This window comes from Colias croceus, chromosome 14 (assembly GCF_905220415.1).
Source record: "Colias croceus chromosome 14, ilColCroc2.1".
NCBI classification, from domain to species: Eukaryota; Metazoa; Arthropoda; class Insecta; order Lepidoptera; family Pieridae; genus Colias; species Colias croceus.
This window is the reverse complement of record NC_059550.1, coordinates 3426980-3961248: the sequence shown is the minus strand read 5'-3', so window position 1 is coordinate 3961248 and position 534269 is coordinate 3426980. Positions and strand designations below refer to the sequence as shown.

Here is a 534269-nt window from a genome sequence, read left to right as displayed (position 1 = left end):
GAGCTCCACATACCTTCAATCTTTTTAGATATCCACAAAACTAGAAGCGACCTTTCACAGGTGCTAAAATATGTATACTTTATGCACAGAACAGACTTTATGTTATGTAACGACGTAACAACAATATAAAATATTGTTTGAATGACAAAATAATATTGTATGGCTGATTTAAAATAATATGTAACACCTACGTAGGTAGTAATTTGTATATAATATTGTTTATTTATTTAAATAATTATAGAGATAGTTTTCCGATTACCTTTAATTTAACTGTTGGAAACCGTAATTAAAATGCGTCCTTAAGAGAATTTATTTCATAATAAAGTTATTAAAGCATTAAAATATATTCGACACATTTCTGTGCTTGCGGTAAGTTAGTTTCACTAAACTGAACGCGACTCCCGTATTCTCGAACGTTTTAGTGACAGACGTCACTTTGACGGACGTGGTTGAATCCTGTGGTCGAAAGCTGGGTCAAATATTTATCGTTGTAGATTTTTTTATAAAGTAACTATCGATGAAAAATGATTGAAAATTGCAACAATACTGAAGAAATGTGTATTGAAGATCCATCAGAAAAATCTATTATATTGAGCACCACCAATACAGAAAACATTGAATACAGTTCCGAAAGTTTATTTACATACCCGGCATTGTTCACGAGCAAAACACTGGTAGAATTATGTAGTGCATCGTGGTCCCGGTCACCTAAAGTTACACATGATATACAACCTTATCTAAGGGGTTGTAAATGGTCACCAGACGGAACGTGTTGCTTGTGTGTGGTTAACAATGACGGAGTGCATGTTATGGAACTGCCTCGTGATCTTTACAGTGGTGATGTTACTGCTAATAGAACTATAGACGTTTTAGAACCAGTTATTCATATAAAGGAAGCTGGTTTGGTATATGACTTTTGTTGGTATCCTGGAATGAATAGTAGTGTCCCTGAAAGCTGTTGGTAAGGAACGTTTTATTTATCAATTTAAAGCAGTTAAAAAAACATTAAATGAGCAATGAAAATCAAGTTTTCTTTATATTTATTTCTTTATAAGTATTCAGCTATAAAAATTTTGATTATCTATTAAAATCATACATAATATTATTTAATTGTCTATAAGCTGGTTTTATACATTACCAATTTGTACCTTTATTTGATTAAACTATTTACAGTTGGATAACAACAAAGCAAAATGCACCAGTACAAATGTGGGATGCATTTGATGGATCGCTCCGATGTTCATACAGAGGCTTCAATGCTGTGGATGAGATGGAACCAGCTATATCATGCACATTTATAGATGATGGTTCTAGAATAGTAGCTGGCTATAAGAAAGTGTTGAGGACTTTTGATGTTGAAAGGTTTGTTAATTTTGAATTTTATACCTGTATTTTGTAAGGTAGGTAAATTTGATTTTTTATTAGTAGTATAAAAAGTAATGTACATACCTTAGCTATAAGCTAGCTTGATTGAAATCAAGAGTTATTAAGGCAATAAACCTCATAGGTATAAAGTAGGGAAAAGGGTATCTTTCTTTAGAATATACTATAATGTGAGTAGGTATAGTGGATTCATTTAAATTGAAGTTAAAATATTTTCCTTCTGTTTTTCAGACCTGGTAGAGAATTTTGTGAACACAAAATAAATTCTCCAGCTTCATGTTTTACTACAAATAGTAATTTATTAGCTGTAGGCTCTTGGAACACAAGTATTTCTCTTTATAACATCAGTGAAACGGGTACATATAAGAGCATTGGAAAAATGCATGGCCATTCAGGTATACGTATACGAAATTTAAACAAAAACTGACACTAAAATAGTAAAAACTTAAAAATTTAGATACAATTATCATTTAAAATTCTATATCATTCATTGTCTTAATTAAAGACTGTGTATTTCTAATTTTTTCTGTAAGAAATGTGATTGCTACTGAGATGTAGTGATGTAATAACAATACGAAAAATCTGTTTTAGGTGGAGTAACACACATGAAGTTTACAAGTGACGGTTTACGACTGGTATCTGGTGCAAGAAAAGACCACAGATTGTTAGTATGGGACATTCGCTATTATAGAAGGCCTTTAAACATACTGAGTAGAGCAGTAGACACAAATCAGAGGATATACTTCGATATATCACCATGTGGGAAGTATTTAGTTACTGGTGGTAGCGACGGGAGTGTCAAAGTATGGGATTTGAATAAAATTAACTGGAAAGATGAATTAGATGCTATGGACGATACGGATAATGTTTCTTATAGAGTGAGTATAAATATTTTCTTTACTACATTCTTAAAAATTTCGTTCCTTAAAACAACTACAAAGATTCACTTAGAATGGGTGGAAAGGTAATAAGTAATGCTTTCTTTGGGATTGTCCAAAACACATTATTTTTGTATGATACTTACTACTTTACTAGAAATAATTCAAATAAGTAAAAACAGTTTCAAAGTTAAAATAAAATACAACTACATCAGTTTACATTGTTTTTATTCAATCAAAATAAAAAGTACATTTTTGGTAATACAAGTGTAAAATCCAATTAAAAATATATCCCATATTTTTCTTCTGTAAAATATAACCTTTGTATATTTATCTTTACAGTTTCCTCTACATAAAGACTGCTGTAATAGTATATCAATACATCCATGCAGACCCATACTAGCTACTGGATCTGGACAATATCATTTTATAGACCCTCTTAGTGCAATAAATAAAGAATTAAACAATGAAGACAAAATGTGTAACGAAGAAAGTTTCAGCGACATTAAATATTCTAAAGACGCAGAGAACAGTTTAGTGTTTTGGTGGATAGGTGATGTGCCTGATTTGACGTGAATAATTGTGAATTGTTATACAATTCATTGTAAATTGTTATACATGTGTAATAAATTGTAAATACATATTTTTTACGAGATTTATTTATTTTAAGTCCTCAAAGCTCAATTTATCGTATTGCATGGGTAGTGCAATAATAAATAATAATAGTAGGGAAAACATACACATACATATTTATATTGTTATTCATAATAAATAGTGAAAATAATGTTTATTAAGGATCCAACTTATAAATTGTTTAAATCTTCGATCTTCCTTCATTTTATAAAGCCTAAAGTCTAAACCTGTGTGTACTTTACAGAGACCGTTGGTATAATCTGATTAAATATTCATGTAGTTTTGACACAAACCGCTTATAGCATTAACAAAGTTTCGGTTCCGAAAGGATTTCAGAAAAGCAGACTAAAGTCGTTAGAATAATATTTCCTCCTATAATTGCTTTTTCGTGGTTTGCGCAATTATTAATTCAAATTAGCCCTAATTTATGAACTTGCTACTAACTTTGCGGTCGTTAAGTCTTTCACACTCCATTGAAAAAGTGGTTTATGTATTGTTTTAATGTTTATTTGCGATTTTAGTAGTGAATTGGACAGATATCATACAAATTAATGACCTATTTATAAATATCTAGTTACGGAAATAAAGAATAGGAGAGTTCTTAGCTCTAAATTTTAAATATTATATTAAATGTAGATATTAATTATTATCATAAATAGGTATTAGAAAAAAATAAATATCTCAATTTTTTCATTTCATTCCTTAACAGTTAAAAATGAAGCTACAACTAATAAAGTTGTCAAAATTACCGGAAAATTAATGTCTATTTATACTTTCCCATGCAAGTACGAGTATCAGAATTTTTGAATTTAATGTTTTGACGGTAGTAACAAAAACCATTATGCCATAGAGTAACATTATGCCATTCAGACGAAGGCACGGCAGCTATGACGAAGGTGGATTCAAAGTGATTAATATTGTATTTGTCGTGTAATAAAGAATAATTATTTGTAGTATGCATAGTTATTTATATAATAAATAATCTAATTATGATTAGGGTAATTAAAAATACCTATAAATAATATTCGTACAACCTAACCGGTGAAATCTACGTAGGCGGAGGAAAATTATTGAAATTTTTAGAGAAGTGAAGGCTATTTCAGGCACCTATATTCGTAAGCATTTCTATTTTTTATTTTTTACAATTTCTGGAGTTAAACTATGTAACTAGTTACTTATTTATTTAAATAACAATAATATATTTATAAAATATTTATTAATCACATACCTACTTAATCAATATTAAATATCATTTTATTCATTTAGTTAAAAAAAATAATATATTTTTATGAAATTAATCAGTTAAAGATAGATAGAGCATTAAGTATGTAGAATACTCGACTAAAATGTCAAACGAAAAAGATTGTGACTGTCGCGAACAAGTCGCGAAGCTTCAAGGGTCGCAACAAAGGCTGTCTTAGAAACACCAGAAGCGAAAAGTACAAGGAAATACTAAAAATCCTTTGTATTTTTTGTCAAACAATGTTATGAATGTCTTGAAGGCGTTAAGCACATTGAAATTCCAAAAGCTTGAAAATACATCAAACTCACTGCGAACTTTTGTTTCAGATTTATTGTAGTTCGTAATTATTTTAGTCATTCGCGACTTACATGTTTCCTTTTCAATAAGAAAATCAATTTTCACCGCTCTGCGAGAAAACACTCCATTTCGCATATTTAAGATTTATTTGTCTTTCATTTGTAAGGCTCTAGTTCATTTTGTTTCGTAAAAATACTGAGTTTTGTCGTAGGTATTTTTTGCATAACGATAGCGGATTGTTTTTTGTCTTTAATTAAGATTTAAGAACTTAACAGTGTGCATTGTTTAAGTGAAATACAGTGAAACTTGGTTAAGTGGGACCTGGATAAGTGAGAAACCTCCATTACTGGAACTCATGCTGAGGTCCCAACACTTTGGCACTGTATTACCTCTGCTAGTGGGACGAGGTAAACCTCTATATCTGGGATTTGTTCTTTCGTTTTATCATCATAGTTACCTCTATAACTGAGACAGCGAGTAAATTTTATATGCATAAACCTCTGTAACTGAGATAACATTGTTTGTTTACCTACTCATTCTTATTCTACCCACAAATTCCACACGTAATTCCAAGTTCGTAAGTACAAATTTTGAGCTTCAATTACCTTCAGTTTTAGTTTCGCTTTACTATCATACAGATGTTTTTTTTATGATCGCATCTGTATAACTGAAATAACCTGTATTCTCACCTCTATTAATGGAACCCTCTGTTAATGAGACAGATATTTATTTATACCTGTATATCTGAGACACTGGGTAAGTGGAATACCTCAAGTGAAACGACATTGCAGGTCCCTTGAGGTCTTACTTAACCAGGTTTCACTGTAGGTACATAGAAAGTATTCAATGAAAAATAAACAGGTACTTAGATAGTAAACACGAAGTTTTAACGTAATCCATAAAAATAATAATCAATAAACTTTAATTTAAAATTATTGAGAAGCGAAATTAGATTTATTCCAGGTGATATAGATTTGTAATAACTAAACTTATTGGAAGGAAAAGCGTTGACTCTTGAATTTGTAAGTTAATCAACTAAAACGCCTGATTCCCGGGCGTCCTTTTACTTCGCCAGGAACGATTTAATACATTGAGGCCATGATGAGAAAATTGTTCGAGTTCCTAGAAGCAATTGCGTAAACGATACCTCAGGTAAGTCTAATGTGGAAGTCGTTAAACATGAAATCTTCGCGTAGAGATTTACCTACATGTCGTACAAATGTTACTTACACCACCTTACATATTCCGCTCTCGCAAATATAAAGCTACGTGAATTCGAGCAAAACTTTTACACGTTTAATTCCGCTGGATGTTTAAATAGGGGGATAAAATTAAAATCCTATACAGGAAAGCTTAAGTCACCGAGCCTGACATTTGCGTTTGCTGTGTTTAATCGAATGTGATTCTCAAATGAAATGAGAATTGATGTCGATGCGAAGTCAGATTATAATTTCATAGATTCATGCTTTGAGCAGATTCGTTGAAAGGTGAAGCTTTGGTGAAGCTCTTTCAGAATTTCAAAATGTCAGCGGGAATATGGAAATGCTGTTATCGTGATAGATTATAGGAATTTCGCTTGGTTTGATTTAAAATTGACAATAATGGACTCGGCATTGAAAGTTCATTCAGTTTGTGAATAATGATATCTAGCTGCATTTGAATAAACATTTGATACGCGTTTTCCTACTATCGTTTTCTATTAAAACTACAGTCGTCATATATACAGGAGGCGCTATTATCTGGAAGAAATTGGAAATAATTATGAATTGGTGATTCATGTTGCGTTTGCGCTAACTTTGTTCTTGAAAGGAATATCCTACATAAAGCCTAATTATATAACATGTACCTTTACCTTCAATAAATACGCTAATGATAAAAGGTCAGATCAGATCATCAGACCGTAACTGGTCCGCACTCTGCTGTAACGACTACCTACCTGCTCAGTGCTCGTATGTATGTATCCCTAATTATCCCGTGTTAGATAATTAATTAGTGAAACCACAGTGAAACAGTTTACCAAATGACGAAAATTATCCAGAACTGTCTATTTATATGAATAGGTACTAAGCTTAGCTATACATATATTTAACTAGCGGTCCGCCCCGGCTTCGCCCGTGGTACATATTAACGTTTTCTCTACATAAGAACCATCCTCGTACTTCAAGGAATATAATAAAAAAAGAATTATCGAAATCGGTTCAGCCGTTCTCGAGTTATGGAATTACAACGAAAAGTGGCATTGATTTTTATATATTAGATTTAATTACTAATTTTTTGTCAAAATTAAAAATATTTTAAATGGAGAACATGTTAACTTCGGCACACTTCGGTTGATTCAAACTTAACTGATTCCATAAGTACATAATATTAGGTATCTTAAAAATACTGTACGCTTGTTATGAATAAATTATCTTTAATAACACTAGATACTGTAAACTGGGCATAAGAGATGTTATGTATTTGACAAGCAATAAATATTGTCCAATCGTCATGTTCATTGCATGTTCACATCTTCTCGCAAACAGACCTTTTGCCATAATGTAAGAGAGAAACGAATTTACCGCTTTTATAATATTATAGAAAATGAGAAATTTGTTCAACTGAAATGCACTTTTCTTTTCCTAAATATGCGACCCAATTTTATAGATAAAAGCTAAATGACCAAAAATAATAACAGCTACGTGTTGTGGATTTATTAGCGGCCAATTTTCAACGAAGGCGACTGAAAAAAAGCTTCTTTAAATTTGTCTTGAACACTTATTGAATCTTTTTTAAAGTAATTAATTACTTATACGTTTGTGATGTTTTAAATTGTCCAAAACAGGAAACGCTACCTACTTACTTGGTTAAATGTTAAATGAAATTCGTTTGAAAGATATACTGTTATTTAGATTGTTTAATTGCCTAAACCCCGAAACGTCATACTTTAATGTGGCAAAAGCTTAATGAGTGTGAGGCATTTTGTTGTCGCATGCTAAAATGCTTTGTATTATCTAGTTATTTTGTGAAACCAATTAAACCGCAATCGCATGAATAATGGCACAATTTTCTTTTGTAAATATTCTGTAAACTGAAGCGCGTTATAAGTCATGAATTTATTAAGCCTCCCGCCGCGTTAAAGTGAAAAGTTGATTTAATTTTGGCTATGCATTGTTTATTATTTTAAGGTTCTTGTTATATTTTAGGTTTTAAATATATCCACGACCCGCAACGGCCACCAACCGCAATATAATTCAAATTTATGATACAAATTAAATTTTGTTTAAAATTATTAATATTTAAAATATCTTGTCTGTGTTCTTTTAATATAAAAGACGTTACAATGTTGTTCATAATTCGTTTTAAAAGATTAAACCTTTCATTTTTATTTCATCATCATTGAGGTTATTTATAATCAATTATATGAACACATTACCCATATAAAATAATATATCAAACCTTACTTTGACCGTTATTAGGAAATAGTGACACCATTTTAAAAAGTTATGTTAATAATTGGTAATGTAAACTATTGACATAGGTATTTATCAAGGTATTTATTGCATACCATGTGCCTTTTATGTACTGACAAAGGTGCTGGTTTATATCTATGGAATTTAATAAGCAAAGTGTTTTCATAAACTGTAGACAATATTATATTCTGTGATTCTATATGTGTTCTATATCTATCAATTAGTCTATAAATTGTATTTGTACTTATAACTGTACCTATATACTATTCGAATTGTAAAAATATATTGTATGAGACTAACGATTCATCACATCACATCACATCATCATCACATCAGCCTATTCCCGTCCACTGCTGGACGTAGGCCTCTCCCAGATCGCGCCACTTTCCTCTTTCTTCGGCATACCGCATCCACCCAATGCCGGCCACCTTCTTTAAGTCGTCAGTCCAACGCGCCGCAGGGCGTCCTACACTACGCTTGCCTGTACGTGGTCTCCATTCAAGCACATGCCGACTCCATCGGCCGTCTGTTCTCCTACACACATGGCCAGCCCACCGCCACTTCAACGTGCTTATTTTGCGGGCTATGTCGGTTACTTTGGTTCTTTGTCGGATAACCTCGTTACGAATTTTATCCGACAAAGAAACTCCTAACATAGCTCGTTCCATAGCTCGCTGCGCAACGTTGAACTTATGGATGAGTCCGCATGTAAGAGTCCACGTTTCGGCTCCGTACGTCATTACAGGTAGGATGCACTGGTTAAATGCTCGCGTTTTTAAACTCTGAGGGATTGACGACTTAAATATATAGCTTAGCTTGCCGAATGCTGCCCAACCCAGGCGAATTCTATTCTAAGACTAACGATTAACTAGATATAAATAGCAAGTTTTTACAACCAGTATTTTGTAAAAAACGCGTAGGCTGCTCTACATTTTTAAAAATATTAAGTTAGTAAAGAAAATAAACCATTATTTTCTTTACTAACTTAATATTATTTGCACAGAGTTATTTTCTTGAAATATCTTTGGTAATGAATAAATTTTACGAAGGATTTGATTTAAATAAATAATTTACTGAGATGGTTCAATGTGAAGTTTAAACAAATAAGATTTCCAGTCCTGGGAGAGTTACACTTCCCCATTGATTAAATTTTCTGCCTTATAATAATGGTTTATGAAATTTATGACGGGTTCCACAAATCAAAAACATAATATTCTGGAATGATATTAATTAAAATTATATAATTAGATACGTTTGTTTTGGTTGATTCTTTCTCTTCGATGGAAAAGAGTCAGTTATTCTTGGATATGATTACCTGCAAATTCAAAGTTTCACTATTACATATAAGTTTGTTGGTTCATTATCGAGTCATACAATCTAACTTATTTATTTTATTCTTTTAGATATCGAATGGAATACGATTATGAAACTCCTCCACTCCACTACGAGTATCCTCTCACTTGGAGTGAGGCGTTACTATTCACGTTCTATATTCTATAGACTAAAGATTTTTTTCTTGATTCTAAAAATCATCGTTGATTTGATAATATATATTAGATCGGAATCAAATTTTATAAACGACGCTGCGACAGATTGTATCTTTTCCAATACAATTCCTTCGGATACATACCTATAGGTAAATTAATGATAGTTTTCGAATGGGAGCCATGTGAATCACTTAAGGGTCTAATGCCCGAGGGTGAGTTGAAATGGAATTTTATATGAGTTTTGGGTTTAAAGTTCACATGAAAAGGAATAACGGATTAGTTGCAATTGTTCACGGCAGTATTCATTATCGATCTTCATTTAGCTAGGTTGTCTATCATTTTGTAGCATATAAATAATAAGAAAAATAAAAAGAACAGCTAAGATTGGATAGAAATGTTAGTTAAACATTAAATTAATTATTTTCCTATCTTAAATCTACACAATATGATTGTTGACAGTTCGTCTAGACAGTAGCAAAGTAGCAAAATTGTGCGTGAAAATACTTATCTACATCTTTTCTGTATAAATAGAATACGTAACAAAGAAAATGATAATCGCTTTTTAGTATTACTTGTTGCGTTTAATTCCAATATATGTGTTGAATGTAGAAAATGTAAGGCATAAGAAATTGGTTCTCATCGTCCCATTATACATCTTATAAGATGCATCTGATGTTCAGCTGATAAGATTGATTTTCCAAGATGCAGTGACGAGATGAAAGTGCTCTTTTTATTACGTCCGTGGGGAATGGTTTGCCTTATAAAATGTCGGAATACGTGTAGGTTCTTTAAAGAGGTTTTACTATTAATATAGTTGATGAAAATAGTAAGTTCGAATTAAAAATACTTCTATATAATATAAATATGCTATCTTGGAGTTTTATAAAACATACTAGTTGACCCGGCAAATGTTGTTATGTCATATGTTGTTGGTATAAAAAGAAATTTTACGACCTAATTTCAGACCTAGCTAGACGTAGATATATACCTACCTATATCAAATTTTAAATTACTTTGAAACCCAGGTTTGAAAACAACCTGTCAATTCCTGTATTCACCTACTGTTTTTTCTTTGGCAATAATATGTACTGTTTTATCCGCAAACCTTCCTATTATTATAATTATTAACTACTATTAACCAAACTTATTGGTTTTTATTACATACTTAGTTTTTTTTTCATTATACATATAATCTTACAAACACTCTTCGGCAAAAACTTGTAAGAAAAATCATTAAGAGCTAGGCTCTCTCGAAAATAGACCATCGACACGTGGACATGTTAATGAATTGAATTAACTCGGAATTACGGAATTATTTTATTATTAAATTCTTATACACGTCCACGTGTATGCCTAAAAGAAGAGTAATTTTCTACGATAATAATTGAAAAACGAAATTATCTAACAGGATAGATTTGTTAATAAGTTTATTACAGGTAATGGATAAAGATATTTTTTACGGGATCCCTAAAGCGATTGTTACTCGTTTTTGTCCAACTTTTTTATTGAAAAAGTAATGGCTATCTTAAGCTGCGTAAATCGGTCCCGGACAAATCGAACTTTAATGTAAATTTGATGATGGCTATAAAATATTGTAACATTTTTAGTACACCACATTATTTATCGAAGAACAGTAGATTAAAATGTTGACTTTACTTAAAAGTTAAAACCTAGTAGGCAATATATATGTATATTTGTATTATTATAATATTATTTTTTTAGGTATTTTTGTAGCAAGGCGACATATATATTTTATTATGTATTTTTTATATGTCTGCAAGACTTCAGTGTTTAATTTCCTCTGTAGCTCAAAGAACGTCTGTTACGAGTATGTCTAGGATTTCTATGAAATCGAATAAGCCGTAGCGGTTAAAGCTACGTCTACGAATTTCTCGTAGCTTCTGATTTCGATTCGTTAAATTCAAGGTTCTTACTACATTTATGATAATAATATTATAATATAAGACAATAGTATAATTTTCAAAATTGTGTAACATGCATGCTAAAATTTAGCGGAAAATTAACTTTTTACCTAATTATTCAAAAGTATTTAATTTTTCGTAGCTTTGTCATAAATGTACCCAGTATTTATTTTATCTTCTGTAATGTAATATGTATGTATGCTTTAATTTTTAATATTCACAATCGTGTTAAAACTTACAGAATAGAAGCAGGAGAAAATATTGGTTGGTTCTACGAACGCATTTTAAACGATTTGATTGTTCATAGATCATGCTTGTATTTTTTTACAGAGTTAATTATAAACTAGTTAGATTAATAGATATTCAATCCTCATGAACGCTTGAGCGCATTAAAAAAGAACACGAAATAAAACTCTACATATTGTGACATCAGGATTGTAACGCTATAAAATAACTGACACGAGTTACCAAAACAGACTTTTCCAATTTCATCTCAAGCACTTATGGAATGTTTACGTTACATCTTCCATATATTACAATTAAATGTAAGGAGTAATTAAATACGTGTTCAGTTTATACTAGGTCTTGTCGTATTTCCCTCTAGATTAAAATCTTTATCTAGAACACATAATAAAGTTATGACGTCGTTTTCATATCGTAAAATAAAGAATCAGGTCTCCCATGAGGGTTGAGAGCGATTCAAGAAGCAGAATAGAAATAATTTAGTAGAAATAAAACCAGTTTTGTCGTTGTCAGAGTAAGAGCTGAATTAAATGGTGATATTTCTTACGAAATAATTATATTCTGTTCATAAGATACTTTATTTTTAACAGATTATTGCTTGTTAATTTATGTATATTTTATAGGCAATTTATTAAGTAGGTGTACCTATTTCTTGTGTGTTAATTCTAAGTGCGTTAGGTGGGTTAGGTATTGTATTTAGCACAATTTAATGAAGCACGTAAATTTCAAGATTTCAATTAATTTCATATGCTTTTATGTCATAATCCGAATGTGGAGAACCATTTCATACAGAGCACTCTCGGCTGATGCGATAAACTAAAGCTTATGGTTTCTATGTTATAGTTAGTTTGGATGAGACCGTGTGGTGCCGGTGTGCCGTGTGGTGCCGGTTTAAGAATAGCACCTCCCCATCTCTTCCCGTGTGTGTCGTAAGAGGCGACTAAGGGATACCTAACCGGGACGGGCAGCAGCGTTCCGAGACTTAACTCGACATTAACATCCACTGCGCTCGCCAACCCGCCTGCCAAGCGTGGCGAGTATGGCATCATACCCCTCATGATGAGTACACCCTCAACCAGGCCCCTAGTACCCGGCAGCCCCGCTATTCCTGGCTACGGTAGCGGCCATGGTAACGGCGGGGCAAGGGGTGCTAAGAATCACCGGATGAGATCCGGCTACCACTCCCGACGACCCCTGGCCCTGGTAACATATAATGCACGCACTTTGAGGACGGATGAAAAGATTGTTGAGCTGGAAGAGGAATTGAGCAAATTACGATGGGATGTCATAGGGTTATCTGAAGTCCGAAGACAGGGGGAGGACACGGTAACCTTGACGTCCGGAAGTTTGTTCTTCTACCGGGAGGGCGACCAACAGTCCCAAGGTGGAATCGGGTTTATCGTTCACAAATCTCTCGTAAACAACATCGTAAGCATCGAGAGTGTGTCGAGCAGGGTAGCGTGCCTTATACTCAGAATATCTAAAAAATATTCGTTGAAGGTCATACAGGTTTACGCACCGACCTCTTCTCACTCCGATGAAGAAGTGGAAGTTATGTATGAGGACGTAAGTAGAGCCATACATACCTCGAAAACCCACTTCAATGTTGTGATGGGAGATTTCAACGCAAAGTTGGGTAAGAGAGGCGATGATGAGTTGAGAGTGGGGCAATTTGGATTTGGGCAGCGCAACCCGAGGGGCCAGAGACTAGCTGACTTTCTGGAGAAGGAAGGCCTTTTTATGATGAACTCCTTCTTCCAGAAACCGACCCACAGGAAGTGGACCTGGCTCAGCCCCGACGGGAAGACAAAAAATGAGATAGACTTCATTATGACCACGAAAAGACAAATATTTAAAGATGTCTCCGTGATCCATAGGGTGAAAACCGGAAGCGATCACCGAATGGTACGAGGCATCTTGAATATTAATGTCAAACGTGAAAGATCACGTCTGATGAAGTCTACGCTCCGTCCTTCTCATGCGCAAATCCAAAACCCCGAGAGCTTTCAACTCGAACTCCAAAATCGCTTCGCTTGCCTCGACAGTAGCGTTTCTGTGGACGAACTAAATAACAGGCTGGTAGATACTATCCGCGCGGTTGGGTCACACTTTAAGACTCAGCGTAAAATAAGACCGCAAAAACTCTCAGACCAAACTCTCAAACTTATGGCAGACCGGCGCTCTATGCCACTGCGCACATCTGAAGATGCTAAGTCATATAGGCAGCTCAATAGACAGATATCGAAATCTCTGCGACACGACATACGCTCCTTTAATACTGCAAGTATTGAGGAAGCGATTAAGCGAAACCAAGGCTCGAAAGTGTTTGCAAGAGATATGTCTATTGGGCAGAGCCAGCTGACAAAGCTGAAAACAGATCGTGGTGTAGTGGTGTCGGCCAAGTCAGAGGTATTGGGAGAGGTCGAGAGATTCTACCGGCAGCTTTACACCTCAGTTGCCAAGCCTGTTTCTAGTCCGGCGAAAGACCCAAGAGCCCGACTAACCCGACATTTCACCGAAGATATCCCGGACATCAGCCTGTACGAGATTAGGATGGCTCTGAAACAGCTTAAGAACAACAAGGCGCCGGGTGAGGATGGAATCACCTCTGAGCTTCTGAGAGCGGGTGGAAAACCAATCCTCAGAATGCTCCAGAGGCTATTTAATTCCGTTCTACTCGAGGGCACAACGCCTGAAGCATGGAGCAGGAGTGTGGTCGTTCTATTCTTCAAGAAGGGAGACAAGACCCTACTGAAGAACTACAGACCGATATCACTTCTGAGTCATGTTTATAAGCTGTTTTCAAGGGTTATCACGAATCGTCTCGAACGCAGGTTAGATGACTTCCAGCCTCCCGAACAAGCCGGTTTCCGTAAAGGCTTTAGCACCATAGACCACATCCATACGCTGCGGCAAATTATACAGAAAACCGAGGAGTATAATTTGCCATTATGCTTAGCGTTTGTGGACTATGAAAAAGCCTTCGATTCGATCGAGACCTGGGCCGTATTAAGGTCTCTTCAGCGGTGCCGCATTGACTATCGGTATATCGAAGTATTGAGAAATTTAAAATTCTGATTTAAAATTACGTAAAGAATACGATTGTAAGTACCTATAGCTTTATTTTTGTTATTTATCTTATACGAATTTTTTATTAATGAGGTTAATAAGAATTGTTGGAGAAATACATCTATAGATAGAAAATAGAAATAATACTGGTCTAAGCAAGCACGACCGCATACTTTATATTCACCTCGTAATACAGAGGATTACATATTTTATAGAAACTATTATTGTTGGCTATGCCGTGGCACGAACACAAAAGCCTTTACAATATTATTCATGGTAAATCGGTCCTTTAATTTCTTTATAAGGAAACTTTTCTTATTTTGTCGCGGAAATTATGAAGCGGTTTTGTTTGAGACTCATTAGGGTTTATTGAAAAAGTTAAAGCGTAACCTGGATAAGAAATTATTTATTGTACTACTCTGTTGCTTAGTACCTACAGAGTTAAAAAAAATCAAATGAAAGTGAATTATATTCAAATGTCACCGTGTTGTATTTATGTTAGTTACTTTAACTTTTCTTATTCTTAAAAAAATATCTGATTTATTTTTTGTTTCCTTCGTTTATGGTTTTTCTGATTGATAAATGGGAAATACATGTTTTTATATCTCAGTATTTAAACTATAAACGGATTAATATTTTTTTCTAACAATATTGACATGATTTTAAAAGAGCAACTATGGAGTTTCTTGCCGGTTCTTCTCCATAGATACTGCTTTCCGAATCGGTGGTAAATTTTAAAAATACTTATGTAATGACGATTCTAAAGTGCTACTAAAAGTAGTCTAATTGAATAAATAATTGTTTGAGTTTGAGTTTGAACATATCGCAATAGGCAGAGTGAAGTAAGATAAATCGAACAATTTCATTTGAATTAAAATTTCAAGCTATTTATATTTGCTGAGTACATATTTGCCTTCAGCCGCACTCGACATTGAGCATAGCTATTTATTTTAATTGCGAACTTTACAAACAAATGCATACTGTTCTCATACATTTTAATCTTTCACATTAAATATTTGTTTCATTCTAAAATGGAGGACATTCTAATTTAAAGCTCTAATTTTCTCCAGTCTTCAATATTTGACTTTTACTATTTCTACGATTTATTTAAGTACTATATTCCGCCTTGATCTTGTTCGGTAAAATAAGAATGTTTACGAGATAAAATCTGAGTAGACGATAGTACCTAGACGTATTATCACCCTTTTAAGGAAAAAACATCTTACTGCATACAAAGGTGGTAACGGATAAATCTTTCCTTTTACCTTTATAGGTCAGTTAGAAACGATATATGTACTCCTGTTTTTATCTTTAAGGCTAATCGCCCATTTCGTTTATTCGACTGTGGGTCGATACACTATCTGCTGGGTCTATACACTATCCAATTTCAAACTGTTTCCCAAAACAACCAATTTCTGTTTCAATCAACTGCACATACGTAGGTATGATGAAGTATGACGTTTTTTGAACATTGCAAGAGTTATATTGGACATGTATGCAATATGTATCCGTCATGTGATTATATTCTATCGTTTACTAATTTTCCTAGCATTGGTATTTGAGAATATGTATATATGTCTCCTACTTTTCAGTTGAAGGAGTCTGTCTACTAGTATATGTGGTAGGTATTAAAAAAGAAAATAAGCGTGGAACGGCCAACTGCAAATTGCCGTTCAATACCAAAGATAAATTTTCTGCTTCATAAATAAACAAATTCCTCTTTTTATGAATCTATTTACATATTTTTACCTTTTTAACATACTTATAATAAGTTAGATTATCAGATTTTATATCGAAGATATTTGATGCCTCTTTAGAGAGAAAAAAGATTTTATTACATTTTGTAGAATCCAATAAAATTCATTTAACCCATTTTTCCTCTTTTGATACAGAAATAGAGTCGCTAGGCTAAAATTATACAAGATGTTTATTATTTTTTATATTTATTCAGTCACTGTCTAATAAAGGAATACTGTTAAAATAGCGGAAGTAAAGGAGGATTCATGCGGTGCTTGTTATATCTATAAAAATTAGGTACCTACAACTAAACCGTTAAAAGGTGGTTGAAAGTAAACATTGTTGTTTGTGGTCTGAATTTTAATTACAAAGAAAATTGTATTTATTAAAGAAAGTAGGTAAGTATTATTAATTTTCTTTTAATTTAAAATTTACCTATATATTTTATAGTATTGTGAATTGTGTTTTTATTCACTGCAAATCTGAATCGCTGATGAATTTAAAAATTAAGTCGACATTTAGTCTATGTAAAATAACAGAAACACGTGGAAAATACAATAATGTAAACGTGTCAATATTTTAAACAATTGGATATCTAAGGAAATTTATGAATCGAAACAATTTGTAGGTACAAGAAAAAATCTGCTTAAGACAGCTTTCAAAACAAAGTCTTATTGCGAACACAGTTCTGTAAATTTTCACACACAAGCAGATATTTATATTTTAGAAATGTCTTTGAATATCGTTATTATGAGTTCTAAAATATTCATAGAGATGTATTTTCCCGATTCTGACATAACCATTGTGTCTCACGCGATTTCTTTCGCAGTTTGATTTTTACGCAATAAAAAATAATGCGATATTGGCTTGTCAAATATTTTTTCAAATGCTATATATTAATGTGAAAGGGTACAAAGAGCTAATATAAAAGAGGAAATCTGTATGTAATGCTAATACACCCACTAGACCTAACAGGGCAGTCATTCGCAATAAGATATTTTCCGTCAAAGATTTGAGAGTAAATGTGAGACTCGGTCATGTAGCACTGGCTAGGTTATTCAATATGAATAAATCCGCATTTATTTCTCGCTATTTGATTTCGTCCCTTACGTGACAAGAAGGCATAAGGCGCTACGGTTGGAACCTTCAATATAACTTGAAGCTAAATTAATATACTTATTGCCGCGCTACACTTCAAAACCTTTGGGATTTTATGCGGTATTTTAAATAAGAAATGAACATCGGTTCGTGATCTTAATTTTATCTGTGAATGGATGTATTGTAATGAATCTTGTTGAGATAGTGGTTGGGTGAAAATATTTATAACAATTTTTGAATACTTCCATGTCACGTTAAATGATTTATTTCAATATACTCATGTTTCTATATTATATAAGAAAGAAGCTAAGTTCAAAAATTCAAATCAAATATACCTTTTTTTTTTTTTTAGTGGGGAAATTTTGCATAGATACCCACGGCCTCCGGGGAAGTGGCCGTGGGTTATGTCGGATTCCTACCGACCAAAACCCCACTGTGTTCCGTCAAGCCGCATCAACGACGGGGCCACGGGTATGTGTAGAATTCATCCGAGACCCCATCAGCGGCAGCCCGTCGCCGGGCCAAAACAAATCAAATATACCTACGTAAGGTATAGTAATTGTTTAATATAAGTATTTCAATATATTAATTATTTAATAATACGGACTGCACACTTATGATGGATTATTGTATTTAATAGATATGCCCGCTTTAAATAATTTTTAAATGTGGCAGTTTACGATATTATTTTTTAGATCATCGTCTACGGTTTATTACTTATGTTACCTATATTTGGTACAAGCTTCAGCGCTTTTATAAAAGATATCGTAAATTTTGTTCAGTGGTAATTGGTTTAAAACCCACGTAAAAGCCTAGATTTCACCCGCTTCGGAAATATATTTTGTCAGACATCAAAGCGCTAGTAGTCTGACTCAATTGAGGTAGAGAGGTTTAAATATTTTACGTGCCTAAAATTATTCTCAAAACAGATAACAATATGATACTTTAGCGATTCGTATACTACTATAGTGCATTCTGTTTATGTTCACAAATTATGTACTATTCTTTTTAAATATAAAAGTATTATGGTCATATAATTTAGTAGTTTTTATTTATATTTTATTACCATAAAACATAAATATAATTATTTCTTAATGGTTATGACATACCGTGCTCCAAATTGCCAATATTTTACGTACAATAAGGGTCATCTTACGCCGAAAAATGTAGACGGCTGCCATTAATTTTGTGCCGAATGAGATAATGGGACACGGCTCGGCTGAATTTCTGTTAATAACTCAAAGATTTTCAGGACAATAATTACAATATACATTGCTCCCAGGAAAAGATAGATATAAGAAATAGCAAATTGTATCTCACAAAAATGGGTCAGTGCAAAAAATAAAACATTATAATATTATCATTTTAAACAGGCAGCATTATCGTTTATATATTTTCTGTCGGGCAAACCATGCATGTTAAAATTTAAAGTAATGTTTTATTAAATTCTTTAACAGTATGTATAATTTTTTTCCTTTCTAATTGTTTTTCTCCCGATCGGAAAGAGCCAATGAAAGTAATTTTTTTTTTATATAAAGCAATTTATGACCACAAACATCTTTATCCATCGAAGTAATAAATTAATAACAGATACATATAGTTGGAAGCACCGGTTCAAAAGATCTCTATTACCTTCATATCTCCATGTTTCTCATCAAAGAAAACTTTTATTTTCGCCATATACTATAGCTAGATATAAAGCGAAGGCATCCGTCATAAGAAAAACTGTTCCTTTGATCTTGACAAATGTCTTCAGCCACTCGACGCGCTGATTTTTGCGTCCCTATTAGGTTTTAGTAGGTCAAATTTTTCTTTCGATTATATTTAACATACTTTTTGTAAATGTGTGTTTAATACTTGATGAACAATTTATATCATGGCAAATAATTACAATAATATTTCTTGGTCAACAAATTGTATTTCTTTTACCTCCAGTAATTGTTTCTACTGCCTAGATTTAGTATAACGGCTACGTAATATTTCTGTTCCATTTTCCTGAACCTTATTATTGGAAAAGTTGATTTTGGGAATTGTAATCACACAATTTTATTAATACGGACCAAAAGTTTTTGTAGTTCGCTTTATATTTAGGGAGAGTTTGATCTAGTTTTATTTCGATCAGGATCTTTGATGGCTTTTCTATAAATGATCCATCATGGTGTTCCGTTGGCAAATAAGAGAACGGCAAATCGTTTATATCCAAAACGAATCGAGGCTTGTTTTTGTTTACTTAATCTGGTTATATCTCCATCGCTGACTCCAATTCATCATAGTGGCCTTAATATTTGTTGGGGCCGAAGAAACATGCCCACCTGACGTGAATTTATTCATGTTCCGCTGAAATATTACAACTTCGAACAATCTTTTATTGCTCTCGTATCCGTTCATTTATTATTCATAATAATCAATAACGATTCGTATGACTAATTTTTATGCTTCGCGTACGATATTCTTGATATCTTTATTGCAACATTTTATTTGGTTTGTTGTGTTTGTTTAATACGCTCTGATACAGTGTCCATTTTTAATTTCAAAATCATTTAAAAAGTATATTGGTATTTTGTTATGATTTTTTTTATAATAATGTATTTTTTAATGTTTCTAAGAAAAGACGCGAGAAGCTTTCAATTCTCTAATGTTTTCAAAGCCTCTACTCGTGTCATTTTCTAGTTTCTAGTTTAAATAGAAAAGAGTTGATATATTTCCAGGAAATCCTCATAATGGTAACTTGTGCGTTATTAAGAATCTTACTATCTAAGTATCTGTTTTATGTGTTTTTCTTCGTATGAGTCGACCACTTAGGCAGTATATACCTAAATGAAGTTTTCTAAAGTATATTTCAATACATCCTAAGAATTCTCTAGTATCGATATCATTATATTTTTTAATTTGTGACTGATGTTTTACATATTTTTGTAGTCATTATAGACTACAAGCCCGCATAGGAAAAAAATATGGGTCAAATGAACCACCAGGGGACATATCTAGAACGATAGCAGAGCAAAAAATAATAAGATTCATCACTATGCCGTCACTTGTAAGCTGTCCAACTGAGTGCAGATGAGAATTGAAAAGTACAGGTAGACTCGGTAAATTTTGGTCATTTGACCATGTACGGCATTCTTAACCATCGATAGATCTATTAAAAATAATAAGAAACCGCTCAGTGCCGTACAAAAATGGTGGTCCACAAAGTCGGAATTTTTATTTAATTTCCGAGAGTTACCGGGGGTAAATTTGGTCATTTGACCATGTACGGCATCTGTGTCATACTATGCCTATACTGCTTTTAATCCATTATTCCGCAACGCCGTACAAAAATCATGGGGACAAGGGGAAAAAATCGAGAGTTGTAATCCCCTCTCTTTCCCCACTCCAGGGGGTCATTTGACACAACACGAAATAAATTTATTTTTAAAGTATTTTATGCATAGATAATATTTTTTCATGTGCCGTACATTTTCGTTGGTTCAAAGGGGAAAAATCTGAAAAAGAAAAAATCCATATAACGAAATGTTTGCTTTATATTTTGATAATAAAATATAAATATACATTAATATTAAGAAGCTCGAGGTGGTTAATTATCACCTTGGAAAGTCGGAGTCAGGTGGAATGGACTCCGTTAAATTGATGAACTAATAAAGAAGCTATGAACGAAAAGATGTGAATTATATGCAATCAGCCCATGAATACAGGTAAAGTCACAAGCAAATGCTAGTAATATATATATATTCAAAATGTACAAGTAAAGCGCTTTCAAATGATACCAAACACGGCATATTTATCTTAACTTTATTTTTTTACTCTGTATGTTTTGTCCGCTAGAGGGCGCCACATTAGATTTTGTGAAACCCCATATAGCCTTTAGCTAGCTGGTCGCTGGTTATCCAGTGAACAATTCAGACGCTTCTAATGATATGTCATTTGTCGAATTCTGATAAGTAGTTTAGAAGTTACGAGGGAATAGATGAACATACATACATGACCTGTCAAAATCATAACCCTCCTTTTGCTTTGCCGTAGTTGGGTAAAAATATGTTAATGCCGTACTGTATCAAATGGCCATAAAGCACCCTTAAAATTGTATCTTTCGTCGCTTTCATCAGCCTAAAAGATGTGGTCTGCACAAAAATGTACGGCATCGTTTTTTCCTAATTTATCTATGTTAATACTATTTAAAACAACGAATAAAGTGTAGAAAACTATTATATTTCATTAATCTACGATGTTTAAACTTTTACAAAATTTCTGTTTTTGCATTTCTCTATAACTTTTTTTAGAACGGTTTCTTTTGAACGGCAATACTATACAACAATTGAATTTTACAATATCATGTTAAAAAAAAAGTTCCCGTACAGGGTCAAATGACCTTACAGCTCTTTATATCAAGAATTCGATGAAATTAAGATGATTATTGGTATACATTTAAAAGAACAATTATTTTTTGACGGCATTGCTTTTAATAGTACTTTTGAGTGCTAGATAATGTTTTGGAACCGAAGCCGTACTTAGTCAAATGACCCCCTGGAGTGGGGAAAGAGAGGGGATTGCAACTCTCGATTTTTTCCCCTTGTCCCCATGATTTTTGTACGGCGTTGCGGAATAATGGATTAAAAGCAGTATAGGCATAGTATGACACAGATGCCGTACATGGTCAAATGACCAAATTTACCCCCGGTAACTCTCGGAAATTAAATAAAAATTCCGACTTTGTGGACCACCATTTTTGTACGGCACTGAGCGGTTTCTTATTATTTTTAATGGATCTATCGATGGTTAAGAATGCCGTACATGGTCAAATGACCAAAATTTACCGAGTCTACCTGTACTTTTCAATTCTCATCTGCACTCAGTTGGACAGCTTACAAGTGACGGCATAGTGATGAATCTTATTATTTTTTGCTCTGCTATCGTTCTAGATATGTCCCCTGGTGGTTCATTTGACCCATATTTTATTCCTATGTGGGCTTGTAGTCTATTAGATTTAATGTTTAAATTATCGACTGACCGGTTGGCTTGGTTGGTAGTGACCCTGCCTTCCAAGCCAGAGGTCGTGGGTTCGATTCCCACCCGGGGCAAATATTTATGTGATGAACATAGATGTTTGCTCTGTGTCTGGGTGTTAATTATCTATATATGTATCTATTAATTTAAAATTATATATGTATGTTTATCAGCCATCTGGTTTCCATAACACAAGCGAAAGCTTAGTATGGGATCAGATCGTGCCGTGTGTGAAAATTGTCCTGAAATATTTATTTACTTATTATTTATTTACTAAATTTCCGTTTAACATGAGCAACATTTTTCTTATTTGATTACACTTTAACTTTTCACAAGATGAAACATAAAAGTAAGGACCTCTTATTTTTATTATCCGTTAATGGAGGAAAGTTTTAATTTAAGGGTCCACCAATCTTGAAATTTTTCTCCAATAAATATTCATTTCAGAAAGAACAAGAGCAATTTAGAAATGAATGATGTGCATTATTTGTGCCTGAGGTTTCAAGTTACTAATGATCTAGAGTAATTTTATTATTAGGGAAATTTATGACAGGTTACATAAATGGAACACCATTTACTATGAGTATTAGTTTAGTTTAGTTTAGTACAAACTATCTGTATTCACGAATATTCGAGATTATAGAATAATATTTGGATATCCAGCTTTAGTAGGTATCATACCAAGTTTATTTGTGTTACAATTTAATTCAACTACCTACTACGAGTTAGCACGAATTATCATAGCATAATATCATATTTTTAAACATCTATAGATAAATAAAATATCAATGTACAGAACATACATAATTCAATGTAACGTTAATAATTTTACAAAATGAATGACCGAGCCTCTTGGAACAATTAGTCAATCATAGGCTCTCAGAGAAGTTAGTTAAACCAAAGTTAGTCCGTCCCTTTAACTCAAGAAAACAAGTGAAGTGGGTTAGTTTACGGGTATAGACTACAGATAGGATTAACGATTCTTTACTCTAACTTTCTCAACTTTGATTTATAGTGAATCAGTGTAACTATAAAGTATAAATAGCTAGGATAGATCTGTTTATATTTTTTTTATTGTCAATATAGCGCTTGGCCACAATCTCGCCTGATGTTGAGCTAAGAATGGTCTAAGATGGTACAAGGATCCCTAGAAGATACCCATTCACTGTATGCTTGAAGAAAAGAAGAGAGTGAAGTAGGTATGAAGACTGTGAATCAAAGCGCTTTACATCTGGACCTGAGACATACACATAGAAGCTGGATTAAGGGGACTAGATGTTCATTAGGACCTAAAATATTCGACCCTAATATAAATCATTTACAAAATATGGCTGATGTACCATGGTAGGTATATGCTATACTAAAGTAATTAAATTATAAGATAACAGACCTAGTTTCGCTTCTTTTTAATGAATAAATTTAGAAATTAATTAATCACAGATATACTTGAGGTACCTATAGATGTTTCTATGAATAAAATCTATGAAAGTCGAGAGGCAATATACCAAAAAAATAAGTCCCTATTACCAACCTATTACTGTAACTAAATCACGAAAACTACACTACGAATTCTCTTTATTAACTTCAAAGGTCTCGATGGGCACGTGTATCATATTTACGACTTCATTTCGATTCCCATAAAACTGAAAACGGACGAAAATTTATTGTGTACATTCTATTCAGTTATAACCTACTTACAGGTAATTTTGCGAAGAAATATTTTAATTTGTTTGTAAAAATTAAAAAATTGAAATAGTATATAAGAATAAAAATTATCAGGTGAAAGGCATGATTTTTTTGTAACTCTCGTAATCAAATAAAATTGCTGATTTGTAAATATAAGTACCTTTTGTATTCTGGTTCAATAGAGAAGAGCTAGAGCTCGTTTATGTATGAGGAAGTTTTCATTAACGAAAGACTGTGTCACGCTCCATCCAATGAACCTCAACGTGATGCGAGTTGGCAAACGACCACAAAAGAATACCAACATAATTCAGCTGGCTTGCACAATATACCCTAATCAATCATTGTCATGTCTCCAAAGAATGCGTGCTTTAAAAACACAAAGCTACGGAATACGCCAATATATTCGAAGGTATTTGCACATTCGTTTTCCATACTGGTTTTGTATTTGTTTATTTTATTGGAAAGTATTTTTCTAAACAACTTCCGCTTGTATCGATAAAATAAATAAAATTCAACTGTTTTTAAAGCAATATCTAAAGCTTACTCAAAAGAATTTAAAAACTTGCAATTTCAAGACCAATCACGCTCCAATGGCTTCGTTTTTTACTCCGATTGAATAATATCAAACATTTGGAAACGTTTATTCAAGCATAACGAGTCTTTCGAAAAAGTTCCCTTGTATTCAGTTAACATTACTTGTTCAGGAATTGTATGAAGTGCCTGCCTGTAGTTTTTGACTTTCGTGTTTCTATTTAAAAAGCATGTATCTTATTTTATTCATGAGTACAATCGCTAACTATTAAGTTATTCTTGACACAGAGTTTTAAAACATCTTTTATCTGTAAAGTTTAGATGTGGTTTAGAGCAATTTATATTTCGATAAATCATTTTTGTTTAACGCTTGTTCACTTCGTTTTTATCTTGTTTTTGTTCGAAATAATCGCATTTGTTATCATCCTCACAAAGAGAGGAGCGTGATTTTTTTAGAAATAATAGGTTAAATTTTTCTATTGAATTTGAATAATCTGGGATATATCAATTTCTTTAATCTCGTAAGAACTCAAGTTAATAAATAAATGATATTTTTATGTTGTATGCTAGCCTAGCCTTAGTTATTGTTCAAACAATAAAAATTCATAAAACAGACACAAAGCTCTAGTCACCCAAATATACCATTGGACTATAATGGCGACAGTTTGTCTTGAAGTAATAGAACGTAGACATTTACAATAAGGACGCAGAAATATTAGGGGCTGTTTACGAATCAGGGCAGATAGTAAAACGGATATCCGTTCTGTGCGGAAACGCGTCAACAGCCTTATCGCTCCACTTTGGATTGTCATGGGCTATATCAATTTTGTTTGATAACATTTACCATGAAAAACACTATCTTAACAATAATTTTTGTCTGATGTTAATGACCTATTAAATGTTATGGCGTTCAAATGAAACTGCAATTGGCATTATTATTTATGAGACAAATGTAAAGGGTCTCTTTCAATTCACACTGGTGACCGCGATGGTGCTCTACTGAGTTTTATTTTATGTGATTGAATGTATTGTAGCTATATTGATGTGATGTTTATCTGCACTATGATTTAGATTCAATTTATTTTATGACTGCATCTATTAAAAAAAATATTTTAGTTGATCTATGTAATTTTTATTTTAGTTGATCTATGTAATGTAATTTTTTAATCATATTTTTTACCTCAACTGTGCTGTGTGCATACAATTTGGTTGCCATTTTACCGCGTGATTTGATCATACATGTGTGTAGGTAGGTATAATCAGTCCAAATTGTCAGCTGTGGTGTGCACCTTTGTAAATAGATAAAAAAATAAACAAATGAATTGGTTTATTGTAGATCTGAATATGCATGGAAATGACTTTGCAGTACTTGTTCAGTCGGTTAGGAAAAATAAGAAAAAGCCATCTCCATTTTTTTTCAATAGCTGTTATTCAGATGATAAGCGAAAAAACGCGCTCTAAGTGTTAAATGTGTAAAACCATATGAAAACATTGGAATGGACAAAAAGAAAAACATTGGATTAAGTCAGCGGGAAAATAAAGTAACAAAACACTCCATAATATATTGATGTGATCCCTCCGAACATCTTGTAGAGAGGGTAAAGAGAAGACATGAATTCCTAGCGCAGAGAAGGATGCATTTTATTCAGTGTATGTGGTCTTTAATTTTGTGTACAAGTTATGCCTTGTTACTTTAGACATAATATTTCATTTTTAATTTATAATAGACCTATATCAGTTAATAAGATATTCTATTTACTGGTTTATAATATGCAGATAGATACCTAATCAGGTGAATGGCATAGTGATTGCTAAAATGTTGTCTATATGAATTTCATGATGCCGATGTGTAAACAAAGTTGTAGCATTAATATATTCAGTAGGTATCACCAACCAGGAAAAACTATCCAAGCTTACGCATATCTATAAGACAAATTTTATGCAAATCCGTTTAATCGTTTTCACGCGATCAAGCGAAGTTTATTTCTTTATTTTCGAATACCTAGGTACACAATATATAGCTATTGCAATTTTAATGTTAAAAGTAAGTAATTTTTAGAATTATTGTAGGTAGAATTATGATTTATAAAGCAATGAGTGGCCGCAAAGTGCTATTCAAAGAAAGAAATAAAAAGCCTTGATATCCATCACTGGGTCAATTCGACAATTTCTGTACAATAAGTTACCAGTACCAAAGCATAACAAAGTTTGTTTGATTTGTGTTCTGAGGTCTGTCCTTACCTTTGTATCAATTGAGGGCATCCAAACAACTTTTATTATATTATGATGGCAGAAATCAAATAAGTTTCTGTAATTTGATTATAGCTCTGAAACAGATAACATGATATGGGAGAAACATGATCACTAATTGAATAGCTTTGTGTTACTACAACAATGGTAGCTGAAACGCTTTTGAAGTTTGCATTTAAGCGCAGTTAGTGAAATATCAAATCAAATTTTCAGCTGATGCAGTCACATTCTATTCATTTTAAATCAAATTTGCTATGGATTGTGGCTTTAAGCTATTGGTATTTACAAAGTTGAATCTCAATCCTCCTCACTACGTTTCATTTCTTATAGAATTTTATTACAAATATATTATTGCCTCTCTTTATATTGGCATTAAAAGTACTACCTAATTGCTATTAAAGAATAAGGTATACTTATAAGTATTGAAATATCAGCAGAAATGCAATTTTGTCCTACTTTTATTTTTTAATTTAATACTAATTATCCTGCATGTTCTTCATTTCTTTTCTAAAAGTCCTGTAGTATGTAATGTCAACAGCGCTTTTATTAAATTTTAACTTATTAAAAAATAAATCTCAGCTTAGCAGTAAATTAAGAATACCAGCCAGAACAAAAGCAGGACTCTATCTCGTATTATCCGTAAGAAGATTTTTACATTCACCGTCACGGCTATGAAATATCTCAGCAATAATGGCGTACACAAGTTTGTGGAACGACCATTCCGGTACATTATCACATTTCCTTGGAAAAAATATATGAGGTGTGTTCTATTAAGCGCTAGACAACACTTATCGTGTATCATTGTGGTACACGCGTGTGAATGTAATCCAGAAGATATAGTACTTGTTTTGCATTTGGACCAGCAGGGTTACCAGGAATTTCCAGTGTGCACTAGACGACCTATTATAATATGGTGCTGTTCCTTTTCCACACTAGGATTAATACTACCTTATGTAGTCATGGTAATCTATCAGGAAGGGAATGTTAAAAATAACAAAGTGATCAGCGTGTATCGTTCTATGAGCGTCGGTTGCGGTATTTTATCCTTGTATTTCGTAAATAACGAATGAGTAGGATGAGGAATGAGTAGAGGTTTAAATCGGAAGGCACTTGGGGTCACAAGGACTCCGATTCTAAATGCTTACAAATTGTAAGTAATATTCTTAGTAAAGTAGTATGATTATTATCTCGTAGCATTTGTCTTGACCTATTTGTCTTATTGCTGAAAATATATAACAAATTATCCTACTGTATATTTAAGTTATGTGTTGTTCTTACTTACCTTTAATAATAAATTTTACTTTTAATAATAATTTGCTACGTTTCAGGTATTCATAGTCTTTATGTACATGGGCGTAGCCACGGTGGGGCAGGGTGGGGCGCTTGCCCCACCCAGGCTTTAACCTGGAAGGTACCTAACCAAATCTAAAAATTGAATTATCCAGGTACTAACTACTAAGCTTAATATCCGTAAGAAAATTCACACTCGATTCTCGAAAGTCGACAGTCGACACAGAAAATGAGACCAAAACATTAGTATTATTTACCTCTACAATGACTGATTAACAAATAATTGTCATACGCCCAGCGACCAAACGGCTGAAGATAGGGACACATTTTGGATCTATTTCGTGATGTGGTAGGTGAACAATAAGGTGTTTTGAATAAGAATAATTCGAATAACGAATTACACACGAAAAAAGAAAATAGCTGAGGCTTCTATGTTACATAAACTGTAAAAAAAAATGAGTGTAGTACAGTTAGTTACCCCACTATTTTATCCAATTTCAATTTTGTTTTAAGTTTCACGTTCTAAAGAACGTGTCATGTGAGTTACAACTCAAAAAAATATGGGCCTTAGAAAAAAAAACTTTCAGAAAATATTACACAGAATAAAGTGAGTGTTATAAAAAAGTTTTCAAGGTAAAGAAGATGCCATCGCAAATGCCATCGCAAATGCTTTCGCAAGCGCGTTCGCAAGCGCGTTCGCAAGAGCGTTCTCAGGCGCGTTCGCAGGCGCGTTCGCAGGCGCGTTCGCAGGCGCGTTCGCAGGCGCGTTCGCAGGCGCGTTCGCAGGCGCGTTCGCAGGCGCGTTCGCCGGCGCGTTCGCCGGCGCGTTCGCAGGCGCGTTCGCAGGCGCGTTCGCACCGGCGCGTTCGCAGGCGCGTTCGCAGGCGCGTTCGCAGGCGCGTTCGCAGGCGCGTTCGCAGGCGCGTTCGCCGGCGCGTTCGCAGGCGCGTTCGCAGGTGCGTTCGCAGGCGCGTTCGCCGGCGCGTTCGCAGGCGCGTTCGCAGGTGCGTTCGCAGGCGCGTTCGCCGGCGCGTTCGCAGGCGCGTTCGCAGGCGCGTTCGCAGGCGCGTTCGCAGGCGCGTTCGCAGGCGCGTTCGCAGGCGCGTTCGCAGGCGCGTTCGCAGGCGCGTTCGCAGGCGCGTTCGCAGGCGCGTTCGCAGGCGCGTTCGCAGGCGCGTTCGCAGGCGCGTTCGCCGGCGCGTTCGCCGGCGCGTTCGCAGGCGCGTTCGCAGGCGCGTTCGCAGGCGCGTTCGCAGGCGCGTTCGCAGGCGCGTTCGCAGGCGCGTTCGCAGGCGCGTTCGCAGGCGCGTTCGCAGGCGCGTTCGCAGGCGCGTTGGCAGGCGCGTTCGCAGGCGCGTTCGCAGGCGCGTTCGCAGGCGCGTTCGCAGGCGCGTTCGCAGGCGCGTTCGCAGGCGCGTTCGCAGGCGCGTTCGCAGGCGCGTTCGCAGGCGCGTTCGCAGGCGCGTTCGCAGGCGCGTTCGCAGGCGCGTTCGCAGGCGCGTTCGCAGGCGCGTTCGCAGGCGCGTTCGCAGGCGCGTTCGCAAATGAACGAAGACCTGGATATGACTTTGGGTACATACAGTTGCTAGTTACATATTATTTTTTTATTGTTGCTCCACCTTGAGCCCATGGCTAGCTACGCCCATGTTTATGTATAATACATAATAAAAAGTACTAACAAATTACAACGCAACACATAGGACTTGCTGTATTTCAACTTCGGATAAATGAAAGTTTCACGAACAATTTTATGCTAGAAATTCATACTTTCAATTATGAAGTTTAACGTTGAACGTTATTTGTGAAAATTTATTTCTCACGTAAGTTGATGACGGGTTAGATTTTTGTTACTTAGTTAAGTAATATATAGGTAGTTATATATTTAAATCCTGAGGTAATAAAAATAGTGATTTTTAAATGCAGAAGAGATATGGAAGTGTGTTTCCACAACTGGTTAATAATTTTGGAGTTATTTAAATCTCAGTTAGTTCTATATAAAATTAAAATTCAGAAAACAAAGAAGCTCTGCTTTTAACATATTTTTTGACTCTAATATATTATAGATAAGCCTTTATATATGTATATCTAAATTAAGCATACCCACCGGTCTTATTGGATATTGCGTATTATAGATGATATTAATAGACAACAATAGGGAATTCACTTATGTTTGCTTCCTTACTTGGGTATTATGAAGTACTCTGCGAAGTTAGCTTTATCTTGGCCTTTATAAAGAGAAAAGTGTAAGTGTAAAGTGTATCATTCAGTATTGTATTTTATATGTATTATAGGAATTCCTTCTTATGACATTAACTTTGAGAATTATTTTCATTTGGCTATACAGGGTGTAATCGTTAAGTGTGCACAAGCGATTATTCCGTAACTATTGCAGATACCAAAAAACTTTAAACTGATATCGAAAGTACTTAACCTAATGAGTAAAATGGCCATAATAAATTTTTTAAAATAAAACGAGAAATATCCAAAAATGTGACATTAAACGCTCCCATACATTTTATTTCCCATACATTTTGTATTCATAGCAGATTTTCGAAGTGATGTCCTCATTGTGCAATACAATGAGGAGCTCTATTTACAGTTTCTAGATGAACTTCCCTTCAAATTTGCGAAGTAATTAAAGCAGAAAACCAAAAAAAGAAAGAAAAAGCTAAAATCTTTCATAATAAATGTACTAGGTTGATCCAAAAGTAATGTTAATTGGGTATTTCCTGTGCACATAAAAATATAAAATAAATGTTTTTTGCTTGCTCATGTATTCACTAAGTAATTACAAAAAAATGATATCAACAGGCCACGTTTCCAATTATTTACATTAATTTGAATGTGAGCCGTGCGTGCCAGAATGTTTCCCGACGAAAAGAAGAAACAACGATTCGACATGTAGAGGGTAAATTTCTAAATTTTTAATGATATCAGGATAATGTTTTGTGATCATGGACGTTACCCGAGTTCACCATGTTTATGCTGAAACCAAAAAAACAATCAATGTCCTGGATGCGAGCTTCCAAAGTGAAGATGAAGAAATTCAAAGTGAAAATCAGTAGGTTAGATTAAAGCGGTAGTTTTTTGGGACGCTGAAGGAATAATTATTTATTTATTTATTTATTTATTTATTCGAAAACTACACAGCTTACAGTTTGACTTAATCTACTTACATCTATGATACAATACGCCAATTACGAGTTTTACAATTATTATCAATTATATGTATATTTAAAACAGTAACTTATTAAAGAGTGGTGAGTTGTGTGTGTGGGTGAGTGCGTTTGGGTGTGTTTGTGTGTATGTATGTGTGTGCGTGTGAGTGATTAAAATGTGTTAGGTACGTTTGATAATATTTTAATTACATTGGATTTAAAACGATTACGAGGACTGTTAAATATGTCAAGAGTAGAAAATTTTTCATTGTATATCGAAGGTAGGCGATTAAAGAGTGAGTTCTTCATATATTGATTTTTTGTACGTGGTATAAATAATAAAGGAGTATTACGTGTTCGAGTTAGAGGGGTGTTAAAATATATATTTTCTGTTATTTGGGGGCAGTCTAGTTTGTTGTTCAGGAGATCATAAAGAAACATAATATCTGAAAGAGTACGTCTGTCTTCGAGAGTATTCATTTTAAAGAAAATGCAGGATTCTTTGTAGTCCTTAAAGTTATGTTTTGCTTTAAAGCTAAGATGCTTCATAAATATCTTTTGTATTTTTTGGTTATGGTGGAATATTTTAAAAAGGTAGCCACTTTATTGGGCTCTTACTAAACAGACCAAATTAAAAGATTGCGGTAGGTTAGTAAGGAAAAGAGACATGGCAAACTGCGGACCTGAACGCTGTTTCACCAAGACAACGTACCAGATCACAAAGCGTCAGTTGCGATGGCTGCCATTCAAAAATCGGCATTCCAAATGCTTGAACACCTACCCTATTTTTTAGATCTAGCTCCTATTTGCTTTTATCTCTTTCCTCGGCACAAGAAACACTTTCTCAGCAATAAATTATTTTAAGACGACAGCGAAGTGATGGCCGCGTGGAGGGGTTTTTGTGGATGAAGTCAAAGTTTTTTTTTTAGTTTTGGAAAAAAAATATTGAAGTATATTTTCTAGTTAGAAGACTATATTCTAGAGAACTACATAATTATTATAACTGTAATGACCTTGTTTAATATTGATTATCATTACTTTTGGATCAACCCATGTACATGGGATATTCGTATCTCATACTAAATGTATGGGAGGGTTTCAAGTTAATTTTTTAGATATTTCTCGTTTTATTTTTAAAAATTTATTATGGCCATTTTACTCATTAGGTTAAATACTTTCGATATCAGTTTAAAGTTTTTTGATATCTGTAATAGTTACGGAATAATCGCCTGTGCACACTTAACGATTACACCCTGTATAAACTCCGTAACAGGTCAACTAAGAGAATTATATATATTATTGTTTAATCGTTAGAATAATAATATAATTGTGTTTATGAGACCGATGACTATTGTATTAACTGCTTTTGTTTAAACTAATTACCTTCTGATGTAATTTGAAGGCTTGATGTGTAACAATATGAACACAAGAGCTTATTCAGAGCAATAATTGAAGGTTATTAAATTTATTGTAAAGTAAATCGCGATTTAATATCTGACTATCAAATAATAACGTAATTGAATGCAAATTAAAGCAACAAGATTAAATTAATTATTCTGATTCAGCAGATGATACAATGAACATTTTTAATCAATTTAATTTATTCTGAACGACTTCAAATGAACCTTTATAATATTGAGATTTATAAAACACTTTACTACAATATTACTTACATCTACGGGACAAAAAATCTTGAAGGTGTCATAAATTGTTAGGCTCTATGTATATCTCTATTATATATAGTTTAGTCCCTGTATCGTTTTAAATACTTTTCTATATAGCTATTGAATGAAATGAAGATGGTTAAAAGTATTTTCGGTCCCTCTTTATGAAAGAAAAACTGCAGCAGCTGCCTATATTAATGTGTGAACTTAGGCATAGTTTTGCTTATTTGCTTTGCTTTTGCTTTCTGTTCTAGAGTTAGTCGTCTACATATAACATTAAAGTGAATTTTTTGTGTTAATCTCAATAGTTAGATTATGTATTTATCTTGATAAATAAAAAAAATATAATGTTTTTTACACTCTTGTTCTAGATTGGTTTTTGCATACTCGTAAGCACCCACTTTTGCTTTGTATTTAGCCTTAAAAGCCAGTTTAAAAGTAGTCTATTTATTCCCTAGACATTGAAACGACGACAGCAGCATTTTAAACTGTCGAGGAGTGTATCGACATCCGAGCAAATCTTTTCAGTCGTCATATTCCAGCTAATAACATTCGATTTCCTATATTTCCATTTTGCAGTTATGATAAGGTACTTTAATTTATAGTGACACATTTAGATGTCAGAATGGTTAGAATGATTGAATTATGAATCATCCGTAAAGTTTAAAAGCTACGTATCCATACTAATATTATAAAGCTGAAGAGTTTGTTTGTTATAACGCGCTAATTTCAGGAACACTGGTCGGATTTGAAAAATTCTTTCGGTGTTTGATAGCCCCATTTATCGAGGAAGGCTATAATCTATATACTTATTATCTCGCTAAGACCATCATGCATCAGGAGCGGAGCATTGCGGGTAAAACCACGGAGAACAGCTAGTACCTACCTATAAAATATTCATAAAATTCAGAACTTACATAATTTTCGAATATCATAATCAAAAAAGGCAACTCAAGTCTATGCCACAATAAATTAAATCTCAGATATTTAATACTACATTTCGATAAAATCTTGTATGAGTTTTTGGATATTCGATTTAAGTAATGTTTAATACCTAATTATTTTCAGAATTGGCAAATGAGCTGTTCCCCTGATGGTAAATGAACATAATATGTTGAGGCGAGTTGCAAAGTTGATCCAAATCCTGCATCGAGGCATGTTCAATTTCCACGTATAAAATAATTCACATGTATAGAATTCACTAAATAGAAATAAAGTTATTTCATATTACCATCATACAAAATAATAAAATAAAACACATTAAGAATAGAACATTTCAATTTATTTAATTACATCTTTGGTAAGTACAATGGCTTGGGTGTCGTGGCCCCAGGAGAGTTGGTTCTTTGGTTCTAGATATTTGGTGTTCTCGTTACATGATTACTTAAAAATATTAACACATATAAATTATTGGCAATGTAAGTGTTTATACATGAATTATTCAAAACAACTGTTACTTAAATGCAATTATTTTGGCGAATGAATTGCGGCTTGGAGTACAATAAATATTTATTTCAATTTGCATATTCCATTTCTAATACAATTATAATTATACATAAGATATAAAATATGCAAGGCCAACCAACCAATGCAATAACCTTTTTAAATGACAATACACACTCTTAGCGATTTCGGGAGTGTCCTTATCATGTACCTTTAGCCTACATACAGAACAAAGGCATACTTTAACCTACTATAAAAATTTTTATCGCTTTGAAGTTTAAGAATATTTTCCATAGTCATTTTTATAGCCATAGTCATAAAGCCATATTAAGCTTGATATCAATACGTTGTTAACCCAGTATAATATAAATGAAATACATAATGTATCGTAATTCGATATGCATTAGCTGTTCAGTAGTAGGCTAATTCATTTGTTAATTAAATAACAAAGTGTTCACTACCAATTAGGAATTAATTGCCATTTCATTAGCTGTTCATTACATGTGTAGTTTTCAAATATATGGGTAATAATTTGCATTAAGCTCAATCACAAACCACTGATCAATTTTAAATAATAGAAATTATAAATTGTATACAGCATTTTTTTTATTATACGATAGGGAAGCGCTGGACCACGATCTCGCCTGATAGTAAGCTGAGATGTGGCCTAAGATGGAGCGTGCTTCCCTATACGGTATTCAGTCTTCGCTTGAAGACCCCCATATTGTACTCGTCGTCGTTGCATTTGAATGCTACAAAACTGAACGTTAAATTCAAAAGATACCATTAGAAATATTTTACGAAAAACCGATGTACAATATTATAGTGTGTAATAAAGAATAGCATTGTCATACCGTACACTATTTTCAAAACACTTTTTTCATGTATAAACACTTTTATATTATTCAAAAGTATTGTATCATATAGTAATAATATTCATATATTTTTTTTATTAGATATGTAAGTAAACGGGAAATATTATAAATTTTAACAATAATTAAATAATTCACTCTACATAACAGAATATAATATGTTTCTTTTAAGAGTATTTTTATTTCGAAAATGCTTTAAAAATGCTCAAAACCTAAGGTATATAAACAAAAAAAACATTAATAACTACTTATTATTAAATATATTCAATCAGACCCATACATTCGTAAGTCATAACAAAATCTTACTTTTTTAATTTTATTCGAGTTTAGATGGTATTTAACGTCGTCGTTTCAGCCGTGGGACGTCCACTGCTGGACAAAGGCCTCCCTCAGGGTTTTCCACCACGACCGGTCACCGGCGGCCTGCATCCAGCGGCTCCCTGCCACTCGGACCAGGTCGTCTGTCCATCTTGTGGGTGGTCGTCCCACGCTTCGTCGTCCAGTACGTGGTCTCCATTCGAGAACCTTTCTGCCCCAACGGCCATCGGTTCTGCGGGCTATGTGCCCAGCCCATTGCCACTTCAGCGTGCTAATCCGGCGAGCTATGTCGGTGACACCGGTTCTCCTACGGATCTCCTCATTTCTGATTCGATCTCGTAGGGAAACTCCGAGCATAGCCCTTTCCATAGCACGTTGAGCAACGCTGAGTTTGTGCACAAGGCCCAGGGTTAGAGACCACGTTTCTGTACCGTATGTCATCACCGGCAACACACATTGCTCGAAGACTTTTGTCTTCAGGCACTGAGGGATTTTGGACGAAAAGATGTTATGTAACTTCCCGAACGCTGCCCATCCGAGTCGGATTCGACGATTGACCTCTTTCCCGAAGTTGGACCTGCCTAATTGGATGGTTTGTCCGAGGTAGACATATTCGTCAACAACTTCGAGAATAGAGTTTCCAACAGAGACCGGAGTGGGCACAACATGGACATTTGACATGATTTTCGTCTTGTCCATGTTCATGCTAAGGCCCACTTGTTGTGAAACTCTGTAGAGGTCATCGAGCATTGTATTAAGGTCTTCCAGGGATTCTGCCATGACTACGATGTCGTCGGCAAATCGAAGATGAGAGATGTACTCGCCATTAATATTGATGCCAAGTCCTTTCCATTCTAACAGTTTGAAGGCATCTTCCAAAGCAGCGGTAAAAAGTTTGGGCGAGATCACGTCGCCTTGTCTAACACCGCGCTGCAATGGGATTGCCTTTGTACACTGATCTTGTACTCGGACTGACATGGTGGCGTTTTCGTACAAGCTTCTCAATACTTCGATGTACCGATAGTCAATACGGCACCGCTGGAGAGACCTCAACACGGCCCAGGTCTCGATCGAATCGAAGGCTTTTTCATAGTCCACGAACGCTAAGCATAATGGCAAATTATACTCTTCGGTTTTCTGTATAATTTGCCGCAGCGTGTGGATGTGGTCTATGGTGCTAAAGCCTTTACGGAAACCGGCTTGTTCGGGAGGCTGGAAGTCATCTAACCTGCGTTCGAGACGATTCGTGATAACCCTTGAAAACAGCTTATAAACATGACTCAAGAGTGATATCGGTCTGTAGTTCTTCAATAGGGTCTTATCTCCCTTTTTGAAGAATAGAACAACCACACTCCTGCTCCATGCTTCAGGCGTTGTGCCCTCGAGCAAGGCGGAATTGAATAGCCTCTGGAGCATCCTGAGGATTGGTTTTCCACCCGCTCTCAGAAGCTCAGAGGTGATTCCATCCTCACCCGGCGCTTTGTTGTTCTTAAGCTGTTTCAGAACAGCTGTTTAAAACCCGTAAAGTAAACCCGCAAAAACTCTCAGACCACACTCTGAAACTTATGGCAGACCGGCGCTCTATGCCACTGCGCACATCTGAAGATGCTAAGTCATATAGGCAGCTCAATAGACTGATATCTAAATCTCTGCGACACGACATTCGCTCCTTTAATGCTTCAAGCATTGAGGAAGCGATTAAGCGAAACCAAGGCTCGAAAGTGTTTGCAAGAGATATGTCTATTGGGCAGAGCCGGCTGACGAAGCTGAAGACAGACCGTGGCGTAGTAGTGTCGGCCAAGTCAGAGGTATTAGGAGAGGTCGAGAGGTTCTACCGGCAGCTTTACACCTCAGTTGCCAAGCCTGTTAATAGTCCGGCTAAAGACCCAAGAGCCCGACTAACCCGACATTTCACCGAGGATATCCCGGACATCAGCCTGTACGAGATTAGGATAGCTCTGAAACAGCTTAAGTATTTAACGTAATTAATATTAATACTCATAATTGATTTGAGAAAGAAATCTTTAATTACAATTTTCTGCTTAATATAGTTTAATAACAATACAAACATTAGGCATCTTTGATAAGTTTCCAATTTTAAATGAACCACTTATTTTATAATGACGTACTAATTAATAAATTAACAATTAGGACACGACACGCTTTCCTTTGTTATCGCTTAAATGACAAAATATACATTATAAATGTTATTCCATAAAATGGCACTATTCATTTCTTTGACTTTATATAGCGGTATTATGTATCATTTGGTACAAAATTACTCCATAATTATAAATTTATATCAACATTTAAAAGATTCATATTTTGAAATTCTGACCTATAGGATTGTTATTTACATCATATTTTCTGAATTTGTATTTTAGTATTAAGCAGACTAACCATATTCAAAGACGTTGGTAAAAAAGTTTTATTTTATAAACATTGACTTACTTTATTTATTAACGTGATACAATTCCACGTCTAAAATGTTTATAGTAACATCATAACAATATTATATTATTTAGTGAGTTATTCTCGTTCGTCGAGCAAGTAATAGTTTCCATTCGATACTTATATTATTTACAAATATGCATACGTTATTGCCAATTATCTGATAATATTATAATACCTATTCGTATACAGAATTTTTGTTGTTCGTACAACTCCTTTTATATGGCTGATACAAAATTATACAGTACGGAATGTCAAGTTTTATTACTCCTTGGGCCCGTTTATACATTCAATCTACTTACAACTATACATCCGGCGTAATTATGTAATATACACAATTACTTATGTTATACTTACTTATTTCAAGAGACAAATAACCTATTAAATAATATCTAGAGTTTTTACTATTTACAATCATATTTTCCTCTAACATGCAACAGAGAAACTTTAAAACTAAATTATAGATACTGAGTATTCATTCAAGCGCTATTATATACTTCACGAAATGTAGTTCCTAAATTAATTTGAAAAATATCATGACCTCCGCCTACATCTTAAAAGATTTTTGTAAGCTTTCCTGTATTCGTTTGACATTACCACGTAAATCACTGGGTTCATACAGGAAGATAAATACAATAGAATGTAGGATGATAACGTTGACGCCGGTATAGGATTCATGTCTCGTAACGTCTTAGTTATTGTTATCGGTAGATGGCACACGCAGAACGTCACCATTATGGCCATTATCATAGTTCCGAGTCTTCTATCCTTTCGTGTCGGGAGAGTCAGTTTTAGCATCGCCATAGACTTTCTTAGAGCTGTTCTACGAAGTCTGTTCTCAGGTCTTTTAATGTCATCTCTACTTTGGATCTGAAATGTTGCCGCCTTTTGAGCGGCTCCATTTTTACTTTGTTCAGAATAGCTTTCCATATTATCGCTACTGCTCACTTCGGGACCAGAAACTCTAACTGAAATTGATTCCGACGAATCAACGGACGATGATTCAACGCACGACGGTTGTTGTTCTCCCTTGTACGGCACCACACCTTTAGATTTTTTAGACGTTTTCCGAACTATGAAGTAAATACGAGTGTAGCAAATGATTATCGCAACACAAGGAAGTATGAAGGCAGTTAAAAACAGGGGCTTCTTTGGCGATTGGCCGTTCTTGTCATCAATAATGGAACAGGAGCCGATTTTTACGTCCAGTCCGAATCGGCCCCATTTATCGAAAGCTGTCGGTATTAAAACGCTGAAAGCTGCGATCCATATTACCACCAGCATAAGACCTATGTTCCGTGTTTTATACATCCTGTAAAAACGTAATAGCTGTAAATAATTACGTACCAAATTTCAATCTATTCGTGTTACATATCCATTAAAGAATGTATCTTCCTGATTATGTAAAAAATATGGACTATGAAATGTTTTAACGACATATAATTTGTCGTATTAAAGAATATTCTATATTTTTTATGGTCATAGTAACAGTTTTGTGCCTCATTTTATTAACGGAGTTATGAAATACTTTCTACGTTTATTATTTATATGAATACTAGCTTTTCACCCGCGGTTTCGCCCGCGCAGTCAAAGAAAAACCCGCATAGTTCCCGTTCCCGTGGGATTTCCGGGATAAAACCTATCCTATGTCCCGGGGTAAAAAGTAGCATATGTCCTTTCTAGGCTATCAAAATATCTCTATACCAAATTTCATGCAAATTGGTTCAGTAGTTAAGGCGTGATTGAGTAACAGACAGACAGACAGAGTTACTTTCGCATTTATAATATTAGTAAGGATGAATTACAACTTAGCAGTTCGAAAAGTCATCAACAAAAAAAAGGCATTTTAATATTTTTGAAAATATAATAGAAAAAAATACTTACTTTGGGTATAGTCTGGGATGTGCGATCATTACATATCTATTGATTGTAATAGCCAGGACGGTAAACAGGGAGGCGGCTACGAGACCATATCTCATCATGGGATACAGCTTGCAGAATATGATGCCGTGTACCCAAGACCGATTGAGGAAGGTAGAAATGGCCAGGGGTAAATTGAAACAGCAGAACAGCAGATCTGAGCACGATAGGTTCATAATGAATATTGCGGTTGCGTTGCGTACCTGTAAGAGAAGAAATTACCTTAAATTCTCTTATTAAATAATGCCAAAACTGAAGTGTTTTTTATTTCTGTGAAGCTTTTGTATGTGTTGTTTTAATTTATTTTGAATATGATTGCTTAGTGGTCGTTATGTTAACTTCTAATGCTCATATTATCCATTTTACATATCAGCATCGTAGTTACATACTACTGAAGTGATGTTGAATTTTTATTATTATGATGTTATATTGTGGGGGAGACGCATTTTTGAAAAGTATTGATATGCCACTACGTGTCATAAATCTTTTATTTAAGTTATCTAAATTCTTAGGTACATAATAAATGAGAACAGACACTTTAGTTTTCTGACTTCAGCCATAATATTTATTCAATTGTGACGTCACAATGATTTATAAGATAGCATACATTCATGAAGGAATCGCTTTTCGCGGCATAGTAATGTTTTGATTAAGATAAGATTGTGCCACGCCTTCTGTCGCACCTGGCATTAGTTGTTTTAACGATTTTATTAATATAATATAATATAAATTTAATTTGTATACTAATAATGAAAATACTTTGTAAATTGTATGATTAATGCATGACTGTTACATTGAATAGATATTAAAGTTTAATTAATGATTCAAACACCAACAAACATTTTATTTTGCAATAAAAAGAGTTGGTTGGGTGAACATATTAAAAATTCCATTCTAAATTAAAAACCAGCAAAGAGTGATATATCTTCATAATGAACATTTAACATATTTCAAAGAAGAATAGGTTTTGATTGAAATTAATCATTAAACTCGCTGTTTGATCAAATAACAAATTAAACTGATTTGAACAAAGCACTGCAACCCTATAATTACCTTGCATTATGTATTCATTGACTGGGGGTCAAGGGAGGACTACTATCAGTTATAATTAAATCTTAAAATAGATCGTCTACTCTAAAACATATTACCTATTGATATATAGACATTATAAGAGTGTGTGATTTGATAATTTCTGTTTACTTATAGCTTGCACTTAAATTATTAAATTAATTAATTTAGATTTATAGATTTAACATAGGTAATGTTAAGTTTTAAACATCCAAATTAAGATAAAATAATTATTCATTCTGCAATGTACTTATTTTAAATTCTGTGATATTATAACTTTTTATAGAATTGAAATTTGGGAACAAATTTTTGCGAAATTTGATACGGGTTAGCTTTGCTCTCAGTGAGAAAATAGCGAATTTTCCTTTAAATTTCAATTTAATGTTCATGTATAGTAGTGTATAATGTGTAAATAACTAATAATGATAAAAGAAGTAATTTACATTATTACATAATATATTTTGATACTTGCAAGTTTAAATTAAAGAAATGATATTAGTCCTTGCTATGTTTAAACGTTTAATAAGTTAAAGGTTTTTTTTCAGTAAAATTTAAATATTGTGATATAAAAATGTTTAATTTTCGAGCAGGAATACGTATAGTGTTAAAAGCTGTGTAAACTCATATGTATATTTACCGCAAAAATACATGTATGATAAGTCATAAATGGGTGTCTCTTATTATTTGCACCTTGAATCATACTGTGAAATACCTACCGTACATCATTTATAAACAATTTCTCAGTACCTATGTGACAAATGTTTAGAGCACGTACGCAATGGTTTTACAAAACATTAATTTTTTGTCATCAAATTGCCTTTAAACAAAGGTGATTTGAATATAAAAAAACATGTTTAATGGAGTGCAAGTACTTTGAGCAAAACAATCGGGTTAAAATGTCCCACCATTAGTAATTTTGTGTGTGCGTAAAAATTTTTACGAAACTAAAAAAAAGGTAGCGTATCTTTTCTTTATATTCACGAGTGTATCAAATGACAATAATTAATAATAATTATTTCAAGCTTATCAGTCACTAATTAATGTTACAGTCTGGTTAAAGTTCACATATTTCCTGTAAATACTTATGTTTATGCAGCAATTAATCATGTAACATTTAATTCGATTGGCCACGGAAATGATTCTAATAAAGCGCAATGAACATTTCAATAGATTGTGATTAAATTATTAAGAAGTGTTAGTAATACGAGAGGTTTTAAATACATCGGCTTGTTTCGCGTGTAGCGGTTGTTGAAAATTTTCAATGTTGGTAAGTTTGGACTATGTTGAATTGAAATAAATTTATTATCTGTATTTTTCTCGTAGTCGTTCATTCTTTAGCCAATCATGGGAATTGAATCGTATATTAGGGGATTTTAAAGATATTCTTTTTTAGGTAGGTACTCCAGGTCTACAAGGGTGTATATAGGTCCATTTTAATGTACAAAGGCATGAATTTTAGGAGATAATTATTATTATTTTTTATTTATGAAAATATATTTTTATTCAGAGCAGGAACAAATTGTTTATATACCCATAATTTATATTGTAAAGTAGGGAGCGTTTTTGTTTTGCGCTTAGGGATAATCTTAAGTACCTAGGTATTACAGCAAACAAAGGCTGCTTTCCTTTTTAAATGTATGTTATATTTATTCTGTATATTTCAGTGAAGTTGTAAAAGTAAAATGCTTTTATTATTTATTAACCATTATATAGATATTTTATAGTAATATTATGTAGAAACGTTTATTATGTTTTGTAGGTAAACAAACAAGTGTGCGTTAACTGTCACGTTTATTTTTTCTGAAAATTTAATTAATTAGTAGGATATTTAAACCTCGTACCTATATGTACTACAAAACACACAACTAGTAGACGTACGAGCTAGTTTCTTGGAGACTTCGCTTGCAACAAAACAGTAGGTAATGATTTCCCTAACCGTGTTATGAGGATACATTTTGACCACAATTTAGTCATAATATGTGCCGTTTTCAGAGTATAAATAATATGTTTATTGACGTATGTGCTGACGCGAGGATGCTGTGACGTGAGATATCGATTTCTGACAAATAATTTATTGAATTCATGCACGAAGTCTTTGTATGGTTACAATTTTGGACTATTGCAAATTTTCTTACTCCTTTATAGGTTTGTTGATATGAAATTGAAATTACATTTACATAAAACATACGTCTATTTCAATAATAAGATTGTTTGTGTGTAGTGTTGTGTGTAGGTACCTACAATTTAAAATGTTATAACGTACCTTCTCATATCGTGCCAGAGCGATGATAGTAATGAGGTTGCCGGGTATCCCAATAATCATGAAGACCAAGGAACAAGCAGCCGTGAACCGCAAAAGTCCATCTGGGTAATCCTTAAACAACTGCACTGAACCCAACTCAGAGTCCGATAAGTTAAATATTTCACTTCCATTAGCAAACAGAACTGCAAACCCTTTCTCGTATGCCATTTCAAAGTATAACAACACTTCGCACGTCATACATCCACAGTAAGTCCATTACAAATGAGTTTATAAACATCTTTGTGGTAATTCTTTCCTAGAATATTTCCTTAATGACTCAGTTTTGGATGTAACGGGTTTCGCCCGTTTGATATTGAACATTTTATTCAGCCCATTGCTTTGTTTACTTATCGAACACTAAACCGTATAAAAATTTATTGCTCACACACTATCGGAACTCGCTTCCTTTTTAATTACAATTCAAACAGATACATTGTTATCACTAATGCAATACGTAATAGGGCTACAGGAATGTTGAAACAATTTAATAATCACTACGCTAGATATTATTCTTTTTATATAAATTATAGAGTATTTTCGATCCATCAATATTGTAGTATTCAATACTTCAATTAATTTACATAAAAATAACGAGACTCGTGTCGTAACTACTATTCCTTATCGCATACTTATCAGACAGTAAATAAATAACACAATTACAATATAAATATATAGTTGAAATACTATTCGATTATATCTCTACGCTAATTTGTAATAAACATTGCACTCATCATCATTTAGCACAATCACGGACGGCTCGCGATTATAACAAATTATTCATGGAAAAATCATGCTCTCATATAAATCCTACATATAACATGTATATAAACAAGTACAAAGTTTAGTATCAATAAGTATCTGAGCGTCTACAATGTAACACTTCACTGTTTCAGTTCATTACGCAGAAGTTACGGCGGGCGTTTCTCTGAGACGCCGTCGCCGGGCGAACGTCACGCCCTCTTGCGGCACATTAACAGGTTCTTATAAGCCTGCCGGTACTCGCTCGACATCACCACGTATATAATGGGATTTATACATGTCGTCAAATATATTAAAATGTAGCCGGCGATATTCGCCGCGGGGTGCGAAGTGAACTCGCGGAATATTTTCGTCAAAGTTATCGGCAGGTAGCACACCCAGAACGATAACATTATGGCCATTATCATTTTTAATAGCTTTCTGTCTTTGGGAGTTAAACGAGGGGGTCTGACGGGAACGGGAGTGCGTTTGAGAACGACAGCCGCTTGACGCAGTCGTTTGGCAGTTTCTCCCCCGCTTGGAGTTCGAGGTTTCGCATCTAGGGCACATTCGTCGTCGTGGCCATCTAGAGTGTCTACACCAGATGAAGATGACCGTTCAGGGCCAGGCGTAGGGGGACAATGAAGTATAGGTGGGGCTAGAAGCGCTTTTCTTGGGATACTAGTATGATGTACGCCATTTTCAGGGCCTGGCGATCGTTCTAGCGCTGTAGACGCTGATCCAACAGCTGAATCTTCTAGACCCGGTCGCGGACGCCCACTGCAAGGAGCTCTTGACCTTCTAGCTGCATCTCTAACTATGCAAAATATCCGCGCGTAGCAAATGACTATCGCTAAGCAGGGCAACATGAAAGCGCCGACGAAGAGGAACTCTTTGGGTGAGCGGTTGTTGCGATCCGGCAAAATTGAACACGATCCAATAGTAGGATCTAGACCGAATCGACCCCATTTTTCTAGCCATGTCGCTATCAATGCTCCGAATGAGAACGCCCACGTGCCCGCTACCATCACGGCTAAATATTGTCTTTTGTATAATCTGCAATCAAAATCAAACATTAAGAAAAATTAAAATTACATACAGCTTATACGTTATAAAAAATAATAGAAAACTTACTTAGGATACAGTCTAGGGTGAGAGATCATAACATATCTATTGATAGTGATAGCGAGGACTGTGAACAGTGACACGGCGACTAACGCGTATCTCGCTAAAGGAAACATCCGACAGAGAATGCGTCCATGTGTCCAAGACCGCTGCCAGAAGGTCGAAGCAGCCAGCGGAAGATTGAAGCAACAGAACAACAGATCCGAACATGATAGGTTCATTATAAACACCGCAGTCGCATTACGCACCTGAAAAGATTGTAAAATATTATTTATTTAACACGCATTCAAAATTAGGTTTACGGTTTCCTTCAAACATGTAAACTATAAAAATAGAATGGGCTACATGTGGTAAATATAACTCAATGAATTCCCGTACAGTGATTAAACTGTGTTATCAACATCCTCGAAAGTTATTATTTATTACTTATAATGATTGTCGGCTGAGCACTGACCTACGCTAACAAATGATATTGTTGTGAATGCATTCATATTAACTATTAAGTTTATATTGTAATTACTTGTTCCTTTTGTTATCATTTTAATAGAGATGAAAGAATATATTAACAAGATACATGCGTAAAATAAATGATGTTATCAGAAGTTTATATTTAAAATGTCATCTTTCATAAAAGTATAATCCTTATGAAAGGCTGTGTACAATGATAAGAAGTGAGTAGAAGCGCTTTTATTAGAGCGAATCAGACATTTTATATTATCACAAAGGTCTCGCAATATGAGATTTCAGTTGAAACACAGAATATATGTGTTACTTTCTTCTGTGCTGTCATATTTATTTCTGTAAAGGGTACATGTAAATTGTAATAGTGTTACATTCTGAAATATATATGAAAAAAATTTCGAGTACTTGATAAAAATAAATTATAAAAAAATAAACCTAGGGCTAGACTAGAGCCTTCAATCCTTACTCGGGGTGTAACAATATCATATTTATTATTTATAGAAAACAAATAATATCAATTATAATTTTAATCAACGAGCATTGGATAACCTCATTTTATTCAGGAACCCTGAAAGCATTACTACTTTTCAATAATGTTATTTTAATTTTCAACGACTCTATCAATTATATAACTAGTTTTATCTTTTATATATTTGTTTGTGTTTGTACGATGACCGCATTATCTTAAATGTGATGTGTAAACAACGAAGTTTTATCTACTTTGGTCTTCCGCAAATACTGATTGTTCACATTGGGAATGCACTCACTTTGATTAGTTTATTTTGTATTATATTTTGTGGGTGTAACTTTATATAACGGAAGGATGTTATTTCTGATGTTTAGTAGCCAGGGTGATGTAGAACACAATATTAGAATGGATATCTGAATATTTATTCAGATATCGATAGCCGCATTCGAATATAGGTACCTATGGGTATATATGGTGCATAAATTATTACTAGTTATGCAATATGAAATGTATAGTTATTGGTAGGTAATCTATTCTATTTCGCCTTGTTGCTGTCAGTGATCCTACAATCCATAAAATTTAACAATATGAAAGGTGTCTCAATTCTGCACGTTACAATCCAGCATGGTAATCCTCTTGTTATGATTTAATCCGTTTCTGCTTCTGAGAACTAGAATCCTTCTGGATATGTCAAGCTGCTAGCATGCCCTTAATAAGGATTAAATGAAAAAGTAGGGTACGTATGAATAAATGAAAAACTGATGAGACTGTGATTTACCCGATTGTTTATAGTTTATTTTGCTGGTAAATATGTGGTAAATTTTTTGTTTTACAAATTTGTATGGATACAATGTATGATATGTATTATATTACCTGTATGGGCGTTATATGTAGTCAATATTATCTGATGATGATTTACAGTAGAACCCCGTTAAGTCGAACCTCGATAAGTCAAAAACCTCCAAATCTCGAAAAAATGTTTTGTTCCCTTCCCTTCAAACACCAAAACCTCCATTACTTGAAATCTCTAACCTCTGTTAGTCGAAATAATCACCGAGTCCCTCCAAGCCATTTTGGTACATATTTTCACTCTATAACTCGAAAAATTAAATTTGACCTCTGTATGTCGAACATAGCAACGTTTTATTTTAAAACCTTTACAACTTGATCATTAGGAATTTATTACCTCTATTGTTCGAACAAAAATAAGTTACCGACTTTAAGAACTTGCCGACAATGAAAGTACACTATTGTTTCTTAGAAAACATTTTAGGAGTATACGATAATAAATCTATGACTCACGTAAACACGTGTTTGCTTAATTGGTGTCAGGTGTTCAATTTTGATTTTGTGAATTCAAAATTTATAAGAATAAACCTTAAACTCTTTATGTCGAATCAAAATCCGCCTAAGTCGAAATCCTCCATAAGTTGAAAACTCTATAACTCGAATTTTTTGGCGTCTCCCTTGATATTCGACTTATAGAGGTTCTACTGTATTTAGTTTATTTTCAAACGCTTTGAATAAAGGAAGAAAGCAATAATCCTTACAAATAAGGAAAGTTAATAAGGGACTAAATGTTTGTGTGTCTATATTCAATTAGTTTAGTATTGCTCTATATGACAGTAGAGGGTATGAAATAGCCACAGAAGTTTTATTTAGCAACGGAATGGTTTTTATATAAACTGTGTAACATAATACTGAGCCTGATTGAACTATTCTATTGATCTTTATCTCTATTGGGCTACAAATCCAACAACAATGCTGTACAGAAAATTGTAAGAACTTCTTTGACAAATAATAATGTTGCGTTTTATATTTATATTAATCAATATAAGACAACTTTTATATAAATAGAAAACGATGCTTCTATTCTAATTGTTGATTTCAGTTTTTAATACAGTCACATGTGACATGATATAATTTGGGCAAAACAGAAAGCAAAGACGCAACTGATTATTTTATGATGATGATGATGACAATATTATAAGCATGAATTGTGATCATTACAAATTATACCTACCTATAAAACAAATAAGAAAATAATATGGTGTCAGTATTTCAATAGCTTGTTATTGCCTAGTTTATACGTAAAAGCGTGTATCGATATCAATTTATATTAAGATTCTCAATAACGTTTCCTATTTCTTTTTTCTCTGAGCTGCTATCGCAGATTTTTATAAAAGAACGTGTGTACGAGTTATAATAAGATATGTGAAGAAATTCGATTTACTGAATAGAAACTACATTTGAACCGTATAAATAGAAATTATGTGAATTGCTTTGAATTATTGAATTATGTTTAGGAAACACCAGTAATTACAAACCTATAAACAAAAAGCAACATGTTGGCCATACGGGACTATACTAAAAATTAGATATGTACGATTTCCAATTAAGTTCTGAGTTGTAAATCAAACAGCTAGTCAGTTTTAAACTAGTCCCGGAACCGTGAACGAAACTTTTGTAATTACAGTCCTAATGTTTTCGCACAAACATATCAAAATATATGTAAGCTCACCTTCTTACATCGCGCTAGAGCGATTATAGTGATGAAATTTCCAGGAATCCCAACCAGCATGAAAAGCACACAGCATACTGAAGCGAACCTCAGCAATGCTTCAGGGTAGTCCTTAAATAGTTCAACAGCAGCCAATTCTTCATCAGTGCTATACGCATCCAGACCGACCACGCTCCAATTGTGCCCGTCTACCTCACTGGCCAGCGTACTCTTTGGTATACTTGGAAACAAATCACCCATTTTAACAGATTACACATCGTTTTCTCACGAGGTCGCCACCATTTAGCGTTTTGTTTAGGTCGGGACACGCGCAGGCTTCATCCACGACTGATAAGGGGCCCAGAACTTCGTTTCTGTCAAGAGTCTCGTGTGATAACGCATTGTGGGGCTATCGGGCAGCTGCTCAGGAAGTAGGCCTATCAGTGAGTCGGCTCCATTATTGTTTTACGCGTGATGACCTGTGGAGATAAGATTCTTTACTAATAATGCAAGCATTGATATAAATCATGTATTCATTGATACGGTTAAAAGTGCACTTAAAACCCAATTTGTATAGAATGCAACATTGTATTAATGCTTTTAACTCCATTAACGAAGAGGAAGGAAACAGTTTTTTATTATATTATGCATATATGTGCCTTGTCTGTGGCGAAAACTATTTAACGATAAAATCGTCAAAATTGAATTTTGATTCAATATGGATGAGAAGTGCTACCAAACGCTCATTTATCATAGATAATATTCGATGTGGTTGAATAATCTATTTCCACAGACTTGGGAACTTTCTAGCTTTTCCGATTACAGCGGCTACGTTAATTAAACGGAATCCACCGGTTTGGTACTAATCAACCAAACTAAGATGCTAACTTCTGACTTCCTCGTGATTAACGCCGATATCGGATTTGAGAGTTTTATCATCCGGTTTGGTTTATCAATTATATTAAGGAATGAAATGAAATTGTATGCAATAAAGATTACCATAATTTGTAAGTGTGAAGATAAACTTAGATTTCGACTATTTAAAATTAAATAGTAGTCAGTTGTTTTAATACAACTAAAATTTAATTTTAATTTTGACTAACAAGGTAAGGTAATTTGGGTATGAGCACGATTTTTAGATAAGAAAATTTTGAAGTAGTTAACAATTTAGTTTCTAATTCTTATTAAGAAACAATATTGCCTACTATATATTACTATAACAATAAAGGGATAGTAATTGGGATGATCTTAATATATACAGTAAAAATGTTCGTAAAAATACAAAAATAACATTCTTATAAATTAATTATTCCGCAAAAAGCATAAAACATTGGACAACGAAATCAACAATATCAATAATTAACAGAAGCACATGCGAACGTGTGTAACGTTTTCTAATTAAAATTAATTACTGTACTCATTTTCCAATATTTTATTAAATCAAAGGTACACTCGTCCGTGACGGTATATTTATTAGAAGTTAAGTGATTTCAGTGAAATCACTTTCGACTTTACTGCAAGTTAATTAAGGCGTATTTCTGAAACATAGGGAAGTTAATAAGGTAACTTTACTGTTATTGAGTTCTTGTTACGGTTTCAGTAGTCATTAAACAGTAGCAATTGGAGCAAATCATACGATATTAAATTTAAAAAAAATTTTGATATTATTTGTACACACATTTATAAAATGCAAATGGTTTAAAGGCATCCCAGTGCAAACAACAAAAGTAATATACGTGATTTCATTTTCATTGATTTTATTATTAATCTATACTAATATTATAAAGCTGGAGAGTTTGTTTGTTTGTTTGCTTGTTTGAACGCGCTAATCTCAGGAACTACTCTGGTCCGATTTGAAAAAAATCTTTCGTTGTTAGATAGGCCATTTATCAAGGAAGGCTATGGTTACAGGCTATATATTATTACGTAAGTGCAGCTAGTTCCAATAAATTGTATAAAAGATGCCCTAGAATGTAGGTAATAAGATACTAATTGTAAAATTGGAGTAGACAACTTTATATTTGAGGAAAAAAACAATAACAAAGCATTAAATACGTGTCATTTCGAAATAAAACTAATTTTATCTCCAGAGGATTCGTTTGTAATTGGTTTCTTAATCTTCTCTTTGTATTTCGGAAGTAATCCACACGTTTGTCATTCAATTTCTTATTTTTATTTTTATTGAGAACAAAGTAATGGAATATGTATTGGCTCTATTAATTAATTATACATTCCTTGACATTTATAGCCAGTAAATAATAATTTGTGTATTTTGCCCCAAATTTGGTACGTAAATTGTTATTGGTATCATGTAAAAATACATATCTCTGTAGTAATCTCAACTTAATGGGCAATCAAATAATTATAAATAATAATGAGCCTTTGTCGTCTAATTATTTCTATTAAATAGTTAATAGTTGTACAAATAATATTGCAATATCCTGAACATTTGTAGTGTTTCTACCCCATACTACATTTATGTTATTTAAATAGCCACGGCCATTACTCCCGGAAAGAGTAGTAGAAACAGCAATAAAAAGCAAAAAAAATAAAATATTTATGCTATTTATACAACGCAAAAAGAAATGTATATGATCATATTCTGTTCTCGGTCTCAGTTCCAGCCCTTCAAAAAGGACCTCGTGCTTTAGTAAGTAAATAAAAACCTTCGCTATATAACGTCTTTATTACAATACTATAGCACATCATTGTCCATCCATTTACAGAATAATAAAAAAAAAGAAACAGATCCCAAACTTGTAATCAAGTCACGTCACTCAGCAGTCGAGATAAAATACCAACCAATCTCTAGTACAACAGATTTCAATCTTAATAATGATCTTTTGCGGTTTAATTATCTCTACGTGACAGTGATGCTCGTAAACATACCGAATAACCTTTTAATGTCTATTATTTCATGAATATTTTGATTAACGTGCCGAAATTAGTGAGATAGAAGAATGGAGTCATTTAATGACGGCTATACATATAGACTTTATTCAATTAATACGCAAGATGGATTTTATGTTCTATAAAATTACAATATTTACATGATTTAGGATAGAGGTCATGCATAGTGAAATCGTAGAAGTAATTCCGGTTATGTTTCAATTATAGTACTTTAGCATTCTTCGAAAAGTCAATAATCTCGTCTCATTACTTTAAATAACAATTTTGTATAAGTTATGGATATGTATCGTCTTTGGATATTTAAACACAAAGCAGTTCTTTCTAAATTGCTTATTCAGCTTCAAATAAGGTCTACGAAACCCCGTCTATAATAATCTATTAGCCAAAATTATATTCAAATTTTTAATCTAAGTTTTGTTGCTCACTTTGAAGCGTTTCTTTGTAATTTTATGGTTTGATGATTTATCTATTAAAGCTTTTACAGTTACTATTATGCATTCTGGCATATTTACTCACTTTATGTATTTTTAATAACACGAAACAGCTTCAATAATCCACGTGATTAACACGACCGATAAGATTTTAATCGTTACTAAATGACATACAAATATTCCCATTAATATATAAATCCGAATCGTGCCAACTTCCACGTGTAATTATCATCGCAAATAACGTAAGCGTAAATTTATAGAACACACAATATATGTCACCATTCCCGAAAGAAAACTAAAGAGAACGAACCGAATAAGACATTATTAGATACATAAATACAATTAGCGTTAGCCAACGTTACCGCATTAGGTATAAGAAGACGTAACAAATGCAAACGGGACAAGATTGTCAAATAGGTAAATGGCAGTACCAATTAAGGACGCAAAAGGCAGCCTGGGGTGTTAAGTAGAGCCTGAATAAGCAAAAACATTATCATCTTATTGTTTTACGTGACGATCCGACCCGATTCTTTTTTGGGTCGAGATCCGTGTTAATTATTGTAATATTACGTGGATGCTTTATTAGGTGTATCGTTTGACGTCACACCTTGAAGAAAATTCCATGAAAAATTGTGAAGAAAAACTATAAAACACTTATTATGTTAAATTATAAGTATAATTGATAATAAAGTTACTTACAATTAAGCGGCAGTATAGGGTTAATCAATAATATTCAAATACTGAACAGTTGAAAATAAATTCAGTCACATCGTAAAAGCTCTCACAGTTTTTTCCGCCAATATGATTTTTTTTTGTAAAAGGAAGGCAAAGGTTTCGACCCATACAGCCTTATTGGATATGAATTGGAATATATGGGCTTCAAATGTCAATTTGGTTATTATTTGAATCTTACTTTTTTATCATGATCAAATCAAAATTTTCACAAAATAGGGATAGTAAGTATGGTGGTTTAATTATAAAATTCGAGCGAAGAAACCAAATCTTTAATTAAAAATTTATAATATTATAATCAAAATTGTTAAAATAATTTTTCTAATAAACAATCGGTATTCGATAAACGTTATACGTTAAATGAGTTTACTTTGAACATTAATTTTAACGGTCTATTTTGATACCAGTAGAGATTTTATACCACATATTGTATCAAATTATGCATCCACCCAGACATTTGCATTTACATGCAAATAGTAGCAACACATAACGGAACAAACCACTGCATATTCCAAGGATATGAGTTCTATCTTTGGTCCTATCCAATATTCGAGTGACAGTCAACCGGACGAATCGATCAAGGCATAGTTTAATATGGTGATCGCACCAAAGGGAAAATCATATAGTTACTATTATTAAACACGTATGAATAATTCAAGAACAGTCAAGACGCAATATGCACTAGAACGTATAACTAATATAAAAACGGAATCAATTATGTAATCACTTAAAAGGAATATAATCCATTAAGTATTAAAACGTAATTATCAAGTCCATTATATTAAGCTTTCTCAACGCAAATGAGCAATCATCTTCATTGAAACCAATCACGACTCAGGATTGAAACCAGCTTATTAACATATTTATTATTAAAGTTGACAAGGAATTATTTATTCAGAAGTCAAATTTGCTACCTATATCTTTTCCAATGCTATTAGTAAATAGAAATTATCTTGTAAGTTAGTGATTGATTGAGGAAAGGGGCAGGTGTTGGTGGCTTCTAATGTGATTTTGGTTGATTGATGTAACAATACTTATTTGTACGAGCTGGCGATAATAAAATAACACCCGAAATGAATACCTGAAATTGAGTGAGAAAGGTACTAATGTATCTGTAAATAATAGCTTCTTGGGCGATATAAATATATACCTATACAATTATACATATTATATACATTTAAAAAAGCTTTTTATAGTGAAAACAATGGACTGGTCTTTTACTCGGGAAATAAAATAATTTTTGAAAGAGAAATTCTGTACGTGGAATGACAAAATATATGAGCCTTATGAAAAGATTGTTACGGAACCGAATGCCGAGTATCTTTCATTTTAGTCCATGAGAATAAACTAGGATTTTTATTTTTAAATAGAGACAACGTACTGCCGCCATACTAAAGGACTGATGCAATAAAAAAATTGACATCTATGTTTGTGGGAATAAAATTTTCGACGGAATACAGTTTTGTGGCAAAAATTATGATATTTTTATGTTTCCTATGATAAATACTGGCAGGTATTAAAGCATTTCTTGCTTGTCTAATTTAATTCGTACAAATTTAAATATGTATTTTTTTCTTTTAAAAGAAAAAAAAAATCAAATGGAATTTTTTTTAGACTACGATTACCTACGGCCATAAATCTGGTCCTCGTAATATTAGGTGAAAATCTGCAACTATCATAACTTCAATTTTGTTCAATTTTGGAAATCCACTTCTAAACTTGATATTAAGCCAAGTTTGCCGGTGAGTGTGGAGGGGCGTAATAAACCTGAAGATATAGCTAATATGTTTAGAGAACATTTTAAAGTGCGGTCACCTTTGGGGCCCTCGGCCGCGATTTACGAGGAGACCGGCAGGTGTGGGGATGAGCCTCTGCTTCATGTCTCTTCTAAGCAGGTTGCATCTATCATAAAAAACATGAGTAGAGGTAAATCTCCGGGCCATGACGGACTCAGTGTGGAACATTTAAAGTATGGGGGATGTCACTTGCCGAGAATACTTTCCATGTTCTACACCTTATGTATTAGTCACGCCTATCTTCCCGCGGCTCTCATGAAAACTGTAGTCGTGCCTGTGATTAAAAATAAGACGGGTGACATCTCCGATAAGGGAAATTATCGCCCCATATCGCTCGCAACGATTCTAGCCAAGGTGTTGGACAGTGTGCTTGATGCTAATCTTAATGGCTTTTTAAGCCTCCATGACGCTCAGTTCGGTTTTAGACCCGGACTCTCTACTGAAAGCGCTATTTTGAGTCTTAAGCACACTGTTCAATACTACAACAAGCGTAGGACTCCTGTGTATGCTTGTTTCCTCGACCTATCCAGGGCATTTGATCTGGTGTCGTATGACATCTTATGGAGGAAGTTGAGGGACAAGGGTATACCGGCAGGCATATTAAATACGTTTAAATTCTGGTATGCTAACCAAAAAAATGTTGTTCGATGGTCTAACTCATACTCCGAAGTGTATGGGCTCGAATGTGGTGTTAGGCAAGGCGGACTTTCGTCTCCCAAGCTATTTAATCTATATGTCAATGACCTTATTGTCGAGCTCAGCAGTATGCATGTCGGTTGCAGCATTGGAGGTGTCTGCGTAAATAATATCAGTTATGCCGATGATATGGTGTTGCTGGCCCCGACTGCTTCTGCTGTGTCTGAATTATTGAGAGTTTGTGAGAAATACGTTGAGGCACATGGTCTGCAATACAATGTAAACAAATGTAAATATGTTGTATTTGGGGACACCGGTAAGTATCCTAGATGTACTTCCACCATAGCTCTTAATGGTATAGTTATAGAAAGAGTTAAACAATTTAAGTACCTTGGGCATATGCTTACCGATGACCTCCGAGACAATGTGGACATTGAGCGGGAGCGACGGGCGTTGGCGGTTAGAGCCAATATGTTGGCTCGTAGATTTGCTCGTTGTAGTAAAGACGTAAAAATAATGCTTTTTAAGGCGTTCTGTCAGAATCTCTACACGAGCAGTCTTTGGGCCAACTATGCGGATCGATCGTTAAATGCTCTTCGTGTCCTGTATAATAATGCCTTCCGAATGCTGTTGAAACTGCCACGCTTCTGCAGCGCCTCCGGGATGTTCGCTCAAGCACACACATCGGATTTCTGGGCCGTCATTCGCAAAAAAACAGCTTCTCTTTTAATGAGAGTGCGGGGCAGTTCCAACAGCATTATAAGGACCATCGCGGAGGATGTAAGTGCGCCAATCATGGGACACTTTGTGCGTACACTTGTTGCGTCAAAGCGACATGTCTACGCGTAGAGTGTCCTATGGTGGATTTAGTTTTTAGTTTTTAGATGTAATTTTACTAACATTAATACTTAGGTTGTTTTTTTTTTTTTTTTTTTTACTAACAAATGGATCTGCGATATCCGAATTTTTGATGCTAAATAAATAAATAAAAAAAAAAATAACACTAACACGTGCGAACCCCAAAATTGACGAGATCGCGCAATAAAATTACGGAAACCCTTGAATCAATGTTTTACGAAGTTCAATAAACTTATGGCCAGATTTTCTTTTGTGATGCGGTAATAAATTCTGGTGGTATTACATAAAAAGGTTCCCATTTACGGTCTGGAGTACTGGGTGCGACAATACAACGTGTAATATGGGTAAATGTTTCTTTCCATTGTTCTGGAACTTTTGCTTAGCCGTGGTTATAATGAAGATCCCTTGATTAATTAAAGAGATATGATACAGAGCGCTCAATGTCGCGCTGATTAATATAGGGGCTATAGTTGTGTGTGAATTAATGGTATTGTTACCTGAATATATACCTAATGTGCTTTATGACTATACTTTTTTGACAGCTTAGGTATACATTTTACGCAATTTATTTCTTACTAGCTGCTCCGCGCGGTTTCATCCCCGTGACACCTATCCCGTTGGTCGTAGCGTGATGATATTATAGCCTATAGTAGCCTTCCTGATTAAATGAGCTATCTAACACCGAATTTTTTTTTAAATCAAACCAGTAGTTCCCGAGATTAGCGCGTTCAAACAAACAAACTCTTCAGCTTTATAATATAAGTATAGATGAATAGCTGATCCCAAAATCTGGACGGATGTGCTTATTTTTTACTGTCGATGAACTTTTGTGATGTGGTGTCATATTGGTATTTGATGGTTATTCTTCTTTCGTCTATGTATTATTAGATATTTATTGCTTGTGTAATAAGAAGTATATTACGTCTCTTTTCATTCATTTGATCCATTTTTTCATCCGATTATAGCGACGAACAAATTTGTATGCTATAATTCTACACTGTTATTCTTACATTGATTTTCAGCAAAGTGCCTTTGCAATTTCTAAAATGAAATGAACACACGTTTTTAGTACTAAAATCTGTTCTTATAAAACGGATCTAGTTAGACTGAATCCGGAAGCTGTAATAGAGATAGAGAGATGTTTAATGAAATTTCTCTTTGTGAGACTATTTCGATCGTGTGCAGGATCCAAGGATTCAATCTTCTTTTTCCTTCTCTCTTTCTTTATTTCTTAGTCATTATTCTAATACTAATCTCTCTCATGAATATCTACATGTTTATTTAAAATAATTTTGAAAACAGATTATGATCAGTACTGTGTGTTTAATAATAAGTATAAAGATTAATATAAAGGTAGGGTAGTAGGTACATATTGTGCATCCACTTCATGAATAATCGACTAACGTTCGTGCATACTTTAATCTTAAAAAAATACTTAATTATAATTTTAATATACTTTAAACTAATTTAAATTATTCACTTTCATGATAACGTAATTTAAGAGTGGTTAGTTTTTAATTATGGAAATTGTAAAAGATAAGAACATATATAGAAAAATCATAAAAATACTAAAATAATACTCAATTGGGAATGCTTAAAAGAAGTAATGTTTTCATATATTATATTTTTTAAAACTTGAAATAGATTAGCATAGCATATATTATATCTTCTTCATGAATAACTTTATTTCAGTCAGGAACAAACACAAACGAAAACGTTTGCTAGCATTTCCTATTTCTATTTTAAGAATAATAACTTTGCTCATCGTAGAACCACGCAGAACTATTTTAGAACGGCAAATTGTTTTAAAAAATGAAAACTTTATATTTGTTTATTTAATCATCTTCTTCATTATATAAATTATATGATGATTAAATAAAGATGAGCAGTGAAAGCAATGCCATCAATTTGCTAGTTACCTATAAATCCCCGTTTTGTGACAGAGAAACACACGATTTTATAAGTGAAGTTGGATACTACTTTAACCGGATATTCCGAGCTTTGGCATCTTATTAAAAACGTTCTCTCGTATGCGTATGTTTCAGTCGATCGAATGGTTCATATCGTATCGATTTCCCACTGCTTCGCTCAAAGCACTGAATTTTCACTCAGTAATTTCTGACTTTAGTCATCTCGTTTTCTCTCGCTTTAACTAGTGAATGAATGTCGACGAAAAAGCTTTGAAAAAAATTACTAATTTAACGACGTTCACGTTATAAAGATATTGGTTTTTGCTTTTTATTATTTCTAATGGTATTTGCATTTTAGTGTAGAGTTACGTTCGCCTTTGACGTAAATCCCCCAAAATGTGTCAAGATGTGACCGAGATATTTAAATATGAAATAACCGAGAATGATCTTAACGAACTCACTTGTTCAAAGCGTAGCGTTAAATCGAGTTGTGACAAATGTTACGCCGATTTCTTTTATGTAATATTTATTTTGTAAAGCGTCAATCCGTGAAATGGCCACAAGATTTTGGTTCAAATAGATGTAAATATTAAACGAAATTTTTATGGCAAAACGTTTATGGGAAACGAATTTTTTGAAACGACATTGTTGTTTTGAAGCAACGGCGCAATCAGGAATGCGATGTAAATTTTTAGACAATTTTCTCTTCTTGTTATGGTGACTTGTTCATTTCAATGAATTAATAATTTGTTTCATTAATATTTATATGTGTCAGTTGACTAAAGTCTTCGGGTGATTTTAAAAATGGTCCTTTGAAAAATGGATAATATTTTATTCTGGCGGTCTAAATGATTGAATTTGATTGAATGAAATGGGTAATTTTTATAAAGTAAAAGGAATATATTTTATCACTATATGCGGTGGCCAGAGACCCGTATTACCGACCCTTTCAATGTTATATTCCATTTTAGCTTAATAACTTATATAAGTCTGGTAATTCACTGTGGAACTTTTTACACTGGGGTAACGTTTCTAGTCGTTTGTTCCTCTCTAGCAAAAACGTTGAAAGCTTAAATTATGTTTTATCTGTCTCAGAAACATTTACATAATGAGAGCCAAAATGCGACCACTACAACACAAAATAATTTTAAACTGAGCACGTTATACCGATATAATTCCTACCCTTAATAAAGCTTAATACTAGAATTGAACCTCATTAAAATGGAGAGCGCAAACTAAACATTATAGTCAAACTCATTACAAGTATACAAGACGTGAACCTTTAAAACTACAAATTAATGACATCCGAACTTGAAATTATGCTATCCAATTTGCGAAGCAGCGTCAAATTGCATTTAAAGTTTAAAGTCGATAGATGATAGTGGATCGACGTAGATTTAGTATCCAATAAAACGGGTACGGTTGGGCGTGTCGTTAAAACGTAGTCATTATGAAACATTCACGAGTGTAAAGGAAAGCAAAGCAAGTTTTTCAGTGGTGTTAATCCTATAAGTATAACCAAACATTATTATTAATGCTTGTTTGAACTACTTATAGAAGGTTATATAAAAGTTGAGACCTTTCTTAGACCTTTCTCTGGTTGGTTTGTTTTAGATGCAATTATTTTCTACTGTGATTAGAATTTAGAATATTATTACAACTGTCTTTATTCACTTATATTCTTGCGAAATTTCATACTGAAACTGAAACCGTTGTAACTAACAAGTCTATGTAACATTACAGTTCATTTGTCATGTCTAGGACATGAATATAGGATGTCTCGGATTTAAAAGCACATGGTTCGTCTATAACGTAGTTAGTTTAGTGCATCCGTTACCCGGAGCGCGTCACTTTGGCGCCCGTCGGGGAAACTAGATTTTCTAACCCCAGGTCATTGACCGAAATGTCATTATAGAAATACTATATACTTGTATTGCATCTGTTTGGTAGGTAAATCATTGACTGTATAATAATTTGAAAAATATATAAAAAAGGTAGGATGAAGTTGTTATTTTCGATAATAAAGTTATGTGTGTTTTTTATTTTTTTTACTTACAGGTAGGTATATTTATTCTTCAGTTCAAGCACCACAACCAACAAGGTTGATAAAATTACTAGTAATTATTTATTAAGGTGTGACACATTTTTTTTCGCAATCTAACGCATAGACACTTGTAGAAGTCCAAGTTTTTTTCAATATAACTAATACTATCAATATTAATATAAATATTAAAATAAAAAATAAATATAATGGCGTGGTGTGGCCTTTACTCATGCGTGGTGATTGCTTATTTAATAAAATATGCAATAAATGAACGACGTTTCTAAGTAATTAATTAAATAATTTGTAACATGATTGATGGTGTTTTTGTTTTGCAATTAATTACTGAAGTCTCTTGACATCTAATCAACAGTCACACGAGGCAAATTAATAATTACAATTTTTATTTATATTAAAAATTAAATGTTTATAGAGTCACTTTTACTAGGTGTGGTTGAAATGGAATTATGTTTGTTTATAGACGAATTAAATTAAGATATATATGTTAAATGTTATTAAAACAATATTGGGAAGCTTGAATAATTTTTATGAGATTAAAAACGTAATTTTTGTGTAACTCTGATCTCATGAAAAAAATTCGAGAACTTTCCTAATTGCTATTGATATACCTAACTTCGTTTGTTTGATAAGCTTTATTAGCGTAACTTATTGTTTAGTGATAAATGATACTCAATGTTTTAATAAGCTTGAATAAACTTAAAGGAAAAAAGCATAAATTATATTTAAGAAAATATCTATGTGTAGGTACTTAATAATATTATAAAGCTGAAGAGTTTGTTTGTTTGTTTAAACGCGCTTATCTCAGGAACTACTGGTCCGATTTTAAAAAATTTTTCCGTATTAGATAGCTTATTTATCGAGGAAGACAGATTAGATACTACTATAGGCTATATATCATTACGCTAAGACCAACAGGAGCGGAGCCACGCGGGTGAAACCGCGAAGCGCAGCTAGTTTTATATATTATTACGATAAATTATATTTCTTGTATTCATAAATAAATGCATTTAATTATGTACAACTGATATTGTCGAATAATAATTAATTAATCAATAAAAATCAATGAACGTGTTTAATTATTTTTGTCTACAAATTGTCGTGGGCGTAAGTAAATAACGTTTTGTTGTTTACTTGGTGGATTAGACATTGCGTAGGCATAAAGCTATTTTTAATCTTAAATAGTTATGTATTGGGAAGGGTAAAAGAGCTAAACAACAACATGGTTAAGTTATACGAAATAAAAATGTTATTTTTGAAGTATAGAGTGAACATTATGTAACAAAATACGCATTAAACACCGTATGAAGGTCAAGATATAAAATTCACCTAAAATGTATGATTTCAATATATCATAGATCTAAAACAAATCATATAGGTTCAAATCAATCAAATCAGCACTGAATAAATTATCATATGCATTAATTTGGAGATTATCCTCAACAAATAGACCATTTTCAAACAAGGATTATAGTTGGGTAATGCTTGAAATTCTCAAAATTATTTTATCGTTTTTCCTAGATAGTTAGTTAGCTTAGGATTAAAACAGACAGGGAAAGTAAGGCTTAAAAACTTCATCGGTTCGTTATTAGACTGTTATTGATGAGAAAATATTTTTATATGAATTTATTGAGAAGATAAGCTGTACTAGATGAGAGATTGTTATTCTTCTTGAAATTGATATTGGTATTGTATTATTAATAATTATATTGAGTTTTCTTAACGAATTGGTATATGTTAAAAATATGTAATGACGTTTCAAAAGTGCTTCTAGAAGAAGTCTAACTGGATAAATAAATGTTTGAGTTTGAGTTTGAATTGAATAGGACTGATTTTTTTGGTGCTATAGTTTTAAACAGAATGTCAAAAGTAGCTTATGTAGAGAGTTATCGAAAGTGATTAAAATGTACACATCTTCAAGAAGACGAAACAAATAAATATTATTATACTCCGCTTTATGTCTCGTACAATAGAATAATCGGAAACGAATAAAGCTATAATCCATAATAATTTGTACGAAAAACTCTTTTCTACAAATCAAGTAAAACCTTTTGTATACAAAAAGATTCCCCACAAAGGCTTTCATATTAACCTCCTACAAGCAAACGACCTGTAAACGACAAAGTGCTGGAATAAATCACAGGAACGCCGCTTCCTTCAGATTTTCACGTAATAACAAGTCCACTTGGAACATAACTCCATTATTTATGACCACTGGATAATCGATGTGTGACGCTGCTTTATGAGAACTTCCCAACCACGATTTATTTCTTGAAATTTTATCTTTCCATGACAACTTGGGGGCTTTTTTGTTGGAAGCGTAATAATGAATTTTTTTCTACATTGTTAGAGCTTTTCTAAGTATTTATGAAAAATAAATTTGCTCAAGTTTATTATTGGTCTTTGTGATGTTATCGAAGACCATATCTTATCCACATCACTACATAGTATAAAACAAAGTCGCTTTCTCTGTCCCTATGTCCCTTTATATGCTTAGGTAAATCTTTAAAACTCCGCAACGGATTTTGATGCAGTTTTTTTAATAGTGTTTCAAGAGGAAGGTTTTAGTATATAATTTATTAGGTTTTAGACAAAGCAGGCGAAGCCGCGGGAGGTAAGCTAGTTGTGAATATAGCCAAATAATAGCTGTAGTACTTTGCATATGAATAGTATCAAACATCTTTGCAGTTGATATTGATATATTGAAACTTTCGGCTTTATATTATATGGATTTTACTTAAAGTGCCAAAATGAAAATTTTAAAACGTATGAAACCGGTTTTTTAACACATTATACATATTCTCATCCAGTCAATATACCAGCCGTATTATTAGATTAAGAGGTTTCAGAAGTTCCTCGGCATTCTAATTACATGAATATTTATTTAACAATAAAATAATATAGTAACATATTTCGAAACCAGCGCTTTGTAACCTCATTCCGCACATTTGAGAACATGAAAATATTATGTATTTATTCAGTCCTTAATCTCGATACCATTTTGTTCTCGTTTTTGATATTGTTTATGCAAATATGGCGACTGCTCAGGATTTAGCTTGAAATTCAACATCGTGAGTTGTACTTGTAACAACTATACAATACTAGCGGTCCGCCCCGGCTTCGCCCGTGGTACATATTAACGTTTTCTCTACATAAGAACCATCCTCGTACTTCAAGGAATATAATAAAAAAAGAATTATCGAAATCGGTTCAGCCGTTCTCGAGTTATGGAATTACAACGAAAAGTGGCATTGATTTTTATATATACAATATTGAAACAAGATTTATGGCATTGATTATAGAGATATATTTATTTAATTTAAGTTACGTATAACTTTTATACGCATATTTTAATTAGATATTTCTGTTAGTGTTATAGTTACATTTGTAAATTAACAACATTTAAATTTGTAATAAACTAATGTTTCTGTAAAGTTTATTTATTTATTTATTTATACAAAACCATTCCTACCATTACAGTTTACCCAATGCGATAGGGAGGTCAAATTTACAATACAATTTTACAAAAAGAAAAAAAAATTACATTAATTAAGATTATAATATACAACCGCTACAATTATGTTTGATATTCTAGTCAAATATTATAATGATTAATACATAATAATATATAAAGCTGAATAATTCATATTTTTTAATAATGTCAAATTTAAAACATATTAAATTAAAAGTTAAAATTAAATTTAATTCAAAAACGCAATATTAGTATAATATAACAGTATCACCACAGTATTACCATATTTCCTACAGTATGGCGACGAATGTACTTGTACAGAGAAACGGAGGGGAACTGGCGGGGGGTCGGGCGACGCGGGCCGCTTAATGCAATCACGCTGAGTTTGCATTAACTATCGCGAAAGGACGACGCAGTCGTATTTTTTGTGTAATAATTTTATTATTCATAGGTACTTACACATTCTATTATGGCGCGCACAAACTGTTCCGTTTACGGATGTAAATCTACATTGATATCCCAGAAGGAAACAATATTTCAGAAAGATTGTATTAATTGTATCTGTTGAATTAAAATCAAAGCTATGTATATGTTGTCCTCATTATTTTCTAATCAGATTGTACATCCCAATGCGAATGCATTACTTAGTTAAATGGTATAATATACAATTAAGAACATCCAAAAATAAAGTGTCCACGTAAATAATATTTAGCAGTGCAATATCTGTAATTATATATTTATGAACAAATAATTACATCAGATTTAATAATAGCAATTATTTTGAATGTACATATGAATAAATGATTTCATCATAATATTAATAATCACAATTATTGTTTTATTTCCCATTTGTTGCAACCCTAGCGTATTTTCGTGTGGCAGCGTAAGTACCTACGCTGGCGGCGGCATCGCGCGACATCAAAGGCGATTCCTTACTGTAGGAAATAATATTGTAATACTGTGGTATCACTAGGTACATTGATTTAAGTACACTTAATACAGTTTTAGATAATTTCCAATTGAAAACATAATATTCCATTAAAAGTCAGATAAAATTCATTTATAAATCCAATATTAAAATAATAAAACAATAAAAATACATCAATTTAAATAAAGCCACTCATTTCTCAACAATTTAAATCTAATATATAAAAATCAATGCCACTTTTCGTTGTAATTCCATAACTCGAGAACGGCTGAACCGATTTCGATAATTCTTTTTTTATTATATTCCTTGAAGTACGAGGATGGTTCTTATGTAGAGAAAACGTTAATATGTACCACGGGCGAAGCCGGGGCGGACCGCTAGTAAGTTGTAAAATCTAACACTGTAAAATATGTTGGGACTAGGAGTAAGCAATAAAATTTAAAAAAATCTTTGTCAATTCACTCAAATTATTTGAAAAAATGTCAGACCTATTGTGCACCTCATTGACAACATGGATGGCCTTAGTCAAAGGGGCTCTAGACAGTAAATTAGTTCTGGCCTGGGGAACAAGTAAAAGCGGCGGGCTTCGACGTTTCCATACATATGCGTCCGGTACACAGAAACTAATGCTTCGTAAAACTTGCGGGTTCTGGTCTTTGCCCCGTAGTATACGTATCAGTATCAGTGCAAGTTGGCACTCCCTTCGCACTTTTAAATCGTAATATCCTACCATTCCGAGAACAAAAAGAGTAGGATACTGCAAAGGATAATATGGGTACACTGCATAAAGTTTCATGTATAAATATCTTAAAAATTTATTTTGAATTCGCTCCAACATAAACGAATATTTTTGTTCATACGGAGCCCATACAACTGAACCATATTCAAGATGGCTTCTTACCAGTGCATTATATAGTGATTTGATAGTTCCGATATCGGTAAATTCCCGTGATTGTCGCAATATAAAATCTAAGTTCCTATAAGCCTTTTTGCAAATGTTTACAATATGATCAGAGAATGTTAAATCAGAGTTGAAGTATATCCCTAGATCTCGTATTTGAGAGACTCGCTCTATGCAACTCGACTCAATATTATATTGGTGAAGTAGCGGTGTTCGAGTGCGAGTTAAAAGTTACTAAACCAATTTATAGGTATGTTGTGCCGTATATTTTTATACCAATATAAAAAAGTCATGTATTTTGGAATCGAAATGTAATCAAAAGTTGTTTTTTTCATTATGACACAAACAAAAAGTTCAGTTGTACATTAATGTGAAAAGTTCAACAAAAATGTTGAAATGAAAATATTTTTATTGCTTTATTTATTTTGGTTACCGTTTTATGGATATGATTATTGTACGAAATATTGTATGGAAGTAAGTTGAATTTGTTGTAGAGTTACTTTACTTTTCAATCATTTGTTCAAACGTTGCCATCATAAATATAAGTACTACATCATTTAGGCAGGTACATAGTTTCAAACTCAAACTCAAACATTTATTTATTCAATTAGACTTCTTTTAGAAGGAATTTCGAATCTTCATTACATATTCTTAACATTTACCACTGATTCGGAAAGCAGTATCTATGGAGAAGAATCGGCAAGAAACTCCATAGTTGCTCTTTTAAAATCATGTCAATATTACAACGTAATTTTACATTATTATGTTACTTATATCTAACTACATAATATAACAAAATAATTCTACGTGGTTTTAAGTTCTACGTGGTAATGCTAAATATTGGCTACAATTATTCTGTATCTATGTAGTATAATTTCACATTATCTTCAGTACGTACTACCTTCTATATTCATAAAACTGTGAATAAACCCTGACATTAATCGCTAACAAAATCACAATAAAAATAAGCAACAAAAGAACCATCAATTTGTTTCCGGCACACCTCCATGCATTGTACAGCCTAACATTGTGCGACATAAAAATTCTATATAAAAACATTCACTTTTGTCATAACAAATTCCTTGAGCATTATTCATGGTGTTATTATTCATAAAAAGGTATAAGACATTTCAGGGGTTTTGTGAAGTCGATGTATTCGAGACGTGACGCGGGTTAGCGATATTAAACATCGTCTAAGATTTGAAGAGGCTGTGACGAAAGCTTGACAATTTCTTGGCGGAAATATCTGGTGAAATATGCTTTATAATATAAGGTTTTCGTTCTGCGAGATTGGTACGCGACTCTGAGGTAATTTCTTGGAAATTGCTTGAATCGATTCAGCAAAGGAGCTTTTACAGTGTTGTTTTTGTAGGAGTTAGTAGATGTAGTTTTTCAAATTTGCAATATTTTAGCTACGCTATAAAAATAGATAATCCTTATAATAATTATACAGGCATATCTTTTCAATTATCCAGATTATTTAATAACAATATTAATATACCTACTTGCTAAAATACTGTAATTTGATTCCGTAATTTATCCTTAAAATTATATCTATAGGTAGATATATATTCTTTAAATTATCCAGCAAATTCCATAATATTATTGTACTATATTATACCAACATGAAAATAATTTTGGGAGGCTTTAATCTTTTATTAAATTAAGTCTGAATTACTCACGAAATTTCGCATTAAATACTAAATTACTTCCGAAAACTTATTTGATGTAACAACAATCACTATTGAACAATGTAAACAGCTTTATCAGATTATCTTTTTTGAATTTTCCATTAGTGAGAAATATTAGATTTCAGTTTAAAAGAAAATTGCTGTGTAACTACGTAATATTTTGATTGGTTTATAACTGATATCTCGTTATTATTTAAGATAACATTTCAATTGGGATAAAATTAAAGTCAAAATGTAGGTAATGTAATGAAGAAAGAATTGCGGCTTCTTCCGCTGTATCTAAATCCTAATAATCTATACTAATATTATAAAGCTGAAGAGTTTGTTTGTTGGAACACGCTAATCTCGGGAACTACTGCTCCAATTTGAAAAATTCTATAGGCTAATCATCACGCTACAACCAACAGGAGTGGAGCCACGGGGATGATCCCGCGCGGAGCAGCTAGTAAATTATATGCTCAAACCTTCCCCTTAATTCACTATATCTATTTAATGTGTGTATGTATTATCTTACAAGTGCAATGTATGATACATAAAGACATTTTAAGTTTGAAAAATCAGATGTTTTGCGCGAAGTGACAGTAGTACCCACCTCAACGCTTCGCTTATGAGGCGTGCAAAAAACTGCATAAAAATCCGCTGTGTAATTTTAAAGATCTAAGCATACAGCGACTTTGCTTTATACTATGTATACTATGTAGTGACTATGTTTAGTATACATACATACCAGTACTATAACTCGAACATGTGTGACGATAAACAGGTGTTTGTTAATCTTTCACGCCAAATAGGATATGGTAATGTAGATTATCTTGATTGTATTATGATACCTACCTACGTTTTATGCGGGTGCCTCACGAGTTAGCTGCGGGCTGAAGCTATTTATTTAGGCATAATAATATTATAAATAGTTCCCTTGACTAAATTTCAGGACGCCAGTTTTCGTTGAACTAGGTATATGAAATTATATGAACACTCCGGGAAAAATTATGATTGGTATAAGTACTTAAATTAAAAGCTCATATATTTGAGCTCTTTATTTAATTTGTAATAATAATGTTTAAAAATAGTGTATAAGATTATTCTTTTACAGAATACACACAATGCACATCCAAACAGTAAAATCTATTCACCACTGTATCTATACTTAAAAGTAAGTCTACCGTGGCCGTGGTATGATTACAAACATCTTCAAATGAATACCGGGAAGCATAGAAATACTGCGTAACAGTTAATACAATATAAAAGTATGGTAAACTACGTAAGTTATACAATAAATAAATAACAAAAGTATCATACAAACACGTTCAAGTGATGCGTGACCCGGATCGCAAATTCTGCGGGATACGCAACTTTAATATTAAGTCTTCGAGTGTAGCCCGTGTATCCCGACTTCAATTAGGAATCTATTGTACTGGATTGAATGTCTTGTATGTACGACCATAGAAAATCCTATCCATACTTGTATTATAAAGCTGAAAAGTTTGTTTGTTTGGTCGCTTGAATGCGCTAATCTCAGGAACCACGGGTCTGATTTGAAAAAAAATATTTCACCTTTTGATAGTTCATTTATCGTCGCGACCAATAGGAGCGGAGCAATGCGGGTAAAACCTTGGGGCACAGCTAGTTATATTATAATAAGAACGATATCTCACAATTGATGGTACTGGAACAATTATTGGTGGCACTCCAGTCTTTACGTAGGTAAGTATTTCTAATTAGTGTATTTTATCGAAGTAGAAAGTCAAAGATTATGGAAAATAATTAATTTGTTCTTCGGTTATTATAAAAAGCTTATCAAGTATGAGCCTGTTATCTGTCCCATATTAAAAATCTCTGCTGGACTTTTTCTGTATAAGATACCTATTGTTCGAAATAAAATTCGCAGACCAGACTAAACATTATTGTACAAATGTTTTTGTGGTTTTAATTGTACCAAAATTCATGTATTTTTGTACGTGCTATTCATGGAAATGTTTTACTTGTATTATAGACATATTATAGGGCAAATAAACGTACATGAGTCCAAATGTAATCGGAAAATGAGTAGATAGTTTTGTAAGTTCAGTTTCAACTCCGATATAATTTCTCTCGCTTCCTTTAAATTCCCTGAAAATCCTTGTAAAAGTGAGACTAATTGATGATTTTCAACTCAGTACGTTTCCTTAGAAAGGTACAAAAACATAGGAAAATGTTTCAAATTTCAATTAATAATATAATTAAACTTAATTATATGGAAATAATTATAATTTGACTTTCAATTACGAAGATATTTGAATTGTCGGTTCCTAATATTAAAATCACGAACATTTCCGCAATGGAATATTCTTTTCCTATTAATATAGCATTTTAATTACAAGTCTTTCAAAGATCTCATATTTTGTCATTGCCAATTCTCATTGAATTACACAATGGGAAAATTAATGATTTCAATTAAATATCTTGCTTTTCGTGCGAAAAGCTTCTTTTGAATGCACAATTTAAAACGGATAATCAAATCTTTCCTATTTGACGCACACCGAAGATCGTCTCTTATATTATTGAAATATAACTCACGTTTCGCAATTTAAGATACTTTAGATACTTCACTTGAATGGAGCTCGTCGTATAATTTTCTTTGCTAAAATCGTATATTATATTGAATAAAATAGAAGAATTAATATTTACGCTTCGTTCACCATGGCGCCTATTACCCTTCTAAGATCAGCCTATGAATATGGATAAAGTGTCGAATACACATTAATATTCAAGTGAACACGCTTGTGCACATGCCAATTTATTTTATAACCCGTTCATGGTAACATCACTATCTTATTCTGTTGTGTAGGCTTTTACCTTTAACCTATCCTTGCCGTAAAGGAAATCATTGCCTTGGTCTCTGCAAGTAATTTCAAAATAATTTTTAACAAAAATTATTATAACATACAATAAGATATATTTTTTATGTTTTCAGTATCGTTTAACAATGCGGTTTTATTAATTATTATCTACTTATTATTTTATCCGCGATTAATATGATTCACAGCATACTGCTTTTTGATACTCAAATTTATGTCTATCAATTAAATACTACCTGTATGTTTCAAAATTTTACAACTTACAAGTTCATGATTAATCCTCAAGTTTCATCTCTTTTTATCAATGCAAATGAAGATTGATTATAACTGAATCAAAAGTTATTTCTTAACGTCTGAAAGTATCGTTAAAACACTTTCAATGTACCAAATTTACAACTCTACATTAGTTGTTGTTGTTTTTAACAAAAGTTTTAGGAACAATGTTGTTCTTAATATAATCTTCCAAAGCTCGTAAATAACACTACTTGTTTATGGCAATCCTAGTTTTGTATTGAATTTCCCAAAGGAATGAAGTATTTGGAAATACTGAAATATCTTAACTACGGATAACATGAATTACTACAAAAGTTTTCAATTAGTCCAATGAGCATAGATTACACATAGTGACAAGTAAAAGTATTTGATCTCATATTATTTTATTTACTAACATTTTTCTATTACTTCAAATATACGGCGCTTTTAATTCTCTTCATAACAATATTTTTTCTATTACTTTAAATATACTCCGCATTTAATTACCTGAATCAAAACATTAAAATTGAGATCAATTATCACATCTAATTTGAAAGCTTTATAACACATAATACCAGTAGAAATTACACATAAAGATAAATTCAAGTTTAAACACCGTTCCAGGTTTTTAGGTCTACACATAAATTAAACGATAAACATCAATGATTGCACAAGATCTGTCATAATCTCGTTTTTCATACGCTTTGTCGGTCAAATTACGTGTACCTGACTAATAGTGCCAATGACCTCTCCGCTTTAAAACAAATTCCTTTTTACCGCGACCGTTAAATGGGTTAACGAAAATAGAAAAACAGTAATAATTTTTAGTTACACGGGAAATGTTTGTCGCAATGTATCTTCGAATTAGTCGTTGGAATGAATAGTGTAAAATTAATTGAAGATTTATTTTCTAGGACGGCGGAGAAATGTTAAAACGTTTTATTAGTATGCGGAAGTGAGTGTCGTTTCAATTCTGTTAGCTTTTGTAATTAAATCAGATTATGTGTATTAGAAATATTTTCTTAAATATTTTAAAGAAGATAATATAAATCTCTATATTTTAAAAGACTACGACATAGCCAATGCAGGTTACACACACAGATCTAAAATGACTACATTTAAACTTTGTGAATGAAATAGTTTAAATGACTATAAAACAGTAGTCATAATAATATGCTTATCTAATGAAAAACGCTTATTATACGTAATATAATTATAACGAAGCGATTCTTTTCCAATAATATGTTACAAAACTTCAAAGTTAGTGAACGCCTGTCAACATAATATCACGCGTCTGTTATTTTGGCCGCATGCCAAATAAGTTTGATGTCTATACTCCATTTCATACTATGTTAGAAAGCGAGCATACTGCGGAAATATGTCCTTTATTTTTTATGTTATTTGATTTATCCAATTAGTGTCACAATGTTACATTAGTGATATCGCTTTCCTTTTACTTTGTCAATTTCCGAGCAATATGAAAATTGAGCTTCTTTGTTCTGAGAACTTCCGTTATATTTTATTGATATTACCAAGTTTTCATAATCGACACAACTTATCTGGGGAATTGGTCGAGTAATTTCTGGAACTTCTGTTTTAGTTGTCTATTATGAAACGATGAATTTGTGGAGACGTTTTTATGTCATTTTCTAGAATTTTGTGAGTAATCTAAACAATTGGGATGTTGAAAAAACTGGTGTCCTGAAGAGATGCGAGAAAAATTACCATGTAAGTAAACCGAAATGAGAAATATTATAACTATTTCTTATTTCGACGGCTATGTTTATATCCAGATACATTTATTGTTGTATTTCAATTATTAGGTATTGCTTGTCAATCAGAACTAAACGAGCACGACGTACCAGGTACAAGTTAGCATACAATTATTCAAAATTTTCTAATTTTACCCACTTATTTTAAAGATATTATTATTTTAAATAGGTTCTTTAAACTAGTGTTAAAATAACGTGAACCTGCTATAATACTAGTTAATTGGTCGCTTTTTACATTCATTTTATCAAACGTCTGTCAACACGTGCACAAAAAACATTTCACGTTTTTGTTATATCACATGGCATACACGTGGTACTTTGATATCATCTGCTACTCGTAAAATTAAAATATACATTGTGTTTGATGCGCTTCCTTTGGAAATTCTCAAGAAACGTTTATAAATTCTTATATGATTAGACGGAATAGAAAGATAATGAAAGAAACAAGCTGGGTAATGCTACAAAAGTGGAATGAATTGACAATGTATTGTATATGAAGTTTCAGTGAAGAGGTGCTTGCTTCTGTTTGATATTATTTTGACAAAGAATTGAATACTTATTTATAAATACAAATTACTATCTGTAAAGTCTCATTTTCAGGAATTTCAGGAAACATTTTCGAAATTGAGTTCCAAGCTACTAGATTCCTTTGGCCACAACTCAATTTATACGTATACTATTTCGTGTGCCTTGAACACGTTTCTATAAATATTTAAGTATTAAGCGATAAGACTAGCTTTTATTTTAACCGCCATTAATTTTTAACACATTTTGTCGACGAAGATAAGTGGATTGTATTAATTTATCTTTTAAACAAAAGCCCTTTCGCTTATATTTATTCGCAATATTAAAGGAAAGATTTCTGTTTATTATTTTACCAGGTAAATATTTCCTCGTTATTAGGTATCCTGAAAAAAATCTTAATTGAATTTTCTTAAGTAATTTTATCTAAATTTTTTGTTTTTATTCATGATAATTATTCCGTAAAGAATTTCTCACTAAACGCTCCTATTAAATACAATGTAATAACAGCCACCTTTTTTCATAAAATAATTACTTACTAAAACACTAAATTTACTCAAACTTCTCCTGAATATTATTCCATTATACGTTTCCATGAATCTCACTATCACCTCTCCATTCATACTATGGCCGCTTCAATTATAAACACACATACACATAAAGCGAGGAACTTAGACCCGCTATTCATACAGGATTAATATCATATACATTTATGACACGTGTATTAAATTAGGCCAAGTAAAGGCAGTTGAAAGGACCTCATCACAAACGATACATTCGAGTGCTAATGGGAACTTTAAAAAAGTACGTTCCAGTAAGGAAAGGTTGAAGCCATCCAATATGCAGCCGTCAATGCAAGCACTACACGTGTTCCAAGATTTATGGCACCTACCTAGTGCTATTATCCGGAAAATTGTTTCACATTCCCCGCTTCGTTTAAAATTTACAGCGCTGGCTGGATACTTTTTCTATAACAGTGCGGAGATTCCTTTAAATACGTCCCTTGAATACGCTTTAGCGTTTTATTTTTAAAGACTAATCTTTTCTATTTATTTTCGTATTTCTATAGAGAAGCCAATATATGGTAATAGAATATTTATAAATAAAGCACACACAGGAATAGATAGAAAATACGACGTCAATTTTGATCTCTGAACTGGAAAACAGAAACAGGAAAGCTAAAATAAATGACACAATTCTGTTGAACTAATATGATTTGTCTCCCCAAATTTTTCCTTGTCTTATAAGTTTTCCTGGCTTGTTCTAATATAATATAATGTACTTCAATATTATTTGCAAAATAATGTTTAAATTCTGATTGATTATACTCAATCCATGGTAACCATGGTAGATTTTGAAAATACGCTATAGCGTAAATAGTGAATACTAAATAGTATCAAAAGATAATAATGTCTTTATTAAATAAAATAGTAATTATGATTATTGTTCAATGTTATGAATATTTGGGAAACAATTAAATCGATTTGTGTACAGATCAATATTAATCATTAAATATCCCTTCCATTAAATTTTATATAGCTACAAAAATTATAGAAACGTGTGCAATGCTTACCGAGTACCTAATTTACTTTTGATTATTCTTCCATTGGTTACTGAGTTTAGCTTTTGGGTTACGTGCCATGAATATCTAAACGTTCCCGGTTGTTAGATTAAATTAAACCAATTTTCATTTTTTAGCTCGCACGCACAGTCGAGGGTTTTAACGTATGCACTGTTTTAATCATTATATTGATTGCTTAGGTTTTGGGGAACACTGGGTTTTATCGATTATAGCTCTAGAGGATTCATAACGTGAACAATTTCAAATGAAGTGATTAGAAAAGTCGTGTGTGCTTTAACATTTACAATGTATATAGTATACGTACATATATTTAGATAGATAATCGTTAAATAAGTTCTTGAGATCAGATAGATTTGGTATTGTCAGGAAATTAACTTGAAGAGTTACAATTCTATTGGTTTTTGTGTTCTTAATTAACTACGAACTATAAAATATGTTGTAGACTGTAGAAACTAAATTATCGAATTGTGTCTGTGAAATGAACAGTATATTATTGACTGAAATTATTCAGAGCTCATAAATGAGTACGAGATTAAAGCAGCTCAACATAGGAAATGCGTAAATGTGCTTTTATGTTCGGCCGTAGCTGCACAATTGTGTGGAACATTGATTCCCAAACAGTGGTAGTTAATCATTTGAATTTATACTTTTTATTATTTTTGATTGATTTTCGTTTGAAGCAGAGGCAAAAAAAGAGATATATATTTTCAATTTAACACGGGTTAAGTTTTAAAAATGCAAAAATTTTGTTAAACGCCGAAACAAAATTTCTTAGTTGTTAGTTAGAAACATAATATTATTATGTAAAAATCCCGCCAACATCCCGTTAAAAATACACTGCTCGTGTAAAACCAAACACTTGCGTATTTTCACACTCTAGCTTCAAAATGCCTGAACAGGCAATCTGTTATCTGTAGCGCTTCGTTTTATTTTCATTTATTTTGCTTTACATCGGTACACAAGCTAACGAGAACATCCTAAGCATACTCGTAACATATTTAAATCTAACATAATCTGCAAGCTACTTCGTAAACCTACGCAACTTTAATGGACTTAACTGAAAGCCTTAAGTATCTAATATATCCACGGGGGGATTAAACCAAGAGGAATACTGACACAGAGACATAATTGAATTTATATTTTTGGTTTTATGGCATTCAAATGCTTTATAAATATAAATTTATAAAGAACAGAAAATATTTTTTTCTATTCTTTATAAATTTATAGAGACATAATTTTCGCGGTTCTCAGCCAAGCCAAGATTATGTGCTTTAATTACTAGCATTATAAATGAAACACACTGAATTTTAAAGTCTAATATTATCATGCTTTAAAGTGTTGATTTGTTTTTAAAAAGTCGTAGATATGGTGTTGCGATAAATTCCGACTTAAACTACATGCATTTCATACTTTTTAGTATCAAACGATTAGCGAAATAGTCCTCAATAAAATAAAACTCGAATTATATTTTGGCAAATCTGTTTAAATGAACCGCCAAATTTTTTGCTCAGCGTAAAGCTCGAGATTGCCTCGACCAATTCGGATAATTTTTGAACGTTTTTGTTAAGGTAGGTTGGTTCTTATAGAAAAAAAGTAAAAACACTAAAAAGGAGAATAGAGCAGAACAAAGTCTATCGAAGCAGCTGCTAGTGTATCGTAAACATTACATACTTTTCTTCTAGCTATCACGTCACGTTACGACCAATCACAAAAGTATTAATTATTATAAAATAATTGACTCGTCAAAGAATTTCAAACATAAAAATATAGTCGAAATAAACAATTTTAATTCAAGAGGAACACATGTTGACAATATTACATGAGCGTAGTGACATACATCTCGGTTCGACCCAGTTTCACCGAATGGGAGGAAAATGTCGTAGAACTCGTAAATATTTATACGTTGTTTATTAAATGTTCCGTACGAAGAAATTTTTAATAAGCGCGATCATTAAGGCGCTGCATGAACTGTATTGTGTGGCTGTTGTACTGAAGTAAACATTTAAATCGTTTGTAGTAATTTATGTGTTGATTAAATGTTTCATCAACTGTATTGTTGACAACAGTTAAGAATTTCAAATACACGACGATATTAAAATCGCTGATACTGTTGTTTACAAATATACTAGCTTACCGCCCGCGGCTCCGCCCGCTTTGTCTCAAACCTAATAAATTACACACTAAAATCTTCCTATTGAATCACTTTATGTATTAAAAAATCAAAATCCGTTCCGTAGTTTTAAAGATTTAATCATACAAAGGGATATAGGGACATAGGGACAGAAAAAGCGACTTTGTTTTATACTATGTAGTGATGTAATTCTCCTTTATATTTAGAAATGAAAACCTCGCATGCTTCTGACTTAACAAACTTCAGAAAAATAAATCACTAAGATATATTTGCACAATCTCCATTTCTAAAGAAACCCTTGTTAATACCCACTTTGCTGAAAGTTTCATTGATCTTCAAAGTACTTAGACTGTATCAAACTTGCAAGAAATCAGAGGCGATCGGTAATAAAATAGAGTGAGTTTAAAATTATGTTAGCGGAGACTTTTACAAGCTACCTTGCAACTTTCCAGTAAAGTGCTCAGTTATCCGACGTCTCGTTTTTATCTGAGACCTTATTTAAATACCTTAGAGTCAGTTTTCTAAAGGCGGTATCTTAAGAATACTTCGTTCATTTAAAAAATTATGATCTTACCAATCGAACATTGATAATAATTTAAATACTTATAAGAAATCTATAGTTTTCATTTCTTCGATTTCAAAATATATCTTTTAGTTAAATTCAATTTAGGATAACGTATTTTTCAAATAAAAACATATATTTTTGCTAGCTGCGATGCCGTTGAATGCATTTACTCGAAATAAGTTTTTAAACTTACAACACCGCCCTAATACTTGAGACCGCTGAATCATGACTCTTTCATTTTGCTCCCTACGTTATTGAAATTTGGCATCTCGGTGCTAAAAATAGATTTAAAAAATGAGAATATGAATTTGAATGTGTGATTGAAAACTTTGTCGATAATAATTTAATATTTTCATGAATACTTGACTATATTGTGGTACTTTTTCAGGACTTAATTATTTATTTTTCAGTGTTTCTGTAATATACCATAGCTTGCAATGTTGAACTGACTCAGGTGTATGAGTGTGTATGTATTGATGTTGTTCATTTATTATTTCAAATGATGCCGTTAGTTTTAATATTCTTTGTTCGAACGTGTTCTTTAAAATATTCAAGTCAATCAAGCGTATGTTTCGTTTTATTATATGAATCTTAATCAACAAATCATCTTCTTGTATGAATAAAATCTCATATATTTATAGTATATCCAGAAAACCATACAGTATTCACATTATAGTTATACCAATATCATCATCTTTGACGCCTCGGTCAAATCGTTAACTTGGTCTTTGTGTAAGCTCCGTATTTAATAATTATTTAGTGCTGTAAAAGTTTGTTTAAACAAGTTTTCTCTATAATATTTTTCTAAAATAAACTCTTTGTGAACGAACAAGAACAGTGCAACAAGTATTTAGTGCAATTATATATATAATTTCAATCAATTTAGTGAGTAAAGTAATTCTTTTCGCAAGTAATAAAGTGTCGGGTAGTGTTCTGCGGCAGCATCTCCGTGCAAGCGATTACCGCACGTAAGTCCTGTGAGCGACCGGGTGACATCTCCGTGCGGCCGCTTGCCGTTAGTCATTGGCTACGAGTCGACGCACGGCAAAGATAAGCCTCCGCAGAACTGACACGGAAGTATATTGTAAAAAATCGCGGCGTCACAGTTTACTATTATTAAGTTAATATGAAGTGCTCCGGTTGCCTTAAATCTTTTAAAGATAACAACTTCGTCAAATGTTCGTCTGCGGACTGTGGAAAAAAATTTTGTCCATTATGTATTAATGTGAGTGGATTATCCGCAGAACAAAAAAACATATGGGAGTGTCCTAACTGCTCTTCGGCCCAAAAGAGAGGGGGTGATAATAGCAATACCCCGGTGAGGTGCACTAGCGACTCTCATTTTATTACGATGCGTAAAAAAGATACGTCCGCTGCGACAGTGACGGGTGAAGACGTAAAGGAACTCACTACCGAAATTCGTCGTCTGACCCAGGAACTTTCCTCCGTCAAGCTGAAATTAGAAGACGCCACTCAATCGTTGATAATTTGTAACGAGCGCCTTGATAAACTAGAGGAGAAGGTTAATACAAGCGAATCGCGTATCAAGCTATTGGAATGTAACTCTAGGCAGATTGATGACCTGAAAGTCACTATATCCAATCTTCAATGCGAATTAAACTTGAACTTAGAATATTGCTTGTTTAAACATAAAAGTGATTTAAACTTTTATTTTGATCGTTATTTAAAAACATTGCAAATTATTTAAAGTTTCAAATTCAGTGTAATATTTTGTAAGACTAACGAGGAGATTATTCGTTTACTGTTTTATTAATATTTTATTCACGAGACTGCTCACGTTTCCAGTCTCCCTAGTGAAATTTTAAACCTCAGTTTTTACATCAACAATAGATAAATGTATTTGTAGGGGTTTTTTCTCAAGTTATTTATCAATGTAGACTGACGAAGCGTGCGGTGATTAATGACCTATGAAAATGTTCTCGACCAGCGACCACTTATTTTAAGATTTTTATGATAAATTGATTTATTATAGTGTTGTGTTATTTTCGTTTTTATCATGCCAGTATTCTTTTGTCCTGTTTATGTGCATAGCTTTTAAATTGTATCATGTATACACAAAGAATGTTTGAAAATCAGATTCAGCATAAAAAATATGAAAATAATGAATGCGTGAAGATTTCAGAATTAAGTAATACTTAGCTAAGAATTTAAAAGCAAAGTCATCAGAATATTGAATTGAAAACAAACGTTTAAAAGCTTGGAAGCTCCTTAAATATAAAACGAATAATTTATATCCATTGTGATACTATAAAACACATTTATACACCACAGTGACCATTAATGTGAAAACACTTAAATGTTTGAATGGTCTTGCATTCCTTATAGTTAAAAATAAGTTGATTATTTTCTTTTTCCAAAATAATATGATAGCAATAAAACCGTCAAAACCACATGTGTTCATACTGTAGCATTGTAAATATTATGTTATTACAAAACATTGGCCTTACAATACTTTACTGATTTTCGAAAGGTCGCAGTCATTGTCTATTTTGATACGCAGAATACGGTGGCTTTGATCTTTTTCATTTTTCTGATGAAATTAGACAGTTTCTCGGAAAATTAAACATTGGATTTTAATGAGAAAAGTATAAAATAAAGTGAAGTTATATTGTTGTTTACTGTTTACTAAGAATGTTTTGAAAACAATAAATTATTTGGATTAAGAATGCTTTATTTCTTACTAAGTGACTCTTTAAATAAACAAAGTATCGTAGCTAACTATAAACAAACCCCCAATATTTATACTTTGCATTCTTTAAGAAATTATCTGACCAAACATAGCAAATAAAATCTTATTGAAAACTCTCAAACAATAAAAATGTTTGAAATTCTCGAACAAGTTTGAATTTACAATATCCCGTCTTGAAGCCAGTAGGCGTAGTCTCGACACTAATCGACATCGATATCGACCGAAATCGGTCGGTAACTAACGATTATCAGTAACCAATCAGTAACTATAGTATAGACCTAAAAAATTTAGTGTTCTTTTTCCAAGAAATTTAGCTTAGTTTTAGGGAATAGATAGTAAATTAAAATTAGTTATATTAATTTTCGCATTATTACAATTGCAATTGCATATAAAAAAAGCAAATTTTATGCACAAAAAAACATGGCAGTTAATTTAATTTTAATCAAATTCGATATTTTTTATATCAATCGTTTAATTAATGTTCTATTAATTACATATTCATGGAATCCAAAATTCCATGTATGGCAACCTCTTTATTTACTTTTTTGACATTTGACATCATTCATCAATCATGAAAATAATATTTCTATCAAAATAAATATAAATTGTGTGTTTTTAAGAGGATAATTTTTAATTATGTTCTTAAAAGTCCTATAAATCTATTGGATAACAAATATCCTAAGAAAATATCAATCTGCGTTATGTTTTTATATAGTTAAAGCTATTAGTTTTAGTTTAGTAATATTTTGTTATTTATGAAGTGCAATAAAATTCTAATCAAAAGACTCCAAAAGCTCTACCAGATAATTCTGCTCAATTCGAAGCCTTTTGAGAAATCTTTAAGACATCATAGAAACTGACGGAACTAAAACTAAGGACGGAACGGATAATTTGTATCACTTGTATTTTTAGCTTGTATTATTATATTATATTATGTGCATCATTGTATATTTTATTATAGTTAATAAGCAAAGGATGCAATGCAATTGATTTAGCGGTTCACGGTTAATATTATTTATGTGTTAAATATAAATATTTATCTATAAATTTTATATTTTACAGATGAACAAGTTACTAGAATTATTATGTTGGTGAGGGATGATGGTTTTGAGCCAAATTTTCAACTACGCTATTATAAACTGTTAAATTAAAATTTTCTAATAAATTTATTTCGTAATTGGATCGTTTTATTTTATTTGTATTCATCTGTATAATTTTATTATCCTAGAAGTTCAAAAAGAAATTAATCGAATATGAATGCAATAATTTAGGCTGAATAAATACAGACAGCAGTACACTATTTTAATATTTATTTAATATAATATAAGAGGCTTCTTAACATTTTCAATAAGATTTTGAAACCATCTTAAAAATAAAACATTATTTGTTTATTTTATTTTAATTGCAATAACATTAAATAAGAGAAAAAAATATTGCGTTAAATCATAATATAGCATCGGAAGTGTGAAATATCTTCTATTTATTATAACAATATATAATGTTTCCGATATTATCAACCGTATCTACAAACCCACACAAACCGTAAGGCCCTTCTCCCATTTCGATACTTCTAGAATACGATACTCGAGTAGAATACTAGTTAGATATTTGCTCGCTGCCCGATGCTCGCATATTAAGCGACTGAAAAATGACTAAATTCATCATTATTGTGCCTCGTTTTTGTAGACGGACGCTATGTCGAGCGATTCCAGTGACGATGTAAAAGTAGGATGTACTGGATTCATCCATATAATATTGAAAGAAACATAAGTAAATTGTAGAGTTTTTATAGCCGCACGAGAACTACAACATGATGATAAGAATTTTTTATCTTTCTTCCGAAGAGATACGCGCGAAACGCGACGCAAAAACGACCACCTATACTAGTCGCGGACGTGTAGGATACCGGTAGCGTAATGGGAGAAGGGCCTTCGAGATCTTGTCGAGATCAAACGTCGGAATCATAACGATTGACAATGTCAAAGAATAATTTGTTTTGACAATATTCGAATGTGTTGCAAAGAAATGATTTTCCAAATCCATGAAATCTATATTTTATTTATTTTTCATATATCTACGGAATTGTAATAATGATGTTATTAATTTAGATAAAAATGCATTACTACAAGGCTATTATTATATAAATATTTTGACGCATAACGGAAAGTTTTGTGAAGAATAAAAATTATAAACAAATATGTATCCATTGTATGCTTCCATCAAATTGGGGAGAGGTATTAAGCGACATCATTTTCATTGCTGAAGACGGGTCTATAAATAAGTTATCGGTAATTACCGACTAATTTGTACAGACTACAGGGGCAGCATGCCGAGGGTGAAATACTTTGAAGTGTCTACTCAAACAATTTTTGTCCTTAGTCAGATACTTGAATTGGACACTATTTGCCTTACCTATTTGTCACTTTCACGAGCAATCGACTTTTTTGACAGCATTACTTTTATATTCCACAAAATGTTCTGTTAAACATTTTTATTTTATTTACATTACATACGTGAGAGCTTTTAGCTTGTTTGTTAGCTGTATATATTTCAAAGTATGCAATGTATTTCTTTTTAAAGACAACTCGTAAAAAATGTATCTTAGCTATAAAAATAATAAGCATTAGAAAAGTCTTACACCAAATAAATAATGATATTGATTCAGATAAGATCGTTTGATGTTGTACATTTTTTTTATTCTATGCATGCAATTGTATGCATTGCATTTATAATTAATTAATGTATTACTAACCAGTAAATTAAAATCGGTCGTTGGCACTAAACACTCGACCTACGAAAAGCTACCACAACACCCTCAGAAAAAACATTATAATAAGGCAATTTGGAACATTTCGAACTAATAATGTAACTTAATAAAAACCTGTGAATAATGGAATTTAAATGGATCCACCCACACTTCGTTTGTTCTCAAGTATGGCCTCATTTTCTGCACTCTACAATTCAAAAGAATATGTAACAGTTAAAACATATCGATTTTTACTGAAAAAGTCGAGAATAAAAATAAAAATTCAGTGCTAATGTATGGAATGAAATCTCCAAGGTATGCCAATTACCGAGGCATTACATCTCTCTTAACATACTCGATCCCAATTATGTGCCTACGATATCGGAAAGAATCACTATCGTTTGTAATAAGGGTTCGACAAAGCGAGATATTTTTCATATCTGAAATACGAATAAACATCTTCCATCGTCTAAACCTTTATTTAGATTCAATTTAACAGACTAAAATGTTCCCGCCTTTCTTGGTGCGATTTCTGTAAATTATATTGGAGTTACGTGAATGGTCTGCTTTCAATAAACAAGAAATAGACGCGTAAGTTGCTTGAATGAACATTTTCGTGAGATTAATGATGGGAAGAAATCTTTCGGAGTATCACGGAGACGTGGGCGGTTGGGAATTGATCACCGCAATTAATGCGCCTTATATACTAAGGAATTGTTTGCTGTGCTAAGTGACAGGATTGTGTATCGTTACTTGCAAATTTGCTAATTATTATTGAAATACCCCCTGTATTTTCATCAGTATATTAGGGTTTGATTGATGAAAATGATTACGTGAAAAGTTGCATCTGCTGGATTTGTTTATGTTCACAATCTAAAACGTTGCGTACATTTAAGTATTACTGCTTATATTAACATGATTCCTGAGACAAAATTATTTATTGAAAAAAATAATAACCTTACGAATCATCAAGGTTCTTCAATCCTTCTTATAATTCTAAGATCATTTTAAAACTTTCTTTAATGAACAGAGAATAAACAAACATACTTATAACAAGTTTAGTTAATCTTACAACAGGGTCGTGCTTTCCTCTATCTCTATGTCATATGTGTACCAAGAGACAAATCTGAAGAACACCAGTATAATAAAAGTTTAAATTAAATAATGTTGTAAACTCGGCTGTGATTTTAGGTCACAATATCCTACTCTTTGTTTCATGTTCAATAAATTGAGCGGATATACGTGTTTACACACAAACACTATAACTTGAGTTTAACGGTTCTATCTATGATATTGGCCTTTTCTTGATTTAAGAAAGGTTTCAATATAGAATTATTAGTAGTTTGCGTGTTTACAAATGTTAAGTGTCTCTCGGAAATCGGTATTATCTCAGTAATATCATAAGGAGGTTACATATTTCCGATAATATCAGAAACTTTTGATCCTTCTTTAGTATTTCTAGCACGATCAGTTGGTTATTTGATATTTGTGTTATGGACTAAATTTATTAACTTTTATAGGATAAAGAGAATTAGTAAATATATTAATACTTGAATCGAATTTGCAGGCGGTACCTGGTGTAAAATATAGGAAATATTTTCCCTTTTTTGCATGCCATCTAAGTCGTAGTACACGGTAATTTTTATAAAGTTGTTAACGTACTACAGTATTAAAAAAATATTGCACCGCATGGTACTTAGTACCATATTATTAAATCACACCATATCAAAACATCATTTCAGTAGGTAAGAACATCATCAAGGAATAAGAATAAATTTCCGATCTTCAAAAAAATTTGTATATAAATCATAATTGGTATTATGAATAATGAATAATACTTGTCATATTTGTATTACTTCATTATTAAATTTTGTTGGCTAGTTTCATTACAATATACTAAAGTTCTCCCGTTCAACTATAGTATCACAGGCAAGCAGATTGACGCCTTAATGGATATAACTTTGAAACTAGAAGCTACACTACAACTTTTAGCTTTATCTTCCTCATTACTCACTTGGTTAATGGTTCAGCTTAAATATAATTGCATCTAGATAAATACGGTTTACTAGGTAATTCAATAATGACCGTTAATCTTAATTTGTTCTTATGAGCAATTGTTATGTTTTAGTAATTGCTACTGTTAAGGTATTAAAGGCAACAAAAATGATAAAAATATTCTTCATACAATATCGTCTCTATATTTGATGTCCTTACGTAACTACAAGAACAACCAAATAATTTTGCTTGCAAAATATATTCTGTAAGAACGATAGTTGCATAAAATAATAATTAAACGTTAATACGTTTTTACGAAGTCTGTAGTTCGGTACCCGTAGGATGGAATCAAATCTATTCAGGATTAAGATAGGAGATCACATTGGAACGGACAAGATCGCAATCTTTGCATCTAAGAATTTCGACGCTAATTTTCATTGGCGGCTCGCTGATTAAACCTATCTCAGTTTCAGTCTGGATGTGACGTTTGCTATAAATTGTAAAGTAAGGATTGGTTTTCTTAATCTTGTCTAAAAATTTGGTTGAGCTGAATAAATTGAACCAAAATTTTACCGTTTGCTAGACGATTATGAGCTGGTTTCTTAAAAAAAAATGGTAGCTACGGTTTATTTTTTTATTATTCAAATTTCACATTTTTCAATGTCGCATATTTCTAGTTTCCTTGTAGTGATATATTCAAATTCTCAATGCACTATAAAAACAAAGATTAACACGCATAATATTATACAGTTTTACTTTAGTTAAATTTCATAATAGTACCTACTTACAGCAAAGAAAAGTAACATAATATTTCCACAAACCGCACACATCAATGGAAGATTTGTAAACAATTAAAACACAGATATTTCGTGCACCTACGCAGCGTGATTGTGACAACGTGGCCCAAGCGTGGCCCAGATAATTCCATCACCTAAACAATATCACCCTTTTATTGTTTTCGCGATCCACTTACAAAATACATGAAGGTAAACAGCGTGGGTCTCCATCGACCTCAATTCGTGTACTTTATGGGGGTTTAAATGGGCATTTTATTTTCTTCAATGAAACGGGGACATTTTAAACTGTGCTCCGTAAATAGGTAAATTGCTTACACGTCGTAAAACTCAGTTTCGCTAATTTTATTATAGAACCCCATATGTTAAAGGATCAATGTTTGTGCTCATTCTGAGAATCGCGAACTGAGTTGTAACTAAGTACATTGTAAATATGCTATATCCCAAGGGACTGTCAAAATGTTGCATTTTCATGTTGTTGCCATGTAACTTCGAGTTTCATTTATTATGTAGTAGGTATCGGATGTACATTCAATAAAGTACATATCCATTACATGCGAAAGGTAGTCTAGGTAGGTCATCTAGGATTGTAGGTATTGTTGACATATAAACGACCTTACATAGATTCGAAGCTGAGTGAGTAGCAAAAGCTCTAATCTCATTGTCTCTATATAGATATACCCCTCAAGGGCACTGATTATTGAAGGAATACGTCCGCATGTTGCCCTTTTCTCGCATAAAACATCTGTGCTTCATTGGCCATTGGACTTTGATAAAAGGCCGGTCTGTACCTAACCTTTTTATGTTTCATGAAAAATTGGATATCAAGAATGTCGTTGGATGATTAGTAAAATACCATTCATAAGTTTAAACATTAATAATTTTTATAGGTACTTTAAGAAGTTATAATTAAATTTCATAATTCAATATTCCATTTTAATACGTCCCAACGAACCCTTCTATCTCGAGATCACATTTCAAATTAGAGCACTCAATGTAAAACATTAGTTAGGACGAGATCGCAAAGCAAATGGTTTGCGACAAGGAATGACAATGCTCATAATACTATTAGGAAATTGGGGAAATTCCGAAACCCTAAGGCTGTAATAGACTCGGTGCCGTTATGGCCGCTTCATCATTCACATATAAGAAATAAATTCGTGGAAAATTCTGGACGGTGCCATTTATCCCCGCTAGGAATTCTAACGGCAAAGGGCAAATAGTTTATCACCGAATAACGATTATATATCATAGATTGGAAATAATTTTCCACTGCATGACAAGGCATGTGCGTGATGTCTGTACCAAGGAGAGCTATTCTTATTGAGATTGGAATAAACACAGCGTCTCGTAGGATTATTTCTTTTAAGCGTTTTTGTTCAGACGAGTATTTATAGTGTTTTCGATATAACAATTTCACCCGATGTCCCGTCAATATCTATTTCGTTATTTAATATCCAGTGACAGGTCAAAGGAGTCGCTAAATTGAAGTTCAATGATGGTTCAATGTGATAATGGAAAATGTCAAATGGAATAAACGCAAGAAAGCCGTGGTTTATTACATAAGTATTTTTTTAATAATTTTCAATATATAGCTACTCTGATCGAAAAACATCTAACAGAAAAAGTATACCTAGTCCTAAATATAATTAAAGAACAACACTATTATTAAACTTTCATTTATCTTCATTTTCAGACCTCATTTATTGGGAGACATTTTTCCTACTTACTCCATAAAGGTACCGCTTTTGTATAAGCAGGCACTAGGAATAACTCCAACCAATTTTTCTCGAATTAGGTTTCCTAACCAAACATGTTATTTAATGGAGACAAAGTCAATTATACGAGATATAGTACGAGTCATAAATAAGAGATGCGATATTTATTACAAATTGAATATAGCAACTTAATTAAACGATAAATAACCTAATTATTCTAAGTACCTAAGATGTCATTAACTAAATGGAACCGAAAAAATTGATTCAACATTTCAAATAGTCCTGTGAGAAAGCTAAATGGTTACATTAGTAGTTAATGATGAAGGTTTCATCACCAGAGGGAATAGTGTATAAATTGGGAAAAGGGATTCACCTTTTAGGGCGAACGTGTTTTATATGTAACAGATACAATTATTTAGTCTAATGGAAAGAAACATTATTTCTTCTTCAATTTTCGTTGGTATACAAGTAAATGTTGGACAATTTCATGAGAGGTCTGATTTGTAAGAGTGTTTATGTAATTTGAAATTAGTAATGGGTTTTATTAATTACTAGCTTCCGCCCACGACTTTGTACGTGCATCCCCGTTTTTCCCCGTTCCCGCAAGAATTTCGGGAAATCCTTTCTTAGCGGATGCCTACGTCCTAACATCTACCTGCATGCCAAATTTCAGCCCGATACGTCCAGTGGTTTGGGCTGTGCGTTGATAAATCACTATATCAGTCACCTTTGAGTTTTATATATATATATATATATATATATATATATATATATATATATATATATATATAGATATCTCCATGGGCACTATGTTGATCAAACGTGCCATATAGTTAGTAATTATTTGATCCGTTTTCACTTGTTGATCCGGTTGGTATTTGTGGATCCATTGCCACACTACCGTCCGCACGTGGATCCGAACGGAGCCACAAGTGTCATCATCAGTAATAATAATAATTACGTGCTTTTTATACAAATCCACCTTTTTTGCGTTTTAGCTCTTGTTGATCCGATTCAAATGAGCCAATCAGAGCCCACCGAGCTCAGCCATTGGTCGCTTGCGGCCTTAGCCATTTGAAGGTTTAAAGACATTAATTCCCGTTATAGAAACGTATGTTGCCGTTCGCCTTACATAATTTGTTCGGATCTTCGGGAGGGCAAGATAGCTAGCTCGTCTATTAGGATAGTGGCGATTTGATGTTGAGATTATAATATTTGTATTTATGTTTTTATGTAGCGCTTTGCGGATGAACATACACGTATTATAAAAGTATAATTGTTTTAAATTCATTATTTTAGTGTCGTCGTAGATTTTATTTGTAGAAGTTAAAAAAGGATAGTTAAAGATAGTTTTAATGATTTTATTTTGTAAAATTTGGAGTGGCGCTAATTTATTTTTGTAAGCACTCCCCCATACTTCTATTAAATACATTAGGTGCGGCTTTACTAACGTGTTGTAGATGGTGTGGCGTAATTTATGAGGAATGCAAGAAGTAATATTACGCAGAGATCTAAGAAGTGCTGATAATTTATTTTTTAGGTGGTCGATGTGATGATTCCATTTTAGAGAGCTGTCGATTCGCAAACCTAGTAGATCGGGAGATATTGACACAAAATTTCGAGTCATTTGTAACAGGATGGCGGTTCTACAGGGGTCTTAGTACGCAATGACAAAAAGAAAAATGATGGTGTGAACGCTGGTACCGGCGGCTTAGTCGCGTGGGCGTTAGTCGAACTCGTCGGAAAAATAGCGAAAGTCAAACGATTTGTAACACAAACATTTTAGAATTTACCGATAGCCCATAAAAAAGATGTAGACGGTAGTGTCATGCCATACTTTTCCGGTGTGACATAAATCCCGCCATACCGACGCGATTGCGTTGATTTTAAAAAACAATTCAACCATTGGTACCAGGCTATCTTTTGCACAGGCAACCATCGTCGTGCAGCCATTTACGAAAATCGCCATGCCATACTTTTCAGACGATTCTAAATGGTTGCCATACCGCCGAAATGATTTTGTTTAATTGAATGAAATGTTGAAATGAATGTTTAATTGAATGAATTTTGTTTACTATTTGTTCATTTGAGCATACATATTTTTCAAATAATGTACTAATACGGCACAACTCCGACCGAATATCCTTCATATCATCACTACATCTGCAATCTTGTTCTAGCGGTTGTTTCCGTTGTCTATAAGTAATTTGAGTATCAGTTGGCGTAGAACTCGTAGAAAACGAACTTAGCTTCGATAGATCGGGATGCGATCCACCGGCAGTACCCACTGCACCACTGCTGGTTAAACGTGTTGGCGATCTGCGTACACTCATATTTACTCCGCAATGGATAATTTGTGCAGGAATATGAGTCGTCATTTGTTTTTGACCTAAATCTAACATTTTAATTATTTTATCAGATTGATATCAGAATCAGGGCAAAGGCGAACGCTACACGTCAATAAATATTATGATAATTATCTTGATATTTACTGATGTATCTTGGGAGGGATCACAGCACACCCTACACCATAAATACATATCGCGTCAGTACTGAAACGTTCTTTGTACGAGCCAGAAGTGATGACGGCAAGATAAATATTGCGATGTAGCTCCTGGGATCAGATCACAAGGAGTTCCAGAAATCCAGCGATATACAGGGTTAGTTTTCAATGACCGGCCAAATTTTCAGAAATGGTTCAGAATCGATAACATTTTAGATCTAATGAAAAAAATAACGTTTTTTTTTAAATTAGATTTCATTCCTGTCCACCACTAAAAAGCGAACGTGTGGACATTACAAAAGCACAATTCAGTTCAACAACCTAGATAGGTAGAAGTTAGCACACACATAAATTTGGCGATGCGCGCACGCACCCAAGTGCATTGATTCTGGCGGTGTTTACGATTTAGGCAATTTTTAAGACATTTTCAAATGAATGCTTTTATTTTTATTTTATTTTATTCGACAATAATGTTTCAAATGTACCTTTGGTTTAATATCTAGATCTTAATTTTAAATTTTGGCTGGTCATTGAAAACTAACCCTGTATTGTGATCCGTCAATACACTACCCTACACGTCAATAAATATCGTAATCCGATAGTAAATATTGACGGATCACAATATGGATCTTACGTGTAGAGTTCGCCAAAGAGTTGCCCTGATTCAAGAGGTAGGTTGTTATTTGTAGGCTGCATACTACTTGAGAATTATCACCGTCACTGTATGACGAAAGGTTCCGTATTTTTAGTTTCACAACGTTTTCTATAAGTTTCAATTGAATTACGGTGGACTTCTTCAACTTCCATAAAACTCAGGAGATTTTTTGCTAGCCCTAATTTCATATCCGCATGTCAATGTCATGTAAGTGCATATAAATGGAACAGATCAACATACGACTTATGATTTGGTATATAAAACGGAGTCAAGAAGTATTTGAGCATTTCAAAATTTGAACCGTTACGAAGTCGAGTTCGTCTAGTCTAGGCGGATTTAGCAATGTATGGAACATTACCTATGTTTGTGTACGGAGCCAACAAATACTGCAGTGTTTACGAAAAATTAATCTACGTTACTTAATATACAGTTTCGTTTTGTCGGATCAAATAAAGCTTTAATTTTGATAATATATATGGATCTGATCAACATACGACTTTGGATTTGGTAAAATTTTGACTTTGGATGACGTGACTTTGGATTTATAAAACGGAGCCAACAAGTGTTTATGGGTTTCTCAATTTCGGCCGTTACGGAGTCGATTCAGTTCAAGATCTTAGCAATAAAAATGTTGAGTATATCAATTTCTCCATGAATACGTTTGGCAACGTCGCCCAAAAATTTGCGCCGTTGTCACTCCGGGCAAGATCTATGCAACCGGAGTCGAGTAATAAGGGGGAAAAGGTGGAGTCAGGAATGCACGGCAGTCGGGCTGGATCAACTTAGTGCCCAAGTTGGTATTTATATATATATATATATATATATAATATATAGATTCTATTATTTTTAGCCCATTAAATTGTATAATTTATTTTAATAAAAAATGACGTGACTAACAACACTTTTAAAACGAAGAAATCTATTTATCTTTGTATTAATTTTTTTTAGCGCATTTTTGCATCAAGGCACACCATTTACTTTTTGATAGTAATATTTTTAGTTTCGAAATAGATATTACACACGACATAAATTACACCGAAAATTTGCAAAGGATGATATTTAATACACGCTCTTAAAGACGTTTACTCAACTTGGGCATAGAAATGTGACGCATTATTTTAAGGGTCTGTATCAAGTGACGGGTAAGAGCTGATGCCTGGTACTCGACGTGAACTACTTCATATTAAGTTGAATTTTATCGGAAAATTGGAGATCTCCTTTGTTGAACCTCGTTTAAATTAGTATGCTACGAGATGTTTGGTGATGCTGCCTAATGGTAAGGTTGATGGTAGGGTTGAGAATTGAGATAATATAATTTATTTATTTAATATATCAGGCAGCATGGCCCATATGTTCTTAGTAGTAGAGGAAAGTCACCAAATATGGAATACCATTTTGTTTTTGGGATATAAAAATAAAACTTCACATAAATTAAATCAGTTTATTGTTTTTACTGATCAGTCATACATCTATAAGTAGTAATTAATAGCCTTTAACCAAAAATATCAGTAATCAAATTAAAATCTTACACAAAAAACAAAATCACAAAAGAGTACTTAACCAAATATGGAATAGGTACCCATATATGGAATATAATCAAAAATGAACATAACAATGACAAAAATATAATGAATATCTTTGAGATCAATTAAATGAATATAACATATTGTGATAAATGAAAGAAGTTACGTAATTACTTGCAAAAGTCACAAATCCAGATCCATCTGGAACAGCACATCATAATGTGTTCAGAGCCCATACATCAAGCATTTAATTCAACTTTCTCCAGTTTCATCCATGGAAAGAAGTCTTGAACAGAACCTCCTGACTCTGCTGATGCATGTATGTTACTAAAAATAAATATTACATACAGTTTTTAAAGAAATAGTAGCAAGTTTATAATATTCCATAATTAGATACCGACGACTGTCCATATTTGGATTTTTATACTAGTTCAAACTCTTCTAAATATTTTTTCATTACACAATATTTTAAAGACAAAAGATCACAAAATGGTGAAATAAACATAATACCGATATACTAAATAGCATAACACTTTTCGAAACAAACATAATAGCCGGTAATACTCATTTATTACTTACCTTAAAAATTTTCTGCTCGGCAACAAAACAAAACACCCCTGCTACATGTAAACCGTTCGCTCAACTAACTCGATGGTGTTAGTGCGATAATTAGTACACCAAATGAAACAGAAGATGGTCGAATGTTGCGATTCATACTTATAGTCTTAGAGAAATGAAGGAATTCCATATTAGGATACTATTCCATATTTGGTGACTTTCCTCTACTTATTCTAGTGCTAGTAAAACTACATATACTTATTTTTAGATTTAAGAGTTACAAGCCATTTTTATTGATAAAATGATCTTTATTGAGAACTTTTTTTTTATTTTGGAAGAAGGCCTCATATAACAATACAAAAACATGATCAAGGACATATCCATGAAATACCATTTGAAAAACTTAGAAATGAATGACAAACTGATACCAATAATAAAGACGTATTAAATAATTCACAAACGTAGACCTTTTAACGTACCTACATATTTTATTAAATAAACATAAAACATAAACCACAAAGCTACATATTCAGTTTGTAAATATACTGTATTTATACTATTAATTAATATTTATAAATAATATTCGTATAAAATCTCCTTTGTACGGAGAATGAACGGTTTTATATCTGCCGCATCATTAACTTTATACTTCATACTTCTTTAATGATATAAAATATTCAGTTTATAAAGAATAGAAACGCGAAAACATTGCGTCGAAAAAGTATTTTCAGATATAATGTTTTGTCGAAATTTATGTTCAGATAATATCAATCCACGTGTTTGATTAAATTATTATTCTGCAATCAATTTATTCTTTGGCTTTATTCTTAACCACAAATATTAAGCTCTTGAATTAAAACGTGATAAAGTTGGAAATAATTGACATTCCTAAATAGTGTTGACGAAATTATACAAAGGCCAATTGTGTTAAATGAATTTGTTCCTGTTACGTCAATTATCCTTTTCTATGAATAGGGTTAAAAGGTACCTACATAATTAAAAGGGACAGTCGTAATTTAATAAAACTATAACGTGCTTAAAACATTTGTAGTGACAGAAATTGAATGGAATTTAGTTAAAAGATAGTTCATAACTGACATAATGCAATTACTTTATACAGGTAGGTTCACAAGTTCTTTTCTATAGCGCCTGAGGCTTTGGAAGCGAGGCAAAATATAGTATTTTGAACAAAGTACTTTGTTTTATCCTGCTTTTGTGTTAAAATATTTTAGAATAATATATAGAACTAAAATCGTCTGTATGTGATATTAAAATAAGTGTATTTTCTTAAAAACTGGTTATTTACACGATCCTTAAACAAAAAAAAACTTTGTTTTAAAATGTTTCTCTGTCCGGAAAGGATTTTAATGGTGTAGGTCACTGGAAGATAAAAGGTGTATGGGGAAGTATATTTTGTTATCCAAAATTCCTAAGGCATCGAGATTTTCCGCGGGTAAAACGCGTCATATAAATTCATGTTACATTTTTCCACGGTAAGTTTGTTAAGTAGTAACTAGTCAAGTTAAATAAGAAACTAAAAAACACTCATGAAATTATGTAATTAAAGTGGGTCAAAATCGTAAAAAGCGTATTAAATTGCAACAGTACACAGTACACAGTGTACATAAGAACATTTCTTTAAAAATTATTTGAAAAATATATGTGATATTCTAAAGCAAATACCTAATCTTTCAGTTTAAGATTGGTTTAAGAATAAAAGAAGAAACATATTTATGGAAATAGAATGTTGATGGTTGAAAATAATTATTTTGAAGAAAGAGGTCGCCGACTTCACGCAAAAAATAGTGGAAAACAACTTTTGTATATTATCAATAGGAAGTCGTGCAAACCACAGAAATAAAATACGGAGGTTATTTTAATTAAAATAAGAAACGTTAACCTTTTCGGTTAAAATATTTATTTTTAGAAAAATAATTTTCTCAAAGTAAAGAGTTTTTTTTTATTAGATAAAATAATAATAACCCTTGAATCTCTAGAAATATTTTCGTATAAAAAATATGAAAGCACTTTACTAAACTTTAATGTAATAAAAGCTACAACTACATCACACATGATTCCTATATTTTCTTTTTTATAGTTTCAAAAATATCCTGAAACATAACCTGAAAAATGTACAGTTCAACTTTGTCAAGCCTCCATTCAGGCTGTAAAAAATTGAATGTCGTACCTACCTATAACAAAAATTTTAATATCTCTATATCATTCACAATATTTACCAATAAAATGTTAGCTTTACAAATTACCTTTTCATTCAGATCCAATATAATGTGAGATCTAATAATTGTAATAAATTAAATTCAACCAATTGGAAACCTTCCACCGCTCTGATCTAAATTGCGGTTAAATATACGAATCAATGAATTTATTAAGGTTATTTTACGTGTAGGTTAAAAATTCTATACTCTATATAATACAAAATCAATAAGTTATCAAAAAATATTTGTTCACTCTGATAAATTAAAGCACAAATACTAATAATTCGTTGGCCTTAGAGTAATAATAAGTAAGGATAACACCATTATATTAATAATAATTAACTAAACTTTATATTTGCGTGTCTTAAGAACTCATATTTTACAATAATTTCACAAACAAATGAACAACATAATATTATTTTAATGTGCGCTTGAATGAAGCTATTTTCCTTAATTAAATGAACGTTTAAAAAAAACACCCAATTATCTCATTTTATAATTTATCGTTTACAAAAATCCACGTCTCTGAACAATAAGTAAATTATATATGTCATATTACAGCTGTTTAATTTGCTGTATTTTGTGAACGCTTTTCTCTCGCCTTACAATATTTAAAAAATGACATAAATCTGTTATACCCATCAAGTCACCAAAATGAGTTCAATAACTTTAAATTAATTACAATAAATGAGTCATCAATGAGGTTATAATGAACATTAAAGAGTCACCAAACACTCCTACAACTTTATCACGACTCAAAATTATTATTCTAATCACGGAACGGCTATTTTACGGTCTTTATGATATATGTTGGTGGCATAGTATAAGAGCAATGAAATAAATTTTTTGAAATTATTATAACATTTTGGAATGCAATAAATATTATATTCATATTAAATGCGGCATATTATATTGCGGATAATATTTTATTTATCAAACAAATACGTGATACATTTTAACTGTTTGAATGATACTTTGAATGGTTCAATTAAGTAATATCACGAATTCATTTATTCTCCATATTTATGTAAAATTCATTTGTTTTATTGTTTAAATCAACTAACTTTTCTCTCATACGTTCTTCTATGATTACAATTCTACAATTCAATGGATTGTGTTGCAGCCATTACCATAGTATAAAGATAATAATTTCTTTATACGTACTTATATTTGACTAGCTTAACTTATACTTATATATAACTAGCTGTGTCCCCACGCACTTTTACCCGTAGTGCTCCGCTCCTGTTGGTCATAGCGTGGAGCGTGGTGATATAATATTATAGCCTTATAGTCTTTCACGATAAATGGGCTGTCTAAAACCGAAAGATCGGACCAGTATTTTAATTAATCTTGAGATTAGCGCGTTCAAACAAACAAACAAACAAACTCTTCAGTATTAAGTATAGATGACATATATAGTATAAAGACAGATGATTAGGCTAAAACAATCAGACATTAATCTACGAAGTAATCTCTTACACTACACCCTGCACGTGCACTGCGATCACTTTAACTGTCTTGAACGCAACCGGGCTTATTTTTATACCTTTTATTGTCTTATCGGTTGAACTCCGTGTGAGATCCACGATCCTCTCCCGTTTTTATTGTACCCCACTGAATTAAATCGCCATATGTTTGGTTAATACACCCAATATTTATATCTAAATGAGTAGCTGTTTAAACGTTAAACAATGTTTATAGCGTTATTAGGTGCATGTTTACGTTAAGTGTTATTTTATAACAGGTATCTTGTGTCTGAGTTTTATGAGTTTTCTAAATTAGTCTATTTATAAAGTGTATTTAGAGGTTAAATTAGAGTGGCGACTGAAATTTTAATATAACTATGCATGTTATAACAATGAGCGTCTTTGCGATTCAAAATGTTCTACGATTTTTAACATAAGCCAACCCACACTTGGCCAGCTTAGCTTTTTGAACTCTCGTAGGAGGCCTGAATATATTATAAACTTTTGCACCGCTATTTACGAATAATTAATATTCAATTGTTGTTCCAATAAGTGTTAAAGTATTAAGGAATAAATAGTTCTTGAAGATTTGAGGTCAAGCTGAAATTATTGAGAAATTCCAGCCCAAAAATTCGATGCTTGAAAAGCGATGAGGCAAAATAGTATAAAATAAATTAAAACTCTATGTCGGAGCTCGATTTCTTACAAAATATTTTGTATAACTTATACATATATGGAAGTAACTAAATATTATGGTCAGAGGTCACTTGCATAGTACTTTCTCTCAAGGGTAATATTGTTACATGTTCGCAAAACTCACTTGTGAGTTCACGCATTCACAAATGAAACCGTAATACGCTAAGTTTGCTGTAATTTCCCAAGTTTGTTTCTTAAATGCTTGAGCGTGGACACAAATTAGATGTACTTACAGGGAAATCATTTATGTGACACAAATGTGTTTGTTTGTATCCTAATGTGTCAGCATTTGAAAAAATACGTAACAATGTAAGTATAACAAATGTTACCACGGGATACTAAAACCTCCATAAAAAACAGCATTAAAAATTCCCATATTTGTACTCGCTTAATAAAACAAGCAGATTTTGCTAAACAACGAGAAAAAATTTTAATAGGCGAACCGAAAACATTTCGCTTCTATTGTTTAGGCTGTATATACTATGCAAACAAAAGCTTTCCATTCATTTCTGCGAATAGATCTCTCCAGTGCAAATAAATAAATACGCTTTGTTAGAACAGGTGATCTGGCATATATTATGTTTCGAATCGGCAAGGTCCTGAAGCTAAATCAGGGTCAAGCTGAGGGTCGCAGGAATTTAGGTTAACGTTAAAGGTTAAGAATTTCTTTATAATACGCCGCCATAAATATCCAGCAGCTTATTGAGGATATTGGAATATTATCTCTCGGACTGAACTTCATATTTTTTGGCTATATTTATAAAATATAAAATTACACAGGTTCTTCGTAGCATGTTATTTATAGCCTTATAGGCCCTTTATAATATTGGTAATTTTCCTCTTCCTATTTATAAATTCTCTCTCAATATTCACGGAAGACCGATTAACTCTGATAACTTCAAAACAAATAATATAAAAGAAAGCAACCAAAACTTTGTACGTTTCGTAATGAACTTTTATTACATGTCAGTTACACTACAGTACCACACGTACCATATTTGTTAAAAGCCAAGTTTCCCTATAAAATATACCCCAGCACTCAAAATACAATAAGCAAACTCATTTCAGTGTCTCAAAAAGTAAATCAGTTTTAGTCGAAAAGTCATTAAGTCCTTAGTATTAATGCAATTATACCAGAGTTTCCTAGAACGATCGCGAAACGAATAGTCGAGCTCATGGAGCCTCAGGGAATTGTGGAGTAATTTTAATCGCATCGACGCTAATGAACATTCATTCGCAAAGATTTCTCACCATGAAACAACACGAAATTACTCTGTATTGACTTTCCTTTCAATAAATATTTCTAGTTCAGGATACATCGCCCATTTTTGCAAGTGACTACTATCAAGCTGATTTTCCGTTTGTAGCTTTATTTTGATGAGACACCGAATAATTTCGTGTACGAAACTCTCGATTGTGGTAGCTAACAGAGATAACAAGGATAAAAGGAGATTGCCCAAGTGACTATGGCACTTGGTATCGCAATCAAACTTATTGTGTCAAGATGAAATATAGCTCAATTTGAAGCTTGATGTTAGTACTTTTAGAAACGATTAAAGTTTTTATGTAAATAAGCCGCAGTTCACGACAATAAAAATAAAACAAAAGTTTTATTCAACGCTTCAAAAAATACTTTATCGAGTTTAAACTAACGATGAACGTTAAGGTTTACATTTATTACATAGGTAATATTTTAATTTACAAGATAAATGTGAAAAGTAAATCGTAATAAACATTATTTCAAAATAAATAACGTCGAACAATGCGTCGAACACATTCATTCAACTATGACATATGACGCAGGACGCTTGCAAGAGAGATAGATATATGTGTCAAAACAAAAACTTTTACTTTTATTTCTATTTATTCGGTATAATTACGACTTAATAGTGATAAATATGATCATTATAAATACAAATAGGAATTAACAATATCACGAACACGTGACACAACTAGTATTTTACCGATTCCATACGTGGTCATACATGTTTCAAAAGAATAACTTTTACTATTATTTCAATTTATCCGGTATAATTAAGACTTAATATTGATACATATGACCATTATAAATACAAATAGGAATTAACAATATCACGAATACGTGGCACAACTAAAATTTTACCGATACCACCCGTGGTCATTCTCCTTTTTTGATTTGATGGTTCTCAAATATTTATTACGCAATTTGTAGGACAATATGTCTGTTGAATTATATAAACATTAACTAAGTGAAAACAAAAAAATCAGCTTGTTAGTAATCATTTATGATGACCTCGTTAGCGATACACTTTGGAAAGGGGGACTCTTTGAACCAACCATAGATTTTGTAGGACAAATATTTTTTCGAATAATTTAGGTAATTATCTTGATATTGAACAAAAAAAAATTCAGTTAGTAATAAATATGGTTCTCAACCATCAAATCAAAATTTTTTATCCTTGTTATCTCTGTTAGCTACCACAATCGAGACTTTCGTACACGAAATTATTGGGCGTCTCATCAAAATAAAGCTACAAACGGAAAATTAGCTTGATAGTAGTCACTTGCAAAAATAGGCGATGTATCCTGAACTATTCATGTTTTGTTGAGGCATAACGGCTTTGTATTACACGTACAGAATACGAACCTTTTTGATTACTTACCCGTTTGCTCATCTGAGTGAAAGGGTAATCAAGAATATACGTAGGTGGCCACTGGGTTATAGAGAAAAAATATTATGCTATCGTTTCCTTCTGTTATCTTTGAAAGCAAATCAACTCGTGGGCTTACGCTAAATATTTGACCAAGGCTCGAGCAGGGTTGTCTATACGCAAACTAAAATTAGATAGTCGCTAATTGCACAATAAGATATAATAGGAATTTCCATTTTTTTATCGTTCTCTTTGAATATAATTATATTTTTGATTTACTAAGAGAGTATATTTTATGACATAAATTGAAAGTAAAGAAAAACTAAGATGGAAAACTTTACCCTCAAGTACGGTCTAATAAAAAATAGAAGGTAAGTACAAGGAATAATCCTAGCTGTTTGAATTTTAGTTAGAGATAAGAGTATGCGGGCTTATATTATGTTATATGATGTTCAAATAATTTACTGCATAACTGGAATGAAAATGTGTTATAATTTTATCCAAAATGAAATAGCATAGAAGTTTATTTTTGCCACAAATTTTCCCAAACTAAACACGTGTACGTTTAAGTTTTATATATTTTAATGGGCTTTGATTAGGGAAGCACTAAGGGGAAGCATTATTGTTGTTTTTATTGTGTTTATTTTTGGTATTGAAAATAGCAAAGGCTTTACAAGGGAGCTTAAGTAAACAATATCGACTCATTTATATAGAAACTCCATTGTTTGGAAAATGTGGTGGTTAGGTGATATACCTAATGATATTCCTTGAATTTGTTTATGAATTTTATTTCACTTGATTAGATTTCTACGAGAACTAAAATTAAGCAGAGCATTAATTGTGACTTTGTGTTATAAATTTGTTTTATAGAGTATTTTGGTAAACTAACTCTTCAAATTAATATAATATAAAAATAACGTAATTTATTATCAGAGCACATAAACTTCCATTTTTATTAGCAGCATGGCCTAGCTCCTAAAAACCTTTTAATTGCGCATAAACATGTAATATTATCCCTCCTAATGGTGGTCAGTGGTTTATTTAAATAAATATATTTACTTTTAATGTTATGTAGATATTATTATAATTAAAAGGGGATTATTATTTAAGTCTACATTATATTTAACTGAAGGTAAATTGCCACTGAGTTAATTCGTATACGAAGAGAATATTAATGTTTCTCTCGGGTCTCTAGTCACTTGTTAAAGATTCTTGTTTTAAAATGTTAGTTCAGGTGCTATAATTATTTAATGTGCTACTTATGAATATGATTTTCTTTTAATCGTTGAGTAAACAACTCTCCTAATTAAACTTCAACAAAATATTTAATCCAAACAAAACCACAAGACAAAAAGTAATCCAAAAGCAATATCTACAATGCCCGTCTTGTTATCCCTTAGTAAAATTGAGTGAGAGATTTCTCCGTATAAAATCGAGCACATAAACACTATTTCAAGATTTGTGTGACAAGGGCACCGTAACGCGGTCGTGATAAATAAGAAAACCACTTACTATATTTTAACCTAAATACATAGCTGTATATCATTACTTCGAAAAAATAATTATTTAGTAATTTCGCAGTATAACATCTTTCTTAATATATATAAATCTCGTGTCACAATGTTTGTCCTCAATGGACTCCTAAACCACTTACCCGATTATAATAAAATTCGCACACCGTGTACAGTTCGATCCAACTTGAGAGATAGGATAGTTTTTATGAAAAAAAAACGTAAACATGTAGGAACCACGGGCGAAGCCGGGGCGAAAAGCTAGTCTTATTTATAGAAAGTTTCTGTAATTTGAAACAGCGTTTATCTGATAGGCTAATTCGACTTTAAAATAAGGTCGAGCTTAAAAGGTTAGGTTACCTTAATCCTAAATTTTTAATTAATTAATTACTAGAATATAATGCGGTTGGCAGACGATTTAAAAGTCTGTTTTATAATTAGTCTGGTTAATTTATTTTTGAAATCGTTTAGTGTTAAGAGAATACAGACCTTTTATTTGCGCTCGATAATTAATTTTGAAGAGTTTTGTTCTTTTGCTTACATATAAATATAATTTTGAGTTGTCAGCGTGAAGGTTGATTAACTGCTTGCCCGTGAAGAAAATCCATCAGTGAAACAGATGTGACATAATCTAATACAAAACACAAGGGACATGGGTCCTCACTTTTACATTTTAAATGCATTATTTTATAAAATGTTACATAATTGCTCTATTTAAAGATGTTTTTTGGATGTATCGTCCACGTATATTTGAACGATTAATAATTATATCGCTTTTATTCAAATAAGAACATTTTAAAGTGAAACTTTTATTACATCGTCTCAAACTTTTTGGTCTGTGTAGCGCATGTCGCGTGTATCGCGGCTGCCGAGTAGGTATACCTACTCGGCACGCGACATGCGCTACACAAAGCAGTGTTCGGAACCGTTCGAACAGTTTCACTTTTACCGTGGTTTCATAAAACCACACAACATTTTTTTTGAGCATAGCTTCGCCTGATGGAAACTGAAACATGTAAAGTGGTCTACTATGGAACAAGCCTATCTTATAAATGTCTATTAACCTTCTCTTTAAAGAGATCCCATAATACTTTTCAAGAAAAACGGTAGCTGGAAAATTGCATTCCTTTCTGGAAAATAAGGCAAGGTATTTAGATATATAACATAGGCTTAAGAATATTTAGATATATAACACTTTAGCCAATACGATCCTTTATTAGCTAGTAGGTATATGAATGAATGAATGAAAGCTTTTATTGCAAGAAAATTGACATGTAACAATAATTATAGCTTCCTCTGGGTGCCTTTAGAAAAAGCCACCTCCAAAGTCATTCATGATTATTCTTCTTCAGGTCACTCCTCCTACAATTTCCTTTAAATCATCCTCCCGTCTAATTTTAGTCTCTCTTTATTCCTTTTTCCTTCCCTCGGATACCATTCCAGGACATCGTTAATCCACTTTCCTTGTTTGTTCCTCATATAGTGTCTTGTCCAACGGTATATATAGTAGGAATATACATAATGATTAATAGTGGTCTCCAAAGATTAGCTTGCATACGTAAAATGAATTCCCAATGAGATTTGGGCTGATTGCGAGACCAAACATCGTTACGTAATCTGAGTAATCAGTATATTTGTTTTGTACATATAGCAACTTCATTAGGATGTTTTCATAATTTTTTCGCAGCTAACTTTTGTTATTCTAAGAAAAGTTTTAGTAAGAAAACGGCCCTAAGAAACATGTGGATACGTAATTAGGTATTACTTGTACATTTTACGTGTATAATATAGTGTTAGTAGTGCAATACGTATTATTGAATTTACCACACAAATATGCTTTCTGTACTTAAAAAGTTAAATTTCAAAACAACAGATAACAGAGCATACAGACAAATTTACAGTGTTATTGCATACCTAAAAATACATATTATGCTCGTATAGAGTACACAAGTGTCGTGATGCCCAGACTAGCTACGTAAAATTTTAAATATTACAGTACGTGACTCGAGGTACAAAATATTCCTTAAACACGCCAGCTATGCACCAAATTATTTTGCTGTGTCTTTAAGTAAATATTTAACATATTGTTCATTATATTTTATATGTGTATTAAGCCTGGTTAATCCTGATGATGATTTCAAATGTATGAACAACAGATATTGGAATATATCTTATATAAATAGAAAAGTTTCAATAGTCGATATAGCTTTTTATATGTTACGAAATATTTAAATATTATTAAAATTTCTCCAATATTAATATGTATATTATAGGAGATCCACCATTTGTGCCATTATTAACTTAAGAGTTGTTAAATCATACAAATCAAATTATGCAGTAAATGCATGTGGCCCAAAATCAACATTATTAAATTTCTACGAAATACAAATAGGATTTACGCTATTTGAATTAAATTGAACACGCACGTGACATCTACGTAAATCATATTCAGAGAAAAGGCACATTGTTCAGCCATTTTTTTATCGTAACATTTTAAACGTTCTATAAATAAATAAAAATTCTATGCGTATTTTTATCATGGCAGACAATACCCACCGAAGGCATTTATCAGGATGTAAATGTACAATTCAATATAATGCCATTTTACACCGTTTTCCATATATCACGCTCCTTGAGTTTCATTGCGTGACAAAACAAGTCCTCCTTCAGAGTCGTTTCAGAGTTTATTCCAGGCAGCAAACATCCAAATAAATATACATAGTACAAAATATAAACATCAGTAACACTAAAAAAACAATAGATTTACCTTCGCATTAGCAATATTAGTAATATAATATAATTTTATTCGACTCAGATAATGAAATGTCTCCATCTTTTGTGAAACATGCTAACCACAACAAGACGAATGAGACTTTAATTTATTTCATAAACAATAAGGAATTTAGATAATCACCCAAAACAAAGCCAAGAAATAACTTTTGTTTTGAACTCCTTAATACGACGCGTTGTTTTAAACATTTCCTTATTATATGGTTTAGAAACTTTTCGTCCATCTGCACGATTCTCAATTTATAAGATTATTCTGTATCATCCTTTGTAAAAGGTTTCAAGTAATGCTTATAATTATTGTTGTACTGATCTGTTTTTCAGAAAAACGAACAATTTTATTTTGCCTCTTTACTTATAACGTGTGACATACACATATTTACACAATCTACTAATAGATATACCTTTTTTTTTTATAGTGGGGAAATCTTCCAAAGATACCCACTGCCCCCGGGGAAGGAGCCGTGGGTTATGTCGGATTCCTACCGACTAAAACCCCACTGTGTTCCGTCGAGCCGCTTTAATGATGGGGCCGCGGGTATTGGTTGGAATTCTTCCGCGACCACTAATAGATATACCTACTAATTGAGGCACATTTCGCTCATTTACCACACAAATACCTACCCACTTTTATCCATTCAAATGAGATTTGAGCTTTGTTCTATTTCAAACGCTATCAAGATTAAACAGTTCAGGCTCACAAGAGCACTAAGATGTGATGTAGGGCGGCGAGCACGAAACCAAACGACACATCACAAACAGTGTGACCAGATCAAACATTTGTTTGTTACAACAGTGTGGTGCGTTTGACGTGAACATATTATCTGGCGATGTTTAGGTAAAATAATAAAGCCAAATATCTAAGCCAAATACTTTGTCAAAGGAACGAATAAATTGTGTATGAATATTCGGTATTATTTCGTTGATCAAAAATGTAGCGGGCTAGGAAAATCTAATTTTGGGAGAACAGATTTATATATCCTAAAAGCTTATTTGCGATGTCGTCGTAGTACGTCATATCACTATTCATTGCATCGACTATTTTAATTGCAATATAACAAAATGGATTAATTGAAAAAGTCAAAGCGCATTAATCAAGATTTTATCCAATTCGAGACATTTGCAGATGCAGGCATCGTAAACACTTCTTACATGAATTTTAACAAAGTTCTTTATAATTCTGGTAAATACAGAATGAGCAATTTTATTTTCATCAGTTTTGCATTTTAAATTTTTTATTAACACGTTGTTTTATTCGAAGTTATTAAAAATATTATGAAAAACTCGTATCTTTCGAATAAAGCACAACCATATTTCATAATTTTCGTTATTGCTATTTACAAAATGCTTCATATTAAAGGAGACAGAGTGTGATTTTATATGAGACAATTTCACAGCCCTGAAAAGAAGGAGAATGATGTTTCAGCAATTTTGTTCACGTACATATAAGTACTCTCGTTGCATGCGTTTAACATGTGTTTGTTCAAGAAGCAATTTATTATTCCAATTCTCTAGCACATATTGCTAGAAATCTTAGAATATAATTGAACCGATTATCATAAAAGGAGGGTAGATCTTAATTTGTGTCTATTGATTTTGCACATATTAGAAGGTACACTAAGACACCCACAGCGTCCTTTTATATATAAATCGTTTTTATAGAAACAACGAATTCAAATCGGTTTCATAATAAGTTGCTCTATGTTCCAGATTGGAAAACTTTATCATGTTGGCTTTCGCAATCATAATAATATCATAAGCATACTTTACCGACATTTTATATTAGGAATTTAGTTTTTCAAACTGTGAACATTCATTTACAGATCTATACTATAAATTATAAAGCTGAAGAGTTTGTTTGTTTGTTTGAACGCGCTAATCTCGGGAACTACTGGTCCGATTTGAAAAATTCTTTCGGTGTTAGATAGCCCATTTATGGAGGAAGGTAGAGGCTATATATCATCACGCTAAGACCAATAAGAGCGAAGAAATGCGGGTGAAACCGCAGGGCGCAGCTAGTAATTATATAAAATTAGCCGCTATTTTACTTAGGTGTGAATAATGCAAGTCGCATTTAGCCTACAATTGCTTACGCAAAATGGATATTACATTTCGAATGTAATTCTAACAAAGGCAACGGAATCTTATATCTAGTCATTATTCTAGTTCTACGACCGTAAACGGATTTCTTTGACAAGCATCCGGTAGCTAGGAAATTCATTTACACTAACATTGGCCAGCCGAGTTGACCGAGCAATACGATCTCGATGTTTGAACAATATTGGATGGACTATTTGTTGAGATGATTCTTTAATATAATATTATGATGGAGCACTTATCACCTATTGTCTCAGCCTATAGAGGTGATGTATTGTTTGTTTTAATAATCTAGGTGCATTAGACGACTAGACGTAGGAATGTGAACTCGATTTAATATTTGCATTTTTTTTACTGCATTTGGTTTGCAGACCGTGCAATATTTAATTTACGATGTCTCTGTCAGTTCTACAAATTTAAATTAACATGTTTTATAATATTGAAGCATTTAAGTAGCGTTAGCTACTTTATTGTATTCTGTGGTTATACCTAGTTTATATAAAAGACCGATTATACTCGTGTTATTAACTCAATTTTGGTCAAGTCGTACTTATAAAATAAACTTCTGCACTGTTCCTCAGCCTAATAGCATGTTCACCAAGAGGTTCTTTTACTTCCTCGGACCCTATTTGTATAACAAAATTAATGATAGTCTTAGCATCTATGCCTTACCGTATTCTAAATGTAAATTAACCGTACGCTTCTTTCTATTAGGAAAAACTTATGACGAGACAGAACAACTTCTTGAGATACTGGCTTAAGTGTAAACGTGACTGATCTTGCTTAGATATCTATAATATAATATTTCAGACACACACACACACACTTACACAAACACACGCACACACATACACATACACACACACAAATATATATACATTCATAAGATACAGTTTCATTCGCCACACCCGCATTCTCTTATACACCTTAAATTTTACACATTTTTTTTTTTCTCTTACTCCCTATTGTAACCAATTTTAATTTATAATAATGAAGTACTTGCTAAGAGGCTTTTTGTGTATTTATATTAGAGGCAAGCTGTTTCTCCTAAACACAGGTTGCCCAGTAACCTAGCTAGGGAAACATTGGCTTGTATAAATAATTGTTTTGGTAGCCTTTTTATTTATATACTTTTACATGTATATTAATTGTATACCTATTGTAATAAATTGTAATTGTAATTATTGTATGTATGTATGTATGTTTAATAATAATAATAATAAAAAACTTTTATAAGACTGATAAATAAAGAGAATAAATAAAATAAAGAGAAACTTGGCACATGCTCATGAGATCTTCATAGCAGCTATATTATAACACAAAATATCTACTCACGGTTTTATTTATTCGTCGTAAAATCCACATCATGTAATTGACACATAATCCAAATAATTAACAACATTTCAAAGAAACCTCGAACGCAATCATTATGTTTGTAAAACGTGATCTGTCAATGTTTGCTTTCCTTTTCATTCCTAGACTGTGTGGTCTTGAAATTTAATAAATCAGGATTTTAAAATGTAGAAGACACAGGAGTGGATGAATTTTAATGAAAATTACCCGCTGCTTTCCGTTCCTCTATTATTAGTTTTAAGAAAAATGTGACTTACGAAGAACGAAATAAAAAAAAAACAATTTTTATTTTTATCTGCATTAAATTCTAAAAGCATTGCTCCAACTTTCGAAAAATGATTGCCAGTTAGTCCGCTCAGATATTTTTTAATATTTTCTTCAATTAAAGTAGTAATTGAAATATTTTTCAATCCCATTTATTGACCGATGAGATTGTGTGATTCGCGTTCATTTATTTGATTTCGCTTCTGACTGTGATCGATGGATATAATATCTCAGCTAATAGACTTTAGATTTGTTTAAGTTTTTTTTAATTTGAGAAAAGGATATTTGTTTTGTAACTATTGATCTTTTTGTAATTATTTCAGCTGAAATGAATTATTCTGAGTAGAAAGTCTTTCATCAGAAGAAACATCCACAAAATCTATGTATTTTAAATTATACTTGAAACAAATAAATATACAATTATTCTGTATCTGGCTCGAATCGAGACTCAAAGCATCTTCTTTACCATCTATTTTGATGTATCTTACCTATCCGGTATCCCTGTAGCTACACTTTGTTATACAGAAATACCTTCTACAGCACCAGCAGACGACAATTAAAAAGCGGTCATCGACCTCTGTACCACTAAACCACCAGCTGTCAATCTCAGTGGAATCCGCTGAGGCAGAAGCAAAAGTTGGAGTTTTTCATTTCCAATTTAGCCCTGAATCGCTCAGACGTCGTCAACATTCAAATTAATCGTATTACTTGCGAGAATCGAACTTCCCAAGTCTGATGACGAGTAAATATTAGATTTGATCGTACGTATTGAAATCGTGAAAAGACGCTGATTACTGAGTTTTCTCAAAGTTTAAGTTACTAATCTCAGTTGCTTGTTAAAGAGAGAAGTTTTGTGTATTTCGCTACGGGTCTAGAGGTTATTTTTTGGCAAAAAATAAGGGTAAACTTACGTCCCGATGTGAATAATAGTTTAGGTTCATTCTTAGGTACTTATAATATGTACCTACATCCATATACTTTCTAGTGCCAAGTGAAAGAATGTAAGAATAATTAAGCAAAATCAATTTTCGCCTAAATGTCTAACCCTCCTCTGCCACTTCATATAAGCCGTAAAATAGCTCGTAAAATATAATATTAGAATACAATATAATTCTTTATTACCCAACATTTTGTCGAGTAAATTGATTCCGATTTGCCTTTTGACTATAAAATCTTTGCCGAAATAGCGGAATTTGCCTAAATTGTACTGAACAACTAAAGTCCTAAAGACAATAAGCCCTTCTCGAAACTCCAGACATTATGTAGTTAGAAGACCGAAAGTCAACAAGTTTAGCTTAAGTCTGACGTCGATTATAAGCGTTTAAACAAATGATGTTTACAAAATATTAAAATTTTTGTTTATGTGATCGCTTGTACACCTGTCTTAAGAGTTCCGGATATATAATTAGACGGCGTATTCTTTGTTATCCAATATGGGCTATTTTAAGAAGTGACTGTAAATATTTGACTTAACTGAGCCACTGTCGATATAAGAGTATCTTAGTGAGTCTGAATTCAATACAGTTTGTCTTTCAAACGAACAAAACGTTGTTTTGAATACGCTTACATTATATTTGATACCAATTAACGGTATTATCATACGAATTATTCCAATAGGTACCTAATTGTGTGTTGCAAAAATGCCAGCCTGCTATTACAAAGCTTCATAAATTATCTATTTATTATTCATCCGCCCAATTTTTTTTTTCAAATAAGTATCAATTCATAATGAACATTTAAAGGATTTTGAAAATCGTTAATATGCATCATACCATTAAACATTCGAAAAGCATTGGCGTGATATTTGTTAATCCAGTCACACGTGAGCTTTGCAGTTTATTACAAAATCACAGTTAAATAACAGTAGCAGTTTAATTTTAAAGTACGGTATACTTGCCTGTCATAGTTCATTATAACACGAGCTTCGCAAGGAACATCTTTATAGCATTTCCAGCAAACTGGGTCAATTGTTTGGTCATCTTCTGAGAATTATGTCTCGGACGTAACTATACTCATAGCCATACTGTTTATGTGATTGACATAACATTTTAATTAGATATCCTTTGAAATAATCATCAATGCCGTGTATTTTAGTAGCGTGCTACTCCTAGAAGTGTTATGAAAACAAATATTATAATATTTCGAGTTCAAAATAAATACATTATTGAAGGTAACTGTAACAGAAATCGTGTAGAGGAGATTCGCTAGGGATTTGTTTCACAGAATTTTACACGGCGAAAATATTATAGGTAGCTTCCATACTGTTTGGACAAATAATTTATATAGGGCGTATTTTATTGAATTATGAGTTGTTAGAAAACAGAAAACGTCGAATTTTGCTAATTATGTAATAATCCTTTTATGTTTATGCTTACAGTGTAATTTCTGCTACTTTGTGGACTTGCACGAGTTTCTTGGCGGATAATTGAACAACGTAGATTCCGGTGATAGATATTAAATTATTATTATTTATATAAATTGTAACGCCAGAGAATTACGGAATTGATTCTAATACTTTATAAAAAATTTAAACTGAAAATTTATTAAACCAAACATGAGCATAATTTTTAGTTTTATGGCATTGAAATGCTTTATTAATTTTTCTATTATTTTTAAATTTATATTTATTTTTATTTGTTTCAAATAATTTAGAATATAAACAAGCTGGTGATAATATCAAGTAAGGAGCATAATTTTTAGTTTTATGGCATTGAAATACTTTATTAATTTTTTCTATTCTTTTTAAATTTATATTTATTTTTACTTAAAATAATTTAGAATATAAAGAAGCTGGTGATAATATCTAGTAATATAACCTTTTTGGAGATGTTTGTGTAACCAATTGATGCCTTTTGAGCTATTATTTTACACGGGAGATATAAAACTAATTAGCTCCTAGCTGGGTTTTTCCGCTTTCGGTTCGACAGGTAATACAATTTTCCCGTTTCTATGGAATGCTCTATATAGAGCAATATTGCTTTTATCTCTTTTATTTCAACCAACTTCAGTTGCGGACATTTTAGCGTAATTATTTTAAAAATCGCATTTTATTTTTTAAAGCCGTTATATTCTGGCGTTATTTGGGAAGTCTGGTGGATTTGTCCATCGGGTTTTAAATTATTTTAATTGTTGAAACCTAACCTGGACCTAACGTTTGCTGTCTCGAGTCGTAAACATCACTGTATTGTCAGTCCGCATTTAATCTTGTTTAAAAATAGTTCAAGTAATCCACTAAATAAAATTTGCCGCGAATAATAACGGTGCAGTTGTGAAGTGCAAACTACATCAACAATTTATGGCATATTTGCAGTGGAAATAAGTTGAAACTATCCGCAAAAGAGTGAGGTTAGTAAACCGGCACATTACACATATCTGTCAAATGTCAATACTAAACACGACATTTATTACGTCAATTTGACTTTTTGACTTTGACCCTTTGTCAAAACAACACCAGTGCTGCCATAGAATAAATTTAACTCTGATAAAGCGTCTCATTATACGATTACAACATGGAAGAACAATTTCAATTGTTATTTGATAAAATGAAAATTGAGATGCAAAACCAATCAGAAAAATTAACAGATACCATAACTACTACAATAATGAATAGAATAGATATTAAATTGGAACCTATTTTAGCGGAAAACAAAAGTTTGAAATTAAAAGTAGAACGACTTGAGAAAGAGATAGAGTATATGAAGAGGGAAAAAAGAAACAATAATATTGTAATTTTTGGTATAAAGGAGAGGAATAATTCCACTACAGAATTATTGCATACGGTAATAGATATGTTTCGAGATGATCTGGAAATAAACGTGAAACAATGTGACGTTAATAAAATATATCGCATTGGAAGATTTAATAAAGAAGGTGACAAAGCGAGGCCTATTTTAATTTCCTTTCTAAATAGCCTGAAGAAAAATGAAATCATGAAAAAGAAAAAATTACTTAAAAACAAACAAATTTATATTACTGAAGATTATCCCAGAGAAGTTTTAGAAATAAGAAAATCTTTACAACCTAAATTAATTGAAGAAAGAAACAAGGGAAATATAGCATACATAAATTACGATAAATTAGTTATCAAAGAAAACAAAACAAATAATGATAAGCGCAAAAGGGAAGTATCTATGTCACCCCAACCTAACAACCAACCAAAAAGACAACAAACGTTGGCATCATCTAAAGTAAACCGTATAAATGCTTTTGATATAATGCGTGGTCGATCCAACTCTCTTTCTAACTATCCTTCAGGAACAAACCAATAGCAACCAACCATCGGCAAACGGAATTCCACCAATAAAAAACAAACAGAGAATCAAACTAGCGCTAGCAATAACTCTCCCCCAAGCCGACTGGTCATCGTGGGGGATAATGACCACGACCCTCTAAGGATGAATTGTAACACCCAGAGTAAAACGAAAAATATCTATATAGCAACCTTGAATGTTAGATCACTAAGAACCCCAGAAAAATTATTAGAACTAGATACAGCATTATCTAAAAATAAGTGGGATATATTGGGTATCAGCGAAATGAGACGTCTTGGAGAAGGTATATTGGATAATGGACAGTATATTTTACATTATAAAGGCGAGACTCCGGGTATGTATGGAGTAGGTTTTCTAATTAAAAAGCACTTGGCAGACAAAATAGAAGAAATTAAAGGGATCTCAGAAAGAATAGCTGTCCTTAATATAAACATACCGACACAAAATAACAATACACCGTGGTCTATCATTCAAGTGTATGCCCCAACCGAATCTAACAAACCTGAAGGCATCGAAAAAGTCGAACTTTTCTATAAAGAATTACAAGAAACTTTTAATAAGTGCAAGAAAAACATCATTATAATGGGTGATTTTAACGGACAAATTGGAGTATGCAATAAAGGTGAAGAATACGTTATTGGGAAATATGGATATGGCAGAAGAAGTAGTAATGGCACAAAATTAGTGACTTTTTCGATGGAAAATAAATTAAGTATCCTGAATAGCTTTTTTAAGAAAAAACCTGTGAGAAAATGGACTTGGGTTTCTCCCAATGGCCTAAATAAGAATGAAATTGATTTCATTTTATCTAATAATCCGAAAGCTTTTAATGATGTTACTGTAATAAAAAATCTCAATTTTAACACAGACCACAGAATGGTTAGAGCCACTTTTAAAGTAGGGAATATAAATAAAAGCAGGAGATTCCATAACAAATATGCAGCTCCCACATACAATATAAAAAACACAGACACCTTTTTAGATAACCTTAAAATTTCTCTAACTAAAAATGTAAAAGAAAATATACCAACACAAGAAAAATACGACAAGTTATTAAATACACTCAAAACCGAAACTAGGAAAATAAACAAGTCAAAGAACATACTATCGATAGAAACCAAAAATTTGCTTTGCGAAAGGAAAGAATTGATAAGAGAGAATAAATCAAATACTAACAGACAAAAAATATCAGAAATCAGTAAAAAAATAAATGAACAGATAAGGAAAGATCGAAAACTAAGAAGAACAAGTACAATGAGAAAGTATATTGAAAGAACGGGAGGTATTAAAAAAGCCCTGAAGGAACTAGATCAAATCAAATCATGGATGCCAAATGTTACGACTAAAGACGGGATTTGCACTGCAAAAAGACCAGAAATAATCAAAATTGCTTCCGATTATTATAGAAACTTGTACCAAAACCATAATCCTAGTTCACAAGCATTCAGGATAAAACGGGATAGTGCTAATCAAGAAGTTACACCAGATATAATGAAGGAAGAGACAGCCAGGGCTATAAATTCATTAAAGCTCGAGAAAGCTACCGGCCCCGATCACATTACAAACGAAATTCTCAAAACTTCTAGCACAGTCATCACCCCACATCTAACAGATCTATTTAATGAAATCGTAAGAACCGAGTACATCCCACACGACTGGACCAAATCAACAATAATTCTCTTGCATAAAAAAGGGGACAAGGGGAATATTGGAAATTATAGACCGATAAGCCTTATTTCAAACATCTATAAAGTATTTTCAAAAATTATACTCTCTAGAATTACTATGACACTCGATGAGAACCAACCGAAGGAGCAGGCAGGTTTCCGAAGAAACTACTCGACGATGGATCATATTCATGTATTGAGACAAGTTATTCAAAAATATCAGGAATATAATAAAAATTATTATTTGGGATTCGTCGATTTCAACAAGGCTTTCGATTGTCTGCAACATGAATACATTTGGGAAGCTTTGGACATGCAGGGAGTACCTTCGAAATATATAAGACTGTTGGAAAATATTTACACAAAAAGTACTGCGCAAGTGAGACTGGAAACAACAGGAGAAGAGTTCCCAATAGAAAGAGGTGTTCGTCAAGGCGACCCGATTTCTCCAAAACTATTCTCCGCTGTCCTAGAGATGATTTTTAGGGGTCTGCAGTGGACAGAATTCGGCTTGAATATAAACGGCGAAAAACTAAATCACCTACGTTTTGCAGACGATCTGATCTTGTTCTCCGAGTGCCCAAGAGTTCTTGAACAAATGCTGCAGCAATTAAGTGTCGCTAGTGCTAAAGCCGGACTGTCAATGAACACATCTAAAACCAAAATTATGACAAATTCAACACAAACATATATAGTAAAAATAGACAATAATGAAATAGAGTATGTAAACGAATATGTGTATCTAGGGCAACTAATATCGCCATCAAATACCATGCAAAAAGAAATAGATAGAAGAGTAGCAAATACCTGGAGAAAGTACTGGTCCCTAAGTGAAGTCATGAAAAACAATCAAATGCCAATGGAATGTAAGAGAAGAGTATACAATACATGCATTTTACCATGTTTAACATATGGCTGCCAAACATGGGCACTGACTGATCGACAACTAAATAAATTAAATGTATGTCAAAACAAAATAGAAAGAAGCGTTATTGGTGTTCGGAGAATAGAAAGAATAAAATTGAATTTAATTAAAAGTAAAACTAAATTTAAAAATGTACAATCTGTATCTAAAATACTCAAATGGAGATGGACTGGACATATGTTGAGAGATAAGGAAGAAAAATGGACAAGAACTATAACGGAATGGTACCCCCGCGATGGTATACGAAAAAGGGGAAGACAGTTCAAGCGGTGGGAAGACGATATTAAAAAGATAGCTGGCCCGGAATGGATCAGAATAGCTAAAAATAGAGCTAAATGGAAATCCTTAGAGGAGGCCTTTGTCGGAAGACAAGCTGCCAAAGAAGAAACAAGTTTGCCGATTATATAGATTAACAGCTTATGAAATATAATTATATATATAATAGAGAAAATAGTTTAAATAAAATAATATACAATATATATATAGGATTAAATAAGGATTATTGTCAACGGCATTTAGTAGTATAAGATTTTTGTAGTAGTTTGTAATATTTTTGCAGTAATAAAGGCTTATTTTATTTTTATTTTTTATTTTATTAATTGTTGAAAAATCAAAAAAATGTCGTGAATAACGGTACCTACGTGAGATTTAAATCCCTTTCAATTCTTAACATTCTCAGAATAAACATAATAATTTAGGTTTATAGGAGAATAGAAATTAAAACAAACGTGAAAAAATGATGAGCGAAATATAAATAAATAAGTACCTACATAAACAATGAGTGAGCTAAAAAGCTTTATTGATTTAGTTTTAATAATTAGGTCGAATATTGGAATACCAAGTCTGGTACGAGGCTGGTTATACGTATAGATAGATATATTATGTGAGAACGTGTGGCTCCTTAAAATCCATCATCTTTATGACTTATTTCATTAAAACACATCACAGTCAGGTGACGAAAATGTTTGAAAAGCTATTCCAAGAACCATTCAAAGCTTTTCGGCATCTACGAATTACAATTTTTTATTCTAATTCAGTTTCAAAAATTTAATTCACAAATCATACACCAGAGATTTTCATGAATGCAGTAGAAATTAAAAAAAAAATCAAATTTTATTTTTGTAGGCAACAAAATTAAACATCACCGTCGTAAGCACTCTTCAACACAAAAATATTCTTGTAACCGAGACGGGAGCGAAGAAACTGTACAAAAGGGTCTAGACTTGAAGATTTTAACTTTTTATTCCATGAAATATTTAATTACCAAGTTTGAATTTTATTTGCAATTAACTTGGTAACTATAAAATAAATTCTGCAGTAAACAAAAAAAAAAAAACATGGATTAGTTACCTAAGTATATTATCTTCTCTTTAACGATCAAAACTATACAATAAAATATGATAAAACCTACCTACAGTACTCCAAAATTAATAATGCGCATGCAGGTCATCGCTAATTATCGTATTTCCAGAAACACCCGAATCATTGAATCGTAAGTGCCCTAAACAATGCACTTGCATCTTGCACCTTGTTGGGAAGAAATAGGAGTCAATTCAGAGTCATACACAATTGAAAACAATTCGGGCGATAGGTGACGGTAGCCTGTCAGTCAAAAAATTCAAAAATCCGTCAGTCGTCTTTATTGGTGGTGACCGCACGTATTATCTCTGTACGGAATTATATATAGAGCTGCTATTACATACCCTTCTTAGTTTTGTTTCAAAGTTCAATTTTCCGGTAAAATGATTATTTACATAGGTAGCAGATAGCAGTGGGGAAAGTGAAAATTAATAAGAGCATAATGAAAGTTCTGATCATTCTACGATATCAGAAATAGAGATAATCCCTGATTCTATAAATCCTTTGTACTGACGTTTTAATGATTAGATTTCACAATTTCAATGTAAACGTCACGTGTACGACATAGAGGTACTATTACCGTGCGTACGTCCACGTCGTACATAATAAAACCTACCTACATATAAAATTGCATATATGTACATAATTCTACGTATGTATTTATTTTGCACTCAGCGCCTATACGCTATTTGTATTACATATTAAGATAACACAAACACAAATTTTGGCGGGAAACGAAAAAAAAACAATCGGTGGACAGAAATCAAGGATTATAATGTTATGAACTACGGATAAAGCTGCGTAAATCAAGGCCCACTGTTGTGTACTTAGGTAAGTATTGCTATTTTAATCCGGTCAAATTTAAGCTTATAATTATTAAATATACATTTTCGTTATTATCTTCAAATAGGGTTACGTCAATATTTAATAAATTTTATACAATACATATAATATTACCTACCTACAATTTATACTTAAATTCACAATTGAATGAGAAGTATTTGCCTACCTACCTACTTTTTTACCGATTTTAAATTAACATCCATGTCCTCAGTCACAAATCACAATGCAATTCCATAAAAAGGTAGGTAGGTATGTGTAATCTGTACAAAGAGCCTTTTTACGATCTATTGTATATCACAAAATGAAGTCTTTATACCGTCAGTCATAAAACAGCGGATATATGTATATCATGGACATATGCCATATGGACAAGTTGAGTTCGTATGCTTACTTCCTACTCATACCCAAAACCGTAACCGTAAAATTCGTGATAAATTATTTAACATCAACCCGCTAGTATTTAATAAATTTGCAATAAACATTGAAAAAAATAGGCATTAGTATTCACTTTTGCCGTGATTGGTGTAAATAATTAAAAAAAAATTCATCTAAGTAACACAGGACAGAAAATATAAAATAAATTACAGGCTACCCCCAAACGCATATATTTTGCAATGTACCTACTTACCTTTGCTACTTACCTTTAAAAATGTAGTACTTTCCTATTGAAGCCCTCAACTATCGCAATGACTATCTAATTTCCATGTCTTTTTAATAACAACAAATATTATACGTACCGATACAATTTTTATTTAAGAAAACAATCGCCTAATATTAGTAGAAATCATAACACGAAGCGAAGCCGGTTGTTGTTCCTGGTGTAAGAATAGTTACAATAAGAAAACAAACCAATATTACTTACAGTTCAGGAAGTGTTCAATGTATTTTCGAATCGCTCGTCTTGACTTCAATATTGATTTGCCTTTCCGTCGTTGCACTCGGGAAATGACCGATCAAAACAATATAATTCACAGACGATCGAATTTCGATTGTTTCTAAACATCCATAACCAGTTTATAGTTCACTTCAATTAAAGTTTCATGAGTGAGCGTGAGCCAAAATCGGAAATACACAAATTAGAGCAATTCAAATGTCGCTTATGGTCCTAATTCTTTTTTTAAATTTAACACTGAAAACACTTATTTTTACGGCGAACTACAATATAGTAATAACTGAATAATTCTTAATTTAATAAGTAAGATTTACAATGTCGTGATTGCACGAAGTTCAGCAAAACTTTACGAAGTTATCGATGTTATTTACGCGGTGCTAGTACAGCGAGCTGCTTCACAATCACACGTCTACTATCAACGACGGCCGATCGCCGACTGGCGGGCAATGTTCACGCACTGAAAACGAAATCACCGCACAGCCTCTGGAGTTCTTCAGCGAGAGGTCATCAAACTTTTGAGGGATGAAGGCCTAAAAACAAGCTTTCCCACGCTTTAATTACGCGTATTTATTTTAGTGTTGGATTTTTTTACGTATTATTAGATTAATCACAGTACGTAATATAATTAAATAAAATAAATAAAAATCGTTTATTTAGTACTAAGTAATACTAATAATACAATATAATTGTTTGTCTATATTTATAGAATATAATAAGTAATAACGAATAACGTACAAATTGATTGTTCATTAGTTATTATAAAAATATGCAAAATTAACAACAATAACTTAAATAAGTAATTGTTTAGGTATAACAGTAAGCTGAAATTTGTTATTGTATTAATAAGTATGTATTTAATGAAACAATATAGCACTAGCATCTATTATCTTCAATAGATATTTATCTTAATAATTTTGAATGAAAGAAAATAAACGATTAAAATGATCAAATTCAAATTCTTGATCCCTTTAAATCTAGACTAAATCAATTAACAGTTTATATTTAATTACCTCCATCACAAAGACGCCGCGTGGGTGTGACCGCGACTTTCTTGCCTCAGTGACGTTTTGAATTAAATATAAGGCTAATATTAATATAACTTAATAAATAAACTCCAATAATATATAGATAGTGCCTAGATATTATACTTAGAGGGAGGTTTAGGAGGAAATCAACTTGACTCTACGTGTAGGTACCAATTGTTTTAATTTTTGTTTAAATAAGCTTGCTAAGTAAAATCATACCTAAACCCGAATGCTATTTAATACACGGAAAGGTCTGATAGATGGATACATAGATGCGAGTGAAAAGCGAAGAAATATATTTGAAAAATAATAAGCAGAATATCTCAATAGGTGTCCCGCTTCACTTCTATTTTTGTGTTTCATTTCTATCCCGTATAATGCAATAATTCGTTTTATTTCCGATAATAATAAGCTACTTATATAATTGATATGACTCTATAATTAAGCATGACTCTTCATGCTTAATTATATAAGTAACTTCTAAGAGGATTTCGTTAAGGATGAAATTCAAAAGGATTATTTCTTGTACTAGTAAGTAATAATAAATCTGAGATTTCTCACGCATCAGGAAATCGTAGACGATTCTGTCCTTTTGTACATTTATTCCTAGAATCACGAGTGGTTTGTAAAATTCCAACAAAATATCAATAAAAATACTTCTTAAATATTGGACACAATTTTCAATTGGGGATTGGGGGTTCTTTTCATGAATTTACCATCTATATTATATTCTGATACTCTGTGAATAGTTCCCGTATGTATTTTGGAGTGCTCCCTGTTCATAAATTATGATCATGTGTTAATATTTTTATAATATACCGTTAATAATTATCATGTTTAACCTTTTTGTGTAATGTGTGTTTTATATAAATAGGATGCATGTATGACAAAATTACAATTTAAAAATGAAGGTTCAACAATACAATCACCTTATTAGAACTTCATGACATCATGCACTCATCTTCTTAATATATATAAATCTCGTGTCACAATGTTTGTCTTCAATGGACTCCTAAACCACATAACCGATTATAATAAAATTCGCACACCATGTGCAGTTCGATCCAACTTGAGAGATAGGATAGTTTAAATTTCAAATAGTTTTAGAGAAAGCGGGCGAAGCCGCGGGCGGTAAGCTAGTAGTCTTATAAAAAGCTACAATTAAACTTGCGATAAATCAGTTTTAATCCATATTTAAACGAGATACTTAATAATAAATCAATAAATAGAGCTAATTCCGATATGTTATAAGTAACTTATTAATAGACAATATAATTATTCATGTTTATATTTGTGTTTGTATTAATTTGCTAGGCTATTTATATCATATTCAATACAATATTCTGTACCTACGACATTCAACATAATATAATATACTAGCTTTCCGCCCGCGGCTACGACAGCGATTTCAAAGAAAAACCGTTCCCGTTCCCTTGGGATTTCCGGGATAAAACCTAATCTATGTGTTAATCCAAGTTACCCTCTATATTTGTGCCAAATTTCATTGTAATCGGTTCAGCAGTATTTGCGTGAAAGAGTAACAAACACACACGTATACACATCCTCACAAACTTTCGCATTTATATTATTAGTAGGATGTGTGAATTAAGGTGGGAATAGGTTAAATCTAAATAAGATTAAAGTATAAAAAACGTTTCATAAATAGTTTCATAATAGACTGTATTTTTTCTACTATGATTATCTGTCAAAAGTAGCTTCATTAATTAATTGTAAAATTAAGATTGTCTATGATTGTCTACGGAAGATTACATAGTGATAATGTCAATTGTGTAATTTCTTAAAAATGGAGATTGTGTTCTTTTGTTACCGGTAAAGGAATAATACCTAAATTAAATTGAGATAATAACGAAGCTAGATTGCCTTTTTTACTAACACCATCCGGCATCCCAGCATATAGACGTTATTCGAATACGTCAATATTTCAATCAGCAAAAGGCTCTATACCAGGCAACCATGCAAAACAGGATGTTGTGTACAGATTATAAATTAAGTTTACTCTTCAATCAAATAACAAATTAATATTCGATTGCGAATTTTACTGCGTAGAAAGATTTGAAATGTGTTTAACTTCCTTGATGGTTCGTTTAATTACGGTATGTGTATTCTGTGGGGATACGTACAATTATATGGCGGCCATTTTGGGTAAATTGTTTAATATTTTGATAATTGATTATTTGAAATATTCTCTTTGAGTTCGTTGGTCAAACAGTATGTACTTTTTCTCCCAAAATAATAACGAATGAATTTTCCATATCTTTTTCTATTTTGTTTAAAGGGCTCTATCACTTTGTGATAACATCGCCCTGTTGAAACATGTTACAATTATTGAAAACATAAAATTAACTTATACTTATAATAAATAAATTATAAAATCGAAATGATGACTATGATATTTTATATCATAAATATACAATCTACGTAATTCTCAACTCTATGCAAAACCGAGGCGACACCTGCTGAATGCATAAAACTGATTAATCTTTGTATTAAATATTTTACAGTTGTTTGTTGGCTGTTGGCACTGAGGCTAAATATGTTAGAAAAGATTAACACGGTCTGTGTTTATTGGTCAATATTTTCTTTGTGTATAAGAAATTAGAAAACCCCTGGGGTAGATGAACCGGTAGTATCCTTATATTCTATGACCGGCAGTATCCTTATATTCTATGAACAAATATTAACTTTGTGGGCTCCATCCCGATAATTAGGTACAATTGTACATGTGCTGCGGCCTGTGAAATAATAAATAACTGAAGGTAAAATAAATATGTGTTACACGATTAGATACTGATATTTTTTAACACAATATTTTTATTGATTAAATATAATTATTGCCGGTCTATTCCAAGGTTTTGCAAAGGTAACTGTTGTCATTTCCTTCGCGAATGGCCGAAGAAATTTTAAGTTCCGCTGACGTGACTCGCTTACACATTATTGCGAATATTTTGTATTCATTTCACGGAAGCCTTATCACTGTCCAATTGCTATTTTAGATGTCTTCTAATAAATTTTGATGAACTGTTACTTACTACGAATTTATAAGCAAAAAAAAAGTAAAAACTATATTCATTAATATATGATACGCCTTTTCAGTAAGTTTTATCTCCAGAAAGGCTATGACAAAACTTCTACGTATTTCAACAATATTTCTAAGAATTTAGCTCTTTGCTTGAATTTCATATTTAAATCCTTATTTATACGAATTACTGCATACCACTTTGGTATGTAAAACTCGAGTGCAATGAAGAGTTCTTTAACTGGTTGCTTTTACGACTTATTTTTTAAAAAGAAGCGAAACTAGGGCGAATTGCTAATATATTATAATTTACATTAAAGTTTCGCTGCTCTTTCTATGCTGTTCCTTTAGTTTTTATCTTTACTGTGTATACTGTTATTGCTTAAGTATTCCCTAGTTCTGAATATTTGTGTTTTTGTTAAAGCTATATGGTTTCTCTTGGGATTCGTTTATCGTTGATTATCTTGTCCTATTTATTTTTTGAAACTTTTTCTTGTTATTAAAAAGGTTTACCTTATATTTCCACGAGTGGCTCGGGAGATGTTTAAGTCTCACAATCGTGATAATAATCATTCGCCTAGGGAATTACAACATCAGGCTTTATCTAAATTATCCTCGGGTACACCTAGGAAAAGGAGCCTTTGTAAATATTAGACAACATCTGTATGAAAACTCGTTGAGGATAAGCGCTTTATTAAAGAAAAGTTTTGGTCTAAGCAAAAATAATAAAAAAAACTGATTCTCTTGTATGTTGGAGTTACACTGATATAATTTGTATTTTTTGCATAACAATGAATATATAGATAGGTAATAGACTACAAGCCCGCATAGGAAAAAAATATGGGTCAAATGAACCACCAGGGGACATATCTAGAACGATAGCAGAGCAAAAAATAATAAGATTCATCACTATGCCGTCACTTGTAAGTTGTCCAACTGAGTGCAGATGAGAATTGAAAAGTACAGGTAGACTCGGTAAATTTTGGTCATTTGACCATGTACGGCATTCTTAACCATCGATAGATCCATTAAAAATAATAAGAAACAGCTCAGTGCCGTACAAAAATGGTGGTCCACAAAGTCGGAATTTTTATTTAATTTCCGAGAGTTACCGGGGGTAAATTTGGTCATTTGACCATGTACGGCATCTGTGTCATACTATGCCTATACTGCTTTTAATCCATTATTCCGCAACGCCGTACAAAAATCATGGGGACAAGGGAAAAAAATCGAGAGTTGCAATCCGCTCTCTTTCCCCACTCCAGGGGGTCATTTGACTAAGTACGGCTTCGGTTCCAAAACATTATCTAGCACTCAAAAGTACTATTAAAAGCAATGCCGTCAAAAAATAATTGTTCTTTTAAATGTATACCAATAATCATCTTAATTTCATCGAATTCTTGATATAAAGAGCTGTAAGGTCATTTGACCCTGTACGGGAACTTTTTTTTTAACATGATATTGTAAAATTCAATTGTTGTATAGTATTGCCGTTCAAAAGAAACCGTTCTAAAAAAAGTTATAGAGAAATGCAAAAACAGAAATTTTGTAAAAGTTTAAACATCGTAGATTAATGAAATATAATAGTTTTCTACACTTTATTCGTTGTTTTAAATAGTATTAACATAGATAAATTAGGAAAAAACGATGCCGTACATTTTTGTGCAGACCACATCTTTTAGGCTGATGAAAGCGACGAAAGCTACAATTTTAAGGGTGCTTTATGGCCATTTGATACAGTACGGCATTAACATATTTTTACCCAACTACGGCAAAGCAAAAGGAGGGTTATGATTTTGACAGGTCATGTATATGTATGTTCATCTATTCCCTCGTAACTTCTAAACTACTTATCAGAATTCGACAAATGACATATCATTAGAAGCGTCTGAATTGTTCACTGGATAACCAGCGACCAGCTAGCTAAAGGCTATATGGGGTTTCACAAAATCTAATGTGGCGCCCTCTAGCGGACAAAACATACGGAGTAAAAAAATAAAGTTAAGATAAATATGCCGTGTTTGGTATCATTTGAAAGCGCTTTACTTGTACATTTTGAATATGTATATATTACTAGCATTTGCTTGTGACTTTATCTGTATTCATGGGCTGATTGCATATAATTCACATCTTTTCGTTCATAGCTTCTTTATTAGTTCATCAATTTAACGGAGTCCATTCCACCTGACTCCGACTTTCCAAGGTGATAATTAACCACCTCGAGCTTCTTAATATTAATGTATATTTATATTTTATTATCAAAATATAAAGCAAACATTTCGTTATATGGATTTTTTTCAGATTTTTCCCCTTTGAACCAACGAAAATGTACGGCACATGAAAAAATATTATCTATGCATAAAATACTTTAAAAATAAATTTATTTCGTGTTGTGTCAAATGACCCCCTGGAGTGGGGAAAGAGAGGGGATTACAACTCTCGATTTTTTCCCCTTGTCCCCATGATTTTTGTACGGCGTTGCGGAATAATGGATTAAAAGCAATATAGGCATAGTATGACACAGATGCCGTACATGGTCAAATGACCAAATTTACCCCCGGTAACTCTCGGAAATTAAATAAAAATTCCGACTTTGTGGACCACCATTTTTGTACGGCACTGAGCGGTTTCTTATTATTTTTAATGGATCTATCGATGGTTAAGAATGCCGTACATGGTCAAATGACCAAAATTTACCGAGTCTACCTGTACTTTTCAATTCTCATCTGCACTCAGTTGGACAGCTTACAAGTGACGGCATAGTGATGAATCTTATTATTTTTTGCTCTGCTATCGTTCTAGATATGTCCCCTGGTGGTTCATTTGACCCATATTTTTTTCCTATGCGGGCTTGTAGTCTATAAGCATAAAAATGCGATTTTCTACTTATATGTCTATTCATTTGTTTTGAACAAGAGCAGCATAGAGCAGCTTATCGTTTGGGGTAGAAGGATCAAAGCCTTACGAAGGGAGCTATCGTGTCTTACTACTATGTAAAAATGGAATTGTAAATTCCATTCTTACTGTACTGTAGTTGACGATAGTTTATTACGCTTCAATTGCAAAACTTCTTTAGACGATCAAGCTTCCGAACATATTTCCTTTTGCTTTGCCAAAATATTACAAAACTGGGAACTTCGATGAAATAGTCCAGAAGTTTTTAAAAGGTCGGACAGCATTGCAAATGTTACAGGTACTTTGTTACAGATACTTTACCTGTAACAGTTTCAATTCTGTGGGTGTATGTAGGCGGCGGTGATGGTCAGCTGACCTAAATATATGCCTTACTCCAAAAATATGTATATTTCTGGTAAACCCTACGTATGTTTATACTTTTGCGAAATGGTAAATACATCTACATATTACCCACAAATTTTGACGTCATAGGCAATCCTGAGAAACATTCAAACAACTGTTCTAAATCTTAAATATATCTGGTATGAAAAAGGGATACAATATAATTGAAAGTATCTATACCGTATAAATCAATCAATAAATACCAACCACTATTTCTCTGTCACGACTCACGTAAATTCGGTACGAGAAATTCAAGGCTTTTCAACCTTTGACCGAAGACGTGACTTTAATTTTGTAACATTACAAAAGCTTATTATCTCAAAGTTTTCGGAAATTGGTGGCTTTTTTTTGTAAAATGAACTTTTATATTTTAAAATTACAATTTTGTAGTAAGTATAAAATACAGCCTCGTGATCAAATTTTTTCTATTCTTTATAAAGGAGATTGCCCAAGTGACTATGGCACTTGGTATCGCAATCAAACTTATTGTGTCAGGATGAAATATAGCTCAATTTAAAGCTTGATGTTAGTACTTTTAGATATGATTAAAGTTTTTATGTAAATAAGCCGCAGTTCGCGACAATAAAAATAAAACAATAGCTTTATTTAACACTTCAAAAAATACTTTATCGTTAGTTTAATAACGATGAACGTTAAGTTTTATATTTATAACATAGGTAATATTTTAATTTACAAACAACATGACAAATGTAACAAGTAAATCGTAATAAACATTTTGACGTGACAACGTCTTATAATTCGGTAAAGCCGGCTGCACGCACGAAAAAACATGACTCATGCGGCGTTACCTCGCTCTGACTCATCTGAGGCGTTCCATGTAAGGCTTGAAGTGCGAGCGAGAGCGCGGAACGAGCGACAAAGAAGCACAATCGGACATTGTCACGTTCAATTATCGTCAGTAAACCGACTTTACAGACAACCAATTTTTTTTTTCAAAATAAATAACGTCGAGCAATGCGTCGAACACATTCATTTCAAATAGGAACATAATATGGCGCTTGCAAGAGAGATAGATAAGGATATATGTGTCAAAACAAAAACTTTTACTTATAGTTCTATTTATTCGGTATAATTACGACTTAATAGTGATAAATATGATCATTATAAATACAAATAGGAATTAACAATATCACGAACACGTGACACAACTAGTATTTTACCGATACCATACGTGGTCATACATGTTTCAAAACACAAAATTTTACTTTTATTTCAATTTATCCGGTATAATTAAGACTTAATAGTGATACATATGATCATTATAAATACAAATAGGAATTAACAATATCGCGAATATTACACATCGCACAACTAAAATTTTACCGATACCATCCGTGGTCTTTCTCCTTTATAAAGTATAAAATAGCTTATAATAAAAACTCACTGCCGCGGCCGCTTTACTTCATTAAATAATAAATAAAGCAGTGTTACTTTATTTATTAAGTTAGTTTAGTTATAATGGAGCACTTATTGTAGTACGAGCGCTATTGTTGCAGTCAGAATAGAGGCTCTTTCTAATATAACAATCATGAAAGTCTATAAAATATGACCGACTTCATGAAACAGGAAAACGCTATTTTCCAATTTTAATTACTAAAAAAAGTAGCCAACCTCACATAATTTTAATCTCAAAATTGAATCACAAAATACAGGGAGTACGGATTAATTATTTCTACGCATTCGAAATTGAATTTCAATAAGTTCCAGAAAGTTCTCAGTCATCTGCGCCCAATTTAACTCATAAACCACTACGTAGGCACGTTGTTTATCAAACACTAATTAAACGCTTTCATAGGTGTTTGCAACTAATTAAGTGCAGTCGTGTTCCTGCATTAATGTTATTAGAACTCGTGCAAATCACGGTTTTCCACGACATTATTGTTACAATTGCGGTGGAAATAGATCTGTTGACAATAATTAACTGTAAATTATTATATGCTAATGGGTGCGCTTGTGGGTTTTCCGTGTAATATAGTAATTAATATGAAGGGAGGTTGTTGTTGTTTTAATCACGCTTATTGTAGTTATTACATAAGAGGGGTTATATATTTCCCATATGCCTAGGTATTGTAAACGTATCACTAACTGTGCCGCGCGGTTTCACCCGCGAACGCACCCACCTGCAATATTATCTATATAAAGTATTTATATATCTCTGTTCTGCTCACATATTGTTAGCATAACCTATATTTTTGTAAAATTTCATCCAAATCCGTTCAGTAGTTTTTATGTGAAAGAGTATCTAACGAACATCCATCCATCTATTCTTACAAACTTTCGAGTTTATAATTGAATTTTGTATCATGATTAAAGAACTTATATTCTTACGCCTTCAAATACAGGACGCAAAGACTATTTTTTATGAAAATATCAATATATAGGTACTGACGACGACGGTCCGTTCATTCGTTCGTTCGTTGACGTCGTATGTTTTTAATTCACAATTCAATTAGGTATTGTACAATTTTTTCAATAAACTTACCCAGGTACTATATCTGTCTGTGAGTGGTTACCAAATAAATTATTTCTACAGAAAAAGGTAAGCAATTTGTGCCCTGTGAATTACATATTTTAGATATTTGTAGTAATGTAGCTTCTAGTAACGTGACCGTCGACGTCACGTGAGGTAAAATGTGGTAAAAGTAAGGCAACCCGTCTGCGAAATTGGTTCCATCAAATACCTTTCATATTTTGTTCTTGTACCAAATATTTTGAAAATGTGACGTGTATGAGGGTATTCCTAACCTTTTTTAACGTAGGATTGATTCTAAAATAATTGTCAATAAATTCAAGTTGACAATAGTATTCAGAATACATCGAGATATATGTACTACGTACTAGAGAAGTTATTCCAAACAAAAACATTGCGCGCGGCCGATGTGGTGGGGTACGTGTGGAACGAGCGAGGCGTGGAGAAGTGGAGAAGATTAAGCAATGCGTGCAGATGCGACACATTGTGCAATCTGTTAACTTGGTACTATCTGGTGGTACTGATACTAGGGAATTAATAAAAAGAGGATTTTATATTAAACTATGTATTTTAATTTCCTTTAAATAATATCAATTTAGTAAGCTTTTGTCGTTTTGTGTAGTAATCAATAGTTTTATCAGTTTTTGCTTCATGATGTAATCGAATTTTGGAGTATTGGTTTATAATAGACCTAATTAAATGGATACGATGATGTTGATGACGTTTACGTATAAGAAACTCACATTTTGAAAAAGCTCACGTGAGATTCGAGGATGGGGGAGGGCATAATAAAATAAAAAAAGGTTCATCAACAGTTGTTCCAATAGGATTAATAAATTTAATCCTATTGGAACAACTGTTGATGAACCTTTTTTTAATAAATAAAAATAGGTAAATAAATAAATATTACTTAATATAACCTACCGTTTTACTTTGCGTAGTCGGGTAAAAGTATAAATATCTAGGTACTACACCACGGTATTCTTTCATATTGTATATTTATAGTTAAAAAATCCAGTTACATTTTTTTAACACTCATCGATAGCGTCACGTCTGTGCTGTTAGTCTATGAAAAATGGCGCGAAACGCAGACAGCGTGGTGATTTTTCGCAAAATGATAACAATATTAGTAAAATGCATGACTTACTCATAATAAGGAAACTTACTGGTGAAAAGTCACTCCTCGGGATTTGTTTGTATTATGGGAACTGTTAAAACAATATCTTAGCACACACGAAGGCATTTTGAACAGAGCAATAACACGTGTTGACGCGGCAAGCGTCCGGCACAGACTAAAGAGACTTGTGATTCTTGCCTCTAGCTCGTGTTAAAGAGAGTGTAGTAGCGATCGCCTCTCTAGTACGTAGTACATATATCTCGATGTCAGAATACCAGTGATCTAGAGTAAAACCTAGACATGGTTTTAAAACTTCATGCATTTCTTTATTGTAGTACGTTTCTTATATTTATATAAGATGGCACATTTTTACTGAATTGATGACAGTCGTGTTAGTTAAATAGTTTTAATTTAGTTGATCAAATGAAATATACAATTTACTATCAGAAAAAATATGAAATACAAATAAAAGCTGTATTTCTTTGAACTGTATTATGAATTGCCTATAAATAAACATATAAGAAGTGAAATTAACTAACACTTATTGTTTGGTAGAGCAAAATACATTAGTAGTCTAATCACGCCGAAATCTTTACTCGTGCGTAAATGACAGAGGTAATGAAGTAAACTTTCCTGTTGCGTTTTTCTTCGCATTAACGATACGCTCAAAAAAGTAGCTTTATAGGAAATTTACATCAAAGTAACTGAATAAAAATTTTATAAAACAAATATTCCTTTTCTTAATATCGCCAATATCGAAATTCAAAGTATTTCACTCCTTTATCTGTTACATACAGTATACTTCCAAAATCCCTTATTAAGTTGTATTGAATCGATCGCGGATCACCCTGGGGAATATTCTTTTGCCACAGAATTAGTGTTTGCAAGATGAGGCTTCTTGACCAACCACTATGGTGAATCATAATCTTGTTTTGCTAGTTCTATAATTCTTGGTTAAAAAACAATAATTAATAAATCTCTGTCTTCTTTAGCCCATTTACAAAAAAAGCTGTTGTTTTACGGTTCTCTCCTTTTGATTTGGAATATGACAATTTGTAAAAAAAAATTCCAACCAATTAGAATAAAGTTTAGCATTTCTATTTTCACATCCATCCATACATCCCTCTAGTATTAATTACCAAAAACAGCCTATTATTATTTTTTATTTTACAACATCCTCCTCACCTGGATGTCACCTGAACAAATAACAGAAAGCGTAGAAAAGTCAGTCCAAAGCGCTTATCTTGCGGCACGTTTAGACAAATTGCTTGCGACATCCAGTCGGACCGATGTGTAAGGCTCAGCCCGACTCAAGCCGACTTATCGTAGACGTAAGTTCACTACACGAATTTATTCGCATTGTCACTGAATGTCGAAACGTTTGATTGCGATTTGGGATTCATTTATTTCGCAGTACTTTGATCTTGGAAATTGCAATTTCACGCTCAATCTACGACGATTTATCGTAGTCCGTTTGTAAAATACTAGTCTAGAATATTGAATGATGGCAATCTGATGCAGGTAAGTTAAAGACCAGTCTCATTTGGGAAGATATATATGAATGGGAGGAAATCTTGGCCTTATAGAGACGAATTACAATAAAGACATAAACGTGAAAGAAATAACTATATTTAGAATTTTCAGGACCAAATATTTAGGTGAAAAGGCAATTTATTAAATGTTTTAGCTATGTTTTCAAAAGTGTTTTAAATTTACAACTTTAATATGTATTTTAGAAGTATTGTAGTCTTTATATTATTGTTGCAATTATTGATAGATAATGACAAGAGTATCTAGTATAAATGAACTAATGATAACCATCAATTATTATTATTGAACCGTTTAAAGAGAAGAGTGCTTTTAATTTTCATAAGGCAATGCTAAATATTATAGTCTAAAGAAAACAAAATTGTAATTCACTCTATAATTTCATAAAGACGGATAATTTCAAAATTACTTTCAATAATGTGCTTAATACGTGCTTAATACGCATGCACACGAACACACGTCACACAACACACACATGCAAACGCCCACATTCATACACTCCCGAATACCGTCTAATTAATTAAGGTACTTAGTAAGATATTATTATCCAATTTCGCGGCATCCGGGTACAATTGTAATATAATGGAGGGTGATCATAAATGTTACGGATTTAACGTTAATTAGATTTTGAATGTTCATATTGTTTGTTCTAAACATGGAGGGAAAATCAAAAGCACAATATATAAAAGGATCTTATCCCTTGTAAACAATATGTTTCAACCACTCAAAAAGAATGTGAAAATCTGTGAAGAAATAGTTCAAGCTATGAACAAAAGAAGGTCACGTGTTATACAGAGCGTTATTACTTGTTAATGTTTCTCCATTATTTAACGACTTATTAGTTTTAAATAAATTTAAATAAATCGAAAATTTTTTTCAAAAGTACAAAGCTTTGGATTCCTCATAATGCATTCCTTAAGCTTCTTAACAAAATAAAAACAAGGCAAAATTGTACTAATGAATCTAAACAACTGACTTTAACATAACTACTGCTATGTGTTTTGTAGAGCTAAAGAAAATAATATATTGAAACACTGCTTTTCTATACTTATAGCCATTTAACCAGCTAATTCGTTGATAACTAACTTATTACCTCTGAGTTAATTACCAACCCATCGATCTACAAAATATGTCATAGTTATTCTGACAATATTGATAGCTTTCATAAACAAATAACTTCAGAATGACTTGCCGTTAATAAACGTACCTTTTTCAATAAATCGTCCGACTATAGTTCGACCACAATAAATAGTACCTACTACCTAAATCCGAAATTCTGTACCGGGTTATTTACCAGAATTGATTAAGTATCGACAACCAAACCTCTAGACCGCTTACAAGGTAATTATTATTCCCTTACCCTTTGTTACTGTTTGCTCTGAACCGATTGCTGAAAGACAAATATCTTTGGTAATAGTCTTCGTAAATACAGATGATGACCTTCCTTGACCTTACGGGTACGAGAGTATTACGTAAGTAATGATGGTTTTAAATAATGATAAATTTATTTATTTATTAGATAAGCTAGAGTTCATTTATGAAAAGATTCATTTGAATCTTCATTACACATTGTTTGATATTATGCGGTTGATTATTGATTCTTCCTTTTATTTGATGTGATAAAAATGAAACAATACTGACTTGCAGTGAAAAATATTAGGTTTAATTAAAACGATTACATTGTGTGTGCTGTTACAAGATTACAAAAAGGAATGACATTAGGTTACATGATTAAGCAAATTTGTTTCACATTAACGTGAAGTTGCCGCCGGTGCCACCGGTGTTGCCGCCACACCGCTGAACGACGCTCACTTCATAGTTGTTGAACACACATATAAATTATTTTCCTGCGGCTCCTACAGAGACATAACATAATATGAGATAGGTACCTATATCCAATAATACAATCAGGATAATATACGTAGATATGTAATAAAATTTATGTAGAAGAGTGATATCACACACAATGAAATCGCGAAAGTGACGTAAAAACTTTTTAATTTTTCAATTAGCTTAATGCAAGTGAATTTTTTTACTGTTTTGTTTTCTGGAAGTCTTTCGTTATAAGGAAATTTTGTTACCCAAGCAATTGCCTACTTTATAAATAATACAGACTGTGCTCACATTTGACCCATGACGGTTTCAGTGGCTGTGTGCCACTGAAACCGTCATGGGTCAAATATTATTTATATTAGTCTTTCAGCTAGATTTTTGTTGATACTTTTCCAGGACATAAGTACATACATATTTAAAACTCTAATTTCCGGGTTAAAAGTAATCGTAAACAGATTGAAACTTTCTCTTTTGTTATAATTTTGTATAGAATACATCTTTAATGTGGAGCTCATCTTTATAAGGATTTTTTAAGTGATTTAAAATATATGTATTATAGCCCTTGTTACGAGCAACTAACCACGTTTTCATCAACGTCACTGTCTTGAATTCAAGCGTAGGTAAAGCAATAATGTAGATTTTTAATCGTAGAAAATTAAAATACGACTCAATCTGTTTAACAAGATCCATTTACCGCTTTTGTCGGAGAAAATCCTGCAAGAAATCTAGATAACATTTAAATACTTACTGGGTGTCTTACAACTCATTCGTGTGTATCCAATTTTTACTTACCGAAGTGAAATTTACGATTATTACTTAGCATAAAATAAATCCTTTTTTGTCATGTCTGCGTATAATTTTATGATCAATTTTCGTTTTATCGAGCGGACTTCTTGGTCTCATGTTTTTAAACCGACGTATTCATGAATTTTAGTATGCTAGTTTTATATGCTTATACTAATAAGTAATAATAATAATATAATAAATGCATATATTTGGATGGATGATTATTATTACCCCAACACGCTAGAACGGTCAGATCCAGATTAATTTGACATGATAATGCATAGAATATTGATTCATCATAATATAGGTTGTGATATAACTATAAACTAACAAAGAAAGTACCGATCTGATTTTCCAGTGCTCAACATTAAGTGCACAATTAGGTGCACCATTCAAACTTAAACATTTATTTATTCAATGAGACTTCTTATAGAAGCATTTTCGAATTTATTTAACATTTACCGCCGATTTGGAAAGCAGTATCTATGGAGAAGAACCGGCAAGAAACTCCATAGTTGCTCTTTGTAAATCATGTCATTGCCATTTTCATCAATTCTTTTTGACTGCGTAGTGCGAACCTATATAAATGCACGGATTTACCACCAGGCCAAAGAGATCCACGCCTAAGATCACACAAAAATAAACATCGGCTTCAACCTTTGTAGCTCTTATGAATAAAGCGTTAGCATATAGATCGAATCAATTTAACGCACCAAAGAGTCAAGACCTTTATGAGTCAAAAACATGTTTGTTGTGTGATAAACATTGAAATAAAATATAACGTTGCACACAATTAAGATATACGAGTGTACCATGAGCATTATATAAATGTGTTTTCATTCTGTTTAATGTAGTTTGTAGTTCATACTTCATCAGTTAAATGTATTGCATTATCAAGATTACTCCTACATAATATTGACAAGTTAAACCGTGCTATTTATCAATAAGATACCCGGGTAGAGATTAAATAAGGATTTTGTTCCTGCCATAGAAAGATTGATGTTCCATTTATACTAAAACATGTACGTACATTTTCATCTTCTGTTTGTACAGTGTAGCTCTTATTAAGTATTCTGTAATAGAGGTGATACATTTCACAAAATGTGTAATGTATAAAGGTTACGTTATTTAAGGAGACATAAAATCGTCATACATGTTTTTCAATCGTCTTGATATATTCGAGTGTTGCAGAAGATTTCCCTACGCAGAAGTATTAGCCGCAAAGCTATGTATTATTCAAACCGTCACGGTTTTCCTTTACGTGATATCGCATAAAACAAACTAGTCAGTTCTGACAGCACTTCAAGTATTGTTTTCGCGATTTTTCTATTCATATTTTCTCACAAATAACACAACAAATAACGAATGAACGAACCAAAGCGGCTTTGCTAAGGAAAGAGGGAACAAAAGATTCTTATTGAGCGAAGGCGCGATTTTAATTATAATGTTAAAATTATACGTATATTTTTAGTTCATTTCATGGTATGAATAAAAAATATAAACAGACCAATATTACAGCTTCATATAGCGTAATAAGTAACGTTTTTCATTTGAATTGGAAATGGAAGAGCATAATGTAACAATTTGTTGAGTTTGTTACTTGAAACCAAGGTTACATTAAGTTCATAAAATAGACACTTATATTAATGTTTTCGGCGTCATTAGTTTATAGTTATTTATGGGAACAGGAAAAAACAAAGATAAATAGAAAAGAGTTTGATTACACGTGTATTGTGAAAGTGTATATTAAAAGAAATGTGTAGATAAGACTGATATTTAGCTGATCATAATCGTCAAATAACTGCACACTTTGTACAGCCAAAAACATAATATCAAGCAAAAGTTGATTAATTGTAGAGTACTTTACGTTTGTCATGTATGATATACAAAAAGAAGAAAGCAAAGTACAGTTTTTTTTTTATAAATTGGCATAATATGTTAAGGTTCGTTTTATTACACATACGATATCTTGATCAGCTTGCAAAGAACACCTTTGAGACTAGATATAAATTAATAAATTGACATCAAAGTACGCGCACATCAACAACAATTTCACTGTCAACGAACTTTACGCCGAAGTTTATTTTTCACTTATATTTCATCAAGTCCAAAGAAAATTCAAAGGCCTTAGAAATGGGTAAACAATTTTATTCAGGGTGCCATTAAAAAGAAAAACCGCGGCTGTAAAGGGCAACGACGCTCCTATGTCAATATTTTTCACATTTTGTCCTCTTAAATATATTTCATAAGTTTATCCATCTATAAGTGAAAAATGTACCAAACTTTTTATAACTTGTTGACAATCAATTTACAAGTAATTCATTGTTCATGCCATTTTGATCTCGGGAAATCTTTGTCTTTGTTTGTTGAGCGACTTTAGATGTTTTAACTAAAGGAACCGTGACTTGTGCCATCTTTTCCTGAACTTTTACGGACCTTTCAAGATTTTTAATGACCAGCGTATTTATTGTAATTAAATTTTGTAAAAGGGTAGAACCGTTGTTCTGTATTATAATAGCTCAAATCTTTTCGTGACAACCTTGTATTTTATAAGCGCAAAACCATGTTAACCAAAAAAAAGTTGATGATAATTTCAAAAGACCGTAACGGTCTTTAGGCGTTGGATCTACGGCACGTGTAATTTCTTAAATAGACGTAACAATTTTCTCGATATCCACCGGGGACCAAGTTGTACGTGTGTTTCTGTTTTTGAAACCCATCGTGTAGAGTATATTTATGTTTATACAACTACCCATTATAGCTGAGTTATATTTATAAGGATTACAATTACGATATATTACAAAAAGCTGAACTGAAGAACAAAAACGTTTCAATATAGATAATTATTAAGTACCTATCAGAATGTATAATATTAATAAATTTATTATACATATTATTTAAAACTTGAAGTTTGTAGTTCTCCAGCTAGTCTCCGTTTGAGAATAGTCGCTGTAGTAGTTTGCATACGGGTTTTAGAACCCACAAAGCTTTGACTTCTTATGATAAATTAAATAATTCTACCTATAAAGTTCATATTATGTTTGAAAATAACTTTCATTTACTTCTGGATTAAATGAGATTATTTTTAAAGGTTTTAGCCAATTTATCGTTTCATATCACTTAATTCCGAAATAACAGCAATGATTTGGCACCTTCTCAAGTACCTATGTTAGATAATAAAAATGCCTAATTAAATCGGTTTAAATGTTTAAAAACGTGCGATTACAGTGCTTCATTATTAGATTATGCAATCAGCTGTCCACCGAAAAAAATTGTACTTCAATTCAAAGTACAACAAGAAATAGTGCGTTTTTTGGCGCCAAATTTCCTTTGTTACATTAAACGTAGTCTACAGTCAAGTCCATGTAGTGAAATGGCGTCGTAAAATACATATTTCAATTCAATTTTTCTATCAACTCATTCCCACGTCGATAACGTGTCCCCAGAGTTATGTTTTAAAATAATTTCCCGATAGACAGACATCATAAAGTTTCCGTCTCTTTTCATGTTACATCTTGTAATTTTATTTAGATAAAGGCCATGTTCTTAAGATCTCAAAGTTGAAACATGCTCGAAGTTCATCAATTGTTCTGAATTAAGTTCTCAAATCGCGCTCTCATCTCGCGGGTTTTCATACGCGGGCGAAGCCGCGGGCGGTAAGCTAGACATATCTACGTATTTATTTTTATTATTAAGCATCAACCTTGAACCACCACACCAAAAATATGAGCAGTATTTCAATAAATATATGAATATTCTTCTATAATTTTACAAACAGAATCTAAATATCTTCCCTTGTTGTAAGAGCATAATATTATTTGCTGCTAATTAGAGATTATTCTCAATGGATTTAGGCACGTGGACGCACCTTTTAGGTAAATTGTCGGATCTTGAATATTATATCCCTGATCAATATGAAAATATATACATGTATTTATATTTTCAGCTCTACAGGGGCAATCACCAGCCATATTAAGTATATTATGCGATCATAATATGAATTTGGCAGTCAGTTCAATTCACGGCGTAAAATGTCTGGTAATAAGAGGTCATAATACGGCCCAGAATCCCAGATAGGAAATTATACAAAAGTAACCTCAAAATTAAGAGAGAATAGACAAAAGAGTGTTCCTAACTAGTATAAATTACTTGATTATTTCAACTGATTCAAATCACGCACACGGTAAATCTATAAATTATTTTTTAGAATGGAAATAAAAAATAGCTTTATTAAAGCTGAAAACAAATTACGCAGTGTGCCAGGATTTTCTATCATAACTTTCATATAAATAAAGTCGACCGCCCTATATTATGATAAAAACCCTTCTTGTGCCTGAAAAGCAAAAATTTGCATTTATATGGGATAGACCGGATGAATTCCATATTTACTTTTAGATTTATAATTACGTTAAATTTAAATTATTCTAGTTATCCTCAGAGTTTGATAATTTTAAAATAAATTATGCTTTTAAGGTCGTGTCTATAAACACGAAGCGTATTTTTAATCTGTATTCAGTTTAATATTGATTAAATTAATTGTTTTCTTTGAGCTTTCAGTTTTACTAGAGGTATGTTTTTGGCCTTCTACGCTAGGTAGCAAAGTCGCGTATTAGATATTATGATGGAAGAATTGTTTTAAGCATATAGTAAAGAAATATATTATTTATATAAGCCAATAGAAACAAATAATAAGTATGTACCTTTGTACAGTATAATAACTTTGATATCCCTTCTTTACTATAACCTATATTATAATAACTGTTTTCTAGCCAATTTATTAATTTCATATTATTGAACCAGGAATCCCTTGATAGTATTTTTACGAGGAAAAGTATACCGCACCTAATAGAGAAATATATCATCGATTAAGTTCGTTCCGTTGACCTTTCACTATAAATTTTATTCTTTACAAAACAACCTATACTGGATAACGCAGTCACCGCTTTAGTGATAAGAAAATGGATTACTTTGTTGTAGGTCTTCGGTGGTTTACTTTTTCAGTATGGAAATTAAGATAAAGTTAATTTGGAATCCACAAGAATAGCACTATATTTCCTTCACAATTTGACTAAATGACCTATGTATTATGTGATATGGATGAAGTGTAATCTAGTTTATTTGTGAATTAAAACTGTATAATAACTTAAAATAATAAATTCTATATCTATCTAATCTAATCTAATATCTAATATATATTATAAAGGCGAAAGTTTGTAAGGATGTATGGATGTATGGATGTTTGTTACTCTTTCACGTAAAAACTACTGAACCGATTACAATGAAATTTAGCACACATATAGAGGGTAACTTGGATTAACACATAGGATAGTTTCTATTCCGGAAATCCCAAGGGAACGGGAACTATGCGGGTTTTCCTTTGCAAACGCGGGCGAAGCCGCGGGCGGAAATCTAGTACTTATATAAAATTAATAAAGCAGCTTCAAACTTTTCATATGGAGTATAACCTATATATAACCTTTCATACATCGCCTGTATTCAAGGCTTCCGTTATTCTCTCTTATAAATATATAAAAAATGTAATTTCTCGAAAAAAATTCTTTAAAAAAAACGTAATCCTCGAGAAAAATATTTTTATTGATCATTGAATAGATCTTAAGGATAGAATGCATTCCATGAACAAATCTATACATATAATAAATCTGTAGAAGGGTCAATTCTGTACATTGAAAATATTGAAAATATAAATAATGTTACTGGATCGATACCAAACCCAAATATGTTATTAAAAAATTTTTTGTCTGTCTGTCTGTCTGTCTGTATGTGAAGACATCACGTGAAAATCCTGGGCGTAAAATAGGATACTTTTTATCCTGGAAAAATACGTAGAAAAAAAAATAATCTTAATTTTTCAGTTCTATCCATAGACGTTGTTCTATTGAACCGAGAACACACGTTGTGTATTATTATAGGCCTAGCCGTATTTGGGTTCAATAGATATTTATAAGATGTCATTGTCAGAGTTACTCAAAATGGAGAAATAAACCATCCACGCGAAGACCGACATCCGCGCGGACGGAGTCGCGGGCGGAAGCTAGTATTAAAATAAAATCAACTAAGTTTTAATGTATCAAAGAGATTTTATTTTGATGCTATACGTATATATTTATTTCGTTGTAAGCGTTTTGTATCTTTGATTATTTGGAAAAAGTATTTCCTAAGTTAACGTTTGAATTCATATTAAATTTACGCAAGTTTTAAGCCATATTTGATATGCTAAAATGAAAGTTAAACATTTTCATGAAACTTTCTCCCGAAAAAGGTCTTTCTGAAATCTAGTCTGAAACTTTAAATATTTCTTCTTGAACAGTTTTTGGGCTGTTTGCTTCATGAAAACTCATTCTTAGTGAATGTTATTTAAAGGTGAAATTTGATGGATTATGGATAAAGTTTATTTAGAACATGTGATATTTTGGATAAGTAGGTAGGATATAATATTATTAAGCTATTGCATAGCTTCTATCGCGGGCCTTGAGCGCGGGGACCGAATCGAGAAGTTCCGTAACATAGCATAGCATGCAATAGCTTTTCCGCGGCAGGCCCAAGTGCCACACGTCGTTTTTTTTTAATTTATTTAATTTTTAAAATTTAGTTATTATAACTATCCAATGTTACTTTTGTATTGTCGCAATTTGTCACGCCTCACTCTGGGAATAATTTATTTGCTCGCTCTTTATGAACAGGAGTCTCAAATAGGAATTAATTTTGGTTGTATTTTCGGTAAACTACGAAACTTATGATGTTGTATCATGATATGTATGGCAAAATTCTGTAAAATATTATATAAAGATTGAAATCGGACCATCTTTATGTTATTAAATGACCACACTATACTATCAGTACCTATTTCTTACATTTTTTTTAATATTATATCCTTAAAACATAAATAACCTGTTATACTTTAAGTATAAGACGTATATGTAGTTTATTTTTGTACCAAGTTGAATTTATATTACGATTTACGAGCATTTTTTTCTCATCGCCTTTTCATGTTTAAACAAGATACCTATTTTAATTTGATCTAAAAATCAGATGATTACCTTATATCTCAATTTATCAACACTATAAGAAGGAAATATTGAAATTTATTTGAAGCTTAAGAAAGGTAATCCCTATTCAACAATAATTCAGAGCCAGCCCCAGCTTGGGCTGTCAGAAGCTAAATAGTGAGCTTATATTTAAAATTTAGTTAATTTTCTAGTAGATAGCAAATCAAAACGCTATGTTAAATTATGAAACGTTTGTGATAATTTTTTTTATATTAATTGTATTTTGAACAAATGTTGAAAAATAACGATTTTTAAATAATACATCATATTTTGTGTTAATCACTACTTCACGTGGGAACCCTTATCTCAACACATCAGTTTAACCATTCGACATCAACAGGGCAGTGATTAATGCGCACAAAATGCTGATTTACCAGGAAACTCGCATAATCTTGATTGCAATCGAATCACGGGACATGTAGGCGGATGTCAACGACATTCTAGCAAGGGTTCAATTCTAATCCGTTGGACGACTAATTACTCCGCTCTGACTCTCTGAGGATAAACTTTTCCTAATCCTGACCATTTTATGTTTGTGCGGTCCGATGTCGTTTGTTTTCTTTTACTTTCCTCTAAATATAGATAGCCTAACATGTAGCTTGCCATGCGTTAAAATTTACCTATTGATTTAAGAATGGTGCGTTGAAATAATGCTTTGCAGCGTTATGTTTTCTACTATATGCAGTCGTGTTAAGTTATAGGTACAATTAATATTTCTTAACAGTTGTTAGTACAATAAAAATAAGTTGTTTGTGCATTTCCAATAAAAACATTATGTAAGATTTTGTAATTTAAATTTCCGCATTAACAAAGCCCAAACCTTTTTCACCCTTTACAGAGAAAATTCAGTTAATTGTCACGAATAATAGATATTACACAAAAGGTAAACAAAAAACAAATTAGAAGGAAAATTTATTCAATTTCCAAAGGGGACGCTCTCCCATTGTTTCTTAAGTGACGATTTTAGTCCAGTCCGCCTTGACAACCTTAAAGGGAGAAAAGGGCTAAAATCCATTTATTTCAATAAAGAATTAAATGAGTTTATTAATCCTATTTCTAAAAAAAAACACTTGAACTTGAAGCAGATTGTTTCCAATGACCTTTATCAGTCCCCGATGAGTGTTAGAGCAATCAAATTTTCGGCAAAACGCTCCCCTGGCGACGATCAAATCTCATTCCAAAGAGATAATGAAACGTTAAGAGTAATTATCTCTCATGGAAGTTGTTTCAAACACTTTGACCTTGCTTAATTGGTGTGTTAATAAGCCCACCACTAATATAAACTACATATATAGTTTCTCCGAAAGATTCTAACCATTCATCATTTTTATTTTATTGGCGTGTAATGCCATCATAGGCTCGACCATTGTTTAACATCTGAGTCAGCTTGGCTATCTATTTCAAATGTGGAGGTGCGTAGTGACGTTTTTTGGTCTGATCATTTTCCATTAGTCATTAATTGCAATATATATGGTTTAAGGATAAAAATAAATAGTCACGATGTAGCTTCACAAAAAAGCAATACAGTACATTGGAATGAGGATATAAATGTAGACGAATATTCTGAAATATGTAACTCAGCCCTTAAAAATATTGATCTTCCTTGCCAATTGAGAATTTGTTGTGATAATATGTGTTATGATAAGGAGCATAGATTTTTTTATTGACGAGTTGTATTATAAAATAATAAATATTTTACAAGATGCTGCAATATTGAGTAAACAAACTAGATTGTATCGTAAGCGTAGGCATATTGTAGGATGGAATAGATATGTAAAGGACGCTCATAGAGAGGCGCGCAGTAAATTTTTGCTTTGGAAAGCGTGTGGCATGCCTTTCTGTGGAAATATTTATAAAGATATGAGAAAGAGCCGAAGTAAGTTTAAAAATAAGTTAAAATACTATCAGAATAATAGCGATCAGGTTAAAATGGATATTATAGCAGATTTGCATAAAAATAAAAATTTTAAGAAGTTTTGGAAAGCCACTAACAAATTGAATTGTAGGGCGGGCCTCCCTATGAGTGTCGATGGAGAGACGGAGCCAAAAGGTATAGCAAATATATTTAAAGATTATTTTCATGTACATCCAAATATACCGTCGTCCCAGCGGATGTCTCATGCTTGCCTACCTATAAAAGAAAGTGAAATATCTTTTAATGCCAATGATGTTAAGTTCGCTGTAAAAAATCTAGCGAAAGGTAAAGCAGCAGGGCACGATGGTTTATGCGTAGAACACCTTTTAAACGCGGGTCAACATATTTACAGAGTCCTAGCAATGTTGTATACTTTTTGTATCCGTCATTCCTATCTACCTGCAGACATGATGGAGAGCGTCGTCGTTCCAGTAGTTAAAAACAAATCGGGTGATATCGGAGATAAAGGTAATTACCGACCAATCTCACTAGCCGCGATTCTTGGCAAAGTTTTTGACTGCTTGCTCGATCGACGCCTCCAAAAATGTGTAAACTTTAACGATGCGCAGTTTGGGTTTAGGCACGGCCTTTCCACAGAACATGCTATATTAACATTAAAACAGACTGTGAAATATTACACAGACAGGAAGACACCTGTTTACGCAGCTTTTCTTGATCTGTCTAAGGCTTACGATCGTGTTTCTTACGAAAAGCTATGGGAAAAACTAAGATACCTTGAAGTTCCTTTTGAGATTGTTAGAGTGTTGCAATATTGGTATAACAACCAGTTTAACTCAGTCAGATGGGCGGGGGAGTATTCTGATAGATATGTGTTAGAGTGCGGCCTTAGACAGGGCGGCCTGACGTCTACGACACTTTTTAACATATATGTGAACCAGCTGATTGATGAACTCAGCAAGACTGGTATCGGGTGTTCTATCGATGGACTAACTATAAATAATCTTAGTTACGCGGATGATATGGTCTTGCTGAGTCCATCAATTGGTGCTCTCAGGCAGCTCATTAAAATTTGTGAGTCATATGCAGCTTCGCACGGTCTAGAATATAATGTAAAAAAATGCGAACTTCTTGTGTTTAAAAGTAAGGGAGTCCCTGTACATGACATACCACCTGTGTATATTAATGGCAGTCCTCTTAAACAAGTAGGAGAGTTTAAATATCTAGGGCATATTGTGACAGAAGATATGAATGATATACAAGATATTGAGAGGGAGCGTAGGGCATTGGCAGTCCGCTGCAATATGCTCGCACGAAAATTTGCTCGTTGCTCGCCACAGGCTAAAATAACTTTATTTAAGGCGTACTGCCAAACATTTTATACTTGCAGCCTGTGGCTATCTTTTACGCGGCGGGCTTACAATGTCCTACGTGTACAATATAACAATGGCTTCAGAGTACTGTTGGGGCTTCCACGCTTCTGTAGCGCGTCTCAGATGTTTGCCAATTGCCAGACCGACGATTTTTTCGCGATAATGAGGAAAAGGGCAGCATCTATGATGAGGAGAATGCGTGAGAGTTCCAATGGTATTCTGAAGACATTAATTGAGAAAGTAGACGGACCATTCCTTAAGCGGTGGGCAAATTTACATTGTATGCAATAAGTATAATTGGATAATGGATAATTTGAATAATATTTAATGGTTTTAATCTGTGTTTGAATTTAATTTGTATGGAATTTAATTTTATAATCGTATTACTAACATAGTTTCTAAGATTAATGTATACTAACACAAATATGGATGAAATATCTGTAATTAAAATATTATTATTATGTGTATCTCATTCCATAATACTCGGGTACCATCATAAGGAAGGTACCCGGTCCTTTGGAAGGCTTACGTGGGGACACGGATCCAACACGCAGAGGCCCTTTAGAGAACTTTACTGTGTTGTGGGACACCAGCCGCAGCCTGCCCATGACTGCACTATAGAGATACAGCCCTGGGCAGTCCGCGGCCGATGTAGGACTATTGCAAGATAAGGAAACAAAATAAACTGGGCTATGGAAAGGGATGTTAATGGACCGGAATTTAGGACTATGGAAGACTATGGCACCTGCCTTTCTACTAAAATATAGCAAAAAATTGTTGGCAGGTGGTGACTCGCCCTCTCACTGTATGGGCCCCCGAAACAAGTCGCTGCAATAGTGCGACAAGGGGGCAACATATTGTGAGCAGCTAAGGGTGGAGAGGCGTCCCTGGACTTTAAACTCCGATCACGCGCTCCCTGAGGGTCCAGCATCACGAGCCCACTCGCCACTTACGCTTCGCATCCACCCTTCGAGCTAAAAGCTCTCGCGACTCCACTCTGGCCGGCCGGTTAAGGCAAGCCAGAGGTGGGGGTCCTGTCCTCGTCAGGCTTCACTCCGACCGGCCGGTGAAGGCAAGCCGGAGATGAAGACAGGGGCCTCCCCCGGGAGCACTCGGTTCCCGCGGGGTCGCTACTCCCCGACACCCCGCCACAAGGTGTCCTGCGGGTTGACTGATTGCACGGGTGGAATATCTATTGTCACGTAGACAATAGATATTCCAACCGTGGGCGATGTTATTATTATTATTATTATAGGGCGAAACATTCTCAAGCAGTTACTCTAAATAATATACTATTATAAAAATGGTAATATCTACCTATTACCTATTATTATTTATTACTCTCTAACTGTCTCCTACCCAAACCACCAACATCCATTTTATATTTTGTATTACTGATTAATATAATAAAACAACCTCATTTTTTAATAAATTATTTTATTACAACTACGCTAACAAATAATGTAAAAGTAAATGTACAAACACAAATAAATATATAGCGAAAATACTAAAATAGATACAAGATATATTTGAATCTAAGACTCGTAGTAACCAAAGCATAATTTAATTGCTTTTACGTGTTGGTTTATATTTCCATACTTTTTCTTATCTCCATCGAGAATCGTGCCTGAGGTACGAAACATCACTGCCGAAAATCCGTCGAACAAAGGTTTAATATGCTAAATAAATCTATAATCTCTGCTAAATATCTGAAAAATCAAAATTTTTAAACATGAAATCAGTTACTAAAGGGTGAAAACATAATCCCGGGCGCCCCGGGACACCGCTGCGCCTGCTGTGTGAACATTCCTTTTATTACCCCCTGGGATAATAGACAGCTTTACGCTTTATCTCTGTATATTATACTTAATTATATATACTAGTTGAGCCAGTGACTTCGTCCGCAGAATGGGTATGTCCCGATTTTTACGATATTATACTTTGTAGGATAAAGGTAGATTTCGATTTTATACTTGAAATACTTCAGACTTGTGGTAATTCAATTGTACGATATCATAATATAATTGAAGGCGAATTGGTCATTTAAAAAGGTGCTGAAATTATCTAAAACGTAATTAATTTGACAATACTGATTTTAAGGTCTACTTTTGGTACATCAAACATATTTAATACTTTGTATGTAAACTTCTATATCAAAAAAGCCAATAGAATGTAAAATTTAAGTGTCGGTTTCGTCTCATTCCATAAAATAATGGAGATCTCATCATCATTTACATATCGTCGCAAGAAAGGCAAAATTACTGAAGCGCCAAAATAGGCATATTGAGTTATATAGATATTCGGAATCAGCGTTTTTTTCTGCGTCGATCAGTCTGGGTTCCACGGAGATACGAGCACTATTTTGGCGTTTCAGTAAATGGAAAAAAGGGGAGTTTTCATCAGACAGAGTCCTTAAGCGACACTTTTTTGGCATTTTATTCGTGCCTGTCACTTATGTAATTTTGTTTTCCTGCAATAAATTACAAGTAAATTTTAAGTAAATTTGGCATCCGGCAATTTAAAAGCTAATAGTTTATAAGCATTTTTGGACTACTCGATACAAACATAAAAGTTGGTATAAGTAATTTTGAATTGAAGTATTTATAATAAGTAAGGCTTGTAAGAAAATTAGTCTTTCGATTTTTATGCCGGAAATGGCGTATAAGTAATTTTGCCTTACTGTTATTGAGCAAGTTTTTGACTTTCAGTATCTTTACTATGAAGTAATATTTTAGCAAAAGTAATAGAAGTAAAATTGAAAGCTGGTCAATACGTCATTTACGTCGCTAAAGTAAAAAATATGGAGCTGCAATACTGCAAAACCTGATTATAACCCGCGCGTACGCCGCGTATCAGTCAGTCTGCTCGACAGAGCCACTGAGAGTAGGTACACGTGTGTCGGTATTTGTTGCCGCTCAAATAGATCGAGAAAATAAGGGAATATTGGTGATAAATGATAATAATGCAATAACGGACTCCTCAATCGGTAAGTTAGCTATTTATTAGTATAAAAATTATAATAATTTACATAAGAAGCAATAATTATTAGTAAAGTCAGCTTTGGTAAGTACCTAAATCCATACTAATATTATAAATGCGAAAGTAACTCTGTCTGTCTGTCTGTTACTCAATCACGCTTAAACTACTGAACCAATTTGCATGAAATTTGGTATGGAGATATTTCGATACCCGAGAAAGGACATAGGCTTCCTTTTATTGCAAAATATGTACCACGGGCGAAGCGATCTAGCTTGAGTAATATACCTAGTATAAATTATTTACTTAACCGATTATTATGAAACTTGCACTCTCTCATATTAAATCTCTAGATACCTTTTTTTTTTGAAGAGTGTATAATGTTGGTTTTGGTCGAGACTGGCTTGTTACCTCGTGGTGTCGGCCGAGAAGTAGTACCACCCCATTTACAAAACTGACCGTGTGGACAACCACATGCCGACCTCAGTTGATTCCTTTGGGCAAAATTGTGGTCAAGACTTATTTTTTAACCTATAATATCCCACGGCTGGGCAAAGGTCTCCCCAAAATTCATCCACTCTTTATGATCTAGTGAACAATCCGGCCAGTCTTCAAGGAAGGTGTCTAATACAAGAATGGGCATTCTTTATATTATAATATTAAAAACTGGTATACTAAACGTTTTTTTTTTTTAATTTACATGAGACTTACTATTCCTTTCTATATTTTCAGCTCATAATGGAAAGTAAGAAACAGAGTTTTTACAAAAGGTACGCAGCAAGACTGAAGGATGAACAGGAACCTGTAGCTGGAACATCAAATACACCACTGATGGAAACAGTCTCAAAGCCAGCAGTAGTTAAAAGACTGATATTTAAAACACCTAAAAAAGAAACACAGAAGTACAAATCAAAAAACTTGAACAAGAAGCTATTGATATCAAAACCAGTTGTTATGCGCAGTGAAAATACAGAAGCTGAATCACCATCCATTGATTTAACAGTTTGCGATTTGACAGATGACATAAGAGAACCATACCAGGAACAAAATCTTACAGAAAAAGTAATACAAAAAGAATTAGACATTTTCAGAGAAATTGAACGACAACACGAAATTGAGGAGGCTTGTGAACAAATCCGACGAGAACACTTTGAAGAGATGAACACAGGATCAAAATTTGTACAAATTGAATCTAAACAACTTGAACTGACAGACAGTAAAATTATAATGGAAGATTACAACACTGAAACACCTGAGATAGTACCAGACAGCATACTGAAGCGATGTGATAGCAAGCAGTTTTTTGAGACAGAAGAAAGCAAAGGAGAAATTGTAAAATTTACTAATGAAAATATAGAATCTGAAAATGATGCTACCGATGGCATATTGTTATGTCTTCGAAACAACATGGAGCACAACAATGACATAGATTTTAAATACATGAAAGATTTCAAAGAAATAGATATTAATTTACAGGAAAATGAAAAAGTATCCGCTGAAATTAATTTTACTAACATAGGAATGAATATACAGGAAGACCAAAAAAGCTATGAAGGAGAGATTTGTAATGATAAGAAAATACCTGAAATAAATGAATCGGTGCAAAATGAATCGCATATAAGCAAAAACGTCAATTTGGGTAGTAAGATAAGTGGAGATGAAAAAGAAGAGATAAGAACTGACAATGATAAAGGTAACCAAGAGAAGCATGAAAATGTTACAAAAAATGATCGTGATGATTACATAAAAATTAAGCGGTTGAGACAACAAACAAGAGAGAAGTACGTAGACTTTTTGTCAGATAATGAAGATTTTGCTAATCAGAGGAGGCAGCCCAGCTCAAGCCCATCTCAATGCCAGACTAATAATTTACGTAAGATTATTTATTAAAAAAAAGATAGGAATTTTCATAATCATAAGCAATTAAGACTTTACTCTTACACATTAGTAATGGAGTATACGTTATTATTTATGGTTCAAGTAACTTTAATTTTCGGCACTACAGTATTTATGTATTGTGTATTAACTGAAGTTATAAGTAGTTAAAGGTGTGATTAGATAAAATAAATTATCCCTTACGTCTTTTTACTCGAAAAAACTATAACAATAACCTACCTCTAAGGATTTTTACTGATTCAACATAATGAGCCGATCACTTTTTAAGTTGTTTTAACACGATGAAACCAGACTTGTAAAAGTCCTTTCAGTAATTTAAGATTACGAACATAACATTATTGATATAGTTCCAGAAAATTTGTCGTTTTCCAAAATATATACGTAAGAGTTATAAGTAATTTTGATTGCTATAAATATTTGAATCAAATGGCGGTTAAGAAATTTTGCTTTACTGTAAATTGAAGTCATTTTTACTTAAGCGCCACTATATCACAAACCAGCAGTCCAATTATTATAATTTGTACTTCTGGACATAGAAAATGACAAATTAATAAAAGTTTACCTTGACGTCATCGAAATTCGTGTGCGGGGAAAAAAGTTATGAATTAAAAACGAAAAAAAAAAAATTAAAACGGCTTTTTCTCGAAATGGCCATTTGGAGCTTCAGTAAATTTGCCTTTCCTGCGACGATATTATGAGAACGCACCGCACACCTATATAACTTATAAGTACGTATACGTAAATGAACGTGTACACTGTACGTTTCTTATTTAACTTTTTAACCGACTTCAAAAAAAAGGAGGAGGTTATCAATTCGGTCGGTATGTTTTTTTATGTATGTACACCGATTACTCCGAGGTTTCTGAACAGATATACGTGATTCTTTTTTTATTCGATTCGGGATGGTGTCGAATTGGTCCCATAAAAATTTTATTCGGATAGGCCCAGTAGTTTTTATTTTATGTGCATTTTTGTCTGTATTTGTAAATGTTGCAAGTGCAAGTTTGAAGTCGGTTGTTTTTAACGCAGTTATTGACTTTTACGGTTTTATGTTTTATGTCTATGTGTGTATGTGTGTGTGTGTTTTGTGCTGTCCGTGGTAAATAAATGTTTCTTTCTTTCTTTCTAAATAATATACGAGAATACGTCGTAAAAATATACGAAGAATCAGGTTTGAGTAAGTCTACTTTCATTCCTTTGATACAATTTAGAATGCAAAATCATGGGCTAAGTCTAGAACCAAAACGAAGACGAGTCTGTTACAAAATAAATAGAATTTTACTTGAACCTAATATTAGTAAATAAATAAAACCGTAACGTCTGTTTGGAATATTAAAATAAGCAATTTCTTTCTTATACCTTAAGCGCTGAATTTGAATTGGGAGCCTTGATTCGCATAACCTAAAATCTTCCTAAAATATATGATATGAATATGTAATCCTTTTAAAGAAGGATATTGTATACGGGTGTATAATTAAACACGACCTTTTCAGATAATTTTTTACAATACTACTAAGCGTAAATGAGGATATAAATTAGTAGATATAATTAATTTCAAAGGCATTATTTTATGAAGGCACACTGTTTTTATCTAAAATAATATAAAATTCATATCACTAAATGTTCACAGAGAATTATAACATTACCTTTTCTCAAACGAAACCTGAATTGCAAATGATATTTACACAAATGAAGGTTTGTCCAAAGATTTGTATATTTATGAATATTCATATCTAGGCTTGTGATATTTGCATGAGGGTTAACCATTAAAAGCTGTTTAAACTCTATTATTTGAAATTTCAAATTTCATAGAACTATAAATATAATTTAATGTACCTAGGTACTTAATTCAAAGTATTCAAATTTAATTTCCATATATTATTTTTACATACTTAAACATTAAATCTTTTGTTTGTTGAACTTATAGATTAAAATTCAACCCTTGTTAACCGATTATGATGAATTTAAATATGACAGTATTTTGTAACTACTTTATTTGCAAAATAAGTTTCATTCAAAATGAAACCTTAATATGAATGAAAATATAGTATTACGACCAGACTGCATCAATTATTTTTTAATTTATACAGACCATTTCATCTTTGGTTTTATGAAAATAACGGTCAAATCGATCCGTAGAATTATTATTTAAAAAAATAATAATTTTGCTCCTCCAAGTTAAGATATTTCATCTTATACTATACTTACCACAACTTCATTTTTTTTCATCGTATATATACGATACCTCATCTATATAAAACTATTCAGAGATTATATTTAATCGGAGCATAAGAAAATAACCATTACCAAGACCATTACGAAATCTAGCCATCCACAATCACTATTGAAAACATTCTAGTCCCTTACGTTAGTAAAACGTCAAAAACAACTAATATAAACAGCTGTTGTTGACATAATTGTCATTATAAAATGTCATCTATAGCAGACTTTTTTCATCAAGTTATTTATTGAAGAATAGACCTAGACGTGCTACGTCGTAGCAATTTAGTAGCAGCTACGATATGTTTTCTTTGGATTCATCTTGAACTAGAATTATATAGTTGATTCAGAGAACTTACCTTTATATTATAACTAAATAATACATTTAAAATGGTGTACTTTAAGAGCTAGCGCGTAAGAGCAACTTTTCTCTCCGCAACTATATTGTCTCTCCCATCAAGTCTATGGGGAGTTGCGTCGCTACTCGCTACGTGCGCGCACTTTCTTACTCGCCCATAGAGTTGATAGGAGAGACAAAATAGTTGTGGAGACAAAAGTTGCTCTTGCGCGCTAGTTCATACTTAGTTGAGAAATTCGAGGGGGTTTTTTATAAGAGCAGTAGAAGCAAACCTTTACCTTATGTTAAAAACTTGACACGTATATTCGCAATTAGGATAGGGTTGAATAAATACTTACGGGACTTAGCCGAGACACTATTATAATTTATATTTATAGAAAAATATCTTAAGGATCACCTCCATTTCTATACACTCAACTATCTTAGAAACTCTCTTCCTTACGAATATATTTTACTTAATTCATTAAGGCCCATTAGTAATATATGGGACACCACTTGAAAGGAGATTTATGCCTCTGTTTACAGCAAGCGTTTGTAGGCCTTTAATTATTATAGCTACATGTAGTTATCTTCATGTTGGGATAGTTAGAGCACTGAATAAGCAGCTTTGAATCTCAACGAAAGCGATACATGACCTAGAAATTCTGTATCTGAAAACAGAAAGAATTTTAGATGAAAATGTCTGAGCCTATCTGTCTGTTCTAGTATCATGTATCACGTAGAGATAGCTTTGAAAATGTGATTTATTAGCTGTTGCTAAATTCTTAAAGCATTAATTACTGGTTGAAACTGGTGACTTCGTCCGAGATTTTGTAAAAAATAATTATTGATTTAGTAGTTTTCTGATAAAAATAATTAAAAATTTATAAAAACATAACATTACATAATATCATGTAGATTTTTTATTTATAATATCAGCTGTAGGATTATCACGATCAATATCTATTAATGTTATAGTTCTCGGTTATTCATTTTGGAATAACGGCTGTGATAATAACGGATGTTTTAAACAATATGAAATGGAATAAATTGAAAACACTGAGATTTATTATGGAGTAGGTATCATCTATACATAAGTATAATAAATCTGTAGAAGGGTCAATTCTGTACATTGAAAATAATGAAAAAATAAATAGCAGGGGGTGTTACTGGATCGATACCAAACCCAAATATGTGATTAAAAAAATTTTTGTCTGTCTGTCTGTCTGTCTGTCTGTATGTATGTGAAGGCATCACGTGAAAACTAGCGGTTCGATTTCGATGAAACTTGGTATAATTATACCTTATTATCCTGGGCGTAAAATAGGATACTTTTTATCCTGGAAAAATACGTAGAAAAAAATTAATCTTAATTTTTCAGTTTTATCCATAGACGTTGTTCCGTAGAACCGCGAACACAACGTTGCGTATTATTATAGGCCTAGCCGTATTTGGGAATTGGGTCCAAGAGATATTTATAAGATTTTATTGTCAGAGGTACCTACTCAAAATGGAGAAATAAACCATCCACGCGAAGACCGACATCCGCGCGGACGGAGTCGCGGGCGGAAGCTAGTAATATGAATAAATGGCAACAAAAATACGGTATAAACGACGTATAGCATAATTTATTTAAATAAACTTTGATTATAAACTATTCCTTCTTGATCGTTAAAGAAAGAAGCATAACAGTTAATGCTTCCGTTCTTCAATATTTCATTTTCTGTGCATTTAAGCTTAATGTATGATTAACTGAAGTATCTTATAATCTATAGGTATCATATAATTGAAAAACTAATGAAAAAAATCTGCCGGGTAAAATCTTTCCCGCGCAATTTATGTGCATGACTAGAGTTCATCTTAAATACAGCTCCTTAAATACTCATTAAATGCTAATCCAGCATCTAATCCCACCCTTCCGGCAAATTAAGTCCTGTCTGAAGCTATTTTATAGCGTCTTGATTATACACCAGATCTTAATATACCCACAACATTGAGTGACGATGCCAATACTGTGTAAAGTCCTATTAAGCAATTAATAACACAATTTCGTGAAATATTGATCAGACGTTTAAAATTTAAGATGAAACCAATTTGGATCTTGTGAACAACTAAATAAGGTTCATTTCATTACAATGCAATAAGATAGTGTATTCTAGAGACGTCTAGTATTTTAACGATCACTAAAGTCTCGTATTTCACCTCTTTTTTTAAATGCACTTTGTGAATAAATACCTTTATTGTAAAGTTCTTGACTTGAGTTTTCAATCCGATAGAGATTTCTTTCAGTGCAACAAGATGTTTATAATCTAAAAAAAAATATTGATCGAGGGAAAATAATAAACGATAGTTAAAAAAACAGGACACGGATGAAAGATAAATCAAATTTTAATATATCGACATAAAGGAACGTTAATAAGGTTTTAACGTACGAGAAGATATTTCTAGAAGGTCTTACGCATAATATTACCCATTACATAAAGTTGAATGGTGCGATAATAGGCAATCGGTATAAGACGTAATCAGTTTTTTGCTAAAAATATAGTAAGTATGTCCAATTTGCTAAAAAAATATTTATGGGCAATCTAAAATAATAAAAAACATGTTTAGATGTCTAAAGGTGTGTAATTTTTCTGTTATTTTATATTTGACGACGACGCGGTGTTAATGACATCATTTGTTAATCATCTTCTATTTTCCCTTGTTCATATTTAAATTCTAATTATATCTATTTAATGCAGAAATATTATATAAGGTTAAAAATAATGGTACATACTATTAACGGTGTTAGAAAAAGTAAAAAATCCTACTAAAAATATTACAAGTGATAACTGCGTTAAAAACAACCGACTTCAAACTTGCACTAGCAACATTTACAAATACAGACAAAAATGCTCATAAAATAAAAAATTACTGGGCCTATCCGAATAAAAATTTTATGGGACCAATTCGACACCATCCCGCATCGAACAAAAAAAGAATCACGTAAATCGGTTCAGAAACCTCGGAGTAATCGGTTTACATACATAAAAAAAAAACATACCGGCCGAATTGATAACCTCCTCCTTTTTTTGAAGTCGGTTAAAAAGTGAAAATATATTCAGTTTAAACTTAGAAGCAACAGTTAAGTGTAATAAGAATGAATTATTAGAATACTATCTTAAGACTTCATTATTATAATCTTCAATGTTTAGTCCATTGAACAGGCCTTTAAGAAATATCTCTGAAATTAATGAAGCAATGTTCGCGGGCTTGTCTCGAATAATATTTCAATAAATCTAGTTAATGTTAATAACGGAGACGTGGATCTAATAGGTTCTTCGAAACTCATAAAAATTGAGACTCTGCAGCATATTAAGGAGTTAATATTCCATTTTAACTAGTCATTTTGTAATTACGGCAATTAAAGGAAGTTTAACAACGATTCAGAAGATTGAATTGCGTACTTAAAACTTTCAATGCTTAGACGATTATTTTAAATCATAAAGTTCGGGATTGTCGGCAACACTGAGTTTTGTTGAATTGAAATTATAAGTTATTGAATATCCCTCGGATCTCCAAGTTTTAGGTTATCCTGATGAAGATTTGTTTGCTGTTATTTGATTGGTTACAAATCGGATTTATTTTATAGCGAAATTTATGTTGTAAGACATGTTTTTGTACTTTATATCTAGAAAATTTCGGCACTTAAGTATTATAAATCGATAAACTTTTCACATAATATACATAAGCGTACCTTGGAATGCCATAAACAATTTCTTAGGTAAAGCCACGGCATAGCATTCCTTCTTGCATTATCCAATGTATAGTTATTTTGGTAATTAGTAGCTGTCATTATATCAAGTTGTACGTACTACAATTCAAGAAAATAAGTCCTTCTAAACTCAATACCTATAAAACCACTTATCTAATTTAAAAATATGTCATCCCGCAGAACCTCAATATCGTCTAAGATTAGATAACATATCAAGGAATTGTACCGTGAGCTCCATTAGACCATAAATACAGTTCAACTACAATTTGCAGACCCACTGAACACTCTCGTAACATGTACTGAGATGCACTTTATTTTCATTACCCTGTAATGTGGTTGTAGTTATTGAAAAATGTTAGATTTTGTTCATAGTTATTAAATGACTTCAAATCGAAAGTGAAATTTGTTCTCCTTTTTACGGTTTAAAACTGTGGTTTAAAAGATATGGTTTTTTTTTAAGAAATTATTGAGGTTGAAAGTTGGTATAGATTTTTGATCAAGCACGAACTGACAATGAAATTCCATTTCATGAGATCGAAGTCAACATAATTATATATACTATATCGTGTGATATGGTGTAATATACTATCTTCTAACTACATATGTTGGCTTTATATTTTTCGTAAACAAAGGTGAAATCTATACTAATATTATAAAGCTGAAGAGTATGTTTGTTTGAACGCGCTCATCTCAGGAAGTACTGGTCTGATTTGATTAATTATTTCTGTGCTAGATAGCCCATTTATCGAGGAATACTTTAAGTTATATATCATCACGCTGATACCAACAGGAGCGGAGCACTGCGTGTAAAACCGCGGGGCACAGCTAGTAGAGCAATATGAAAAAATAGGATTTGCTGTCGTTTTGCCTATTATATACATTCTTTTTTAAATCACTTACCTATGATGATTTATGGTAAATAAGTCAGCTGTCACTACTTATATTATTTTATTTACCTTTTATTTACGAAATAAAAACATGATATTATTATTTTACTAATTGACATAATTACCATGAACAATATTTGTATAGAAATTAGAAAACTATTCAATGTTAATTACCTGATGATAGTTTAATTGGCAATAAGTGAAATAATAATTAAAATGTTCAGTGACCTTCTTGCCTAGACAGTGTACTGTTTGTTTTTATGTATTATTAAATTATACTCCAGTGAAGAAGCCCTAGGTATAAGGTAGGTATATAATATTAGATATAAGGTACCTATATATAAATATTCATTACTTAGGTAGTTGTAAAAAATATAAAATGGAGAAAAGCTGCATTGGGAACAAGCCGGAAGCCGGGAACGTTTTTCTGCCTTACTCTTATCACTTAGGGATATGAAAAATAGATGTTAGCCGATTCTCGGACCTACCCGATATGCACAGAAAATTTCATGAGAATCGGTCCAGCCGTTTTGGAGGAGTATATATGGTAACTAACATTGTGACACGGGAATTTTATATGTAAGATAAGGTATATTTATATAAAGCTATAAGCAGAATCTAAATAATTCAAAAATAAATAATTGACGTGAGCAAGAGGCGGAAAGAGTTCGAAAAATGCTCTTTTTTTTCTCTACAACGACATTACAATATGTAAATTGTATTTCTTCATACATATTCAATACTTACTTATTATTGTTTCAGGTTTTTATAGATGGCTAAAGAATTATTATCAATGGATGGTTTTATAAGAATAACATATATACTAGTGAAGGTAACATTGAAAATAATAGAAGAAGTTATCCGAGCGATTCTGCAGATGATCATAACAGTTGCTTTTGTGGGCGTTGTCATGGCAACCGGAGTCATGATCAGTTACACATTTTTAAGGTGAGCTTTCATTATACCTCATATTAGTAGAAACATGAATAAAAAATATTTTTTATGCATACCATATTAAAAATGTAGGGTTTTCTATAATGTTTGTGTAAACAAAAGTCACATCCAAATATGCATACAATGCATGCATTTTTCAAAACGTCACCTACTTTAAATATTTTTTATGCTGAGCAAATCCGACGCAATAGTTTATAGTGTGAAGTAAGATTGTTGCAAGTTAATCAGTCTATTGAATATATTCCTGTGAAACCTGATTGAGGCGCATTTGAAACGTATAGAGCGTGAATCAAATAATTATTTGCTCATTTATCATAAGCCCTCGGAGTAATAATATTACCGAGACAATTAACGTTTCTCCTTATAGCCACTAAGCTAAATAACAAATACAAGGAAGTTGAATGACTTAGCTTGAAGAAAAGACATTAACAGAACATAAATAGCATTTCGTTTTACGCTACGGAATACTTTTGTATTGTGGGACAAAGGAAAATTGAGTTTTTTCGTTTCGTCGTTTACCACGTTTTCGAGACGCATAAAAAGGCATTTTTTGCTGATGGAAACTGGGCAATCTGTCTTATTTCTATAGTCAGTTAAGGGTTGATAAATAATCTTGTAGTTTTTTTGATATAAAATGTGTTATTAAATAGTAATTGGTTATCATTTATTAAAATATTTAACGATGTTTGACTTAATTGTCGCGCCTATAATGGACAAATTTAACTAATGACTAAACAATTCATTTCCATAAAATTAACTTTACATAATAACGTAACTATCAAAATTTATTATCAATAACAACAATTTCATTCTTTTATAAATCGAATTTATAAAGCACTCGTTCATTAATAAACATCTATCATTAGTTCTATAAATTTAATTATTTTAATAAAAACAGTCTCTTTTCATATTTTTTATTCTTTAAAAACAGTTTTTTCTTTCCTAAACGCAATTTCGACATCCAAAACCGTTACAGGACGATAGCTGCAGTGTGTGAAATTCCTACCGTTCTTTCAAAAAAAAAAAATGTATCAAAAAATGTATTATGTTTGTATTCAATTTCTTAATTTTTATTTTTTAAATATTCATAGGTATGAAGCTTGCAATGAAGATCGATGTCTAACTTCACGATCTGTCGGAGGATTAATATTAGTAGCCGGATGGGCCTTCGTAGCGTTTGCTACGTATACCACGTTGAAGAGACTGTTCTGAATCCTATCCTACTAATATCACAGACAGAATAATAATATACGACGTATACCTACAACTTATATTATAAATGCGAAAGTTTATGAGGATGGATGAATGTTTATGTATGTATGTTTGTTACTCTTTCACGCGAATACTACTGAACCGATTACAATGAAATTTAGCACACATATAGAGAGTAACTTGCATTAACACATAGGATAGGTTTTATCCCAGAAATCCCACGAGAACGGGAACTGTGCGGATTTTTCTTTGACAACGGTTGAAGCCGCCTGTGTAAAGCTAGTGTAAAAATATAAAAAAAGAGTTAAAATGAAATTCATTTATTATTTTGTGCACCACTGGTCTTTTCCAAAGCTTGTAGCGAGTATGGTATTAGTTTGTGTTATACTTATGTATATTAAAATACTCGCAAAATCGAACACACAAAAGAATTGTTCTAAGGGTGTGTATTGTGTATAATATATAATTGTTAAGGCTATAATAAACTATTATTGATACTCTTTCTAGTTTTATTTATTCCCTAATAAAAAAGTAACGGTACTTGAATATATACCTAAGATTTAAGAATTTTTATTGTACAACCTACTTTTCAGCAAGTGCTACAGAACAACGGATTATTTTTCGCATAAGCTACCTTATAGACTCATCTTACAATACAAGTTTATAGGTCAGTACTTGTACTAATTCCCAAGTACTAGACCAAGATATTTGTCTCCACGCGCAATTAATCACGCGACCCCAGCTTCTAATGCCAACGCTCTACATAAGTGAGCCAAGATGCTCACAGTCGATATACATGAATAATGTAAAAACTTGCATGCTTATGTTTTTTTAGGTTATAAAATATATGTATGTAAATTGTAAATATCATACTAATATTATGAAAGTAAGTTTGTAAGTATGTAAAATAATTAAAAAATAAAGTTTATTCAAAAAGTTGCGTTTTATGAAGTAGAAAATATTATTTTTATTGTTGAATTCCAAACAACTAACACCATAGCATGTATACATAATTGCCATAAGTAAGTTGCGCTTTCGTTAATAATATTAATAAATATATTCCTGAATAACGATTACGTACTGTCTTCCGTAAGAGAATTGAAACTGTTATCCAAAGCCGCTTCAGTTTTAACTGTTATGAGTGTAAGCTATTTTTTTCTATCAGGCGTCCTAAATTTCACTTTAACTAGTACATACATATTAATTATAATATTTCGTAACAATACCTAACACAGATAAAACATTTCAACTTTTTACTAATTGAATGCAATTCTTATTAATCTGTGATATCTCCGAGAGTATCAAGCATATTATGTATCCTACGTACATATTCAATTTTTCGTATTAAAATTTTTGAATTAATAAAATTTGGGCGTCGGTTACTCGCAACTGAAAATTGAAAGGGTCTAAAAGTGCGCTGTTCCAAAAAATTTACACGACAAAAAAAAGTAATGTGGGTTGGTTCCGAATACTCTTTTTGAAATTGTTATAAAAATTAAATTTATATGATTTACTTATTTCACGATTTATATTATAAAATTTTATACCTATGAAGTGCTGTAGATGGTTTTCTATGGTTCTTTAGAGTAAAGCTTACTCTTACGTACAAATATAGCTCTACAGTCTACATAATATCAAAGTGTATCTTTATTCAACTGCACAGCAACTATAATAAACCCTATATTTTCTACAGGCACACGTGGTAATTGATTTTCCCTCTATTAATTAGTTTCTATAGCGTTCGTTAATTAGCATCTTTTGTTAAAGTAATATTAATCGAATACTCTTGCTATAAATAGAAATAAATTGCATTGGATTGAATAGGCGTAAACATGTAATCATTCAAAGAATAGTATAAATGTTCAATAAATCAATGTTGTACGAAAATAAAGATCCAACTGAAAATAATTACAAAAAATATGTTACTAATGATATTCCGTCTAGACTAGACAAGACGTCTCAAAGGCCTCAAAATATGTTATTAGGTCCAAAAATAACAGATTTATATTTTCATGATTTTATATATAAATTAAATGAATGATAGGTATCTTGTTGAATCTTAGCCTAAGATTCTTAGGTAGGTATCTTATATATTATTTATATTTTTTCTCTTAGCTTTAAAAACCTTACTTCACAGAAATTCCTGTTTATTTACTATAAAACTATAAAAGTAAATTATTATTGTCACATAAATCGGTATCACTAAACTTTTTCTTAGTTATTATTTCATGGGTATATTATGGAAAAAAACACATAGGTATATTATGTAATACATTTAAACGCACGCCTTTAACACCTGTGGCTACAAAGCCTAAGCCAAGTTAATTACATTATCTATGTTCGCCTCACTGCACCAGTAATTGCATACATTATGTGTAAAAGAGCCAACCATAAAGGCTTATTATTATCAAAGGTTCTTTTACGGAAAGATAATTGAAGATAGCTAATTTATAAACATCTTAAACAAGAATAACGACTTATACAAATAGTAAACATTTAAATTAAACATATTTTAGTGTTCTATTTTGCCTGCGTCTTTGCCCATGTTCCAGTTGTAAATCTACATCATCATCGTAACCATCCAAATTCACAAACAGATTCTTAAGAAGGTATCAGTGACAAATAAACACACAGAAAATTAGCTATATGTATTTAAACCTAAAATAAAGATTGACACAATGCCCGGAGGCATACCAAGGTTGGCGTGCAAATCTCTCGTCACTTGTCACTTATTGCTAGGTCCCAAATGAATACCTAAAACTTCCTTACCTAAGAACCTTTAATATTAAGATGACAGACTCTTTCCCAAGGGATTGTGTTGCTTCTGGTAGTAAGTTTAGATATTATATAATATTCGCGAATGTACATAATCTATATAAAATTTTCTCTGACTAGCCGCTTGCCCCAGCTTGGACCCAATCATAGAATATTTGGTCATCAGGTGGAACATCAGTTTTAAATAATATTGTTTACAGGTACGAAGCGCACTGAAAAATTTACGAAAAACCATTTTTATTTTTCCAGAAACTCTACGAAAAAAGGTGCACTCTTTCACGAACATTTTCCATGTTATATAAGAAGAATTTGTTTTACTGATTCTTATTGATATTGTAATGTCAACAACATTCAACAATAATTGGAAAAACATCAAAGAAAATAATATGCAAACGAAGATTTATTGAACAGAATTTCACGTCTTTGGAATACGCACTTATGAATATTTCCTTTTCGCTTTTCGTTACAGAATATTTATTGTTTGAAACAATTGTTTATTATAGAAGTATTTTGTATGGCCTAATACACTAGGTACGCGTACAAATAAAATATTTTATTATTTACTTCGCTCAAATATGAAACAAAAAATTATGTTATGAAAAAATGTTATAAAACTAAACGTCGGGCCTTATTGTTCGTGATATTATTTCGTGTCATGACAGGAAAGAAATATTCCCTTAAACCTTACATATAAAGCACGTAAATCAAAGTGTTCTTTTGTTCATAATATGAAATATTGTTCAAAATATGTAGTACTCTTTAGACGGACTACTGTTTTCTATTTCATATTTTATAGGAATTAATTTTATTGTAACGTACAACAATATGTACCCACTAACTAACATCTTTGTAATCATTAAAATATTAAGTTAAATTGTATTAAATTGAACAATGCTTTCAAGGATTGCTTTTTTTTAATGTTGACAGACAAAACATTTAAAATGTAAAAATAAAAAAGTCTTAATTTGTTTAGTACGTATTCATTTGGACCGATTGATTAGGATAGGGCTGGCAAAGTACATAATGCTACCTAGTAGACCTTCGTCCTTCAATTGCACAAAAAAAAGAACAAAATATAATGTTTATACAATAAGAAAAAACCTTCGTTAGATATAAATAATAAGGCAGACTCAGTAAAAAATACACTATCTTCGCGATGAACATAAATCAAATCTGCACTCAAATTTTCAAGCTTGTAAGTTGTAACAGAAAAGCGACGGGACACAATAATGTATCTTCTAGCGATATATCATAGAGAATTATGGTTCATAAAAATAATAACGACTTTCTGATCTTTTAAAAATAATTACTCCCCGAGTGATATGATTTTTTTCTTATTTATCTTTCTATATGTTGTTGAATTTACGCACATTTTCTACGATACAAGGTCGGTTTTTAAAACATGAAACAATATTTGATATAAAATACAAGTTCATATAATGTACCTATTATTAAATATTCGCTTGATACACACGATGAAGATTAATAAAATTTGAAGTATGTATCTAGTACCTAAGTAGAGAATGTAGAAAAAGGTTATCGTTTAGCTCATGGTAAAGAAAGTAGTGTTTTCTTTCCATATTTTACAACTAAACACATAAGTAATATATTAACTCAAGTTTATCGGCTTCAATTCTACTATTGAAATTTTCTTCCTAAGTACTACTATTCTAATCTACTTATATTTACGCATTTTTTTATTATTATTTCCACATTTTATTTCCATCGAATGATTACGAAATTTTAACTGGCTGTTCAATAGAAATACAAGGTAAAAGCTTCCAAAAATAACCATTGAATATCAATAAATCCAAAAAAACAGTACAAAAAATGTACTGTGAAAAATGTAACTCCAACTTCTTAATTAACTTGTCACAGCACTTTTATCATTGCAGAGTTGTAGGAAAAAACGTTAGCAATTTTCTAAGAAGATTGAAGAGTCGCTTACAACTTCTTGGACAGTTTCCTTCCTATTACGATTACAATTTTTCATTTCTGTAACGAAGCTTAATCGCAAATAATTAATCTCCGCTATTTTTTGCTGTAATTACCGTTCAACTTTGTATTTTTGTACTATCTTAAGACTTTCTACTGCCATATTTCCAGTTTAGTAAATTTATTTGTAAATTATTTTGTTTACTTTTCCTGTGAATTGTTTCCTAACTAAGTGCACATGTCTGTAGTCAAGTGTGAGTTATTTACCTTTCAACCTTCTAAAATATATCGTTGTTTTTACATAACGTATTATGATTGATACTCGACTTATAAAAGTAGACTTTTATTGTTCATTTACATAATTTTAGCCTGTGAATAATTATTATTCAGGTCTATTTAAATTTTATTTTATAATAGTGTGGTCTATTTAAAGTTAGTTTATTTTATGTTAGTGGCAAGTGGCAACCTAACTGAACCGAAAAATAGATACCTACCAGATTGCCTTCACCAAAAATATTAACTTTTCGCGTTTACAAGTTTCTAGTTTCAATATTTCTCCAGAACTCATCCAACGATTTTACACGAAAGCTTCCTGCAAGCGTCTCAACTTTTACAAGTTGGTAGTTTCTTGAATATTGCTAATAAAAGTTGTTATGGTGCTTTTACACATTCGTGTGAATAGCGAGGCGACAAACACGCATTATTATACTCGCTATTCGCCTTGAGATTCGCGTATTATTACGTACTAACTAGCTTTCCGTCCGCGGCTTCGTCCGCTTTGCCAAAAAAAAATTATATACCAATTCTTGAACCACTTTATCCGTTAAAAAAACCGCATCAAAATCAGTTGCGTAGTTTTAAAGATTTAAGCATACACAGGGACGGAAAAACTTCGTAGTGATAAAATATTTATTAATCTGTGATATTAGATGTTTTGGGACGTAATGAAGGGGAGGACGTTCCTATATTATGTGTAATTGTGTAAGCAGTGGTTCGTGTAGACACTCGTACCTATACGAATGTTTATTTGAGTGACGAGACTAATAATATAACACGAATGTTTTAATGTATCTATTATAGCATAATATGTACGACTCCACGCTACCTGAAACATTTCCTGCAAAACATGTTACATTACGAATCACTTTGTATTCCGCGTCATTAGCGTTGCCATATATCAAAGCCGATATCTTTCCGTTGTTTGGTTCGTGTAGCGATATGCGAGGAGACATATAGCTGGTACAAGTGACGAATGGACCCATTCGGTAATCTGAGGTGTGGAAATTGTTTGGGACACGTATTTTTTCATACGAAGTTGGGATGCTAATTTGAGTAGGTAGTTTGGTTTCATGAAATACACGTGTAGGTTTGTTATATTGTGTTAAAATATAAATGAATGATCGGCTAATAAATACTGCATTTAAACAGTAATGGGATGCGTCACTAATAAATGATCATTTATAGTGAATTGATATATGTACTTAGAGAAATTAATTCTTAATTTAATATTATGAGTATGATTTTTTTATAAGCATACCTATGCATATTTTAAATTTCATTCTTGAGTTAAAATATATCATCATCATCATCATCATCAGCCCATATACGTTCCCACTGCTGGGACACGGGCCTCCTATGAGGGTACAGGCCATAATCCACCACGCTGGCCAAGTGCGTGTTGGCGGATGACACATGTCGTCGAACTTTTTAATTCTTCGACATGTCGGTTTCCTCACGATGTTTTCCTTCACCGTTCGAGCAGTGGTGATGTTACAACATGCGCAGATAAATTGAAAAATCAATTTAATTCCTGCGCGCTCGCCTGGTCTCGAACCCCGGACTTATCGATTCGAAGTCCGAGGTCTCACCACTAAGCCACCACTGCTCGACTCTTAAAATATATAAAATTATAAAATTACTTTTAGGTTCAGTTTAATTTAACTTGCTCTCAAACATAAAACGAAACGTTCCTACCTACATATTAGGATATAATTTGCTCCATAATTTGTTTCACATTACCGAATGTAGCTCCCAGTTACATGACACAACAATACTTCACAAAGAGGGTTAGATTTATGGGTGAGGTTAGTATTTCCTGTATAACGTACGAGAGAACCCGCAACAAATTGAATCAAGTTATCTTTGTTATGTAGATCACGCGTCCTTTCCAAATTATAACTAACACTGTTTTGGATTGGACGTTGAATTTATGAAAGTTTATCCTTATAAAGATTGAAATAACCGATTTATTATTGTTGAAAGGAAAAACGATATATTTAAAGTATTCCTTAAAAAAGTGGGTAAGTGCATAGTAAGTATGATGTATTAACGTATTTATAAATTTTCATAATAAAATATAATCTAATTAAACCCTATATAATATTTATTGTAAATTGAATTCAGAGTATTGAAAGGATAAAATCATACAAACATTACCATCGTAATTTTAACTAAAAGGAAGTAAAATTTTCCCCTTCATATATACCATGTAAATTTGTAACTACCGTAGATAATATTTTAGTTCTCTCTATCACGATAACATTTGCGTAGGCCGCTGCTAAACCGCAACTACGGAGTTGCAGAGGACTATTAGCTTAATTATATAATAACGTAAACTACCCTAATAATAGAGTAATCATACAATGAAAATGAATCGCCAAAAAGTTGAAATGAAATTAATTCATTCGTATGAGAAGTTTCTTAGCGCAAAACTCGAGAACGGCTCGACAAATTCGTGAATTATTTTTAAACTGCAACGTTTTTGTTAAAGCACAAGGAAGGTTCTTCAGAAAGAAAGGAAAGTGATACGTTTATTTTAAACAAAAACGTATTTGAACCATAAATAAATTATATGTTATGTTTACAATTTTTGTTCTGGACCCAAGTGAGTTCATATGATACATCTTCATAACATATAGCTTATGAAATCGTATAATATCAACAATGGCATAAACACTGATATGCGCAAAAAGCATTTCCACAACAACCAGGTCAAAGAAAAGTAGTAATTTCTAAGCCATTTAAGAAGATTTATCTTTTCCTATCGAATCGTGAAAAATATTGCTCAAGTATTCTTAGTCTTCCTTAATTATGAGTTCGAAACTACACTTACTAAATAAAATATGGTATACAATACATTCAATGCCCTGATAAACAAAAACACTTTATTATCAAGTATCCATACTAATATTATAAATGCGAAAGTAACTCTGTCTGTCTGTCTGTTCCTCAATCACGCCTAAACTACTGAACCAATTTGCATGAAATTTGGTATGGAGATATTTTGATACCCGAGAAAGGACATATGCTTCTTTTTATTGCGAAATATGTACCGCGGGCGAAGCCTGGGTGGACCACTAGTAGTATATAAATATAAAGTCATATTGCGCACCTACGCTTTGCGAATATCCTTATTTCCCTGTTCGATAATTGTTTTATGTTCCAGAATCAAATATTCATTAAAAGTTTTTAACTGTATGGCTTGAATTATATTTAATATCTTGAGGGGAATAACTTACACAATATAAAGAGAAGAAATTAAAAACGTTATTGGAAAACAACACGAAAGAAAAGCATATTTAGAAAAGCATTATTAATATTTTATATGATAATAATTATTTTCTGTAGAAAAATAGGTAAACTAGGCTCTATCTAATTAACTGAACGTACTATTTGATTTCTTATTTCTTCAATATAAATTAAGACTTTATTTCAGCTGCCTTAATGGTAATACTTCTTTGCTTAAAAAAATAAAGTTAAATAAAGTTCGCAAATCACAAATTCAATCCACATTTGGTGTTCTGGTACCTCCTACAATAATTTATAATTATTCCTTCTCAAATAATTTTCAGAAAACATGATATTCTTGGTATAACATGAATTTAACATCCATACCTATGCTCCATACCAAACAGATATCTCCATTGTTTCTAGTGTGCTATTAAGGTAGGATTACACAAGCAAACTGTATGTAACCTTACCTTTATATTCTATCATAAAGGTTGGTTCACAAGCTATTGACACAGTTCCGCATGTCACCTTGAAGCAGTGTTACCCGCAATTTGTTTATCAGTCCCCCTGCTTGTAATGAGGATGTTCGTGTTATCCGTCATAACACGGCTATTAGACCTCGCACCCTTTTGTACTCTGATCTATCTAGTTAGTGTTGGAATAGCCGATTTGGCAAAGAATAGTCAATAGTGATGACGGCAGCACAGATAATATACACAGGTTACGTTGTTGAATTTTGTTGAACTGTCAAATGTTGCCTATTAAAATGACTCTACTATAATACTATTCCTTCCTGATGTAGTAACTCCTAATATATGGCGACGCTGAGATGGGGGATGATAGGCATAATTCAAAATTAACGGCTTTTTTATTCATTATGTTTTATTCATGGCGACAATTCGAAAACTTTGCAAAAAACTTGGTTTCGTACATACTACGTTGAGTTATGGTGAGTCGAAAATGATTCAGGTAAAATTACCTCTTTATTTTACAATAAAGTATTTTTCATTCATTCATTCTCTTTCTAGTTAGGGACAGTATATTGGCAACTGATAAACTAATGGATAAACAAGATTTTTTTAAGTACTTAATTAAAGAAAACTAGTATGTAACTCTTAAGAATAAACTCTTAAGAATTTGAGCCCACTTAGATTTTTTTCGCTATTTCTACTTATTGTGTAATTTAATTATGAACATGCGAACAGCAAAAAGCAGATATGGTCTTTTCCAATACTTTTACAGGAAAAAGAAAATTATATTTCAAAATATGTTTTGAATGTAAAGTTGTGTGCTTTTAAAGTTGTTATTTAAATGCGACGTGCCTAATCCGACTTTCAGGATTTTCAGCTTAAGACCGAATGAAAAACTCCTTTAAAAGACTAGTTCAACGCAAAATAAAAACATAGCGATAAGCGATGTCTAAAAGATAAAGTTATAAATGTCTCTACGTGTTTATGAGTAAACTACGTCTCACCCACGCTTTGGCTTGGGTTGTTACAGGATCAAAAGCCTGAGCTTCTTATTTATATATCTGCGCAAATAATCACGTCTATGGGTTCTTCCATTGCGATTTGAAACAGGGACAAAACACACTTTCAAAATAATATTATTAGAATTCTGCGTAGAGATCACGCTTGTTTATTTTCATATTTCTTAGAAATTTAAGACATAAGTTATCTTTTGATTTAATTTCTTAGTTGTTCCTATACACAATGGTGTTTCTAGATATCGCTTGAATGAAAACACAACAAACAATGTTTCCTTGAACAATTTAAAACTGAATTCAGTGATGGAAATACTTTAAAACAGGTCATACTCACTTTACATAGCAATTAGGTAAGTATTTATAACTGGTTGAATAGCTAATATACCGTATAGTCTCAATAACATTTCCTGTAAAAATAGCTTATAAACAAGAATATATAACAAAAAACCGACTTCATGCACTCTCTCAAAGCTATAAAATTATTATTGATAGATGGCACAAGGGTTCAGACATTTCTACCAATACTAAACTACAGATTATTGTAAATAAATAAATATACACGCACAGATTATATACACTTAAAACTTTTTGTAGGTGTTATAAATTTTGTCCGCATTACGCAAAACGAAACAAGTGATAACTGCGTTAAAAACAACCGACTTCAAACTTGCACTTGCAAAATTTACAAATACCTACAGACAAAAATGCTCATAAAATAAAAACTACTGGGCCTATCCGAATAAAATTTTTATGGGACCAATTCGACACTATCCCGCATCTAACAAAAAAAGATTCACGTAAATCGGTTCAGAAACCTCGGAGTAATCGGTGTACATACATAAAAAAAAAAAAAAAAAAATATACCGGCCGAATTGATAACCTCCTCCTTTTTTGAAGTCGGTTAATAAGTACTTTTTTATACATTGCCAACTTTTTGCTCCCAAAAGTGATTTTTTGTTCTGAATTTTTTACTATCAACTCGTAACTGTGTTCTATTATCAAGGTTTAGTACATAGTAACTGTTGTAGTGGATGTAGTAATTACTAGTCCCAGCAGAGCTTGTAGTCTCTCGAAGAAATTCTGCGCGAAGCAGTTCTGGACGTGTCTTGGTCGAGGAAATGACGTGTGCTGTCATTTTCTCCCTGCTGCTCGTTCTGTGGACCCACCTAGTGCAATATTTAATTTAAACAAATAAACCTCTAATCTATTTATATATCCTGTCGTGACTGGCAGTTTTTTCTCCTAAAGTCATTTGGAACACAACTTGTAAGAGTAATTTTCCTCTTAAAAGTTTTGCAATTACGCTATCCATCTCGCAAATGAAACACGAACAAACTCTTTTAAACAAATTAGGCCAATCGAAAGTAATTTGGTAGATACGGGTGTCATGGGTTTCTTTATAGGTCGGAAGTAGCATAGATTTCTGATTAAAATTTTGAATAGTACTACACACTGTGCGCAAGGAAATATGAGGCTCCTTTGTAGCAAACTTTAACCTGAAAATAAAAAATAAAAAAATCCTTAAAATTTCCAAATATATAGCTTAGAACATATAAATGTGTGTTATGTCCCACACATGCAAGTAAAATGGATATAATATGTAGGTAGTTACTTAACTCTAATAACGGGAACCAAAATATTGGTGCCAGTCCGTAAATTCTTCAATATTTCTCTTCGCACTAAAAACGAGACATACCTACCTGCAACACTAAACCACACACATATTAAGACAACCATAACATATTCATCCTTTTTAACATTAACCATTACTTTCAAAGTACCTAGTACCTACGATATCTGCAAATTCCAGCTTACTTACATCACGTACTCAGACGGACTCAGTGTTATTATAAACCGCTTTTTATTTGTACCATATACATCCATTACACGACGTCTGTCTCGTAAAACTTTACACATTCTTAACTTATTAAAGTGTGCATAAAATGAGACGAGCTAAAATGTTAACCCTATAAATATAAATATATAGTCTGCAATACTTCGCATCAAGTATAATATTATGAATAATAAATTTAATACGAGTTGCAAATTGGACACATTGTGTTTTCAAAATGGAACTGAAAAATTCATGTTTTCAATGAATAGTCAATACAGTAAAACTAAATCTATGTGCAAAAGTACTATATAAATTCTACACAACTTATTTATAACTTACAACAACTCAAAATATTTGAACTACTGTAATAAACGGGTTTAGAGGTACCTAAAAGAATACATATTTAATTATAATATTAATAGCAGAGTTGATATTAAAATTTATTCAGTTAAAGTATTCATATTTTAATCATAGGATAATAATTAATTAGGTACCTAAGTTAGGTACTTTGTTAATCATTTTGAAGTTCGCTAAAAGCTATTATGACATTTGAACTAGCAATCCATCATTAATAAAATTAAACTATCTAAATCTAACTGAACACCATCGCTTTCCAATGATTTCTTAGAATTCTGAGATATATATAATTCATAATATAATATGATATCGATGGATTTAGATAATATAGGTTACCTAGTAAGCCTTATTAACAGCATTTTTCTGATATTATGATTAATGTATGAATAATTAGCACAATACAGTTATTGTACATAATTAAAATAATAAAAAAAACATATTTTGTTTTCCTTGTTATGATGTGCTCGACTAAAACTTATGAAACTTATTCAAATATCAGCCATTATAGTTAAAGTTCGTAAACGCTAAGGCCTAACAGGAAAATTTAATTTATTTAGCGACTTATTTACACAGATGAGAGACAAAATTGTTTACACAAGAAATATTATTAAGATAGATTTAAATATTTCCTTTGATAGTAGAAATGTTTTGAATCAAAGGATGCTAATAATTTAAATTTCAATCTGCCTAATCTCTTTTATTTTTTAAGGACCTTTCTGTTATTTTTTTAACGTGAAATATATATTATACCTAAAATAATATAAATAAATAAATTTAAGCCTAGGTTTATTATTTAAAATTTTGATAGACAACCTTACCCCCCACTTGCGTTCTATAATCCACGATAGTTCGATACCTATACCTAAAATTATGACATTAAAAATAAATAATATTGTTAAACCAAATTATATGCTCCTTATGTAAGTTTTCATTGCAAACATTTAAATCTCAATCTCTAATCACAACATAATGTAATGTATTTAAAAATCTCTTTTGTTAAATAATGAAAACTCGAGATCTTGATAGGCCTGAGTATGATTACGCCTGTGAGAATTTTCATTTCCTTTCGAGCGGTGAAATTGACATTGAATGTCCTTAATTATGAGAACGGTAGCATTAATAAAATTCTTAAGTGGACAAATTTTAGTATTCTTAGATACGTAATAAATGTAAATGAAAAGCTCGCCGCAATCAATATACTTTGCATTTTATCTATCTATACTAATATTATAAAGCTGAAGAGTTTGTTTGTTTGTTTGAACGCGCTAATCTCAGGAACTACTGGTCCGATTTGAAAAATTATTTCGTTGTTAGCTGATAGCCCATTTATCGAGGAAGGCTATAGGCTGTTTATCATCACGCTAAGACCAACAGGAGCGGAGGAATGCGGGTGAAACCGCGGAACACAGTTAGTATTATTATAATTTATAACAGAATGTATAGGTATATTATCTAGTTTATGAGATTATTAATAAATTCCTCTATTATATTGTACTTAAATATTAAACTGTATGAACCAGTGGCTTTCTAAGTAAAAGGAATTCGAGCAAGAATTTTCAGTTTCTCAAATCAAGTGTCATTTCTTTTCATTATTTTACACGTGGATTTATAAAAAGACTGACCTTGTTCAAAAGCAATAAACCTCAGAATTCAATTTCATAAATTTCATCCCTTTTCAAATCTCCTATTATTAGCTCGTATATTTGTAACAGTCGGATAACCGATTTATATTTATCAATTCCATATCTATATATTAGGGAATTTCCATACATTCCCCATAATCTAACGCCGAATATATCAAAGATTGTGTCATGTGTTACGAATAGAGAAACATTTGACTATTCCTATAAATCAACATAGCGTTACCTCAGCAAGAACCAGATTTATGACTTACGATAAAGCTTACTATGGAGAAAACTCTTGATATCTTGGGAAACTTGAAGTTATTCCTTCTACATCCGTTTATCAATATAAAGGCGTATTGTGGAAAGTTGGGGAAACTCCTTGTGTGTTACGTATGGACTCGTTGTAAGGTCAAAGGCATTGAAATGTACCAACACATGTGTAAATTTTATTGTTATTCTAATACTTGTTTGTTCATTTATGGTCAGAAAAATATTGAATTATAAAAGATATATCTTGCATTAATTTTAATCTATTGCGCTGTTTGCTACAAATGAAAACTAAATGTACTTTTCAAACAAATTAAAAAAATCCATTTGTTATCCACACTCATGACATCCACGATTCAGAGTATATAAATATATTTTATATATCAATTATCATGTCGTTTACAGGAGTCTTTAGTACACACACACAGTGGAAACACAACACTTACATCAATGATGATAGATTTAACGTCGCGTTCGTATACTGTTTAAATGCTATGCTTACAGAAAAATATACAGGATAGAATTAAACAAAATATCACAGCAAAATATAAAGTGGAATCTTGTAATGCCTCCTGAAGGGAAACTGCTCACTGTAAATAGAAAATATTACCTCAAAAAAATATTATCATTTACTTGCAAGATACAGCAAAGTTGCACATAGTATTATATTATCTGGTTGTACAATGTACATTTCTAATAAATGCTCACTCATGATTCATGAACAGCTAAAGTACACAAAATGTTTGCGTGAAATCGACAGTCCATTCTATGACGTCACACGATCAATTATTGAACGATCACCTGACGGTATTAAATAAACACCGTTATATTTACATTTGCTAAATGACACATAAAGATAACCTGGTTAAGGTGTGTTAACACGCTAATATCTATTGGAATTATAAAAAAAAAAAAATTGCAAGGATTTTATTGCTTAACTCTATGCTTCAGAAGACGTAAGTATATCCCAGATTTATATGCGAGATAAGCCTGGATACAAAATTACATTGCCATAATTAGGTACCTACTTACTTACTGTTTACCGTGTTTATAGGTACTTTTCAAATGAAAACATTGTTCTTTGCATGCCTTAAATTAGACGAAAAAGGAAAACATGCTACAAAATAAGATACCTAATTAAATACAAATATAAACAAAGCGCTCTCTATAAATATTTAGGAAACTTTTAATTGAATTGCCATTTGCCTACTCCCACTTGCGAAAAAATTAATATTCTTCAAATTTTTGTAACATTGTATTCTTTAGCTTATTTTTTCCAATGCAAAATGATCTAAATTTAGATTAACCTGGAACAAAAACCTATTAATATTGCTTCATTACATAATAATATATTATTTCTATCACTTGATCTTTAATTTATTAATCGGTCGAAACATTAACAAATAGTACCTAAGTACTACCTAGTTACATAATAATTATAATTATTAATAAATTAGATACATAATTAATAATAAGTAATTCGGTACCAGTAGAAATTAGTTATATATTAATTACGATTTGCGACATTCATTAAATTTTTAATTAAATACCTAGTTATATTATGTTAAACACCATTACTTTAAAATTGAATTGTAAAAGCTAATAGGTAACGTTAATTGGGTACTTAGAAGATTTTTTTAGATAAAGGAATAATTATTAAGACATATTTTATAATGTCGAGGAATTTCATATTATGCAGATGTGGATATTCCATGTCTTTGTTCACCCTATGCCTTGAAATTTATAAACCCCTCTGTGATCTCAAATGACTATAGCTACAAAATATAAAACAATAAGGTCTGATATCGCTTGAATGTTACTTTCGATTCCTATAACTGTAGTATGAATGAAAATAGAGTCCTACCTTTATCAGATAAGATTCAAAATTCCTTGCATAATGTTTATGAATGACACAGCCGTCGTGTGAGAATGAGTTATCTGTCCCGCTTACTCGTAGAATCGGTACAATGCGTGCGCTCGCGCATTATGTGCGCTACCGTCGAGGTATTATGTCAATTGTCAATGTTGACAATTTCAGTCTGACACATGCGTTGCTACAATAACAACGTGCGATGAAACAATCCGCGACGATCGTAATGTTTTAATTCGTTTAAAATTAAATACCGTTGTGATGACAGACACTCTTAAATACATTGTACGTGTTGTTGTGGTGACTGTTTTGTATTATATACTGTTTGATGTGTTGAAAGGAATAAAACATTATTTCACTGGTTTTATGGAAGAAACTTCATAGTGTTGGATTTTATACTACTTACATCTAAACTAAAGGTAAGTTTTTCTTTTAAATAGCTGGCTAATATTATAATTTACCTATTTATTTCATACAGTAATAATTTATAAATAAATTTCCTTATTGTGATAAAATATAAAAGTTACTTAACCTTACCTAGGTACCTAACAATAGGAACAATATAAACCGACTATTGTCTTCATTTCTTTTCTACTAATTTATCTATCGATAATAAAAGCTTGCAGATGTTAATCTTTTAACATAGGGACTTACCTATTACAAGTTACAAGAATGCACTAAGAATTTACAACCTTAATTTTTTTAAGCATGCAGCAAGCACAAGCAAATTTAAACACCTAGGTACCTACTTACCTACCTAGGTAATAATCGTCGTAAAATTGAATGTGAATCGCTATTGAATTTGACTTCTTTACAAATACAGTAGTCAGTATAATTATAAATATACCTAGTAATATACAACAAATATAGTTATTTACCTATAGGAAATACGCTTACTCTGCTGTAAGAATATACCTACGTAACTACCTTTTTTTTTTTTTTTTTAGTGGGGAAATCTTGCATAGATACCTACGTAACTACCTAATGAATCAAACAATATTCAAAAGTATCAACTTCATAAATTACAAAAGAAACCCCAAACATCAAAACTAGCCTATTCTTACTTACATACCTAGGTATTTTACAATCCGATTTCCAAGACGGGCGCGTAAAAGAGCGTTTATTAAAATTTTAATTAGTTTGCAATTCGTCCTAAGAACTAACGAGACTTGTTATATTAAAGTTACCCTCAGTTTGTGTAACAATGCGACACCAAAGTTTATAATTGACTCAGGTTGTGACAGTCGCTTTACGCCTGACGTAACTATTAAACAAAATCTTAGTCGTAGGTAGTGTGTACAGTGTAATATGTGTATATTGGTCATAACTTTATTCGTAGTTTGAAAATACAATGTCTTTCCACTTACACAGATATGGTAATTAAACTACTAACTACAGCAGATACGGGAATTATAACCAGACTACGTGAAAAGGTTCATTGTCGATGGCAGCATCAGGAATATACCTACTAGGAAGAAAGAGGAAGTTTATTAAATAAGGCTGCCAGAAGTTAATTTACTCAAAAGATAATTAATTAATAAAGCTATAACAATGCATATCTTCGAAATCAATCTTGGATCTTGTAATGTGGAATGGAGGAAGAATAGTAGACACTAACCTAATATCCTGATACCTAACTACCTAGTACCTACTTGTAGAGCCCCAAATTTGCCACAGAAAAAAAAATAATTTTCTATTCTATAGTAGGTAGGTATTCGATAGATAAATAGAGTATAAAATACATTAAAAAATATCTTCTGGTAGGAAGTATAAAAAACATTTCCTAACACACGTTGTATAATAATCTTAAACCCTTTGGGGAAAATACTAGTAGGTACCTACCTATGCATATGCAACCAGATGTTTTAACAAAGCTCACACATAAACGTAGTTACAACTTACAAATGGTTATATCATCGAGCTTATTGTTGTTAAACATAAGCACTATACTATCCACATGTTAGTACACAACAACTTGAACAAACATCCTAGTTTTGGTGGTAAGTCCGAAAATAGATATTAACATAATTTTTGAGTTGAATGCCCTTTATTGCCCGTAGCGTGAGAAGTAGAGTTATGATTTTCGAATATACATTCTAAAAACAACACCAAAAATATAATTTTACGATTATTTCTTTGGCACGGCCTTGACAATAAACCGACTGATTAGCATGAATTCCCTAGATGAAACCCATAAAAAAACAGTAGTTATATGACTAATATAAAAATATATAAATTATAGACATAAAAAGCTATATTGCTGTCCCTTGAGCCAACATGGGGAATTAGACTATATTCCTAATTCCTATCATTGTATTATGCATTAGCGAACGATAAAATGTAATTATAATATTACCTTCGCTGCTAAGTACTCATAGGTCATGAGCGTGATGACTGATGACGAAGCTCCATGGCCGTGTGTGACGTCATTCTATAGATAATTGTACCCAATTTAAACTTGTCGATTAATACGCGGAAACATATCAAAAATCGCGGTAAAGACTCACTCTGTTATCTATAATGTGTTCTTCCTAACCCTCAAAAATCAAACTCGGAAATTTTGTTATGAGTCATCTACAATATGTTTAAAATTTTATATTCTAGGATAATTTAAACCTTAATTTATGTATTAATAGCTTTCCACCCGCGGCATCGCCCGCGCAGTCAAAGAAAAACCCGCGTAGTTCCCGTTCTCGTGGAATTTCCGGGATAAAACCTATCCTATGTCCTTTCTCGGGTATCAAAATATTTCTATACCAAATTTCATGCAAATTGGTTCAGTTGTTTAGGCGTGATTGAGTTACAGACAGACAGACAGAGTTACTTTCGCATTTATAATCCATATTAATATGGATAACGTGTTCATTACCTTATGACAAAAAACCTTACTTTGATTATACAAAATTATCTCTTTAAAATAAATAAAATTTCAAATGCGTATACATTAGTTAAATAACAGGAAAGCTAAATTAAGTCGATACGTAAATATAGAAAAAGATTAACGACAGTATCCTGTGTTCAAAGGTTTCCGTGAAATGCCCTAGCAATATTCTGCCTCGTAAATTACACTGACCCATTTTTTAGTTTGTTTTTTAACACATTATGTGAATGATATACGTTTTAAAAACGCACGAAAAGAAACAACAAATGAAGATCATTGGCAGATCAAAATCAAGATTATTGAGTAAGTATTCAATAATTTATTTAAAAATAAAAATAAATGCATTTTTATTTAAAGTAAAGTGAGCTCATATTTCACTTTTTTAGATTTCAAACTTTAAAACAAAAATGACGACCGGTTCTGAAAGATCATCATCTCAATATTTAATTGAAAATATTAACTAGATTCAGTCCGTAATATTAATGCAATCTGGCGATAAGTAGCCAATCTAATGGTACATTGCTACTATTTATTTATTTTCAGCCAAATGTTATTGCAATTAACTTGTTCATTGCAATAACATTTGGCTGAAAATAATATATGTATTATACAAGTAGATATATTGTATAACGATTCTAATTTAAAAACGCATTAGAAGCATAAAGCTGGGACTCGTGTTAACTTTATTTCAATATATACATTAGACCAACATAAAATGTAGAAACCATTTTCTAATGTCTTATCGATAAACATCATTAAAAAAATCTTATTAGGTAACTTAAATAAAAACATTGATAAACTTAATTAATTTCGTTGCTTAGTTAAAAGTTAGCTTATAACAAAACTCTATAATGAAGTATAAAACTAATTACAGTTTTAATCATTTAGATAATTAATTGAACACTGAAAGGTATTACAAGACAGCGTGTAACATAAAAAGCTTAATCGTGTTATAGACCATTTAAATTCAGAAACAAACCACATTACAACTGTTAAAATTTAACCTCAGCGTTTAAAATTAAAGACATATGTTATTACGACAGCGGTAAGCACTTGAAATTGTATGAATAATTAGCTACGCCCCGCGGTTTCACCCGATTTGCTTCGCTCCTGTTGTTCTTAGAGTGATGATGTATCAACATTTAACCTTCCACGATAAATAGGCTATATAGCACCGAAAGAATTTATCAAATCGGACCAGTGGTGCCTGAGATTAGCGCGTTCAAACAAACTCTTTTTCGGTAAAATACAACGTATTTCCTAAATTTGCGCGATATGCCTTCTTTCGAAAGTAATACCTCACGTGTTAAATGTCCAATGAAAACATCGAGAATAACAGGAAAAGCTTTAATATAAATTGAAAAGCAAGAAAGGATATTGAAGTAGGTATATGGAATGCGGCATCAATTGTGCGTAAAATTGTTTGCGCAGTTGTTGGAATTTGGGTCGCACTTCTATTTTCTAAAAGACTCTTAAATAATGGCCTAAATACACACTGAATATCGAGTGTTTTAAATTTAGATTACTATTATTACGAGGCTGTCTTTGTTGACATGTAGTATGACAGTATATTTATGTATGCCATCTGCTCGCTTATGTCATATAGTTTAGATTCTATAATAATATACTGTGTAGATTCGAAGTCAGCAAGAAGTCAGTAATTATTTACACGTTATGTTAGTTAATCTGTTGTATTAACAAGACATTAATATAATATATAGGTACTAACACATATGTATTGTAACAGAAGAAGCATTCTGTACATATTATTATACCTAAAAAATATTGACTAAGCTGAAATTACCTGAACTGAACAATAAGAAACAGTTTTTTAATACAATCTAAACATTGAATACTTATTCCAACTCAAAATCTGTTTTTATAAAACTATTCAGTAATATTATACGCTCTATATACATCTTTATTTACTGTAAATAAAGCAAGATTAAACAGATATAAACTAATTTACAGAAATAGTATTTGCTAAAATAAGCTCATAAGAACTTCCGTTTATACCAGATCACACTTCACACATCAACAAGAGGGGCTCAAAATAATATTGTAACCGGAATAAGGAATACACATATATCTTTTTATATATTTTCGTAATTATATTGTAAAACATTTGATCATAAAATAAAGTAAAAATTAAAGGTTTTTATGGTTAGACAAGTGGTGTTTTTATAATGACTAAATTGTATGTTATTTTCTAATTAAGAAATGAGGGCATTTAGCTTCTATCCCCCTTCCCAAAATACTGCTTAGTTCATTAGGTAACTATCCTCATAACCTAGGGAGCTTTCACATTTATTATATAAAAACGTGGGAGTGCAGACGAAACATTTTTCTTAAAAATGTGTTATGCTGCCAAATGATTTTATATTATTGGAAAAGGGCACACAAGTTTGGTGTTCAGTTTGTTACTGCTAGTTTCAGCGACTCAGACTCGTCTCGTCGTAAATATATTGCTGTTTTGAAGTGTTATAAAAATGTACTTTGACTTTAAGCACTCAAACCACATAATACACTAGACGTAATGTTAGTACTATTTTTAACCTCAGACTATAAGCTGTGCTATAAGCCACTCTAAATTCTGCACTCACTATTTTATTTTTTTTCCGGGCGACTCATTTGTTTTTTCTTTAACTGCAAGAATTATTTTTATAAAGAGTTGTACATATCACATGAAAATAGAATTGAGTACTGTATTATATTTTTGACAAAATTACACGAAAATATCCCAATCCCGATTTTATAATAAATAATTTACTGCGTACGTACGTAATTAGTATGTACAAGGTAGTATATAAAATATCGTTCGTGGATATAATTAATAAACATTAATTTATTACACTGATCTGATTGCTAACCGATATAATAATCAATTACTTTCCTGGATATAATTTATTACCCGAGCTGTGAAATATAACGTCATTTAGCGTACATTATAATTTATAAATATACAACGCAATAAAATATGAAATCAATTACATTTGCTGCAAGTACGTGAAGACGTGAAGACCCTGACATTATAATTAGATAAATGTACGACAAGTGGCTAATTGTGACTAGATCGTAGATTTAGTCAGAGAGTCAGTGACCAATTTGACTAGCATATAAAAATTGAGACAAAAGGTCGAAAGCACAGCTCAGTTTGCATTTTGGCATTAATTATAAATTATCATTTTTGCATTTTTTTATTGATTGTTATATCTTAATGGTGACCACATTCGAATCTATTTATAGTCTATATAATTTTAAATTAGTTTTGAATTATCACTATCAAAACTTTTTTTTTTTTTACTATAACACTGGTCTTCGCTAGGTTCTCTATACAAATTAATAAGTTTGGCATATAATATAATGAACGTAAAAATCCCTTTCTTATTATTCCAGCATTGTTAATTTTTTTATAATGACATGGCAAGCTCTTGGGCTAGTATAGTAATGCACTTGATTAGAATTCCACCTGAATATTAATTAAATGCGTTTATTAAATGTTGTTTGATTACCTATTATAGTTAGGTTAGGTTAGGTTAGGTACATCTTAATTGCTTCATGCTACCTGACTTGACGTGACCATGTACCTACCTGCAATTTTCCCCGCTGAACTTTATGAACTTAAAATAATAAATGTAATTAATAATTACCTTGTAGTATTGTTAAAGTAGTACCAAATTTTAATATGACTACAAAATTTACGAACACTGTCCAGGCAAAATGTTTAATATAGAAAACACTGAAATTCAAATAAGGTGCTTTACCTTCGGGAATATTTGTCTTTATTAGACAATATTCAATCTATTTTAAGGCTTTTGAATAAAATGTCATTCCCGACCTAATAGATTTTAAATATAAAAAGAAAAACCGAATTTTCAAATCACATGGGATTTTTTTTCCAACCCAATATATCAAACTGTAGCCGGCTAGACTTATTAAATATTTCTTTTACGCTTTTTGACGAGATTCGTATTTTAAATTATAGGTAGGTATGCGTTTTTTTTCTATACAAACAGGTTTTTTTTACTGAAAATTAACATTGTATTAAAAACATACTATATCTTTGACTAAGAAGTAGGTAAGTATGTTCCATAAAGAAAGTCACGATATTTTTTGCAACTTACATTTTAAATACGACTATGGATCTTCAACGTTTGTTACACATATAAAAACGCTTTAAATGTAAACATATGGTCTAACTGCGGACAGAACCGCGTCGAAAAGCACTCATTAGATAACCATTCGACTAATGGCGTCTAGCAATTCCTTATTTATGTGTCGCGAATATGCGATATATCATAAATGGCACGAGGTTATCAATACTTTGTCAAAATAATCATACTTACAGAAATAGTCTTCCTCTTTGATATTTCCTGTGATCCAACTAATTATCGTCTTAATTATCTTTGCTTTTAATAGAATGTATTTATACCTATGAAGGTGTAAATGTTCTATTTCGGTGTGATATTTTTTTTAACTAGCTTCCCGCCGCGGCTTCGCGCGCGTTAAAGAAAAACCCGCATAGTTCCCGTTGCCGTGAGATTTCCGGGATAAAACCTATTCTATGTGTTAATTCAAGTTACCTATGTGTGCTAAATTTCATTGCAATCGGTTCAGTAGTATTTGCGTGAAAGAGTTACAAACATACACATACACATCCATCCGCACAAACTTTCGCATTTATAATAATTATGTATTAGTAAGAAATAAAATAGTAAGAAGTAAGACTAGTGGGATTAAATAGCGACTACACCGTCAAAAATAAATTCAGATTCATATAACTCAAAATAATTGCGCTGTATTAAGAACAGACTTTGAATTAAATCTGAATAATAATGATAATTTAATAACTGTCAAATGTATTCATGCATCGCTGAGGTTTGTAATGTTGTGGAGTAATATATGTAATTATACGAGTATGACGCATATTACAGTTTCGCTGGACCAACCTGATAAACTGTTTTGTTAATGTTAAGTTTTAATTAAAAAACTTTCCGGTTAAATAGACACAAAGCCCTAAGCTAACATCTTCATCATCATCAATGTCTTATATTTTGATCATAAACACATTGTAATTAAAACGACACGGAATTAAGTAAAACTGTCATATTTTTACCAAAAACATTATAATTTCGTGGAATACAGTAGGTACCTATTTGAATCCGGGCGGTGGAACGGGGAATGTAATCCATCGTCCGGTTCGGTGAGGCGGCTTGAGACGTGTTCCGCTCATGCCGCCAACGGGAGGGAAGAGCAGGCAAACCATCTTTCCTGTTCTTGGCTCGCGCCTGGCCTAGAGATGGGCTGCCGCCGAGGGGGTCGCGGAAGAATTCTAACAAATACCCGCGGCCCCATCATTAAAGCGGCTCGACGGAACACAGTGGGGTTTTAGTCGGTAGGAATCCGACATAACCCACGGCTCCTTCCCCGGGGGCAGTGGGTATTTTTGGAAGATTTCCCCACTATAAAAAAAAAAAAAGGTACCTATTTGAATAAAAATTCTACAGCTCAATACGTTAAAATTTATATTCCAATTTAATTCCACCACAGATAAAAAAGATTACATTAATTGATCTATCACCGGCTGCTACCGAATTAATAATACCATGAGCTGTCACGAAGGATATTTTAAGTGGTTGGGCCACTATCGGCCCCCACATTGTCCCCAATTACAAGCAATTGTCGGCTGCATTCTATTCCACTGGTCACGCATGCGCTAATTAAAGCTTGTCTTACTGTCTGTATGTTCATGTATATGATAGTATATGACAATAGCAACGATGAATAACCAGGAACTTATGTTAACCTTCATTGACCATTGTTATAAAATATGTATGAAAATGGAAATGCCAAATACTTAAACTAATACTAAATACTTAAAATAAAAATGTCTGAAAGATAGAATTATGACAGAAAATTTCTCGTACCTAATATATTAAGACGGCTATTACCCAAGTTTAATTTAAGCCACCAAAAGCTTTTATTTAAATTAGAAATTTTTAAAGATAAGGTAAAAAATCCACCTTAATAAAATGTTTGTTTGTAGTTTGTCAAAATTTAGTAAGACTAACACTCCTAATTAATAACGCGCTAAGTGTAGAGAAATTAAGCTTAGTTGGCTAATTAACGTGGACTGAAGTAAAGCAAGATGGATGTGCTACGATAGTCTTACACAAAACAAAACTTTACTAAGAAACCCATATAAAACGTAACGATTAAAATTTAATCCATCATAGGAATCTGGTACAATATTATACCGGCGTTTCAAGAAATATGAATGAAAAATCGGCTCTACTTTCTTTGTTGATTCATAGTTCATTGCTTGTTTGTGACTTGCAATTAATATTTACCTATAGAATTTTAATATGGAAAATCATTGAGTTTATCCTTATGACCCTTATCTAGTCCTTACGTGATGCATTGTTATTTTTTCCTTAGTTACTCCAGTGTACATGCAGTTGCACTTTCCTTAATTCATTATTGTCATATATTGATCGAGTTCTTCACATTAAATTAATTTCAGCGCTATCATATTGTTATATAATTTATTAATATTAAAAGCTCACTGTCTGTTACTTTCATAATTATATTAATAAAAAAAATACGTGTGGCACTCGAGGACTACCGCGGTAAAGATGGCATAGCATCGCATCGCTGTGCCGGTTGGGGGGTGGGTTAGGTTTTTTCGTTACGGAATTTTTACATTCGGTCGCCGCGCTCAAAGTCTGAGATAAGAGCTATGCAATAGCTTAAAACCTAATTGCTAAGTAACAAAAAACAAACGTGAACCATCGGTGATTATAATATGTACAATATGAATGTAAATTTTATTTTTTGTTAGAAATTGCTCGTCATACTTCCGCTTCTAGAATTTATCAATCGATACAGTTTATCTGCTTATTTCGTTCATCATTCATGTATTAAATTGTATTATCTCGATGTCAAGTAGAGCATGAAGTAAATACATAGTTTCTCTTCGTTTTTCCAACAAAAACATTGTAAAGGAAATATTCTAATTTCTAACCCATGCAATAAAAATAAAATATGCACATGATATAAGATTAACACGCTGATAATAATTATTAAAAGACTAGGTACATACCTAGTTAAATAAAAGAATAATTTATATGTGAGTTACGTAAATACTTCAAATATTACGATCACAAATTGAGCTTAAGCAACAGCTAGCAAACCGTAATTGAAGAAAACGTAAAAGTTTTTTTGAAAAGCAATTAATTTCGTTAGTTACGCAGTCACACCGTTTAATGGCGTATGAAATTATAATTTTCCGCAAAACACATTCGCTCCATTATTCTTATATGACGGCATAATCTTTGGTAAAATTATAAAACAATGACTGGTAATGCAATTCAAATTCATAACGTCACAGTAATTTTTTACGTAATTTCATATGAAAAATATTTTCTTAGAAAATAGCGAGCAGGGACTTAATTAACAAAAAAATGACTGTAGGTACCTGTGAGGTACTATCAAAAAACTACCGTAAAGAACCAAAATAATGAATTAGACCTTAGTTGTAGAAATATAACAACAGTTATATTTCTACAACTAAGGTCATTTATATATATAAATAATGAATACACAGTCTGGATAAACATCGATAAAGTTTTACGTACACTCAACGACTTGGTAAAAATGCACTATAAAAATAATAATAACTTCAACACTTCCCAAGAAACATATTCATAATATACAAAGACGTCTGGACTGTCTATATATTTATTCATACGTAAGAGTTCACAGCATAAACAGTAAGAAAATACCGTATCATGAAAATATATTTAAATTTCATACTGGACACATACGTTACGTCTGTTACGTATTAATTTTGTAATCTGTGACAAAAGCATTAGCTATGATTAAATAAAATAATGTTAAAATATTACTAAGGTATTTCTTCATTAAGAGCAGTGGTGGCTCAGTGGTGAGACCTCGGACTTCGAATCGATAAGTCCGTGGTTCGAGACCAGGCGAGCGCGCAGGAAATAAATTTGATTTTTCAATTTATCTGCGCATGTTGTAACATCACCACTGCTCGAACGGTGAAGGAAAACATCGTGAGGAAACCGACATGTCGAAGAATTAACAAAAAAAAAAAAAAAAGGTCCACGACATGTGTCATCCGCCAACCCGCACTTGGCCAGCGTGGTGGATTATGGCCTGTACCCTCATAGGAGGCCCGTGTCCCAGCAGTGGGAACGTATATGGGCTGATGATGATGATGATGATGATGATTTCTTCATTTTAGTCCTAATAAAAATACATTTCAAATAGAGCCACATTGATAGTATAACATTAAGTATAGATAATATAGTCAGGCTATATAATTCGTTATTATGGATTTGTCATGAAAATGGACTCTATCAGTCACGTCTGTTTTACATAACCATTGATTATACCAAAAAATATTATAAAAGTAAAAATATATTAAGTAAACACCATGAATCTTTGATAATAAACTATTTCCGTTATTTTATGGTAACAGGTAACCGCAGCCGGTTATTGCGGAAGCCACACAAAGTTAACGTTATATTTGGGAGAACATTTTTTTATTGAATAGGAAATACGTAACCATTTTTCATAATAATAGTCTAATAATTTATGATTATTATTATCCTTTTATAACTTTATTCACTGTTACAAAGATAATTTTTATTATTTATCACAAGACAGTAATTAACACATTTTCTTTATTCTTATTAGGAAGTATCTTAAAACTCTGCATTCTATATAAGCATCCATTTTAAATTATATGTAAGGGTGATACTATACGAGCGGTTTTCCCGCCGCGGGAATCCGCTCGCCAAAGCTGCCGCAGACCATCAAACTACACGGGACGCGGTTTATCGTAATTTATAAATATATTTTTTTCTATGTTTTAATCGTAAAGAGATAACATTATCATATTCATCTTTCCACACGCATCTATAACCGTACAGTTCTATAAAGAATATAAGATTATTGAACTAGAAAGCAACGCAAAACATAATCAATAAATTACACATAAAAACATTCACTAGGTAACGGAGTGTTAAATCTATGAGAGATTTATATGTGGCTTGATAAAAGCGTCTATCAGACCGTGTACGAGTTAAAAAATGAATGGCTTATAAATCTAAAGACCAATGAACATTGACGGGATAAAGTAATGCGTATTTTAAAAGCATTTCGCGAGTATTGTATTGCAAACACGTGAGATGAATTGTTTAGTCAAAATATTTATATTTTTGTACCACATTTATGGAAAAGTTTCAGACATTAGTTTTATGTTAATATTTGATTTTGATTACATTCTTATAGTTAGTGTTTTCATTGAATAACGAACTGCGAGACGTGGTCCAAGTTTACCGCCTGGATTTTATTTCATACTTGAGCAATTAGGTCACAGACTTTGCGAACTATAATTACAAGAAAAGATTCATAACATCGTATTATTTTCGTATATTAGTTTTATGGAGGCTGAATGACTTTTAACTTTAATTACTTTTATTTTTGCTAATTTGACCTCCTTTTCCCTTGTATGGTAGTTTAGTTTGAAAATGTTTACGACGCTCAAAAGAAGTGAGCTGATACTCCGAAATAGGACACAGACTTTGCAATGTATCACATAATATTTATTTGTTACGAAATCGCGACTCAGGCAATAAACCTAGACCAGACTTATAAACATTGAGAGCTTCTAAAAATAGCACGTGTTTATTGGATATCCTAATAAAAATGTGGGTTAATCGGCCATTTGTTCTTCGTCGTTTGAAGGATTGATTTACTTTTGACCTGAGGGAGTAATACTCCGTAGCAAGTTCCAACCCTTTGAGGTACGTAGACAATTGAAAGGTCCAAATTTTTGGGTCAAGTCAATACTGGAAGCATTTGATTCATTTGAAGAGATGGCAAAATATTTCCGTTTTATATTTGAGTTTTATCTATAGTTAGGACACGCTGAAAATATTGAGAGTATAAAAAAGCTTACGTACGTTGAGTAAAAGAAGTTCACAAACGCAAAAATGACAAATAAAACGGCATCAAAATATAAAATACATGTTCTATAAGATACCAGCAATTCACAACTTCCCGGATCTATAAAACCATGACATAATTGCTATTTTATCGCTTCTCTCCATATTCCTCCATATGAATAAGACAATAGTTTGGTCATTCAATCTTCCAAGTTATGATTTTCATAGATGTAGCCTAATTTGTAAAGCAAAGAACTCTGAGTGTTGCCAAACTACCCTCATAACTGCCCGGTCAATGCCGTTTGGAAATTATCCAATTCAAATCCAACAATCTGAAAAATTCGAACTTTTAATAACTCAAGTGTTTTAGTTTTTAGTTCAAAACGAGGTTATGGTAAGTCCTTCATAAGTCCCATTCGTTTTCATTGTTTAAAAGTTAAAACGCTCTCGTAAGATAATGGAAAAAACGAGAAGTTAAATCGCATATTATTCCCTTCATTTAACTTTTCGACTCATGGATACCATCATCTGACCTTAAAAAGTATGAAAGTAGGTAATTCATATAGAGATATATAATATAAACTAATCCTAATATTAACATCTCTAAAAATCTTACCAGTTTTTATTAATAAGGACCTGAAAACGTGTTAATGTAGTAAATTAAATACCTATACCAAATTATATATATAATGTGCACGTAGAAGAAAAGAAAAAAGCGAACCCATAAAAGCTCTGAAAAAGATACAGAATTAGGTATCATTGATCCTCTTAAATGCGTTTTACACTCATCTTTAAGTAGCGTTCTAAAGCCACGTAAACTATTAAGGTCAAAGACAAGGAAATTATTTTTAACCGACTTCAAAAAAAAGAGGAGGTTATCAATTCGGTTGGTATATTTTGTCTACTACCGTTTATTTACGTTAATCCAGATGAACTTCTCCGATTTCTCAATTACCTTCAGAAAAATATTCAAATCAGTTTTCTATAAGTGACAGCTATAATATCTGGAAAATATAAAATTACATATTCATAAGCCTCCAACCGCATGAATCACTGACGTCTCAATGAGTCACCATCACGTAACTTACCTCACGATGTCAATACCTGCTTTGTTCTTAGAAATCACGCTCAGCTGTTTATCGTACACGGTACAAGTATGTGACTTTGTAAGGATGTATTTATATTATGTTATAAGTTATATATAGTTTTCATCGTATTGAACAAAATATGTATGTGAAAACAATTCTGTCAGTATTGTACGCATTCATGCTACAGGAGTACAGGATCAAGTTTGATGATAATATTTGGTAGCTAAACGACCTTGCTAAAGGGCACTGGGTTTTAAAAACAGAAACAAAACTTTAAGTTATCTTATACCCGTATTAGTATATTATTTCTAGTCTGTGCATATACTACTCGCTCATGTATTGTGTTGTTACCAGAATTTTATTAATTAAATAAAATGCAATATTTTAACAGTAATTGTGAACATTGTAGGTAACTAAATAAATCTTTTCAAATAGTTTCAAATTTATCTAAATTAATATTGTAATACTCAAACATTGAAATATATTGTAGTAAAATAATAACTAACTAACATTTATTAGAACATAATACTAACGCTTAATTTTGAATTAATTATTACAATTAAGTTATTTCAGCCTCTTGGATAGTATTAAACATTTAAAATTAAATTAGACGAGGTAATTAAAGAATGAAATAAATCACATTATTACTTTTAAAATAGTACATTCCGGTCTCCAAGGTTATTGCTTTTATAAAGCACTAGCAGCCCCGGCTTCGCCCGTGGTACCTACATGTTTGCGTTTTCTGTATAAGAACCATCCTTACTTCAAAGAATATTATAATAAAAGAATTAACTTTTATTATAATATTCTTTGAAATCGGTTCAGCCGTTCTCGAGTTATGCGCTTTCCAACAAATTTTACAATTCATTTTTACTACTTATTTCATTTTTATTTAACTAATTTCTCTACAGACAAAAATATAGATCATAACCACCACAGCTCAAAAAGGCTTTCGTTGATCACACTTATTTCCGGTTGTTGCTCGTGATATCCGGTTATTCGCTATTTTGAATACCATGACCAAAAACTGTGCCAAAAACTATTCAATATTGATAGTCATTTACGTCATGTTTTATGACGTAACGCAAAATATAACGAAATAACGTCATGATATAATCTTTAGGAGGTCCCCCCCGTGACTACCCTCGCTGCAATGTGCGAAAAGTTGGGATAATAGTATAATGAATAAATTCGCGTTTAAAATCCGTTAAAATCTTTAATTTCAAAATGTATAATACTCGCGTAAAATAAAACACTAGAAAATGCTAATATTATCAAAAAAAAATATTTGTATCAAATACTCACTTATAAATTATAATACCACAAGAGCTTCAAAATTATCCGGTATTTTCCGATAGGTTCGTTGCAAACAAATGAAGGAGTCAAGTTTTTAGTCAAGGTTAAAAAATCACGAGCGCGAAGCGCGAGTGATTTTTCCTGAAAAACTTGACGACTTTTGTTTGCAGGGAACCTTGAGGGAAATGCCAGATAATTTTGAAGCTCGTGTGGTATTCGGGGGATTATTTTTCCGTCCCAAATGTCGGCCAATAATTTCACAATTGAATTCAACCTGTCAGTTTGACGTCAACGACCAGAGAAAATTTTCAAAAAATTATCAGTATTATACCATGTAGGTTGTACCACGTGACGTCGAATGGTGCAATTCTATTGGTCGACATTTGGGTCGGAAAAATAATCTTTATAGTTTGCAAAACATGCATCGATTAAATTAAAACAAATATTATACTTGAAGTAAATATTAAACTTGCAATAGAGGATGCGAGAAGCGTTCTACTTTAAAAACTTAACAACAACCTGTTGCTAACAATTTCTGTACTGTAAAGTTTCCTTTGTAAAAATACAATATCGTTTTCTTAACGTGAATGGTATTGGAAAAATAACTGAAACAAAAATTAAATAGCAAAGAGGGAAGGAAATACATTTTAAAATTGTATTACAATTTTGGTTTATGTATTTTATAGTTTGTTTTATATTAAATATGAAATTCAAAGCAATATTTAAATGTATTTAAGATGGTAGGTATGTTAATAGGTACATAATCGTATTTGACGATAGTAAGGTAATAATTAAAAATATCATCATCAATGGATAATCAATGTTCTGCCATACTATCCGTAATAAATAAAATAATAGGAAGTAAGTGTGACCAAGATAACTGAGTCATAGTGAAGCTGTTTTGTTATTTTTTTACTGTAAAGTAGACTTTCAAATTTTTGCCGTGACTCAGATTTTACAATACACATCGATGTGTCATCTAGAGCAATCACCATTTTGAGCTCATTTACTTGTTACGTGCTTATGGATGGATTGTAAAACCGTTGTAGCAATAGTAATTATGATAACAATTGCTAAGAATGTTATTAATCTATATTTGATATTATAAAGCTGAAGAGTTTGTTTGTTTGTTTGTTTGAATGCGCTAATCTCAGGTACTACTGGACTGATTAGAAAAATTCTTTCGGTGTTAGATAGCCCATTTATAGAGGAAGGCTATATTACGCTCAGACCAACAGGAGCGAAGCCACGCGGGTGAAACCGCGAAGCGCAGCTATTATATTATATCTAAACTAGTACTATTAGAACATTGTACATTGTACTCTAATCGGATAATTAGAACATTGTACTCTAATCGGATAATTACAAACATTTGAAGACACACTTCGTAATGTAAATTAATCGCAAAATCAATTACAACTTTAATTTCACCCCTTGACCTTAACGTAACCTTAACCTTCTGGAGCCCTTAATTAAATTATTGTTATTTTAATTCATACCTTCGTCAACTCCGTCACTCTATAAACGTTTGATTGCAAGAACATTTTAATAAGTATTTTAATTAAAATGTATGTAGTAAGCAATGAACTGAAATTTAATGAATAACGCGTTATAAAATCTATAAAATTGTAACGGGTGGTTCCAAATTGAAAGTCTAAGGATTCGGCTAGATATTGAACTATTAATATATCTACATTTAATTTTAAACTTTACCAAAATAAGACTTGATCTTTAATCCACTTTTTCCTTTCCTTGAATAAATCGATGGCTCGTTTTGACTTTGCTAAACAAATTTCCTTCGCCTTCGCTTCCGCAATAAGTTAATCCGCCCAAATCTGCTTGGAATCTATTTTCTCATCCCCTTGAACTATTGTATCTGCTATTAAAAGAATTTATCAAAAATACAAACAATAGAATCATAATTATACAAATATTAAAGTTATTACATATTATTATAGTTATGAGTGTTCTTACGGTCAATAGTTCGATAGTATAACGAGTCTCAGCATATCGTCGCACTTTTATAGGATGAATGTTTTAGTCATTTCTAAGCAAAGGTTTATTTTATCTTCACACGTTGCTGTTGTCAACTAGATTATTGTATAAAATCAACAATTGTATTTTTGTCATCTGTATAACTTGAAGGCTTTGAAAAATATATAGGTGTATAGATTTGTTTCATAACATGAGGTGAATTCATATACAATTATAGAAATAAGCCAGCGTAATAATAAAATTCCATTAAGGAATATTCTTGGTCTAGAAAGTAAGTTAAGTTCTCTTCAGCCACACAACAAAGCAAAGTTGAAGACCGTCTCAAACCGTCGAATAATTAACCAGATAAGAGCTATTAAGTATTATGTGCTCTGTTTCGAACATTTAACTCCAACTGCTCTAAAACAGAACCAAGTCGATATCCATTAACTCGTGAAATAACCTAGAAGTCAAGAGCAAATTGCGAGATGTAACTATCTGAGTCTTATTAACGGTTTTGAACAAAATTACAATAAAGTACTTCATATTTCTTCGAGCGAAAATTTAAAAGTTTGCAGCTACGGACAATCTATAGCTCAAGAGGACTAAAACTTTTAAACAACAATAACAAATAAAGTAATCATTTTCGTTAATCCTACTAATATTATAAATGCGAAAGTTTGTATGGATGTATGGATGTATGGATGTTTGTTACTCTTTCACGTAAAAACTACTGAACCGATTACAATGAAATTTAGCACACATATAGAGGGTAACTTGGATTAACACATAGGATAGTTTTTATCCCGGAAATCCCACGGGAACGGGAACTATGCGGGTTTTCCTTTACAAACGCGGGCGAAGCCGCGGGCGGAAATCTAGTTAAATATAATTTACTACAATGTATTCAACTATAGCTAACATTAAATCCTTACGATTACAATTAATTTTAAGATTACTTAAATCAATAATTATACTTAGCTGAAAATTAAAGCTTCAGAGTATGACGCGAACCTAAACGAAATTTTCGTTGTAAAAAATATGTCCCTCATTGGATGTCGTAGCCGTAGGTTGCTTATTAATTTTTTATGCTTTCACATTTCTATCGGGTTGAAAGGTGATCCAGACGTAGTTTCAATCAATTTTACTGTCTTGTTTTTTACTAGCCATATATAGTATTTTTGATCAAAAACTGCTGTTTACACGACCTTTTGTTGTTGCTGATATTACTGCAGACTGCTGAGTAAATGGACCAATTTTAATAAACCCAGCTTATGAACCTATTACAAATTGTCATAAATAAAAAAGTATTTTTGCACAATGTAATAAAGTCACTCCTTGCTATCTTTCTGAGTAAAAGGGATGACGTATATAAAATTAGTTTTTTTTTAAGGAGATAATGTGCACAGGATATATTTTTAGTTATTCATAGTTATTATTTCAAGCTTGTTATCCCGAATTCAGTAGTTATTTATTTCAGTACCTATATTTCCACTTTTCGATTAAAACAGTCGTGTCTCAATTTTAAATTAAAATTAGAATTAGGCGAGAGAATTAGCACGGGAGCTCACCTACTTGAAGCTAACTTTAAATTAATATTAGAAACAGACTCAAATGTTGCTAATGTGACTCACGTTACAATACTAAAAGTCAGAAGACATCGGATATTCAAATCGCAAGGCATCGTAGGCGTTTCCTCCATTAGAGACAATGGCTGAGCCACTTGGCCTCTGTCGTGACAAATTAGTTAATTGCTGGAGCACTCTGGAGTCCAATGATCAGTTGTAGGAAATGAATCATTTGTCCATCGGTTTATATCAATTTATCCCTGGCGCCAATATTTATATCTTCCGTGGGATTTAAGCTAGGGTAAACTGCTAACCAGCCATAGTTATTGCGATCATAATATGAATTTGCCTGCAGTGATTTCAATTCAGGGTGTAAACTGTCTGGAAACTAAAGATCATAATACGGCCTCTGATGGCCTGAACTGTATCTGCTTTTGAGTTCTAGTTTGCAGGTATTTGTTTACTTCAGGATTAGGTTAGGGTCTTTCAATTTACTCTTTATTTTCGTCGCTTATATTAGATTTTAGTAGACAATAAGGAACATTTATTGCTATTACATATTGTAAATTCTTCACCATTCAACATTAATGTGAATAACACGTTCACACGTTCCTCAACAATCTGTCTTCCACGTCCCTAACCGATAATTGAATTCGTAAAGGCTTTTACGCATTTTCGCAAAGTACCACACACCTCGTCCTACTTACTTTAAAACGTTTTATCCTGAAAAAATATGGGCGGTGAATTTCCGAGAGAATTTTCTTTATGCGTCGGTAATCTTATCCCGGGCGAACGGTACAATGTCCCACATTACAACTATGTTCTCGATGCGATTTGGTTTCCTATTGTTTTTTATAAAACAATAAGTCTTTTGTGTGTAAAATACTGGATTTCGTACAGCTTTCTATTCAAATAACGTTTAAATTTTAATGCTTCTGTGACCTGTTTTCGATCACACTTCGGCGAAATTTTATTGTATTTACTTGCGAACTAATAAGTATTCAGGTGGAGAGAATTAAATAAGTTTATACGAATTTATATCTCTACTGATTTAGATATATTGTGATTAAGGGTTTACTAATCCTCTGAATTTTCTCTATAAATGATCGTACGAGTGTTATACGACTAGTAATTTTAAGTGTGTTTGTAATGCAGTGGTCGTCATCGTTAAACGAGCTAAATTGGAACTTACAATTGCTTGCAATGACCCACGCATTAATTAGAAGATATATATTTAACTTACGCGCTGCATCGAACCCACATAATGTTCATGTAGGTACTATAGGTACGCTATTTAGGGCTGATTTTTCAATCCTTGGTTAAAACTTATTCATCGAATAACGTATTAAACTACCATTTCAAAAATGTATTCTAATTGTCCGTATTTGACAGTTTACAGGTGACATTTTAAAATGTTCGTGTAATACTTTATTGGACGGATAAATTTTAACCAAGGATTGAAAAATCGGCCCTAAGTGAAATAAATAACGCTACTGATAAATTACCTAATAAGTTTATACGAGGAAGAAGGAACGACGATGGAACATTTACAATTAAAATAATTAATCTTTGCATTAAAACTGATGATATAGAATGAAACATTCACATTTATGAAAAATACGGTTCATATTTTAATACGAATAGAAAATGTTTTGCCAGATGATTTAAAACAATTGTCAAACAGCGCCGATATAATTTAGCTGTCTGCGCCCAAACTTGCCAGTTTCAAACTTACAGCATTTTTGGCAGACTTTGTGAACACCAAGCCAACTGGGACAGTCAACACCCTGGAAACCTATATTTGGTGATACATTTGGCAACTTGAGTGCAGAATGCAATGCCGTTTTTCTTTATAAATGTTACATCTACATTGAATTCAGTTTAACCCATATTTCATAATCTATTGTTTTCTTGAACGAATTTATGGGCACTTTGGTTATTGAGACATTCATTCAAATCAATAGTTGCACATTATTAATATATCATACAAAAAGCAGTTTAAAAAGAATATAATAGCAATATATTCCTGCTTTATAATACCAATTTTATTCAATGAAAATGTACAATACATTACGTTTTAATATTCCAATTGTTAACCGTCCGAGCTTTGCGGTACATAACTTAATATTTACTGCAAAATGAATGAGTCTAGACATTTTTAATAGATCCGGACAAAAGTGGCAGTCGTAATTCAAAAGTTAATCTAAATGCCATAGTGTCGACCCACTGTGGACGATTAAGGTCGCATAAAACACAATGACTCAATTTTTTGTCGCATTCGTACTTTCTTTATCTTTTCTTGTTATTATACCAAGAACCAGATACTAAACAAGTATAACTCATACTTTGTAAAAAAGAAGGTAGGTAACCGTATTCTAGGCTAAGTTAGATAAAGCGTCGCACGTGCTCACATTGTGTTTTTGGACGATGAATCCTGAAAATTGAATAACTTTTGTTGGCTCAACTTCTACGTAAATCTCCCGTATGTATGAATCTTTAAATTGATACTGCCATATACACTGGACACTGATGGAATCCTGTCCTTAAAGCTAATGAGGCTTAAGAAGTTAATGGGAGAAGTTAATGAAACATATAAGCGGGTAAATTTTTCCAATACAGTATTTTTCAGCTGAAGTGTATTACAAATTTCTTTATGTGAAATATGTAGAATGAATAAGGATATAACAATAAGAATTAATTAAATTGGTCTCCAGAAACCTCACTTATCATTTGAAATGCGAAACTGTGTAACAATGAAAAACTATACTCGCTATAGCTGTAAAATTAAAAACGTTTGCGTATTTTACGCGTGACAAATGCTTTGAATAAATAAAGGAGCTGTTAGTGTTAACTTCAGATGACCGTTATCCCTAGGACAGGGTGGTCATTTGTAAGGATTTCGTGTGACGCGTCGGAAATCTCGCTGTTAGGCCGGAGTAATGATTTGTAAAACTTGACTACGATATAAAGTATATAATATAAGAATAAGTTTTTAATATTGAGTAATTCCTTCTTTGAGTAATTTGCAGCAAACATAGGGTTAACACGTAGCAGAAATGTGCGCAACTTTTTGGTGCTTAACGTGTGCTTACACTTGTATTTCAATTTATACTTTAGACAGTAGCCCATTATTTTTAATTTATAAAATTTGAACATTTTTTTGCATAATTTTGCAAGTATTATTTAAATAAATAATACAGTAGCTTACTTCATAATAATGAAATGATACAACAAAGTTTAAAATGGTATAGAGTACATAATAAATCAATTAAAATTAATGTTTGTTTAGTGTGTTGATGGTCAATTCAACTGTATGATATAAAAGATGATGATTGTGGCTTCCGAATGAATGAATCGAGTGAAAGTGTGAAATTTAGCTACATTGTACGAGAAATTGGATTCAGTGTATGACGTGAGTTCAATAATTGCTCTAAAAAAAGTACCGAATAAAATTCTATTGATATCTTAAAACATATGTAATATTTTGACTCCGTCCATTGTTTGTCTTAATAAAATAAAATATCTTCATTTGCTCAAATTTGGTTCACAAGTTATTAGTAGTTGGTTCACAAGTTAGTCTCTTACGAAATGTACAGCACAATCGCCATCTTGAATCCCAAAAAAAAACAAATTCAGGCAAATAAGCATAAAGAATACCTACTAACAAAAGAAAGAGAAATGGTATTTCTTTCTTTACTTTCAATAAATCCACATGTCTGAAAAATCTATGTAATCCTTTCACGAAGTTTACACTGACCTCTACATCGTCTAATACTAATTTAAATTAGAATTAATGGTCAGGCCTATCGCCAGTTACAATGTTCAGCCCTCACAGGTGAATTCGGTCGAACCATTTATCATGATAAATTAGTTATACAAAATTACTGAATATTTTACGGGTGTATGAAACCGGACGTTTGAAATGTTAATCTTAATTTAAGTGATGCTTTGGGGCAAAATTAATTTGTAGATGTTGACAAACTATGGGCTTGGTTAAACAATGTGCTGACGATGTAGGCACAATTAAATTATTTCGCCAACTCGTGTACTATAATGTAATTGTTATGTCACCCATTTGTAGTTGCGTTGTTATGTGGATTCCATTCATACTGATACAAAACAATTTTGAGGGGCATTACGCTTTTCTTGTATGAAGATACAATACAAACAATCTTAAACATTTATTTCTTTTGCACCACTATTAGCACTTTTGAATCGTCATATTATCATAGTTTTATCACCGATTCTGAAAAGCCGTCCGGAATCTCCGTAGCTGCTCTTTAAAATCGTTTCAATTTTACGTTTTAATTTTACATAATATGTATATCCCGTACATGTTAAGTAGTAGGTAGGTACATATTATATTATTAGTAATATACATATCAGTTCAAAAAAGTTTTAACAATTATTTAGAATTGTAATTAAAACATATTTTTAATTAAATTTATATGCTCTATAATTCATCAGCAGTAAACGATGTTACCTTTTATTAAAAAATACTATACCTTGTCTGAAATACTGAAGGCAATCCATTTCAGCTGTCTGTCGTGTCTTAGTATAAATGAGATACATTTTTTAACATTAACCTTAATCATGCGATTCTATAACAGTCGTTTGTGAATAATTTTAATGAAACAGTATAACATTTTTCTTTAGTTTGTTTAACTTGAAATTGAGCGCACTAATTTATGTGATATGTTGATAACTATTCAATTTGCACACCGTGCTTTCGAAATTCTTAGCGTTCACTCGATAATATCTAATTTTGAATAATACCTACAATTGTTATACTATGAAAAATGGTCTGAGTGGTCTGTAGCTGATGTATGTAGTAGGTATGCAAATCTCGGCAACTCCAGTGACACGAATTGGGTCGCACAGCTGGAAAACATATAACAAGCTGTAAGTGCCCTCGGTGTTCAAATCATGAATGTCATAAAGTTATCCCTTTTCTGTCTCTAATTGTGCATACGTTGTTCTATAGTTTTATTGATGAACCCTTGGGACTGCTGTAATGGGACAAAACATTTAAATGTTATTACTTTATTGCTAATGTGGCCAGTTTTCGTGAAATAAGTCAAATTACGAGAAATTTAAATACTAATTCATTTTTCCGCTGCTAGCTGGGAAATAATAGATAATAAATGTTTAATTATATTGTACTCCATATCAATTATTTATAATAATCCGATCTTCTAATTAACCTGCAAAGAAAATCTATCCTCTAAAGGTAGCATTGTATAAACCGATTCTAGCAATTGATTGAACCAGTTCTTTTATCTGTGTTAAGAATCTGCTAATCTAGTTCGGCCAAAACAATCTGCTAGTCTATTTATGCCAAAACCTCTTTACCACAAACGATTCGACTGACAAATGTTCTGCTGAGTACATTTTTGTACCGCTTTGTTCCCGGGCAATAATCCTCATTGATCAAGGCTATTCAATTATATACTCGCTCTCACAATGAGAATGGTGTTTACGGTCGAGTGGCCTGTCGCGGGAGCGGCCGAGGCCAATACGCTTTGTTATTTGGTACATGAGCTTGATTAGCCGTAGGTACTATTTGGTGAGGGCCCATAAATATAGAAGGATATAAGCACTAAAACATACGCTGGATTTACAGGGACCGATAAATATCGTCGATCTTATTTCGATATTTCGGATAATGCCTATTTATGGCCACTTGTTACAAATCTTTTGTGTTTATTCTTATTTAGCGTCCTTTGCTTCAATAAGAAAATTAGATTACATAAAATAAAAAATAAACACTACTTTCATGTTACTTGGCATTACCCAATTTATTTTATTATCTTGTATGCATTTTCATGAACCCGTGTATACTTTCTCCATTTGAAACAACACGCGACTGTAATCGCATTTTCTTATTCATAGTATGTAAATAGCAAGTGCTTTATTTTGCAGCTCGAATATTTGTGATGTTGTATTGACATTGCAAATAAATCTAGCAGACAATAACCTCAGTAAATGTGATATTGCTTGAAGAAGAAATAGAGCTTATGTAAAATTTTACAACGAAAAAACGAACCGTATTTATACTTATATGCATTTTTTTAACATTTAAAATCCCATTGATTAATATAGGATATTTAATAGTCATTGTATCTAACAAACAAGTCTTTCTATAGACTGAAAGATTGACCTACTTAGTCAACTAGACTTCAACTATGCTCTTTTATTCATCATTCAATATATCGCCGAAATAAAAATTCCTATCATACCCAGTGCCCACATGTTTTGCATAACACTAAAATAAAGTAAAATCTAATAAGCAATAAATTCCGACGTTAACCATTGCTATAGGTACTCGGCCAAGATGAAAATAATATATCACTCTCGTACCGATTAGTGTGATATATTTGGCTTGAACTAGAAAATACGACATCCTTTTAAGAACATCCTGCTTTGTGATTCACAACCAAATGTATATTTATATTCAGTGCATCAGTAATCTAAAATTTGACCGTGTCTCATAAAATAACGGAAACAAACAGTTAGGTTACAATTGAATGGTAGGATTTCCTTTTAACTTAAACACTGATATATTGCTATACTTTTGTACTATATGGTTTTATAAGGATAATGAACGTATTATCTTTATATTAATCATCAATTAACTGATTTGAAGAGCATTCGAATTGACAATCGTCTTAAACCATTAAGTTTAGTGTTTCGACCTCTTTATAATAAAGGTTAAAGACAATTATTGTTCTGGCACCAACGGTTGTTGGTATTCCAAATTTTAAACGGCAGTTATGACATTGTATACTTAATACTTATTGCAACGGACATCTTTTTTTTGTGACTTTCTTTGAACATGAATAACTCATTAGGTTCCATTATTATCGAATGTTGTAGTTTTAATTAAGATTTATGCGTTTCAGACTACTTTATTTTCTAGCAATAATTAATCTCTTCGAACATTACATTATCAAAAGAAACTATTTCCTCCAATAGATGATGTTTTAAAAGAAAATTTCCTTTGATATATTTTTCATTAAATCACATATTATACCAGAGCTCAAGTCTAAATCTACTTGTATGATATTACTCCTCGAGTTTATAATAACGAAATTTATTTTCCAGAGTGGTAACAATGGCGGACGCTGATGCGTGGAATGTCACTGAGAATATTGCAGACAATGTGAGACCGAGCGAACTATCCAAGTGAGTTATAATAATCATACATTTTATCTAATATTTATTTTAGAAAATATTAATGCTGTTTATTTTTGTTTATTTATAGAAATTTAGTACAAGTGATAACTGATAAGCTTAGAATATTTTTGATGTCGCAAAAAATTTGCCGCCTCTGTAAGTAGGTTTTTTGTATATTTGGTATTTATTACCTAATATTTTGACGATTTCTTTCAATGTCTATTTTCGACATTCTAAAAGCTCTTCCAGACTTAAAAGGCAATACAATACGTCATAAAATATTTATTGTTTCGATATATCGTCAAATAAATTAAAATAACATTTTATTTTAATCTTCCTATCAATTCAAATAGATAAAACTCTGTTTACTTACTTTCTATTTGCTAACAAAACATTGTGCTGCATTTCTATTCTCTTTATGTAAATAGATCGGAAAACACGCATCTGTCATCTATAAAAAGGGCAAAACTATTATTTTAATTGAACCTACATGACTGTTCAATTTTTTCTGTGAGTCAAATCAGTTCCTATATTTAAACAACTTGTAGTTATTTTTAATATTCACGTGTTGGTTTTTATTATTCATAAAAAAATTTCAACGCTCATCAATAGACATTAATGTAATTCTTAATTCCCTATTATACATTATTATAGGGAATTATAAATAGGCAATATAAAGTATCTATTAAAATAAGCCATCTCAAACTATTAAACCCAATTCTAACGCAAGTACTTATTAAGTTCCAGGCTATTCAACGTGGATGATTTATTATGAATTTGTTTTAATAGGTCAAGTATTTAATTCACGAAACAACCATTGTTGAAAAGTTTTGCACAGTAAATCTGGCCTTGGTCATTACTCTCACAAACTAATCCCAAGCCCAATGAAATATTATTGAACATCTTCGAATAAATTCAAGAACAATTCTAAAGCTATCGCTCCGAGTTTTCCAGGAGGTATTCACCTGCTTTTGAATTATAGAACGTTGTTTTCATTTGTGCCAGACAAATTATTCAAAATTCTAAAATAAACAAACACCTTTCAACCATTCCAAATATTCAGAAATTCGTTATTCCATATCAAAATCTGTTAACCTAACTAAACATAGGTTTCACATATCAAAGAGTATGTTTTAAGCATTTTTTCGTTCAAACTATAATTAATGACTGCTTTTATTCCTTTTAAACTCTGCTTCATTTAAAGCACATAATGAATATCCTATTACTTCATACTCCGCTTTGGTTGTAAAGTTTTGTTTCGTGAAAGGAAATTCTACTTTAGCGTATTCAATAAAGCTTTGTAAGTGCTTGTAATATATTTTTTTTGTTCCAGGTTTTCACCGGCCCTGCTCACATTTGCAGCTGTGGTGACCGGCTTTATTATGCTCATAGGCTTGTTTGGCAACTTACTGACTGTAGTCGCACTCCTTAAATGTCCGAAAGTCAGAAATGTTGCAGCTGCGTTTATCATTAGGTGAGTTAAACTGTAATCTTTACGGTCTGCAAAATGTGTTTTAACGCAATTATTAAATGGTTTCAACTTTTAATAAATTTAGAATCCTTAAAAAATTATGTTTAGAATTAAATTGATCATTGGCATACATCATATTTTATACGGTCAATGAAAGATGTGAATAAAGATGTTAGTTGCGACTCTATATTACCTCTCTAGTGCTACCTATACATCTAACCAAATGAAAATACGTAGAATGTTCTTAAACATATAAAAGCTCATAATTTCATCAAGAGTACCTAAATAAAGTATAAAATGAATAAATGTTTTATGCCCAGTTTGCATGCACATCATGCGTGTGCAACTGACATGTAAATAGGTTTTAGCCCATTCATCTCACAATAGCATTCAATCGTATCATCTATTCATGCTTATCCATTCGTTTTATTTTAATTCATGCTTGCAGTTTTCTTAGAATGAAGTATTTTTTAACATCTTTTCCATTACCACATGAAACGTTTGTCAAAAAGAGGTACATATAGATGGAGCATTTGACAAACTTAAATTGATACATAATACTTTTCTGAACCCCAGTCAAAACCTCTTCAAGCAAATTTTAATTGAAAATGTTTTGAAATAACAACGTAATCTATAACAACGACCCCGAACGTGGCTTAGCCTGTGAAATGAAAAAGACTCGTATCAAAATCTACAAATTGATGGTCTTAACCTTTTGAACTAAATGGAGAACTGTGGAAAAATCTATAAAAGCTTAAGCTGTAGCGTTGTTATGGCAATTGGATTTAATAATGTGTAGAGATTTCCATTATTATCTAGGTACTATAGTCGAAAAAATATATTAAAAATGATAAACGACTTGTTAATTAAGCCTCAATGTGAACTAATTATGCCTCGTATCCACAAAATTAATTTAGAGCTGAACCTTTTTTCCGTTTTCCCAGAAGTTATCCATAAATCATATCTATTTACTTCCAAGAATTTTCTGATAATCATTAAGCCAATTCCTTAGCTATTATAATTCAAGTCTCGTACACAATCCTCTTCAAATGGTGTAAATGCCATAACAAGGTGGATGACGACGTACTTTATGAAGGCTTCACATCATTCTTGTGGAAATGGGTCAAACATGACGAGCGGTAATTAAACATTTTAGCGGGGTGTGTAGGCTGTTTATTGTACACTCACACGGAGTACCGTAAAAGTGACAATGTGTCGTTAAAGTTTTATTTATAAACGAGTTAACCTAGTGACATTTGTATTAAGTAACAGGTTATGGTTTATTGACACAAAGCAACGTGATTGTAGAATGTAGAGTATTAGTCCGTAACACACCCTTATGTATTTCATTCGATCAATATATTTTTAACACACATCTTATGTAAGTTCATTATCAACGTAAAGGTTAATATAAACAAAGTACAGATGTACCTACATCAAAAACCAAGAATGGTGCGGATGCATTAGCATCCAGAGTGAAAGTTTCACCTTCGCCCTATTAGGATTTCTACTTTTACTATTTAGTTATTTAGCACACTTTCGTCTGTGGTATCAAAGCTTTTGAATGTGGTAGCAAAGCACTATTTTCGCCTTTGTACATTGAATTAAATCCTAGCTATATTCTATTCTGGGATTTGGATAATATCTTAGCGATATATTTTACTAATATAATATGTTATATTGATAAAAAAAATTTTAGCATCAACGACTAGATTTTGAAAGGTACGCATTACTTAATATAGGTACAAGTTAGGTATACTTATAATACAACATTAGACAAATTATAAAAATTAAAAAGGTTAATTAATTAATAGAGTGGAGCTATAAAATCACTACGAATGAAATTAATTGTTATTCTATTGCTTTCAGTCTCTGCATAGCGGATTTTCTATTCTGCGCGATGGTCCTTCCCTTCGCTATATCTGGATTCTGGACTCGCACGTGGTCGCACGGAGGCGCTCTGTGTAAGCTCGTGCCGTTTCTGCGGTATGGCAATGTTGGCGTCTCTCTACTGAGTATAGCCCTCATTACTTTGAACAGGTATGGTTTATTCAATTATTGAATGAGAGATGAATAAAACTTATGAAACTTCGACTTACCAAAACTTTTGGGGTTTTCGGTAAAAAAAGTGTCAATATCGTTTGAGCACAATTAGAAATCGCGTGCCTATGATCATAAACGTTGTTATTATTGATGGAAGGCCTATATCGTAAGGTTTTAATTTAAGCTCTGAAAAGGTGAGATAAGTTTCAAATATTGTTCGAAATTAAAATCGAGAAATTAAATTCAATTTCAAACGATGCATTGATATTCTAGTGACGCATTTAGTAACACGTAGGTATTTCCTATAAATAGTATTACAGGAAAATGATATATTTGAGCTTTACGTAATTAATTGCTTGACCATATTATATACGTAAGGAATCGTTCGTAATCGAATAGCATTTAACCCTTGTGATTCACATCGTCATTCCAATTGCGTAAAATAACAAAGATGTTGGTATCATGAGGATATTGTAACAATAAAAATGCGAAGCATGCCTGCGACCTTCTATATAAGGGCTACGACAAGGTAAAAAATGTTGATTGTACTTGTAGGTCAAGAACGTTAATAGGTCAATTTCTATAGATGCGATTACTGTCATTGTTTATAAAGAAATTCCAATACTTTTCTTAGAAATGAACATTGTGGAAAAAGGAAATACCTTATCTGCAAGAACACAATATTATTCCATAAATGTTAAAACCTATAGGTAAGTGCTTTCTTTCCATTGTTTAAATATGTAAAATACATTATTATTGATTTATTTTTGATATCCCTATTAACTTCATTCATCAGAAACACACCACAAAGCCGTAAAAAGTTATATCAGTCAAATATTTTAAATCGAATCAGTCCCAAACTTAATATATCTGATGGATTATTGAATTCGTATCAGTGATTGAATTGCACGTGTAAATATATGCGAGGGATTACCTCAAACCGATTTAACGTCGGGAACACATGACGAATATTAGGTGTCGCCGTACCGTACGTACCGTACGAAAATATGTTTTTCACACCTGCTCTACTCGAGATCTGAATTTCTCGCTATCTCATTGTAAAGCTTATTTCAAATTCAATTATTTTACTCCGATATTGGCCATGAGAAATGTGATGTTTTACATAGCTCAGACTTTTTTAGGTCTGGAATTGTATAGACTTGACTTCGATAGATTGTTCAAAAATGTGTAATTTACGAATTTAAATTAACGATATCAACTTTTTATTATCTAGACTGTAGTACGCCTAAAAAATGACACCTTTTCGTTCTGAATTATTTTAATGGCTTAGTTTTCTATACCTAGCTAACTCCTAAGGCTTTCATATATAACAAAATTTAATATATTTTACGACTGCAGCTAAAGTATTTAAACTAAACAAATAAATAAACTAACGGCTTAAAATATCCAACTAGTAACTTCGTTAGACAAATTAGGTTCAGGTGGCATTCGTTATAATACACAAAGTTTTCGTATAAAATCTACACAGACAGTGTGGCGTTGCATAAATAATTCCCTTGAAATTTCATAGATGCAACACTTTGGTCAGTGGAAATGAAAATTTCTCTCTGAAATGAGTTGAGAGTACTTAATAATCATGTACCAAAAATAGAGCAAAATTAATTAAAGCATGGTTTATTTACATCAAATTGTTTGATATAAAAATATACCCAAATTCGATCCTATTTATCCTCAAATTTCAAATCGACCGTGTTTCCACGGCACCCATATTAAGTTTATGAAATTATTATAAATAGAAAAGGCTAACGAAAGTTCAACGTTTTATTGAAATTGATATTTAGGATCTTGTAAACCATAATTTTATTATTTTTCAGGTATATAATGATAGCCCATCACAGCTGGTACTCTCGAGTGTATAGGAAACACAACATAGCGCTTATGATCGTCTTTTCCTGGATGTTTTCATATGGAATGCAAATACCTACTCTTGTTGGAGTTTGGGGTACGTATTTTTTTTAACATTCTTTCATTCGAACTGAAATTTAACCATTATTTCAATAATGATTTGTACAGTATTGAAAGACAATATTTCCTTATTTGAGTATTCAATCCTATTTACATTATTACGTGTACCTATATCTAGTGAATTTATATGGGAAAGTTTCCAAGCCATTCCATAATTATTATGTTCTGAAATCCCCAATTTACATCATTTTATAGTATGACCACGTATAACTATAAAGTATTCTGTGTTATTACACTTTAAAAGCAATATCCCTTAATTCCATTCAAGTTTTAATAGTCATTCTCACATCTTTAAATACTTAATCCAAAATACTACAAATATTTACAAGTACAATAAAATTACACTGTAACGTCCCCAAGAGATGTATTTAGGATTTAGCGTTAGCATTTAATTCCTTTGGTACCTTATATGGAGATACCCGAAGAAACTTTGCAGACAGATAGCGTAGTAGAGGCTATTAAATAGAAACAACCTATGAAGCCTAGCTTACAAATTACATCTTAGCCGAACACAATAAAGGTCTCTGGATACATTTACATTTTAACGTTTTACAATACATTCCATTCTCTTAGTCTGATACTATGCAAATATCGAAACAATGCAACGTTTTAATGTGATTTGTACTGTAGGAATATCTACAAAATATTTAAAATAAACATAGTATATATCTATGTTTATTTTTGATGTAGTTATTCATAAAAAAAACACAAAATTTAACAATGTAGGTATTTAAGCAATCATATAATTTCAATATTTACTATACCGTAGATTGACTCTAGATTTTTTAGTGCCTAGTCAAATGTTAACAATGTTATTATTACATGAAAAAACTAACCTTTGTTCTCTGTTATTTCAGGTAAATTTGACTACGATCAAGAATTGGGGACGTGTTCAATCGTCCCAGACGAGCATGGCCGCTCAGCGAAAACAGCTCTCTTTGTTATAGCATTTATTGTTCCCGCCTTGCTTATTTTTATTTGTTACGCGAGAATATTTTGGGTGGTACACAGGTAAATAATACTTATTTTATTTCAATGTAATTTCAAATAGGTATTTCATTTTTTGCAAATTTTATTTTTCTGCCTATACTGAGTCCCAGACTATATTCAACATGTAGTCAACTAACTTTTTTTTTCTCATGACTAAATTCAGAGTAAATCGCTCTTGTTTTCTTAAATCAGTTTATAGCTCTGATTTATTTTTATTTAGTTTTTATTGGTTCCTCCTATTTCAATTAATACCTACCATGGAATTAAGGAAGACGAATACTTTTTATGGATTCCAGACGTCCCTCGTCCCCTTGTACCTTATCTTTATGGGACGAAAATAAATAGCCGTTGAGGTTTTCATGCTTTATTACATTTTACGGCGTCGTAAAATCGTTTACCTATTTTATTTATAGCTATCGTGTGAGACGCTTTTGTCACGTAAATGAATGTTCATGATTCATGCAAGTTGTACAAAGTACATTGCGAGCACACGGTATTAATCCTCTTCATATAAATTGAAACAACCAAAATGCTACGTAAAGCTCAGATTCGCCAGCAAATTATACATAGACCTTATACCTACCTACTTAATATATTTAGTAAATATATTTTAAAATGATTTTCCAGCTCAGAACAACGTATGCGCGAACATCATAGATCTCAAACTGCCAGCCAAGGCACACTCAACAATGGCAGCGACAAACGCTCTACAATCAAGGATACAAGAGAAACAAAGGCTCGACGAAACGAATGGAGGATAACGAAGATGGTCCTCGCTATATTCTTGTCATTTCTAGTCTGTTATTTGCCAATTACTATTGCGAAAGTGGCTGATAGTCATGTTCATTATCCAGGTAAGAATTTTATGATGTTATTCAAAATCAGATGTAATATAATATTTATTATTCTGATTTAACATGATAAAATTGTTTTGTCAATTGTTCTAAAATTCCTGAAAATGATTTTGTCTTTCTAAGTGAAATAAATGATAAAAATATAAAAAAATATACTTTGGAAAAATAAAAAACAATAACGATAAATGTTGGTAAAAACGTACCAGAACTTATTTTATACTTATAGCTGTGCTTATAGTATTCCTTAACTGTAGCATAAAATACAAAAACAAAAACATAACAAACAACAAATCCACAGTATTCCACATCGCGGGCTACCTCCTGCTATACGCAAGCGCGTGCGTGAACCCGATCATCTACGTCATTATGAACGCGCAGTACCGCGCCGCGTACGCCGCGGCTCTGTGCTGCCCCCTCGCGCGGCTCTCCGGGCTCACCAGCGGTGCGTATCCCTCCTCGCCCGCATGCCACCAAGTCAGGAAAACTGAGCGAACCTCCGCGCTCGCTTCTTATGTACGCTCTTGAAGGTATCATCGGTCTCATTTGGCACTTATGGGCTTTGCACGTTTTGTAGTCATTTCATAAATTCTTTTCTAAACTTTTTTCATATTGTGATGTTTCTATCAATCCATCTTTTAGTGGAATCTTTCATCTTTGTCTTGAAACGCTTGACTTCATATTGTTTCAATAATTGAATCATAATGCATTATGCAAAAAGTCTATCCAGATCAAAATATACATAAGACAGTTCATTTCACGCACGACGGAATTTAGATCTAAGTGTGTGTTAACGCTAATAACTAGTATCTCATTATTTTTAGAGAAATGGAACGAGCGTCACGGATACAGCTTCAGCAACACACGAACGGTGCTCAGCCAAGTTTCACTAGGCGAGTCGAGAGCGGACCCTCGGGGCAGTTCCATGCACGGCAGATAAACCCCAGACCGTCTGGCTCACTCCGCGGCAGCTGTCACAGCATCGGCGCCAAAACTGAACTCACCTACGGGGTCAATGGACCCAATTCGAAAATATCAAGATTCGAAATCCACCAATCGATTTCGTAATAGCTTGTCGTTCGATATTTTGACGTACCAAAGATAATTTTATACCAAAAGACATTTTGATAGTTTTTATTACCTACGTATTTTATATTATCTGTGCTAATGCTGTTTTATTTTATATTTCCGTCCATAACGTGCGACAAGCTGATTACGATTTAATTGTCATTGTAAATACTGTATTACCTAGTTAACATTGTAAGCATAGATATTACTTGTATAGTGTATTTATTTAATTTAGGTAAACAATTATGCATAATACAATAAAACCACCTTTAAATGTATACTTAAGTCATTTTATATGAAGCATTCCAACACAGAGATTTTTGCTATTTAATAATTTCAAAACATTCCATTGTATTTTAACGACATTTTAACAACAAAGAACGTATTTTAATTAATAGGCCAAAGAATAAAACATAAGAAAGAACACAGACGTTCGCTTCTGTTTATATTTTCTGTATGCTCAAGTTACCCATTTATAAATACATAATATGAATTGTGTACATAATGTTTTGACATAAAACTATTACCAATGTATACCAGTTTTACGGGTGTATTGTATGTGAAATTTTCATAACTCTGTGCCTTCTATTTTATCTTTTTAAATGTTATGCCATATTTAATTAAGATTTAAAATTGAATTGAAACGTAATGTTAGAGTTATAATAATCTGTAATGGAATTATTTATTTATTTTATCAGTAACACATTTATTTGACTCAAAGGTTGTTAAAATAAACAATTTAAATTGCATAGTTGTCTTATTTAGGTAATGTTTTCGGCCTAATACCTACCCATTAACGTAATATTATCATATCGACGAATCATATTTCTACAAAAATAATAATAATAAAAGATAAAGCTCCCAGGCTCCAGCCATCTGGTCACTCTGCCGGAGTTTTAACTTTTAACTTCACCGCCGGCCGCCGCATGGTGAGGTACTACCACAGGTACTACCCCCCTAACAGATAATAAATATCAATCAAGCCCGGATAACATCCGGAAAAGATTGGTTACACTGACATGGGTATTTTATAATACCGGCTTTATGTATCATTTAGATCAGACAGATCAATATTTATAATATAGAAGTGATGATGTTATGGAACACGAACAAATATAAAAAACAATTTGAAATTATGCAAGCTTTGTATACTTATTTCCATTAAAATAAAATAGACTCCTTACGGCACTTCAAAATTCAAATTCCAATAATTCATAAGATAGGTACATGGGCGTAGCTAGGCCATGGGCTCAAGGTGGGGCAACAATAAAAAATAATATGTAACTAGCAATTACTGTATGTACCAAGTATGTACCCAAAGTTATATCCAGGTCTTCAAATGCCGGCGACCGTACCGCCGGCATTTGCGAAGGCATTTGTGAAGGCATTCGCGATGGCATTCGCGAAGGCACTCGCGAAGGCATTATTGGCATATTTGATAGTTTTTCATACCTCTAAGTGATAACAGTAAGGCAGAACAACGTTTGCCTGGAGAGTCAATATAATATAAAATAAGTACCTATAATATGTCGTAGTACCATTCGCGAAGGCATTTACGATGGCATTCGCGAAGGCATTTGTGAAGACATTCGCGATGGCATTAGCGAAGGCATTCGCGAAGGCACTCGCGAAGGCATTTGCGAAGGCATTCGCGAAGGCACTCGCGAAGGCATTTGCGATGGCATTCGCGAAGGCATTTGCGAAGGCATTCGCGAAGCCATTGGCGAAGGCATTTGCGAAGGCATTCGCGAAGGCATTGGCGAAGGCATTTGCGAAGGCATTCGCGATGGCATTCATGACATTACATGACATTACATACAAGATCCCTTATGCCCGGTTCCTATATTCAACGGATCGTCATAGTATCAAAGCTACTATCCGTTTTTCTAGAACTAACTACGAGTCGTTATTACCGTTCCACAATTTTATTTCTTGACGTGCTATCGACGGACATCCGTTGGTCATAAAAATACCGAGCCCTCTTCACTCACAGATGTGCGTTTCGTTATAAGCCAAATTGAAATTAAAATAACACAAAATTCAGGACAAAATAAGTTAAATATACAGCCGAATTATAAACTTTAAGAATAAAGTTTCTTATTAATAAAGAACTAATACTAAAGAACTATATATTTGTAGACATCTGCGTGATAATTTTCCTTCTAAACAACCTAATGCGTTACACAGAAAGCAAAAACGGAACGTTTTTCTCGCGCACGCGTGCATTGCTTGTCAGTTGTCAAATTATTGTCATTCATTGTTGATTGATTTGTGTCATTGTGTCATTCATTGTCAAGTTTTATAATTAAAGAATAACAATACAACGACCACTGTTTATATATTTATTAAAAATGGATATTACGCCGGTAAGTACGCCTTTATATTTCTTCTTTAAAATCGTCTGCCGCTTACTTTTTGCTTCGGACACTTTTAAAGTCAAACATATATTTCTGTTACAGAAATCGAAGAAGGCTATGAGTAAAGACGAGATTGCTCAATTATTATAACCAGTAAGGAGACTAATGCTTCTACGAATAAATTAAAGGATGAATGTTGGACTTCGTTGACCAACACATTTAATGCAAAAATTGGTCAAATACCAGGAAAACTTTTTATTTTCAGCCAAAAAATTCAAACATAATAAGGATGATGGACAAATATTATGAAGAAATAATTGAAATACTGAACACACAATAACTAATTAATTTTTGTATATTATTAAGCAATATATCTAGACATACGGTAGAAAAAGAATTTGTTAGGTAGTGCTAAATGTAAATCTTATGTAAAAAATGTATTTAGTTCAGAGAGCCTATTACAGCGTTAAGGAATATAATATAGAAGATGATAATCGATGGAGGGTTGTCGCGTAAGAATCACAGGACAGTTCTTTGGCATATATTATGTAGTTACATATTACTATGTAAAATTAAACATAGTTATAAAGAAATAAAACTTTTATTCCATTTTATTATGTACTTTTATTTATTTTTTATTATTTACAATACAATGTTTAAAAAATTGATTTCTACATTGCAAACATAGACACATATATATACTAGTGGTCCGCCCCGGCTTCGCCCTTGGTACATGTTTATGTTTTCTTTCCATAATAACCATCCTCGTACCTCAAGGAACATTATAAAAAAATAATTATCGAAATCGGTCCACCCGTTCACGCGTGATGCCGTGACCAAGGGAAATAGGTCTGCCACTGATATCGATATTGTGCCTTAAGCATAGAACCTCAGCGTCAACAGTAATTGATGTTATGGAGATACCCCATGATTCCTGAAATGACAACATAAATTAGGTATGTAATAAGGTTAGACGTGTTTGGTATAATATTAATGCCTCCATTAAACTAACCTGGCTCCTTTTATTCGTACGTCTGGATAAATTTCAAGAAGTAATTGTTCAACAGATTCGAAATCGAAATCTCAATTGAAATTCGTGAGAATCCAGGGTCGCAAAAAAATCCACTCCTTCTCTATAATATATACTCTTTCACGCCCACTATCTTCTTCCGAAATTCGATATAATATTAAACACTTCTCTATCACTATCTGAACTCCACATTTCGATATTGAAGCGGAAACAATGAAATAGTAAGAATTTAACCGCCCGAAATCGACGGGTAAACAAAATGCTATACGAATAGTAACTTTGACAGCATAATGACATTAAAAATATTTATAGGAACGCGATAAACTGTCTTCTCCATACAATATGCTTACCGTTCGTTAATAGTAACCCTCCCATCCGTCAGTAGGAAGCTGTCGGTAAGTTGCTTGACGAGACGTTTTTTATAGGAACGATTTTCGCTTACGCTTGGTTAATTATACTACTATTCGTAACTAAAACGGATCGTTTTTCAAATATAGGAACCGGGCATTAGTGGCTTAGGGCGTATTCAGAAAGAAAGCTTGAAACTTGCTTGAAACTTATAAGCGCTTATCGGCGCTTGTCAATGCTTAAACCAGCTTGTCAAAACCAGCATTGACAAGCTTGTCAAAACCAGCATTGACAAGCACCGATAAGCGCTTATAAGTTTCAAGCTTTCTTTCTGAATACACCCATAGGCTGTAATCTACATTAAACTATTAATACTACAGAAAAGCTGGGGCGGAACGTTATTGGTAAAAATAAAGACTGTAGCCAGTAGTGTAATAATGACCTAACATTAGAGAATGGAAAAATAATTATATCGATCATTTTCTTGTAACATGAAATTGAAGAATTAATCTTATAGTAGAGCCATTTTAATAGGCAACATTTGACAGTTCAACAAAATTCAACAACGTACCTAACCTAGTAACGACGACATAGAATAACATGATATTGTCTGGCTAACGAAAGATGAGACTGGAAAAAGGCGGCAAATTCAAAAAATCAACATATGGCAACTTAGGTTATAGTTGGAAATATAGTTTTAATACTTTTATTTATTATTTTCTCTTACGAGCAAAAAAAAACAACAAACTCTTCATCTTTTTAATATTGATTTATGTAATATAGTAGTTAAGTGATACAGACAGACAAAAAAGAACACCGAATAAAAGCAAGAAAAAACACAATAAAAATACAATTAAAGTTTGTTTAATCAATATAATCATATTAAATCTAAAAATTCAACCGTGAATGAATAGTAAGAATCACTATCATTATCTCTGACTCTTATTATGAACTCTTCCATTTCTGCAGTTATTCCATCTCGTTTTTTATACTATCTTCAACACGAATAACATGGTCCGGTCATAGAAGAAATCTCGTCAAGATACTGATTTTGTGTCTTTAAACATTTTGAACAAAACAGATCATTCAATTTTTTTTATTGTTGCTTGAATAGTTTATAACTGGACTATTGGTATCATCCATGTTACCTGCAAAATAATAAATATTAAACAATGCAATCAAAATGAATAGTATCAAAATATCAAAGTCACACTTAACAATGCATTGAGATATTTCACGTAAACACTCTTGTTTTTCCTTGAAAACTACATCTCTTTTAACTTGTTTCTTTTCAAATTTACTAATCATAGTAAAAAGAACCTTTTTTAAGTCGCTTTTCAATGTTTTCGTCTCGTTTTCAATTAGAAATCACTAAAATTGCGGAAATAATTTTCACTTTGACACATCAACAACTCAGGTTTTATTGACAATTACGTAATTATAAGTGTTGCCATATAAATTTTCGAAATAAAAAGCCAGTCTCATCTTTCGTTAGCCAAACTCTATTTCGTTTTGTTAGAACTGCACATTTGCTTAACTTTTTTCAATTACGATTACATATTTATAATTATAATGACCGATACAAGTTATTTTAAGATTTCATTTTACTGATAAACCATCCTAAACATAATAAACAATTTCTGAATTGAAGAACTGACGTCGCTACAATTTTGTGTCAATCTAAGAGCAATTAACCTATAGAGTTCTTATATGACAGAACAAAATACATATTTTCTAATCTACTTACTCTTAGTCAATAACAGCATAAGCCAGATTGAGATAGCGATAGAGTATCTGCACTGTCTTCAAACGTAGCGCGCCGGCAGTCAGTTTGTTTTCCAACCAGCTGGTGGGCTCAGTGCGTCAAGTGTTTTTAACGAAATATTTAGAAAATATAAAGTGTACAGTGTTTCTTTTTATTTGTCAGTGTGCTAAAATAACTATTGTATGTTTAGCAACCGGCTATCACTAGTCGAATGGGAGTTTTGGATAAAAACAATGTAAAAATATCTTTCCATCGGTAAGTGATTTTCAGCAAATTGATAAATATTTATGTTTTAAACCTATTTGAAGGTTTTATCAAGCGCTTTTTTGTAATTTTATGTTGTAACTGTAACATTTACCCACTTTATGGGGTTGTGGAATATAAAATAATGAAATAATTTTTAAAAAACGTCACAATAATATCACGTTTGGCATTTTGTTTACCACCGTAGTGTTGTAACACATCTAGCGTATATTATCGATTTATGACAAAAAATCTAATTCATATTAACGTTGATTTATTTATTTTGTTTCATAAATCAGATTTATATGTAGTTGTTGTTGCAAATAATAGATGTAAATTTTTTACCGCAGGAAAATAAAACATACCACGTGGTTGTTTTATTTGCCCTATGTGTTTTAGTTTTCGTTTGTTGTTTATTAATTTCTCTTTCAGATTATTAATAAATTCATTTTGTTTTAGATTTCCAGAGCTAAATAAAAAATGGGTATAAAACGTGAGACATGAGTTGATTGGACGCCGCCACAATTTGCAATATTGTGTTCACTGCATTTCGAGCCTACGTGTTATCAAGATGGATACTCTAGAAGAATTGTGCAATCTTACGCTTACGTTTTTTTTTTGTTCCTGTAGATAATAAATACATTTGATTAAAGAGAGTGAATTTTTATTTTGAAATTTTTTACACATAAGTTACCTACTTTAAATGTGTAACTATGTGAAAATTAAACGGTTGATTAAATGACAGTTCTCATAGATGAGAAACTACTATTTAAATACATACTTAATATACATGCGTTTTCAAAGAAAAACCCGCATAGTTCCCATTCCTGTTGGATTTACGGGATCAAAAGTAATTTTTCCAAATTTCATTGTAATCGGTTTAGTAGTATTCGCGTGAAAGAGTAACAAACATCCATCCTCACAAACTTTCGATTTATTAGTAGGATGTTAGGAAAATGTTTTCATTAAGACTGTCCTTTTATTAACTTGTTAAAATGCTGCATGATTCCTTCATGCTGACTGTGCCTTTCTCCTCACTCCTTTAACTTTATCATCATTTCCTTCTTTATTTTAAATTACATTTCAAGTTTTAAAATTTCTTTTATAATGTACTAACTTTCCGCCCGCGTTTTTAAAGAAAATCCTGCACAGTTCCCGTTCACGTGGGATTTCCGGGATAAAACCTAACCTATGTGTGTATGTACAAAATTTCATTGTAATCGGTTCCGCAGTGAAAGAGTAACATCCCTTCTCACATAATTTCGCATTTATTATATACGTAGGATTAAACAAATAATGTATTCAACTGAAATTAATTATAAGTTTTGTTTTTTTATTATTTATTATTTCACGAAACCGTAAATGCAAAATACATTCACGAGTTTATCGATTGAAGCACATCCCATCACTATCACCTTCTATCTATCTAAATACGTACCTATAGTAAAAATGGTGCCATGACTATGTTGAAACGTAGCTTGTTGTCTATAGCTGTCTCATTCTTTCATACGACGTTTTCTTTAGATAGAGAGAAACAAATATATGTAAATTGTATACGCTCGATACAAGTACTCTATAGGTTAATTGCTCTTAGGTGTCAATAAACCTTTTTTTTTTTTAAATACTAGAGACGTTACTCTAAAAATCGAAATCTGATATCTATAATCGAATGCATTGATTACTTGTCAATAAAAATCATCATTTATTAAGTTAATAAATTCGATTGACAAATGTTTCAAATCCGTATCGATTAATACACTTTAATCGATGTTTTTATGCAGGTTACCTCTCTTCGAAGATAAAATTGATAGACGTCAAATGTTGCCTATTAAATTGGCTCGACTATAGTATATTGTACACAACTCTTATGCAAAAATTACACCTATACAATATTTTAGTGATACACCAAATTATCAAAAAACATCAATTTTGTTTCGCAAATTATTCGATGAGGTTCTTAGATTTTCTGTTTGATTGATATTCAAGATAATATTTTTTTCTTGTATTTTAAAATTTGAAAGTACCTAATAAATATAAATTATGTATTATTGTGGCAACAAACATAGGGCATGATTTGGATTTCTAGACGTGCCTATTAATGTCAATTCTGAACTGTCAAACTTGTGCCATATTACTGCTGAGTGCTGGGTCCATTTACTGTTTTGTAATATGTTTAAATTGTTAATTATTACAGATTTAAGATGATACAATGGTTCATGTGTTCTTTGATTGAGCATGCAAAAATCTGTTTTTAATATAACACTATAGTTTAACTATATAAACACAACAACTTTTAACAACGTATTGTAAAAATTTTTCAAAAATGGATGTCGTCGGCAGTGAAATTGGGCAGAAAATGCGTGTAAGTACTTAAACCTATGTATTATTACAAGTATCTTTTTCAATGCCTAAATATTTTTTATAAAAGTAAGAAGAAGCTATAAAGAAGGGTAGCCCCATTTCACTTTTCTGAAATGAAATTCGTAGGGTCATTTCCACTGGTCGATAAGTGTGACACAAATATTATGTCCAGTTTTCATACAATCATATACTTATAACTTTACATCTATATTTTTAGTTTGTTATCCTTGAGTTGCCTGTTTGGCCAAGTTTAACTTTTTTTGAATGAATCCTAACTGTATCATATAGATTAATCTATATATAGATCAGAAGTATCCATACAGATTAATATAATTGAACTTGGGCAAGCTATTTGACTGTATATAGAATGCTGGGTCCAACCCCTCAGTATTGGTGAAACTCGATATAAACCACAGTTTCCTTGCAACTTTTACGTATTCAATTATTGACTTGCTGTGTTCACCTATACAAAAATACTAAGTATTTCTTATGTTAAAAGCAAAGAGTAAAAAGGAAATGAAAAATAAATTAATATTGGTGCACAAAAGGCAACATTGTGTGTAAACTTTACACTAATATTAACCCTTATCACTCCAGCCCGAACAAGTCTGTTTGTAAACATGCAGCTTTAAAAATGCTCAACATAGTTACACACCATAGTGTAGTGTATCTACTTTTGTTTTAAATATTTCTATTTTTTTTCAGTCTGCCATCAAAGCAAAATTAACAGAGCTGGGCTGTTATGTGGGTAAGTAAACTTATAATTATGTTTACTTATATTAGGTGAAGTGCAATGATAAAGGATGAAATAAAAGAGAAATTTCTACAAGAATATTTATTTGAAATATAATATATTACATAGGAAGAAGACATCACAATTGCAAAATTTTGTATTTTTCAAATCTTAGATATCAATACAGTCATACAAACTCAAACATTTATTTATTGAATGGACTTCTGGTTGAACATGAATATATTAGTATCATAACATAGTTTTAGTTGTACCATACAGATATTATTTTATTATCTAATGTTTTACTACTAGATGATGAGCTCCCCGACTATGTAATGGTGATGGTTGCAAACAAACGCACACAACTGCAAATGGAGGATGACTTGCAACTATTTCTGGGTGACAATACTGAATTGTTTGTCAACTGGCTGCATCAAGTGCTCAAGAAACTGCAGGAAGTCACTGTAGCAGTCCCGCTCAGTATGTATTTTATTCATACATTTAATATCAAATTGCTCTTTCCTTTTCCTCATACATAATCAACTTTTCTAAATAATAATATAATAAAGCCTTTATTTCCGAAAAAGTTGACATATATATTACACATAAAATTTAAAGATTACTTACAACTAAAAACAAAATTTCACTATAAAATATCCCTTATTTCGGTATGCCTTACAGCAAAGGCCTCCTCCAACTCTTTCCATTGTACCCTGTCTGCTGCCACCCTTGTCCAAAAGGTCTAGCTGCGACCCCGGCTCCTTACTCCATCCCTAGGGTACCAGACAGTAACCTGTTTGCTCCATTTTTAACTCTACTAAATACAGAAATAATAATTTTACCCTGTATTTATGCTAAATTTTTATAGTTAGCTATAGTTAAAAGTTATAAGCAATCATTAAAAAAGGTGAGTTTCATACAACAAACAATTTTTTCCACCATTTTGATTTTAAATTACAACATTTTGTTTGTGACAATATATTTTCTAAATTTCAGAAAATGACAAAGACAAACACAAGGAAAGATCTGTATCCAAAGAAAGGAAATCCAAAGAGAAGAAAGAGAAATCTAAAAAGAATGAAGTCTTGAAAAAAGCTAAAAAGAAAGACAAGATCAAAACACACAAGAAAGAAGAAAAGAAACTGCATAAAAGTAAGAAAGAAAAGAAGAAGAGTCACGAGAGGATACGGCCAAATATTCCTCCACTATTGATGAATATGGAAAAGGACTCTGAACCGTCAATAACTGATGTGTTTGCTGGACAGATTCTTAAAAACCATGGAGTATCCCTGGATTCTTATAAAGATGACTTGAAAATTATAGAGACCAAGCCTGTGCTGAAAGAAGCTAAAAGGCCAATACTACCTATTATAGATCCAGCTACTATTCTTTCACAGTCTGATGTTTCCAATGAAGCAACAACTAAAGAAGTGTCAAGTAAAGATTCTTCAAATAGTCAACTAAAAGAAATGAACGACATAGAAGCTAAGATTCAGGGTTTGAAACAAAAGTTGGTTGAACAGTTAGATTCTATGTCTGACGATGAAGATTTTTTGAATATCCGTACCGAGGCAGAGGAACTTATGAATGATTTTGCTGATGATGTTTTACAGGTAATGTGATCAAATCATATTGTAATAAATATATCTCTCTTTAATTACGTTTGTCATGTAGTATAATTTTTAATTCACGGTAAACATTTAAGACATATTCAGATTTAGTATTATTTTTAATATTATATTCAATATAAATTTATTTGACCATTACAGTTACAGCTAATATACTTATTGTTTACTTAATATTTTTCAGGAAATTAGTCAACCAGCTATAGCAACACCACCTATAAAACCCACTTCCCCTTTACCCAAAACGCCGTCCGAACCCCCGAAAATGCCATCCGAACCCCCAAAACTGCCATTTGAACTCCCAAAACCCGCAAAACGTCCACTAACACCTCCAAAAGAAACGCATAAAGAGTCCCCAGAAATTCTCCCACAAATTGAACTAAATCTTCCCAAAAGACCCATCAGAGAACGGCTAGGAGCTCGGGAAATAACCAAGAAACCAGAGGTTAAGGAAACAGAAAGGCAAAAGTCACGTAGCCCCGAAAGGTTGTTAATTACAAAATCATTTAAGGTAGTAAGAAAAAAGATTTTACTAGTTCTTAAAGCAGATTATATGTGTTATTTTTTTAGATACATAATAATTAATAATGTTTGCCTTCTCATTAATTTATAAATTATTCAAAGTTAAATTTATAGCTCATCATTAATATTTTTCTCCTAAAAAAAATTATTATCTTATGTCAATTAGGTTGTTTTTAGCGCACAAACCTTTGTGATATAACTATAATTCAATATTTTAAGATTTTCAGGTGATACGGTAAAAGGAAGTATTATTTTACTGACTACTAATATAGGAGAAAAAATACCAGAGATGCCATTTGTTCTTCATACACATAAAATAATCATTCATTAATGAAATAAGCTGTGTACAATATACATAAATAGCTAGAATTAAATGTATATTACACAAAGGTATAATAATGTATTTATAATTTCAGCTTTACACCAGAAAGAGAGCTTGATTCACGGCCTCAAACAAAACCAGCTAGAAGCCGACTGGGAAGTCAGTCTTCGGAGACACACAGAAGGATTTCTGTTTCTGAAGATAGCCCTGAAAAGACTGAATCTAGTTCTAAAAAGATGACGTCAAGGTAAACTTGTAATAGCAAATACCATAGCATTACTATACAAAAAAGTACTGTATATAACTGCAAGGATGGTTAAGGAATTATATTTTAATTAACATAAACTACGATAGCTTAATTGACATGAATATTTACCAAGCTTTAATATATAATATTAATATAAAATAAAAATATTAATTTTAAAAATATGTATAAAAAAAGTACATACATAATATTTTGTTTCAGGGTGTCAGTACTAGAGCGGCCACGTGTTAGTTGTGCGTCCGTTGTACGCGTGCGGCCACGTCCGCGCGCGCCCGCGTCCAACCTGCTACTGCGGGCTGTTGCTGACGCGCATAAGAGTTTGTTAAATGTGAGACTACCCTCAAATAAATTCTATAAATATATTTGTAGCATAAAATTCTTGTTAATTTTTATTTGGTATTACAAAATATATTTCACACCAAGTACAATTTATTATTAAACAAATGCTACTTATAGACAGGATAGCTGCCCACGGAAGAAGATCTTCTCTCTCCACCTTTTCGCATAAATCTAATAATAACCTAAGTTTTACACTATGTCAATCTTCATTTCAATGATAAATTCTGGAACGTTATTTTGTTTTTCACAGATACCACCAAAAGTAGACCCAGAGCCTCAAAAAGTGAAGCGAGCGTTAGTGCTCCCTATGCGACGGTGTGTAGATGCTAAGAATATTGTCATACAAGTAGATAGGCAGACTGATGATAATAATTGTGATAACAGCAGTAAACCTTCACAGTAAGTTCATATATTTTTTATATCAAATAAAAAAATCATAAATGTAGTTTTTTCGGTACATACAATATGAATAACTTATAATTCCCTTCCCTCCGGACCGCTGTGCAGTATAGACGTGTTTTGTGCTAAATCCGCATATTAAATTTGATTCCAAAAATTAATTATTTCAAATTAAATATTTTTAAAATACTAGGATAACATAAATCACCAGAATACACGTGAGTGAATAATTGATTTTATAAACACAGACTCAAGAAATACAAAAATATAGACATCTTTATCCACACGCAAAGTGCGAAAGAAACATCATCGGAGGTCAACTTATACTGGACGGAAAGCAACTTTGTATGAATTTGTCGATCGCGACAAATTTAACTTGATCTCCATCGTTTTTGATTTACTTGCACTGTACAATCTCCCAGTGGTTGCTGCTTGCGCTTGCCTAGTAACATTACCTCGTACTTTTACTACAAAATAATATGCCCCTCAAGCGCACACCCCCCTCCACGCCCGCTGCGGCTGTTAATTCCGATGTTGTTGATCAAGCTTATGCTTCTACTAGCGTACTAACTGTTCCGATTATGCAACAAACGTTACACCATTGTTCCTCCGAACCTAGTTTAACTAAAAAAACTAATGTCACCTTCCGTAAAAGGAAGCATACTGAATGTGATGAAGATAAGCTAGAAAGTTTTATGCTCGAAATAAAGCAAATGTTTATGCATTTTAAAGAAGAGCAAAATAAAAGCTTCGAAAAATTGTGCGAAACGGTTGAGAATATGCGGACATCGTTTGAGTTTTTAGCAGAAAAATGTGATTCCTTGTCAACTAGAGTAAATAAATTGGAATTGGCGCGGGGTGAAGATGCCAAATACATCAAAACCTTGGAAGAGAAGCTAGAAATTACCGAGCGCGCATCTAGGTCGACGTGCCTTGAAATAAGAAATATTCCAAACAGTTCCTCAGAATCAAAAAATTATCTTTTAGATACATTTTTAAAAACAACAAATGTATTAAAAATTGATGTGCAGCCTCATGAAGTTAAGGATATTTATAGAATTAAATCTAAGGACCCTAACTCTAGAACAATTATTGTAGACCTAACAAGCTGTTTACTAAAGGAAAAAATTATTAATTTGTACCGAAATTTTAATAAAGGACATTCTAAACTCACTACCGAACACCTGCATCTTAAGGGCCCAACAAAAAATATTTTCATCTCGGAAAATTTAACTGCAAAAATGAAAAGATTGTTTTTCTTATCACGTGATCTTGCAAACACTCATAATTTTAAGTTCTGTTGGGTGTCACACGGAAAGATCTTTCTTCGTAAAAAGGAAAATGGCCCTCTAATTAGAATACATACGGAATTGGATATTGCAAAAGTGAAACAAGACATATGACTATTGGCAGATGTTTTCGCATTGTTAGTTGTTAAGAATTTATGCAGATTATTATTGTATTACTTTAGTTATTTTAAAAAAAATTCTGTAAATGATATTGTAATTTACGTGACATCTTTTCCTACCACTTACATGACATACACATTACACACTCCACACATACGCCAATACACACACAATAAATCTTTTTCATTCATTATGAATTCAAAATTTATTCTCAGTTTCAATCAAGGTTTCAATACCCGTGTAATTTACTGTCAAAAACATGACTGATTTTAACTCTATTAATGACGACATCGAAAACATTTCTGTGTCTGAATCCCACATTTGTCAACCTGAGGACAGCATTTCTTACGTAAAAAATATTGCTACAGACTTTAAAATCTTACATGTCAATATACGAAGCATAAACTGCAATTTTACCCTTCTTCAAACTCTCTTGCATAGACTTGGATATCAGCTGGATATCCTCGTTCTGTCAGAGTGCTGGTTAAGTAAAGCTCCATTTATTCCACATCTTCCAGGTTACGACTTCCACCAATCCAACTTTGCTAACCAAAACGAGGGTGTAGTCACTTATGTTCAAGTTGGTCTAAAATGCAAAGTAACATTACCTACGCTCAATGATGCAAACTGTGTTATTCTTGAATTTCCTAATTCTCTGGCTGTAGTCGCGTTATATCGATCGCCATCTTTCAAGAACCTTGAACCGTTCCTTTCTAGCTTAGAAAGCGTACTTCTTTTATTAAGTTAAACAAGAGTGTTGTGGTAATAGGAGATCTCAATATCAATATAATCTCAAACAACACAAATTCTTCAATCGATGACTATCTTAATCTGTTAGCATCACATGCATTGCTACCTGCTCATCTTTTTCCAACACGTGAAGGCAATTGTCTTGATCATGTGATGCTTCGCACACTTTTCAAAGCCACTACGTTGGTACTCGATACGTTGTTTACTGACCATAACCCCGTCCTATGTTTTATTCATACTAAAATTGCACAACCGAATGAAAATGCTATTATAAATTCTCGTATTGACATTCCCTCAGTTGTTAATGCCCTTGAAAATACCGATTTTTCCTCTGTTCTAGTTTCCTCAGATCCAGAAGAGTCTGCATCCCAGTTAGTAAACATCCTATCCTCCACAATAAGTTCTCATAGACGTACTGTGCATGTCCCCTCTAGAAAACGTATCATAAAGCCTTGGATTACACCTGGTCTTCTGAAATGTATTCGCCATAGAGATAAACTGTACCGTAAACATAAGAAAAACCCAGAAGATAATCAGGACAAATTAATTTTCCAACGCTACAGAACCTTCTGTAATAAGCTCTTAAAGAGAACTAAACGGGAATACGAACATACCAAATTTCAGAGGATCAGGAATAATCCAAGGGCCGCGTGGAATGCTATCAAGGAGCTGTCAGGAATTAAAACAAGGGAGTCTTATGCAAGTAATTTACTGAATCGGTTCACCTGTAAAAAGTCATCTGTCAATGCCGTCAATAATTATTTTGCTAATGTGGGTAAAGATATGGCTTATAAAATTATTCACAGTACTCGGAGTGCTTCCTCAAATTATTGTAATACTCCGGAGGCTTTTCCACAAAACTCTTCTCAATCTTCTATAAATTCGATGGTACTACTGAGTATCGACAATGATGAAATCCACAAAATTATTTGCAATCTTAAAGACAAATGTGCTGTTGGCTGGGATGGGATACCCACGTCTGTCCTTAAATCGGCGAGGCATATACTCGTTCCTATTCTCTGTTACGTTTTTAACCTTTCCATCTCAAAAGGCATTTTTCCTACTGTATTTAAGAGAGCAGTTGTCCACCCGATCTTCAAGAGTGGAGATAGAGATGGTGTCTCTAATTACCGCCCAATATCTGTGCTTTCAGCTATTTCTAAAATCTTCGAAAAAGTGTTAAATAATAGGCTCCTTACTTTTCTGAACACCAATAATATACTATCAAAAAATCAATTCGGTTTTAGACGTGGCCTATCCACGGAAGATGCTCTGTTGTCTTTGACCAATAGCATAATAAAAAATTTTGAAGAACAAACGAAATCTGTTACTCTTTTTTTAGACCTCTCTAAAGCATTCGACACTGTCTCTATCTCTATTCTTATATCTAAATTGGAACGCTGTGGTATTCGTGGCTCTGTTCTGGATATTTTTGGTAGTTATCTTTCTGAACGTACGCAGTGTGTAGTTATTGATGATATTGTTAGTGAGCTTGAACCAGTTACTTTTGGCGTACCGCAGGGCAGCGTCTTAGGACCTACCCTGTTTCTAATTTACATAAATGATCTGTGTAATTTGTCTCTTAACAACTGTAAAATAATTTCTTATGCCGATGATACTGCTTTGATTATCCATGCCCGAACTTGGGAGGAGGTTCGTAATGTTGCTGAAAATGCTCTAAAGATTGTTCAAGACTGGCTTCGACAAAACCTTCTCACGCTTAACATTGTTAAAAGTAAATACATAACTTTTGCCCCCAAACTTTCTTCTTTGCCTCCCTCAAGTTTCAACATATCCGCACATGATTGTCTCAAGAGCGACCCTAGTGATCAATGCAATTGTATAAGTCTTGAAAGAGCCACTAGCTTGAGATATCTGGGCGTCACAATTGATCAAATGTTCTCGTGGAAGCAGCAGATCGATACTGTATGCTCTAAAATCAGAAAATTAACATTTGTGTTTAAACGCCTCAGAGGAGTCCTTGATATCTGTTATCTAAAAACTGTTTACTATGCATTGATTCAGTCTGTTACCTCTTACTGTATAACATCCTGGGGAGGCTGTGTCAAATCTTTGATGATAAGACTGGAACGAGCCCAACGGGCTGTCCTCAAAGCTCTCGTTAACAAACCTCTCCGCTATCCGACCAGCGAATTATATGCTCTTTGCCAAGTTCCCACCGTAAGACAATTGTTTATTCTCAAAGTTGTTCTGAGGAAGCACTCAGACACTGTGTATGACTTGGACTTTATAAATACTAGGCGCAGAAACGACAGGGTATGCGTTATTAATTATCGCAGAACAGCAATAGCTAGTCGCCACTATCTTTTCATAAGTTCTTTAATCTACAATAAAATTAATCAAGTCCTCAATATTTACCCACTCTGTCATTATAAGCTAAAAACCATACTCCTAAATTGGCTTCTATCCCTCTCGTATGATGAAACTGAACTAATTATTAAAACCACCATCTAAACTTCTACATTTCTCACTCACAAACTCACATAATCTCACTCTCGCATACTCACTCACATAACATTCTCACACTCTCTCACAAACACATACCTGCACATGTTTGTCTTTTTAATTTTGTATAAATCGTCTTGCTTACTTTTATCATTACTTTGTGTCTCTGTTTTGGAGATATGAATGTTAAAATTTGATTAGTGGAACTACTAATGTTTGGAGGTGGGCGTTGGCACCTGTGCCGCAGCTTATTTAAGCTTTTATGGGTGCCATCGTGCATAAAGTTTTTGTAATGTGTTGTTGTGTTCCAAATAAACAATTTTGATTTTGATTTTGAATTATTAAAACTAGTTCACATTTTTGAAAATAGTTTTTCTAGTTTTTTTTTTTTAGCATCTCAATATTTAAATAAAGCATTCGTAACTACACTAAAAATAAGTAGGTAAGTTTTTATCCACAATAACAAATTGGCAATTTATAAAAAATAAATGCGTTTTCAAACACGATTTTATTAGCTTTATATGTATGTTTGTATGAAACCAATTCCTTAAGATCCAATTTACACCCACTTTAAATGATGTGACCTTTTGTATTACCACAATTCTTATATACAAATAAATTATTTGAATTTGACAGATTTTATTCAAATTTTGTACAATTATCAAAGATTGATGACAATACAATAGTTTAAGCGTGGTATTTTAGTTACTTAACTATACTTCTAATCATAAGAATCCATTCACATGTTCTTTACCTTATTTACAGCAGATACATTAGTGAAAAGAAAGATGATTGCTCTCCGTTACAAATTACAAAGAGAATTTTAAACACAGAGTATGTCCCGAGTAGAACGGCGACTCGGAAGGATGATTCACTAATCATTGAAACTATGTAAGTAGCAATAAATACAGGGTGTCCCAAAAAGTAGTGATGAACGGAAGCTGGGAGGTAGAGGACCTAGAGGGCTATCCGAATCACCCCCATGTATGTTATGCGATTTTTCGTATTTTCGGCGTTATGACGTTTTTTTTCAATTTTTCACCTATCGCCGAGTACGATGATATTTTCACTCATGGTGACGTCAATTATTGCGCTAAATGTTTGATTTTTTATTGTTTGCTAAGCTGAAATATAGGCCAATTCAGTATGGTAACATTTACTATCGTTAGATGTTTGAATGGAATAAAAAAAAGAATTAAATGCCAAGAAAGATAAAATTATCCAGTATGTTCACAACTTCAAGGGCTCGTAAAAAAATAAAATCACATTAAAAAAAGTTTTCCGTTTTGCTTTTAAAAACTCGCTCTATCTATCAGGTAGCTACCCTGAAAATTTCATTTTATTATTCAGAAAGCTTCAATCGAAAAATTGAAATCTAAATGTGGTAAGTGCAAAAATTGAATTAACATGATGAATAATAAAAACAAATTAAAACCAATAACAAGGTGTTAAATTACCAGAAATTTTTAAAATGACCCCCCTGTTGCTCAATGCAAGTGCGACATCACCGTAAAAAGTTGTCTTAAATTTCTGAATGCCTTTTATCATTTTTTATGGTTTCTTTTGCTACTATGAATTTCCGGGTTATTTCGTCCAAATTGTGGCAGTCTCTCGTCTTTGTAGTATCCCCACGGAAAAAATCAATAGGGTTTATGTCCGGGGACCGTGGAGGCCAGGTTAAAGGGCAAAGATACCCTGAAAGATGGATTGGTCGTTGCAGCCTGCGCATGCGCCGGTGACGCCTGCCTTAAAGCCTGGCCTCCACGGTCCCTCGACCCATTGATTTGTTTCAATGGTGATACTAAGAAGACCTCGGCTACTTGAGAGAATGCCAATCAATTCATTCTGTAAAATTCATATTATGAGAAATTAAACTTGTTTAGTGCCCTTTGAATCAGCTAAATTATTAATGACCATTTCAATGAACAAATGTAAATGTAAAAAATAAATAAAAAGACGTGTGGCACTCGGGGACTGCCGCGGTAAAGCTATTGCATGCTATGCCTTCAAGCCGCACCTCCGCCCGTCGGAGTGGGGAGCGTGAGGTTTTTTTCGTTACGGAATTTCTCGATTTGGTCCCCGCGCTCAAGGCCCGCGATAGAAGCTATGCAATAGCTTAATAAAATTTGTTACATCATAATACATAATGTTAAATTTCTACAGAATACAAATACAAAATACAAAATAATGTTAAATTTCTACAGAATACAAATTCGAATTTTCATTTTGTGGTCTGAAATAAACCATTATAATTATTAATAACTGACTTTATGTTACAAATACCACATTTGTTGCAGAAATATCCACAACCCAACTGTAGATAAAGACAAAGACACACAATTCATTGTCACTATGGATGGATATCATCCAAATGCATTCCTTGCTAAGAAACTCAAGACAGAAGGACTATTAGATGATGATGATGATGACACTACTAACCTTAATACACCAAGAATTACTAAAGCTAAAGATACAGTTAGAATAGAAACTATGGAAGATCAAGACATGCAACCAATAGAGACAGTTTCAACAAACATAGATACTGCTAAAACAATTGAAGAAAAAGTAGATGAGCCAGTAATAGAAAAAGAATCGGTTCCAAAACCAATAGATAAAGTAACAAAAGATAATGATGAAACATCGAAAGAAAGCTACATAGTTCCAAAAGATAAAGTTTTAAAAGTTAAAAATAGTGAAGAGAAACGGAACAAATTAAAAGAAAAACCTGTTCCCGTAGTGAGTGAAAAGAAAAGATTGAGTGATACAAGTGAAGATAGTGATACACAGGTTATAATAAAGAAAGAAGATGAGAAAGGAGAAAAAAGGAAAAGTGTAGAAGTAGAAGGTGAGAAGGAAAAAAGTCCCCCAGTAAAGAAAAGAAAGGCATCTCCCATAGTGTTTGATGTTGATAAGAAAGAGATAGATAGACAAGTGAGAGAGAGGACGCTTAGTGCAAGCAGTGACAGTCATGTTACTTTGAGTTCTGTGGCTAATTCAAATAAATATGATTCAATACCACCCTGTAAGTTAACAAATGTTTTTTTCCTAATTTTAAGCTTGGTTAATTTAAATTATTATTAAACAATAAATTTATACAGTATTCAGTTCATTGTAAAAGTATTTTCAAACACAACCTCTATTATAATTTTATCTCTGAATAAGCAATTGATTTCAAAGTTTTGTTAGAAAACTCTGCCTAATAGCCGCGAAAGCAGAGTTTTGCTTCTGACAATTTTTGAGCGTGATCGTGTCTACTTGTTTTATTTATTTATTTAATATTTCCAATCGCCAGTATCGCAAGCGGAACGCAAGGTGATCTGGTGCCGCGCGTTCCCGCTGTGCCGCTACGGCGCGTCGTGCGCGTTCGCCCACCCGCGCTGCAAGTTCCTCGCGGCGTGCACGCGGCGCGGCTGCGCGTACTCGCACGAGCCGGCCGCGCCCGCGCTGCCGCAGCCCGCGCTGGGTGAGCAATGAGCACACTCCAACGCCGATAGTACACCGACGCATTCGCGAGCGGCAGCGAAACAACGATAAATCTGTCAGTAGTATGGCAGGTTTTCGCATATGATATGTCTCACTCTAGCACATGGATAGATGAAATAGTTGCGTCCTTGTCAGTATTGTTTCGCAAGATACTGCGAAATGGGCATTACACAGACACAGAAGTTGCGAAAACATTGCTGTTTACTAACGTTCCGCAGATATTTCGCTACGCAGTAGTTTCGCAGAGATTCGCTGCCGCACGCGAATGCGTCGGTGTACTAACAGCGTAAGAGCCGCCGTACACGGCCCGCTTCAAGCAGTTGAGACCGACGGCTTGAAGCCGTGACCGCGCGGTGAACTATGGACATTCGTTCACTGCCGTACATGGACAGCTCGAGCAGTCATCGACCGACCGCTCGAGCAGTCCGTGTACGTCGCTCAGCCGTTATCTGCTCGAGCCGCCCGTGTACGGCCGCCCTAATGTTACTGGTACCAATGCTCTGGACACGAGAAATTGTCAACAAATGCCTTGTCTAGTGTAGATCTATGTCCATGTTCTTATACATACCAAATCAAAACTCAAGTGTCGTTAATTTTCAAATTATGTTGTTGTGCAGAGCTTGCATGATTAATAGATATATAAGGATAATATTAACAGTTAATACATTTACAAATTTATAATAGTTAGGTATATGAGATTTAGACTTCCTACTGAATCAAATTAAATAATGAAGTTTTTAGTAGGTAGTAATTTTTTGAGTATTTGAGGGACATCATTTTCATTATAAACTGACTATATGTAAAGTTTTTTATTATTATTCCTCAAGCGTTTATTCCATTGGGTATACGATCCACCTTGAAGTTATCATTACTGTAAGGTTAATGTTATCCGACGGAACCCCTGGAGTATTGCTGGTAATTTAGTTCAATGACAGCAAATTTTCAAGATCAAATACAGCGTTTGCTGATCGTTATCAATGTAAACTAATAATCTGTGTTGGACACCTGTTCACTTATGTATATACCTGTTTGTGACCACAGAAAAGATTTTATTTTATTTTTTATCCCATATTTTAAGAGAAAGTAAATGAAAACGAAAAATGTTGCAATGACGTCTTAAATATGGAGGAATAAAGAGTTCCTTTATAGTTTATATGGTATGTCAGTCAATTGATGATAATTTCAGTACTCGACGGTACTTTTATGACAGTCCAATTCGGGCAAAGCCTTATCACACATATCATAATATAACTTATATATTTTATCCTTTCAGCATCTCACGTGGTCCCAGTGGCGAACTACAAAACAATCTCGTCAGCGATCCCAAGCATGTGCAAGTATTATCCGAACTGCGCAAACCCGGCCTGCCACTTCTACCACCCGAAGCCGTGTAGATTCGGCAAGGCTTGCGCAAACAAGCTTGAGTGCAACTTCTATCATAATGATGTCCCTAAATATCCTCTTTAAATACAAGTTTTACATATGAACGTTGTTTTATTTTATTGGTGATGGATGGGATGGCAACACTGGTGATGACTGGTGATAGATAAATTACACTTTAAAATTAAAATCATAAACCTAGTAGGTAATTAGTATAGTAATTTATATTTTATTGTAATGCAAAAATCCTTATCCTTAGTTATATGAAAAAAACGATGTTTTTCACGAGATAACAGCATTGTTATTTGTTTTAAAAAAATTAAAATACTCAGGACTGAGATTGTTCGATTCAATGATCTTATCGTCTGATTCTGTGACTTATATTTTATTTTATTGAAATCAAGTCTTAATGTGAGTAAAAGTGACTCGACCTGCAAATCATGAACATAAACTGCACTTTATCTGTGCTGCCTAAAATTGCCTAAACAATAAACATCAAAAGAAATACTATAAATAACATTCTTAATAACTATATAAGTCTAAATCTGTATACTTATTATACGGATGATCACTGTATGATGCAGCAGACCAATCTATTCACATCTATTTTATGTGCAGCCTTTACCAATTTGGACATCTTGCCACGCCTGGTTATGATATAAATAGTGATGTCTATGCCGTTAGTAAGACAAGGATACTTTCAGGACACCAGAGACCATAGAACCGGAAAATAACACCCAAATAATTTTAGCCTACAGGGTCACAGAGCGCAATTGTGTACAATAAAAGTTACGTCAGCCAATACCTAAGTAATTTAACTGTATTTCGGCGCCCGCGCTATCTTGCTACCTGTTATTTTATTACATTATCTCTGTGTACAGACAGCAGATCTATATCTTATTCGGATGTAATAATATAATCTATATCTTATAATAAATTAATTGTACATTGCATATTTACATGTAGCGATTAAAAATTATGTCCGTTTAGATATTCCTACTATTTTCTACTTTGAATTCTGTACTTTGCGGAAACTTTGCAAATTCTTTCATTGACTTGAATCCCAATTCCGATGCCAAAAAAAGTTTGAATAGTTTTTCAATCACAGTATACACGGACGTACTTAGGTATTGATTGCCAATTATGGAATCGTAAAACATGATTGATTTAAAGCCAGGCAGTAGAAGGTTGATGGTATTTAACTTTTTATTTTAATTTCCGTCATGAAACATGACGACCATTGTCATTTGGGGATTTTCATGAATCCTGAGATATTTTTATCTCATCGTACAATGGCAGTGTGTGTCTTATGTAAGTACGACTTGATTCAACACGAAGAAATATTGTAGTTCTCTAATGTCATAAGATTTTACAAACACAATGGGTACCGGTCCGATTTCATAAAAACCATCGTAGCGAAATTGAACCAGTGTATCCAACCATGGGTTGGACAATCCAACCCATGCTCTACAATCCAACACATCCTCTAGGTACAATCCAACTCATCCTCTACAATCCAATGCATGCTCTACAATCCAACCCATACTCTACAAGAAATAAAAGATGATCAACTCTTGTTTCCGATCTACTTACTTCGAAATAATATTTAGTATTTCCTCTTAAATTTAAGCACAGGAACTAGGTACATAAGCATTTTGATTTGACCACTAGGCATGTTCTCACTGACATGAATTACATTCCTAACTCGGCACAGTGAATTATTAGATACCTACTCTAGGTTCCCAATTAAAGCCCAAATTGATAGAATATTGCAATTCATTACTTAATTTAGTAACAGGTCGTTCAAATATTTTAAATCTTAGTCACTAATAAACGTGCGATGTTGAACGTTAGCTTATCGACCCTAAATACGGAATGTATAAACACTCCTAATTACCACAAATCACTCAAATCTGAGTTTTGAAAACAAACTGGTTGGTTGTATTTGTATTTGTTTAAGTATTAATAATAATTATTGCTTGACTTGACTAATGGCAAGAGCAAAAAGCTTGTTTACAACGCCTTTACGTATCTACTTAATATACCTATAAATAAATACCTATTCTATATTATGACGCTTTTCGCTTTCTGAAAATATAGAAGTCACCGGAGTTATGGCTTCTAAGTCTTTCAATTCGATGCGTAGGATAAATGGCTGGATTGCTGATGGTATTATTTCTAAAGTTGGCAATATATTGTTTAAATACTGGGATGGCATTTTCCCGAATCCATTCATCCTCAAATTGAATAGGTAGGTAGGTAACTGCCATCATATATTATCTTCCTCGTTTCCATTTATATCGACTCGCACCTGCAATTTAAAAAGTTGACCAAACGAAATCCTAAAAAGAAAAAGATTATTTTACTATATTCAGTGCTACTTACTATACATACCTTTACCTATAATTAAATGTTAAGTGAGAGGGCAATAATTAACTGATTGGGTGACTGGTGACCAAAATAACGAGCAAAGTTCATAAATATATGAAGTAAAGGACCATCATTTGTGCAGTTATCGGTTTTGTATTATTGTTCTGTGTGCCTATCTTATTTGCGTCCATTACACTCAAGTACCAACTCTCATCTACTAATCTAATAAAATAACTACTGCGAAACATCCGTGGGTCCCTATCATCCGGCTATCATTCATAGTCTATTCTCTATATACGCATCATCTAAAATCTGGAGTACTCTGCTTTCGAGCCTGTGAATATGGCGGTAAGTATATTATTGCTAATCAATATTCGTATCTATAGCCTATAGGTACCTTATATGTATCTGTTTCAAAACTTATTAATAGTTCAATAGGTGCATGTACATCTTTAACGTTTAGGCACATCCCCAGAAATCCCATTATTCACATTATAATTTAAAATTTCTTTTTCCTTCCAATTCCTAAAAACCAATTCTTCGTAACTACCTATAAGTCACCTTTTTTTTGTCTATTCTAAGACAATATTTTATTTAATGTTTTCATCAAATAAATATTCGCATTATCGATTGACCATGAATGATTTCCAGGTTTCTATAATATCTAGTGTACTGCAGTATCTAATATTTAGTGCAAGAGTTTAATTCTAACGATAATCTAATATAGAGCAAACTACAATACGCTACGAGTAGGTACCTAATACAAATAGTCGTGTTATAATTGCATTTGGGGCGTTATCTGTATGTTTACGCGACACTTATCTTCAAATAAACAATCAATTTTGGTCTACTACAGGTAAGGTAGGAGAGACGAAGAGTTGTAGTATTATTTATTTATTTGGAGATCTTACAGAAACAATAAAAGGAGCTTATACAATATACAAATTAATGACATTAATTACACTAATAACATTAACAATTGTTCCCTCTAGGTCTCAAAGTGAATAATAGTACCTACCTAATTTTCGAACTTATGTAGACGGGCGGGGTCATTTTCAAAATAATATCATGTAATAATTTGTTGGTATCAAATATAGCGGAACCAAATTAACCTTTCTAATTGAAACAAAGGTAACACTAAACTACAACAATTTATTATATCTGCGAACCTTTCACTAGTGGGTGGAATTCGACAAAGGCTGTCTGGCCCCAGTGGGCAAAAGTCAAAAGCTTTGTTGAATATTTTATCACCTAACAATAAATCATATTATTATAGGTCTTGTGATCAGTTATTGCGGATACATATAGTGTTGCAAAATAGGCAGTTTTTATGAGCCTGATTTTAATTTAAACGATAGAATGATCGCGAAAAATTGGCGTAAGATTTCAGTCTATAGAATGAATGAATGAGTAATGACCAGTTTCCTGTATTTGAGCTTCACAATAATCAACTTCTGATAGTCGATATCGAACAATTACTTAAGTAACTAAGCTATGAATCCGGTCTTCATACATATTTTTTTCATTTTAGATGTCTAACTAAACCCAGGTGCTACGTGCTAGGTACACCTATTGAATAAAACAATTGCTATTATTAGAAGCACTTAAAAATTACTTAGTCACGCATGTCTGGAAGTAAAAAATGAATATCCTTATTAAGTTAGTATATAGGTATTCAGTTTTAGTAGTCATATAAAATAATTGGTTCATTATTTCAATGCGGCTATGCTTATTTCTCTACAAAATTTAACGTCTCTTATATTCTTCAACTAAATTGTTATCTGTTGAAAATCTCTGTACTAAGCTGCAATGGGAGATAAGGAAGTATTTAAAATTATTTGATGACATTGGCCAGAGACACGATCGTGACCCTTTTGAAAGCGATGCTAAAAATATTCACCGCGCGATGTAGACCCTGACTGTAGTTTGTCTTTACCCTGAGGTATATTCGTTTACTTTAAACTCTAATTTTTTTTACTTTGTTATTTTAAAAAGAATTTATTTTAAGCACTTTCAAAATTGCGAAAATATATCAAAAGGATTTTGTAGGTACTTGTGCTCTTTTACTATTATTATGATAAATCTAAATGTATGCAAACACTGATTAGGCAATTTACTCGAGAATGTTATTTTTTTAATAATGTAACATATAGTTATTAATAATTGCTAAAACACTAATAAACATAAAATATTACTCCGTTGTCCTTTTTATATTTAATTCTGGCCTTCTAAATGACTGTGATTGATCAAATAATATGATTCTAGAAGTATTATGCGGTCTTATGCATGCATTATTAAAATTAAACGTATAATAAATAACGAGAAACTTCCGAAATATAAGAATTAATGTAGATAATAATACTGTTTGATTTTTAGATAAGGTGTTTCGATAAAAATCTATACTTTTGGTGAATTAATTAATTACGATTACTGGATTATGTCGGTGTTACTAACTAATTACATAAAAATGTATAGTAATAAATTATGTTTAAATTATAATACCAACAAAATGAAATGCACTTTAGCAACTTAGGTATAGGTATGTACATATCTACTGCAAATTATAATCACGTAAAATACTCTACGAATTGAAAAATAAAAATCCTATTATCGTGAGGTTTCTAAAATGATAAAAGAAATTAATTAAGTAATCTTCTTAATATATATAAATCTCGTGTCACAATGTTTGTCCTCAATGGACTCCTAAACCACTTACCCGATTATAATAAAATTTGCACACCGTGTGCAGTTCGATCCAACTTGAGAGATAGGATAGTTTTTATGAAAAAAAACGTAAACATGTAGGTACCACGGGCGAAGCCGGGGCGAAAAGCTAGTAATTTATAAAATGTTAAATGTTAGGATACCTTACCTGTCAAATACCTATATTAAAAAAATCCTTATAGTAGCTGTAACACTGATAGGATTAATGGTTAACATCATTAACTTCACTAATATCAGCTAGTTACATCACTATTTTGTTCATGAAAGAACTTAAAGAAAAAATCACAGTCAATTTTCTCATATTAATTATAACATAATACTGCAAAGTAACTTACTGCAAAGTAACAAGTGGCTGCGGGGAGAAGCGCCTCAGTGCATTAATTGCACGAAGGCCAAGAAAGGTAGCGTGAAGCACAGTGCCTTTGACCGTGAATGTGTGGAACGAAAGAGGTGGGACGCTCTAGCCAGGTCGGCGGTAGCGTATTGCTGAGGTTGTCCAAGGTGAGTACTTCCAGTACCGAATATTGCAGGCCAACCTCCAGCGGAGCCAAATCGCCACTAAGGAGCTATTGCTCGAGGCCACCAAGCGTAAGGCTTGCGTAGCGTTACTTCAAGAGCCCTACGTGGGTGGGGCACGGAGTGTGAGGACATACAATGGAGTGAGGGTCTTCCAGAGCGATGGGGAAGGGGGCGGTGTAGTTAAGGCGTGTATTGTAGTACTCGACGACTCACTGGACGTCGAGCTACACGCACGCCTGAGCAACAACAACATTGTTGTGGCCACCCTCAGAACCAAAGCATGGGAGATGATTGTAGTGTCCTTCTACTTCGAGCCCGATAAGCCAGTAGGGCCCTACCTGGACAATCTTATGCGGATAGGAAGAAAGTTAGGTTCCAATAGGATGGTCCTGGGAGGTGATGCGAATGCAAAGAGCCCGTGGTGGGGTGGCGACAAGGAGGACCAGCGAGGTAGGGATGTGTCTGCTGTACTGGAAGCAATGGGTATGCACATACTCAACACCGGGGACATCCCGACATTCGATACCATCAGAGGGGGGAAAAGATACTCCAGCTACGTGGATGTGACAGCATGCTCCGACGATCTGCTGAACCGAGTGGGCGACTGGAGAGTAGAGGAGGGTCTCACGAGCTCGGACCACAACGGCATATCATTCGGCATCAGACAACAGAAATCCACAGGCACGAACATAGTACGAACTACACGCATATTTAACACACGCAAGGCAAACTGGACTCAGTTTCATGAGAAACTGACTCAGCTGATGTCGGACAGACAATTGACTGCACACGACATAGACACAATACACAGCACACAACAAATAGACGAGGCAATAGACAGTTACACACAAGCAATCACACAGACATGCAGAGACACTATGCCGACCAAAAAACACACACAAAAATTCAATTTGTCTTGGTGGAATGATGAGCTCGCGCAGATGAAAAAGGAAGTTGCCATGAGGAGACGCAGGATCCGAAACGCAGCTCCTGTTCGCAGAAACCGCGTTGTTGGATTGTATCTTGAACAAAAGGAGAAGTATGAAAAGGCTGTGAAAGATGCGCAATGTGAGAGCTGGAAGGAGTTTTGCCGGAAACAGGATAGAGAGGGGGTCTGGGAGGGCATCTACAGGGTGCTGAACAGAGCCGGTAGGAGAGAGGAGGATCTGCCCCTCACGAAGGGCGGTGAAACCCTCGACGCCCGAAGCTCTGCAGAATTGTTGGCGGAGACTTTCTACCCCGTGGACTTGGAGAGTGGTGAAAGTGAGGAACATCGTCTGACGCGCCGGCGGGCGGAGTCCTTGGACATCGAACCGCCGATGGGTCCGGACGATCCTCCTTTCATCATGGAGGAGTTGAAGGGAGCCGTTAGGTCCTTCAATCCCAAGAAAGCCCCCGGGGCGGACGGCCTCACGGCCGACATCTGCCAGCACGCTGTAGATTGTAACCCGGAGTGGTTCCTTGCGCTGTTGAACAGGTGCCTCACTGTCGCCTACTTCCCCAAACAGTGGAAGTGGGCGACTGTGGTGGTCCTGAGAAAGCCGGGCAGGGAATCATACCGGGTACCGAAAGCCTATCGACCGATCGGTCTCTTACCTGTTCTCGGCAAAATCTTCGAAAAGATGTTGGTCGCCCGACTCAGGTTCTACTTGCTGCCCAAAATAAGCCCCTATCAGTATGGTTTCATGCCACAGAGGAGCACCGAAGACGCCCTCTATAGACTAGTGAGCCATATCAGAAATAAGAGGGAGGAGAAGAAGATTTCTGTTGTGGTTTCGCTGGACATAGAGGGAGCTTTCGACAGCGCCTGGTGGCCAGCCATAAAGGTGCGGTTGGCTGAAGTTGGGTGTCCGGTGAACATGAGGCGGGTGATCAGCAGCTACCTGAGTGAAAGGGGAGTGAATTTAAGGTATGCAGGTGTGGAAGTGAGTAGGGAGACCAACAAGGGGTGCGTACAGGGGTCCATAGGTGGACCGCTCCTGTGGGACCTCTTGTTGGATCCCCTGCTGTGGATGTTAGAGGAGATGGAAGTGTTCTGTCAGGCGTTTGCCGACGACATAGTGTTAGTATTTGATGGAGATACGGGTTTAGAAGTAGAGGTCAAAGCAAACCGCATATTAGGAAAAATTGACGAATGGGGTGTCAGAAATAAGCTGAAATTCGCGCCACACAAGACATGTGCCCTGCTCTCGACACGAAGACTAAAATATGACAAGCCACGACTTACAATGGGTAGTGTGGACATCCAATATTTCGATAATATTAAGATACTGGGCCTTATTATTGACGGCGGCCTGACATTCAATGACCATGTTGGGAACGTTTGCAAGAAGGCAATCGCCCGCTACAAGCTATTAGCGAGAGCAGCCAGAGTAAGTTGGGGGCTTAACCCCCAAGTAGTTAGGACTATATATATCGCAGTTATAGAACCAACTATTTTGTATGCATCAGCAGCGTGGGCATCCACAGCGGAAAAGATGGGGGTCCAAAAGAGGCTTAACACCGTTCAACGGGGTTTTGCCCAGAAGATCTGCAGAGCATATCGGACTGTCTCCCTGAACTCTGCGATGCTGTTGGCTGGGATACTCCCTCTTGATCTCAGGATACTCGAAGCTTCGAGGCTTTATGAGATCAAGAGGGGTGTGTCGCACCCGGCGGTGTTGAGGGACAGGGAGGTGGAACGAATGGCACCCGCGATTGAGGACCCACATCCGGCAGAGCAGGTAGAGCTGGGGTTCGGCTTGGTAGATGAGGACACCTATGCCGACGTGGTTGACAGCCACGTCCACAGGGTCTATACGGACGGCAGCAAGATTGAGGGTCGCGTTGGAGCCGCCCTTTCCGTATGGAAAGGTGAGGCCGAGACAAAGGCCATTAAGCTTGCGTTGCCACCGTATTGTACCGTCTATCAGGCTGAGCTCCTAGCGCTCAAAAGAGCAGTAGACATAGCCTGCAAGAGCGGAGCGGCAAAGGTCGGTGTCCTCAGCGACTCCAGATCGGCACTCCAGGCGGTTACCCTGAGTTCCCCTCATCCACTGGCTGTGCAAACACGGGCGGCCCTCCGAAAAGCTGCATTGCAGAGGCGGGAGGTCTCCCTGTTTTGGATTAAGGCGCACGCAGGGCTTAAGGGGAACGAACGGGCAGACGAGTTAGCCAAGGAGGCCGCCCTGGGGTTGAGGAGGAAACCGGATTACGATCTGTGTCCTGTTTCATTCGTCAAGCGTATTTTGAGACAGGATACGATCAGCGAATGGGATAGGAGATACGATGTAGGAGGAACGGCCGGAGTCACGAAGCTCTTTTTTCCAAGCGCTGCTGCTGCATACAAGGTAGTCAAGAAAATAGACATCACACACCACACCACACAAGTACTGACCGGTCACGGCGGATTCGCCTTCTACTTGAACAGATTCAAGCTGAAGGATAATCCGTCGTGTCTATGTCAGCCTGGAGTTGAGGAGACGGTTCCTCACCTGTTACTCGAGTGTCCAATTTTTGCAAAAAATAGATATGCTATTGAGCAAAAATTGGGCATGGCGATGACGGGTGAGAATCTGCCTTCCGCCCTGGGGGACAAGTGTAGGGATGCGTTCCTACAATATTGTAGAAATATTGTAGTCGTAGTGAACCAAAGGAATAGTGTGTGATATTAGTTTAGCTCTTTACTGTGATATAGGATTAGGAGTTGAATGTTTTTGTGCCGTGTTTTTTCTGAATTTTTAAGTAATTATTGTATTTTATTAGTAACTTATACCAGTATTTTTTATTATGTTTTAAAGTTTATATTGTATTTTTATTGTATTTTAATGTTATTCGTATAAAAAAAAAAAAAAAAAAAAAAAAAAAAATTAAGCAAAAAATGTCTCTGGACTATAATCCAGAGGTGGCGCGAACACCCTGTGATGACGGGTGCCATAAAAAAAAAAAAAAAAAAAAAAAAAAAAAAAAAAAAAAAAAGTAACTTATTTAATTGAGATACTTACCTAAGTTGTGTTCAACTCTGACAATGACCTCAAAATGTTTTTCGTTTTGATAAGAATCAAGCATACAGAAATAATCATTTACATCATAATTTGCTGTTACACAAATTGTCTGCCTTGCATTTTGCAATATACATATATATTTCACCTTTTCAGTCAGTCTAGAAGGATCGAAACATCTCAAGCGTATCATAATTCATGTTAAACAAATTGTTTATTCGTTTTACAAGACATTGATCCACATTCCTCTACCACAGTTATTATAATACTAGAATCTGCAATAGGTATAACAATGTAATTCTAACGTATTGTATTGTTATATTTAATTCGCAAAGCTCTGGTATTGGTATTTCGCTACAACGTGCTCTACATAAATAAACATAGACAATTAATATTCAAATCATTCGTTATCACGGATCTGTGTCAAACATTAACATAATATAAAACATGAATGAATCCTGTGGAATATCCAACGGAGTTCCGATTTGATTTTTTTTCCTAAATGCATCCTTGTTGAAAGGCACACGACTTGCGTAGGTTTTATTTTACGCTCAAAAATTTGTGGGCAATATTTTTATTTGGTAGAAGGAAGTATGATACCGTAATATATTGCGTAGTTTGTAAAATCATATATTATGTATCATATTTTCTTCCGATTTCTTCATCTTCACTGCAATGATAAATGTTATTAAATTAAGAATACTTTATTCTTACTACTATCTAGTAAAGCAAGTTTGTATTTATCTATTTGAACCGAGAAAATCTGTCTGAAAGGTTTCGGGTGAAATTTGAGGCATGTGTCATTAAGGTATTCCCGGAAACAAAACCGGACGAACAGCTAAATTAATCATAAGAACTCATACTTACAAACCGGCAACGCCTTTGCTTCCTGTCGAACAAAAACTTGACTCCGGATTTCAATTTCTGAACGATCTATATCCAGACTATAATAATAAATATATCAAGGTACCTAATTGTTATTTCTCTATGATATTTAGAAAATTCATTATAAGGACATGTGAGATTCTACAATTACAAGTTGATTAACACCACGTGCGTTGTTAATGACATAGTTACCAGAATACACGTTTTTAGGGTTCGCTCGATATGTAAAAACGGAGCCTAATTATAGTTAAGTAACTAGGTATCTACTTATTTATAATAAAATTTATCTCGTCTTTTTCTATTATGGGTACATTACTACATTACCATTATGCTTAATTTTTTTACGAACAGGCGTTAACAGTAAATAGGTACAGACTTTTCACTTTAAACTTTCATTAAAATTTTTATTAGGTACAATTTCAGTAACACGAGAACCTTATCTAAATTCTACGTAAATCATTATTTTTTTAACATCCTTGATTAATGATGCTGGAGTCAATTTAGAAGATGTTCCTCTTATTATTTGTTTAGATATTAGGTTCAATGCATCATTTACGCGAGTTATGAGTCTAGAAAATACATGACACGTTAAATAGGTAGGTAACTATCGTGTTTTACGGTATTATCCCAGCAGTATACAATTTTTATCATAATAAATAATTTGGTACCTACCTATAATACTGTTCGATTCAATTAAATGCAATATTATAAATATAACAATTTAAAGTTTAAAGAAAGGAGAAGAATTTTATGTGAGAAACATCTCATTAAAGTTGACATCCTTATTACTTACTTAATATTTTATTGAATTTAAATTAATTTAATATCTAATTCGTATTGTTTTATAGCAAATGATTTGTCGGGCCAATAATGAATTCAATGCAACTCAATGCTACAACCCAGCATGGCATTACACGTGAGCTGAGAACGGCAACCGGTTTATTAAATTGTACATTAAAATGTCTATTTTAATAATAAATCCCTTCACTTTTTAACTTAGGAAGTATAGGCTCTATTTCATTTGAACATATTCAAACAAACTTTTTAATGGGGAAATCCTGACAGGCTCAGACGCACGGAGAAAAGCGTCGTGGGTTTTTCCAAATCGGATTTCTCTAAATATATCCTAACCTTGCAGTTGCAGGTTCCACAATAAGTTTTACCGCTATGTGAATGTGTCATGCCTTCACCTCCGTTAACTTTTCTCTTCTATAGAAAAATCTTCCCGAAAGTTCAATTGAATATCTTGCTAGGCTTGCTTGCTTTATTCCTAACTGTTCCGACAATATGCAGCTTTGCGTTTATTGCGTTTCTCTTAAAATAATTTTCTAGATTGTTCTCCAAGTAAAGACTGATAAATTCTCACGTCTATTATTTCCTAGCTTCTCATTAATTCAATATTTTGTGCCAAATATGATTGAGGCCAAGTATTTTAAATAACTACTTAATAACTTTAAAGTCGACAAGAACAAGCTATATTTAAATCGAGCATGTAATTAATATGAACATTGAATTGATTTAAATGTCGTATTTTGGTTATTAATATACAAAATTGTAGTGTTTAATTAGTATATTGAGGCAAACAATTGTTGATAATTAACTAGTACAAAAATAAATGACCGCTATAAGTGTGAACTTAATATTATGTTGGCAAAGGGAAAATGCCGCAAAGGTTAAAACGGTATCAAAATACAAAATTATTCTTCCGGGCGCGGTCAAGTTTAATGAAGCGAGGTGTTTAAATCATTACGCTATTGTTCTGGGCCTTAATTGATTTATAATTAACTGAGATAATATGTCAATAGTGTCCTTATAATATTTTATCGTTATTTATTTATTGTTTACTTTCGTTTCACCCAAGATTAAAACTGAAGCAACTATGTAGACCAGAATTGGGTTTTATTTTTGAATTTGCATTTTACGCAATCTGCTTTGCGCCCGATGCTTTTGGTGACAGAAACGAGAGTTTGTCCATTTTCAAGTCTTTCTCTAACAAGATTTCATATTTTACTATTTGTATAATATACTTTGCGAAATACTCATTTCAATTAAATGTAAAATAGGTCCATATCTTATTTTATTATACCTACAAAAGGCATTTTAAAGGCATAGAGTCTAGACTACAACTAGAAAATATGCTTACCATTCAACCTTATAACTAATTTATAAACGTAACCATGTAAGGTTTTAGAAGGATTAAGTAGGTACCTACTTCGTGAGTCACAATCGGAGTTAAAATAAATGTCGATGACAGGCTGTCGGTTGCAATATAATTATATTAATGTTATAAAATATTATTATTACTGTGTGTTGTGTGTGTTTAAGCTATAAAATATATATAAACTTCTTATATTTTCTTGCGAATTTTTTTACTATACTCACCGTCACCGGTTTTCTAAATAATTCGATGTGGTAGGTACGTTACGTTATAAGAGTTCAAAATATTTTCTTGAAACGTTTTCGAGCATAAATTTTATAATTATTGAAGTATGCACTTTAGTTTATGTATCTATTAATTATAATTGTAACATTATTCCTTATTTAACGGAAAAACACTGCTATTTATTGAATATAAAACGAGTGAAAAAATTGCCCATAATAACTTGTTAGGTATCTGTTATTTAAAACGATAAATGGTTGGCATAATTACATATCGATCTTGTCGTTATCAGTTATACATAAAATATAAAGCAATTACAGTTGGGATAGGTTAAACAGTATTGCGATACAGACTCATCGCAAAGAAACCGGCATGTACAAGAATCATAAAAATCGAATCGATCGAATCTGCTAATCCGTAGGTACTTGGCCAGCGTGGTGGATTATGGGCCAACCCCTATAAGAGGTCCGTGTCCCTGCAATGGAAAATATATGGATGATGATGATGAATTTACTCCTAATAAATTGACTTACTTATCTAATTTTCATTAATTTCAAAATATATATAACATAATTTTTTTTTAAGTACCTATTTATACTTATTTGATTGAAAATGGCAAAAGAGAAAAATCATTCTACTAATCCTAGTTAATATTATAAATGCGAAAGTTTGTGACGATGTATTAATGATACTCTTTCACGCAAATAGGTACCTACTACAGGCTACTGAACCGATAAGGTACAATGAAATTTGTTGTGTAGGTAGCTGAGCTTTTTATTCCGGAAATCGCACAGGAACGGAAACTATGCGGATTTTTCTTTGAAATTCCGGGCGTCTAATCTAGTTAATAATAAAACAAATGATAAAATAATGTTAAGTTGGTGTAGATTGTCTTAAAAAAAACCTGTGAAGGTGTACTTTACGAATTAACAATGAACACAATTTTATACATATTTCCGTATTAATTCAGTTAAAAGGTTGTCGCATTGTAATAAAGATAAAATGGTGATAGTGCCTTTAAAATTTCTTCCTTCGACGAATTAAGGCTTCCGAATTGGTACCAAAATAGATTTCATTTTTAGTGCAGCAAAAATAACTTGAGATTTTTCAATGTTAATGAATACTTTAAAGATAACGCTACAACATGTTATTAATTTCCTTTATTGATTAAAAAAACGGCGTCACTTCATTTAAATGTAAATTATCGGTTTGTGTCGATAAACATAGTAAGTAGGTGCTTTTTTAAATTACAAAACAAACAAGTACTGTTTTTGTTTTTTTTTTTATTAACAAATGATGTAAGACCACATTATGAATCAAAAATAAATAAAAAAGGAACATAAGAAAAATAAAGAAAGATAATATATACCTAAATTAACTGACAATCATTCACATATGTATCTTACTAGCTTTCCGCCCGAGGCTTCGCCCGCTTTGTTTAAAACCTAATAAATTATATAGTAAAACCCTCCTCTTGAATCACTCTATCTATTAAAAAAGCCGCATCAAAGTACGTTGCGTAGTTTTAAAGATTTAAGCATACAAAGGGACATAGGGACCGAGAAAGCGAGTTTGTTTTATACTATGTAGTGATCCTTAAATAAATTGCTTATGGAGAACTAATTATATTTATATTATTATATTTTTTATGCTAATAGTCGAGACAACTAACAATCAGAAACTGAAACTACCTGAATCCGATACCAAGACTTTGTTGATCTGTTGTTGATAAGTGTACAATATAATATTATGCCCAACTAACCCCTATTTATCTCTGGACTTCCTCAATTATGTTAACGCATAAACTTATAATATTAGAAAAATAACTAGACTATATTATTATAGTAAAACTAAATACTTACCAACTAAAGATAACAACGTAGATAGTATATAAATTATATATAATTAAATCAATAATATTTTTATACTAAACATGCACTCACTTCCTTGAAAATGTTTAAGTTTATTACAAACAATTAAAATCTATATCAATTTCATTGTCGAAATTAAATTTGCAAAGTCTATTGAGCTCTCAATTGACGAGAAATAAGAATTACACATAATATTCATACTCCATTAAAACATGGTTTTAAATCTAAAAATTGGATTTTTAAGTATTTAGCAGTAGGTACCTAAGTCGAAAATAGTGTCGAAAAACATTAGGTATATATTATGATAAGCGACGTGTTGCAACAATATCATAAGCATGGATAGTTATTAATTCTAGTTACATTTTGTTCGAAAAACAGAATAAAAATAGCTTGCAACAAAATCTTATCATTTTCACACAAATAAATCAATAAATTGACAATTCAATGCAATTGCTACATGCTACATGCGTAGACGAACATTTGTATCATAAAAACAAACTTGTTCAAAGGACAACATCTTATCGTTGCAATCTTTAGACGTGACCTTTGCATTTGTGTCAATATCTAAATTATCTAAATATCGCCGGGAAGCAATATTAAAATATTGATTATTGTTGAAATACATTTATAAGGGTTGCTATCCATTGCAGCAATCGCGTAGCTATAACTGCGCGTCCACACACTCAACGAATGGTAGGGGAAGTAACGAGCAAAGAGTAAAGAGACATACCTAGTGTGGACACGTTGCTCGTCATGCCACTCGTCGTGCTCATCGTCCTGCTCACTGCTCCCTATTTTGTCTGCTTTTGCGCGCGAGTCAAAGGACCGGCAATACGAGTGCGAAATGAAGAGCGTCGCGATTAATCGCACGTGTAGAGCAGTGTGTGGCCAGAGGGCAATGTGCGATGAGCAGAGCGATGAGCAGCACGAGGAGCATAGTGTGGCGGCGACATAACACTATTAGTCCATTGAAATGTTACATTTTTTTAGGCCTAACCTTGTGTTTTTTAGAGGACGCAATTTAATTTTTTTGATGTGTAGGGGGTCAATATGAAGCTATCGCCAAGTTTGTGGGGTCGCCACCCTTGTCCCGCGGCCGCCATCTTGAAAATAGCGGTTGAAATGGTTTTTACGATATATCTCTTATACTATTTATCTGATAAAAAAATTGTTAGCATTATTTGTTGCAAATTAAATTCTCTACAACTTTGGTCCAGTAACTTTTTGTCGTAGAACTATAAATAAAAAAGTTATAAGCGAAAATGTTCAGAAATTAGAGCTATTTATATTTTTATAGTATTTACGCACTGTAGGTACGTCGTCTGTTGTAATGAATAATAGACCGTCCTCTTCGGAACGAATATCCTTCTTTGTATTTATAATGCGATAATACTTACACAAAAAGTTATGTCCATTTTAGGGTCAGCTACCTGACTGTCGAATCGAACATTGTTAAGTTGTTGTACATGTTTTTTTTGACGCTTTGATGTTTTAGGGCGTATGAAAAATCAACCAATCATATGAGAAATATAGAGTCTGCAACCATTCTTGAGATTGTAATGTTATAACAAAATCCTTCGTTTCCTTCTTAATATATTATTTACCTATAACTTTTTTGTTTTTGTTTTTGTTGGCTTTTAGTAGACAGCAATCCTAAATCGGTCCATAGTTACATAGTAACAATGCTAATTTTAATTAGGAAATTGTATGTAATGAAATATAAAAAGCAAAATTGTTTTAATATGAATCAATTTACATTATTTTAGAATATGATCTAAATTAGATCCATTTAAATAAAATAATTACGGTTCTGTAACAATTTATTGAATAAAATGATAAGGTAAAAAATCAAGAGAGGCTTAATATATGAATGTTTTCAAGGTATGAGGTAAATACTGATGATATTGTTTTTCAATTATTTTGATAAAATTAAATTATAGGTTTAATCGTTTAATCTTTGAGACTGTATTTCAGCAAAATTTTTTATTAATATTATATTGTAAACTAGCTTACCGCCCACGGCTTCGCCCGCTTTGTCTAAAACCGAATAAATCATATATGTACTAAAACCCTCATCTTGAATCACTCTATCTATTAAAAAAACCGCATCAAAATCCGTTGCGTAGTTTTAAAGATTAAGCATACAAAGGGACATATAGGGACAGAGAAAGCGACTTTGTTTTATATTATGTAGTGAAGCACTGTATAAAATGAATAAAAAAAAAACACATTTAAATATCTTATGATCAAGTACAAAATTAATAATTAAACAACCTGTAATAGTACACATTTATATCTAATATTATTTAAATAGGCATGGTTAATTTCAGTGTTTGAAAAACTATTTAATAAAGAGTTTTATTGAAAAACAGAATGCAAAAGTTTTGCTATAGAAATGAATTTTTCAAATGAATGTACGCTGCAAAAACAACCAGGGGGTTGTTTTCATCGCTATCCTGAAAAAAGCAAAGAGAGAATTTACAACAAGGATGTATGAATAATTTAAAAGGATTGGAGAGTATAAAAAGAGCTATTTTTTTACAATTATGTACTTACGATGCTCATAACTATTATATAATATTAACTTTCCATTTCTAAGTTTAACATACTCATATCGGGATGTAGTATTTTACAGGAATGTGTTTTATGAGTTGATCTATCCGATTTTTATTAAATTTGTTTATAAGTTCATGCGGATTCTATACCTACTTCCGTATTATAAAGTTACATAAATTTTTTTAAAATTTTCTATCTACATCTAGAAATAACCATTTTTCCAACTACCTAGATAATAATTCCGTCATTATGTTGAACATTCTAGCTTTGAGTTTCGTGTTAGGTATTTAATTTCGATTTCTATTTACGGATGTCTGAATCTAAAAATATTCAATGCAAAACTAAATAACCAGCTCTGCAATTAAATTTTTATGTTCTATAAATAGCTAGATTTTAATCTTTGAAACGTGATTCGTATTCTTAGCTCCACTAGCTCAGTAACACAGAGTATAAACATTTTAATTTGAATCATAAAAGGTTTCTAACCTAAATGCAAATTAAATAGAATATTAATAAATTACGCTCGCAATGGCCTATTTCGCAAGATATTAATATACAAAATCCGCAACAATATTAGCGAAATTTCTTAAAGCCTGCTAAGGTTAAGGATCCTGACATGTATTTTAAATTTATCATTTATTGAAACGAAATTCAAGCTATTTTCGCTATATCATTCGAATATTCGCCAGAAGCGACTTTAGGGCGATACTCACTCAAACAAAAAAAACTACTTAGGTTTAAATAACTTGTTTTTATTTTATTTGTGTATCGTAAAATTTTCGTTAATATCGTCAAATACTTTTAGGTTAAAATGATTTTTGGTATTGACACATTCATTTTAAAAATCAAGATCTAAATAAAACATTAAAAAATTTTTAAAGTAGGTATAACATCATATGATATTCATTTTTTTAGGTCATAAGCTCAGATAGCTGTGTTCATGTATCTAAAAAAAGCTGTTATAATTGAATAAAGCAAAAGAAGCTCTCGATAAATCACGAACTTCAAATCAATTGGTTGAATGTAACCTTCATAGATCCATGGCGGGGTGCACTCCCAGCCTCCCCCTCAGATAAAAGAGTATACACGAGGCAATTAAATTCTCTGAACCAACGCTGGTATAGTTTACAGTTACTGAGCAAATAGGTCAGGTATTACGTAAGCCCCTTGTGTTTATTTCTCCGGTTTCCATGAAAATACTTATTTCATTTAAGCTTTTATTCGAAACTAGCGGTCCGCCCCGGCTTCGCCCGTGGTACACATTATTTCGCAATAAACGGTAGCCTATGTCCTTTCTCGGGTATCAAAATATCTCCAAACCAAATTTCATGCAAATTGGTTCAGTAGTTTAGGCGTGATTGAGTTAACAGACAGACAGAGTTACTTTCGCATTTATAATATTAGTATGGATGGCATTCGACAGCTCAATACTGCGAAATAAAACTCAATTATCAACTAGTGAATTGGATGGTTATTGTTTCATCTCTATCGTTCACAACTTGTATATATATTTTGGAATCGCTATATTATAATGTAAAATTATATTTAATTAAGACATTTAACAGGACATCTACGTTATAAATTAAAATTTACAATCCATGGATTCCTAAATGAATTGGCATTTACATGCATAAATTATTATTTACGACAGCTATAAAATTTAAAGATCTAGTCAAACATTAGGTAAATGAGATAAGTATACGTTTCTAAGAGTTAAAACAAACTAAAGAATCGTCTTGTTCCTCGATTGATATAATCACTACAGAGCAAGACCCGTAACATTAGGTAAATAATGATTATCATATTTCTTTGCGCCTTACTACTAAATCAATATCGAAAACTTTCTATTTGATCAATTTCCTCCGTGGTTAGTTTGGCTGCATCCGATAATAAACTATGATGTGGAAAGAAATATCTACAATACAGAACCTTAAGTTAGGTATTCAAAAGAGATCATTTATGGCCACAATTAAAATGGATAAGGTCATTTCAAATAATATTAATATTAAAATATTGAAACCAAACCCTAAGAGTCAAGTAGGTAGGTAGATTACCGGTCGGCAATATTTCGTCTACTTAGTAAGTACTTAATGCACTACCTACCTTATAACCATACCATTTAATTATTATCTACAGAGTTCCATGAACTAGCATTGCATTAAACCGGAATGAGATAAAAGATAAAATTAGTATGAGACGAGGATTTTCTACAGTATTGGAATGAGATAGTTAGCCAGGGTAAATACAGAACGTAATTGGATTGGTAATCCCGCTTGCGGTTAGGGCAAAAACCTTAAAATATTTATTTGCTTTTTCAATGTATGCAGTGTTATTCCATTAAATATAGTTGGTTACATACTTTGTGCAGTTTAATTTTAACTAGTTGCGCCCCGCGGTTTCACCCACTTGACTCAGCACCTGTGGATCTTAGTGTGATCATATATAGCCTATCGCCTTTCTCGATAAATGGGCTATCTAACACTAAAAGAATTTTTCAAATTGGACCAATAAGTTCCTGAGATTATCGGGTTCAAACATACAAACTCTTCAGCTTATAATATTAAGTATAGATTCTCTGCAATCGGTCTAGCGAGTACCATGAATTTCATACAAGTGAAACTGTGGTCGGGTTAATTAAATTGAAAAAAAAAGCTACGAGTTGACAACTTCCATCGTTACTGAGAACGTTGAATAAAAAATATGTTATATCCTTGGTTATATCACAAAGGCTTTGCCGTTTAATAAAAGCTTTTCGAGTTTTTATTATTTCAAAGTATGTTTTTCTTTCTTTTATCAATTTGTCAGTGTTGGTTTTGAAAGTAAATAAATACGATATGGAAATTTTACATTTGTTATTGAAATAAATTGAAATGTTTGTTATTTAATAAATTTGAATAGCTACAAATAATAATTAAAAAAAGAATTGCTGAATTTCAACTATATTATAATATGATCGATTGGAAATTATTGCATTATTATCCTCTTTTTTTTGTTGTTTTGCCATTTCTTTATTCATATCATATTCATAAGAAATCGTACTGAAAATTCTATTCATTAATATAGCGGTCGTTTTATAAATAAATAAATAAAACCTATAATTTCCGTGTATGTATGACGTCTACCTTTAAAGGATTTCATTTATCATAAAAGTTTTTGTAAAATCTGAACAAATAAATCTGTGAGTAACATTTGTTTGACCTTCAGTAATAATTGTAATAGTAACGCATTAAAATGAATGTCCAATGCATGTTTATTTTTAACAACATTCTTTTAAGATAAAGAACGTTAATATTAGTACATATTATATAACATAACGAATATAATAAATAATTTCATTTTATTTTTTCGATATATATGAGAGCTACGCCGTAGCGCGTAGCCCCTGATTGCAATGTCAAAATTTAAAACATGCTACACATCTTTTCTAAGTGTGATTTTCGACAATAATTTTTGCTTGGAAATCCAACTGTAGTACTGTACCAGCCAGCATTTTAACGATTAAAATATCAGTGTGCAGTACTTATTGTACAATAAATTCACAATACAAAGTTAATACAATAAATAGGTAAATAAATACATAATAGTTTAGACTTTTAGAGAAAGTAGAGAAAAAAAAGAGTGTGTGTACTTATGTACACGCGTTAGAAGTTATACTTCTTTGGCGTATGGAAAAAATACTAGAATATACAACTTGAACATAGTCATCAATTTTCATACCACCTAGAACTAACTTCATGCTGTTAAATTTAGGTGTCGGTGTGCGCGCAACGTAAAAATTCACTCTCATCATTTTTCTCCATCGCGCCAAAAGAAGTATAACTTCAAAAATATTATTTATTTATTTGACGTTTTCCCCTTTCAATTGTATTTCGATTTATATTTATCGGAAAGTTATATTTCAAACGAGAAAAACGCTCTATTCTAGTGTCCACTTAAAACAACAAGCTAGTATACTGTATAGAGGTAATATATTAATTACTAGCATTCCGCCAGCGGCTTCGCCCGCGCAGTCAAAGAAAAACCCGCTTAGTTCCCGTTCCCGTGGGATTTCCGGGATAAAACCTATACTATGTCCCGGGGTAAAAAGTTGCCTATGTCCTTTCTCAGGTATCAAAATAAGGCGTGATTGAGTAACAGACAGACAGACAGACAGAGTTACTTTCGCATTTATAATATTAGTATGGATTTAACAGAGCGATTGCGCTTACATTCATATATGATAACATTATAATGTACCTACCTATAGGTATTGTAAGCCTGAATTTTGTTTTCAAATGGTATTTTCCTTTATAATAATTGACTCATACGAAACGGGTCTCATTAATTGTAAAAAATCTATGAATAAAACGCGGAAGCTTTAATATTTTATAAAACAAATGGTAATGTTATAACATACGACAATTAAAGTTATTAATCAACCTATAAATTTAATAAAAACGATCTGTAATACTATAGGTATCATGAAACTTGTATTTATTTATGTTTTAATTTATATTTGTGCTCAATTGTATTTAGCATTTCATTTTCAGTAACCTCCCCTTATAACGTTTTTTGAAACTCAGTTATTGGAAACATATTAGAATCTACAAATAATTGATGCAATCGAAAAAAACGAATTGCTGAAATAAAAACCTTTAACTAAACACGTCACCACTTCATACCACTCAAAGGATTTCTGAAAATTCGCCCCTTTATAAGCCAAATGTCAGTTTTGAAGCAAATAGGTAGATGAACAAATTCGCGGGCAAAAAGTAAGTAGTCATATCATGTATAAAATATTAATATTTATGCACAAAAATATAATTGTAATAAAACGATTTATGTTTGACAACCTGCTCAGAAAATTTGCATGTTTTCAACGCGGAAATGGTTGCTAATTAATTTGCGAAACCGTTTCTAAATTGCACGAGTAGAGCACTTTGTATCTATAGTACCTGTTATAACAACCTATAGTCAAAACGATAAGCTACCTATATAGATGCTTGTATAGGAAAAATAATCAATAATACTTTATCTATCCTTTTCTTATACCTACCTATTGTTCCTCTTACATTCTTAAAGTTTGCTGTTGTTGGAAAATGGGAGTATGGATAACCACAGAAACTATAGGTACCTAATATTTTCCATATAGTTCTGTGACTAATATCAAGAAACTTGCTTTGCATTGGTGCTACGTAAGGCGGTAAACTTTTCTTTATTTGCCGTTTATCCCCACGCAACCCCTTAGATGTTAGTCCTCCTATTAGCTTGAGTCAAAAATTGAAATTGTGGTCATAGAGTTTATTTGCATAAAACAACTTCGACTGTATAAAACAAGTAAATATCATCACCGAGAACTACATCTAAATTTTGAATTTATTTTCCTTGAATTTCCTTGAAACAATGAAATTCTTGCAATTCCCAGTAAGACTGAATTAAAAAAATGATTACTAATTAGTGAAATTACATAAATGGTGTAAATTCAACACTTAGGTAATAAAATTGTTTTAACGTATCAAGGCCCGTGTTGTTTATATTTAGTATAAATTTTTATCATTCACGGAGGGCGTAGTTTTTTGTTCACAAAAATTTTTAATTGACTTTAAAAGGTTAACTTTTATTTCGGGATCACGTCGAGGTTTCTTATATTTTCCCTTGCAAAAATGCCTTTAAGTAGAGTACTAGGGTACATAATAAAATATCAATAAGATAAGTTCCATTGATAAGAGGTAAATAGGCCAATATTTTAATAATACATATTTTATAAAATATAAAAATGTATTTTATAAATAAAATAGTATAACATTGAAAAAGAAGCATAGAGAAGTTTACTTTTCTTTTGTATTGTCCATAAAAAAGCAGAAAAATGAACATAGAAAAATAAATTGATATAATATTAAAATCTAATAAATACTAATAAACTGCCCTAAAGGAAAATAGCCAAGGCTTTCTGATGCTGATTACTACTTAACCTTTAATTTACACGAAATGATGAATCACGAAGAAAATAACTGACCAAGAATATAAATTATAACAAAAAAAAACACAATGAATTAATTGTAAACCAAAATTATAGTAGAAGGACATATAAACAGGCCATAGGCGTAACGTATGGCCTGTTTATATGTCCTTCTACTATAATTTTGGTATAAGAATCCAATAATACAGACTTTATAGCCATGGGGTGATTTTTGAGACTTTCAGTCTGATGTGGTAATAAAATGAGTTTTTTTTTCCTTTTCAGTTAAGCTGTAAAATCACATTTGCAACAAAATTGTTCATTATTAACTATAAATTGTATTCAATTAACTTACCTATGTACATATGAATAAACAGTATAAAATCCGCAATAAATAGGCTTAAACAACAATAAAAACATACCTAAGCATTATTATGCCCATTGTTTCTAACTTCCTACAACGGTACAAATACCTAAAGGAAATCGTACATTTACGGACATTAATTAATTGGTACCTATTATATTATTATATAACCAAAATAAAAATAACTTACTTACTTAACCATGAAAGGCCGGTATCAATCAAAATTTTTATATCTTTTTTACAACAACGAAATCCTGTTTTAAATGCACAGCTGTTTTATTCTTTGTTTCTTTATACATCGATGTTTTTTTTATTTTTTTATGATAAAAAAACTGTAAATCGTTTAAAAACTGGAACATAGAAAAAAAATTAATAGTTTCAGTTGAACTTCGTCGTGTTGCATTATTTATAAAACATAATTAAATTTATACCTTTTTCATCAGATTCATAAACAGTTAAAATTAACCATACAATATACATTAACTATATAATTACGATTTTTTTACTTTGTAGATCATCTACGCGGGTGAAGTCGCGAGTGGAAAGCTGACGCATATTCAATTGGTTCATTATCTTGTATTATGTTAATTATGAGTTGTTCATTGTTCATGTAGGTCATGAAAGAGATTAGAAAACATTGCACATTAACAGATATAAAGATATAAGGGAGCTTATTGTCACAGTATTGAATCCTATTCATTCAAAAATGCATTACCAAGTAGGTATGAGAAAATACTAATTTGCAAAATTTAATTTTATTCTCCTCTCGTATTCAGGTTACGTAGACATTATCTTTGGTTATCCGTTTGACAGGAGCATTATCGTTTGGCGAACTCATTTGAATAATACATTGTTAACTTTTTGCTAATTTTGCACACTCAATCAGCTAAAATATTAAATACACGCTTAAATTATTTCAAATAAAATTTACAAGCAGAACATTACTCATATAATTTACATATTATATACATTTTGAGCACATAGCTTTGCTGATGATGTTACATTTCACGGCAAAGATAACGATGTACGACATCGTTTTGCAAAAAAAAAAAGTTTTTTAATCCTTCCAAATTCTGCAGTAAATTGCCGTATCCAATATTTATATATTGCTAGGTTACATTTATAAAATCTTTTGGCGTGAATACTAAGAGGACATTAAAATAATATGTACATAAGGCTATGTCCATAAACACGAGTACATTATAATATTTTGACATATTATTGTGTATTTAATTTAAAATGTTAACTACGTATCTACGTTTTAAGACGTGTTAATTTTACATACTATTTAAAATAAAAATAATACAGTTTGTTTATTATTTCTGTTACAAATATACATTATGGTTTAAATATCTGTATGTTTTTCACGTAAATCTTCTCTCTATCTAAGTAACTACTTCAAAATTTAAATAGAATTTTTGGTTTGAATTTTGACACAAATACAATAATCTTATCTTAACAAGGCAATGCGAACGCTTCAATAGACGTAAACTAAATGGATTACGTGCAAATGGTCATTTCAATGCCTCGTTTGTTATTCTAATTGAGACTTCAATACAAAATCAATTAGTTTTCCTTCGCAAATACCGAGTTTCATTTGCTATTGTGGGAAACATGAATTCATCTAGATTTTTCCGGCGATGTAAAATTAATTCTATGAGCCAAAAATATTTATTCATTACATGTATTTTGATACGCCAAAAAATATGTATTACACATTTTATTAGGTATATTATGATAGTTAAATTGACTTGAATTCATTAATATACTAGAATCCCTAAAATATTATACCGTCTATGTAAGAATTAGTCTTATTCTGCTTAGGTACAAAGCGCTTTTTGAGCATTTAAAGAAATACGTAGCAAAATACATACACAAAATACATATTTGCAGGAACCCGCGTAAGTATTTTGCTTTACCGTAGTTCGTAGCTATTTTATTATCTAAGTTATGTTGTTATTATATTATCATGCTTTGCGTTTAGAAAAAGTTATCTAATAATATGTGATTAAAATGAGGTTCTCTACTGGACTAGTTGAATTCATGTTTTTTAATCGAAAATTTGCATCTTGCTTCCCTACGTCTATTTTAATTTGTTTCTAACGTGTGCATCTAGGACATTATGATAACTTGACACATTTTTATTTTTCTATTTGGTCCAAAATCTAAACACACTGTATGGCACCATCCATCACTCCCATTTGAATTTTGACCAGTGATAAAGTGTAAAAAAAATGTTTATTTTATCACGAAAAAGTCTGAGCACAGTTTAAATGTACTACACTTTAAAAAAAATTCACGACTGTGACTCATATCTGAGAGGCCTACTTAACTTTATGTTTCCTTATAAAATGAGAGAAGTTTTAAAGGGCGCTTTTATCATTTGTTTTTTTTTTTTTTTATTTACAGCCAGCGCGCCGCCAATCTAACCGACCAGTTTTATTCGTCCGTTGATTAACGCTACGAAACGATGTTCATATGATAAAACCTTTTTTCAGTGCTTTGTCTCAGAGTTATAAAAGAAAATATATTTTTTTTTTTCCCACCCTTTAGGTGAATTTTAAGATCATATTTTTTTAATTTTTAATGGCCTGTTTTGTAATGGCCATGCTAAATTCTTCAATTTAAATAGCATCTGACATTTTCCTTTTTTAATGATAACACTGAACATTGGAAATTTCAGCAGGTTTTCATATTCTTCCTTGTAACATTTTTTGAAGATTTTTCATGCCTTGCTTGAAACCTTAACAGGTGCCTAGGTACTCTGCTAGCGTGAATATATTGTGTTTTATGTTATCTGTATCACAAAAACCTGAGAGAACCTTACACCTGAAATAACCTAACAGCCTTCGAAATAAGGACTTATTTCGAAGTAATCAGACAATAAACGATTATATTTTTAGATGTAAAAAGTTGATGAAAGATGACGATGACGATGATGACGATCTTAAAGAAGATGTATATAGTTAAATACAAGCACACTGTTGACCTACAGACATTGACACCTATATAAAATTTATATACATGCTCTCCTTATAATGATTTTTATTAAGAACATTATAGATAAAAATCTAAGCCCTTCACCTGAAATCTTGATTATTTTTATTGCTTTAAATGTAAAGTTTTTAAATATCTGAAAATGCAATCGAGGTGTATTTTTATATTTTAATTTATTCTTATATGTGTGTACATATTTTCTTGTTTTAAAAATATTCTACGTATACATACGTCTTTTAAAAATGGTGGTTTAAGATTTTTCTGTATTTTAGTTTATCGTACGGCGTACCGTAGCTCTCGTCGTTTGAATTTGAAAATTCAGTTAAATAATAATAATATGTACTCATTGTCTGATACATAAAGGAGTTTTATTTGAATTTTAGCCACTTAAATAGTAATAAAATATTACAGGGTACTTCAATTAACACAGTAAATAGGTACTAAAAAGAGCAATGCTTTAAATACAAGATATTTTTTTCAAGAATTATTATTAAAAATGCATGGAAACAAATATAAAGCATTTAAGATAAGTTTATTTGAAGATAATATTGAAGGTGAAATAAAAAATAGCTATCGAACAATGTTATTTAGGTACTTACAGTACGAAATATTATGAAGGAAGTATTGCAAACATAATGCGCACCGTGAAAATATTGAGAACAATATGCACAGAAATCTAAAAATACCAACATAATGTAAGTTTAAAACAAGTATCATAGTAAGTAACAGAAAGGTCCTTGGCGACAATTAATTGTTATCTCAAAAATAAAAATTACAAATAAATTAATCCGCGAACAATTATTAATTTACATCTTCGTAAATATTATAAAGGAAATCGAAAGTAATTTCCATGACTATATACTTATTTCTGAAAGTAACCTTAAACAGGTTTTGATACAAATGAATAAATGATCAAAGTAGGTAATTTATTTTTAAAATTTGTAGGGGGGAGTTCAGCCTGAGAAGGACATGCGATATTTTATAGGCCATTAATTGCCAGCTTAATAAATTACACGCAAAATTATTAATCTATAAATTCAACATACAGATCATAATGAGAGAAATTCTGTTTAGAAAGGACTTTTTTTTTCTTTTTTTTATTAAGGGTTGACTGTTAGAATAATATGTTTTAAATAAAAGTAAAAATAAAAGTGTGCATTGAATTGCGACATATTGTGACGTCATTGTTGCTATATCAAACAGTGTGTATGATTTAATTCACTTTCAATTAGTCATAATAACAATCTTATAAATTATAATGAAGCAAATAATTCATAAAAAAGATAAAAAAGCTATGCAAATATTTAAATTGTTGTCCATACTTTTAATGGAGCTTTGGCAGATCAAGGTCACTGTAGAATAAAATTTCCTACAAAGAAAATCGGCCAAAATCATACTGCACCTATTAAATAGATATTATTAGCGTTACTAGTATGGAAAACGCAAGAAAATACTGAAAAATTCACCCTATTATCTACCGTAATATCCAAAAAAATCAACCATAAACAAGATACTTTTTTTTTATTAAATAAAAAAGTGAGAGTGAGTTAAGTGAGATGGTAAAAAAAAGAACAGATTATAAAATATGAACAATTCACAGTTATTTTCGTTTTAAGACTTTTCACGAAATATCTAGAATATGTAAAAAATATCGTATCCTTCAATGACATAACTTGTATTTTACACGTAACAAGTTTGTTTATTTTTATCTTACACATGTTTGTTTACATTAAATATGTAAAACAATTTTATTACGTAAACGTGTTGCAGTTCAATGCTAAATTTTTGCTAAGAAAGAAAATTAAGCGCGTGAATAAGCATATTAGTTTAATGACCGTAATATTATTATGTATTAAAATAAATACAAAAACGGAATGATAAACTCTAAAGTGACATATTTTTCGGTAGTCTGTGGGTTTAATTATAATCGTTATGTCTATTAATTGTTTTTAAAAAGTCTACACCAAGTATACACAGATTGAACATGATTTATTCGTTATTATTGGAACTTGACGTGTTGCACACAACAAAACAAAACAGTAGTATTCAATATTAATTATCAAAAGAGTAGTATTAATTCCGACATAATATTATGAGTACCTAGTCCGAGTAGAAAACCCCGTATGACTAATATATTTATATGATATAATATTTTGGTTAGTAGGTACCTATTTCCATTTTCTAGCTTATTATATTAATTAATCGGAAAACAGCAAATATTCTATTAGACCCTATTAGACCAGTAAAAGTTTGTATGTAGGTATTTACTACTTATATTATGCTTGCGGATAGTCGCATTGTTTTATAAGGCATACCAGTTGACTAGGTATTATTTCGAAATTTTTGACCAGATACTTGATCAAGTACAGAAACTCAATGTGCATGAATACATTAATGTTATTAAGATTTTAGAAGCTTCGTGTACTTGGCTTATTATAGCAAACGATATTTCTAGAAATGAAGGAAACTATATAGACAAGTAAATGAAAACAAAAGTGCGGCGCTCCGGTCAATGTCCGCTTGATAGATTCGCTTGTAAACTATTCAAGTTGGTTAGACTTCGATGCCCTTTTGAATCTACAATTAGATCCTTGCACTTTATTATTAGAAATTTGTTTCCGTCAATTGATTAGTAAAACTAAATTGATTAAATTGGTGTTCTTTCTTTTTCTAACTAACTACATTATTCAATATATACCTACTAATCATTTAAAACATACATTGTACAAAATAATGCAGAAAATGGAAAAGTTGTAATAAAACCCATAATTTATTAAAAGCCAAGATTTTCTTGATTATCTGCTCCTTTTATTTAAAAAATTAATTGTGAGATAAACAGTTATATAATATCATTGAGTTATATGTACGTAGTAGGTACATATTAACTCAATGGTTATATAAATGTAATTTCTTTATAAGAAAGCTTATACGATACAATTTACTTTTTTTTTTCTTTACGTTCAAAGTAAATGCAATTCCCAATGCAATTGACATTGCGGGAGCTCAAAATAAATTAAATTCGTTTATGACAGGTTCTTTATGACAATATACAATATGAAAGGTAATAGAAATATAAAAGTCTAGACGTAAAACATTGAAATTGAGCTAATTAAAAAGATATAAATTCCTTGAGCCTTGGTGCCTAACCGCAACGTATCAAGTAACAAATTAAAATTGTTACCTACTTAGGTACTAGATAAGTGCTGATACTTATTTAATGTACAATTTATTTTTAATCAATTTCTTGTGTTTTGCGGTTAAATCCAAACACTTCGTTACTACAATTCATGAGACAATTATTTCAATGAACAAGGTGGAAAATAGGTTACGGCAACTTTTCTAAAATTCATAGTAAAGAATAAATTATGGATAAATATTAATAATACACTATTATTAATAAATTTTAATTTATATTTGTCAGGCAGTTGTTGTTAAATTTAAGTCATGTTACAATTTTTTTTAACTATTTTATGACATTTTAGGTAGGTACACTAGACGCATAATATGCTCCCATAGGTAAACTAAAATTATTAAGATTTAAGAGTGCCATTAATTGTTCTCAGTGGTTCTTAATCCTATAACTTTCTTTGTCATATTATTATTTAATATTTATGATTGATTTATTAAGTAATATTCTATAATTACAATTAACAATGAGATAACGAGTATATACATTAAATGCAAGAAAAAATAGAATAATTGTAAAGCTCATTTAAATGCATGCCAATAAATTAAAAGACAAGGAAGTGGTTTCAACCAGAATTAGCCAACGCATGCTTGTGTATATTAGTGGCATAATTTTGATCCTTTAACTACAGTATAGACTACATGGATATATCAAAATAAATAGATGGATCATGTTCAATTGGCTTAAATACCAAGTGCCCTGTTTTACATTACAAAAGAGTTTGTTATGACGTTTGCAAATTAACAAATAATCACATAATACAGACATGAATTTCACACTACACAGTCAAGAAGCAAAATTTGCTTATCAGTCATGGTCGTTGTACCTACTTATAGATAAATTCAGTATATATATATCAAATAAACTTTATTTGTAATAACTATCGTTTTGAAATTAGAGACAATGTATTTTGTTACCACCAAAAGATTATTAAAATGAGTTGAAATCACTCTTTGAATTTATTTTCGTCACAATAAAAATAATGAAACAGATTAGGTATATAGAAGTATTTTCTATTGTCTATGATTTCTCTGTGTAACCTATGTAACGATATCATAGCACAGAATAGTATTAACTCAACAATTAAAGCGCTTTACGAAATGCTGCAAGTGGGTTGCTTCAATAATGCACAGATAATGTGACACTTCACTCTGTGATAGTTTAGTCTTTACTAAAGACGAGTCCCAAATTAAATAACATGAAAATTTAGCGATATACCCAATACCCATACCACGTTTAGTATTAATCTTGCATTAATGCACCCACTATAATAATTTATTTATCGCAAAAAATTTCAAAATAAAACGTTAGAAAAAAATAACCTAACCTATGCATAAATAAAAAAAATAAGTTATGTTTATAAAATAGTAATTTTTGCCGGTAGATACAATATTTTTTATATAAAAAAACAGCAACATGTAACATGCATAATATACATGATTATTTAAATATAAAATTAATCTAATAAATGGTAATGTATGTAAATATTTATACCAAATGTTCATACCAGATGGTTACATACAAATATTCGCATAGTTGACCTCAAAATCAAAATCGCGCATTGTTAAATCAGGCGCCGGACCATTAATCACAAAAACAGCAAATCAAATTACTAATCGCATATGTTTATTTTAAAAATATTCTCCATTTGCATATTTATATGATTTATTTTTTATTCGCCAATTAGATATTTATAGATTTATGTGAAAAATCTAAATACTCCCGGCATATGCATCCGTACAATGGGGCGGATATGAAAGGATGGCAGCGGGGGCGCGTTGAGCGCTACAGCTGCTTTATATAAAAGTAGCGCAGTTTCGCAACCATTCCAACTTCAAATCTTGCCGCGATCCCGTCAGGGACGTTCAGAAATTACAGTTTACGCGCGAAAACTGACAGGCCGTAAAGACAATTAAAAAAAAATATACAATAATTTTTCTTCTTTCATAATGGCTCTTACTAGTGCTCGGAATGTTGTGAATTTGCAAGATAAAGGACACTTCGAACAAGAAAATGAACGGATTACTGAAAAATATACGGTATGTATTATAAAAATGCATTAATATAGGGATAGAACGTTAAATTACTCAGTGACAAAAATCATCTAGTTTAATTAGTTACGATATAACAATGACTATTAATTTAAATACATTTTATTCTTGCCTTTTTTAATATGCGACCGCAATCAAAACATTGTTTAGAACGTTGCAATTTACCTACTATTATTTTATAGCTACCTGCATTAAATTTAAATATTGTGATGACACGTTGCTCAATTACTATTGAAGATAATATAACTAATGAAACTTGTAAATCTTTTATAAGAATATTTAACTTAATAAATATTAACTAGTATCGATCTATGTAATTTTAAATAAAATTATTTTACTTACTTGAATATTATGAATCCTCATTTAATCAAATAATATTTATTTCTCATTGTTTGAATGTTTTACACACTGTATAATATTAACTTTCAACTGAAAATTGGCATGTGAACCGCGCATAATTTATTAAAATACCTACTTATTTACTTTGTAAAATAAAATAACAATAAAACCCTTCATAAATTACAAATATGCACTTCAAATCGCAAATCATCTTGTCTATGATAAAATATGCAATAACGGCTATCTAAATTGTATATGATAAACATTTATTATTGAAACACATTGCACTTTTACAACTGCAACAACAATAGAACATGAATGACGCTGTTCAATTGAATCACTGTACAATAAAAATCAATTGATAATTTTAAGAAATGCATTTATCTCGCGAAACATTTGACTTGATATTAAAACGTAAATCGTTATGTATATATTTTTTAACTTAAATTCAGACTGTTATTATACTTATATTTACAAATAATTTAGCGTCTTACCCTAATTTTCGTTATCAATTCGCCCGGTTAATCTGCGAAGTAAACCTTGCCCTCAAATAAACGACACCATATCAGTCGCAGTTCATATAAATTAGTACATATATCATACATACTTTCTATTTGCGTATATTGGCAATGTACCAGTATTTCTACATATGATAACATGGCCAACCTTGAATTGAATAGATAACTTCTATAACTAATAGATGATGTTGACTTTGCAATCACGTTGTTCGTAAAAGTCATGTTTTAATAAGTTTTAATCTATGTTTTAATTAATAAAAAAATATTAAGTCGTTGTTCAGTTAAAAAAAAACCATATATTAAAATACTAGTTAACAATAATTCATGTCGAGTGTTGACGTGAAAGATATAAAAAAAATAATTACTACATTGTACACAATAATAAAGAAATAAAATTGGATTTGTCACGCCTGCTTTAAATCTTTGTTGAAAGAGATAAACATTCTTATATATGCAACATTAATTCACTCTGAAAATATTTTTTTTGTAGGTATGTTATATTACATACTTATGTTATAGATATCTTCACATTCTGAATTTCAGAACATAACACATTTGTAATTTGCTTATTTACCGATTTGCATTCTACATAACAGACGTAAAAAAGAAGCTAAAAACAATTTATTTTGAATTAACCTCTATGAAAATGTATTGTGTTTTTCACTGGTGAAGCAAGTGGAATTAAAATTTCCAATTTCGATTGATTAAATTTGAGGTAATTCGTGGTTTTTGTGGTTAATAGGAAAATGTTTGCAAATTTTGTATTCGCATCGCATAAGTACGACCCTGATAGGAAGCAAAGGACACAGATATACTTAAATTCAATGCAATGCGATTTTATCCGGTACTTCGTGACTACGAACTAGAATGCTGTATTGTTACGTTCTTCTGTGTTCTAAGAACAGAATATAGGTCCGGTTGTAACATTGTTTTAATCGAAAAATTACATTGTAATTTATGAGTTAACTATTACGTGAGTACTTTGTTTATATCGATTTGGAAAATAAATTAAAAAGATGAGGGTAACCTTCCTGAAATATATTTTTGAGCACCGTCAAGAATTTGTCAACTCGATTAGTTCATGACTATTATAAGTAACGTAGATAAGTAAAGGACGACATAAAATATCACTACTAGGTACATCTTAACTATAGTAATTAGCTCATATGTAAGTAGACCTACATAATTTAACAAGCAAAGACGAAGCGAAGATCAAGCGAAGCGAATTTATTTTATTTTGTAAATATGTAAATTGCAGCAGTATGACGACAATCTATTTGACACACCCACAATTATTAAGTAATCCATAAGCGTCTATCGTTTGTCACTAATCGTATTAGACAAGTGTTAGGATAGGTTTTATTTAACCTACATTTATACAAAATACTATAACTAAATTTTAATTAATAGTTTTAATAAATGGATACAAATAATTCGTTTTTTTCGTAATAGGACAAATTCCATACCCATGAAATATCACCAGTTTTAATAATTTTAATCGAGTGACATACATAAAGAAACAGTAACAATTAACAGTTCATTATCATAATAAAATTAAGCCGATTCGTAAATCCGAATCCTTCGATTCCAGGATAGAAACAATAGAATTACACCTATACACGTATGGATTGATCGATTTCACTTGATGAAACCTTGAATCCAAATAAAACAAACTTTATTAAACATAATAATTATTAACACATTTATTTTAGTATTCTACATATTTCATTCTCCAAACATAACTTGAATATAAAAACAAACGCCTATAATTGAACACATAAATGTTTGTTTGATGTTGTAAATCAATTAATTAGCTAATTTGATTTACACTTTTTTAGTCTAGTGACTTTATTTACATTTTAAATTTATTTGCATTTATTACAATTATGTAAACGACATTGTCTTGAGTAAATCAATCCTAGGTTGCTCGGTTAGCTTACCTAGTGCTTAATTATTTATAACGATTACGATTAATACATATGTGTATCTATGTATTATTAGCGCCCCAACTTCACCTGGGACCCGAGTCTTAGTTTTTGATAGTTTAAAAAAAATTGTACTTATTATCCCTAGCAAGGGAACGAATAATATTACATCAGGTCAGAAATCATTTAAATTATTTTAGATGTTCTTGAGTATGAGATGACACTAGAACGTTCTCTTACCAATTTATAAGAAATTAAAAAATTGTAAAATGATTGTAAAATAAATTGCATATGCTCTTCCGGTAATAAAATTTCATTGTTTAGATGACATAAAGATTAAAACACTCAAGACGATACTGTTCCCGAGATTAACTTTTATCAACAAGGTCATATTAATGCAATTAGATACTACACTAAGGTATACGAAATCGCATTTGAGTAAATTTAACTAAAAATTGTTACGTGCTTACAAATTATTATGTGCTACTAGCGGTCCGCCCCGGCTTCGCCCGTGGTACAAATTTACGTTTTCTCTCCATAAGAACCATCCTCGTACATCAAGAAATGTAATAAAAAAAGAATTAACGAAATCGGTTCAGTTGTTCTCGAGTTATGCGCTTACCAACACATTTTGCGATTCATTTTTATATTATAGATAGTTGTTATAAAACAAAGTCGCTTTCTCTGTCCCTATGTCCCTTTATGCTTAAATCTTTAAAACTATGCAACGGATTTGTATCCGATTTTTTTAATGGAAAGAGTGATTCAAGATGAAGGTTTTAATATATGATTTATTAAGTTTTAGACAAAGCGGGCGAAGCCGCGGGCGGAAATCTAATTAGATATATACAAGGTTGCAGATCCTTCATTAGGGCCACTCTTTTCGATTTCTGTCAATATTATACCAAATTAAACCAAAATTATACCAAATAGAATTTAATAATTTTTTCATTTCAATAATAGCACACAATATCGCATGAATTCGATTTTATTACTATAAATTAATCCTATTAATACATTACGAACAACACTAACAATACATAGATATTAATTATTCAATTTATCTTATTCGAACGTGATATAATATAAGTATTAATTATTTATATAGGTACCTAATGCATAGATTACTATTCTAAGAACCTCATGTTCACACTAAACGTATATTGAAAACGTGCTCTTCACGTTTATTTCTGTTAAGTCTTTAAGTTATGATTATCTACTTTTTTGCTGTACTATTTGTATACGTAAACTTGCAATATTAACGTCATTATTTCGTTTTCAATTTTACACCGAATATTGTGAAAATTTTAAAATATACTACTTGAGCTAACATGGAAAAATCTATATATATAAAAATCAATGCCACTTTTCGTTGTAATTCCATAACTCAAGAACGGGCTCACCTATCCAAACCAAATGCTTAGGATTTGGTCGGCATATTTAGTAGATGGTTTATGTGAAGTTTGCACAAAATCGGTCGAGCGGTTCCTCATTTGTCACATTTTTTGTAATAAATGAATTCAATAGAAACTTTTTTCACAGAAACTTTTTTGAAGTTTTGTTGACAGGAGTGATTCAAGAGGAAAGTTTTAGTATATAATTTATTATATTTTTGACAAAGCGGGCGAAGCCGCGGGCGGAAAGCTAGTTAATCATAATTTTCTAATTTAAAAATTATTTTCTTCATAACTGTACTGACCTACATAACGAGCAAACTTAAACCACTTCATTATTATATTGTGACAGTTCAATATAAAGTTTATGAATAGAACTATTCACTAAAGGAATATAAATCTAAAAACTTCTATACTAGAATATCAATCGAATTAATTCTTTATATGCATTAAAAAATAATAAATAGTTTACTGCCAAATGATTTTAAGTGGCTTATCTAATGAACGAGCTCAGCAGAAGTAAACTTCATTTGCCCTTATCCCAAAAGTTTTAAGTTTGATCGAGCAATAATTCCAACTGCTTTCATATTTTTTTTAATCGCAGTTTTAAATAAAGAATGAGCTTTATTGTTGTTTATATATAAAAATAAGTCGGGTATTCTTCCTGACGCTATAACTCCAGAATGCACGAACTGATTTCCACGGTTTTGCAATCGTTGGAAAGGTCTCGGGCTCCGTGAGGTTTATAGCAAAGAAAAGGTGTCTCTGGTGGCGAAACGGAGTTCGCCCGGTTTGCTAGTTGTTTATAATAATATCGATTGTCCATTTGTTAAACAAACGGTTGCATAATCTAAATGTATTCTACTCAAAACAAAGGATGCTCTAGTTTTCGCAATAAACAGCTAATGTATTAATTAACATAGCTAGCACGTTCTTTATGATAACGTAATGCTAACAAAATATTCAGTCTACGTATAATTGAACTCGTTGAGGGTACTTCCTTTAACAAGCAAAAAGTATCATTTATACTAAAATCTTGATATGAATTAACACTTATCTGTTAACAAGTGTATTCGCAATGTTTTCTAATTGTTCTTGATAAGAAATATATAATGTACTTGGGAGAATAATATATTGTGTGAAATAACAACTTCATATTCATTTAGTAAACATGTATGCAAAGAGGTGGTCCATTCTATCGCAATAAGACAAATTGATCACACTCCAATAGGTATAATTTTATATAAATAATAATTGATTTAGTAAGTAGGTAAGTACCAAGTATATTACAAATACAATGTCAGTGTCAGCTTTCCACATTTGAAACTCAAATGAAATGCAGTTTACATGCAGTTTTCTAAAGGATAACAATAGAACGTACCTAAGTGATGTAAGATCAAAATCGGGAAATCAGTAAAGTGTAAACTAGAGTAACATACAAAATATTAACAATAAAAACAATTATATTATATATTTTATTTATAGCATATTTAAATTGCATTTAATGTTTAAACAGACAATGGATTGCGTTGGAATTATGTAGATCGCGAATAATCAAGAACTTAATAATTTACCAGTCACGGCCGACAAGTATTACAATAATTAAAATATAACACGGAATATATTCATGAAGGAACTGAATATTTACTGCCGATAATAGATACGACCATTCTTTTTTACGTAGAATATTAATTCTTGAAATTTCGATCTTTATTTCGGGCTTTGTTTGTGTTCATAGGGCGGATATTTAATAAATTTAATTGTCCAATGAAATATATCTGTTACTTTCAAAAATACTCCGTTACATTTCGTAAAACTACTTATTTTCTACTTACTTGCTCTTTATATGTAATTGTAGAGTGCTAGAATAAATTAATTTCGTATTTAATTAACGATCTTAGTAGGACCCACGCATTTTCCAATCTGTCTATATCTTTGTTAGAAACTAGTTAAACGCATTGTTTACTATTTTAATCAATTCGCTATCCTTGTTTATAAACAACGATATCCGGACAAATCTAGCCCACGATATGCATGAACCGGAACGAACCAAACATCGCGAAATAAAAAAAAGGTAGGGTAGGTAAGTAGGTAGATTTGATTAATGGTGTGTAAACTGTAAACCTCAAATCATGTAGGTAAAACAATGTGATTTTTTTATTAATTTTCGTCGTTGTTTTCGAAGCAACCGTCTCCTGTGAACATAGTTTCTGGATATCGACAGTTGTATTCAGCGTGTGCTCAAATTTTTCATGACACTTAATATGTAACCAATTCGGAATGTATTTTTTTATATAGTCCATAGGATATTATAATGGACATTCATATAATTAATAATACGGGAAAAAAATATAAGTAGGTAATATTTAAATTAAATAACATGAATAACACACTCGTTGTCTAGTCTCTGTTCAAACTAGCCGCCATGGAAATATTAATAAAGTTCCAAAATCTTCATTGTGTTCTTGGTTTCGTATAAAGACATAAAAATTACATATTTATATTATTACTACTTATAACGATATACGAATAAACAAAAAATAAAAAATAAGGCTATCTATTATTTAAATTTGTGCATGCAGGTATGATATTTTACATAAATTAAATTACGCCTAAATTACACTTTTAACTATATTCAATTAAATTATAATAATCATCGTTTAATTAATATGCGTCATAAAACTAATAGGTGTGGATTTAAAAGATAGAGTTTAATAATAAAAATTATTATAAAAGTTCGTAAATAAAAATTAATAATTAATTTCTTATGACGAACTTACGTATGAAAATAATACTCGGTCTTGCATTCCATAATAATTATCATATCAATTTGATTTTTAACTGTAAATATTTTTATTTTATAGAAGAATTTCTATGTATAAATCAAGCCACACCTACACAACCTATATAATGTCGATATTATGTGTTTCATTGTTATCTCAAAAGTCAAATACATAGGTCTATAGCGAATCGGACAGGATACGACTACCTGCTGTGTTCTAAATTTATCCTACCTGCATTTTTAGACCAATCGGTTATTAATTATTATACCTGTCTTCAAAACTTTGTTTATTTGACTTTTTGACCAATGACTATGCTATGTATTACTATTATACGGCTGGATTTTTGTTACCGTGCATAACAAAACGGTTTATTTGATTGTTTTGGAGCCTAATAAAAGATGCATTGTTATAGATATAAAAATCGCATATAGGATAGAAGAAAGACCAAAAAAATCGCATATAGATAGAAGAAGAGATACATATTTCAGAAATAAAAGAATCACAAAAAGCTTTCAAGTACATATTACACTAAGTACCTACGTGATATCATCGACAAAGTTTATCTATTATTTGTATTCTACTTGTCCCTTAAATCCACCAGACGCTTGTACTAACAATGAAGTGTGAACTGTGAATAAATCGCAAGTCTAAGCAACAAAAAGCATTTGATTGACACTTGCATTACGGCGAGGCGAAAGGCGAGCATCGAACTTGGACCTTGGTATTGATCGTGAACGAGGTCCGTTCACTGCCTTGGGAATTATAGTTAATTGTGTCTTTTTGTATGTATGTCCGTGAAAATCAGATCCAGTTTTGCAAACCTGGTTTAGCGATTATAGATATACTTATGTTATTTTAAATGACCAAGAAATATAGGTATGTGCAGATTTTTTACGGTGTTTTTTAAAGCACACGCGGATACAATTAGTTCTAGTCTAGTACTATCCGGTTTGAATTCTGTTTGCCGCATTTTGGGTATTAGCCGTGACATAAAGCTATACCCGCGAGTTCGCATTTATTTAATTATTTCGACAACAAAATATTACGCTCGTATTCAATTACATAAAAAAATGGCAATATAAAAATTACTTTTCAGGAAACATCCCACTTTAGAAAAAATTATTCACTTTCCAGAATAGCTCTTTTGAAAATATTGAGTAGACCTTATTCTTTTAATACTTCTCATAAATGTTCTACTTTTAAGTTTTAATAAGCAATTAAATTATATTCTTTGTTATTGAATGTGAATGTAACAACTGAATTATTTTTAAACAGCATTTCAACAATTCTTACAACTTCTGTTAGCAATTAATATCTACATTACGACTCTGACATTGTAATTATATAAAATATATACTTTCACGGACTTTTGTTTATTTTTAATTTTTTATAGTCTGACAGTCCCTTGTTATCTCTACTAATTACTTACAGTTGGTTTGATTAAGATATAAATAAATAAAAAGAATGTTTTTTTACTCCTGTATTATAGAAACAATGTTGTTCAAACAACAAGTACCTAATAATTATTTAATATTATTTTACGGAATTTATTTTAAATTCAAATTACATACTTAAGTATATGAAAATTTTATCTATTTAATTTAAAAAATAATAGCTTTGATCAAGATAAAAATAAATAAATAAATGTAATATATAATATATAGTCAAACGTTTAAACATACTATTTTTAATTCGTCGAAATAATCAATGAGTAATCGATATTAAATTAAACAGAGCTTTAATGAAACGAATAGTCGGCATTGAGATAATACAATTTATCATTACATGATGACCCAATCAAGCATTAATTATATTAGTAGAATATAATTTAAGATATTAAGTAACAGAGCCTTTAAACCTTGTAGTGATCTGATGCAATAACATTTAAAGTAGCATGAGATTTAATTGTAGAAATGGCGCTACATTTCTCCTAAATCAAGATTGGACGACGTGTTAGAAATTTTTTCACAAATGGCAGATACGTCTCCTTTTTTTCTTTGTTATTTAATTTTTACTAATTTCTCTTATTTAAAATAAATCGAATATAATCTTAATTCAAAATTGTTTAAAATATTACTTATGAAAATGTAGAGTCTTTGATCTAATAATCCCAGATATTTATGGACATGCCATTTTTCTTACTTACGAGAGATACCTTGAAGGCATTCTTATCAGATTACAAATTATACAACTGTTATATTTCAAATGACCCAATTAACCATACATGGTCTAGGCAGTTAGCACAAATTAGGTCTCGTACACTCAGTAAAACGAGTTATTCACAACTATATTCAATATCAAGGTATATTATACGCCGGTCACATGAGTAATGTTTATAAATAAATTTAATGTTCGTTTTATTCATAAATTTAATTGAGAACTAATTTATTCAAATTCTCAGATAATAATATATGACACCTATAGCTATAATAGCGGTTCTTAGATAATCTTTATAAAAAGCTATGTTCCGCTTGACCCATTTATTTCGCACCAAATTGGAAGCTGAGCATAAAAACTGGAAGATACGGATAGACGTTTCTAGAAAGACCTTGGCTGTAGCTAGCCCACTGGCAGTTTAAAACTAATACTATCATACTAGATCTTTGGCAATTAGTTCCGGTAACACTACCGCGTATCGTGACTCGCTGATACAATCGCGAAACTTCCGACAAAATTAACACATTGTTAATAATGTGCGAATGCTTCCTTACAATAGGGCCTTTACATTTGGAAGGTCTCTCCTTAGTCATAAAGGGCAAGAAAATTCTTCTTAGTACTCATTTTATAGTAAATTTTTACGAACATTTTATTATGCTCTCTTTGATTGCAACTTTTGCCCTAATAACTAATTATAAGTTGAAATATCTATTTAAAAAAGCCTTAACTGTACGTCTAATCCTTAATATCTAATCACTTTTAAGCAAGGTATGTTAATAAGATATGAACTATAAAAAGAGGTATTTTAAATTTATAGAGCTGAGTCCAACTAATTACCACTAAAATTAAATAATTTTTAACATTGTATTCCGTAATAATAATCAGATGAATAGTTTGCAATAATTGTTTTACATAATATAATAACGTGTTAATTAACATGTAAATTGTAATAATATGTTTAACTAATTTGAAATTTAAATTTAAACATAAAATTCACAAAAAAATAATAGGTACCTACTAAAAACATACATTTTTTAATATTTCAATAGGTCTTTATATACCACCTGAAAATCCACACACTTTAACAATCCATGCTCTTTTGATCAGTAACTTTGACACGTTCAATAACTTTATTGAACTACTAACGAGTTATCTAATACGAATATATTTCTTTTAAACAAATTATGGCATTTATTTAATCATTATTATTATGTCGCTAATATACGGAGACCTGCAAGACTCGTCTTGAAAAATATAATAGGTTGTTTATAAAATGCAGATCATCCATTGTAAACGCTCAAGTTATTAAATCGAAAAACATATTCAACTATGTAAATAATGCTTGTTATTATAGTATCATTTAAAGGAATTAACAATTTAAAAGATAACACTATCTAATAGTTAACAGTTAGCACATAATAATTAATTTTATTTATTTAAGCTCGAATGTTCGTCTATCCAAAATGCCTTCTTGCTGTTCTTTCACCTGAAAACAACCGAAGAGCTTTGACTGAAAATTAGTTACCTTCTTAGAAAATTATCTGAAAGTACCTGCAAGATAAACTAGAAAATTTTTACGAACTCAAATATACTAAAAATATTATAAACACTTTTGCTTAATCCAAACGTCTTCTAGAAACTGCAAGTGAACATCTTTGACAAAAGCTTATTGTTCCCGCGAGATTGGAGCAAAGTTTCGCGGTCAAGGCCGACCAGTGCTTGAATAAAAAATACCGTAACATAAAATCATATGAGAATTAAAACGGTTTACTGAATAGCTTCTTACGTACTTCCTGAATTTATCATTTTACGTATTTTGTCCTTATTCAACGTATATTTATGTTTGAAAAAATGTACGCCCTTCTAAAAAAATATTCATATTTTTATTTTATTTTAATGAAAAAAAAAATTTTTACCATTCACAGTAGTCTGTGTGAATTTAAAAAAGCTTAAACTTTGTTTTTATACCGATTTAGGTATAAATTAAAAATAGCGAGTTCAGTTAACGGATAATAAACAATGAATGTAATTTTAGAATTTATCAACAGATTGTTAGTCTAATTTTAATACAATTGAAATATTCACAATATAGAACAGTTTTAGCTGCTAAAAGTAGGTAGGTATCATAAAGTTGTTGGTTCCATTAAAAAATAGCTCATTTGAATAAGGAAGTGAGTTGAATTAGTTTTTATTAGGTACAAGTATCATATAGGTACAAAAATATGTAAAAAAATGCACTGTGTAATTAACTCGCTTTGTGTCAAGAATAATAAATATTGTGATTAAAATAACGGGTAGTTTGGTTGTCAACAGTTTCGGCAAAAATTCATTTCAGTAAACGTTGATAAATTAAAAGCAATTTATAAAAAATTTGAACACAATTTAAGGATCAGGTTTTTTTCACACGTTAGGTACTCGAAAATACTAAATTTCAACTGGATATAATATCTACTCTGTAATAAACAAAATATTGTATAAAAAATTATGTGGACGTTTTTCTATGCTGCATTTAAGAACCTATATTTTTTCAAACTTGAAATAGATTAACTACTCTTTCGTAAATATATTAACTGAAAAGAGAATATTGATATAAATCACGTCGACATAATAATAAAAAATGTGTGCGTGTACTAGTGTACACACGTAAGAAGTGAAACTTCTTTATGATCTTATTTTTTCAAAAAATAATTTACTAAGGTAAAAGCACCTAATACGGAGGTATTTCGCAACATTTGAAAGTAAGTATCAAAAATAAGCATTTGTAAGTCTTTCTAAAGGTGCCAAACCACTTTATCGTTAAAAGTGGAACTTAAATTTTGTATTGCTGTTGAGTCTATGTTTATTTTCATGATATTTCTTATTTTAAAAAAATATTTAAATAGTCAGGTCGATTTTCCCTAATACGGAGGTATGATTTTGGTCAGAGCCTAATACTGCGGTAGGCGGCTCCTAATACGGAGGGTCAGAAATTATATTCATTGAAGTTCCGTACAAATAATATTTGTTAAATAATAGGAATGTGTTAGTAAAGTAAATTGTAAGTTTTTTATTCATTGACCATTGGTTTGATTACGTTGATTCACTTTTAATGTGTTTCATTTATGCTTTTAGTTTTATCGAAAAAAAAACACGCATATCTATTCTTATTTTAAGAATCTACAAAAAAAGACACAACACTTCTTATTTATTTACGCAACCCTAAATCTGGTAATTTTAAGTTATATTATATTAGGGCCGTAATAGGAGATCATATAACCTAATACAGAGTTACCTGGAAATATCTACCACCGTAATAGGAAAACTACTCGTGTTTTTAATAATCCTAATTCTGACCCATCAAAAATTCGATAAACAAGAGAATGTAAATGCTTAATCAAATGATAACAGTTTTTTGGCTCAGATGTGTCAAACTCGAATCAACAGTTATACAAAATAAATGATTTGTGATACATTAAAATACACCTTCCTATTTTTACCCCTTCTAAGAAACAAACATTTTGTACTCAACCGTTTTCATATTTAACTGGATTTCTAATTAAGAACACATACCGCAGAATATGGTTTCTAATTTATCAGATTAATAAATATTTCAACTAATCTTGGAATTAATTCAATAAGTAAATAAAATGAAAGTTATAAACAATTAAACATGCCCAGTATTTTTCCTATTTCGGAGTTATGCCACCGTATTAGGATTAATCTATAAAATCTGTATCGTATTACGGCGGTATTTTATTTCTTATTTTTTGGGTAGAAAATGACTTACAAATATGAAACAAGCTATTTAAATAGTGAGTGTAATAGTAGGAAAATGTAATAAACAATACATACACAAACTTGAACGGTTTATTAATACGAAAAACTTAGTTTATAAATATTAGTGTACTTACTTTTGTTGTTTCGCGTTTGTATGGAAACACCTCTCATGTCGATGCCATTACACAGATTGATTGATCTTGTTGTGTTGTCTATGTGCTATACTTGCAAACGTTAGTTAAGTCATGGAGTAATAAATTTGGAATAAATAGCTTACGTTTTGGTGTACTTAAAATTTATAAAACAGGAATAAAACTCGAAAATATAAATACCACCGTATTAGGAAGCGATTTTGACTACCGCCGTATTAGGAGCCTTTACCTTATATGCAACTTTACAGAAATACGTCGAATCACGCGTGGCAGGTGGCGATAAGAAAAAAGGCGCGTAACAGAAAAATGTCACGCGTAACGAAAAAATGTTACACTACATTTTTTTCCAACCCCGATAAAGAAGTTTCACTTCAATAATAATTAATACGTTATTTTAAATTTACATTCCGATCGATTCATTTAAGTCATTCCTTTCATAATACCTCCGCAAGTAAACTGCTTTAAAAACGAGTACCAACTAGAAGTAAATATGTAGATATTAAATACGTAAAACTTATTTACCTTTTAATCAATAATAATTTCATTATTACTTTACAATGCTCATAATTTAATAAAATATATTTATTTGTAATACATTGTATCAAATGCGAATATTAAACGTTACATCAATTTAGTTGTCAACAAATGATTGCTTTTACAACAATCATTTGTCAGTACACATAATCAATCAGTGGAAAACAAATAATAATTACTCATGTAAATTGTACAAAGATATAATCTATGTATTAATTATATACAAATTAAATAATAGTAGATTTTCTTGCTGCTTTCCGGTATAAGAAAGTTAGGTTCTTAAGAAATCTCTTTTCGGATAATATCGTCGAAATTTTATTCAAACTTTTACAACTGTATTCAATGTTAATACATATTTTCTTTTCCTTTTATTATTTTTTAATATCTAGTATAAATTTGTATTAAACGTTTTTTTGCGTTCGAGAGTATTCGTTAACAGCTGCTTAGCATAAATTTTATCATAATATAAGTTAAAGGTCTTTTAAAAGGACGCGATGTTACCGAGTGAAAAAATTAAACAATAGTGATTAAGGGAAAGATCAAAGAATATACTTCATAACAATAATCATAAATTCCTATATTTTGGTACAAGGTTGCATTTTTATTCCAAGAACTTTTATCAAAATTATTAACGCGTTTTAAGTTTAAATCAAGGTGACAATTGTTGAACAATCCCTAACAGACCTAAACTGTTTTAAAGCCTAATTAGTTCGCAGGAGACTGGATTTAAATAAACCTTTGAGAGCAAATTTCAACCCTATTAACATAAGTAATAATGATTAAATTGCTCAAATTAATGATGGTATCTGAAGTCCATTTTGCAAGTATTTCCAGTCACGACTCTATTAAGCCAATGCAAGAATATCAAATCGTCTAGTTGACCTGAAACTGTCAGACAACTGTTTATTCTGATTCAAGTTTAAAATTATTTAAACTACTATGTACAACAAAATACACAATAATATGCAAAGCTTATACATAATCGTTAAACACTTTAATAAAAAGTATCTAGTATTATGACGCGGGGATAATAAGAATGAAACAACTCTTTTTGAGAGGACTGACGTCACTCTTCTGTGGCCTTTAGGAACCAGCAGTACAAAGTAACAAAACGTACATTTATAAATGAAGCACTCAAATGAAATGTAACCTATATGCTTTACCTTTGTGAAACGTAAGTAGTCAATAAATATATGACGCACTAGCTTCCGCCCGCGACTCCGTCCGCGCGGATGTCGGTCTTCGCGTGGATGGTTTATTTCTCCATTTTGAGTAACTCTGACAATGACATCTTATAAATATCTATTGGACCCAAATACGGCTAGGCCTATAATAATAAGCAACATGTGTTCGCGGTTCTACGGAACAACGTCTATGGATAAAACTGAAAAATTAAGATTATTTTTTTTCTACGTATTTTTCCACGATAAAAAGTATCCTATTTTACGCCCAGGATAATAAGATATAATTATACCAAGTTTCATCGAAATCGAACCGTTAGTTTTCACGTGATGCCTTCACATACAGACAGACAGACAGACAGACAGACAGACAGACAAAAAATTTTTTAATCACATATTTGGGTTTGGTATCGATCCAGTAACACCCCCTGGTATTTATTTTTTCAATATTTTCAATGTACAGAATTGACCCTTCTACAGATTTATTATATGTATAGATAATGACGTAAAGGGAATAAATAGGAGTAAAATGATCCGTGAGAAACAATATTGTCAATGGGCTTACTCATTCTCAAGTACTTGTATACTACGTGACTTAGCTTTCGTTTCACTAGTCTATAATTTATACAGTAGGTAATAGATATTGTGTCCGTAAAGTTTGCATATTATGTCATTTGTAGGGCATATTTTATAATTGTAATTGATTGGCATTCGACACAGTTCAATTACTATTTTATGCTACATTTAGATTCATTGCATATTATAATTATATATTTATTTTAATAACCCCGTAACGAATCAAGCCTCTAATCCAAGTAAGACTGTTTACTTACCTATACAGTCGAAATAGTGGAAATAACGTTTACCTAAAAATTGATAAGCTGGAAATTGCTAGCTAATGCTAATTTTTTACAGTTAATTGTATACGGTGTTTTCACTCATTACAATCTACGTACACCATACATACAAATTTATATTGAGACTGGATCCTTACAAAGGAACTATCTAAAAACTACAGAATTTATATATAACTTAACTAAATAGGGCAACAAGTATTGCGTGTAAATGTAGTAGCTATTTTGACTTATCAAATTGATTTATTTATGTAAGAGAGCGAGTACTTCTGCAAAATAAATAAATAAATAATTATTATGTTTGCATATGTCACACTTGACATAACTTGACTATAATTCTTGAATAACATTATAATTATCATAATTGTCACAATTGATAATGCAATTATGATCTTGCATAATGTCATAACTTATAGTACAAGTGTCACTCATGTTATGAAGTCAATGTAGTTATTTGTTTTAAAAATATAAATAAATATATCTCTATTTAAAAAACTCTGCTATACCAAGTGTCCAAAAGTTATATAATTATGTTCGTCTCCTTTCAATACATTAACCACTGTTATGTGACCTGTCCTAAAACAGATTTGTATATAAAATATTTTTTTTAATCACCAGTTAATTAATTCCTGATGTTTCAGCCAATTATTTTTAATTTTTTTTTATAAAAAAGTTACAAAGTTATTCCGATTAGATTTTACGAGCATTCACTGACGCACAACTATTAATTCTATTATCGTCAATATAGATCAGCTTAATAACGAGCTTATTTTACATCACATTGTATTCATAAGTTGATCCTAGAATGCATGTTGTTGATTTCATGTAGTTGATTCATAACAGTAGCTAGTAGTACCTACCTAGTAGTTAACAAAAACTTCCGTGACGAGTAAAGTTAATGCTTTCAAATTACTGACCTGCCGCAACATAAACAGTATTTTAATATATTCCGTATAAATGTGCAATAAACGGCTTAAGCTTAATAACGTAAATGGAAGAACGCAATTTTAATTGTATGCAACGAGGGTGACTAATTTTATGGTCATTCCTTGGTCGGTTAATCTTTTGTGGTATCAGGTTACAGGGAATGACGCTGTCCTGAATTAGTTCAGTTCAGTATGTCATACCTTCAGTTTCTTCTTGTCGTTCTTTGAAAACACTCTCGATGTTCCGTATAGTAATTAAGAAATTTTTCCCCTTTTCTGAAGTAAGTCGATATTGTTAAGGGTTCATGTAATTGTATTGATTTCATCAAATGAGACTTAAACCATCATTTATCTTAGAAAACTCATCACTAACAAACGAAATCACTGCTTAGTATCATAATGTAGTTTTTAACTTCATACTAATTAACATATCGTGTAATATAAAAAATACATATACATTTAATACTATATGCGTTAATTTGTAGGTTTATGTTTATAGTGGGAATTGTCGCCGTGTTTTGGCGCGTTCCTTTTTTTCAACGTTCGTAAATACAAATTTTAACGAATCCAACTACATAGTACTAGGGAATAGTTTATTTTATTTTTATTTTATTTTTATTAGGAATTTCCAACAAAGAAAACATAATTTACAGACTCTTAATACTAAAATTGCTAATCGTACTATAACAATATGTTTCTTTACTTATAGGAAATTACAACAATCGTATATTTAAACGGATAACAATAATATCATGTTAGTTTAATGAAAAAATGAAAAAAGAAAGATGAATTACAATTTCTGATGCAGGAATGTTTGCAATTATACACCAAAAAGCTAAACAATAATTGAAATACTACATCCAAAGTGGATCCAAATTAAAATTTGCAATAATATCGTTTTTAATAATATTAGTAATTAAAGGACTAACGCTGACTACTATTATTATTATTACATAGGTATTTAAATTTTATTTATTGTGTTGACATGTTTCATTGAAATGATTATAAAGAATACGCTTGAATACCGCAAGTGAATTGTGAAAAATATCAATTTCACGCGACTTTGCTGCAACAACGTTGTACTCATGGGTAAGTCTAACTATTGGGGAATGCTTCCCTAAGTTTGTTCGAAATGGAGGAGTTCTGAGAATAGCGCAGGGATATCGAGGGATCCTGGCGGGGACATTAATACATATTCTGCCCAATAATTCAGGAGAATCAATATTGTTATTGATTATTTTATATAAGAAAACTATATCTAACATTGTCCGTCGAGTTTTTAAGCTCAACATCTTGAAGTTATTGAGTCTGTCCAGATAACTTGTGCAAGTTTTACCAATTCCAGTTCTGAATGCTAGACAACGGACCAGTAATTTTTGTAAACGCTCGATCCGATTTATATGCGTTTGATAAGTTGGGTTCCAGACTGTACAACAATACTCCAGACGACTACGAACGAAGCTGTTGTAAAGTACAAGCGCTGTTTTAGGATCCTTGAATTCTTTGGAGCACCGTAAGATGAAGCCAAGCGAGCGATATGCTGCAGCCAATATGTTGTCATAGTGAGATGTAAAACGCAATTGTGCATCAAGGTAAACTCCTAGATCGCGGACTACCTTAACCTCTTGCAACGATGAACCGTGAATATTGTATGAAGACTTTATGATCTTGCGGTTGCGGGTGAATTTTATGTGGTAGCATTTATCACAATTTAGGAGCATCATATTACAAACACACCACTCATTTAATTTTTCCAGATCTAATTGAAGTAAATTTGGATCTGTTTCTGAATGAATTACACGAATTAATTTGAGATCATCTGCAAAAAGGTATGGAATAGAGTGTTTGAATACATCTGGCATGTCATTAATGAAAACATTGAAAAATAAGGGCCCTAAATTCGAGCCCTGAGGAATACCTGAAGTTGCAATATAACTTTCTGATTGACAACCATTGAGAACAACAGATGATGGCCTGGTATCTAAGTATGATTTGCACCAATTCAAGACGGTGGAAGACACTCCAAGCAGTTCCAATTTCTGTGCTAAAATTGAATGGTTTACCTTGTCAAAAGCCTTTGAGAAATCAGTATAAATTGCGTCGACTTGGTAACCCTGATCAACTGCCGCAATAAGGCAAGTTACATATGAGACAAGATTTGTATTTGTAGACTTTTTAGCCATGAAACCATGTTGGGAATCAGAGAGAAGACTATGAAGATGCTTGTAGAGTACATTATAAACCATTGACTCAAAAACCTTTGACAAGGTAGAAAGAATGGAGATTGGGCGATAATTTGAAATGAGGTCACGATTGCCACTCTTAAAAATGGGAACAATTCGAGCTTGTTTCCAAACTGATGGAAACAAACCATTGTTTAGCGAGGTATTAAAGATCAGTGACAGTGGAACGGACAGCCCGTCTGCACAACGCGAAAGAAATATAGGTGGGATATTGTCTGGACCTGGGCCTTTGCTCGAGTCCAGGGCCAGTAGTGCTTTTTTAATTGTATGGCCTGGTATTGAAAATGTACTGAGCCCAGAAGCTACGATGGATGCATTGGGTGAAGATATAGATTTGTAGTCCATGTGTTGTGTAGGATTGAAGACAGAGGAGAAATACTTAGCAAATAGATCACATATATCTTTTGGGTTACTACTAGACTCATTACCAAGTGACATGGTGGAAGGATAAGAAAGACTTCCCTTCCTCAAGTTTTTGACATGTGTCCAGAAATATTTGGGATGGTTCTTTATAGAGTTTTCAATATTTTTTAAGTAATTAGTGTAGCATTCTTTTGTTAATAACATTGATTCTTTACGCAAATTTACTTTATTTTTAATTTAGTTAAGAGAATTATACGAGAGATTAGTGCGTACAATCATATTAAAATGGGAAAGCGACTAACCGCGCGGTTAGCCGCCCCCGCGGTTAACCGCTAGTGCGTAAGGGCACTTATATTCACTATCAATAATGAAACGAAAATGAATATATAATATGGGTTTAATCTTTAACCTATTTCTATGTTAGGGTAGTGCCAGTCTTCGCAGTGGTAAAATTTATACAGAAAGATAATACTTATTTTATCTTGATGACTCTATTTTGATTATAATCATCTTTCGCAGTTGGCGGATAAGCTACCAGCTCAACTCAAAGAGCTGAGCCTTCGGCCACGTTCCAAGCCCGCCTACAGTCTCCGAAAACTCACCACCAATGATAAAGATGCCGTTATTGACTTCTTGAGAAGGTTTGTACTCTATTCTTCATTACTGAATTTCCATACTGTGTACAAAATTAATCTTAAAAAATGTATCAAAGTAAACAATGATTACGTACCTACTTTATTTTCATTTAGAAACCTATTCTCCAAATAACGAATCTCACATTAGAAAAAAATGTTGTGTGGTTTTATGAAACCACGGTAAAAGTGAAACTTTTTTTCACACTATAGACATTTAACTAAAAATTATCGTATTTGTACGATAATTATCGTACGTATCGTGCGTCACGCGACATGCGCTACACAGACCAAAAAGTTTGAGACGATGTAAGCAAGGTTCGCACATTTATAACAAAGACATTTTGCGGTAAAGTACTTTACATACCTTCGGAAAATACAGAGACAAAAACATAACAATTGATATTATTTTAACTTCGGAAGAGACTTACTATCAATTTGTTTAAATGCTAATCTCTTATTATATTTTTTGTTCATACAGATATTTCTTCCGCGACGAACCCCTGAACCAGACCATCAACCTACTCGAAACGCCCGAGTCCCGATGCTTCGAATTAGAAGACTATGCGGCCAGCACTCTGCAAGATGGAGTGTCTATCGCGGTTGTTGATGAAGATGGCAAATTTGTCGGCATGGTCATCAATGGGATTGCTAAGAGAGATGTGAGTAAAATGTGGTATTTCTTTAGTTCCTTGAAATTTAAGATTATAATATTTTTAATCATGTCATGCTATTATATCAGACTAGCTTTTTTTGACAGTTTTTATTTTTTTTTGTCACATCTTTGGATTGAATACAAGTAGCGATTAAAATCCGTAGCTCAATCAAAAACATTAATCACAAAATACCATGATTATAACTTGACATTGGGGTATCTTTCAAAGTTTCAACCTACCTGTTTTACCAAAACAAATTATAACGCGTAAAGCGTAAGCGCGTGCCAAGTAGAAAAAGTTACGTAAGAAGACAGTTTTCAAAACCTTACTTCCTTTCCTGTCAGCACAGTCAGTTAAACGAAGCACGTGCCAAAGGTAATGTAAATAAATATCTTTAATATGTTTCTTCCGGCCAGGTGTCGATTAATGTCGCGAGAATTACACGCTCTGAATATTAAACGTGTTAAAGTTATATTTATCGGTCTAATATTTTGTTTATTTACAAAATATAACTGTTATCTGAACTTGTGGGTAATTAAATGTTTTTGTGTAACAATCTACTTTTCTTCGTATAGCTATTTAATTAAAATTCAGATTAGCGTGACCACAGCTGCAGCGTGACGTCAGAATGCTATTAAATGCTGAATACTGATTATCACAATATTGTTAGATAGATATCTAAAAGTGAAAATAAACTCTAGCTAATAATTTCCATTTAATAGTATTATTTTCATACACTTCAAGCCTTGAAATGTTTGTAAGCATTTTCTTTGTTCTTTATACAAGAAAATGTTTTGAATTTCAGGACATTTGATCAATATTTATCTCTACTATGTTTATTTCTTCCGACGTTAAGGATGTGTTTGACAGAAACCCGATAATTGGGAAGGGAAGGAAGCCTCTTGCAAGGGCGTTGGTCCCTTCGTAGTTGAATGTCGTAGCATAAATATAGGTATTTACAATCTAAATAAGCAGGCGATTCGTCTTTTTAATAAAGAATAAAACTTCTGGCAGATAGATGATTCTGGTGGCTAAATTTGACTCTTTGTCAATATTAATTTTCTGCCTGTTTGTCTATTATGCTTTCACGCGTATTGGCATTGTTATTTTGAATTAATTTAATATCAAAAAGTTTTGTAGATAACAAACAATTATTATTATTATAACTCAAAAGTAATTGTGCATTAATATAATTTAATCATTCTTATGATTTATATCTCCATCCGCCTTTCGTAGCTTAATTTAAATGCCAATCTTACAAAGCATAAATAAATATGCCCCTGAAAATTTTATAGGCTCTTAATATGCTGAATGCTGTTTTTGAGAAAACGTATAAACTACCTTTAAAACATGTTATATAAAAAACAAATGTTTTTAAAACCATTCAAAAGTTCAATAACTATAATGTCATAATATAAATATAGAAACAATGACCTATTATATAGTATAGAAACAGTTATTTATGAAAGTAACAACTTGATACCTACAGTTACTTATTTCAATAAAGAAAAATAAAAAAAACCTGTCTGGTATAAGTAGGTAGTCCGTTTATCTAGGAAGGTATATAATAAGGTACAACATATTTTGTGATAATAAGAAAATTATTATCTTTGAGAGACGAATGGACGCTTATATCGTCATCATCATCAAGACATATTTGTACCTTCTGCAGGCATAATAAGAGGACAATATTATAAACAATCCCTAAAATCAAACTTTCTTGATAGGCATTATGCACGTATTATGTAACTCGGACAATGTCACAAGCAAGCCACAAGTAATTTGGAGTCGGAAATTCAGATTTTCATTGTTCCTTCCACGTATTGGAAATTAATGAAAGACAAATGATTCTTGAAATATCTATTCTTGAAAATTTCTTATCCTCATTGATTTTTTCTTCTGATTTTTTGGTACTATATTCATATCGAAATATCGAACATCATTTGGATATTTAATTTTGATCGATTCATATTTAATTGATGTATATTTTTGTAATTAATATTTTTTAATTTATTGCATTTTTAATGATAAAATAAATTAATTCCACTTTCAAACTCGATTATTACGTATTCAATCTAAGATAATAATGCCGTCAGAATTTACTAAATATTTGTTAGAAACATTTCCAAGAATTTGACTTGTTTTTCAACTATTTTAACAGTCAAGTATAATACCTAAATCAATTCGATGCAATTTAATTTCCCATCAAAACAAACAAAACAATTTAAATTAAAAAGAGCAAGTAACGTGTAAAAAAATAATTACTTTATTGCGCATCTGTGTCGGAACTCGGAAGTCATAAAAACAACATCAAAATTTGCGAAATTGAACCATTTTGAAGCTTCAGCAAGCATTTTGAAAACAATTATTTATTACGCGACTTCAGCGGAAGTCGATAAAAACGCTATCAAATATTTTGAAATTGAAAAACTTTTGTATCTACAGTATACGAATAATCTACCGAAGTATTTAAGAATGCAGAGTATCGAAACTCTTAATGGAAATACATTATGACACAAGCGTCCACCTTTTGAATCTTATGAAGTCCTTTCCAGTATTCTTCGAATATTATTACATAGGTACATAAATATATTAGACTTTATAAAGTAAATTCCTATAAATATTGAATGTCATTCTCCAGGAGGTTGACTACACAGACAAATCAGAGGACTGTCCCCACCCAAAGTTCAAGCGTATTCTCAAACTGCTCAGTCACCTGGACAGGGAAGCGAGGATCTGGGACAAACTACCGACCTCATGTGATACAGTTCTGGAGATCAGGATAGCCTCTACACACCCAGACTGGAGAGGCAGGGGACTGATGAGGATCCTTTGTGAAGAGTCAGAGTGAGTATTCATTTTAGTTTCAACCAGCCGCTTCATTAATAAGCCTAGGTTCTTCATAAAATGGCGATTTTAAAGTAATGTTCTAAAAGTATCGTAATACATTAATTAATATTAAATGTTACGCCTGGATATCGATCGGGTACCTATTACCTAGATAATACCTAAGAATATTTACCAAGTTAATCAAGAGCCTTTTTTATAAAATTGATGATTAGGCAAGCATTTGACTATCACTTTGCCTGAAGCGACAAGCGGGGTTTAGGATGTCTATTCACTTTACGTTTACTGTACGTTTAGCCTAGGCTATTAATTAAACGGCTGATTGGCTTCAACATATGCATATTCGATTTATCATCTAAATAATGCTATTATAAGAGGTCAAATATATTAGTAACTAACCGTTATGACACATAGTTAAATACCTTTAAATTCAATCCATTTCAAACAGATAAAGCATGATTGATTACAAATAAAACTTTCGCATAATATACCAGACACGCTTAGTATTTATTCATAAGCAATTTGTAGAGACCTTCGACATCAATCAAAAAGTGCGAGACGGAGACCAGACGAACTAAATTACAATCGATATCTTATATCGATCATAATTTATAATAATCGATATCTAATTTCTGCAAATTGTGAACTATTCTAAATTACCATTACACTCAAACAATAAAAAAAAGTTTTTTGGCTCAACAACGGAAAAAATACTATAAATAGACTGATATAATAATTATTATTGAAACTGCAATTTCTGATTCATACCCAAACCCAATACATTCATTCGATACTACTTTAGTCATAGCAATTTAGATTATAATATCTATCAATATTTTTAGCAAGTCTATTTCATAGACAAGGAAATAATTTTCGTAAGAAGCACTTTATCTTAAATATATCGTAATTTAAGTGACAAAAAATTGATTGAGTCTAAAAAGCCTTGAAGAAAAAATGCGTGACCAATCTAATTCCAAACTGATTGGAAAATAATCTGCCAACACAATTATACATGATGGAGCACATTTAAATAATGGCCGTTGTTCAAATGCATTAAATACAGATGAGCTTCCGGAATCCTGTTTTTAAATAGTTGGTTCAAAAGTGCAAATAAACCCTTAGGTTAAAGTATATAGCATTTATACGAGGATTGCATCTTTTGTTAAAATTTAAAAAAAAATCCTTATTAAATCCCTATGTCACTTTGTATGCTTAAATTTTTAAAACTACGCAACGGATTTTGATGCGGTTTTTCTAATAGATAGAGTGATTCAAGAGGAAGGTTTTAGTACCTATACCTATAATTTATTAGGTTTTAAACAAAGCGGACGAAGCCGCGGGCTAGTAAATATATAAAGACAACACCGAAAAGTTCAATGAGTAAACAGTTGCATAGGAACTTTATCGAAGTTACACTGAGGTTACACTATCGATTTTTTCCCCTTCATTCAAAGAATTGCAAATACGCCTAGCAAGACGAATCAATTATGTGCACGTTTACGCTCCATAAATACACGGATTTGGTGTCAGTATTGAACTAAAAATAAATTGTTAAACGGAAGTCGTAGGATAAGAACGAAACGTTATGTTATAATGATGAAGGGAGATTTTCTTTGAATGGTCCTAACTACTTAGCAACTATGCAAAAAGCCAGTTATTACTAGCCAGTAATGTTACATTGTAAAGACGTAATAAATATAATTGAAAAATGCTTCAGTTTAGATTATAATCATATATATCTTGCATTTAAGGTTTCCAATACATTAAATCTAATATGCAGCATAATAAAGCTATATTAAGATTTATTATGCGACACGTATGTGCAGAGATTGTAACAATACCACATACTTATTCAATCGACTAGATTCTTTGCAATACTTTTTTATATCGCGGAAATAATACCTGTTCGCCTTAAAATGGGCACATAAAAGTTACTGTCAACATTCATTGATTTGATTTTCTTTGAAACACGGTAGTAAAAAGTTGGCGGAACCGAAAGAGGTGTGATTCGTGATTGAATGTCATAAAACATGTTGCGGTTTATTGTCTGTGGTTGATTAGTATTTGTTAAGTACAATTTAATTAATACATACCTACATTGTTAGATTTAGCCTTCAGTTATGCGTGCTTTGCGAATTTGAAAAGGATATAAAACTATTCTGTAGCTATAGTGCATACATATTACATACGTTTTAGCCCTATTTTACACGAAAGAGAAACAAACACTTCACATCCATACAAACTTTTACACTTATTTAGTAAGTTAATATTTATTCTTGTAACTGTATTTGATAAGGGATTATAGAACAGTTATCGCTTTCTCTTGTTGCAAAATTAATTTGACATGAAATTTACTACTCTTGTTTATTTTCCTTCAGTAGTATTATGGTATGTTCAATATAACTTCTTTACTTCTTTCTTTCCTTGTAAATCGCAGGACTAAGAGAAGTATAGGTACCTCTTTTCTCTAATCCTCGTTTTTTTCATCCCTCAGATAGAAATCATGAATTGTACGATTCGATATTTATAGGTAAAGGGGTAGGTACCACCTATTGGAAAATTCTCGATACCACCATAGGTTGTCTGAGGTCCACGTATAAATCAATCTTTATATTATGCATGACATGTATATTACCGTGATTATAATCGATAACTACCAACATAATTGCAGAGCAACTGACAAGCAGTACATTATATATGATAATAGGTACGTTCTTATGTATTGCATTGTTGCCATAGTTTCACAGCGCCTAAGATTATGCTGTCAGCAGTATAATTATTAACAGCAGTGACGGATTTATTATTCCGCCCCTATTTCCCTAATTTTATGCTAGTGCATAGCTTCTATCGCGGGCCTTGAGCGAAGGGACCGAATCCAGAAATTCCGTAACAAGAAAACCTCACGCTCCCCACTCCGACAAGCGCGGAGGTGTGGCTTGAAGGCATGCTTTACCGCGGCAGTCCCCGAGTGCCACACGTCTTTTTTTTTTAAATAAGCAGCATGCAAACGATACAGCTCTATAAGGTAGAGATATGTTTATGTGGCCGAGGAAAATGGCGCGTGCTGTCATTTTCCTTGACCGCCTATAGAAAAATTTTAAACGAGAATAATTCTCACTGCCAAAGTTTGATTACGATCGTCTAGTACCTATTTCAAAGAAATTCTCATAAAGTCACCACCTATAATGTCGGAGAAATCTATGCACAACATCTGCTTTAAAATTTAAGAAGTACCTAGTAACCTTATCAATGTTATTAAAATATATTTTAATCCATTAAAAAAGCAACATAGTAAAATATGTTCTTATATGCAATTCTTTTTTTGCATCCGCAGTTTTGACGCAAAACAGTTTAGAAATAATAAAAAATGACCACAATCGCCTTATTAAATAATTGTACACTTAATCAATTTGTCCTTAGAAGGCTTTGTTTAGTTACTAGCTATGTAAAAAATATAATTACAATCCAAACAAGGAGCACAAAGAAATTTATAAATAATAATAATCTCTTTCGAAGATTGTGTATTGAACGAAATATTAATCTTATTATAATTTTTATTAGAAAGTGTCATAATTAGTAATGTGGTGGTGAATTTTGGTTAAAACATTACAAATAAATCATTCCCCTGAATAATTTGTGTAGACATAATTATTCACTTTCGTTTAATTTAATAATTTTGTCTAAATGTTGTTTGCAAGTGACAATGCAAATATACGCACAACAATAGGTTCTCAGTTCCTTAGCCTCCGCCCTCAAGAATCTGCTGAATATACAATATAAATAATTTTCCTTTTGAGTAATTATACGATATCATGTTCAAAATGTTAATCTACGAAGTATCTCCAAATTAAGTTTATAAAAGGTGCTTTTTTGTGCCCAACATTTATAATTTTTTCTTTCGTAATAGTTAAGTATTTATTTTTATCAGGTGTAAGCTGATAATGATAAATACTATGCTATATAGCATAATATGATAAGCATAAGTACAGAATGAAAATCTTAAACGCAACGTTTAAAAATAAGACAACACCTAGTTCAGGATACATCGCCCATTTTTGCAAGTGACTACTATCAAGCTAATTTTCCGTTTGTAGCTTTATTTTGATGAGACGCCCAATAATTTCGTGTACGAAAGTCTCGATTGTGGTAGCTAACAGGGATAACAAGGATAAAAAATTTTGATTTGAGGGTTCTCAAGTAGTCACTTGCAAAAATGGGCGATGTATCCTGAACTAACCGTAGGTATTTAATGTCATAGAAATACTATAATGAACGTTTAAACCGCGTAATAGCGTTGATCTTTTTTCATGCTTGCAAAACCTTTAACGAACTATAATTATTATTTTATAATAATATCTGTTAGTCATGTTAAATGCCTTATTAATAATGGTTCTGTTTAGGTCTCAATGAGTTTCTAGAATCCCAGGTTTAGGCCAAGGTGCCGTAGTGGACATTTCTTGATTTAATTAACGATAATTCTTGATTTCTTGGGTCAAGTTTAATGTAAGCCACGTTTTTATAGAGATAATGAATTATATTTAAATGCAACATAATAATGCTCCAAGAAACAAGAATGAAAGTAACACAATGTAATTGTGAGTATGTAAAACAGTTTTGTAAGTTTCACATAACCTCTTGTGAAAAAGACGCCGTGGAATTTTAATTTCGGATTTGTCAAGATTAAATTGAGTTACCTTAATAAATGTACATATTATTTAAAAAAAACGTAATATAATATAAAACAATTATTCCAATAAATAAATACGGTCACTTAATCTTATGTAAATATCTTGAGAAAAAGAAATAAGCGTCGGCTTTTTTCATAACAAGGTTAACTCAGGTATCAACTGGAATTTTCACATTACAATATTTAGCTGCCTGCGGCCTCGTTGGTCTGCCCAGATTCATCTATAAAATAGATCTGCTCATACATTTTATTAAAAAAAAATTAACAATTTATTAGTGGATGGATGGAGGTGCTATTAGATCTTCACGTATCTCCCATCGGACTGTGATATTAATGAAAATTTGTGAAATCTACGCTATAAATCCGGTGCAGAGGCAGTGAAGCTTCAATTAGGATTTCACTATCACGATCATATTGTGGTCGCTGCTTTTGATGTCATGGACTGAATGGACCTTAAGCTATTTATTGTTTGGTTTAGTGTCCTTATACACTAACCACTCGCCTGATTTCCAATACAATGTGCATCCGGCATAGAATAGGCTATGACTTCAGATAAATTAGTCACAAAACAGGAGTCTTATTATGATCGATTCCGCATGAGTTTCAGACATGTGACACACGTCGTGATTTATAGACCTAAATGATTCACTAGTTCACCTCGATGCTATTGTGATCTTATTTAGGAAGTAAGTCGTTAATTATTCATGTTTGAATTGTCTAATTATTGCAGTAATTGACACTGGATAAGTTTTAATTGCATTCATTGTTTGTTATCAGGAGCGTAAGTTAATCAGTGATTATATATCATGAGATCTGTGTCTTGTTAATCATATCAGCTATTATTAACAGTTTTATAAGTCTTTCTATAATTAGTAGAATTAATTGTTTCTAAACTTTATGTATTTGGTTCTGTCTGAATTCCACTACAAGACATTTATATCATATGTTTATACCAAAATAATAAAACAAATATATTGAACATATACATAGTTTTCATCGCCAGACGTAAAGTCATTCTAGAACATGTACCCGAAATAGAACCTCCATTCTCTAATATTTCAAAATGATACGACCTTTGTTATTTAACTCTTGCTAAAATTAAAGTTTTTTTACGTACACGTATCTACTAAAAATATCGTAAAATATACGATCTTTTACAGAACATTACAAGAAACACCCCACTTTATGTTAAAAAATGTCAATGACGCACATTTTTATCATTATTGTTAACTGCACGTGAAGTAATATTTTTAAATGGCTTATTTCAATGAACTCTCAACCCGGAAATATCTCGATAGCTCTGCAGAGCGCAGACCAATATGTATCTTTGTTAGCTAAGCAATAATAAAGATTATACAATTAAACTAATAACACAAATCCAATAAACATGAATGACATGCTAATGATTAAATTGTATAATTGCGAAATTGTCTGCTATTAGCTTCCGGGCTGTCACCATGTGCGTCTTGACATACCTACGACCGTCCTACGTATTGTTATATGCACATTGTACACAGTACATAGGTTTTAGTCAGGTTTTAGTCAATGTCCTAGCTTCACTTCAACATTTTCATAACAGTTTCTTTCTTTAAGATTTTCATATCTACTTTCTTAGTTGATCAGGAAACTTTCACTCTTAGGGCCATATTTTTAAGCCTTGTCAAATAAAATTATATCCATCCAATAAAGTATTATCTATATTCTATACAATAATTGTAAACCTTTAAAAATAGTTACAGGCTTATGAGAACGCTTTCTTGAAATGGTTCCGATATTCGATGATAATTTTTCGAGACAATTCCATAAAGTAATAGTGATTTCAACAGGATACTTTATTCCATCCCTATATTATAAGGTGCCTCTATATCTATTTTTATTTATATTTATTAATTTATTTATCAGACGCTTAGCCCGCGAAATCGGCGCAAGCGCGTCCCGCATAGACACGACCTCCGCGTTTTCCGCCGCGGCGGCTGAACGCCTCAACTATAAGAACGTATACAGCGTGCTCTATTCCGAGCTGCCATACGCGCCTCAACCCGACCCACCGCATTTGGAAGCAAGAGTGTATATCAAGCAGCTGTGAAGTAAGTAGTTTATATATTTTATATTTATTTATTGTGTTACAACTGCAAGAACGTAGGTATACAGCGTGCTCTATTCCGAGCTGCCACTGACTCGTTTGTTCAAACAAAATTTATGCCAAAAAAATTGCAGCAGATGACTTATATAGGTAACAATTACCTAAATAAGTCATATAAGTAACAATTACTTAAATAAGTCATATAAGTAACAATTACTTATATAAGTAACAAATACTTATATAAGTCATCTCTTCCAGGCAACTAAGTGAAATAAGTGATAACAACGAAGCTAATTCTGTCTGTAAATCTCAAATATAAATAAATCCTATAGTGCAATGTATATAACTAAATTCTTTTACCATTATTAAGTTTTGTTTTTATTTTTCAGGTAATTAAAAGAGACAAGAGCAAAAAAGGCTTCGCTTTCAAAAAGCGAATAATTCAGACTAAGGCAATATGTTTATAGAGTTAACTTTTAATTGTAATTCGTCATTTTAACATAGGTCTAATTTTAGTATTATTTTAGTGCTTACAAAAATATAGATTCGAAATCAAGTATTGGCTGTTATAGTATAATGATAATATATGTATTTTTAATGCTTTATCGGATAACCACATTCCAAAGTAATTTGATTTCATTTTTTTTTATGTAACAATAATTATTATAAAAAACACAATTTTTCGCTCAATTTTCAAGAAAAAATAGCAGTTTGTAAAACATACTTGCTATTAAAACCGCATAATATTATGTTAAGATTTTTATGAAATAAGATATTACTTTACATATTGTCGAATATGGTAATTTTAAAAATGCCTGTATCATCAAGAAGGATTTTTAAAATTCAGTATGTACTATAAACCAAAAAATTGTTTGCATGTATGTACCTACAATAATTTTAGGTTTTAAGGCTGTGTAAAATTCATTTTAGTTATATGTAACATTCTTATTATAAAATTTTGTTAATTAGATATTTTCGTTAAGAAAAGGCAAAATTGAGTGTCATAATAATTGTTAAATTTTAACGCCTGCAGAAATAAAATAGCATATACTTTATACATAATATTTTAAAAATGAATTTGAGTAGCTTTAGTTAGTAGTTCCTTTATTATGTACAAACGTTAAGATATTTTTATTTTAAGCGTCAATTGTTGACATAGTCAAAATTTATGTGATGCAATATTGTTTTGTAAAATTGTATCTTAGTATTAGCGTGTACCTTTTGTATTGATAATAATTAATAATAATTAATCGAATAAATCTGATGTAACTAAACTTGCGTGTTTTATTTTTCTATAACCTACCCTTATTTAAACAATATTCAACATTGACCAGCCATGCAACAATCTTACAACATATTATGGTGATTTTAAATCTTTTTATTATCTCAGAAACGCTCTTAGAAAAAAGTACCTATAATCTGAACTACAATTTTTACATTAGAACTCTTGATGATAGAGAGCGAGAGCTAATATCAGATCAATTTAGATTTTTTTACTGTATTTTCTGATATCTGTATCCACGAATATCATAGATATATTTTCCATAGTCTTTAATTATATGTTATAATTTAATGTCTAAATAGTATATCAGCACATAATATAATTTTGTTTTTTTTTTTTTTTTAACTTAAATCCTAAAGGCCCTTATTTAATTATGAATATCTCACAATATTACCTCATAATATAAATTATTATTTGAATCACTGAGTCACACAATCTTCACTAGATGAGGCCCCTTTGACGTAATAGTTAATACATTGTCAAATTTTAACTTTGTGCTACGTCATTTCTTTGAGGAAAATAATTGGGAAAACTACAAAATAATTATTCACATAATTGATAGCAATAAACATAATGTAATATTAAAAGCAACGAATTTGTCAATAAATCATAAAAGAGTAGATATTGATTTACGTGAAAAAAAATAGAAATGGAAATGTTTCTAATCTAAATATTCGTTACATACAATAACAAAATATTTTAAAAATATATTCTTCATTTTGATACCTCTACATTACAGAACTATATCGAGATATAGTTTTGTGCTCTACATTCTATAAATATACTTTTTCAAGAGTCAGTTTACTAGATAATGCATATCTGGATTTTGGATAGAAATTCAAAATATTCAACTACAAGATTAATGTAATACCTTATATATATTTTGAGAACGTCGCACGAAAAAAAAAAAAAAAGACCGAATAATTATTAAGTAGTTAGTTACTTACACGAAAAAAAAATTTAGTTTTTGCGATGTTCTCAAAACTTTGTAATGGTTCTGAATGCTTATAATTTTTCCTTATTTTTGAGTGATACAATTCGCAATTATTAATCTTAATTGTCTTGTATAAAAATTTCGTTTAAACAAATTGTCGCCCTGGCAGTTATTCATTAGCCTTTGAAGCACATAGAGTTGAACATTCGTTTCGTTTAAACACATTTGGAGAAAAGATACTTGGACATATTTAATTTACAAACTTATAAGTTATCCATATTATACGGACACTCTGAAACAGATAATTCATATTAAGAAAAAAGGTAAGTGAATAAAAATTCCCAATAATTATTCATATGAATAAATTTAATACTCTTACAATTAAAACGCGATTTATCATTCGTCTATAATTTTATAATATTGTCGATATAGATGAACAATCCTTCATAATATTATGTCGTATTAAAATAATAAATAATTAGATTAATTCAGATATTTGGAAATTTTCTGTCCCCGAAATAATCATAATACCCTTTATCTGGCAAGAGAACTCCATGGGATTTCCCATGCTGCTAAATTATATTATATTTATAGCTAACTTTGAGAGATAAACCATTAATTAATATGCATCTGTTAACAGTGAAACAACACTATTGTTATTTGTATTTTAAAAACTATTAAATAAAACAAAATACAACAAAGTACCTATTTAGGTATGTGTTTTGGTAACTTAATTTATTTATATGTTCGTTCTAGAGTTATTACTTATTACTTATCTATCAGTTTCAAGAAAATATTATAATTCTACACAAAGAAGCAAAATGATACACTTCCACATCAAACGTGTGACGATAAACGACATTGACAATGTGATCAAATTTTTAAAAAGGTACTTATGCTATTTTTCGTATATTTTTTTTTTCATAATATGAATATTTTCATTATAAGCATCAACTATGCCAAACTATTTGCAGAATAATTTCATGACCAAGCATCTCAATTATGTCAATAAATCCAATTTTATTACAGAACATACTTCCTTGATGAACCGCTGATTAAATCATTAGAATATTGCACATCAGAAACTGAATATTGTCCTGAGTTAGAGGAATATTGCCGAAATATTCTGACAACACTTTCAGTGATAGCAAAAGATGTTGAAGGAAATATTATAGGAGCTCTTGTAAATACTATAGGTCTTATTCATGACGTAAGTATCTAAGAATTATTTAAAATGTTATTCTTTTGGCGTTGTCTCCCTGATTTTTTTCTCTATTTCTACATCCAATATGTGTAAAAAAAAAATCAAGTAAAATCAAACATCATTTTTTTTTCTAATGTGATGCTTCGGTTATGCTTGTTTATCAATTATGCGGTCTTTAATTTAAAAATCAGTAAATAATACTTATGATAGGTAAGTATCTTATAAAAGAGAAAACATAAATTCCTTGAATATTCAACAATTTTAGAAAAATCTAAAATTAACTTGTAGTTATCCATTTACCCATTTACCATTTACCTAAATATAGTTTTATAAATTTATGTTAGTTTTTTCCCTAAAATGTATTATATTTCTTGATATATTTATAATGCCACTTAATTATCCGGTTGCCAAATGTAGACGTAGAGTAATGATAATTTATAATATTACGGAATTATTATAATAAAAAAGTACAATCATGTAACTACTAAATTGTTAAGACATGTAATATGAACAAAATATAACGTTAAAAAATTCAGTTTTCTTAGTTTGTATTTGAATTCCAATTTAATTCATGTCTCTCTTTGACAGCATTTAATTCCTATAAATTATTTCAGCCAATTGACTACCTACTAAACATAGACAAATACGAAAACATAAAAATACAAAAGTTCATGCGAGTAATTGCCGGAAGATCGGGAGCTAATTTACAAGAGAAATATCCGGATGATAGAGAATCATTTTACATCAGCCTTGCGGCCACTGACAAGGCGTGGAGGAATAGGGGAGTTATGAAAAAATTGATGGAGGAAGCTCAGTAAGGATTTTATTGTAATATATTTAATTGAATAATGGACTTGAATAACATAGTTTGTTAGTGCGAGTGGCTAGAATCTCGCATTCTGTCTATAGGTAGTTGTTTATTTTCTAAAAAATATCTTGAGGTCATAAAGCTGAAAAAATAACAAAAGATACGAAAATATTATTATTTATTTGTTAAATGAAAAAGATATGAATGCAGCTCCATCAAAAGGGCTCTATGCGAGCGCTCGACATAGAACACGGTGAACTGTGAACACCTATTTGAAAAAAAATCATACAGATGACAGATCGAGCGTTTTTGCATACACCATTCACATGTGTATCATATACCAACAAACATACACCAACTAAAATCTTACTAATTAATCTTATGTATGATGATTAATTACATTTATGACACTATTACGACGAATATAATATGATTCACACATAAAAATATTTCATAGCCGGAAATTATATTTAGTCTACTGGTGTAAGTAGGTAGGTATATGATACTCTACTTGCACTTAATACCCTTTTACCCGGTCGGCTATATAATTATGTAAATTACTTTGTTTAATTAATCTTAAGCACAATTTTTATTGTAACAGTACCTACTGCCAATATACAGAATATACAGTCAATCATTCAATAACGAGTTATTTATAATTTACAGAAAAATAGCAAGAGAACATGGCATCAGATTGATCCAGATAGACACATCTAGCTTCTACTCAGCCAAAGCTGCTGAAAAACTCGGCTTTACGTGCATTTACGAGAGACGTTACGCAGATATTACATATAACGGCAAACCAATCGTCGTGCCTGATCCCCCACATACAACGGACAAAGTTTTTATAAAGGAACTCTTTTAAATGTATATGAATTCGCTAAAAATAGAGAACCTTATGTTTTACTTGGGTAAAGTCCGTTAAAAACTTCGATCTTTAATTATTGTTATTAATGATACGAGACCTGAAAGTTCCTAAAATTGTATTGTAACGCTTAGAAAATAATTTGCTATAATTCACTACGACGAAGTACTACAACAGTGTGATCTAGCGTCTCTACCGGTTATGTGAAGCCCTAAAAGCACTACGAATAAAGTTATAACGCACATATTGCCCTAGCTTTTTCAATATTCTCCATTCTAGATAAATTTTCTGTACTGATTATGTACATCAATTATATTGGTGCATGTATTGGGCATTAAAATAATATGCCCGTCGCTACTTCGACAGTCGAGATAAGCTCATCTAGCTACTTCGTTCAGGAAAATCAATTTGCCGTAGCCTTCTTTAGAGCCATTTAGATACATATTTAGATACCTGTCTGTAATTACCTATTGTTATGTCCAGTTATTTTTTTCTGAATTACAAATCCTTAAACGGTGTTACCGGCCAAACCCGATTTCAGGACAAACTAGTTTTGCCTAGGCTAAATAAGTTCGTCCTATACACGATCGGATGAACTGGTATACCTAGCGGGTATAGCTCCTAAAAAAAGTACGCACACACCCAGGATAAACTAGTTTTGTAATCAAGCTTTTTCAGAACTTGCAGATGTGAACCATCAACCAAGGCTCTGAAATATAATTAAGGACTGCAGGTATGAGACATTCAGTTGGATCAGGGCAAAGTTTTGTGTGATGCAGTTACAACAAATTCTGTTCCACGAACAGATGCAAATGCAAGACAAACATTTAAGAATACCCGGAAATTAAATAAAAAAATACTCTCTAATAAAACTATAATCATCCGATCGTGTATAGGTCAAACTAGTTTAGCCTAGGTAAAACTAGTTTATCCTGAAATCGGGTTTGGCCCGAATCACAAGTCGCAGTTCTAATTAAAATTTTACTCCTGTAAATAAAACCAGAGCAAATGATAGTTTCGTGATTTGACTTTGGTTCGAAACATATTTCAATATTTCCTGATTCTCACTTCATAGGATAAAACATATGATAAAGCTGAATAGTTTGTTTGATTGTTTGAACGCGCTAATCTCAGGAACTGCTGGTCCGATTTTAAAAATTATTTCGATGTTAGATAGCCCATTTATCGAGGAGGCTATAGGCTATATCATCATGCTAAGACAAACAAGAGTGGAGCACTACGGATAAAACCACAGGGCATAGCTAGTTACAATATAAATTTGTATTAGCTTGTTAGTGGTTAAAACATATTTTGAGATCATAACAGTCGGGAATTCTTCGAACTACAAACCGATGTGGAATAGTGACGCAGCAATATTACATCGTTAATGAAGAACATACGGACCTTCCTATTTATTACCAGGTAATAATAATTTACGAGTGCAGAGTATGGGTGTTATAAATGTAACATTATTATATTACTAGCGGTTCGCCCCGGCTTCGTCCGTGGTACATATTTCGCAATAAAAATGGCCTATGTCCATTCTCTGGTATCAAAATATCTCCATACCAAATTTCATGCAAATTGGTTCAGTAGTTTAGGCGTGATTGAGTAACAGACAGACAGACAGAGTTACTTTCGCATTTATAATATTAGTAAGTATGGATTGGCACATCGCTAGAGATTAATAAGAATACATAAGAAGCATCGAATGACAATATTTGATACTCTTGGTAAATTAAAGATTTTAGATTAAAGGACCTACACGATATTCTCTATTGCAACTTGTTATTATTTTTCGACGCGCTATTTTTCCATCTACGCCACAGCTCTACCCCGTTTAGAAAGGATTTCAGAATAAAAGTGAAACAAGGCATAGAGTCAAAGAAATCAAATACTTAATAGTTTTTATGGTTCAGAATTTGGTTCCTAGTTGAAGCCCAATAGATAGTGATCTGTAACTCTGTAATGGAAAAAAGCGTAACTTAAAAAGCACCCACTCATACTATGATCGACCTTTAGTAGCACCCAAATACAACCAGACTCCACTAACACAACGCACTATCATCACAATCAAAGCATAGCCAACGTGATTTCCGATAAAGCCATGACACTCAACATAAATGCTCGACGCTATCTATCACAGTATGTTTACGCATTACCAGTCAGTCCAGTCGAACATTCACGGCTACCGGTTGCTGCCAAAATTAACGCGCGAATAAATACAAATAAAAAGTGAATGCATTTTCATCTTTGAAATCAATTCTACTATTCTATATATAGATATTTGTTAAGCACATGAACGATAACAGTGAGTATACTTTTTTATCTTAAAAAAATAGAGTGATAAAGTGAGCATCATTTTTTTACTTGTATTTTTTATAAAATAATAACTTGCCTCAACAAAACATCAGAGCCCAGAGGGAAATTATTTACTAGCGGATATTTACATGGGTCAGGCTAGAGTTACAATTAGTTATTATAATATCTCATGTACTCTTTATGTACGTTATTATTTTTCTGATGCACTTTATATTACTGTTAGTTAAGTATGTATTTTGTGTAATTTACTATTTGTTGACACACGCTACATAAACTTTAGATGTTATCAAACCGGTAATAAACCGGTGTTTCTCATTTTTCTACTCGTCTTTTCTTTCTTTTTTCGTATTAGTCAATAAAACAAGACATACCTATGGAAAATTTTGAAAATTATTAATATACCTACTCACAATCAAATTCAGATTGCGTTGCATTAAAAAAGCTACCGATGCTCTTTTTCTGATAGCGCATCACTATCTACATAATATATATTTTTGGTCCTTTGCAATAATAAGACAAAAACTAACATACTACACATTGACAAGGCTATCGCTAATATTGACGGCTAACATACCTACTTAGTTTTATAATGAGTTATGAAAACACATTAGTATTCACATGTAAGACTCTCTCGTCTGTCTATCGTGGTTTTAGCCTTGGATACTATTTTTGATACTAGTACAATTATTTTATGTTTTGTTACAGTCAAAATATAGTAAAACTATCAGAAGAAATTTATTACAAAAAAGCAAAAATGTCCAGTTATACTATTGAACGGATAGTGGAAGACGATACCGAGGAAGTTATGAAATTATTGAGACGGTAAGTACTTAACCTCTTTTGTTTGATAGAGCAATAACATGATTTCGTTATAAAAATAGCTACTTAATTAATTTTTAAATATTTGTTATCTTATTCAGAACTACTGTATCACTAACAATTTTAAAAACAATTGGTTGAAATTAGTCCATCCAGTATTTACTAAATTATTTTCTTCGTTAAACTTTTTGGCGCCATTTGCCATAGTGCCTAGAGCGGGATTCCCTCGCGCTACCTTATTCTGAGAATATAGTCAATTTAAAATAGTCCAAAATGGTGTTTTGGTGTCTAGAATAACGTAAAATTATGTACTATTTTTTATTAAGGTAGGTCTTACAACATAGACCAAATGTAATTCTAATTCAAATTATTCATTTCTCCTATTCTAATCTCCTTTCTAAATCCTATTAGATCTATTGTTTGATAGCAGAGGTTTTACGCAACTAAATAAATAAATGATAAAGAGTCTTTAGTAAAACTACTAATTATTAGAGGTAATGTTTATGTACAATTAAACATTTGATCACGTTTAATTAAAATATCCTGTGTTGAAATGGGATAATTTTCATTCTGTAAACAGCGTTGTGCAGTGTGCATATTACATACGTAGTATTATTAGTCTGTGATATTACTACAAAATTAATATTATATTTACTCTTCCATGACCATTAGGAGTTTAGTCGTACATGGGCAGGTAAAAAAAGAACTAATACTTGATTTTGATTTTGGAAACAAAATATTTTAAAGGTCAAGTTGAGGATTTATGATATTCACTTACTTGTTTCTAATAATAAACGACTTTTTTACACACACCATTCATTCGCGGAATACCTACACGTAAAAATAATATTTACATATTATTTTCATTTTTATCATCATCTCTTTAAACTTTGACACCAGGAGCAGCAATCAATATACCTACCTATTATCTTAGTAGATGCCACAGATAATATAATACTGGTAGATAGGTACCTAATTAAAGTTAAATTTTTATCCTTCCAGCAATTTCTTTCTCGACGAACCGATTAATAAAAAACTGCAGTACTGCACTTCGGTAGATGACGATTGCCCTGATTTAGACGAATACTGCAGATCCACTTTACCCGGAATATCATTTAAGGCCATAGATGCTGATGGAAAAATTATTGGAGTTCTTATAAACGGAATCAGTGCTGTCGACTATGTAAGAAATACTTTCACTTTTACAAGAGTTTAAGTTTAATTTGTATTTGAAAGATATACACGTAATAAATAAAAAAAACTGAAATATTTACATGAAAAGTAGACATTTAGTTAAAACAACACGTAACTGATATGTATTACTCACTCAACTCAAGTTGTTGTGGTCAAATGTGTGAGTTTGTTGTGGTTAATGCCATGGTCTACAGTACTGCAATGTTTGCATGTTTATTCCAATAAGCTTAACGAAAAACTATTCTAAATAGGTACTTAACTATATAGTATCTATTACACGAATGTAAACAAAATATACACTTACATTTAAAATTTATTTTACAGCCTATAGACTACGATACAATGATAGCAAACTGCACGAACCCAAAATTTAAGAAGATCCTAAACATCTTGCTTATTCGTGAACAAAATGCTCAGCTTGCTAAAAGATACCCAAATGAAAATAAATTATTCGAAGTTAAACTAGCGGCAACCGATTCAAATTGGAGGAACAAGGGAATTATGAACAAATTAATGGAAGAAGCAGAGTAAGTATAAGCACAGATTATATTATAGGTAATTATAATACACGAATGTTGAAGGTATATTTTATAAGTATTCGTGGAAAAAAATATGTAAGTAACTAGGAAACTACTAATTGTAAAACGAATTATAGGTACCTAATATTATTCAATAGCGACGGAATAATATATCTAATGCTTCAACTAGGTACAAGTTTCTAGAAGTGGATGATAACACATTTCAATAACATATGAAACGCTACATATAAGAAATATGATATTTAATTATTATTAGGTACATAACTACTATATAGAACCCTGCCGTTGTAGGTGTCGCAATTAACATACTTATCGTCTTATTTTACAATAATTTCCTTATTTACGCGGTAAAACTGCAAAATACTTATAGCATGAGTACTATAGAATATCCAATTGCATGATGACCAAGCGAAAAAATCAATCCTAAATTCTCCGATGCCAAACATTTCCCAATATCTATTGGTACTTTGCGGAATGCGTATTCTACTACCTACATGTATGACAAAGAGTAATTTTTAATTGATTCCATCGACTTTCGTAGAACCAATTTGTTAATAATATTTCAAACAATTAGCAAAAAAGTTACATAATTATTAAATCAGAAGTAATATGTTCGCTCATCAATCATCAAAAAACAGGAGCGCGAGCACGATTCACGAAAGCTATCGTCAAAATGGGAATTTGAAAAGCGCCCCTGCCGTCCGTAAAAGGAATTAATTTATTACGATAGCTTTCATCCCATCAAATATTAAATAAAAATAATATAGAGGGCGCTAACACTCTGGTTTGCTACATAAAATTATTGCTATACTTAACATAAATACATTAATAACAAACTATAAATTACAGAAAATCAGCTCGGGACCTCGGCATCAGATTATTACGTATCGACACCTCGAGCGAATACTCCGCTAAAGCTGCCCTAAAGTTTGGTTTTACTTGCCTTTACGAAAGGGCGTATAAAGATATAAAACTACCCGGAGAAAGTGAACCCATCATTGTGCCGGACCCACCACATGTTACGGATAAAGTGTTTATTAAGGAACTGTTTTAATGTTAAGCTTCAATACTTAGAATAGATTATTCTGGTATTAACTACTTAGAACTTTAGTACTTACATATTTACAAATCCCAGTGATAAGGATCATCTATGTCTGTTTTCTGTGACACAAGTAATAACCTAGTTCAGTAGACAACAAAATATTATTTTGTTCACAATATAAATGCTCTGCCATATTACATGTCTGCGACATATTAAGTAAAATTTGCTACCTAATATATATAATAACATAACTATATTATTTTATTCATTACGTTTATGTGACAAAATCAAGCCATGAACTGAGACTGAGTTATAACATTTATTACATTTGTTGTGTTATAGTACAAAATAAATTTAGAACTGACTTGTAAGACTTCTTTTAGTTTATATATTAGTAACATACACCTTTAAACTGAGAAGTTTTAAAGTCATAGTTTGTAGGTAAATGTGTTTCAATTATCTACGCATTTTTACTTATATTTCAATAATAAATAAATTGGATATAGATATAAGGATATAAAAGTAGATTTTGGCATATAGATAAATAAATTGGATAAAGATATAAAAACATAAATGAAAAATTTTTACGTAGATTACCGAGACAAATAAAAAAAGATAATAAATTTAACTATTTTATTTACACAGCTCATAAAATATTTACAAAAATAAATTGAGGTAGTTAAACCACAAAATCTTTATGTATTTTTTTCTACAATTTTGTGTTAAATTTGTTCTAAAAATTTATTTACTCCTAGTCACTGCATTTTTTATTATTTAATGCACATTTTTTAATAAATTGAGTATACTATAAAATCAAGTAAACATATTTATTTCTAATTTGAATAACTCATAATTTATCGTTAATCTAATTAATAAATAAATTGCAATATCAAATTTAAAAATAAATTGTTCTCAAATCATTTTCGTGGATTTGTTAAATTATACATCTGTATAATATAATCACAAAAGGCAATCACTTAAGTTTGTACATATAGAAATATATTTTTACAATTTTCAGTAATTGTTACTGAAAATTTATGTCATTTTCTTTAAAACATTAGCAAATAAAAGTGATATTCTATCTCATAAGGTTCTTTATCACCGGAGATGTACTATGTGTGCTGTAACACAGCTTAGCACATCTCTAGTGGTAAATCACCCTAATTGTGATTTATCGTATATGTCACTCTACATCTTTTATAATAATGGTGTCACAAAAATATTTTTTTTGTGTCATGTCAAATGACATTCGTCAGAGCAGCCAGCATAAATCCATAATGAGAAATAAATTATTATTATTTGTGAGTATTGCTCTGTCGAGACTTCCCTTCCGAGAAGTCCCTTTAGTTATACCACCACCTGCTTCTATTTATTTCTTATGACTTTTTTATTTTTTCTCGTTGGCAAGCGCGTGTCCTAAAGACGCAGTAGCGACTGTCGGATTTGCTGCATTCACTATTTTCTCTAATAATGCTTTTGTTTGCATCTGAAAAATAAATGATAAATTAATGAGTATTTTTAACAATTTATTGTACAAGATACTTAAAAAATATAAACTATAGTAGAGCTAGAGCCATTTTAATAGGCAACATTTGACAGTTCAACAAAATTCAACAACGTAACCTAGTAACGACGACGAATAACATGATATTTCGTTTTGTTAGAACTGCACATTTGCTTAACTTTTTTCAATTACGATTACATATTTATAATAATGACCGATACAAGTAATTTTAGGATTTGATTTTACTGATAAACCAATCTAAACATAATAAACAATTTCTGATTTAAAGAACTGACGTCGCTACAATTTTGTGTCAATAAACCTTTTTTCTTTTAAAATACCAGAGACGTTACCTATATAAAATCTAAATCTGACATCTAGAATCGAATGCATTGATTACTTAGGAATAAAAATTATCATAAATTATTGACATAAAGTTCGATTCGTTTTAAGTTCGATTGACAAATGTTTCAAGTCCGTATCGATTAATTCACTTTAATCGATGTTTTTAAGCAGGTTACCACCCTATGAAGATAAAATTGATAGACTTCAAATGTTGCCTATTAAAATTGGCTCGACTATAATAGAAATGTTTCAGTAATTTTCATGGGCGTAGCTAGTCATGGGCTCAAGGTGGGGCAACAATAAAAAATAATATGTAACTAGCAACTGTATGTACCAAGTATGTACCCAAAGTTATATCCAGGTCTTCAAATGCCGGCGGCTGTACCGCCAGCATTTCCGAAGGCATTCGCGAAGGCACTCGCGAAGGCATTTGCGAAGGCATTTGCGAAGTCATTTGCGAAGGCATTCGCGAAGGCACTCGCGAAGGCATTCGCGAAGGCATTCGCGATGGCATTCGCGAAGGCACTCGCGAAAGCATTCGCGAAGGCATTCGCGAAGGCATTCGCGAAGGCATTCGCGAAGGCATTTGCGAAGGCATTCGCAAAGGCACTCGCGAAGGCATTCGCGAAGGCATTCGCGAAGGCATTTGCGATGGCATTCGCGAAGGCATTGGCGAAGGCATTCGCGAAGGCATTTGCGAAGGCATTTGCGATGGCGAATAAGTGTAAAGTAAAAAGTATCAGTGAGTTGTAGAACGTGTAAAACAACAAAAGTGAAATTGGATAAGTTAGTGGGGTAACTAATTGGGGTACTATACTCATTTTTCTTACAGTTCATGTAACATAGAAACCTCAGCTATTTTCTTTTTTCGTGTGTAATTCGTTATTCGAATTTTTGAACAATAGTTCACCTACCACACCACGAAATAGATCCAAAAATCTTCAGCCGTTTGGTCGCTGGGCGTATGACACTTGTTAGGTGTTAGTCAGTCAAAAGAGTTAGTAGGTACTTACTTCAATTTTTAGATTTGGTTAGGTATCTACCTACCTTCCAGGTTAAAGCTAGAGTGGGGCAAGTGCCCCACCCTGCTCCACCGTGGCTACGCCCATGGTAATTTTGACTATACTATCAGAAGAATTGTCTTGAATCTTGGAAGTTTTGTTAATAATTTTAATTTTTAAAAAGCAAAGGATAAGACTATATCTCTAGATAATAAAGACAATTTAATACTTACTTCATTAGTCTTCCCTTGAGCATTGGAGCGAACTCTGTCCAACTCTTCAGCCAACATCATAGACCTTTCCTGTGTCCTTCTACGATGAATGACATAGGATTGTCTGCAAAAGAAATATCAATCAATCACAATCAATCAGAATTAATAATCTATCTTCTTTATAATAAATATGAATCGCCAAATGTGTCGGTCTTTATAAAAAATATGAATCATCAAATGTGTCGGTATGCATAAGACCAAAAACAAACAGACTAAAACAGGCTAAGTTTTTGTGTAGAGAAAACACGTCATAGGGCAGTAGATCAGAATGACGTCTGCTGGAGTAGCTTAGTCAATAATAAAAATATTTATAACTAGCTTCCGCCCGCGACTCCGTCCACGCGGAAAAATTAAGAAAAATTAAGATTTATTGTTTTTTCTACGTATTTTTCCGGGATAAAAAGTATCCTATTTTATGCCCAGGATAATAAGGTATAATTATACCAAGTTTCATCGAAATCGAACCGTTAGTTTTCACGTGATGCCTGAACATACAGACAGACAGACAGACAGACAAAAAATTTTTTAATCACATATTTGGGCTTGGTATCGATCCAGTAACACCCCCTGCTATTTATTTTTTTAATATTTTCAATGTACAGAATTGACCCTTCTACAGATTTAGGTATTATATGTATAGATTCATACTGATGACCATTTAAATGCTGATTTCATAAATAACATCTAATATTAATGGTTAACCAGGGCATTAATGTAAAAACACAAGTGTGGGGAAATTCATTAGAACAAATTAAATGAAAACTTCAAAATTAATATTATTAAATAGGACTAAGAACTAGACATAAATTATAAACTAAAAAGCCATACCTTATAATAAAAACTTGAAATAATGTCCCAACTAGAGCCACACTAAAACAAAGTAGTATTATTGCAATATTTGGCAGTTTCTTGAGACCTTTCACTCCGTAGTAGTCCGTATTTGTATTCTTGGACTGCTTTGGTGGATCATGAAATGGATTCTTCCCATAACTAAAAAATAATACAATTGTTTGACTATCAATAATTCGATATATTATATATATAATATTCGATAATCGTTTTATTTCCTGTGTTCGGGCATGAAGACAGGCTATCCATACATAGCTAGGCTTGCTCATACAATTACATATGAGAAAAATAATAAGAAGCATTTGGAAATTAACTTATATCTAATATAATATACTTATTAACTTATGTTTGAACCACTGTATGCAACTTGCTGTATTTATAATTCAAAACAATATAAGATCTACAACAGCGACATGCAACGGTTCTCTTATTAAAATGAAGTTTCTGGGGACTATAGGAATTTAAAGATTACAAAGAAATGACTATTCCGTGAAATTTTGCTGGCATTTCATTTCAAGTCATATTCATACATAACGATTGTAGAGTTTATCTAATATATATATAAAATAAAGGCGAAAGTTTGTATGGATGTATGGATGTTTGTTACTCTTTCACGTAAAAACTACTGAACCGATTACAATGAAATTTAGCACACATATAGAGGGTAACTTGGATTAACACATAGGATAGTTTTTATCCCGGAAATCCCACGGGAACGGGAACTATGCGGGTTTTCCTTTGCAAACGCGGGCGAAGCCGCGGGCGGAAATCTAGTTCTATATAAAAATCAAATTCTATTACATAACGTATGAAACTACTACCTTATTACTTACGTATATGTATAAGGATTATGTGTTTTATAAACATACGAAGCACTCTGTGCCCCAACATTCATCACATGGTCGTAATGTGCTCTGCTGCTCGGCTTGCTCAGGGTATTGTATGCGTCTACAATTTGTACAAACTTGTCTTGCGCCTTAACATCTTTGTTTTTATCTGGGTGATACTGAAATAAGAATAAGATGACTATTAAATTAATATGAAGAATGGTGAGTGGTTCAACTAACCCTATTTATATAAATTTATATGAACGGTATGGCGCGAAAGGATGCGGGTTCGAGTCCCGCCTCATGATCAAATTTTTTCTATTCTTTATAATTTTATATTTATAAAGCATTTGAATGCCATTAAACCAAAAATATAAAATTTAACCCTATATATCTATAATATTAGTAGTATGAGAAGTAAGGAACTAACCACCTACTGGCTACTAGATGGCTAACTCATTTATAAATCACTAGATAGATTAATGTATGAGTTACAAGCTAGGTGTGGTCTTCCATTTAATATTCTATAGACGCAAATAAAACAAACCAAAATATATCAATGAAACAAAAATTTCTCTTGAAAGCCAGTTATATAAACAACTAGCGGTCCGCCCCAGCTTCGCCCGTGGTACATGTTTACGTTTTCTCTACATAAGATCCATCCTCGTACTTCAAGAAATTTATTAAAAAAAGAATTATCGAAATCGGTTCAGCCGTTCTCGAGTTATGCGCTTACCAACACATTTTGCGATTCATTTTTATATATAAGATAAAAGGTGCTTAAACTGAATGATTGATTCACCCTCAGATTATTATTTTTTTAGTTATATAAATATAGCATACATTTCATTAAGTTTATCAATGGTCTTTGTCTAGAAACAGTAATAGGTCAACAATCCCCAAGGGTCAGATGAAAGTGAAGCTGCAATTTTTAAATTTAAAATTAAAGTTTTACTTTGAAACAAACCACATAATAAAATGAAGTGCTTACCTCTTTGCTCATTTGTATGAATGCATCTTTTATTTCTTTATCTGTACAGTTCTTCTTTAAATTAAGGACTTCGTAATGGGACTTCCTATTTTTACTAAAATGAAAGCGAAATTACGATAGGTATAATAAGTACCTTGTTTCATATATTGACATAAAAATTATGTTGTAATTTCAAACCTGTATAATCGAATAAAAGAACATATTGAATGAAAGTTATTATTGCGTTTTAAAAAATACATAACGATTTTGTAAATCCTAAATGTAAAATGATTAATGAATTAAAACATATTTGTTGTTATTTGGCAATTTCCATTTTTTAAAATTTAAAGGCAATTGACAAACTTTCAATGTCATCAGTCATGTGTCAATGTCAATAGACAGATTATATATTTTTAGAAGAAACAGATGGTAAAAAATCTTTAGTTGCAAATAAAGTTTAAGAACGCGTTCTGAAATCCAACAAAAAAAAATTACTAAGCTATAGGTCTACCAGAATCTGATGGCATATTTATATTTAAGAAATAAAAGATTTTCATGTGGCAACTTATTTGACAACTATATGACTATAGTTCCATGCAACTATCCAATTGGTTGTCAAATTATTTGTCTTTTTTGCAGTTGATAAATAATTTTTAGGATTTTGTCTAAAAAATCTTCGATAATGTCGAAAAAGCTGCTGCGATCACAAGCAAGAGGTGTTGTTTATAATGTGTATAGAAAAATATTTGATGAAGAAGGGTCAAACACATCACAATTTTCAATTTAGAAGATTTTATTGGTTAATTGGACTTACCCGCTTTGATACTTTCAATTAAAAAATATTAAATGTAGGTAACTATAATATTGTTTATTGATTGGAATATAATTTTATGGAAACTTATTACAGGAGTTTCCAATACGGCTATTCGTCAAGTCCAAGCTGTCCAAGTCAATTTTATAATGTGTGTATCTGTTAATACTTACGAAAATAAACATAGTTTTATTTTATTTTTATTTTATTTTATACTAGCATTCCGCCCGCGGATTCGCCCGCGTTTAAAAAAACCCGCATAGTTCCCGTTCCTGTGGGATTTCCGGGATATACATATATGTTTATCCAAGTTACCCTCTATATAATTATGTATACTAAATTTCAATGTAATCTTCAGTAGTATTTGCGTGAAAGAGTGAGTAGGTACATCCATCCTCACAAACTTTCGCATTTATTATAGGTATTACATTTCCCAACGTGTAGAATCAACAAAGCTAAAAACAGTGTAATATTTATGGCTATTAAAATATTATATAATATTAAATAATACATCATTTATTTTGATAAGGGTTAATACCAAGGTACAAATAAAGAGCTTTTTGTAGCGGTGGTATTTTAATTTCTTTTTTTCAATAAAAAAACGCTTATTGTGACATGACTGTAATAGTTAGAGATATGCTGCCGCTGATTTTTTGTAGACAATGGTGTGTTCTAAAAAAATGTAGTATATCATTTTGTTCTATCATCAACAGTTTTCGCAGCGCACGCGATGTAAGGTAGTTTTTTGATATTTTTTTCACACCTTGGATTACGTTATCGTAATTTTAGTAAGGATGCCTATTTTTTTTGAAAATGAAATATAGCCTATGTCACTCAGAAATGATGTAGCTTTCCAACAGTGAAAGAATTTTTCAAATCTGCCAAGTAGTTTCGGAGCCTATTCAATTCATACAAACAAACAAACAAAAAATCAAACCTTTCCTCTTTATAATATTTGTATAGAAAAAAATATAAGCAGTCTAGTTTTCTATCGATATAACATCGATATTTTCACATGGCATAATGATAATGAACATACAATTAATATAGGTATGTGTAAATAATAATATGTATTACCTGTATAAAAGTAATATGTATGTTATACATGTAAGTATGTACCTACATAATATTAAGTGGATATCTCATTATTAAGTACAGTATTGTCCACTTATGTAATGTGACTAATGATATTGAGAACAAACTAAAAAATAAGCAGTATCAAGATCGTTCAGTCCATTTTCCCTAGGGTTGCACACTCAAAATTTTGATTTCCCTATTTGCCATCAGATTCTGGTTTACCTATATCACCCTGCAGCTTAGAGCATTAATCATTGTATATCGGACGCAATTTTTTACCTTATCCATGCGCAGCAATCCTCTCATCATTTCACTTATCGCTATAACTACATGCTGCTAATATCCTAAATAAGTGCAAAAATAATAGTTATCTAAATACGCGGGAAAAATAATCATAGGTATTTGCAGGTTGTTTTATTCACGAAAATATTACACATAAAAAAAATTACGTACATCCCCGCCGCCACAGCTAAGCCACAACGTCAAGGGTCAAGCCAACCGCTGCAATTAATTTCAGAAAAAAAGAATTTATTCGTCATCAGATTTGCAGGATTTAGCAGTGAGATCTTGTAGGTACGTATAGGTAAATTTAAGAAATACACGCAGTGAAATTTTATTTTTAATTGACTAACTAAACATGTTTAGTAAGTACATACTTTTACCTAAACCATTAGCCTAAACCTTTAAATTTACCTTCGAAATAACATTGGTTAGCTATAAATATTGTATATTTTAATATAATGACAATTTAAAATCTTTTAACTTATTTAACATATGTACATTTTTTTTAAACAAAAGAATGTAATTTACTTCAAAAATAATTAAAATAACGGAGGCATTTCAAATGGGGTATCCAATAGGTACATTCTCAATATCATATTCATAAGGTGAAAATCTAATACATTATCTATCAAAGTATGCTATAGGATGACTAATAAACACAATTATTGAAGTGAAACTTCTTTATCGGGGTTGGAAAAAAATTTAGTGTAACATTTTTTCGTTACGCGTGACATTTTTCCGCCTTCTTTCTCTTATCCCTACCACGCGTGATTGTATTTCTGTAAAGTCGTTTCATTTCTTACGTGTGTACACTAGGTAGTACACGCCCACATTTTTTTTATTAATAAAATTCGATTTAATTTATATTTACGATTCTAATTTCTAATGATTAGAAAACTTTAAATTTGGTACCTGTAAATAAGTACAAAGACAAAATGTAATTCAAAATATATAGTTTTGTGTTTCATTTTTGTTGTGTCTTTACCTTTAGTAATATCGAATCTTACCTGCAAAGACAAATTTTATCTTTTAACTTTCAAGAAAACAATATATTGATCAATTATAAATTTATAAGATACTTGTTATTAGATTTCTGAGGTATTTTGTTGTTAAATATGCGTAAAAATTGGTGTGCTTTATATTTTTATTTAGGATAGGTAATTAGTTACCTAATATTATATACTTAGGTACAATCGGGTTGAATAATAACAACTACAACAACATTGCATTTATAGAAACGACGAAATACCTAGTTTGCAGCGTTTGTATTTATTTGCTCAGCTATCTAAAAGTTTAGCTTTTTTCGCTTACCTATGATATTTATATTTTATTTCTTTGAGATTGATATTTATATTTTATTTCTTTGAGATGTCATAAAGAAGGTAACTACCTACCATGCTACCTACCTATTTATTTATTCCGCGGAAAGTTTATAACGTTGTAGGTACTTACAAAAAAAAATCTAAGTACATAATTAATTTAAAATTCAAATAGGTATGCCGCATACCATTCTAAAGTTGCAAAGTTACGATTTTTCAGTTTACTCTACTAGCTAATTGCACAGTGCACTGAAGTTAGAAGTTTGAGCGAATGAAAGCTGTGTGCAGCGTTAAGCTTGAGCCGATGAGCGCAGTGCGTGGCGTGGCAGTGCGAGCGGCGCGATCCGCTAGCCACGAGCGTTGAGCTTGAGCGCAGTGCGTAGTGTAGACTGTAGACTGTAGAGTGTAGAGTGCGCAGTGCGCACTTACACTAAATTAAATTCAGTTTTCGCGCGGTAAACTGCGCGAGTAGACGTACGGTCATGCGAGAGTCGGCTAGCAGGATGGCCGAACTCGAATTCGAGGCGCCGCTTGCCCAAATCGAAGATGCTGACGATTGTCTCTCCACTGCGGACTTTCCGCAGAAAACTATCAACGGCAATGACATAAAATTCAATAACATCAACAACCTAAAAAGTGAAATAGTCATAATGAAAACTGACTCCAACAAAATAAACGATAATGATGAACCGAAACCGGTGAAGTGTAAACAGGATAATATGCAAAATGGTGAGGGAGATAATTTTACGGAGACTTTCTCGGGCTCGCTGGAGGATCTGGTGAACACGTTCGACGAGAAGATCACCAAGTGCTTCGGCAACTACGAGGAGAGCGTGGAGAAACTGGCGCCGGTGCAAGTTCGTTCGCAGGAAGAAATTATGAACGAGTGCCAGTGAGTATTTGTTATCAGTTAATAATTAGTGAATTGTCTTATAGTGATATCATCGGTTTAGTCATATTTGTAAACAATTAGCAGAAATTTTGTTCTTTGAATTACTATAAGGATCCATTCGGGGAATGGTAATGGAATAAATTACATAAAATTGTGTTATAAACAAAAAGGGCGGCTCTGCGCATGGCTGTAGTGGTTGCGGGATCGATCGATGTTTTACTTGGGGGTAACCAAGGGGTGCGTTGGGGTGGCATGACGCATCGTCACTCCCTGAGGGTTGTCGACTTTACTATTTTATCCCCAAATTTAAAGACCCCTCTAAATTCTAATGTTATATTTAATAAGAAAAACTATGCAAATGCCGTAAACATATTTTGTGTCTTTCGTACGATAATGCGACATGATGCGCCTACCCTTTCGATTATTGGATGAATGAATTAAATTATTGTTTTATCAAACCCCTTTGTGTAGATGACAACAAAATATACCTATACAAGACCGATAAAACCAATGAAATAAAACTTAAAAGACTTGATAAAATAAATTTCTTTATCGTGAAATTCAATCATCCGTCCGTCACCATTTAAAGTTTCACCCATGGAAAAGTTATTTAAATTTTAAATAACACATTTCACCAGTAAACATAGATTCACAGAATAAATAAAAAGTAAATTGAAAGCCCTACATTGTTCCCATTTCGAGTTCAACGAAATGTCGACCAGACGCCAATCGCAATCTCGCGACAACGAATCCCACCCAATTACCCATATTAGTTTCACAGTTATAACTACGTGATACTAATTATAAGTACGAATTAATTACGACTAGGTACCTAGTACTTTTTTAATTTGGTTGTGTAGGTACGAAAATCAGTTTTATTATGTTTTATTTTAGGAGCCTATGAACGTTTTATTTTCATAAAATCCAGCATCCATAAAAGTTTTCTCTCGCAAATAATAGACTCGATGACATTCAGAGACAATAATCTCACAACCACAGATTAAATATCTATATTTTCTAGACAAGTAGGTAGATACATAGGTCTATACTGTATGCAGAGAACAATATACATTTCTCTCGACTTTCCTTCAAGTAACAATCAAGCTCGTTTTTCACATAGAAGTGAGCTCAAACACAATTGTCTAGCTCTCACCGTCTGCCCATTGTTTTACCGAGATAAAGAAAAAAGAAATATCTTTTTTGTAAGTTCCACTATTAGTATACCTACTACAACTCTGAGGTACGTTTACTACTCTAACTATGTACTTAATTATAATATATATTTAGATTTGCATCGTCTTAACTACGGTCTTACATTTTCTTTTCGATTAACAGTATCACACACTACTGACTACTCGCTACAATCTAAAGTTGTATTCAAATAAAATAAATACGTGTTATGAATTATATTGAACAAGTTAAAACTATCTATTATATACCTAGGTCATCGTAATAATTTCATTAGTTCAGTTTTTTTCAATGAAAGTTCAGGCCAAATAGTAGTAGATTCCATTTACAATAACAACTATTTTAAAATATTATATGTATAAACAAAAGTTTATTCTTTCGTGTCAAAATGAATATTTTGGAAGCTATCCAACGACCTAAGGTAGAAGAGGTAATTAACGCCCGCCTAACAAAAATCTAATTTTTTATTTATTAAAACTACTTTAAAGCACATAAACAGACGACGAGTAGGTTTGATATTTCTTTCTAAACCGAAAAATACCAATTAAAACGTGAAACTATTTATGTTTCATGACATAAAGACATCTTTTTAAAAACCTTTTCTTGGGCGTTTATAGAAATACTGTGTTAAATAGCGCCCGTTTATGAAAGAAAATTGTGTATGCCTAAAATACGTTCTTATAGAATTTCTGCTAAGTAAAATATAAAAAGCACGTTGTAAAATTTCTTTATTAAAAATAAAAGAAGTTCAAGAAAGAAAATTTAGTATTAAAAATATAAAATTCGTAACTCACATAAAGTGACTTGTTTCTTCAAGTTGTAACGATTTTATACTTTTTTATTTTAGTTTAACTAATCAACGTTAATATTAGTAATCTTCTACCATACTTTAAACAAAAAAAAAAACTAATTTAACGCCCCAAGGTCCGTTTACTGGGCGTTATTACGCAACTGGGCGTTATTGACATTTTTTTTAAATTTTGAAGTAATTAAGTAAATCATTTTGAAAATATTTACAGAATATGAAGTGTGGTTATGTATATTACTGCCAAAGTATAAAATAATCCAAGAAATAAATCAAAAACAACTGAAAACTTATAGTTTCGTTAGAAGAAATTTTTATAACAGCCAGTGCACGTCTAACGCTCTTGAAACGAAAGCTGCTACTGGCAAAGATGGCGACTCCAGACTTACGCAACCGCGCTAGGCGCGTTCCTATTGGTGCAATTCATTTGTGCGTGAGGTACGATGCGGGTCTATTGAATATAAGTGGGTTTTTTGAAGTTCGGGCGTTATTTAACAGAGGGCGTTAATTGACACACATACCTTACTTGCCCAAATGTCGGGGAAACCAATAAATCGAATTCGCGAACAGATGAGGGATGCATCCTGCTCCATTCATACCTTTAAACGAGTAATTAACCCATATTACAAAAATAAACACTAAATAACATCTTTATTTCATTTTTATGAGTCGTACAATATTATTGTGAACTGTCCCACTTGGCGATCTCAGTTACATTGTTAAAACAAGTTGTGTATTTTTATTGCATAATTTTTAACAATAGGTGTGTTTATACATTTTATTTGTTATTATTTTGTTACTCACTACACTAATTGTGATATTTAAGACTACATTGCCCACAGTCTGTATAATAGTTAGGTATATTATATTATATTCAAACAATGTAATTTATCTACACATCTACCTCTATAGTGAATGCTAATACATATAATTAATATAGTACTTATTTTTTTCATATCTGTGGTTATATTACTTATGTCTTATATTTTTGCTTGTAAAATAAACACAGTGAAATAAGGCTTAATTCTCAACCAACCCTTGCATTAAAGGTAGCAAAGCTGATCCTCAAACAACAGGTGCACGCATTGATTTCCCGAGATTCGAACACATGTTAGCAGATGTCTGACCAGCTTGTGTCCGACACACCTTGCCGAATATCGGATGAAATTGCAAATTATAACAATATAGGTAATACATAATATTATGTACATAATTGTATGTACATGATAGCACTTAACAGTGGTTCGCGGTTTTACCCGCATTGCTTCGCTCCTATTTGTCATAGCGTGATGATGTTAGTACGTAGGCGAGCCTATACATATGTTTACCCGACCTGTTAGTTAGTTTTCATGCAAAAGTAAATCCATGCAGTTCTTTGATAGTTTAGCCCGGGCATCCATACAGACAAACAGACATAAATGTTTCATAAATAATGTATAAATATAATGTATAGATGATAAATGTATAGATTACCAGATAATTGGTTAGTTCCATTCATATTCATGCGATCGATAAGCATATCCGCTTCCAAATGCAACATCCGAAAATTAAATCAATTGAAACAATGAATCATGTTTATAATTTACTGCCTAATTTGAACGTGGCGAACAAATTATTATGTATCTGCTTGAAATTATATTCATTATTTCATTATGACACTGATGCTCATAAATATTGGATTCGCATATTATATTTTCCTTTACGATTTAACAACTTATTTCAATAACACTCCAAATATTACCTGTTATTACTTACATCGTTATTACTGAATAAACAAGCTCAAAATCAAAATGCAACAAGTGCAATGAACCGCGATGTTATTCAGAACTTTCTACAAAAAATTATGAAATATAAACGAGATCGTATACATTCTCCGTTCTATTTAGTATTCATGGGGCTTTTTGCATTATCATCGAGACGAGCGTGGCACACGACTCACGTCCGTCATCGTGCACCCCATTTTGAATACTAAACACCTTTATCATTTATTAAAAAAACAATCATATACAAAACAAACCTCCAGATAAACAGTAATAGTTCAAAAAGTGGTCTGGTTAAAACTTAAACTATTTCTATTTCGTTTAAATCATTACCAGTTGTCAACTCATGCTGGGGTAATTATGCCATATAAAATAGAACTGGTATATAAATGTTCTACGAGTGCGTTTATCTTGATATTTTATTTTATAGTCAATTGCAATTAAAATGGAACTAGTATCATCTATCACAAATAGGATACCAATACGAGATAAGAATACGTGGTCACTATAAAAATATCAAAAAAGTCGTACAAGTTTCCCATGCAGCATATTTACAAAAAAAATCAGTTTAGTGCAAAAATCAATACGACCCATATTTGTATGTAAAGCAGTCATTAAGCTCATATGTTAAGCCAACGATGAAAATATTTCACCCACATTCTTGTAAGGCGACACGTCAGCTTATTACCCACATCACTACCCTCAGACCAAACGCAAACACGATCAAGAATGCAGTCGAGGATTTCATCCGACACAAATGCTAGATATATTTTGTTAGCAGTTAACACATTGCGTGTATAACCTGTGACCTTAGCTGTACCCAAACAGATTTCGTAACGCTTCTCGGTTTCCAAGCAGTAAATATATTGATATACTTGCGTTTGCGTGCTGGTACCAATAATTACCGCTTAATTGGACTGGCCTTCCTGAATATGACCACTTTCTAAAACATTGGAGTATAATTTCGCTTGTTTATTGAAAAGTGAAATTGTATCGTGAACTTGACGGACCAATACCAAAATGCAATATTCCAACGTATCGAATAACTATAACTTGAATATAATTGAAAAATAAAAGAGCAGTGTTATTTTGCAGTTTCTGTTATATATCTGTGATTATCTAACACCAACAATTTTTTACTAGAACCCTTTCATTATTTACACAATGTTACTAAATTGAATTGGCACTCTTCCCAACAGCTTTTAAATGAAGACGACCTAAACTCCAAAAAGTTTGAGTAGATTAAATATAGCGTTATCGTTCGTGTATTGTTGAGAATTATTAGTGTTTTGATCCATCAATTAAACTTCAGTAGAATACTTGACTATTTTCAGCTATCTATTACATCCTTTTGCCATATGCAAATACGTATAAATCCAAATTAATACACTACCATTCAACTAGAGAGATAATTGCGAGTTCTTTCCTGGACCAAACTTCAATTTTATAATTTTTATTTACCTTTGTCCATATTTTTATCCACCAAAACAAGATACCTATTTACGTAAACCTAGACGATTTTAAATAACCATATAAACTACAACAACAAGTAAAGTCATGAAAAAGAATCATGTCTTATTTTTTTTCATTATAGGATGCATGCTAAAGATTTTATGTGCTCAGGCCTCAGAATTACGACCATTGATTAGTTATGGTTGCTCGATTATGCAAAAACTAATCAGCTGATTGCTGGTTGGCTCATAGTAATCTTATAATGTATCTGACATTATGGCTTGTTATAACATAAAGGCTATTTTTTGTCCGAGTACCACACAAGCTAAGCCGCGGGGCGTATAAAAATATGGAGCTCCATTTCAATCATTTAAATTGCAAAATAAAACCAAGCTGCAGTTTTATCAACAATCCGCAGCGGATGCCCTAGATACAGTGAACACAAATTATCAGAGACCTGCAGCTTGTAATTTACATATTTGCATTTTAAGTAAAAGCTCAGTATTTTTTCTTCCGCATACCTAGGTATCTGTGCAGACCGTTTTAAAATTCCGTACCGTTACATTTGACTAATTTTAAAAATTGTTTCCATTATTTAAATTGGAATACTAGCGAATAATGGAATGAGAAAATGTACTTACATAATAATTTGTAGATTAAAAAAGTCTATTCTGGTACTTCAATGTGATTTGACCCGATCTTAAATACCGCATCTTAAGGAAGCGTAATATCTTGAAGTCATTCGATATGATCGGCTTCCCTCTTCAATGTAATATCGAATACAATCGAATAAGGAGTTCATATCCTTATATCACCTACGCATGCGGGTCGGGGTGAACAACCTCTATTTCGCGAAGACTTGCCCGCGTACAAGATAATTGTACCCGCAATATCACAAACATGGCAACTAAGTACAAGTTTCCAGGAATTCCAAAACCAGTTGCCAGCCCGTAAAAAAATTTATGATGTAAATCCTGTCATTAGAAAGCGGGTGTTAATTGTTAAGTTATAGGTGGCTCTAAAATTACGTAACGTTAAATCGAACAACCTTTAGTATGGGCATAGTCATTAATTTTATGAAGAAATATTAGAGGTATAAGCGGAGGTCGTTTCGATTCCATTCGATATGATAAGATCGAAGATTTAAGGGCATCGTAATATTCAAAGTAAAGAATCATGTATCAATCATAATGTATACAGGTACTTTCTTTGTACGGCATTTTATATCGGCTCTAAAAATTTCAAAGAAACACAATACACAGAAGTGTATAGAGTTTTAAGTTTTAACTTACACAACAGACAAAGCACCATAAAACACCATTAAATTTTATTCGTAAACTTCAAACGTTGCTTTAAATTGGAATTTTGGATCTTACGACAATATATTGATAATAACACTCATCGTAAAGTTTTGTAAATCTAAAAAACACAGTGATTGAACTTAATTTATAATCAAATTTAAATTCAGGTACAGCTACTACATATCAAAGGTACTGTCCCAAAACGTTCAACGTAGGTAGAATTTGACTCGTGCTTTAAAACAAAACTTTAAACCCGTATGAACGAAACTTGTACAGATAACTTCCATTACTTTATCTACCACGAAGAGGCATTAATGCATCTTAAACGATGAAAGTGCGTGGGTGAATAACACGAGGTTGTTTGTATTTAACGATTATTCGATTGAGTGACCGCGATAATCGAATTGGGAGACAAAAGCGTGATGCTTTGTTCAAATAAATTGTCTTGGCCCTTATTGTAACTGAAGTTCTATTATTGAGATAAGATTTGGGTACCGTTACAATGTTATCGAAGAATAATGTAACGATTAAATATTGGTTTCTATTGTAAGCATATAATTTTGAAATAAAATCTTTGGATTCGATTGAAACGTTGAGAACTCAGAGATTTTTTAAAATGTATTTGTATTTTATGAACGAAGTATTTGTATGCTCTTATAGTCACTCTTGCTATATACCTAAAGTAGATTCTGGTTCGCTATCAGGTAACGCACTCTTGTTCCAATTTGATAAATCTTATAAACCTAGTTCAAGAGATACGTGCGAATATTGCAAATGCACTTGTCACGTTCGTAAAAATCACTGATTAGGTGAAAGTAATTTCGTTTTCTCCAGTTTCTAACAAGGTAAAAATACATTAATCTATTCTAAGGTGCGGTTTGCAATTGCACGGTCGAGTAAGCCATTGTAACGACAGCTTTTAGTAATGGTTTCATTTTGAATACAATTCACTGGCCATTCAATAGAGCCTGATGAGCACATAATGGATTGTTTTAGGGTGACATTTGAATGGTGGATACACGCTTTTAACTCCAATTATGACTCAATCATTTGCCTAACAAGTGAACGCCTAAACAAAAATGTTTCAAATGGTAGAAACTTGGGTAGAAAATAGAAATCATTTCACCAATATTTTTTCTTTCTTCATGGCAAGATATTATGTTTAATTGCCAGTGAAATTTTACTTGAGTTTTATTTTGATTTGTACGTTTTATTGGCCATCATCATAATGTACATCATAATAATATAATACATAATACAGAACATTGTTTAGATTTTAAAACCTTCAGAAAAAGATTCGAGTTCTTTGTTCATATAACACGATTTATTACAGAAAAAAATCACTAAAATAAAGGGAGAATAAGTTCATTTCTGCAATCATTTGATTTTATGTTACCTATCGCTTTAATCTGGCAGCAATTGTGACCTACAGCAATACCATTTATTTCATAAAGTTCATAGACTTTACCATATTCGTAAAGACAATTTAGAAGTTAAATAGACTTTAGAGGTGACAAACTACTTTCCGAAAAGGGTATGAGACCCAAATATTTCTTTACAATGTATATGGACTTTTGGTAGGCTATTTGAATATACTTCACACTATATTTAGCATTTTGTTTTGCACTACGTAATACTATTATCAAGGCAGACCTGACGTGTGACACATCGTGGCCATATGTCGCGGTTTCCTTGAATTTACTCACTTACATACAACCAATATATTTTATAACCTCCGCTTAGAATCCCTTTGTAAACATAAGAATAGACACTAGAATTGTGATGGTCGAGCCCAAGAAAAGTATTTTATAATTTGATGTATTGTTGTCTAATTTTATTCCTAGTCTCTTGTTATTTGAAGTCGTATAAAATAATAAGCGGTGTTATCATAAATTTAAACTATCATTTGAATAACAGGCACGCATCTCAACTACGTCCCTAATATATTTCAATGAATTTCACATTGAGAGTGACGAGGCAAAATGCAAGATGGAAGAATCAGTGCAATTGGCTTGAATGGATGTGTGTAGGTACTGCGGACGGATCCGAGTTACGATTGACGTTTTTCAATCATGATAAATGATTATGACCCATATTACTACTAACTAGGTCTTTATATTCTGTTTATTTTTTTAACATGATTACGCATTTTGCTCGTCGTTTATCAATTTTTCAACAGTTTCTTGGCCGTGTTTCACTGTATCTAGTATAAAGATAGATTTGCCAAAAAAGCTACAAAATTTGTGACAGTTTTGTATTAAATCTAAAGTCATGAACTTCTTTTGTTTATACAAACTGCCTAAATGCAAGGTGGTCTAGGTAGTTTTACCTGCGCATTTCGGATATGGTGCCCATAAAAATATTGTTACAATACAGGAGAACACAAATACCGCGTGTTGTTTAAAACATATTTCCTTAAACCAGAATACGATCGTAAAACGTCACGTAATGGATGGTTTATTTATCCAATACCCATCGTAATCACTTAATGGGACCGTATATCATTCTTCACAGTTTTTTTTAATCGGTATGCCCCAACCCCGGTTAACGCAGTAATAATTCTGTTCACATGTAATTTTGAAACATGCGTAGTGTATGCGTAGTCTCCGCTGACCTTCCATCAATCTAAAATAGATTGGTTGGCTGTGAGGTGGGTTTGAACTTGTAAATGATACTCCTGCGCAGTGCTGAATACTGGTTTCGAAGCTTCGGAGGCAGTTTTCTTTATCGAGCTGTAGAGCGGATAAGATTTGCAGAAATTATTTCTGCAACTGTTTTATTTGAAATTATAGCGGCAGGTATCAGGTGGTCCATGGTTATTGTATTATATATATATATAGAAAAAAATAGGAGAATTACAATACTAAATTTGGAACTGCTACATACAAGTACAGATAAGCCAAATCCCTAGTTAATTAGTTGTCACAAAAGATTACGTTGACGGTCTCAAAAATAAAACCCAGCTGGTTTCGTATTACGTTTGGAAATATGAATGCTTATTTCCATATCCACCTGCGATAGCATTTAGGACCTGTTCTTCCTAATAATTTGTATTTATAAATAGGTAGTTTACAAAAGTAAAAGTTAGCTAATACCAAGCTGTAAAACGTATTCTAAGATAATTATCTAGAAATATTAGAGCATGAACATCGAAGAGTTCTACAAAAAGAAACGGTTATATTTTATAATATCGGACCACGTTATCTAATTTAACACGATAGATCTCCGTTGATTGATGGCTGCGATAAAGTGATCTTCACTTCAAAGTCGTTTTTGCTTATTATAGGTTGATGCCGCTTGATGCTCTCCGGCTAGACCGTTATGTCACAAAGACAAATACATGTAGGAAGTGGCAGGACAAAAAATACCCTATACTTATGTGATTTTAAACGACGTACTATGCGACCAGTGAGAAGGATTCAGACACAACTGTAAATTTCAAGTAGTTAAATGCATCTTTTTCTTTTCTGCAAATATCATAAACATCACAGTAAGTTTAATGTACATATGGAACCACTAGTAGATCTTTTTAAACAAGTTTTACACATTGAATAGACTCCAAATTCACAAGCAATATTAATGTTAATTTTTGTGCTAAAAGGTCACCGACATTTGTTAGTTTAAAAATGTGTGATTATTATAATGGTTCACAATCTTGTTCAGTTTTACACCAACTTCAAATTGATAATCATCCTTTTTGACCAATCCTACTAACATAATATGCTATAATATTAAGTACTTGGCCACATGGCAAAGGTTCTTATAAACTGAAATACTTTGTTTCTCAGTTGATTTCTTAGGAATCTTTCGCATTGACGTTGATTACCTCAGCGTTCCCAGTGTTGTTTATAAATACAGCCACTGGTCGGTTATTCGCGATATTCACGTCATCCCATCTGGATTGTTTGTATGACCACAAGTATGACTAAAACTCTAATATTCCCTGTTATATGAATGAGTAATATTGTACTGAGTATTCAATTAACGCGTTGTTTCATTTGGCTCCAGTAGATACGACGAACCGCTAATAAATGTAGAAAAATTCCAGTTTAAATGTTTGAAAGATGTCATCTATGTTAAATCAACACATATGATATTTTATATATTTATAGAACTAGAAATACGGTTAGTTTTAAATATTATAAATTTAAGTAAATCGTCCATAAAATGCACGATATTAATAAAACATGCCAAGAAAGATCCATGTAAAGTAAAGAAGATATAATTTGTTGTAATAATTTAATCGTTCTATCATTTCTGTTATGCCATCAAAATTCTGTACAACTTAAAATATATGTACTTACTTACCAGCAACAGCAAGTCCTCGATAAAACTGGAAATCTTAGTGCTCAGATACGCGTAACCTTGCCAAACAGTCTTTCAAGGACGAGATCCGTCGCCCTTTCATCCGGCCTATCAAAAGACCCTCCCACCTCGCCACCCCACCCCACGCATGCCGGTAATGGATAAGAAAGACAAAAAGATCTTCAAAGAATGATTTATGGTCTTAAGACACGGTGTAAAGAACCGCACAAGTTGCTAGACTTAATTTTGAACGCTTCGCCTGCAATGTCCTGCTCATCCCCAGGACTTAGGATTGGTCACGCATCTCTTCCATCCTTTTCACTCTCCTAAACGGCTTCAGTAAAGGCCACCACTTCAAGTTGAACTTCAAAGGTTTGTCGGGGCTTTTAGATTTAGTCTGCTTACAGCGTCTTTATCTTTGCACGAGTGGCGAACTGTAAATCCATGTCTTAAAGGGAACTTTGCACCATACATATTTGTCTGTTTTAAATAACTCTAGACGTCAGCTGAAAGTAACTTTGCTAATCGTCTTCCTTAAAATAGTCTGGAATTTCCTTGCCTGGCGTCCGCTCCTGACAGTAGTTATATTAATGGTATGATATTCGCTACATCGATGATAATAAATAATTGTATGCTGCGAAGTGAAACATTATCTGCCGGGGTATATGAATAAAGTGGAGAATGTAAGTACCACTAATTTGCAATGCAGGCTGAAATAAATAAATAAATTTATCGTTTTACAAATTATAGTCTGCCTATAAACGTAGTTTGTTCTCGGTTTCTATGGAACTTTTATAAATGTAAATGTAATCTAAAATATAAACAGCTATACTATGCATTAAAATCGAGATAAATTCACAATCACGAATACGTGATAGCTATACAATTAATCACGATGTAGTTTGTAAGTTGTATAGTCTCCAAAAGTAGATGTAACATAAAACATAGTTGTATCATACGCTATTAAACGACTTGTTATAATCTTAAAATTGATCAGCGCATCACCAGCCGACACCCTGTTACATAATCATAATATGTAAGATGTAATTAAAAATCGTATTACGGTATTGTGGTCGATATAATTGCTGTACGCCGCTTGGGGATTAAATTCTCGTGTTAGATGTATATTTACAATATATGCAGTAAATGTAACGTAAAAATATGACTTGTATTATCTTGATTCACTCTGGGCCATAATTATCTTATTCATTCGAAGCATTACATGACATGACCGTTGTATAATGTTGCTCATTATAAAACCGAATCCTTGGCTGAGAGAAATGACGTAACTTACACGTCTCGAGTACTAAAGTAAGGCAAAGAAAGCCTACTTCGATCGGACTGGATCGGACAATCCGGTAACCGGTTTGACCGCCGCAGATCCTGGCACAACCAAGAACAGTGTATAAATAATTTTGGATGATAAACTTTGCAATCAGAATAAAATGAAGTTTTCGAGGAATTTTGGTTGTTGTAAATTGGGCTACCTTTGATTTATGAGACAGTCGCAAATAATTTTTCCAGGGAAATGATTATTCATTTTCAAAAATGGTTTTATGGTAAGCGAGTTAATCATGAATTACAGACGGTATAAATCTTTGCGTACATATACTTTATTTTTATTTTTTGTCAAACTAAGTAGATGAAGTTATCTCAAGTGAGTTCGTTAGTTTTTCCTTACTTGGTATATCCGTTTTTAGATTGCATGTGGATAACGCAAATGTAGGTTTATGTAATAAAACTAAACTTAATGTAGGCAGAGAAAGTACGATTGCATTTACAGAAAAGGCGCAGAATCCTAATGCGCAAGTGTTTATCGCATAATGCCTATAAAAATATAGCACAATAAAATGATATAAAGCATTTTTATAAAGCCTTGTTTCCACTTGAGCATGCTCAGGCGAATGAGCGGCTCATTTGGCCGAGCTGCTCAAGTGGAGACGCCTGAACATGGTCGGGCCGCGCGTGCTCAGACGTCTCCACTTGAGCGGCTCGGCCAAATGAGCCGCTCATTCGCCTGAGCATGCTCAAGTGGAAACAAGGCTTAACGCGACTTTTACCGCAGTACAGAATATATTAAATATCATAATAATGCGATTACAATTACTTTATCTGTACTGGTTTCTTCTTTATGTTTAGGAGAAATAGATTTTCTTTCTTCCAAGGTTGCGACGCGACCACAGAACAGTAAAAACCATTTTGTGAAAATATAATCCTTATTCTGCAATTCAGTGTACCTTATATTTAGGTTTAGGATGTTTAAACTTTAAATCATTTATATTAAGCAATTCTTCAGTTGTGAAAACATCTTGCATAATTTATAATAATATTGAAATAGAACTACACGTGATTAAACATTATTACATAGGTACTAGTTTTTTAAATAAAGATTAATATAATAATTCAGGGTAGCAACAACTTTAGTTAAACGCCTTACTTTAAAAATTAAATATTAACATACTTAAGTTAATTTGGCGAGAAATTAATTAAAAATGAGGTTATAACACTGTAAGTTCTGTTATAAATTTCTCTTATTTATTAAAAAAAATTTAAACTTGGAGTTAACAAGTTCTTATAATACAAAAATAATAACAGTTAAGTTAATATATTATATGTTTGTGCCAGTAACTTCAATAAACTATTTTCCTCGCGTGCATTGCAGAAGCCAATAAACATAATCTTTCATAATCTCGTCAATTGTCATTGCTTATTATCTTTATTTATAAGTAACAATTACTACATATATTGTAAAAATATATACAATATTTTCTTTAATACTTCTTTTACTAGCGGAGACAAATAAAAGGGTCTGCTAACCCGATTTCATAAAAATATATTTTAACGAAATAAAAAGAACGCTAAGTATTTGTATATGTATTATGTATGTACTATTAAAACACTAACATTATATTCAGTGCTAGCCAATTATCTAATATCTCAAGATAAATGGCCTTCATAAAACTATTGTTTACCGACACTGCGTTTATTTTGAATTGGCATTTAACGTTTAATTAATATGTAAAACTAATATTATAATTTATGTTATTTAATATTAACGTAATTATTTTAATTAGACCAAATACCTAAAAGAGCTCAAAATTGCTGATAAATATTGATATGAATTTTATACACTCGGAAATCGTTTTAATTTAAACTTTGTTATATACTTTTCACTCGCGGACTTACACCACGGTCAATTTTTTATCCTATTTTCAAGGCTTTATTTTAAAGTAGCCTATATTTTACCCTGGATCTTCACCTACTTTTATTACAAATATAATTCAAATTAAAGGTCTGGGAAAGCGTAAAATACATATTTTGTGAAGCATTGTACATGTGAACGAATAATACCGTTTTAAAATATTCTGTCTTGGGCTATTTTAATAGTCCGCCTGAAAATACTATGTTTATTAGAGTATAAAATTCTTTTGTATTGTTAACGTATCTCTTTTAATATCTTATTTTATTATTTTCAAAGAACAATGAATTATGTATAATATTAATAATAACCCTACTGTGCATAAAGTATGTCTGCAATGCTTTTGTGTATCGACAGGGATGATAATACCCAGCCTATATTAAATGCCTGTTTGTTAGGCTTTGTGTGGGACAATGAAATTGCTGTAAATTCTTATTAAAAAGCTTGATAACGGAATATGAGGCAAAATCTATCAGATGTTAGATAAAATAGGCAAGGGATTATTATGTATCGTTATTAAAATGATAATGTATAGATAATGCTTTGCACTGTGAAAAAAAAGGTTTATTTATGAGCCCTTGCAATTTTAGAATAACGTATAAATGATTTAACAATTATCTAAGTAGGTACTGATTGAGAAAACTTTTTCTGAGGTTAAAGTGCGTCAGGTCAAAATGAAACCGTTCGAATCGGATTTTGCCGTCGATAGAAAGTTATGTTGCTGTTTGAAATATAAAACGATGACTTGTTGTTTTTATTACTCTATGAGTTATTGCAGCAATATAATTAAGTTTTTATTTACACTAATTATGAAAGTTTATTGTGCTTATTTTATACTAGCTTACCGCCCGCGGCTTCGCCCGCTTTGTCTAAAACGTGATAAATTATATTACACTAAAACCTTCTTCTTGAATCACTCTATCTATTAAAAAAACCGCATCAAAAACCGTTGCGTAGTTTTAAAGATTTAAGCATACAAAGGGACATAGAGACATAGGGACAGAGAAAGCGACTTTGTTTTATACTATGTAGTGATGACGACAAAAACAGTAATTCAGAAATCAGAGCTAGGATAGCTGTAGTAGTCTTATGTTCAAAAACATCTTTATAAACGAAAATTCTAGAAACATTTTTAACGTCGTATGATAACGCTCTAATAAGCATCCATAATTGAATAAAACATAGTCCCCGTTACCCAAACAAATCTTCCCACGCCTCGTCGTAGTTTTTTCTCATAATAATTATTTATTTTGCAAAACGTATGACCGAGGTCACTGGCCCTTAGCGCTAACGATAAAATACATTTTGTTCCACTTTTATTTCCTTTGTTCGTTCGATAACTTTATCTAGCGACGAAAATTAACATAACCAAGCGTTTCTGCAAATTGTCGTACCTTTTATACTTGAGATAATGAGTCTTGTTAGGTATAAATAGGATCCTTTGATAAAATTGTCTTCTAATTGACAATTCTGAAAAATTATAAATATTTCAAATCTATGAAACATAAATTTCATTAAATCTCTCCCAAGTTTTATTTAATTTATATACAGTGTTTAAAGAATGGATACTTATTTATTGTTAGCAGATTTATCGACCGTTTCACCCTTTCTCGTAAAGACTTATGTTACACATAATAAAGAGAAAATTTCGTAACATGAGCTTTGAATACCAATTGTTAATGTTTACTTATGTTTGTTTATTTTGTTGCAATGAACATTGCGATTTACAAAGTATGCGTCGTAAATAACCATATGAAAATAATGTATTGAATAAGACGACAACTGCCTGTTATCAATTCATAAAAAAAGTATACTTAAGTATAATATTATTTGTACAAGCATGCCTTTCTTAAATCTATATGCATAGCCGAAAAAGGGACGGAGCAAGAGTAAATACGTTGCAGACTATTGTTTTTTTAACCACAGACTAGATAGAATAAACAAATACAGACTGCAATGATAAACGTAGATAATTCTTTTCATAATGTATTTTTTTTATAGATTGTAAACTTAACTTTAAGTACTTTATTATTATCAGTTGTATCTTTATTAAATTTCAGTTGTAAGAACATTGAAATATAAATTTAAGTTAGTAATTAAGATTCACTTTGAAGCCAATGCTTCGAATAATCCCTTTGAAGTTGTTTTGCTAATTAATCACTGAAAAATGTTTTGATCGACAAAACAAGATGATTAGTTAAGTACCTACCAGCTAGAACAATATTTGATTGCAAATCAATACACTTTTATCGCATTCTTTACAAGCTATTAAAAACGGATCATCAATGAGTGTCAACAGCGTATTATAGCTTGCGGCGTCATACAGGCGACCTAGATATTACCTAAATCAGGTCATCGGCAGAACGGGGACAGCTCTCCTGCATGGTAATGCAGCTGTTACTCTTTTGTCTGTAAGTTTGGCACTGAAAATATTTAGGGGTTATAATTTAAGAGGGCTGTAAAAGTGATCTATTATTATGTGATATATGTTTTTTATTTTAAATTTTAATATGTACTTACATATATTTTATGGAGTATATCGTTACATAAGTTAATTAATATGTATTATAAAAGCGATAGTGGAGTTTTGAATTAAAATCATTATTCTGGATTTAATAAGTGATAAAAATAATGAATGATTTCAAAACCATATTATACATCGTACATAATATAGTCGCATAAATTCTATTGATAAAAACTCGATAAAGCCTAATCACAAATCCAATAGGCTGACCTACCTTACGTGATCACACCAAGGGGCATTTATCTTATAAAGGTATTTATTTAGTTTGTAGGCGTATTGACCTTGTGTGGGTGGAGCTGGCGACATCATGCACATTACAATAAATTATTTCAGTCACGCACATACAAATTAATAAATTAAACAAACAAAGTATAACAGGCAATCAAAAACCACGTCAAGATTCGTAATGGGCAAACTATAGACGTCAAAGCTACATATCTGAAGTTATTATTTGTATACGAATCTAATGTTAAATCACACCCCGGACACTCCATACAAAATTATAGTTTTGACAGTCACACTGTAGAGACTGCAAATGTGTGTGTAAACTCTTTATGGTTGGCACATTTGTGACTAGCGTAAAAAAAAAATTCGCGTTTTTCTGATGAAATACATCCGTAAACAGCACAATATCTAACCATTTTCTACGAAAAACGATAATCACAAATCCAAAATAATAAAATTGCTTTAAGTCAATTTGATTAATGTTGTCAATCTTCGTTGCGTTTCGTCTAAAGACGTCGTTGGTATCGTCCTTGCGGGGAAATGGGTACCATAACATGTCTGATCGTGCGGGGTGAGGTAAGTGTTTAATTTTGGCGGGAGGCGGAGAGTGTCCGTTCTGTAGCGTTTAGCTACTATTATGTATTCTGTGGTTAAATAGAAAATAAACAAGTCATTAAACAAATGAATTAATAAAAATAAAAACATATTAATGAAGAAATAAAAATAAATAATGCCGCGCGAATTGCAAATGTGCAAGTGATGTGTTTATATCATGTTAACGATGATAAACAATATGAAATGCAAATTTCTATATAGTTTAAACAAACTGCATTGTTATAATCATAACCGATATTAGGGTTGTCAAAATGCATTATAAGTATTAAAAATATACACTTAAGGTAAGTGGTCAAAACTAGAAATTAAAGACATAGGTACCAATTTAAAAGTAGGTATACAATAACATAATGACTTTTGCTTTTCTTATCCACATTTGTCATTCTCAGTAGCATCCAATAATGATAGAAGTGAATATTTCATAGTTCTCTCATTAGACGTGAACTTTGGATTTTATTATTGGTATACAACGAGCTCATTTTGAACTTAAAAAAAATATCGCCCGTCCATTTAATAATACATGAAGTCTCTATATTATGTCATATATTTCAACAGTAATAACAACCGAATGTTGGCAACCCTAACATCACGTAGTAACAGAAAGTAGGTAACCCATAGTTTAGTGCATCTTAACGTTTGGTCAACAACTAACAAGTCAACATGACAAGTTAGGTATTATCTGTAGCGATAGATTCGAAGATACAATGTGAGGACCAAGTGAGGACGTATGCTAATGTTAGGTATACTTGACTCGCGTTGAAATATGGCTCAACTTGATGACATTATTGACTTTTACTTTCAATTTGTAATCACAAAATATGTTCGTTTATTATTTCACGGTTACGAAAGAGTGCATGGTTGCAGAATATTCAGGCTTCAATTCAATACTAAACTTACTTACAATATCTACCAAATATAAATAAATAATCTACTATAAAAAAGTATAAAACAATCAAAAGCAAAATATGTAAAAGCAAATCATTTACCTCATAATAGTTTAAGATCACTAAGATCATAATCATTACGATAAAAATTAAATTAAACTTTCAAATTATTCTAACCAAGTCAACTAAATTAATGTCACGCAAACCGTTTAACAATTTTTTTGAACTGATTTAAACGCCAGCTAATATCCCTTCATTATATTATAACTGAATTGAAACAGGTTAAAAATACAAAAACAAGAAAAAAAAAACATCCTTAAAACTGGACCAATTATTGTCGTCGAGTGGCATCCATTCGAACGCACTTCCTAACCATAAATTATAACATAAACTATAAAGTGAGAAAGATATGGTGTAGCAAGAAATATTAATAAACAAAAAACACGTTTTAGTTTCTAAACGAAAATAACCTGTACGCTTCCCGTCCCTGACTTTAACACTTACACATTAAGGTAACGTTAAAATCACAGGTTAAAATGTATTAAAACTTTTTATATAGGAAGTCGGTTACCTTACCTACCTGATGCACGGAATGCACCTGTTTTCTACAAAAAATGTATGTTTGAATAGAACGGACCCATATTGTGTCAAACTGAATTGTATGTTATATAACCTGAGACCCGAGCCTACAGAACCTACGTGATTTATTCACAATTTATCATATTCGCGACGCAGACAGTGAAATGACGAGAGAGTTGGAGAAATTTTTGAAATTTTCATGTGTTAACTTTCATGATTAACCAATCGACTCTGTTAGTTATCTCTAACTGCTCTTCGTTAATTCAAATCAAAGTATAATTTAAAAATTTTTTCTTTTCCCGAATTTCGATATTAACGATTTCTTTCCTACGAAAATAACAGAATACACCGCAAATTATAGATACACATCTGTGTCTATTCACGGTTTCTCCATTCACACTACTGGCCAGCGACAACATTAGCAAATAAAAAAAAAAAAGTTCGAACTGCGACTGATATAAAATTCTAAATTTGAATCTCTCCCGCCGTTCTGAATTCTGAATTGGCCGCCATTATATCACATGACATAATTTTTTACAAAAGTGATAAAACAGTAGTGGATTACGTATAATATGAAATAATTATTGTGTTGATGATATTAATTATGAAAAGATTCATCTGTGCGGATTTGTTATATCATAGAAAATAATAGGATGTTGCTGTTAGAAAAAATGACGCCCGCTAATTCTCGTTGCAGTAGGTAAGTTTAAAAATTTAAAATGCTTATTTTTTAAGAAATATTTAGAAGTTATTCGCTTAATCGAGTAGGACGAGACTACTGTGGTTACATCACTACGGCAACGTTGATCGATATCACATACAATTCCGTTCGACCTTGTTTTGTATGAAAATTGTGTACTTAAATATTTAAATGAGATGTAAGTAAATATAACTTTGAACTTCGAATAGTACCTATTACAGGACAAACAAGACAATTTTCATACCAAGTAATGTTGTATGCACAATGCACATATCGTATAGATATTATTTTTGCTGGTAAAATATATGTACTTACATAACTCATTTATTTTATATCGTGTACAAATTAGTTGCACCAAACATGCTTATGTTATTATCAAACTAATGTTTCATTTCATAGAATTTCATAGTTCTTTGCGCACAAAGGTTATTTAGGTCAACATTTTTTCAAGAATCGTCACGTCATTACAAAAACTGCATAATCATACACAACGGTTAGTTAGTCTAATTATCTACTATTATCTATACATTTACGTTACTATAATTATATGAATATTCTTGCCGAATTAAGTCTCGTTGTTATACAGATAACATAGTTTATTTGAACTTAACCCCAATCGTTATCATCCAGCGATAGTTAACTTTTAAATGACACGTTTACATATGCAATTCTTTTAAACATTAATTTTATTAAATTATATGTGTCATTCATTTGTAAAAATCATACTTACCTACATTTTTTAAATTTAGAAAGTGCTTACTTTTATTTTTAATAAATAATTTATCACTATAAACTATAAAGTTATAAACATTAAATTGGTCTGAATAGGTGTACAGTCAGATAAAGTGGCATATTTTTAGTATTAAAAGTTGTTGTTCGCCTTTTCCTATTTAACAACTGTGCAGGAAAACGCCATTTTATTTTACTACTTTTTAGAATAACTATTTTACATTAATTGCTAAGGATAAACTGAATATATAAGTGAATATGATTTTGAGGACGAAAATAACATAATTATATTTAAAAATTTATAGATACCTAATTAATTAAAAGAGCAGCGTCCTAACGAGCTCATTATTACGAATAAAAATACAATACAATTGTAAAATAGTTTGGAAAATCCAAAAGTGCACGCCTCATAATCTCATCCTTTACAATAAAATTGATTATTTATAAAGAGTACACTATAAATATAAAAAAGAAATAAAATAAAACAGTTGGAAAAGTAAAGAAAGCGGTACCGTAATAATTGAGCTATTTTTCTTGTGGCCCCACCTAGATGTGAAACTGCGCAGGTTTAAGGGACTGACTACCAACTTATTTTTTTAAACCTTGGCTTAGGTATAGTATAAAGAATCGAGTTTATAATGGTGAATTTTGAGTAGGGTAAACTCACCTAATTGTGTGACTCACTTAATTCGGAGATACAACGTTTGGACTCTTACACAGCGTTATAGGAGTAAAATCCAATACATTAAAATTAACCCTATGGTAGGATAATAAAGCTTCTTTTCGTGTGCAAATTTTTGTTAAGATCGTGCGAGTGAAATAGTAACAATCACGGGATTTGTCATTGCGCCCGCCATGTTTGACGTTTCACCGGTAGCGTGCGACTATGCTGTCATTATTTAATTAATTTTAAATAGAAAAGATGAGTTTAAGTTCATGATACTTTGACAATTAATTGTTAAAAACATATATTTAATGATACCGACAAAGGCTTTAGTAATTTCTCATTTGTTTTTGCATAATACCTTATTTCCTGGGTTCAAAAAGTTAACGATTCTCAAGATTGCAACTCAAAACAGTGTCACCGAATTAACCAAGCAAACTTTTATTATTTTCAATTCGTGTATTAATAATTGTCTTCAGTACGTATACGTTAGTTGTTGTCAGAAAATATTTATTTTTACTCAGGTAAAAAAGTAGGATCGCTTTCAAGCATTTTAAAAAAGTCCGTTATTTTTTTATCACATAATTAAGTGAGTTACTTTTTTTTATTTTAGACAGCATGGAGGAAGACAAAAATAAAGATAGAAAATATAATGAAACAACCCTGACATCCGCAATTCAAAGTATTCTGCAGTCAAAAATGAGTCCGTACACACTACACACAAACAATTTATGAAGTCCAATATTGTTTTTTATTGTTCCCCTCTTTTGATAGTTTCTCGTTGATTAATAAATACATAATTATTAGTTTCAATATGTTATATTTTTTATTAATTTTATTTTTTTGTTACTTTTGTGTTAAAAAATAATAAATACTCGCTTAATTCGGTTATAACAGAATTAGAGAAGTACTATCACCGAATTATAGTGATTGTCACAGAATTAGACAAGTCATCGCGGTTTGATTAAGCTCATTTTACGCTGAGTTAATTCATATGTGTTAAGATTACACTTGCTCATATGCTAAATAGAAGACTGGTTAATGTTCCTATTAAAAATAAAAATAAAATTTATAAAGTTAAACCTGATTTTTTTTTCATATTCTGTTTTGTCACAGAATTAGATGAGTCGACCCTACCTACACTATAAATATAAAAAAAAAATAAAGAATATAATATATAGATATACTAAAATTATGGAGAACAGTCGATATTTTTTTTTTTGTTTATTTAATAACAATTAAACCACATCGAATCAGACCCTGAAAAATGAAAGGGTTCTATTCCTGAGCATACTCAAGCGTAAGAGAAAAAAAAAGACTCGATTAGTAAAGTATTTCGGTCGCTATCGTGTTAACAAGAAAATCCTCCGCACATACAGACACACGGACGTCCAAGACAGAACTTTTTTAAACTGTTTTTTAACTAGTTTAAATAACAAAAATGACATCAAAAATATCATGAATGTTAAAAATAGTGCTTTTTCTTAATATGTGTGTGTATGTATTATCTTACAAGTGCAATGTATGATACATAAAGACATTTTACTGTGTTTTAAGTTTGAAAAATCAGATGTTTTGCGCGAAGTGACAGTAGTACCCACCTCAACGCTTCGCTTATGAGGCGTGCAATAGATAGTCAACAGATAAAGTTTTGACACACTGCGGTATTGAGCATTTTATATAAAAGCATTTTATAGAAAAGTACTGATTACATGCAATTATATACTCGAAAGGTGCACATAAATATAAAATAGAACTAGTATAGAAACCTCTAACACATCATTATAAAGTACAGTACATAGCTAGCGGTATTTTTATACGAGAAATTTTGCTTTGTGTTAGCCGCATGCGGTATGCCTCTTATGGTGAAGAAGGTTGTAGGGCTGCTAACAAAAAGCCTGACTTATTTTAGTACCAGACCACTTCAATATTTTTGCTATAGAAAATTTCCTCACGTAGGTAGGTATTGGACTTCAACATTCTTAAGATTTCTGATTGTAATTAAAGTAAACATGTAATTTTTTAACTATCTGCACGAAATATCACATTCTTACAACAAATTTTAATTCAATAAACATGCCAACCCATCAACATAGAAAAATACATTATCATCAGTCTAAAATAATGTAATCTCAAAACCAAATATCACACATCAGTATAGGTATTATACTATAATTATCTATAATCCTGTTAAAATAGTAATTATTATTCTTCAACAACCCGACAACCCTAATTAAATGCCGTCAAGTTATCTCTGTGGTCAAAATCCAGTCTCGTCAGGATTCCTCGAACTAAAACTGGGACCGAGGTCAATCCCACTTTTACCCTGTCTTGAACCAATATATTTAACACTACCATTAGTAACACAAACCGGTTTCATGATGCTAGTACGGCACCACAATCTTTTATTTATTGTTTTTTACGAGGTGTTTTTTATCGGATGAGGCATATGTACTTTGTATACATTATGTCATACATTATCAATTATGGAATGTTTCCGAACGAATTTAAAAAATAAACCGGTGACAGCAGTCAATGTCAAGTTGACAGTTGAAGATTGTTTTCGGCAACGGTGTTTTTCTTGCGAGTGTGGCGTACGTTGCAATAAAATATTTAATTCTGCGTCGTCAACAAAAGGTATGTCGTACAATTTTTATATATGTTATAGGTTTTGAGTGTAATTATACATTTACGTATCAAAATCAATTTAGAATCGTAAGTTCAAGTGACATTGGCCCTCGTAAACTATGTGGGTGATATGCGCCCACGGTCCGATTACGTATCTATATTTTGTTACGAGCTCTATAAAAAAATTGTCTTATTGTATTGTTTATCCTTTTCAGACTGTAATATGTCTAGGAATTTGTTAGATGACCAAATCGCAAAGGCACTGCAAGCGTTGGAGTCTTCAGAAGATGAAGATGAAATTGAAAATTTCACTTTCAATAACAACAGTCTGAACTTGGATGTTGATTCTGCCTTAGATAGAATTCAAGGTATCACATATGAAGAGCTTTTAGAGACCTTGGAGTCCTCTATTGAAGGTGAACAACCAGAATTTGAAGAAGTTTCGCCAGCTCTTCCACCACCTCAATCACATCCAACTGATGATGTGCCTAATTTTGATGAAATGCCTCAAACAGAGGCATCTTCTATACCACAGGAAAATGTGGAGAATGATGAAGAATATTACAGACAGTTATTACATATTTACAATAGATTACAAAATAAAGAACATCAATGGACAACAAATGTTTCCACTTTCACAGAACAAATATTTGAAAAGAATCTCAAATCTCTTATTGTTACTAGCCGAGCTACACCCATTAATTATTTTTATAAGTTATTTCCAGATGAGCTGGTAGAAAATAAATGAGCAGAATTTGTAAATAGGTATTTTATTATTTAGATTACCTGGATTATACTAGACTATTTATAAAAATAAGAGAGATTTCTTCTACTTTGGAAATTTGGTTTATGTGAATTAGTGTTCTAATCAGGCAATGGTAGAATAGCTCCCACATAAATTTTAATAAAAAATAAAACAAAAAAATACAAAAAAAATATTAATATATTTCTAAAAACATATTACAATCAGTATACAACACTGTTCCAACCCCTCTTTCAAGCCAATTCGCGGTGCCCGATTAAGGGGAGCCAATTTAAGACTGAAGTACAATTAGTGACACAATACATATTAATGTTATATGATGCATGACCTAATAATATATAATATAATGCTGTAATGTGCTGACGGCACATAGCTTTCCCCTAAATTTGGAAAAAAATTATACATTGAAAAAATTTTTTTTAAGATTAATTAATATTACTTGTATAATAGATATAATAATCATCACAAACATGTAACATCAATATTTCTTTAGAGTTTAATATAATGTATACAGTATACCAATTACCACATAAAGAATAATGTCTCACAGAATTCAACACAGATGGTAAGAAGTTTTGACTTTTTCACGTGAAAACGATTCAGCAATATGCATAATATTAGTTGATTTATGAACTCTGTCATCTTCCACAATCTGATAATATCCCCTTTCCCCAAAACATAATTTTAATAAAGTAATACATAATGTCAAGTAAAACGTTAACCCAAAAAGTAAAAATGTAATAAATGTTGTTCACATCATCTTTTTTGCCAACTTGTATGTAATGACGAACCTTTTATAGTCATCTTGAATATTCATCATGAGCGTGGGATGTTGAAACGAATGAGGATGACCTTTACGTTCTTCTAATTCATTTAATAAAACCGATTAGACTAAAGTAATAGATATAATATATGTGCTAAAGTACATTTTAAAGTGACTAGCTTTCCACCCACGGTTTGTTCATGCAAGTTAAGCATTTCATACACGACAACCTCTAATTCTCCATCTGCATCATCAAGATAGGTTTCATGAAAATCGGTGCCACAAAATTTAACACAATTTTAAATTTATAATACGTTTATGAGTTGCTACTGCTGCCGCTGTGTATAATAAATCAGAAGAGCATTTGTTTCGGTCTAAAACCACCATCAAAAATCTTCTTATAATATTTATGATAAACATAAATATTATAGGTACGAATACTATTTTTACTAACAAGATAGGCAGCATTAAATTTTCAATTAATCATAATATTTAAAACATACAATAGGTATATTACATATAGTAAAAACGCGTGTATTGTAAAACTCCATTCATTGTAGCATCAATTTACTGTATCACGTTTCATTTTATTCATTATACTATACCTGCATTGTCGGATAAAGAAATTATGTTTTGCTGATCTAATATTTAATTTCGAAGAATGCGGACGTAGACAGTAAGTAGGTACATGCGCAAAATAAGCTAACTACTTATAACAACAATGCTCTATGCTTCCCTGTTAACGCGATTATAAAGAATCAAGCCTAATAGTAGCTTCTATACTCTTCTATATGTACATAATCTTAATTTGTAAGACGGGAAATATAAGAATTAACCACCAATTGTTTTTTATTCAAAGTATTTTTAAAAATCTCTCGTTCGTCGGCTATTTGGAACTTTATTCCTTTATAAATATTTTATTTTGTATTGCAGCATTAACGTATAATTAATCGAATGTTCGCCCACCGTCATTTAACATTTGTCAGATTAAAAAGATTCTGGTAATTCGGAAGCCACATTTCTCTTCTATGCTACTAATAGTTTGTCATTTTTAAATCGACAAAGTCGCATATACGAGCTAGTGAATAGACTACTTAACGGTAGTCTCATTGCATCAAATAAGAAAATGGTCGACACTAATTCCATATTAGTAGTAGAAAAGTTTCTCTCGATGTTTTTGGAGTCTACCTTTTTTGTAGACGACCACGCAGTACCTAGTGCACACTAAAAGTTTTGCGTTTCTAGCCACCCATAAATGTTTGAATTTTGAATGTTATATTTTTTTAACCTATGAAGTCTCATAAGTTGAGGAAAAAAAAATTTGGCTGGAAGCTCGTGTCAATTTTTTTTTATCTCAAGTTGAAGTTCGTTGTCCGTAGCAAAAACGGAACTAACACGAAACAATTTTAGGGCGATGATTTTTGATGATTTTAAAAGTTCGCTCTCTCCGAAAGCTTGCACTGCTCGCCTTCAAAATACTTTTGGGAGGGAAGCACCTTATTTGAGCACTGTAAGGCATTGATATGCTGAATTTCATCGCGGCCGTGTTTCTCTTCATGATGAAATTCGTGAAGGTCGACCCTCAACTGCGATCACGGAGGAAAATATGGCTACCATCAGACGACTAATTTAAGAAAATTGCCATATCACTTATTAGGATATTCGAGGACATTTGGGGATTGGTATGAGACAAATTCAGAAAATTTTACATGAACATTTCAAAGTTAGGAAGATTGGTTGCCGGTGAATTGCTCCCAAACTCACTCCAGAACAAAAACGACATCGAGTAGATTGGTGTTAAGAAATGCTATTAAAGTACAATTACGGACATTCTAATGCCGTGTATAATATCGTGACAGGATATGAAATATGTATATATGGTTATATTCCAGAAAGAAAACACCAATATTCTTTGTGGGTGTTTGAAAGTGACAGCAAACCAACCAAATAGAGGCAGGCGAGAAGGGTTGGCAAACAAATGATTGCATTATTTTTCTCTAAGACGAATCCTGTCTGCACTATCCCACTTGAGTAACAAAAGACTGTTAATGCCGAGTGGTACACCACTATTTTTTTGCCCAATGTCTTAGAAAAAATAAGAGAAAAGCGACCTAGAAGTCGCATCTTGTTGCACCATGACAGTGCTTCGGCGCACACCGCGAACAAAACAAAGTCATTTTTGGCTACTGAAAACATAGAGCACGTGACTCATGCCGCACGCAGTCCTAACCTAGCACCTTGCGATTTCTTCCTTTTCCCAAAAATCTATGATTCAATGAGTGGTTCGACATTTACGAGGCCAGAAGAGGCCGTGGTTGCTTTCAAACAGCACGCAGAAAACATACCCTCGGACCAATGGTCCTCATGTTTCCAGAAATGGTTTGAACGGATGAAAAAGTGTTTTAAATGTAGCGGAGAATACTTTAAAAAGTAGTAAATATAATATTGGACAAATAAATTGTTTTGTTTATTAGTTACGCAAAACTTTCAGTGTGGCCCACGTATGCGCAACACAAATGTTTAGCATTTAGACACCTCATTTAGATTTAGTTTATCGTAAAGTTCGTTCGCATCGATAAATCTTTTTTATCTTGAAAATATCGGAGCCAGTTTTATTGGTGTCTAGACTTATTATTAGGTGACTGATAGATAGGATCAGGTAACGTTGAATTTTTATTCTTTCATATTTGCTAAATAAACTACGTGTGATGTGTTATTAATTAATTCATTTTTTCTTTAGCAATGGCTACTGCCAATTTTGCATAAATTTTAACAATATCTATTACAGTAAAAAATTATCGCCAATGTTATAAAAGGATTGCCTAGTTCTTTACAAATAAATAAATGAAACAGGCAGCAAACCCCAGTCATAAGTCATATTTATACGCGTCTTCTATTTTAACTTACAGACACACCAATGCAAACATTTTATCCGCACATGTGTCAAGCGTCCCTATGACGTCATTAATTAGCCAAACAGACCTTGTGTTCATGCTGTCATCTGTTTTTCAAATACCACAGATAAAACTAAACATCATTGTTTATGTAACAAAACACCTACACAGATGATATACTGACAACAAGAATGTTAGCAGTTTATTTTGTTCATAGGACGGTGTGCATTTTTGAGCGAAATATTCTGTCATTAAAATCCAGATTTACAACATTACATGCACATCTTTTAGAAATTGGCTTACCAGCTTATAAAGGTGAGGTGCAATCATGCAATTAATAACAAATGTCAGATTTTAATGACTCATTACGTAACTCAGATTTAACAGGGAAAGAAATCATCATGTTAGCGGTTAATTAAATATTGTTTTCCTGTTGTAGTTTTCGTCATTTGGTTTACAAATGACTTAATGTTGGCTTGCTTCGAATTATTTGATACGCCTATCATCAATGTAACTAATAACTCAGTATTATTTATGGTAAAGCTGGTTTGATGATAATAGTATCAGCAGGGGGCCATAGACACCTCTCAAGACTTCTCGATTGCGTAACATAGCTGATGGCATTCGGGATCATTGTATTTATAATATTGACCTATACCTAGCCTATGTGTCTTATTCTGATGATTGAGTTGGGATGTAAAAGCTATTATGAATGCAATTTTGAAATAAATAACTCCTGTTGATAAATCCTCTATTTCGCTTTCCAAAATAAAATTGTAATTTCTGCATTAACTATTAACATTAAACGGTATGTATAAATTATACAGACCGCAAGATTGACATGACCATAATATGAGTTTCCGATATAGGTAGACGTTGATAAGCAAACTTTCTCATTGGTTATAGGTCGTTTATTATCGGTGTTTATAATTGCTCAGATGACTGAGACTCATAACATATTTGCAAAGTATAAATTATGACTTGATTATATTATTATTAAGAGATAGGTATTTTCTATATCATCCTAAAATTGTATAAATAATTTGTTCGAATTTATTAGCCCCAAATTATATTAAAGATTATATTTAGCTATAGTTCAAAAAAGGACAAGCGTCCTAAAATAAGTAATAACATGTGTTTGGTGACAGCTTGGAAATATTTTAGGACATTTCTCATGAGACTTATGAGTTATGACGTGAACGTATAGGCAAGTGACATATTTCTATGGAAATATACAATTTGTTTTCGGCGCTATTCCAAGTCGGAAGTAAGATATTTTATGATGTCCCTAATCTGATGCTTTATTGGAATAGTTCTAAGTCAAAACAATCGTGGTTTCCCAGATTTTGTTATTCTTGGGGATTTTTATTAATTTATGTAATTCTCAAAAGACAAACTTTACTTTTGCAAGCTTTACTTTATCCATGACAAGTCTTATATCTATATTTTTTTAGTTAATCACGCATAATGCGCATCGTCCGCATTTTCCCTGATCATTATCAATCAAGGGAAATAACCTCTTATCTATTATCAAATATGAATCACGTAGGTAAATAAATATTGGTGCTAGAAGACTGTCAGATTACGACTAATTAATTATTATTATACACATTTCCCAAAAGAGTAATGAAGGGGCGTTATTTTCGGATCATCACCCGTGAATCCGAGTTCCTCTCATAAACTAACATACCAGAGGTACTGGTAATAAAAATGACATTCCTCAATTGAGCTGTGACGAGTCGAGATCACAAATTGGCGCCAATTTGAGTCTCCGGCGTACGCTGACTCACGAGCCACGGCATGCTTTGCATCCATGTGTTGAGCGCATACACTTTGTGAGATATGAGAATCTGTCTCCGACAAATCCGGTGCGTACGTAGACACTGACCGATCCGTTCCAACACTGTTAGGTTGATAAGTCAGAGCTTTTGGTAATTGATCTCGATTTCGTACGTAGGATTCGTAATGATTTAAAAGTACGAAAAGCAATCTGAATAAAAACTAGAATTTAACAAAACGTTTCTAAAAGCATCTTTGCGTCATTTCAATGATCCACGTCGTTTTAATTTCTCGTCCCCTCTTCTATCATTCGACTGTTAATAAAAAAATATAAAAGGTTTGAGATATATTTTTCCACAAGCATTACAATATTTGTAAGTATTCCACGCTAATCTATGTAAATGTAGGAAGCTAATAAGTTTATAGCTCATTGCACTTACGAGATTGAGCTTCGTGTGCCGTATCAAGTTGAACCCGTTTGATATCACGCTTTAATCCTATTATCGACGTCGTAAATGTAGGTACTCGAATATCGCGGATTTTTATAGCATAGTAAAAGTTTTAGTTTATCTATACATATAATAAAATCGTAGGAAAGTCAAAACTGTACATTGAATATTTTTTTAAAAGAATACATAATCCATGATCTATAATCGATATAGAAGCCAAAAATACAGTTTTTAGAATTTTTGTCTGTTTGTCTGTTTGTCTGTATGTTTGACCGAGCTAATCTCGAAAAGTACTGCATAGATTTACTTCAAATTTTGCATGAATATTCCTAAGAGGTCGGGTGAGGATAGTTTATACATATTATCATGATATCACATTCGGGGGAGGAGCTGTGAACCTTTATTTTTCTTACATATTCCGTGTACTACGACAGCGTACAATCTAAAGACTCATGTTTAAATGTTGGTTTCGAGTAAGCCATGCTATTATCTAGCTTTACAAAATAAAAACTATGTCATTTACGTAATTTAGGCAGAGAAACAGTTTAATGAATTTAGTAGTATAAAGACAAATTTGAAACAGCGCCATCTATGAAATGTTATAAAAATCAAATCAATTTACACGTTAACTATTGGAAATTAATAATCAAATGACGCATATAAAAATGTTGTTTGACAATATCCAGATTGACACTATAAAAATTATGCTATTTAAGTAACTTGGGAAGAGAAACTACTTTTAAAAAGGAAGTTGTCTAATGTTAATTTTGTAACAGCGCCATCCATGAGATTTTATTAAAATCACTTATTGGAAAATGATAATTTAATTTTTTTTTATTTATTTATTTAACTCTTTCATTTTAATCAAACTATACAAAAAATAAAATATTATATTGCGATTTTATACAAAAATACAGTATATTTATTAGGCCACCTATAATTACTAAGCAATAATTTCTTCTAGGCAATTATATTATTATATTATAGCAAAAAAATCAGCTCGATAAAATTAAATTGTTTGTTGTTAGTTAATTTTGTAATCTTATTAATTGTAATGTGCATTTTTTGCATAAAAGTTTTAATGTAATACTCAGTTTTGACAATTATTGCAAGTTCCAACAAAACCCTCACAAATCATAATTTTGAACAGATTTGAGCAAGATAATTTAAAAAATATGCCATGTATATTGTTATCATAGAAAAGGTAAGTTTTTGATAGTTATCATTTCTTCATCAATTACATGTCGTTAGTACGAAATAAACATAGACTTTTGTTCAGTATTTATTATCTGTATGATTATTGCTTGGTAATTAATATATTTTCATGTTGCAAAATTAATTATAAACATAAGTGTGAAACTAGCTGGATTTCTTTTTACACACCCACAGATAATATATTCTATTATAAATCATAATAATATTTTATCACCATAAAAAAATGTTTCCTTTTACCTAACTAGATGGCGTTAGTCTGGGACCTCATTTTGCTTTTGAATATGCTGTAAAATATTTTGTTGTATCGTTGCTTACAACAGATGATTTTTTTTCTTTTGAAATATTACCGAAAAGCCGATACAAGAGAGAATATACAGGGTGTAATCGTTCAGTGTGCACAGGCGATTTTTCCGTAAGTATAACAGATAACAAAAAACTTTAAACTGATATCGAAAGTACTTATCAGTTAACCTAATGAGTAAAATGGCCGTAATAAATTTTTAAAAATTAATCGAGAAATATCAAAAAAATTATCTTTAAACCCTTATACATTACTGTATGAAATATGAATATCCCATATACATTTAATATGACTTTCTTTTTCTTTTTTTGGTTTTCTGCTTTAATTACTTCGCAAATTTGAAGTGGCATTTTCCACGCTTTTTCCGGACATTTTCACCCGGATGTTTTCCGGGAATTCCCCAGGCATTTCCCGGTTATTTTCCGGTTATTTTCCGGGATTTTCCCAGGCATTTTCCAGGCATTTACCGGGGTTTTTCCAAGCATTTCCAGGCATTTTCCGGATATTTCCAGGCATTTCCCAGACATTTTCCGGACGTTTCTTCCCTGGTATTTTCCAGGCATTTTCTAGGCATTTTCCGGATATTTTCCAGGCATTTTCCGGACATTTTCCTGAAAAAGAAGGCATTTTCCACACTTTTACTGACATTTTCACGCATTTTCCGGATATTTTCCGGGGACTTTCCCCGGGCATTTCCCAGGCATTTTCCGGATATTTTACGGGCATTTCCAGACATTTTCCTGACATTTCTTCCCTGGCATTTTCCAGGAAATTTCCGGACATTTCTTCCCTGGCATTTTCCAGGAATTTTCCGGGAATTTTCCAGGCATTTTCCGGATATTTTCCAGACATTTTCCAGGCATTTTCCAGGCATTTTCCGGACATTTTCCAGGCATTTTCCAGGCATTTTCCGGATATTTTTCGGGAATTTTCCGGGCATTTCCCAGGCATTTTCTGGGGATTTGCCGGATATTTTACAGGCATTTTTCGGATATCCTCGGAAAATGCCCCGGATAACCCTGGAAAATGCTTGGGAAATACCAGGAAAATGTCCGTAAAATGCCTGGAAAATGCCTGGATAATGACTGGAAAATTCCCGGAAAATATCCGGAAAATGCTTGGGAAATGTCTGGAAAATGCCAGGGAAATGTCCGGAAAATGTCTGGGAAATGCCTGTCAAATATCCGGAAAATCCCCGGTATATGCCTGGGAAATGCCTGGAAAATTCTCGGAAAATATCCGGAAAATGTGTGAAAATGTCCGGGAAAAGCGTGGAAAATGCCACTTCATATTTGCGAAGTAATTAAAGCAGAAAACCAAAAAAAAAAAAAGAAAGCTAAAATCATTCATATTAAATGTATATGGGATATTCATATTTCATACAAGTAATGTATGGGAGGGATTAAAGATAATTTTTTTGATATTTCTCGATTTATTTTTAAAAATTTATTACGGCCATTTTACTCATTAGGTTATGTTCTTTCGATATCAGTTTAAAGTTTTTTGTTATCTGTAATACTTACGGAAAAATGGTCTGTGCACACTTAAGAATAAGAATAAGAAGGTAATGTTTATTTTTTACACCATATGAAAGTAGAGATTTCAATGAACAAAAGGCTCCCCAAGTTTTTGAATAAAGCTGATATTTTGACGGGTGAGTTTTCGATTGAAAATTAGGTTGTTTTATTGGTATTAATTCAAAATAAGGCGATAAAATAAATATTTTAAATGAAATAAATTACAGTGTATTTGGGACATAATAAAGTAAGTTTCCACCAAATTTTAAAATAAAAAATTTAATAAAAAACTTATTAAAATAAAAAACCAAAAACTTGGTTTTTTTTAAATTTTTGACCTAAATTTTGGGGTTATGTGAAAAAATTGTAAATACAAAGGTTGTAGATCTTTTTATTACAACTTTGCCATTGAACTTTTTTCCGTAGGACTTGTAGTTTTGTCGGAAATCGCGAGAAACCATTTTTTCTCTTAAAAGCTCCCCCCTCCCACTTCCCGAACTCGGATTGACCGTAATTTATTTTTCCTTTTATTTTTATCATATTCCCCTCCTTTTCATCCTACTGCGATTTTTTTTTGTTTCAAAAATTATCTACCCTGGTCTAATAGGGTACTTTTTATCGTGGGAAAACTATCCAAAGTCAAGTTTCCACGCGGACGAAGTCGCGGGCACAGCTAGTTATTAATATAGCTTTAAAAGAAAATTGCCACGCTCACATAATGCTATTGAAATAACAGTCCGAATCCTGTTTCAATTTTTATGATTCAGTTGTTCAGTTGTATGCGGTCTGTATACCATACAAACTTTTGAATTTTCAGCTGGCTTTATAATGGTGCCATGAAGTTTTACACAAAGCATGTAAATTGTAAACTATAGCTGTGCCCTATTTAAAAATAATCCTGTCCGTAATTATGAGGCGGGGTTGCACTTTGCGCCAGGACTGACCCACATTCCTAATTGCCATTCTTCCACATAATGACCTTATTATACGTTTAAATTAAATCTACTATGAAGCTCGTTACTAGATACGTAATATTACTCTATATTTGTTGTACTATATGTAGATTGTAGATACCTATATTATTAGGTAACATTCGTATTTGCGTGTTTTACGTTTATTTTTATGATTACCAGATTTTCCCCAGTTTAAAATATGTACGTATTTCGTTCGAAAACAAAGAACGACGTTTCTTGAACCCACGACTAAACACTCAAACCTTCATTTATTGTAGAAATAATAGCAAAAGCGTCAGTGCACGTTCCCAGGGGACCTTGTAGAACAAATTGTTTAATGAGAAGAGACAATTACTTTATCCCAGTGAGCTGTGAACGTGCTAGGAATTGTGGGAACGTACCTTTGAGTACGTGACTCTGTGAATAAAAAAATTATGACACGTGACGGTTGCTAGAAATCCTTTCAGTAAGTATAAAGTACTCCTCTGCGCATTCAGGAACATCGCAATTATCGTCAACAATATTTTGCATAATATTATATGATAGTATTTTTATGTAAGTATTCGAAGAGATTTTTTTATTCTGACAGATTCTTCTGGAATAATCAGGTAGGTATTAATTATTCTAATTCATATTATGATGTATGATGACGTTCACAACTCTTATAAATATTTGGATGCAAATTGCAATCGAACAGCATTGATACGTGATTCAAAATTCAATGTCAACTTAACCATCCTTGTATTCAATCAAAATAATATGTTATATGTTAAGATTATGTGCATTGTATGATTAAATACAATTGCATGTTCGAAATCTAACAGCCAATCATAGATATTATATGATATTAGATATAAGATGATATCGAAAACTTCATAAAATATAATTTGGAATCTCCATTTTTTCCCAACTCTTAATCGGATTTAGATATCTGTAGTGTTGTCGTTAAAGACGAAAGTAGACAGCGTTTTTTTCTGTAGACTATAAATACGCAATTGGAATAGCCGTGTCAGCTTTAGATAATCTGTTTAAAGATCAGACAAATTTAAAATTAGCCGAGACGGTAATCTTCAGAAACGACACTCGTGACAAATATCTACCTTCATTGAAAATACCATAATACGAACTGTACTTTTCTAATTAGTCAAGTGAGGCCAAGTGTAAAGGATTGAATGAAAGCTTTTAATTGAAAGTCGATGCAGATATATTACTAATACGGTAATACCATGAGCATGAATAAACGTACTAAAATTATAATCGCTTGCAAATATGATGCCATAATAAATAATAGTGGGTGAATCCATTTACTATGGGTATCGGGTAATATATTACAAAATCACTTTCTAATTGTATCCATAAAGCTTATTGCGTGCAGAAATATTAAATTATGTTTCCTTTGTTGCAGAATGTGGTGGACAATTACAGGAAACTTCGGCAACATTCTACCCATAGACTGGACAAAGTCCTTCTCGCGAAAAATGCACATTCCTACCTTAAACCTAAGTGATAAGAAGGTAAATACTACTATATACAGTAAAACCTAGTAAATAAACATCTTAGTGGGTAGATTTAAGTACAAAATTATGTCACTGTAATATTACAAAAATAAATCTTGTAAAAAAGTAATGTATTGTCAAAAATGTAACGCGTACATAAAATTCAATACAACATTGTATTCTCCAATAAAAATAATCGTAAAAATCATAGGAATTTTTTATGAAAAGCATATCACATCGTGGTACTGAAATAGGATGCCTACATCCAGATGATTCACGGCTAAACTCATACTGCGTAATTTGGTATAAGGTCACGCGTGATTGTTTCACTTGTAGCCCTCGATCTATCGTGTTATCATTTTTAATATAACGTTTATATGAATATATTGTAAATGTTTGACCTATATTACTAACATACATAATATAAATATGTCTATATTTCATTTTCGATACAACAAATTAATTTTCTTTGGCGTATTTCAGTAATAAATCTATACATATTATAATAAATCTGTAGAAGGGTCAATTCTGTACATTGAAAATATTGAAAAAATAACTAACAGGGGGTGTTACTGGATCGATACCAAACCCAAATATGTGATTAAAAAAATTTTTGTCTGTCTGTCTGTCTGTCTGTCTGTCTGTCTGTCTGTCTGTATGTGAAGACATCACGTGAAAACTACCGGTTCGATTTCGATGAAACTTGGTATAATTATACCTTATTATCCTGGGCGTAAAATAGGATACTTTTTATCCTGGAAAAATACGTAGAAAAAAAATTAATCTCAATTTTTCAGTTATCCATAGACGTTGTTCCGGTAAGGTACCGCGAACACACATTGCGTATTATTATAGACCTAGCCGTATTTGGGTCCAATAGATATTATTTATAAGATGTCATTGTCCGAGTTACTCAAAATGGAGAAATAAACCATCCACGCAAAGACCGACATCCGCGCGGACGGAGTCGCGGGCGGAAGCTAGTAAATAAATAAATAAATAAATAAATATTCATGCTTATTCGTAAAAAGATACACTAGATATTCTTATCTTATCTTAAAACCAAGCAGCTTGACAGGGATTAATTATTCCAATGATAATTGATATCTATATCTATACATATAATAAATCTGTAGAAGGGTCAATTCTGTACATTGAAAATATTAAAAAAATAAATAGCAGGGGGTGTTACTGGATCGATACCAAACCCAAATATGTGATTAAAAAAATTTTTGTCTGTCTGTCTGTCTGTCTGTCTATCTGTCTGTATGTGAAGACATCACGTGAAAACTACCGGTTCGATTTCGATGAAACTTGGTATAATTATACCTTATTATACTGGGCGTAAAATAGGATACTTTTTATCCTGGAAAAATACGTAGAAAAAAAAATCTTAATTTTTCAGTTTTATCCATAGACGTTGTTCTGTAGTAGGTACCGCGAACACACGTTGCGTATTATTATAGACCTAGCCGTATTTGGGTCCAATAGATATTTATAAGATATCATTTTCAGAGTTACTCAAAATGGAGAAAATATAAACCATCCACGCGAAGACCGACATCCGCGCGGACGGAGTCGCGGGCGGAAGCTAGTAATAAATAAGAACGTCCTAAGGGGCGGACGTCAGAACCGCTGTATTACTCGAAGTTATATTTTCAAAAGCACAGAATATACAAAAGATCAAAACGCGTTTGTTTTGGTTACCCATTTTATTTGAATGGAACGAATCCAAACAAAAAGTTCTGCTTTTCTCATATTGACCGACTCTGTAAAATGTACGTGGTTTGTACTTGTGGTTGAATGGAAATTGAGATCTGAATGTGACTTTGATCAAGTTATTAATTAGTGTACCGGAATATTGTTAATAAGAATGATTGAAATCAAAACCGAATAGCTAATTAAGTTAGGTATCGTCTTACTAATTTCTTCAGAAGGGATTGTGCGTTACACAATGTAACAACTAATTAGTAATTACGCAGTTCTTGAGTACCTACCGGCTACCTACTATACTATGTAGTTCAGAAATAAATATATTTATTTCCTACTCTCTACTTCGATAAAATTGAATAAAATAGTTCCTAGAATTATTAACCTAAGAAAATATAGTTTCTAGTGTTTTTGGACGTTAATTGTGATCTGTAAAAGATGTTTTTTCCTCACTTGCGCAAAAAATAAACCAACCTAATATAACCCAGTTTCACTTTTTATAGGAACTCTAGTCTCTACCCTTAGCCTATAGGAATATAACATGTCATATTTTTTACGCAATTATTTATTAGTAGTACAATTATAGTTACAATAACCTTGTATAAAACTTAGCATAATTTAAAAGAGCGCATTAATCTAACAAGTAGTAATGATATAGAGCGGCTACACAACTTTCCAGAGCGCCATGACGCCGGACGACGAGATCCACAGCTCTGAGGACGAAGCCGTGGCCTCGGATCTGGACATGCACGCGCTCATCCTGGGCGGCTTGCACCAGGACCATGAGTGTCCTGTTAAAACTGCTGATGAGGTAATTGATAATTAAATTCGCAGCTTTTCCCTTGCTTTGTTTGCAGAGATCGCTCAATTAGAATGCCTTCTGTACACAGGATAACTGTTAACCTTCTGTAGTAAGTCTTAAAATAATAAATAATCTTATAAGCCTTTTTCTTCTGTGCCGTAATTTCGAAAATTCACATTTAGATAAGCAGCTTTTCCTGAGCTTGCTTTCTGAGTATAAGTATCTTTCTAGGTGTCTGGCAGAGATCGTTCAATAAGACGGCCTGTACCATAACCTGCGCCATAACGTCTTGTGCTTTTGTTTTTATTTTTAATCGGTTTTCATTTGACAGAGATCGTCCAGTAATACAACTTACAACCTATAACTACAATTATAATCCTTGTGTTTTTGTTGTTTTGTTGGTTTGGTCCACTGTACACGGTCCTTCATAAATTCGATTAATTTATAAGCGAATTTTTTCAGCGTTATTTTATATGAATTCTTTTATATTGAGCTGAAACTAAATTGCTTTGATGAAGCTTATATTATTATAGAGACGTGATGTTCCGCACTCTAAGACTTAATGTAATAATAATATTTCATAACTGTCCTATTCACGGAACAGATGTCCTATTACTTAATTTTATTGATTAATATTCTATTATTATACTACTTATGGGAATTAAAAATAACGTAACTCGTAGTTATTACTATATGTAGAAATAGATTAATTTAATAAAACAATAGAAAGACCGTAAAAGTTAATTTTACTCGAATCGGCAATCGGAATATTGATGTTGTTAGAACTATAATTACTGAGCCACTCGTTAATACAATGTAACAAAGACGTATTGAATTGTACCATTAAGGAGAGGGCGATTGACAAAAATAAATAAATTTAAATTCTTGAAACAATATCAGATTAACACAGAATATTTATATGTTATTACGTTTATTGTTTTCTATTTATATGTTTTTACTATCATAAGTGAACTCAAAGTTCAAACACTTATTTGCAAACAATTTTACTGTGATTGATTGTTTATCATATTTTATGAATAATATTATGTTCTACGATCTTATCGTATATTCTCAATATACAATTCCACAATCTGCTATATGAACATAATTTGATATATTATTTATAGTATTTAATAAATACATATTATATTTATGGTAATTGAATAATCGTAGGTGATACAAGAAATAGATGACATGATGCAAGAAACTCCATCATCTGAAGGAGACATCATCGAGTACAACGAGGCTCTGGAGAAAGGGAAGGAAGTTCTGAGCTCGCCTCTCTACGAAGATAGTGAGTATTTTTAACTAATACACAACAAATTTTCTTTTACGCGAATAGGATTTTTAACTACCTACATATTTTTTTGATATGATTACACATTAGCATTACATTACGTCTTATCCCGACTTAGACACTTTAAAACTGGTGTGGTCACAAGCATACAGTTGAAAATAATTACCATCTATGAAAATGTTTTTAATTTCTAAATGTTATAAGTTTACATAAACATACCCTTGAATATAAAGAAACTTGGCCTGAGTTTGTTCAAACAACATATTTTAGTAAACAGTCCGTGATGTTACTGTTTACAAAGAAATATTAGCTTTATTTAACTACCAAATTATTTGTATTTGGTGTATTTCGTGTACGAATATTTAACTTATTCAAATTTCTTAGAGGTTAAAACTGGCAACATGTAAAACACTCAGACAGTTGTTATCTGCTGACAAGACGTTTCACGTCTAGACTCTAGACATCCTAGACATGTAGACAGGTAGGAATTTTGAAAAAGAACAGTGATTTTTTTTTTCTTTTTTAAAGAAAATCAATTTGTGAGTTTTGCAAATTATCCGTTGCTTGATTATTCGATATTGAAAATGCTTATTTTTCATAGAGGGTTTTTTTTCTTAAAAAACATCACGATTGTTTATAAAAATAGTCAATGAATAACTTCTTATATAACCTTGCCAACACAAATGCGGGTATCAGCTACTTCCAATTTAAAACTCCCTTCTACCAATTAAAGCATTGAACGAAAAATTTTACACACAAGCTTACCCAAAATGAAGTATTCAAACCCCGTAATTTTTCTTAAATCCTTCCCAAAGTTTATTCAAAAAGGAACGACTACATATTCGTCACTAATCGTGTTGTCTATACGTGACCATGTAGCTCGTAATGAGATGACCAATGTATTCAGGTCGAATGTGTCTATCACCTGCGTAGCAATACTGTGACTTATTGCTTTGTGATTTATTGAACGTAAGATATACGTCAATATGTAGTGGTATCTATGGGAGTATCAGGATTCAGGAATAATAAATAATGTTTGTTGTTTTATAAATCTGGTCGTTTTCTAATTATAATTTGGTGATCATTGGGTGATTTATTATGTGGTTTTTTGAATATTTGTTACTAGGCTTATCTGCCATCAACTGTTGTTGTAAGGGAGATAAATACAAAAACAATAATACAATAAAAATCACGCGCCATTTCTCTGTATAGTCGAATAAAACTAACTCTTTTATTGTAATACAACGTAGGTAACTGAAAGTTTCCAAAAACTCCTTTACGAAAAATTTACATTACATTTACAATTAGGTATCAGATTCCTTCGCTTGACTCGGCTTTTTGAACATTGATAAAGTTTTATTTATTTACGCTGAAGCGGTGTTTTCATTATGAAATATGATGCTGATCAGAAACGATAGCGTCAGTTATCCTTAGTACTTCCCCTGATGTGACAAGTCTTGTGAAACACGAGGAGACTAGATTTCTTCGAAGCTCATCGAAACTCTCGTATCATGTTCTATACGTCATATAAACATTGTATTATTATTATACTAAACATTTTTATATTATCCTCAACAATAGTGGCTTTAATTATGTTTCATACATTTCAATTTACTTAATTTGGGTAACATGAATCATGACTTGTATTTTTAGGCATTAAATAGGTAACCTTGTTATTTAATTTTTATTAACTATTATCAAGGCCATTTCAGTAAGCCCTTAAATGTGTAGTTTGATTAACTATAATTGAGATATGGCTATGTCATCATTAAAATGGATAAAGATCATAAAGTCCAAGTAGTTTTAATTTCTATCATATTTAATTGTCTATTGACTATTATAAATTGAACTTGCACAATATTCTGAACATTGAATGGGTATGAATATATTTTAAAGCCTAAGGTATACTATACGTAAACTTATGCGTTGTTAGTCTGAGCTTAAAACCATAATTAGTACCTTCGAAAAATTTCAAGGATTCATACGAAGAAATAATTACGAAAAGCCAAATATATAACCTCAATTTTTTCCTCCCATTATTTTACTAAAAATAATTTCCTCCCTTCCAGAACTACGCCATCTCTCTCTTGCCCAACTGAACGAGATATTCATGGAGTTAGAGGTCCTAATCCGCGAGTTCTCTGAAACTCTCATAGCAGAACTGGCCCATAGAGACGAACTGGAGTATGAGAAAGAGTTGAAGAACACTTTCATATCTCTTCTACTAGCTGTTCAGAATAAGAGGAGACAATATCATATAGAGAAGAAGAAGAGATCTGGTCCACAACGTTCGCCGTCTCTTAGCGTTACTACTACCGCTGAACCTAAGGTTGGTTATTTTGGAAATTTTAGGAAAACTTTGTGAAAGGTACTAGTTTTTTTAACAACCGATTTTATGATATGATTTTTGTCTGTAGTTATATTAGTCTTCTTAGCGCTAATTAAAATTCTATTTTTTATGAATACTCGGACGAAGCTGCGCGGGAAAAGCTAGTACAAATCTGCGTATTGTTAGATATCTGTTTTATGCATGAAACATTCACTCACATGAAGTTATCTTAAATGAATGTAAACAAAACGACATTGAATTCCAAAACAAAAACATGCCACTAGTCCGCTATACAATGGGTTATACAGGGTGTAAATGTAATCGTTAAGTGTGCACAGGCGATTATTCCGTAACTAAAACAGATATGAATAAACTTTAAACTGATATTGAAAGTACTATACGGTTATACCTGATGAGTAAAATGACAATAACTTTACATTAACACTTTACGATTGCACCCTGTATACAAATGGCTTATCCAATAAATAAATAGGATCTACTCCTACCTGTATATTACTTTACATGTAAACGTTTGGTGACGTATGTTTGAACCGGGATTAACTAACACATAGAAAAGTTTCAATTAGCTAATAGCATTATTCAAGCGACAAAGCTGGGAAGGGAAGGGTTGGCTATTTATGAAGCTACATTACACTTTATCATATTAACAGTACTGTTATCAAATACACCATACAATAACTCAAGAGTTAACTCATCTATACTAATATTATAAAGAGGAAAGGTTTGTAATTATGTATTTATGTATGGTTTTCACGCATAAACTACTGGACCGATTTTGATGAAATTTGGCACAGACAATCTTTAGACCCTGAGAAAGGATATAGGCTACCTTTTATTGCGAAATATGTACCACGGGCGAAGCCGGGCCGGACTGCTAATATATCAATAAATAATTACCTATCATGATTCCTTCTTGTTTTATTTTTTAAAATTATCCTGGTTTTTAATCCTTCTTGTCTTTATAACTCTTTCAGTACCGACCTAATATTACGGCTCGGTTGGATAAAAATAATTGCTTCAAGAATTGTCTTAAATTGTCTCATGATAACTACATAGTTATCTATATTTTACCAAAAAATATAAAAAATATGTCTTTTATTATAAAAATTGTCATTTATAACAAAAAAACTAATCTCCAATAAATATATTGCAGTACTTGACCACAGTGATCCCGTTCCACCTGGATAACGGGCCGCCCGACAACCAGTCGCTGCAAGTTCTTATCAAGAGTAAGTCGCTCAACTAAACAAATCTTATAAGAAGCATTGAGATAATATTACTACGTATGGAGAATACACCACGAACAAAATCTGTGCGCCATTTTTTTGGCGCACAGATTAAAAATTATTATCTAGTTAGGTACTTACCAATGAAAGTTATTCCTTTGCACTTTTCCGTATTATTTGTATTATTTGTGCAATATCGTAACACACACGAAGGCATATTTGATGCGTTTCACTTTAAAACGATTAAAAAATAAGCGTGCAGTTAAGCCATATGCCTTAAGGTGAGCGGAACATATTATGTAGGCGATGTCGTCTCCATATTATGTATATCTCAATGATTAGAAGCTTTATTTTTCCGTGTTTTATTTGCGAAGGACTCATTCTAAAAAAGTTTTTATTCGTTTTCCATGTTCTGCCAAATGTTGACTACTGACCTTTGACTGATATTTTTATAATTTTAGAATAAAAACATAATAGACCCTCAATAGCGTTAATTTATTTTATAGAAAATCATGTAGAAAATATTAAATAATTTCATCATAATTAATTATTCCTCATAAATTCAATGAACAAAAATATAGAAAAAATATCTTATATTTATAAGAAGGTTTTTTTTAAAATAATTTACATGTTTTTTTTACAGTTCTAAAAGCCATCAACGAAGACAGCCCTACAGTACCGACCCTGCTCACAGATTACATTCTCAAGGTCTTGTGCCCAACATAAATCTCAAAACTTGTTTAGCTAATTAAAAAAAATATCCGAAACTACTTTATGTAAAGAAATTTTGATCTACATAATCAATTTTTCATCATACATATTTATATTATAATGTCACTGAATAAAAAATACAAACTTTTTACAAATTCATTGATTTCAATTAAATCACCATGAGTCTAGCAAGGGTTAGAAATTATTTGCTCTTTAATATATTATTTTGTCTGTGGTTTATACCATATATAAATTTATATTAAGTAAGCTAGACTACTATAATTATGTATTAATGTCCTATATTTTCAATATCGGGTGGCTACTGCATATTTTTATTTATATTGTAGTAAAGTAATTTTAAAAGAAAAAAAAAATATTTTTTCAATTTCGTCATTTGAGTAACCTTAAAATATTTTAGATATTTACCGTTTCATCAAAACAAAATTAAACTAAAATTTATATGTATTTACAAATTCTTTTATAAGTTTTATGTATTTTTAGTGAAATAAGTGAAAGTTTATTATAAGCACGCTACATGGCAAGTGGCAACATTTTCGTGTTTATCTGCAAGTGTGTTCTGCCATGAGTTCAGTGTTGCCATATAACGCGTAGTTGTTTGAAAACATTTTAAACATTATTTTACTTTTTTGCATAAATGAACTGTGATATCGTATGATAGTTTTTTTTATTAATGCTTCCTTTTTAGATTTTAATGTTTTAATCTATTTTAGTTCGTTAACATTTATTAATAATTTATTTAAGTGTATTTGTTTTATGATCATCCCGTCGGCTCATTCGATCGATTTTATTGTACATATTATAAAAAATATTAATGGAATTGTCATTCAAGAATACAATATTTATTAAGAAATGGTGCACGAAGAGGCTTGTAAATATCTAAATATCTGTCAATAATTGTGTAGATATATCTCATAATTTGTTTATGTCTACCTGTCTTACTTTATTTTATTGTTATCAATTTACAGCATTAATTATATAGAATACCGGTTAATATTGTATTCGTCTCGAGTGCAATTGTGCTATTCATGCAATAAATACATTTTACTTAGGTAATTCAATAATAATGATAATATAATAACACGAAGTCGATCGTTGATGTGTTAATGTAATGTTTGTTATTCACCACGATTCCATGCAATTGTTATTTTTACAACTCATTCTGTTTATTGCCATTCACGAAAACAGATAATCTTTTTTCTGTAGCTTTTTGAAGGAAAACCAGTTTATATTTTTTATATTAGTTTCTAATACGTTGTCTCTCTTTTATAAGTTAAAGGGCCTAACGTAGCCTTATTAAATTCATCTGTGCATCTTTTACTAATAAATACAAATAATAAAAGAAAATAATGAAAAACTTTATGGCCAGTGTTTACTAAGCTCAGAAAAGAAAAAACTGTTTTCGTGAATGGCAACATTATGTGCACGATATTTATATGTTAGTTTTTAATGCTTATATCTAGTCTCGACAATTTTTAGTCATAATTTTGTTAATAATACTAAAATTTAATTCAATATTTTGATAACGCAATACAATGTTGAATATATCGTTATTCTTCCACTTATTGTGTTAGCAAAATATTGATTATTAAAAAAATAATATCCTAGTGAGTACTGTTGTAATAATGAAAAAAAAATCTCTTTAAATAAACATTGAAATTAAATGTAAAAATTTAGGAATGCTTACGTCGCACATTTGACTTAGTAGCAAACACCATTTGTTGTCTGTAATCTAAATGTCATAAAGGTACCGATTTATATTTGTCGTGTTGAATAAAATTGTATGAATGTTTTTAATTTAAACCTCAGATAGTTAGAAACAATTTTTTGTAACCTATTGCGCCCTGTCAATTTTTGTTGGTAATTAAAAGGCATATTCATTTTTTTAACATCTTTTTAGTATCAAAGTGGAATTTACATAATCGAATAAAAAAAACATAACACCATCTAGTCTGTCAAATAAACGATTAGTTATTGACCTACATAACTTGATAAAAAAAGAAAGTGACAGAGCGCGGCAGGTGTATGGAATTGCTGACAGTAGCGGCCATTTTGATTGTCTGAGGACGCGTGGTACCTGGTCAGAATAAAAGAGCTTGAAAAATACATGCTGTTTGATTTTTTGTCTTCCATTTTTGTCCCAAAAAATACCTAGCACCTAGGTATATATGCACCAACGAAATATGTTTCGAGAAGGTCATTTATCGTTAAGCCTTTTCTAACCTATTTAAACTATATGGTACCTATGTATTCAAAATTATTAAAATCTATTTTGTCGTGAACTCTCGAACACAATATGTACACGATCTTTTCATATTTTTATGACATGAAGATCAGATGAGGCAGTTTTGTAATTAAATAAAACACATTTCTATTTTTTAACTAAGTTTATTTCAATAATATAAATTTAAAATCAGACTTAACATGACTAATCCTATATACTTAAATAAAACTCCGATTCAATCTTCTGACTTCTTCTTGTCAGACTTAATATATTATGACTAATCCTTTATAAATAAAAAACCAATTCAATCTTCTGACATCGTTGCACTTTACATGTGTTGCATTATAAAGTTATAGAAGCTGGTAACCCTGGCGAATCCGGAGGGATGTGAGTTTTGACAACCAGTGTTGGCCACGAAAGAGCTGATACCAATCTGTAAACAAAAATCAAATTGTATTTATGACATGGAAAGAGGTTTATTCGTAAATATTCCGTATGAAATTTAACGTTTTTCTAGTATGTGTTCATAAATGTATATGCAAGGCACAATTTGTCATTATTACTTGGAGGAACTTCACAAAATTAAAAAATATGTAAATATTTTATCAGTTCATGCATAGTTTGACGCTAGATGGTGTTGTTTAATAGACAGTTATGGATTGCAAATACAAACTCAAACTAGCACTAGCAGTGCGCTAGCAAACAAATTTGTCTGTAATATAAACTACCACTTCTTCAAGAGTCATCAAATACTATAAAATTATAAATACAACAGTACCCTATCATATACTAGTAATAATATAATTAATAAACAAATTACCAAAATGTGTTCTCCATTACGATTGAGCACAAGAGGACCGCCAGAGTCCCCAGAGCAAATGCCGGTACTCCTAGCGCCGCTCGTACACAGCGTACTCGCTTGAATAATAGACCCGAACGACGCACGGCACAGCACTTCGCTTATAACTTGCAGCATCACGTGGCTTACTTGCGCTGCTGTTGTGATCGAAGATTGAGCTAAAAGAAACAGAAGATAGTAGGTATTTGAAAACTAAAAAAGGAAGATTTTTAGTATTATAGTATTTATAGTAAAGATTTTTACAGACAAAATTACGTAAAATAATATAGGGATTGAAAGAAATAACCAATAATTACTTAATATGTTTTAATTTTTACTTACAATCACTGGTCTTTCCATATCCAGCTGCCATTGCCCATTCACCGGTAAATGTATTCCAAAGATCGTTGTGCGGCAAGGAAACGGGTCTGATGCTTGCTGAAATTAAATAAAAACAGAAAAATAAAAAGGCCTCTACTTTTGTTGACAATTTGTATTAATTAATCCGTTAGTGAATTAGAGTTTATTGAAAATTTTCTTTTTAGTCGTAAAAAATATAGTAATTTCTCTTGTAAAATCACTTTGGACTATTAATATAGGTAAATGGTATGATAATTTATGCTACTCACACGACACTGAAACACTTCTTGGCAGATAAATAATAGCGACATCGTTCATCAACATGGATGGAATATATTGTGGGTGCAAAACCACATGGTTGGTGACGATTCTCTCGCCGCCGTGGAAGAGGTATTGCGAACCGAGGACCACGGTGAATTCGCTCGCACTGAACGAGTGTCGCCAGCAATGAGCGGCGGTGACCAGGCGGTTTAGGGACACAAGGGTGGAACCGCAGGCTGATGTACCCATGTGGTCGTGGAACCTAATCACAAGACCTGCCTGAAATATGTATAAAACTTGTATTTTTCACATTTATGACCTTCTGATTAGTTAGTTACTACACCTACTGAAAGATCCAATTCGTGGATCGCTACAGGAAAAAATTAAGTAAGTTTCCTTTAGGAACAGAAGTTCTCAGATTCCGTTGTTAAATAAGTGTGAAGTTGTTATTTTTTCTTCAAAAATTACATAAACTCAAAAGAAAACATACCAAGTAAGGATACGCATCAGCAGGCGCAATAGCACCGCCAACAATTTTGGATCCGCTCGCTATAGCTTCATCTTCTACCTGCTTGATCCTGGTTGCTGCTGGAATGCCGATATTGATGTGGTAGTCTTTGGAAAGGTCTACCTCCACCAGGGCACTGGCTGCCGCAAGCGCGGACAAAAATATGAACAAACGCATTGTTATATCAGCAAACCAGCAATAACAGTTGGACAATGTTTTTGGCTGTTTTTATATATTTGATAGCAGTGATTTTTGTAATTAATTTAGATTAATACTTTAATATCTGAGGATCCATCACCAATGAATGATAAGCATAAGTCGTTGGGAAGATCGGTATCAATTTTTATTTTTTAAATGGGAAACGCCTGTGATTGCAGTCTAGGTAACTTTGTGATTCAGATTACTTATTCTTCTTCAAAATCATAGATAGTAAGTATTATAACGTAGAATTTCTTTTGTGTTAAAACGGATGTACTGAATTAATTATCAAATTCGAATTCTGTATAATTAAATAAATGTAGATATTTGTCATACTTTCACATGGGAACCTTTTTGTACTTTTTCCTTTGACCAGACGTAGACGGAAGAAGCCGCGTACAACAGCTACCTAGTTGATAATAATGAATGAATGAATGAATGAAAAATTATTTTTTGTACACCATATATGATATAATATTATTATACTATTATAATAGAAAGCATGAGGATTTTTTACTTTATAAAAATAAATCAGGTTTTTATATCCTCACGTGCAGCTTAACATTAATCTCTCTAATTTTGATTAATTATTTTTAATAAAGCGATAAACATATAATTAATACGTTATTCGTGTTATCGTTAGAGAATATCAAGTTGCAATATTTATAAGTCTTATATTTATTTACAAATAATGGAAATTTTAAAAACGTAAAATGTAACATAAAGTATCTAGGCAGATATACCTGTGTAAAAATCCTTCAATTAGTATTTATACTAAGTATACTCTTAAGTATTAAAAGCAGTGATAAAAACTTAAATGTACATACTTATATCAATGTTAAATAGGTAGTACGGACAGGACAAAATAAAACAAACATTATTTCATATAAATTTCTTTATTCGATTGCCTTTAGATGAAAAATATACAATATTTTATCTTATCAAATAATATACCTAAGTGTTTTTTATAAACATAATCATTTATTATTAGACTTACATTATATAACGATCTAGTAAAAAAGTGTAAAATATTCGTCTTAAACTATTGCAATACCATTCCCGTTATATTACTAATCCAATCGAGATAAAACTGGACCCTTGTGAATACTGAAGGCACTTCGTCATTGCAACCGCTCGAGTCGATGAATGTTGCTACTCCAATCTGTTGTACATAAGAATTCATTTTTAAATATGTACCTATATTTATACCTCAGATTTTATGTCTAAACAATAGATACCAATAAAAAGTCACGTCTTTGCATGGTGTTCGAATAATTAAATAATATTAAAAGGAATTTATCCAAAGGTTTTGAATAAAAAAAAGTATGAAACTCTTCTAAATATAAATAGCTGTTCTTACCAAAATATCTTCTTCTGTGTTATTATAGAAAATCGTCATTGGGCCACCGTTATCTCCCTGCAAATATAATTTATTAATTTACCAAACTTATGGTGTGTTCGATAAAAATAAGAACGAAAATAGTTTAAAACCTAGTTGATAAACTTAGTAAAAACACATTGAGGATAATTGATATATTACTATAGAATTATATATCTAATTAATATTTGTTTGACAGCTCTAACTAGGTAGTTATAGTAATCAATAAATTAATACAAATTGAATTTATAACCTTTTTCAAGTTAACACAGACCTTACAAGTGCCAGCAGTTGGGCTAAACCCACACACAACGTTAGGCGGCAGACGGTTGAAGTACGTCGAATTGCAGAAGATATTAGTCATCACCGTCATCACCTTCCCACGGAGCGTTGGAGACACAAATGTTACCTCTGAAGCCAATAAAGCATGTTAATCTTAACTTCGTATAATTTCTACGGAATCAATACCTTTCAATATAGAGCAAATTTAGAAGTATGAAAATTCCTATAAGTAATTGTAATTTGTGTTCTAATCATTTTATTATGGTGGCTCCACTCCTGTTGGTCGTAGCGTGATAAAATATAGCCTTTAACCTTCCTCGATAAATGGGCTATCTAACACCGAAAGAATTTTTCAAATCGGACCAGTAGTTCCCGAGATTAGCGCGTTCAAACAAACAAACTCTTCAGCTTTATAATATTAGTATAGATTTAACCAATAGACAATAACAGACCATCAATAGTCTGGATGCAAAATACATACGTGGTCCAGCAATACCCCAGCCAGAGACTGTACCGGCTGCTCCAGCAAAGTTGTGGGTCGAAATGTTAAGATATGGCAACCTCACCACATCGATGGTATCTATATTGGGCATGAAGAATTTTTAACAAAACATGAAATGTTTCATTGAATTTTTAATTTGAGATGATAAGGCAAAAATGGTATAATTGTGAAAATTGAATTTCAGTTTAATCGAATATTTATCTGTGTATTATATGTTATGTGTCTACGCACAAAATCATTATTTTATGCATCAAGCCACGTGTTATGTGATTGCAATCACGACCAGATAAGTTATACTTATGACACAAGTGTTGGTAATCATGCATGTTAATAATCTGTTAAATAATTTTAAGTGGCTTGATAAGTATAAAAATGCATGATAAATTTATATTTTTATAAATGTCATTATCAAAATAGTTACCTCCAGGAAATATTTTATAGACTCTGTATGAGAAGCTTACCAGTTAATTGCACAACATTAGCTAGTCTGAGAAGGGCCAAGTCGTTGGCAAAAGTAGTCGGGTCCCAATCGGGATGTATTTCTATTTGATCCACATTCACAACTCGACGACCGTTTTCATACCGGTCGTAGAGAGAATGCGCTCCTAGAATCACCTGTGAATAGCAAAAATATATCACAACTTTACCAAGTACTAAGGATCTCATATAAAAATAATTAAAATGACTAAATGTAAGGTGTTATTGATAGTTTATCCAATAAAACGAACTAAATCTCCTTATTTCGGTATCTTGGAGTATATAGAGTGTATGTAGTTCGTAATATTTTCGTTTATACTTTTTTTTTTGAGCAAAGTAGCTAATTTTCATTTACTTCTTTTTTCGAAGAGAATTTCATACATCTAGGTTATATTTTTAATTAAAACGCACCTGAACATTATCTACTATAACATCGTCGTGAAAACAGCAATGTGCAGCAGTGATAACCCATTGCTGATGTATCAGGGATCCGCCGCAGAAACCCAACTGGCCTGTTGTGCCCACTCGTAGGTATAATGCAACCTGAATTTGAGCAGCGTTAGTAAAAATGTTAACGTGGTTTGAAATTGTTCAGTTTTTAGACTAGGAGAAAATATTTTATTCTCTCCAAAGTCAAATGACTTGTGAATGAATGGTTTTTGGCTGAATCTGAATTAGCATTGAATCTAACCAGAATTTTTAATTATGTTTCGATAAATGATGTTGATTCTCCATCAGTATTAATGTTACAAAAATAAGAAAATGAGATATATGGGTGGACACACGTGATATTATGTATTTAAAAAAAAATTTTAGATTTTCCTAGAGTTGGAATCAATTAAGGACAAAATATAAAAAATAAAAATAGTCTACTGTTACTGTAAAAGTTTACCTGAAAGGGTCTAGAATTCTGTTCACTCCTTTCACTTGCTATCATTCGTGAAGTTTTTACGCATTTTTGATCATTGCAGAGCGTAGACGCACTTATTATAAAGAATCCAAAAATCACACAATAACACCACATTATAATTTAAACTTAAATATTACGCGTATTTTAACTGTGAATGTATGCGAAAGTAAAAATTCAGTTATCTTTATCCGACGAAGTTATCATTTTGAGAGATAGAAAGTTATCTTGACAAGAAATTTTGTGACCTAATAACAAGTAAGATATTCTTGGGAATGTAACGTCATACGTATATCATAAGTGCATGATACTTCAAGTATTTGCGTGTTTTAAATTTTGCTACCACCCTTTCTGATAATATAGTTTATAATGGTAAAAGTAAAGTAGTTCTTTAAGATACAAATTACGTTTGGGTTTATTTTATCTCTTGTACCAAGAGTAGTTATGTGGATCCGTGTTTCTAATAACCGTTTATGAATGATATGTTTAGGTCAACATTAAAGGTACATAAATGAAAACAGATTAATTAAAAAAAATATCAGTAATTTATCATGATTATGTGTATTTTGAAGTGTGTATTACATGATAAATATAGGTGACGTAAATGAAACACAGAAGTATTTGAAAACATCGTTTATTATATTTCCTCAAAAAAGTAAAATTTAAAAATAAAATATTTAAACGTAGGTAATACATGCGGTAGTGTGACATAGGCGGTGCGTCGCCGGCACACACACACGCATCGTCTATACAATAATATTCATACGTAAAGAACTAAAAATGTGTGATCGTAACATCTAAGTATAGGGTGAAGATACGTATTATTATAATTTATTAGAAAAAAATTAACAATTTGTGAAAAATGGCAGTAAAATAATTATTAAGAAATAATACGTTATTCTTACAAGCACATTACGATGCGAAGCATACTTACAAGTTTACTAAGTCGATACCCCGACATCGCTCACCGCGCCCGACTACCGGCTAGTCTATTAAGAAATCACGCAAATCTATTAAGAAATATATTATGAAATTGATATAAACGTTAAATTTAATAGCAAACTTGAAACTCGCCGGTCAGCGACGTCGGTGTACTTCCAGAAGACACTTCATTAATGGAAATTATCCCTAAAATATACGTAGCTTAAAATCACGTTCCACCAAGCTGTCAAACAATAAACGTCGATCACTGGATAATAAATTATTACTGTTAAATGCGGTTACAATCCTAGCTATAATCAAATGCGATATTCAAATTCCGTCAATACATAAATTATTGGTCAATAATTAATAATTATTACTCTATTAAAAACATCTAGAATTTTTGATCGGCTGTTAATTTTATCGAACGACATACATTTCTAGTTCAAATGAATATACATTTATATTTTAAATTTTCCATAATATATTAATATCGATATATATAAATTACATATTATATTTATCATCTGAGTTTTATAAAATAGAGGTCGTCTATGAATAAATAGCGTCGCATTTAGAAATTTCTATAACATGTCTCATTTAAAATAGTTAAAGTCACAACAATTATACGAGAGGGTGGGATCATGCATACGTTAAGTCGGCCCGATTCGCCGAACAATAAATATCGAAGGCAAACAATTCAAACACTCAAATATCGAACAGTCTTAAATAACGTATTTTTTGTACGCAACAAAATAATAACAATCATGTTGATAATAAGACAGTCGTCTTGGGGCCGCTCGACACGATTTCGTCATTAGCAAAGCTTACGGCAGCAAGCGTCGTGAGAAATTGCATCGTCCCGGGTGCGTACGCGGGCGTGCGGGCGCACTGTACCGTACGTGCTGTACGTGCCGTACTGTACGTGCCGTACTGTACGTGCCGTACTGTACGTGCCGTGCCGTACGCGCTGTGCGGCACGGGCGGTACGCCGCACTGAGTACGGGGGGACGAGTGCGTAATGACAAACATGTGATGCTGGCTACGGGCGGCTGTCTCGGGCTCCCGTGCTGCTTAGCTGTGGAAGAGATAACAGTATTATTAATGAAGGAGTTGCTGATTTACATTTCAATAAATAATGTTCAAAGATCATAACTAATTAGACATTGATACAACTTTAAAGATAGTAGATAGATTCTTGCGATTTTTTTTTTTTGTGTAAAAATTAAAAATTCATGGCAATATTATATTTGATTATAAATTATAATGATTTCAAAAAATAAATTTATACTTCAAGTTCCGAACTAAATTAATGTTAAAAATAACATGCAAAGGGCATAAAAGCATGCAAGATTGAGGGAAAGGGTTAGGATAGTGGTTTCAAAACTCAATACTGCCAAAATTGTAGGACAGGTGTTCTATTCACAAAATACATAAGCTCGGATATACGCATTTTTTATGTGTTTTTTTAGGGTACTGTATGTTCAGTCACTGTGCGAAATAATTACAATTTTAGCTTTAGTCATTGGGGTTTTCACACACGCCAAAACTACATTGACTTCAAGCTCAAACAGTATCTAAGGAGGTGACGTCACTATAAGCACAAATAGTACAATCTTTATCCACTTGGTAAGGTTTTGGTCTAGAAATCTGAAGTCCCGCCCCTAAGCGATCGTGGTATTGAATCACGGTTACCTATTTACTTACTGATTATTTCTCAAGAAGGCGGGACCATTGGTTGAATTAAATAATTTGATGCAGTTTTTGGCGACTGCTTATGAAATAAAGTCAAATGATTATTCGAAAAAAACGAGCATCACATGTTCAATTACGCACACATATACGAGCTTTTTTGTATGTACAGTTATTACTAATGAGTACAAGTTATTGTTACATAGAATATTGATTTTCTTTGATGGTTCAAATTATTTTAGCAATCTCATTATTAGCGCTATTTTTTAGCGTACAATTGAAAGCACGGAATATGTTTGAAATGTTGCCTTAAATTCTTTTACACAATATCCATTTTTAAAAGCGACTCAATTAAATTTTGCATAAACTGGGGAGGGGTATTTTATGACGAGTAATGAAAGAACCAGATCAAAGCAACTATTCAATTAAAGTAAGAACAGGCTAGATTGTGGTGATAGGAGAAGGGAGGTTAAAGCGAGTAGGTAAAGGAGTCTAATAAAATATCGGACAGGCTAGGCTGTGGTGGCCGAAGAAAGAGTCAAAAGCCAGATTATCATCCACTCAATTAAATTTATACTAATATTATAAAGCCGAAGATTTTTTTTGTTTGAACGCGTTAATCTCTGAAACTACTGGTCCGATTTGAAAAATTCTTGCGGTGTTAGATAGTCCATTTATCGAGGAAGGCTATATATCATTACGCTAAAACGAGCATGAGTAAAGCCGCGAAACGCAGCTAGTATAGTATATGAAGGGATAAAGCATACAATTTTCGAACATGCTAATTATGTATGTATGCGTGTAGTATGTGTAGGGAGCAGGGACTGGTAGAGGGATGGTTTCAAGGCGAGTATAGGAAATAGTCAAATAAAAAAGCATAATGTATGTATGTGTGTGTAGTGTGGAGAGGGATGGTTTGTGGGGTGTGTGTCAAGGCGAGTTGATAAAGGAGTCAATTATTTAGAGTTTATTTTAATTTTCCCTAAAGAGGCATTGGCAGAATATCAGCGTCGGGGTTTCCTTAAAAACTCTGACATTTATGCTGAGCCAAGGCCTGTTCGTAGGACGCAGTGCACATTAACGGTTTAATTGTTATACTTTTAATATTTCTGTGTGTATGAGTGTTTTCTGTATTGTTTTACTGTTTTTATCTTTTGTATTTTACTTGTAAGTGTGATTGTGTTCTATGAATAAACGTTTTATCTATCTATCTATCTATCAAATCAAAATGTATGTCGAGTATGTATGTGTGTGTAGTGTGGAGGGGGCGGAGAGATGGCGTGGAGGGTGGGTGTCAAGGCGAGTAGAGGAAGGAGAGCGTGCGCACTGACTTCTTCTTGAGCGTGAAGAAGGAGCGGCGCTTGGGCTCGCTGGGCGCGTGCGCGGGCAGCGTGTGCGAGCGCGGCGCGGGCGCGGCCGTGCGGGCCCGCAGCGCCTCCACCCACGCACCCATCTCGCCCTCGTCGTGCGCCTGCAGCAGGAACTCCGCGCCGTTCGACAGCCTGCCCACACAATACATTACGTTATAATAATTACATTCCATCGTGTCGTCACACATTGTTACAGTGATAAAGCTGTTCAAATAACTAGTCTAGGAATTATTAGAAAACATTGTTAAAAAAAATAATAATATTTAGAATCGTTATGACTTTACAGCTTCTGGATTTTATTTAGTTTATCTCTATCAATGAAATAAGAAAAATACATGAAAATATACATTAAAAAGTGCAAAATAGGCAACCCTTATAGTATGCATTTACCCCTTAGACAGGAAAAACAAGTTACAAAAAAATAATTTTCATTCAGATTCAGAACTGGCGTTCTTAATCCCTTTAATAAAGAGAGAAACTACAACACAATATTTTGAATAAAAATACTCGAGTATCAAGCTCATTTAGTTTCTAAAAATAAAACAAACGCACCTGAGACGGAAGACGTGCTTCTTCTTAGTATAGTTGGCCGCCTGTTCGACGACGGCGCCGTTGAGGTCGAGCGGCGCTTCGCCCCGCCAGTGCTGCTCGGGCGCCGCCTTGTACGCCTTCGCGTCCTTGTAGAACGACATGCGCCCGTCCTTCGCCACCACGTACACCTTGTCCCATGATCTGTGCAAAATACACGGGCATATAAGACATGAATAAAGAGAAGTATAAAAAAATAATCATATAAATGAAGGAAAGTGTCATTGTAACAGTAAATGAACTATGTCTTAAATTGGGACGTAATTAAAAATTATAAAATCGATTTATTTTTATTGAACACGCTATAAAAAATAACACTTAAAACAATAAAACTGAACAACAAATTATAGTTAAGACTGCAAAAATCATCGTACCTGTTAGAAGCGCGTTTGGCAGCCGACTCCCATTCGTGTTTGCGGACCAACATGCCCTCTACGCCTTCATCCTCCCCTCCGGGACTAGCGCCCTCTGTGTAGCGATTCAAATATTACAAACCCGTCTTAGAAAATCACCTGAAACTTGCTAATGATTATGCATACTTTGATACGACCCTTGATTTGAAATTAAATATCTTTTCAAAGGTCGTAATTACATACTAATGGAAAACTTAATCTACTTCTAAAGCTAATGAACACGTGTGGTTTGATACGTCACTGTGATATGAAACTCGTGAACCTACTCGAATAAAACTCGAAGTGGTTGGATATACTTTTATTACGGTACACACGAAAACGATATAATCAAATCATGCGCTAGACAAACATAATAGCACACAAAGCGTTCATCGCAGACAATATTGCACAATTTAGACTTTGGTAATGTTCAGAAGTGGATAGCTGTCTAAATTTTCCTGTTTTTTTTACAATGTTTCGAAGTTGAGTTGACTTGCAACAATTTGCCAAATTTTCCATATCATTTCAGCCATATTTGAAATTCTGTACCATTTATATATTTTTTTGCGTACAGTCATAAATTTATCCCTCCTTTTTATAATCGTAAAAGCCATCCACCTCCATCCACTACCATGGGTACCTTCATCATCGCTGTGGTGCGCTCCAGTGAGCAGTTTCTTGGCGGTGCGCCAGCGGAAGCTCCGGAACGGCGACTTGCTCCGCGACCGAGACTTCACCTTACCGGAAGTCGACGGCGTGGCCGGGGTCGAGCTCGTTCCGGGCGCTGTTCGAGTGACCGGGACACGGAAGGTGTGGACATATGGTAGGGGTTCGCGGAATTTGACATAAGAAACAATGGATATTTGGAATTAGGATGCAAAGGATATACGTAATTAAAGGACAATTTTTTTTTAGAAAGGTTTAAAGACGATTTGTTGGATGGAGGATTATTTTGAGATGGGAAGGGGGGAGAAAAAAACAAAAACAAACGTAATTCAAAGCAACATAAAAACAACACTGCGTCGCAGCAAAATAAAACAAAAGCATTTACATGCTCACTAAATGATATTTTTATATTAAAAACTTAAACACCAGTACACCAGAAAACACAGATTATGTTAAGTGGAGGCATGCCTTAATTAATGACATTAGTCATAACACACGCACGCGTCGCAGCAAAATAAAACAAAAGCATTTACATGCTCACTAAATGATATTTTTATATTAAAAACTTAAACACCAGTACACCAGAAAACACAGATTATGTTAAGTGGAGGCATGCCTTAATTAATGACATTAGTCATAACACACAAATGCTATGCTACTTCTATTGATATTAAATTAATGATTATTTCTACCATCTGCATTGGTTCTATGTGAAAATGACCGTTATTGATTCAAATTTGATTTAGCTATGACTACTACTACAATTTAAATGAACTGATGAAATAATGTTTCACTATGTTTTCTCCCGATAAAAATGATTGTAAACAGTTAGCTAAGTTTATGTATGATTCACCGGAGCAAGAAAAACAAAAAGCTAGTTTGGAAGTAAACCAAAATTACTCTAATGTTACTATGTACTTATCTCTCAAGTTCAAATTTCTCAATGTTACTACTATATCATTACAAGAATGATTTACCTAAAAAACGTTTAAACAAGCACAATTTGAATCAACAACCGTCCACTGTTACCACTACGTGTCATACTCACTAGAGGTGCGTGCGGGTTTAACGGGCGTCTGTTTCGACGTGGAGGGGCGGGGCGGGGTGTCCGGCTGCGGGGCCGCGGGGGGGCCGCGCGCCGCGGGCGCGGGCGCGGGGGGCGCGGGGGGGGCTGCATGCGTACATCTACGTGCTAATTACTACACGCTACGTGCATGCATGCTACGTTACGTACATGCGTCCGTTACGAGTGCGTCGCGCTACAGTTTATACGCTCTATGCGACATTATAGGTTTACAATTAGCTTTATTTGCTTATTACGAGCTTTGCACTAGAGCGAGGACGCACTTGTAACTGTTTATTAAATAATAAAATAACATTCGTGCTCACAACATTCTTTTTGTTTGGTATAGTTTCCCTACCTATGTTATATTAATAAACTCATTGTTTAAATATACCCCTTTTATTATTTGTTATTAGTGAAAACATTAAAATGATTAAGCTATCGAATACATTAAAGCACATGAATATAAAGCATAATAATAGAGTGTAGTAAAAACTAAAGCAACTACATATAGTTCATTGCATAATATATAGAAGCTAAAGTCAAGCCGTGCATATAACATATAATAGCAAAGAGTAACGCTGTTACAAGACATATTATGATACCTACCTTACCGTAGACAGCTTCAAGTGACAGTTGATAGACACAGCACAATATATAGCTCAGCATTATTAAAGAAACACATGAATAGACAAAGGGAAAGAAAAGAATGTATCAAACCATCACCGTGATTAGCGTTTACATTGGAAACATAATTATGACATAGTATAACAGCACTGCAATGAGAATTTATAATTATGAAGATGCAAAGATGACACAGATATAATAACAATCTAAATAATATGTGCATCGTTGCAACTTAAGCGAAGATATAAGTATGATAAACTTCACATGAAATGAATTGAAAAATTGCTAAAGAAGAAAGTTGTGCATATATGGAAAACATCATAGAGTATGAGGCGAGATTTTAATTATATTTTTAAAACATCATTTTAAATACACAAATTACACATAATCCAACATTTTATAAATACGATATATTTGTGCAAAAATAAATAAAACTGTGCGGCAAAACCCAGCTACGGATAGAACCTACTAGACGTCCCCCGAAGCTAATATACTATCTACCATCCCTATGCGTTATTGGGCTATAACCCTTCCAATTAAAATGGGTGTTCAAACTACGATGTAAGCTCATGCGTACAACTAGCCCCGGGTACGTTTTACATCGGTAGTATAAGCGCGGTTACCTGGCTGGGAATGCGGTCGCTCTTGGGCCTTTTCAGCCGCTTTAGTGGATGTTCTCCTTACGACTACCGTGTGCATGTTGTGAACAACACATATTTAAGTTACGACCCCCGATTATATGGCGCATCACTCGGCGAACGAATTTGACATGCCTGATGCTTGATCATACCAAAGACTTTAATACTTTGTAAATTTATACATCTTTTATACCAAGATATTATAATTTTATTGTGAATGAAATATCAGTTTCTCTATTAGAACATTTAAAATAGCGTTAATAGGAAGAAAATATGTAGGTTATCGTCTTTTTTAGTGAATCTTTGAAAATTGTTAAGGTGATTTTTCAAATATCTATCGATAGTTCAGAAATAATTATATACAGGCAATTTCTACAAGTCTTTAGCGTGATCACAAAATGCATTCAATGAAAGGGGGAAAAGAAAAATCAATTTCGTTCGCAAGTAAGCGAATAAAGTCACAGAATATAAAAACTTGACACGTAAAGCGGCAAGCGACGCCAAATGTAATGGCTGTATCGCAGTGCGAACGTGCTAAGTCTTGTAACGGAATATAACCCTTATTGTAATAGTGTTATTGTTTGTTTTTGCAAGCATTCACCAGTTAATCGGTGTCAGTTAGTAGATTGTTCGTTCGATTCGTCGTTGTGCGGGTACACATGCGTGCTAGTTGCAGTCCGTGACTTGATGTGTTAACTTTTGACCATGTGTTTTCCTTTTTACTTATACCACGATTTTTTTATATTTAAAATGTACTTAGGGAACATTACTGTCTAATATTGGTACAGATTAAAAATTATTATTAAAGTAAATTGTTAAATTCATTAGGGTTGACCACTTTTAGTAGTTTTATGTACATTTTATATTATTATCACCATTTATAAATATATTGCCGAATCCGAAAAATATTAAGACATAAAAAGAACCCAAGATTTTTTTTTAAAAGCGGTCATCCCTAATATAAATCTCACCGCTAGCTGAATATATCGTAACAAATCTACCCTAAAAAGATAAAATTAAATGCAAATGCTTGCATCTTATATACGGGGAGATCTACACACATTTCAAAGAATAAAGTAAACATTAAACAGACCGCATTACAAAGGTATACACAAAACTGTAAAATAGGACAATCTTGGAGCATTCCTATAAATAAACTACACATTCGCAAGATATATCAGATAGCGGTTTATCGGGCACAAATCTTAAAAATTTAATAAAGTTATATTGAAAAAAAAAAAAAAAAAAAAATCTTCAGATTCATGCCACTTTAAAGTGACCTACAAAGGTTCGTGTTGACCGTGCGCATTTTCTAATGATTTTACAAATTCTTAAAAATATTTTTTCAGAAATTCCAATATTTTCATATGGTAATAAATAAACATTTCAACTGTATAAAAGTAGCTTGCTTCATACAAAAATAATTATATTCATTGTAGAAATAAGGTATGCTTCTGTATGATTAAAATTTTAAAGTCCCAGTACAATTTATTCATACAATTAAGTAACTTCTATGTATGAATATTTAACGCGCACGCTCAACCACCAATGACAACCGCGTCGAAAGTTCGAGAACGTTCTAGAATCTGCATATTCCTTACCGGGTTGCTGTGGCTCGGGCGACGCAGCGCGGTCGACCGCGTCCTGTGCAGCCGCTGCAGCCGCTGCAGCTTCAGCGGCTTCGCGCTCTTTGCGCTCGCGTTCAGCCGCTTCAGCCGCTTCTTGGCGGCGCTTCATTTCTTTCACTTCGAACTGAAACGTATGGTGAGCGTGTTACCTTCTATTTTTAAACGCGTGGTAAAGCTGATGGGCTTTGATTTAGTAGTTGTTAGGGCGATGTAATTATTTTGTGGTTATGCGTGTGTAGCATTAACAGCAGAAAAAAAATGCGCAAGACTCAGAAGGCATATAGCTTGCAGATAGCATTTTGTACAACAATTTGATGCATGCAAAGAACTCCGATAGTTAATATAAAAGAAGTAATTATACTATAACCCTTAGATTATAACATACGTTCTAGAAAAAATCATATTTATAAATTACAACTCGAAATTCAGTCCGACAAACTTCGTATCCAATATAAATGTTTAGTGTCTTTACAGAAAAAAATATTACCATCAATAATAAGGTATTATAATTGGAGAATTATTATTTTAACTCGATAATAACGAGTCGGTATTATTAATAAATAAGCTTTACAAACACATAGGGCTACAAGCGCGTGCAATATACCAACACCACACTTACACCATCCAAATAATCATAGTACCATGCACCATCCGGGGAAAGTATATTACGGGTTTGCGTCAACAGCAGGAGGGAAGAGGACAAAGGTATTGACTTCACATCTTTTCCTAAATCATTTATCGTTTTATTGCTACTAGTTAATCCAGGCAACGAAAGCACGGCAATATCGCTCTCACTGTCACAATCATAAGAGCGTCTTCTCCATGACAACCTACGTAGTGCATTCTTTATAGTTCCCGATATAGATGGAGTACTACGACGCTTGAGCAAAGAAACATTTGGGAAAATATTCAAGTAGGCAAGTCTTTCCCATAATATGAAATCGACACAAGCCAGCTTTTCATTGGTTTCTTGATTGTGACTGGTGTATTCAAAGAAAACTGAACTATAGATTTCCGAAGACCGTGGTGATTTGTATGGTGACATAGGTGTCATCGGCGGACTACTGGTTTCAGATATTGTTGATAAACTCTGATTTGTAACAACATTCCACAAGTGTGAGTCATTTTTAACCGGCTGTTTCTGCGAATAATTTATGCTTATTGCTCTCGCATTGTATTTTTCTGGAAGCTTATACTTTTCAGATTTGAGAATGATGTCGTGAACAACTTTGCCCACGTGAGGTTCGTTTTTGGGAAGCAAAAGGTTTTGAACTCGGGGTGCTTTTTTGGGAATAGGAGGTGGATGGTATTCGAAGGAAGATTCATTGGACATTATCCAAGGTTTTTCAGAGGGCCATAGAGTTGCAGCGTTCATTTCAAGCTAATGGTGATTAAGAAAAGAAAAATTAATAAGGTATAAACAAGATACAAAAGAAGAATAGATAAGAAGCATTTGTAAAGTGTTTTTCTTTAGATCAATTGGATGCTTTACAATGAAAAACATGCACAACACTACACACAATATTATTATAATTGTTACAAATAAATCACATTCATTAAATCATTGATGAAATAAAGTATTTTCAGTTTATTAACTGATTCATATTCAATTAATTGGTCAATATATCATCACTTTTTTAATTTGTTTACTGACTATAATGTACATGTAAAGGTTATTTCAAAAATTAAAGCCAGTTTAATTATTTCTTTTCTGGCATTCTCTTGTGATATTATTTTATGCGATAATAAATGACTATCTGCCCGCTAATAGGTAAAATTAGATTCATCTACTTTTCATACCATTGCCAGTTACACATCTAAAACCAGGTCCATCTTTCTCAATGACTACAAAGTAAATTCTCTACCCTTCCACACACCCAAAAGCTTCCCAGCCACATTTTTAACCTAATTTTAACCCTAATAACACAAAATCCTACCGTGGTGAGTCTCTGCAGCGCGCTGAAGCGGTCCTCCTGCGCGGCGGCCGACTTCTCGAACGCCTCGTGCTTCTTGATCAAACTCTCCACCTCGTCGATAGTGTGGCCGAGCTCCTGCGACATCAGGTAGGGCTCCTGCGCGATCAGCCACGCCTCCGCCACCGCCGCGTCACGTGCGAACTGGTACACCTCGAGAACTGTGGGAGGTTTTAAAATACATTAGTTAAGGCATTTTGTGAGGTGTGTCATGTTTTATAGTATGGCATGAATTAGTAATCGGCTTTGGTATTGTTACATTATGAAAAAATTGAATATCACAGTTTGTTACGGTTATGGAACTATAAAATATTTTCATGTTAAAAATTTGTAACAAGAGAAAATTAAACACAAAAACGTATATCAGTTTGCGGGACATTTAAGCAATTTAATGAACTTCTTTTCGGTAATTTTAAAAAAATTCAAAAAATGTTTCTATACTTTTTAGCAACTGCACCCTCAATCGGTGACGTAGCTAAACTGCTAAACATACACACAAGTACAAGGACCACTCACTGAGCTGCAAGTTCTCCCAGCGCTCCTCCCAGCGGCGCAGCAGCGCGTTCCGCTGGTCGGAGAGCGCGTGCAGCTTGTCGCGTATGTCGCCCGACGCGTAGTGCTGCCGCGCGAGCAGCTCGCGGCCGAGCGCGATGCACGCCGCGAAGTTCTCCTCGCGAGCCTCTATCTCCGCCTTCAGCGATTGGTGGTTGTTCATGAGGAGCTCCACGCCGCTCACGTCTCTGGAAACGATAAATTAAGGCGTTAGAAACGTTATTTTTAATATTCTGACAGACTTGATCACTACATTATCACATAATATACCTTTTGTAATAATATCTTTGCATACAAAATAAATAAGACGGTTCTATTACTTTTTTGAATGAATTTTCTCAATTTGAATAACGTTATAGTTACATTTTTTTTTGTATTATACAAACTATTCAAATCAAAATAATAATGATCACTAATTCCCAGAAAATAAAAACATTATTAATCTTTTCGTCTATCATATAGCACACAAAAGCTGTACAGCTCACCTGGGCTTCTCGCCGGTGTTCATGGAGCGCACGACGTCGTCCATCCATATGGTGAGCGTGCGCACCTGGCTGAGGAACCGGTAGAGCTGGTCGGCGTCCTCCAGCTTGCCGCGGCGCGCCTCGCACGCGCCCTGCAGCGCCAGCCACGCGTCCGCCACCTCGCCCGCGCGCCGCGTTATCTCCGCGGCCTTCTCGCCCGCGTATGACGCACCTAAACGCGAACACTCCGCGTTTATCGCCTCCACCTGATCGACACGCTCATTAGTTAGTGGGACGTAATTTACATAAGAACACTCATTCAATCTATCTAATATTATAAAGCTGAAAAGTTTATTTGTTTGAACGCGCTAATCTCAGGAACAACTGGTCCGATTTGAAAATTTCTTTTGGGTAGAAGGTTTTAGATAAGGTGCCCCGGGGCAAATGTAACTAGAAAAAATAAGGTTCCAACTTTGATTTTGCACAGTTTAATTTTTACTGTAAATTTTCTTAATTTGATTTATCTACACGATTAACAATTTCATTAATAATACATAGAACCTAGTTCTAAAAAGAAAGTTCTTAAGGAATCGAAATAATGAAACGATTTTCTACTAGTGATAGAAAAAGTTGCATTTACCCCCGACAAGGGGCAAATGCAACTAATGACAATTCGCATTGTATCTGTAGGTCTAAAAATTATTATAAAACCGAGTTTTTCAACGCAATGTGATAACGTAGGCGAATTTGAAACTTAAGTTCACGTATCTAAGCTCAGTTCGGAGTGAAATAAATATTTCCTCACTTCAGGGGCAATTGCAACTATTTCGTTAATAGTTAGTGTTGTGAATTTACTTTAAATTTAGTCGATAACGAATTTTATTGAATGTTTGATACGAGGAAAATAAAATAAAAGCAGAATATATGGCACAGTGTTTTAATAGGAAAGATCAAAGTAAAAAATCACACATAACATAAGAATTTCTTGTTTCTAGAAAATTGAGTAACATTTTAGTTAATATTAAGTACTAGCTTCCGCCCGCGACTCCGACCGCGCGGATGTCGGTCTTCGCGTTGATGGTATATTTTTGAGTAACTCTGACAATGACATCTTATAAATATCATCACCAGGGATGTCATTTTTAAACGGCGTAATAAATCATTTCTTTTGATGTATTCGGATATCAAAACTTTGACTTCTTGCACCGTTAAAGGAAAACCAGTTTTTTCCATTACGTAGATATAGCCGGCTATTTTTGTTTCCGTGTCTTTGGTGAAAACAGTAGGCCTACCGCGACATGATTTTTTCACTCCTCCTGATCCGCGTAATCGGTGAACTAAAGTAGATCTCGGAATTCCGTAGACGTCAGCCGCTTGATAGGTGTTTAATTTATTGTTTCTAACATCTTCCAATGCTTTTAACAAATTGTCCTGAGAATATTTTATTTCAGTTTTTCGTTTATAATTCCGGACCATCTAAAACAAAGATCAGTGCAGCAGTTAAGTTGTGAAAGCATAGGTACTTAACATACAGTAAAAAATACACCTTTAAAAATATTGAAGATAAAAGAACCAGAAAGAAAGTAAAAGTATTTATTAGGACTCGCACAGGAATATGACAAACTAAAAATACTAATAAAACATACAAAATAAAAATAAACAAAACGAAAGTAAATGTACACATGTAAACATCGACATGGCACATCACTATTGTTTCATGGTTTCATACAAACCGACACGGGGGAAATGCAACTAACCTCAAAGTTACAATTACCCCAGTTTGTGTTATTATCAGGGAAAATGTAACTAAACACATATCTTGTTGTAGCTTTAACGAATCCTTATGCAAAATATATTAATAGCTACTTACGGTTGTCAACAATGTACTCCACTTGAAACACCAGCAATAAAACACTCTAAAACAATTTTTTAATAAATTAGTGTCACCACGTGCGTTCGTAAAAAATTGCTTCAAAATAGTGGTTTGACAGATCAACCTGTTTTACCATCATTTTTAGCTGCAGCGCTGCCACCTATTATTTTCATGTAACAATTTGGTTTGCTCAAAAATCTTATAGACGACGTTATATTTAAAATCCAATAATTAGCGGAGATATTTAATTTAGTTACAATAGCCCCGTAGTTGCTTTAGCCCCGGGGCACCTTAGCCCATTTATCGAGGAATATTATAGGCTAATATATCTTCACGCTAAGATCAACAAGAGCTGAGCAATGCGGGTAAAACCGCGGGGCACAGCTAGTGTACGAGTTTATTACGTGCGAGTTTATTCAAAACACTAAATAGTTTTTACGTTTGTAAAAATGTAAATATTGTATTCAGCTATGTAAAATACATTGCAATTATAGAAATGCTGTAGAATTTCATTTCATAAAACAATTTTATACTTTTCAAGAATCATATTTACAGTAAATTCAAAAATATTATCCATTATTTCAAATCATTAATGTAATAAGAAATCAGTATTTTTTTTCTCAACATAGATTATACGTAAAGTCCAGTTCTTTTTAGTTTAATGCGTCAATAAACCCAATGTACTCTTCAACAATAGCCTATTATTGGTATGGTGATACCTGGTTGTGCAGCGTGGACAGGTCCTGCATGAAGTTGTGGTGCTTGCGCTGCAGCGCGGACACGGAGAGCGCGTCGCGGCCGAGCTCGTCGCTCACGCCGCGCGCCTTCTCGTTCACGCGCTGCAGCGTGTCCTTGCAGTCGTGGAAGTACTTGTGCAGCTCGCGGGACGCCGCCAGCATCTGCCTCACACACATACATTGAGCATACAATGGTTAATTGAAACAAAATCTTGAAAACTTGCAAAAAAGTAAATTTACAACAAGTGATAACTGCGTTAAAAACAACCGACTTCAAACTTGCACTTGCAACATTTACAAAAACAGACAAAAATGCTCATAAAATAAAAACTACTGGGCCTATCCGAATAAAAATTTTATGGGACCAATTCGACACCATCCCGCATCGAACAAAAAAAGAATCACATAAATCGGTTCAGAAACCTCGGAGTAATCGGTGTACATACATAAAAAAAACATACCGGCCGAATTGTTGCAAAACTTTTTCTGCTTTGATAATGTTTTGATTATTATATTTTTACATTGACATAATCGTTGACAAAAAAATAAAGTAATTTGCAAAAAAAATAATAATGAAACCAGCCTATTACTAAAATTCATATAGACACGTCATTATGTTATCACAAAGGAATACAAGACCATTTTCTGCTTTGATAACGTTATAATCTTTGACAAAAAAAATCTTATGTGTCATTTTTTACATATCATCAAAATCATGTGTCTTACAATTTAGACAAAAAAATGCATCAAAAAAAGTCTATCTCACCTGTGTCCTAGTATCAATAAGCTCGAGCAGATCCTGCCAAGTCTCCTTAAGGCCCTCCTTCCACTGCGCGATGGTGGCGTTGTCCGAGTGTCCCATGGCGATCATCTGGTCGGCGATGCGCTCAGCGGTGGCCACGCGTTCCGAACCCACCATTTGGGTCTCGCGAGCGAATTCCTTGAAGCGCTCCCATAGCAACTGTAATAATAAAAAATTAGAGTGAATTTACAGAATGCTTGCTTCGCCACGTGGTTTCACACACAATAACCCGCGGGTAAATCAACTATTCTTATGTATTACATATTAAGATACATGACTGTAAAGTATCACCAAAGCCTGTTCAATTGTTTTAATAAATCAATACACTTCTGACAAAGTTTCATATTTATAATATTTGTAGAACTAGTAGCATATGATAATATCTGAAACTGGATCAATTTGACGCGACTTTTATAATATAGTAAAGAGAAACCCATAGATATTACAACACGGATTAAGTCACTTTTGGCAGCTAATGTGATTTGAGTTTTTCTACCAATATTAAAACAAGAGGTGGTTCTCAAGAGTACTGTATATTTAAAAAAAATTGGTTGTCTGTAAAGTTCGTGCGTGCAGCCGGCTCTATCGAATTATAAGACGTTGTCACGTCAAAATAATATGTGCCATCACTTACAGTAACATGCTCATAATCCTGTCCGAGCTCTTGCGAACTAGCAACCAGTTCGCGTTCAGTGATCCATTGCTCCAGATCATCGACTTCTCTCGACAGTTGGAAGAGTCGTAATGCTTCATCGAGTTTGGCGCGTCTCTCACCGGCTAGGTCCTTCAAACCGGCGTACAGTTTGTCCACTTGGGACTGTTTCACGGAGATCTGTTCGCTGTTGGATTAATTTAGCTTTAGTATTATAAAAAATGCAATAAATTATTACTCTAGTTAACTTTTCGCTATATAATTCTTCCTATTTGTGTAAAACAGACAGAGAACGAGATAGAAGTATACATTCTGTGATTAAAAAGCTCGAGCTGTAATCAGCAACAACATTTGTTTCTTCTTTCTTTATATTTTCAATGTTACTAGGAATTATTATCAGATATTACATTTTGGTCAGCACATAATTTGATCAATCAAACTGAATATAATATTTATATTAATACCAATTTAGACTGTCGTTTGTTATAATAAATATGATTATTAATTATTACCTCAGAGGATGTTCTTCAGCAGTGAGCTGACGGACAGTTTCACCAAGCTGACGGATCGTATTCGCGTAGTCATCGACCGCTTGTTCCAGAATCTCGTGCTTCTTGATCAAGTTCTGGGCTGAAATCTCGTCTTTACCACGGTCTTCTACCATCATGTACAATTCCTGTTCGCTCATCCACGCCTCGGCCTCGTTGGCGTCGAATAGATATTGGTGAGCCTTCTCCCATTGAGACAGTTTGTTCTTGCGTTCTTCGATGGCATCTAAAAGTGGAAATTTGTTTAAACATTGCTCTATTTACAATAACAATTTTTTAAATTTCGTGATATTGAATTTGGATTGACCTAATGACATGTCTCATTAGTTATGGTTATGTTAGTAAACGCCATATTGAAAATGCCGTATATTGTTAACAATCAATAAATTATTTTTTATGTTAACTCACCTTTAAGTTCTCGCCACCGCGCGGTGAGTTCGTCAATAAGCCTCTTGAATTCGGGCGAATCTTCATGACCCTCGTCAATAAGCTTTTGTCCGTTAGAAATAACTGTCAGAATTCTTGGCTCGTGGTTGTCAGTCTCCGTTTTCAGTGACTGATTCTTCTTCTGCAACATTTGCACATTGAATAAGGAGTTGCCATAGTCTGTGCTGGTCGCTATTGGCATCTTCTCATGGATCCATAACTTCTCATCCTCGATATCGCGACGGAATTGGAACGCTTCCTTCTTCTTGGCCAGTTGGCGTTGGCGCTCGAGCAATGGCGCTTTGAGTTGTTCGAAACGTTGTTCCACAAACTTCTTCTTCTCTTTAATCTCCTCCATTTTGTCAGGTACGGTCTTCTGCAGGTATTCCGCTTGCGTTTCGAGTTCGGTGACCTGCTTGGCTTTGACCGCCATCTGAGTCTCGATCATCTGTTGCTTCTGCATTAGAATATTCACAGATGCCAGATCAGTTCCCGTGTCTGTGTTTTCGATCTGTTTCTCCAACTCATTCATCCACGAGTCGATATCGTCACAGGTCTGGTGAAGAAGGACTTCGCGGTTGGCGTCGAATAGACGTTCACCCTTATCCTTGGTTGTTGTTTGAAGATTTTCAAATTGATCTTGCAGTTCATGCATTTTGGGTGAAATAATTTCGACGAACTCCGGTTTCTGTTTCATGAGTTCCTCAGCCGCGTTCTGTACTGCGAATAAACGTTCCTTGTTCGCTGCGATTTCGGCTTCGAAGGCTTGATGACGGGTCCACTTGGAGTGAATGGTCTTCGCTGAGCGGTAGGTGTCGTCTTGCGCAGTGACGTTCTTTTCTTGTACCCATTCACCGAGCTCGTCGCAATCTTGAAGGAATTGATGCAACTGCAGTTGATCTTGGAGCTTCTCCATTTGTTGGAGAGCCTTCTCTCTGTTGGCGTCACGTCTGGCGCGGATGCTCTCAGCCTTGCGTTGGATTTTGTCGGCATCGAAGTGTCTCTCTTCCACGAGGCGGTTCGCGAATTGGACCACAGAGTTGATCTTGTCGTCGTTTGCCTCCATTGTTGTAAGGAAGGCCTCGTGTTCCTTGATCATGTTCTCCGCTTGTTCCAAGTTCGCTGGTGGCTCGGTCTTTGCTAGCCTAAGAATAAAATAATATGAATTTACCATAAAGATACATGATATTTAAACGTCGTCGCAATATCTTTTTTTATTATTAATATTCATGCTTAATTGTGACAAAAAAATCAAATTATCGAAGAGCACTATAAACTATATACAAAATATAAAAAAAAAATGAATTAAATTAATAAAGAGCTTACCGTTAGTCTTAACGCGCGAAGATATTAGACATCATAGACTATAGAGATTGTAGTGTATAGTTACCTGTGGTCCTGGTGCGCGAGCAGCACCTCTGCCTGGCGCGCGTCGCGCTGCAGCAGCTGCAGCTCGAGCGACTGCGTGGGCAGCTGCTGGCGGTTCTCCCACATCTGCTGCAGCTCGGCCCTGTAGTGTATAGTTACCTGTGGTCCTGGTGCGCGAGCAGCACCTCTGCCTGGCGCGCGTCGCGCTGCAGCAGCTGCAGCTCGAGCGACTGCGTGAGCAGCTGCTGGCGGTTCTCCCACATCTGCTGCAGCTCGGCCCTGTAGTGTATAGTTACCTGTGGTCCTGGTGCGCGAGCAGCACCTCTGCCTGGCGCGCGTCGCGCTGCAGCAGCTGCAGCTCGAGCGACTGCGTGAGCAGCTGCTGGCGGTTCTCCCACATCTGCTGCAGCTCGGCCCTGTAGTGTATAGTTACCTGTGGTCCTGGTGCGCGAGCAGCACCTCTGCCTGGCGCGCGTCGCGCTGCAGCAGCTGCAGCTCGAGCGACTGCGTGAGCAGCTGCTGGCGGTTCTCCCACATCTGCTGCAGCTCGGCCCTGTAGTGTATAGTTACCTGTGGTCCTGGTGCGCGAGCAGCACCTCTGCCTGGCGCGCGTCGCGCTGCAGCAGCTGCAGCTCGAGCGACTGCGTGAGCAGCTGCTGGCGGTTCTCCCACATCTGCTGCAGCTCGGCCCTGTAGTGTATAGTTACCTGTGGTCCTGGTGCGCGAGCAGCACCTCTGCCTGGCGCGCGTCGCGCTGCAGCAGCTGCAGCTCGAGCGACTGCGTGAGCAGCTGCTGGCGGTTCTCCCACATCTGCTGCAGCTCGGCCCTGTAGTGTATAGTTACCTGTGGTCCTGGTGCGCGAGCAGCACCTCTGCCTGGCGCGCGTCGCGCTGCAGCAGCTGCAGCTCGAGCGACTGCGTGAGCAGCTGCTGGCGGTTCTCCCACATCTGCTGCAGCTCGGCCCTGTAGTGTATAGTTACCTGTGGTCCTGGTGCGCGAGCAGCACCTCTGCCTGGCGCGCGTCGCGCTGCAGCAGCTGCAGCTCGAGCGACTGCGTGAGCAGCTGCTGGCGGTTCTCCCACATCTGCTGCAGCTCGGCCCTGTAGTGTATAGTTACCTGTGGTCCTGGTGCGCGAGCAGCACCTCTGCCTGGCGCGCGTCGCGCTGCAGCAGCTGCAGCTCGAGCGACTGCGTGAGCAGCTGCTGGCGGTTCTCCCACATCTGCTGCAGCTCGGCCCAGCCCTCGCGTAGGGCCTTCAGCCGCTCGCGCAGGAACATGTACTGCGGGTCGTCCGCTGTCGATGGCTCCTGTAAATATAATATATTAATAACGCCTCCATACCACACGTTTCATAGTTTTAGTTACACTATTTAGTTAGGCCAACTATGAACTAGCTCAGATTATGTTCGTATATTGACCATTATATTCGGATACAACGCAATGCGATACTAAATTTCATCAGATCTTTCTGATTTATGATTTACTAATACACTAAAATATTGTATTCAGTATCTGAGTGCATTTTTATGATAATACTATTCAAAAAACATAATTGTCTATTACACTTCATTAAAAAACTTAAACAACTTAAGTAGACAGCTAACGATAATTTTAAATGCAACTTCAAAAATTTTTTGATCCATACAAATGACAAGTAAAAACTTACGGCAGTAATCTTCTCTCCGTACTCCATCATCTTCGCGTACTCGTCCTTGTAGTTGTCGATCTCCTCCTTGATCGTCTGGTGCTGAGACAGCAGCTTCTCTGCCTCCGGGAGACTTGATGGAATATCTGTATAAATGTATATTTTTTAAAGTCATAAAGAAACTATTTACATTATATATAAATTATTATTTAGAATTAAGGGGACTAAAGTGACCTAAGGAATAATTTTTAATTTGTGTAGTAATATTTGTCCATAAAAATTCTTGTATTTTAATACCAAGTCACCATATTATAATAATTATATTAGTGATAATTATTTTTAACTTTATTCTTACCTTCCGAAGCAACATCCGTCTGTGTCTTGGTGAGCCACGCTTGGAAGTGGTCCACGGAACGCAGGAAACGGTGAAGATCACCTGCCTCCTCCAATTTGGCGTCGCGTTCTTTGAGCTGTTAATAATAATAATTGATTTAGAGCTTTGTAAAAAATTGTAATTATTTTATACATTTTTTTAAATCTATGTACATCCTATAATTATAATTTCAAAAATGAAATTCTTTATTTAATTTTTGGTTTATTTTAGTAATTTGCTAGTGGTGTGCTATACTCAATGCAACTGACTAGTTTTGCATACGCTGATAACGTAAAAAAGAAACAATTACAAAAAACGATGTAACAAAATTTTGAGCTAATTTTTTCTTAAACTTTTTGATTACATCCTTCACGCAGCCCGGACAGTGTTTATAAAAACAACATGTTAAAAATGCGTGTGGGCGGCAAGGACGCGTTGCTAGTCTGACGCTGTAGACGAAGTTTTAATTTGAATTTACCACATAGTAAGAATGCATCCCGATGCATTCCCGAATGTTTTGAGTATTTTTCACGTGCTCAGCATATGAAAAACTATATGTTTGTTTGATGTTAATACACTTAATCTGTTACATCCTGTATATACCGAATCCGATTAATTCAGTATTCGGTACATGTCAGAGTCGTTACTATGCTATGACGTCATCTCTTCGCACTCACCATCTGCGTGAGCTGCTCCCAGTTGTCCGTGATGGTGACGACGCGGTCGCGTATGAGCCGCGCCTCGTCCGGGTGCTCGTCCTCGATCGCGCTCGCCTCGCTCTCCAGGGACGTGATGCGCGCCTGTATCGCGGCCAGGTCGCGCTCCATGCCCGACAGACGGCGCTGCAGTGTCATAACGCCTGCGGATTGGGGTTTATTTTGATTTTGTTCATTTACGTGTTGATTATTTAAAATAGAATTATTTAAAACAGAATAAACAACAAGGAAAGGAAGGAAATAGTTCGTGATTTTTATTAGCACGCTTTACGCGTATGATGGGCGCCTGTATCGCGGTCACGTAATGCTCCATGCCGGAGAGACGGCGCTGCAGTGTCATAACGCCTGCGGATTGGGGTTTATTTTGATTTTGTTCATTTATTTGTTAAGCATAATCATAGATGAGATAATGAAGTTAGAAATAAAGTATGTAATTTGTATTAGAACGCACTACAATGCGCGATTCGATACATTGCAAGCAATGTATAATTTTCAATCTCTTTGTTATGCCATTTTTGTCAATGAACCTCAAGCCAATGTGACAAATTAATGTATGAATTCAAATAAAGATTTTATTTATTATTATACCGATTGACTCGAGCGGCGCAGCTGTCCCGTCCAAAAGACGCTTCTACCCTCTTTTATCTATTCTTTAGATCGAAACAAACAGCTACAATGAATATGTTTTTCTTTAAAGTTTGATGTTTTTAGCGAGTAATATTCATTTAGAAACTAAAATGGATTTTAAATGTATTATTTTCATATTCCAAGATAGCCACGATCTAATTCGTTCCATAACCACCATGAAATTTGAGCAAAGAAGCAATATTATTAAAGAACTTGATTTATATTGAAAGTTACAGACACAAAAACATTCTAAATAATTTTATAATCACAACATCAACCTAATTATTTGGAATTATACAACATAAATAACCACTTACCGTTGAGATCCATCTCCAAGTTGTCCGTCTGTTGCAGGATGCGCTTCTTGTCTTCGATCCATGAGACGGTTTCGCGGCACTCGATGTAGAACGTTTGTACGCCTTGAGCGGATTTGAGTTCGTCCTTCTTTGCCTCGGCCTAAAAAACGAAAAGTTTTTTTATACTATTAGATACTTAATTTCAATTTATACATTAAGAAATATCAATTGAGAAGGATTTAAATGTCTTAGTACCGAATCAATACTATACTTTAATGAAGAAATATTTGTTAATTGCAATGGACTCATCCAAAAACTACTATAGAAACTTGAAATTTCTTTTACTACTGCCTATTTTAAATTTTATTACCTTCTCTCTCAACCCGCTCCAGGCCTGGTTGAGTTGCGCCTGTCGCTCCTGAATGCGTGGCGCTTCAGGGTGTTCAACGTGAATTAGCTGCCTAGCCAATTGGTTAACCACGGCTACGCGGGACGCGTTCGCGTTCATCTCCTTGTCGAAACCGTCGTATCTATGAATGCGTATTGAATTAGTTATGAAGTAAACGTACAGAAATCTTGCTAATTATTTTAGAAATTGGAAAAATGTGAATGGAAATATTAGTCAATTAATTGCTATAATATGCGTTGAAAGTCATGGGTAAAACTTTGTAGCTAACTAACAAATAGTGGATCATTGCAGCTTGTAATTGGGTGTATATTTTATAATTTCTAATGTATAAACAGCTGTGTATAATATCCAGCAGCCACAGCTTAGAGGCTGCGCCAGTTCAGACACTACCCACACATACCTGTGCTTCATGATCTCCACGTCATCAATATCCTTGGGCGGGTGCATGGTATCTAACATGCGGTCTTTCTCCGCAATCCACTGGTCTGCTGCATCTGCTTCAGCGAGCAGCTTGTGCAGGGACAGCGCGTCGAGCAGCCGCTGCTTGCGGAGCCGAGCAAGCTCGGACAGCTCGCCGAGCCGCGCGTCCATAGCTCCCAGACGGTCGCGGACTTCGGCACTGCTTGCGTCCTCGGGGCTGAGCTCGCTTGCCTGTAAATAGTAAAGCAAAATAACAATCGGTGTATGTAACTTGTAGAAATGTATTACAAGAAATAATGAGTGAATATTTAAACAAACATTTTTTTTTTCAGACAACTATGCATACAATATTAAATTAAAAAATATAATAAAAAAGTGCAAATTGTAACATTTAACACAACAAAATATAAACGTAACAAAATTGACGAACATCACAAAATAGGTTACGAATAAATAATTACTACGTACATAACTGCTTCAATTAGAACACACAAATTAAGTTCGCTCAAAGAAATTATTCAGTTCAAAAATATAAAAAATACAAGCAATGAAGTGACTATAAATAAAAAAATGCACCATAAGGAAGGAAGGGTATCATACCTGTTGCTTGAGTTGCTGAATAACATTAGCATAGTGCTTGAGTTCGTCCGTGACGTCCTTGTGTTTCTTCAACAAGCTTTGCACTTGAGCTTCATCCACACCGGTGTCTTCGGATGATACCAACCTAATTAAAAAAAATCAACGACATATTTACAAACTTTTTGCATGCATATTTTACAACTACATATATGAAGAACCCTATAAGATCACATGTCGATTGCATGTCCAAGATGACTATAAATTTCGCAGTCATCTTGTTGAATTTGCTATTTGATTGAATGACTAGTGCAACCTCTTCGCTGAACGTCATTTAGCATAGTCATTGGTTTGGATAAGGGGGTGGATTATTTTAGGTTCGTTGTATTTTAAACTATACCGAAATACCGGTTCGTAATCGTCTTCCTGTGAATTTTAGAATTGAATTCTATCGTTATTTAATAAACGCGCTAGTCATTCAATAAAATATCAGATTCAACTAGTTGCCTGCGACCTAAATGTGTAAAGGGCACTCGCCAGACAAATTACATTGTTATTTTGTAAGATTTATGTGTACAAAAAGAGTTTTTTAATAAAGTGTAAGTGTATTAACCGCAAGGTGTCGAGCATCCATGCGTCGATGTCGTCGGCGTCGGCGAACAGCTGGTGGTAGCGCACGGCGGCGTCGAGGCGGTTGTTGCGCAGCGACACCACGTCCAGCAGGTGGTTCCACTGCGACAGGATGTCGCGCAGACGCTCCTGGACAACCATTGTAATGTCACATTATGGAATTATAGTCGTTTGATGGTGAAGTTTAGATAAGCCAATCAGAGCCCGTTTATCTCCAGCTTACGTCAATCTCATACATTCATAACTTTACGCTAATAGAAAGCCACTTGTCTAGGGGGGCTGGAGATACGAGCCAAAGCTACATAGGTCTTGTTGTTAGATAAACTAGCTAAGGGACACTATTCAGCGACTACCGCGCGCATGTTTTACTGTTTCTTTGTAATATTGACTTTGTTGAATTTTCGGCTTTTACTGCGGCATTTTACTACTATATGTTGCTCTTTAATATGTAATAATATGGTGTTTTTTATACAAATCACAATTGCAATATTAAACTTTTAATCGTGTCGAAGTCATATCATAAACAGCAATTTTTATATTAAACACAAATATTTAATTCCAAGTAGTTGTAACAACAGCAAATTTTATTAATTAAATTCCATAAATCCCAACCAGAAAACATAACTGACCTGTATGCGATCCGCTCCAAAGTGTCCCTGCGAGATGAGCTCATCGCCCACCGCGGCCACGTCCATGAGCTGCGGCTCGTGCGCAGACACGTCCGCCTCTAGCGCCTTGTGCTTGGATATCAGCAGGTACACTGTTACAAACAAATATTTCAAATTATATTATGTACTTGTGGTGCCATTTTATAGCTTGAGAAGTCGAATTAACCGATGCATTTTAATATTTGGCATCGAAACAAAGTATTTTATATGAATGCAATAATATGTTGTTGTTGCTATCACAATAACATTTCTTGAACTCTTTCTAATACAAAGTAAAGAAAGGAGCATGTGTGCACACGTGTCTGGAGTGAAACTTCTTTGGCAAGATTCAAAGATACCAAAAACGTTGACGTGACGGTATTGCCATGAAACAACGTTGAAATTTTACTCTCAACGAGCCTAAAGAAGTTTCAATTCAAAAAGAAAAGTATGACATTTAAATTCAATTACATTTTAAAATATCCTCCTAACCCAAGAAGATAAAACATACATCAATAAAATAAAATCCTGCACTTACCAGTTGTAAGATCATGACCGATGTCATCAACAGATACGATCTGCTCCTTCTCCTTGATCCAGTTCTCTTCATCAGCCATGTCCCAGTAGAACTGCCACAGTTTGCGGCTGTCTTCCAGACGCTTCCTGTTAGGATAAACATTTTGCATTATGCATTTATTCCGAGTTATGTTATATTTTTAAATCACATATTTGTTTTATTTATTAGGTTTATATAATCAAGTTGAACAGAAATCTTATAACATATTTGGTCGGAATATCAACCAATTTCCAAATTTGCATTTTCCATGTTTAACACCGTTTTAGTTAATTTTACTCCTTACAATGTTAGAAGTGAGTCAATTACTCTAGTAAAAATTATAATTGGCAAAACAACAACGAACTAAAACGATTAACATCTCTAGTTATTTCGTCCAAATGTTTTATAATATTTTATGTTTATGTATTAATATGTATTTTTTTGTTGTTATGAAACAAATAAATGATTTTTTTTTTTTTTTTTCAATCGTCTTTTTGCGTACCTCCTTTCAACGGCGAGGTGCACGAGCTCAGCATACGCGTTCTCGAGCTGCTGTATGCGCTCCACGGTGATGGCCGGGTCACATGGCCGGTAGTTGCCCTCTTCCACTTCTAGGAACCGCTGCGATTGGCCTACAACAACCTGCAGAACGAATAATTTTAAAATTTAGAAACAAAAATTGTCATTTAAGTATCTAAAAAAATTTGTTTCCTAACAATAATAAAAAAATTACAAATATTTTTCTTTTTTGTCAGCTACTAAAAACACCAAAATTTGTTCCACCATTCTTCCGTTAAAAAAAATAAGTAACGCAGGTGATTTTAAAAATATTATGCATTACCTTGACTCTTTCGCCAAGTACGTTGATGTCGGCTTCGACAAGAGCATGCTTCTGCAGCAAGTCCTCAACGCCCATGAGATGTTTGCCGTAATCGTCTGTGAGCAGGCGCATCTTGATCTCCTCCATTGAATCCAGGATGTATAGCATTTCCTAAAATATGGCGATTTATAAGTAACTTAGTAGTCAGTACAAATAACATTAAACACTTTCATTATTTCATAATCATGTTTTTGATAATATGATGATCTACCATCTAGATGTTGAACTTGTAATCCTTATTCCTTGCTGAATTAATGATATCATCTAGGATGTTTTACTTGAAAGTGAAATAAAAAAGATGATTTTTTTTTTAATTTAACAAGGTGAGTTTCAATCTGACGAAATTCTAGTTTATTAAATTACTAATACCTTGTAAGTTATATTTAAATCTGTACATGAATGTTCTAGGCAAACTTTTTGGTTTTACGAGATTTAACGATCAACACGTTCAATCTCCACTTAATGTATCTCATAATTTTATTTAATTCACCTGGAAGTTCTGCTGCAGCTGCAAACTGAGTTCCAAACGGGCTCGACGCGCACGCAACAGTTCAAGCAAATACGCCCACAAACGTAAAACGTTGTCACGACGGGCACACACACGCTCTATGTCATGGTACCTGTGTAGAGATGTTTTGTTACGATAATATCTTCCTCAATATTACACGTATCATCTAATTACTAATAGAAGATTGGTAATTTTGCTTTATACCTCCTCTTAAAGATCCAAACATACCGACACGCGGGAAGCGACTTTGCTATAAAATATGTGTATGTAGTGATATTAGTTTACTGTAGCCCCAATAGATGGCGCTACTGAACTTTAGCTCGAAACAAACTCGCGCTATTGATATTTTTTCTTACTTACATATTATAAATTTGTTTGAGCGTGATATCCAAAGTTTGTTTGAAAACGCTAATTTTATTATTTTTGATTGTGGCAACTAGGTGAATCTAGTACGCCACTTATAATACATTTTGCAATGCAATTTTGATTTGGCAAATTTTACTAATTACAAATACCTATGTATTACAAATTACAATTATGTATTACAATTTACAATGACAATCTGTCTCCTCAAAACATTTATTAATTTTTGAAGTTGATATAGTAAATGATCGTCGTTGTTTGCCGACAATACGGCGATTATAAATAAATTAACATCTACAATGACGGCCGATCGTAGACATTCAGACACAATTTAGGGTACCCACACAAAACCGCATTAAATATAAATAAATATTTACATTTATTAACGTAAAAAAGGGCGTTACTGTCCTGTCTCGATTTCTTTTAAAACCTGATGAATAATTAACATTATATTTGTGTTTTTGACGGTAAAGTACTTTCTATCACTTAATTTAATAACAATATCTCACCGTTCAGCCTGCAGCTCTCCGCACACAGCGACCACCGCTTGCACACGCTCCTCATACGCGAATATATCGGTTTCGATAGCTTCGTGCTTCTTAGCCGCTGCTTCAACGGCCGTGAGGTCGAAACCGAAGTTGTCCTGGCTTACTAGCCGTTGGTTCTCAGAGAGCCACGTTTCACGCATCTGCGCTTTGCGGTTGAATCTGTCGGAATAATGATATGATTTAATAAAAAAAAATATATTGGATTCAACTATGTACTAATGATTCTGAAGATCTCATAATCTGTAATCATCAAATTTAACTACTAACTAATTTGTTTCATAAGAATAATAATGAAAAGTAAAAACTACACTATTTCGAAAAATTACGCACACAGTACTTATTTAATTTTCATATTGCATTCTATATTGCGTTTTTAATGGAAGAAACTTTGTTTCCAACCATTTTATTTTATATCACTTTCACTGGAAGATTTTCTTATAGCGCAAGTAAATAAACTTTTTTTTTCAATTCCTAACACATTAATTTCCCTCCTGTCTTATTTTGTAATAAACATATCAATATTTTTACTGTCTTTTACCCCTTCTTATGCTTTACATCAAGATTGTTTAATGTTTAAAAGCAAAAAAACCCTATATCAATATTATAACAATTTTTTTTTAATTTCTCATATACCTAGCAGCCAATTGCTCCAGTTTCTCCTGTCTAATCAGCTCTTCCCGCAGCGCCAATTCCCTCTCATGCTCCGCCTTCTCCAGCCTCTCCCAGGCTCTATTGATGTCGTGTATCATGCGTCCCTCGCGGGGAGTGTAGGGCTTCTGGTTCGCCGCACGCATGCGGGATTGCAGCGTGAATAGAAGCACTTCGAGGTTGCCTTTTTCTACGAACCTGAAAGAAAATATAATGTTAATAATAATTTTTGTTATATCATTATAGTGTGTGTTTGATTCCGTGATTCATTGCTGTTGATTTTACATAAAAGATCGTAAATTTTGTAATTGAACACAATATGTAGTTGGGAAATAGAACATTAATATTCATTATTTATCCATCTTCCAAAGAGAAGTTGTTATGATTTTCAAACGTTCCTTGATATACATTAATACATTAATAATTATATAAAGAAGCAACTATTTTTCAATAGATTTATATTTACACAAAAACGTTTACCTACGTTTGAAATATATTTATGTATTGACTTATACTGGATCTTATAAAAATATGAAAATAAAGTTCAACTCACTTAGGCGGTTTCTCAACAGTGCGATAGTTGGCAAACTGTATCAGTTGTTGTCTCACACCTTCCAGGGAATTCGCGAACGTGCGGTCACCGAGCGCTTCGATGGTACGCTCGATCCATTGCAGCAGATCACTGAAATATACGACAACAATATTGAAAATTAATTTTACATTTAATACAACTTTTAAAAATAATATAGGTATGTTTCCGCATAAATTGACGCCAATCACCTATTTTTCGTGAAATGCTAACATTTTATAATTATTAAATCGTAGCACTATTACACGACTTCTTGGCTTCTAGAAAATATTTATTTGTCTTCCTTTTTTAGATAAAAACATGCTAAATCCGACGTAATGGTGACATAGATATTTTCCTTCAATAAAATAACCTATTTACACGAATAAAAAAAACAAAAATATAAAATTTTATACAACAGGAAAATAATTTTAACGTAACAAACTCACCTAGTCAAAGTTTCGTACTCGTGCATCATCTTCTCATTCTCCATAGCGATACCGACAACCTTGCCGATCCTCTTTCCTTGCACTGTTTCTTGCTTCATCTTGCTAAAGTAGTGATAGTATGTCACTACGTAGGTAATGATGGACTTCTCGTCTGGGTGGTCGACGGCGATATCTGTAAAAAGAAACAGTCTAAAGTGTCTATTTCCAAGTAAAAATTATAGAAAAGTTTACAAAAATTTATTTCTTGTCTGTTTCTTAGGATATTGCCTGTTTGAATATTGAGTTCTAAATTTAAATTCTACATATCTATGAAGTGGACAATAACACCATCGGAAGTAATAATTTTGTTATTTTGTTACAAAATAAATATTCAATACGAATGATATTAATCCCATGGTTACCTTCAGCATCCAACAGTTTAGTAAGTCCGAGTTTCTCCTCAGCAACATTGAAGGCGTTATTCAAGTTATGCATCGGATTGCTTCTGTGCAGTTTCTCAAACTGTATGAGGTCTGGTCTGTGCTTGTGTATGATAGCGTTGAACGCCAAACCATCGCGCCAGGAAGTTGTGAAGTTGCGCACATTCACGTTGTTGTATCCGGCCGTCTTCATTTGACACCATAATAGGAGCGCATCCTTGGCAGATTTTGTCTCTTTGTTATCTGTCTCTTCTATTGTAATGTCTTGAATCTGTGGATATTATATTATTATATGTGTATTGTTCTGGTCTGTTTATTACACAAATTAGTTCAAAACATTTATGTTTCACAATCATAAAAAATAATAATTAAAATTAAATGATTGACAATTTCCTTATTGCAAACCGATTCTTTCTGTAAAAATAAATTTGTAAGGTGACATATTCATACCTGGAATCGCAAAATGATAGTCCATATGAGACCCAGGTTGAGCCTCGGGTTTCCGTCTACGATGTCGTGGGATCCCATGTTCTCGAGATGCACTCGCTGCTCGCGCAGAAACTGTAGCGCCTTGTCCACGTTCTCCAAGCAGTGGATACGCATTTTGCCTTTTGTTGGACGAGGCTGGAATAAGAAAGGGTGATATTATCTATTGGTATTATTTCTTATTTCAAGCCGAACTGTTTCTTATTTCTTCTTTTACTTCTTTTCGAATAAGATAGCTTCTGCCAACCAACAAACATTGGTATATAATTATTATTTCGATAAACACAGATAGTTTCAACAGATTTTATTAAAAAAAAACTACGTAATTACTTAAACGATTAGTTCAATGGATAATATTAAGTTTTGCTTATAACTAGGTAAATTTTTCTTGGGTTTAAAAAAGCCTATAGTGAATATGTATAATGTATTCGATAAATAACTAAATATACTTACCAATCTCTCCCCTGATAGTACTTCCAGCAGTTTGATGAGCATCTTTCCGTCCCGCATATCCACGTAGAGGTCGCCGATGCGGCAACCCACTCGCACCAAGTGTGAGTTCACCCATTTTTGAAACGTCTTCTTTTGTACGCTCTCTCGTTCGTCTGGAATGTACGTATTGAACTTACAATGGTGATACATAAAGACAACATAAAGAAAGAGCAGCTTGCCCAAAAAACGAAGGATGTTACAAAATAAGTATAGAAGAGATTTGGAAAGCGAAAACAACTTTGACCTTCCGTTTTGAACAAAAGTAAACATAATTATGGTGCAATAGAAATAACAGTAAATGTTAACACATTAACCGCCAGTGGGGCAGGCCGCGGCGAGGGCACCGGAGTTTCCTCCTTGGACACCCGTCCGGATCAGCCAGCGACATCGCAGTAACTCACTGCAGGATTGAGTTCAGTAAGCGATATGTGAAACACAAGAAGATCGAATGTCCCCCACGAGCGGAACTGGAGCGAAGTAAGCTTATGTAGCAATGTACCAAGTCGTAAATATATAATATTTCTTATATTTTACATATCACAAAATCACTGCTCCCTATGAGGAATACTAGAAACACCACTGTTGACACAGTATTCGACAAGACCATTGATAATAGTTATAAACATAGCCTTCCGAAAAAGGACATCACATTTCACGTTCACTATCAACTACACCATTTGCAAACAACCTTGACCAAGAACACGGCATCGCGTCACTAAAACGAGCACTTTTACGAACCTCTGAGTTCAATCACAACTTTATCATAGTACAACTCCAATCCGGGCACTTCTATGTCGACACCTCTCTTGATGAGATCGTAGCACTCCGTCGATGTCATATCACTAGCACGGACTGATCACTAAGCTCGTGGTTCGAGACGAAAGACCGGTAACAATTAGAGCGACAAAATCTAACCAGCTACTGAGTAAGGATATTCGATACGCACGCTTCAGATGTCGTCAACTACGGGGTAATGAACTACATAGAATCCTTATTGTATTTGTCTATTGTTGCACTAAAGATTCAAATTCTCCGCGAGGTTATCAGCTCTTGATCGTGATTGGCGACGGTATCAAAGTAAACTATGATTTATCTACCCGATAGAACTATTGATTTCAATACGTCATAGTAGATTTTGAGTACGAACAGTTTATTTTAAAGTATTTATTCGAATTATTTTTGACGCACGCTTGCGTTTTCGAGTATGTTCACTCATGGTAGAGCATAGATAACAAACTACAGGCGATCTTATCAAGTATCTTTTCAGTTACTGATAAAACTTCGCTTCGTACGGTATAAAAGTATAAACATAAATTCAAACTAACCAAAAGTTCAGCATACGTGTATTATAGGGAAAAAGGAAATCGCTCCATGCTCGATGATAAGCTGCATTGGCATTGGCTAATTATTATATTTGATGAGTTGTGATGTCTTTAAAGTTTAAAATTAATTATTATGGTCGTCATGAAGTAAAATGCGTGTATTATTGTATAACACCGTAACGAGTATTGCAGTATAATTTTCCCACTACACAATGAATATAATACACGGCTGTAATCGAACTCTTTATCAGTCGCCTACATTGGCTACCAGCCGTATCATTATCAACATTTCTTTATCATAATAGGATATCGAAACTATGTTAAGAAATATATTTAAACAAAACATAATGCTGTTAAGCAATTTGTGGTATGAGAGGCGATTTTAGATCTTTTATATCTGCCTATAAACAAGATGGAGTCGAATAAGAATTCAAAATAGATATTTTATAAAACTTTAGATATTACATTTAAAACATGCATATTGCACAATGCACAGTTCTGAAAAATCAAAATAAAAGCAACTTCTTAAATTTCATTGCAGGTATTAGATATCAAAATCTTTATTTTGAAAGAGCAATTAAGAAATATGCATGTTATACGCATAAGATTTTTATTATTATGTATTTGATTTAATGTAAAACGTATGTTCTTACTTTTAAGTAGAAATTATTTAGGCCAAACTATCCATAAAATGAACTCGTAACTTTGTAACTCTCACACTAAACCCAGTTTTATTATTTTTTTATTAGAACTCGCTTAGCCTCACTTCCTTGTCGCATAAGTCGTGCATCTGTCGTTTTATATTATAACCTGTCCATCTGTTTTAATCCTTAATTTATAGCAGTTTCTACGCGAACAGAGATTTGAATAGTTTCCTATTTTATAAAAAGAATCAACAATTAGAGGATTATAATCTTACTAGAAGACGACTAGTAAGTACATAATGGAAATGAAAATGAAAGTAAAATTCGTATAGATTTAATGCAACATTTAGAAAAAAAACTACCTATCATCAGTAATTAAAACTATAAATGTTTCCCAAAGCCCGACCCTTAGATATTATTTTATAAAAGCTAAAAATTTTAAAAGCAATCACCTGCAAGCGCCTTGATGCGCGATCGTTCGAAAAGCCTCGACGACGAGTTGCCGCCATCGTACTCGATCTCATCGATGATCTCCTGGCCGTGGCCCACGGACGGGTCCCAGCGGGACACCGAGATGTCGGTCGTCATGGCGACCTAGTGCACCTCACCGCGCCACAATCACTTCTGGAAACAAACGGGTGCAATATTAGCATGTGTTTACATTACACATTGAAAGAGCATGCATTTGGGTCACGCGCGCGTGCTCTCGCAGAAAATCGACATTTCAGCGCAGCATGGTTCATGTTTTCACATTTCATTTGACTAGTATACTGTATATGGTGGACCGACCCTTTTCGTTACTAAATAAACAATTCAGAAATCTATTATAGAGATTGAAAGTACAAAAGTTTAAGTAGGTATCTATAGTGGAAACTATTTTATGGGGGTAGGAATTTTGGAAAGATTGACGAGCGTCAACAAATAACAAATAGTCGATCAAGTAGTTCACTAGAAATTTTTAATTGTGTATTATAATGTCATGTAAAGTATCTATTAATTAATTATTATCAAACCAAGTTCAATCATGGCTACAGCAAGTAGGTACCTACAATATTTTGCACTGTTCCAATATTTACCGGCGACTACTGATAAACCAAATACTAAATAGATAACACCAATTGCACAAAATCGATAATTTTGCAATGCAAATCATAAATTAGCTGGTTCAACTTGTACAAATTCCAAAATTATCGCATTAATAAATCATCCTAGTAAATTATTTAAGGTAAGGTATAGTATTACCGAAATATTATTCAACATATTTAAATACATACGTTTATACCTACATATTTAAATATGCAACTTATAATACTTAGATCCACAATAAAAAAATCACTTAAAATGTTCACTCACATTCGATATTTTTAGATCGTTCAAAAGAAGTTCTTGTTACAAAGTCATATCGAAACTGCATACAACTACATATTTTTGTTATACTGATGAGTGATGACGTCACCTCGATAAGATTAGATAGGTGCTGGTTGTTGAAGACTTATCGCATGTAATTACTGGTTCCTAACAAAACAGTACAATGTTAGTACATATTTAAACCGAACTTTTAAAGGTATTTTACGAATTATCCATCCTTTCTTCTAAAGGAGTTTACATACAGTTTCACTTATCCTAGACGTATATTCGTGCAACTTAGGATGCTGTTGTTAGTAATATTTATTTGCGACTATGAGGTGTTATGTACATTTCAAGTTTCTAAATTTGAATAATTTGCAAACGCAGCTATGAACACCTATTGTTGTTAGCTAGCGGGTTGATTGTTATGGTCTGTTTCAGCTTAATTGTTTATTAGTACTGTTTTTCATAGAGAGCATAATGATTTAAAACATTTTTTTATTTGCACAAAACTTTTCCGAATTAAAAATAAACAACTTCATTATCAAAGACTTTGAGGAGTTTTTTCTTTAGTGTCCCACCTTGAGGAGGACGTTCAGAAAACTAAGGGGTCAGCATATTTTATTTTATTATGATTCTTCTAATTAGTAGGTACCTAGGTATATCGAATGTAAACAAAGAAGAAACTAAATATTACTTATTAACTCAGAAACATTTCTACGTTCTTACGTGAAATACAAAAATATTTGTGTTCTTATTTAAAAATAGGAATTTTTTTTTTTTGAAAACCACCATATTCAGCCAATTTCTTATAATTACAAAATATATAATTAAAAGAAACAAACCGTAGATACCATAAACTTTAGATTATATTAATTGTACCAAATAAAATCTCGATTCCCTCCAGCTAGATAGTAGACACATTTAATCATAAATCAGGTCTATAAATACATAAAGGTTCGTCGGTGAGTCAGTCCGCTACGATTTGGTCGAATCACGCGAATTGCTATAACCCCAACAGTTTACTCGTCTCTGACCTTCTTCGACAATAGTTCCACTTTTTGAACTGACCGACCGTAAATGTCCCTCGATATCCACTTATTTGGTAGGTACCTATAATTTATCTTCTAACGATTACGTCATTTATTGGTTTTAGCATCCAAATAGTTTCATAATGTTAGTAAAAGCATGAGATACGACTGTTTATCAATCTTGTCCATTTGTTGCTGTGTAAACAATTTATAATTATGATCATGCAAATCATTTCCATTTTCAAGTCTTATAATAATAGACGGGATAATTCTAGATATGACTTAATCCTTAGCTTTTTACTGTGTGACTAATGTGTGAAACTAACATATTCAATTCTCACAATAAAATGAATACGATGTCTCAATATTATCGCATGAGAAATCACGTTGGCAAAAAGTGCCAGTTTATTAAAAAATATGACTTCTCACTATTTGGGAAATAACAATCATAAAATATTTTATATTGGAGACATATTATTACAAAAACGAAAGTACATCCAATGAACAATCCCAAATATTCATGTTCTACATTTTCTTCAAGTTCTAAGTTTTTTAGCGCAGCTCTCGATATATATTATTCATATGATGTAACTGTACTACGCGTGTAAGTCTATTACCATTATAAGATTATAATGAGTAACTAACGATGACTCACGCTAATAGGTATAAATAACTCATCCTTATTAAAGACAAGATTGAGTAAATAAAAAACAGAATATACTTACCTATAGGTAGCTAGGTACTTTATCTTTAAGTTTGATAATACATTTACGAATTTTTGTTAACATAAAGACTATATAACAAAAATTTGAGCACCTATCTTGTGTTAACAATGTAGTATTATTAATTTTTTAAACTTCTTAAGATCGTCGTGATGGAAAGTATCGAACCAAGTGATTGTGTGGCGAGGTCAATGGCCTTAGCAGGCAGACATGGCGTCGTCGATACCATGGTGGTTCCATTTACTATCATTAATAAACCACGAATATAAGCACAAAGCACTAATGCATTTATAATTTTTCTCTGATTGTGACATAAATTCGTAGAAGTCATTTAAATACCTGATTTTATGCAAAGCGGTTGCTGCATTGCAGATAAATAAGACCGTACAAAAAAGTGATTCAATTAAATATTTAACAACCTAGGTACTTAAATTAAAATTCTTCTGGCAACAAAATGAAATGTAAAAGTGATATTTAAATTCCTAGCAATTGTCGTGTCTTATAAATGTTAATTAGTAATTAGGTACTAAAAATATTGCTATACTTTAAATTTCCTTCAAGTAGGTAACTAAGATTTCATGATCAACTACCTAATAACTCAAAATTTGAACGCAACACTAAAATCAATTTATAAATATATGTACATACATAATGTAAATAGTAAATACGTAAAACCCCCAACTAAGGTTGGCAAGGAGAAAGAAGCTTTTCGCTGAAGTAAGTTATACTTGTTATTACGCAGACACGTGTGCATGTAAGGATTCACTTAATAACTTCCCCTAACCCTTATTTTGCAGACCTTTTACGTGTATGAGGAGTTTTCTTTCAAGCCTTTTGTAAAACCTGTATAATTTTAATTAAATAAACGATAGCATAAATCCGTACATCTATATTCTAAAACATATTATGTAGTGTCGTAGTATGTATCTGATATATATGACGTGATGCCGTCAACCTATCATGTTTTGCTTGATGTTTTGCGATTAAACGTCAAAATAGACAAATTATTTATAAATAACTTTTTGTACCTATGACTACTAATTATTGCTCACGGTGGTATTTTATCTTTACTTGAGTACAAATTATTAGTTCATGGCTTCATGCGGACATTGCCATAGCGTGTTAAAAATTATTTATGCCTAAATGCTATTGAAATACAAAAGCACTAAATCTAGACAAGAGTCCTGCCGCCTGCGGCACGTGATACTACTGTTCACCTCCGCACCGCCCCCTCGTTCAAATGAGTAGACGTCACGCTACCTCCATTAAGAGGGGCCCATGATAAAGCCGAGTGTCGCTACACAAGTACAAAACACCGCATAGCAAATGACATAATATGCACCGCGTCCATGCAACTCTGACATTTATCGACAATGGCATTAAGTTTATAATAGCGAGCATCCCCGCAATAGATCCACCAGGAGACAAGTCATTCCGGTTCGAAAGACGGATGTCCTGATTCCGGTGACTACAAGCACTATCTAGGCTAGACTGTGTTGAAGATTGATCACTGGCCCATTACAGTTAACGACTTCGATAATTATAATGCAATTATGAAAAACATAGGTATCTAGTTTCATAAGTTTAGGAAAATAACCATATTCAGAATTGTAACTAATAGAACCACTTCTTAAGATAAAGCTGATATAGCATAACAGCATGCAACGTATTAGATAATACCCACTCAAATAACTGGTCCGTAGAATACGACCACAGACACACTCACATCATTATGTATTCTGAACATAGTAGGTATATACGATCTACTAAGCGAAAAATAACGTACGACCATGTAGAATTGTTTTCATTTCACGTTTACTTTTAAGTGCGAAAGAAGTACAGCTACTTCACCGATATTCATAGCATTTAATTCAAGTATCGAATTGAAGCTGTATTCCGTTATATTACAATACATTTTGTTTTGTTACAACAGTGAAACGCATAGTTTCATGTCTCTTCATCCTACGAGAACGTAAACTTTGTAATTTTAGACGATGCATTCATATCCATTTAAGCAAATGAATGCAAGGACTATAACAAGGTCTTACTCATATTTTTATACCGTGAAGATATTGGTTTGGAGATATTAACTATAAATCAATTTTCATTTACATTGAAAGAAAATCTGCATGCACAGTTACAAGTTCAGATACTGGTGGTTACAACCGTTACGATCTAGAAAAACAAAGACCGGGCAACAACAATCGTCTGAACACCGACAACCAGTCATTAGCATGTGCGTATTGCATATAAAAGCGCAGGAAATGATGCGATTTTAATCACGATCACGGAAGTGTGAAAGCTTTTAAATCTATGGGATAGAGTTTATTTTGAGTGCTCTCGACTAACTGTTCATAGTTTAGTTTATTCAAGCCCCGTCACAGAACGCCGCGTGCCACGAAATTCCTACGTTTTAACCGTACTCGCTAGAGCTTTTGTTTTGTTTGTTTGTTTCCATAATCAGCCTGCAGCTATTATGCTACGGGAGCACAATTTGCAAGACATTCTTTTGTAATGGATTTTTAACAGTATCGTCGGTTTCCGGCGTCTAGACACATTGTTACCTCACCAAGAGCTTTAAGTTTTGGATTACATTTTCGCTTCTCAAGTTTGCTTGTCTATAAAATTAATAATAAACTAACAAAACATCAATTGAACAGTCGTCACGATTTCAGCTTCCTATGCGCTATGTTGTGTACGTTCAGTGTTGACACCGGTCAGCTCTAAATATAGAGTCATTAGCTCAGAACTACTGGACCAGATTTAATGTCACGAATACCATGCGAGCAATCGAAATATTGTTTCTATACAAACATTTGTAATAGCTGCGTTCGTGAAATATGAGATTAAACAAACTATCAGTGGTATGGAATTAGCAAGCGACCCGACAGACAGGTACCTACTTCCCATGTCGGAGTGCGGACGGATCCATTAACCCAAATATAGACCGCGCCCGAAGCCTTGTGTGGCTTTACTGCCATACAATCCGTCTCTATTCCACCTGCTTTATTAACCTTGCATTAGTGAGAGATAACTAAAAAGCAGCGCGTCATAGTACCGGTCATCACTCTTACCGAATACCGTGTCATGAAGGCATGTTACCGAACTTATTATATTTAATGTTATCACGAACGACATGGAAATAAAAGATTATGTTAACTAGACTGTGTAAGTTTTATTTTATTCTACTTGCAAGTTAATATATTAAATAACAAGTAACTATATGCTGCTATTGTAGTAAATACGCAACAAAGTATAACAAAACCTTGGTGTAGTTTCCGATGCAAACAGTGCGTTAAACATTGCACTGACGCTGCGCTCCCCTCTGACAGGAACCATGACCATGTGTTATAAATAATTGTTATAAACATAACAGCGGCCGAAACGTGATGATTAACAGAAGCAAAAGGTATCGGATTGTAGCGACTTACTAATCATTTGCCTTTTGATTAGTTATTCTAGCTACATTAAAGCAAACATTAGTTTATAATAGATTATTATTTAATATCAATAAGAATTTATAGTTCACCCAAAATAGTCAAAAATGCCGGGGAGACAAATTTAGGAGGAGGCGCAGGGAACCTCATAAGAGTCATACAATTTTCACATCTTGATAATCATCTTACTTTTGGCTGACGTGATGTTATTTTTCCGTCCGTATGACCTAAAGCCATTATTTTTAAATTCACGTGGGTACATTCGGTGCGAATTACTTAAACAAGACCAATGAATCCAATTCAGACTTTGATTATCAAAACAAGCATACTAAATAATGACGACATAACGGAGAGTGATTGTCATAATTTAATTTAGTTTTCTATTGACGTCTGTATTGTTTGATGTTATGTTCATCAGCAGTATCTCATTGTTAATCACATGAAGGAAATAATATAAAAGCAAATATTATCACTGTCACAAGTCAGAACCATGCATTCGATTCGTCCAAACCACCTTCACATTGATAAGATTACGATGCCAACGAACGATCGCGTTCCGAAATAGTTGTCCCAAAATAGACGGGGACGTCATCTATGTACCAACTTATAATTTAAAATTATCCCATTGTTTGTCATTCAATTCCCATTCCGTCACTGTTATTACGGTTGCACCATCATAGCTGCGAGTTGAGAGTCAATGAGATTGCGCGTGGGTGTCGGCACTGAACTCTACTAGAGCAGGATGAGTCTAATTTGTTGCCAACCACGTATACCTCTATAGGGAGGCTAGTTAATGGCGCCCAGCGGAGGTCATTTTATACCGCTACATGAAGTCAGTGCCGAGAATTATCTATTTCGTACTTTATTTACATGCCTATCAGAAACATTACAATGCAATGTTATATCACTTTTATCACACATTACATTAATTATATGAATGTCAAAAGATTATAATTCGAAAGTATCAGTTAACACGATAGTAACTACACATCGGAGATCCTACCTAATGAAAGATACCTTACAAGTGTCACAGATGGGTCGTGTTCCCAATTTTTGGTTATTTTCTTCCCTACCAAGAAAGTCACAATTTATTTTTATTTTCATCGTTCATTTCATGTGTGGGTTCAATACTTTCAAGGAATACAATATGTAAAACAGAAAATAAAGTTGTCAGAAAATTCGTGCTGAGATAGATGTTGAGGAAATTTCAAGTATGTGTTATAAATTCTAACGGAACTGTTCATGCGGAGCAAATCATTTTACCATTATTGAGAAAATCTGTCAAATGAAGCGTAAAAACGTACGCAATAACAGTCACTTGTTGTCTATTAAAAACACTCTAGTTTAGGGCTAAGATTTGTAAGTCCGGTTGGCATTGTGGCGAGTAATGATAATGGTATGACATAAGCAGGTTGACGTCATCGGGCGTTGTCAGCCTGTACAGTATACAGCCACGAAGGCCGGCTCTGTTTGCAAGTCTGACCGGTTTTTTGTTTTTTCAGAGTGCACTTCGGCAAGAGGCTGCGAATGTAGCACACGATGTGTAACCACTCTATCGCAACTAAGTTCACATGCAATAAACTTTGGATACGCAGCGGCGTAGGAGAGTTACTTTCATTTGATTGTACGCGTTAACGGGACTTTGTCGTTAAGAATCGATTACCGGTCTTTAAAATATTGTTAACAGGTAATAAATTTCCAAATTAAAATTGTTTACATTGATAACTTTACGTACTCGACTGAAAATAGGTAAAACTTTTCCATTTACATACATACCTTTTACCCTTAACACTCTTTCCTTCGTCCATGATCAATGATCATGCTAAAAGACAAAAAAATAAAATGTTACATTACTCCACTCCTGGTTTAGTCATTTCTGATGTGAAACTTGGCAGTGGTCCCTTATTCCAAGGGTTATTAAATCCAATTTTTCTTCAGTGCACACAAGAGCCACGCCCCATGCAAGATCTGTGCCTCGATGCGGCGATGACGCTATACCTTATTTAGGTCAATATAACTCGTGCCCATAAAAAATATAAAATTGCTGAAGTTGATGTTTTAACAAGTTGGCTTGGTGCTCGCTAATAAGGTTCTTTTTTGAACGGTAAATAAAGATGAAGTGGTGAAAACAAGGCAAGGGTACCATAACATTGCTAATAAGAACATAGGTACCTACGCAGTAAAGATGAAAACAAGCTAATTGTATCTCCAACGGAAATAGCCAATAAATTGACTTAAAAGTATTCTTAAATTCAGGATTTACAAAAAATAAGACCAGTAGTATCAGAAATGCTTAGATTGTTGGTTTAATGTTAATTTAAAGACAATTCGAACGACAAGAACAATGGAACAAAAAATATAGCTCAAATAAATGATTTCATGGTAATGGTTCTGGAAAGTCAGCGAGAAATCAGATCCAATTTCAGCGATACTAGGAATTAATCAATCATTTAACACATTGAAGATACACATGTTACTCGCATATTGAATTACCAACAAATCAGACAGTTAGGTATCTGTACAAAACACACTAATGTTACTGATAATGATAATGAAAAAATATAACATAATAATAGTAGTTAAATAATGTAGTTAAATATGTACATTTAAAGTTTGTGGTTTTACGAAGGCATGTCTGTTAAAAAACGAGAAGCAAATCAAATATTCTCCATTTATGTAGGTTCGAGACATTCTAATCATCCGCCCTTGATGAGTGAAACTTAAAATAACTTCATTAGGCTTTAATTATTAGCGCTCAGAATGTTCAAAGCGAATTCCAACGTGTACGCAAGTTAATCTTTTAATTGCAAGTACCGATAGCATGGAAAAATAGGTTATTGTGCGACAACGGTCCGTGTCAATAACGAGGTATGAATTATTCACCAGGCTAGACAGTACAGGGAAATGCATTGCAACAAAGGCATCCATAACATAATGATAATCCGTAGATAACGAGCACTGTTTAATATTTTTCATACAACTAAAATAATAAATAATACAATAAAATTTAAAAACTATTTTTCATACAACGACAATAGTTATTCACTACAAATTATACGTAAACAGCCTTGGTTGTATGTACCCTTGACCGATGACCCATACATTTGACTTTCGCTTACTAAAACAACTGTTGAGATATTGTGTTTCGTACATTGTATTGTATATCACATATTAACATTAGAACATTAATATAATTTTTAACTTCGATTATAAGTAAAAATTTGCAACGCAGCTATGAGAGACTATTAATTCACCCAATGATTTCACCAGTAATTTTTCAATGATTATAATAATTATTCATACTATACATTCATCGTCATGCCATGTCCAGAAAGTACATGGTAGGTAAATATCGTGGTATCATTCTCATATTTTAGTTTAATTAACAATTAACATTTTTATGATGTAAAAGGTCGTTAATTTCTAATGCACATACTGTTTACGCAATCCAGCCATTAAAAAGTAAACATCTACCTAACTGAAAAAAAAGGATTTAAAAAAATTATTAGAAAATTTGGGTCTGATTGTTTATAGCATAGGCACATATCACAAGTTAGACAAAAATCTTTTTAAACGTTCTTATAATAAAAATTATATGAAATAAGCTATAGAACCCCATCATTCACGTTCGATATTTATTACATCGCATCGTAACGAAACAAAAACGAGGTGAACTGAGTACGTTACTAATGATTCCTACTTACGTAACAGTAAGTTAGAGACAAAACAACCACATCAAGACACCAGAAGAACGGCTTGATTGCCACAATTGCGAACCAACAACCGACAAATTGTTCTGTCAAATTGAATGCTGCATTCTAGTACAGACTTGAATCATGGGCTTCATTATAAGAGATAAGCGTCTCCAATCATATTACATAGTAACAAGTTATTGAAATAACGATGAAATTACTTGTCCAACTTCGAATGAAAATCAGGACAAATAAACGAAGATTAAGAAAACAACTCACTCGTGTAATTAAGAGAATTAACGGACCAGTTAAATGATTATTACCAGTGTTCTGATTACAGACTAGCACGAAAACACTAAAAGTTTTAGTATTAATACGAAAAATACTGCTGCACTGCAAATAAAATCTATTTAATTTAAGACATATTAATAGCAATGTTTGCATGCAAATGGATATTTTAATTTTTAAAAGGATGAGTTAATCATTCACAAATAAAACGAATTATTATCAAGCATTGCCTTAGAAAATTGCCTTAGAATCACCTTACAGTATTGGTCTAAACTCTAAGGACACTGTTCAAAGAATTGACATTGATTTTGGATAGCAATAAAGAGTAGCTAATGTTATGAAATAACATTCCACAATGTGATACCTAAATATTATGTTTTTTTCAGACTAGCTACATTATTAACTAATTTCAAAGACAAGTAAAATAGTCTAGCCGATTTCATAAGTTCCATAAGACTGTATACACGATGTCATAACAGGTACATTTTAGGTACATATTCCGAATTATCAATATTTGATAATAATGATAATACCGTGCAGAAAGAGCCCATATTGTATACAGAAAGCGGTAGTTACGTGAGCTAGCGACTGCAAGACATGAACTGGATTCGAGTTCATTGACTCTTATAGAGCAGGATTCAGGAATCGACCATCGGAATATTAAATTTTATTCCGTACGGTCCAATAGTCTTCGTATGCCTTTTGTGGCAACCGGTGCATATTATGTTATAGTTAATAGGTACTTACTAAATATTGTACTATTATTCATTGATAGAAGCTAATTAATTGCATATTAAAGTTATGTCTAATGACCTATGTATTTATATATGTAAATTTATAAGGTCATAAATTTTGTTGCACAAAATAGATGATTCGTTAACATAACACTCGAGTACCTGTAATATTGGTAATATGAGCAAAGGTCAACCAATAGAGACGGCAGAATAAAAGGTTGCCTACAATACGTAAGGCATCACAGATCACTGCCTTCAACAATATTCTCTACCTACCTACACTCACCGGCACGGAATCTTGGCCACTTACAAATTTGCCGATAAAAAATGTTTGAAGTGCTTTTCACGATTTTTTTGTATACAGATATGTAACATATTATTTCTTTAATTTTATGTCAAGAAATCATTAAGTTTGAGAATAATCTTTTACCACTTTTTAAGAGTTAGTCGAAATTTGTGATTTGTGCGGTTAAGCCGAAGTTACGAATTGTTCGTTTTAAACTTTTTTCGATATCGGTTATGCTGTTTTAAGATATTGTTATTGTTGTGCTGTAGTCAATGATCATAACAAACAATAAAAAATGCCGTTAGCATCCCAACAGCCTGCACAGGCCATCACAATATTAGACCAAAGACTGCCACAACATAAAGTACCTAATGTACAGTAAGTACGACGTTCAGCTATGCACTATGCATGGAAAAGATAGCAGGAGACTGGCAGCTACACGTGCAGACCAGGAAGTGGAAACGTGAGGTGCACATCAGCTCGAGAAGACCGGTTTATTGGTCAAGAGATACTCAGAAATGGCTTTCTGAAAGTTTTTGACATACGCCACCGGCTCCAAAACACCAGGACAATAAATTTGGGTGAGCAATCAGTGAGAAGACTAATGAAGGAAGTTAATTTGAATGTTTGCAGACCAGCACGCCGTACAGAACTCCTCAGAAATCACAGAGAAGCAGGTCTTCGTTTTGCGCGAGAACATGAAAACTGGACCCACAGCCAGTGCGCTCGTGTGGTGTTCACAGATGAGTGACGAGGCACTTTACGAGCTTCTGATAGCCAAGAGTCAGTATAGCAGAGACGATAAGAGAGGTTTTCATCCATCACCACAACTCAAACGGTGATTTTCCATGGAGAGTCAATAATGGTATAGGGAGGTATAAGTTTGGATGCTCGTGTGGTGTTATTTATCGTAAGTAATGACTTAAATTTGATCAGGTACGTCGAGGAAATTCTCCAAAAACATGTTCAGCCCTATAACAGGTTTATCAGTGAAGAAAGATTGCTACTAATACACTTTAACGCACGTCCGCATGTCGTACGAAGCGTATAAGAGTACCTTCAAGTGGTTATTATTGAAAAATTGGAGTGGCCAGCTCGTAGCTCGGATCTTAATCCAATAGAACACATCTGGAACATGCTTAAAAGAAACATAAAATTCGATTCCAACCCACCACCAATGTAAGATGAGCTTAGTATGCCAGAAAGGATGTAAGCAGTGATTCAGGCAAGAGAAGGAAACACCCAGTAATAAAAGATTGAATTTTTTTTATGGAAACGCTTTTTTCTAATTTTTGTGATTTTTTAAAGAAATCATTTAAAATTCACAGGAAAAGCGTAAATTCTTGTTTAATTCATATCTACGCTGTAGAACTTCTTATAAACTTCCAATTATTACTAAAAGTTTGTAAACACATTACATTAACTAGTGTTGATTAAATTTTTATTGAATTTTGTAGTAGAAAAGAAATAGTGTAATTTTTCGCAGAAATTTGAAGTGGCCAAGATTCCGTGCCGGTGAGTGTATATCAATAGCAACTCAATGTAGGTCATGTCTGCATGGAAACAAAACAACTTTAACGATTACAGTCTTAGAAAAGGATTAGAAACACGGACTTCAATTATTGCACTCTACTTACTTACATATTATTATCGGCTACCATAAAATATAAAGACGTTAACTCTAGACGTCATAACAGAAATATGGCTTCTTTCTGTCGATCATTAGCTTGTCTGTACTATTTCCGACACATCATACATTTTATTTTGGTAACCTAATAATTTAAAAATGATTACGCCGGGTGCTTTGGTTTAACCATCACTTAATTAATAATACAAACTATATCCTTAAATTAAGTGCTATGAAAATCATTCAACGACATAATACTACATAATTACAATGAAAGAAAATGACATTTTTAGTACATAGCACAAGAATGCGTACTTCGAAGTTTAGGCTTTCTCCACTCATGACCCTTTTGTTAGCGTAATTATCGTGCCGGGTTACTCAACCGTGAAAGGGCCACGGATGTTGGCCGTTCAAATTTCAAATTGACTACAGTGAAGCATTGTTCAAAGTACCGCATTTCTATGGCGGTAATAACTTTCGACAAAAATCAACAGCACTCAACAGTGCCCAAAAGTAAATTGTTCTTTTGTTTTTATGAGAAGAAATGTAGAGCTAATTGAAATTTATTTATATTATTTCAATTTTAGTAATAGCTTTATTGCGAAAATGCATTCATCAATACACATTGCTCTTCTTCCTTTCTTTCGCCATAGTTATATTAAGAATATTAGATAGATAATTCATAGTCCTATATTTAAACCTGATATTCCATCTTCGGTATTCCATGCGTCTGGCTATCCCAAAACTATATTTAACCATCTGTGAAAAGTATATTTAGACAAATAACACCAGTCGAAGGTTTGCGATTATACAATAACCATTTCAGTATAAAAATTGCAAAATAATCTGTTTCTTTTTTGCATGATCATCTATGGCAGATCAGACATGATTTTAACAATTTTCCTTATTTTCAAAATTCGCTACTATCAAACCGGCATTTATAGTCGAAACACTTGATATTCGTACTGATTATATCAGAATCGATTCAAGAACAAATAACATTTTATTATGTCAGTGATCGGGGTCGATTAATGGGTCAAATATGAGAAGAGCGATAATTTTACAGCCCAAATGATATGATTCACAATTCACATATGTACATCGTGTTTATTTAAATTATACAAGCATTATCGAGTACTATCTCATTCAAGGACAAACACAGTTACTTCAAGTTTTAAATGCATTACAAAATAGCTTGGTAACAAACGTACCTATGTTCAGAAGAAACAGAACATTTACAAGCATGTAAATCAATCATACACACAAATCTCAATGAGATATTACTCATCTCAAGAAGGTTATGAAATCCATCAAATAAGAATACCTCAGACGTCATAATGCTAATTTGTAGCAAAGTGTACATTGTAAATACTGCTAAACATTTTATAATAACTATTCAATTGTTTACGAAATAGATAAACGATTTAGATAAACTTTTGTAGTTGTGTTATATTTTAGTGATTATTTACATTATTTTATATTTTTTACTGTAATATCGGGAGAGTTCATCATGGCATCCTTCGTTTTTTTTATTATAAAACAACAAGCCTTATAAGTTTCCAACCGAACAAGTTCCCATAACATTAAAACCATCATGATTAAAAAATTGACTTAACAGTTAAATATTTGTAATCGGTGGACAAAAAACATGAGGTAACTTATGCAGTTGGAACGAAGCTTGTTGCATCGTTTTACAGGTTCCAATACGCCAAATTTGGGAATACAACTTAAAAGCTGGTTGGGCAAGATATCCAACGAAACGGATAAAATATTTGTCAACTTATATTTGCATCTATACATTGAATAAAATTGTAGGTAATCTCGCAACTGTGTATAGTTATACAGAAAAATATTACGTCCTTGTCGCAATTGCCATCTGCGTTCACATTATTGTATGACATCACTGCGACAAAATCGGCACAGACCATCTTAATTCTTAACCCTAAAATCTACATCTTTAAATTGTTTGATGAATATCTTGCAGTTACTTATAAAACTAATGACATCATACGAACGTCGAGAGTTCGAGACGCTAAGATCGATTTTAAATAAGAACATCGTTTAAATTTCAGTATTATTGTAATTTGTAGCGTAAGAAAACATAACCCAGCATCTCCGCAATCGCGTCTCTAGTCGGTTGAAACGGACGCCAAAAATAAAAGTACAAAGTGTTAATGTTAGATATAAACATTATTGAGAGGCGTTCGTGCGTTTCGCCGTGGGAGAAGACTAGAATAGTTAGTGAATGATATTCGATGTTTTGTACTCTACCTACTACTCATCCGCCTATTGTGTTTTTTGTTGTAAAACATAAATATTATGGACAATACAAGAATGAAGGAAATATAATAAGAAAAGTGGGGAGAAGTCAGATACTAGACACAAAGTGATAACGCACAAGGTCGCAGGTCGCAGATGTGCATGTTATGACACATAAATTAGGAAGTTGCAAAGAATGCTATTGAAAAAAAAGAGCACTTTTTATAGTGGCATGCACAGGAAACGAAACTTGGCCTAAAACATCGCTGGAAAAACTACAAACGCTCTTTCATATTTTAAATACCTCCGAACATTCGCAGCAAATGTCTTATTACAATGATAAATAATAAATATAAAGAACTCTTATGTAACTGATAAGAAGGTACTTTGATCTTGCTACACATCTAATGGAATTTAAATGCTTAGTGCATGTCTCCCACTTAATTATGGCAGCGTCAACAGCCGTCCTCGGATCATATCTATTAACCTCATAATTATTCTCCGGAATTTAAGGCTAGACATAAAGTGAGGTGAAACGAAAATCCGATTTGTCTGTCTAGACCCGTCCGCGCCTGCTCCCTATACCTAAATTCCCAGTTTTCTAGGTCACCTGGGCGTGGAGAAAAAATCTAGCCTGATATTTTATAATATTCAATTTAGGAAGCCTTGATTTATTAAAGTTAATCATTAGTTTTTCTGAAACAGTTAATGATTGATTCCACGTAGTCCAAAAAATGGTTTTCCAGTACCGATATTCAGGTTTCTTATTAGAAAAGCTTGCTGTTTTAATAAGTCATTCTAGTATTGTTCAGTATTGTCCAGAACCAGGGAATTTCTAGTTGTTATATAAAAAAAATTAAGAAAAATATAAAAAGATTAAGAAAAATTTTCAAACAAGCCATCCTCCCAATTAACGCAGAAACGACACGTCAAACTATCGATTTACGAGACGAGCGTTACAAAAATGAAAGAGAACAATGCGGTATCTCGAACCTACCTTCAGAAGCGGGGACTATCTCATGTCAAATCCAAAACACAAATTCACTGCACTGTATTTTGGGGTATTATATGATACGCGAGCGACGCACAAGAGCGGACACAGCAATCCGTTGTACAGTACTGGCGCTATTGATCGAGCAGCGAACTCCCGGCGCCGGCCGACCGCATATCCCTATTGCACGCACGCCTACCCCGCCCCCCACCCGGCCATTCCACCCCTGTTATAAACTCGTACACCCTCGGTCATATTTTGAAACGTCCGTTACGGAATACATCGCGAATCTGCCAAACAATATGAGACTCACATAATGTTGTTTGGAAGAAAGTATCTTCCTGTCAAAACAGCGCTATTTTACACCTCCACATCCTTGGTAAATAGTGAAAAATAATGGCAGCATTTTCCTTATTTTTAATACAATTTATTGTATGGATTTAAAATGTAATTATAGAATTTTATTAAATTTCATAAAATTATCTATTGAAGCAGTAATATTTCAGGCTGACAAGGCATTGATTCTCTAGCAAAAACAATATTTTTAAATATGTAATATTTGAAAATATTGTTATCGAGCAAAATAAGTAAGTTCTAAAAATAAAGGCTTGAATGATTTAAATTATAATAACTAGTGGGAGGTCTTATTCATCTCTACATTAATTATGCATGCCACAATAGTAAACCTATGCATTATGCAAACAACCGATAAATCCTTGAAATAGTTAATAACTATCAATCTATACTGGACATTCTTTAGGGAATATTTACTTATTCACCCTGTTAGCTAATTAATATGATATGTACTTATTTATTACCAAAATTAATAGACTATGGGATCCACAAAGATTTTCTCATATTTATAACCCCATTCGATTGATCCACATTTCTAAATTTTTTTCATAGAAATTCTCTGGTTATTATAAATGTGTTAAAGGATGGCTATACATTTTCAAATTAAACTTTCTCTACATTCCATTATAAGAAGTAAGTATTTTTAATATTTACAGCATCAGCTGACAGACAGGTTTTTGTTTATTTGGCTTCTTTACCCATGATTCACCTTGTACTTAAAACTAGCTTTCCGCCTGCGGCTTCGCCCGCGTTTCCAAGAAAAACCCGCATAGTTCCCGTTCCCGTGGTATTTCCTGGATAAAACCTAGCCTTAATATTACTCATGGATAATGTAGCTTTCGAATGGTGAAAGATTTTTTAAAATCGGTCCAGAAGTTTATGAGCCTATTCATTACAATCAAACAAACAAAGTTTTCCTCCTTATAATATTAGTGTAGATGTAGATGTGCCATTTTTAAATAGTCATCTTACTACCAAACTAAATAAAAAAATTTCACAAAATATTTATTCTAGACAATTTCTTATTCCTATAACCCTAAAATAGGGAGGGAGATTAAACTTTTAATAATACAATGTATATTCTATACCAATATTATAAAGTTAGTAAAAAAGTTTATTTGATTGATAATTGATAGCCCATTTGAATGAGTCAGGAACTGCTATTTGCTAATTGAAAAATTCTTGAGATGGTTTCATTTATAGACAAAGTTTAATCTACAATAAAGGAGAATATCAATGAAAATGATGCAAAACTGGGAAAAATTTAACTGCAGCCGCACAATTATGTCAGGTAAAACATTATTATCTAAGAATTACCGATACCAACATTATTCAAGGATATAAAAGTAGTATTTACAAATCCCAAATACATATGACGAGTCAATGACATCATTCCCACTAGCCTTTAGCCTTGTTACAATTGGCACTTTACTTTAAAGCAATTTCTTTGGTTGATGTCATATTAGAGGTGAATATAATATTAGCGTAATATTAATTAATTGCTCCATTAATTACATTCATTAATAATAATGTAATCTATAATTTAGCAGATTACAATTATATTGTAAATTATAATGATTAGGATTACCTTTATATTCAGGCATTAATGACTGGCCTAGAAGCTTATTTGTGAGATTAGGTTTAAAACTTCTAGGCAGGCATTAAACAAATAAATTAATAAAAAATATTATGAGGGTAGTTTTGTGAGTGAGGTGAGTTTTTTTCCTTTTTCTCTTAGTTTCAACTGTTCAAATTTCTATTAACAACAAATATAAAATAAATATTTATGAACTGCTCACTCAAGCAAAAGATTTGATATTCTTAATAATTTCTGGTTCTGCACAAAGATGTGATTATCAAGACGAGTCAAGAATATTTTTTTAATTAAGATTTAAAAATTTACTACCAATCCCCATGATTGATGTCAAATGAAGTTTTTATATGATTATTCATGTCAAGATTTGGTAAGAAGAGGAAATAATATCAATTTATAAGACTTACATGGTTTCCAACTTATATGTTGTAAGGTATGTTTTAGTGTTAACTATTCCCAAACAAATTTATTTGTACTTCTATACATATAATAAAACTGTAGAAGGGTCAATTCTGTACATTGAAAATATTGAAAAAATAAATAGCAGGGGGTGTTACTGGATCGATACCAAACCCAAAAATGTGATAAAATAAAATTTTGTCTGTCTGTCTGTCTGTATGTGAAGGCATCACGTAAAAACTAACGGTTCGGTTTCGATGAAACTTGGTATAATTATACCTTATTATCCTGGGCATAAAATAGGATACTTTTTATCCCGGAAAAATACGTAGAAAAAAATAAATCTTAATTTTTCTTAATTTATCCGCGCGGACGGAGTCGCGGGCGGAAGCTAGTATTACATAAATTGTTTTTGTTCATTCATTCTATTTATATAGATGCACATAATCATCAGACCTTGCACAGCAATTGAATGTGAGGTGTGCGGCCTTAGCACATAGCAACCTGATAGTCACAGCTCATTCAACATACTATAGGATCAAATTATATGTATTACATTATACAAATTAGTAAATATGTAAACTTACTAATTAATTCTATTATAGATATTATATTTAATTTTCGATTCTTCTCGTTAGAAGCGATATTTCGAATAGGTGGTTGTAAAAAGGTAGGTAACTACTTATAAATAGGCACTTGTATGTTTTCATGCACAAAAATGTTTGCAAGATGAGTTGATTTTTTAAACGTAAAAATTTCTTATTGGTTTTGATAAGATAAAAATAAAACTTAAATAAATATATACTTTCTTTAACATTATGCAATCTGTTACGGGTGTGGACTTGAGTTACTAATTATCAAACAGTTGATAAAATATTTTGCTTGGCGATAAATATTACAAGTTGTTGCCTATTGAAATACAATTAAATATGTTATTTACCTTCATACCTACGTATATTGTAGATTTCCACTTTTTGTTTGATTAAGTATTCGATTTGAAAAAATAATTGGGGGCACCTACATCGAAACGTTCATAAACAAAATAAGTTTTAGATTGTATTTATCTACCAGATCTGTGATAAAAAATATAATATAAGTTTAGGCTATTATTATTTAATCATACCTGCAAAACTAATCCAGGAATGTTTTCCTCGGGTTTATGTACCTAGTTCTTCAGTTCACACAAATACCGCTACCACTTTCAGGCTTACTCAGAAACCCAAGTCAAACTTTACACCAATAACTAATAGTTTTTTTGCCGGTTTTATCTTTTTTATGCATAACCCAATCACTTAAAAATATATCAATACGTTATTATTCACTTTTCACATACAAATCTTTCTAAATATCATCCGTGAATACGAGTACGAACACGGCATCGAGGGCAAGGCGAAAGACCGTCGCGAACGGCGAAGCATCACCTTACCGCCCATATCATAGATTAAGTAAATTGTAGATAATGCATGCGTTAACAAAGATTAATATTTAGTACTTTATATTTTCTACTTTGTGTCAACAGAAAGCTTTATGTTATCCCTAACCTTTGATCAGTTTGTGTATATAATATCCTAAAAGTAAATAATTATCTAAGATATGCCTTAATATTTTTTAAATACAGATTAAAAGTTAAGGTTGAAAAGTGAAAAACAATCCTTAAAATAGGCCCATAAAGATAATCTACCTATGTCTTGCATTGTTACTAGTTTATTTCCTTAATTGTGAAAATATTGAATATTATTATTAACTATTAACTATAATAATAGTTGCTCAAATAATAAATTGAATTTTTCAAATAAAAAATTTATAAGAAGTAAGAAACAAAACATACTATGCGGATTGAATAAAAAGTAAATCTTAAAAATTTATTATTAAAAGCTTAGAGTATATATTACAATAGTATAGAGCGAGTGTATTGCACAAATTGCATAGTGCGCATCGTAGGCAGATGAGCTATAGATACTATATAGATGTGTGTGTGACAAATAGGGATGGGTAGATATCAATTGCGTGTTAAACTATCGATAAGTTATGTAAATAAATATGTATCATAAGTAAATTTTATGTTCAATAAGTTATTAAAGGAAAAAATATGTGAATAAAGTATAAATATGTAATTTTAAATTTGTTTACCAACTGAATAAAGTTTGTTTATTCCATTTGAATATTAAATATTATATAAGAAATTTTCTTGTATTAATTATAAGTACTTTAAAAAAATATGTTTGATTGGAATATAAGAAAAACGTGAGTACTTTTTAAATAATAAAGTTAATAAAATAAAGGATCGGGTTTAGTGCTATTTATTAATAATAAATCAAACAATAATAATAATGTTTGAAAAATGGTAAAAAATATTAAGGAATAATTAATAATTTAAAATGATAATATAATAAATAATATTAATAATTTCTTTATTAAATTTTATCCATTCTACTATCAAAATCTTCAAAATCAATTTAGCGGTTCAGAAAATATATCGTAACATTACATACTTTACATTTACACTATAATACATTCGCATTCATAATTTAGAAAGTGTATCGTACAAAACACACCACAAATTTATTTATAATACATTTTTAAAAGAGTTTTAATTTTAAAGTTAAATAAATAATTTGTTAAAATATAGTTCTTCTAGTAAACTTTCGAGTACAGCGTTGGTCAGGTCACATCACTACGATCACGTGGCGGCAGTGAGGCGCGCGAGCGAGCCTGCGCGTGTCCGCCTCCCACCTACTCTTCACCCCCGCGATGCTAGATTTATTTTCATAAAATTATGTATAACAATCGACTTACTGATGAAATGTGATAGTGGATTTCAATTTTGTGTATTTTCTAGTATCGTTTTTGCAAGATAGAACTGCACATTTCACCACTTTTATTCGTAAATATGAAAAAAATCCAGAGCAACGCACTTCGTGAGCACTCAACCACGACTGCGAGCGCTCGCGGCGGGAGCGTCGTGTTGTTCCCACCTGTGCCTACTGTTCCCACTTGGTTGTTCGCACTCTATAGATAGTATATATACTCTAAGATTAAAAGAGAAAACGTTTATGTAATTGGAGTTTCATTTTAAAGGTAATTTCATTTTTTTTAATCTTTGACCAAGATGATGTCATGCACCGGCATAGAATTTTTTAGGCAAAAACATAAACCAAGAGAGTCTATGGTTCACAGCTATGGTTATAATATAAAATTAAACTTGCTAACCAATTTACCAAGTGGAAGTACGCAATCCAGTACCTATTTATTATTAATTTAGAAAAATAAATTAAACTTATATGGAATTAATTTTTAATTTGATTTATAATAAATAAATCATAAGTTTGTTAATCTATGTCGTTTCATTATTAATTTATATACTCTGTTTTTTAGTTCTATTCTAAAGCCATAGATGGCGTCAAACGAAATAAGATTTTTTCTGTGATTTTTTCGCATACAGCAACTTGAAATGACTAATATTTTATAAACATGAATAAAGTAATATGTTAGAACTCGTTAAAGTTTTTACAAATTATTAAAATTATTATGTGAATTAATTTAAAGTTTATTTCCTCATAGCTAGCGCCATCTAGAATGCATTATGATAATCGACCGAGGGATGTTAAAGTAGCGGGAAATTCAAAATCAATGCACTGTGTAATAATTATTAGTAATAACTTGGTAATAACCATTAAATAATAACCAAGGTAATAACTAATAACTATTCCAACTCCCAATTCCCATTTTAATTATTATTATTTGAACTTGAATTTATGATGTTATAGCATTTATTTTCTAGCAGAATATAATAAACGTCAATAATTTTATTTTAAGGTAGGTAATACATGTATGTAAATTAAATGTGTTTATTTTTATTAGGTATCGAAATAAAACACACCAGAATTGTTTACAATTTTATTTTAAACTGTAAAAAGTTAAAAATATGTATAGAAAGAGCCATAAAATATTTATCACATTATTAAAATATACATATATTATATGTAGGTGTAAACATTTTCTTAAATTTTAAATAATTCGAGGAAGGGCTAATGTTCAGTGAATCACTATTATAACTACGTCTTATAAATTAAACTATTGCCATAATTATTATGTATATAAATACGCTTATTATCTATTACCACTCCCGTTATGATCAGTTGGTATTATGATATAGCCCAACTTACAAAAGCTCTTCCTCAAAAGCGAATAACTTAAGATTATAAATATGGAAGAATACAACAATACAAATAAATAAATCATAAGAACAGTCTTGTATTGTTTGTATAACTAATACATTTTAAAATTAATTTAAACTTGTTTATTTTATCAAGCTTCAAGCCTCTTGATTTGCATTTACAAAGTTCATTTGTGTAAAAATTATACTGATTTTACATTGTAACATGATTATAACTAAAGCACTCAGGTAGCCATATATATGGCTTATAAATTATATAATATTTTAATAATGATATGCTTTTCCTACAAAATTTACATAATTCGCGTCTATTCGCGTTATGCAAAATTATATAAAAATTCATCCCACCATAGGAGGAAATTTCTAGAGGCGGGTCTACGCTAGACGAACCGAGCACCAACGAAGCACAAGCGCAGCCGTTCTCGGCTTCGCTCCGCTCGTGCTCGGCTCTCCTAGCGTAGACGCAGCTTAGGAGTTAAATTCGACTAAAACGGTCGAGGATATGGCCAATTGTTGCTTGATGATGAGTGATGATCCATGTAAGGACTGTCTGTTAGAAGTAATTTACTCCCACTAAGACCAGAGCTCGAACTTTCGCTAGAGGAAAATAAGCTCTTGCTGCCTGTGTAGAACGAGAGGGAAGTATGAGGAGGTTCGCGGCCAGTGCGCCGTCTCGCTCGCACCAAGGACGCAAAGGCTATTGCTATTGCGCATAGAAATATTATGCCTAATAAACAAAACGCAAGAGCCAACTTTCCAGGCGATAGGCATATTGTTTTATCACCTGGGGAGAATTTTCGGACTAACTCTTCATCGCTTTCAAGTCTCCTTGAACCTGAAAAATTTTAAAAATGTTTGATATTCATTAAATTATAAGTTTAATTTGGTGAGTTTAAATTCTTCCTGTGTAGTTAATTTCTTCATTAAAATTAAACCAAAATACTAATATTTACTTAGAAATTAAAGTAGAAACGCATCGGGGTAAAAGGTTATAAAAGCCTTACCTCGTATAGAAGCTTCATCTTCCAATTCAATATTTGGTGCCAGAACCTCTATACTGTTATACACTTCCAGTCTATCTATAACCAATCCTTTGGCCTCCTTGTCCAACCTTGCTTTTCTCACTAAACCTTCTTTCGTACGTTGCGGTTTCTGCAGTGCCTTACAATCGATATTAGGGCATGGTCCTTTGCACAGTTCTATCCCACAAGATAAGTGTAATTTGGCTCGATCCGGAAATTTGAAAGCCGCAAATGTAGTCACTGCGTGTTGATACGTCATGAAATTTTTCAACACGTGCTCTGGATCGGTCTTGGCCATTTTTAGGTTTTTGTTCTGTTCCATGTTTCTTTGTGTGTCTGCTGGTTCAAGATCGCTAAAGTCCATTTCAGCGCTATGGTGATTATGTTTGTGTATAGATGGCTTGTTGAAGATGGTCTCGTCTATGGGACAACCTGCTTCATCTAGAAGTTTCTGTGACGCTTCTCCTAAGCCGTCGTGGGCCACGCAATTGGTTATCCGAAGACCGACACCAACTGAAAATTGTAAATACTCAGTTTTATTATGTAACAATGCTATGTAATAAAAAATATCCTATGAATTATATTCTCTCAGGTTTTGCTACCCAGATATAGTTTGAGTAAGTTTATATTACTTGATTGAAATATTTTAAAGGTATGTAACTAGGTATACGTTAGTAGAGTGCATGAAATATAAAATATAATGAATGTGCAACTAGATATATAATATTTAGTTGTACAATGAGCGAGCGTCTTTATTCCAAATAAACAATTTCTTTCAATAACTCATTTTAAAAGTCTCAGTAAAAAATTAAGCGTACCCGGTAAAGTGCATTGTATGAGCAGTCTAGTAGGCTGGCCAACTTCAACAGTGGCTGGTTCAGAGCCTGCTACAGTCGGAGCTAACTCCATCCACGCTCGAGCTGATTCCAGCAGCCATTCCCTTTGTTCTACCTCTATGGGATTCTCCCAACCTTGGCGGTTGCGGCCAGTTCTGAAAATGGAGATTATATTTGATTACATTATCCATACTAATATTATAAATGCGAAAGTAACTCCTGTCTGTCTGTTACTCAATCACGCCTAAACTACTGAACCAATTTGCATGAAATTTGGTATGAATATGTTTTGATACCCGAGAAAACTTTTATTGCTAAATATTATGTACCACGGGCGAAGCCGGGGCGGACCACTAGTATAAAATAAATTCGACGAAATATTTCTTCTATTTCTTAGGTACCTAGATATCTACATACGAAGGGTTCGTCAAACTGTATTTCTAAAATCTGTATCCAAACTTTTCAGTTATTTTCATTGAGCTATAATTATCACGTACTGTCATAGTATCTCAACGGATATTTTATGTTTTATTAACCCATCTCTGCAGGCAACATCTTTGAATTAAATTAGCATTCAAACTTTATTGCGTATTTCAATAAAATGGCTATAACAAAACGGACCACCTATCAAGAATACAAGTCAAAGTAATTAGGAACTAATAAAATTTTAATAACAGGCAATAATAATTTGCCTTTACCTTGCTTTCTTCCCATCAGAAGCAGTCATTTCGCGTAATTTAGATTTTATGACGCCTTCTAATGCCGAACTGGTAATTCGCACTGCACGCGGCTGTAACTTACATCTGAAATGATAATTAATATTTTAGTAGAGGTTCAGAAAAGGTTAAAGGCCTGGCCTCTTATAACCCCCTAGGTTGTAGCTGTTTAGCAATCTTTACCTCTATAGGCAGAGGTTTGTGAAATATAAAGTCAGGGTGAACCTTCAGTTCACCCACGCGTCCGTGCTAAAATGTAGAAGCCCTTCTGGCTAACATTGAGAGACACCACAAATAAAAAAGAAATATAAAATGTTAAGTAATACTTTAATTTTAAACAAATCGATTAAATAAATAAATCATTTCACCAAAACATCTAAAAAAAAAAATTGAAATTTGAAACAAGCATGCTCAATTGCTCATGCAGCATGACTATACGAATAGTTAAAAAATAGTGCTCCTATCAACAAATCATAGCAAACATTAACCAAACAATGTCAATCGTATTTGCTTTTTTAACATACCTCACGATAATTTCTTGATCAGTGGATTGTTGTAACTGTCTGTCCATCTGCACAACTAGTTCTACATTGTAATATAAATCTTCTCTGTCGTCTGGTTCTTTTACTGTGGTATTCAATGTGGAAGTCCTCACTCCACATGCGTTTGATGGTAGATTGATAGACACTGTTTTCTGCCTTTGCCCTGTAATATTTTGAAAGTCAAGCTTAAACTCTAACATCAATTCGTTCACTTATTTAGTCTTTTAATAGAACCACTTTTGTTTCATAAATTAATATAATGGCTGAAAAGAAAATCTCGATATAACCAAAATATAATAAGTACAAAATATCGAAAGCTGCTATGAGATTTTTATTCTCTATTATGTCGATACGAATATGAACTCAAGCAAACGTTGTACCAAACTTTTATCTGATTAAACGAATTGCATTTAACTAGTTAACTAAAAAAAAAAAACTATAATGACCAGTAGGCTCTTAGATATCACGTATTATATTTATAACTAACCTTGCACCCGACATTCTCTAGAGAAGTCTTTGCTAAATATGAGACCCTTGAAAGGTTGATCCATAGTAACGTGGACGCTGATGGAGCTCTTGTCACATGATGTAGTGACGTCCACCACGCGGTTGGGTTTCCCGTACCCAAGGTGGAACGCCAGGCAGAATAGCAACGCACGCCACATTTCGGCGCGCTCTGGGGACAAAATGTTATTTATAGTACATACTTAATAATTGCTAACTGAAGCCCACGGCCCCACTCTCACTCATGTGACAACTGGTAAAAATGTAGAGTCCATTCTCTGTATCTGTCGATACCAATATGTACATTGTATATTATATAAAAATGATATTTTTGCGTGAAAGACATCCAGCAATCCATTAATTCAATTATATCTTAAAAGGTTATAGCTAATAGTGACACTGTCACTATTAAGTGTTTTAAATCTAACTTAAATTAAAAGCTTTAAAAGCTTGCAAGTGAGAGGGTTAACTTGTCATATAAAAATAAAAATCGTTCAATATCATTTGAGAGGCATAAGGTAATTTATGTTGAACACATGAATTGAAAAATAAATTCAAGAGCTATTTGTATTGGTCAAATGTTATAAAGTAATAATAAAACGCATCTATCAACGGATCAAGGATCCAAATTATCTATAACCGCTATTATATTTAATACATAAAACACACTTAATACAGTCATTAGATATATTTTTTAAACGTAAAGACTGATAAAGATCTTGGCGCTACGAGGCCATATTTATACTGTAAGATACACGGCTTAATTGTCTCACAAATAGTTTTAATCGAAGTGGGCTATCTCACTATTTGCAAAGAACGGAAATATAGCGGAATGGCATTTACTGACTTAGAACTGCAGAACACTTTACGAGATAGTATTTTTAACTCTGTTAGCTTACATACAAATTTTATTTATAATGTCTGTTAATTTGGTCACGAAAGCCTTAAAATTTAATGTGGGTAATTCGTTGGAATTGGTTATGTGGCAGATTTATTGAAGAAATACATATATACCAGTATACCTTCATATAACTTTAATATCACATTATTTTACAAATCACTGGTTATAACAAGCTCTAAAATGAAATAACGGTAATGCCGAGTTACATTAAGAAGATTACATACAATTACAACTGTTTAAAAAGAACGGCATGTTGTGAATTCCGTAAGAATACTGCAGGGCTGCTGAGACTTGATATTTCTGACTCATGTTTTTCCATTCAGTCCAAAGATTTGTCATTTTATAGGGTTTGGTGAGTAGATGAGTGGAGAATCTGAGGATATAATTATTATTCTTAGCTTCGGCCTTTTCAGTGATTCAAATAACTATTTCGTCAATAACAATACGCAACAAATTTTTGAAGTGGCCTCTGTTTATATTTTTGCTGTTTTGCAAAATATATATTGTAGGCCTCTAAAATAATACCTTATGAAATGACAACCCTGAACGCGTGGTGTGTGGGAATAAAATATGGAGTAGGAATCCAGTAATTAGGAAATAAAAACTTAATGTGTGTTTTTTCCCGTCTCTCGTACGCATGTATGTAAGTATAAAATTATTTAAACGCGAAACAAATTTAACTTGTCTCTATTTATGACGATGAACTTTTATTAGCTTAATTAAATTAGAGACTGCGCAATTAAACTGACATCAATTCGTACATTCGGTCGTCGAATTAATTCGTTCTTATTTCAAAGACGACGAATAAGTAATTGATATTCAAAATATCGTTCGTGCGTTGAAATTATACTTAATTAAAAATTTAATCACAGCTATATCCACTCACTCGCTACAGAATACCATAAAGCCCTATGGTACAATTAGGTGAGTGAAAGCATCGCGTGCGTCCTGATTCCACTGACCGAAATGTATAATGACTTTCCAATCCTATAAGATTATGTGAGATAGGTGAACTACATTGTAAATCAATGGAGCTGAATGAATAAGAATTTAGCGGACAATTTATCGAGTTGCATCTACGAAGGCCGGAACATTCTTGTGTCCTTATTGAGTGAGCGCGGTTCGCTCAAGGCATATCAAGAATGATTTTAGATAAGTGCCTCTGATTGTGCTGTAGCTGTAGGCTTTACTTTAAATTAGCCTCTTTGTTTTGTAAAGGACATGTTAATGTTACATACAACATTAGGACTTAAATATTTGGAGCGATTGCAGCAGATATTTTCGATGTAGATACCTATTTAGATTGTAAACACTGCTTTATTTATAGCATCTACATCCATTTACTACAAAAAAGTGAATATTTTAATTTCTATTCTAATAATAAGTAATAGAGATTTCTGAAAAAGGAAAACAAGTAACATAAAACATTAACATCTCGTAAGAGCTTTTAGCTGAAAGCTCAAACGATATCTAATTTTATAATATCAAATTATTATTATAATAGACATTGCAATTCTACGTTTAATTTTATTAGAACTATAATTATTATTATCCTATTAAATAATTGAATTAACTGCACGTAAAAACACATTTTATTCATTCAGCATGCTGGTGAGATGGGATGAAAAAGATTATCAACTTATTTGCACCTCTATTGCACTTTACTTATCGACATTCCTAAGCCAGATCGTTAAGCTGACAACTCACTTATGGAGATAATAATCCGTATCAATTATCTAACTACAGATTTGTAAACAATTTTCAAAGAAATCTTTATTTGTTTTTGTTTACACCCTTTAATCTGTTTTTTTATTATTTTAATATAAATTAAAGCGAAGCAGTCAGCTTTTATGTTAATATAAAAACTAGAATTTAACATTCATAAAAAATAAATTGTAATATCTATACGTTACTAAATTGCACGGTTAAAAACTTTTCAACATAAACATAAGTATGTTGTAAAAGTTGACGACAAAACAAAAAGCACCAACACTGTCCCTATAATTCTAAATAGATTAGTCAACAGGTCAACTCCGTGGATACGATGAGTGATGACTTCTCTAAAAGTATAAGGATTCGAATAAAAACGGTAGGTTGGATATACCTAAAAACTCTGCACCCATATCTTGTATGGTCACACAGTAATGGCCTTCGTTCTTTGTACATTTACGGCCTACAGTTCCGAGCTTATAATAGCGAACACCCCGCTGCTTGTAGTTATAATTTACACCTCGTACTCTATGATTATGCTCTACTATAGGTGGAAGTTCATTGCCATCTAATTTTGTAACCAATTTGCTGCACTATTATTTGAACTCAATGTATTATGTTTGAAATAACCACGTAATAAAGATTAGGTACTTAAAGAGGTGTGTGTGAAAATTGTTGGAGCATACCTACATAATCGCTCCATTATATCAGCCTGATAAAGAAGTTAAGGAAATGGAAGATACTGTGTTCAATTGCAAATTATAAGTATCTATATAAAACTGAACAAGTTGTGTATTTATCAAAACTTATAGAAAAAGCTTAGGTATAATTTTTCGGGTTAAGTAGAGAAAATAACTCTAGTAAAGCATTTAAACGAAAACTCTTGAATACAAAAAGTTTGAATATTTTTTCAACTGCCCATACTAAAAAATCTGAATAATACATTTACCTAAATCGTTTTGTACTTTTATCATTAGCCTAAATTTTACAAAACCGTTACGAAGCGTGTTTTCTTCAACGTCATTTTTGCAAATTACTGTTGAGATTAAGATGAGAAAATAAAATAGTGTTGTGCTTTTATAGCTCGAGTCAAGGTGAGCTTTCAAAAATCAGATCATTAATCTGAGAAAGTAAATGTTCTTGAAATTTGGCATGAAACATTAGCTTTCTTTAGTGTACTTTTTCACCTTTGAACTGTTTAACACAGGCGTATAGCATTAAGTGAAACTAATGTATTGAGAACATTTATTCACATACCTACCATGTAAATATATGATTACAAATTGATGGTCATGTTGTTTTTCTTATAATAAAAGATCACGAAGGATGGCTGAGTTCTGACTGAATTTGAAGGCGGATTATTTTTTGATAATAAATATATATTTAATAGGTTTATATTCAGACGTCAGGCAAAGGCATGTAGCTTGGAAATAGTACTTGGCGAAGTAGCAAACACCCAATATAAGTATATATTCTGTAAAATCGTGTTTCCCAGCAATCAGCGAAGAGCTGTTGTTTTAGTAATAATTTAAATTTTAAACGTGCAAATCAATTATACCTACCAAAACTAGAAAAAGTTAATTTGCTTTAAAATAAATGGGTTCTTTAAGAATTCCTTTCGATTTATTATTAAAGTACCTACATAGTCAGTCTAGCACGAATATAATGATGGTTCGCGTGAGATGTCACTGATGTGGGCGTCCTGAATACAACAAGCCCATGGTAAACTTTAATTGGCATAATCGTCGATAAACAATCTTACAGGCGAATGTAAAGTGCTTAATCTTGTCTCGCCTGTACAAAAAGAAACATTGGATATTATTTACAAGCGCTCTGCGGTAGATCATACAGTATTGGAATAAAAATATAGTTTAAACTAATTTTAGTTTAAAAAATTCACTGAATAGTGCAAGAGTAGCTCATATAGAAATATTGAAAGGTATAATTTGGTGGTAGGAATAGAATTTTCTGTAATTAGTATACTCTGGCAGATTACGATTAACCATAGTATCTAGATACTAGATTTTCTTTGTTTTTAATCTTATCTGTGTAATAAACAAAAAACGAATCGAAAGAAAGTTCTATTACTTAATTCTACAATTGTTATTTAACATCTACAGCAAAAACTTAGCAAAATAAACCCATCATTTTTTCCTTTTTACTATAGAACAAAGTTACAAAAATTCTCACGCGCTTCACTTTACTACAATTCGTATCAACAGTCCAAACGTATCTTAATTTTAACAATTAGAGCACACCATTATAATGTTTATCATTACGCAATACAGATTATAATAGCGTGGATATATTTACTATGTTGTTTACAAATTCCCACACAGTATTGTGTGGAGATTTCTTCAGAGGGTATGGTTGACGATGAGTTTCACCTTTTTGCCACGTTTTGCCGGAATGGTTTACTTCTTATGACAACCGTAGAAAATTATTGATTGTCACTGATTTTACAATGATTTCCAAGTATGAACTTGTAGGTATGGGATGAGTGCGCTTTTCTAAATTTCCTTTCCCATTAACCGACATTGTTATAGACAAAACAGTAAATATCTAGATTACTTTCATAAATGATACAAGTGCATAAGCTCTCTACGTCATTTTACTTGTATTATAACGATTTTAAATTGTTGTTTTAATTGCACTTAACCATAAGCTAGCTTTTTTTGTGTTAGAGTATCCTTACAAACTTTCTGACTAAAATTATTTTTATAAAAGGGAAATATATTTTTAATTTATTAATCATGTTTGTTTCATTGAATACCTTACCTTTTATTGAATACATAATATGGTATATATGGAATCATGAAGTTCTTAAGAGTGATTTATTTAATATATCTCTTGTTTTACTTTTTTTTCACAACTTTCTTCTGAACTTTCTTCTGAAAAACAAAATAATATGGTACTTACCCATTGTTAGTCTTTGTACTTGCAAAAAATAACACTTTGACTAAGTAAAAACTACTTTAATTGGCTTAACAAGAATGTAAAGCGCTTTTTATTTGTTTTATCATTTAAGATTACTTAGTCTTTAGCATTCTTGTTTATTTATAATGATACGTTTCTGTACGAGATTTTTAATATATATCAGGAAATTATATTTTTATTTATGTAATCTTAGCATGAACGAAACGGTATACGAATTAATATTTATTTTTTACGTTTAAATTATACAAAACTTATACAAAATGATATCGTATTTGATTCTATGTTAGTTAACTAATAATATCGGATACAGAAGGATCATGTATGAGCCATTTTAAGCTTTCCCATAACAAGAGCATTCCGAATTAGTGACGGTTGCGTGCTCTAGTTTACAAATTACTAGACTAAAAGCTTCATTTGTTTGTCTGTTTACTCTAAAAACACGTGAACTCAAAACTAGCAGATTATCGCAATAACTGGAACGAAAAGCCCGGCGTCGGAACGTCAAACAGTTAGATTTTCCGTTAGTCAGTAACGAGCGACCTTCTGGGAACATTGAGAAAATATGGGATAAATTTTGAATTCATTATACATAGTACTGTTAACGACGGATGTAGAGTGAACTTTGATTCAATGGATTAAAAAATAAGAAATATGCATATGTATATATGTTACGTGCTCTTTATCCCAGATAAGATGGAGATAATGGCCTTATATTATTTTACTACACACGTTATATTAATGTATAAAGAATATTAAGAACTTGGGCTTAATATTGTGCTTGCATTATGAATTGTAGATAAATTGCCTTGAAAGCGTCGGAAGTCGGAACTCGGACTCTACATTAGTGATATTTCCAAATCCACAACATGATTAATTGTTCGTTTTCTAAACTTTGGTTAAGCGTAAATTTAACAAGCCTACCGACGTTTTGGATTTATGAAGTACTAGTTTGATGGATCGACAGGTTCAAAGAAGCAATTACATAAACTCATCAACTTTGAGAGGCTGTCAAACAGTTACATTCCGTCCGTTATACATGAGGTAATGAGACGTCACGGCCTTGCTAGCTGTGAGGTTTACTTCGTAACTCGTGTGAGCTTTACTGTTATAATATGTGAGAAGTAGAAAACTTTTTCAGGCGAAAGTATAAGTAATATCACAATAATGTATTTAATCTTATTATGACTGTAAACAACTTAAACATATAGTCATTCATTTAACAGAATTAAAAAAGTTATAATACAATCCAGTGCTTTTGAAAATGTTTCTAATCATTTCTAAAACCAAACGCTTTATTTATAAAAATTTAACTTATATGTATGAAATATATACAGACACATGACACACCAGAATATGTTACCTCTAAACCTAAATGATTAAGCTAACACGTTAGAAAGTTATCAATACCTTTAATATAAATAGAAATAGCCCAACAGGTTTAGATATAAGTTAAATATAGATATTGTTTCTGTGAGCTTCAGCTCTGAGTTCACACGGAACTGGCCGCAAATCTGTGGCTTTACACCAATCGAACATGACATAAACATTGCATTACGGCTATGAGCCTTTTCCACTAGTCCCGGTACTCAATATTCATAGATGACCTTTGTTATTCAGGTACAAGTTTATATTCTAATATTATAATGAATGATTAGTATGCAAATATTTCATTGAGTAAGGTATAAGTACATTTCTATATTTTACTATCATAAAATAAATTTTTAGGAAGTATTTAAAATTATGAGATTGAAATAATTGTCATAAAGGTACATACATAATTGATTATGATTGCTAATATCAATTATGTATGTACCTCAAGATAAAGACAAAGACATTTACAGTCTCTCCCATCAACTCTATGGGGAGTAGCGTCGCTACGTGCGCGTTTTGTACTTTACCTAGCATCTACATATATACAATTTAAACTGTAAATTGTAATATTAAATGGTGTGGTATAATAAATGGTTAAATAAATAAATAGCACGTTGAATGAACGCATTAGTTAAACTACACAGAGATTTATTGGCGAAAGAAGAGTATTCGTATAAGTAGTTATTTGCACGAACAGCTCGCAAAAAATAAGGATATGCTAATGAATCGGACGTTCTTTCGTTATGTAATGAACGGTGATGTATTTGCTTCGTAATAACAGTTAATTTACATGTATTGTGTGCTGATGCTTATTCATGAGAGACAGCAGACGCCTAATTTACATACAAATTGCCTATATTTGTTCACGTATTACGTATCATTAGAAAATAGCCATCTTGCATTTGGAATGCCTAGTACAGAGAATATCTACCGTTTTTTTTATTCCAAAATCGAAAAATCATGGATATTAGGAAATTTCCTTAGTTTTATACGTTTTATAACACAACCGCATGTAATACAAACACAGTACGAAATAAGAAATAATTTAAACTAGGTGCATTATTAATCCCATTTAATTAGATTTAAAAATTACAATTTAAAAATATTTGGGCTTTCAGACTTTTTAAAATACATTTTTTACGACTCGGAAGACCATACCATACCATACATTAATTTATAGAGAATAGAGTCGCAAAATATTTATGTAAATTCTGTTCGAATGGTCCGAATGAAGTTATCGAATGAATCTAGAGATGAGCATTAGCCATTAATGCATGTAGTAATTCACTAACAAAGATAAGTGAATATTAGCAGCTATTAGAGATGGAAACGTGAAAAAGTTATTTGCGATATCATCATGAGATTTTAAACATTACTAAGAGACTTTCAACCATCGTCACGGCGTGATTTTTATTCGCTTACTCGTGTTTACTGTTAGATATGGCATTAAGATACTGTTAGTGGCTTTACTATTTCGACAATTACTTAAACTAAGTGCAATGCACTTATTCATATCATTAAGTAATTTTCGGTTTTAATTAATTTTTTTAAAGCGTTATTTTAAATTCATTTATAAATAAATTTTTGTTTTATTTTAGTACCTATGTAATATAATAATAATGCAATCAGTCAACCCGCAGGACACCTTGTGGCGGGGTGTCGGGGAGTAGCGACCCCGCGGGAACCGAGTGCTCCCGGGGGAGGCCCCTGTCTTCATCTCCGGCTTGCCTTCACCGGCCGGTCGGAGTGAAGCCTGACGAGGACAGGACCCCCACCTCTGGCTTGCCTTAACCGGCCGGCCAGAGTGGAGTCGCGAGAGCTTTTAGCTCGAAGGGTGGATGCGAAGTGTAAGTGGCGAGTGGGCACGTGATGCTGGACCCTCAGGGAGCGCGTGATCGTCGTTTAAAGTCCAAGGACGCCTCTCCACCCTTAGCTGCTCACAATATGTTGCCCCCTTGTCGCACTATTGCAGCGACTTATTTCGGGGGCCCATACAGTGAGAGGGCGAGTCACCACCTGCCAACATATTTTTACTTTCTTTTAGTAGAAAGGCAGGTGCCATAGTTTCCAATAGTCCCCAAATACCAGCCCATTTAACATCCCACTCCATAGCCCAGTTTATTTTGTTTTTCCATATCTTGTAATAGTCCTACATCGGCCGCGGACTGCCTAGGACTGTATCTCTATAGTGCAGTCATGGGCAGGCTGCGGCTGGTGTCCCACAACACAGTAAAGTTCTCTAAAGGGCCTCTGCGTGTTGGATCCGTGTCCCCACGTAAGCCTTCCAAAGGACCGGGTACCTTCCTTATGATGGTACCCGAGTATTATGGAATGAGATACACATAATAATAATAATAATCCCCCCCCATGGGATCACCTTGTCGTGGTGGGGGGGCTTACGGGTACTGGGAACAGGATATTGTGGTCTAAACATCTTTCCACCTAATAATTATCACACCTACCTAAACCAACGATCCCAAACGTTGACGTTAAGTTAGACACACCCATTTTATGGAGAAAAATATGGATAGTACAAATAAAAGATATAATTTGCGGCCGCTGCCCGGGGGTCGTCGGGGCACATCTGGAGCCAACGCTGGATGTGACAGCATGCGAACCGTTGGCGACGGGGGACTGAGCAGGCGGGTTCCCCTCGAACAATGGACGACAGCCGACCGATCATCATCACCATCATCCATTGCATCATCTGAACATTCCCTTTTTTCCAATGCCCCATCACCATCCTCTACTCATACTCTCTTTCGTTCCTCTACTTCCTCCCCCTCTTCCGATTATTCCTTATATTCTACAAGGACAACAACTGTTGTGCAGGAGGCAATAGCCATCGACCCTGCACCCACTGTTGGCCAAATACGTGCGCGAAAAAAATGGACTGAAGATATGAACCGATTCATATGGCGCACATACCTTATAATAACTAAATGTGAGACTACACAAATGAATAACTACCTGGAATCTCTTCATCTACAATTTAATAGTAAATACCCAAACATGCAGGCCACTCGACAAAGAATAGGCGATCAAAAAAGAGCGATTTTACGAAATAAGCTACTACCACAAGAAACACTAGATCAAATTTATAATGAAGTTACAAAACAAATACAAACTACACAGAACAGTTATACAACACCCCACAATACAAATGAATCCACACAACAAACATCCATAAATTCCACACAAAATACAAGAATGAAGTGGACAGACGAAATGAATGAAGAAATTATCAGAAGCTACTTAACCGTAACTGAATTAGAATCCGATTTGACAGCCTACCGAAGTAAGTTACATGCTATGTTTATAGAAAAACTACCACATTTGTCACACATCTCAGAACAAAGAATTGCAGATCAAAGACGAATCATATTTAGAAATAAGTTATTTGCACATAAAATCTGTGAACTTAGAAAAGAGGTTGAACAAAAGTTATTGGTATCAAATACTAACCTATCGTGCAACATACAACCGGCAATAACTGACGATACTAATTTTAGTTTAAATGAAGAAGTAATAGACACTTTAAACACACTTACACGCCAAGATTCAGGAATTCAATCACACATCGATACATCTATCCCAAATATTTCACACGATAGTCACTTATATAGTAAAATTGAAACTGAATTTAATAATGCAATAAAACGCTTTAAGAATGTTAACCCAGAAACAAGACCATACATACCAAAACAAAAGCCATCACGAAAACTCTCTCAAATTATAAGTCACCTTAACACAACGGTTATCCCGAAAACTTTAAATCATGAGTTAGATTTTTGTTCACTTCACACTATCATTTATTCGGCTGCTTATACTGCAGCCCTTTGTAATGGAACAAAGTTTTATAGTAATCAAAATATAGATAATACCAGCAAAAACAGAAAACCCACTTGGCAAAGAAGAATCGAAAGCAAAATAAAAAAATATAGACTCGAAATAGGCAGATTAACACAATTCATAGCAGGAAATAGAAACAACAAAATAATTAAAACTGTTAACGAAATAAAACTAAAATACCGTTCACATTCCCAACACGAGGAGCCAAACACAGAACCGCAACATTTTCTTGACACTTTAAAGCAAAAGTTAAATGTAGCCTCATGTAGATTAAAAAGATACACCAATTGTACAAAACGTAAACAACAAAATTTTACCTTCGTAAATAATGAGAAGCTTTTCTATAGAACCCTTAGCGACAATCGTTCTGAAACTATTCAGACTTTTGACGCACCATCATCGCAAGAATTTCATAAATTTTGGGCCGATTTATGGGAGAATCCGGTAGAACATAACACTAACGCCACATGGTTAACAAAAACTTCTGATACAACTCACATAACGTCAATGGAGTTTGATAACCTTCCCATAGACACTTTCCTTCAAGTTATCAATCGCACTCACAACTGGAAAGCCCCTGGAACTGACAACATACACAACTACTGGTACAAGAAACTCACATGCACACAACCATTTATTCACGCCCACATAAACAAATTTATACATTCACCAGACATGTTACCTGAATTTATTCTACATGGAGTAACATACATGATACCAAAAGGTGGAGACCCCCAAAACCCTGCAAATTACCGACCAATAACGTGTTTACAGACCATATATAAAATAATAACAGGATGTATTAGTCACCTAATTTACCACCATCTTGATACCCATCACATACTTGCGGAACAACAAAAGGGTTGTAGAAAAAACAGACAGGGTTGTAAGGAACAGTTAACTATAGACGCAATCGTAATGAAACAGGCACAAACCAAAAACAGAAACATTCACACTATGTACATTGATTATAAGAAGGCGTTTGATTCTATTCCTCACAGTTGGTTACTTCAAATTCTAGAACACTATAAAATTCATCCTATGCTTCAATCATTTCTAGGTACAGCCATGCTTCATTGGCAAACCAAGCTTAAATTACAATATCAAAATGTATCATTAACTACAGAATCGATTAAAATCCAAAGGGGTATCTTCCAGGGAGATGCCCTCAGTCCACTGTGGTTTTGCATTGCCCTTAATCCATTGTCAGAATTACTAAATAACACTAATTTAGGTTTTAAATTAAAACATAATGGTTCATACTTCACTCTTTCACATTTACTATATATGGACGATATCAAAATATACGCCACAAATAGCCAGGAACTTAAAAAACTTGCAGACATTACACAGACATTCTCTACAGATATTAAAATGCAGTTTGGGGTGGACAAGTGCAAAATACATTCAGTTATTAAAGGAAAATCACAATATAATACATATTTACTTGATAGCGGTGAGCAAATTGAACCCATGGACGAATACAGTACATATAAATATTTAGGTTTCCATCAGTCAAGGCAAATTCATCAAAAACGGGCGAAATTAGATTTAATAAAAAAATTTAAAGTAAGACTTAACCAAATATTACGAACACAACTTCATTCACGCAACACTGTTAAAGCTATAAACTCCTACGCGATACCAGTTCTTACCTACTCTTTTGGGATTATAAATTGGTCCCAAACAGATTTATTAAAATTACAACGTATAATCAACACACACATGACAGCACACAGAAAACACCATCCTAGGACATGCATACAACGCCTTACATTGCCACGCTGCGATGGAGGGCGTGGTTTAATTGACATTCAGAATTTGCACAATAATCTAATAGTAAAACTAAGAACATACTTTCAAATCATGTCAGAACGTTCACAATTACATAAATACGTTACAGAAATAGACACTAAACTAACCCCACTTAATTTAAGTAATAAAAACTTTCAGCCCAAATTATACAATAAACAACAGAAACTGAATTTGTGGTCACAGAAATCTCTACATGGGAGACATCATGCCGACCTTGGTCAACAACACGTGGATAGAGATGCATCGAACGAATGGCTGAAGCGTGGCGAACTGTTCCCGGAGACTGAAGCTTTCATGATCGCCATTCAGGATCAAGTCATAGATTCCCGCAATTATCAAAAACATATCATCCGCATTCCTAACTTGCCAACTGATTTGTGCAGAAGATGTCATAGTAGCTCGGAAACTATCCAACATATCACCGGTGCTTGCAAATCCATAGCACAAACGGACTACAAACATAGACACGATCAGGTGGCAGCGATCATACATCAAAATTTAGCTCACAAACATTCCTTTGTTTCCAAAAAAATCGCCTACTACAAATATAAGCCTAACACAATCCTCGAAAATGACTCTATTAAAATTTACTGGGATAGAACAATCATTACAGATAAGACTATACATTTTAACAGGCCGGACATAACAGTATTTGACAAAACTAAAAACACAGTATTACTAATTGATATAGCAGTATGTAACACACACAATCTTCTTAACACATACACTGAAAAAATGTCAAAATATATTGAGCTCGCTACTGAAATTAAACGACAATGGCAAGTACACACTGTTAACATCATCCCCATTGTAATATCTACAACCGGTGTCACCCCAAAGTCACTCATTTCAAATCTGAAAATACTCCAAATGCCGTTATCTACACTTTCACTTATACAAAAAGCAGTCATTCTTAATACCTGTCGTCTCACAAAAAAATTTCTTAGCAATACACCTACATCTACTTAAGGTTGTTGTAACAGTGAAACGATTTTGAGGATTTGGACGTTCTCCCCGCGCTAGCCAAGCACCCCCGCTTCATTTTTACGTGCGCAGAGCGCGAGCGTGATCCGCGCTATCGCAACTATCCGCTCGCGTCGCGTTCCGCAGCAGCTCGGGCATTTTTATTACCCGACTAAAAAGAAGGGTTATGTTTTTCGCGCCTATCTTTGTATGTATCTAATATTCTTTATACTCTGATATCTTCCGAACCACTGGATGGATTTCTTTATTTAGGGTATCGTTAGATTCGTCGTATTAGGCCAAGTTTTTTTAGATAGGTGACAATAAAAAAGAAAAATATGGGGTGCTAGACTAAAATACAAAAAAAAAATATTTTTCTGCAATACGGGTATCAAATTAAAGGTATCATAATAAGGATTCCAAAAAAGTGTATCATGCTTATATTACTTACAATAATAAAACAACATAGATTTATTTTTGTGAAATGAAATCAGTGATGATAGGTGAACGAAATTTTAAGAGAAAAGCGCCTGAAGGAAATGCAATTTTATTAACATTGTAATTTTTTCAGGTGCTATAAAAAACTTTATTTTACTTTTTTATACTGAATTTACTATTTTAATAGTTTAAAAAGGTAAAATTGTACTTTATAGGTCGTGGAGTTGAGAGTCGTAAATTTTTGAGTTACGAATTTTTGAAAATCGGAAAATGTTAAAAATGTACTTTAAGGGCCGTCGAGTTGGACAACCAAAATTTTTTTGGAGAAAGGTCTATGCCGAAGTAACTGACCCGTAATATCTTAACCTGCGGAGATTTATAGTTTTTTAGAAATTAATTATTAAAGTTTCATAATTTTTCATACAATTTCGAGCAACCATCTTGACATTTGTTTTTTTTTTGTTGCGTTTCGTTACCTACGTACGTAGTTTTACCTACCTAAGTACGTTTTAACCTACGTTGTTTTTTTTTTGAGTGGAAATATCGCCCTAAAGTCGCTTCAAGAGTTAACCTAACACGCTCGTCGCTTCGCTCCTCGCTACCTATTTGAATACTAAAAGTAAAAGTTAATCGATTTTAAAAACTGAAGCAAGTGAGCTATAAAAATAACTATAAAATTGTTATAAAAACATTGTTATTTTGGCTAAAAACATTCAATAACATGTAAATTAATTAAATAAAAAAAATCATGGGTATAAGAGTTGTACTTGCAAAAACGAAACGCAACAAAAAAAAAAACAAATGTCAAGATGGTTGCTCGAAATTGCATGAAAAATTATGAAACTTTAATTATTAATTTCTAAAAAACTATAAGTCTCCGCAGGTTAAGATTTTACATGTCAGTTACTTAGGCATAGACCTTTCTCCAAAAAAATTTTGGTTGCCCAACTCGACGGCCCTTAAAGTACATTTTAGCCCGGAAAATAAGTAAGTATAGAAAGTTACTCCATCTTATTTTTGTTACGCATATTTATTGTTTTGACTTCAGAATGGCGGGACCACTTTGTTTATAGAATATCTTGAAATCCTGTTAGAGTAGAAGTTTTTTAGGAAAGTATAAAATAGTACCTAATAATTATGCACTACTAGATTTCCGCCCGCGGCTTATCCGCATAGTTCCCGTTCCCGTGAGATTTTCGGGATAAAAACTGTCCTATGTGTTAATCCAAGTTACCCTCTATATGTGTGCTAAATTTCATTGTAATCGGTTCAGTAGTTTTTACGTGAAAGAGTAACAAACATCCATACATCCATACAAACTTTCGAATATTAGTAGGAACTAGGATTATAGATACACTAGATTTCCGCCCGCGGCTTCGCCCGCGTTTGCAAAGGAAAACCCGCATAGTTCCCGTTCCCGTGGGATTTCCGGGATAAAAACTATCCTATGTGTTAATCCAAGTTACCTTCTATATGTGTGCTAAATTTCATTGTAATCGGTTCAGTAGTTTTTACGTGAAAGAGTAACAAACATCCATACATCCATACATCCATACTTACAAACTTTCGCATTTATAATATTAGTAGGATAATTTTCAAAATGCCTGAGGAAGTCCCGCCATCTTGACGTAACGGGTGTAGGGTGTAGGGCTTTGACCTACTAAGCTAATCAATGTGCACTAAAAAGCATATAAAATAAAAAAGTTGTTAAAAAACCCGATTGAGAAAAAAACAAGTTCAAAACAAGATTTCTAATAGAAAACATAGTTAGTAGCAGGCGGGCACATATTCGCAAACATAGTTAAAATAAAACTTAACTATGTGAAACCACGCGCACGCACAAAATTGGCCAAAAAAAATTGCACAATATTGCCATCCACAATCAGGCAAAATACAATTTTAGAGAATGAGCAGCACAACCTCCTCGTCCGACAGTTCGAGCTACAGTGCCGCCCGTCGCCTGCGCACGGACCCGCTCATTTCATTTCATTTAGAAAACAGTAAATAATTATTTGTAGCTCACTAAGAACTTGCATTGTCTCGCCAAACGTACAATTTATGACAATCACCTTTTAAAATATTATTGTGAAAGAAAAATAGCAAAACTCCATACCGTTTAGACGGAGTTACGAAAATTCAAACAAGAAATGCTCCACTTTGGAATATTTTTTCGGACATTATTTTTATAGATAGAATTATTTCAAACGTTGAAATTAAAGTTTAAGGTCTAATAAGTAACATATATTTTTTTGGACATTTATATTCACTAACCGAAGAGTAGTTAGACGAAGAAAACAGGCAATTGGCAGTAAGTAGCCCCTTAAGTATCATGTAAACCAATGCACTTGGCTCAGGCCCGTGTATTGGTTTTAATTTTACCCTCGAAAGAGGAGAAAAAATAAATATAAAGAGAAAAATAATAATCATTTATTTGCAGACACATGAAGTCCATAGTGAATAAATTTAGGTACATATGAATCAAAAATTATCATCTAACAAACATGCATATTAATAACAATGTCAAAAATTATAATACAAAAATTAAAATATAATATACTTCATTTCTAGTTAATTAATCATTGATAAATCATGTCCAAAAACATTAAATTTAGATACATATTATAAATCGAAAAAAATACTATTTTAAAATCAATAAATTAAAATATAATAAACATTTATTTCTAATTAATTAAATAACAGTTAATAAAAATCATTTCAGTCAGACAGCCGCAGAACAAAGCACGCATTAATAACTACCTATCTAGAGCCGACCTGTGTGTGCAGTCTCACCCATCGACCAAGCATCGGGCAGTCCCACCGGTCACTAAGTGCCCTCAACATGCCGTGGGTGCTGGTATCTGTTCTGTGCCGGAGAGAAGCGCATCGTTTGCGAATTATGGCATAAAAATCGTCCACTCTAACATCGGCAAACATACCAGAAGCGCTACAATAACGCGGCAGCCCAACAAGCATCCTGAAGGCATTGTTATATTGCACACGCAGGGCGCTGTATGCCTTCTGTGTATACTTGACCCAAAGGCTGCAGGTGTAAAAAGTCTGACAGTAGGCTCGAAAAAGCGTCATTTTGACGTCGTAAGAACACCGTGCAAACCTACGGGCCAAGCTTATGACCAAATAAAATTAATATCTAACAATTAACGATTGTACATATCAACGTTGAACTGAACGATAGTGTGCTACGAGTCGTCATCAACTTTGTTATGATTTTGCGTAGCCACAGATTACGAACGAGGCCAATGAACGATTAACCGACTGAATGACGAATTCTATTTACAAATATAAAAGTGGAACAATTTGAATATTTAAAAAAAATACATATATGATTTCTGGCCGCCAAAGTTGAAGATGTTTTGACGTAAGATTGGAACACATGTGAACGGGCCGTAACGCTTTCACTCTCGCGTCTGATTGTTATCTAACTGTAGGCATAAGATGACATGACAATCGTAAATAATTATAAATAAAACTATTTATATTTACTTAATTAAATTAATTAGAGTAGAGTAGATCACGTTTTCTTTTTATAATGTTATCATTAATTCTGAGTTGGTTTGTATTAGTTGTGTAATTAAGTATACCCATTAGGATGAGCTGAAAAGTACAAAAGAAAAATCTTTTGAATATTTTATGCTTATCTGCATGACAACGCAGTGAATTTAACTATTTTCTCTTAATTTGTAGTGACTTCTTATTAATCGCCGACTCTTTTAAATCAATAAAAGTTTCAATACCTAAATGAACAATTTTTATGAACCGAAAAAAAATACTATAACGTGTATAACGGATTTAAAAAGGCGACGCAACCATTAAAAAGGCTATAAAGCGCAATAACACTACTTTCTAGAGTAAAAAAGTACGTACACATTAATTGAAACAAAGTCGAGTGCCAACGGTCCTGTGTCCCGCTACTCCGCATAATTATTCAACTTAACATCCTCATCACGTATCAAACATGTCTTCGTTAAAAATAAAGAATACAAAAGTAGAACTTATCAGGAGTAAATAGATATTGAATTGGCGTGGCGTTGGATTGGAGGCAAATGGTTACAGGATCGATCGGTATGAGCACCTTGTGGCGACCTTTTGTGCCTGTGACCCAGAGAACCTTGACTTCGTGAAAGTTGGGGAAAGGGGCAGCTAATAGGGATGCCATGATTCATATTAGATAGATTAGTCTACTTTCGTTGTGCTGTGGTCTTTGCAGTGAGACATTAAAATTGGATTCGTAAATTGTTTCTTATCAACATCTATTTGTATTGTTGATCCAGAAACTTGGTACAACTTTCATTAGGTTCATATTTTCTGTTCAATTGATAATTAATTAATTAAAATATCTTATATATAAAATTCTCGTGTCACAATGTTAGTCTGCATACTCCTCCGAAACGGCTTGACCGATTCTCATGAAATTTTCTGTGCATATCGGGTAAGTCTGAGAATCGGCCAACATCTATTTTTCATATATACCACGGGCAAAGCCGGGGCGGACCGCTAGTATAGTTATAAATTTATCGTACTATGTTACTATTTTACTTAACGAACTAGAATAAAATTTTATATATCTCTTCCTATATAAGTTTTAGTAATTACTACAGATACTTTTCTAATTTCTATCAGTAGGCATTAAATTAGTATCTAGATAAGGATTAACTGTATTTTTAAGACCTAGGTACTAAAGAATTAAATTAAAAAGTAGAAATCGTAAAAGCTGGAACCTATCTATCTCTCTATGCATACTAAACTTACATCATTAGCACATAATAACATCCAATACCAATTTTAATGAAACAATAAACGCCGATACATTAAGATTTACTATCCGAAGATCATTGGACCCTTTTTCTAGGGCGCTTTAAACCGTTACTTGACCGTGACCGAATCGAACGATGACTTGCTTCAACGACCTTTACAACGTAATACCAGGTGGAGTAAGGAAGTTCTGAATAAATCCCTAATGCACTTAGTTTGCGGTTAGGTCTATCTATTTATGCCTGACCATAGTACCTATCGGTAATAATAGAACGCTTATTGTTTCAATTCTCTTGGTTTCTGGTCTAGAATAATCTTACTATGTAATCTTTCTTGCCCGCTATTGGAACAAATGGAAATGAATTTAGGAACTAGATGATGATTTTTAGAAAGAAGGACAAACACTTTGGTTTATAAAAAATAGAATAATGAATGTACTTAGTGTTAACTTATTTATAGGTATTATAATTTATAGGATCTTTCTAATGTGATCATTGATTCTCATTTGCAATTTTAACATACTACAAGAAAAATTCTTTACTGTCTAACATATCTGAATATGCAGTGTCGAATCTACATTACATTCTACAGATACAGAATAGAACATTACTGTCATCATGTGCGCAGGCGCAGGCGCAGGTGAAACCGCTATCAGCGCAATATTGTCACCTGTCATACACTATGATGCAACTATGTGGGTCGAATGCTCTCCGTTATGTGAGATGAGACGGGACTGTACGGTATCTAATGGCATGTGAACATGTTATGTATTCATTTGTTCATGTGAAGTCCCAGTGTAGCGTTGCGATTTGTAATGGGGTACAGATTCCTTTGGTCAAAATAGATGAGAGGCTCAGTGGGCTCAAAGTAAGCAGCTACACTATTTTCTGAATCAAGTTCAATCAAAGTAAAGATTTAATTACAGTTGATATTTGGTTTGGAAATCGTTGATATACATATAAATACTGAAATATCACAAATATTTCGATTTGGACGTCGAGTTAGTATCTATTCGTAGACAGTAACTTATCAAATCATAACATGTTACCTGTAGAAATAAGAATTATAGAGAGTGTAAGATAATTTAGTTATCTCCTATTATATTAAACGTCAATGTTAACATGTAAAGAAAGTGCTTAAAATTTAATGTGTCTTGCAAGTTGTTATCTTGCTGAGTAATGATTTTGACCAGTAATGCTCGAAAAATTAATATACGAGTAATGTGTTTTTTTTAACTTTCATTCAAGTTTTGCATTTCTTAAAAATAAATGTCTCTATGTTTTATAGACCGTACTAGTCCTATTTTGATTGTTGAGAAAAAAGGCGTGTTAGTCTAGAAACTAATGTGAGCTGCTAGAGTAGAATGGCCAGAATTAATAAATTTTGTGTTAAAATATACCAGACGACTTGATAGACGATAGATTGCACAATAGATTGATTATGGAATTGAAGTAGAGCTTAATGTAAACATAGGTAGTTCTTCTGTCCCAATTTTTTAATAAAATCATGACATCGCTGATTTTACAAATGCCATGTGTAATTGTAGATAGCATGATCAAAATCTACAACACACAATACATACTCACATACATTATTTTTTCATCTATTATTATCTTTGTTCAATACCTTAGTTTCCACAGCATTCCTTCATAATTTCCTTGTTACTGAGTAGACATGCAAGCATGGTTATGTTAATTTAGTTAGGTTTGTGTTTGTAAACGTGGAAGGGAATGCTTACCGTTACTTGTGGTACTTAGACCTAAGTGTAATGCCACAATATATTATACATATATAAACTTCCTTTGTAAGATTGCGATAGGCTGTATACACATTTGAGCAATTGTTACATTAACATAAATATAAATCATAGCAAGGAATGAAGAAATTTTTTTGTATTGATAATGTTGATGATAGTTAAGACTACAATAATGCATTCGTGTTACTAAACGTAGGTACAAATTAAATATTATAGGTTGTTGAATTTGATAATGACGGCTACTGATGCATCGTGTAATGTATAAACTATAAAATATCAAATACAAAGGAACGGATACTTCATACAAACCTTATTGAATGAATTTCTAAGCGTTATTACTTATTTTAATATATTTATTATTCATGTTTAAATACTTTTCGAACATATGTACCGTAATTAAACGCGCACTAGGTTTATGACGCGTGGGCGACTTGCATTATTAGACCAATCTCTACAAATTCTAACGGTTTCAAGTAAGCACCGCTATTAGTAAACGCAAAACAATTATAATTTATTTTAATTATCTTACATAATGATTATAATTTTACGCAATTATTGTAGAGATTTCTTCTTTTGTAGTGTAATGGAAATACGAGTACCTTGCAAGTTGTGTAATATTCTCTTTGATTCGATTCCAAGTTGTGATCTTTCGAATAAAAAGTAATATGCATGCAAAATACGTTTTAAAAAGTATTGCAGAATGATACGTGTATTCAAGGCTTCGTGTAAAAGTTACAAGCCAGTATACTTAAAATTTATATTTTAGGTACATGGATATATTTCATTCTAAAGGCTTTTCTTGTAAGATTCCTAAATAAAATAAAGTTTCATTCAGTCATTTTATAATATAGCTCACCAATTGCTACTGGCAAGACTCTACGCTATTTTCTCGCGAAATGATGGCGTATTAAATTGAATGCAGCCCCATAAATAAATCGCCATTTCACAATATTGTATAGGAATGTCTGGCGAGTGACGGTAACTGTAACGTTTATTATACGGATAAATAGCTTAAGCAGGCCACTTCCCGTTACTCACGCCCTGGGAGAGATCATGGTGTAGACGTTAATTTGACGCTAGACCGGTTCCCATGAACGAAATAAGCACTATTTAGCTGCTACTTGGAGGTACACGATATACCTGGATACCCCTGGATACTTGCTATTTCCCGTATAACGCTTTCAGCTGACTCATCCATTTAAAATACTTTCTCGAATAAAACTGCGCATAAACTCCGTAGCTTTGCGGAACAGTAAAAAATAATTTAATGAGTGTACTGGCGATTACTCTTCTGTCCATTATGTTTTATTATGTATTGTTACCAAGGAGTAAAAGTACGAACGAACGTTACGAAAAAAATAAATAATAAAAAATACAAAACATAATTGTGTATTTATAATCATTTTAATTTATTTTCTTGAAGTGTAAAAGCTATCAGAACCAGACTGAGAAGTAAAATTAATGATTTGATAACCTCAAGTTGTTTTAAATAACAACGTAAAAAAGTTAACTTATAAAATAATTAAGTATTCAAATATATGCAATGTAGAGCAACTTTAAAATATGCATGCGAACAGTTATTTTTATTATCGTAGTTGTATAAATTCTTATTTACGAAAGTAAACTTATTTTGTAACAAAGAATAAACCGCGAAGGAAATGAATAATTTATTTGTACATCTAAGAATGTTTAGTAGTATGGTATTATATTATCTGTGGCTACTCTCGCGGTATTTTAATACAATGAGACTATTAGTTCGCGTGATATAACCCGCGGAAGTGAGGCCTACAGCGTTCACAGTCAAGTGCAATCAACCTGAACTGCATTGTTCTACAGATATAGTATATCTTACTATTGGAATTCATGTACATTTGTATGTGAATAAGTAATTTGTTATTTTGTTAAATAATCTAGGTATTGACTCGCTTTCGAATTGCTTGGTTACGGATTGATTATGTTAATTGATTTACCTCATATTAAACATCTCGTATTTTGAATAATTAATTTCAATAACTAATTGGTACTAGGTATTTAGTATAATCCTTTCACGTTCACTTCGTTGACTGAGAGCTTTTTTTATTATAAAATAACATTTCTTTTCTCAAGCTATATTATATCATTCAATAGTGATAGTAATTTCGGATGTTACTTGTTTCCATTTCCTATGCTAGTAAATACTCACCCGAATCAACAACTAAGCGCACAATACAGTTAAACGCCGTAAGGTATGCCACTACAAATATTTAAACACCATTAAAATTTAATGTTCGAATATCGGCCCGAATAATCGTTTCTCGTAAATCAACATAGTAAACGATCAAAATGCTATCGCTGCTATTACCGCGCTTTTCTCCGGGAACATAATCCAGTTCAGTACGCTTCAGGGACGGATTTTGACAAACTTGAAATTAAAACAATCAAAAATATATAATTAATAAATGTGTGCTGTTTTTATTTTAAGTATATGTAAGTTATATAATTATATAATTTGAAGTTGAATTTCAACTATACAAAACACACACAAATCTTGCTTATTTTGTTAATTTCTAAATACGCAACATTAAATACCTACTTTTTAGTTTTTAGAGCTCGAACGACCTTTTACAAACATAAAACATTGGCTTATCAACGACCTTGAATTAATAAAAATAATTACGCATCGAACTTTACTAACTTTTTTAACAAAATTAGTAGAGAATTTACACTTAGGTATTTATTCTAAGAGTTCAAATATTCAATACATAGAGTGTTCTACAATTCGCCAGAAACTAATCCTTTTACGTTCAAATCCAACCCTGGTTGTGTTAGTTTTGTTGGATCCACGACTACGATAGAAGCAAATAAATAGACAGGAAAGCTTTGCGGATATCTAACAATGGCTATACAAATGTTGCTACCTATTTTTAAGGCTTTGTATCAACAATCGAATCACGACTAGGGAATATTGCATTAATTGGGATTAGTTAGAAAATTAGAGGAACATACATGTTATAGAAAGTGCAAAGTTTTAGTTAACAAATTAAATTAAAGGAGAAATATAAACATATTATACATATTGATGATCAAAGTAAAGTGTGCATACTGCTTGTACATTGAACGGAAACTATAAAATAATTATTATGATAATATGATTTATTGTGTACAAAAACAACTAACATATCGATGACATGAAATGAATGGACATAGCTAGGTAATATGCTTCATGCTGGCAACTCTGTCCTAACAAATTGTGTTTCGAACGATCTTTGGTGTAGATAAATTTATTTAATTAATAAAACGAGTCGGTCAAGGTTTCAAATTCCCATTTTTTTAAGATTAATTATCTATTATAGATACCTTTCACCATAAGACGTTTAGGAATTGTAACCGGTTATCCTACAAATTATGTATTTATACTATGATCTGATTTACTTTCAGTGACTATCATTTATGATATTATAAGATAAATCATCGTGGCACACTTATGGATATCTATACCATAATTATTTTTACTATCAGGCAATAAATTACTAAGGCACTAAGAAAGTGTTCGATTTTCAATGGTAATTTTTTGTATCTTGTATGCATTGAACGTTTTAATTTGAATAGCATCCTTTTGTTACATAATTATGTAACGCGTTTTTATATGCATTCTCATTTTACGATTTAATCGATAAGAAGAAAAGCCAGTTATATAATTTCTGCATTCTAATATGCAATCCCAATTGATAAATAGCTTGCAGCTTGCAGCATATCCGCTAAAAATGCATAGTGTTTCTTGTTTATAATTTACTCGTTTATCATTTACAGGAGAGTAATTTGTGAAATATGCACATTTTCTGCTCTTCTAATGGATACAATTAAATTTGACGTTTTTTTTTTACTCGTGTGGATAATTAAAAACACCAATTTCACTTTGAATTAAGCGATCTAATTTAGGAGAACAACCCGAGAATAGTTTTTAAGAAAATTGTATTTATTTATTTAAATCGTGCCTCTACATGTTCTGGATTAGTGAACATTGCTTATTCATCTGTTCGTAATCAAAGATAATTTACAACCTCAAATACAAAGTCTACATAGAGATGATTGTATGGTGATTGTATACGTACTAATTGACGTCATAGCAAAAACACTAACTCCTCCTTCTACCTTTTATGTTGAAAATGGGTCATTAGTTCTTGCTCGAATATTTTAAAAGGACTTTTTGCGGCTCAGTTAAAAATAATTGAGTCACGTTTAAACATCAGATACGTGACATTTTTTAACATCATTATACAATTGTATACTATTATGTGCTATGCTTTTTCATACTTTGAAGAGAAATTAAAATTAAATCTCTTTTATAACCAGAATTATTCGAGTTACATAATGATGCATGCTCCTCATAGTTCGTATTTATAGAAATTTATAAGGATAGCACGAAGAAACTTACGCAATCGATTCTTCTTTTTATAAAAGCTTACTTTAGCTTTAGGTGCTCAATATCTATATTGAGCATTATAACTATAAACTCTAGTTTATAGTTATTTTAAAGTTCTGCTCTTAGTTAAAACATTAAAACCTCCAAAGAAAGATTCTTCTTCTTCTTCTTCTTTTTTCCAAGTGGCAACTCCCGATCCTAGTGAGGACGGATTCTGCCAATGTCAGGTTTTGAACGGATGGTCAGTTTAAGTTAATGCTCATGTTAAGCGTGCTCTGTGCTGAGGAAAAATCACGGTTGAGATGATTTACTTTTTATTTACTCATAGACTTCTTACATGGAGCTGTATAACCTGACAAAGAACAAATATTAGTTATAGACAACACAACACATCACAAAAGCATAGCATAAATAGGTATAGGTAGTCAAGAGGGAGTTCAAAATTTTAGATTGTTAAAATTGATAAATTTTGATAGGATATTCACAAATGAGGTAGGGACAAGGCAAAGTAAACACTTAAAATTAGTAGGGAGGGGAACATCTGGGGGAAGGATGTCCAGAAGTGAGATTCGGAGCTTTGGGCAAACAAAGAATAAATGGTCATAACTACCTTCGTCTATACCACATTCACAGAGAGAATGGTCACGAACATGAATTTTAAATAAATGAATAGGAGTGGTATTGTGACCTAAACGAAGGCGGCAAATGGTGGAAACAGTAGGCTTGTCTATATTAGGGAAACGGAAGAACCAGGGCTTACGTGGAATTGAGGGTTGGATATCTCTATAAAATTTCCCTTTGGTTGAATTTTTCCACTGACTGTTCCATGTATGATCCAAGCGATCCTTAGAAAGAGAAGAGAGATCGTGGGCATAATTAGAGTAATGCTCCAGAGTACCATGTTGAATGGCAGATTTAGCCAGGACGTCAGCTTTCTCATTGCCTACAATACCAGAATGGCTTGGAATATGTACTAAATCTACCTGAAGCCCTTTTCTGAAGCAGTTGTAAAGTGCGGATTTGATTAGAAAGATGATAGGAAATTTAGACTTTGAGCGGAAAGGGTTAGAAGTAATAGACTGAAGACAGCTGAGGGAGTCTGAAAAAATTACTGAATTTTGGAGATTATGAGAGTCGATAAAATTGAGAGCTTCCAAGATAGCTGTGGCTTCACCAGTAAAAACAGAAGAGAGAGGGGGACATTTAAATTGTAAAATAGTGTTGGAGTTATGGTGCCAAACAGCAATACCTACAGCAAGATGATTTGACACTTTTGAGGCATCCGTGAAAAAAAGATTATAACCACGCCAGTAGGAAGAAACCAGACAATTAAAAGCAACGTTAGAATCTGGAGCATATTTTTGAATACCAGAACTTATATTAATGTTGGGGTTAAAAACTAGTGCATGAAATGGAGTTGAATATAAAGGATGGATACTAAATTGGAATGTTGGATCCGGAAGGCGGTTAAATTTGATGAGACTTTTAAGTAGGCAAGGAAAATCAGATGGACGACGGAGGTTGTTTAGGGTAAGTATTTGAAGTAAATTTCGAATTTTAGGAAGAAGGGGATGGGAGGATAATTGTATAAGCCGAAAGAAATACTTGTCTGCCAGATATTGACGGCGGAGAGATAATGGAGGGTCTACACATTCTACCTGAAGGGCATTGACTGGGGTAGACTTCATGGCACCTATAATGAGTCGCAGACACTTGTATTGTATTCTGTCCAATTTTATTAAAGCTGTTTTGTTGCAAGGTTCTAAGATGAACGAAGCATAATCCAAATGGCTACGGATTATAGCATTGTAAACTAGTTTTTGACAATATGGATGTGATCCCCACCAAACACCAGCTAGGGAGCGTAAAACATTAATACCCTTTTCGCACTTCTGAGAAATGTAGTTAGTGTGAGCCATACCATTCAGCTTTTGGTCAAGCACCACCCCTAGAAATTTAATCTTGTTGACTACAGGGATTGAGGAGTTTTCTAGTAATATTACCGGCTGTGGGATCAAGCGTTTTTTCGTGAACACAACTACATTGCTTTTGCTGGGCGATAGTGACAAGCCATGATCGCTCATCCAATTTTCCAAATAAGACAAGGCGCTGTTAAGTCGGAAGGTAATCACATCCATATTCTCTGACGAAGCATACAATGCTATATCATCCGCATACTGCAGAACGCTACAATACGATGGAATGGCTTTATCCAAATCCCAGGTGTATATAGAATACAATAATGGACTCAAAACGGAACCTTGAGGGAGGCCTTTAAATACAAGTCTAGTAGGTGTATCTTTAGAACAGCGTACTTGTATCGTCCTCAACATTAATAAGTTGAAGATGAAATGTATCATCCTCTCAGGCAAACTCAGCTGTAACATTTTCTGTCTGAGCACTGGAAGAAGAACATTATCGTACGCTGATACTACATCCAAAAATACGCCGACCAGATAATGTTTATTGTGAAAAGAGGAACGTATGTCAGTTGTTAGAATACTAAGACTATCTAGTACACTCAAACCTTTCCTAAAACCAAATTGGGAACTAGACAGGAGACCTCTGTTCTCGACCAGCCATTCTAGACGATTTTTAATAAGGTGTTCGGTGATTTTGGCTAAGGTAGAAGACAGGGCAATTGGTCTATAGGAATTGGGGTTAAGGGGATCCTTGCCGGGTTTGGGGATAGGGATAATAAGCTGGGTTTTCCAAGAGTCGGGAATAATGGCATGTAAAAAGAAAATGTTAATTAAATTTAGGAAAAAAGATTTTGTTTGATCGCCTGACTTGCAAAGAAAAGAATATGGTATACCATCAACCCCAGGGGATGAGTCTTTTAAGCCATCAAGAACCGTAACAAGTTCTTGCATGGTGAATGGGCAATCCATACTGTCGTATGATACCAAATTATGGGGAGGACAAGGAAAATGATCAGAAGAGGGGACAAATGGAGGGGATAGTTTGTCAATAAAATCATCAAGCCAAGTGTCTGAGTTGTTGGATATTCTATTTTTATCACATAGAGCTCCACGGAAACGGCGAATACTATTCCACATTAATGATGGCGGAGTTTTTGGAGATAAGCTCTCACAGAAACGGACCCAGCCCTGTTTCTTTTTTCTTGATAGCACCCGTTTAGTGCGTGCTGCAATTTTCTTATAATTTATAAAGTTCTCATAAGACATAATGGAATCATATCTTAACTCGGCTTCTTTACGGTCCTTAACTATGGCAGTACACTCATGATCCCACCAGGGAGGAGGCAACTTCCTAACAGACAGAGTTGAATAAGTTTTCAATGGGAAAGATTCGGTAGCAGTAGTATCGAGACAGTTAACAAAAAGAGAATAAGATTCCAAACAATTCTCAGGTGAAGCATTTGGGAGATTACTTATTTTGGTATCAAGGGAGTTGGCAAATTTCTCCCAGTCGGCATTGCCTAACTTAAATTTGAGCAAAGGTGGGAAAGCACTAGTGGGAACATGAACTGTGCGTGAGCAGGAGATGAGGATTGGAAAATGGTCGCTCCCATGAGTAGAGGAAAGCGTAGAACAAGAAAAGGAAGGGGCTAAAACAGAAGAACAAATTGTTAAGTCCACTACAGTATTAGGATTTTGTAATGGGGAAACTCTACGGGTAGGAAGGCAATCGTTAATAATACACATATTTAGATCTTCAAAGAGGTCGACCAGAAGATATCCAAAGGAGTCGCAAATGTACGAGCCCCAAGAAGTATGGTGGCCATTAAAGTCACCCATAATAATAACAGGGGGAGGTAGAGAGGAGATGATTAAGGAAAGCTCTGGAATAAAACTAGGATGAGGGTGAGGAACATAAACGGATAAGACTGAAATATTAGCAGCTCTAGCTGCAACTGCATTAAAGTTACAGCCATGGTGGGGAAGTGGAATTTGTGAAAAGGGAATACTGTTATTCAAGAGCAGAGCACAGCCGGCATAACCATCGGCTCTGTCATCTCTAAGACAGGAATACCCTGGAACCCTAAACCGGGAACCGGGCATTAACCATGTCTCTGAGATAGCAAGAACCAGAGGTTTATGATTGGTTATTAATTCAAAAATCTCGTGCTTCTTGGGACGGATACTCTGAGCGTTCCATTGCAGAAACACTAGATCCATAATTGAGGATTGATGAGAAACGAGATAATCTTTCGGCAACGTTGGACGGTAATTGGTGGGGATAAGAAAGTAAAGTCTCTATAAAAGATAAACACATATTAAGTAGATGTTCATCAAAAGGAAGTGAAGAGCCTGTATTAGGGAAAGCACAACCATTAGAAAGGGAGGAAGGAGGTTCACGAATGATAGAATGATGTGCATCCTTATCATAAGACTTACCCAGAGGAGCTCGGGAACGGGGGGTCTGAGTGACTGTTTTCCTGTATGAGACATTAGGTGTTGATTGGATAGGAGGATTAAAATGGGAAGACGGGAGGCTTTGGGGATGCATAGATAAAGGTTTCTGCATCTGAATATTCTCAGCATAGGATCTACGAGTTGACGGGATGACTCTAGAAGCATCCTCAAAAGATATACCTTCAGATGCCATTAACTGCTTAATGGCCTTTTGCCTAGCTTGTTCGGGACATTTTCTATCGGTGGCATAGTGCTTACCAGTACAATGGAGGCATGTCGCATCAGACTCTAAAATTGGACAAGAGTCGCCCAAATGGGCCTGTGAGCATTTGAAACAACGTTCCTTAGAGCGGCATTGGTCGCGTACATGTCCAAACCGACAGCATTTATAGCATTGAATTGTGGGGTATTGGTACACTTCTACTGGCATGGAGTTGTAAAGGCAGTATATTCTATCTGGACGAATTTGGCCCTGAAAGGTCAAAACAACTGTTTGAGATGGTGACCATGAAGTAACACCATCTATTCTAATTTTTTTATTAAGCCGTCTGGCTTTCAAAATTTTGCCTCTTCCACCTGGGAAATCCACATGGCTGATAAATTCTTCCATAGACCACTCCGTAGGGACACCTTTGACAATGCCCATACGGGTGATGTGAAAAGTTGGAATGGAGGCTTGGTAATTTGAATCTTTAAGAGGGGGGAAATTTATAAAATTATTTGCGTCACTAGCGGTATTGAATTGCACAGAAATTTTATTACGCCCAATAGCTTTAACTCCATCTTTAGCTATGTTAGCTACACGATTATTGTATAGGAATGATCCAAATTTAATCGGCCTAATAGTTAAACCCGCCGCAGGATCGGCCTCCGTACGGGACACATATACAATAAAAGGACCACTGTCATTGTCGGAATATGTAATGGGATTAGATAAAATGGGATCCACATATGAATTTTGAGAGGATGCGATCGCGTAGTTGGTAACTGTTACATGTCTTTTAGACGGAATAATGTCTGTATCAGCAATGGATGCCTCAGACCGTTGCCTTTTATTGCTTATGTGCTCTGCTTCCATCACCTCACCCTGGATGTCAGGAGGTTTGCCAGGGTCGGGAGGATCAGGATTCATGATGGCAGTTTACACTAAAAATGAGTGTTCTCAACAAGTAATTTAACAAAAATCTCAATGGCACGTGTTTTCTCCGACACAACAAAGATCCTCCAAAGAAAGATATTCAAATCGAAAAATAAATACGAATAGAATCTGCGACATGCGACTTCTAAAAAATGACAATACAATCCATAAAGCTCTATTCACAAACACCATAGAGTTAAGCATTATAGACGCATTCCGACATGAAAGCGTATCGCGATCACCGTTACCCTGGAACCTTGTTCTTGAGAATGTACCGAGAATGCAAGACATATGGGGAATGCAGCAAGAAGTCGGTGATTTTGTACAATTCGTTTGCAATTAGTAATCGTATATATCTTACAGTTTATCCCGCGCTGAGTGATAAGGCTTTTACGACATCGTAATTTTTCCGCAGCTTTTATTTGAGATCTTAAGTAATTGCCAAGTATTAATGTATTTCTTTAAGATGTTAACTATAATTGATACTTATATTATCTGTAAATACGAAAATTTGTATTTTTGTTTGTCACTCCTTCGCGCAAACTGTTGAACCTATTTTCATGAAATTTGGCACACACATAGAAGATAACTTGGATTGACACATAGGTAGTAGTGCTTATCCCGAAAATCCCACGGTAACGGAAACTATGTGGGATTTTCATTGACTACGCCGTCTTATAGGTTATAGCTGCGGGCGAAAAGCTAGTAAAGTATAATTCGATGTGAAGCTGGTTTATAAAAATTTATGCTTATCGTGGTTTATCTTCGTTTTTAGACAGCCTTGTCAAAGGATGCATTAAACATCATACAACCACGTTTAAATAAAAAACCTCACGCAATATTATATTTAATGGGTGTTTAAGTACAATTAAACTAACTAGGTAAATAAAATAATTGAATAATTTGACCTTTTAAAGCCCTCGTGCTATTATTAATTCATGATTATTAAAACATTATTAAGTGACAGCAAAAACTTTTTTCAAACACGCAATTTTTAATTAGTGATAAATAAATCTTATTACGATTCATATAATTATTAATTATATATAGCTACCTAATTATCAAACAGGAAACTGTTTACATGGATAAGTTAGTTCAGACATTGATGGGTTATGAAATCGATTCAGAAACTAACATAAATAACTATAATTGTACCTACGTTTATTGAACCAATTAGTGCATTCATGTTGTATGTTTTTTTGGCATGATATTTTAAAAAGGTATATATTTATGTACAAAAAAGGGAAGAATATACTCAAAAAGTTAAAATATCGATAGGGTTATTAAATTATTATATTCCGATTTAAACATAACTACACTCTTTATTAGCCATTCACTTACCTTTCTACATAAGTTTGATTACAAAAATTATAAATAAATAAATAAATAAAATAAATCTTTATTTCACCTTTAGGATATACAATATTGATTATGAGGCTCTGGCTCTCTTGCTAGGCAAAGCTAATACCTACATTGTGGTCTAGATAAAGGTTAAAACAAACACAAAATTTATACAAAGGCAAAAATTAAAAATAAAAGGGGGATAGCCAACCCAATGAATGTGTGGTGTGAGTGTTTGTGTGTGTGTGTGTGTGTGTGTGTTTGTGTGTGTGTACGTGTATAAATAAAACACTTTTTAGCAATTTGAGATTGATTCTGAGGAATATAACTATCTACTTATCTTTATTAAAAGACGATTGATATCGGAACAAAAATGTTAATCAACCAAAGACCAACACAGATGTTTGTTACTCAATGGATAATAGCCGCGCATAAAATAAATACAATATGAGAAAATTAATAATTTTACGTAAAATTGGTTATTTCATATCGTAATATAAGATTAGCAGGTGTTGCGTAATAGGAAAGTGTTCGGCCAAGCGCGACTGATGTTCCACGCTTCTGCATTTCCTTCCCAGAAAACAACCTAAGAAATGTTTTGTGGAATAAATTTGTAGGTTTTTGTACCTACGTACTATACCGACGGCAACGTTAAAAAACTGTTTACGACACAATTCAGACCAATTCTGTTAGCTCTACCATTTTATTCTGGAACACGCTACTTTTAGGCTTTGCATTCATTGGCTTTTCTGTTTTTGCTTCCTAATAAGCGACGAGGAAATAAGAACATGATTGCGTGACTTCGATATCAACACAATTCGATATGCTAATCTGCGGTTGGCGGAATTCGCAAAACGCAGATGCGAGATTATAAACATGTAGAAAGTGTAATAAATTCACTAGTGTTTACGCCGTTATGTAAAGGATGCGGTATTGATCTTGAATACAAAACACATGTAGTGTTAGCTCAGAATTATTCAATGTTTATGCACTAGAATGATTTAATTCTAGTTGCATAGTCAATATGTTTTAAAACTTTTTTTATACATAGATGTAACTAATAACAGAAATTCGTACACGCCCCTTCCATTCTGTGTATGTAATATGCATGTACGACCTTCAGACAATATTGTGAGAAGTAAAGATTCTTGCAAACACATCTATAAGATTTCCTTTGTAAGGAATTCGATACGCGTACAAAAGTGAACGTAGCATGTCTTTGTAACCAAAAACTAACATTATCTGTCAATACATTTAACGAGTCTTACTTCACGCTGACCTGGCTTTGTCACGTCTTGTAAAACTTTAAAAATATGGATTTAGGTCGCCCCAATTTTGAAACTGTACAATCCCATTTTATGTTGTTGTCATTATTTCCAAAATAACAGATGGAATAAGTCAATAAGATATAAAGCACATATTAACCGAGTAGGTAATGATGAAACCTTTACTGTACAGAACTATTTTACCTGTATGTACAAATTTCTTCTTCAGATAGAAACAGCCTTTTTAATTGTTGCAAAAAATATGTCAAGTTATTTATTTGTACCTAAGCTGCAAATACAAATAAATTCTTTACGTTTACTTTTTTAATGCGATAAATATACAGTGCGATCACTGAATGCTGGATGATATCTATTATGATGACATAGGTTCATTTTAAATTTTTAAATAATGCGTTAACTTAAACATAATATTACATAGGAACAATTACGTATATAGTTGTGAAGTAATCGTGTGGTAATAGCTAATAGACAGTACTCGTTTAACTGAAAGTTACCTTCAAACAAAGCCGGTCCGAAGAGACTTGAGTCTGATTGTGAATTATACTATTATTTGTTTAACACGACCCCATATATCACTGTTTTGTAAGATCTACAATGATCGGAATACAATGGACGAACCACGCCGGATCTTTTGCAAGTTCATTTAGTACAGGTAAGACCGATTAGGTACTTCAAGGAAGGATGAATTACTTTGTTATAAATATTCATTAAGAAATTTGTATGTTCCGCAACAGTGGTGATCCACCTTGGAAAAGGAATTCTCCAATTTGTAAAGTCATTTTGGGTCTTATGATTTTCCGCTCTACATTCAATAAGAATTTCATAATTAGGCATCTTCAAATAAGAAGCAATTACAAATGACAAAAGCATAGAGAAAAAAAACTATTGACTAACGTTAAATGTTGAAATAAACTTTTTTTGCTTCAGTTGAAAAATTTATTCTTCGACTATTGAAACTCAAGGACTCCTGAACACGAGGGTGCGTTGAACAATAATTGTAACATATTATGTATCTTAGTATTTTAATGATTTATAACTGATAAAATAAACTGTAGAAAATTCTTAATATATTTTTTTTATTTTCATACTAGTTAACTACATAAAATTAGCTTGTTGCTTCTGAAGATTTAGAAAATAATCCAATCACCAGAGGGCAGAGACAGGCGACAGCAAAATACGTATACCTAAGTTCATATTTCTCTATTGATGAACATTAAATAAATAACTAAATAAAGGGAATTAAAAAAAAATTGTACCTAACAGCTGCCAATTAAATTCTAACCCGAGTAGAGCTTTCTCACTAAAGCCCGCGAATATAGTGCCACTAAAGCAGCAATCCCGAACTATAAACTTATTTATTTTATTAGTTTCTGGAAGCGAAGTCGTTTATGCAAACGGAAACGCACGCGATGATCACTGCCGGTTTATAGTGTATAATTATATCGCTAAGCAATTATAAATAAGCCTGGGAAAACTGGCTGAAGCATCCGCGCCAGAAGAAATCTTGAGATGCAAATGGTAATGAACGCTGTTTGTTGTGATGTTAGCACTCAGCAGTATACCGATTGTATTTTATGAATTATCGGTGACATAAATCTGTTTGATTTTATTAACACTTACATGTTGGTCATCATTTATGTAGTTATGTTAATACGGGTTTTAATGAAGATGGTTGTAGACTTTAGGAGAGGAGATATAAATGAAACTACTCTAATATTATAGAATATTATTTTACTGAAATGATGGGAAGAGGGTTAAGCACAGAGTCGAAGGTACAGTTACCTCTACCATAAACCAATATATTACCAATAACATACAAAAAATTTCAATGACATTCAAGCAATATTTTTTTATTGCTAACTTTTAGGTACCTAGAAACCTTGATATGCGTATAAAAATTTGTTTATTTTATTTACGAAAATGTTAAAACAATGTACTTACACTAGATTTAGTGGTTTCCTCTTCCTGTTTCTAAGGTGAATAACAAACGATTTGCTATCATTACATTCTCTGTTGGAACGGAACGGACCGTGCATCACGTACTAATGTCTATTGCTTACAAAATTGATGGAATAACAGAAAATACCGCTTCATTTCATTATACGTCGTTTAGTGGCAAAGACTTTTTTATTTTGAAAAATTTGTAAATTATTGCCTGATAATATTTTGCTAGCTTTTGTCTATTGAAGTAAGTATGTATAATTATTTATTCTAGTTCAAGTGCTTGAAACCAAAGAAAATAATGATAAGGTATGTTTCTCGTTTACCACCAGAAGGAAGATACCCGGTCCTTTGGACACAGGTCCAATACGCAGAGTACCTAGAGACCCTTTGGAGATTTTTTTAAATCATTATTATAATATACTAGCGGTCCGCCCCGGCTTCGCCCGTGGTACATATTTACGTTTTCTCTACATAAGAACCATCCTCGTACTTCAAGGAATCTTATAAAAAAAGAATTAACGAAATCGGTCCAGCTGTTCTCGAGTTATGCGCTTACCAACACATTTTGCGATTCATTTTTATATTATAGATTACTATAATTACCTACTACTACTTACTATGAGGTGTAGAATTTTAGGCTTACTTGTGAGAATTAAAGTATTGTACTTTAAAAAATTTACTCGCTCGTTGATGAGCTGATATTTCATTTTCAGGCAGTCAATTATCTTTCTAAGGAATTCCACTGTTTTCTCCGCAGACCGTTCAATTATTATATCTTTATATGATAACTTTAGATGATTTTAAGATAAAATGTGCACGCTTTAAAAATATTTAATGATTTTCAAATTAAACTAATTAAATAAAAAAAATGTTATTATTAATAGATGTAAATACCGAAGAACGTAGCTCGTAGGTACTACTTATCTACTTTTTATGAACAACAAAATGCGAAAATGATTCCCTGCAATGCGAACCTCCTCGAGACTTATGAATTTTCATGAAAAGTTCCCCTCTAGGCATAACTTTTATACGTTAAAAGCCATTCTAGGGCTACAGGAAGTTGTTGAAATTAATGTACATATTTTTGTTATTTTTATAAGCCTTATTTTAAATAATTAGTAAAATGAAAGAACTCACCACTGGTGTTTTAAAATAAAAAAAATCCACTGCCAACTTGGTACTTATTATACTTTATTTGTATACATTCCACAACTATTGCTACGTTCAAAAAATAATAATAAAAAAATCAGGCGCACTTTTTAATAATTTTAAATGTCATTTTTCCCGCGCGTATTACACTGCTTTGGCAGCCAGTAGACAACGCGCGTGCTCTACAACGCGCGCTCTACGATCTACTGAATATGAATCCTCGTTTAGTTTACACTTTACAGTTTACACCACAGTTCGCAGCGAGTTTTCTTCAAATTGCTTCATTTACATCATTACCGTAATGGTATTATGAATGAAATTAAACTTTTAAAATCATCATTTTATTTTATTTTTCTCTATCTGAATTAACTCTACATGAGCTTCATTCAGTTCATTAACTTCTCTCTCATTTATGTCTTTTAAAGCTTACAAGTTTGTAAATAATTTAAGGAATGGAGGAAACATTAAAAGAATATTTATAAAACAATTTTATTTAAATCACCTTTTTATAACATTACATACATGCATATAGATATGAATTTATACTAGTTCAGGATACATCGCCCATTTTTGCAAGTGACTACTATCAAGCTGATTTTCCGTTTGTAGCTTTATTTTGATGAGACACCGAATAATTTCGTGTACGAAACTCTCGATTGTGGTAGCTAACAGAGATAACAAGGATTAAATTTTTTGATTTGATGGTTCTCAAATATTTATTACGCAATTTGTAGGACAATATGTCTGTTGAATTATATAAACATTAACTAAGTGAAAACAAAAAAAAATCAGCTTGTTAGTAATCATTTATGATGACCTCGTTATCGATACACTTTGGAAAGGGGGACTCTTTGAACAAACCATAGATTTTGTAGGACAAATATTTTTTCGAATAATTTAGGTAATTATCTGGAGATTGAACAAAAAAAAAATTCATTCAGTTAGTAATAAATATTTGAGAACCATCAAATCAAAATTTTTTATCCTTGTTATCTCTGTTAGCTACCACAATCGAGACTTTCGTACACGAAATTATTGGGCGTCTCATCAAAATAAAGCTACAAACGGAAAATTAGCTTGATAGTAGTCACTTGCAAAAATAGGCGATGTATCCTGAACTATACAACAGTTTTACATTTTTTGATAGAAAAATAATAAAAAATAAATAAAAGCTACCCTGAAAATTTAATACCAAATAATACCGAATCAATTAAATTTAGATAACTATAGCCAATTTAAAACTACAAAATATATAAAATTAACAAAAAAAAAATTAGTCTTTTTAATACCTTCACCTATGACCTAATAAAATTTTTCAGTCAAGTTTTTCCTAATCTACTAGCCAAACATTGTTTTCTTAAATTTATTAGACCATATTATTTCTACACTAACATCAATAAGTTCAAATGAAATTTAATAACATAAATCTTTAGCCTTTTCAAAAAATACTGGGAATTTAATTTTCTAAAAAGAAAATCAAATCAAGCATTAAATAAATAATAATTAACTAATATTATTTTTGGTAAATTCAAGTCTAAACCAGTTTCAACATTTACATTTTGGTTGTATTTAAATTTAAAAAAATTCCAATAATCATTAATCATTGTAAATATTCAACCTACTTGGGTATTATGCTACATATTTTTTTACGATTTGTATAATTAGTTATCAGAAAGTTTTAACATTAGCATTGGATTGCTATGAAGTGAATATAATAAAAAGGCAAAGACAACCCAATTTAAGTATCAAATGTAAATTATTGTTAAGGGTTGCCACTCATATTATATTATAAAGTACTCAATATCACAGTAAATAGTATTACAAAAACAACAGGTAATGAAATTGATAACTTTGGGAAAATGTATCTAATTTTAAATCAGAGAAAAGTCAAATTTTCATCTCCACACTAAAAAAATATATAATATAGGTGGCAAACTTAGATATTATGTAGTCCATTCACACAATATATACTAAAAATATGGGATTGCACAACTATTAAATATACAAAATATTAATTAAATGTATGACTCACTCAAGTGAATGACCTAACACAATTTTAAAAACATTTTCGACTTAGAAACCTGATTGCAATGTTATACAGTAACAAATTTTTAAAATGTCAGAACAAGAACAATCATTAAAATTGCAAGCGAAACATACTTCTACATTTTCAATTAGGTTTGTATGGTTTAATAAGAACAATCTAAATTATGTTTCTTCAATGTTAGGATTTTCTGAGAATAACTGATGATCATTGTATGTTCGTAGGTATTTCTTTGTAAATATATACAACATCAAGCCCCACTTCATCATCATGAAGGACCACACCATTCTTATTATAATACTAGACTTTATCGGTAAAATATCTGCAAAGAAAAATGTTGATTATAATCAAGTAACAGAGATATAGTTGTAATAGTTGTAATGTGACCTTCAAGTTTTTGAATAAGAAGTAATGGATCTTTTGTTATTTAGGTAAACTATTAAAAATAGAAAGACTTGACAACTTTTGCAGGTTAAAATATGTTATGTATAATGTAGGTACCTACATATTATGTTGACTGATTTTTTACTCTGAGTTCTGACAATTAAGTAGTTATTGGACAAATGATAAAAACAAGGATTGATATCCAAAATAGTATATACCTGCTTTATAATATATTTCAAGGAATATATAGAACAATGTCAATGCAGTCCCTGATATAAAGCCCACCATTCCAAAATCTCCAATGTATTGAAGAGCCTTTCTTGAAAAGTTTACATGTAAAGATTCTTTTAAATAATGACAGTGCAGCATCAAGGTCAACGATGCATGAATACCTGTATAATCATAGAAACACTAATAAAAATAATGTGATACAAAAACTAAAACATGTAACAATCGCAAATTAACACTTTCTCAAGGAAATCAATGGTCTGCTTCTAAAGATCAGTTTAATTTCCAGAAAAGGGTACAAAAAAATAAAAATATAAGTAGGTATTACCGGATAATAACGCCCACATTCCAGCTTCAACATTGGCGTAAACAATACAAAAACATATAAAAGCTGATAAACCGAAGAATGCGCCGATAGCGCTCAGAGCTATATGAATTTTCGTACGTAACATTCTTTGAATGATGCGCCAAAATAATTAATAAATAAATCTATGCGTTGTTTATCCCTAAACTTAAAACAAAAACAAACAAGGATGAAAGAATATTCACGAAATGAGAATAATACTGCTTTGACAATGATTTTGACGTTGACAGTAAGCGACTTTCCAATGGCTTGGATACAAAGAAATTGGACAAAATATGTAGCACAATATGTAGGTAATCAAAGTGTATAATGATTTGTATGCATTATGTTTTTTTTTCTAATATTGGTAAAATTCAATGCATTCAAATGGAATTGGAATTACTTATATACAACGCTTTTTATTTTCCAACAACGTTTATTCAAATTTATTCCAAGAAAATTATTGCTTAATAGTTACATTATTATCTTTGCAAAAATATTAAACTTAATAATAGATACTATCAACTTAATTAAATTAACTTTTTCACTAAAATAAAAATATTCTATAATTAAACTGAGCATATTGCACTAACTACAAACTCATTAAACAAGAACCAAGGTACCTATCTTACTTTTTGTTTATCATCTACACAATAGAATAATTTTTTTAATAATAAATGTAACAATGGTAGAGTGGTCAACAATTCAACACACAAAATAACATATAGCTAATTCAAATTTACAAAAATATAACTAAATTAGGGCTTCAAAAGTTTTAAATAATTGGGTCTTATTTTACTTAGAGTATTTGCATCTAATTCTGATATTCTATGTATTCTAAGGTGGCTTTTCATATTTCCCCTTTGTGCGTATCCTCGTCCACATATAGGACATTTGAATGGTGTTTCACCAGTATGCAGTCGCATGTGTTCTTTTAAATAGTCCTCATGGTAGAAACTACTATCGCAAACTGAACATACTGCTGGTCTAGAACCTGAAATTAAAGAAAAAAAAAACAATAGTGACACATTAGTTAACCCTGAAATATCCATCAGACTTGAGACTTAAATTTGAAAATTTAGTCAACATTTGTATTATCAGAGACAAGATTCATTTCAAAAAGATTTGGTAATAAGTAGATATAACCATAAAAATCATGATAAGTACTTATTAAAAGAAAATACACCTTATCCAAAAAGTAGTAATATGTTAACGAAAACCACATTGGAATATTCCATTTGATAAATCACAGGGAAAAGATCTAAATTATTGGAAAATGATTTATAAAGTATAGTATTTCATACCTGTATGTACTGATCTCTCATGAACTATAACTGATTTTGCACATTTATATTCTTTATTGCATATTTTACAGGCATATTTCTTTTTGGGTAATAAATGTTTATTGTGAACATTTCTATGATGACTGGCCAGTTCTCCCTTAAATGCAAATGCTTTTCCACATACTGCACATATAAACTGCCTCTCAGTTTGATGTCGCCGTCGCAAATGTCTATTTAAGTAATATTCAGAACTCAATGTGCGGGGACATTGGGGACATTTTCTTGGATCCTTAAAATGGACCTTTTTCTTATGCCTACATAATATTTCTTGTGACTTAAATATATCTCCACAAAGATCACATAATTTGGGTGGATCAGGTTTTTTCACCTTTGGTAATTTTATATGAACTCGTTTTGGTTTCTCCACTGATTTCACGGGTGTTTCCTTTTTAATAGTTTTGGTATTTTTAGGTTTAATACTGAAACATAAATATAATAAGAAATTTGTTATTTATATGAATTTTTCAATAAATATTGTAAAGCAAAAATTTACCACCATGTGTCACCAATCCAAAAGAAATCACCTTCTAATATAGAAGATGCTATTTTATTTGTACATTTTGCCGTTTTTAAAGACTTTCGTTTTGGTTTTTCAGATTTGATTGCAACATTTTTCTTTTTATTAGTATCTGCTTCTAGTTTGATTCTATTAAAATCTTTTATATTGCTAAGAAATTCATCATCGCTGCTTTCTTTTTTTAAATTCGTATCTATTTCAATTGCAAATCCATTATCGTAACAACTATCATCACTTAAATCTATTTGTTCTATTTTCACTTGTAAATTATCTTGTAAAATACGGCATGATTCCTTATACTTTTTAATAAAATCACATGTTTGATCCACAGTTACATTACACCTCTTGCATATATTTCGTGGATAGCCATCAATGTCTTCAATCTGAAAAAGATTTAAGAGAAACATAAGAAATAGAAATAGAATACATTGCAGGCTTACTAAGCTATGTTTATTGACAGTATGAATAATTAATATTGTCTTGATGTTTTCTTAGTTTTATAAACTTATAAGATTCTTATATGAAATTTTTAATTTATAAAACTTAAGGCTGAACTCTTGTTATATCATTAGAACGTAATGAATGAAACTGGTAACTTACCTTTTCTTGTAAACATAGTTTCAGTTTTGACAGTAAACTATTTTCGTCAACAGTGTTTTCAAACAGAGGAAGTTTAGCTCCCTCCTCAAGGCATATTCTACACAAACTTACTGGCATGTTTAATGTGTTCGCGCTATTTACTTGTTAATTCGATAGGTATACAAACATTGCTTATAAGATAATTGTGTGATAAAACTTCAAAACACAACCGCACTGACACCAAGCATGCATCCACTTGCATTTTATTATTTTCAAAAATCTATTTTACAATTAATTATTTTTGTTTTTTACAATTAACTAGCATTATTTTATTATTTGCATTACTTATTTTTAAGAAAAACATTAGATGGAATACTTTGAATTATGATGATTTATTGAGCAGCTTTTATCAATGGCTTTTATTATTAAATTTTAAAATGTCAATTGTCATTAGGATTTAGGAATTTGTAGGTAATTTGACATAAATCATAAATGAGATCTGGGAAATCAATTTTTTTTTATTTATTTAATCATAACCATGGATACAAGTCCTTCAGTCGCAATCTTAAAGTAATGAAAATCAAAAATGTTTACAGTGTAACCAACGCATAAATTTTATTAAGCTATTGCATAGCTTCTATCGCGGGCCTTGAGCGCGGGGACCGAATCCAGAAATTATTCCATAACGAAAAAACCTCACGCTCCCCACTCCAACGGGCACGGATGAGTAGCTTGAAGGCATGCTAATATGCAATACCGCGCTTTACCGCGTCAGTCCCCGGTGCCACACGTCTATAGTTTACCTAAAAATAATATTATGAAATATATTTGACTTTTAATTATTATTTTCAGACACTCGGATTACTTAAAAGTACTTAATTAATGTTCAATATAAACTATTGGAGTCATGCTATAATGATTTCACATTACATTATATTATTAAATCAGAAAATTTTAGTTCAGAGCGAGGTAAAATAAGCCTAAATTAAATCAAATAATTACATCTTACAATAAAATACAAAAGACTAGGGTCAATGTACCACTAGCTGACCAAGCGCCAATACTTGACCAAAATTCAAATATACGCGCCAATTAAGAAAATACGGCAGCCCCAGATGATAGTTTATTGTTTTTTCTATAAAGCAACATCATCTATAAAATAAAAACAAACCTTGCTGCTATTGGTCAGAAATATGGACATTTTTTCAACACGAAGATGTAATTAAGTAGGTGCCCCGTAAGTAATCACATTTTTTACTAAGAGTTTTTTATCGGGAGTTGATTGGGAAATCTTAATTTATCTTGAATGCAATCGATTACTCTTTATATGTCTTGTTATAGGCATAATGTTGAACCATTCTGTTATAGACTTTCGGCTTCATTTTTGGCATGAACAGTTTTTCATGATTTTTAGCGGCCTGGTTATCTTTTGGAGCAACAAAAACAATTTTTCGCCTATTGTTGACCAGTATGGTCAGCTCTTGGTTCTTTATATTTTGCTAAGAAAGACTTGCTTTTTTTTGTGCTTATACCTAATTCAACAAACCATATAAGCCGTCTAAGTCCTATTCCAACACCAACAATGCATCTCGAATCAACATCAACTTCAGTCAGTCATTTCCTTGAACCTCCTTCGCCCAAATTAGTAGATTTAATAACTAAAATGCAACAGCAAAATAAGCCCAGCTTTTGGCAAACATTTAATATGGCCTTCTGATTCTCCGTTAAAAAAGAAGACTGAACGCTTGCCCTTTGCTACAACTTCCAAGAAATGGCAAGACTACTGGGTGTCGAAGGAAAAAGAGAAAAAATAAAAGATTGTATGGTACGTAGGTATAGTCATGAAGGATTATTAACAGTATTGTAAGAATGATTTATAACATTTAATAAAATAAACTTCAATATAAATACTGACTTTTTTTATTTATTAAACAAAACTAATGTTCGAAGAAGGACATTTTGTCCATTTTGAAAATGGTCAACTTTTAGAGCAATGATGGTCAGATATTGGTGATCAGTGGTCAGGTATTGGTACTTTTAGCAGAAGTAACTTTCAGAGTAGTTTTCATAAAACCTTTAAAGGCTATCAAATTGATACTAAGAACAATAGTTGCAGTGACTATTCAATTATCTGTGTCCCAAAAATAACATTGAACGTAAAACAAATAAGCCGTTTTTTATATATAGCTAAAGATAAAACCGCTTAAATGGTCAACTAGTGGTACATCAACCCTACATAAAAGCCTAGTAATCATTATGTTTTTTGAAGTATTTCAAACTACTTATTATCATCTTAATTTATAAAATAGTCTTCAAGTCTCCACATTGAGCTTACATTGAGGGATAGTTTCAGTTAGCAATACTCTTTACTGACAGATATATTTTTTAAAGGTGATCGGTGCCAAAGATTAAACAGAACCAGTTTTTTATACCTAAAAAATCGATATTTCTTTTTTATTGACGTGACAACGTCTTATAATTCGATAGAGCCGGCTGCACGCACGAAAAAACATGACTCATGCGGCGTTACTTCGTTCTGAGGCGTTCCGTGAGGCTTGAAGTGCAAGCGAGAGCGTGGAACGAGCGACAAAGAAGCACAATCGGCCTGACGTTGTCACGTTCGACTATCGTCAGTAAACCGACTTTACAGACAACCAATTTTTTATTTAGATGATACACCAAATAGCTATTTTTAGAACTAAAAAAATATCGTAACACTCCACATTATTTTATTATTAAAGGACTGTCAAGTTTTTATTCATATTTTTATTACAAGGCATTGTTTTCTACATAAATTAAATTAAATCGTAACAATTTTTTACAATTAATGGCGTAATGTTTAGATATTATCTGTGCAACTAAGCTGAGTTTTATTTAAATTATACCAAAAGACTTACATTCTCTCTCGGTTTTTGAGAGCAAGATCACAAGACTAGGCATAGACAAAGTTTATCATCGAGCTGTCTTCTGTCATCAGGTGATCGGGATTGGGAGTAAAATTTGCGACGAAAAGATTACATTTTATAGCTCAAAATGTCTGGAAAAGATAAATTAGCTATTTTCCCCTCCCGTGGGTAAGTGTGAATATTGATATTTTAAAAGATATGTTATGTTCAAGTGAAATACCCCTTAAAGAATGTTTCATAAGTAATTTTGTGATTGAATTTCAGTGCTCAGATGTTGATGAAGGCACGTCTGGCTGGGGCACAAAAGGGGCATGGACTTCTCAAGAAAAAGGCTGATGCCTTACAAGTGAGGTTCCGTATGATCTTGAGCAAAATCATCGAGGTATGTAACATTTTTGCCATCCTATAAGAAATTTTGGGTACTCCATATAAATCTTGAAATACTGTTATCAGTTCTGTCCAGTGTTTATGCATTCATGTGTTTGAATATCAGTTGAATGCATATAAAAAGTATTTATAATAAACTTAAGCTTATTATTAGCAACCAATGTCTTTACTCTCTATATTTACATAAGGTTTTTATATTTTTAGATATTTATGGAGAAGTAAACAATGAAAAACTTTTTATTTTACACATAAATTTACCCTGTTTTTCAGACTAAAACTCTCATGGGAGAGGTGATGAAAGAAGCAGCATTCTCTCTGGCTGAAGCTAAGTTCACAACAGGTGACTTCAATCAAGTTGTGTTGCAGAACGTTACTAAGGCTCAAATTAAAATCCGCTCCAAGAAGGACAATGTGGCTGGTGTGTTTTTAATTTTTATTTACATCTTGACAATAATAAAAAAATGTATGCGTGTACAAGTGTACACACGTAAGAAGTGAAACTTCTATATGACCTTATTTAAAAAAAAATACTGTATGCAACTTTACAGAAATACGTCGATCACGCGTGATAGGGATAAGAAAACGATGCCGCGTAACGGAAAAATGTCACGCGTAAAGAAAAAATGTTACACTAATTTTTTTCCAACCCCGATAAAGAAGTTTCACTTCAATAATTACAAATGAATAGTTTGATTCATTGATAGTTATATACTTATAAGGGATTTTAAATTAAACGATGTGTTTCTTCTGAAAACAAAAGAAACGACATTTAAAGTTTAATTTAACTTTAGCACACAATTTAAATTTTAAACAGTTCAAACATTACTTATCATATCACAATTTTATTTGGCGTCGTTCGCCATTATTAGTTCTCTCGCGACCTCTGTCGTAGGTATGTCTCACTAATGTTATAATATTATCTATGCCGAGCGGCAAAATTCAAATCCAATAAACAAAATAATAGGTACAAAGAAATGAAGTTTCTTTACATCTCCCCCCCCAAAGAACATATTTTGCAATATAATTTACACAAAACTAATATATTCTAATTCAAATGCTTGAATACACATAATATAACATAACATATCTTCATCTAACTCTTAATACTACATACATACTATAATTTTAGTTTAACAGTTTTCATTAAGTATAAAATAGGTACATTTTTTTTTATTTTTATTTTTTATTATTCTACTTTAAAGATAAAGGAATTAGTTTCGTTATATGAAAGAGGTTCGACTCTGCCTTTTTATGGCCAGTATTAATTCTATAAATAGAATTTGAAATCTTCTCAATAACTTTAAACGGACCAATTCTCAATTCATCTAATTTATTTCTGTTTAATTTACTACCATTCTCAACATATACCATATCTTCTACTTGGAAATCAAACTTAGCTCTATGTTTATCAAATAATTTTTTGTTGTAATTATGAGATTTTAAACTATTTATGAATGCTATCTTTCTATCTCTGAGCAAATCTTCTTCTGAGATTCTATGTTTAAGTTCATTTGGCAAACAAGATATATTTGTGCCTTCTAATAGATATTTAGGAGAAAACCCTGTGACTAAATGTTTTGTTTTATTATATTTATCAACACAGTCATGAGCAATTGTTGTCCATGCTTTTTTATAATTATTTTCATTGACTTTACATCTGATTTTATTTACTAGAGTTTGATTCAATCTTTCATTTAAACCATTGGAAAATGGAGAATTTACTGCAGTGAATATTATTGGTATTGATTTTTCCTTTAAGTTATTTTTGAATTCTTTTGAGTTGATTCCTGGGTACTGATCAGAGAAGAGCATCCCAATTGTGTCTGAGTCTGTTACTTTATTTATTAATTTCATAAAATCATTAGCATTTTGTGTCTTTGATGTAATAATAAAAGCATATCTTGTGAAATGGTCCACAAGAAGATGTAAGTATTTTTTTGTGGATCGTTTGCCTCCAAAGCCTCCAATTGTGTCGATTGAGACTATCTCAAAAGGTCTGGTAGCAGGACCTAATTGTGACATTAAACCATATTTTTCTTGCCCTCTTGTTTTATTCCTAATACAAGTCTCACAATTTTTACAATGTAGTTTAATATTTGTTGTGAAATTTTTTGCTGAATAAAATGGACTTATTGTGTTAAGCATTTGTCTTACACCAATGTGACACATGTTTTTATGGACGTTTTGAATCAATTGTTTACTGAATTTTTCAGATAAAATTATCTTTTCATAATTTTTAAACTTTTTATAATAGACATTGTTTTTAAATATTAAACTGTTTTTTTTATTTTGTAACTCTTCATTTTTTTCTTGGTCCGAAATAATATCATTTAATTTTATCAAATTTACTATTTTTAATGTATCATCTAAGTTTTCATTTGCATTTAGTACAGGATTTGAACTGTTTAAAATTTAAATTGTGTGCTAAAGTTAAATTAAACTTTAAATGTCGTTTTATAAGGGATTTTAAATTAAACGATGTGTTTCTTCTGAAAACAAAAGAAACGACATTTAAAGTTTAATTTAACTTTAGCACACAATTTAAATTTTAAACAGTTCAAACATTACTTATCACATCACAATTTTATTTGGCGTCGTTCGCCATTATTAGTTCTCTCGCGACCTCTGTCGTAGGTATGTCTCACTAATGTTATAATATTATCTATGCCGAGCGGCAAAATTCAAATCTAATAAACAAAATAATAGGTACAAAGAAATGAAGTTTCTTTACATACTTATTTATATGATGTTCATGCTCTGTCATTAATCCTTTAAATAACAAATTAATTAATGGATTAAGTATTTGTGTTATCATGTTCTAGTAAAATTGTAAATACCATTTCACAAATGGTTGAGAATTATACATAAAACAGATTTTAAGGATTTAAAAGGTATTGTCAGTATTGTTTATATTTATAAACAACACTGGGAAAGTGTCTGTTCTCAAAATTTAATTGCAAGAACGTAGGTAATCCTTAAAGGTAGTTTTCTACTTCAAGGAAATTAAAATATTAGGTGAGTTTTATTGTATATGTTAACGGAAATGTATGTAATTCTATAATAATATTTTTAATTAAACACTAATGCTTATGAACACCTATATATAATAAACATAACCAAAATATAATGTATCAAATATATTGCTACTCATCTTCAAGTTACAACTCAATTAATCTTTCTTAAAATATGAACACTATACTAATGACAAAAAATGTGGGTTCAAAATTTGTCTATTGAATATGATCAATTTTGAATTTTAACAATATGATTGTCTCTATTCTTTTAAAATTTTTAAATACTTATCGGCTATGCTATCCCTGCTTACAAGAATTTGTAGTCATGAAGTTGACTAATGGTATGAAATAGAAATTACTTCTTAACTAAAACATAACTTTAATAACAGACACAAATCATATTTTATAATCATCGCATAGCAAATTTAGACAACGTCTATAGGCAAGACAACGTCTGTCGGGTCAGCTACTATAATAAAGATAAAGAATGAATTTTATATCACACTAAAAAAGTTTTTATTTAAGGTGTCACCCTCCCAATCTTCGAGTCGTACCAAGATGGCTCCGACACCTACGAGCTGGCGGGTCTCGCGCGAGGTGGTCAGCAACTCACCAAGCTGAAGAAGAACTTCCAGAGCGCTGTGAAACTGCTTGTTGAATTGGCTTCGCTGCAGACGTCGTTCGTGACCCTTGATGAAGTTATCAAGATCACCAATAGACGTGTTAACGCTATTGAGCATGGTGAGTTTATAAATCACTTCATAGTATAAAACAAAGTCACTTTCTCTGGCCCTATGTCCCTTTGTATGCTTAAATCTTTAAAACTACGCAACGGAGTTTGATGCGGTTTTTTTTAAAGATAGAGTGATTCAAGTGAAAGGTTTTAGTATATAATTTATTAGGTTTTAGACAAAGCGGGCGAAGCCGCGGGCGGTAAGCTAGTTTTATTATAAGTTACGTGTATCGACGCTTAAAGTTACGTTTTATTGATGACATTTTAATAAGAAAAAATGTCAAAAATTGTATACAAATACATACCACAGGTATACAATTAGCCTGTAAATAATAAAAAAAGCGCGTGTGTGCCGAGTACATGTGTCAGATGTGAAACTTCTTTGCAAGATTCAAAGATACCAAAATAGTTGCACTATGTCGTGAACTTGAAATTTTACTCTTAACGCTCCTAAAGAAGATAACAAACAATGCGTAAGCACATTCATGTATTACAAGATTTATCATGATTTGTCGTGATTTTCTGTGTAATCACAAAAGTAAACCCCATCATCGATGCGAGTTTAACATTCATTTAACTAAATTTGCTCTTTATTTTTACAGTTGAAAATGTATGTGTTTTCAGTAATCATTCCCCGACTGGAAAGAACATTGGCTTACATTATCTCCGAGTTGGACGAACTTGAGCGTGAGGAGTTCTACCGGCTGAAGAAGATTCAGGACAAGAAGAAGATCATCAAGGACAAAGCGGAGGCTGTAAGTTGGCTATAATAGAATATTTCTTACGAATGCTTCACTAGCTGTGACGCGTGGTTTTATCCGCGTACAAATTAATATTCTAAAGCTAGTCAGCTAGCTATCAGCAGTCGCTGATGTTGTTATTCTAATGTATAACTTATTTTCCTGTAAAGTGCTAAATCCGTCCAGTAGTTTTGAAGTGAAGGAGAAACGTACATCCATACTTACAAACTTTAATGTTTATAAAATTAAATTTTGATATTGTTATAATGGTAGGTATGTTAATAACAAACATGTACTTGTCAACTGTGGCATTAAATGGGATAAGTATTGAAATGAAATCTTTAAGGCTGGTTGCAGAGCTTGACCGACCATCAGTGCGTACGTCAGTCGCGCTTGTCATATGTATGGAAATTCATAAAACCGTTCATAGCTAGACCGACCATACGCACGCGTATTGTCATGCGCATTAGTGTCATAGTCATACAATTGTTGATGCGTATCGTCAGGACCGACGGTACGCACTGACGGTCGGTCAAGCTCTGCAACCAGCCTAAGTTATTTATATGTAAAAAAATAAAAATACTCATCTTATATAATAGATTAAAATAAAACCTCTATCTTTTACTATGGATTTATTTTAATCTACAATTTAATAATGTTTCTTCAGTATTCAAGAATCTTCCTTTAAATGTGTTTATGTATGTTTAATTTCAGAAAAAAGCAGCCATGAAGGCAGCTGGCATAGAGTTACGCGGTATCGCAAACCTGTTGGACGAAGGCGACGAAGATTTGCTCTTCTAGAACATTCGCCGAACGTACTCATGCAACTTATAACCTTGTAGTAGAAAAGCTGGCAAGGCACACGTAATCCAAGCGCCATTTTGTTTAACATGTACAGACTAGTGTTGCCAGCTTGAAATGTTATGATATTAAAATTCATTACTCTGTACATACCTTAATGTTGTCGTTGTTATTCACTCGCTTAGAACATGGTTGAACTGTGAATTAGGTATGTGATATCGGTTTGTCTAGAGTAGGTGTCTTGTATGTAAGCATTCCACAACTTAGTTTGTACTCTGGTTTTATTTATAATCTAACAATGTTTCCGTTTTTAAATGTATTTTGCTCGTTTGTTTAACAAGTTTGATTTTTATAGCTATGACCTTTTAAAGTTGGGGCAGTGCTCTTAAAACGCATAACGCAGTATAAGTACACCGAATAGTATTTTTTTTCTTTTTGTTGTTTAGGTCAATATATTTAAGTAAGAGATCATGTAAATACAAGATTGTGAAGCGATATATGAAATATAATTATTATTGATTGAATGTTATTTTATTTTTTATTTTTATAGTATCCCTTATTTTTATATTAGTATGATTATTTGATTGAGTGGAATTTAGTGAATTTAAATTAAACAAATTATTCCATTATTTTTGTAAGGAAAGCAAACTGTATTCAAAGATTCCCGAAAAGTCGCTCACTACACCCGGGACTCGACTCTTCACTCTAGGTGGCACTAAAAAATTCCACCCTGTATAAATGTCAAAGAATATCTGTTATACTAGGTTTGCTTATTTGGAACTAGATGGCGTTGGGAATCAATTAAGCACCTTCCGTCGCAAAGTATCAACAACATCAATTTTTTTTTTTTTTTTTATGGTATAGGATAGCAAACGAGCACACGCGTCGCCTGGTGTTAAGCGATACACGCCGCCCATAAGCATCCACTCCACTGGGAAGTGGATGTGTTGCTGTCCTCAAAGGGATTTGGAAGGAGTTAGGTAGAAGGGGCGAGGATGGGAGGGAATGAGGATAGGGAAGGAGAGGATAACAAATTAACAGTTATTGGCTACCTTTGCGTAAGTATATCGTAATCTAAAATTGGAACGATGGTAGAGCAATTTCTAAATCAGTTCGAAATTAAAACAAGACTATAGCATGTATCAGATTAATTATTAGGGATGTATTAAAGCAAAGGGAACCGAACCTACGTACAAGTACCTACTTTCCCTCAGGGGCACATTCAAAATTTCCATCCTGTAGGTATGTTTCCATGTTTTGGGACAGTAGAAAGTAGAAACTGCCATGACAAACACCCCTTATACATTACTTATATATTTTCTCAAATAAATTGACACTTTCACATAAATTATTCAATTTTATTAAATCTTAAATTACAGAGAACAAAGTAGTAATAAGAGTAGTCCGAATATTGTTTTTATGTTATATTTCTAGTTTCAAACATACATGATAGCAATGATAACGCTAGTCAGGTACGGAGTACGGACACACATTTTAACATTTAAATTAAAAAAAACACAAGATATTTTTATGCACCAGATAAGATTTTTAAAGTAGGTACTTTTAATTAGCACCTAGGACGGTCGATCTGTTGGCGCCAGAAAATAGCGTTTACCGCGCTTTTGTAAAAGACCAAACTCGACTGCACACCTTAGTATTGTCGCTATGGATTTGCCGCTTCTTCCCGGATTATCAACTTTATAGTGCCTTTTTAGAAAATTTATAAGCCGCTGTGATGTTAAGCCTTCCCTCGCAGGTATTCTGTGAAATGCCCAAAGCACTATTGAGGCGGGAACAGATCTACGTAGCCCGTAATTTCTTTGTGGTCTATGATATGAAGGATTTGAATGGCATGAGCGCGAGCGTTGGGACGTTATGGAGGACATTGATCTAATATATTTCAGTTTTGATTTCATGGTTACACGAAAATTTTACGTTTTTTTATATATTTTTCGGGTTTGGATTTGTGAATTGTGTCAGTTATCTGGCATATGTAGTTACCTAAGTAATTGTTGACATAGTTTTTTTTTTATTGACAAAGTCTGCTAATATTTTTGGTCAATAATAGACAATACTTATTAAACCTACCTAATAGGAATCATATATTGGATTCGAATTATTTAACCAATATCGTTTAAATACACAGTGATTCGATCACACATTTAATTTGTTTAATTAAAGTAGTCAACGCTAAGCTCGACTAATCGGGCGACTAGTTGACACACCAGTTGGGTTACACGAAAGGAACGAATCCGTAGGGGTGAATTATTGCGAGTTCATTTACAATGACGCAGGGTGTACTCTGTGCGATGAATGTGGAACAAGCTTTGTGCCTTTTATGGATACGCTGTGAAGGAATTTTCTTATGTTTTTCGTCGTATGATATTTCATTTTGTGGGTAACATCTGAATTATTGTAAATTTATTCTGGGTTTTATTATAATAATGAGGAATAGTTAACTGTATTATAATAAATATAGAAAAATCAGAATATGCATAGGTACCTACTATTTCCCTTCCAACTAAGTAGTAGTACCTAACTAGTAAGTACTAGTAAGCACTGTGCCCTTTACCTAGTATCTAATCTGTGCCTTTACCGTATACTTATAAACATTTTACTTTTGCCCTACAAGGGAAGCTTTTGTAGCAGGCATTGTTAAATAAAGAACCATAAACGAAATTCGAACGTTGTTCGGAACGTTTATTTGCATTACGAGATACCGACATTTGTTTGACGGCAATTCGACCTGAAATCCCCAACCAATTGAGCATGTGCCACTAACTCATAACTCGTGCTGATAATAGACTTGGGTTTAGATGATAATAGGTTTCTGTAGATATTATTAAATTTAATAAACATAGAATGCCTTTGAATACGTATGGAATGGATAGGAAACTAGAGTTCTCTTTACATTAGATACTAGTTGCTCCGCGCGGTTTCACCCCCGTGGCTCCACTCCTGTTGGTCGTAGTGTGATGACATAATATAGCCTATAACCTTCCTCGATAAATGGGCTATCTAACACTGAAAGAATTTTTCAAATCGGACCAGTTGTTCCCGAGATTAGCGCGTTCAAACAAACAAACAAACAAACTCTTCAGCTTTATAATATTGTTCTGTATATTTAATCATATGGATCTACGTAGAGCGTGTTATGTTATGGGGGAATTGATGAAGTTTTCCCTAAAAAATTACCTATAATAAATACTGTTTATGTTATATGTAGGTATTAGTAATGTGTATTTTTTAAATATAGTAGACTAGATTTCCGCCCGCGGCTTCGCCCGCGTTTGCAAAGGAAAACCCGCATAGTTCCCGTTCCCGTGGGATTTCCGGGATAAAAACTATCCTTTGTGTTAATCCAAGTTACCCTCTATATGTGTGCTTAATTTCATTGTAATCGGTTCAGTAGTTTTTACGTGAAAGAGTAACAAACATCCATACATCCATACATCCATACAAACTTTCGCCTTTATAAGATATTAGATAGATTAGATTAGATAATCTAACCATTGTGTTAGTAACTGAAAATTATGTTAAAATAGACCTAAGGCTGCAAAAAGGCGAAAGTTAATATTAAACTTAATATAGAGAATAAAAATAATTGCAAATACCTAATTATAATAAGTATAATACCTAAGTATTGTTAGGGCGCTAACGAGACTCGCATAAACTAGATAATATTATCAAAACGCAGGATATAAGCAGATAAGTATGTAAAATTCCAGATAAGAATGCTAATATCGATACTGTTAACATGTTACAGAGTAAAAAATACGTTTTGTATATTAATAGCGGTTCATCCCGCAGCATTAACGTGACATTTTGTGTCTTTGATCAGCCTACGAGCCTACTGTCCACCAACGCGTTATGAAAATCGGAATATCCCGATTATCTAGAAAGACCTTTAAACTTTATATTGTTTAGGCTTCGTTGCCGCTAGCCACTTGAACTTTGAACTTAATACGCCTCCATTGGCTTGATACGTTTATACGTGTATATAAAATTCAATCTAGATCAATCGTTGGCGGAATAGAATTTAATATGAATTTGCGTACCTAGATATATAATATCTATTCTCTGTACCTTTGGTGTTTAGTTCGGATTACTTAGGTACTGTTTACTATTGTGATAGAGAACAACCTGCGTAATTCAACAACCTATGGGTTGTAACAGTCTTATGTAGGTATTATATTTAATAGGTTTAACTAAATGCTATTTGTTACAATAATTAGTAATATTGAACATTGTGCTCTACTTATTATAACTACAGTATATATACCTAAAACTAGATTTCCGCCCGCGGCTTCACCCGCGTTTTCAAAGGAAAACCCGCATAGTTCCTGTTCCCGTTGGATTTCCGGGATAAAACCTATTATATGTGTTAATCCAAGTTACCCTCTATATGTGTGCTAAATTTCATTGTAATCGGTTCAGTAGAATTTGCGTGAAAGAGTAACAAACACACACACACAGTACACACACATATCCTCACAAACTTTCGCATTTATAATATTGGTAGGATTAGAAAGCAAAACAAAACCAATCTTAACTAGTCATTTACTTTTCGATTAGTCTGCAGCCTTCAGCCTTGACAGATTTCAGGTTGACGGCAAGGACCGAAAGTGAATGAACGAAATGACTGAAATACGGCGAAATTAAATTCACAAACCTAGGGTCTTTGAATTAGGTGATTGCCTTTAGGCTCGATACACACAATATGTTTTAAAATGTTTTTGCGATTGTATGCTCTTTGGAGGACTGGCTTATGCGTAATGCAATATAGGTATGTATAATTAACTTATAGAAAATCCAAAAAGGCTATTAAAAATAATAAAAACTTTATGAAATAAATGAAATTATTTCATTTCTACAAATTAACTATGTAAATTAAAGTATTACCTTAACTTAGGTACTTTGAAATATACGTATACTTGAAATATTTTTTTATAATTTAATATAATATAGATGTAGGTACTAAGTACCAACATCTAGAAATAATAAATGCGTCTCTTTAGTGGGTAAATTTAAAAGCAATAAACTTAATAGAGATATATTATTCGCCTGGTTAGAGCTTTACAGTTGAGGTGCAAAAAACTTCGTTCCAAAGGACTTGTGGAGAAAATCCAATAATGAGCTCTACAATTTAATAAAAAAAGTTAAAAGGACACCAAAACTAACCCAATTTGACTCATAATTTCATAAAATCTTAAAATAATAGATACGAATTTTAGTAGGTAATATTTTATTATTTTTCACAACAGTCGAACATACAATGGGTAGTGGGTACCTTAGTTCCCTCTTCACGTAAAAAATAAACGTAATAAAACCTTATACAGCTTCACAAAATATCTACATAATTGTGTTTATACTCATATGCTATTTCTGTACCTCAATAAAAGAGCTAAATATGAGCTAAGGCATTGTTACGTCAATTTTAATTCGTTTATTAAATGCCTGTTTTTTTAGGTACACGAATACTGAATAGTTTCCTTATACTTGATATAGCGCGATCATAGGTGTCAGCCTTCTCGGAAGGCGATCAGTAATTATCTCTTAATGGTTCTTTGGAATCCGTTCTTCGATTCAAATTAAAAGTACTGTTAGGAGTTTTGGATTAAAATTAAACGGTGATTGCTTGAATTGAAATGGTGTTATGTTAGGTTTGATACTTGTAGCACCGTATATTTAATATTTTGATTTTGTACATTAATAGCGGCTTTGTCTCTATGTAAACTTTTACAGTGTAAAACTAATTCTCAATTAAAACTGTGAAAATTGGGACAGTAGATTTTGAATTTATCGCAGAGAGATGTACAGACAGTCATACAAACGATGTCGAGGACTCTGCTTTATAATAAACTTTTAAGAAAACATACACTTTTAACAAAACATATATATATAGCTTTGACTAACTTTTCTTTAATTTAATCAGTATTCAGTATAGCAGGATTAGGAAATAGCGTCCAATAACGTTTTTGAATTTTCATAAATAATAAAACGTGTTCAGAGATATCTCCTAAGATTTTATTTTACAAAATACAAATGCTTGATGATGTATTTATATTATATTCTTATTTTATTTTTGAGAAGCACTCCAGGCTCTTTGGGTTTGAGTTCCCATGTTTTCCCCGAGGTGATTGTATAGAAAATGTTATTATTATCGTAACTATGTAACACTTATAGAAATATTGAGATGTTTTAATAACTTTAAACATGCATTTCCAAATTCACTTTGTAAATTGTAATAGAAATGTATATTAGTTTTAAATAAGTATATCTAATATTAATTATAATTACGTAAGATACGTACCTAGTTCAGATGACTCTGTAGTAAAAGAACATTCAATGAAACTCGTATCATAAGATTTTAAGTTCCCGCTCGAACTATCATAAAATAATATGAGTCGAACATGAAACATTAATAAATGTTATTTAGTTATAAATTCGTCAACACGACGTTCCCGAATCCTTGGAAACTGGTACGTTGAATTAATAGGAGCCGACAAATTCGAGATATTTCGCTAAACCCAACTTAGTTACAAACCTGTAAGCAGTGAAACCTTAGGAGAAGCCCCTTACTCAAATCTTGCTTCAAATTCCGATTGGATTGTTTCAATTACGCCTAACTTTATAAATATCTTATAAATAATATTTTATTCATATTGCATCGTTAATGAAACGAAGGTTTAAGACTTTCTTTAGAGTTAAGTACGTGTTTATCAGTAATTTAATTTGATAAACATAATAACATATTTAAATAAGAATCGTTAAATCTACTTTACAAATAAATCATCGTAAAATAACGTTAACTGTGGCTTTTTAGTTCAAGTTTGATTTTTTTCCGTATAAACCAAACACGACTTTCTTCGTAGTATCGCCGTAGCACGTACCAGAGCGTCGGTTAGGGGAGGGGGAGGCTCGCAGGGGGAGGGGGAGGGGTCTCGAGTGTTGTTCCCTGTAAACGTCACGAGTGATCATCGTTTGAAACGTAACTTCAGATAGGTTTTAAGCGAAACCGCAATAAAAAATAGAAATTACCGAGTAATGTCGCTTTAAGTGTTAAGTACTACTTATGTTTTGATATAGGAATATGTTTTAAATTGTTAGATGTAAATGATAAAGTGCATAAAATAAATGTATAGATATGTTTGTATAAAACGTGATAAGTAACTTGCAGTCCCGCCTAACGGGGTAGACAATTTTTTGTTCCTTTTGGTCGTATTGTTTCGTTTACGGGAAAGGAGGGTTCGTAATATGTTTGAAGCCTTTGTCTGTCTAAGTAGAGACGCGGCGTCGCTGGTTAAAGCGAACTATTTTGATTCTTGGGAGCTTCATTTAAATAAGATACTAGAGATTCAAATCAAATAATTTAATGAGGTTAATTTACAGATAAGTTATTCTTTAAGTGGGTTACTGTGAAATGAGGAGAGTAATATTTAATAAGCTGTAGTGAAATTTGAAATTTTAGTAAACAATTTTGGGTTTGGTGTGGTAAAAAGACGCAATTACTTTAAATATTGAGCACTTCTTCATACGTTCAGATATATCGGAGTTTCAGCGGCGTAGCATCTGGCCTATTAAAAAACTATGAGCTAAGTAAAACCATGATAATACCTTATCAAATTCGTATTTCTATTACAAAAAACTCATATAGCCTATAGCCTTCCTCGATAAATGGATTTTCCTTTATTTATATTTCCTTTATAATATTATAGTTGGTATAGATAAACTAATGTAAAATTACAAACTTACACGACGGACCATAACTATGTCAATACATACTTGACTGCTCTACACGACACGTAAGTAGGTAATAATTATGAAGTAACATAGTGTACACTGTTCACTTATTATTTATCCCTCTGGAACATGTTGACATAATTAGTGCGTAGAATTATAAATATTACAAAAAACGTAGGAATTTAATTGTATAATGTCTAAGTACCTATAACTTACTATACATATAGTGCTCAAAATAATATGTGAAATCCAAACCGGAGGTCATGATTTCCTACTTCAGTACCTACAGTCAATAATATGGCAGGCTATATATTTCTTGGAAAGGAAGCAGAACGCAGAGGAAGACAATTATTTGAAATATATCCGCCCAGCGCCCTCAGGAATTACATAATTAACAGTAAAGTAGCATATTTATGTAGCCTATTTATGAATGCAACGTAAATTCAGTCCAAAGAAAATACGAATAACTATAAATTGTCCTTAGGTACATAAAACCATTAACATAAAGGAATTGCGTGCGCGATTATAACGATTAGAAGCTCTAGCTACGTAGGTACTGTCCTGAAACATGAAAGGCTGACCTAAATGAAACCAAGGCCATCCAGGTTCTGTGGAAAATTGCGATTAGAACTCTTTAATATATTTTCACTTTTAAACGAGACTCATCAGCGTCGTCTGTTATAATCCTTACTTAATGTTACGAATGAAAGTTTCTAAGTAACATTTTCAGGTTTCTGATTTAAAATAATACAAGCACATAGAAAAATTGGAGGAAGATATATCCAGCTTTTTGAAACAGTATCTATTAGATAAGAGAGAAGTAAAGGTCCGGGGGCCGTGTCCCCTTGTCGGCAGATGAATAATTTATCCTATATTAATCTTACACTTACACTTCTGTTTCTGTGTATCGGAAGATAACGGTAGTTAACGGATTAGATTGATTATTGCCTAAATAGTTCTGTACTCAGCCAGATCCAGATATTTTGTGTCTCCACCGGAATCGAACTTAAGAACTTTGTATTACGCTAGCAGTGAGTGGATATTTGTATTGTGAACGGCTGTTGCGCGATAAAGTACTTATAGTGTGGGCGTGCGAAATCGCGGTCCGAAAACTAGTTGAGAATTAATATCAAATTTGACTTGGCTATTTCTAGCAATCTCATCAATCAATCAATCATCAATTGTAATCATCAGAACTCCTTGAATCAATAGTTCTTGCATCTTTTTGGAAGAGCAACAGACATGCATTTGGAAAAAGTCTTTTGTTTCAAACAACTTTTTGAATAAAATATAAGTTAACAGTAAAACGTTAAAAAAGTGCTTTTGGGTTTTTCTTTTTCTAGATTTATGAAATGTTGTTTTGTATTATTTTTTTGCATGTTATTTTAGCCAATTAACTAACATGCTCGCATGCTCATAACATAATGCATCATAATTGTCTGGTGTCTGCTTTCAGCGGACATTTAAACAAAAAATAGCACATTTTGCTCTTTTTAAACATTTTGCCTGCAATTCGGACATTTCAAAGCGTCTCGAAACTTCGGTCACGTCGCCGTCGCGCGGTTTCCGCACTCAAAATTAATTTTTGATCAACAATCGTGGGATTAAAGTGAGAAACTTTCTAAATTACTACCGACATTATGTTTCAGAATGCAATTTTTACGAATTAACGTGTGATTTTGTTTTATTGAAGCGTTAAAAATGTTTTCAACTTGATCGAGTTTTCCGGAGTTTTGATGCGGACTGTGGGAGTTGTAACTAAAGTTATATTGTTGTACTTGAACGGTACACATACGAGCGATATTATTATATAAAACAATTCTTATTTATGCGTAATACTTGGTAAGGTCTATTGCAGACTGCAGTCTGGCTTAAATACAGACATATTCTAGTTTCTACGCCATATGGATATGAATAAATTAAATCATCGTTTCCTTTGTCTCTTGACTGTTATGCCTGAACCTATTGGAAAGAATCTGCGTGAATATACTGAGATCATAGTTATTAGTTACTTTGCGATTTTTTGATAATGATACCACGGCGATTTTATTGAAAGATATTAAATGATTATTTACATGTGATAAATAAAGAATAAATTACAAAATAATGTAGTCTGCAATAGAAGGAATTTGTAGATTTAAATTGCTTTGGTGTGAATTTATTATGGTCTGAAGTCGGTTCTCTATCCATTAACAATGAGGAACATTTTATGTTAATTAATTAAATAAAAGTTTATGCGAGTTTTAATTTATTAAACGTTAGGTATAGATCTCAAGTAACTTCAGAAATATAACCACGCAATGACTGTAAGTAGGTATTGAAGTAATGCTCTTAATATCAGGAGCTTTTGTCAATCATTTTCAACTTTTGTGTAAGTACTACCTATAGGTTTGTCATTGCATTTACATTTTGCATAAACTATCGCCCGAGGTAGATATTCTATAATTAATAACCACAGTTAATAACCCATTTGCTTTAAAACATAGACAATATATGCCACATGAAATGGGAATGAGTTTTTACTTAGTATATGAACTAAGTGATGGGCAAACATAAAATGAGACTTTATATTATTAGTATATAAACTCGGCTTTCCTTTTGATTCAAAATTTATTTATTAATATTATAAATAAATTTTGAAACTGACTGTATATCTTTCTCTTTCAGTATCCTTCCTTCCAGTATATCTTTCTCTTCTCAGTCAAAGAGAGCTTTGTTTTGTCTGACAGTGTGTGCTTAATTAAAGTTAGGTTCTGTCTCTTAACATGCAAATTTGTAGCATTTACTGGAACTAGTAGCTCTTAAAACTAAATTTCAATCATATTTGTAGGTTAATCTACGAAATATAACACACTAGCTGTGCCCCGCGATTTCACCCGCGTTGCTCCGCTCCTTTTGGTCTTAGGGAGATAATATATAGCCTATAACCTTCCTCGATAAATGGGCTATCTAAAACCGAAAGAATGTTTCAAATCGGACCTGTTCCTGAGATTAGTCCGTTCAAACACACAAACTTTTCAGCTTTATATCTAATATCAGTATAGATAATATGTTAAATATGATATTAGTTATTAGTTAAATCTTTAAATATTTCTTAGAAAACGAATGAATTTTAGTAAATTCCCATTCGGCGCCACATGTGCCGCCCTAAGGTTTTTTTCACGACATGAGCCGATAGCATCGAAACTATTACAGTGACTAAATTGCATCTGTGGCGGCCATAGGGTTACCAGTTTTATTATTTACAAAGAATAAGTGTATACAGGGTTACTTGTAAAACACCAGCAACCTCGCAGGACAAAGATACCTAACATCATAAGTAACAACATTTGTTCTACGACTTTTGATAATTTGTTAGATTTTATTTTCATACAAAAATAAATGTTCATTTACTTTTCCGTTTGAATATTATACGCGCATTCCAAAAATTACGTAAACAAGAAGCGAACGGGAGGGGAAAGGGGGCGTCCGCGTCGCGTCGTCCTTTCGATGATGAATAGAACATAGACTTACAAACGTTAGGAGAGTACAATAAAAGCTTAAATAATCATTTAAAAATAATTTATTGCGTTTATATGCCAAAAGTCGTAGGTCAAATGTTGTTACTTATGATGTTAGCTATCTTGTCGTGCGAGGTTGCCGGTGTTTAACAAATATGTATATAAGATGTGAAATTCTTTCGCAACGTAGTATCATGACCATCATTTATAGATATAGAAAGCCTTTACAGATGTATTAGTTTTTCCATGATTAGTTACAAGTTAGTTCGTCAAACAACTCTAAAAACTATTCGGAATCAATAATTTGAACAATAATTATTGTTTGGCTTAAAACTTTTTTGTTTATTTATGTATGTTTAAATCTTTTTTGTATGATTAAATAAATCATAAGGTGTGGCAGCCCTCATGACGCGATCAGGATTTAGTCGACTGAGTTGATCAACAACTTGGTCGATTCAATGTTATTTGGTGACATGACTTATAAAACACAAAAATATAGAATGAAACAATATTTTGACTTCGATATATTCAAATCAGAATCTACTGAAATATTGTTGGTTTAAAGTTATATAGAAATATAAATAATTATGTAACGTAATATATTCATAATTGTTGATACCCATTAAACACGTTCAATAATGATCAAATATAAGATGAAATTTAATACCGAACCTGTTCTATCTTTCGTACCTATGAGAATTGTCAAATGTTTATACTTTATAGCGCCATTTATTTTCCGCCTACAAAATTATAAGTTCCTCAGATTATTCCCGGAGCTTTGAAGAGATGGCGCCACCGTCGCATTACAGGGAAAATATTATACAATAAAATAATTAATAATACAGACAAGTATTTATTAAAACATCATTCGATTATATGATATTTATTTATATGGTCTTATAAGGACCAAATTAAACAAAAAAATTGAACTAATTGACTTGATTAATTTAATCAACGACGATATTCTATTTATTTCAATTTTTAATATTCGATTTGTTCAATTTTTTGTTGGTAATAATATCATGCGTGTTGAAATCATTGTGCTTGTTGTCGAATTGATTGTTTCGTAAAATATCAACATTACTTTTTTCTAATGTACTTTCTAATGTGTATAACCTTTGTATAGACATTAATAATTGTTGACAGCTATACTTATTTAAAAAAAAAATATTATTGATTCAAAGAAGCATTCCGATTTCAGACAATGAACGAGGTATTTTAGAAATATCTGTAAAGGATCCGTAAGAGAACTTAAAAAAAGCGCCATGAAGTTATAACAAGATAAGTAATATATCCGACAAGCTGGCCACAGATAATATAGTAAAAACTGTGCAAACATCGCGTCTGCAACAGACGACTAAAAACGAAGTGCCATCAACCGCTTCCGTTTTTGTTTTGAAACTAGCAAGGTAAGTATAAAAACCAATATTTAGGGCTTGTGTATTTGTAAACTATAAAATTACCCATATCGAGTATAGGAATGAGAAATGTAGAGATATAACGTAAATAGTAATAAACATGTTATTATTATGTCGAATACTGAATAATAACGCTAGCTTTCCGTTTGCAGTTTCGCTCGCGATTTCACATTATTGTGAATAGCTTTTATGGGGGCTTTTATATACAAGCTTTAGTTCCTTTTTTCACTCCCTCAACGTTCATTGTCGCTAGAGAAATTAGACAAAGTGGTCCTGTTAGTAAATTTTAAGTTTATAAATAGTTTCATGTTTTTTGTGAAATTGTAACAAACGTATTAAGTCGATACTTAGGTTGGCATTAATAATATTAAGTAAAACTTTTATTTTTTTAATGAAATCTTTATAATTCAAAGTAATAATAACTGTTAGAAACAACTCGTTTTACGTTAAAGTGTCCATACACGTCTCATAACCCCTCTGCATGTAAAAAGATTAACTCGAATGAAGCCCTATGAGCAATTACAGGTCGTTCTTCTACTTATAACAATATGGCTTGATTATTTGCACGTCAATAGATAAGAACTTATCCTAAATTTACTTTTACATTTGATTTAAAAGGGAGTAACACTAAATTATAGTGAATTAAAATGCCAAAAACCAAGTCCAGTCAAGGTTTAATTGTTAACTGGCAATCAAAACGTATGCAATCAACTGCAATGTTGAATAAAAATCCCTTTATTGTAACAACTACATATTTGTAACGAAAACAACAAAAGTTCACAAAAATAGAGAGGCCTATATAGAGCAGAAGTTATCATCAGTTTCTGTGTGGCTAACATTTCTAGTCTATTTTTCGTGTAAACAATAAACTTAGATCAGCTAAAATCTAAGAATATCAGTGCAATACAATCCACCATGACCATGGACCATTTCTATGAACTATACACGGACGCAAACGGAATATGAAAATAAACTTTATACGGTAAACCATAAGGTTAAAATTTGATGCTATTATCCTGGCCCATTCAACTCAGGTAATAATAAAATAGGAGATTACATCTTCGCGTAAGCAACAATAGGGCTCCCACTTATTTTATTAGGGTCGTCGTTTTATGCGAAAATAAATTATATACGTACGAATTTAGAGGGTAATTTCCCGTGGCAGTTAGTGATTTGGCTTAACAAAGTTGAATTATTGTGATAGGTAATCGGTTGTTTTAGTGTTTACCAAGTGACACCTGTGCGATAAGTGATATTATGTACTTTAACTATACGAATAACCAATTGCCGTTTATACGGTGTTAAAATTAATTAACTTTGAACCGTTATATTTGTACCGTTTTGTGTAAAGACTAGCTAGCTATGGGATACTTAGAATTATAGATACATTTAAGAGAGCTGCATAATATATATGCAGGAATATAGTTAGTTTGAATTATGAGTTTTAACTTACAAAAGTTATAATATCAATAATGAAGCTTTAATTTTAGTAGCTTATATACATATTTCAAGAAAATCAAAATTATAAGGAGTTTTACAATCTTCTATGTAAATAAAAAAATAATCGTCAAAATATGTTTGTTGCTATGCGTAAAACTCGATAACGGCTCGACCAATTCGGCTATTTCATTAAATTTACAGGCATTGTTAAAATCTGTCTCTCCTACATTGAGATATACATATTACATACCTATATGGAGACGACACCGCCTACATCACTTATGTTTCTCTCAACATACGCCATATGGCGTAACTGCACGCTTATTTTTTATTTGTTAAAGTGAAACTTTTATTACATCGTCTCAAACTTTTTGGTCTGTGTAGCGCATGTCGCGTGACGCACGATACGTACGATAATTATCGTACAAATACGATAATTTTTAGTTAAATGTCTATAGCAAGGTCTATAGTGTGAAAAAAAGTTTCACTTTTACCGTGGTTTCATAAAACCACACAACATTTTTTTTAAAGTGAAAAGCATCAAATAAGCCTTCGTGTGTGTTACGATATTGCACAAATAATACGAAAAAGTGCAAAGGAATAACTTTCATCGGTAAGTACCTAACTAGATAATAATTTTTAAAACTTAGTTAGAGCAAAAAAATGGCGCACAGATTTTGTTCGTGGTGTCTCCTACATATGAAGTAATATTATCTCAATGCTCTCCTATTATTGGTTATGGGCACATAATATATTAAATACAAAAAATAAAATCTATGTACACAGACTCTGAAACTCTGAATCTTAATAGCCAGCGTTCTTCCTTATACAAGTAAATACGTTTTTAATGTGGAAGCACAACAAAAATACAGTTTAGTTACAAATATAAACTAAGTACCACAATTTTATTATTACAAAGCAGATAAAAAGAAAAATATAGAGCATGTAGAGCTGCATAAATATAAATGTATGAGCAAGTAAGTAATCAATGTACTCAATAAAGTTCAACCTTCTAGAGTTGCTATAAAATTTTCAGCATCGCAGCTGGCCTATTGCAGACATTGCAGATGAATGAATCTTCTTACGTCATTTATATTCATTCTAGAACATGTATATTCTTTTTGGAGGCGTTTTGATAATTAAAAATAATGGAGCTAACTTACTTTTTATTTATAATACGGATTAAAGAGTAGCTCTATAAAAATAAAGAACAATTTATTTTTATATAGGCTGGAAAACTTTAATATTTCCTCCATTACTTATATATTACTGATTAAATTTTAGAAGGTATGTGCTGCTAAGCATTTTGCATGGATATCACGTTTCAAATAAAATCGGGTGTCAAAAATATATAGCTCTTTGCTGGGCGTAATATTTTATCTCTCACTTTAGAGAGATTTATCGTTACTAATATTGAACTGTTTAGTAGAATATATGCATAAAGATTATTTGATCAAAACCCGCATTGTAGTTAGTATTATAAATAGGTTAGTTAGTATTATATATTATGTATTTGCAAATTAAATTACAAGAGAATGGTAAGTAGTTCTTTGCTGTTAAAATTGCCTTCATTTAAACTGAAGGACACTCCAATTGTCGAGATTCGCTTTTGATTAGTGGGCTAATTACATATTTATAATCTACTAGCGGCCAGCCTCGGCTTCGCCCATGGTACACGGTAACGTTTTCTCCCCATAAGAACCATCCTCGTACTTCAAGTAATATTATAAAAAAATAAACGAAATCGGTTCAGCCGTTCTCGAGTTTTGTGCTTACCAACACATTTAGCGATTAATTTTTATTATAATATAGATTTTATATCTCAAGCTCACCATTATTATAGAAAAGACGCATTTTTTCCGTCTTTTATCAGGAAGCGATGATGTAGTTTTTAAACTAACTCACATATCTACTTATCTATTTTATTGATAGAAATATGTAAGAATAGTATTATATAAAAAAATTTATTAGAGACATCGAAATTGGATTGCTGTTATTTTTTAAAGAAGTGGGCGTAGTCGTAGGCTAGTTGCAGCATTACGTAGACTGTTCTGATTACTGTGTGCCCTATATCTACTCATTTTATACAAATTAGAAAAAAAAATTGCCCATAAGGTATCATATTTGTATGTACTACATAATATTTTGAATTGTTTTATGAATGTTATTTGAAAATAGAGTTTGCCTTTAAATTTAAATTGCTAAAATAATATCATAGGTACGTGTTGTTTTAAATTTCGTTTAAGTTTATATTTAACATAAAAATCCAATAAATAACAGATACTTTATATCCGATAAAAAAGTATATTACAAAGTTATAAGTATTGATAATATTTTTACAGAACTGAAAACATATTGGTTAAGATTATCTCTACATTTTTCTATACGATGTGTGAACCAAAAAACATGGACCTAAAGCTTAGTATTTATTTCACTATTGACGTATATTTGCTTTTCATTGTATATTATACGGTTAACTGCGCTTTTATAAATAAAAAAAAATTACAAATATTACAGATATCTCAAATAAAGTACAGCTATAAATTTACCTTACTATATATAAAAGAAAAACTCTAACATGAACAAACAGCTTTAAGTGGAGTTCCATTAACTTCTAGTATCAAATCAACGGACAATAACGAGTACAATTTAATAAGAATCTAACAAATAATTCATTAATTCACGCAACGTTTCCTCCCTCCTCCCACCCCCGGCGCGCCACGGTGCCACCCCATCCCCTAAACGCTCTAAAGGCAAGCCTGTACTTAAGCCCTTTTTACTCAGTGAAAGGGATTATTAAATGCAATATTATGTAGTTTTATACGATTGAAAACAATTATTCTAACGTAATAGTAGTAAATAGGTCGTGCAAAATAGGGCACGCATTATGTAATGAAAATGAAAGTGTATTTTTACTTATATGGGCTCTATTATTTGAGCATTTATGTATATACTAGCTGTGCCCTGCGGTTTTACCCGGATTGTTCCGCTCCAGTTGGTCTTAGGGTGATGATATATAGCCTCACTTCTTCGATAAATGGGCTATCTAACACCGAAAGAATATTTCAAATCGGACCAGTAGTTCCTGAGATTATCACGTTCAAAGACACAAAGAAACAAACAAACAAACAAACTCTTCAGCTTTCTAATATTAGTATAGATTATTCTAGCCTACTAGGAGAATTATAATTTAAGCTGAAAGTTGACTTGACGTGAAACACATGCACACAAACATATTGAACGACGAGTAATTTGCTATGCAGATAGTTGATGGTCTGTCATAATAAAGGAAATACATTTATTTCTTCTTTAAATTGGAGCGAAGATACGGATCTAATTAATTATGTGTATAATAAAACGATGTATTTTCAAACTTTACAATTTTTATCGAATCATTTCTCGCATAATATGCGACTAAACATTCGTTCACTTGTTCAATAAACACCCATTTAATTGCAAATCCTCTAGGAAGAATGAAAGAAATAAAGTTTCAGTATTTTAGTCAATTTGTTTCGAAACAAAAACCATTAATAAAAAAATCTAGAATGAATTTGTTCTACGTCAAATTTTTATTCTAAGACCGACTTTAAAATTGGTAATTAAATGACTCGCATGCAAGTAATTTCACTATGTACGGAACTTGAAAAAATCATTAATTTACCGTAATGAGTAACCAGCTTAATTAGACCTGTAGTAACACGTAAGTATGGGTCCATGTTTCTCACTTGGTTGATTTCATTAATCATCAATAATAAAAATATGTATAAATAACAATAATAAAGATTATTAAATGCAATATATATATACAATATACATAAAAGGTTTATGATAGTAGAGATCATTAGCTAAGAACAAAGGCACGTTGCCATGGCGTTCACAAACGAATACAGCTATATTATGAACTGCGTAATTTATTTTTATCACTCATACTATATTACAAGAATAGTTTTATTGAATTTTCCTCATATTCGAGCGCGTTTCAGTAGGTGTCGTAAATATTTATCGTTTTGAATTCAGTTCCTAGTTTACTAAGATTTAAAAGAATATGTAGTAGATTTTAAGGCTAAATCTTAGTGGAATTCAATTGTGTACATAACACAAAAATAAAGTAGCATTTCGAAAACCTATTTATCTAATGGTTGGGTGGTGGTTTTTTTATCTGTTTTAACAATCACTGACAATTCCTTTGTGTTCTGATATGAGGCGGAGGTGACACCAAAATATAAGTAGAATTTCAGTCAAGTTTGTAACTATTTCCTTTGCATGGTCACATTTTATCGATAATGATATCTTGCTTTTTATTGGACAGTAGCACAAAATATGATAGTGGGTGAAAAATCCTTGTCACATAATAGATACTTCACTTGTACAAATGTATTTAGCTCTATCGTACCTTTCTAATAGAGCACGCATAAAAAATCACTCAAACTTCTGCTGTTCTCAAAAATCAATGGCGTAGTTGCGTTATTGCGAATATAAATTTAAAATAAATGCCACTAAAGTTCAATCTTGCTTGACTGTATATTTCCTTGCTTGAGTGTAAACTTCTCTTATAAGTTATAGGGAATTACTTTGACAGACATAGCGATCGTTTAAATACTTATACCTTGTACTAACTACAACTCGGTAACTTCTGGATAAAACCTTGGACAACAGATTAGTATTTCAAAAATTTCAGCGCAAAATCTAAAAGGCGATTAGAAGCGTCGAAACGCTTTATCGAGCTTTACGTTCCATCATTTGTTTTAGTCGGAATCACTTTAAACAAGCTGGTTTTGTAAGGGATTGAATTTTATCGTTAGCTGTTTTGTAATATACTATATAGTATAATGGATTAAAAATCTGTAGGGATAGAAGAACAAATTACCAACTTAATTATGTAATATTCCTTATTGTTTTTTTATAGGGTAAACGCAGGTATTAACGACCCCTCTAAGGCAATTTCAAAATCAACCATATTTTTTAAGTATACTGGTTCTTCTAAAGATTTATAATTTCATTTTATATGCTAGTGTTATGTATAAAAAATGTATTTATTGAAGCAAATACATTCTAATAAAGGATTATCTTGTAAAAAATAATTTACAATGTGACTTAGTCGATTGTTGCTATTACCGACCCATAAAAACGGCTGTGAAGCTATTAACGATTTTTATGCAGCTATTCCCGATCGTATGTGAGAGGAAGCCTTTTTCCAGCAATGGAATGTATAGAAGCTAGTGATGATGATGATTACCGATCTTAATAAAATGAAATAAAAATGCAAATATATTTGTATTTTTTTATTGTAGTTATTTTTAATAAAACAAATGAGTACTTTTTAGTAATGAACTATATAATTACAAACTTTTAAATTAATCAACATAATACTATTAATATATGTACATATATTAAATTAAGGATTTCAAACTCTAGGATATTTCGTTATGCTATTTGATTGATTGCTTCGGCGAGTTGTGTTTTACTGAATATTTTTCGCCGCTTTCGTGGCTCCATATTTCTGGAAAAATATACCTAATTATATGTTTTATGTTAATTGAACCTAAAAAAAATATAATTTTTAATAGGCACCTATTATGTCATAAAAGTAATAAAAATATATTTGCACGCTCAATTACGAGCGGAATGTTTAAGGATCAATATTATCTGTATATACAAACATCTTTATTCTACATTCTGCAAATAAAGCAATTTGAATTTGAATTTGTAGATGAGAAACTAAACAATCTATATTCGATCGGTAATAGCTTCCTATAGTTGCTATTGCCGACCCACATGGGTCGGTATTAAAGTATGTAAGTATAAACCTTAATTGTATTACCGACCCATAAAAAAATGGTTATTTTAATTCATTTGACCATCAGACTATAAAATAGATTATAATTGATTAATGTCATACAAAATATGAACAAATGCATATTGTTTAAACAAAAAAAAAACAATGATTTACTACTGTAACTATTCGATAGGGATCCTCGAAAATATCATAACTTTGTATAAATTGACAACGCTAAAAGACACAACACTAGACAAAAAAGTTTAGTCGCTAATAGATTTTTATGAAGACTCATAGCTTAGATTTAAACTGGTCCATAAGACCACTTGTGTTAGTGTGATATAATAACATAAAAGAAAATAAAAAAAAAGTTACGTTGCTGCCATTGCCGACTTACGGGTCGTTGATACCTGCCACGACTTTAACTGGTGAAGCTAACACCGTCCCATTTTAATTTTAAGTTTTATCGTTTCAAATTACTTTTTATTAATAAAATGTTGTAAGAAATGAAAAGTTGACACTTAAATGCATTGACATTTAGTAATATAAATTAAAGTATAGATGTCATTTGTTTGTAAATGTCTTAAAAAGATACTCACAGTACTTACCCGAAGGAACAACGGAACAGTACGACACGTCCTGCTTCCACGCTACCCCGCAGCAACTTACGCATTTTAACTCTTTTTTGCTCAGTTACTCACTCTAACGTTAAAGTATACGATGCTCAATTAATACATTCGTGTATAACTTTGCCTACCTATAGCTAGAATAGTTCTGGAAACGTTTAAATTTCGAATTACTTTTATAGGTCGGTAATACCTTCAGATTTTCGATGGGTCGTTGATAGCTGCGTTTACCTTATACCATTCACACTATTAGAATAGAGCGTCGATATTTATCAAATCCAACTGAATATCATGCAATAAAACTAAGTCACAAATCAAACGGTGATAAAACTATGTCAACCCATTTCAACCAGCTACCACGATCGGTAGCACGTGATAATTTCAATTCAATGAAAGATGGAACAGCCTTTATTACACTGATTTATTAGAACAAACCTTTGTTAATTTGATCGTAACGCGACGCGTCGACACAACTTTGAATACGCTTTAAATAAAACAAAAAAACACCGTAACGGATACGAGACGGGTGAAGAATGCACCCGATACTCGTGACTCATTCCATCATTGGCCACCTCTTAGAATATCATCGCCAACATAGCTTGACCCACTAAGAACTTAAAACTAATACGTCGCTCCCCATGAATGATTCTCAATACGGGTCAGGTTATACTGGTCGGGGCTAAACGTTTCACCAACGTCATTTTGCGTCCAATTTGTGAGCTTTGAAGCTTCCTGTGGGAAATTGAACTTTGTTACGCTGGAATAAGTGTTAAATGGTTTTGATGCGTCTATTTGTAGGAGTTTTCGTTGTTGTTTTTCTGTAACAGAAGTTTAGTCTACATTCTTGTTAAGATATCTTTGGCATATTGTTCTTTGATTTTTAACACAATGAATTAGCGGTTAAATAGAAGTGATCAGGTTATAGCAAGGTTGCAGGGGCGACCTTGATTTTTTTAATGGCTTTGTATGAATTTAAGCTATAATTTAATCAAAAGTGTTTAAGCTTCTATAATTGTTAATATTACAACAAACTGTGCCATCAAACATTTATTTAATGGATGAAAAAAGGTACATTAACTTCATGAGAAAAATAGTAAGAGAGAAATGATGCGTATTGCGTAGTCTATCCATCTACAATATCGTATTAACAAAATATGTATATTTCTGTCCTATCTGCTTATACGTTTTCCTTCTGACAAAATTGAAGGAAAGAGCTAAGGTAATTTATGTTATCGAGTATTTAATTCCTAATGCGTTTTGTATTAAAATATTGATCAAAATAATTTTAAGAACATTAATCGCATTATTGGCGTCCTTTTGCTTACTCGTAACGGTTCACTTCGAATGAGCATAAACCCAGTTTTCAAATTGACACAAGAGGATAATATAATCTGTGGCAGATTTAATATTGACAATTTGACATCGCGGGCATCATGAGCCGTAGGTCAGTGAACCCGCACTGCAATGCTGCATTCATGGGGACACAAGGCCTTTTAGGGTTGTTTTATTTATGATGCCCGTTAAATCAGGGTGAGAATTGATAAAACATAAAAATACATGTAGGTATGTGGTATTGAAGTGTGCTGCTTAAGATTTTAGGCGTCTTAATTTTTTAATATTTTATCCGTCTTTTTTGTTGATAAGAGTTGTATACGTAGTATATTATTATTAGTCTGTGGATAAGAGTGTCTGTTGTAAAAATAGCGGTATTGTGTAATTATTATGGTCAAGAAATACACATATTAAAGGATATATTGAGTTGCAACAACAATTGTATCAAGTTTATTGAGATTAAATAAACTTAAGTCTAGGTCCTGTTAGGTCAGCATTTTTAGGCCAAGCGACTTTCCCTTTGAAAACCATATAAAGAGAACCTATTTAAATACGATAAGTCGTACAAAGCATATTCTTCCATTACAATACAAAGTTACCATAGAAAGTTTAATTACCGCCAATACAAAGGCACAAGTTGCCGAACAATTACAAAAAACAACTTGTTATAAAAGAACCCTTGTTTTATAACATAATATTTGCAAACAAAAAGTTTTTCTCAGGCGACAGTTACGCGCCAAAAAGCCATAATCTGTGCCGTATGTCCACCCTTCTTATGTTTCTATGGGGTATCGATTATTCCCCCCGCGCCCCCCGCGGCCGCGCCGCCGCATCGCATCCGCCCTCCGAGATCTCACCTAGCTCCCCACTCCGAACTCACCGACTTACAAACAGTAATTTTGCGCTTAACTTATTTTTAAAAGAACTCTTTATATTTATGCGGTCTTAGTGGCCTAGTACAGGAAGTTTTGTTGTAGTAGGTATACGAAATAAAAGTTTAATTGGGTCATATTGTCGTGACTGCACTTTTTATGTCATTAACATCTTTTTACACGCTGATTAAATTTTTAATGACTTGTAAATACTCGTACGCTACAATGCGGAATATAAACTTTTGCCTGAATACATATTTGATGCTTATTTTAATTTATTAATTATCTAAACTCTAAAGCTAATCTATATGCACAGTTTATACAAAAAATAACGTCTGAAAGATGTAACTTTTGTTTGTAGGGTTCAATATTACGAAATAATAAACTCTACATGACTCTACAAACAATAGAACAGATAAGGCTCAGATAAGGTCAAATAAATTTATAAAAATAACATTACTTTACTTAGGTACTAATAATAATCATCATTTATTATTTTTAATTTGCACTACACACAAGTTTTTTCGAAGAAAGCTTTTCATTAATACTTCAATTTTATAACATTTGGTCACTCTTTACTCTCTTGTGTTTGTTAACTATCTTGTCAACATTTGAAAGCCTCTTATTTATTCAATAATATTCTCGCTTGACTAGTGCAAATCGACTTATTATTATAAAAATAAAAATAGTCTCCTTAAAAAAGTGATATCACTTGATTTATATAAAACTTTAACGGAGATACAACAGCGGTATTTCCCCATCATATGATGGGGAAATATCGCTGTTGTTTGCTAAGTGTTTTCTTTATATCCTTTGATTTTTTTGTACATAACAAACTGATCCAAATTAAGAATTTATTAAAAATAAAACAACATACAACACGTATATTTCAACTCTTTTCCTATTACCTAATATTATGTTCTACAAAAGCCAATATTATGTTCAAAGCTGCAAGAAAATGAGTAAGTCAAAAATGGAGCGGCACAATGAAAAAAGTTGGTCCATAACGGTAGACGCAGAGTGAATCCATTTACACGTCGTTTGTGTAAGTAGTTCCAATATGCATTACCAGCTTGCAAACCCGACGGTTACTTTGACTAATAAACTGATACTTGGCTCGGTTTGCCGAATATATGATCTTTGGAATTCCGAGCGCAACTGATAGTAAATATAGTCGGCTGGATATAGTAAGAATTAACGTAAGAATTTATGTGTGAACAAATTGGTTGGTAAATGATAATAAATAAATAAATAAATATTTCGGGACTATTTTCACACACGGCACGATCCGATCCCATACTAAGCTTTCGCTTGTTTTATGGAAACCAGATGATAAACATACATATATATAATTTTAAATAAATACTTATATAGATAATTAACACCCAGACACAGAGCAAACATCTATGTTCATCAAACAAATATTTGCCCCAGGTGGGAATCGAACCCACGACCAGTGACTTGGAAGGCTGGGCCACTAGGTACTAACCAAGCTAACCGGCCAGTCAAATGATGTTTCTAATAAGTAGTTTATTTTGTTGTGCAAACTACTTTAGTAATAAACCATAGATAACATAGACTACTAGATTAACAGAGCTTTTACTGTGTGGTTGTTTTTTAATCGAGATTGTGTGTAGGTACTAGGTAGGTATTATGTTGAAGTTATTTCATTGAAGTCCGTTTGGCCTTTAATATGTCCACAAACTTTGACATTTAAGATTAAAAGGACTATTTTTGGCCGATTTTCTCTTTAAAGTTGTTGAGTGTTTCACTTCACATTCAATATACAAACTTGAATAAGTTACCATCCTAAGTTATCCTCGTATTAAATTAATTTTTCTAAGAAAATTTCGTTTGATCTTATATAATGGTAAGGTCTATAATATGTATATACTTATATACCTTATTTATACAAAAAAAAAACTTTGTTGTATCTTGTATACAATATTTATTTGAACTCTACATTACTCTTGATTTTGTATTAAATTTGTTTTAATTTTAAATTTAACTGTATATTTCGAGACCATTTGCCACATATGTTTAACTTATTGCACGCCTCATAAGCGAAGCGAAGTTGAGGTGGGTACTACTGTCACTTCGCGCAAAACATCTGATTTTTCAAACTTAAAATGTCTTTATGTATCATACATTGCACTTGTAAGATAATACATACACACACATATTAAGAAAAAACACTATTTTTAACGTTCATGATATTTTTGATGTCATTTTTGTTATTTAAACTAGTTAAAAAACAGTTTAAAAAAGTTATGTCTTGGACGTCCGTGTGTCTGTATGTGCGGATCCTTTTTCTTGTTAACACGATAGCGACCGAAATACTTTACTAATCGAGTCTTTTTTTTTCTCTTACACTTGAGTATGCTCAGGAATAGAACCCTTTCATTTTTCAGGGTCTGATTCGATGTGGTTTAATTGTTATTAAATAAACAAAAAAAATATCGACTTTTTTTTTCTTTTTTATAGTGTACTCAAAATTCACCATTATAAACTCGATTCTTTATACTATAAGCCAAGGTTTAAAAAAATAAGTTGGTAGTCAGTCCCTTAAACCTGCGCAGTTTCACATCTAGGTGGGGCCACAAGAAAAATAGCTCAATTATTACGGTACCGCTTTCTTTACTTTTCCAAATGTTTTATTTTATTTCATTTTTTTATATTTATAGTCACGTACTCTTTATAAATAATCAATTTTATTGTAAAGGATGAGATTATGAGGCGTGCACTTTTGGATTTTCCAAACTATTTATTTATTGCACACACAAAAGAAATAGAGACACATAAAGTACAGATAATAGGAAAATAATGTGTACAAACGGTGGCCTTATCGCTAGGTAGTATCTCTTCCAGGCCGCTTCATATGTCTTTATTTTATTAACTATTTTATTAGCTTTCCGCCTGCGGCTTCGCCCGTGTTATCAAAGAAAAACCCGCATATTTCCCGTTCCCGTGGGATTTCCGGGATAAAACCTAGCCTATGTTACTCGTGGATAATGTAGCTTTCGAATGGTGAAAGAATTTTTAAAATCGGTCCAGTAGTTTATGAGCCTATTCATTACAATCAAACAAACAAACAAAGTTTTCCTCTTTATAACATTAGTGTAGATAAATAAATATCTGAACTTTAAATTACTCATAATTTCGCTTTAAATTCGTTTTAAATTTTAAATTCAAATTTAAATTGTACATGTCGAGACTTTTTTCCAAACATGATTTCAATTTATTCATAAATAAATGTCTGGTTCGTATTTTATATTCTATTTAATTTTATATAGATATGTAAAATAATAAATAATTATTCTACGGCTGATCAAAGGAAACATAAATAAAGCAGGATATACATACACCAACATAATATATATTGACAGTCTTCATTAAACGTTTGTCAAATGAAACCTCCGCATATTCTAATTTCTAACCACAACATGTTTTCAAAGAACCTGTAATTAATAGCAAAAATTAATTTGTACCTTTCGTAAACAACTTTAATATTTATGTAAAATTGTTACGCGGAAAGAATTTTCAATGTGTATATATAATACCTACAAAATGGTTCGCGAAATTATTGATTTTATAATCTATATTATATTATCTATGTTTTAATCCCTGTGGATTCAATTTTATTTACTCTAAAAATGGATGAGTGGCTAACTTTAGAGAAATGGAATATTTTGAAGGAGGCTTTTACCGTATACAGTGGACCTTATTCTCGTGCCTAATATGAGCATAAGTACTAATGTAGACTTTCTATATGCTACCAACAGTCCAACAATAAAGAATATGTTTCTAACAATGAAAAAGGAGAAAAAAATTAAACAGTGTTTTTTGTTAAATTATACTCAAACTCAAATCATATCATACATCAATGAATTTCAGTGTGATAAACAAAGAACTGACAGACTATAAACTATTAAACAAAATTAAGATTTCGAGCTCAAAGACGAATATATTTTAAAATACCTTCAATTACAGACTTGTACATAAAAGAAGAAATTTTAATCAAACTTCATTATGAATAAAATAATTTCTTTGACACAAAAGCCTAAACGTTACGATGAATATGAAATCATCAATGAAATCAAACTTCCTTTACTGTAACGGGGGATAGAAAGGAATTCTAAGCGTGAAATCAAGTAAAGGCGAGTGAGGAGAGATAACTCGCGGATATTAAAGGGACTTTATTAAAGGAAACTAGATGGCGCCACGGTGCGGCAGCGACACAGCAGCGATGAAATTATGTTTAGCAGATTATTAGAAGACTTTTTGTTATAAAAGTGTTTATTTTAACAACTTTAATTATGAAGTAAAAATAGTCACTAATACTTACAAATAAAATTTGATGCATTTTTTAATTTTTGAGTAAGTAGGTATATTCAATAAAAATGTTATTAATAAAAGAGTAAATGGTAATAAAAGAGTAAATGGTAAATGAAAAGCGAATTATAGAAATTTTTTACAATTCTGTCAGTGTAATACTGGGAAAACTTTGTATACACTAGAAAATCATTAATCTTATCTAAGTTAAATTTCAAGAAGCGTACGTTGCGATAGGTACCTATTTCTTGAATTTCAATTTATGTGTTTTTAACATTATAATAGTAATTGGTAATACTATAAATCTAATGTGTTTATTATTAAAAACAAGTTTATGCCAAACTCACACTTAATATGTAGATTGTAGGTACAACGTACACTTGTATTCCAATCTATACTAATATTATAAAGCTGAAGAGTTTGTTTGTTTGTTTGAACGCGCTAATCTCGGGAACTACTGGTCCGATTTGAAAAATTCTTTCGGTTTTAGATAGCTAATTTATCGAGGAAGGCTATATAGGCCATCGTAGGTATATATATCATCACGCTACGACCAACGGGACGGGAGCCACAGGGGTGAAACCGCGCGGAGCAGCTAGTTTAATATAAAGTGAGATTTTCACTGTGTATTGAAATAAACATCTCTATGAGCGTCAAGTTTGTATGCGTTTTATTCTTTGCATGCTTCATTCACGTAGTTCGCATTTATTTGTATTATCCAGACTTATTCTGGCCAAGGTTTGCGATTGTCTGACCTAATTCTTATGAGTTATTAATGTATGCAGACTTTTTTGACGACGAAAAAATAATTTTAATTTTCACATACTTAAGTACCTGTCTTCTTAATAAAAAAAAAAAAAAAAACTAAATCTTTAACCACTAGGTATTATTGTAGGGTAATAACATTATGCAATATTATTCATAACATTTCTCTACTGAAATAGGAAAATATTCTACAAAGCAAATAACACAAAGGTATAACGATGAAACTACAATAAAATAATTAAAATCCATCTAACCGTTTCAGCATGATACTCAAACAAACTTTATGTCGTAGAGTTTGAGTTTTAGCGCAAAGACACATGTAGGTACTTTTAATTCAATTACGCTTCATATTTGTCTTTTATTTATAGTCGAAGTTTGAATACAATTCATGAAAGTATAATGAGTAATAATTGCTATTTCCTAATTATTATTATTGTCCTTAATAAAAATGCATGCAAAAAAGGCTTTAATGATAAAACTGTTCTTTCAAGTAACAACTTCAAATATTTTGATAATTTATATAAATCACTGAGGTTCTTAAAGTAATAATGTTACCATCTGTTTCACAAAATACAGATTTTCTTTGCAAGTTAATGGCAGGTCATCAGAATTTTGCCTTCTCTACTAAGAGTTTAAACATGGAATGCATATTATTTAATATATGTATATACATATCTATAATGTTCAATAACTTATCCATAAACATATACATATGCGAGTAAACATTTTTAAAACAATATTTTTCCATTATGAATATAGGCAAAAAATATTAGCTAGATTATAATGTCAAAACCAGATGGTTACTGTGGCTTGTGGAATTTTCTGTTGTTTACATATTTTTTACATATAATACATTTCTTTATTTCCTTCTACATTCAAGTGTTAAATGTAAAGAAAATCGAGATGCATTAGTAACAACGTGGCACACTTTTTTTGGTTATATTTCACTTCGGTTCTTCATTTCATTGCAGGTTTTCTAATTCATGTTTACGCTAATTTAATAATAAATACTAGTTATTAAAGGGTAATTATGTGTGATGATAAAAATGTTCTTTTGTTAAGAAAAACGAAATATACAACTGAATTTATGAACGCCCTACATTTTTCAAAGCTCAAGATATACCACTTTTTATCACACAAGAATTAAAATAAAAACGACGTGTGGCACTCGGGGACTGCCGCGGTAAAGCTGTGCCTTCAAGCCACACCTCCGCCCGTCAGAGTGGGGAGCGTGAGGTTTTTTCGTTACGGAATTTCTCGATTCGGTCCTCGCGCTCAAGGCCCGCGATAGAAGCTATGCAATAGCTTAAAAAATGGGATTACCTGTGCGATTAAACGAACTATTAAATAATTGAGTACGCAATACCAGTCCAAGTTCAACGCAAGTAATATATAACTCAAGGCGGATTATATTTCAAGAGGATTGTCGAACGCTCGCTTTGCAAGTCTGATAAGGCAGGTCAATGTCTTGCTACCGTTTGACATACATTCGATACGGAATAGGAAGTGAATTGTGTTTTTAAGTACTGTTACTGGCTACTTTAAATTTAAGGATATTTGCTTTCTAAATTTTCCCCGAAATTTGTTGATGTTTGTTTTATTTTTCTCTTTTTCTTCAGCAAATGCCCTATGTTTGGTAGAACTACCCCATCAAACTAATAATATACTCGATTCGGCATAATTGTTTGACACCATAAGTGTTTAATTAAACGAACAATAATATAGGTTTTGTAAAAGTCCTCAAGATAAATTAAACTCTTATTGAATTGCAAAATAGATAATTTTTACTCACAAAGATCATATTTTGATGTTCCTATACTCAGTTGGAGCGCAATATATTAAATTTTTGTATTTGCACAACAACTAGAAGTACCTTATTTCTATGAAGGCAGAAGTCTTATCGCGTTCATAGAAATAAAGACTGGTAGAAAAATGTCGAGCCTAAAGATAAAACCATGAGTAAATTGGTACGGCGTTTACATGTTACTAAAGGCTATTTCTTAGGTGTTAGTAGTGATTGTTATAACACATATCAAGATGTGAAATCATCAAATTAGAAAAAATAAAAATTAGGTTAAAGTATATCTCAGGTATATAAATGGAAAATAACGTCATATTTTTGGTATGGAATTAACAACTTCTGTGAAATAATAACCAAAGTTATCACTACGATAACTTAAAATTAATAATAGGAAGATTTTTTAACTAGAATAGAATATCATTATGTACAAACATAAACCACCTTGATCTTGCTTACCAGTTTATCAATAAAAATATTTGTTAAATAATATCATATTACAATCAAATTACATATAGTAAAGATTTTCAATACAAATCATTAATTATATTTTGTATAATATATTTTTAGCATAATAACATTTAATCTAAAGCTTTCTGTACTAGCTCCTACGACGACGCATGAAACCGCATGCTGAGCTTATAGTTGTTAGTGAAGTTGTCAGTATATAATGAGTTCAAACAAATAACGTATAAATATTTTATTAGTGGAGTAAAAATTAAGAACAAGTAGGTAGTAAAAGTTCACCACATATTCAGAGTAAAATCTAAAAGAGGTTGATTTTAAAAATAAACTTTCATTAGCTGTAAGCTCTATATATTTTCATCTACAACTTTCGAGTATATACTGAAGCAAAACTTTTATATCTTTTCACTTATTATCTAAAATATGGTTCAAATAGTAAAATAAACACAATTAACAAGCTCTATTCAGAAAATTGTCCTCCTAAGGGCCGATTTTTCAATCCTTGGTTAAAATTTGTCCGTCCAATAAAGTATTACACGAACATTTTAAAATGTCACCTGTAAACTGTCAAATACGGAAAATTAGAATACATTTTTGAAATGGTAGTTTAATACGTTATTCGATGAATAAGTTTTAACCAAGGATATATTCCTAAATAGCTTAGTACAATTATGTCGCACAATTTTATGTACCTAGCTTGAAAAAGATATTTTCGCTTCGTTTTGCTGTGAAGGAACGACGAGACGATTCTTGCTAGCTTTATACATTCTCAGTGTTTAAAAGGGTGATGTTTTTTTCTCTTTTTTACATTAATCGGGTGGGTCGGTTTATATCTTTGTAAATATTTTTATGGAGCTGAGATGCTGTGTATAAACGAAAATGGTTTTCTTTTTACTTTTTGGAGTTAGCTTACACACACTTTCATATATTTTAGAACTTTTATAAGACTAACATTATGTCGGTTATCTGTATTTCACTACATTGTATAAAACAAAGTCGCTTTCTCTGTCCCTATGTCCCTTTGTATGCTTAAATCTTTAAAACTACGCAACGCATCTTGATGCGGTTTTTTTAATAGATAGAGTGATTCAAGAGAAAGATTTGAGAATGTAATTTATTAGGTTTTAGACGAAGCGGGCGAAGCCGCGGGCGGTAAGCTAGTATTCTATAATATATCCTTTTACAGATATTTTTTTATAGTGAAATACAAAACATATTCGCTAAAACATAAATGACCCAATTTATTGTAGACATGACGTCTTAAAAGGGTAGAGAGCCTTGAAATAGTTTTATTTGTCTTACATAATATTTTGTTCTCAATTTTTTTATGTCATACAAAATAAATTGGGCTATCTGGCTTTAAGGGATAAACAGAAAGGTTCAATCATTTTTTAGGTATCAAGTAAAAAGAATAAGAGAAGAAGAATCCCCTTCAGAAGTGGGATTGATGTGGTAATATTCCTAAGTAAACTATGGTCAGTATAGACAGGTCCACACAAGTCCCATATATATTATTGATTATTGACATGATTTTAAATCCACAGAGACAGAGCTGCTTCGCGAGGCTGCTCGCTAGACGCTTATATATCCCGGCTAATTGCTACGAACTACCTAATGAATATGATCTAAATCATACTAAAGCAACTGCACTCTTTTATAAAATAAAAAAAAAGACCGGTTGCACTCCGGGAGTGCCGGCAGAAGTGAAAACTTGATTATTAACGTTCAGCATGTTTGATATTTTGGAATGGTATCCGTCTTACGCATTGAATATAAGGGCTAAAAAAAAACATCCGTCTTACGCTTTTTCGATCAGGCCACGTGTCCTGTTAGTTTAAGATTTTATACCCAACGCCGCTAAAGAAGTTTTCACTTCAAAAAAAGACGTGTGGCACTCGGGGACTGCCGCGGTAAAGTTATTGCATAGCATGCCTTCAAGCCACACCTCCGAGCCCGTCGGAGTGGGGAACGTGAGGTTTTTTCGTTACGGAATTTCTCGATTCGGTCCCCGCGCTCAAGGCCCGCGATAGAAGCTATGCAATAGCTTAAAAATATAAACATAGTAACGTTTACCAACTCTTATGTTCACATATTTGTCCATTACCGCAACAAACTGGTTTAAAATAAAATAATCTTTTACAGTTTATGTGACCTTTACAGGTTTATAGTCATTGATAAGTTTATCAATTGTTATTTTAAGTATTCATAAATGTGCTTGTATCCTTGGTTTTTAGTATTGACATACTACTTTAGTATTTACATAGTATTTATTGGAAGAAATTTGATATTCGTAGGTAATATACAGTACATTATCTTAAATTATTGCATTCGAAAATATTTCACAAGATTGTGAAAGAAAATGATAGGCTGAGGTTGATATCTGAATTATTACGTAGTGTACCTATAGTCTATAAGAATAAAATAAAATACTCAATTTCTTGAAATTTAACTAATTTTTTTTTATAAAGCTGAAAATAATGATTCTCTCTATTCTGTTCAATTTTGTTTACACTCGCTGAAATGTTAGAGAAAATGTAAATTAAGAAAGTTAAATGTTTAAATATATTTGTATAAGATGAAATGAAAGAAACACCTTTTTACTAAAGAATTTCAAAAAATAAAATATAAGAACAACACGAAACCATATAATATACGTCTATAATGAAACAAAAGGCACAGCAACAATGTACCTACCGGCTTAAGTCATATAACTCTTTGAAATTTTCTATTAAACTCCCCTTTGTATATTATAATACTTTGAAAAAAATGTTCGTGTTTTCAAATTAAATTAATGTAAAATCATCTGCTTGATACCAGGGCAAAAGTATTGTTCTACCTACTGATCGATTTCATACAAATAGTTATGTGCTTAGAATACGTTGTCAGACTACCTTTTTTTCTCGAACTGGGATTAACATCAGATCCCAATAGACATGCACTATTCAATGCATTAGGTAGTAACATATTATATTATGTAGTGTTGCCATGTTTAGGGTTCGTCTGCTTAGGTTACATTCATGTAACCACAGGTCACATTCACAGTTTAAAGTGTGTCAAACCAATATGGAATGAGTTGATTTTAATAAAATTAAGCATGGATAAACCATTTCTATCAATCTATTATGATATGATATATTATAATAGTTAAGATAGTCATCTTGATAAAATTAAAAAGGCACTTTAAAAAATTGACACAAAAGGCATTCTAATCACGAAATAATTGTTTTAAATCATACTAAGTCCTCCAGGGATTGAGTGGGATTACTAGCATAAGCTATAACTTACACGTGCTTAGTGCTGTTCAGGTATAGTAACTTATTCATATCATTTCTATATAGAGTTAACAGAAAGGAAAAAAGTTAATCATTTTATCTTTGCTGCTTTATTAAATCGAATCAAACTCAAACTCACACATTTACTTATTCAATTAGACTTCTTCTAGAAGCACTTTTGAATTGTCATAACTTATTTTTAACATTTACCACCGAGAAGAACCGGCAAGAGCTCCATAGTTGCTCTTTAAACAATATTACAATTTCCAAGTCCAGTTTCTAAACACTATGGTTTGTAGTCGATTTGATGAATGGAATGTCATTATCCCGGAACGGGTTTAGGGAACCAAGTCCATCGAATCGCTAAGTTTATTCTAATTACTCAGGTATCTTCGAAACTAAAGTCTTTGCTCGTGCACTTAATCTCATTAAGTAAAGTGCTTCACTTTATAGCTCGATGCCAATCTTTTACGCTGTCGTTTTTAAAGGTCAGGGTTTCAGTCTATATTATGATTGTTACCGTTCTAACAATGATATTGTTTGGGGATGGTGATGAATTTTGTTTTAAATTTTGTAGTGTATGTTATCTCACAATATATGGATATATATTGATGTATTTTATAGGTAGTTGATACTCTTCTGATTACATCACATCTAATTTATGAGGTTTCTTTGTATATTATTCCAGCCATTATTTATTATTATCCATTTCAGCAAAGTTTGTTTTTCTTAAATCTTCACGGTAAAATATCCATCCATATGAGGACCTTCTGGATTTTTAATTTCAGCTGTAATAGAAAAGAAAAATGTATGATTTTCATTATATTTTAATTTGACTGCAACTGTTAATCCTATAAGTAATAGAAAATTTTCAACATAACGAAATAAACTTAATTATCTGGAGTAGCAGTTGGGTGAATAAACTACTAAATCAAAGGGTGTGTTTTAATTCTTAAAACTGGAAAAAATAGTGTAAACATAGTTTTTTTTTTAATATACCTAGCTATCATTACAAACAAATGTTTGCTAAAATATGCTCATAGGTGGTCTAATTTCCATAGAACAAGTATTGTTTAGTTTGTAATTAGACGGCAGTATGTTTGTACTCGTATTTACTCTCGTCCCGAGTACATCACGTAAGCCTGATTAGAATCTAAATTCGTGTAAGTAAGTACACAAAGTTTCAGAAACAAAATAATGTATTAATCTCAATTAACTACAGTTTTTATTGATGCTTTCAACTTCTTTGATTAGATCTAGCAAAAACGCCTGTTTGGGTTGAACGAAATTTGGAAACTTTGTTACAGTATAACTTTATAAAGGTAATTAAATTCCTAAAGGTACTGAATATAATGTTCTGTAATAGTTTAATTTTTATAATTAATACAATTTTTATTGAAATATTACAGTTTTAGAGTAATAAATGTTCAATTTAAATAATAAACATATTATAATTCATAAGTACTACAGAATCGTAGTAGGTATCTGTTACATCAAACTTAGTATTTTTAACTATTTTTCTTATAACTTATATACATGTTGGACATATTGATTATTGTTAGAATGTTGCAACAAATCAGTATGTTTAACCACAAACTCAAACTTATCTAGAGCTCTGGATGAAAATGTTAATTGATGACGTCGTCTATTTTTATCTCTATAACAAAAATTAAAAGAGTTAAAAAAGGGAATGGTAGAGAGACGTCTGTAGTTTGTAGAGCGTATGTAACAACGAAAAATATAAAAATATTTTTCTCGTCTTTTTACATAAGAATAAAGATTTAATATACAAAATAGTGTAAATATCACTAAAAAGTTATTATAATTTATATTATTTCGTGTTTAATACATTGAAGTGTCCGTTAAAACTCATCGGAATATAAACATTTTAAACAACAAATTGCGTGTAAAATGCGCTTCGTAAAAATGTGAAATCTTTAACATTACATAACAAGCATTCATAATTAATGATATTGATTTTTTAGGGCTTAGAAGACAAGGAAAAAAACCATTAATTTACTTTTAGAATCATCAGGTAAATTAATAGCTTTCGTATAAACATCTTCTACATATTATTTACATGAGTGTAAGGATTAAATATTTCTCGGTTATAAAATAAATATTTATTTTTGTATATGTAATTAATTAGGATTTGGGAACTTGAAGCTAGCTAGCAGACCCTACAAATAATTTGCTATCGCATGATATTTTTATTTTTTTAATCTATCATGTGCCACAATGTTGAACAAAGTAAATACATACATATGTTAGACCGTATACAAAATTTCTATCCAAAATTTAACGACGATGATAATAATGCGTAAAATTACATATTTTTCTTTTTAATAACGTTTCGTTTTTGACAAGTTATTGTGGTCATAAAGCTTTAATGAAAAAGTTTCAGTAATTTAACCAATTCATTGACTCTAATTCATTACTATGAGTTATTACTAAAATTCTATTAAACTAATTCTAATACTTATTGAAATACGTTGAATGATAGGACTAAAGTAAAGCCATAATTAAATACTTTAGGGTATTCTAACTGCCTATTGGTATTTGTGATAACTCTAAATTAACAAACTTAGATTATTCTAAAATCAATAGGTTTATTGACCTCCGAACGCAATTATATCAGTTCATTCATCCCAAAATCAATTTGACAGAATCAATTTTGTACAAAATTTATCTATCAATCAATAAATGTTCACGAATATTCGTATTACAAAGGCAACATATTTTATTTCGCGCAAAACACTCGGAATTATTCCTTTGCGGAACGTTCGACGAGTCGGTCGACTAGTCTAACGATCGGTTGACTTGTGTTCCTTGTGGCCTCTGCGACCAGTATACGTTGAGCTCTCTGCTCCCGCCCAATGTATTAACAAATAGTTATGAGACTGGATTAAGTATAAGTGGCGCAGATCATTTGAACTTGGGTGTACACGGGTAAACATAAGATTTTAGGAAAATTGAGTTTAAGGACCACTTCAATTTAAACATTTAGGAGACTAAAATTATCTTGTAACTGGTACGTGATAAAGACGATGTAAGTGGTATGTGGTTTATGAAACAGTGACTTTTAGAGCGCATATTATAAATACATACTTGAAAAAGATTAGTCGTAACACGCAGTAACTGGTTTTTAGTAGGCACCAATATTATCTTGTAATTGAATGAAAATAATATAGGAATACGAGTGGTAAATTTGTCATTCTAATGAGATAACAATGTTTATAAACATATAGAGCTAACTATAGTCTCTAGACTCCACTTTAAGTATTTCCAGTCTGCAGTTTTAGTTATTGTTCATATCTTAGTACCTATAATATTCCTCTATTTCTGTATACCACTGTATTCATTAAACAATAACGTCATATTATGTTAGCAACATAGGTTGCTTAAACTGTTTTAAATTCGTTGTGTCTGTTTTCTTGTCTATCTGTCATTTGTTACAAATATAGTGAATAATTATGATGGGATGTGTAAGTTTAGGGTGTCCATATTACATTTTTCAAGGGCGACGCGAACGGAAATCGAACCCGGGACGGTGGGGTCGGTTCACATCCGCGGTCACTCACCCCGCGCGAGATGGGCCACGTTGGGGGCACATTAGAGGACACTTTGCTATAATATCCGTTTTATTAAACAGAGCAAATAGAGCATGGTTAGTTTTTAGTTAGGCACAAAATGCAGAAAAAAATTGTGCGTAAATTATAGCGTTGAATTAAAATTTGTAGATATTTGTAGAGTTACAAAAGCGTTACAATAAGAGTTACAATAAGATTGAATTATATGAAATTTATTTATATACATGCGAATATATTAGAAAACAGCAATACATTACGATTTGTGTTTGGTATCAAAATTGTGTTTATAACTAGTATAAGTCACTAAAATTCTATCTATATCTTCAATATTAGTGCGGAAAAGCTCTACTTTTTCCTTGTTTGATATTGCACATAAAAACTACTGAACTGATTTTAAATACTACAGTAAAGTTTAAATATCTATTTTATAGCAAGATCCTTAGCAACAAACAAAGGCTTATTTTTAAGCTATTGCATAGCTTCTATCGCGGGCCTTGAGCGCGGGGACCGAATCCAGAAATTGCGTAACGAAAAACCTCACGCTCCCCACTCCGACAGGCACGGAGGTGTAGCTTGAAGGCATGCTATGCTATGCTTTACCGCGGCAGTCCCCGAGTGCCACACGTATTTTTTTTTCAGCTACGGTCAACCTGTGCGAATCCAGGACAAGCAAAAGTATTAGTAGGTACCTACATTACTTTATTTTACGTGTACACATGTACACGTAAAATACTACTAGGTACATAATATAAAATTCTTCATACAGCACATTTTACTTTTATCTATCATAAACGTAACATTACTTGCCAGAGTTGATTCAATGTTGCAAACATTTAAACAGAAATAATATATTTAAATTTATGTACATATTCTACAAATGAGGTTGGACTAGACGATACTGTTTTTACCTTTTTTTACAAACTATTATACTCAATATCTATGCGTAACCGTTATCTATTATAATATAGAGTAATTTTATTATATAATTATGTATAGTATTACTATTGTCTAGTAATAATAAAATGTCTGATTATTACTATACATGTCTGAAAAATGTAACGGCTAAACATTTAAAAGAATAAGTGATTAATAAGTATGAAGAAAATTTGTAGGTACTGCATATCTATCACAATGTGATCACAATGAAATAAGCATTTAGATTCATCTGAAAAGTTAACCTTGTGTGTTGTGTTTATGGAAGTTGTTGAAACTGTTTTTCACTGAGAAACAATTACGAAGTATAAAAAAAAATTCTTGGGCCTTACGCCGCGTTAGATCACGTGGTCTATCTATGTCAATCCCATACATTTTTGCGATTTCTAACTTCGTTATCGTTTTGTAATTGTTACTTTGTCTAAGGCCCCTTATCTTCGATATATGCAAATACTAACCTTAAGCTTTATAATAGAAGGGAAGATTACTTCAATAAACTTCCACCATGACCACCATATTTTAGAAGCAGCTAAATAATAATGACGCTCGAATTACACCCCTAAATATTTAAATTTTAAAGGTAAGTACCAAATTCAAAGGAGGCAATCTAATGGAACGTTATTTTTGTATTTCAATTAAAATTGGTGTTGCTAGGAGTAAAATGTATTCAAATTTAAATTATATTTATTTGCATAAAGCTCGGAATCTATTCAGGACATACAAAAATAATTACCGTTAGTTGATTTAGACCTGTTTTTAAATGTTATTATTATTTATGTGGATGACGATAGAGGCCGAATCAATAATAAAGAATCCTGTTTACAGGTGAAAGGTGAACTTACGAAAACCCTATGTTTACGCTGGCTGATCTTACCCTAATATACCCTTAAAGGTTGGCTCTTATCCCGGATCCAGCGCGAACGGTGTGGGTGGTCGCTACCTATTTTTTAGGTGTGAAGTTTTATTGTTCGAATAATATTAGTTTGAGTAGGTATACCTCTTAATATTCTCGTGGTTAACCTTGGCTAAACAATAACATTAATACAATGTCAAAAATCCAGACAATAAAAGGTCATTGACTGGAAAACATTTAAATAAAATAAATGCATATGGACATAGATAACTACTAAAACTAAAATTAAATTTGCTTAAAGCTTTAATTACGCAGATTGTATTGGATAAGAATTATACATTTCAATATCGATTCGATGTTATAACGACAGATGTCGCAAAAATTAGCAATAAATGTGATATAATGAAGCAATGACATCCGGCTATCGTAAAAACAAAGCTGTTTGAAAATCAACACGATATGAAATGCAAAGCGAGAACTGTCTTCGTACTAATAAACGCATGACAATTGAATATCCTATATCATCCATTGCTCCTTTTTAACATTGTGTTCGATGTATTTCTATACAATATTAGTAATGTATGAGAAGCAAATAAATAATTGCAACACTCATTTCGCATGCGCTTCGGTCGTCTCGAGGGCGTACGGTCGCATCTTAAACATAAGGTCACAAGTGAGGTATGTTTACAAGGAAAATAGAACTTTATTTTTTATTTATATTAGGTAGAGGATTGTGTAGTGTTGTATCTGGTATAGACTGGTTTGGGACAGGAGGCATTGCGGCGGTTGGTGATCGTCCGCATTCGGGCGTCGCCGCCCGTCGCGCACGTGCGCTCGTAGCTCTGAGGGGTGATATACGAATTTTGTCAAGCGTGTGTTGTTAACTCACACACGTATGAATTCTGAAACTTTTATAAGAAAATATATCTTTCTGATCTTTGCGTTACTTTACAAGATCGAGAATCAATTATGTATGAGGCTTTGAATATTTAATAAAAATTGTCATTTATGGAAAACAACTTTGGAAAGGGATGATTATGACTAGAATAAATACAGATGTTTACCGATACTTTATATTTATGTTGCTGGTTTCATGTTAATCAAAATAATATTACATTTGGATTAAATGCTGAAAGGGGTTATAAGATTGAACATTTGGGTTTCATTTGAATGTTGTGTTTAATAAAATGCTCTAGGCATCTGTTTTTCTGTAGCCTGACAGATTGACGCAGTATTAACCTAATTGAAAATTAAATTTCCCTTAAACCTTCGGCATTCATTACGGTGAAGGCAGGACTTCGATCATTAAAATGGAGTAAATTTTAACAAGTTTTGTTCCTTTATATAAATGTTAATTTACACGTATAAAAGAAAAGTAGAGTTGATTCGTTTTTATTTGCTTCTTTTTTACTCAGTCTAATACGTCGACTGCTTGATTATGGTTAAGCCATATAAAGGAAAAGGAATTAACTTAAACTTTAAAGTAGTGACTATAGTCTATACCATTATTGTTATTGTTTTGAAGAACTAGCCGTTTGGCCCGGTTTCACCCGGGTTGAGATAAAAAAGAATATTATTTATTCCTCGATTATAATATTATGTAGGTAGTTTTCTAATTATAAATGATTTTCAAAATCCATTCAGTAGATCTAGAAATAACCCTGTACAACCTCAGAAAATTATAAACTCTACATCTTTATAATATTAACACAGATTCGTATTTAATATATATACCAATTACTAAGGTGTTTAATACTTTAAATCATAAAATAATTAATTAATTTATAGTGCCTACAGTTTTATAAACAGCGTAGATATAACATGAAAATATAAACCTTTGAAAAATGCAACAATTTTTGTATGAATTAGTAATAAACTAACACCATTTAAAGTAAATGTTCAAAACATTTACTACATTGATCCATTATGTTGTGCCCTTCAATCTTGGCCTACAACTGGATATCAAAGATGGAATTATATAATTCCCAACAAACTTCCAACGTTAAATGGCAAATACTTTTGTTCTATCACAAAGTAAATATCGGTATATCAAGCCCACACTTAGCATCTGCGGTCTTAAAGATGATTTCATTCGTCGTGAAAGGCGTACAACAGGCACATTCTAATAAAAATAATCGGAATGCCTATTTTATTCCTTCCACGAATACAATAAAGCATATTTTCCTTTGTACGTATAATGGCCCATTGTTACCAGATTATTGAGTACAAGTTCAGGCTATTCTATATTATGTTTTCATGTATTAGTTAATAAGATATGGAGAAATGTACAGCAAATGTGTTGTATTAACCAGATGCAGTAATAATGTTTTTAATTACGAAGGAAAATCGCGATATTGTGATCATAACCAATATACTTTGACCTTTGATGTTAAAAGCTTTTATTTTAGTGTTGGTTTCTGTTACGTATTATTTTAACACGGATTAATCACATTGCATTATGAATAAATACGTTGCGAATAAAAGTTTTAGTACGGATTATTAAATAAACCCTTTAAAAGAGACATACTTTTATGTTTCCATGCTATTTATATTAAATCACAAATTTCAGCCTGACCGGACTTTATGCGTCAAAAAATAAACTCAAAACTCAAGCTCAAACATTTATTTATTCAATTAGACTTCTTCTAGACGCACTTTTGAAACGTCATTACATATTTTTAACATTTACCAGAAAAACATAACTACTCAATTACAATAAACTTAAATTGCAGGATTATCTCTATTAACGTAATATAGAGTTTAAAAAAGTAGAGACCGTTTTATAAGCTCTGTTGGTGCATAAAACCCTGTAATATTTAACGTGTGAAAAATTTAATCCAATCTTCTATTGAACTTAAACCATTTTAAATTCAAACGAGTTAAAAGTTTTAAGACCACAACTTCGGCTAATGTATTCATACGGGCATATATTGCAAAAGTTATTTATCATATTGTATCGCCTATACAACGTACAAATAATGACCTCCCTCCCACAAGCGAGGTGAATCAATCAATTCAAGGTCTGCTTCCCAGTAAAAGGTACGACCATTTTATATGCTTCTATGGAGAAACGTCGCTTCCACTTGCTCAAATTACGCTAAGGGGTCTCGTTATACTGGTGACTACACGTATTAGATGATTAATATCGGTTCCAGTAAAATTACATTTTTGTTCTACACATTGCGCTATTGATTTCATGATTCCACTTGAGTTGTTGTTATACTACGTAGCTTGGAGATGAGCTTTAAGCGAATAATCCATACTAATATTATAAATGCGAAAGTAACTCTGTCTGTCTGTCTGTCTGTTACTCAATCACGCCTAAACTACTGAACCAATTTGCATGAAATTTGGTATGGAGATATTTTGGTACCCGAGAAAGGACATAGGCTACCTTTTATTGCGAAATATGTACCACGGGCGAAGCCGGGGCGGACCACTAGTATAAAATAAGTCTTACTAAAATACCGAGCATGTAGTATGTTGGATATTTATTTGTGAACATGCAATGTTATATGTTGAAGTAACGGACGAAAAAGTTAACAGAATTAATAAATTAAATAATATTTGTCCGTATTTATGCAAAATGGAACCACTCGACAAATTTGCTTTTTTCGGTTTCTTGAAGAATACTCATTAAAAAGTGGTCAAAATTCTTATACAAACAAGAACCACATGATTTTTACCCTGGAAACAAGGTATACTAAAAGCAGAAAGGAACCACCAGCAACAACGAATAATACATATGAAGCAAAACCGAACCACAGCACCACGGGACTGCTTTGTTCAAACAAATAAACGATATTATTATCATGTCATTTTATACAAAACAGATCCGCACATACTTGGTACCATTATACATTCCACATATTTCTATTAATAACAATTATTTTTAATACACAAAATGGAACCAGGTTTCTGTGGTATGGTTATGCGTAAAATAAATTCATAATTTAATTGTAATTTTTTATTGCAAAATAAAACCACAAGCATTCGGTTCTATCATGCATAAATAAATATTGTAAAACATCCTGAAACCCATCATCGCTATACGGTACCAAATGCCTTGACTTGTGCAAAATGCAGAATGCTTCTCATCTTTAAACTACGTATTTCATTACGTCTTATAGCTCAAAGTGCAAAACTCCAATTTTTAAAGTAAAACGTCGAACATCTGTCAATATAGGTGACATAAGACATTCAGTATTTCGAATACGTGACGGCCGTTTTTTTTTCTCCGCGAAGTAGGTAAGTTCTATTGTTTTTGTTAATTACCTTTAAAATTAAATTTGAAAATGTTTAGTAATAAATAAATAAGGAAGCAATTGGTAAGAAAAGCATTGGAGACGAACACCGAAGATAATAATGAAGATACAACGGGTAAGTAGTTTTATTTAATGCATTTAAGTACTTATTGAATCTATGAGATGCAGGTATGTACGCTTTATCCACTTCTGATTCATTCCCGATTGTGGAGTGATTTTAAAAAGATAGTTCATTAATTAGTAAGTACAAGAGGAATCCTGTGTGGATTTACGTATTTTAACGACACTGTTGTTGTTCACGAAGGCGAGTCGAATTATTAAGAGTCATTTTGTTACGATTCATCTGTCATTGTGAGATGAAACTACTATAGGTCTACCAGAATCTGATGGCATATTTATATTTAAGAAATAAAAGATTTTCATGTGGCAACTTATTTGACAACTATCAAATTGGTTGTCAAATTATTTGTCTTTTTTGCAGTTGATAAATAATTTTTAGGATTTTGTCTAAAAAATCTTCGAAAATGTCGAAAAAGCCGCTGTGGTCACAAGCAAGAGGTGTTGTTTATAATGTGTATAGAAAAATATTTGATGAAGAAGGGTCAAACACATCACAATTTTCAATTTAGAAGATTTTATTGGTAAATTGGACTTACCCGCTTTGATACTTTTAATTAAAAAATATTATATGTAGGTAACTATAATATTGTTTGTTGATTGGAATATAATTTTATGAAAACTTATTACAGGAGTTTCCAATACGGCTATTCGTCAAGTCCAAGCTGTCCAAGTCAATTTTATAATGTGTGTATCTGTTAATACTTACGAAAATAAACATAGTTTTATTTTACTTTTATTTTATTTAAAAAAAATTATAAGCAGTCTAGTTTTCTATCGATATAACATCGATATTTTCACATGGCATAATGATAATGAACATACAAATATAGGTATGTGTAAATAATAATATGTATTACCTGTGTAAAAGTAATATGTATATTATACATGTAAGTATGTACCTACATAATATTAAGTGGATATCTCATTATTAAGTACAGTATTGTCCACTTATGTAATGTGACTAATGATATTGAGAACAAACTAAAAAATAAGCAGTATCAAGATCGTTCAGTCCATTTTCCCTAGGGTTGCACACTCAAAATTTTGATTTCCCTAATTGCCATCAGATTCTGGTTTACCTATAAACCCTGTTTAAAAAACAACTGTCGATGATCTAGGTAGGTACCTACCTACTATTTTGGTAAAATACGTTTAGATTCAGATTCAGTACAGTACATTCAGCGCATATAATTATTTGTTTGATTTTAAAAGTCGCGCTGCCACTGTTTTGACCGGAACAAGGCCCTAGCCCGCGAAATTGAAAATTTTAACAAGTTCATTTAATTTTTTGCTAGGTTTGGTCACTGTTGCGTGTGATTTTTAGGGTTCCGTACCCAAAAGGTAAAACGAGACCCTATTACTAAGACTCCGCTGTCCGTCTGTCTGTCTGTCCCTCTGTCTCATGAACTGTGATAGTTAGACAGTCGAAATTTTCATAGATGATGTATTTCTGATGCCGTTGTAACAACAAATACTAAAAAAACAGAATAAAATAAATATTTAAGAGGCTCCCATACAATAAACCGTGATTTTTTTGCCGTTTTTATAGATAATGGTACGGAACTCTTCGTTGCGCGAGTCCGACTCGCACTTAGCCAGTTTTTTGTACATGGCGCATGTACCTACAACATACTTAGTCGTCTAGTAGGGACACGGCTTTATAAGAACTAATAATATTTTGCTGTCGCCATATATCTACGTATAAAAGCCACGCGGCTTTATTGTTTTGATTTAAAGCTTTTTTCTTTTTATTACAGAAGATAACGAAGAACCTTATACGTCGATGCCTCTGGATAATCTTTCTTCACCTTCAAGCGATATTCAGGCCATATTACATCTCATTCCATAATATGCACAGAGTTTGTATAACAATCTTATTAGTGATGATGCAATAGAAGACCACATAGACACGGTTGATTTTGAAATCCAATTTGATGATAACGTCGAATAAACGTCCTCTATATGTATTATTTTATATATCTTTTTAATTAAAGCTTTATTACGATATTATAAATACATAGTTTCATTTATATCATTAAATCTCTGGGTTGTGGTTCTTTTTTGTATAAGAGAAAACCTATCAATTGTTAAATGTTAAAAGGAACCACGTGCACATTTTCTTAATTATCTAGAAAGTTTAAGAGTATTCAGAGCAAATTTATATACACATACTTAAATAAGTAATTTATCAATGAATTTAAATAAAATAAATATTAATTTTACTTCATCTAACAGAGCTGCAAATGTTTTTGTAAATCCTTTGATATCTCAGAAGTGCGTGTTTGCTGGGTGGTTCCTTTTTGCTTAAATACGGACATTTGTTCTTTAAATAAATAATGGTACAATTTCTGCCAGAAATACAAGGACTATCATTGATTTTTTCGACTGGTGGGGGTTGAGCCCTTTGTCGCACTACACAGGGTATCACTGCGCCAATCCTACTATTCGTGATAATGTAGTTTTTTTTTTTTTTTTTTTTTTTTAATTAAATAAGGTTGCTAATTAAAATAGCACCTTATACAAATTACAATCTAGCCTACAAGACTAATAAGTAATTTTATGTTAACCTAAATTTCTAAATAACTTATTCTAAGAGAGTGTCCATTGTCACTTGCTTAGTGTCTGTTAAGGGGAAGTAAGTCACTTTGCTCGTGTGCTTTGGTATACAGATAATTGTCACTGTTCACTTTTCACTTATCACTACACTAACTCAAAAGGTTTAGTCCTTTTTAGTCTTCGCACTAGGTCCGTGGTGTCAAGGAGCTGGATAGCCTCAACATTCACGTGATGATGAAGTCGATGTTGATGAGCTTCTGCATGTTTTTGAACAATTTTGTCCACGGTGTCCACTTTTAGGTCACGGTGGAGGTCACCATTACGGATGTACCATGGAGCATTTACAATGTCTCTCAGTACTTTATTTTGGAAACGTTGTATAATGTCAATGTTGCTTTTTTTGGTACAGCCCCACAGCTGAATACCATACGTCCATACTGGCATTAGGACTTGTTTGTATATGAGTAGCTTATTATGTATCGACAACTGGGAGTATCTTCCAAGAAGCCAATACAATTTCTTATAGCGCAAGCCTAATTCTTCTCGCTTCTTCTTGACGTGAGCCTTCCAGCGTAGCTTAGCGTCAAGCGTCATACCGAGGTATTTCGCCGTGTTAGCATAAGGTATTTGTTGGCCATTAAGGAGTATCGGGACAATCTGTGTTCTTTTGTTTGTAAAATTTATGTGAACGGATTTGGATTCGTTCAATCTTATCCGCCATTTCCGAGTCCATTCGTAGACCTGGTTCACAGCTTCTTGAACTTTATCTCCTGCTTCCTGATAAGTAATGCCTGTGGCCATGATAGCAGTGTCGTCGGCAAATGTTGCAGTAATGTTTTTTTCTAATACTGGGATGTCACACGTATACAAAAGGTATAGGATGGGACCCAAAACACTTCCTTGTGGTACACCAGCTCGTATTTCCTTGAGGTCCGAGTAGGCATCGTCTTGTCGAACTCTAAATACTCGATAGGTTATATACGATTCTAAGATATCTGAAATTTGTTTTGGTAGCATTGTTCTTATTTTATGAATGAGACCTTTGTGCCAAACCTTATCAAAAGCCTGAGCGACATCTAAAAACACTGCTGAACAGACTTTCTTTTCTTCAAACGCTTTTTCGATGACATTTGTTAATCTGTGAACTTGATCTATTGTGGAGTGTTTCTTTCTAAATCCAAATTGGTGTTCTGGAATTATTTTCTTCTCATCAAGTATTGGCATGATCCGTTTAAGTAACAGTTTTTCAAAAAGTTTTGATACTATTGGTAGCAACGAGATCGGTCGATATGATGTTACATCATTTGGTGGTTTTCCTGGCTTTAATATCATAATAACTTCAGCAACTTTCCACAAATTAGGCACATATTTTAACCTAAATGCAGCGTTGAAGAGTGTTGTTAATTTAATTATAGCTTTGCGTGGCAAATTATGCATTATTTCACCTGTGATTAAGTCAAAACCCGGAGATTTTTTTGGGTTAATACTTAACTTAATTTCGTTGGAAATCTCTTTGGGTGTTACAGACTTTATTTGTAATTCTTCATTAAGGTTTTGATCTTCAGGTAGTTCATTTGCGTCATCATCATATGGCTTAAAGATATTTTCCAGATGTTGCGCAAATCTTTTAGCTTTTTGTTCATTGTAGATAGCCCATTTTCCATTTTCTTCCTTAATTGGTGGAATATGCAGAACGGGTCTATTCATATGTTTCGTAGCTTTCCAGAGAGAGTAGTCTGTGCTGCGATCGTTAGTCAGTTTTTTGAGATATGACGTCATATTAGCGTCATTTAGTTTTTTTATCTCTCTTTGTAGCTGTTTTGTGAGATTATTTAGTAGCTTTTTATCACCAGGAAAACGAGTTTGGTGCCACCGGTTTCTCTGTTTTCTCTTTTCACGTAAAAGTTCGATAATATTCTTCGGGTAGACTGCTCCCCTGTGACACGAGTGACTATCTGGTGTGTTTCTCCATGCTGCTTGTTGTATGTCTACCATAAATTTTTCAACTTCTATATCAAGTTGTTCTGAATTTTTTAATGGTATATTAAGTTTTATATGTGTGTCCAAGTCGCTTCTAAAACTGTTCCAGTCTGTTTTCTTATTTACTAATCTTAGGTTATTATTCTTATTTATAATATTTATACATAATTTAAGAATTATGGGCGAGTGGTCTGAACTCATATCGTTCATACTCTTTATATCTAAATAGTTAGATGATATATTTTTATATATAAAGAAATCCAATAGGTCGGGTATTTTGTTTGGATCTGTAGGCCAATAGGTTGGTTTGCCCGTAGATGCAAAGTTACAGTTCATATATTTCATGGCGCTTAGAAGTTCTTTGCCTTTAGGTGTAATCAACCTGGAGCCCCAATGAGTATGTTTGGCGTTAAAGTCACCACCAACAATAAATCTGTCGCCAAAACTCTTGAGAAGGGTAACGTATTTCTCTTTATTAAAAGATTCTCTCGGTGGGAAATACAAGGCTGATATAGATACAGGACCACGTTTGGTTTCAACGCATACTGTTACGGCCTGTACTTCTTGTTCTTCGATTTTACTTATTTCATAGTGCTTCAACTTTTCTTTTATTATCACTGCACTTCCACCTCTAGCTGTATTATTTGGGTGAAGTGCAAGATATACTTTGTAACCTTTAAATTTAATGTATGATTGTTTGGTGAAGTGTGTTTCCGATACTAAGCACACGTCAATATTTTCTATTTCAAGGACAATTTGTAATTCATTGTGGTGTTTAAGAAGCCCATTGGCATTCCATTCCATTATGCTAAGTATTTGAGTCATTTTCTAGCAGTAGATGTAGCATTTCTATTGCTACTTTCCAGTTTCCTTAGTCTATCGTCAAATGTAGACATGAGGCTTAAAATTTGGTTGAGTTTTCCTTCAACGCTGTGGCAACGGTGTGATAATGTAGTAAATTAAAAAGTATTTGCTGATTTTTCTATAACTATACTGACTCGGTCTTATGACCTAGGTCCTAGAACATTAATAGTATAGCTTGAATATAGGAAAGTCAATCTACGGGAGTATAGATTCTTGAGAAATAACTGCTAATAACTGGATGGGACTAAATCTGTCTACTGCCAAAGAATACATTATTACATACAGTATTTTATACTAATGGGTATATATTTTTTCGATTGCTGCTACTGGAGAAATATTAAACAATGAACATAGCGTCATTCCAGTGCTTCGTTACTCATACATGCAATATACATACAAAGTTTAAAAAGTGCTTGGCTTATTTTGTTACTAAAGAGTTGTTAGTTTCTTTGGTATTTAAAGACGTCTACGTAGCGGGTTTTCTTGTTCACAATCAAGAGACTTGTCTGCTTTAGACGTCATAAGTTTCATGCAATACTGTGATGCATGTATTTACGTATATATGTACATATAATAGCTTATACGGCGGCAATGAGATACGACGCCAGCGTAATTCGTTTTTCATTACTGCCTACAATACTCTCGAGACATCTGAATAAAGGGTATATGAATAATTATAACGTATAACAGAAGTGATATCACGCGATCGGTTAAGTGATAGAGGAGCTTTTCGTTTGTTTTGTAATTTTGTTATGTATGACAGTATTTTTTTAATATAAGAGTTTTTATGCTATCAAACGAAACAAAATTTTGAGAAAAGTCCACCTTGCTCTTTACATGTATATTTCAAGTTCTTTGTTTTGTTTCATGCTTACGTAACTATTTTGGAGGATAAACTATGTATTTTTTCTTTAATTATTATTTGTTACCTCTATGTGGTAAACTAGTGTGTAGTTAGTTAGTTAAATATTGTTGAACGGACACACGAGTATTTGTTTTCTCTATATTATCAAAATAAATGTGTTTGAATCGGCCTAAAAAACGAACATTACAAAAGAAGACGATAAATGATATAAAAATGCGCATCAGAAATAATAATTAGATAAACTGTAGAAAAACACGAAGTCCCGTTTATATCGTATCGAATCTATACATATAATAAAATCGTAGGAAAGTCAAAACTGTACATTGAATATTTTTTTAAAAGAATACTTGGGCCGTGATCTATAATCGATATAGAAGCCAAAAACATAGTTTTTAGAATTTTTGTCTGTTTGTCTGTTTGTCTGTTTGTCTGTTTGTCTGTATGTTTGTCTGGGCTAATCTCGAAAAGTACTGCATAGATTGACTTCAAATTTTGCATGAATATTACTAACAGGTCGGGTGAGGCTATAGGCTACATATTATCAAGCTATCACCTACGGGGGAGGAGCTGTGAACCTTTATTTTTCTTACATATTCCGTGTACTACGACAGCGTACAATCTAAAGACTCATGTTTAAATGTTGTTTTTGAGTAAGCCATGCTATTATCTACCTTTACACTATAAAAACTACGTCATTTATGTAATTTTGGCAGAGAAACAGTTAAATGAATCTTAGCAGTATAAAAACAAATTTGAAACAGCGCCATCTATAGCCAGTGTTATAAAAATCAAACACACATTAACTATTGGAAATTAATAATTAAATGACGCATATATAAATGTTGTTTGACAATATCTAGATTGAAACTATAAAAATTATGCCATTTAAGTAACTTGGGAAGAGAAACATAGTTCAAAGAATGTAAGTTGTATAATGTTAATTTTGTAACAGCGCCATCTATGAGATTTCGTAAAAATCAAATCAATTTACATGTTAACACTACTGAATACACTGTTGAAAATTAATAATTTAAATATAATCATGTTATTTATTTAACTCTTTAACCCATATCTTCCCTTCCCTATAAGGTATATTTCGTGTAAATAATAAATATACTACATTTTTTTAAAGTGAGGGTAGATGTTTATTATTTTAAGTAAAACTAGACACCATTATCTACAGTAATTAATCTTATATTGATTGTGTTCATTAGTTACAATTTTAAAAATCTTCGTGTTTTATAAATTTACTAGCTTACCGCCCGCGGCTTCGCCCGCTTTGTCTAAAACCTAATAAATTATATACCTTGCTCTTGAATTAGTCTATTTATTTAAAAAACCGCATCAAAATCCGTTGCGTAGTTTTAAAGATTTAAGCATACAAAGGGACATAGGGACAGAGAAATCGACTTTTGACTATTGAATGCCATAAAACCAAAAATATCAAATGCAATCTTAGTGTTTTGTGAATTTTCACCATCATGCGTTCCCACTAAAGGTAAGTTGTTACATACAGGTATTTATTTTTTTATAATGATAGCAATTCATGTGTTTTGTTGGTATTATATTATTACACTTTTTGAATGAAATAATAAAATGATGAATTGATCAATTCTTTTATATAATATGACTTTTACAAGATTTTGAGGTGCATTGGGAACAGTAGTTTTTGATAAAATTTTATTTGTAAGTAACTTTTTTTATAGATTTACAGTTAACTTTTGATTTTTTTATTTACAGATTCAATGCTCATAAAATTATATCGCCTTTGGAAGACGATTTCTGCTGACAATTTTACAACACCACTTGAAAATGGATGATTTGATGATAAAGATAGTGGCAGCGAGGATTATGTGGAAATTAGTAATCATCCGCTTCGTTAATTTTTGACTGAAGTTAATGTCCAACGTCCAATGGTTCAATCATTGATCAATATCAATAATAGTGTTAATCATAATGGTTCAATCATTGGAAGTATCTCGGGAAATTTTGGAGGATATTTTTCAGGAAGGAGAGGAGGGGCAGCCAGCCACATATCAAACTACTACGTTTTAGTACCGAAAAAATGTTATTGCCAAATGAAACGTACACGTTTTGCACTCACAACTGTACAAGTAATGTTTTTATTTTGACTTTGCGGTTATCTGATTATAATATTTATCGTTATGGCTATCGAGGTACCGACCGTACTGGGATCAGAGTACATGATATACAGTTCATCATCCAGGATTGCTAAGAGCATTTTCACACTGAAAAAGATGTTTTCTTTGAATCGTAGTTGCTTCATTTATTTATTTTTAATCATTTTACAAAACTAATATGTTTTATATTTTATAAATATATAATTTTCATTATTTATAAATAAAATGGATCCAACATAACTTTGTTGTGTATCATTTCTCTATTAATAACCCATAGGCATATTTTCCGAGCGCCCCATTTAAGTTGCGGTCCTGAAATTATAAAAAATTTATGTATACTTTTGCCAAATATGTATAAGCTCATTGCTCAAGCTCATTTTTACATAAAAATAACAAAAACTAAACTACTAAATAAAATAAATTATGTAAAGATTTTATAAGAAAACACAGTATATTTATTAGGAGACGGTGATCTCTTCCAGGCAAAAGATATTCATCAGCTCAATAAAATTGAATAGTATGTTGTTAGTTATTCTTTAGATTCACAATTGTAATGAGCATTTCCGCATGCAAGTTATTTCAAGTAGTATCGTAGTTTAGATATATCATAGTTTTGACACATTAAAGTTCCAACAAAACCCTCAAATTTTTGAGCAGAGTTGAGCAAGATAATTTGAAATTCGTTGGTAATTATTATTTCTTCTTCATTTACATGTTGTTAGTAAAAATAAACTTTGACTAACAGTCAAAGTATATTTTAACTAATACTACTTAATACTAACTATTATACTTATGTTCAGTATTTATCTGTATTATTATTGCTTGGTAATTAATATATTTTCATGTCGTATACCTAATTATAAACATAAGTTTGATGTGTTATTAGCTGGATTTATTGAAGTGAAAACTTTTTTGGCGGCGTTGGGTATAAAATATTAAACTCGCGTCAGGACACGTGACCATCGAAAAAGCGTAAGACGGATGTTAGTTTTTTTAGCCCTTATATTCCATGCGTAAGACAGATACCTACCATTCCAAAATATCAAACATGCTGAACGTTAATAATCAAGTTTTCACTTCTGCCGGCACTCCCGGAGTGCAACCCGTCTTTTTTTTTACACACTCACAGACTTATAATATTTTATGTTAAAATAGTGTTAACTAATCATATTAATATTTTTTCACAATTAAAAATATTTCCTTTTTTCTGATGGTGATATTATGAGGACCATATTCGGTCATCATTAAAAATCTGTGCGAAAACTATAAACACTTGTGAGGCCCTCACGGCAGTCACGGATGAATTCTACACATACCCGTGGCCCTGTCGTTGATGCGGCTCGACGGAACACAGTGGGGTTTTGGTCGGTAGGAATCCGACATAACCCACGGCCTCTTCCCCGGAGGCCGTGGGTATCTATGCAAGATTTCCCCACTAAAAAAAAAAAGGCCCTCACGGCAGATCGGGGCGGTCTGACGCGAAGTGGGGACAGCGTTGTCACTGTATCGCTTTTGCCACGCTTTTCAACAGACTTATTCGATAGTTCAGTTTTGTGTTAAGACCGCTGTGACAACCAACCCGTGAGACAAACAAACCCGGTTTCCCCTATTATCCCGTTAGACCGAAACCCTCACTGAGAGGGAATTACGTCTCACTACTGATCACGACAGTCATATTTTATCTCGAGAATCTGAAACTTTACTCAATATGAAGACCGTTTGACAAATGATAGGGTGTATCATAATATTATTCGATCTCTTGAAGATGAACATGAGCATAAGCAATGACTAGAGTAGGGACGCGAATATTACAATTATTTGAGACAAGAACGATTAATATTTGTTTAATGAAAGATTAAGAATTGAAATTATTCAGTCTCTGAAAACGGACGAATAGCGAGAGGCCCGTCTTACTGCAGACGATTTCGTCATAGTCTTGATGACTTAGAGGTAAACAATCTACGAATTCGGTGGTGTGGTCCGACAAATATAAAAGTGGGTTTGCTTATAACCTCACAATTTATTACAGATCATCTTCTGTATAGGCGATATTAACGTAGTATGTTCTTTGCATGCTTTACATGCTTTAAAGTGGAGTAAGGAGACGGCTTTCGTTTGAAGATACACCGGAACCTTTGAAATCACTACTTTTAGAGGAACATACTGTGCAATCTAAACTGTTATTAGACAATATTCGCTCTTATAGTAGTGCGTTTCAAATGATCCTTTGGTGCTCAATAATTATCAGAAGGTCCTTTCATGCTTACTTTTAAGATACAAGGTCAAGTTTACCATTTGATAGGATCCCTTTTGCCTGAAGGCCAACCTAAGTTTGTTTAAATATATTTTGTATTCGACTACAACGAATAGTGGAATACAAGAAATCAATATTTCTCAAATTTAAAACTGAACTCATTTCACAATTATTTTAGAACAGGTTAATTCGTATGTTTTAAATCGTAGTTTTAAATCGACATTAGAAGCTTTTCCTCAAGATGGTGATATCGGCACTCAGGAACTCCCTGGACGTGTTATAACGCCCAGGCCACAGTATTACAATTTTTCCTACAGTAGAGCAACGAATGTATTTTCGCATAGCAACGGAGGGGAACTCACGGGGGGTCAAGTGACGCGGGCCACGTACCACAAACATGCTTAGTTTGTGGTACCGAGCGCGAAAGAAAGTCATCATGTTTTTAGTAAAGTTACTATGTATACTGACGTAATTTAATACTTAGGTACATATTCTATAATGGTGCGCTCAAACTGTTAATCTACATTTAATTTAGATTATTATTTGAAATACTAAGTAATGTAGAATTTAAATCACATTCATTCATGTTGTCTTTAGATTTTAAGATTTTCTTATCAGTGTTCAATTTAAATGTAGTTAAATTTTATAAGAGGCAATAATTAAGAACATTCAAAAATAAAGTGTCACGTATTTTTTTTTAAACGACGAATGACGAAAAACGACGTAATCGCGGACGAAGTCGCGGGCAACAGCTAGTATTAAATACGATCATGCAATCATAATATAAATGTTCGGATAGAATTGAATCGATTTGTCACCCTCCAAAACCGCGGTACAAATTGAAATCAATACAGAGAGCTCAGTGGAATCAAACTAACAAATAACTCCTATAATACAAATAACTAAGAAATCAAATGAGTAGAAAAATACGTAGAAACTTTGTGGAAACTTAATTAATATTCATGCTAAAGTTATGATGAATATAAACTTCAACGAGACGTTAGTTGTAGCAACGTCCACAGATCTTTGTTATCTAAATAGTATAGTTTTAGGATACCTATATTATCCTGAACCTGAATATGTAGTTATAGTGACAAATAATTATATGGTAGCTTTGATATGAACTATGTTAGTCATTGGTTCTTTCTTCGTTTAAATATATATATTTAATGCATGATTCAATTAATTTAAAGATTTACACTACCTTCATAGTAAGATTAGAGTTGTTTATTTTTAAAAACCAGCAGATTATGGCGAGGAAAACAAAAAAAAAAACAACGGCCTGAAGACTGAAGCTCGATTTGTTTATTATTTATTTATTCACACATATCAAATACCATTACAGGATTTCCTAATACGGTATTGACTTAAAACTATAGATGTTATACATATATATTAAACTTATACTACTAATACTTATACTAACAACTTAAATCTTAAACTAATAAACTTACAACCTATTATAAGAACATACAATAAACACAATCCAATAATAACAATACAATTAATAACAAATGACATAAAGAAGATTAAAGGTATAATATCTATAATTAGTATTGGCCAGCTTTTTTGTCTCCATACTCCCAAAATCCTTTACAATTTAAAGCTTATAAGACTTCGCACATTCTAGTTTTTTGCCTAGTTGTGAGTTCATAGTTGTAACAAGCAAATTCGACCTCCGCTTGACCTACCTCCGATATTTCCCTTGTTCCTACATTCTTATGCTTTCCTAATATTTTACCAGACTGCGAAAGAAGAAGGGTTATATTTTTCGCGTGTATGTATGTTTCTTTGGTACACCGCATTGCTAAAACTGCGTCGGATTTTACTTATGAGGTGTTGTTGCAAATATTCGAAGTACTAGGCTACATAAATTAGCAGTTGGGTTTTTTGTTATGATAACAATATAATTATTATTCCTGTTTGATTTATGTACCTAGCTTTCAGCCCTTTGTATAAAACGTAAGAAATTACATACTAAAATATTCCTCTTGAATCACTCTATCTATTAAAAAAACCGCATCAAAATCTGTTGCGTAGTTTTAAAGATTTACATAGGGAGCATACATAGGGACATAGGGATAGAGAAAACGACTTTGTTTTATACTGTGTAGTGATTATATAGTTATTTTTTCCAAATATCAATACTGAATGTACGATCTAAAAATATAAGAGGAAAATAAGAAAAGATACAAAAATATAGTTCTAGATGACATCCACTTATATAGTTTCAGTCTGGCTTCAATCCCTCGTGAAGGGATATCAATAGATCATGAATAAATAAATGTGTCAGTTACATGTAACAAACGAAATTGTAGTGTTATTGTTATACGCCGAAAATGTATAGACACCAAATAATTTCATATTCGATTTCGAAGTATTGTGATTTGTGTCGTTAACTTGGTTTTTGTATGTTTTAAGTATAGGTTATTACTATTATATGGAGCATTTAGTTGTAAAGACATAGTATGATATATTATAATTGTTATTGTTTCTAAATGCGATTAATAACTGTATATAAAAACGGTGCATACTAAAAAAGAAGAAAAATAATCACGTTTTAAAAACCATTCGACATTCCATTTTTAAACTGTTATTGAACAAAAGAATTGCTATGAAAATTACATTAAATAACGAAGAAAGTACGTTATATATGAGATTTAGAGCATATTTTTATTAACGCCTCCTTACGCCTCTGAAAAGGGTTACATAATGGAAAGTTTGGATGTTTGGTTAAAGTATACAAAATAATTTTATCCCTATATATCCCATGTGGCAGCGTATCAAAGGTTAAGGAGCAAATGCCAAGTGTATATTAAGCTTATTCTTTCTTATATAATATATTTGCTTTTGGTATACGTTTAAAGGTCATGAAAGGTCATTTTGTCTTATGGCGTCGAGGATGAGCTATAACAAGGAAATTTCTATTGAATTAGAATTCAGTAGCAATTCTATTTAAATGGATGTTATTGTAACGGTTTAGTTAAAAAGGTCTTGGCTACATAGCTGATGTTTGTTGATTGTTCCGGGGATTATTAATAGACATTATCAAAATTCTTCCTAAAATCTTGCCTATTTATTCAATTTATCAGTGTGAAATTTAATCACAAAGGTAATGACAAAATTGGAGCCACAAATCAAACCATTTCCATTTTTAAATAGTCAAACATTTTACGATAACTTAAAAAAGAGAAACTCAATACAAATCCGTGTGATAAGCCAATAATTAACAAATTACATTAGTAATACCACGTTTCCTCTTTAAAAATGTGTTAATAAGTACTTAGGATTGCAGTCAGGCTTTATATCATTACTGGCGTTGGCGTAATATTACTTACTCATTAGCGATCCTGGCTGACATCTATGTCAGATATTACCAGCCATAAATCCTTAATATGCACATGGTGGTGCGGTTAATTTATGCAACTGTACATTCAATTCAATTTCGTTACTCAAATGTATATTATAGCGGTTATGGAGATGTAGTAAATGGTTTTTAATATAAAAATAAAGGTTTACCATCGATGGTATTTGGAGATAGTGATTATGTTATTGCCTCTGTTGTTAAATTATACATAGATGACAATTTACAAAACTGTTTAGAAATACTTTTTTTTAAATATGATCACTGAACATTGTACTTTATTCACTCCGACTTTGAACACATAATAAAAGTTATAGTGACAGATATGCGATTTTATTTTATTATCTATAACGACCCACATTTATAATAATAAGATAATAATAATTATTATTATTATACAATATTTAAAACAAATTAATAATTGACATCTAAAATAACCTTTCTAACATTCATTTAACACTGTCCACTTAACACAAATCACTCGTCAAATATTTTAAGCTGTCAATGATTACAGTTTTAAAACGTACAGGGGTGGCGTAAGGGACGCAGGGTACATTCCTTTTATCAGGGGTGCTCCGAACTAAACCCCTGAATATTTATACTGAACCTTTCTCTCGAGACATCGTGCGTGTTATCTTTTTTAGAAATACTTACCTACAAATACATTTTTGTGTTCTTCGGATAAGGGTGGCTTCGCAGATAATATAATATTTAGAACAATGAAATTAGTATAGAATGTAAATTCGATCGATATTATGCAACTCTACAACTCTATTTCACAGCGAGAATAATAATTTATGTAAATTTTAAGATACTAATAATTGTCTACGGAACTTTAATAACACTTATTTACGTAGTGTAAGTTACCATAGCTTTATGACTAAATACATATGTATGTAAATACTAAATTCGTAATTTTATGTCGGTAGTATGCTTATTGCTTGGTATTGCTTGTTATATATAACTTATGGTAAGTATATAAGTGGGTAAAAATATTTGCTTGCGATATTAAAATAAAGTTTCTAGAAAAAATATAGTGAGTTGCAATTGGAATGAGGATAACCTTTAATATTTAAAAAAGCACAACCTCCATAAGGTACAAGCTGAATTATTGAGCTATATGTTACACAAAAATATGTTGTTTTTATTCTTGTGTAACTGATAATTTTAGTAAATATATTATTTTTGATATCGTAATTGTGTTAACATAATGTGTATAACCTATGATATACATTAAACAAATTGACGAAACATAAATAAAATATATATATATGCATATTTGATATTTAATAATCTGTAAAGCAAATTTTTAATAAAACCTTATTCAAATTCAAATTATCTCTATTTACGGAATGTAGTTACAAAATAACTGCATTTAATTTAACAATTCAAAACATTGTTATTGATTCAAATCAGTTGTTTATCTGATAGTCAGCGTAAAGTCAGGTAGTAAACTCATAATGCATTTTTTCTTATGTTTTTAAATCGCATCATTTGTCAGTGCATAATTTTAAATAATTTAACTTGTATTAAGATTAAGATCGACGAAAAATAATACAAGTAGGTATTTGAAATAAAAACAAAATCAGATAAGTTGTTTATTTCCATACATAAATATACTAAGTATGCATTATATCTGGATACTAATATTATAAATGCGAAAGTAACTCTGTCTGTCTGTCTGTTACTTAATCACGCCTAAACTACTGAACCAATTTTCATGAAATTTGGTATGGAGATATTTGGCTACTTTTTATCCCGGGAGAATGACGCAATCCTGGAATTCCCACGGGAACGGGAACTATGCGGGTTTTTCTTTAGCTGCGCGGGCGAAGCCGCAGGCGGAATCCTAGTAATATACTAAATAGATATGGTATTGGTATATATAATTTTTTCATAGTTATCATTTTCGTCGATCTATCTAAATTGTTGTCCAGTGTTGAAAAAACAGGTTATATTAATACGACTCTTACTTTAGTCAAAGATTAGATTACCTACAGGCTACATCCATAGAAAAAAAGTATCAAACCCAAAATCGATTTTACTTTTGTCTTTAATCATTGCAACCAATTGCTGTCACATAAACATTGATAAATTAAATCAAGAATAAACAGCCAGTTTCACAGGTGAAGCGAAGCCGGGTGCCAGCTGCTGTATAAATAACGAAGCTGTAATACGCGTTCCTACATAATGTTTGATGGAGCTTATATAGTATTTTGTGTTTTGGGAACCGATCTATCTAAATTGTTGTCCAGTGTTGAAAAAACAGGTTATATTAATACGACTCTTACTTTAGTCAAAGATTAGATTACCTACAGGCTACATCCATAGAAAAAAAGTATCAAACCCAAAATCGATTTTACTTTTGTCTTTAATCATTGCAACCAATTGCTGTCACATAAACATTGATAAATTAAATCAAGAATAAACAGCCAGTTTCACAGGTGAAGCGAAGCCGGGTGCCAGCTGCTGTATAAATAACGAAGCTGTAATACGCGTTCCTACATAATGTTTGATGGAGCTTATATAGTATTTTGTGTTTTGGGAACCGATCTATCTAAATTGTTGTCCAGTGTTGAAAAAACAGGTTATATTAATACGACTCTTACTTTAGTCAAAGATTAGATTACCTACAGGCTACATCCATAGAAAAAAAGTATCAAACCCAAAATCGATTTTACTTTTGTCTTTAATCATTGCAACCAATTGCTGTCACATAAACATTGATAAATTAAATCAAGAATAAACAGCCAGTTTCACAGGTGAAGCGAAGCCGGGTGCCAGCTGCTGTATAAATAACATAAGAAGCTGTTATACACGTTCCTACATAATGTTTGATGGAGCTAATATAGTATTTTGTGTTTTGGGAACCGGTATATTACTGATTATATTTAATATATAGAATATTTTATTTACTATATTTTATAAATTAAGTCTAATAAATTCGTAACTAGCCTAGAACTCTACATTGTAAGTTAATTAATTTTCGCGTTAAAACGGATAATTTATAAATGTAAAATAAAAATTTTTACTGGTCTAAAAATAAGCGAAGGTAAAGGAAATAATTGTAACAAATTCAATATTAACATGCGCCAAGAACAAACAAACATACAAATACGAATTATGCAGTCGTTAGTATGAAAAGCATTTATGACGACAAGTGATAACTGCGTTAAAAACAACCGACTTCAAAGTTGCACTTGCAAAATTTACAAATACCTACAGACAAAAATGCTCATAAAATAAAAACTACTGGGCCTATCCGAATAAAATTTTTATGGCACCAATTCGACACCATCCCGCATCGAACAAAAAAAGAATCACGTAAATCGGTTCAGAAACCTCGGAGTAATCGGTGTACATACATAAAAAAAAAATAAAAAAAAAAATATACCGGCCGAATTGATAACCTCCTCCTTTTTTTTGAAGTCGGTTAAAAAGTTAAGGGAAATTTTTATAAATACATGCAAACCATGTCACAGCTGTTAATACTAAGAATTACAAAAAGTATATCTATAAAAGCTCTTGAAAGATTCCATGAAATTAAACGTAAATAACAATAGTATTAAATTGAGGTTATCCAAATAATCGGAGTGATTAAAAACAGTGAACAATCAAATAGTTGAGAACTAAAAATACTTTTTAAAAGTAAAGTTTTCCTCGTTATTCATGATAAATGAAACATACGCATCCTGCTTTACAAGTGCATACTGCATACCACTAAATTATTTTAGAAATAACATTACCGTTTAATTGTAACACAAACTGCTTCCTATCAACATGTCATTAACACAAAATTATCGGTGCCTAAACAATAAAGCAATTACAAAAACTAAACTCTCTTTCGATAAACATAAAACTTATTTAACCAAACAGGGGAAACCTTAGCAAAACCTTACACTTGATACTTCTGTAAGACTCGACTCTATATCAATTTAAATAGAGTTAAAATTTGATTGACACATGTATAGACGATTGCCAGAAACACACAGGCCGATGCCACTAACACATGTTGGCGATGAGTGTCCAGCGTGGTGGAGCTCCCCCGCCCCTCTCGCTTCATATACGTGGCGGAGAATTTTTAATGTCGTCGAGTGAGC

At 32.5% G+C, this 534269-nt stretch overlaps 18 protein-coding genes and 1 long non-coding RNA gene across 23 annotated transcripts; 9 read left to right on the top strand and 10 right to left on the bottom strand.

Annotated features, from left to right (window-relative positions):
- Positions 1 to 454: 454 nt before the first annotated feature.
- Positions 455 to 2909, top strand: LOC123697198 (telomerase Cajal body protein 1 homolog). Its single transcript, XM_045643621.1, has 5 exons — positions 455 to 961; positions 1174 to 1362; positions 1615 to 1778; positions 1975 to 2261; positions 2604 to 2909. Exons 1-5 carry the CDS (start codon positions 525 to 527, stop codon positions 2835 to 2837), a joined length of 1311 nt encoding a protein of 436 aa, XP_045499577.1. The 5' UTR covers positions 455 to 524; the 3' UTR covers positions 2838 to 2909.
- A 35218-nt stretch (positions 2910 to 38127) lies between these two features.
- On the bottom strand, positions 38128 to 43984 carry LOC123697191 (G-protein coupled receptor moody-like). Its single transcript, XM_045643613.1, has 3 exons — positions 43361 to 43984; positions 39994 to 40232; positions 38128 to 39421 (listed from the first exon to the last, which is right to left on the bottom strand). Exons 1-3 carry the CDS (start codon positions 43595 to 43597, stop codon positions 38644 to 38646), a joined length of 1254 nt encoding a protein of 417 aa, XP_045499569.1. The 5' UTR covers positions 43598 to 43984; the 3' UTR covers positions 38128 to 38643.
- A 160-nt stretch (positions 43985 to 44144) lies between these two features.
- Positions 44145 to 117265, bottom strand: LOC123697190 (G-protein coupled receptor moody-like). Its single transcript, XM_045643612.1, has 4 exons — positions 116828 to 117265; positions 48715 to 49172; positions 45272 to 45510; positions 44145 to 45193 (listed from the first exon to the last, which is right to left on the bottom strand). The coding sequence occupies exons 2-4, from the start codon at positions 48952 to 48954 to the stop codon at positions 44350 to 44352; spliced, it is 1323 nt and encodes a 440-aa protein (XP_045499568.1). The 5' UTR covers positions 48955 to 49172; positions 116828 to 117265; the 3' UTR covers positions 44145 to 44349.
- Positions 117266 to 144545: 27280 nt separating this feature from the next.
- On the top strand, positions 144546 to 147354 carry LOC123697471. Its single transcript, XM_045643997.1, has 2 exons — positions 144546 to 145290; positions 146013 to 147354. Exon 2 carries the CDS (start codon positions 146019 to 146021, stop codon positions 147168 to 147170), a length of 1152 nt encoding a protein of 383 aa, XP_045499953.1. The 5' UTR covers positions 144546 to 145290; positions 146013 to 146018; the 3' UTR covers positions 147171 to 147354.
- A 24998-nt stretch (positions 147355 to 172352) lies between these two features.
- Positions 172353 to 207317, top strand: LOC123697355 (G-protein coupled receptor moody-like). Of its 2 annotated transcripts, none has more exons than XM_045643841.1 (9): positions 172353 to 172618; positions 198088 to 198168; positions 199493 to 199633; positions 201500 to 201670; positions 203509 to 203636; positions 204517 to 204670; positions 205277 to 205503; positions 205802 to 205945; positions 206325 to 207317. In XM_045643841.1, the coding sequence occupies exons 2-9, from the start codon at positions 198098 to 198100 to the stop codon at positions 206438 to 206440; spliced, it is 1152 nt and encodes a 383-aa protein (XP_045499797.1). In that variant the 5' UTR covers positions 172353 to 172618; positions 198088 to 198097; the 3' UTR covers positions 206441 to 207317. The 2 variants fall into 2 exon arrangements, with proteins under 2 accessions (XP_045499797.1, XP_045499798.1); XM_045643842.1 differs by having other exon boundaries at positions 205802 to 206030; positions 206325 to 206461.
- Positions 207318 to 211151: 3834 nt separating this feature from the next.
- LOC123697334 lies at positions 211152 to 211802 on the bottom strand. Its single transcript, XR_006752227.1, has 2 exons — positions 211624 to 211802; positions 211152 to 211451 (listed from the first exon to the last, which is right to left on the bottom strand). It is a non-coding gene; the product is annotated as an uncharacterized LOC123697334 (long non-coding RNA).
- A 2629-nt stretch (positions 211803 to 214431) lies between these two features.
- Positions 214432 to 228472, top strand: LOC123697223 (zinc finger CCCH domain-containing protein 14). The gene is made up of 12 exons (XM_045643656.1): positions 214432 to 214673; positions 215378 to 215420; positions 215718 to 215885; positions 216402 to 217018; positions 217215 to 217516; positions 217969 to 218121; positions 218341 to 218467; positions 218729 to 218877; positions 224268 to 224393; positions 225800 to 226524; positions 226795 to 226965; positions 228259 to 228472. Exons 1-12 carry the CDS (start codon positions 214635 to 214637, stop codon positions 228450 to 228452), a joined length of 2814 nt encoding a protein of 937 aa, XP_045499612.1. The 5' UTR covers positions 214432 to 214634; the 3' UTR covers positions 228453 to 228472.
- Positions 228473 to 259956: 31484 nt separating this feature from the next.
- LOC123697227 (arylalkylamine N-acetyltransferase 1-like) lies at positions 259957 to 291067 on the top strand. The gene is made up of 6 exons (XM_045643666.1): positions 259957 to 260175; positions 279832 to 279953; positions 280426 to 280606; positions 283242 to 283447; positions 290037 to 290221; positions 290607 to 291067. Exons 1-5 carry the CDS (start codon positions 260086 to 260088, stop codon positions 290218 to 290220), a joined length of 783 nt encoding a protein of 260 aa, XP_045499622.1. The 5' UTR covers positions 259957 to 260085; the 3' UTR covers position 290221; positions 290607 to 291067.
- Positions 291068 to 293227: 2160 nt separating this feature from the next.
- LOC123697229 (arylalkylamine N-acetyltransferase 1-like) lies at positions 293228 to 295523 on the top strand. Its single transcript, XM_045643667.1, has 4 exons — positions 293228 to 293322; positions 293463 to 293643; positions 294252 to 294451; positions 295112 to 295523. Exons 1-4 carry the CDS (start codon positions 293255 to 293257, stop codon positions 295308 to 295310), a joined length of 648 nt encoding a protein of 215 aa, XP_045499623.1. The 5' UTR covers positions 293228 to 293254; the 3' UTR covers positions 295311 to 295523.
- A 1956-nt stretch (positions 295524 to 297479) lies between these two features.
- LOC123697350 (arylalkylamine N-acetyltransferase 1-like) lies at positions 297480 to 301480 on the top strand. The gene is made up of 5 exons (XM_045643830.1): positions 297480 to 297621; positions 298338 to 298454; positions 299454 to 299634; positions 299970 to 300172; positions 301034 to 301480. Exons 2-5 carry the CDS (start codon positions 298387 to 298389, stop codon positions 301236 to 301238), a joined length of 657 nt encoding a protein of 218 aa, XP_045499786.1. The 5' UTR covers positions 297480 to 297621; positions 298338 to 298386; the 3' UTR covers positions 301239 to 301480.
- A 366-nt stretch (positions 301481 to 301846) lies between these two features.
- LOC123697349 (dnaJ-like protein 60) lies at positions 301847 to 307336 on the bottom strand. Its single transcript, XM_045643829.1, has 6 exons — positions 307193 to 307336; positions 307016 to 307109; positions 306031 to 306203; positions 305177 to 305338; positions 304310 to 304412; positions 301847 to 302712 (listed from the first exon to the last, which is right to left on the bottom strand). Exons 1-6 carry the CDS (start codon positions 307252 to 307254, stop codon positions 302614 to 302616), a joined length of 693 nt encoding a protein of 230 aa, XP_045499785.1. The 5' UTR covers positions 307255 to 307336; the 3' UTR covers positions 301847 to 302613.
- Positions 307337 to 310894: 3558 nt separating this feature from the next.
- On the top strand, positions 310895 to 355494 carry LOC123697201 (fasciculation and elongation protein zeta-2). Of its 2 annotated transcripts, none has more exons than XM_045643625.1 (7): positions 310895 to 311375; positions 346973 to 347081; positions 349432 to 349584; positions 350749 to 350869; positions 352942 to 353201; positions 354376 to 354451; positions 355092 to 355494. In XM_045643625.1, exons 1-7 carry the CDS (start codon positions 310966 to 310968, stop codon positions 355172 to 355174), a joined length of 1212 nt encoding a protein of 403 aa, XP_045499581.1. In that variant the 5' UTR covers positions 310895 to 310965; the 3' UTR covers positions 355175 to 355494. The 2 variants fall into 2 exon arrangements, with proteins under 2 accessions (XP_045499581.1, XP_045499582.1); XM_045643626.1 differs by having other exon boundaries at positions 310896 to 311375; positions 349453 to 349584.
- Positions 355495 to 357586: 2092 nt separating this feature from the next.
- LOC123697562 (transmembrane protease serine 9-like) lies at positions 357587 to 363285 on the bottom strand. Its single transcript, XM_045644104.1, has 12 exons — positions 363098 to 363285; positions 362617 to 362748; positions 362190 to 362343; positions 361708 to 361806; positions 361219 to 361355; positions 360927 to 360983; positions 360610 to 360728; positions 359351 to 359504; positions 358869 to 359139; positions 358582 to 358677; positions 358222 to 358418; positions 357587 to 357834 (listed from the first exon to the last, which is right to left on the bottom strand). Exons 1-12 carry the CDS (start codon positions 363227 to 363229, stop codon positions 357730 to 357732), a joined length of 1653 nt encoding a protein of 550 aa, XP_045500060.1. The 5' UTR covers positions 363230 to 363285; the 3' UTR covers positions 357587 to 357729.
- A 3719-nt stretch (positions 363286 to 367004) lies between these two features.
- Positions 367005 to 416478, bottom strand: LOC123697205 (spectrin beta chain). The gene is made up of 38 exons (XM_045643629.1): positions 416201 to 416478; positions 396769 to 396940; positions 394312 to 394463; positions 393823 to 393996; positions 393355 to 393643; positions 392954 to 393125; positions 392490 to 392618; positions 391922 to 392134; positions 391250 to 391447; positions 390360 to 390489; positions 389831 to 389980; positions 389492 to 389631; positions 388972 to 389096; positions 388416 to 388546; positions 387770 to 387915; positions 387181 to 387304; positions 386561 to 386811; positions 386122 to 386281; positions 385773 to 385911; positions 384790 to 384971; positions 384095 to 384209; positions 383761 to 383885; positions 383211 to 383401; positions 380707 to 381869; positions 380263 to 380524; positions 379733 to 379937; positions 379063 to 379257; positions 378279 to 378458; positions 375708 to 375952; positions 375187 to 375410; positions 374635 to 374831; positions 372671 to 372821; positions 371055 to 371117; positions 369790 to 369912; positions 368716 to 368859; positions 368058 to 368151; positions 367648 to 367827; positions 367005 to 367227 (listed from the first exon to the last, which is right to left on the bottom strand). Exons 2-38 carry the CDS (start codon positions 396902 to 396904, stop codon positions 367020 to 367022), a joined length of 7206 nt encoding a protein of 2401 aa, XP_045499585.1. The 5' UTR covers positions 396905 to 396940; positions 416201 to 416478; the 3' UTR covers positions 367005 to 367019.
- Positions 416479 to 419302: 2824 nt separating this feature from the next.
- LOC123697199 lies at positions 419303 to 459425 on the bottom strand. The gene is made up of 7 exons (XM_045643622.1): positions 459015 to 459425; positions 422858 to 423046; positions 422353 to 422533; positions 421811 to 421915; positions 421095 to 421267; positions 420259 to 420789; positions 419303 to 420089 (listed from the first exon to the last, which is right to left on the bottom strand). Exons 2-7 carry the CDS (start codon positions 423033 to 423035, stop codon positions 419740 to 419742), a joined length of 1518 nt encoding a protein of 505 aa, XP_045499578.1. The 5' UTR covers positions 423036 to 423046; positions 459015 to 459425; the 3' UTR covers positions 419303 to 419739.
- LOC123697202 lies at positions 447976 to 453300 on the bottom strand. Its single transcript, XM_045643627.1, has 2 exons — positions 452427 to 453300; positions 447976 to 448141 (listed from the first exon to the last, which is right to left on the bottom strand). The coding sequence occupies exons 1-2, from the start codon at positions 453298 to 453300 to the stop codon at positions 448104 to 448106; spliced, it is 912 nt and encodes a 303-aa protein (XP_045499583.1). The 3' UTR covers positions 447976 to 448103.
- A 672-nt stretch (positions 459426 to 460097) lies between the features above and the next one.
- Positions 460098 to 462313, bottom strand: LOC123697203 (heme transporter hrg1-B-like). Its single transcript, XM_045643628.1, has 3 exons — positions 462011 to 462313; positions 461673 to 461846; positions 460098 to 461392 (listed from the first exon to the last, which is right to left on the bottom strand). Exons 1-3 carry the CDS (start codon positions 462132 to 462134, stop codon positions 461235 to 461237), a joined length of 456 nt encoding a protein of 151 aa, XP_045499584.1. The 5' UTR covers positions 462135 to 462313; the 3' UTR covers positions 460098 to 461234.
- Positions 462314 to 462441: 128 nt separating this feature from the next.
- On the bottom strand, positions 462442 to 464919 carry LOC123697200 (zinc finger protein 836-like). Of its 2 annotated transcripts, none has more exons than XM_045643623.1 (4): positions 464486 to 464919; positions 463862 to 464268; positions 463330 to 463787; positions 462442 to 463019 (listed from the first exon to the last, which is right to left on the bottom strand). In XM_045643623.1, exons 1-4 carry the CDS (start codon positions 464600 to 464602, stop codon positions 462784 to 462786), a joined length of 1218 nt encoding a protein of 405 aa, XP_045499579.1. In that variant the 5' UTR covers positions 464603 to 464919; the 3' UTR covers positions 462442 to 462783. The 2 variants fall into 2 exon arrangements, with proteins under 2 accessions (XP_045499579.1, XP_045499580.1); XM_045643624.1 differs by having other exon boundaries at positions 463865 to 464268.
- Positions 464920 to 467398: 2479 nt separating this feature from the next.
- Positions 467399 to 473569, top strand: LOC123697345 (V-type proton ATPase subunit D). Of its 2 annotated transcripts, none has more exons than XM_045643822.1 (6): positions 467399 to 467538; positions 467635 to 467752; positions 468028 to 468175; positions 471297 to 471512; positions 472129 to 472259; positions 472959 to 473569. In XM_045643822.1, the coding sequence occupies exons 1-6, from the start codon at positions 467498 to 467500 to the stop codon at positions 473043 to 473045; spliced, it is 741 nt and encodes a 246-aa protein (XP_045499778.1). In that variant the 5' UTR covers positions 467399 to 467497; the 3' UTR covers positions 473046 to 473569. The 2 variants fall into 2 exon arrangements, with proteins under 2 accessions (XP_045499778.1, XP_045499777.1); XM_045643821.1 differs by having other exon boundaries at positions 472129 to 472263.
- Positions 473570 to 534269: the final 60700 nt, after the last annotated feature.

Excerpts from the sequence above, each read along its gene's own strand:
- LOC123697223 (XM_045643656.1), top strand. The coding sequence starts at position 214,635 with ATGGATGTCGTCGGCAGTGAAATTGGGCAGAAAATGCGT. Across the intron at positions 215,421-215,717 it reads AGAGCTGGGCTGTTATGTGG|ATGATGAGCTCCCCGACTAT; the intron begins GTAAGTAAACTT and ends TTTTACTACTAG. Across the intron at positions 218,468-218,728 it reads CGCATAAGAGTTTGTTAAAT|ATACCACCAAAAGTAGACCC; the intron begins GTGAGACTACCC and ends TGTTTTTCACAG.
- LOC123697199 (XM_045643622.1), bottom strand. The coding sequence starts at position 423,035 with ATGTGGCGTGCGTTGCTATTCTGCCTGGCGTTCCACCTTGGGTACGGG. Across the intron at positions 422,534-422,857 it reads TAGAGAATGTCGGGTGCAAG|GGCAAAGGCAGAAAACAGTG; the intron begins GTTAGTTATAAA and ends AAAATATTACAG. Across the intron at positions 420,090-420,258 it reads AGATGAAGCTTCTATACGAG|GTTCAAGGAGACTTGAAAGC; the intron begins GTAAGGCTTTTA and ends AAAATTTTTCAG.
- LOC123697355 (XM_045643841.1), top strand. The coding sequence starts at position 198,098 with ATGGCGGACGCTGATGCGTGGAATGTCACTGAGAATATTGCAGACAAT. Across the intron at positions 201,671-203,508 it reads GCCCTCATTACTTTGAACAG|GTATATAATGATAGCCCATC; the intron begins GTATGGTTTATT and ends ATTATTTTTCAG. Across the intron at positions 203,637-204,516 it reads TACTCTTGTTGGAGTTTGGG|GTAAATTTGACTACGATCAA; the intron begins GTACGTATTTTT and ends CTGTTATTTCAG.
- LOC123697200 (XM_045643623.1), bottom strand. The coding sequence starts at position 464,602 with ATGCCAGTAAGTTTGTGTAGAATATGCCTTGAGGAGGGAGCTAAACTT. Across the intron at positions 464,269-464,485 it reads AACTATGTTTACAAGAAAAG|ATTGAAGACATTGATGGCTA; the intron begins GTAAGTTACCAG and ends AATCTTTTTCAG. Across the intron at positions 463,788-463,861 it reads TGGATTGGTGACACATGGTG|TATTAAACCTAAAAATACCA; the intron begins GTAAATTTTTGC and ends TTTATGTTTCAG.
- LOC123697202 (XM_045643627.1), bottom strand. The coding sequence starts at position 453,300 with ATGAATCCTGATCCTCCCGACCCTGGCAAACCTCCTGACATCCAGGGT. Across the intron at positions 448,142-452,426 it reads GACATGCCTCCATTGTACTG|GTTATACAGCTCCATGTAAG; the intron begins GTAAGCACTATG and ends GTTCTTTGTCAG.
- LOC123697349 (XM_045643829.1), bottom strand. The coding sequence starts at position 307,254 with ATGTATTTTTTAAAACGCAATAATAACTTTCATTCAATATGTTCTTTT. Across the intron at positions 306,204-307,015 it reads TCATACAAATGAGCAAAGAG|TATCACCCAGATAAAAACAA; the intron begins GTAAGCACTTCA and ends TTCTTATTTCAG. Across the intron at positions 302,713-304,309 it reads CTCAAGGGAAGACTAATGAA|ATGCAAACAAAAGCATTATT; the intron begins GTAAGTATTAAA and ends TTTATTTTTCAG.
- LOC123697229 (XM_045643667.1), top strand. The coding sequence starts at position 293,255 with ATGATACACTTCCACATCAAACGTGTGACGATAAACGACATTGACAAT. Across the intron at positions 293,323-293,462 it reads GTGATCAAATTTTTAAAAAG|AACATACTTCCTTGATGAAC; the intron begins GTACTTATGCTA and ends ATTTTATTACAG. Across the intron at positions 294,452-295,111 it reads AAATTGATGGAGGAAGCTCA|AAAAATAGCAAGAGAACATG; the intron begins GTAAGGATTTTA and ends TATAATTTACAG.
- LOC123697350 (XM_045643830.1), top strand. The coding sequence starts at position 298,387 with ATGTCCAGTTATACTATTGAACGGATAGTGGAAGACGATACCGAGGAA. Across the intron at positions 298,455-299,453 it reads GTTATGAAATTATTGAGACG|CAATTTCTTTCTCGACGAAC; the intron begins GTAAGTACTTAA and ends TTATCCTTCCAG. Across the intron at positions 299,635-299,969 it reads GAATCAGTGCTGTCGACTAT|CCTATAGACTACGATACAAT; the intron begins GTAAGAAATACT and ends TTTATTTTACAG.
- LOC123697203 (XM_045643628.1), bottom strand. The coding sequence starts at position 462,134 with ATGTTACGTACGAAAATTCATATAGCTCTGAGCGCTATCGGCGCATTC. Across the intron at positions 461,847-462,010 it reads AATGTGGGCGTTATTATCCG|GTATTCATGCATCGTTGACC; the intron begins GTAATACCTACT and ends ATGATTATACAG. Across the intron at positions 461,393-461,672 it reads TGAAATATATTATAAAGCAG|ATATTTTACCGATAAAGTCT; the intron begins GTATATACTATT and ends TTTTCTTTGCAG.
- LOC123697345 (XM_045643821.1), top strand. The coding sequence starts at position 467,498 with ATGTCTGGAAAAGATAAATTAGCTATTTTCCCCTCCCGTGG. Across the intron at positions 467,753-468,027 it reads TCTTGAGCAAAATCATCGAG|ACTAAAACTCTCATGGGAGA; the intron begins GTATGTAACATT and ends CCTGTTTTTCAG. Across the intron at positions 468,176-471,296 it reads CAAGAAGGACAATGTGGCTG|GTGTCACCCTCCCAATCTTC; the intron begins GTGTGTTTTTAA and ends TTTTTATTTAAG.
- LOC123697205 (XM_045643629.1), bottom strand. The coding sequence starts at position 396,904 with ATGACGACCGACATCTCGGTGTCCCGCTGGGACCCGTCCGTGGGCCAC. Across the intron at positions 387,305-387,769 it reads TGGATGCTCGACACCTTGCG|GTTGGTATCATCCGAAGACA; the intron begins GTTAATACACTT and ends TTTTTTAATTAG. Across the intron at positions 371,118-372,670 it reads GCCCGAGCCACAGCAACCCG|TCGTAAGGAGAACATCCACT; the intron begins GTAAGGAATATG and ends TGCACACGGTAG.
- LOC123697562 (XM_045644104.1), bottom strand. The coding sequence starts at position 363,229 with ATGTGGTGTTATTGTGTGATTTTTGGATTCTTTATAATAAGTGCGTCT. Across the intron at positions 361,807-362,189 it reads TAATGTTGTGCAATTAACTG|ATACCATCGATGTGGTGAGG; the intron begins GTAAGCTTCTCA and ends TGCCCAATATAG. Across the intron at positions 358,678-358,868 it reads AAGAAGTGTTTCAGTGTCGT|CAAGCATCAGACCCGTTTCC; the intron begins GTGAGTAGCATA and ends ATTTAATTTCAG.
- LOC123697198 (XM_045643621.1), top strand. The coding sequence starts at position 525 with ATGATTGAAAATTGCAACAATACTGAAGAAATGTGTATTGAAGATCCA. Across the intron at positions 962-1,173 it reads AGTGTCCCTGAAAGCTGTTG|TTGGATAACAACAAAGCAAA; the intron begins GTAAGGAACGTT and ends AACTATTTACAG. Across the intron at positions 2,262-2,603 it reads CGGATAATGTTTCTTATAGA|TTTCCTCTACATAAAGACTG; the intron begins GTGAGTATAAAT and ends TTATCTTTACAG.
- LOC123697471 (XM_045643997.1), top strand. The coding sequence starts at position 146,019 with ATGGAAAGTAAGAAACAGAGTTTTTACAAAAGGTACGCAGCAAGACTG.
- LOC123697191 (XM_045643613.1), bottom strand. The coding sequence starts at position 43,597 with ATGACGTGCGAAGTGTTGTTATACTTTGAAATGGCATACGAGAAAGGG. Across the intron at positions 40,233-43,360 it reads CTCTGGCACGATATGAGAAG|GTACGCAACGCAACCGCAAT; the intron begins GTACGTTATAAC and ends CTTCTCTTACAG. Across the intron at positions 39,422-39,993 it reads CATCCCAGACTATACCCAAA|GATGTATAAAACACGGAACA; the intron begins GTAAGTATTTTT and ends ACGTTTTTACAG.
- LOC123697190 (XM_045643612.1), bottom strand. The coding sequence starts at position 48,954 with ATGGGTGATTTGTTTCCAAGTATACCAAAGAGTACGCTGGCCAGTGAG. Across the intron at positions 45,511-48,714 it reads CTCTAGCGCGATGTAAGAAG|GTGCGTAATGCGACTGCGGT; the intron begins GTGAGCTTACAT and ends CAATCTTTTCAG. Across the intron at positions 45,194-45,271 it reads CACCCTAGACTGTATCCTAA|ATTATACAAAAGACAATATT; the intron begins GTAAGTTTTCTA and ends TTTTGATTGCAG.
- LOC123697201 (XM_045643625.1), top strand. The coding sequence starts at position 310,966 with ATGCGAGAGTCGGCTAGCAGGATGGCCGAACTCGAATTCGAGGCGCCG. Across the intron at positions 353,202-354,375 it reads CTACTACCGCTGAACCTAAG|TACTTGACCACAGTGATCCC; the intron begins GTTGGTTATTTT and ends AATATATTGCAG. Across the intron at positions 354,452-355,091 it reads GCTGCAAGTTCTTATCAAGA|TTCTAAAAGCCATCAACGAA; the intron begins GTAAGTCGCTCA and ends TTTTTTTTACAG.
- LOC123697227 (XM_045643666.1), top strand. The coding sequence starts at position 260,086 with ATGGCTCTTACTAGTGCTCGGAATGTTGTGAATTTGCAAGATAAAGGA. Across the intron at positions 279,954-280,425 it reads GTTATTGACTTCTTGAGAAG|ATATTTCTTCCGCGACGAAC; the intron begins GTTTGTACTCTA and ends TTGTTCATACAG. Across the intron at positions 283,448-290,036 it reads ATCCTTTGTGAAGAGTCAGA|ACGCTTAGCCCGCGAAATCG; the intron begins GTGAGTATTCAT and ends TTTATTTATCAG.